The sequence below is a fragment of the Phacochoerus africanus genome, chromosome 1 (assembly GCF_016906955.1).
Source record: "Phacochoerus africanus isolate WHEZ1 chromosome 1, ROS_Pafr_v1, whole genome shotgun sequence".
Taxonomy (NCBI): Eukaryota; Metazoa; Chordata; class Mammalia; order Artiodactyla; family Suidae; genus Phacochoerus; species Phacochoerus africanus.
In genome coordinates, this window is record NC_062544.1 from 272925622 (window position 1) to 273502337 (window position 576716).

Here is a 576716-nt window from a genome sequence, read left to right on the forward strand (position 1 = left end):
CATAGCTCTTGGTACTCCTGTTCAATGTAATGAGATCAGACTCCTTTGTTCCCTAGATGTAGGGCCGATTTCATCCCAATATGCCTTTGAACACAGTTCTTGTTATCTGCAATGCCCTTCTGAGGCTTGTAACTCTTGATCATCTTTCAAAATCCCACTGAGTCCCCAGTCCCCATGAAAATATGAGACTGATGTTACTGTTACTTCTTATCCCATTGTCTCCTCTGTATCTTGAACATACACACCCATATAGCAGTGCTCTTTCATATCCATCCATTCAATGACTTAAAAAATTAAATTAATTTCTACAGGTAATACATGTATACATCTCACAAAAAAATGTTTAAAAAGTATTTATGGAGAAGATTTGCTCCCATTTTTATCCCCATCTATCTTGCTTCTTCCAATTTAAAATAATTTCTCTTTCTTTATTTCTTTCTGCTTCCTTCCTCCCTTCCTTCCTTCCTTCTTTCCTTTTTATGGCTGCACCAGAGGCATGTGAAAGTTCCTGGGCTAGGGATTGAATCAGACCAATGCCACAGTGGTGGCAATGCAGGATCCTTTAACCCACTGTGCCTGGCCTCAGATCAAACTCTTAGCTCTGCAGCGACCTGAGCTGCCACAGTGGGATTCTCAACCCACTCCACCACTGCAAATTATGCATACATTTTCCTTATCAAAATGCAGAACACTGTACATATTGTTCCAAACCTTACTTTTTTTCCGCTTAGTAATATATCTTGGAAGTTTTCTTCCATTTCATCTTATAGAGGTTTTCTCTCCCTCCACCCTTTTTAAACATTTTACATTAAATTCCACTAAGTAGATGACTCTGGGTATTTAATCAGTCCCTAATGGCTGGACCTTTGGTTTGTTTCCATTATTGACTATTACATATAATGTTTTAAGGAAAACTTTTGTACATGTATTATTTCATAAGTATGCAAGTGTAGGATGTATTTCCAGAAGTGAGATTGCTGGGCCACATGGCAAGTGTGAATGTGAATGTGCTAGACATGGCCAGATTTTCCCACATAGGCTTTGCACCATTTTCTGTCTCACTGGCTTGAGGGCATAACTTAGCAATACACAGTGTTACATTCTTTTCTATTTTTACCAACATGATTGATAAATGTAATAGTTTCCTATTGCTGCATAACAAATTAGCACAAATTGTATGGCTTAACACAATGCACATTTATTACTCCACAGTTTCTGTGTGTCAGAAGCCCAAGCATGGTTTATCTGGGTCCTCTGTTCAGGGACTAGGGCTGCAGTCAAAGTGTGTCTGGGATGGCAACCTTGTCTGAGGCTTGAAGTCCTCTTCCAAGTTTGTGTGGTTGTAGGAAGAAGCCAGTATCTTATATTTGTTGAACTAAGGCTCTTCGTATCTAGATGTCACCTACAATTCTCATCGACATGATCCTTTTTATGGTTCAGTCACATCAGCTTGCTTCTTCACAGCCAGCAGGAGGCTCTCTTGCTACGGTCTGTTACGATGCAATCTTATTTTGTGTTAACATAATCACGGAGCATCATCCCATCCCATTTGCTACACAGCGAAACCTAATCAAAGCAGTGAATGCCCACACTGTTGTCCCATTTAATTGGTTAGAAGAGGAGTTCCCAGCAGTGACAAGGCTGGATCCTTAACCTGCTGCACCACCAGGGAACTCTGACAAGATTCTTATAAAGATGATACTGTGTAATAAATGAGCAGTACTGCTCATAATATCTGTTCAGTGGCTACTCTTGTGAATTTCACAACTGTCTTTTGCAGCGTCCCTTGATCTAATTATCTCATGCCAGCTCAGAATGATTCTACAAAGTGGCCAATGCAATCAGTAAAGTTCTTCTGGTATAGCTTCATTCAGCAGTGGATTTAGGAGTACCTAGACGAATACAGAGTATCTGGAAGAATATTCTATAGACAATTCTTTAAAAGTGTTACATCTTCCAACTAAGTGACAGGTAGAAGTAGGAAATGTTGATTGGACATGGTTTCAAGCTTTGGATTAGAAACTCGATGAGATGCCAGTGCCTAAGTCTGGCAGCCCTTGATCTATAAGCATGTAGTAAATCTTTTCCAATTGAAGGCTATACCAGGTGGGTGAAAAAAGGTGTTTCTGTTAGGTAACGCCATGCTATGTTGTGATAACATATAAGTCCCTGAACTGCAGTGGCTTTGTACAAAAAAATTCTTATTTACCCTCCTATAACGTTCAGTTGTGTCTGATAGCTCTCCCCTCTTGTGGTGATGTTGCCTGGCACAAAGAGCCTCCAAGGTCAATACAGCAGGGGAAAAAAATCAATCTCAGAAAAGGAACACCTGTTCCTACCTTTCTCCTATGGGAACTGGTATATTGTTTCTGCTCATGTTCTACTGATAAGAATTAGTCACATGACACTCCTCTGATGTGTGGGTTTGGAAACATGGAGAAGCATGGGGATATTTCGTAAGTATGACCCAACCGCGCCACACAGGAATAAGTGTTTTCTTATGCTTTTTTTCTGGGAATTTCTCCCCTATCTTTCTTTTTACTTAACTTCCTCAGACCTTGATTCCATGAAACAATATCCTTACGACTCCAGATTCCCCCTCTTCAAGCACTCAGTTCAGACTAGAGGAAGTATGAAGAGACAGAACAGTAGAAAGTGGAGGGAAAAGAGTGGGGACATTCCTTTAGCTGTCACTCCTCCTACCTCTACTGCTGGTTCCCTTTCTATTCCTCACAGCCCAGCATGGGCTGATGGTTGTATGTGGGAGGAGATGAAAGAGAAGAGAGAGAATCCCATTCTACTGCCTCTAAGGGACCTCTGCTATTTCTCCTCCTTCTAATCCCTTTCTGTTTACTTTATTTAAACATGTTTAGCCCATATGGAAGTGCCTCTTGAGGCGCAGTGGATTAAGAACCCAACTAGTATCCATGAGGATGCAGGTTCAATCCCTGGCCTTGCTCAGTGAGTAAAGGATCTGGTGTTGCCATGAGCTGTGGTGTAGGTTGCAGACTTGGCTTGGATCGTGTGTTGCTCTGGCTGTGGTGTAGGCCCGCAACTGCAGCAGCTCCCATTCAACCCCTAGCCTGGGAATTTCCATATGCCAAGTGGCCCTAAAAAGTGGAAAAAATAAAAATAAAAAGTACTTATCCCATAAACAAGCATTTTATCACATTCTGTGCGCCAGTCCCGAGTAGGCACTGGGTGTCCAGAAATGTACAGTACGGGGCACGTGGGCTCCAGGGACTCTCGGCATGCTGGTGAACACCAAGAGCTGCAAAGAGAGCTAGAGTGCAAAGTAGACATAAAAATGGAAAAACCAAGCAAGCAAATAAATGATGGATTTAATGCCTGACTGAATAGGATACTCAGGGCTTCCACTTGAGTGGAAGAGAGGACGCTATGTGAGAGAGGATGCTTGCCTTGGGGCAGCACTGACTTTGAAGGCAAGCAAGGAAAGGGCAAGGGAGTTGCAGGCATTGTGAGTCTCATTAGTCCCTGCCATCTCCAGTCTCTTTCTTCCCTCTCCCCTCACCCTTAGGCCACTCTTCTCTTGCCACACAACGTAAACCCCCATCCTTCTCCTCACAGCCCTGCTCTAGGCTCTGGTCCTCAACCCCCTGATGCCTGCACATGGGGTGAAGATAGAGAATGTTCTTGCTGGGTCGTGGTCCTCCAGGAGATGTATCTGTGTGGTCTGCACCCCGAATTGGAACAATGATTTTTTTTTTGTCTTTTTAGGGCCACACGCATGGTATATGGAAGTTCCCAGGCTAGGGGTCAAATCGGAGCTGTAGCCACCAGCCTATACCACAGCTACAGTAATGCCAGATCCAAGCTGTGTCTATGACCTACCCCATAGCTCACAGCAATGCCAGATCCTTAATCCACTGAGCGAGGCTAGGGATCAAACCTGCGTCCTCATGGATGCTAGTCAGATTCATTTCCAGTGAGACACGACGGGAACTCCAGAAACAATGATTTGATCCCCTTTTTAAAACAGAAACTTTACACTGCAAAGTGGAATGATAACATATGTGTTTACCATGTGTTTATTGCATTTGTTAGGGTATTTATGAAACACCAATTTTGTCATGCAATCTGAAGACTTAATTGCCATTTATAACCTTCTTTGTTTAGCAAGGAGGATGTAAGAGGTGATTAAGTCTTGGAACATTGCTCTACCTAAATGATCTCTGAATCTCTTTCCAACCCATGGGTGCTATGATTGTGTGGGAATGTATATCTGCTCTAAATTCTAGACGAGAGATTTCAAAATGAGCCTTTAGAACCTGTCAATGATTAAGAGGGAGATGGCCTGCAATGTAGCAAGTTCTGATTCCTCAATTTCTCTTCATCCTTAAGTTTTTATCTATACATTACTCTCTGTTTTTTTTCCTCCTACTCTTTCTGCATATTAACACAGCATCCTCCCTTAATCCCCAATTGCTGCTTTTTGATTATAAGCAGTTTTGAATCATCATTGGCTATTTTATTAAGTTAAATAAATATATCCCCAACAGGGTAGAATATACTTATGAATGACAAGGGAATATGTCATTAATTTGCTTCCAAGTCTTTGCAATCATGTACATTAAACTGTTTGACTGATTCTTTTCCTCTAATAAAATGAGAAGTGGTTGTTAATTTTTTATCACTCCGCTAGATAAACTGTACCCTTCCTAATGAATATATAACCAGAATTAATCTCGAACAGAAATCATTACGGACATGTAAAGAGGATTATGTGGGTTTCTTGCAGCATTTTATTAAGAGATACATATTTTCCTGAAGATAGTTTACATTTGCACTCAGTCACTTTTGTGCTTTCTACCACATATTTTGATTCTTGAAAAACAACAACAACAACAACAAAAAAAACGTGTATACAACTTGGGCATAATATTGGGTAGAATTAGACTTGCAAAAGTCATTAAAATCATCCCCTGCTTCCTTTCAGGCAAATAAGAATTCATTCTGAAATTTCATCCACTCAGGTCTAGGGAATCTCACAATCTCTTTTGGTAACTGATTTTAATATCTAACAACATCTTACCTCAGAACTTTTTTCCTCACAAACAATAATACTGAAATAACCCTTGTCATTTTTTGCTTTTTCAGACCTTAAGGAAAAAAAGAAAATAGGTGGTTATAATTCTTCATAAAATCATGAATTTATAGTAAAATCATGAGTTTAAAATTGAGGCTTTTATTAAATTCGTCAAGCAGAGGCTGCCTTTTATCATTAAAAAAATCAGCTTATCACTTCAAGTTTTAGAGTCAGGACCATATTTATACATATTTATAAAATACTTTGTTATAAATATTTATAAAATATTTAGGACAGATGCTGTCCAAAGATATGAACTTTGAATTTTGATAAAAGGCATTTTTACAACAGAGACGTATTGAGGGGAATTTCTGTGGGACTAGGGGGAGGAAAGGGACTATTAATGGCTCTGTTCGAAGGAGGAGGTTGAGTTACTGGCCCAGAGAAAAGTAAAGAGGTACCTGATTGGAAAGGGCTACCATCAAGCAAAGAATATCTCAAGCTCATCATCATTCAGAAGGGGAAGTGTATGAAAGGTGAACTTTGTACAAAAACAAAGCCATTTTGACCCTGTGAGAAAAGGGTAGTGCGTGGGGGCAGAAAGCAGAAGTACAAGCAGCCCGTAATTGAATGACCCCATCTCTCGGATGCAGGAAGTGAAAGACCGGCTTAAGTGGACACTCTCAAGATTCTCTATAATGAGCTGAATTAATGGCGGGGTGCAGGGCTGAGGGCATTTATTAGTAAATAACAGGGAGAGTGTGGCAATGTCCTCATATCTGGTCTATAATCAATCAGAGGTGGGTCCCTGTGTGTAATTCTCCTGGGAGATTGTTAGGAGGAAAACACTGCCAAGGCCAGACGTTGACTCATGGGGGACCATTAATTGCCTGCGGGGATCAGATGCCCTATTTCTGTGCATGTGGAAGTTTGGTTTATTAGGGAGACGGGGAGAAATGACTGAGAAACCCTGTGTGTCTCCTTTGCAGTCTGGTTTCTAAAGGACAGCAAATATCTGAGGGGAACTTAGTGTAATTGCAAATATTTGGAAAAGCTAATGAGATGGCATCTTATTCTTTCATTGAAGGTTCTGATGAGCCCAATGTATAATAAAAGCAGTCTCCTATTTTTGGGAATGTATTGACAAAGGTGTGTATTAGGATCTATGTATGATGACCAATGGGTGGGTGGTGTGGTTTATTTCCAGCACATAAGAAATATTACAAAATCATTATTTTTTCCCTAGCCTTTTAGCCTCAATATTTGACAATAGGTTTCTAGTATTTTGTACATATTATTCTTTTTTTTGGGGGGGATAACATTAAGGTTGTTATTAACTGGTTTGCATCCAATATGAGGTGGATTGAAGTTAAATATATGCTACGTCCTTCCATATGAAGTGAGTCTCATCTTTGTTTCATTGTTTTTTCATTGAGGGGAACTGTGATTTTTGTCTTAGTCTTGAAACTTTTATTTTTTTGTGTTTTCCTGTCAATCCATAATGTAACATGCAATAAAGTAGAACTCAAGACACTCTGACAAACTGGGTAGTTTTGATCGAGATGGCACTGCTGGTAGAACTGATCTGTTGGTGGGCAGGCTCAAGCCATGATTTACAGATCAGTAGAAATAGAAGTAGGAGTGTCCCTATGTGTCTCATAAAAACCGATTTAATCAGATCAACACACAGTGCATGAAACTGAAGCTTAAGTGAAAGTCCAATGCATAAAAGTCAGGAGCTGCCAATATATGAATCTTCAATCCTAGCAAAAGCAGACTAAAAATAAGCTCCTAAGTGCTTTCTCTACTTTGGGGTTTTTTGCAGCTCATGAGCTAGTAGCAATTTCCTCAGTATTATTATTAGTGTTATTTTTTGGTACTTTGCTACATTTTCCATTTCTTCTGAATATTGAAATACCAGCAGGCATGTTATGAAGTGCAAATAACTTAGCAACTCTTTCTTGCAAGGTAGGAACATCTACATTGACGGTTATTGGAAGTTGAATTTCCACCAGAAGTTAAGATGGGATGACGGATTCCAAGAAGAGTGACCAGATTTACCCCCAAACGATGGGGCCTGCCTGTGCCTCTCTCTTTAGCTTCACAAAAGATGGCATTTGGAGGTATTTACTAGTGTCCTTCTGTTGTGTGCACATTATCACTTGTCCTTTTCAATATGGGTGAGAACAAATTCCCCTGTGAGCAACTGAAAATCTGATTAATAAGGTTATGTAGTTACCTCCCCAACCAATTAATATACAGGTGTGTCCAGGTGTGGGACAGCAGCTCAGCAATATCTGTAAGGATGGAGACAATTTCTATTCTTCTAGTTCTCCATCCTCAGTCTATGGGCTTTTTGACTTAGTGCTTATGTGTTGCAAGATGCCTACTGTCCTACTGCAATATTCTAGGAATCAAGATGGGACTCAAGGATAAGAAAGGGCAAAGACAAGAGAGAGAAATCTGCCTGTGGTTTCTGTCTTCCTTCATCAGGGAAGAAATCTTACTCCAAAAAACCTTCCCTTTTCATTGCTATGGCCATCAAGTTGTGACCTGGCCACCCGTTTCTGAAAACTGAACAGAGACTGGAAAAGGGAATATATGAACAGGAAATAAGATGTCATGGCTGGGCTAACCAGTCGCATTGAAGTCTGATTAGGCATCACTGCAGATCTGCATGCCTGCTGGGCTGTTTGTTGAAGCAGCTTGCCTTGCTCCCAGCGTTGTGGACTGGGTCCCTGATGCTACTTCCACAGCTGCTTCATTCCAAGGGTCTTGCCACTCACCTAGTGTCTTAGTCAACTCAGGCTTCCATGACAAACTGCCATAGACTGGGTGGTTTAAACTACAGAAATTTATTTTCTGAGGCTTCTGGAGACTGGAAGTCTGAGACAGGGTGCCAGCCTGATTTGGTTCTGGCGAAGACCCTTTTTCTGGTTTTCAGATGGCCTCCTTCTTGTTGTGTTCTCCTGTGGCCTCTATTCAGTGCCTGCTCCTGGAAAGAGATAGTGAGCAAGCTCTCTGTGCCTCTTCTTAGAAGGGCTCTAATCCCATCATGAGGGCCCCACCCTCATGGTCTCACCTCCAGCTCCAAATATCATCTAGGGGTTAGAAATGCTAAGCTAGAAAAGAGACAACATATCCTCTCCTACCCCAACATCAGCTTTCTGCTAGATTCTGACCTAAATTGGGATTGACTCACCTTTAATGCTAGCTTGGAATTCTGGCAAAAACATAGGGGCCGACTATTTGAATCAAATAGCAACAATGTTTCTTGTAACTGGAAAAGCCTTGTGCTGCCCCATTTCTTAAAAAATTGAAGTATAGTTGATTTACAATATTGTGTTAGCTTCTGATGTATAGCAAAGTGATTTGGATTTATATACATACATATATATACATATATATATATTCCTTTTCAGATTCTCTTCCATTATAGGTTATTATAGGATACTGAATATAATTCCATGTTATACAATAAGTCTTTGTTGTTTATTTTGTACATAGTACTGTATATCTGTTAAACTCCTAATTTACCTCTCTCCCCATTCCTTTTCAGTAAACATACTTTTTTCTGTTTTTTTTTCCTATGTCTATGAGTCTGTTTCTGTCTTTTAAATAAGTTCATTTGTATCATTTTTTAGATTCCACATATGAGTGTTATCATATAATTTTTGTCTTTGACTTACTTTCACTTAGTATAACAGGTCATTTCATGTTGCTGCAAATAGTATTAGTTCACTCTTTTTTATGGCTGAACAATATTCCATTGTATATATGTATACCACATCTTTTTGCATTCCTCTGTTAATAAACATTTAGGTTGTTTCCAAGTCTTGGCTATTGTAAATAGTGCTGCTATGAACACTGAGGTGCATGCATCTTTTCAAATAAGACTTTTTGTCTTTTCTAGATATATGCTTAGGAGTGGGGTTGCTGAGTAATATGGTAACTTTATTTTTAGTTTTTTTAAGGAATCTGCATACCAATCTCCAGAATGGCTGCACCAATTTACATTCCCACTGACAGTGTGGGAGGCTGCCTGAATTTTCATCCTGGAGCAGGAGAAAAAACAAAAAACAAAAAACAAAAAACAGGCTCATTGAATAAGCCCTAAGGGGCAACAAAGAGGACAAAGAGGACAAAAATTTTATTATATTTTATGCAGCATGCTTGATCAATTTAGCTATAAGTTCTGTTTGCTTCCCGATACTTTTTTTTAAGGGGAAAATGTAATTTGTCAGAATGATAGTTTGAGAGATAGAGTGGTGAAAAAATGCCAGGATGTGTTCTCTAGGTTTGAGAATTTTCACAGGTAATTTTCTCTGAGAAATCTTTGGATTGAATCATTTCAAGTAACTGTAATACCCAAAGTGGTCGCCTGGTGGCAGCCGTCCACGAAAGCTGCGTCCTGCTTGCTGCCCCTGGAAACCCTGTATTTCTGTGTGAATAGCATTTTTTCTCTCAGCGCCCCCAGAGCAGTGCGTAGTGCTGCTTTTGATGGAAGCTCTGTTTTCCCTGACAATGTTTGTTTCGTAGCCTTCTTTGGCTCAGTGAGGCCAACTTCTGCAATGCTTTCTGAATACCATATATTCTGGTACCGTTTATGTTAATGAGAATTGGAGGGAATTTACCAGTTTGAAATCGCTATTAGTTTGGAGGATTTTATTTGGTCTTCTCGTTTAATTCAAATGCTGATTGACACCTTGAAAATGAAAAGCTGCTCTTCCTTTTCCTTGGAAAAGTTTCCTCAAATAATGTAGACCTCCTAAAAATACTTATACACATCAGAGAGAGGACGCTTTTGCTGCTACCCTGGAGGATTCATTATTCATGTTTGCACATGTCATTAGCAGGGTGAGTTTTCTTTAGATTTATACCAGATGGTGTTGTTGTTGGTTTCGTTTTTTTTTGGAAGGGGTGTAGACATTTCCTTCATTAAAATCTCCCCCAAAGAGTCTTTTCTAATTGGCTCGTTTCTTTAATAACAAAATTTCATTTGCAAGGACCCAGTTGCCAAATGTGTCTTTTGTGCCCAGAAAAATTTTGATTTTGCAAACCAGTTAACTTTATATGACTATTCAGGAATGAAAGTTGGCTGTTGTCTGGATGGAGGTGGTGGTGTCAGGATATAGGAAAATCATGCCAGTTGGGGTTAAAGCTGGACCCAGTGTTTGTGGCTACACTTCTGTGTGTCCTCAGGTACAACCACAATGACGTTTTCTGTGAATTTGACATGAAACCTTTCATTCAGGCAGTGAACACTGCACATATGGCAGGAATAGAGTTGAATGACGTAATGAGCTTGGCCAGATGTGGTCCTTGAGCTCACGGTGCTTCCAGTTAGTGGATGGAACAAGCATGACTTCAAATGAAACACCCAGAGACGTGTGTATAATCAAGGGCTCAGGTTAGTGCTTCCATATGGATGGGTCAGAAAAAGAATTTTCCAGACATAGCAGGATGAAATGAATGAAGAGTTTATTGAGATAAGAGGTGCTGCTAACACAGTGGGATGATTTCCTAATGATCAGGAAGAGCCCTGACCCCAAGTGCATGGTCATGTCTGATTTTACAGCCCAGGGAGAGGAGAGGTCTTAGGATACACCTGCTGACCTGCTGATTGGTTGGGAAAAGAGGGGTCTTATGATACACTTGCTGATTGGTTGGGGGCATAAAAAGTCCCTATGGGAGGGGTGAGGAATGGGCCATACACCATTCCTCGTAGGGGGCAGGAAGGAATAGGACAGGTTGCTCAAAGTGGGGGAGGGGACATTACAATGAGATGGTGAGGTGATGAGAAGGGCCTGGTAATCCTTGTCTTGTCCAGAGGCTTTGAGTTCTATCTCCTTGAAGAGGGCTTGAAGTCCCACAGATGTGTTGTAGAAATGGAGCAAACAACTAACAACAGAGCCTGATCCAGTCTGGAAGGTCAGGTGAAGCCTCGCTAAGAAGTTAAACTTCAGTAAAATCTGAAAGGTAGTTGGCATTGATGGGGGAAACAGAGGTGGGGTAAAGAGGGGGGCAGTGTGCATGAAAAAAGAACAGGCACATATAGATACCAGAGGTGGGAATGACCATGACATGTCTGAGCAATGGAAGGAAGGTTCTGGAGGTCAGAGAAGGCAGTGAGAGGGAAAGAGTTGTGAAATGAAGCAGGAGAGGAAAGAACACCCCTGAGACCCATGGCAGGGGTGGAAGAGCTATTGGTGATGGTGGTGTGAGTAGTCATGAAAATAGCCCTCTGGCTGCAGCAGTGGAGCATGGAAGTGAAAGGTGCCGGGACTCGAAAAGAGCAAAAGTGCAGCTGTGCTAATCTTGGCACTAGAAACGGGGGTCTGGACCAGAGGAGAGAGGGCTCTCAGGCAAGGAACCAGACTCAGGAGACAAGGAGGATCTACTTCGGGCTGAACACTGAGGTGAGCTGAAGGGACGGGATATTTAGGAAGTCACAGGTCATTCTGATGCGAATAATGAATGGTAGTCTCTTCAGTGGGTGAGGGAACAGAGGTTGAAGACACAGTCCAAATTCCAGGCTGAAATCTCAGATGCCTATAACACAGGAGGAGAGAAAGACTGGGATCTCATCAGAAGGGTGCTTTGGAAAGAGAAAGAAAGAGGAGTTTAGGGTACTAGTCAGTCATACTAGTATTAAGCTATTCTGGAAATGATGCCTTGCACACAAGGGTTATTTTCCTTCTCTGCCCTGCTTTCTCTTTTGTCTCACCCCTCCCTCCTCCCTCCCTCCCTCCCTCCCTCCTTCCCTCCCTTCCTTCCTTCCTCTTTTCCCCCTTTTTCCCTTTGTAGATTTTTATCTAAACTTGCTCGTTTAATTGCAGGAAATTTCAAATTTTCCACCTTATGAATCTCTAGAATCTTTTCCAGAATTTTTGGAAAAGATTTATACATATTTTGGTAAAATTCAGTCATTTTTCTGAAAGACAAGCTCCCTGGCCCGCCTGGAAATTTGCAGCAGTTTTAAAATGTTTTTATTTTAATGCATCCTTTGCTCTCTACATTTTTGTATTTTACTGCTTTTTTTTTTTTTTTTTTTTTTTTTAAGGACCAGACCTGCAGCATATGGAAATTCCCAGGCTGGAGAGCAAATAAAAGCTGCAGCTGCTGGCCTATACCACAGCAACAGCAGCATGGTATCAGAGTCACATCTGCAACCTACACCACAGCTCATGACAATGCTGGATCCTTAACCCACTGAGTGAGGCCAGGGATTAAGCCTGCATCCTTACCAATGCTATGTCAGGTTCATAACATGCTGAGCCATAACAGGAACTCCCTTACTTCATCTTTTAATTTTAAATAACATAGTGTAATTTGGGGCAAATTAACTTCTCTTTGCTTTAGTTTCTTAATTTGAAAAGTAGGTTAATGATCTGATGCTATAAATGTGCCTCTTGAATGTGTTGTTTTGAGGATTAAGTTAAAAACTTGTAAAGTATATTGTAAGCATGCAATAAAATAAGCTATAGTTATTAGCTATTATTATGGGATGGGAAAGAGTAATAGATTGTGGCACCCAGAGAGACAACTAGAACTGAAGCAATGGAGGTATAAGTGTGTTTAAGCTACCCAGGAGGTGAAAGTCAGTGTTTCCTGGATACGCACTTTGCATCATACAAGGGAAGCTTTTCCACAGTGAGTGGAGAGTCATGCTCATCTGGTGAGGTGGAAAAATCAATATATTTATATCCCTTTATATTCTTTGGATGGGCCTTTTCTTAGTGGCATGAGGAACGTTGCCACAGCTTAATAATAACAGTAATAAGAACCCAGATTGCGTACTTCCATTGTGCTTACAAGGTGAAAGTAGGCATGTATAGTCCTTTACGTGCTTTAGCTTGATGAACCACATACAGGTCAAGTCTATACTTTTCATCTCAGAAATGAGAACATGGAGATTTTATTCCATACTCAAGGTAAACTGATCATTCAGTAGCAAAGCTGGGTTTGAATCCAGACGTTTTAGCTAAAAGAGCCAGACTTATAGGAAAAACCTCCATTTGTCCAATTATGCTTCCACTCCTAATATTTTCCCAAATGTCCAAATTTTTACACTTTCCTTAAGAAGAAAGCAATCACGCAGCCTGTTCTTTATTGCTTAGCAAGAGGAGAGTTTAACAAGAGAAAGTACATGTTGTGTGAAACAATCTTTAAGAGCACACTTGGGAGTTCCCTGGTGGCTTAGTGGTTAAGGATCTGGTGTTGTCACTGCCGTGGTGTGGATTGGATCCCTGGTCTGGGAACTTCTACATGCCATGGATGTGGCCCAAAAAACAAAACCAAAAATGAAATCAAAAACAAATAAGGGCACAACTAATCCTGAGCTTTCGTCATTCTACAAATTCAAAGTTGACAATGGTGAAGATATAGTTGTACAATCAAATCACACTGTTTGGTAGTCGGTCATGGGGGGCAGGAAAGACATCTAAACGAAGGAAGACAGAACAGTCAGATTCCCACCTTCCACATGTTGATCTTTTTTTTTTTTTTTAATCTTTCTTTCAATACAAACTCATTAAGTACCTCCTATGGTCCAGGCACTGAACTGTGTTATCATATCAGAATCCCTGTTTTCCAGATGCTTGCAGTGGAAGAGGGATATAGAAAAAAAGGTGTTTTAAGTACATGGATAATAGAGTTGTTGGTTTTCTTTTTTTAATAGGAATATAGAAATGTATTGTGGGAGTGAAGAGAATCTATGTGTAGTGAAGCCTGGTTAGGATAAAAATATGAGTCAAGAGTGGTGAGGAACATGAGATAGTTTAGGTAGATTTGGAGGGCAACCAACTGACAAGCAATAAAAATAGAGGAACCAGCTTCTGGCTCAGAAGAATGGGAGAGAAAGTGAAGAGAAAGACAATTTTAAGAGGAAAGGAAGAGAGGAGAGAAGTGAGAGTCCTTCCTACCTTGCATCAGAGTCCCATGATGGCGTTTCCTCTCTCCCGGGACTGCTAAGACATGCAGATGTGGAATCATGGACAAACCCTGTAACCAAACGTACCACATAAAACCAAGACAGAACTCTAGACAAGAAGAGTCAGGGGACAGAGACCAACGGACAGAAGGTTTTATATTTCTCATGACCAATAGTCAGTGTTGACAACTTCTGCCTCTATTTTGATTCTTCAGAGAAAACAATGGCTCCCCCTTTATTTGTCCCTTTCATAAGTTCAGTGCTTGATGGGGAGGTGTTAGCAGGAGGTCCGTAAGGGGGCAGTTGCAGCAGAGGTGGTTAGGAATGTAGCAGCCTGAGATTTCGTCAACAAGAAGGAATGTGTGTACATCATTGGCTCAAAGAAGGGAACAGGAATATTGCCAAAGACCAGTATGTTTTCTTTCTCATTGGGTTTCTCTTTATTTACTCTGTTCCTTTGGCTCTATGAGTCTATGTTGGGTTTAGAGTAAAAGTCTTTGTCTTTTGTATTGACATTTCTAAAAATGGGAATGCTGATGATCAGTATTGGGGGTTCCTGGCACTAGCCCTGACTTGGTTTCTGAGATGAATCTTCTGAGTCAGTTTGTTGAAGCTGTGTGAAAGACACTTGGTTGATAATGAGACAACTGTCCTAATTAACTAAGCCTTAAGAACTAATTATCTCAGCCCACAGAGTGGGCCACCTCTGCCGTCCTTCAAAAGGACTGGCAGATGGTGGGTTCTGGGAGAGCTGATTTTCTTTGGAGTTTCAAACAGAATAATGATTATTGAAAGTAAAGGGTGAGTTTTAATATGTCTATCCCTGCACTTAACCAGGTAGCCGTCTTCCGGAGTCAGTTGGAGAAGGGGCTGCCCAAGTCAGAAGAACGCTCCATGTTTGAAGGGGTAAGCTCTTTCTTCGATTACCTGGTTTATAGAGACACACTCTACCTGCTGCTGATATTCACAGTTGTTCCCCTTTGGCCTCAGAGGAAATTAACATTTTTCTCAAGTTGGCTGCTGCCTGCTGGCCTTCTCCATGCTCCTGTCACCTCCTAGGGCCCCCTGTCCGTTTCCTCCTCTCTCCACGGGCCATTGATGCAGTCACTGTTGGCCACCTTTGCTCTGTGACACACAAAGAAAGATCCTGTACAGAAAGCAAGGTCTGGTACTCTGGGTAAGAGGGCGTTTCTCCAACCTCATTACCCTTCCAGCCACATTTTAAAGAAAAACAACAACAACAACACAAAAGAAAGCAAACACATCTGCTGACAATTGCTCTATTGTGCCCTCTGTCTCTTTAATATCCTATAAATAAGTTGGCAAACAGATAAAATAAGCCAGCCTGCCTCTCAGGCAGGAGAGTGTAGAATCGTAAAATAAATACAATCAAATGGCTTTAATAATCCTCTGGAAGGAACTGATTTTCTCTCCCCTTGGCAAGTGGCTATGTGTATAGTGATAGCAGCCTTCCTGTGGAAGAGCCACTTGGTAGGTCATTGGCTGCAAGGGCCGGAGTTATGGTCCCTTCTTTATAGTGACTTGTAGGAAGGAAAATGCAGTGGAGCTTCAAAGCTAGTATAATGAGGGTGACCTAGTTGGGAGAAGTGCTAAAGCATCTCCCATGTAAAACCTTTTTCATTCTCGCCAACGAGAAGACTAATCACTTGGAGCCCTGAGTACTTCCAATTAGCAAGCATGAGACTCTGATTAAAAAATCAGGCCCAGTGCATGGCAGAGGGTGTTTTGGCTTTTTATTTTGATAAGTGGTTTTAAGTATTTATTATAATAATATACGGTCTACGGACTAAGGGGCTGCAGTATGTCTTTTAACTCTGATAAAGTCTGGAGAAAATGAGGCCTCATTGTAAGCACTTGCAGTTAAATCTTGGCTAGGAAGTAGAATAAGGCCATTTCTTTTTTTCATCATTAAGATCATGTTTTCTGATTAATGAAGTGAAAAATAGATCATTTTACTACATAGAAATTACCCCTCGCGCATAAGACTATGAACAAAAGGCATTAATTGCTATTAATGGCCTTGATGTCTATCCTGAAGCATCCCATTTAATTGCTTTCTTTAGTTGCCTTATTCAATTATTTGGATTTCTCTTTCATTATGGAAGAACAACTCCCCAAATTTTATGGCCAGGTCTTCTAATGTCAGAACTGGAGTTTGATTTCCAAGGCTGCTTCCTAGAGTCAGAATCTTTTTTCTTTCTTTTTTTTTTTTTTTAATTGGACTATAGTTGACTTACAAAGTTGTTTTAATTTCAGATGTACAGCAAAATAAATCATTATGCATATACATATATCCATTCCTTTTGAGATTGTTTTCCCATATAGGTTATTATACAATGTTAAATAAATTACCCTGTGCTATTGTAGCCAAAAATGAGGCCTCTGTACAGCGGCACCAATTAAGTCTCGGAGACAGAGTTTTGAGGAAGAGAAAGCCTAGCTTTATTGCTTTGCCAGGCAAAGGAGGACACAGCAGACTAGTGCCTCAAAACTACGGCCTCACTTGATAGGGGACACCAAGGGGTTTTATAGGTTTCGCTCAGAAGACAGGGCTATTGATTAAGGTGTCTGTATTATTCTTCATCCATAGGTCATTTGAGTTGTCAAGGCTGGTGTCAGTGGGTCCGGTGATAGTTTCTTGGGGATTATCATTCCTTGACCTTCTCTCTGGAATGAAGATTGCTTACAGGGAAGTGTATTAAGGAGTGTTTCGATTACAAAAGAAAACGCTAGGTGCAATGTAACTCTAACTATTAGTAAAAGAAAGCAATTAAACAAGGAAGAGATCATTTGTGAAAAGTCAGACTAGGTGCAGTATAACTCTAACCAGAAAGTAAGCCTTAATAATAAGTTAGTGGCCAAGACCAGACATAGCATCATGGAGACTGTTTTAACTAGTTTTTAGCTATAACAATATTAAATATTAATATTGTTATATATTATATTATATATATTAATCATTAACTCTGAGTCAGCCTTTTGAGACCGAGGGGAGGCCTGGGAGGCAAAAGGAAAGGCCTTTTACTTTAAAACACAAAGATTTAGGGTCTGGCACACAATTTCACTATACCCATCTCTTTTATAGATAGTAGTGTGTATATGTCAATCCTAGCCCCCCAAATTCCCCTCCCCCCACATATCCCCTTTGAATATTACTCAGCCATAAAAAAGAAGCAAATCATGCCAGTTGCAGCCACATGGATGGACCTAGACATTATCGTACTAAGTGAAGTAAGTCAGACGGAGAAAGACAAATGTCATATGAGATCATTAATATGCAGAATCTAATATAAATGATACAAAAGAATCTTCAAAACAGAGAAAGACTGAAAGATTTCAAAGCCAAACTTATGGTTACCATGGTAGCGTCAGAATCTTATTCACGGCATCCTCCACTTTTGTTCCTTTCGTTGCAGCTCACAACTGGCCAGCTGTTGAGGCTGCAGTGATGACATGCTGGAGTTTTTGAGTTTGCACCGGTGGCTATTGCCTCAGTCAGTTTTATTTAACCTGTTGCCCTGGCATTGACTCAAGACAGCTTGTGGATGAAAGTACTCATGTGACCGGTGGCGGAGAACTCCTCAGGGGACGGTAACAATAGCGACCTTCTTAATTTGTAGAGCCAAGCGGAATGCACATGAAGGCACATCTCCTGGCCTTGATGTGTTTGCCCAGACTGTGCAAGCGCCTTCGTCATTGATGTGAATATTTCCTCATTCAGGACAATAAGAAAGTTAAAATATCTCTGCTCTCAGAAGTATGCCAGTTATTTGAGGCCATTCTGGGTATGGCAAGTTCCTAAGTGATATTCTGCTCCTCTTCTTAGCTGTTAAGATCCTTACCAGAATGTTCTGAGTTCCCATAAATTACCACTGGCTCTCCAAGCCCTGGAGGCCTGCTTTTATGAATAGACTTCTGTGTAGAGTGTTGCTGGGAATGGTGATGCCCCTTTTAGCCACAACTGGGTCTTTGAATACAGATTGTTGCCTTGGCTTCAGGTCCCCACTGTCCCTCAGGCTCTTCTTGATTTGTGTGCCTTTGGGAACAAGGTCTCTTGCTTAGTCTCTCTGGCCTGCTATGGCCAACGCCCAGGTATTAATAGCCCTTCATCTCTGAACACCTTACGGAAGGTAATGCCGTCCCTGTGATCTTCAGACTCAAGTCCCTTCCAGTGTGAGTCCCGTCTGTCCACACCTTCACTAAGCTGCTGTTAGTGGTGCATCCCAGACATCGATGGCTTTCCCTTGCTTCTTCTGCTGGACCCTCACCTTGTCCTGCCGCCATTCTAGGGCTCTAGAGAAATTTGAGGTGAAGGATGCTCTTTGTTCCTAAGATTTCTTTGCCTAGATTCCTCTCGCTCTCCTCCCTAGTAAGCACAACCACACCATGTACAGACACAAACCATCTCTCTACCATCCCTCCCCTTAAAGTCCAGGTAGGGGCCAGCCTGGCCTGGTGTCTTTTACTTCTGGGCCTCTTTGACCCTCCTGCGCTAAGGACTTTCTAGTCTGCAAATCTAACCAACCAACATTGTAAAACCCCAGAAGAGATGACACGTGAAAAACTTCAGAAATGCCATTTATCTTTCTTTAAGACCCATACTCAGGGCATTTTCTTCTGGTTGTTCTTCCGGTTTATCAAAGCTGCAAGTGAGTTATTTAAGTCACACTCTATGCCTTGGAGAGACATGCTTTCAAATAAAAATGTTAACTTGTCCAGATTTTTTTTTTTGGTATTTATATATTTATTTTTATGCTTTAATGAAGTAGAGTTGATTTACTATGTTGTGATAATTTCTGCTATACAGCAGAATAATTCATTTATACATATCCAAACAGATTTTTTATGTACTTTTATTAGGGCTCGTGATGGGATATTTTTCTTTTAATCATAAGGATGGTTTGCATTTTTTTTTTTTGGCTTTTTAGTTTGCAGCATATGAAAATTCTCAGGCTAGGGGTTGAGTCAGAGCTACATCTGCTGGCCTACACCACAGCCACAGTGACTCGGGATCCGAGCTGCATCTATGACCTACAGCACAGCTTACAGCAATTCCAGATCCTTAACCCACTGAGCAAGGCCGGGGATCAAACCTGCATCCTCATGGATCTCAGGTTCGCTACCACTGGGCCATAATGGGAACTTCTGTTCTTTTTTATTGATGTTTCTCACCTTCTTCATCTTGGGGCTCACTGACTGCCTTTAGAACTTGGCTAAATAAAGATGTAAAAATGTGTTCTGAGAATAATTCATGTGTGTGTGTGTGTGTGTGTGTGTGTAGGGTGAGAGGTGTTCCCCACATTGACAGAAAACAAGTCTTAAAACATCAGCTTGTGTCCTACAATTCAAGTTGACTCTGATGCCGTCTACCTGGAAATTCCAGTAAGTCCCTCTGCCTTCAGATGCATTTGTCACCTGTGGTTCTGACTTCTGGCTGTAGATTGGAGGTTCCTATGAACCCCTCCTCAGGTTCAATTAACTTGCTGGAGTGGCTTACAGAGCTCAGCAATATTTTACCTAGCAGATGATCAGTTCAATATGAGAGGCTATAACTTAGGGACAGCCAGAGGAAAGATGCATAGGGCAAGGTATGTGGAAGGGCATGAAACGTCCGTGCCCTCTCAGAGCACCACCCTCCCAGCATCTCTGCATGTTCACCAATTGAAGAAGGTCTCCAGTCCTGTCCTTTTGGGTTTTTGTGGAGGCTTCATTACATGAGCACAATTGATTAACTTTTTGACCATTGGTGGTTGAACTCAATCTCCAGCCCCTTTCCTCTTTTCTGGGGTGGTGGTGGTGGGCAAGACTGAAAGGTCTCAAGTCACAGGGTTGGTTCTCCTGGCAATCAGCCCCCTATCCTTAGGTTACCTAAGGACTTTCCCAAAGTCACTTTACTAAATAACACAAGGCACCTTTATCCCTCTCATCAGTTAGGAAATTCCAAGGGTTTTAGGAGCTCTGTGCCAGAAAACAGATGAAGGCTAAGACATATTTCTTATCAGAAATCACAATATCACAGGGTACAACTCCTGCTATGGAACAGAGCCAAAATCTGGACCTCGAAAGCTTCAGGACAAGGCTCTAATCAGCTAGCCCATCAGCCACAGGATATCCTCTATAAATATCTATATCTATATCTATATCTATCTATCTCTCTATCTCTCTATCTATCTATCTATCTATCTGTCATCTATCTATCATCTACCTATATATCTATTTATCGATGTTTTTAATATGTCTTTATACTGGAGTTTGCAAAAAACTGGAAAAGAAAAGCAAATGCATATGATGATTAATGAAACCAGAATTTTAAGTGGCTCCTCATTATATATTTGCTGGTGATATAAAATTTTCCTTTCTGGAGCAGAGAATTAAACTTCTGGGCAGGAAAGAAGAGTGGATTATTATTTCCTTCCTTCTCTACATAAATAAGATATTCTAAAACTGTGCTTTCCTGAGTTTACCATACAAATGGTCACCAGAGATGGAGCTGTTATAGATTCAGAATATTTATTTAATAGCAGCTGCTAAAGGACACATGCTTTCTGAGTTCAAGGGGCCAGAATCTCCTCTCCAATCCCACCCCTCCCCCTCAAGTTTTATTTCTTAAGAGTAGAAGAGCAGCCTACCACCTGCCTCAGAGGTTCACAAAAGTATTTATTTCAATTATTAGAAATTTCAAATCTCTTTCCTACTTCTTTTAGGGGCTTCTTAGAAAGTTTAAAATACTCCATCTGGACTGCTGATAATAGGCATAAATTTATGCATTATAGTCTGAATGTCTTTAAATTTTTTTTTTTGATGGTAATAGCAGTGTAGATCTTTTTTTTTTTTTTTTTTTAAATAAAAATGTGTCTAGTAGGCTCCTGCTTTCATTTTGGTTGAGAGTCTTTTTTTATTACATTTAAAAAAAATTATAGTTCCCTGTGCTACTCAGTAGGACCTCATTGCTTATTCATTCTAAATGCAATAGTTTGCATCTATTAATCCCAAACTCCTTGTCTATCCCATTCCCTCCTTCCTCCCCCTTGGCAACCACGAGTCTGTTCTCTATGTGCCTGAGCCTGTTTCTGTTTTGTAGTTAAGTTCATTTGTGCCACATTTTAGATTCCACACTAAGTGATATAATATGGTATTTGTCTTTCTTTTTCTGACTTAGTTCACTTAGTATGAGGATCCCTAGTTGCATGGGTAGAGAGTTTTAACTGAGTTAGTATAGGGCCTTATACCCCAAATAAGACACAAAGAAAGAATGCGCTAGTGGTTTTCCTTATCACTAGTCTGTATCCCACCAAAAACACGTAGCTAGAGCCTTCTTTATGTCAGTCCTCTGTTACAGGAAAACATGTGGACAAGTTAAAAGAAAATTTACTTTTTGTTTACAAAAATAATCCAGTTGCCCAACACAGGACAGTTTTGTGCTGTGGTGATCAGCAGGCAGGATGGATAAAGCTAGAACATTATTCATCGCCTAAATGAAGGTCACATTCCCTGTGCTAGTTTTAGTGTGCATGCAAATGATGGCAATTGGCTTGCTTTTTTACTCTCACAGAAAAAGAGCTTTGTTAAATATGATAATCAGTCAGGAGGGAAGGTAAAATTTTCCTGCAAATAATATTGAAACATTTTAAATCAGCATTATTATGGAAAAAGAGTCCACTATCATTTATTTTAGTAGTAGTTAACCAGAGACTGCATAAAAATGATTGTAACAGCTGATGCAAATGGAAACCAGGTCGAAACTCCTGATATTACTACTAATAATGAAAGACCCATTTATTGAGTTCCCTGATATACCAAAGAAGAGCTTTGAGGCTTCAATAGCAAACTAAAAAGAATTTGAAAAAGAAATGAGATTTATGGCAATGTATTCATTTCTGTGAAAGAATGTTTTAATAGCAGTGAACCGTGAGGTGGGGGAGAAGTGGTTGGAATTTTAACAATAGCGTGGCTGCTTTATTTAATCACAATACTGCATTTCTCTTTTTGTCAACATATGGCCAGTCATCCTCAAGTTATCTTAATGATATCAGGCAGTGTGTAGTTGTTCTGTACTTGAAAAGTAAAAACAGTAGGACAATCAAACTGATTTAATCCTGAATGCCAACAGTAACAGCGGCACCACTTTCATGACAGAAAACCAGGTGAATTTTATATCTTGCAAAAAAGGCTGAAATAATGCTTTAGATTTATATTATTACATATATGAGCTACATCTAAAAGGTTTAGCAGACTTGTATTGAAGCTAATCCTCTATGGAAAGTTCTTATTAACTCAGTGTTAAACATGTAGAAACTTCTGGAAGGGAGCTATTTATGCTCTATTTATACACTGGCAAAAGGGAAGTAATTTACTACACAATCTCTCTTACCTTTCTAGACAAATAAACATACAAACACCTGAAGACCACCAACCAAAGGCCAGCGAACCAAAACCAGGTCCCAAATATCTCACAGATAACAGAGCTATTTTTTAAGGATCCAGGTAGCTGAATTATCAGGAGGTACGTTATAAATACTCATGAGTTTAGCATCAGGCTATTGGCAACATGCCCTTTTTCCTCTTCTCATATTTACAGAGACCTGCAGAGCATCTTTCTTAAGATAGACATGTTAAAAGAATATGTGAATGACTGCATGACTGCATGAGTGAAGCCACTCTGGGTGGATTCTGGGCTTGAAGACACATCTCAAAAGAAGCCTTGGTATTTTTATGTAGGTGGGATATGATTCAAAAGAACATCAAATGCTCTCTTTAAAATGAAGCTAATAATAGCATCTCCTTCACAGGGTTTTGTGAGTAATGCATATAAAGCTCTTAAAACCACACTTGGCACATGGTAGAAGCTCTATAAGTATTTGTTATTATTATTTTATTACATTGAAAGGGAAACATTAACCTAGGTGTAATTTGCAGCCTGAAGGGGTTTAGAAAGGGAGAGCAAGCAGATCTTAGTGTCCAGGAGATGATACACGCTGCATTGGCTTTCCTGTGTCATGGACACTTTTGCCTTGGAGGCCCTCTTCATCCTTTAAAAAACAAACAAAAAATAATATGTTATGACTATGTTGGTGTAAAGAGGAACACAATCCAGGCTGGATTTATTATTATTATATTCATGTTTTCTTCTGATTTAAAATAAATACAATTAAAGCATTTTTTTTAATGGGCCCTTTACAGTTTTGTGGACCCCAGACATTGTTTACCTAATGGATAAAAGGGCCTTGAGGATGAAGAGGCCCTGGAAATGAGGTTGTTGAAGAGAGAAATGTAGGCAGTCCTTATATGCAGTGACTCAGAACCCAGGCTCTGACTTAAATTCCAGGCTCTGCCATTACCCAACTGAGTGATTTTTGCATTAATTTATTTAACGCCTCTAAACTTTATTTTACTCATTTATAAACTGGAGTATAAAGTCCTATAAAATACTCATAGGATTGCTTGTTAGGAAAATGCGGTTATTCATATAAGGCACTTAGCATGGTGGAATGATAGACATCACAGCCAAATTGTCTTCACATCATAACCCTGCCCATTGTCTCAGTAGAAAGAAGACAAGTCTCCATCCCAGGTTCATGTGAAAATCCAAAAACCAGAGATACTTTAAAAAAAAAAACCTTGATTCAAACAGTTTTACTCTTCTCTTTTGGTGAAATTTTAGCCAGAACTAGTTCCAAGGAGGAAAATAATTGCATTGGAATCATATAGTGACACATGTAATTTTCTTGAGTGAAATTGCCAAAAATTAGTAAGTGAAGAAACAGACTATCAATGGTGCCAAACTCAATAATCTATTTCAGAGGGATGCAGAGTTATTTGCGATCCTCTATTTTTTCTTTTCTTTTTCTCTTCTATCTTTCTTTCTTTCTTTTTTTTTTTAATTTTTTTTAGGGTTGCACCTGTGGCATATGGAAGTTCCCAGGCTAGGGGTTGAATCAGAGTTGCAGCTGCTGGCTTGTGTCACAGACATGGCAGCACTGAATCCAAGCCACATCTTCAACCTACACTGCAGCTTGAGGCAACACCAGCTCCTTAACCCACTGAGTGAGGCCAGGAATCAAACCCACATCCCTAAGACACTGTGTTGTGTTCTTAACCTGCTGAACCACAATAGGAACTCCTCGATCCTCTATTTTTTTTTAAAAAATAAGGAGTTATATTTGCTTTTGATGTCTTGTAATGAACCCTGCATATTTTGCCAGTGGTTGAAAAATAAAGAGATCAGAATATGGTTTTACTGTAGGATGAAGTTCCCTAACCACCACCAGTGACTGGATATTCTTTCCGTCATGCTGTATTAGGTTCTATATTGTCAGAGATTCAGAAATTTAGACGTTTTAATGATGACTTTGAAAGACTCATAAATGTGACCGTGTTGCTGTAGCATCCATGACACCATATTGGCCTGATTTTCACCTCCATTCTCATGGCTCCTCTTCATCCTTTGCTACCATTCATCTCTACATAACCCTCAGCTCTTGCTTTGCCTGAGGATTCTTTTCTAAGCAATCTTCTCCTCTCATTCAGTATGCCTTCTTCTGGGGTCTCATGTACCCTCATGTTTGCGGCTATCTAGTCCAGACCTCTCTCTGGAGTTCCAAGCAGAATATCCACTTATCTTATCTCCATTTAGAAGGATTCCAGGCAACCAAAATTTAGCCCAGTTCAAACTTGATTAATTATCTTCCTTCCTTCTCTCCTCCTTCAACACTACTCTTGCACCAGTTATTCCTGTCTCAGGGAACCGTGAACACCACCCTTCCATTTGTCAGACAATTGGGTGCCACCCTTGACTATTCCCTCTCCCTCATCCCAGATCCAAACACCACTGGGTTGTTGGCTCTGCCTTCCAGACATCTCTGCTATCCATCTGATAGGGATGGAGTAGGCACAAGTAGGTGTAGAAGTTCCAATAAAGGATCATAGATAAAGAGGGAAAACCAGGGGACATTGGGAGATCACTGTAAGTTAATAACTGCTTAAGAGGGCCATCAGAAAAGGCAGGCTTGCTTGACTAGTGGAGACCCAAGATATCCCTCAGGTCATTGGTTGGGGGATGGAGTGAGGCCTGCATTCAGATTCACACCAAGGGCAGGAGTTTGAGGACTGCCCTTCTGGTGATTTGAATATACACCTTACCAGATACAAAGGAGGAGCTACCACTAGAAGAAAGAGGAAGAGGTGGTCTTTTCCAACCCGCACCCCCCTGGGATGAAAGACTTCAGCCCACCAGATTCTCAGGGCAGATCCTCCTTGCCTGCCAGCCTGCATTTCTTACAAATGTCCTATCCTAATAAGTCTATTTCTTGCCTATCACTTTGTCTCACTGAATTCCTTTTGAGAGGAGACATGAAGAACCTAAACCTCAGTAAGTCCAGACACCGGGGGAATGATTCTAATATAAACCTGTGGGTTCAAATCCCAACCTGAGTTTAGGCTGGGTTTGAGTCCCGGCATGGGGGTTTAAATCCCAACCTGGATTTAAGCTGGGTTCAAGTCCTGGCACATGGGTTCAAGTCCCAGTCTGGGTTCTGGCTAGGTTCAGGTTATTAATGCTGTCAGTTTCATATTCACACGTCTTTCTCTGAACTGCCACAATCCTATTCCATGCTACCACTGATATTTCCAGAAATCATTGGAATGGCCCCATAGTTGGATTTCTGGTAACCATGTATATTCTACTTCTTTATAAAGAACAGTATGCTGAAGCACTGATTTTTTTTTTTTTTTCAAAACCCAGTTCTAATCACATCATTTCCTAACTAAAAATCTTTGATGGCTTCTTATTACTCTTAGGAAAAAGAACAAATTCTTGCCATAGCTTATGAGAACTTCTTCCTTAGAGCCTGCAGTGGACACCCTCTGTGACGCTCAGCAGTGGGGTGTCCAGGAGTCTTGCTTTGGTAAAACTATCCAACTTCACCAAACGTTCTCCTTTTCTTTGTTCATGTGCTGCAGCCATCAAGTCTTTTTCTGTTTCCTGAAGATAGCATGTTGTTCTCTTCAAATATAGATGTTCCTATTTAGACTACTGGTCACCTTTCATATCTTAAAGGTGATTTGCCTGGTGGAAATTCTCTGAACTCCCTTTGTTTACGTCCTATAGTATCCCTTATTTCCCTACGTGTTCGATTTATAATCAGAATTGTAATTGTTTGCTTAATGTCATCTGCATGAGGGGAAGAGACCATTTCTGTTCCTCGAACCTAGATTCTAGTCAGGCGTGCAGCAGTTTCCCTGTAACTTTGTGAAATGAGTGAAGGGTTGAATGAATATGTAACAGAAAAAAATAGAAGCTGAGTTTTGAGAAAGGCAGTTGAACATTCTGATTAAATATAAGCTTATCTATGCTGCCCAAACTTGGCCTCTGTCCACTGGTGCCAAATAGAAATGCAGAGACAGAGCTTTGGGTTAAGGAGAAAAAAAATAACTTTATTGCTTTGCCAGGCAAAGGAAGGTCACAGCAGCCTAACCCCTAAAAACCCCAAAGAGAGAATAGGAGGTGGTTTTATAGTTTGGGAGTGAAAAATAGGGCTGCAGATAAGGATCAGGGCAGATGCAAGCTGTCATTGCTTTTGAAAGCTGGCGAGGTGATCCTTCTTTCAGGAATGAAGAATGCCTCATTAACATCTTCCACTTATCGGGGTTTTAGTTCTGTCTAAAGAACTCAAAGCTGCTGTTATTCCTTGGGGAGGATCTGGGACCCTGCCCCAAGGCTGCACTATTGTTTCTTGACTGCTCCTCCCTGGTCTCTGCATCCCCTCCCTTCCCCAATTAGCAATGGTTTGAACCTGCCTTTGGAAGCTCAGGGAAGGTTGAAGCTGAAACTTATTCCCTAAAAACAAGAAATGGGGGACAGAGAAAGGCCTGTGTGCCCAGGAACCCCACAGGGATCTGCTCAGTTTCATCTATGTATCTGTATATTTCTTCAGTTAAATGAAGGCCAAAATAACAATATTCATTTAGGGCCAGGAAATTTTGCAAGTCATTCTGGAATTAGTATTTGCCTAGTTATCGGGAGACCTGGGTTGTATTGCCACTAACTAGCTCAGATCTTAGTTAAGTGACAAAACATCTTTGGCCCCTGGAATCCTGCATTTGAAATGGAAATAAAATATTTCCCACCTTCCTCTCTGAAGTAAAATTACAATTATGACAGTGTTTAAAAATGGAAAGGCACTACGTTAATAAAATCATCATCCCTATTGTAAAGCAAATGGGAGCTGTCAGTCTGGCTCATAGTTCATTGCTTTTTAAAATGTGGCTTGTGGATTTACCTCTTCATCTGAGTGTGTGGGAGATGAATTAGAAGCCCATATTTCTGGAACTCCTGTGAAGATTTTTTGAAACAAAGTCTGGTAGTGCATCTCAGGGAAACCAACCTTCCTTCCGTCCTTCCTTCTTTCTTTCCTTCCTCTTACCCATTTATCCATATATTATCTATCTATCATCTATCATCATCATCTATCATCTACCTATCACCTCTCTCCTCTGTCTGTCTAACATTTATTATCTATCATCTATCTATTGACCTATCTATTTATCTATCTGCCTATTATCTACCATCACTATAAAAGCCCCCAATGTCATACTTAGGCTCATACTAAAATTTCAGAAACACTGCCTTTCTTCCTGTAGTTCCCCTCCGTTGGGAAGTCTTACATATGTCTCCTCCCTGTAGAGTCGACACCTTTCAAGACTCATCTTAAGTCACTCACTTCATCTTGCAGCTTTCTTAGATCACTCCAGGAGTTATCACTGAACTTCTTTTTGATGACATTTTAAGGCACTTAAAATGCAACAAATTTACATTGGTATATTTTTTTGAACTAATTGTTCCTGTGCTACGTTTGCTTCTTCAAATAGATTTTAAGTTCTCTGAAGTGCAGAAATCTGGCTTATACCATATGCCCTCCAGTTTCTGGCACATGTTGAACTCAGAGTAGGTGCACAAAATGTGGAGGGAGAAACCAGGAGAGACATCTTTCAGTAGATGGAAAATTGCTAAAATCCTCTTGTCCATTCTTCTCTCTGCTTGCTGCTGTTCTTGTTTACACTGGCATTTCATTAGACAGCCACACTGTACTTAAACCTCCCTGCTTAGCTCTTTACAAATCTAACAAAAACAGGACACAAGTTTAGTTCCTGCTGGAGGGTCTACAGATGCAGATTTACAGCTTGTAGGAAAATTTCCAGGAGCTCTAGCATGAGGTGCCTCATGTTTGGTATTAGTTTTAGAGGCTGATTGTGAAAGTCATTTTCTGGTTGTGGTTTTGTAATCTTACTTTCAGGAGAACTGTGGTCGTTTCTGTCAGGCTGGTCCGTGTGCTGCAGCCACATCAAGTGTCTTTCTTCATCAATCACAATTTGTTTTTTCCTTTGTGTTGATTTAAAAGAAACATACTGAAAGAAAAGGTAAAACAGGATTTGTGCTGGCTGGAGACACAGACAAAAGGATTCTTACCAAAAATCTATTCAGGAGGGATTATAAGAAGAGGACAAAAAGTCTTCTCTTTTCTTGTTTTAAAGATATAAACATTTACCAAGGTTTTTTTGTTTAAGGCTGCTCTAGTAAAACAGATGAGTACTCTTGTAAAATGTGTGTGTATATATATTTGTATCTGTGTGTGTGTATGCAACTGTGTGTGTGTGTGTGTGTGTGTAAGTTGAAAATGCTTTGAGGGAGTGGGATGAGGAAGACTGGGAATCAACAGAATCCAACTGTCAGAGCCATTTGTTATTTTGCTGTTGCAAAACCTCCTACCAGCAATAAGCCAGTCATTAAAATTTTAATCAGAAATTTTCTGTGTACCTGAGGGCCAGGTCACAGAATTTTCAACCCAAGTATGAAGTTCCCATGTAAGTGATTCTGAATTAAAAAATAATGATTATGTTACCTTCAATTTGTAAATCTCTCTTATTTTCATTTTTCTGATTTCATTTTGATTTTAGTAAGAAGATTTGTATTTTGGCCACACCTGCAACATGCAGAAGTTTCCAGGCCAGGGATCAAACCCATGCCACAGCAGAGACCTGAGCCACAGTGGGATGCTCATTCTTGCATACTTGTTTCATGGAAGTGCTATGTGTCCATTCTCGAACTCCATCTTCACATGGTCTCTCCTGCATCTGCAAAGGTCTGCAGAAGTTCTCCATCCAAATTAGATCATGTTCACAGGTGGTAGCAGAGTTTAGGACTTAGACATATCTTTTTTAGGGGGCACAGTTCATTCTAATAGGGACAAAGTTGATAGGGATGGAGTAGGCACAAGTAGTTGTAGAAGTCCCAGTGAAGGATCATAGCTAGAGAGGGAAATCTAGAGGATGTTGGGAGATCACTGTAAGTTAATAATTGCTCAAGAAAGCCATCAGATAAAGGCAGGCTTGCTTGACTAGTGGAAGCACGAGACTGTGGCTGGGGAATGGGGTGAGGCCTGCATTCGGATTCAGACCAAGGGCAGGAGTTTGAGGACCGCCCTTCTGCTGATTTGAATACATACCTTACCAGATACTAAGGAGGAGCTGCTACTTCCAGAAAGGAAGAGGCGTACTTTTCCAACTTGCACTTCCCTTGGATAATAAAACTGTGTAGCCCACCAAATCCTGGATCCTGGAGGCAGAGCTTCCTTGCCTGCCTGCTTGCATCTCTCATAAGTGTCCTATCTTAATAAATCTCTTTCTTGCCTATCACTTTGTCTCTCACTGAATTCCTTCTTCATGGAGGCACGAAGAACCTGAACCTCGGTAAGTCCAGACATGGGCTGAGTGATCCTAATTTAAAACTGTGGGTTCAAGTCCCAATCTGGGTTTAGGCTTTGTTTGAGTCTTGGCACCTGGTTTCAAGTCCCCGTCTGTGTTCTGGCTGGATTCAGGCCATTAGTGCTGTCAGTTTCAAAGGATTTGATAAGGAGAAAAGGTGGAGCATAGGCGTGCATAACCCAGCAGGATTCTGTGGGGCCTTTCGGGGTGGGAGCGGAGGAGGAGGGGGGTAGCTCCTTCCCCCATATCCTCTTCTTTAGCTCTTCTCTAGAGTATTTGAGGCACATTTTCAGAGTTGTTTTGCAAGTGTGAAAATCACCCCCACCACATGGAAGAGGTTAACTACTTGATGCCCATGGGCACACAGCCTCCAGCCCTCCTGGAGCCTAAGGATTGAGAATGTTAACCCCCGTGACACACCCTATGACCTCACTATCACCCAATCAGAGAATTGTGCACAAGCTGATCACTTACCCTGAGACCGCCTCCCCCTCCCTCTCCTGGTTTTTAAAAATTCTTGATGGTTCTGTTCAGGAGTTTGGGCCTTTTGTGGGAGTATGAGCCACTGCCTCCATGCAGGTCTCAGCAATAAACCTTTCTCTGCTCCAAACTCTGAAAAGTTTTGGTTTGTTTGACCTCCCTGTGCCTTGGGCATAGGGACTTGCAATACCATATGTAAGGGAGGGATGGCATATGTGCCCCACCCCTTTCTCAGAGTTTATTCTCAAGTCTAATAAGGGAGGAGTTTAAGCCAGAAGCTTAAGGACTTTTTGTGAATCTGAGCATGAGCAGAGCAACTTCAGGGCTCAGGCAGAAGAGGTGACTGAGACTGTTATCCTAGTATCTAAGGCAGACTGGGGCATCAGGGGGGCCACTGGGTGGGCCGTGTGGTCCCCAGAATTGCAGTGGGAATATCCTCAACTTCTGTTCTCTGAGAGTCTGGAAGCCATGGAATGAGACCTCCTCAAGCCCCCTTCAGTACAGACAGTGTGTGGCACATGTGTCTGAAAGAGAAGTCCACAAGCAGATTTGTCCCCTGCTGTCATGTGAGGCAGTCGTGGAATTCCTAAAATAACTGAGGAAGCTTCGAGGAATTCGCTTCCACTTGCAAGTGGGAACTGTGAACTGAAGTTTGGCACTTGCCATGGAGCAAAACATGAGCCACGGCAGCTGCCGACCTGCAGCACCCCGTGAGTGTGGAGACCAGGCGTGAGGCACTCTGTGCTCTGGACAAACTGGAAGAACAGGTCTTCAGAGAGATATTTTTAGGAGAAGATTTTATGAACCCAGTTCCTGCATTTCCTCATGCAAGGAGATGACAGCACCAATGGCCCGAACCTCGCCAGAGCACAGACAGGGACTGGAACCCACACAAAACCCAGGTTGGGACTTGAACCCACAGTTTTAAACTAGAGTCACTCACCCGGTGTTTGCACTTATTGAGGTTCAGGTTCTTCATGCTTCTGATGCTGCAAAGATGATACTGGAATCTGGGTACACGTTCAGGCAGTCAAAAAATGAACTCTGTGACCACACAGGCAGCAAGCAAGCAAAGTCTTTATTACAGGAAAGCAAATAGCTCCCAGGGATCCTGGGAGGGGGAAAAAGAGTGCCCTCCCCCAGTTGTCCTATAGGGGTTTTTATTTCTTAAAGATGGGGGGTTACCAACATGGGGTCCATAAAGAGGTGGTTTTCTTCCATTGGCCTTGCTCAATTACCTATATCGGTCCTTGTTCAGTAGGGGTTTTAGGGGTGGAAATTTCCCATAAGTCTCATTTTTTTTTCCCTTTTCTTCCCATAAACTGAGTCACAGATATTTAGGGATTAATGTCCGTCTGGGTAAAGGGTACACTCCCTATAGTAAACAAGGCTGTGGGGATGTTACTCCCTGGAGCTACAAATTTGTGGCCTTAAGCAATAGCCATATCAAAGCCCATGCTCCTACACTGACTACATGAATTATTATTCTGCCTCACTTCCATGGAGAAGGAATTCAGTGAGAGACAAAGTGATAGGCAAGAAATAGATTCATTAAGATGCAAGTGGGCAGGCAAGGAGGCTCTGCCCTGAGGATCCAGTGGGTGACAGTATTATCATCCAAAGGGAGTAGGGATCAGAAAAGATTGTCTCTTCCTTTCTGGGAGTACTAGCTCCTCCTTGGAATCCAGTAAGGTGTGTATTCAGATGAGCAGAAGGGCAGTCCTCAAACTCCTACCCTGGGTCTGAACCTGAATGCAGGCCTCACCCCATCCCTCACCCAATAACCTGAGGCAATTCTCGCACCTCTACCAGTCAATCAAGCCTGCCTTGTTCTGATGTCTTTTTTGGAGCAATTTATTAACTTACAGTGATCTCCCAAAGCCTCCTAAGTTTCCCTCTTTATCTATGGTCCCTTATTGGGACTTCTAAAAACTACCTGTGCCTACTCCATCCCTATTAATATCTAGGAAAACACTGAAATCCATCAGTGAAGATTGATGGATGTGGCTAATAGAAACCTTCACAAGACTCGCAGCAAACTTCTGTGAAATGTGTGCGTGGCTGCATCCCCCCCCCCTTCACCTTTATGACTTATATCTTGCTATTCCCACTTTCCTCTTTGGGGCAATCCTTCAGATAGCTCTGAAATACTGCCTCCTGGGCTGTAGTTAGTGGGCAAAACAACAGATGTCATGATCATCTGTGAGAACGGCCACTGGCAAGGCTGGGCCAATGAGACCAGAGGCAACTCAGGAAAGCATATCAAAGGTGCGATTTCAGTAAGCCCAGAGTTTCCCATGGGAACGGTTTTCTGTAAACCTTCTGTAAATCTGGTTATCTGTAAATCTTGTGTTCCTACTACTTCCCCATTGTGGCAAAAACTCATATATCCTAGCTTCCCCCCTGGCCTCCCCAGGGTGGTTTCTCAGGGCTACCTGAGATGCTGTCTCCCAGGCTTAAGTCCTAATTTCACCCCAGATAAAACTTAACTCTCAACTTTCAGGTTTTTTTTTTTTTCCAACAGAACTAAGAGCTTTTTGATTTAGATATGAATTTTAATAGAGCCACATTTGCTATTTGCTCCCCCATGCATGCGGTCGGCTTCTAAAGGTACAAGAAAGATTAAAAGCATATATGAAATATGGGTGTGGAAGAATGCATGGGATTGATGCTGGGTGTGAGCATGAAGCTTCATTTTGTCTCATTTGGAAAATCAGGAGGAAATAGCCTCTGAAGACTGTGGTGAGAAGTGGTCCAAGCAGAACTGTCAAAATCCCTGGAGGAACTGGGATGAGTTGACTTCAAAAAATGCACGACCTGAAAGTTGAGAGTTAAGTTTTATTTGGGGCAAAATTAGGACTTAAGCCTGGGAGAGAGCATCTCAGGTAGACCTAAGAAACTGCTCTGTGGAGGCTAGGGAGGAGCTTGGATATATAGGTGTTTTTGCAGCAAAGGGCAGGTAGCAGGAACCAAAGAGTTCTGGGCTTGCTGAAACCATTCCTTTGATATGCACCTCAGTTATGGGGCCAGTATCCTGAGTTTTCACAGCCCTGGGCGCTCTCCAGCTCATCCTTGGAGGAGGCTGCATTCACCACCACAGATGACTGTGACATCCTTTGTATTTTCCACTTAACTACAGCCTGGATGTAGTTAATACTGCCCCAAAGAGGCAGGGGGAAATAATATCAGTGTATATGATAAAGGTGAGGGGGAGGTGCATGCAGCCATGCACACATTTTTAAAAAGCTGGTTGCTGGTCTCATGAAGGTTACTACTAGTCACAAGGAGCAGACATCACCATGAAGAAGTTTAGTGTTTTTCTAGATATGAGGAGATGCAAGAATTGGGCACATAAGATATTCTCCTAAAAATATCTGACTATTTGAAGACCTGTTCTTCCAGTTTTCCCAGAGCACAGAGAGCCTCACTCCTGGTCTCCACCCTGAGCTCCACTCAGGGGGTGCTGTGGGTCCACAGATGCAATGGCTTAGGATTTAACCCATGTAGAGGGAGAGATGATAAGTTGTGGCAAATGCCAAACTCTAGTTCACAGATGGTAGAAGCGGTTGAAGGGTTGATTGGGAGAAGAGAAAAAGAGAATGAAAAGAAAAGTAGAAACTGATTTAGGAAATAGTCATATGATGTGATTTAAAAGAAGCACCCATTCCTGTAAATGAATATGTTAATGAATCGATAGGGAATGTGGGGGCACAGGAGGAAACACTGTGGGATCTGCCTTCCTTGAGCTGGTACCAGCCATGAGATAGAGAAGATGGAGCCACTGTCTATGGCTGACCAGAGCTGGTTTTGCACAGCGCTGCTCAAGACGGTGATGAAGGGTGATGGTTAAAAACCTTCCTGTACTAATAGCCCCCATTCCCTCCCCTGAGGCTGTCCTCCTCCAGGGCCCCAGTGTCTGAAATCCTGGATATATTCCTTATTCTTTCAAGCAGGAAAGTGAAGAAGATGTCATTGGCATTTTCATTCTATAAAATGGGAAACAGCACAGCACTTTTTTCTTTTCTTTTTAAACCTCTATTGTCACTTTTTTTCAGAAGAGATGAATAAAAGATCTGTGGGTCCCAAGAGAGAATGCTAGTGGGTTCAGAAAAATGTCTTCCGGGAATTCCTCTTGTGGCAGAAGTAATGAACCTGGCCAGTATCCATGAGGATGTGGGTTTGATCCCAGGTTCTGCTCAGTGGGTTAAGGATCCAGAATTGCTGTGAGCTGTGGTGTAGGTCAAAGATGGGGCTTGGATCCAGTGTTGCCATGGCTGTGGCATAGGACAGCAGCTGCAGCTCTGATTCAACCCCTAGCCTGGAATTTCCTTGTGAGGCAAGTGTGGCCTTAAAAAAAAAGTTCCTATAGAAACAGGTAAAATATACTTGGTCTCTTGTTAATCACTCCCTGCTCTTACCTAGTCAATAAGGTCAGCATACTCCCACAGAGGGCTCAGTGAGCCACTTAGGGCCCCTATAGATCCTGACTTGGTGTTATATCTGCTTTTCTCCAGCCGTTGGTTGAATTCAGGACTTGCCTTTTATTTTATGCATTATTTATTTATTTAATTTCTTAAAGTTTTTCTTGAAGTATAGCGGGTTTACAATGTTGCGATCATTTCTGCTGTATGACAAAGTGATTCGGTTATACTTGTACATCCATCCATCTTATTTCAGTTTCTTCTCCCACATAGATTATCACATAATATTGGGTAGAGTTCCCTGTGCTATATGGAAGGTCCCTGTGGGCCAGTCGTTCTATATACTACAGTGGGCATATGCCAATCCCAAACCCCCAGGAATTGCCTTTTTAATGATAGTGGATGGTACCCTGCTAAGGACAAGAAAACGTCCCTGGGAATAAATGAGTCTGCTCACCATGAGTCCTGTAGGGAGCAGCAGAGAGCAGGTGTGTCATCTAGGGCTGAATAGGCAACTCTGGACGATTGCATCCTGAACCCTGCTTCGGATGAAGGAAGCCTTGGCACCCTTTAAAGAGGACAAGAGAGCAGAGCAGACTAATTTGGATAACTAGAAACCCTGTGACCCCCCTATCTTTGCAGCTGTCTTCTGAAGACTTTGAGATGTCCCATGTCCAAAAGCACTCAACACATTGTTATCACAATAATTTATATATAGGATGTCTCACTGGCACCGCTCAAGGGCAGGACTTTGTCTCCATCTTTATGTTTCCAGCCTCAGACACAATTCTTGGCCCTTAAGAAGGGCTCAATCAATGCTTGTGAAATGAAAAACAAAATGAATGAATTGGTAATGATCATTATTCATGAAGAAATTCTTTCAAATATCCATGGCATATCATGATCAAATTGGATAGAAGGGATAAAACTGACCAAATATAGATATTCTACAAAAGAGATGAGCTAGACCTAAGCATTTCAGTGCTTCCTTATATCTAGGCAACCATACAATGATATCATATTTTAATATACTATGGAGTAGGGAAGGCTTCAGTGTAGTTAGTGGAGAGAGGATATAGTAAGAATAACATAAATTTGCTAGCCCATTGGTAATAATTGGTCAAATTCTGCCCACTTAAAATATGAGGCACTGAATATATCTATGTCATGAAGGGTCATCGGCAAAGCTATCAATCCCATTTTTCCTTATAGAGAGGAATGGAAGATGCTGTCACAGTGAATGGAATATTGACCCATTACAGATTTTCACATATGAGGAGAGATCATGGGTAAAGATGCAAAAGGATTCTTTTGCAAAGAAGGCTTGAAAATGGATATAGTGAAGGCTGGTTTGGAGAGGAACAATAAGAAACTGTCAACTGGGTGTTCCTGTCATGGCTCAGTGGAAATGAATCTGACTAGCATCCATGAGGACACAAGTTCGATCCCTGGCCCCACGTAGCAGGTTAAGGATCCAGCATTGCCGTGAGCTGTGGTGTAGGCCACAGATGAAGCTCAGATCCTGATTGCTGTGGCTGTGGTGTAGGCTGGCAGCTACAGCTCCAATTCAATCCCTAGCCTGGGAACTTCCATATGCTGTGGGTGCAACCCTAAAAATAAATAAATAAATAAATAAATAAATAAACAAATAAATAAACTGTCAAGTGCACCTCAGAGCAAATTTCTTATTCCTTCTGGCATTCACAAGCTTCTACTGGATTTTCTCTCTGTGCCAACTTAAGGAGAACAAACACTGTGCATGTTGGGGAGAGAACGGAAACACGTAACTTGAAATATTCTGCATGTCCAGTATAACTTTGACCTGGCATGCTGTTTTTCCCACACTCTCCGTTTTTACTTTTTATTTCAGCACCATTATTTCTCCCATGAACATTTCTTTGGTTCTTCCTTGTGCATAGAAAGGTGTGATGGTTAGTTTTAAACTGTTCCCATTTTCTTATCAGTCTCTTTCTCTGGGAAAATCTGTTGGCACAGAAATGTTTTCTGTCACTTTGTCACTTGCAATCATCTTCCTGCATGTCTCTGCCTCATTAACCCCACATTTCTTTTGAGAACTCAGCTTGAGATTATCTTTTGCCTTCTTGCCCAACACTAGTTCATTTTTTCTCTCTGATCAGTATTATTATTTACTGAACCTAGAGTCATATATATATATATATATATATATATTTTTTTTGTCTTTTTGCCATTTCTTGGGCTGCTCCCGCGGCACGTGGAGGTTTCCAGGCCAGGGGTCTATGGGAGCTGTAGCCACCGGCCTACGCCAGAGCCACAGCAACGCGGGATCCGAGCCACGTCTGTGACCTACACCACAGCTCACGGCAACGCCGGATCGTTAACCCACTGAACAAGGCCAGGGACCGAACCCGCAACCTCATGGTTCCTAGTCAGATTCATTAACCACTGTGCCATGACGGGAACTCCTAAAGTCATATTTTTAAATGCATTTTGTAGGAAAGACACTATACTGGATAAAAATGTATATTACCATATTTAAAAACTACAGATAAATAACTCCTTGGTGATGGGGGAAACTGGAAATGCTCTTGACTTTAATGTACTCAAAGTTGAAAAATAATGGGTGTGTTCTATGCAGCCATTTTTATTAAGCAAATAGCAAAAGCAAAATTAGACTTAAGGATCAGAGCGTTCTTCCAACAATGTTGAAAAGGAGAGACTTGGGCATTTCTCAAACTGTTGATGTATTTTGCCTTTAGGCTTTCTTCATTAGTTATTTATAATGTCTATTTCTATAATATTTTATTCTTTTTTGTTTGGTAATTCAACAATAGGAACCACCAAAGATTGCTCTTCAGAACACCAGCTGGTCTTTTCTATTCAATGGGCATCATGTTCTGGGAGATAAGGTGGCTAGTCTGGAAAAACGCCCTCTTTCTTTGTAGAAATGTCTAAATTTGAAAATAAATTTCTTCAAGTAGCAATTTGTGATAGCAGGGGCAAAAGTTCGCTGTCACTTATCAAGGATTGGGGATAAGTAAAAGTGTTGGGGGGGTTACTTTCTCAAGAGATGGAAAGATGGTAAACCTTCATGAAGATTTGCCTTCTTTCTTGCTTTCATTTCCACAGGAAGAAGGCATCTTTGTTTAGTGGACAAAGGACTGCAATGACGTCACTCTGGAGGGCTGAGTCTGTCCCACACTGAACTTAGGGGACTTTTTTGCAAACACTTCTGACTTTTTGCTTCTCCATGAAGAAACTGAGAGATGAGGAGACTTTAACTGGTAGGATTGTAGTACCTGTCCTTTTCAATTAAAAAAAAAAAATCCATGCTGATAATATTCTACATGTGGTTAGAATTATGGGACCAGAGAATAATGTAATTCATACACAGCTCAAAGGCAGAATAACCCTTTAAGCATCTCAGACAGAAGCAATCTTTTTTTAAAAAATCAAAGTATTGTTGATTTATAATGTTGTGCCAATTTCTGCTGTACAGCAAAGTGACCCAGGCATACACACACATGCATTCTTTTTCTCATATTATCTTCCGTCATGATCTATTCTGAGAGATTTGATATAGTTCCCTAAGCTGTACAGTAGAACCTCATTGCTTATCCATTTTGAATGTAATAGTTTGTATCTATTAGCCCACAACTCCCAGCCCATCACACTCCTCCCCCAAACCTTGGCAACCATAGGCATTTTCTCTGTGTCTGTGAATCTGTTTCTGTTTTGTAGCTAGGTTCATTTGTGCCATATTTTAGATTCCACATATAAGGCATATCATATGGTATTTGTCTTTCTCTTTCTGACTTTACTTAGTATGAAAATCTGTGGTTGCATCCATGTTGCTGCAAATGGCATTAATACAATTTTACAAAGATTAAGAAAAGTAAATGTCACAGTGGGGTGCCCAAAGAAAAAGGAATATCTTTTAAAAAGATTTAGGCAGAGAGCTGCCTTTTTAGGGTAAAGCTTTCTAGTAATTAGTTTCTCGAGATAAAAATCCATAATCTCTTGGAGTTGAACTTTTCTGAGCGAGCATCCTAGGATGGGCTACTTGATTCTGCAAACAGAAAGATAACTAGCCATCCATGATTCTTAGAGCAAACCTTGAGGTTTCAATCTGTCTACATCCAGATTCTGCTGGTTGCTAATGTAAACTGAATATTTCTATCTGGTTTATCTTATAAAAAAGACTTTTCATAGTTTTCTTCAAATGAAAAATTTGCTTATGTAATTATTGCCTCCTGCATGGGATTATATATGACAGACCTACCCACACATTTATTTATTTTTACTTTTTAGGGCTGCACCCATGGCTTCTATGCTGAGACACAAAGAACCTGAACCTCAGTAAGTGACACCACCATCAGACACCACGTGAGTGATTCTAATTAAAAAAACATGGGTTCAATTCCAAATCTGGCTTTTGTCTGGGTTTTTTGTCCCTGTGTGTGGGTTCAAGTCCTGATCTAGGTTCTTGCTATGTTCAAGTCAGAGGTGTTGTTAGTTTCAGTTCTCCAGATTACAGACAGCATGTCATGGCATATCTCAACCTCCATAATTGCATCAGCCAATTCCCATAATTAATCTCTTCTTGTGTACCGACATATTCCCTCTGGGTTCTATTTCTCTGGAGAACCCTGACTAATAATTCAGACAACAGTGAAGTTGTATACAGTTGAAGTTCTAAGAAGAGTGATTCCAGCCTCAGAAAGAGGTCTTTGAACCACAGTTGTCACGGTGGGCAGAAATGATGAAGTCCAGATGAACGTGGAGAAGGATGTATTAAAGAGTCTCGGAGGCGCCGTGTTGGAAGTGACTTGTCTTCTCAAGAGGAACAGTGCTTTTGATTCTGAGGCCAAGGATTTACGGAAGGGGGAATCACCACTGAGAATGTCGAGAATGTCTTGTTATTTTTCACCGAGGGGGAGCCAAAGTGTCTGCATTTGTGTCAAGAATAGAGATGTTGCTGCTGCAAAGGGGAGAAAACGAAGCAATAAGTTGAGGAAACATGGACCATGCCTCTAACAGGTGAAAGGTGGGTACTTGCTAAGAGGAATGCTTCTGATGGAGACCAAGTTTCCTAGATTCTTCCAGGTATCAGGTCTGATAAAGGGGGGTGGCAGCTTGCATTAATGAGAAAGAGTTACTGAGTTGAAAGCAAGGTCTTTGCAGCTTAGTATAAAGAATTTGGTAAAAACCTGAGTGTCTTAATGGGGACCTTCAGGAAATGACAAAAGAACCAGACCAAAGAATCGTTTTTCCTCTGAGCAAAGGGGATGTGTAGGAAAAAGGCCAAAATGAGCATTCTTATCGATGTGGGGTGATACACCTTGATGGGACAAGGGTGTAGACACAGGAAAAAAAATGAGTTGTAGTATTTCACTCTCTAGCTGTGAATTCTTAAAGTCTCCCTTTTATTATCTATATAATAGGGATGATAATACTACCAACATCTCAGTATTTTGGATTCATGTATTTTTTTTTTTAATGTCTTCTTGCCTTTTCTAGGGCCGCTCCTGCAGCATATGGAGTTCCCAGGCTAGGGGTCGAACCGGAGCTGTAGCCACCAGCCTACACCAGAGCCACAGCAACGTGGGATCCGAGCCATGTCTGCAACCTACGCCACGGCTGGATCGTTAATCCACTGAGCAAGGCCAGGGATCGAACCCGCAACCTCGTGGTTCCTAGTCGGATTCATTAACCACTGCGCCACGATGGGAACTCCTGGATTCATGCATTTAATATTGCGCTAAGCATTTAAGGGATGTTCTCCCTGGTTTTGCCACACTGAATAATATCAGAAGGAAGTGAAGGAGATTGGATTCAAGTTATCTTTCCTCTCTCCTCACTGACTCTGTTGAGATGCTTCTAACTACTTTAAAGATCCAGCCCCTAGGATTGATGTCACGGTGCAGAGCAAGAGAAGAGGAAGAATTTGGTGCCCAGTGGTGCTAGCTAGAGAATTAAACTCCTCATTGTAAAAATGGGGCAGACTGGGGTGGGATAGTTTGATTAGAGAAGTCTGTTCTTACCTGGGTCAGGCGACTGTAACCTAGGCTTTCATGGACTGTCTGGTGCAGGTCTTGGAAGAAGTAAGTGGTAATAAGAACTAAAATTTCTTGAAGTGCTTGGTAGGTGCCAGGCACTAGCCTAAGTACTTTGTACTTAGCGTGGGCTAGGTTGAATACTAAAATTAATACAAAAAAAATGTGTGATGAACAAAATGCCAAAAGTTTCAGTCATGACAGCATCACTAGAAGTGGCATGCTGAGCCACGTTGGAGCCTGAGGCAAAAGGAAAAATTAATAACACTGATTCTGTATTTATTTAAAATTTTCATATTTTGTTAGTTAAGGATTTTTTACATTAATTGTGATTTTTTAAAAAATATAATACCTTCAAATATTATTTATCTCAATTACTGAGTTTTGGCATCCCCATAATGCCTGAGGTGAGTGCCTACATTTTTCTCCCCTGTTTCCTACTGCTTCTTTGTATAAGAACTTGTTTAACCTCTCTTAAACCCACCATAGCAAATCCTATTATTATCCACATTTTTTACATGTGGAAAACGCTGAAGCATAGGGAAGGTGTGTACTAGTTTCCAATGGCTGCGGTAACAAATTATCACAAATTTGGATGCTTAAAGCAACACATGCTTTTCCTCTTACTGTTCTAGAGGTCAGAATCCCAATATCAGTTTCACTGGGCTAACTAAAGTCAAGGTGCTGGCAGGGTCCAAATATCTCGAGAGCCTCTAAGGGAGAAGCCCTTTGCTTGCTTTTCTAGCTTCTAGAGCTGCATTCTTTGCATTTTGTGATTCAGTGCTCCTTCGTTTACTGTCAAAGTCAAAGGCATAGTATCTTGCGTCAGTTGGCACATGGCCTTCTTCTTTTGTAGTCAATCTCTTTCTGACTTCTTCTTATGAAGACTCTTGTCATTACATTTAGGACTCACCCAGAGAATCCAAGATAACCTCCACCATCTCAGGGTCTGTCCCTTTAATCACATAAGCAAAGTCCCATTGCCACATAATGTGATGATGATTAGGCTGTGGACTTCTTTTTTATTCTTTTTAGGGCTGCACCTGTGGCATGTGTAAGTTCCCAGGCTAGGAGTTGAATTGGAGCTGCAGCTGGTGCTTATGCCACAGACACATCACCACCAGATCTGAGTTGCCTCTTCTATCTATGCTGCAGCTTGCAGCAATTCCAGTTCCTTAACCCACTGAATGAATCCAGGGATCAAACCCACATCCTCATGGATACTAGTTAGGTTCTTAACCCACTGAGACATGATGGGAACTCTTAGTATGTGAATGTCTTTGAGGGCCATTAAACAGCTTCCCAGTTCATGAATTCTAAGTGGCAGTGTTCATATCAGACTGAAGTTGACTGGTGTCTGTGCCCTTTTGCTGGAGGCAGTGGATTTGTCTTTCCTTAGGTTCAGGGGTTTGGCAAGGAGTTCTGCAGGCATGAGCATCAAGTTCAATCTCTCTAAGGGACTTACTTTATACTATAGTCAAGATCAGTGGCAAGTTAGTTAGTGGGAGTCCTCTTCCATCTTTTCCTACACACAGCATCCTAGTTGGAAGACAGAAATTGTTTGGAACCATATTTATTTGACTTTTCAAGGTTAGAAGACCTTATCTTATGCCCTGACCTGGAAAGGTAAGAAGTTTTAGTAACAAAGAGAAAATGGACACCCGACGTTTTTTCATCCCTATGTTTAACCTTCTTCCTGTCTGTTAAGTAATTTTTCTTTTGATACATCTGAAATCCTTACTGCCTTAAGTCCCATTTTCTTTTGTTGGGAATATGGAAAATAACCACCTTCTACTATCTAAATGATAGCATTTATGATTTCAGTGACTGGTGAAATTTTAGCCAATTTTGTTTTATTGTACATGAAGTAAAAATAGTGAATGTATGGGAAAAACACTGTGATTGATTGGCTATTGGATCTCAACAGATATGGTGAAGGTTATCTTTATTTTCTGTCAGCGATTCTTTGTAAATATGCATGGACATCTGAAGACTACCATTTGGGGCTGAATTGGGTAAACTTCTGTAAAAGGTGAGGTGTAAATAGTTTAGGCTTTGCAGGCTATGTGGTCTCTGCCTCAACTATTCAGCTATGCTGGCGTATCATGTAAGCAGCTATAGACAATATGTAAATAAGTTGGTGTGACTGTTTTAATATGTCTTGGTTTATGGACACTGAGCACTGAATTTCATTAGTTTGTTTGTATCCTGAAATACTATTTTGATGTTTTTCACCACTTATAAACCATTCTTAGTACACGGGCCACAGAAAAACAAGTCAGGTTTGCTGACCTTGGACCTAGTTCTCCCGGAATTTTGTAGCTTATTCCAGCCTGATTATCTTGATGAAGATAATTAAGTAGGCTGGTATGACATTATCCTACTTGCAGGTCATGTATGTATAGTGCCTCACCCTCAATCTCATCTTATCTTCTCTCCTGAACCCATTGACTCTAATGTAAAATGTTGAGATTTTAAAACAGCCCTTCTTTTTTTTAAAAAAAATTTAAATTAGGAGTTCCCGTCGTGGCACAGTGGTTAACGAATCCGACTAGGAACCATGAGGTTGCGGGTTCGGTCCCTGCCCTTGCTCAGTGGGTTAAGGATCCAGCGTTGCCATGAGCTGTGGTGTAGGTTGCAGACGCGGCTCGGATCCCGCGTTGCTGTGGCTCTGGCGTAGGCCGGTGGCTACAGCTCCGATTCAACCCCTAGCCTGGGAACCTCCATATGGCGCGGGAGCGGCCCAAGAAATAGCAACAACAACATCAACAACAAAAAAAGACAAAAGACAAAAAAAAATTAAAGTGTGGTCGATTTACAGTGTTGTGCTAATTTCTCCTGTACAGCAAAGTGACCCAGTCATACACACACACACACACACACACACACATATACATATACATTCTTTTTCTCATATTATCTTCCATTGTGTTCTATCCCAAGAGACTGGATATAGTTCCCTGTGCTATTTAGCAGGACCTCACTGCTTATCCATTCTAAATGTAATAGTTTGCATCTAACAATACCAAGCTCAAAACAGCCTTTCTTCCATCTAGTTTATTCTTCCGCTTTCAGGTCTTTGTTCAACTCTGATATCCACCCTGCTCCCAGGCTCCTCTTCCTTCTTCTCTCCTTATTCTCAGGGACCTTTACTCTTCCTGTACATTTTTGCCTCTTCCATCTTTCCCAATAGAATGTAAACTCCTTGAAAAGTGAGAACAAAGGACTTATTAATCTTTGCCCCTGGAGTGCACTTATTGCAATGACAGTTGGAGAGCCATAAATGTAGCTTATATATAAATTCTTCTCCAAAATGACACGTTGAAGTTGAGAGCCATTGGAACAAAATACAAATAGTATGTCCTCTGTTGTGTTACCATATGTCACACCCCTTTGACCTAGTTAATAATAAAAAAACAACAGTGGGAATATCTGCATCTGAAGATACTGCTTTTGGAAAATGAGTCTTCTTTCTCTCAGCCCTAAATCATACATCATGCTGACTCTACACTCTGCTAATCTGAAAAATAAAACAAAACAAAACTGCCAGTCTGGAGACAAACAAATGTATGAAAGAACACACAATCAGATTGTAGAGAAAAGGTGAAACACACTCAGGCTGAGTCATATACTAGTCAATTTATGGTGCCATTCATCCTGATTGCAAAGATCTACTTCCAAAGAAACTACTCTTAATGATAAAAATCTCCAGTCCACTGAAAAGAAAAAGAACTCTCTAGATACTTAAAATGATTTTCTTCTTCTTATTATTATTATTTAGGGCTGCACCCATGGTATATGGAGGTTCCCAGACTAGGGGTCAAATTGGAGCTGCAGCCACTGTCTTATACCACAGACACACCAGATCCGAGCTGGCTCTGCAACCTACCCCACAGCTCACGGCAATGACAGATTCTTAACCCACCGAATGAGGCCAGGGATCAAACCTGCATCCTAATGGATGCTAGTCAGATTCGTTTCTGCCAAGCCACAATGAGAACTACCTAAATGACTTCCTTATTATTTAGAAAATACTTTTCTTCCATGGCTGAGTCCTAGCATCAGCAAAGAAAGAATTTATTCAGAAGTATAGAAGGATTCAGAATTTCTTTAGCACTCTTTTCATTCTGTTTAAGATGCCAGTCCTGTCTTTGAAAAAAATGTTGTCTGTAGATTGTCATGGGGTGATTAACAGAATATAAGAGCAGTTGCTACCATATTGAGGAACCCAGATGTCATCAAAATTTGGTTTGGATGGATGTAGCAATAGGACACATTCACAAGATATTTTGTTGATGTTAGATCAAAGATATCAATGAACAATTTAAAAATTCAGCTGCTGTGCAAAGGGCAGTCACCCCGCTGTGAGAGCAGTAGTGCATGAGGGCTGGGAAATTAAAAGGCTTAACCACACATCCCAAACTGTCTAAATAACTTTATTGTTTAAGTGAAATGAAATACAAACACAAATAGCCAGAAGGGTAAAATGTAAATTAAACTTCAAAATCGTTTTGTGTTTTAACCATCTAAGGATATCCTTAGCACTGCAAATAAGTCTACTTTCTTTGGAAGTCTAGAAATATAATCCAATACCCCAAACTCCCCTGACTTTCTTCTTCCTTTACATGCTCTGCACATGTCCACTTTGAAATAAAAGTTTGACCAAAATCCAAAGGAATGTGATGTAACTACCTAGGAAGAGTTTAGTTTCTAAGCCATGAGAACCACTGCCAATGACAGCCTTCCCCAAAATGAGATCTGGTTGGTAGCAAGATTTCAGGCCAAGATGACTCTGACTTCTCTTGTTGGGTGGCTGCGTTGAGAATTGCCTTGCAAAGTAGACATCTGCAAAGGAATCATTAGGAATTCTCTTCACTGCTTTCTGGCTTGATGTATTGAATAAACATTTCTGTTGACTATTTTTTCCTTGGCTCGGTTGTACAAAGGATCTCATCAGGAGGTGGATGTAAATGGGTAGGTTGTTTCTCTGCAAAGTTGAGCTTTTACCCTTTGCATCAAAAACTACCTCTATGGAGGGAGGTTGGGACCTACCTTGGAGCCAGGTAAGGGGCTCATTGTTCTGGAAATTCCATGCCTTCTCTTTTCAGAGGCCAAGAATCCTTCTGTCTTCTGAAAAGTTTGGAGTCATTGCCCAAAGGAAAATTCAATTTTTACAAGTCTGAAATTAAGGTAGTGAACTAAATATAAAATGCTGAACGGAATTAGTAAAAAGTCATTTTTTCATGGGGAATATAATTGGGCCATAGATGTCATGGGCTCTCGAGTAGAGGTCTTGAGTCTCTCGTCACCTATAATCCATGAAAAAAATTGTATTTTCTTGCAAGGACATCTATTGTTTGTTACGTAGATGTTTTTTCTTTAAAAGGACGGATGGCATTTAAGAAAGATATTCACCCAGAATTCTATACACAGGGTTTGAAGGAAAAAAACAAACAAAAAAAAACAAACAGGAAAATGGAAAAAAAGGAAGTCTAGTCAGCAGGTTTTATGAACAGATGCATTTCTTTCAAGTAAATCTGTTGAAAGGGACTAGCGCTATTTCAGACCTCCTGGGGAGTGCTGGGGTCTCCAGCATGCCTTGCCCTCCTCAGACAGCAATGCTGTCATTCAGATACAGCTGCTCCTCGGGCCAACAGAAGTTTCGGTGTTTGAGCCTAGACTTTGCATTTTTGCCTTGAAAAATTCTGTTTGTTTCTTTTGACTTGAAAGTGCTTTGTCCTTAGGCTGAGGCAAAAAGCAGAAGAGCTTATTAGTAGTCAAGAGAGACAAGAAGGAGTTTCTCTGTGCCTTTGTGGCTGAAAAGTTTTAAAAATCTAGATATAATTGCTTTGATATTTCTACCATCGACAGGTGGAATCTACAGGTGACTTCCTTGAACGTCAGCAGACCTTCATGAGTGACTTGACGCAGGGAGCACGATTATGCTGTGTGCCTTGCACGCTTAGGTTAGATAATGCCACATGGCTTCCGTGGGTTCTCCTCAGGACAGTTGCTCTGGGCATCTTCGGTCACCATATTTATAGTCTGGGTAATTTGAGACAGCATGGAGCGACATTGTGCAATAAAGGATTAACTCAGCAGGTCCAGTTGTCCAATCTTTGAACACTAGAAGGTAAGGTTGGATATAGTTCCCTGTGCTGTACAGGAGGACCTCATTGCTTATCCATTGTAAAAGGATAGAGCAAAGGATGGAGGATAATAAGAGAAAAAGAACATATGTATATGTATGACTGGGTTGCTGTCTGTACAGCAGCAGTGGGCACAACATTGTACATCAACTATACTTTTGAAAAAAAGGAATTGTAGGGGAGTTCCCATCATGGCTCAGTGGTTAGCGAATCCGGCTAGGAATCATGGGGTTGTGGGTTTGATCCCTGCCCTTGCTCAGCGGGTTAAGGATCCGGCGTTGCCGTGAGCTGTGGTGTAGGTTGCAGACGGCTTGGACCCCGAATTGCTGTGGCTGTGGTGTAGGCCGACAGCTACAGCTCCGATTTGACCCCTAGCCTGGGAACCTCCATATGCCGAGGGAGTGGCCCAAGAAATGGCAAAAAGACAAAAAAAAAAAAAGAAAGGAATTGTAAATATGTAGGTAAATATGAAGAATTTTGTCAGACTTTGAAAAAAATTTACTATGTAAAGAAAAAAAATGGTTGGCTTTTGTGTTCCCCCTGGGGAACCTCTATGTCTTAAGGCTATCCTCCCTGTTAAATAAGAATATTTACCTGGGCCAATGCTGGGAACCTTGGGCTGCAGTGTCAGCTTGAACTCTGGAGACCTAAGGTCAGCCATGCCTACATGACTGACCCTTAAAATACTGGACATGAAGGCTTAGGTGAGCTCCTCAGCTTGGCAATTCTTTACATGTATTGCTAAGCCTCATTGCTGGAATTAAGTGTTGTCCACGACTCCCCAGGGAGAGGACAACTGGAAGCTTGTCCCTAGCACCTTCTAGATTCTTTCCTATACACCTTTTTCCGCTGCTGATTTTAATCTCATCCTTCTGCTGTAACATACCATAATTATGGGTATAACAACTCTGCTAAGTACGCTGGGTCCTTTGAATGGCTCTTTGAATTCTCTAGAATGTAAAGGTGAACTCTGAAATTATTTGGTTCAAACATCTCCTAGGAAACTGATTTAAGCTCAATAATACATTTGGTGGATGAGGGAACTGAGACTTGAATTTGGTAAGTGACACGTTCACATTCATACCAGTCATTGTCTCCACATAGGACTGTGATTGAACCTCTCCAGAAAGTCCTGTATAAGACTATTCCAATGGAGCATTTATGGGTTTGTCATTTCATTTGACACTGTGTTCAAATGATTTGGCTAATAGTGAAGCCAAATATGTTTTCAGGAGCTCCCTGTCATGGCTCAGTGGTTAATGAACCTGACTAGTATCCAGGAGGACGTGGGTTCGATCCCTGGCCTTGCTAGTGGGTTAAGTATCCAGCATTACTGTGAGCTGTGGTGTAGGTCACAGACATGGCTTGGATCCCGTGTTGATGTGCTGTAGGATGGCAGCTACAGCTCCGATTAGACCCCTAGCCTGGAAACTTCCATATGCCGTGGGTGCAGCCCCTAAAAAGACAAAAGACCAAAAAAAATGTTTTCAGATTTTCAGCGTAGCTTGTGGCCAACATGTCCCCTTATTTTGTGGCTTTGTGATGTCAGCAAGTGCAACAGTGATATGCTTTAACTTTTCATCCTGCCTCCAGGGTCTGGTGTGCCTTTCATTTATCTGTACACTATTTATTAACTAGTGTTTGTGACAAAATACACTGCAAAATATATTTTTTTAAAGTACAAAAGACTGTGTGTCTCATTCTGGACACTGTGGCCACCCTTTTCCTCTGTTTCTCTCTCTGCTGCTGACCCATCAAAGGTTCTGCCCCATAGGGAATGGTTGTGATGTTTCTGACAGTTCTTGAAGGGCAGTTATGGCTCTGCAAAGAACATTTCATTTTTTATTTAAGAGGTTTAGAACTACTTTGGCTAGTAAGTGCCTCTGTTTGTCAGGGAAGAGGAAAGGTTTGTTGTTGGAAGAAAAAATGCACAAGGAGAAATTTCAGAGGCTGACAATTTTCTTCAACTACCCTTTTCCCTTTATATAAAGTATATAGACTCCCATATAAATTAGGAATCTAATCAGAATGGTATGCTCCACTTTACTGAGATAGTTTAATCCGTTTAATCAGGATATCTCCCAGGGAACTGATTTAGGCCCAATGATACAAAATGGCTATGATTGCAGCTTAAAGGAGGTAGTGATTCTTCTTAATTGAGACACTTTCAGGTAATTTAGTGCTGCTTGAGACTAGGTATGGGTGAGTGTGTATGCGCCTGTGGTCTCTCTGGTTCAGTTTTTTTTTTTTTTTTTTAATCCCATAATAAGGTGTGCAAGATTGACTCAGACAGCAGTGTCCATTAGTTTGGCACTGCCCCAGGTACTCACCCCCATTCAAAAGACAAAGGAGATTAGACTCCTTGGCAAAGAAATGCCATGCTCCTTTCAGCAACTAGGAACTGGTACTTTAGCTCATTTCAGGAAGCTACAGTGGACTAATTAGCATTTCCTTTGTAACTAGCTGGTGGTAGAAGAGATTTCCTTTCCACTCTTTGATTCTGGTTCCTCCTTTGCTCCTGAGTGGCCTTCTTGCTGGATTTCTACAAAGTCTTATTTAAAATCCTGTAGGTTGACTGAAATTTTGTGGTGTTGAGAAAAATTTGAGAATGACTTACAGGATGCCATGGACTGAAATATGTCCCTCAGAATTCATATGCTGAAGCCCTAACCCTCAATAAGCTAGTATATGGAGATAGGGAGTTTATGAGTTTATTAGGTTTAGGTAAGGTCATAAGGGTCGAGTCCTCGTGATGGAAGCAGTGCCCTTTATAAGGAGAGACACCAGACTGACATCTGTGCCATCACTTGTTTTTGACTTCAAGAAGACATCTTTCATTTTTGTCGGATGAATGAAAATTCAGCATCCATCAATAGACAAAAGTGCCTCTGTGACAGCTGTGCAATCAGAAGCATATGGCAAGGGATCCAGGAGGGATCTCACCCACCTATTTGGCTGGTAATAGGCATTCAGACCTTGATCCCTACAGAAAATCCCACAGTGGTCCTTGACACAACTCCAGCATCTCTTTGCTGTGGTCTAAGAGACCCTGAAAAACATCCCTTTAGACAATCAGTCATAAATTAGAGAGACTTTGTAGAAATCCAGGTTTCCAGAGAAGACATTTCAGCACACCGTTGGAGCCAAAAATTTACAAGTTTGGACTCATTGGAAAGGGAACTTAGTAAAGACTAGAAGAGGGAACTGCTATTTCAAATGTGAAGACAGCAATGCAAAAATTCAAGGGACATGAAAAAAATCAAGGATACTTGCAAACACAAAATGATTACAATACTCTTTCAGTAATTAATGTCAAAGGCATGGAGATCTCTGATTTACCCAATTAAGATTTCAAAATAAACTGTTTGAAGAAAACTCAACAAGCTACAACACAAAAAGGCAGTTCAACAAAATCAGGAAAACAATATGCAAGCAAAAGGAGGACTTCAACAAAGAAGTATAAATCATGAAAAGAAGCAAACAGATATTATTGAGCTTAATAAGAATATGATAGATGAAATGAAAAATGCAAAGGAGAATATCTATAGCAGAATGGGTCAATGGATGAAGCAGATAAAAATGTAAATTAGAAAACAGGAAATGTGAAATTTTCTATTAAGAAGAAGAAAAGGAAAAAAAAGAATAAAAAAGAGTGAAGGGAACCTCCATGATATATAGGATACCACAAGAAGAACCAATTTGCAAATTATTTGAGTTCCAGAAGGAAAAAAAGAAGAAGGTGGCAGAAAGTTTATTTAAAGAAACAATGGCTGATGGAGATGGTGTGGAGAAAAGGGAATTCTCCTACACTGTTAGTGGGAATGTAAATTGGTACCACTATAGAAAAGAGTATGGAAGTGCCTCACAAAACTAAATGTAGGACTACCATATGATCCAGCCACTCCATTCCTGGGCATGTATCTGGACAAAACTATAATGCAAAAAAGATAGTGCACCCGTATGTTTGTAGCAGCACTATTCACAATAGCCAAGACATGGAAACAACCTAAATGTCCACCAACAGATGAATGCATTAAGAAGATGTGGTACATATACACAATGGAATACTACTCAGCTATAAAAAAGAACAAGAAAATGCCATTTGCAGCAACATGGATGCAGCTAGAGATTCTCATACTAAGTGAAGTAAGTCAGAAAGAAAAAAAACAAATAACATACGATGCCACTTATATGTGGAATCTAAAATATGGCACAAATAAACCTGTCTACAAAACACAAACAGACTCACAGGCATAGAGAATAGACTTGTGGTTGTCAAGGGTGAGGGGAGAGGAAGCAGATGGACTGGGAGTTTAGGGTTAATAGAAGCAATCTATTATATTTGGAATGGATAAACAATGAGATCCTATTATATAGCACAGAGAACTATATTCAAAATCATGTGATAGAACATGATGGAACATAATATGAGAAAAAAGAATGTATATATATATGTATATGATCAGGTCACTTTGCTGTACAGCAGAAATTGGCACAGCATTGTAAATAAACTATACCTCAATTAAAAATAAATTAAAAATAATGGCTGAGAAATTCCCAAATATGGAGAGAAATTGAGATACCCAAGTTCATAATGCTTATAGGTCACTAAACCAAATCAACTTAAAGAGATTCTAAGACCATTATAATAAAACTATTAAAATTCAAAGACAAGGATAAAATCTTACAAATGGCAAGAAAAAAGAAGCTTGTAACTTACAAGGGACTCCCCACAAGGCTAAATGGCTTTCCTGGCAGAAATGTTAAAGATCAGGAAAGAATGAGATGATATATTTAAAGTACTTAAAGAAAAAAATAAAAAGAGAGAGAGAAAGAACTGCCAATCACCAAGAAAGCTCTACATGGTAAAATTAGAAAAAGAATATGTATATGTGTATATCCTGGTCACTTTGCTGTACAGCAGAAATTTGCCCAACATTGTAAATCAACAATGTTTGTTTTATCAGAAAAACAAAAGCTGAGGGAATTCATCACCACTAGACTGTCCTTACAACAAATCCTCAGGGTTCTTCAAGATGAAATAAAAGGAAGCTAATTAGTACCATGAAAACATATAAAAATATACAATAGTTTTTTTAAAGGTAAGTACTTACCTAGATTCAGAATACTGTAATACTGCAGTATGGTGGTATGTTAACCACTTAATTCTAGTATAAAAGTTCAAGGACAGGAATATTAAAAATAATTAAAGCTAACATAATGTGTTATTGAATACACAATATAAAAAGAGTGAACTGTGACATCAGAAACCTATAAAGGGGGGAAGGGTGGACTTCTTTAAATGTGATTGAGGTCAAATTGTTATTAGCATACACTAGACATGCTAGTATACGCTATATCTATAAGACGATTTATGTCAGTGTTGTAGTAACCACAAAGGAAAAATCTATAGTAAATTCACAAAAGATAAAGAGAAAGGAATCAAAGCCTGCCACTAGGGAAAATCATCAATTCACAAAAGAAGACAATAAGAGAAGGAGAAGAAAGGAACAAGGGGAATACAAAATAGCCAGAAAACAATAGATGAAATCATAAGTCATTACTTATCAATAATTACTTTAAATAATGAAAAGTAATACTCAACTATATGCTACCTACTAGAGACTCACTTCGCTCTAAGGATACACAGAGGCCCAAAGATAAGGGATAAAAAAAAGATATTCCCTGCAAGTGAAAACCAAAATAAAGCAGGAGTAGCTATCCTTATATCAGACAAAATTGACTTTAAGCCCAAATTGGTAACAAGAGACAAAGACGGTTTTTATATAATGCTAAAGATCTTATAACAATCGTGAATACATATGCACCGAATGTTGGAGGCTCTAAATATCCCTGATGAATATGAATGTAAAAATTCTTAACAAAATAGTAGCAAACTGAATTCAACAGCACATTAAAAGGATCACGTCCCATGAAGAAGTGGAATATATCTCTGTGATATAAAGATGGTTCACCATACACAAACGTTGATATACTACATTAATAGAATGAAAGATTAAAAAATCATATTATCATCTCAACAGATGCAAGAAAGTATTTGATGAAATATAATATCTATTCATGATAAAAATTCAACAAATTGGGTCTGAGAACATACTTCAACATAATATAGATCATATGCGACAAGTCAAAAGCTAACATTTTACTCAATGGTGAAAGGTTCAAAGATTTTCCTCTAAGGCCAGAAACACAGCAAGGATCCTACTTTCATGACTTCTATTCAACCTGGCACTGGAAATCCTAGCCAGAAAAGTCAGGCAAGAAAGAGAAATAAATGACATCCACATTAGAAAGGAAGAAGTGAAATTGTCTTTGTTTGAAGATGATGTAATTTTACATATTTAAAATCTTAAAGCCTGCTCACCCAAACTGTTAAAACTAATCAACAAATTCAGTAAAGTTGCAGGACAGAGAGAAATCAACACAGACAGAAATGTGTTGCATTTCTATTACAATGGAATATATAAAAAGAATTAAAAGAAAACAATTCTATTCATAAGAGCATCAAAAACAATAAAATACTTAGGTATTAATTTAACCAGTGTAGGAAAACATCTTTATACTAAAAATAAGATGTTTATGAAGAAAGTTGAAGGAAATATTAATAAATTGATAGATATCCCACATTCATGGATCTGAAGAATTAACATTTCAAAGTGTTCACACTACCCACAATCACCTGTAACTCAACACAATTCCTATCAAAATTCTTTTTTTTGTTGTTGTTGTTGTTATTGTTGTTGTTGTTGTTGTTGCTATTTCTTGGGCCGCTCCCGCGGCATATGGAGGTTCCCAGGCTAGGGGTCTAATCGGAGCTGTAGCCACCAGCCTACGCCAGAGCCACAGCAACATGGGATCCGAGCCGCGTCTGCAACCTACACCACAGCTCACGGCAATGCCGGATCGTTAACCCACTGAGCGAGGGCAGGGACCGAACCCGCAACCTCATGGTTCCTAGTCAGATTCGTTAACCACTGTGCCATGACGGGAACTCCCCTATCAAAATTCTAATGGTGTTTTTTGCAAATTTTTATAGAATGGCAAAAGACTCTAATAGCCAAAGCAATCCTTAGAATAAAGAACTAAGCTGGAGCCATCACGTTTCCTGATTTCAAAGTATACTGTAAAACTATAGTAATCAAAGCAGTATTGTATAAGCATAAAATAAGTCACAAAAACTAATGGAACCGAACCTAGAGCCTGGAAATAAACCTCGAATATATGACAAACTAATATTTGATAAAGGAGCCAAGGATACTCAGTGGGAAAAGGATAGTTAGTTTAGTAAATGGTGATGAAAAACTGAATAACCACATGCAGAAGAATGAAATTGGACCTCTATCTTATACACTCACACAAATGAATTAACATAAAACCTGAAATCATAAAACTCCTAGAAGAAAACAGGGGAAAAACACCTTGACATTTGTCTTGAGAACAATTTTTTGGATATGACATGAAAAGCAAAAGCAAAATCAGTAACTGGGGCTATATCTAGTTAAAAAGCTTCTACACAGCAAAAGAAACAATAAACCCAATGAAAAGGTAATCTATAGAATGGGAGAAAATGAGATTGATATTCAAAATAACATAAAGACACATACAACTCAATAGCAAAATCCTTAAATAATCTGCTTAAAAATGGGCAGAGGTATTTAATAGACATTTTTCCAAAGGAGATATGCAATAGCCAACAAGTATATGAAAATTGCTCAACATCACCAATCATCAGGGAAATGAAAACAAAAAAAACAATGAGCTATCACCTCATAACTGTTGGAATGGCTAATATCAAGACAAGTCAACCCCAAAACTAATTGAACTGATCAACAAATTCAGCAAAGTAGCAGGATATAAGATTAACATTCAGAAATCAGTCACATTTCTGTATACTAACAATGGAATATTAGAAAAAGAATACAAAAATACAATACCTTTTAAAACTGCACCCCCAAAAATCAAAAACCTGGGAATAAACCTGACCAAGGAGGTAAAGGACTTATATGATGAGAATTATAAAACATTAATCAAGGAAATTAAAGAAGATCTAAAGAAGGAAAGAAAGGCCATGCTCCTGGGTTGGAAAAATTAATATTGTAAAAATGGCTATACTACCCAAAACAATCTGCAGATTCAATGCAATCCCTATCAAATTACCCATGACATTTTTCACAGAACTAGAGCAAACAATCCAAAAATTTATATGGAACCACAAAAGACCCAGAATTGCCAAAGCAATTCTGAGGAACAAAAACCAAGCAGGGGGCATCACTCTCCCAGACTTCAAGCAATATTACAAAGCCATAGTCATCAAACAGTGTGGTACTGGTACAAAAACAGACATATAGACCAATGGAACAGAATAGAGAATGCAGAAATAAACCCTGAAACCTGTGGTCAATTAATCTTTGACAAAGGAGGCAAGAACATAAAATGGGAAAAAGCATTGCTGGGAAACCTGGACAGATACATGTAAATCAATGAAACTGGAACACACCCTCACACCATGCATGAAAATAAACTCAAAAATGGCTGAAAGACTTAAACATAAGACACGACACCATCAAACTCCTGGAAGAGAACATAGGCAAAACATTCTCTGGCAACAACCTTATGAATATTTTCTCAGGTCATTCTCCCAAAGCAACAAAAATAAGAGCAAAAATAAACCAATAGGACCTAATCAAACTGAAAAGTTTTTGCATAGCAAAAGAAACCAAAAAGAAAACAAAAAGACAACTTACGGAATGGGAAAAAATAGTGTCAAATGATGCAACTGACAAGGGCTTAATCTCTAGAATACCCAAGCAACTTATACAACTCAACAGCAAAAAAAGCCAACAACCCAATTGAAAAATGGGAAAAAGATCTGAATAGACATTTTTCCAAGGAATATGTGCAGATGGGCAATAAGCACATGAAAAAATGTTCAACATCACTGATTACTAGAGAAATGCAAGTCAAAACTACCATGAGGTACCACCTCACACCAGTCAGAATGGCCATCATTAATAAGTCCACAAATAACAAGTGCTGGAGGGGGTATGGAGAAAAGGGAACCCTTCTTCACTTTTGGTGGGAATGTAAGCTGGTACAACCACAATGGAGATCAGTATGAAATAGCTTGGAAATCTATACATAGAATTTCCATATGACCCTGCAATCCCACTCTTGGGCATATATCCAGACAAAACTTTCCTTAAAACAGACACATGCACCTGTGTGTTCATTGCAGCTCTATTCACAATTGCCAGACATGAAAACAACCCAAATGTCCATCAACAGATGATTGGATTAGGAAGATGTGGGATACATACACAATGGAATACTACTCACCCATAAAAAAGAACAAAATAATGCCATTTGCAGCAACATGGATGGAACTAGAGACTCTCATACTAAGTGAAGTAAATCAGAAAGAGAAAGACAAATATCATATGGTATCACTTATATCTGGAATCTAATATAAGGCACATAAGAACCCTTCCACATAAAAGAAAATCATGGACTTGGAGAATAGACTTGTGGTTGCCGAGGGGGAGGGGGAGGGAGTGGGGTAGTTTGGGAGCTTGGGGTTAATAGACACAAACTATTGCCTTTGGAATGGAGTAGCAATGAGGTCCTGCTGTGTAGCACTGGGAACCGTCTAGTCACTTATGATGGAGCATGATAATGTGTGAAAATAGAATGTGTACATGTATGTGTAACTGGGTCACCATGCTGTACAGTAGGAAAAAAAAATGTATTGGGGCAACAACTATTAAAAAATAATAAAAGAAAAAAAAGAAATAAATGTTGGTGAGGATGTGGAGAAAAGGGAAACTTGTGTACTTTCGTGCAAAGGTAAATTGATAGAGCCACTGTGGAAAATGGTATAGAAGTTCCTCAAAAAATTAAAAATAGAACGATCACATGATCTAGCAATTCCACTTCTGGGTATTTTTCCAAAGGAAATGAAATCAGGATCTCAAAGAAATATCTGTACTCCCATGTTTATCACAGCATTATTCCCAACAGCCAACATGTGGGGAAAAAAAAAAAGTGTCTATCTATGGATAAATAGATAAAGTGTCTATTGGTGGATAAATAGATAAAGAAGAAAGTGTATATATGCAATATACTATTCAACTATGAGAAATAAGGAAGTCCTGCCTTTTGCAACACTAGAGATGGACCTAGAGAGCATTATGTTACACGAACTAAGTCAAACAGAGAAAGTCAAATACTGCATGCGATCATATGTGGAATTTAGAAAGACCAAACTCATAGAAACAGAGAATAGAATGGGAATTATCAGAGTCTGGGGATATATGCGGAGGAAATGGGGAGATGTTAGTAAAAGAGTAGTCGAAGGGTACAAACTATCAGGTTTTTAAAATTATAGTTGATTTATAATGTGTCAATTTCTGCTCTATAGCAGAGCAACACAGTCATATACATATACATATATATATATATATATATATAGACATTCTTTTTCTCATATTGTCTTCCATCATGTTCTATCCCAAGAGATTGGATATAATTCCCTATGTTACACAGTAGGATCTCACTGCTTATCTGTTTGAAATGTAATCGTTTGCATCCACTAACCCCAAACTCCCAGTCCATTCCACTCCCTCCCCTCTGCCCCTAGGCAGCTCCAGGTCCATTCTCTATGTCGGTGAGTCTGTTTCTGTTTTATAGATAGGTTTTAGATGAATACATTTTGGGGATCTAATGCACAGCAGGGTGATTATTGTTAACAATACTGTATTACAGGTTTGAAAATTGCTAAGATCTTAAAAGTTCTCACCCCACACACACACGCAAATAGTAATTATGTGAGTGATGGAGGCATAAATCATTTCCCAATGTATAAGTACATCAAATAAATAAGTGGTACACCTTAAACTTATGCAGTATTATATGTCCATTACAGCTAAATAAAGCTTTGAATTAAAAAAAAGAAACAGCAGAAAGATGGTTAGAAAATACAGCTATAGTTTCTTATTAAGCATAATGTTTGATGTCTTTAGTTTTGGTATTTAATCTTTATTAAACATTGAGTTTTCTTCTATCTTTCTCATACAAGAGGCTTTCAAAAATATCATAATAAAATAGAATCTTATTCAATGCTTTTATTTTGCATTACTTGAGGTGACAATATTATCTTTTTTTCATGAGTCTCTTAATGTGCTAAGTTATATTGATTTATTTTATATTTGAAAACTCCTTGCATTCCTTTTGGCATAAACCTGTCTTGTTCATGATATAGTATGAACTTCAAAGAAAAATCAAGTATTATTGCTGCTAAATGCGGGGCTATTGAAAATTAGGCCTGTAAAAGAAAGGCCTCAGTTAATCCCAATGTTTTGTTTTATCCTCCATCTCTCTCTCCATACAAAGTTATATTTTGCTTTCTCAGCATGCCCAAAAATAGTTTTTGCCATGAAGAAACTTTTTAAAGCACTAGGGCTCAGTTAAATAAAAATTTACTCTAAGTTCTCAAATATCAGATATTTTGGAAAATATAGCAAAAGTAGGAAGAGGAACAACCACTTAAACCACTGTCATCCAGGGATAAACTCTCCTAACACTGGAACTCAGGTAGCTACGGCATGAGATGCTTTTCCAGAAGAACTACATACAGACATCAGGACCACTGAATAGGGAAACACTGCCAGACCTCAGTGTTCAACGAGCACTGCGGGGAAGGGGCTGTTTGCCGAGATCCTGCAGAAGCTGTGGGTATTACTTCCGTGTTGACTATGTCATGTAAACAGAGAGCAGTCCTTCTAGTTATGGCGCCAAATGGACAGAGAGAGTTCGGGCTCTACTTCCAGTCATACATCTCCCAAGTACTTTAGTAGGGAATAAAAGAGACATGCCCCAGCTGGTGAGGCCTGGAGTGAGCTGAGGTTCTGGAATGGGAATTGAAGATAGGCCCGGCATATTTTGAAAGGTTTGCTAAAGAGGCAGAATATTATGAAGGCTTTTCTGTTGTTTGGCTGTGTGCTTCGGCCACCTCTATTAAAATATGTTGGGTAGCTTTCATTTCCTTGTGTTCCCTCAAGAACAGGCAATGATCCTCTACTCTGAACATGGATTCCGTCTTCTTTCATGGGTAAGTTTGCATTTGGCCTTGGTTTTAATTTGAATTCACAAAGCTTGTACTGGTTATCCTCCATCATCCCTGTAGATCTAGGCTGTACATTTCTTTGCCCTCCTCTGTTTACGGGAAGGAGGCGGACGTCTCAGACTGTACCACTCACTCAGGCTCCCTAGCCATGTGGTTTCTACTTGGGTTTGTCCAATGGGAGGCCATGTTGCACCATATTCCATAAAACTCTCAATCCCCCACTCCCAGGGGCTTATGGTGTCAGCCAAAGCTGTGTTCTTTTTTTTTTTTTTCTATATATTTTCTTCTTTGGTTTTCTTAACTTTGGTACTTCACTATTTATTTTGGGGCCCTACTGTACAGCACAGAGAACTATGTCCAATCCCTTGGGGTAGAACATGATAGGAGATGGTATGAGAAAAAAGAATGTATGTATTTGTATGACTGGGTCACTCTGCTGTAGAGTAGAAATTGATACAACAGCAAATCATCTATACTCTAATAAAAAGTTAAAATTTAAAAAGAAATAAATGGAATCATAGAGTGAAATAAATAAATAAATAAAATGTGTTCTTCTCCCTACAGCCACCATTCCTATAAGGTGGTTTCTCAACTATGACTAAGGCCCTTGCTGGGTTCTGGTGACATCATTCATTCCCAATATCCCTTCTGGCTCAAGTATGTTAACACTATTGACTTTTCTCCTGCTTGCCCTCACCTCGGTAAACAATCCCTTCAGTAACACCTCTTTTATTAATCCCTTAAGTGTGCTATTTATTTTATGCTTGGACCCTGAGACACTTGTTGAAAGGCCTGGCCATGTCCTGCATAGTGGTGTATTTCAGAGTTTGGAGGATACCATAATTTTAGGACAAAACTTTCCTGTTCTTTGGAGTCAGATTATAGCCTATGTGGCTTTGATGTGCCCAAGAAATTCATGTTGCATTTTAAAGAAGACAATAAACATGAGGATTCCCCATGTGAGCTTGCACACACACAACTTAATGATTTTAGAGGCATGTTGATCCTTTGGCTGCTAAATACTGTAGTTAACTTTGAGCTTGACATGGAACTTCATGATCGCCCACTGTGTTTTTGCATGATTTTGTTTTGAAACCAGACAGTGGCTCCCTAGTAGTTTCATTCTCACCATCTTAACTGCAGACTTTAATGATAATAAGAGCAATAATAACAACAATGTAATAATAATATTGTGTGTCAGGCATGATATATGTACTCTTAATAGCTGCACTATTGATTGATGAAGCTGAGGTTCAGGGAGAAGCAAAGTAATTTACTTAAGTTCACACATGTGAACCAGTGACCCAGTTGAGACCCAGGTCACCCTAACTCCATTCCTGAGCCTTGAATGTGGTTGTTTCCTCCCCCTTCTAGAATTCCCTATATTGTTTTAATTCTACTCTTTCTTTCTTTCTTTCTTTTTTTAATAACCAGAAGCAACTTATAATTTATATCAGGCATCTGCATGAGTTAAAGTAGATTTCAGGAGACATTGCATTTCACTTTAAAATGCCTAAAAATCCTTTAGCTTTGAGTGGTACTTATTACTTATTTATCCACAGAAATACTAATATAGAAGAAAAATATTTTGCTGGGTAGTTTTGCTTTGCACCTCCACACCCATTTTACAGTTTGTTATCTAGTTTAGAAAGTCTCCTTTGGAGTCAGAATCACTGGACTTTCTTGACTAGTGGGTCAAATAAGAGTTCTAACTGGATTGAGTCAATAGGAAGCAGAAAATCAGTCATGAAAAAGTGAAACTGTGCTTCCTCTGGCTCTACTACATCTAGATCCCAGGTTTACAGTGAATGCATTTCTCCCCAGAAGGCCACAGCTCCTATTGGATGAGCTTTTAAGAGAGTCCACAGATTCTCTAGACCAGAGGTAGTTATAGCTCTCCATTGTTGCTACCCTCACCTCCGCCCACTACTCAGGAAAAGGCCTTTATGAAACTGCCCTCATTGCCCCAGTGGACTGTGCCAGAGAGTTCCTGCCATAACCTTAGGGGAGAAAATTTTACGATTTACCTAAAGGTAAACCATGAGTAAATGAAAGAATAAAACCAAGATTCAAGAATCATTTTGGGCTCTTGAAAGTAAACTGGAGAGACCTAGCCAACCTTAAAGAAAGAATTCTGTTGGGAGGAATAAAGGCAAAAATCCCACTGAGGACAACAGCCCTTCTGTGAGGCAACCAGCTTCTGAAGCATCTCCTATCCTGTTCCTCTAAAGATGCTCAGAGAACCACCAATGTACACACAGCTTGGACCTCTTTTAGATAGTCACCTATAAAGTTGACACCAAATCTTACCTGTAGAAAAACAGAGTTTTAATATTCTGATCATAAATTGATCCCTCTTCCTTCTTATCACTAAAACCCTCCAATGTCCCTATTATCCTGTCAGTAAAAGGAAATACCTTTTTACTTTGACTTAACAAAATTATCATCTTTTCATAACTCGCAGTGACATAAACAATTTTGTACTACAAATGCCATGTGATTTGGAATGTAAAATTTAGGGCCCATCTCACGAGCCAAACCCACTGTTTTAGAGCCATGTTGTAGGCTCTGGAACAAAATATGAAGTAGAAAATGCCACCCGAATTCCATTGATGCTGTGATTAAAGGTAATGAAATATCCTTTGAAAGATCTGAAGTGACGAATAATGTTGTCAAAATGATAGTTTGAAAGGAAACACTTACGGTGAGCACCAGCTCTTACTTGGATTCAGCGGTTCATTCTGCACATATCACAAAACTGTTCTGGTGTGTCCCCGTACTAAAGAGTCCCAAGGGCAAAGGCTGTCTCCTCTGTCATCTTCAACTTTATCTGCTCAAACAGGCATGGGGACATCTGAGGTAGCCACCTGCAGAAGGGTTTGGTGGAGGAGTAGAATGCCTATCTTTCCTGCTTGAAGGCTCCCCATCTTCTCAGATGGGTTTTCTTGGAGCCCCCTTCTTGTCATTGGTGATGAAGGCAGGGAGCACATCACTCCTTCATAGGGAAAAGGTACCACTTTCTGAGGTGGATTGTATGAAACGTCTCTCACACTTTATCGTTTGTAGATCTCTGCTTTCATAGGTTGGAGAGTAGAGAGGGCAGTGAGAACATGACTGGAGTGGTCATTAATAAGACCTGATAGGAGTTCCTGTCATGGCGCAGTGGTTAACGAATCCAACTAGGAACCACGAGGTTGCAGGTTCGGTCCCTGCCCTTGCTCAGTGGGTTAAGGATCCGGTGTTGCCGTGAGCTGTGGTGTAGGTTGCAGACGCAGCTCAGATCCCATGTTGCTGTGGCTCTGGTGTAGGCTGGCAGCAACAACTCCGATTCGACCCCTAGCCTGGGAACCTCCATACGCCGCGGGAGCAGCCCAAGAAATAGCAAAAAGACAATAAATAAATAAATAAATGAGACCTGATAGGTGCACCTGGCTGTGTGTTTCATGACATTGGTTAGAAAGTAGACTGCTTGTTCTTTGTTCTCCATTTCCAGCCCTCATTGCTAATTCTAGGGTAAAAAGAACAATCATGTTTAATGACGTTTAAATGGTTTCTAATGCAATATAGAACAATAAAATTGGCTGGGTGTTTGGTTGATCTCATAGCCTGTCTTTCTACCTTAAAGAAGCACAGTATCAACCATCTTAGACAAAGTAGAACTCCTGTCGTTCTTTGATAACTGATCCTAGGATTTGGTCATTACTATCAGGAATGTCCAACTTAGTTACAACCTACCTCCTCTAGGTTAGAGCATATGGCCCTCTTTCCTCTGTGGAGGAATAGAACCATCCATCTCCGCATCCCCAGTCTAGCATTCTGATAAATGTGAAGGTAATTGCTTTTTAGCTGAACCCAAGAACCCTTCCTCCCCTCCCTTCCTCCTTTTCTCCCTTTATTCCTTCCTCCCTCCCTTCTTCCCTTCCTTCCTTTCTGTTAGGACTAAAATTTTCTTTTGCCTTTTTTTTTAGGGCCACACATGTGGCACATGGAAATTCCTAGGCTAGGGGTTGAATCAGAGCTGCAACTGCCAGCCTATGCCACAGCTGCAGCAACATGGGATCTGAGCCATGTCTTCAACCTACACCACAGCTCATAGCAGAACTGAATCCTTAACCCAATGAGCAGGGCCAGGGATAAACCTGTGTCCTTGTGGATACTAGTCTGGTTTGTTATTGCTGAGCCACAATGGGACCTCCAGTCCTAAATTTTTGAGTTAATACATTTTGTGGGTATTTAGTCACCTTTGCTAGCAAGTTATATATATATTTTTTAGGGTCTGGGTTACCCTTGTGCCTCTTAAATTACAAACCACTTCTGAAACTGCCACAGCAAATGCAAACATTTCTACTCAGGAAGAATCTCCTCAACATGGACCCTTGCTTGAAAGATCTGATGTGTTTTTATGAGTTTCTGGAAACTTGAATTTTTTTTATATCTTTGGGGAGAAAAATAAGCCCTGGAAAATATAAAGGGGCAGGAAAGGAGGGGAAAATATGAATGTAAGTTCTTTCAGGAAAGTTTAAGAATGCAGGAGATGAGTAGACTTTTATACTTTGGGGATGATTTAATGGCATCAGTTGGATTGATTTACACATTGAATAGGTGTGCATCGTGCATTATGTGAGCCAGTCCTTGGGCCTGGTTATGGAGAGGCTGATAATAGGCATGAAACATAAAATTACACCAGTTACCAACATGTACTAAGTACTTTTTAAGTCAAAGAACTTGAGTGAAGATAAAGGCCAGTGGAGAGAGATAGGAAGAAATCAAGGGAAGTTTCATGTACAGAGTCTGTGTCTGTGGGTTTCGCATCAGGGTTTTGCATCTGTGGTTGGTTAAATCTGCAGATGTGAAACCCACAGATATGGAGGGTCAACTCCATATGGAGGGTTCATTGCACATTGAAGTTTTATATAAAGCACTTGATCATTTGCAGAGTTTGGTATCCACTGCAGCTCCTGGAAACCCTCTCCCATAAATACCAAGGGAGACTAAAATCAGAGGCGGTTGATCTGAGTCTTTAAGTTAGTTTAGTTATGGAAAGATACATGTGCTGAGAGAGAGGAGGAAAGAGAAGGTTTCCACATAAATAGGAAAACATGAACCAGACGCAGGTTGTACATGTTGCTTGGTTCTAGTTCGAGGAAATTAACCTGGTATGTGGCTTCTAATAGTGTTATTTTCTGGAGGAAATCATCCAGGAAATCTACGATGAGATCATTAAACATTTCAGTGCAAGATACACTTGCAATTAATTTCATTTGCAATATGCATGCTTATGAATCACTGTATTTGTTAGGATGTTGTGAAAAGGTCAAAACTAATTATGTATTTGTTATGATGAGCTTAAAATTCTAGCTGTCATTTGTTATCTTGGTTCCCTTGGGACAATGCAGACTCAATTCCATCCCTGCACTGGAATTCTGAGTGTCATTTTTTTTAAAGCTTTAATGAAAATGTTTCTTCCATCACTATAATTTGGTTTATTATGCTTAATGCCACCAAATTACTTTTAAATCTTGGCATGGCTTTATTAAAATGGTCTCATTTAAATTTGCTGCTCTAGGTACAGAATTTGTCATGAAGATAAGAAAAAGCAGCCTGCCTCTTCAGTAGTATTCTGGAAGTAGCTTAATGACAGATCTGCAGGTACTGAAAATGTTATCAACACATTTAAAATTCTCTCCTATGTTGGTGATTTGAAAATCTTTATCTTGTGTGTGTGTGTTTTCTGAGATTGTTATATTTCTTGGTTTCTAACTGAAGAATTTTCCAGCACGTATTCCTTGTGGTTATATGGACATGTAAATCCAAGAAAACTCAATGACATTCACAATTATAGTCTTAAAAAAAAAAATCAAGCGTCCCAACAAAATTTCACCTTTGAAATTTGATCTTTTCAATTCTAATATTCCCAGAGTCAAAGGTTATCTCTTCTTCAAAATTTGTGACAGGTGTCTACATGGCATTTGCCCCAAAAGTTGGCATTCATTTTTCAGGAAATCTTTATTACTGGCTATATGTGAGAGGCTAAACAACTTCTATAGAGTGATAGATATATAAAAGAAATATTCTGATTCATTCTAGAAGTTTACAATCAACTGGAGTTTACAGTCTAATGGTGTCCTGTGAGGTTGCTGAAAACATGATGAGACTTGAGTCACTTATGGGAACTACCATGTCATACCATTCATATGTTTTAATTATGATTTGAATGACTTGTCTTATGAATGAGAAGTGTTCAAAGAGTAATTTCAAATCAGTAAAACAACTACTTCACAGATGTGGCAAAGAGTTCATTTTATTAAATATTAAGAGTTAGAAACGACATTTTACTATTTAAGGGCCTTGTCAAAGCATTGGTGTACTTAAATATTGCTTCTAGGAAACAGCAATAGCAAACATCAATAGACAGAGGAAACTCTTTATCTGTTCTATTAAATGATGATGGGAAATGATTTGTGGTCCCATGGATAGTTCTTCAAAATTGAGTCAAGGTTTGCATTAAAACATAAAGATAAGATTGTATGGTGCCATGGTTAAGAGCCTCTGGACTCTGAGATATTAAAGTTAAAATCTTAGTTCTTTTTGTTTTTTTTTAGCTGCGCTTGCAGCATGTGAAAATTCCTGGGCTAGGGATTGAACCCATGCCACAACAGTGACAACAGATCCTTAACCCGCTACTCTACAAGGGAACTCCAGAATCTTAGTTCTTTAAATAAACAGGCAATCTGACAATCTGACTTTGATGGAGGGCAGGGCTCTCTTGCCTTCCCTTCACTCCCTTTGGTGAGGCTCATTTTTAACATTAATAGAGGTTTCAACTTTATTAGTGAAACTGTGTGGCTGCCAAGAAGAGGAAGCTTGAGGCCAATGAGAAAAATGTCCTATGACATTTTGTCCAAATTGAGATACTCATGAGATGGCAGAGGGAGCTTAGCTTCTAGGACTTCACAATTTCGGGCTTATTGTAGAACCATTCCGGGCAAACTAGGATGTCTAGGGACTTGTCCAATGTAGAAAAAGGGATAGGAAGTGAGGGGTGAAAGGAAGGAAGAAGGATCTGAATGTAAATAAACAAACCAACCAGACAATACATGCCCATGCATCGATTTTGAAGTCTCCGTTAACCTAGGAGTCTGTATAAAAATGGAGTGATTTCTCTAACTGGGTATCTTGTGGGCAAAGCTTAAAAGCAAGTCTCTCTGGTATACCCAAGACACACTATGAAGATACAGACCTGTAAAGCCAGCCTACCTACTCCTGGATTTCTAAACATCACCACGTCAGGATGGTTTAATGTTGGTCATTTTCCTCCCAAGGCTTATGGGACTTTGAGTTACTACTTGTAAATATAGTATATATATCTCCACTCTGGAGGATTTACTGTTCTTATTTTGTCCTGTTTCTTTCCTCTACATGGTCATTTTTTAAAGAAAGGGGACCTGGAGGAAAAGTTTCCCTTCATTTACGGGACTAGCCCTGAGCAAACCTGAGCACTGAGTGTGCTTTTGAAGTCCCAGCCTTACCCTTTATCACCTCTTCCCCACCCCAAAAGCTACCTTCTCCAAGCACTCCATTACCATAGGTGGGATGGCTTCCTGGTCCTAGCCCTGTGCACTTCTGGCATTCCTTTGGATGTCCTTGATCAGTGAATGGCTGTCCTCTCTCTGCTCTAAGCTGGAGCATCCAACTCATAAATGACTTGAACAAGGAGATGGTAACACGAGCCAGCTTGTTACCTGATGCTTTGGCCTCTCTGATGTTGGAGAGACTCTGGTGGGCTATATATTTTGGAACGGACAGACTTTATGCTTCTTTAAACAGAGATAGCTCTTAGGGATCTTTCCCAGCATAGACAACTCTTAACTTTGGTTCTCCATCAAAACAACCATCATAAGAGCTTCTTCATTAAGAACCCATTGAGTCCTTTCAGCTCAGGCAAAGAGTTAAATTCAAGCAGCAACTGCTGAGATAGAAACAAATGCTGGTCAAATATATTTTATCTTCGCCTAGGTTTCTTTCACCCTCCAGCATCTTCTTGGCTAAGAACGGAAAACTCTGAGCACCTGCAAGTATCGGTAACCCTATGGGGTTATTGCAAGCAGTCCAAAGGACCTCTTCCCTTTTCTGTACACGAAAGGCAAGAAAGGCCCAGATTTGAAACTTGAAAGGAAAAGAAATCTTCACTGTGAACGTCACATTTCAATCAACACTGACCTTCCTCTCTCTTCCCAAATATTTCACCAGAGCCATTTTTTTCCTAATTAACATCAAGGAATTGCTGAAGGAAGAAATGTTAGATCCAGTTTTTAATTAACTCTGCCATTGATTTCTACATAACTGTGTATGAGTCATTGTTCTTTAGTAAGAAGGATGAACATCTCAGAGATTTAGTAGCTGATCTCAGGGATTTTTTTCCTGGACCAGGTTCCAGATATTCTGCAGGTTTCTTCTTTTTCCCTTCTTTGAACTCACTAGCTTACTCTGTTCTTCACCCCAACACACATAGGGGCCCACAGAAATATATGCCCATAGATACACATCAAATGAGTATTCAGAATAAAATGCTGGTGGTCTGAGGAGGTGAATATATACTATATTTAGTAGTTGACATAAAAAGCCCTGTTCTGCAATTTTGCCTAGTTCAATATATTATGTGCCTTGAATAAAATTCAGTTATTTACTATAAATGAAGAGGAAAGTGGTTAGTGGAGCTTAAAATATTTATAAACCAGATTGACACACAATATATTTTAGATATTAGAAGTTGATATACTTCTTTTCACACAAATTATTGTAACTCCATGTGAAAAGATACAGCACTGTAATACTTCCTGAAATGAGAGAAAAAAGTACCATACTACATTAGAAAATGTAAAATAACCTTCCTTTGGTGTGTTCCCACACCCACAGCATATGGAAGTTCTCAGGCTAGGGATTGAATCGGAGCTGCAGCTGCTGGCCCACACCACAGCCACAGCAACATTAGATCCGAGCTTCATCTGAGACTTACACCACAGCTCACAGCAATGCTGGATCCTTAACCCACTGAAGGAGGCAGGGATCGAACTAATATCCTTATGGATACTAGTCAGGCTTGTTTCTGCTGCACCACAAGGGGGACTCTCCTTTGGTATATGTTTTAGTGAACTGAATAAACTGCATATTTCCTCTGTAATGTCTTATCACTCTAGTTCATTTTCGGCTAATAGGATTCATCATATTTCTATTTGTAATTTTTTAATATAAGCATCATAATGCATTTTTTATGATCAACATTGTCTTTTATTCGTGGTTAATAAAATTCTGATTGATCCCAAATCTGAGTGAAGATTACAGCCAGAGAAAAATGTCTGTCCAGTCCCTACAATTGCTATTTGAAAGGTCGTTTATTTTTCCCCTTTTCATGTCTGGAATGACTTTTGTACTTAAACTCTAAAGGGACGAGATGAAAAGTTTCTTTTAGTTGTAAAATACTCCTATAGAAACCAATGGGATTGAATTATGTGAAATATTAATTCAATATATGCTCTTTCCCATTGTTCTTCCCAACATCTTAACTCCATAGCTAAGCCTCCCTTTCTTCATACCAACCCTCAACCCCTACTGAATTAGCCCTCGAATCTTGGTGTTTTTCTCAAACCCCGTTTCCACCTGTGTCATGAGGTGCTCTTTCTGGCACTCCTCTAGCCCAATATCCTTCCTCTGGTTTACTGAAAAGGGGGCCCTCTCTCTTCCTCTTCTCTTGTCTTCTTTCCTTCAATTCTTTTATTCTCAACCAGAGTGATTATTACCTGGCACTCCATTGCATCCCCCTGCATTTTAGTCACGGAACTCTGTTTTCCTCCACCATTCTGGCCCCCATTTCTCTTTCTCTCTTTTTTGTATTTGTCTTTGTTTTTTAGGGCCACACCTGTGGCATATGGAAGGTCCCAGGCTAGGGGTCAAATTGTAGCCATAGCTGCCACCTTACACCACAGGCACAGCGCTCCAGATCGGAGCCACCTCTGCGACCTACACCACAGCGCATGGCAACCCCGGATCCCCAACCCACTGAGCAAGGCCAGGGATTGAACCCGCATCCTCATGGATACTAGTCTGATGTGTTTCCTCTGAGCCACAGTGGGAACTCCCGTTTCTCGCTGTCAGTGCCTGAGGCTGCATCTTTGGCTGGAATGCTTGCCTTCTGCACCAGATGTCCCTCCCTGCCCTGGAATCATCTGGCCCTCCTTCAGATCTCAGCTGTACCTTCCTCCAGGAAGACTTCCCTTGTCCCACACCAGGTTAAATATTCCTGCATGTTCCTGCAGCTCCTGACCTCCACCAGGACGTGCCAGTCCTGCTTCGGGTAGTTTTCATCTTACTATCCACTCTCAGGGCAGGGACCATAACCATCCTCTCACCCTGGTATCTCCAGAATCTGAAATGATGCCCCAAAGGTGGTGGACGCTTTTATTTTTTGAATCAGTTTTCCCTTCGTAGTATCCCCCTGCCTTTTTTCTTTTTCTTTTTCTTTTTGGGGCTGCACTCACAGCATATGTAAGTTCCTAGGCTTGGGGTCTAATCAGAGCTGCAGCTGCTGGCCTGCACCACAGCCACAGCAATGCCAGATCTGAGCCGAGCTACATCTGTGACCTACACCACAGCTCACGGCCACACCATCTCCTTTAACCTACTCTGCGAGGCCGTAGATCAAATGTGCATCCTCATGGATACAAGTCAGGTTCATTACTGCTGAGCCATGACAGGAACTCCCCTTTTTAGCATCCTTTTATCTTATATCTGCTGATGTTCCAAGTACCATTTAAACTATTTATAAAATTAGATTTTAAATCACAAAGATAAATGGTTTCACTTTACTATAATAACTAGGTATTTGGCCTAAATTACAAGAATTTTTTTTTTTTTTTTTTAACACAGCCGGAAATGGCTCTGTGGTATGGAATGGGTGAGAGGTTTCATCAAAATAGCAAACTTAACAGCTCATGGAACTTGGCAATCAAATATTGTGAATGGGAGCAAGTAATGGGGAACAAACGAACACTCAGATTTATTCTGGAAAAAAACCCTGTTGTTTTATTACTATTTAGAAAGCACACACAGCAATTTATTGGGATGAAGGACAAAAAGTAAAATAGTGAGATTACAAATTCATTTCAAAAGAACCTGTGCTGCTTCCCAAGTGACATCAGTCTACGTGAGCTTTTTTAAAACATCTGTACCTCTTATATCTATATACATAATGGGCTTTATGTATATAGATATGTGGAAACACATCACACGTTGTCAGGAATCCTTTCTCCCAAAACCTGTAGTAAGCAGATTTTTCTTCTTCCTGAAAACTTCCTATAGGTGTTTTCTTGGCTCACGCCACAGTCTCTTTTTTCTGAGTTCGTCTTTGATGACAAGTAAGGATACTTGTGAAGGAAGATTTCCCCTTAGTTCTTGACTTTTTCTTTAACTTTTTCTGATTTTTGAGTGAGATTCCCAGTTCTTCCATGATGGCATTGAAAGAGAGACACTGGAGAACATGAAATAACAGAGCATCAGTGTAAATGACTATCTCCCTCTTCCACTGATCTGACTCTGCCTAGGTTTTTACAAATATGAATACTGGTCTAGGGCACCTGTGCCACAAGGCAAATTCCCGGCCAATTCCCACACCTCCTCCACCACCCACTGGCCACCCACCTTTTCTCCTTGGGGAAACTGATGTGTTAAGTCAGCTGGGCAAACTTTGGGGTTTCGTTCACAAATGAGGTAGTATAAAACTACCCAGGCAGGCTCTCAAAATAGAAAACTTACCTTTGCGGAGACACCAAAATAGAGTTAAATTAAGTCATCTCCCCCACTGTGATGATCCGAACATTGATAACTTTATCAAGGCATACGGACACTTCAGTAATGCTATAGAAAATGAACAAACCTTCTCTACACCAAGGCTTTGTTTTTTTCTCCCATGAAACCTTACTTTGTTCCTAAAATAAAATCTAATTCTTGATGACTTTCCTTTCTGATAAAAAAAAAGAAAAAAAACAATTTTAAATTGTATATTTTCTCCAAAAAAAAAAAACCCAAAAAACAAAACAAAACAAAAAAACAGAGATCTGGCAGCAGCAATGATGCAGCTGTGGTTGAAATGAAAATAATATGGTGTTGAACTGCACAGCAAAGACGATGGCATAATACAAAAAGAAAATGGAATTATGATTATAAAATGTTATGCATATGCAGATGGTGTATATATATGCATATGTATCTATTACGATTACACTGTATCTCTGCACATGCACAATATATAAATGGGGTAATAAGACATCATTTGCTGTCATTTCTTTGACAGAAAAGATAAAGTCTTTGAGTGACAAATTTGTGCTTTTACAGGGATTTCTACAAAGTAGTGTTGTTTCTGATGAAATTGCTCCTAAAACATTCTCTAAAAACCCAAAGCCTTTGGCAAAACTTATGGACGTGCAAGCATTATTCCTTTACCATTAATTCACACTATGGACATGGTGGAAAGTCAAATGATAGCATGTCACCAGATGACTTCTCTAGGTTGTGAATGCTTGATGGAAGTGGTGTCCCATACATGCAGGGGACGAAATGTCTCCTATGGTCCTTGTATATCAATGTGCAACATGGTTTTTGAAAATTTACACTCCATTTTGTTCCATAACAGAAGTGATGTAGTTGAAATAAGCAGTATTTTTTTTTTTTAAAGGGCTGTATCTGTGGCATATGGAGGTTCCCAGGCTAGGGGTCGAATAGCAGCTACAGCTGCCTGCCTATACTACAGCCACAGCAATATGGAATCCAAGCCGCATCTGCAACCTACACCACAACTCACAGCAATGCCAGATCCTTAACCCATTGAGCGAGGCCAGGGATTGAACCCTCAATCTCATGGTTCCTAGTCAGATTTGTTTCTGCTGCACCACAGTGGGAACTCCAATAAGTAGTATTTTAAATGTTTCTACTTGCTTTGAAAACCAGACATATAAATTTAGTTCCTAGATGTAAATTACTGACCTACCAGACATATACCTCTAAAATAAAACTAGCTGTTTGCATGTGACTTCTTGATTCTTTTACACCTAAGAGTTTTAGGATTTGAACTTTATTTCCTTTTTACTATGATACTAAAAAATGAACAGGTCATGCATATTAACTTTTTTTTCAAATGGTAAGTTGTGGGTTCAATGAATTGAAAGGGTGTCATGCCCCACAAAGAAAAATTCAGAAATGCTTTCTATGAATTATACTTCAGAAAATGTTAGAGCAAGTGTGTCACAAATGAGATATAAGTTTTGTAACATTATGTGATGTGAAGTTTATGTGTTGCTACTAAGATAGAATGAATATTTTGTAGTGTTATTGTAGTAGGTAGTGTAGTACTGGGATTTTGTAAACTTTGTTCAGAAATTTATTTGAATGAGGAAGAAAGTTTTGTTTGTTTGTTTGTGTTTTTTTTTTTTTTGCATAGGACATTTCTGGTTTCAAAAATCTCATTAAAATGGAAGGAGGGGAGAGAGAGAAGAAAGATGTGCCAAGGATTTTACATATGTGGTTATGCACAAAACTCACAACAGTCTTATAAGGAAGTGGTTATTATGTTCATTATATTGATGGGGGAATTTACTGTTGGAGATATTAGGTAATTTTCCCAAGAAATATGGTTCATAAAATAAAGTGTTTGCATTCGAATTCAGTCCATTTGACTCCTCAAGCTTAACTGTTTTCACTGGAAATCTCCCACATCATGATTGATTCTTTTGTTTTATTAAATAATTATAAGGAGTTTCTGTGGATACTTTCCCCACAAAATATGTTAAGGACTTACATTCTTTTTATTTTATTTGAACTCTCAAATGTTAGATTCAAACATTTCACTGTTTTGCACTAAAATAACCAAAATTAGTCTCTAGATATGGCTCACATAGGAGACACAACGAGGAAGGGACTTGAAATCCTTCGTTTCCTATTTTGGGTAAAGAGGCAGTCACAGATCTTATTTTGATGATATGAATCATTTAGTTTTTCTTTGAAAACAAGAGTTTTTGTTGTGTCTTAGCAGATTAAGGGCACAGCATTGTCTCTGTGAGGATGGACGTTAAATCCCTGGCCTCCCTCAGTGGTTTAAGGATCCAGCATTGCTGCAAGCTACTGTGTAGGTGGCTGATCAGATCCATTGTAGCTGTGTCTGCGGCATAGGCTGCAGCTGCAGTTCCAATTCGACCCCTAGCCTGAGAATTTCCACATGCTGCATGTGGAAAACACTTATAAAAGTGTTTTTTAAAAAGTTTCTATTTAAGATCAAAATCCTCCTCTAAATTTTTTATTGCCTTAAAATACAGCAAACATCTTTTTTTTTTTTTAATTAACTCTGGGTAGTTATTTCTTGCTGCCAGTGTGAGACTGAATATATAGTTTCATTGGTGGGTCTTTGGTCACAAACTATGATTTCTTTTTGACTCTTACTTTGTCTCCACCTGTCAAAAGAAAATGGCAAGATATTGGTGCTGACCTTTCTGCTTCCAAGTTTTTCCTGTAGTCACAAAGAAAGATGCCTTTAAGGCCCCTACCAGGCATGAACTTGAGTAAACCACATACTCTCATATCCACAGGAAAGAAAGTGTGAAAGTCATCTTTTAGCATGGAGTGGCATGGGAGGAGCTCATATTCATTAACCACTTTGCCTTTTATAATCTCAGAATTAAAGACACACATATAAAGATTGAGCTTCTGCAACATCACTAATTATTATAGTAATGCAAGTCAAAACTGCAATGAGGTACCACCTCACACTGGTCAGAATGGCCATCATTGGTAAGTCTGCAAATGAGAAATGGTGGAGAGGGTGTGGAGAAAAGCGAACCCTCCTGCACTGTTGGTGGGAATGTTAACTTGATACAACCACTATGGAAAACAGTATGGAGGTACCTCAGAAAACTAAATATAAAACTACCAGATGATCCAGGAATCCCACTCCTGGGCATGTATCTGGAAAAAACTATAATGCAAAAAATACATGCATCCCTATGTTCATTGCAGTGCTATTCACAATGGCCAAGACATGGAAACAACCTAAATGTCCATTGACAGATGAATGGATTAAGAAGATGTGGTACATATATGCAATGGAATACTACTCAGCCGTAAAAAAGAACAAGATAATGCTTGTTTGCAGCAACATGGATGGAACTAGAGATTCTCATACTAAATGAAGTAAGTCAGAAAGAGACAGATACCATATGATATCACTTATCACTTATATGTGGAGGAATCTAAAATATGGCACAGATGAACCTCTCTATGAAACAGAAGCAGACTCTTAGACATGGACAGCAGACTTGCAGTTGCCAAGGGGGAGGGGGAGGGAATGGATTGGATTGGGAGTTCGAGGTCAATAGATGCAAACTGTTCCATTTAGAATGGATAGACAATGAAGTCCTGCAGTATAGCACAGGGAGCTATGTCCAATCACTTGTGACAGAACATGATGAAAGATAGTATGAGAAGGAGAATGTGTATAGATGTATGACTGGGTCACTTTGCTGTACAGCAGAAACTGACAGAACAATGTAAATCAACTATAATAAAAAATTATTGCACTTCTGAACAAGGATCAAAATTATGGTAGCTTTCCAAAGCTTTTACTTCTAGACTTGGTTTTCATGAACCCCTTCATGTTTGTACAGCCATAGAAAAACTATATTTAAACATGAAGGTTTAAGTTGCTAAATTGTTTCATCAGAAATTTTCAAGCCTAAGGATGTCCACCCAACCACCTTGCTCTAGAAGGCAGGGAAACTAGGGGTAGAGTACCTAGCAGTATCCTCCAGTGCTCTGCAGACTGGAAATTCCCTTTGCTGTATAACGGAAATTGGCACACCATTGCAAATCTACTATACTTTAATAAAAAAAAGAAAAAATAAATTTCCCTGTTAGCTTGCATCCTAGGTCCTCCCATTTTTCTCTGGTGATGGAATTCATATTTTTAGTGGATCTACCATGTGAGCATGAATTATAGTTGTGAGTTAGTGTCAGAAGGCTGGAGTTTGTTTCAGCTATGCTGCTTCATAGCTGGGTGACACTGGACAAGGTGTTTATTTTCTCTTTGACTCAATTTTCTTATTTTTGCAATGAAAACAATAGTAGAATCCTTTTCATAGATCTATTAAGAGAATCATTAAGCTGACATAACGTAAAACAGTATAATGCCTGACCCAGGATAAGGACTCCCTTTCTTTCTTTTCTTTTTTCTCTCTTTCTTTAAAGTGAAATGTTATATGTCCCTGAAAATATTATAAGTGTATGGCACTTGCTTATCTGTCTATCTACCTATCTATCTATCTATCTACCTACCTATCATCTATATTTTTCTTAAGTGAAGGGGAGAAACAGTGAAAAACGTCTTCAATTTAGCTTTTGCATGCCCTTCTATGCACCAGTGTTTTAGGTCAAGTAGGTTCTGTACGTGCTTAAAGCATAGAATGTTTAATGCTTATTATTACTTCTCTTCCTCAGCCCATAACATGTTTTGGTGTTCATGTAGTAATAAGCTTTATGACAGCGTGTATCTTGCCCATGATAAGTGCTCATCTCTAAGAAGGAAATGGAAACTAACTGCAGTTCTTCACCATTTAAAAATATTATCATCTTTGTGCTTATGAACCCATTTACAATGAAGCCCTCCCATGAGCTTTGATAAGAAAATCCACTTAAAAATGAACTTATAGGAATAAATGATGTTACTTCCACTTCTGCTGCTCTTCATACCATCCAAAGATAAAATGGTGGGGTGTGTGTGTGTGTGTGTGTTTGTGTGTGTATAACTTCTCTTATAGAGAAAGGAAACCGAGAAACAGAAATTAGTCTATTAGAGATTACAACTAGAACTGTAGCTCTCTTGGCTTTAAAAGGATTTGGAATTTCCTCCATAGCTCAGTGGTAACAAACCCTACTAGTATCCATGAGGATGCAAATTCGATCCCTGGCCTTGCTCTGTGGTATGGATCTGGCTGTAAGCTGTGGTGTGGTAGACACAGCTTGGATCAGGAGTTTCTGTGGCTGTGGCTGTGGTGTAGGCCAGCAGCTGCAGCTCCAATTTGACCGCTAGCATGGGAATTTCCATATGCCATGGGTGTGACACTAAAAAATAAATAAATAAATAAGGAGGATTTGCTGCTGCTTTTTTTTTTTTTTTTTTTGGTGATGTGTCTGCCACACCACAGCTCACAGCAACGCCAGATCCTGAACCCACTGTGCGCACCCAGGGACAGAACGTGCATCCTCATGGATACTAGTCAGGTTCCTTACCACTGACCCAGAGTGGGAACTCTGGATTTGCTTCTTTATTCTGCAGAAAGTCATTCCTCTTCTCCACTTCTTTGGTGCCTGTCCCATGTCCCTCGTCCCTTTTTTCCTTCCCTTCTCCTGCCTTCCTTTGTCTCCCTCTTAGGCTGGTTTCTCTTTATAACTCATGACTGCATGGCTCTTCCTTTAGATTAACCCCAAACATTTGATTTCTTGGTTCTGGGGTGAACCTGGACATCAATTATTCTCCTCCCTGATACCTTTATCCTTTTATTGCAAATATTGCCCTGAAAGTGTTGGGAGGAGCGAATCAAGTTCTTATTTTGTACCCAAAATAAACAGCCTCCGGAAAAAAAAGTCTAGGATAGTAAATAAATTTTTTTAATCTGTAGGAAAAGCTGTGTGCTAGAATATGATTTGAGTTTACAATATTAAAAGAACCCAGGATAAGCTGTCTGGGATTGGCTTCCATACTGGTTGCAAACTTGGCATCAGGATGTGACTATCAGATTGATTTCTCAATGTATATTTGACATTTATGTATTCAGTGCTTTTATTCATTGGTATATTTACTTCGAATATATAACTTTAATGGTTTTTCTGACAAATTATTTTTTAGAAAGTCTGGCCTAGTCAAGAATATAATACAGATTTTTACATATGGTATAGATTTCTCCCTTTAATGTAGTACATTCCTTTTCAAAGACACTGGAAGTGATCAGTGGCATTGTCTAATAAATTTTCACCTTATGCTTAGAAGAAAAGAATGATATAGATAATATTAATGTTGTTTTATAGATATAAAATCTTTCATTTTACATGTTGGCAAGCTATGATTTGAAGTCTTTTTGTAAAGATCATTCTCAGTAAAATATAGAATATCAATAAATATAGAAGGGAATAGGATGCTGAGAAATATATTACTGTTATTATTATTTTCTTGGTTTGTTCAAATTATTGCTGTAGTTGTACAGAGACGTTTTTTTCCCCAATACAGTCAAAGCATTTTGTAAAGTATACCATTTATTTCCTTTTCTTTCTTTCTACCTTCCTTCCTCTCTCCCTCCCTCCCTCTCTCTTTCTTTTTTTCTTTTTATGGCCAAACCAACAGCATATGGACTTTCCTGGGCTAGGGATGGAATTGGAGCTGCAGCTACCAGCCTACACCACAGCCACAGCAACACCAGATCTGAGCCACATCTGTGATCTATGCCACAGCTTGCAGTGATGCTTGATCCTTAACCCACTGAGTGAGGCCAGGGATTGAACCTGCATTCTCAGGGACACTGTGTCGGGTTATAAACCTACTGAGCCACAACAGGAATGTCTGCATTTTTTTTTTAATAAGAAGGACTAAGTATTCACATCCTTAACATTTTTTTTTTTTAATGGCCTCACTTGTGGCATATGGAAATCCTGGGCCAGGGACTGAATCTGATCCATAGTTGCAGCTATGGCAACCCAGGATCCTTTAACCCACTGTGCCAAGCCAGGGACCCACACCTCCACAGAGACCTGAGCCACTGTAATTGGATCCTTAATGCACTGCACCACAGCAGGAAATACTCTTAATACTTTTAAACCCTGAGGTCTAATGTGGGTGTAAGCCTAGAATGTTCAGTATGCTCTGGGAAACTTTAAAGAATACTGCAGGAGAATCCTACTCATGCACTTGCTGGCTTAAGGCTTTGGAAACCTGGCCACCTATCTGCACAAGTGCTTTATTTCTTTGCAGGATAACTGACAACCTAAAAACAGAGATCAGGCTTTAATCATCCTGCACTGATTACACGCAGGAACAGGGAGCAAGTATGGGTATACCATCTGTGTGTGAAGTCCCTACATTCCAGAACTCAGAATTTGGGCATCACTGACTCCAGTTTTATGAGTTTTCTGGGTTCATTCAGAATCCCTGGACCTCCTTGGGATTAAAAAAAAATGGATCTGTGAAGTTGGGAGTTAGTCATCACATTAGCTCCCAGAATAGTGGTTATGATGGCTTGTGCCAGGGAGGAAGGTACATTCTCAACCTAATGAGGAAGTTGACTCTCATCTCCTCAGTCTTCGCCAAAAATCGAAACTGAATAAAACATCCAAGTGTGGTCCCTGCCCTTATCCACATCTGTGACCCAGTGCCCACTACTTGCCCAGGCCATTTCCCTGTATCCTTGATGCTCCAAACTGGCTCTAGATAGATAATCGCTCCTTATAACCCTGCCCTCCCTTCCTTTGACTATAAACCTAGATGCCACTAGGTTTTCCTGGCTCCTTATAATGTCATGTTTTCACCATCTTTATGTTCTTTTACCTCTTTTCTTCCCTATTTCGTCTTTGCTCCCACACTTAAGGCTTGGTGCTGACATTTTAGCTCTCTCAGATCCTAGATTTAAGCTTCTACTTAAAGGCATGCCCTAAAATTCCTTGTTTTCCTATCTGAGGTCTTTAAACCAAAAGAATGTATCTATGGGGGACATAGGATTACTTGATGATGCCAGATACACAAGGATCATCTTTCTTGGGTTCATTTTTGTATGAAGATTTCATTTAGAAAACTTTTTCTTCTGTTAAATCAAATGTAAATGTATTGTGGAATGTCATTCTCCCCCCTCTCTCTCCAAGTAAATATCCAAATGAATATATGTATTTACATACATGCGTGTGCATATGTGTGTAAATTTTTTAAAGAACTCTTATTTTTTTCACTTGGGAGGCTGTCCAAGGCTATACTCCCAAGCCCTTGGTGGTATAAGGAAATTCTTTCTCCTCTAACAGTAGGAATGATTTCATAGAAAACTTTGAAGTGGGGTGTTAACACTGAGGCAGAACATTTTGACATTAATCCATGTGCGTTTTCTAATTCTTCTGAATCTCAACCTCACCCCCTCACTTTTAAACCTTACAGCAAGAGCTTTTATATGCATTGCCCTCAGGGTAGTGATGACACAGGAAAATAAGAGTCAAATTTGCCACTTTGAGCTCTTAAATAGACGTGTGTGGATCTATAGAAGCCATTGCTATATTTGAAGCTATTAATTACAACAGCTAGGTATTTGAAAGAAGAAAAAAGAAGGTACTTTGAATAGTAAATGTTTGCCTTAGAGCCTTCAGGATCCAACATATAGGTTTGGGGATAGTGGTAAAAATAGGACTGTTGTGTATCCGCTTTCAGGAAGAATCATCCAAGTCCAAGCGTGTGGTGGGAGAGCGTAGGCGCTGAGGAACATCTGAGAAGGGGTCCCTCCTGCTCTTGTCACTTCTTGGTAAACTCCCGAGGAGTTGGATAAGACAGACAGCTTATTAAGTGTGGAGACCAGAGAACACAGGGAAATTGTACACACTCTGTCTCAGACTCTCGAAGGAAACAACCACCTGAGAGAAGAAATGTCATCGGGCTACTATGGAGCCAGCTCTGAGTCTCCCATGGGCTCCTAAAGTTCTCAAGAGCAGCTGTACCAGAAAGGGCACAAAAGTGGCAGATTGATGTGGAGAGGAGGCTGCAAAGGGGGCCCAGCCATGCCTGATGGCTGAAGTGCAGAGTTGTTTCCACAGTGAGGCTAAGCTTCAGGTGGGCTCTCATACCCAGAGGTAAGCAGCTGTCTTTGCCTAAAAGTGGCAGAAGTGTGGGTTTGCATGCCAACCCAAAGTGCCTTTATCCTCTCTGAAGTCATTGTCAGAGGCCAATACAACTTTCTTCTCTAGCCCTCAAGCTTTTCTTTGGCCACCTTACATCTCCTGAGCCTACATCAGTCCCTCTTTGCAAGCTAGGAGCCTGCAACATTTCTCTGGATATTGGTCTCATGTGAATGTGTCCAGGCTGTGTGCTGATAGCCTGAGATAACACCATGGGGATTGTTAATTCTTCACTTCAAAAAAAAAAAAAAAGAGGGCCTGGTCCTTCTGAAAATCCAGAGCCTGAGTTAGGGCCATAAAAATAAACTTCCAGTAAAATTTTTATATGCTTCTTTTCATGCAGAGAATGGCTCTACCTTTGAGGTAAGTGCCTCTGATGAAGGGTTTCAGATCCCTCAGTACCCATGCCCACAGTGCAGGGAGTCCTTGGAGTACCGGTGTACACCCACATTTGGTGGGTACACATGTTTCTCAAGCTCCAAACTTGAGTGTGCACAAAACTATGTGATGCACACTCACAACAACAACAACAACAACAAACTGAGTTTATACTAGAGTAGAGTCCCCATCTGCTAATGGCTCTTTCCAACTCAAGTTAAATCACTTTTGGATTAAAACTATGTTTTTGTTTGGTTAATGGCGCCATATTAATGGTTAATACAGGCCTCTTCCCACCTCCCTTCTCCTTCTTTTCTTTCCTAGGGGTGTTTGGGCTTAGGAGAGGTTGATAGAAGGCCTAGGCATTGGTGATACGGTGAACAGCTGGTCCATGGCCACCCTCTGTCCTTTTGGCTGCCTCTGGGGTGTGACTTCCTACTAGGAAGATAGATGTTGCTATCTTTGCTGTGTCCTCGGAGATGCCTGTGGCCCATCATGGTCTCCATTGAATAATTTGCACTTCCACCTTAAGTCTCTGGTCAGTCGGTACTTTCAGCCCTTCCACAAGGCTCTTTGTTGGGAAGGGCCATGGGAGTTTGGGATGCTTTTCCTGAAGTGCTCTGTGGTGAAGCAAAACTTTATGAAACTGTTCAAAGATTCACTATCTAGACAGTGGTGTTCTTCCATTCAAGAGACAGCTGGATGTATAATTTCTCTACAAGTCTTGCCATCTCCTGGGTTACATGCTGTGAAGCCAAAAATGGCACTTTCTGTTCAGGATTCCTACATGAACTTTTCTGAGGTTTCCCTGTTCTTCCAAGTTGGGACTTGGCTCAGGGATGGTCATGATGCCTCCTCTCAGGGGTTGGCTTGCATCTAAGCCTAATGAATCCCATCCAATATTTTCCTTCTTTCCCAGTGGATAAAGACTGGTCAGGGATTGGAAAAAAGAGGTAGGAAAACATCATTACATGTATTTCCCTGACCCCAATCATCTGGGTATTAAAGATAAATTTTTGGAATTAAAACAACTAATGTATCAACTAGCTCTTGAGCTTGAAAGCCATGGTTTTTCAATATTTTTGTGCTGCAAAGTTGTAAAGTCCACTTGAAACTGAAGAGCTGAGAGTCTGATTCATCTCTAGCTTGGAAGCAATGCACACAAAAACCTTGATGCTTTATGGTGGAGGAAGATAAAGGTAAAAGCAATGAAAAATAAAAGCATCTCATCCCTTTCCTCTGTTTCTCTTTTTAGCACAATTACTTAAGTTCCACTTACAGCATAGAGACTTTCCTGGACACTCCGGCCCCACCGATGTCCCTCTTTTTGGAATTGTGATTGAGGGTGTAATCAATTCCATTACTTTGAATAGCTCCCTAGGGGAATTCCTTTTTTTTTTTAATATCTAATATGTAGGCTCATCAAAGGCAAAAGTAATTGTACTTTTGCATCTTCTATTCTCTGTGTTTGCAAGGATTTGCCTATGACTTATGGATGGGATCCCTCTCATTCTTTGATTCCATGATGACTTTATGTCCAGAGCTAGTTCATTCTACCCTAAGTACTGTCAGGGCAAGGTTATTCTGTTCATTGCAATAAGGATTTAATGTGTTCAAGATAACCATACAATCTTAATAAATATACACATGTATTTATTAACATGTGTACGTATATGTTAATATACACGTGTTAATATGTGTGTACATATATATATGCACATATGTATGTAAATTCTTCAAGTTTTTTTTCCCACTGCTTCTGCATTTTAATTTTCTTTCCACTTTCTATTAGAATTGAAGAGGACCACAGTTGGAAGATAATTTTAAATGCAAACCCCTCATTCTGCAAATGAGAAAACGGAAGATGAGGGAAGCACAATGACTTGCCTAAAGACACAGACATTCAGCAGCAGCACAGGGACCTGAATTCTTGGCTTATGCTTCCCTAAGTCACCTTTCCATTGAGCCACAAACATCTTTCAGAATCTGGCTTACAAGAAGCTGCCAACTTGTACATTGGAAAAGTTATTTCTAAACGGATGTTAATTGCTTCTTGGCTTCTCTGTTAATTAACGACTGTTTGGGTTTCCAGGCAAAGAAAAGCCTCTTTGCACAATTACAGAAATAACCTGATTAGAATTCTCCACATCGCTTGCTAAATAAGTTGATCAGACTAAAGAAGAAACAAAGCTGAGGACACTTGGAGGCATCTGATAATGTGCCAACTGGCAGTGAGGAAAGATAAAGATCAAATTAGGGCAGGCTACCTACAGATTGTAGTTTCTTAGTGCTTATGCTTGCTCAAGAACAAGTGATCCGGGGAACATTCTTTTTTGAAGTTGAAAAATCTGAGTATTTGAATATTATAAGTCTGAACACTCCAGTTGAAAAATTAGGGAGAAAGAAAATTCAGGCTAAGCAAAATTAAAAATTTTAATCAATGAGGAGAACTGTAGTAACTTCATTACATCATTCAAGTTTTACTCATTATTTTTGTGTGCATCTGGATGCAATTACATTATAGTGTGGAAACACATCACTGTGCATGCACTGTGGCCAATTAGCTATATCTGGACTGACAACTACAAAACTCAGATTCTGCAGGGTGTTGAAACCACACAACGCAATGTAATGTTGGTTTTCTAACACTAGAATGCCCTTCTCTTTGCAAGTAGAATCTCTTTGAAAATTTAAAGGAGAATCCCATTTTTCATTATACCAGTCTCTGTGGAGAGGATTTTAAAAGCAAAAATGATTTTAATATGCTTGTGCATCTGGACATAAAATTCGGTAACTGTGAGAAGCATAATGAGATGGTTCCTAAAGGCAAGTTAAAACTGCAGCATCGGGCAGAAATTTTTCATTATCTATAAGAGTTAATTAATAATGCCATTTGGCACAGTTAGATGTGCAGAAAATAGTACAAGAAGTTAGAATGCTTTGCTTTCCCTTTGCTTTTCAAGGCTGTTCAGGCTACTTTTAAATTGCTTACTAGGAAATAGACCTTAGAGCATAAGGGTCATGTGTTTGGAAACTAATTGGGATTCATTATTTTGCTGCTTTGACACAGATGGCTCATATAGAACAAAATATAATGCTAGGCAAATGCAGTGAGGTATTTGGAGATAATTTTCCGTGGATAGGTTTATAATCAGATAATCCAGCTGATTATCCTGAGGGCATGATCTCTACCCACCACCTATTCCTTAGATAGTTCCAATTTTGCTGGAGAAACTCTAAAATAATTCAATTTATAATTTTAGTCTAAAACAAAATAAGCTTTATTTTTTCCCCTTATTGCATTAGGTTATACTGGCTTGTTTAGAAACAAATTAGAGAACATTACATGCTCTCTAATTGTTGATGCACTTTTCAATCTTTTCATATTTCCCCGATCACCTCCTAGTTCTAAACAATATGATCCACAGATAATCTTCCAGCATTAATAAAAATTCACACCGCCTAACCTGAAGGAAGTCACACTGGTGTATTCAAACCAATTTTCATGAAAACTCGTGCTTACCAACTACTTTTAAGTAAAACAACTGTAGTTAGGATGTTTGGGAAAAATCTCCCTTAAGAAAGACTATTAAAAACATAACTGTTGTATTGAAGATTATTGTAATAAAAAGTCATGCACACGACCTAATTTTAGAAAAAAAAAAACTGCTATATTTAAGCTGATTTTTATGTAAACTAATGTGCACAACTGGTTTCAAGCATTCACTTTCAGGTTTAGTTAAAAAATTCCAATTCCCGGACTATAGTCGCTAAGGAGGAATCCCTGGAGGTATAACCTATAATCTGTATTTTAAATAATTTCCCCAGGTTATTCTGATGTACACTTAAGTCTGAGAACTAGTGATATGAAAAATAGGGAATGTGAAAATTTTTCTTTTATATTCACGTTCCCTACCCCCCTTTCTTTTGGCCTGAATTCACTTAAAATGGAAGGACTTTTCCTGGGGTCATTGCAGTCTCAGTGGTCATTTACTTGCTGGAAAAATTGGTTGCCTGAGAGCAGGTATAAAAGGAGACAGAGGAGAGTGTAAAGAACCTATGGTCTGAAATGAATGGAGGTTTCTTAAGGGAGGAAAAGGGCAGAGAGAGCAGTAAACTACCTACTTGATTTTCTTTTTTTCTTTCTTTTGAAGTAGGCCTGCCACTTACAGCGAAATGCGAAGATTGTCGATTGAATACAGTGACATTTCTATCTCAAAGATGTGCACAGATTCCCTCGAGAGAGGGTTTGTTAAATATTGAATACTAAATGTATGCTGTATATCTTGCTTGGAATTAGTGCTCTTACATCTAGAATCAATCAATAAAAAGCAACCACTTACTGAGTGCCAATTATACACATAAGAGTATATCTTAGGCTACTACTATGCACTACAATCAACAAGGTACCTTAAAAACTGCTTTTGTCTTCCTTCTATTCCAGACTAATTAAATTCAAATTTCGAGAGGTGAGGTTCAAAACCTTCCAGTCTACATTCTTATAGACTGCCAGTTTGGGTCCTTTTCTTGAGCACAGTGAATTGGCTATTGACTTTTAATGCTTAATAAAAGCATTAAAACTGGTCTTAGAAATATTTTGAACCTCTAAATTGGAAAACCTGTTTTTCAAACTAAAACCTGTTTTAAGATGCCTGCTAAATTGTATTCATTGCCCACGTGACCAGAGAGCAATATTTATTTTCTCTATAAGGAATGTCTAAGCAATTTTTATTAATACAACTCTTATAAACATTTTCATTTTCTATGCCATTGTATTATTTTATTTAATTATCAAAGCAAATATCAGTCAATATGCCATGTTCATTTTACAAATGAGGAAACTGAGGTTCAGAGAAGTTAAAAAATTACCTCCCATAATAAATATTACCGTTTCTTGAATGGCAACTCTATGCCAAGCAGGGTATTAGGTGTTTTGGACATTATTACTGGAGGAGAAACACATTTTCATACATGTGTCCCCTGGAGTCTGTAGAATGTTGGTTTGTCAAGATGCTTTTACGAACAGATTTGGGAAGTGCTGGATACTTTTCTATCTTGTTGAATATTCTCAGTGTATTATAACATATTCAACATACTGAGATACCACACAGTAAAGGGACATTTAGTCTGGCGCTCCATGGGTTACTTGACCATCAAATCTTATTTGAGTAACACTTGCCAGTGAAAGACATTTTGAAAAATACTCCTTCAACACAAGCTTATGACCTAGAAACTATTCCCCATATTACTTGGTAAGAAACCAAGGCTCTCAGAAATTCATTCACATGTCTACAACCATTCAGCATGTGGATATACTAGAATGTGAACCTAAGTTTGGCTGATTTAGAAAATTTTCTTCTGATTCTAAATCTAGGACTCTGCATTGCTGACTCTTGTATCTATTTCTCAGTAAAGTTGAAATAAAACTGTAGAAAGGATTAAATGTAATGCTGTATATTAAAACATTTTGAAACCATAAAATAATATATGACTATCAGAATTAGGTAGTATATAGTTTAAAGCAGAACACAAATATCAATTCTATCCAAACCTCAAAATTACACTTTTTGAAGGACACCCCATATAGAAAGTCAAGTTTTGTTACTGTTAACTCTCATCATCTATACCTCATCAATCACCCTTGAACTTTTTGGGTAGCATTTTTGGTTTATTAAATAGTCTTCAAGAGCATAAATTTACGTAATTTATGGTCTCTATGTACAGAATCAATGAATGATGAATTTGTAAAATATTCATTCTGACATCTGATTTTATTGCTTATGAGAATGTAAACTCTGATTTAGAGCAGACAGTATGTTGCCTTTACCTCAATAAGAGTTAAGAAATGTTCGTATAATTGATAAATATTTTCCTAAAAGTATATTTATTTAAGGAAGAAAGAAAGACTGAGAAACAATCAGGGAGAGAGTCATCTTTCATGAACATGCTTTACTGGAGAAATATAGAGTTGATTGGAGAGACTTGCGATTCAAAAACTAGAACTTATTTAAAGCTAAGCAAAGAGAAGGCAAAATGCTATATGATTGCACAGATGGCATATCTCTACTTCTGAGAAATATATTTTGGGGGATCACGTTCTATGTCAAAAAGTAACCCCATTAAGGAGAACAAAGACCAAGCGATCCCATACTGAGGGAAGATGAAAGGATCTTCAATTCCCCTTTCACTGTGAAGAGAAAACAAGCTCAGAGGGACAGCCGCCATCCTCCTTTACAACAAATTAGGTATGTCGTTGGCTTTCTATGTCACCGAGCTCAGTGAGAGTGGAAATTTATTCACAGCATTTTGAAGGCAGGTGGAAAATAAATCGACAGAGATCTGTAACTAATGTGAATGGAAATTATTTCCTCTATTTGTTTTTCTCCTCCTTGTCCTTCTCTCCAGTATGCTTAGAATAAATTGAAAATGGCAAAGGATCCAGAAACATCAGTGCAAAAGTGGCAAGGCTCAGAAAGAAGGCTACTAAAACAGCCACTCTATCCTGGATGAGCAAGAAGGGAATGCAATAACATCTTGTAAAGAGATGTTCATCAATGCAAAGAATGAGTGTGAGCGAGTGGAAAATAGAAGATGTTATGCATTAATTTCTAGCTTAGGATTTTGCTTAGAGCTTGCAAAATATTATCTGCAGCTTGAGAAAAATCATCATTCCTTAAAGACTCTGAACATGCTATCTATTTGAACCTACAGAAGATTGTTAATCTCTACAAGCAAATATTCCTGGAGACCTTGATGTTAATGAATTTCTACTCAGGGACCATTCTTGACTGTGTTGTGTCTTCCTGAGTGATGTCCAACTTAGCAAATGCTCTTCTTCTGTGACTTTGGGAGTTTCAAGTTTAGCTTTCGTTTTCTGGGTCAGTTTTTTTAATCTTTAAAATCGAAGACATTTTTGCATCTCTGTGTAAATAATGCATTTTAAATAGTAGACTCAGTTTGAATTAAAAATTAACATGGTTAAAGAGTTACGAAAAGATGGGGCTTTGGGTAGTTGGACAGTGTGGACAGTGTGGACAGTGTGGATCTACAAAATGAATGGTACAGGGGGAAGGAAAGAGGAGGAAAAAAGGTTCACAAAGATGAAAAGAATTCCACAAAAGAGCAGTTTGTTTTCATGCTCTGCACTGTTGAAAGTTTGAATTGACTTTTTCATGAGGAAAGAGTTACTTATTTTTAATATATGAAATTACAACTAAGATAACCATTCTCTCGATGGTATAACAGATTCCTATAAACACACATAACTTGGAGTCTGTATACCCTTCATGTAACTCTGTTTCAACATAAAATGCACATGTGTTTCCAGTGCATTACATTCAATGTTTAGTGTACATGAGCTTTGCTATCTTAAAAGGTTAAGGATTATGGCTATTTATGCTTCATAGATACAGATATCATCAACAACACCAATTAGCAGAAACAGTTTCTACTGGGCACACTTTTTTTTTTTTTTTTAATGATTACACAGTGTGAACTGAGGACTGAGTCTGAATCCCTCTCTCCTCTCGAATTAATTTGCCACATTCTAAATCCGTAGATAAAGTGGTTCCAGAAGTAGAGTTGGTTGGATGGGTTTGCTTACATTGCAGTCCATAAAAGAAACAAAAAGCCTTGCATGCAAAAGAAAAAAATGAGAAAAAAATATTGAAAAGTGAATACATCAGAAACAAAAATGAGTGTTTAAATGAAAATTTATATCAAATGAAGCTGGCAATTATGAGAAGCACATTAAAGCATAACATACACAAGCTTTTATTTTTCAAATTAGTTGCATAAAACAAGACACCTCAAGAGCAAATCGAAAGTTAAAGCAAAGCAGGCCTTTCCATACTCCCTTTTAATTAAGGACAGTTTTTCTCTAGCAAGATCCAGGAAAGGGGTGCTTAATGTTCTCACAATTGCCTTGTAATTGGGGGAGAATTTTCATGATGAATCCAGGTTATAATCAATCATCCCCCATCTTTGGGAACTTAAGGAGAGTTACCCCTGAAAGAAGTGGGGCTCATTATTCACCAGAACTGACTTCATTATTTGTGGGGCCCAGAGCAAAATGGAAATGTGGAGCCCCTTGTTCTAAAACTATGAAGAATTTTAAGACAGTGATAGCTGAGCATTAAACTAGCCCCATTATCAACAGTGCTTAGTTTCAAAAGTCTAATAGGATCTTAAAATTGACCGAGTGACCAAATGTTCTGAGCTTTGTGTTTTATTTATTATCTTAGACTCATGAAGGAAGTGTCTTTAATTGCCATCATCCTGCTCAAAACTGTGTCAGCTCCTGGTATGATTTTCATCAAAACTAAAAGTAACAGGCAAAAAATGACTGACTGTTGAAATCAATCATAATCCTAAGATTTGGAAAAATAAAGTCTTTAATATATCTTATTGTCATTCTGTATTGTTCATAATACTCCTGGAAAAATTTTTGTGAATTATTCTTTTATAACACATTTTGGTAGAGGTAAATCCTCTGTTTTAAAATACTACATTTGTATCTTTTTATAAATTGCTTTGCATTAGTACATGTGCTCAGAATCTCACTTAAGAAGTGGTAAGATTTCTTTCAAAGATCTTTTTATATCTTTTCCAATTTTGGATTCGCTTCTATCTTTTCGCAATTTTGGATAGCGTTTCTATCTTTGGAGCAAATAAATGTTCAAGAAATTAACTGAGTCTGGAATTTTTGCACTGTCATTCCAAATAGGGCTAATTGGATTTAGCGTATAAGGCACTTCCTTCTTCTCATTAATAAATTATGTGGCTACAGTGCCAGCAGCACCTGGCAGGGATTTAATAGCTCTTTGCTCTAACTCAAAAATGGCTCTTCTGGGTATCTAATTTAATAGACTGTTATGAAAAAGGGCAAGCATCCTAAAAACCCCTAAACTTAAGACAAATAATGCAACTAAAAATTACCCAGTCCTGGAAAGAGATGACTCACCTGTTCGATATCATTGTTCTTCCGTGATTTGTATATAAATTCACCAATGGCTACAAATACAGAAAGGACCAGTCCAGCAGCCAGAACAATGAAGATGCCCCCAATATTTTCCACTCCCAGAGCACTGGCCTCTTTGTTGTCTTCCTCGGGGCAGCCATTTCCCCGCCACCACTTCTCTTTCATCATATGCAGTTTCCCCTCTTCTTGTAATTGAAGAATAGCAATAGTAATTTTATCCCGGTAAGGAGAGCCTGTAAGTAAGGTCATTTGGATATTGGTCACCAAAAAGTTGAGGAAGATGTGAAGAAGTTTTATTGTCTTAGAGGTAACTGTTTCATGGTTTTTGGAAAACCCCCATTCACAAGTTAACCAGCAATGGGCATGGAAATGTAATCCTATATTTTGAAGGCTCTGAATAATTGGAAAGGAGAGAGCTGACATGTTGAGATTAACACTTGTCCAGACTGTCCATTCCTTTTCAATAAGAAAAAGCTGAGCTGGGAATTCCATGACTCCCCTCTGCTTCTGATGAGTTTTTCATGAAACTTTTCCCACATTAGGGAATTTTATTGTTTAGATTCCATTTTTTTTCTAGAATTTTGATTGTCTAATATTGTGACAACCTGGTTAGGTGATGATCAGTGTCATTTCCTCTTCTTCTTGGGCAGTAGGTTGACATTTCCTAGTATCCTTTACAATTCATTTTGGTGATTGGCCAATTTCTAGCCATTGGAAGTTAGAACAATGTATGGCTATTTCTAGTCCTGTCTCAAAAAACCTCCCAACATGATCCTCTCCTCTCTCTCTCACCATTTCCTCAAATATGTAGCAAGGGAAAAAAGGACTTAAAGTCACTAGGGATAGTGGAACCATCCTTTAGGAAGTTTTTGGGTTCCAGGATGACTACCTGAAGCAGAATCTCTCTTTTAATTCACAATTGGTTAAAAATTGTGTTAAGCACTAAAAACTTGCAGTTGCTGCTAATAGTAATTGGTACACTGACAAATACACCTATTAAGAAACCATTAAGGGTAGCTTTTTTCTGGACAAGATGGTGGAAGAGTAGGGGGACATGCTCGCCCTCTACCACAAACACAACAACAACAAAAAAACACATCTACAGGTGAAACGACTCGCACAGAACAGCAATAATCGCTGGCAGAAGAACCTAAACTCCAATAATGGTAAGACATAACTGGGTAAAACAAGAGAAAAGAGGAAAGTGAAAGAAGGGGAATCAGGGCTGGACAGGCTCTCCCAAAAGGGAACTGCAGAGGAGAAAGGGATCCCACGCCCTGGAAAATCATCTACTCCACAGAAAGATCAACCGAATCAGAGGGATCTCCAGATGCAGGGAAGAGTGCATCAATAAGTCTGAGATCTGAAAAGCAGAGTGAGAACCAAACAGATCATCCAAACTACTGGCACAGTCACCAAAAACAGAGACGCTTGGGTGGGGGCTGGGCACCGAGACCTTGGCTCCCGAGGTTAGTCCCCAGGAACTGGCTGGGGTGGGTGGTGCGGAGGCTGATTGGGGAACTAGAAACTGGTCAGTCAGGTTCGCAGGGAAGAGATTAGGGGTCTAGGAAGCAGTCTGTCAGTCGGATTGGCGGGGCAGATACTGCCTGGGAGTCTAGAAAGCAGAGCATTGCAGGTGGAGGGAGCAATACATTAAGGGCTGGAAAGCGAAAAGCCACATCAGAGGGAACCTGGCAGGAGAGCTGGATCTTCAGGAGAGACAAGGCGCCAGTGTTGGGGAGGGTAGAGGAGAAGGGGTGGGCCACCAGAGAATACTCCCCACACCACAGCGAGCTCACTTGCCCACCAGCTATCAGAAAGCTGTGCTTCCCAGTGCATTCCCCCTCCCCCTACCCCATGCTCTTGCACAGGACCTGAGACTGTCTGCCATCCCGGAGGGCTGGTCTCACCATTTGCAGGAAGCCACCACTGCAGGGGCTTTCCCTGCCCTGGCCTGCCTGCCCCCTGGAGGGGCTACATCTACACAGAGCAGCACCCAGCACCACCAGCCCCCTAGAAAAAGACCGCAGTGCAGAAAAGCTAGAACAAGTTCAGCCCAGCCCTGCGACATCTGCCTCCATCCAGAGGTGGTCCTCCCAATTCAGCTGCCCTGGGGAAGAGCCCCTTGGGTTCTCAGCGGCCCAGCTAGCCGCTCCCACCATCAGGGGGTTGCTGCACTCCTGTGGAACAGCTGCCCAGCACTGCCAGCCCCCTGCAAGAGCCCCTGCAGCCCAGAAAAGCTAGAACAAGCTCAGCCCTGCAGTGCAACATCTGCCTACATCCCAAGATGGTCCTCCCAATTCAGCTGCCCTGGGAAGAGCCCCTTGGGTTCTCAGCGGCCCAGCTAGCCTCTCCCACCCTCAGGGGGGTGCTACACTCCTGTGGAACAGCTGCCCACCTGGAAGAGCCACACAGCCCAAAAACCTAAGAGCAAGCTCTGCCTGGCTATGTGAAATCTGCTTCCATCTCGGTGCAGACCTCCCAGTCCTGTCTGCCCTCAGGAAGTCCTCCTTTGCTTCAGAGAGACCCTTTCATTCCCACCCACCCTCATAAAAAGCCACGCTGCCTCAAAGAAGACTGACCAACAACACCAGCCCTCCAGAAACATTCCATAGCAGTTCCAAGGTAAACCTTGCCCGGCCATAGGGTATGCAACTCCACCAAGAAAAAGAAAACAACAAGCAAGATGAAGAAGCTGAGAAACCACTCCCAGTTAAACCAATAGGAGAACTCACCTAAAGCAGTCAACAATGAAATGGACCTCTGCAGTCTGACAGACTTGGAGTTCGAAAGGGAAATGGTGAAAATACTGAAGGAATTAAGAGAAGATATGAACAGTAATGCAGACACCCTCAGAAAGGAACTAGAAAATATAAAGAGGAGCCAAGAAAAATTAGAAAATTCATTGGCAGAGATACAAACTGAACTAAGGGCAGTAAAAACCAGAATGAATAATGCAGAAGAACGAATTAGTGATGTGGAAGATAGAATAATGGAAATCACCCAATCAGGACAGCAGACAGAAAACCAAATGAAAAAACATGAAAGCAATATAAAAGACCAATGGGATAATATAAAGCAGGCCAATCTACGCATAATAGGAATTCCAGAAGGAGTAGAAAAAGATAAGGGGATGGAAAATATATTTGAAGAAATTATTGCTGGAAACTACCCAAATCTAAAGGATACTGAGTTCAAGATACAGGAAGCAGAGAGGGCCCCAAACAAGTTGAACCCAAATAGACCCACACCAAGACATATTATAATAAAAATGGCAAAAGTTAATGATAAAGAGAGGATCCTAAAGGCAGCGAGAGAAAAGCAGAATGATACCTATAAGGAAACTCCCATAAAGTTATCAGATGATTTCTCTACAGAAACTCTACAGGCCAGGAGGGAATGGGAAGAGATATCTAAAGTGCTAAAAGGAAAAAAATATGCAACCTAGAATACTCTATCCAGCAAGAATATCATTTAAAATAGAAGGGGAAATAAATTTTTTTTCCAACAAACAAAAGCTAACAGAATACAGTAATACAAAAGCCAGGCTAAAAGAAATATTGAAAGGGCTTCTCTAAACCAAAAAGAAAGGATGATTGAGGAAACCACAATCAGAGAGCAGTCACTCAAATAAGCCAGCATACAGATTTAATCATGGACATGTTTAAAACAAAATAAAATTAAAAAGAAGAAAAGAGTCATCAAAATCATAAAACGTGGAAAAGGGAAGTAAGGAAATTAATAGACTCTTTGTTTAAAATTTTTTTTGTTTTTTCTTTGTTTCTCTTCTAATTTTAGTATAGTAATGAAGGATTTGAACCTATAGGACCATCAGGCTAAAACACACGATTATAGGAAGGGGTTAGCATACTTAAAAAACAGGGCACCCACAAACCAAAACCAAACATTGCATTCACAAAAAATGAAAAAAAAAGAGAAAAACTCAAGCAGAAAATAATCAGAGACCATCCAACCAAAAAAAGAAAGGAAGAATGAAGAACCATAGAATCAACTGGAACACAAGATTTAAAATGGCAATAAATAATCATCTATCAATTATCACCTTAAATGTCAATGGACTCCAATCAAAAGACAAGCGTGGCTGCGTGGATAAAAAGGCAAAAACCTTCAATATGCTGCCTACAAGAAACTCACCTTAGGACAAAGGACAAAAACAGATTGAAAGTGAAGGGGTAGGAAAAAATATTTCATGCCAATAGACATGACAGGAAAGCAGGAGGTGCAATACTCATATCAGACAAAATAGACTTTAAAACAAAAGACATAAAGAAAGACAAAGAAGGACACTATTTAATGATTAAGGGATCCATCCAAGGAGAGGATGTTACTATTGTCAACATATATGCCCCAAATACAGGAGACCCAGATACATACAACAAATATTAACAGATATAAAAGGAGAAATTGATGGAAATACAATCATAGTAGGAGACTTTAATAGCCCACTCACACCAATGGACAGATCCTCTACACAGAAAACCAATAGAGCAACAGAGATCCTAAAGAAAACAATAGAAAAGTTAGACTTAATTGACATCTTCAGGACACTACATCCAAAAAAAATCAAAATACACATTCTTCTCAAGTGTGCATGGAACATTCTCAATAAATGATCACATCCTGGGACACAAAGCTAACCTCAACAAATTTAAAAGTATAGAAATTATTTCAAGTATCTTCTCTGACCACAATGGTATGAAACTAGAAATCAACCACAGGAAAAGAAATGAGAAAAAACCTACTACATGGAGACTAAACAATATGCTACTAAAAAACCAATGGGTCAATGAGGAAATCAAGAAGGAAATTAAAAAATACCTTGAGACAAATGATAATGAAGACACAACCTCTCAAAATCCATGGGAGGTCACAAAAGCAGTGCTCAGAGGGAAATTCATAGCAATACAGGCCTTCCACAAAAAAGAAGATCTCAAATTGACAACTTAACCCTCCATCTAAATGAATTAGAAAAAGAAGAACAAAAAAGACCTAAAGTCAGCAGAAGGAAGGAAATTATAAAGATCAAAGAGGAAATCAATAAAATAGAGACTCAAAAAACAATAGAGAAAATTAATAGAACCAAGAGCTGGTTCTTTGAAAAGGTAAACAAAATTGACAAACCCCTGGCCAGACTCACTAAAAAGAGGAGAGAAAGAACCCAAATAAACAAAATTATAAATGAAAAAGGAGAAATCACAACGGATACAGCAGAAATACAAAAAACCATAAGAGAATACTATGAACAACTATACGGCAACAAGTTTGACAATCTGGAAGAAATGGACAATTTTCTAGAATCTTACAGCCTGCCAAAACTGAATCAAGAAGAAACAGACCAACTGAACAGACCCATCACTAGAAATGAAGTTGAAGATGTCATGAAAACACTCCCTACAAATAAAAGTCCACGACCAGATGGCTTCACAGGCAAATTCTACCAAACATATAAAGAGGATCTGGTGCCCATTATCCTTAAACTTTTTCAAAAGGTTGAAGAAGAAGGAATACTCCCAAAGATATTCTATGATGCCAACATCACCCTCATTCCAAAACCAGACAGAGATACCACCAAAAAAGAAAACTATCGGCCACTATCTTTGATGAATATAGATGCAAAAATTCTCAACAAAATCTTAGCCAACCAACTCCAACGACATATCAAAAAGATCATACATCATGACCAGGTGGGGTTCATCCCAGGTTCACAAGGATGGTTCAACATATGCAAATCAATCAACATCATACACCACATTAACAAAAGAAAAGTCAAAACCCATATGATCATCTCAATAGATGCAGAAAAACCATTTGACAAAGTCCAACATCCATTCATGATCAAGACATTCACCAAAATGGGTAAAGAGGGAACATTCCTGAACATAATCAAAGCCATTTATGACAAACCCACAGCAAATATAATCCTCAATGCAGAAAAACTGAAAGCCTTCTCACTCCAATCTGGAACAAGACAGGGATGCCCACTCTCACCTCTGCTCTTCAACATAGTTTTGGAAGTCCTAGCCACAGCAATTAGACAAACAAAAGGAATAAAAGGCATCCAAATAGGAAGAGAAGAGATAAAGCTGTCACTCTATGCAGATTACATGATACTATACATAGAAAACCCGAAGGACTCAACCCCAAAACTACTTGAACTGATTAATAAATTCAGCAAAGTAGCAGGATATAAGATTAACATTCAGAAATCAGTCACATTTCTGTATACCAGCAATGAAATATTAGAAAAGGAATAAAAAAATACAATACCTTTTAAAACTGCACCTCACAAAATCAAATACCTCGGAATACACCTGACCAAGGAGGTAAAGGACTTATATGCTGAGAACTATAAAACTTTAATTAAAGAAATCAAAGAAGATGTAAAGAAATGGAAAGATGTTCCATGTTCCTGTATTGGAAAAATCAATATTATAAAAATGGCCATGCTACCCAAAGCAATCTACTGATTCAATGCAATCCCTATCAAATTACCCATGACATTTTTCACAGAACTAGAACAAAAAATCCTAAAACTTATATGGAACCACAAAAGACCCAGAATTGCCAAAGCAATTCTGAGGAACAAAAACCAAGCAGGGGAGTTCCCGTTGTGGCACAGTGGTTAACGAATCCGACTAGGAACCATGAGGTTGCAGGTTTGATCCCTGCCCTTGCTCAGTGGGTTAACGATCTGGCGTTGCCGTGAGCTGTGGTGTAGGTTGCAGACGCGGCTGGGATCCAGCGTTGCTGTGGCTCTGGCGTAGGCCGGTGACTACAGCTCTGATTGGACCCCTAGCCTGGGAACCTCCATATGCTGTGGGAGTGACCCAAGAAATAGCAAAAAGCCAAAAAAAACAAAAACAAGCAGGGGGCATCACTCTCCCAGACTTCAAGCAATATTACAAAGCCACAGTCATCAAAACAGTGTGGTACTGGTATCAAAACAGACAGAGAGACCAATAGAATAGAATAGGGAACCCAGAAATAAACCCTGACACCTATGGTCAATTAATCTTTGACAAGGGAGGCAAGAACATCGAATGGGAAAAAGAAAGTCTATTCAGCAAGCATTGCTGGGAAACCTGGACAGCTGCATGCAGAGCAATGAAATTAGAACACACCCTCACACCACGGACAAAAATAAACTCCAAATGGCTGAAAGACTTAAATATAAGACAAGACACCATCAAACTCCTGGAAGAGAACATAGGCAAAACATTCTCTGGCATCAACATCATGAATATTTTCTCAGGTCAGTCTCCCAAAGCAACAAAAATAAGAGCAAAAATAAACCGGTGGGACCTAATCAAACTGAAAAGCTTTTGCATAGCAAAAGATACCAAAAAGAAAACAAAAAGACAACTTTCAGAATGGGAGAAAATAGTGTCAAACGATGCAATGGACAAGGGCTTAATCTCTAGAATATATAAGCAACTTATACAACTCAACAGCAAAAAAGCCAATCACCCAATGGAAAAATGGGCAAAAGACTTGAATAGACATTTCTCCAAAGAAGATATACAGATGGCCAGCAAACACATGAAAAAATGCTCAACATCACTGATTATAAGAGAAATGCAAATCAAAACTACCATGAGATACCACCTCACACCAGTCAGGATGGCCATCATTAATAAGTCCACAAATAACAAGTGCTGGAGGGGGTGTGGAGAAAAGGGAACCCTCCTGCACTGTTGGTGGGAATGTAAACTGGTACAGCCACTATGGAGAACAGTTTGGAGATACCTTAGAAACCTATACATAGAACTTCCATATGACCCTGCAATCCCACTCTTGGGCATATATCCGGACAAAACTCTCCTTAAAAGAGACACATGCACCTGCATGTTCATTGCAGCACTATTCACAATAGCTAGGACATGGAAACAACCCAAATGTCCATCAACAGATGATTGGATTCGGAAGAGGTGGTATATATACACAATGGAATACTGCTCAGCCATAAAAAAGAATGACATAATGCCATTTGCAGCAACATGGATGGAACTAGAGACTCTCATACTGAGTGAAATGAGCCAGAAAGACAAAGACAAATACCATATGATATCACTTATAATTGGAATCTAATATCCAGCACAAATGAACACCTCCTCAGAAAAGAAAATCATGGACTTGGAGAATAGATTTGTGGCTGCCCCGGGTGGGGGAGAGGGAGGAAGTGGGAGGGATTGGGAGTTTGGGGTTATTGGATACAACTTGGAATGGATTTACAGGGAGATCCTGCTGAGTAGGATTGAGAACTATGTCTTGATACTCATGTTGCAACAGAACAAAGGGTGGGGGAAAAAATGTATACATGTAAGAGGAACTTGGTCCCCTTGCTGTACAGTGGACAAAAATTAAATAATAAAACAAGAAAAAAAAGTAGTTTTGAATAATTTAAATGTCTTAAAAAATTCAGCTTGGTGTAGAAAATTTGCAAGCTTTATCAATATTATTTACACTCTATCTTCTAGTAATGCTGTTGAACTTTTAATTATGTTAGAGCTAGAGAATATCAACATCTGCCTGTAGCCATAGCTTGCCCAACACTGGGTTAATCAATGCAAAGAAAGAGATTAAAAACGGTGGTAAGATTTCTTTACTAAATTTCTCCTTGGATGCTAAGAATTTTTTGTGTTTCTTCTACTCAGTAGGAAAATAGTACATCCTAGTTCTTTCTGTTTGTAAACATCAAAGTTCTTCTTGGTGGAAATAGAAACATGCAAAAAAAGTAGAAAATAGAAAAATGTGGTGTTTTAGAACCAAAAGACATTTTAGGAACCATACAGTCCAGAGTACTTATTTTAGAAATGAAGAACTTTATTTAGGATGTGAAGATAGAGGTGAAAGCAATAGAGGCAGAGCCAAGAATTTAACTCAATTCTCCTTACTCTCTCTTGGTATAATTTCCATTAAATTTCCTCCCTCCATCTTCTGTGTTGCCCCACCACATACCTGTGTTCTAGGGCATGGTTGAAGTCAGAAAAGCAGATTAACATTGCAACATTTGTCATTTTTTCCACTCTTCCCAAGACTTCCTAAAGTCATTTCTCGTACTCAAAATCAAGTTTAAAAGAACAGCAAAATGTTTTGAAGTTAGATTGTGGCCTACCAATTAAGACTATGGATTTTTGATGAGAAAATAGCTCTTGCAAGCCAAATTAAAAGATATTGGCTGTTTGCTTAAATACCCCAGAATAATGGTTAGTTTCAAAATTAGCACCATTAACATATTCATAGCATGTGAGCAATTAAGTGAACCAGGAGAGCTTTGCTTTAATGTACATGAAAGTGCTTTGAAAAGCGTAAGAATGATCCGTATGGTAGCGATTGCAGCAGTAATCATAGCAGTATACTCCGTGGGCACTCAATAAATGTTGACTGATGCTCTCCTTCTGCCTTGAGGCTACAGGATCCCTATAACATTTCAGGCAGACAGGGATCAGATCTCTGTTTAAAGTTGTTCTCTTAGGAAGGTAATTTCCAGCCTCATGGTAACCTGTTTAAACCTTAACTGCTCTCATTCTCTCTAGGTTTTATTTTAAATCCCCGAGAAGACACATTTCCAGAGCTTCTGCCCTGAGAGTCTCTAAGAGGCAAAGTTTTCAATTTTGTGTCATCACCGAGGTGACTTTGCCGATCTTTGACCGGTGAGGGAACATGGAGGCTTTTAGCTGGTCAAGGCAGGAATAGAAGCATGGGAAGAATTTTTTACATCTAAACGTATTTTAGTTTCAGTCTTTGTTGTTATTGTTGCTTAAATGGACTGAATGACATCAGAAGTGATTTATTACAAGGCACTTGAAAAAAAAATATGTGTATGCACAAATCTTCCTGAATAGCAACTGATCTTTCTTAAAGAGTCAATTCATCATAGAAGAAACATCTCACAAATTTATCCAACAGCTGTATTCCCAATGGATGTATTCTCTCTGAGGTCTGCCATCTGTTCCAATTATTCCTTCATTGTTTTTGTTTTAAAAGCATGACAGGTTTATAACCACTATGAAAAATTCCTGGACTGTATTTTTTTTTTTTTCATTGAGGGAGGGAGAAAAACTCTTCAACTTTGGATTGTATGTCAGAGAATGCATGAGGTTGGTAAAAGGTAGACTGAGCTGGAACATTCAAATCTCTGTGTATTAAATTATATAAAATATAGTGATACTCATCACAGGATCAGCCTCATTCACATGAAAGAAGAGTCATTTTCAAAGTGCTACATTAATTCAGAAGTTTTGCAGAAAGGGGCTCCTGACTTCCTCCCCATTCCCCACCAAAACTTGAACTTTAGAGTTATAGTCCACTCATCAGAAGAAATGCCCATTAAAAGTCTTATATTAAAGTATACATATTCTCAAGAAATGATGCACAGTGTTATTTTCTATTATTATGACCAGACAGGAAAGTGGGTGGGCAAAGAGGGGCATTAAAAGGTGGTGGAGGTGGGTTTGTGGGTGGAGGATGGAATGATAAAATCCATGTTTTCCACTTTATTAATTAATTTAAAGATGGTTCTATGAAGAAAGTACACTTGCTTTTCTAAGAAGGTACAGAATATTTTGCAATCAATCATAAGGTCTTGATTTTGAAAAGATTCAGGCAAAGGTACCCAGTCCTGCTGTTCTTGTCTGATGTAACTAAAATCGGCAGTGATGGGATATACAAAAGGAACATGTTGAGCTTCCTCCAACTTATTATCTAAAATGAGGTGACAGAGCTTGCTTAGGGAGATAGGACATTGTTTTTCAAATCAAAAAGATCCTTGTAGTTAGTGTCTAACAACCCCACCGAGTCCCCTGCAGAGGATATTCACTTAGTTATAGGAAAGCTTACAGCTTCAAAAAATGTATATATACATCACTTTCAATATAGGTATTTTCATCAGGAGAAGTTATTGGAAATAAAGGGGCAAGGAGATAGTTATGGGTTCCTAGCCTAATCATCCTGCATATTTATTTAGAGGACTTGAATAACAACAGTAATAACATGGGTCATTTCATCATAGCATGTATTTATAGCCCCAGGTAGATTTCCTGGAGTCAAATTGGTTACATATGCATGGTAAAAGGTGAAGAGAGTTAAACTTTATCTGGTTTATCAAATTAGTATTAATCAAAAGTGGAATGTGGGCTCCTTAATCTTTTTAGAAAATATATACATATGTTGCAAATGAAAACATCAGGAAAGTCCACCTAAAATCTGATTTCTTTTTCATGAAAAATGGAATATCTAAAAATGTTGTGCTCAAATTCTCACGTGGTTACCATGACTGACCTTAAAGGCTGCTGCCCCCTTTACATGAGTTGTGTTGTCTCTAGTTCTCCACAGTTGCTACTGTTCCCTTTTGCCTCTTGAAACAAACAAGCTTCATTCAGTTACACCTGCTTGGGTTCTGTAAGCATTTATGACCCCTGTGTAATGTTGAGGGTTTAACTGGATAATCCCTATCAAAAGATAAAAATAATAATCTACCTTGGTTCCCGAATTACCTGACCTAATTGTAATTACATGTCTTTTTTTGTATTGTTATTTCCCCAATACAAATTTTTTTTCCTACTGTACAGCATGGTGACCTCCATGTATGCATTCCCCCCCTTTTTTTTGTAACTATATTTCTTATTGGACTAGCCCAGTCATCTAAGACAGCCTCCAATTTCTCCTCTTTGGAATGCTTGTCAGAAAAATTACTAATGAGGAGTACTCATTGTGACTCTGTGGGTTAAGGACCCGACATTGTCTGTCAGGATGCCATTTTAATCCCTGGCTTTGCTCAGCGTGTTAAGGAGCCAGCATTGCAGCACACTTTGGAGTAGGTTATAGATGCACCTTGGATCTGGTGTTGCTGTGGCCGTGGCATAAGCCTCAGCTGCAGTTGCATTTCAACCCCTAACCTGGGAACTTCCATGTACCTCAGGTAAAGCCATTAAAAAAAAAGAAAAGAAAAGAAAAAAAAATTACCAATGATTCACTTGAGAAGAGCAGATTGCCACTGAATCAGAAACTTATACACTGCAGTTTCTGTAGTGAGGGAAATAGGGCATTTTTATAGATGGGGATTCAGTAACTGCCCTTTGAATATAGAATAGAATTGTATATCCTAGACATGGAAACATACCTAGCTATGTGGACCTATATGCCTATAAGAGAATAATATCCCTAGGGAGAGCACTGGTACAAAATCAAGGAATGGGGATATTTGGAGACTTTAGATAGTTATCAGTGATTGAATCTAGCATATTGCTTGAGCAAATTATAATCTAAGCTTGATTGTTTTTCTTTTGAGTTATAGCTTGGCTTTTCTACCAGTTTACATGGAACATTAGCCCTTCAACTTTGTCATCAATATGCACAGTTAATTTTGTTATATTCTAGTATAAGATAGAAAAAACAACATAGGCATGTTTAGGTACTGAAGGAAAAATGTGAAGGGTGCTGATTAGAAAGATATTCTATTGATGATAATTTGTCTGGGGTAAAATAATAAAATCTATGTACTCAAACTTACAGCAGTAGTAGAACTTGAAAGAAACAATGAGTTGAAAATTTATTAGGTTAAATATCTTGGAATCTTCAATTCAGAACATGCCCTTGATCTGTATGGGCATTTCCCTTGTTTATCAAGCCACTGAAGGCATTGTGGGCCTTCTCAGAATTGTGGGGTAGGTATTTCTGAGCCTATCCTCTTCTCTACTTTGGGGTGGACACTGTGCATCTCAGTCTTGGCGACTACCTTGTCTTTCTTACCGATAGGCGTTCCCACTCCATAACCTTTGGAGTCAATGAGGCCCCCAATCTGCGTGAGGTTGCAGTTTCTCTGGGTCACATACTCAATGCTGGTGGACTCCATCAGCAGGGCATAGTCAGTGGTGAGCACTCGCTGAATCCCTTCGTCACTGTTTTTGACCAGGGCAGTCTGTTGCCTGCTGCTCATGAAAGCCCACATCTTCTCGTAGGTGGATATCTTTGATTTCTGCAGGGAAAGAAAGCACACCCACCGGCAGAGAGTGCTGAGAAAATATGTCCTAAAGCTGTTCAAAATTCCAGGGGTTCAAACAGCAGAAGGAAGATTCTTTCTCTTTAGGCGGGAAAACCGATACTGATGATCCTGGGACTTCAGATTGGTAATTGAAAAGAACCCAGTTCACTACAATCAATCACTTAGAGGCACCGAGGTAGCTATGGAGGAAAAGGAGATCTCGCTGGGTGGATGTGAGACATTGTCTCGAGGTCCTTTTGCTGATTTCAGTAGGGAAGAAAGAACACTGGTATCAATGATGGCATCTACCTAACAAAATGTGGCCACTTAAGAACAAGTCCTCAAGGCCCACTGGGCCAAAGGGTGACAGCTCACCCCAGGACTCCACTCATTTGTTCTATTTCCCTTTAACAACAACTTCGGTAGGCATCGTTCTGCTGGTTTCTGATATGTAGGTTTCAATACGTTTCCTGTGCAGGGCATAAATCGCATACTTTCTCTGCTTTATTTATGAAAGAACTGCCAATCACATTTATCTTTTCTAGAAAACTTAAGTACAAATGCTCTTTTTGAATTAAAATTCAGATCAGAAAACTCTTCCTACTGTGTGTGTGTGTATATATATGCCTTTTAAACATAGTTTATTTATTTATTTTACATATATATATATATCTTTTTCAGATTCTTTTCCCATATAGGCTATAACAGAAGTATTGAACAGATTTCCTCGAGTCATAAAGTAGGACCTTTACTGATTGATTTTGTATATAGTAGTGTGTTTACACCAATCTCAGCCTCCCAGTCCATCCCTCCCCCCAGTGTTTTCCCTTTGGTAACTATAAATTTGGTTTAAAACTCTTTGAACTTGCTTCTGTTTTGTGAATAAGTTTCCTTTATATCATTTTTTACTGGATTCCACATATTAGTGATCTCATATTTATCTGTGACTTAACTTCACTTAGTATGATAATCTCTATGCCATCCATGTTTATGCCTTTTGAAGTATATATTTCATTTAAATTGCAATTATATTTTAAACAATGAGGACTGGATTTTCATTTGAACATGTTCTATGACTTTGCCTTTTCCCTTTTTCTTCAACTTTTTGAAGATGAAGATATCATAGATTTGGTGATAAATTATATATATGATATATAGTATGTATGCATCTATACATTCCGCAGTCTCATGAATCTTGCTTTGTTAAAATATACTGCCTAGGAGTTCCCACCATGGCACAGTGGGTTAAGAATCTGATTGTAGTGGCTGGGGTTGCTGTGGAGGTGCAAGTTCGATCTGGCACAGTGGGAAAAAGGACCCAGCCTTGCTGCAGCTGAAGCGTAGGTCACAGCTGTGGCTCAGATTCAGTTCCTGCTCCAGGAGCCTCAATATGCTATGGGTGTGGCCAAAAATTATACACACACACACACATATAATATAAGAAATTAAAAAATATACTGCCTAAGTTTTCATATTGCTTTGGTATACATTTTCCATTCTTTTGAATAGTGATCTATTATAGACACTTTACATTTTATTTTGTAATTTCCATTTGTTTCAATTTTTTCCTGTATTTGTCTTCATTTGCATCAGCATTCCTCTCCATTTATTTGGAAGATGAATGCATTATGAGAATTACTGATAATTCCTAGCTAATTCCAGCTCTCACATTGTATGTGGTGCCCACACACACTCATGAGAGCTTCCTTGGCAGGCTCAGGGCTTATCATCTCAGGAGTGCAAAGAAGCTTAAAACATGATTTGGGGCCATAGGCAATAAATGGAATACCTGTGGAATTAGCTCTAACGTGGTTATTCATGCTCAAGTGTTCCTGGGGGCTCATTCAATTCCTAAGTCTATTTAAGACCTGGGTTAATGCTGTAGGCTTTATGAGTTAAGGGAGAACAGATGGCTTTATTTTGGAGTGTTAGGCATTTGAAGAGCCTCTTGAGAAAGGTCTTGTGAGACAAATAGCAATTCAATAAACAGCACCTTATAGATACTGGTATTTTATGGAAACCATTCTGTCATGATTAGGCCCCTGTGAATTATTCCTCACCCCCAGAGATATCTGCAAGTTGGAGCTCATGTCTCCATGAAAAAGGCATGTTTTTGAGGTTGGCGGGGGTCAATGCCTCATTTGTTGGATAATTTTAGCCTGGAAGTGTCTGATAATGCTAACTTTATAGTAAAGAGCTATTTGTACAAGTGCAGGGAGGCCAGCCTGTCTTTTGGCCGTAAACAGACTGCTGGGAAAATTATTCCTCCATCAGGAAACTAACTTAAGGGAAAATAATTTTCTTAGAATTAGGAAATTTTAAAGTTGTCAGAGACTTTAGAAATTGGCTCATTCAAACTCCCATTTTCACAGGGGAGGCAATTTTGGTACAGAAGTTGTGGAGATGTCACGAAAGTCACAAAACTAGTAAGTATCAGAGCCAATATGGCCCTCAGGATCCCTGGACATCTAATTCAATGCTCTTTCCATTGCACCATAATGACTGTGAGTGTGTGGATGGCTGTCCTACCAAGATTCTTTTGAGAATGATTTTAATCTTATTTGATCTACCTATGACAGTGCTTATATCCATGAACTCATAGTATGCCCTGGGGTCGCTTGCTGTTTGGTATAACAACTAGGCGTTAGCTTCCATATACAAAAAATCCATGAAACATCCACTTTTTCAGTGTACTTAAATTTTTTTGAAACTGAATGTTGTAAATAGTTAGAAAACTGGATTATCTGGTCTATGGAAGATGAGGACAAAATAAAACTATCAGTTCATTCATGGGAAACAACAAAGTGGGGGGAGTCTTTTTAGGAATTTAAGAACTGAGGGACATGGAAGAAAATGGTAAGTTTCACTCAAAATCTACACACCTGTGAGCTCTACTAGGTGTGGTTCTCAAATTATCTGTAGTGAAGGATTGTCTATTTTTCATTCCACGGGTTAGGGTTAGGGTTAGGGTTCTTACTTCATGGGACCAGTATGCATCCGCACCAGATGTGTTTTACAATGTTGGCGTTTGACATTCCTCAAAGTGGTCTACATTCAAGGAGAAATATCCACTAATCGTGTTTCGAAGTGCTGGAGCTTACTCTCAATTTCGTTTATCTCATCACACTTGGCAACACAACATTCCCTTGAGTCAGCATGCTTGTCACATACATTTAGACTAGCATTGCTCTATGGGTCTGGATTTAATTCAACCACATATACGTCTTCCTTTTTGGAGTAGAAAGTTGTTCTTGTCCTGAACCCCTTGAGGGGTTGAAAGGGAAATCTAGCTAACATGGACTTTGAAGCATTGAGAGCAGAACTTTTTCTCAATAAGAAAACTAACACTTAGTGGAGGACTTGGTCAAGTGAAAGGTGTAGGGAATCTCTTTGCCGCCCCCCCCCCTCCTAGTTTTGCTCCAGTGTAATAATGGTAAACATGATAGACAGAAAAAATACCCTTCTGCTTTCATTTAAAATTCTCTTTCATCATTTAGAAAGTTTGCTGGTGTGGGGCCCCATTGTATTCTACGTTTGAAATTATAATCTGTCTTAAAAGCTAGGAGCCTTAGATAAAGACCCAGAATGTGGCTAAGGAATATCTTTTTTAACCATTAAAAACATCTGTCAATAGCTTAAGTACCTTAGGATATAGTGAGTCTTCTACCACTGGAAACCTACAGGTAGAACGTCATGATGGGAAGAGTTTCACTAAAGGATCATTCAACCCCAGGTTCTACTCTCTGGACCAACCTTCTCAGGTTACTTATGAGGTTCTGACTTCAACGACAGTTAAGTGACACCTAGAGGTCATATTGGTTAGTGAAAGAGCCAACACAGAGTCAGGGGCTTTTTCCTCCTCATTCTTGAGTTCTGTCCACTATCATATCATGTTCTATAATGTTTATTTTTTGCTTGGTCAAAAAGTACTATTTTAAGAGTAGTTAAATTTGATTTATTCCTTTTAATTAGACAAGTTTAAAGACACAAATTTTAATAGTTCTTAAAAATAACAGCATACTTCATAGAACATTATCATGAATATTAAAAGACCAAGAAAACTGTTTGAATGACAGCCTGGATGTTTTGCACTTCTAAATCGTCTATGGTCGCAGACTGCTTAATTGCCCTAAATAATATATATTTAAAATGAAGAAACAGTGATTGCGTCTTATTTCACTGATTATGTCAAAGGTTAATTAGAATGTTTGTAAAGTACCCTGAGCTTCTTATCAAAAGTCACTAAAACTGAAAAGGCCTCATTTATTAAATCTGAAATCATCCAGGTTTTCTTTTTTTCAATCCTAGAGGGGAGTCAAGTTTAAATACATTTATTTTGTCTAGTTAAACCTAATTATGTGGCAGTTCTGATGCTGATGAAACATTGTTGGCAAAGACTAAACATTTTTTTCATTGCAAATCTGTTATAATGGAGTATTACTGTATCACTCTTTGATGACCATTGTTTATTTCTCTTTTTTCTCCCATAATGCATGCAATTTCAACACTCAGTGGGGAATGATTTACAATGGGCCTCTGTGCAATCAAAAACCACTTACTGAAAATGGTTATAATAACCAGCACATGCAGTGTATACTGCGTGCCCAGGACTATGCTAAGCACTTTTCATGTATGAATCTATTTAATCTTTACAATGATCGTAAGAGAAAGATACTGTTATTATTTCTCCTTCATAGATGAGTTACAGAACACCATGTAAAGAAATCTCAGCAACCTGGCTCCAGGGTTTGTGTTCTTAACCAAGAGGGAATCAACGTTTGCTTTAATACACAGACCATCAAACTCATGACTTGGCTACTGTTTTAACAGCACTAACACAATTTTCTAAAGAAATAATTGCAATAAGTAGTTGCGGCATCTTTCTATTATAATCAGAGATACTGCAACTCCTGTAGTCATCAAATGATGTGTGGACCCTATTCACATGGATTTTGGCAGCTCACATTGTTCAGACAAAAAAACTAGACAGTTTTATGAAGTGCAACAGTTGGAACCTAGAAGGAAATGCAGATATTGTTTATATTTCTTTCCTTAAGTATTTTGCGTTACACATAGTTTCTTTCAGTTGCAGGGCTTCCGATATGACATATGAAGTATGTGTAAACTCTGGAGTGTAATAATATCTTAAGACTCATAGAACTTCCATTTTATAGACATATCCCTTTAACATTTCATTTTTACTGAGATAAGCATTATTTATCACAGAATTTTTTCAACCAGATTATAGCACTTCTACAGGGAAGATGTATAATTCTATTATTTAGTAGAATGAACAACTATGCAATTCTGCTTTAGACCAATATGTGTAAAGATTTTATATATAGAAACCTATTTATATATGCTTATTTTACATATATCCATAACCCCCCACCACACATATACACTGAGGATGATTATTGATATATGATTGTATTAGCTTATCAAAATGGTAAATAGAGGCATATTGAACAAATGAAATACCAAAAAAAGTTACATCGTAATATCTCATCTCCAATTTACTTTGACTTTAGATAAATCCTGATTTAAGAAAAAAACCTTAAAAATCAACATGGAAATCAGCCACATAGAAATCCAAATTTGTGAGGCAAATTTAGCAAAGATTAATAGTTGCCTTATAAACAACCATTTCCTCTAACACATGATTAGATGTATTATTTAATGAAATGATAAATTCTCACAGAGCCTTAAAATATAATATAACTTACAAAAATCACTTTGAAGGAAGACTCTCCGATGAAGGCATTTATACTATAGTGAGATGCCTTGGCCTTTCAAATGTATATAATATGATCACTGCAGTTGATTATGCTTTTATTTTGAATTGATAGAAAGTTATGACATTTGCAGAATCTCCAAGGTTTTAAAAATTCATGTGTTCCCTTTAAAAAATTCCCTCAGCGGGATTTAAACACCTTTGCTAGAACATTTTTCATGGTTTTCTCCTGTCTAGAGTTAAAGATGGGCCCATTACAGGCACTATATCAGGCTTTGAAAAAGGTTAACTTTAATTGACCTCATGGATTTCTCCCTAAACAAATATATTTTTAGACCATAGGGACTTAATTTTGGACACTAATGGTAGAATTAGGTAGATCTTTCAAACATGAGCTAATATGTCTTATGGAAAGAGGGCTTTCCGATGCAGAGAAATTTGTGAAGTACCTTTCATTTTGTGCTTCTTTATATGACTATTTCTGTTGGAAACCTGTCTCCCCATAATGGCTCATTGCTTCAGCTCCACTGGTGCAGTGCTCAGTAACCTTCTTGAAAGGTCCTTGAGGTTAATGACAGCACCTAACCACTCTCTGGAAGGAGATTATAAAGGTTAGCGCAGTCCCTTATTCCCACAGCTGGTCCAGATTCCCCAGACCATGAAAGCCAGCAATGACATGTCTGTTATGATTTTTTTTTAAATCTATTTTATTCAATTCATTTTAGACTGAATCATGATCTAATCTGTGTAATCCTCTGACTTGGGTCTGGGAGGATTGTGATTTTTTTTTTTTTAATAAGGCAAGCTTCTACTGAGATGCATTTCTTTTTCTTTTTCTTTGCTTTTTAGGGCTGCATCCGTGGCAAATGGAGGTTCCCAGGCTAGGGGTCAAATCGGAGTTGTAGCTGCCAGCCTATGTCACAGCCACAGCAACTTGGCATCTGAGCAACGTCTGTGACCTACACTCACGACTTACAGCTACACTACGACCTACAGCTTAGGGCAATGCCAGATCCTTAACCCACTGAGTGAGGCCAGGGATTGAACCTGTAACCTCATGGTTCCTAGTCGGATTAGTTTCCGCTGCGCCACAATGGGAACTCCTGAGAACCATTTCTTACATGAATACTTTCTACCATTCTGGCTCACAAGGACTTCTGGGGTTCACACCACTTTCTGTCTGCACAAAGCATGCTACTTAATCACATGTTCCATTGTATTTAACAGGTCTGTGTGCATCTTGTCTCTTTATTGCTATTCAGGTCTTTAAGTCTCAAACAAAATTTTTATACCTCTTCCTATTTCTTACAGTGCCAAACTCAAGTGCTAGTCATATTGGAAATCCTGGGAAAAATATGAATTGAACAGAACTGAGTTGAACTGCCTCATTCTGCTTCTCAGCTGCATTCTAAGGGCAGCCACACCATCTGTTGCTTATCTACCATCTGGAAGTGGTTCTTCTGCAAATGCCTGTATGTGCTCATTAAAATTTCCAAGGACTGGGGTCTTTGTCTGGCCTGGCCTCAGGCATTCTTTGAGATCTTGGGCACTGGCATGCCTTCTGAAATTTTCTATCCATTAGCAGAAAGCACACCTCCCAGGAGTCACTGACAGTAAGGAAGCTGAGAAAAGACCAAACTAGAGTATTTTAAATTCAGAAAGATTGAAAAGGAGGACTAATAGCTAAGAGTAAGGTTTGGATGATAATGGTGATGATGTTTTGGTGATAATTATAACATTTAACATTTTCCCCTTTTTATTTAATGGTGTTTGGCTGCACCTGTGGCTTGTGGAGTTTGCCCAACTAGGGATCAAACCTGCACCACAGTAGCCACCCAAGCCACGGTAGTGGCAATGCTGGATCCTTAATCTACTGAACCACTTGGGAACTTTTTCTTTTTTAAAAAACACTTTTTTTGTCTTTTTTCTTTTTAGGGGCCCTTCTTCAGCATATGGAAGTTCTCATGCTAGGGAACAGCCACTACAACTTCAGATCTGAGCCATGTCTGTGACATATGCCACAGCTCAAGCAAAGCCACATCCTTAACCTACTGAATGAGGCCACGGATCAAACCCACATCCTCAGGGATACTAGTCAAATTCGTTTCCACTGAGCCACAATGGGAACTCCCTAAACATTTTTATTGTTTACAATTTGCCAAGTAATTGTAAGCACATTACCTCTATTACGTTACTTATTTCTTTAAATAATATTATAACCGAGATATTATTCTCAATTTACAGATAGGAAAATTGAGGTATAGAAAGTTTAAACGACTTATCAAGGCCTACATAATTAATAAGCAGTAGCATCAGAATTTGAACCCAGGCTATCTGGCTCCAGAATAAAACTTTACTGTAAGTTTTTTTTTGGTTTTTTTTTTTGCCTTTTTTTCTTTTTCTTTTTTTAGGGCCTCACTCATGACATATGGAAGTTCCCATGCAATGGGTCAAATTGGAGCTACAGCTGCTGGCCTATGCTACCGCCACAACAACTCAGGATCCAAGCCATGTCTTCGACCTACACCACAGCTCAGAGCAACACTGGATCCCAACCCACTGAGCGAGACCAGGGGTCAAACTCGAATCCTCATGGATAATAATCAGATTTGTTTCCGCTGAGCCATAATGGCAACTCCCTACCGTAAGGTTTAATTTATACCGACGCATTTTATGTTAGTCAGATCTCCTGAGGAGACTGGTTGGTAACCCTCGTCTCTGAACAATGCACCAAAACCATTGCTCTGCTTGGGTGATGGTTTGCAAGAGGCACTGAGAAATCCTTTTTTTTTTCAAGCCTCACATGGTTTTTAGACTTTTACATGCCAATCCTTTCTTCATCTGGGGAAAAAAAAAAAGTGAGTTGCAGAACTGTCACTGTGAGTCCAAAGTTTGGACTATCATTTGTCTATAAGGTAATTAATAGAATTACAAGGAGAAGAAACAATTTTTGTACATGGTGTACTTTTGTGAGAGATGGAGAAAATTAGTGCTTAGCACTCCATCGTGAAAGGAGAAGTTGTAACTGGATGTTCATACTGCTGTCAATGTTCCTGAGTAGAAAAGAGGAAATGGCCTTAGAAAGGCTGTGCCCAAATTGTGTCCACAGAGCTTGGGTGTGAACTGACCTCTCTTTGTTCCTCCTAAGATGCTGGGGGTGGTCTCAGAGAATGGGGAGGGCTGGGAAAGCCTTTGTCATTGAGAATTTTGAAATAATCGAATGGACCAAGCAAGTTAGCAGCAGAGAGCAGAGAAACAAATATAGTTAATATTATATTATTAATTGGTATTATCCTGAGTAGAAAATAAAAAAATGGAGTTTTTTAAAAATTGCATAATGCATCCTGAAGTTCTGAATTATTAATATACTGATTTACGAAAAGGTTCCATTTAAAAACTGATGGCCTGACAAGGACAAATAAATGGTCCCCTGATATTTGGAGGATTCCCTAAAACATCATCAACAGTCCCTGGACAGTTGATAAAACACTCTGCCTCTCTGTAATTTTGAGCTGGTAATTGGCCTACTGGTGACTGACATCCCTTGACCAAATAGGTGTTATATCATTGACAGCACTTAAGACTTTAAGACTCTGAGTCCAGATGACCTTGAGAAAGTATGAGCAACATTAACTAAGTGACCTTGGCCATAAAACAAACTTGTTCTTTTCTTTATTGGCATCAGCCAGGATTTTAAGGTTTCCATCTATAAAGCCTTGTGAACGTATGTGTAATTGAATTTACAATTTAAGCCCAGTTCTTTTGGGCAAATAAAGTCCCTGGTGATCAGTGTGGTTGTTCCACATACAAATGCCTCAGTGAAGAAAAACTGCTTCAGCCTTCCTTGACGCAGACCCGTAGTACCTTGACCCAGCTCTTGCCTAATAAATGTCAGTTTATTCCCTCAGTCTTGCCTGAATTCAGATGATGGATAGTGAAACCTCACCTGAGCTATTTTTAAAAAACAAACTTTTTTTGTGTGTGTTGAAAATCAAGTATCCCAAATCTGAAATCTAAGGTCATGCTGTCTTTATGAACAGCCAAGTCTAGAAAAAAAAAAAAATAAAGTCAATGGCTGGTGGTGGAAATTTTCGTAACTTTTGGTTACAGTTTTCAGGGAGAACCTTCACAAAAAACATCCCTTGCTTGTGCCCCAGAGACCAAAATGAGAGGGATTAGTGTATATTGTCTCTTTGTGGATTTTGGTAACGCCCATAGTCCTTTCCTCCTGACAACTGCCTATACTCCAGCTGCAAAACAATTTAGAATCAACTTGAAAGCAAAGGGATGGTTTCACCATTTGAGTGTGCCCAAATGGATACTTTTGGGGAGTTTGAGGGGTAAAAGCACTTTAAGTTACACTGTTTGATGAAAAATTGCTTCCTGTTGGATGTTTCCTTGAGACTGAGTGCCAAAGGAACCCAGGTGAGCAAGGCTTAGGCCCCAACACTGGATCAGAGTATGCTAGGTTAAGTCAGGCAAAAGTAGTTTTCCTCATTGATTCAACAACCCAAGAGAGGATATTGTCTTTGATTAAGAGAGAAAGGGAGGGTGCGAGGCCCCAACGATGCCGCAGAGGTGACATGTTAATGGACAGCCAGGGCAGAACAGAGTCCTTGTGATCATAACTGCTGTCACTGAGTGACAGGGTTCAACTACCCTGAGAGCTAAAAGGCTGGAGTGTTTCTTGCCCTTGCAGCATAATCCAGCTTAAGAACCCTGCATGTGTATCCCTCTGAAGCTTTCTGACAGCTTGCCTCCCTCAAGGGGAAAACTAAATCGGATTTAGCCCTTGTTGTCTTTTTGCAAATAAATTCCTTCTTGATAAACAGGGTTGCTGGGCTACAAGCTAACTTGTAAATTGAGGAATAAGGACTGTGTTTCTTCCTCTGTGGATCTCTATGAACCCTTCCTGCTATGGTCTGAATGTTTCCCTTCCAAATTCCTTTGTTGAAATTCGGACCCTCCAAGATGATGGCCTCAGGGAGGTGTTTAAGTCATGAGGATGGAGTCCCTGTGCATGGGATTTGTGCCCTTATAAAAGAGGCTCCAGAGAGACCTTCGCCCCTTCCACCTTGTGAGGACACAAGGAAAAGTCTTAAACTTGGAGGAGAGCCCTCATCCAGCCATCACTGGCACCCTGATCTTGACCTCCAGCCTCCCCGAACTGTGAGACGTAAACTTCTGTTGTTTATAAGCTACCCAGTCTGTGGAGTTTTGTTACAGCAGCCTGAACATCTCCTCACCTCCCTCCCTTCCTCTTTCTCTCCTTCCCTCCCCTGATACAATTCCATCTCCCTTTGCATTCATGAGTGCATTTGTTAATTTTTGGAAAACATATTTCCCTACTATGTGCCTACTATGTACCTACTATGCACCAGATGCCGTTTTACGTTCTGAAGACAGAATGACAAACAAAAGAGACTTATTCTCTACCCTCAAGGAACTCACCTTCTAGAACTCTCCCAAGTTTGACTGTACCCCTGCTCTTTCATTGATAGCTTTATGCATATGTGGCAAGTTATGTAGCCAAGGTATGCCTCATTTTCTCATCATCTATTGGTGATACTATTATCCCAATTGGCCTATATAAGGATAAAGTAACATAATAAAGCAGTTAGGAATAGGGACTGTGGCTGTGACCCAGTGTGCAAAGCATGTGGCTGTTCTCCCTGTCATTGTTGGTACTATCTTCATGTTCTTTCTCCTTAAGGTGCTTATGGCCTCATCATTTGCCTGGTCACCTGAGAGACTGCTTTTCCTTATGCCTCATATTCAGGACCAAGGAGCAAGGAGGAGCCTGCTCTGAAAATGCCCAGGGAGCAGCAGCTGTATCCAAGTACACCTTAATGTGGTCACTTCCAGGAAATGTGGGAACCAGCATCTTTTATGTTCAGAGGCATGTGAGCAGAGGCAAATCAAAATGAGGCTAAGGAGAATACAGAGATTGCTTGCACAGTAGCAAAGTCAAGTTTATTGTTTTTTCAAAGGGGAGCCTCTCTCTTATGTGCATCTTTTCTTTTCTTTTCTTCCTTCCTTCCTTCCTTCCTTCCTTCCTTCCTTCCTTCCTTCCTTCCTTTCTTTCCTGTCTTTTTTAGGGCCATACATGGGGCCCTTGGAAGTTTCCAGGCTAGGGGTCATATCAGAGCTGTAGCCTCCAGCCTACACCACAACCACAGCAACACCAGATCTGAGCTGCATATGCGACTTATACTGCAGCTCGTGGCAACACAAGATCCTTAACCCACTGAATGAGGCCAGGGATCAAACCCACATCCTTGTGGATACTAGTCAGGTTTGTTACCACTGCACGACCATGGAACTCCATGTGCATCTTTCTAGAAGGCAGTAGAAACTTCTGTCTCTATTTTCCCACTTTCCCACTTTTTTCCCACTTTTACTTAAAAAGTTTCTGACATTGGTGAAAGAGGTAAATCTTTTCAGATATTTTTGCAGACATACCTAATTCTACTTTGGCAGTGTCCCTATGTCCAATGTGCCTTTCAGGTCACTTTCCTGGTTTCTGACAAGTATTGTGATAAATTGCTAGCTGGCAGGGTACCTCGTGTTTCTTCACACTATTGATTATAGGAAAATTCAAGTTTTCAGAAAGTTGGAGAGCCATATATTTAATATCGTTTGTCCTTAAAACAACACTTGTACAAAGAAGAAACAATCACCACACACCTTCACTAAATCAATGACATATTTCTTAAATAAAAAAATTAAAAATCATATTTTTAATGTAGAGGAAAAGAAAAATTCTAATTTTTTGCATTACTCTACTTTTTGATAAACCTCTGGGTAGAGTTTACTCTTAAAATGTTTTCGTTTATTTATTATTATTGTTCATTGTCAAAACACATTTACTGCATATGTAAGTCCAATTTTGGTGAACTGCTGCTGTTATACAATGAAGAGTTCACTTTTTTTACCCTTAGTTCTTTATCTCTAAATTAATATTCTTCACAAGTCAAAGTCGTCGACCCAATCCTGAGGTGACAAGTTCATTTTCAATAATCTGAATGTGAAACTTTGACAAAGGTATCTCAAGAGTTTATTTTGCTTACAATTGCTGGTTTCTTTCTTTCTTCTTTTTTCTTACATGTGCAATTACCAGTTATAAGAAGGTTCTAGCCTGTCTCTGTCATAGACCAAGTGTGTGATTTTGAACAGATACTTTAGCTTCCGAGGGTTTTGTTCTCCTCATGAGTAGTGTGAAGGGTTGAGCTTTGTCATTTCTAAATCTCCCTGGATTTATTAAAATCCATTTTCCCCCCGGGGGAAATATAGTATCTGAGACTTGATAATAAAAGTACTACAGCTTATTTCATAAGCAAGGCAGAAATCAGTTTTGTTTTTCTGGGCAAATAACTAAAAAGACTTGAATAACAAAATTCACTTGATGCTAAAACTACATGGATTCTAACTTTACTCTCCTCTGGTGCCTCAGAGGCACTCCAGGCTATTGAAGGCTTCAGGCTGCGCTGGGAGCACTGGCCCTATTGGTGCAGATGCAATATTAGACTGGAGTCCCCTGAGATTTTTTGGGTTTTCATTCTTCAAGTAAATTCCAGTGTCAACACATTTATGTATCCTCTGCTTCTGTCTCACCCAGTAGAGAACAGAAAGAACAAAGCAGTGACATTCAAGTATTCTGATCGCCAAATTTTCAGATTTGGTGGGTTTCATACACAAATGACTAACGGGTGTTAAAGGGCAAGAGAAGATATTGAAGACACTGATCTGCGGATCTGACAGTACTAAATTGGGGATAGAAGGAATGACACCTTGGGAACGGAAAAAATTGCTTTAAGTTGACAAGAGAGCACCTGATGTCCGTGTCATCAGATTATGTCATTAGACATTTTATTTTACAAGTGCTTAAGGCTTTTTTTTTTTTTTTTTGGACAGATTCTTATTCCCCACCCTCCTCCTCTCCGTATGAAAGAACCACTGAGAATATATTGCCAGTTCCTTACCTTGAAGAAGGTCATTGTTGATCCATCTCTGACTGCCCCGTATTCTATCTTGGTTTGCTTTGCCAGATCATCTGCTGAATCAATGGGGGATTCCATTCGCTCTACTGTCAAGAAGGCAGCCAGATTGGCAGTGTAGGATGAAATGATGATTAGGGTGAAAAACCACCATATCCCTCCAACTATTCTGGTTGAGAGAGCTTTGGGCATCAACTCTGATCCTGTGATGGTATCATCAGAGTAAGAGTGTTAAACAGAGTTAAGAGAAGTGGAAGACTCATGATTCAACACTAGTCTAGAGAGAGAATGCATTTTTGTGACACAAAACAATAAATCTATCAAGGACTTACTCTCTTGGGTATAGGTGAATAGATACATTTTTAAAGAAAATGAAGCAATATCAAATGATCTTTTATCACTAATCATTGCCTCTATTTAAAATGTAATTTATTGACATTCAATGATATTAAATGGTTTTAACCCTGAGATATTTCTATGTCTAAAATTTATAGATACTTTAGTTTCTTAGACTTGAATTTGTTGGATTGTTTTTGCTGAAAAGTCAATCCCCAGACTCCGGCCTTTTATTATTATCTAATATGCATCTATTGTATGAAGTAAAATGTTTTAGGTTGTACAACAGTGAAAGCTTTGACATGCTAACTTATTATTATTTAATATTAAAGAAAGTATGAGAGGCTTTTGAAAGATTTACATATCATGTCATTTATCATATATGCTTTAGTAAAACAGTGGAGTTTTACAAATCAAATAAAATTGGATGCTGCCATACTTGACAGTAGATGAATCATTTTTTACTGTTTTATGTTAGTTTGAAGTCCAAATTATTTTTTTTCTAATGTAGATTCTTATTTAACTGAAAATAATATATTCACTGAAAAGGCACAATTTTGTCCCCAAAATGCTATTTTAAAATTAACTTCAAAGACTGTGAGTTTCTCAGGTGAAAATGGGCCCTTTATGATAATATCAAAAATATATCAAATATATCAGGAAGGGTGTATATATACATATATAGGTGTATATATATATTTTTAGAGATTCTCAGATGATTCCTGATTCTTTGTGTAAAAGATAATAGAGAAGCATTTAATGTGTTTACCAAAAAAAACTTTCTCTCTTAAAGAAAGGGTATATGGGAAGAGTTTATTTACACAAAGGACAAACATCTGTGAAAATTCTTCAGCTCAAAACTTTTGATCAACCTGAGCTATCAAAATCTATAAATCCAGCATCAGAATCAAAAGGGGCAGAAGGGTAGAGCTCACCCCAATTGTATCAATTCATGGATGGGTTTTGATTAACATGCTTGCCTGAAATTCACCACCAGTTCTGTCCTTAGCATTCCTCCATGAACTTGGAGCAATGACAGATTTTATTGAGACCAGTTCAAAAGTGAACAGAAAACACCCTAGTTAAAAAATCTTCCTGCTGAATAGCATTGAGAACTTTGTCTAGATACTCATGTTGCAACAGAAGAAAGGCTGGGGGAAAAATGTAATTGTAATGTATACATGTAAGGATAACCTGACCCCCTTGCTGTACAGTGGGAAAATAAAAAATAAATAAATAAATAAAATAAAAAAAATCTGAAGTATAAAGTTCAGCAGGTGAGTTATCTAGTTTAAAGGAGTCTCACTATCCGGTTTGGGTGTTTAAAGTTTGCACTTAATGGCTTAAGATAGAAAGGGAAATTACCAATCTACAAATAAATGAGCTGATGCCCAAGTTTAACCTATAAACAGTTACAAATATTGCTCTTGAAATCAAAGCCAGCTCAAGGCTCATGATAAGCAGATAAAAGTTGGTAGAGTTTCTTAGCTTTGAATTAGATCTATTCTCCTAAAGCAATTAGGTATCTTGTGCTTTATTCTCTTTTAATGAGGTTAATGGCTTCATTGTGGTTTTTATTTCCTTCTTCTGTGTGTTTGTTTGAATTTGGGTGTGTACAAATTTACAGGTTTATAATAGTTTTCATTAAATTGCCTCCAAGGATTTAGTAGAATAGTTTGTTGCAGTTGTTTTAATCTTGAGATTTAATGGGATTTATACGCCCATGGGTGTGTGTGTGTGTTTAATGCCCAAGTTTGTTTCATATCTTTGTACTTAATTGATCTAGCAGCCTTGTGGCAACGTGATATTATTTTAGCTCTTTAGTTGGCTATCATTAAAATACCATTTATTTCATAGAAGAGCTGTGGGAAATAAATAATATGGTTAGTAGACATATTTTATTAGCTTATAGGTATAGATTTTCTGCTGTAAATTTATCCTTATTTTATTTGGTTGCATTTGTGAAGAGATAAGGTTTTAATTTATGATTTGTAAAATTATGCATTCTAGGGCAGTAAAACTGGACAGACAGATGGACAACCAACTGTTGACATGTAATAATATATTCACATCTGTCGTAATTTAAAATATATATTTATATTTTGGATGAAATTGTCTTGAAAATTAGAAAATAATTAGTAGAGACCTACTCAGATTACGTTTAGGCCCTTGATAGATGGTATGAATTAGATTTCTCAACATTTCATCTTTTTAAAAAGATGCTATGGTTACCAATTGAGGGAAATTGTAATTTTGTGATTTTCATGACTCTCAATGTTAATTGATATACTGAGAAATGACTTCACTCATGTAGCGACAATTTGCCTAAATTCAGAACTCTAGAGGATGAAGTTACGAAAGTAATAAAAGTAAAGAATCATTAGAAAATATTTGGGATGAGAGACAATACTTGCTGAAGTCTCTTTAGTGCCTTTTACGGCAGACATGACAGCCAATCCTGATCCAGACTTTGCTCACGCTCTGTAGAAAAGAGAAAGCCTGATCATCACGTTAAAGAAAAAGAAATTAAACAAACTGGTTTCCAACTGAGCAGTGACAAGCTTCTGCTAACCAGAGCACAGTAGTCAATACAGAAGTCAGCTACCTGGTCAAACGCCACCTGCTAAGGACAGATGCACTAACAGTCACCAGTACCACAAATTTGTACATTGCCATATTTGTTTCACCTGACAAATATTTCTTGAAAAACAAGCAGAGTCTGGTTGGGGCTGACTGTCATGTACCCAAGGTAGTGGTAACAAGCAGACACTGCATCCCACAGTTTGCTGTGGATGATGGTGAACTCCAAACAGGTAGAATATAAAAGAGAATTGGGGGAGGGGTAGATACACTCAAGTGAAAAAAGGCAGTCACTGGCCATTGTCATATATACTCGCAAATTCTTGCTGCATGCTCTATGAAAACCCAGGTCTATATTTTTCTTTTTTTTTTCTTTTTTCTTTCTTTTTTTTTTTAGGGCCACACTTGTGGCTTATGGAGTTTCCCAGGCTAGGGGTTGAATCAGAGCTGCAGCTGCCCGGCCTATGCCACAGCCATAGAAATGCCAGATCCAAGCTGCGTCTGCAACCTACACCACAGCTCACAGCAATGTTGGATCTTTAACCCACTAAGGGAGGCCAGGGATGGAACTCCTATACTAATAGATACCAGTTGAGTTCGTTACTGCTGAGGCCCAACAGGAACTCCAACATATTTGTCCATTCTAATGGTACAGGAAGGTAAGCTATGGGGAGAAGGGGGGTCTCTTTCACTCTTTGAAAGTAATTGCTCACAAATAAGTGCTTTACAAACTAAACGTGTAGGTAAAGCAGGATATAGGGTCTAATGGGTTTTCCTGCAGGACTGAGAGTTCTGTGCTATGCTCTAAACTCAGGCAAGTGATTTCTAGTAAATCAGGTGCTGTGGCTACACCTATCTGGCAGAGCCTGAATAAAATATATTTACTTGCACGATGAGAGGATTTATTCACTTTCCTCTATTATTTGGTATTTCTACACTAGAGACCCTTGCTCTTTCTCCCTGGAATTTTTAGACACATAAACATTTTGAATAGTGTGATAACAACTCCCTCATGAGTAGACAGGTTCACGTCTAGGTAATGAACATCTCTAATATATACCCCAGTTGAAATTTCCTTTGCCAATTTATTTTTGCAGCTTGTTGTCAAATGAGCTGACAGTCCAAACACAATAGCATCTGCAGTTTATGATTTTCTTAAATTAATGCATTTAATCTTGAGAAGTATTTTCTAGACCATTCGCCTGGAATCAAAGCTGAGGAAAATCCACAAAAGAGTTGGGTTTCTTCCAAAGGTTAAAACAACTCACTCCCCCTTCCCTCTCAAAACCCAAATCCTCCCAATCACAGAAAATGTCTAAAATATATTACATTTCTACAGTTTGAATTTTATTTCCCCAAACTACTCCGGTTTACTGTTGCTATGGTTACCAATTGAGGGAAATTGTAAAAAGTTACTGGGAAGCTAAAATGAATCCCAGTAGGGTTTGCCAGAGAGGTAATTAGGTGACAATTTTAGGTACTGTCAGCTATTGGAAGAAGGTAAATCAACCTGATTTTCAAAGGATTCAAATTTTACTCCTTTCAAATTTTTTAACTTGTAAAGTTACAACTAAAAAGGAAAAGACTAATATCTCTATCAATGTAAATTTGTAAACAATTTCTAAAGTACTTTCTCCTTTCTTCCATTTAGGAAAATTTGTATCTGCTACTTGATGGCAGCCTTAGTTTAGATCTGTGGCAAAGGAGTTCCATTTCTGTCATATTTTTGTCTTTTTTATTTTTAGAACTGTCTAGGAAGACAGGTTCTATGTTTTAAATGCCTGAGATAGTGTTCAGCCTACTCACTAGCTTCTTGGTGGAGTTTACCAGCATGAAAGCCTGTCAGCATATTGTGGGATGCGTGTGACAAAGATGGGCAACCGAGGTACCTTGTTGCATGAGAGCTCCAACTCCAAACCAGAAACTATTTAGTAAAGTAAAATTGTTTTCCACCACGTCTGAGTCAGGGTTGCATGGGTGGGGGTTATACCACTCGTAAGGTGTAAACCTGCAGTAGTTAACAGAAACAGTCTGTAAACATCAGATCAATATATGCGATACCCGCAAAAACCCGCTGAACAAAGTGGAACAACTAACGACTAATGACAAATGCTTCAAACCAGACAGTAGGCTGTATTCATAAACTTACAGCTTTTGTGGGCAAAGTGCAAGGGAGCCTTTAGTCATTACATTTACCAGACTTCTGATTTCTAGGCAGAGCCCATTGGTCGTCTGGAGTTCTACTCCTCAGATCTATGTCTCCTGCATTCTTCTGAGTTTTCATTCATTTCCATTTTACTGAACCACTAGATGGACTGCAAAGAGAGGTTGACTCATCCCAAGTATTTACCCCACAGAGTAGCAATGACAACGACAATGACATACACACTGTGACAAATCAACAGCAATGTCAAAGACCTGTGTTCCTAGGTATTGCGGGAGACACGAAAGAGAGGGGTGATTGGCCTTCAAGGGGTGCCTGTGGATAGAAGCTTGAAGAAGTCTATGTGGTCTATTGATTTCATAATGCATCAAAGGAGATGCAAATTTGAAACAATGAACAGGAAGAAGGTCTGGATTGGGTTGTTATTAGATGTTTTTATGATAGTATATGGAGATAAAAATCACGATCCTTAAATGAAGAGATAAAGTTCAAACTTAGAAGGATCCTGGCCCAGTCATAGGAGTTCAGTAGTATTAAATGCATAGCATGTCTTAATGGAGAATTTTAGGTTCACCGTTTTCTGTAGATTCATTTTTAATTATCTCTAAAGTTTCTAACCAACTTGAGGTGGTTAGAAAATAAGCCTTAAATAAGTAACTTGAGCTCTCTGGCCTCAGTTTCCTTATTTGTAAAGAAGAGGAATCCAGGTATCTCTGAGGTGTGTTAAGATAAAAATGGGGGGAACCGAATAAATTTTTGGCTCTTTCTCTATTTCTGAACATCTGTCTGACCTCCATAGCCCAAAGAGCTCCCTGTCCTGTGATTAGTTTTTAGGGCTATCTTTCCAAGGGGCACTTATTTTTCCAAAAAGACATTAGCAGATGCTCTGCAAAGTGATCTGGAAATGATTTAAAAATGCAGTCGTTCTTAGCACTGGGAGCTTTGCCATTTGCCATTGGGTCCTTTTAATGCAAGCAGTCATGTTACAGAAACGTTAAAACACCATAAAGCTGATAAGAACATACGGAATGCTCTCCAGCCATAAGGTTTCGGCAGTAAACAATAGCAGGTTGCTGACACATAGGGGAGAGCTGGTGTTCAGGTGAATACATGATCTATAGCGGAAAGCAGGGCATATTGTGAATCACATACAAGGAAGGGGGCAGACAGTTCCTCTTAATGAAAAACCATTCTCTAAACCCCCAGACATCTTCTGAACAGTATTCAGTGTCTCCTCATCAAGTCTTAGGGAGACTGGGATAACAGCCTCATAGTTTATCCCACAATAATGGTATCTGACTCATTACTGCGCCTTCTCCACAGCCGTAGGGCACACAGTGTAGGCTCCTGTGAAGCTTATGAATATAGCTTTAATTGACAATGCTATGCCGATACATTTTAATTACTGTTTCAAAACTATAATTAAGTTTTTAATTTATACACTCTTATAACCATAGTAGTTTGCTGAGCTGAAGAACCGAATACCAATGTTAATGAACCTACTAATTGAAGCAGTATGCAGAGTAAAGATGCCATTACTTAAACAATATCATTGCTGCTTGTACGATAATTTAAAAATATAAATTGAAATACATTATGAGGATTGTGCATTCAAAAGAAGGAGTTTTCCTAAACAGACCTTAAAACCTGGCAACTACCAACCCCCCGATATTCTGGCATTTCTTCCCTGTATATGCTCTGATGCATGAGCTCACCACTTTGCTTTTTGCAATGCTCCTTCTAACCTGGTCTTGTTTCATTAATTCATATTTTGCAGTTATAAGTGAACAATTAATCTAATTTTCCATGGCAAAAAAGAAAAACTGTCTAAACAGCAATGTGATTCTGCCTGCTCTGCAGAGATATTCTAGGTTCTTTCTCTCCGGGATTCTGAGTGACTAGGGGAGCCTGTAGACTAAGGAATATTAAATAGTGATTTGATGCTGTGCTGGAAGACCCTGACTTTTCATAAAGCAACAAATCTACCTGTGGTCTGGATAGAGATATTTCAGCTTGAAATTCCTAACACTTGCTTTAAGATAACCAGTGTGACAGCAATGTCAGCATCCAAAAGTCTAGGGGAAGATTACTAGACCGGCACCAATGATATTCTTTTTTTTTTGTCTTCTTGTTGTTGTTGTTGCTATTTCTTGGGCCGCTCCCATGGCATATGGAGGTTCCCAGGCTAGGGGTTGAATCTGAGCTGTAGCCACCGGCCTATGCCAGAGCCACAGCAACACGGGATCCGAGCCGCGTCTGCAATCTACACCACAGCTCACGGCAACGCTGGATCGTTAACCCACTGAGCAAGGGCAGGGACCGAACCCGCAACCTCATGGTTCCTAGTTGGATTCGTTAACCCCTGTGCCACGACGGGAACTCCATCCAATGATATTCTGAAGCTACTATCCTCAACAGATGCTGATTTTTAGTAAAATGACAGAGAAAGGGATGAATGTGCTTAGAATCTATGTCAAAACTTAAATATGGAAGATTAGCATTATGTTGAAATACAGAGGCTTATTTCAGTTTTGTTTATATATGCCAGACTATTACTTGAATGGAAGATATAAAATAATGGTCATACTGAAGCTCTCTAATTAAGGGACCTTTTTTATGGCTGAGAATGAATGTTGGGCTCTATCAAGAAGAGGGAGATCTCTATTCATTTTTCAATGCAGAAAGTACTATTCGATCTTGTAATATAACAGTTGTGTTTTTATGACAACCTTAGAGTTCCAGTCAAAGGTATTTTTCATTTTTCCTTGACAGACTCCAGCTTAAAAACTGTTCATTTTTCAGAAGAGGAGTATACAGTATAAGATGTAAGCAGATATTATATCTGGATATTTGGCTTAATTTAAATTGTGTATTCATGGTGGTGTAATTCCTTGGTATATTTAAATGCACAAAATAATTAGAAAAAATGTCAACCACAAAACAAAGATGCCAGCATGCACATTTGTAACAAGTCGTAGTAACTAAAATTTTTGTGTGGTTTTCCTTAGTTTATCTAACTTTATAATTTCAATTCAGTTCAGCAAATGGTTTGCAAACCTCTGAGAGCATTAGCCTAGATGCAGTGATGGGCTTTACTTTTCCCCTTTAAAAGGGCAAGAAGGGATATTCTTCAAAATGCAAAATCAAAAGCCTCTCTAGAGCTAAAGATGATTAGGAGGTTAACTATTTTTCATTTTTACTTCACTAACTTTGAGTGCAAACCACTAAGGTGGTAACAGAAAGTCATTTTCACATCTTAGCTTACTGATGCAAGAGACCAAGTTCAAGGTCTCAAGCTAAGAGGCTGGGAAGTAAAAGCAAATTGGCACACTTACTCACCCAGAATTTTGTCTTTGGGAATCACCTCCAAGATACATTTAGTGGCTTTTGGAAATAGAAGCAGGAGTGGGTTCAAAGGTGTGGAGAAGATGAGTGTAGTTGAGAGTAGGAGCTCCATGACAGTGCACCTGCACACTGCAGGAAATTACTTTCTATATTTTTAAATTTTCTATGTTTTACCACTGTAGGAAACTTGTTTGCAAGTTTGCATTTGATGCATTTGCAAATGCATTTGATGCATTTGATGCAAGACCCAGAGTGAAAGGGAAGACAGTGAGAAGGGAGTGACAAGGAGAATAAACTACATAAAGAAGAGCTGATTTATAAATGGTACTGTTGGTTAAGTAGGAACATTGAGTGGATAGTATTGACTGGGGGGAAGGAAGCTGCTTTCTTAATTGAAGCAGAATGAAGTTAGAAAATGTAGGGCTCTGGGTCACCAGCAGCTTGTGGAGGAACAATCAAAATAAAGAGGAGAAAACTAATGAAGATTACATTATTCTGACCCATTCTGGAGATAAAATAGGGCAATTTAGAGTCTGAGTTAGGGTCAAGGGTAGTTTCAACCTGTGTGCTTGTGAGGACTTCTGGAGGCTGCTGAAACGGCCTTTTCTTTCACTGGTTTCGGTCAAGTCAGGGTGATAAGTAATATAGTGACTTGCTCATCAACATTGTCTTGCTTATTCTACTCATCAGCATCACTGCCTAGAGAAAGTAGAAATTGGGGAATATAGAAACTCACTTCTCTGTTGCCCTCTGCTGCATGGATTGCTGTATTAGCACTAAAATCACCCAGCAGGTGTGGGCCCTGAACAAGGGAATGGAACAGCAAGCCAGTACAAGATTTCTTATTTATTGGTAGAGGGTACACCTTAGGGTAGTCATTCATTAAATGGCCATTCTAGGGAAGTTTTCATGTCACTTAGCAGACAGTAATGAGAAATGACCTCCAAAGGTGAATGCTTCATCTTGGAAAATTTGATACTCAGAGCAATATTATCTTTAATTATTTAGAGCATGGTGTTTTAAACTTGATGCTTTTGACGTTTTGGGGCAATTTTTTTGTGGTGGGGTGGGGGAGGGCTGGTCTGCCCACTGTAGGACATTTAGCAGCATCTCTGGAGTCTACCTACTAGACGCCAGTAGCATCCTCCACCCTCATCTGTAACAATCAAAACCTATTTCCAGACATTCCCTAATGTTCCCTGGGGGACAAAGTCTCTCCAAGTTGATATCCACTGATTAAATATTAAAGTATCAAAGGATAATATCACTCTACATCCTGCTGATATATTATTTTCTGGGCTACATATGGAAAGCTTTGGTTATTATTTAAAAGTAATTTAATATCTGGACAAAATTAGGCATATAATCTAGGATCTGGGAATGGTACACTTCATGAGGTGTAGAGACCTTTAATACCCTCATCTGATATTGAATGTATGTGTCTCACACACAAAGAGCATATATTCCTCCTCTTTGACTATGTCAGCCTTGTGGATCAGTAAGACCTTTCCAGACTAAGTTATTTTTCTTGGCTTTCTTTGTAATTATGCCAGGGATAAAGCTACCTGACATTAATCAAAACCATACAATGGACAATGACAAAGAACTAGCATGAAGAAATATTTCTCTTAGAAATTCCTGGAGGGAAAACAAAAATTGATTAGGGAAAAAGTTCACTGAGTTTTGTTGAAAGATGAAAAAGATTGAAAATGAGTAGAGAACATAAAAAAGCAAATTTTTTTTTACATGGTTTGTCTAGGGATATCAAATGTTTAAGCCAACAGAAAGATAAAAGAGCTGTGTTTCAAATTCAGTATCAAAAGTATTTAGAAAATATGATCTACCGAATGGTACAAAAATCCTTTGAAAAATTGTAAAGAGCAGAATGGTTAAATGTAGTTATCTCAAAAAATAAAACCTAAACTGAATCATCAGGGTAACATGAAGATATCTTGCCCCCAGACTGCATAGGTAGCTAATCTTTCATAGCTACTTCTAGAATTCTCTTGTTAACTGTCTAATGTATTTACAAATAAATTTTATAAAAGTTTCAAAATATTTGTCCTTATTCCTGAGGATTTCACAGTCTTGCTTAATCTGGTGTTTCTTATTTGCTACAACAATTACTAGCTAACTTTTTTTGCTATTTTGCTTAATTTTGCAAATATTCCAGGGGTCAAGTATCTGGGCAATATTTTCTTCTTCCTTTTGAAACGTCTTAGATTTATTAGCTGAGCTGTTGCTTTTGTGGCAATGTAACTCAGGGAAAATGGCTAAAACACCACTTTGCATTGCTTTAAATTGTAGTAAAATTAAATCAATATAAAAATTATCTTCCTACTATTTTTAAAAATTAAATTTATGAGGGAGTTCCCATGGTGACACAGCGGAAATGAATCCGACTAATACCCATGAGGATGTGGGTTTGATCCCTGGCCTCACTCAGGGGGTCAGGGATCCAGCATTGCCCTGAGCTGTGGTATAGGTCAAAGATGTGGCTCAGATCTGATCTGGTGTTGCTGTGGCTGTGGTGTAGGCCAGCAGCTGTGATTCAACCCCTAGCCTGAGAACTTCCACATGCCACAAGTGTGGACCTAAAAAGCAAAGGAAAAAAAAAAAAGAGAGAAGAAAAAGTACCTTTGTGAATAATTAGGAGATATTCATTTACAGAGTGGCTTTTATGAGGGAAAAATTGCCAGACTATGACACCAGGCAAAACTAAAAGAATATTTTAAAGTTCTTGATCTCTGCCTACCTCGAGAGCATGAAGGTCAACCTAACACTGACCTAGATCTCTTGCCAGTTCAGTAGCTCTGGAGCTTACCTTGCGATCACAAAGAGGACACAACTGACTCCTAAGCAGGCTAAGAGCACATACATCCATATGTCAGGAGACAAGGGGTTGAGGAAGGAGAAGACGCCTGGATTGGTGCCATTGGGCTTCCGGTAGAGAATGCTGATGCCCAGGGTCATGAAGGGCTTGGAGAAATCGATGACTTTCTCCCTCACGTAGGTGATGGTAAGAGGAGCCACCGCCAGATCAGCCTTCTGCAGAAGCAAGTTTGAAATTGTCACCTTAGCTCTCTAGCTTCCTGGAAAATGTCTAGACTTTTCCTGGTTCTCCTGACTCCTAGCCTCAACTTCAAATGGTTCTCACACAAGAAGCTCCGGTGATGACTGGCTCTAATACAAAAACAGTTGATTTATACCGTCATGTTTATGAAATAGTCTTCACCAGCAAACAGAAACCAGAGGGTGTGAAACACACACACATAAGATATGTGTGTATATACTCACGCACACATTCTTTAACTAAATCGAGGGGGAAAACCTGCAGAAGAATGTCGTGTAGAAAGGGCATGTGAGGGGAGTTCTCATCGTGGTTCAGAGATAACGGTCCTGGCTAGTATCCATGAGGACTCAGGTTCGATCCTGGCCTCGCTCTGTGGGTTAAGGATCTGGCATTGCTCTGAGCTTCGGTGTAGGCTGTAGATGTGGCTTGGATCTGGTGTTGTTGCTGTGGTTGCATATTAGGCCGGCAGCTACAGCTCTGATTTGACCCCTAGCCTGGGGACTTCTGTATGCCACTGGTGTGGTCCTAAAAAGACAAAGAAAAACGGCATGTGAGAAAAGTAAGAAATGAGGAACTTGGTCATAAAATTAGTTGACAAGATGAGATTCGTTCTGACCTGCAAACTTCATAATTCTTTTTTTTTTTTTTTGTCTTTGTTGTTGTTGTTGTTGTTGTTGTTGCTATTTCTTGGGCCGCTCTCGCGGCATATGGAGGTTCCCAGGCTAGGGGTCGAATCGGAGCTGTAGCCACCGGCCTACACCAGAGCCACAGCAACACGGGATCTGAGCCGCATCTGCAACCTACACCACAGCTCACGGCAACGCCGGATCGTTAACCCACGGAGCAAGGGCAGGGACCGAACCCACAACCTCATGGTTCCTAGTCGGATTCGTTAACCCCTGCGCCATGACGGGAACTCCAAACCTCGTAATTCTTTACAAGAATCACATGAGTATATTCTTCAGCAGTAAGGATGAGCCCATAAATTTTTATCCTCCATTTTTATTCTTATTTGCCCTTCTAAGTAGGCAAACTGCATTTGTAAGTTGTTTTCTCTCACTTTTAAAACCATTTTTTTATGACGCAATAAAATAAAGTATGTCTTCTGACTCTGATTCAACCACCACAGCTCATGGCAATGCTGGATCCTTAACCCACGGACTGAGGCCAGGGATCAAACCCGCAACCTCATGGTTCCTAGTCAAATCCGTTTCCACTGTGCCATGACAGGAACTCGCTTCTCAAAATGCATGTCCTTAGATCTCTAACACTGTTATGCAGGAGATGTAGTTTTGCTTACGTGATCAATAAGTTCTTTGACCATTCCATTCCACTCTCCTTTATCATTCTGAGCTCCATATTTGCCATCGGGAACGAGTTTAACGTCATAAATGAAACCGAGGATGTTTGACAATTCCTTCAAAAGGTCCAAGCAATAGCCTTCAAATCTGTCATTTCCATACAGGGGCTTATCGGATTTCCTGTACATCACGTAGGGTTCTTCCTATAGGAAACAAAGCACATATGAAACCCTGTTATAATGAAAGGCAGAATTTAGTTACACAAACTCCATCAACACCCAGAAGATATAAGATCCTTTGAAAATGATTTTTAAGATTTGAGGATACTAAAGAAAGATACTCGCCTTCCTGCCTTTGCCAAATTCATCTTCCCTACATCCTCTGCAAAGACAGAACACTTCATGTTTCACTTTCTCTCCCTCTTCTCTCTTTGACTGAGAGTCCCCCCCCGCCCCCCACGGCTGAGGGCAGAGCTGTGACTGAGTGGTGTGATAGAGACACAGTCACGTCAAGCTTTAGGCCTGGCGGAGAAGCAGCGGATGATCTGATGTCTGGGTGTCTGGCCTCTAGCTGTGCTCACACCCAGCCTGACAGTGCTAGACCCACCCTCCCTCTCGACTTTTATAGGTGACATTCACCTGCTTACAAAAAGGAAATCTAAATGGGCAAATGTAGCCTCTTGATCTTCAAACTTCCTATCGACTGAAAACTCTGAAAACTCTAATTTTCTCATTTCTCAGCGAAATTTCATCTCCATTTCACTCTTCCTTTATTATTTACATGTTTTCCTTGGTTTCTATCAGGGTGTCTTATTCAAAGACTATTCTGATGTCTCCTTTTATCATCCATTCCATTTTCTTATTTGAACTTGCCTCAGAGCTCATCTCTGATAAATTCTTTGTTTATGTGTTTACACAATCAATCCCCTATCCTATGAATAATGGACCTTTCCTTACAACTATGTCTATAAGCTTACTAATTCTCATTTGACTAAATAAAAATTTATTTTAGAAAATCATAACAGTTATCACATGACTGAGTTGTCCTTTATGTTTAGGCTTATCCTCCAACAAACTGATAGAAGTAGAAAGCGCTATATTTCCATGAGAAATTTGCAGAGAAAGGGGTTACCAGGAAAACAAAACCGTTTTCATTTAGGGTGATTAATTCTCAGCAGTTAACCATTTCAGAAACAAATTGGTCTGACATTATGGAATAAATCAAATAAAACAGGAATGTCTGAAAGTGGAGGTCTTGGGGTGGCCACTGCCTTTATTTCTTGGATTAGGGTGCAGCAAAGAAGGCAAACCAACAACTTGTGGGTGTACAGTGGCTGGAAGAGGGTGTGATAGGGCTTCCATCAGGGAGCAGGAAGCATTTTTACTTGGGCTTTTGTCGAACAGTCAATAAAGGAACTACTTACAGAGGAATGAGTGGAGTAAAGGGAGCCAACAAGGGTGGAGGTGGGAGTGGGAGTGAGATGTAGATACCCAGGGACCATCATAATTAGGAAGCTAGGGCTGAGGCAGGAATGGGGGATAGAGTGCTCCAGGAGGTCCTGCACAGTTAGAGTAAGGAAGCAGGACCATTGACAAGACAGAAGCTAAGGTTGTGAAGGACTGAGAGTCTGACAAAACCACTGGGAAGCAGGGGAAGAAATTTCCTTGCTTCTCTTCCTTTACTCCCCTGGCCTCTTGCTATAATCTCTCTTTGGTTGAAACCAACCAACAGCCAGAAAGCAAGGGAGACAAGGTGGGTAAGTCTAGAGAGCAGGGCAGAACAGAGCTGAGAATGGACCAGGGGTAGCTCTTCAGAGCAATGTTGGAAGCTTATAATTCAGTCCAAAAACAGGTATACAGAAATATAGGCTCTTAATGTCCCAACTAAAAATAGACATTTGAAGACAGAGTTGTTGGCATGAAATAGATATGCTAAGGAATCCTTCAAGGTCTAGGGTAGCTCCAAATCCCAGACAGCCAACTTACCAGAATTGTGGTGACGATGAGTGTTCGGTTGGCCAGTGAATCAGTGATATTATTGGACCTGTCTTTGTTGCCATCCGTCATGTTAAGCCCACTGTTGGAGTTCCAAATCCCAATCTATACAGAACACAGTATATCAGAGGCTGCTGACTGTCAGCGATGGCATTTATGCTAAAGAGAGGCCCCTTCTACCTCAGGAATAGGCACAAAAGCTCATAGTCTGGGGAGAGGACACCAGGACAGCACAGTGGAAGCTACTACATGTGAGAAAATGAAATAATGGGAGAATGAGTGTGGAAGGAACAGAAAATTTATACTACGTGGGGTGGACATGGGAAGGTCTTTTTGTTTTGAATTTATAAATATCAATTTTCTTTTTAAAATTTAGAATATGTAAATGAGTCTCAGATTTTCTTCCAATATGTATTTCTTGAACTCCTACTCCTATGCCAGAACTTCTTCTAGGCATTGGAGGGCCTAGCAAGGAACAAAAGAGACAAAAATTTCTGCTCTTGTGGAGCTTGCCTTTTATTGATACAAAACTTATGTTGTGAAAGTATTAACTATCAATGCCTTTAAAATGTATAAGAAATGGGATGGAGAGAACATATATGGGTAATGCAGAGACTGGGCATGTCTAAAAGGGAAAAATCAATGGAAGAAAAAAAATGTGGATGAGCAGTAGACTAAGTTTTAGGTCAATGTTCCTTGGGGAGCCAGTCCTGTGTGGGGGTGCCTCTTGTGGACTCTAATCGCACTCTGTACCTCTTCTGTACCTCTGTTCTGAACCTTCTTCTGTTATTATCCTCTGTTAACTTGCCTTACTTGTTCACTTGACCACAAACACCTTCAGGGAAGGTATTCACATTTATTGTTTATTGATTTTTCCATCATGGAACCAACCATTGTGATTGGCAGTCAGTGAAGCCCATTGCTCTTTTAAGAACTAATAACCCAAATTTCCTCCAGTGGCCAAGTTATTTCTGGGTTATTAGACCCTGTAGAAGTATTTTGATTTGTTTTTCCTCTGGGGACAACCTAGGAGAAGAGATGTAGAGAATCGAGCTTTTTGTCTGAAGCCTTTTGTAGATATTCGCTGCCAGCCTAGTGAGATGGAATGCAAACCTGGTTGCTATGTGACCTTGGGCAAGATGCTAACCTTTCTGAGCTTTGGTTCTCTAACTATAAAGTACATTATGGGGATGTTGAGAAGATCAAATGAGAAGATGCATGTGAAAGTGTTAGTCTGTTAAGGGCTGTGCAAACATCAACAATAAAGGACATCAAAGTGACTGCCCCAGTAATTTATTTAAATTTGCCCTATTGTGAAATATCTTGGGATTGTTAGCAAAACATTTTCAAAACTTATAAGATGATAAAGTAAAAGAGCTTATAAAAAAGGGGGCAGTTTAGGAACACTAACACTTGACATAACGCTGGGATGGACAGTGTGAACCCATGCTTGATCTCTAAGTATATTCTTCCAGTGGGACATTTGGCTGGCTGCACAGGGTATGAACTTTCCAGGCAGACTCTTGTCTAGATTCTAAATTTGCAATCTACCAGCAGCATGACCTTGGGAAAGTTAATTAACCCTGCTGGGCCTCAATTTCCTCACCAGCAAAATGGAAACAATACTTTTCTGATGATTAAACACAATTTTACCTGTGGGAATGTTAGGCTCCTCTCCTTTTCTATATCTTTACTTTGATTTACCGGCTAAGTATAGCAGCTGAAAATTCATTTAACTTGACAAATATTCTTTTTAGAAATGTTGATTCTTTGAGAAAGTTTGAAGGACTGTCACACATTGGTATGAACTATTTAAATTTCTCTGTCTTCTTTCTATACTTAATTAGGGCTAGCTGATTGTCCAAACAAGGAGACAGGTCTAGGTAAATGGAAGGGGCTATGGGTAGTTTTTGCATTTGAAAGTATTTTGATCCTGTTTGTAGAGAGGTTATTAGAGATAGGATTAAGTTATAAGATAGCACCTTTAATAATAATTCAGTCTATTCTAGATCAAGCTTGAAGCCTGTTACGTAGAATGTGTACAATGTATGTCTGCTGGTTGAAGGGTCTTTTCTTTGTCTGTCCCTAAACTCAGGAAAGGAGAACAATTATTTCTGCCCTCTCTTCTAATCTGTACCTCTTTTCACTTTTTTGGGGATGGCAGGCACCCCGACTTCTGGGAAACATATCACAGGCTAACTACAATTGGGATTCTATTGGTTTTCATCCAAAGCTATTCTTTAGGTTGTGAACAATTGACCTCTAACTCTATGGAGACTGTGCATAAATTGGGCCTTGGCTGTACTTTTAATTAAACCTTGACTTAGGCACGGGGGAGAATGGAACCTAATATTTAACTAACTATTAAAAGGTGGAGAAAAAGAAGTGTGTTTTTAGCCAATATGTTAAGTAATGAAATGTGTTCTCTATAACTACTATTTCTATTAATGTCAAGTGTTTCAAGGATCTATAGAAAAAGGCCGGGTGGAAGAGCCTTGCAACATCACCCCCTTTGAAAATACAAACATGAAATTGTAGATAAATACACCCCATAGCTTAATATATGGTTTTATTACCAGCCTTATTAAAAGTGTAGCAGGTTAGATATCATTGCTGCTTCATTTCTAATCCAATGAGTCCCAAAGCCCCATTCAGTGAAAACTTTCCTACATAAAATAAGAAAAGAGAGAATATGTTTTTCCTACTATCTATGGAACAGAAGTTCCCTCAAATCTAAAACAGCATCAAAATATAGTAAAGATCAGGCTATTTCTGGGACGTGGACAATATCCATATGGGGATATCCCTGTGGGGTTTGAATGACCTCAGCCTTCTGTTTTCAAATCTTTTAATCAGTAAAGCAGGAGAGAGAGAGAGAGACAAAGACAGAGATAGAAATGGGGAGGGGGTTTCTTTTAAACCTAAATTCTCAATTGGCTTTCCCTGTTAATTGAAGTACATAAACACTCAACAAATGTTTCTTTCTAAAAAAGCTAGGTCTCATGATTCATGTGGATTGGAGGGAGGGATGCGGTTAACCAGATGCCTGGATATTTAACATTTCAGTCCTGTTCTCTGACCTTGGAGGAGTGCCTCCAGGAAGCAGAACCTCAATTTTCAATCCGTAGAGCAAAAGCAGTCCGCAGTAATTTACCAGTGAGAAGTAGTAGAAGGTGGATCAATTACTTATGGGGAGGAACACTCAAAAGCTAAACTGTCTGGTCCTACCTTCCTTCACTTTGTAAACTGGCATGAGGGGCAGCCATTTATTATCTACGACAACAGAGAGAAGCACTTGAAAATGAGTGTCCAAATGCCTTTCAGCACCTTTAAAAAAAAAAGAAAATGTAACAAAGGAATGCGCTGAGAGTGGCTAATGTCTATCTGTCTTCCAAATCTGGAGTGTGATTCACATAAACTCAAAATCCAAAATTGCTAGTGAAATAACCAAGTATCCAGAAAAAAAAAGGAATCCATTTCCTATATCATGAGCTTTATGAACACGTTTTAGTGATGAGCTTTATAAAGATTGTTATATCCCTCTTTTGGAAAGAATTTCAGGCAGACTATTCTACACTGAAAAAGGTCAGAGTGCAGAGAAGAGCTTTTGCAACTTGAATGCCATGGGGAGTTGCATCCTTTTCTTGTCAGGTGGAATCTTGTGGGGAAAAGACAATGTGTTGGGTCTCAAACTATTACTCAGGTTGCTGTAACTTGTTGATGAGCAGCCGTAACATAAAACAGCACACCGCATCGTATACAACTTACAACGTGGGCAATGAAGGGTCAGCAGGAAGGAAGAGGGACAAAGGCATGGAAGAAGGAAGAAAGCCAAGAAGTGCATCCCTGGAAAGTAGGGCAATTATTGCAGTTTAGTGACAAATAAAGGACACTCCCTCCCCTGAGTATAATTTCAGGGCTTGGATTTCATTCTCCAGGATATTTGGTTTGAATTAATTCAACATTGCATGAAGTGCCTGAAGTCTCAAGCTGGATTAGGATAATAAGCTTCTTTCTGGGGGCCGGTTAGGTTGATCTATTTATTAGCAGACAGGAGACGGGGTTGCCTTTCCTGTGCCTTTGGTAGCCTGATTCATTGAAGATTAAAACAAGGTTATTAAACATGTGCTTTTTTGAAGTTAAAAGCAACGCATTTTTGAGCTCCTCTGTGTAGTACCAAAAGGGAGACAAGATATTTGACGACAGGGACTCACTGTTTCCATTTTCTGTACTTAACTAATGATTCAAAAGATGAATGTGAACCTGACAAAACTGTTCAACTTGAACAACCTGGAGTAAAGTCTGTCCATCCATCAATAGATATTTTAGCAAGTGGTTTTGCAGAGGGAGGGAGCATGAGAGATAATGTTTGCATAGCACTGGGACATTTTCCTGATCCAGATGTGTGTAATGTCTAACATTTGCTTCTGTAATAAATCTGTGCACATCCACTGACAACATGATACTGTACAATAAACTGTGAAATAGTAGGTGTTATGATTTACAAGGTAATTGCATTTTCCTTTTCAAAATCTCTAATGTTTTTGTCCTCTGTGAACTGTGGTTCTGAAATGCCTTGAAAAACAATCTGCATTGACAAAGTTTGGTTTTACGGCATAAAACAAAGACAGCACTTAAGAAAAGGGAATTTCTGAAAATGGCTCAACCAATGTGGTGGTGACATTGAAACAGGTGTCCCAGCCCCTCTTGAGCCTTAGCCTATTTGACTAGTCTGCTGAATCAAATCAATTGTTTTTGTGTCCCTTAGGGAAAATATTTAGTGGTTTGAGAATATAAATGGACCAGTCTGTTTCTGTGGTCTGCTTTCAGTCTTTACAGGACTGGACTGACCCTGCCTGTGAAAAACAAAAATAATCTAGGGGAAGATATTTAATCCATCATTATTTAATCCATCTCAAGCCTGTCTCAATTCATAGGCAATGTTGTTGAGAGAAAACATATTCAATCACCCCCAATCTCCCTTTACAAGGAATATTGCCTCTAAACTGCAATTGGAGATCTACTGATCTGGCAAAACTGGAAGGATGCAGGCTTTTCCTCTGATATTTCCCACCCCACCCCCAGACTTCCTGCAGGTTTTGTCCGTGTACAAACCTTCTTCCACACTTTATATAAGTGTTTAGATACTTCGCCAGCAGCCTTGGTTTTCAGAGGGAAAAATAAAAGATAGCACTTAATTAAAATGGAGCATGGAAGCCAAAACGTATTGTGGTGTGTGTGAGCGCTCACAGTGTTACATTCCCCACCCATTGCTTGGAATCTTGCATCTTAATTCAACATAAAGCTGAGACTAGGTACAGTGAAGAGATGAACCAATTACTTGGGTCCCAGAGAAGTCACTTCTACTTGTGGGACAAACTGATTTTCACATTTTCTTTCACACACAGAAAAAAGTTCGAAGATCTGTTCAAGGCGTTCACAAACCAGATTAGTAAATCAATCAATACACACACACACACACACACACACACACACGTGCACACATATGCTATTCCTTAGTGAGAAGAAAGTGTGCCTAATGACTTATTCTTTGATTAGGGGCTTCTGGGCATTAGAAACTTGAAAGTGAGAGAATAGACTTTTTCTAACATTTTCCCCCGTGGACCCCAGAAAGGCTGACATGAAAAAATGGGCATTTCCTCCTGCAGCGCTTGAGAGCAATGGCTAGACATCCCCCATTGCCTTAAGGCTCAATTAGCCTTCTTGAGAATTGAGCCCAAGTCATCTGAAGAAAAAAAAGTTATTGCAAACAATGAAGAGATAAGAAACAAATTGAGAACACACTTTCATCTAACTCGATTTTGCCTTTGTTGGAAAAACACCAATAGCATGTGCATAATATTGCAGTGTATAAATAGCTAGGAAAGCATAATAGCTCCTTCTATTTCATCACAGGTCTGAGCCAAAAGATGTTTCCTTAACAGCTTGTCTTCCCTCTTCAGTTCTGTACATTAAGAGGAGTGGAGAGGGAGAGAAAGAGACACATATAGAGAAGCAGGCATTTTCTTTAAAGAAACTATTATAGGCTTTTAGTCCACAACACATATCATTTTCTTTCCTTTTGTTCCCTGCAGCCCAAATCCCACATTCCATTGTGGAGGTTAGTGGATGCCTTGTGCTCTGTCAGAGCATGTTAAACCAACAGACAAGGAAATCAGAGTGAAGAAGCCCGAGGGGGTGGGGTAGGGGGAGAGGGAGAGAGAAAGTCAGAGACAGTCAGATACAGAGAAAGAGAGACAGAGTCAGGTATAGGAGACAGAGAGAGACAGGGAGAGTCAAGATAAAGAGACAGAGAGAAAGAGAGGAGATGAAGAGAGAGGACATTTTCCAAATAGGAAACCTGCGTGTGTAATGTGTCCTCTCAAAGCTGTGAGCTAATTATGTTCCTCAAACATTACAACACTAGTGGTCACCTTCTCTTACATTCAGCCTAATTAATCTTTGTTTTAATTAAGCTATTTGGAGGGTGGGTGCATAGTTAGGACCTAATTTTAAAAATGCGTCTCAGTTAACAAAAGCAGCAAAAAAGAGAAGTGGAAACCTTATTTTAAAAATCAATCCAAATATTTCAATTAAATAACTGATCATTTGCAAAGCCATTCTTTTACATTAAGCATATTTTCTTGCCACTACAGTGAAAAATAACGTTGGATTATCAAGTTTTGGTGTTCAGACAATTGTTGGGAGCTTTAAAAATCATTTTTTCTTTGACGTTATAAAAGGCAAAGTCTTCACACTCTGTGTGAATTAATTCTAATATATAGTTCGGAATCCTAAAATTGGTAGAATAAAGTACACTGAGGAGGCAAATTCTTTTATCATTGTTATTATTGACTAACTAGGTAGCTTACATTTGCATTGCTCTCAACAGTAACAAGACTGGAACTCGAAACTTTGAGAGATTGAGAATGACAATGAAAATATTCCTAAAACCAGGAGTCAACATTAAAATACATTTTTGGCATATTTCCTCCTTAAATTAAAGATGCAAAGTTAGTTTGCTTCAATAAGCCTTTCTCTCATCTTATTTTACTCTGTCTCTCTATCACCAATCTCTTGCAATTAAATTTCACTTCTGAGTAACCCTTGTTGCCATTCCAAAGATAAATCATTGGCAGCTTCTGATTTTTCAAGTCTAAATTCAATTTCTTAAAACTTTTGAGAAATAGGGCTAATGACACTCACCCATAGGATTATATAAATATAATCATAGAATCATGCATACTATATAAACCGAGCTCTACATTAGCATTGCTATTAATAGCATACTCCATTTAAAAATCTAGCATGTCAGCATTGATCTGCACATGACGGAGAGACATCTAGAAAATCTGGCTAAACAAACATGTTGTATCACTTTATCATTCTCCTACTTATTCGTGCAAGTAAAATGCATGATCAGCGCTCTTTTTTTAATTTACAAATTTATTGTCAAGGAGGTTACCTTTTCAGTTCCTTCCTCTTTGAGACTAATAATGTCCAGATCAAAATCCTTCCTCAAGCCATCGGTTTTATTGAAGGTGATACGCCCAGTCAAGCCATCCCATTGAGCCTATGGACAGAAGGAATGTGGCATTACTGTTTAACATTTATTGCCATCCTAACACCATCAAAACTATAATACCTCCAATTCATCACAGTATCCAATTATTCGGTATCATCATGGTGTTATAAACCATTACGTTGGTTCAGTAACTTGATAGCAGAACCCTTCACTGTTTTATTGGAGCTCATTCATTTTGTCAGTTCTAACGTCTTACAGTCAAATGTGGGATAGTGGCAATCTAAATGGGCAACATGGAAAGAAAATGACTGGAAAGAAAACGGTCTGCCCATGGAGTAAACAAAGTCTGGGAAATCATAATATTCAGTTTTCTAAGGTCAATCAAATCCCTTTCCTGGTATGGCTCAAGAGAAGTACACCCTCTCCTCTGTCTTTTTTCTCTGTGAAAAGGATATAACTCAGTGATGTATTATCAGTTTTTTAAGAGTGTTTGTGATTTAGGCTTTCTGATGGCATTTGAGCATTGTATTAGTTGCCTGTGGCTGCTGTAGCAAATTATCACAAGCGTCGTGGCTTCAACCAACAGACATTTATTATTTTACAATTGGAAGTCCAGAAGCAGAAGTGCAACATCGGTATCACTGGGTGAAACCACAGGGTTGGCGGGGCCATCCTCCCTCTAGAGGCTCAAGGGACATTTGGTTCTCTGCCATGTTGTACTTCTGATAGCTGTCAGCAGTTCCAGTCTTGTGTCCAGTCTCTGCCTCTGTGGTCACATTGCCTTCTTCTTCTGTGTAATCTCCTCTACTTCTCTCTTATGAGGACACTTGTGATTGCGTTCAGGGCCCATCAAATAACCCAGGATAATCCCATCTTAAAAATCCTTCATTTGGGAGTTCCTGTTGTGGCTCAGTGGTTAACAAATCCGACTAGGAACCATGAGGTTTCAGGTTCGATCCCTGGCCTTGCTCAGTGGGTTAAGGATCTGGCATTACCGTGAGCTGTGGTGTAGATTGCAGACACAGCTCTGATCCCATGTTGCTGTGGCTCTGGTGTAGGCTGGTGGCCATAGCTCTGATTCGACCCCTAGCCTGGGACTCTCCATATGTCGCAGGAGCGGCCCAAGAAATGGCAAAAAGACAAAAAAAAAATCCTTCATTTGGAGTGACATCACCAAGACAGTGACAAAGCTTGTTCCTGACTTCCCTCCCCTCCCCCTCATGAGGAGAACAACTAACAACTGTTTAAGAACAAGTCACCACTGAGAGAATCCTAGAACATGGGGGTAGGGCTTAAGCACCACTCCTCATACCCCAGAGACCAAGACAAACTACATTAGAAGGTAAGAGAAGTGGCTACACATTGATGGCATTGCCCTTCCCCCAGGCCAGTGCAGCAACCCATGGAGGTTCCCCTGAGCCTCTGGTTCCCCCAGTGGGAAAAGAGAACTCAGGGAAAACCCAATTCCCTGAGTATTATTGGTGGCTTTGCAGAGACCCATACTCTGATCTTATACCTCAGGGATTGCAGAGGAATCCCAGGGATAAAACACTGGAAACCTGACTGATGGGGATGCAGGGAGGAGCTTGCAACAACCAGTACAAAGATCTTGGCAGACCAAGTTCCTACCTGCATTGCCCAAGGAGTAATCACAACTAAAACCTTTACTTATCTGAATAACCAATTTGGGGATATACTCTGACCAGAGAACTAGGTAAGGTAAGATCTATCTGATTCAGATCCTTGAATGACTTCTGTCAGCCCTAGACCCTGGCTTGCCCATATCTAGGCAAGGAGATGAATCACAGTCCCACCTGCTGTGAAGATTGCTTTTGGCTCTATCTGAGCAGAAGAGCTGGAGATAACTTCTGGAATCTGTGTGATCCAGTGGTATTCGGACCAGGAAGTGGGGAGAGCCAATAGCTTGTAGAGAAAAACCAGTTGCCCTGTTTGGTTAGGGAATTTGGAGTGTGGGCCAGCTTGAGTTAAGACAACAACCAAAGAGCTTTACTGGCTCTAGATCTTCTTGGCCCACTGTGCCCAGACAAGGAGTCTAATACATAGTTCCACTCATTGCTGAATCCTGCCTGACCAGAGAAGCTAACCAATGCACACAGAAATAGCCCATCCAACAACCCCAAGTATGGTGATACTTAAAGCTAAAGCACAGCTCATTACTTTTCCAGTCTGCAGAGCAAAACTTGTAGCCTCACCTGACCAAGGAATCAGTGCATACTCTGGACAGATTCAATGAGCTGTCCAGGCCCTGGGTCTCATTGGGCTGTACTCCCAGTGCAAGGAAGCTAATTTGTAGCCCCATCCACTACTTAATATAGTGCTTAGTCTCCACCTTCTAGTAAGCCTGTCCAGAAAATCCAGGTGACCCTGAAGCCAATTCTGCAGCCTTACTTGTTTCAAAACCAAGCCAGAAGTCCTATCTAACTGTTCCCAGATGGTGCCATAATCCTCGTCCTTGTCCTTAGAGCTTCAATAGTTTCTTTGCCCCAAAACTTAATAAATGGTGTGACCCACCTGCCCAAAGTCACTACCAGAAGACACATCCAAAAATTTAAACAAAACCAACTAGTGTATATACAAACATACACATTACATCTTCTTTATCCTTTCATCTGTTGATGGACACTTTTGGTTTTTTCCATATCTTGACTATTGTATATAATGCTGTTATGTACATTGGGGTGCATGTACCTTGTCAAACTAGTGTTTTTATTTTTAAAGAAAGAATTTTAAGAACAAGATAGAGAAGTTACATGCAAAGGAAATCCCATTAGACTACTGGTGGATTTCTCAAGGGAAATTTTTCAGGCCAAGAGAGAATGAGAAGGCATGTTAAAAATATTGAGAGAAAGTAACTGTCAATGAAGAATTCTATACCCAGTGATGCTGTCCTTCAGAAACAAAGGAGAAAACAGAGGCTGAGGAAGTTCATTACCCCTAGACCTGCCCTACAAGCAATGCTAAAAGGAGTTGTTTTAAGTGGAGGATAAAGGATGCTAAATATCATAATAACATAAAAAATGATGGATTTCAGTGAAATCTATGTGGTAATAGGTTTACCATATATGTAAATCAAACCATCATGCCATTTAGCTTAAAATTATACAGTGATGGAGTTCCCGCTGTGGCGCAGTGGTTAACGAATCTGACTAGGAACCATGAGGTTGCGGGTTCGGTCCCTGCCCTTGCTCAGTGGGTTAAGGATCCGGCGTTGCTGTGAGCTGTGGTGTAGGTTGCAGACGTGGCTCGGATCGCGCATTGCTGTGGCTCTGGTGTAGGCCGGTGGCTACAGCTCCGATTCGACCCCTAGCCTGGGAACCTCCATATGCGGCAGGAGCAGCCCAAGAAATAGCAACAACAACAACAACAATAACAACAACAAAAGACAAAAAAAAAAATTATACAGTGATGAATGCCAATTATTTCTAAAAACAAAAAACAAAAAACAAACCAAAAAAAACTGGGTGAAAAAAGATACATAAGAGAGATGATCTCTCTCAGCCAAGTGAGGACACAGCAAGAAGGAAGCATCTGCAAACCAGAAAAAGAGCCCTCACCAAGAATCCAGCCCTGCTGGCACCCTGATCTTAGACTTCCAGACTCCAGAACTGTGAGAAATAAATATTTGTTGTTTAAAGATAAATTCTTCACTTAATCATATATGCAAAATCTTTTTCATTATAAAAGGTAAAAATTGCAGATTCCAGAGATCCAGACTTGAGTATCTTTTGGAGGAGCCACTCTTCAGCCTAGTCTGCCTTGCATAGAGCTCACATTGAAGTTCTTTGGCAATTTCATTAAATAAAAAATACTCCCAGAGGGTTTTGAGCTTCAATCATTAGGTGATTTTTAGCAACTCTGCCTAATTTGAGCTGACTTACAAATGAGGATAAAGGGGGCATTCCCACTGTGGCTCAGTAGGTTAAGAACCTGACATAGTGTCTGTGATAATTCAGATTCAATCCTTGGCCTCGCTCAATGGATTAAGGATCCAGCTTGCCACAGCTGCAGCATAGGTCACAGATGTGGCTTGGATCTGGTGTTTTTCATGGCTGTGACATAGGCTGTCAGTTGTAGCTCCAATTAGATTCCACCCCTAGCCCGGGAACTTCCATATGCAGCAGGTGCAGCCATAAAAAAGAAACAAAACAAAAACCAAAAAAAATGAAGGAAGAAAAAGAACTTGTATATACTTACCTATTTTTCCCTCTTCTGATTCTACGAGATTCGTCAATATATATGATGTATGAAAAATATGCTGGGAGTTATATGATATCCATAGTATTCATGCCATATGTGTCTGTTGAATATATTTACCCATTTGGCTAAGAGGCATAACAATGTAGTGGAAAGAGTATGAGTTTATCACAGAGCTGGTTTTGAATCTCTGAAGTATGACTTCAGGCAAGTTACTTAAACTGAAACTGGGTTACTTCAGGTTTCAGTTTTTATCCATGCAGGAATTTTGAGAAATTTACATTGCACCTAAAATTCTTAAAACTTTGAAAGTATTTAAAATTTTAACGGCATGGGAGTTCCCATCATGGCTCAGTGGAAACAAATCCAACTAGTATCCATGAGGATGCGGCTTCAGTCCCTGGCCTTGCTCAGTGGGTCGGGGACCAGGCATTGTTGTGAGCTGTGGTGGAGGTCACAGATGCAGCTCAGATCCCGTGTTGCTGTGGCTGTGGTGTAGGCCTGTGCTATAGCTCCAATTCGACCCCTAGTCTGGGAACTTCCACATGCCATGGGTGCTTGTTCATAAAGGGGTTGTGAATCACACTGATTTTCTTGGACTTTGCTCTATAAATATTTAGGAGAGTGAATCAAGCCTAGGAGTATCACGGGCAGATGTGCATTACAAGATCAGTTTGGCAGAACTGAGGAGGTTGACTCAGAGAAGGTCAAGACTGTGAGCAGGCAGATGGTTAGCAGGTAGTTCTCATAGAACACAATTTACGGAAACATGTTCACATGTCTACATATGAACATGGGGACAGCATAAGTTCCTCCATCTCCTTGTCCCAACAACTTGTACACCATTAAGTATCAATAGAAGGAATTCCACAGAAGGATGGACAGAGTTTCCTGAAGAAAACAATTCAATAGTAAACTACGTGTTACTATTAAAGTTCTTACATAAGGAATAAGTTATAGAATCAACTTTTCAGGAACCAGCACAATTAACACAAAGTATATTTTCTAGCTACCATTCAGGTGGAATGGATAACATGCCAGAAGTATATTTTATCATTGGATAATGTGGAGGCTAAATTAATGTCAGGAAATGATATGTGGACGGGAAAAGCCTACCGCTTTCATCTAAGCCGTTTATGTGGCCAAACTAGATGTAAGTTAAAATGCTGTGACACATAAAGAGAAGTGCTTTTTTAGATCCTAGAACTTTCCCTTCAGGGAAAATCATAATGTCAAACATTAGCACCAGCTTTAAAAAAGAGACGGCATATTTTTAAGGTCAATAATAACATATTTTGTTACACTTTCTGAGATATAGACAATCACATTCTCTGCAATGGGGCAAAAAAAAAGAATACCAATATTAAAGACAATGTACAATATACCTCTTGTGTATATTTAGGTTCACCTCCTGACATTGCAGTTTCCTTTTCCTCCTCATTGTAGCCCAATCCTATTTTTTGTACTCAGGTCCCTCCTCTTTATTTGGCAAGTTCAAAGACTGGATTCATCGATTGATGGGTTAACTGGAAGTTGCAAAATAATCTACTGCATTAGGGTTATAGCATCTGCCTTAAAGTGGAGAACAATTTGTCTATGAGTTTGATGTAGTGGAAATCTCTATTGAGTTAAGGGTTTGGTCTAAGTCGGTTTTCAAATCCCTTCTTCATGCTTCTAAAAATGAGTAGTTCTAACCTTCCTCCTCATAGGTTTGGAAGGAGGTAGTTATCTCCATTAAATTCTGGAGGATTTTCAGAAGCTTTCTCCTAAAGGCAAACTTATCTTCATGGGGACCATGCTGTGAGTCAATTCAATGCATTGTCCAGAATTTATAGAGTTCTCTGAAAAATGTACAGAAAGTGGTAGCATTTATCTCTTGATGTAGCATATAGCTCATATCAGGGTCATAAAACCCAGTTCAGAAATCCAATTTTATTTCCACTGAGTATGTCTATTGTGTCCCTTTGTTTGGATTCTGTTGTGCTGGCTTTATTCTTGAATTTAGTGTTGCAATCACTGGTACAGAGTAATTCCCACTTCTCGTTTCCCTTCCCTGCTCATTCAAGTGGCAAAAAAAGTCCCCTGTTCATGCTTTCACAATGCTTCCTTCTCTGCCTTAAATATCTGCAAAGACTCCCTGACTGGTTCTTTACTGACCTGAAATATCTTTTGACCTTCAAAGTCAAGTTTCCCTAACTCCACAATTATCTATGTCTTTCTGATTCCCATTCCCAGATGAACACTTATGTCTAATGTATTTTTTTAAAAACTAATTATTGATAGCCATTTATTAAATCACCAATGCATTATTGATTGGGGTGAATAGACAGTGACTAATTCCTAGATTTGAAGAATAAGATCCATGAGGATTAAGATCCATAATGAATCCATTTTCTGGGACAAGGCTGAAGCATATACAATTTAGATAATGATATATAATTATATTAGTCATAATTAAAATTTACTTGCCTTATGTAGAAGCATTTGCACAGGGGACAATTATAGTATATTTAACTGAAAACAGTACTTAAACTATTGTCCCTATTTTAGGAAATAGTTTTAATTTCTGCTTTTCATTAGACCTCTTGACAATTATTTAAAAGCAAGTGGATCAAATGATGTGGCATTTTTTCTCTTACCAGACACATTTTTGATGGCCAAGAGACAAAAATCAAGAGATTAAAGAAGGAAAACAAAAGTTTTCATTAATGTCTTAGCTGTATGCTCTTTCTCCAGATGATATTTATTGTCCAAATAACATATATATATATTTTCATATTGGGGAAGTAAGTGGCTAGCATTTACCTCTAGGTTCTTGTAATAGTTTTTAACTTCATTAAGTTAAAATGATTGCTTTCATTCATTTTTTTTTCTAAAGGGGATTTTTATATGCAAAAGAGCATAAATCCCTTATTCATGGAGTTTTCCCTGACACAACCATTTTCGTTTGGCATAGGAAGTAAATTGTTTCCTACTGAGAGACAGGTTTTGTTATTTGTTTTTTTTTTTGAGAATTGGACAGAATGTTTTCTCTGTTCCTTTTTTTTTTTTCTGTTTCTTTTCTTCTGATTCTGTGTTTTAATTCTGATATTTGCCCAAGTGTGTCAGACTGAAAATATCTTGGCTAACTCGTAGTTTGAGCTAATTCTTTCCCCAAACTGGATGCAGGGACCAGTAGATCCACACCTGCCCAGACCACTGGGCCCGCTCCCCAGCACCATCTCCAGTGCATAGTTAGGGGAGTCCTCTGTGTCTCAGAAGATTCTGGTTTGGGCCATGACCAGGTGTAGTGACTAGAGGGTATTTTAAGAGCACAGATGAGCACCCCGTGTGTATGTGACTCTGATTTGCACAGGTGGTTTTCTGTTGGTGTCAACAACACCTGGGAATCTGGCATTTGTTGTGATTATATGGTGACCAGCCAGGTAGATGAAGGTAGTCTAATTCTCCATCTGTGGGGTGAGAGAGAACTGATGATCTAGTTTGTTAGTCTTTGTCTTTTGTTTGAGCAAGTGTAGGTGTCAGAACTACCCTTTAACTTCTGTCCTCATGAGTCTTTGTGTTCCATGTTTACTTCCAACCCATGGCTACAGCTGTGGAACTGCAGCCACAGTCTGCAGTGACTGTGTCCTGTGTCCAGAGAAGAGCAACGTCACTCAAACTCACTGTTTGTGAGTGTGAGATTATTTCTACCTCCAGAAAACATTAACAATTTAGATGATAAAACCTTACAAAATAAAGGATCACTTTTATTTTTGCTTACATGTTTGATGGCTTATATCATTATTACCAGGAGTCCCATAACATAGAGACAGTGAAGGTTTCATATATTTGAAAAAAAATCACAGACGTTTCTAGCTCAGAAGGATTTTTATGTAACAACACAAATTCCTATAATCAAATGTATTTCGACCGCATCTAAGCGATTTTTAAAATTGGAATTAAAAAAAAGGCTAAAAAGCCATTTCATTTTATCATGGACAATTATAGCTCAAGTGAATGTTTTTTTTTAAACAGGTTGTTTTTTGTTGTTGTTGTTTTCCTGATTAAGAAGCTAGTTAACCTGAGCTTCCTAAGCTTCGTGTTACATGGGTTTACTGATTAGAAAAGCTAGCATTGCCATGAAATGTTTGAAACGAAGGAGATGTAAAAGTACGTATGTGGTTTTATTGAATTAGGATTCTGACAAAATTTTTGTATCAACAGTAATTATCCTTGGTAATGCATCATTTTAAACATAATTTTCAATTTCCCTATTAAATAATTTAACACTTTGCGCTAATGTTAAATCAAGTCAATTGATGCATTATTTTTGGATATCTGGATAGTTTCTGATAAGAGATAATGTTGACATATGGTCACCATATATGAGTGTGTGCCCATACATACATGTCTATTATCATTATTTTTAAACATTATAAAAAGGCTGCAACTTTGGGTCATGCTAACCAACATGTTTATTTTTACCACTTTGTAAAAGGTGTGCAAAGGATGTACATGGCCCTAGGGGATTGCATTATGCATGCTCATGCATCCAAGGTAATGGACTATACTTTTGTTTACAAGGTAACAAGAAAATACGTACCAAATTATGAAAACGTATAGTGAACAGAACAGCATCAATGTGTATATATAGCAGGTTTGAAGGAACTGACTTTCATTTGACTTTTGTTTGCCTTTTGTTTGCTTTTGTTTGTTGGAGTATAGTATCTGCACACAGATGAGTCTGAATAAAAACAGAAGTGTGTCAAAAGTTTGGAAAGTTTGCTCAGTTTTGATGGGTTTATTAATAAGTCATATATTTTGTTTTGTGAATACTTCTATGACAAATGCTTTTTAAATCTTAAACTAGAGTTTTGTTTTCTTTATTTATTTTTTTATCTTTTTCTAGGGCCACACCTGCAGCATGTGGAGATTCCCAGGCAAGGGGTCGAATCAGAGCTGTAGCCACTGGCCTATGCCAGGGCCACAGTAATGCGGGATCCGAGCCGCGTCTGCAACCTAGACCACAGCTCACAGCAATGCCAGATCCTTAACCCACTGAGCGAGGCCCAGGGGTTGAAGCTGCAACCTCATGGTTCCTAGTCAGATTCGTTAACCACTGAGCCACGATGGAAACTCCTGTTTTCTTTATTTTAAAATGACCATTGGTCTTGGCAAAGTTTATAATTCACCTTTTTTTTTTTTCATTTTTACAGCCATACCCATGGCATATGGAAGTTCCCAGGCTAGGGGTGGAAGTGGAGCTGCAGCTGTCAGCCTACGCCACAGCCACGGTAATGCTTGATCCAGGCTGCATCTATGATCTACACTGTAGCTTATGGCAACACTGGATCCCTAACCCACTGAGTGAGGCCAGGGTTGGAACCCACATCCTCATGGCGACTATGCCAGGTTCTTAACCTGCTTAGCCACGATGAGAACTACTATAATTTGCCTTCTATGTAATTTACTCAGATAGCCATTTGTTCCCATCATCAACAAGTGGTTTCTGCTTTATCCTCATGTATGTCTGAGACTTTGCTATAAGCTATAGGCCAGAAATTGGGTCTTTTCAAATGATAGTCTCAGAACCTTGCAGAAAAATGGTATCAGATACTCTTCCCTGTTGATATTTTAAGAAATAGAGTCATTGGTACAGACTTTGGAGCTTAAGGTGATATCACTTAGACAATGTGACTTCAGCAGAGCATGGAATCAGGACTTCCAGGACTCCTTTTAGTAGATCTGGAGTGGAAGACCTTATGCTTGAAGAGTGCTAACCCAACATCTGGATATATAAGGCTAAAGTAGCATTAGATGAATAGTAGGGGGAAATCTAACTGAAGTTATTTTATTTTGAGTATTGCTGATATGTTTTAAATGTTCCATTAAGGGAATGAAGGCATCATTTGTCTTTAATCTTCAGTGTAATAGCCTATAAAAGATACATTCTTTTCTTTTTTTTTTATGGCCACATCTGTGGCATATGGAAGTTCCCAGACTAGGGGTCAAATTGGAGCTGCGGTTGCAGGCCCACACCACAACCACAGCAGTGTGCATCTGCAACCTAAGCTGCTGCAATGTCAGATCCTTAACCCGCTGAGTGAGGCCAGGGATGGAACCTGCATCCTCACAGACACTATATTGGGTTCTTGACTTGCTGAGCCACAATGATAATTCCCAAAAGGCACATTCTTCATGTGGTAACTTATTTTCCCCTACTCCTCAGAATTCAGTAACAATTCACGAGCTTCTATGGAAATGCGGTTATTTGCTTAAGATCAACAAATATCTGTCTCCTGTTTTCACCAAAACGCAGTTGGACAAATTATTTATTTAAATAAAGTCATACCAAGATTGCCATATCTGAGGACGAATACCATTTAATCAGGTATGGCAGTCCCACCAGTAAGAAACAAGTGTTGCTCCTCATATACAGAACTAAGATAGAATCCCATGTGAAGAAGCTTATTTACTGGAAGGACAGGAAATCTACCAGAGGTTGGGTCCTTCAAAGAGAGGGACATTCACCCAAATGTGGAGGTGCCACAGGAATACAGTGCAAATGAGATTTTTGGATTTGGTCACTTATCCTTGTGTGGTAAGGTGAATAATGGTCCCCTAAACCCACATGTCAATGTCCTAGGACCTAGACAATCCCCAGAACCTAGAAAGTAGCAAAAGGGCCTTTGTCGATGTGATCAAGTTAAAGATCTTAAAATAGGGAGATCTTATTGAATTATCTGGGTGGGCCCAATTTAATTACAGGGGAGTTTATAAGAGAGACCGACAGAAGCAGAGGGACAGAGGGAAGGAGATCAAAAGATGCCATATTGCCAGCTTTGAAGATGGAGAAAAGGATCCACAATCCAAGGATTACAGGAGGCCTCCAGAAGCTGGAAAAAGGAAGGTACTGATTTTCCTGTAGAGCCTCCAGAAGGAATCTGCCTGCCAACACCTTGACATTAGCCCAGAGGGACCCGTGTCAGACTTCTGACCTCAGAACTGTAAGATAATAAATTTATGTAGTTTTAAACCACCAAGTTTACAATGACTTGTTTAAGCAGCAATAAGAAACTAGTACACAAACAAGAGCCACAAAAACACTTCTGGGACAAAAGAGGTTTATGAAAATGCAATCAGAGATTCCTTTGGAAATTTCCATATTGAAGTTAATTTTCTGACCTCAGTAGCTGCTTAAAACAGAAGCTCTGATTTTGCTGGCCATACTCAAAGAGGCTTATGTGGTTAATCAAATCTCTTACTGCACCCGTGTAAATTAATTAGGTCCAAACACAGTGACACCAAACTTTCTGTAACGTGAATAATCTTCAGAGGTTATTTATGATACAAGAGGGGACTGTTGAGAAAATTATCTAAAACTTGGAAGTGAAACAAAAGGATTACTGCATGTGCTCTTAGGGTCATATGGGATCATTATCTAAGAGGCCCATCCAAGGATGATTTAATTCTCTAGGGGATTGTGCTTTTGTTTGTTTTACTATTTTCTATTGTTTACTGTCAAGACTATGAGATTGTATGTTAACTTGTAGATTTTTTGTCCAATGCATATACGAATAATTTATGTCCAGTACAAAAAAATAACCTCAAAGGTTATGGTTTTATTGTTCTGTAGGACAATAATCAGTTTAGTCTCTAAATCAACATTTTTTTGTTTCTCTTTTCTTTTTTCTTTTCTTTTCTTTTTAGAGCCGTACTTGTGCTATATGGAAATTCCCAGGTCAGAGGTTGAATCAGAGGTGCAGCCGTGGCCTATACCACTGCCACAGCCACACCAGACCTGAGCCACATCTGCAGCCCACACAGATCCTTAATCTACTGAGCAAGGCCAGGGATCAAATCTGCATCTTCACAGAGACAACTTTGGGTTCTTAACCACTGAGCCACGACAGATACTCCTAACTCATCATTCTTATCTCAATGAGCCTCTCTTGGGGTGTACGCTCTAATCACTGTTCCTTTAACTGTTCTTTGAACCAGTTTTACTGTCCTGTTGGTTCATCATTAAAGAGTTACAAATATTTTTAGCACATGCTTACTTTATATTTGCATGGGAGTCATACTGATAACTTTACAAAGTTAAATATTGGCAACGGCTCAGTGGTATACTTGTATTATCCCATTTGGTCCTTGAAGGATAAATAGGAACCCTTGAAGATAAGTAGGATTTTTCCCCTTTTAATGAGAGGAAAGATCCTACAGTTGGGAAGATGCATCGGAGGGATTTAGGACCTGGTCTGCCTTGTATTCATTCTATTGCACTACGCTGCATTCCCATGGATAAGGTCATGAGAAAGAAAATGAAGAGTGGGCTAATCTCTTTCATTTTAAATCCTCACATTGGACTTTGCCTGGTCACAAGGAGAATATAGTCTCAAACCAAGAAAATTTAAAAATTCAAAAGGAAATATATACTCAAATTTTAAATCAGTGCAAAAATGCTGGCCTCACACTAACTCAGTGGCTGTGTAGATTTGCCCCCATGAATCCAACTTGAATCTGCTCAGTTTAATTAGAAAGACAGAAGCCCTTGCTCTCACTTCCAGGATCCTGTTTCACAGGTTCTGTGCTTCATCTATGCAGAGCAGCCTCTCCTGAAAGACAGTATGGCTGGAAAGTGCTGTCAGCCTGAGTCAAATAAAAAAGAAAGTCATCAGCCTCTTTTGTGCAGTTCCCTCCTTAGGAGTCCTGGGCAACTGAAATTTGCATGCATGGTTCTGATTGCCATCAGGGTTCAAAGCAAGGGGAATGTCTAGAAAGGGTCTGAATTTTGAGCTTTATGCTACTTTGGTTGAAATGCCTTTTATGTTCCCTCTCTCACTGCCATTTATGTTCTTCAACCTCATTCTACTTGCCTACCAGTGGGTGAGATGGGTCCCAGAATGGTCCTACTTCCTAGGATTGCCATTTGGAATTTATTTGTGTGTGGCTGTTTGTTGACTTTTTAGTATCAATGATGGTGAGTTTTTCAGACTTAAAATTTGAAAGACTTAGGAGTTCCCATTATAGTGCAGTGAAAACTGAACCTGACTAGTATCCACGAAGATGCGGGTTTGATCCCTAGCCTTGCTCAGTGGGTCAAGGATCCAGCATTGCCATGAGTTCTGGTGTAGGTCAAAGATGTGGCTTGGATCTGGCATTACTATGGCTGTGGCATAGGCCGGCAGCTGCAGCTCCAGTTGACCCCTAGCTTGGGACCTTTCATATGATACAGGTGTGGCCCTAAAAAATCTTAAAAAAAAGAAAAAAAAGGACTGGAACATGTGTTAAAGTCCTTTATCTGCAGTTTCAGTGAGTCTCCTCCCTTGGCCCCTTCTTCCTGGGCACCCCTTGGATCCCTGTCTCTTTGGTCCCTTGTCTTCCTTATTTTTCATCCAACTAAAAATACCTCTTTTTTCCTGTTATTCTGAGATACCAATAATGCCTTGACTTTTATAAAGCACATCACATGGCAACATATGACAGAACCATTCTGAGTTCAGAAAGCTGTGAGGAAAATAAAATTTTCAAGGGAAAATGGAAGATTTAATAAAATCACAAATTGATGTGCTTTTAGCAGCCTAATGAAAAATAGTCACATATTGCATTTAAAATTTTTAAAAATACTGCTAAAAGGCACTTCTTTTGTTTTCACCTATTATTCACAAACAAACTTTAATCATAAAGCTGGCATTGGTGTGGTGTAGGCTGGCAGCTACAGCTTCTATTCAACCCCTAGCTTAGGAACTTCCATGTGCCTCAGGTGTGGCCATAAAAAGAAAAACAAAACAAAACAAAACCTGGCATTGTAAACAGAATGCCTTTCAACATAGCGATAGTTAACTTTAATTGTTTTAATATCTGAAGTTTTTTTTTGTCTCTTTTTTTTTTAGGGCTGCACCCATGGCATATGGAGGTTACCAGGCTAAGGGTCTAATTGGAGCTATAGCTGCCTGCGTATGCCACAGCAACACAGGATCTGAGCTGCGTCTGCAACCTACACCACGGCTCAAGGCAATGCCAGATCCTTAACCCACTGATCGAGGCCCAGGGATCAAACCTGCATCCTCATGGATACTAGTAGGATTCGTTTCCACTGAGCCACGATGGGAACTCCCTGAGCATGTTTTTATGTCTGAGCATGGTGTATTAGGAAGGGCTTGACTTTGGGATCAAATCACATGTAATTGGCTGGGTGACTATGGGCAAGTTACTTAAATTCTTCAAGCTTCGTTTGCAAAAACTGATACCGTCTTTGACTAGTTGTTGTAAGGATGAAAATAGAATTTTCAAAGTAGCTAACAGTACCATCAGACGGAAGCACAATAAAAATCCAGTTCCTTTATTATCTTGACCTAGTTAAAAATACCTCAACTCCTCCCAGATACAAATTCACTCATAGACCATTTTACAATGAGCCTTGCTCTAGCTCAGAGCCTTTCTTTATGCTGCTTGCCAGTGAAAAACCAACTTCAATCCTACATAATCAATTATGTGTATATATATATATATAAATAAATGCAGTGGCTGTCAAACTCTAATGAGAACAAAATCATTGAGATATTTGTTGGAGGTAAGAGCCAGAGCTCTGCACATTTTTTTTTTTTAATCACCCCTCTTGGTTTTGAAGAAGATGCTCACATTTATCTCTAAGACTCACTGAATTAGGACTCAAATCTTGTCAACTCCATAGACTCTGTATTACCTGTATTTGCTGAATAATCTCACCAAACAATTACTAGTCACCAAACAATTATAGTCTGATTCCAATGAAGGACTTAATATTGTGATGATTAAGGTATCTATCCCTATCTATCTATCATCTAATTTCCTCTCCTCTATCTATGTAGAGGGACTATATAGTATATAATTGAAAACTAAATGAGCGGCACTGATAAAAGTTTTACAGAATTGGAAAAAAATGAGCTGTGGCTGGTATGGCCAGTGCAGTTTTTAGAAGATGGAAGTTGAACTAGTCATTGAAGATAAGAAGTAAATGAAAACAAAGCATATTCTTAAGTCTCCAAGTATAGCATTGATTTAGTGAAATACTGTTATCAGGCAGTTTGGCATGTATTGACTAGGATCCTATATCCCTACATTCCGAGAAATATTTAGAAATAATATATCCCTCTGGGAGGAGACTTTTTGGTGTATTGTAGCCAAAGGAGATCCTTTGAGTCTATACTTGACCTGAGAAAATAAATTTGTCCCCAAAGATCCTGATTGTTACAATTGTTCTTGGGGTCACAAGGACCTCACAGGTTCTACTTTGGGATCTAGCATAAATCCCTAGCATGGCACCAAACTAATTTATTTTTTGTCAGTGTTCCTTCAGTGGAGTACTGGCCTGGTGATAGATTAGATTCCTGGCATTGCCACACAGTCCAAAGCTCATACATTAATGTAGAGCTGAACTAAACCTGAAAGTTTCAGCAGTACGCCCATGGTCTAGGAACCTCTGTGTGCTGTCATTCCTGGAAGCATTTATTATTATTTTTCTTTTTAGGGCCACACCTGCAGCATATGGAATTTCCCATGCTAGGGGTGGAATTGGAGTTGCAGCTGGAGCCTACACCAAAGCCACAGCAACACCAGATCCAAGTTGCATCTGCGACCTATGCCAAAACTTGCAGCAATGCAGATATTTGACCCACTGAGTAAGGCCAGGAGTTGAACTCACATTTTCATGGATAGTGGTGGGCTCCAGGCATTTCCCAGTGCTACCGCAAAACAGCAATCATAGCGGTTGCATATACGTACCCTGGTGTTTTAGAATCCTCATGAGAACACTTCCTTGAAACAGTATTTCAATTGCCTAGTGAATAAAAGCCCACCTCTCTTATATACTCTTCTACAGTTTCCTTTTCTCTCCCATCTATTGCCATGTTTTCTCATAATGGTTCCATATGATCTTTACATACCAACTGTGAGATGCCTCCCGAGATGTTGCGCACAGTCATAATTCATGAATTTGTCCCTGCTCCTTTTTTTTATTTGGAATTCTCTCCCTTTATTTATTCTTCCATGCACGGCTCATTGTTAGAGAGTAAACTTCCCAAGGGCGGAGATGGGTGTTGGTTTTGTTCATGGATATAGCCGATCACCAAGGATAATGCCTAATGCCTAGTCAGCACTTAATATATACTTGTTGAAGGAGCAAGAGAATTTATTAAGGTCAGTTTAAATGTAACCTCCTCTCCGAAGCCATTCCCAATTCCTTCAGTCACAACACAGTTCTTTTTTCCCTCTGGGATTTAATAGCATTATATTTATATCCTATGAGGGCCCACATCACAACAGTCTTGTATTAAAATCAAACAGGTGCATTTCCCTCCAGAGCGTGGCTTCCTTAGAACAAGGTTGTCATCATTTCCTTTTACTGTTCACCACATTTCTTGCACCATAGTGCTGTGTGCATAGTATAGACTTAGTACTTATGAATTAAATTGCATTTCTGAATAATATTATCCATAAAAAACTTATATTTAATGCTATAACAGTAGAAGATGCAACTATGACTTTTTTGTTGTTGTTGTCTTTTTTAGGGCCACACCCACAGCATATGGAGGTTCCCAGGCTAGGGGTCAAATCAGAGCTGTAGCTGCTGGCCTACGCTGTAGCCACAGCCACGCCAGATCTGCGGTTTGTCTGTGACCTACACCACAGCTCACAGTAACTCCGGATCCTTAACCCACTGAGCGAGGCCAGAGATTGAACCTGTGTTCTCGTGGATACTAGTGAGATTTGTTTTCCCTGAGGCATGACGGGAACGTCACAAAGTGACATATTTTAATTTGAAGTTATTTGGAAGCAACTTGAACCCTTTCCTGTTCCACCTTCCAGTGTCAGAGACTTTTGTTCTACTTGGATCACAATGCAGTAGCTCTATTTTTCTCAATCTCAGTTCCTGTACCTTTGGATTTTTTGCAAGTAGTGAGTCCTCTGTTCTGGGAAAATAATTTCAGTTCACAGGGCTTCTGTGTCTTCTATAAACAAAGATGCTGAATGGAACAATCTCTGAGAGTCAACCATTCTGTTCCTTCCTCTATCTGGCTTGGAAATGTGCCCAAATTCTCAGCTCCTTCTTACACAAGCATCTGCTGTCTGAGTTCCACTGTCTTAGGGACCCATCTTGGACCTCTTTAAAAACTACACTGTGCTTTTGAAAGTTACACCTGAAAGATGGCCAATCTAAGGAGAATGATCCAGGTCTAACGAAACAATCAGGATACGATGCTTAGAAATCCTTTTAAAATGGAACAAAGCCTCTTTTGTCTCTGTATACACCCTACTGCTTTCAGCTCCAGGAGGCTTACTGAACTACTCATTTCTGGTCCACTTTCTTATCCATCAAGTAAATACACTTAGATATTTTTTAAGATTATTTTTAACTTTAGCTCTAGGAATCTCTTTCTTATTCTTTGACAGGATCTTAAGCTGTAAATCCCAAGTGTTCCTCGATCTACAACTTCTTTGTTTTTGTCTTTTTTAGGGCAACACCCATGGCATATAGAAGTTCCCAGGCTAGGGGTCGATTAGGAGCTGTAGCTAGCGGCCTACATCACAGCCACAGCAACAGAGAATCTGGAGCTGAGTCTGTGACATACACCGCAGCTCATGGCAATGACAGATCCTTAATTCACTGAGCAAGGCCAGAGATCAAACCCGCATCCTCATGGATACTAGTCAGGTTCATTACCACTGAGCCACAAGGGGAACTCCTATCTACAACTTCTTAACTAACCCTTTTGTGGCGGTGCACTTCAGAGCACTAAGTAAATGGGTCTTGCCTAAAGCAATATCATGGTATTTTGGCGGAACTGCTGAGTAAGTCCTTTAGTTCTGTTTTTCTAACATCACAATAAGCAATACTATTTCAACCCAAATACTTTGCAGAATTTATTTCCTCAGGATGAGGATTCTGGGGTTTAGAGTCACTCAGCATCTCAGAAACTTTCAGTCAAGTGAAGAAATGAGTCAAATAAATCCCATGGCATTTCATGAAACTGCCACAAAAACTAAAAAAGACTTAATTAGGCTATGGTTATTTGACTTAATGATGTTTTAAAACAATATTCACAAAATGTGAGTGAGAAAAAAATACTTCAAAGACGTCGTTTTCAAAATTGCTTTAAGCAGGAAGCCACATACATTCCTCTGCCTGTTGTAGAATAATTAAGTTGGAATGGTAAAAGTCAATTGTTTTGATACCATTACAGTTCAATTGAATCATGTTAATTAGAATGGGTTGGGCATGTTCTCATTTAGATCAGCTTCGTTTCCTTCTCTCCACTGGTATGGAGCAAAATTTACTATCAGCCATCACTGAATACAACCTTTTAAAATAAGAAAAAGCAATTATAAAAGATGGGCTTTCCAGATCTCTAATTAGCAAACTACTTTGAAAGTATATTAATGAAAGTACACCTCTGGTTTAATTTTTAATAATGTTATTACCACCGCATTAAATATACATAAAACACCTTCCTGAGGAGGGGAACACGGCAGCATAGGAGCAATGGCAGTGCAGCTGCCATGTGGCACTGACAATGCAGCAAGTGAACCTTGTTCTTTTACTGTATGAAGCCTCATCCTTCAAGAGTACAGTTGCCAAAAATCAGTTTCTTTGTCTTTTCTGACATTTGTGACACCAACATTGGCTCCCTTTAAGTTTTTGCCACATTGTACCCTCCCCCCCCCGCCCCAGGCAAATTTGAGCAGCTGATACTAAACCTGACTGATTTTGGAAGAGATGTGAGAAAAGTTATACAATCAAATAGTTCATAAAATGATACTCTTAAAAGATGTGCACCATGTACTGATGGTCTCACCTCTGCATGGCTTCCAGCCAACTGCCACCCAATGCACAGATATCCTGGGGCAATGGCCTTAGAAATACTCCTGGACAGGCATGTTGTCAAAAGCTACTTGCAAAGGGGTCACACTCCAGTTACTAAGACAGGCTGCTATTTTCCATTTAATGTAAATTCACTGAGCAGAGGGAATAAAAGATCATCTCATATCTGCCATTAGTGTTTTCTTAGCATTAAAAAAATTATGTATTGGCAAAAGCTTGAAGTATGGCATCAGAGTCACATCCAGTTGGTCCTTCATATGCATGGGTTCTGCAGCCATAGATTCAACTAACTGTGGATCAATAATATTAGAAAAAATTTCTGGAAATTTCCAAAAAGCAAAACTTGAATTTTTCATATAATGGAAACAATTTACATAGTCTCTATGCTGTATTTACAATTATTTGCTTAGCATTTACTTTGTATTAGGTACTTTAAGTAATCTAGAGATGATTTAAAGTATATAGGAGGATGTGCAAAAGTTATATGAATATACTATACCATTAAATATTTATGGATTTTGTTATCTATGAGGGTCCCGGGACCAGTGCCTCATGGATTCCCTCCTGTATCCTTTGTGTACTCCAAGCCTGAGTACATTCAGAGGATCTTTTGAGGCTAGAATTGCATAGTCTAGAGTCTGAGAATTTGCAGTTCTTTGTTTTAGAATACCTTTATTCAATATCTGTTTCTTCTTTATTTCTTCATGATCACTTGAATTTTTTTTTTCTTTTTATTGCTTCACCTCCAGATATGGAAATTCCTAGGCTAGGGGTTGAATCAGAGCTGCAACTATAGGCCTATACCACAGCAACACTGCAAGCCACATCTGCCACTTACACCACAGCTTACAAAGCAATGCCAGAGGCTAGGGACAGAATCTGCGTCGTCATGGACACAGTGTTGGGATCTTAACCCATTAAGTCAGAATGGGAACTCCATCACTTGAATTTTCATTCCTTTTCTTAGTATGTTGGCATTGGGCTTAATTTTGCATGTATTCATTATCCTCTCAGTTTCAGCTTATCATTTACCCTGTCTGAAAAGTTTAGGGTAACCTAGTATGCCAGGGTCATCTTGATAACCTCTCATTTCCCTTTAGATTTTACATTTGGGAGTTCCTGTCATGGCTCAGTAGTTAATGACTAGTATCCATGAGGACATGGGTTTGATCCCTGGTCTCGCTCACTGGGCTAAGGCTCCACCATTGCTGTGAGCTGTGGTATAGGTCGCAGATGTGGCTTGAATCCCAAGTTGCTGAGGCTATGATGTAGGTTGGCAGCTACAGCTCTGATTCAACCCCTAGCCTGGGCACCTCCATATGCTGCAGGTGTGGCCCTAAAAAGACAAAAAGAATTTTTTTTTTTACATTCGATATTCCTTCCTCCAAGAAATCCTAAACCTCAAAGACTGAGTTAGGAATTCTTCCTGTTTCCCCACAGTGTTCTGTAATTGTCTCTATGAAAGTATGCATTGGGTTAATTGCTTATTTGTCTGCCTCTCCCATTTAACTATTGATTCATTGAGGGCAGATTATTAGTGCTTGATAAAATGTAAATGTTTTTACTGGGCCACTTGTTAGTCTGTTAATTAAATATACCAAATGGATATTTCTTTATGGAGGCATTTTTGGTATAACAGAAGCAGCATGGATTTTGGCATCACAGAACCTCACAGTCAAATCTGTTCTGCATTTTACCAGTTGAACAAGTTGATCAAATGAACTGAATTCCATTTTTCTCATTTGTCAAGTGGGAATACAAAAATGTACCTTGCAGGACACTTGTGAGGATAAGGGTGAAAATATTCTTCATATTTAAAGCATCAAAGGACAACTTGATATGGTCATGTCTCTTTTTACCCCCTCAAAGATTTCCATTAAGTATAAGGATTGAATTCCATCTGTGTCCCTAGAGATGTTGTGTTGTCTATAAAGTAAATCTCCTTGGAAAGACATGCATGTATGAACATATACAGAAAGCATGTGATGTTAGGAAATTATTTGCCAACTAATTTACAAAGGGTCCACCTGCAAATATTCTAGCTTGTATGTGGATAGGGGACCCAATAATACTGAGTAGGTCAGCAGATAAAATCAAGCATCAGCTCTGTAGTTTTCAAGTTTGGGATATTAACTGAGATGTAGCAGTACTTCTGTCCTGAGTGGATTTTTTCTTACAGTAAATCACTATGTGGTTTCATGCAAGGGTTGCAGCAGTTTTAGTGGGACAAGGGTATCATATGTGAAAGTGTTATAAGGTGAGAATAAAATAGGAATTGGAACCCAATCAAGCAATTTTTTGAGAGAGATGACTTGATTCTATTACAGCCCTTCTTTAAATTCTCTTGAAATAGAGGACATGCCCTAGCCTTTGAGGACAAGCACTTTATCAGGTTTGTTCCAGAGAGATCATCACCTATTTTCATTCTTTGGGGATAGTGTGGTCTTTTCTGAACATAAATCTTACTTGGGCTTTACTCAGAGGTCAGAGGGTTGTTAGCAGTTTTCCTTAGATTAGAAAAAGCTATAAAATAGGATTCTCACAGCATGATCCAGGCCCTAGGCTATGGTCTTAAACTGGCAATATTCTTGGGAAAGACAGTGAAGTTGAGATAAAACCATGTGTTCACCTCTTTCTTTAGTCTAAGCATAAGTTACTTAAATGCTATGAAAGTTAGCAAATCATTTAAAATCCTAATACTCTCTCTTGGCTTCACATGATAACAAGCTTTAGGTATACTGAAAAATCCAATTGTAAATTTATTTAGTCAATAACATACCTTCCTAAGTTATAAAAAGTAGAAAGCCAGCTTGAGAGGACAAAATTCTAGTCTCGTAATAGTCATGAACAGAAAAAACCAGAATGAATTAAAATTACTTTTGAATCAAGATAAAGCTTTGCTTACATATCTACTAAGAGAAATCAGGAATGATTTCTGGTAAGAAATTTTACTTTCTACCTAAGAAAAAAACAAGTGTGACACCTGACGGAAACCCTGCAAAGTAATTAGAAACTTCATGTAAAAACAACTTTTCAAGGATTAGATAGTGGGTAGGAATGCAGTTGAAACTTCATGTAAAAACATTTCAAGGATGAGGTATGGGGGAGAAAGGCAGGTAGGAGGACCTAAAATCTGCTACTGTTTGTTTCATTCCAAATTTTAAATGTAGAAGGGGCACAGGACTCTGCCCTGTCCACCAGAAGGCCCATAGCTCAGACCAGCACACCAAAACAATAAAAAACAGTAAACACATATCCTATCAATAATTACTTTAAATGTAAATTGATTAAATGCTCCAATCAAAAGACATAGAATGGCTGAATAATACAGAAATACAACCCATCTGCTTCTTCCACAAGGTTTACTAAACATCTGAAGACACAGAGACTGAAAGTGAGGGGATTGAAAAAAGTATCCTATGCAAATGGAAATCAAAAGAAAGGCACGGTATCAAAACCTATTTCAGACAAATAGACTTTAAAACAAAAACTGTAACATGACATAAAGAAAGATATTATACAGTGATTAAGAAATCAATCCAAGAGGAAAATATAACAATTGTGACTATATATGCACCTGACATAGGAGAACCTAAATACATAGAGCAACTATTAACAGACAAAAAGAGAGGAATTGACATAATACAATAACAGTAGGGGACTTTAACACCCCACTTACATCAATGACATATTATCCAGACAGAAAATCAATATAGGAACACTGATCTTAAACACACTTTAGACCAAATGGACTTACTAAATGTATATAGAACATTCTATACAAAATCAGTAATACTCATTTTTTTTCAAGGGTACATGGAACATTCTGCAGGATAGATTACATGCTAGGTCACAAAACATGTTTCAGCAAATTAAAGAAGATTGAAACATATTAAGCACCTTTTCTGACCACAACAATGTAAGGCTAGAAATCAACAGTAAAAAAAAAAAAGACAAAATACACAAACACATGGAGACTAAACAATATGCTGCTAAACAACCAATAGTTCACTGAAAAAAATCAAAGAAATTTAAGAAAGTATCTGGAGATAGATGAAAATTAAACACAATGATCTAAAATCTATAGACAACTGCAAAGGAAGTCCTAGGAGGGAAGTTTATAGAGATACAAGCCTACTTCAGAAAACAAGAAAAGCTCAAATAAATAACCTACATTTACACCTAAAGGAAAAAGAAAAAAAGAATAAACAAAACCCAAAGTTAATAGAAGGAAACATATCATAAAAACTAGAGCAGAAATAAATAAAATAGATATTAAAAAGACAATAGAAAAGATCAACACAACTAAGAGTTCTTTCTTTGAATAGATTAAAAAAGAAGATAAACCTTTAGCCAGAATAATCAAGAAAAATAGAGAGAGAGCTAAACCAATAAAATCAGAAATATAAAATGAGATATTATAATTGACAACAGAGAAATTCAAATGATCATAACAGATTACCACAAGTAATTATATGCTAATAAAATGGACAACCTAGAAGAAATGGGAAAATTCTTAGGAATTTATATTCTCCCAAGATTGAATGAAGATGAAATACAAAATATGAACAGACTGATTACCAGTAATGAAAATGAATCAGGAAATAAAAACCTCCCCAAAATAAAAGTCTAGGACCTGATTGCTTCACAGGTCTACCAAACATTTAGGAAAGAGTTAACACCTGTTCATCTCAAACTATTCCAAAAGTGTGCAGAAAAGGGAACAATTCCAAACTCATTCTGTAAGGCCAGCATCACTCTGACACCAAAACCAAAGATATAACAAAAAAAGAAAATTATAGGCCACTATCACTGATGAACATAGATGCAAAAATCATCAACAAAACATTAGCAAATTGAATTCAATAATGCATTAAAAGGATCATGCACCATGATCAAGTAAGATTTATTCCAGGAATGCAAGAATGGTGTAATATCTGCAGATCAATAAACATGTGCACCATATTAACAAACTGAAGAATAAAAATCATATGACCATCTCAATAGATGAAGAAAAAGCTTTTGATAAAATTCAACATTAATTTATTACAAAAAATTTCCACAAAGTGAGTATGGAGGGAACACATCTCAACATAATAAAGGCCATATATGATGAACCTACAGGTAACATCATAATAGTAAAAAGCTGAAAGGATTTTCTCTAAAATAAAGAATAAGACAAGGATTCCCACTCTTGTAATTTTCATTCAACATAGTATTGGAATTTGCTAGCCAGAGCAATCAGAGAATAAAAAGAAATACAAATTGGAAAGGAAGAAGTAAAACTGTTACTATTTGCACATGACATGATACTCTACATGGAAAATCCTAAACACATCACCAAAAACTACTACAGCTCATCAATGAATTGGTAAATTTGCAGGGTACAAAATTAGTATTCAGAAATCTGATGCATTTCTATACACTAACAACAAACTATCAGAGAGAGAAATTAAGAAAGCAATCCCATTTACAATTATACAATTAGAATAAAATACCTAAGAATAAACCTACCTTTCATAAGCTGGTGAAAGACCTGTGGTTGGAATTTATCAGATACTAATGAAATCGATGACAACACAAACAAATGGAAATACACAATGTTCATGGATTGGAAGAATTAATATTATCAAAATGATATACTAGCTAAAGCAATCTACAGATTCAGTGCAATCCCTATCAAAATATCAATGGCATTTTTCACAGAACTAGGACAAATAACTTTTGCGGGGAGCCGAGAAAACGCAGGGACTCAAAAAAGGACCTTGCCTGATGGCAGAAAAACCTGAAGGCAGGTTCTTAACCAAGAAAGGGAGCCCACCTGAATGGTACAGGCCGAAGGTGGGCTTTTGGTCAGGAAAAAAGCCCACCTGAATGGTACATGCTGAAGGTGGGCCTCTGGTCCGGATGAAAGCCTGCCTGCATGGTACAAGCCGAGGGCAGGCCTCAGGTACACAGCTCTCACTTTGATGTTGATGGGGAAGAATTAAGGCTTTCCTGGGAAAGCAATTTCCATGTTTGCACTGAAGAACATGGATTATTTCTCGGGTTACCTAGTCTTTCCTGCTGTTTTATTTGTTATTCAGTTTTTCTCAGTCTTTCCTGATTATTTACTTATTATTCTTATTTCCCATCCTTATTGTCCTGTGGTGATTTGTGACTTAACAAAATTGCAACAATAGTATAATAAGACTTTCATCCTGAAGGACTTTCCCCTATTTAAATCCAACTTAGTTAAAACATAGTGTTTATCTATTAATTAGTTACACAGTAAATTTTAGAGTTAGGATTTTAATGAGGTTCATAGAAGTTAGACATATTATTCTTGACCAAAAGACACCTAGCTATGAGTTATAGAAGCTTTTAAGTGATATCTAGTTAAGTTGGTTTATATTTTCTTACACTGTCTCCCTGCCATAACGCTTTAAAGATAAGCACCAGTCTAAAAACAAGATTTGTAAATGCCAAATTCTTGTGTCTGTGAACTCTTCAAATTGTAAAGACTGGCTGGCCATGGGATGATTTGTACTGTCTCCTCCTTTCCATGAGGTATTGTACCTAATTGCCCTTAAATTGTACTCACTAAGTTTAGTTAAGATAGAGATCTTTAAACATGATGTATTGTACCTAATTGCCCCTAAATTGTACTCACCAAGTTTAGTTAAGATAGAGATCTTTAAACATGATGTATTGTACCTAATTGCCCCTAAATTGTACCCACTAAGTTTAGTTAAAACAAAGATCTTAAAACATGATGTATGGCTGCTATACCATATAATAGTTGACCAATGTTCTTTTAACACTGTGCTGTCATCTATAGCAAAAAGCTGCCTATATAATCAACCACTGTTGCCAATAAAATTTGAGCAGTCCAGCGCCCTGAAAGAAGGGACAAAGAGGCTGTCTCCGTGATTGTACATTCGCCAATGCCGCATCCCTCTCCGATTGGGAAGTGCATGCCCCTGGCCGCCAGAGCTGGCCTCCAGCAAACTTTAAAATTTGTATAAGAACACAAAGACCCTGGATAGCCAAAACCATTCTGAGAAAGAACAAAGCTGGAGGTATCAAATGTTTTGGTTTTAAACTATACTACAAAAGGTCCAGTTATCAAAACAGTATGGTACTAATACAAAAACAGACACTTAGATCAATAAAACAGAATATAGAGCCCACAAAGAGCCTGCACCTTCATGGGCAATTAATTTTGACAAAGGAGACAAAAATATACAATACAGATGAGACGGCCTCTTCAATAAATGGTTTTGGGAAAAACAGCAACTCACATGCAGAGGAATAAAACTGGACTACTCACTCACACCATGCATACAAAAAAAATCAATATTGATGAAAAATTTCAAAGTAAAATCTGGAACCATAAAACTTATAGAAGAAAACATAAGCAGTAAGCTCTTTGGTATTTGTCTTAGTAATATTTTGTAAACATGTCTTCTTAGGCAGGGAAAACAAAAACAAATAAGTTGAACTCTATTGAACTAAAAAACTTTTGCACAGTGAAGGAAATTATCAACAAAACAAAAAGGCCATGTACTGAAAGGAGAAAATATTTGCAAATGACATGTCCAATAAGAGATTACTATCCAAAATATACAAAGAACTCAATATGACTCAACATCAAAAAAAATTGATTTAATCAATGGGCAGGGGATCTGAAGAGACATTTTTCCAAAGAAGATGGACAGATGGCCAACGGGCACATGAAAAGATGCTTAACATCACTAGTCGTTAAGGAAATGCAAATCAAAAGCATGATGAGATATTACATCACACTTGTAAGAATGGCCATCATCTCACTGTCAGAATGACTATCATCAAAAAAACTGCAAATAATAAGTATTGACAAGGATGTAGAGTAAAGGGAATCCTTACGCACTGTTGGTGGGAATGTAAATTAGTGTGGCCACCATGTAAAATACTATGGAGATTCCTCAAAAAGTTAAAAGTAAAACTACTGTATGTTAATTGCAATATTATTTACTATAGCCAAGATATGGAAGCAACCTAGGTGCCTAATATATACATTGAAGAGAATAGAATACTACTCGGCCCTAAAGAAAGAATGAAATCTTGCCCCTTGCGACAACATGGATGGACTTAGATGGTATAACATATTGTGGAATATGCCAGAGAAAAACAAATACCCTATGATTTCACTTATATGTTGAATCCAAAAAAACCAAAACAAAATAAACAAATATAACAAAACAGAAACAGTTATAGATACATAAAACAAAGAACTGGTTGTGAGAGGGAAGAGGGGTAGAGGGAAGAAAGAAAGAGTTGAGGAAGATTAATAGGTATGAACTTAAGTTGCAAAATAAATTAGTCATAAGTATAAATTGTACACTGTGGGCAATATAGTCACTATGCAATACCTTTGTGTAGTGACATATTATAACTAGATTTATTGTGGTGACCATTTTGAAATGTATAGGAATGCCAAACCACTATATCGTGTAAAAGAAACAAACATTGTGTTGTAGGTCAATTACACTTCAACAATGAATGAAAAAAACTTATGGTTACCAAAAGGGAAAGGGGACAGGAGGGATAAATTAGGCGTTTTGGATTAACAGCTAGGCTCTACTATATATAGAATAGATGAACAACAAGGACATACTGCATAGCACAGGGAAGTATATTCAGTATCTTGCAATAACATATAATGGAAAACAATCTGAAACCGAATCATTTTGCTGTACACTGGAAATGAACACAACATTGTAAATCAGCTATCCTTCAACAAAAACCAAAAAGCAAACAAAGATATCTTATAGAAAAAGAAATCAGATTTGTGGTTAACAGAGGTGAGGGTGTAGGGGGACGGAGACCTGGATGAAGGGAGTCTAAAATTATGAATTTCTGGTTTTAAAATGAGTAAGTACTAGGGATGAAATGTACAACGTGATAAATAAAATGAACACCGTGTATGCTACTTGAATGTTAAAAGAGCAAATCCTGAGAGTTCTCATCACACATGCAAATTTTTTTTCTATTTCTTTAATTTAGAATCTATATGAAATGATGAATGTTCGTTAAACTTACTACAATAACGACTTCATGATGTATGTTAGTCAAGTCATTATGTGGTACACAAACATATACAGTGTTGTATGTCAACTATATGCCAATAAAACTGGTAGAAAAAAAAGATGTATCTCCTGGCAAAAGAGAAAAAAAAATGTAGAGAGCAAATTATGTATCTATATAATCCCACACTAAAGAACCAAATACACTATTACCTTCTTCCCTCCCTCCCTTCCTTTCTTTCTTCCTTTCTTTTTTTTTTTTTTTTTTTTTTTGACTTTGTAGGGCTGCACCCATGGCATATGGAGGTTCCCAGACTAGGGGGCAAATCAGAGCTACAGTTGCCAGCCTACACAGGCGTAGCAACGCGAGCCATGTCTTCAACCTGCATCACAGCTCACGGCAACACCAGATCCTTAACCCGCTGAATGAGGCCAGGAATCAAACCAGCATCTTCATGAGCATCCTCAAGGATACTAGTCAGATTCGTTTCCACTATGCCACAATAGAAACTCCCCAAATACACTAATTTCTGAATTCACAGTTATAAGAAATCTTCTTGCTATAAATTTCAAGTAGGATGGCCAATCAGTTTCAGTTTGCTCAGGACTATCTGGCTTTTAAACTGAAAGTCTCATGTCCAGGGGACACCTTCGGTTCTAGGCAAACCAGGATAGTTGTTCACCTCAATTATAGGACAGTTCCAGTGTTTAATTATTATTTTCTCAGTAAGTGTGGCCTCATGATATTAGTCAAGGCATCCTATTTTTTTTTTTAAATTTGCAAAATGTTCTTTATTTATGTAACTAAAAAAATTCTAAGTTATGTGTTTCAATATATTTTATTTGTTAAAGTTTTTGAGGACTAATATGACAACTGAAAATTACAAGGTGTACAACTTGTTGATTTGACAGATATATACATAAGGTATTCTAATTCCTGGATGAATAATATTTAGTGTCCACAATATAGCTGCAACACTGCTCACTTGATGGATTCATAAGAGCATAGTGCTGGAGAGTTCACGGATGATCAAATTTCTAAAATTTATAGGGAAATCACATCTATTCACTGTGTGATGTTCTAAGAATGCGTTCTGTTCAAAGAAGCCTATAGTTAACTTTTCTTAAAAGTGAATTTGTTCTTGCATTTGGTTTTTTAAGACTGAATTGTCATGTATTAAGTTGTCTATGTTGAAGTGCATAATTTAGAATAAAATCTATGTGATCAAAATCAGTCTTTCGCCTCCTACCTGTGGCCATTGTGATTGGCAGCATACTCAATTCCCCTGGGGTCTTGCTACAGGGAGTGTGGTTGCCCTCGGCCTAGAGGGTCCCACTATCTTGGAAATACTTGGGAGCTATGCCCTGTATTCCCAGGAGGCTGGTGGCCTATAACCAATGCATGAGTAACATTGGAGTGTGTTAGACTCCCAGGGGCCCATGTATGCTGGGTGAAATTCATGTTCCAAAAGTCTCCTTGTGGGATAAGGCTGAAGCTAGATTTCTCTTGGTTTCTTTCTCTGTCCTACCCACCTTCCCTCACTCCATTACTGATCTCTCCTGAGAACACTGTCTCCATAAATCATACAGGGTCTCCATCTTAGGCTGTGCTTCCAGGGGAACCGACATTTACTACAATTTATGTTAATCTGTAATTTACTAAAATTTTCTTTAAAACTGGAAAGATTGCTACCATTTAGTTGGTCATTCTCATTAATACTGATAAAATCTTTGGAGTTCCGTTGTGGCGCCTCAGAAACAAATCCGACCAGTATCTGTGAGGATGCAGGTTCCATCCCTGGCCTCGCTCAGTGGGTCAGGGATCCAGTGTTGCCGTGAGCTATGGTGTAGGTTGCAAACGTGACTTGGTTCTGGTGTTGCTGTGGCTGTGGTGTAGGCCAGCAGCTGTAGCTTTGATTTGACCCCTAGCCTGGGAATTTTCATATGCCATGTATGCGGCTCTAAAAGCAAAATGAATAAATAAATAAAATAAAAATCACGACAATGTCTTCGAGCTAACATGGAAACCTGTTAAACAAGTTAACAATGGAAAGCATATTGACTACCTTTATGACCTAACAGAAAGTATACTGACTGCGTATTAGTTGCTGTTGTCTCCTTTCATCAAGATCAAGACTCTGCAAGGTAGGTAGTTTTATTTCCTTTACTATCCACAGGAAACTGAGTCTCAGCTAGGTCAAGATAGAATCGTTAGTTAATGGGGAGTCCAAGCTTAATTTAGGTTGTCTCATTTCCAAGATTGTTCTTCTTCTTTTTTATTCTCTCATCTTCCTTTACTTCTCCTTCCTTTTATGTTCAATTCCTCAATTTATAATGTCAGTCTAAAAATGATTAAAATACATTTATTTCACTAATAACTATTAATCTCATCAGAGAGTAAAAGTTGTTGGAGTTGAGTTTTTCATAAGCTATGATTACTTTAAAAATTCTTATCTTAAATAATAAAAACAGAATGAATAAAAAGCACTTGATAATTTGGTTGGTAAGTCTAACCCTGTGTAATTATGAACATATTATGCACAAAAGTCTGAAGCATGAATTCTATCAAGCTAAACATATGCAGAATAATTGTCTAATGCTCAGGCAATGTTTCACAGAGAGAATTTTATTTATTATCTTTATTTTCAAAATGTTTTGTTGGCAGATCTTGTTGATAAAATGTGAGAGCTGTGAGGGTAATTGCAATTCTTGGCTAGATGCATTGCTTTATGTAAAGATACTCCGGTTCTATTTCTAATAACAGCAAGATGAAAAGAAAACGTGTAAATTGTTAAATGGGGTAAACTTAGTCATGGTTCAGAATTCGATCAATAATTTGTCACATTTACAAATCTTCATTATTTCTTTAAAACAAAATCCCTTGCAATTGTTGGGATTGTCTTTTAAAAGATTTGACAGTGACCACAGTTGTCACCTATACTAATTCAGAAAAAAATGTTTATTTCTCTGTTCCTCGCCTCAGAAGAATTTTCATCACAAATATTGTCACCCTTTGATTAGATTCTTCTATTTTTTTGGTCATAAATCATGACTAAATTATTTGAGTAAGTTTAGATTATTTGGATAATTAGATGTTGCTGCTACCAACCTGTCTGACTTTGGTTCAGAATATTTACTTTAAAAGGCTGTAGGATATTTAGAATGTTTTTTTTTTTTTAAGTTTTCCTTAAAAGACATTGCCATTTTTTTTTTTTTTTTTGCTTTTCGGCTTTTCTAGGGCTGCTCCCTCAGCATGTGGAGGTTCCCAGGCTAGGGGTCTAATCAGAACTGTAGCTACCTGTCTACACTACAGCCACAGCAACACAGGATCCGAGCTGCGTCTGCAACTTACACCACAGCTCATGGCAATGCCGGATCCTTAACTCACTAAGCAAGGCCAGGGATTGAACCAGCAACCTCATGGTTCCTAGTCGGATTCATTAACCACTGAGCCACAACGGAAACTCCTTTTTTTTATTTTTTATTTTTTTGCCTTTACTGTTATTTATCATGTCACATCAACTTTAAAGCTGTCTTCACCATGGAATCAATAAAAGGAAGGAACAAGTGAAAAAAAAAAAAACAACTTTAACATTTATACCCAAAAGGTCAGTTCTAGTTATTAGCATAGTTATTTATTATCTAAACCTGACTTTCCAAGGCAAACCTTAGGATCACCAATTTACATAAAAGCCAACAATGAACATTTTCACCCTTTTCTCTGCGTGTTCTTTTACAGGCTGCACACAAAGGGAGTCAGTATTCACATATTATTTCCCAGTGATAATTAGCTTGACGTTGAAATCACTGGTTTGTAATTTCAATACTGTCGACAACTAAAGCCCTGGCCGTGGGCTGAACTTACTATTTGGCCTGGGTAGGAAGGGGAAGAAAAGGTGAAAAGATGCTAGGGCCTGCCCTCTTCCTCTGCACAACCCACGCCTTTCCTCACATCCCCACGTTTCCTGCTGTTCCAAAAATTAGGGAAAAAGAAAGGTTGGATGCGGGGCTTTCTTCTTTCCTTCCTCCTACTTCTTTTTCCTCAGCATGAGTTCATGGCTGTTCTATGTTGTTCTGTCAGATCTTCACTTAGATCTGACAACTGGAGGGCAAGAGGCCATGCTTATTTTGGCTTTGGTCTACTAAGGTCTCTTTTAGTCTCTTTGCTGTAGTGAACACTGATGACAGTTACTTCTGAATAATGGCACCATGTAAAAAGCATGGATATATCTCACATCATTGGTTAGTGACCAGTTATACAAGACACAGGCTAGAGGTTGGGTGACATAACTCAACTTCATCTTAGAGTTGCATCAAATGCATCAAATGCAGTCTCTCTCAAGCCGGCATAAGAGTTTTCCTAAGTCTCTGGAGGTGGAATGTGGGAAGTAGTTGTTTATTTATTTTGCAATTTCTTCCAGTAACTCTGGTGTGCACTACATTTTGAGAACCTCGAGCCTATAGAATTACTTGGCATCATCAGCACAGCATAGAAGGTCCTTTGTGAATTGGTTTCGGCTCTTCATCTACTATTTGACCTCCTACCACAATGCATTCTCAGCTACCAACCAGTCTCCAGGCACAGAATGCCCTTCCCCACCTCGCTGCCTGCCACAACTCATTCTCTAAAGGTGAGGCCGACCCTCATTTCCTCTGAGAAGGCTTTTAAAGCAACTCAGTTGGAAAAACACTATTGCCCTGTGACCACCTCTGTACCTTAAAGATGCCTCTAGGCTATAACTCTGGCCAGACTAAGGCATGCACTTGCTTTTATGTCTATCTTTATACTGGAATCTGCTCTTCTTGAAGTCAGGGACAAGGTCTCCTCTGTTTATGGGTACAGTTCTTGTTGCAATTCCCAGCCTTTAGTACATCTTTCTCAGGACTGATTGTAGAATAAATGTTTCAGAGCAATCTTGATAAATGGTATGTGTTAGTATTTGTTCTTTTATTAAATGGTTCTACTTTGGAAGAATTCTGAAATATAGATGATGTGGCTGACATCCACTTTTTTCATTGCTTTAAGGAATCGTAAATGTTCACCCTAACTCTCAGCTGATGGTCTTGCTTTCTATCTTACCGAAAATGTGAAAGTGATGCATACCCACCATCATGTCCACTGAACTAACTACTGGCATCTATGCCTGTATTCTCTCCTTGCTTCCTGTTACCAGAAATGAACTGTCCATTCTTGTCCCCTCTCACCTACACAATGACATTGCTCCAGCAGTTTCTCTTTTTCTTTCATTATCAACTTGTCCATCTCTGACTGGGTCATTCCAATCAGCATACAGACATTGCTATAAAATATCTCATCTTTGGAAAACACTCTCTCCATCCCATGTCATATATACTAGACATTTTCACAAATGTTATTTCCTTTCATTCATCCAACTCTGTGCAGTAAGAATGATTAGCCTTGTCTTATGAGATGAGGCTGTGAGGTTCACAGGGCTAATAAGAAACAAAGCACGGCAGTGGAGAGGATGCCCAAGTGTGTTAGAATAGTATCCAAAATGAAAATACACCTGGTATATGAAGCACAGCTATGCCACAGAGGATTCTGAGGAATTTTGCTGAATGCTTGGAATACCGCAAGATTGTTAGAGATAGTTTAAAGATGAATAAAAGCATAATGCATTAATTAAGCATAGTGTTTGGGGGCATGCTAGCTAGATACCACTGGGTAGAGATTAAGGCTCTATCTAACCATCCTGGGATCTTAGATTTGAGAGGCAGACTGGGACCATTGGCTTGATCATGGCTTAGCTGGATGGATCATGCACTAGCTTGTAATCTTGGACCAATTATCCAATCTTGCTAAATCTCAGTTTCCTCATATAAAGTGAAAATAACACTTATTGGACTGCCATGAAGATCAAATGACCAAACCGATATAAAGCATTTAAAACATGTACGCTCATAATCACTCTTGTTCAATAATTATTTCCCTGTTCAGCCTCTGAATGCTCTCTAACACTTGACTTCAGAGTAACCGAAAAGGGTCTGCATCTTCAGTAGGCACTAAGCTTGGGCATTAATTTTTCAGTGAATGCATGAGCTTAGTATAGTCAGCCTTTGGCACCTAGAAGGATCAGCCCTGTCCATTCTTAGGTGGGTAGTTCAGTGAGGAGGATTCTTTACCAGTGGTCACTAAAAAGACCCCTGGCTCATCAGGGTTCATCTACAAGTCACCACGGATGCAAGATTCCTCCTTCCTTCTTCATATTTCCTTTCAATGGCATGCCTGTAATTGTTTTGCTCCTGGCAAATTCAATTTGAGTGAACAAAGAGTTCCCAGTGTGATTGGTTTTCACTTTTCAAAGCTGTCCTCACCTTGCCTCTCTCCTAGGCCTGTGGGGACCATTTGTAGCTATCCTCCCCCACCTCCCTGGCAGGGACCACAGTAATCTTTATATTCCCCACAAGATGAACACATAAAAACACTCAGTTAACAGAGAAGAGAAACTTTATATTCTAGTGCTCCAAACTGTGCACTGAGCTAATAGGTGAATTCTTATAACCAAATGGGTAAACTCTGTGGGGTAAATCTGACCACCAAGTTTATGTAGACTTTATTCCACTGGGCTACCCACAGGTTGTGAGTTTCCTTCTCCATACAGAATTCCTGAGTTGCCTGACGGAGGCACAGAGGAAGCTATGCAGGGAGTTGGTGAGACTATGAGAGTGAAAAAGTCATTGATCACCTCTCTTCCACTTTTACAAGACAAAGAACTTTGAACTCACTGGGCAAAGGGTTAGGGTGATTAGCTCAGTGTCATATAGTTCGTTAATGATAGGACGAAGTTGACATTGGCCTTTTTCTTTGATTCAAAGTCTCAGGTGGAGTGATGTGTGTGTGTGTGTGTTTGTACATGTACATATACTAGAAACACAGCACATTAACACATTATGAGGAATAGTCAATGGAGAGTTTTTATACATGCATAAAAATGCACACTATTATGCTTTCTTTTTTAAAGTGGATTGTTCTGCTCCAAAGTCATGAAAAGCAATTGACTTGATGAGTCAAACGCATGAATCTCACAAAGGAAACTAGTGCTCCTGATCTATGTGCTCATGATCTATGTTAAAAAAATCTGAATTTAAATTTTATTCTTGGAAACTTAGCTTTAAACGCGGTCTGCTTTAGACCGATTACTGAGTTGTAGCTGTCAATACTCAGAAGACCTAAACACAGCTAGAAAGTATCACCTCTCTCCTTTTTTTTATTTTTTATTTTTTTTTGTATGTCCAATAGGATTTTCATTAGTGGGGCAATGTTTTTGTTAATTGATTCATGTACTCTGTTCATAATTTTATTGATTTCTATCAATGCTTAGCAACATTAATTTTTTATGTGTTGGTGAGCACACTATTTCTAGTCTGGGAATTCTAAAAAATAATCAATCAACTGTACTAAATGAATTACCTGGCACATTTTCAATATCAACCCTTTGCAAAAAGGCTCCTTTTTGCCCTGAGTTCCTGATGAGTAGGTTCCATTTGTATTCAAATAGCATTTGTATTTGAAAACCAATGCTGTGTATTGAAATGATAACCCAGTCACATTTCAGAAGTTTTGCAGCCTTTGGGGTTGGGTGGGGGTTACTCCAAAATATGCTGCTGCTCAAATTGAAAGGGTGAAAAATTTGGAGTGATAGGGTGCAAATCTTTTAAGAGGGAAAATATGGTTATGGTCTCTGTACTTTTTTAGGTGTTGTATTATGTTAACTATTATCTTAACTATTTGTATTTTGCCAACTATGTATTTATACATAGTAATTATATATTATGTTAACTATTCAGTTAACCATCTCTTCACCAAGTGATTGTCAACCCCATGATAGCAGGAAACATTTTACTTATCTCTGAATTTCAAACCTGTATTTGGTAGCTATCTAGAAGATCTATAGAAGGTACAGTTGAATAAAGTAGCATTTCCCAACGCTATACACTTTTAAGTAGTAGGAGAAAGGCAAAGGGAAGGTAGCAAGTCCTGGGAGTTAGGGTCTTCTTATGGGCCATGAGACGTAAAAAGGGCTATAGGACTACAATGAGGAGAAATAAATCTTGGTGCCCCATCTTATTTTCCTGTTCCCTTTCTTCTCCTCCTACGATCTGGACAAGCAGACTGTATAACCAGGAGGTCAAAGAGGTGAAAGCATGTGACTTCCTGAAGTACATGGTGTCTATGGTGGTGGGATTGGAGAGGCAGTGGGATTTATTTTACTTGCACTCCACAAATCAGCTCTTAAAATCAATCCAATTCTAATGAGATTTTTCTTTGTACTTTGAAGGCTTTCCAAGTTTAGGAATTTGGCAAACATTGATTTTGCTAACATTTTATCATGAAATTACAAAGACTAAGATGAAAAGGTACAGGTACCTTGGGGGAGATGGTGCAGAGAAAAGAAAACAGAGACAGGATTTTATATACTTCAAAAATTTATCTTAACCTGGCTGCTCTGTCTCCTGAGTTAAACATGGTTCATTGTGGTATTATTTCATTTGTTTTTAATTAAAGAAGACCCACCCTATATCCATTGTACAAACACAGCCAGTGATGGACTGTACAACTGTACAACTATTACTCAGGTCCTTAGAGTATGAGGCAGTGACAAACATCTGAAATTCATCCTCCATCTAAGCAATGTGATCTCTGTCCAGTCACCCACAATTTTAAGCCAGTTCTCAGAAAGGCTATTTAAAACAAAATCAGAAGTATACATAATAACGGTGATGAAAATAAACATTAAGCAAAAGAAGAACTGATAAACATAACCTTTAGACCACATAACTTCTTTAGATGTCAGCTATTTCAGGAAATGAAATGACGCATTTATCATATTCTCATCTGTTCAATATATAATTATTTTAACTATTATGTGTGTTGTTTATAACCCATTATCTTGCAATAACAGCTTGCATGGATCACTGCATAATTTAAAAATATAATGGCTTTTCTTGCCAATATTTGATTCCCAACTTGAAATCTGCTGACTTTAACTATATCTTTGCCATTAACTTTGGGAAAACTGTTTTTTATTTTCTAAGGATCTATTTTAGAATATGCACCTGGATTTTCTTTTTTCATAAACTAAGTTCCTTTGGCACTGGTTCATATTATGGGCATTTTTTTCCCAAAATGGAATAAGTTAGCTTCTTTAATTGCAAATCAACTAAATGGGTAGGACCACAAGTCTGAGACCCACTGGGTGTGAAGTGGGTGGGAATAGGGTGCTTGTCTAATTATCTAGATAACGTGGTCAATTAAATCTGGAAATCAAATCATTCTGTCTAGAATTGCTTAAATTACTTTGGTCATATTAATTAAATTTTGTCTTAGGTAAGTATATACTTATTATAGCTAATCAACATGGTCTTTGTCTGTGAAGACAAAAATGTGGATTCCACATGGGTTAAATTAATCTCTTTCCCTAATGACCTGTCGGTGGAGACATTTATTTATTTAGTCGTCAAGTTTATTGTGCACTTAAAATATGGCTAGTATAAATTGAGACCGCTAAGTTTAAAATACAAATTATGTTAAAAGACATAAAAAGTTAAATAATTTTTATACTATGACATGTTGAAGTGATAATATTTTGGATATACTGGATTAAGTAATATGCATATTAAAAATAAGTGCATGTGTTTATTTTGAAGTTTTAATGTGGCTACTAGAAAATCTAACATATGTGTGACACATAATATTTTTATTGAGCAGTGCTGCTCTAGAACACATCTTGCATATGAGCATAAGAGATTGTTACTTAGATGTTCATCACAGCATCTTTTGGTTGTGCAAAAGAAAAAGAAGCAGACAAAATATCCATTCCTGGGCAAATGGATTAGTACCTCGAAGTATATTTAATGCATGAGCTGTTCATCTGCTTGGCTTCTTTACTCTCTTAATATTTTAATGTTCTGCTCCCTCTTTTCTTTTAGGACTTTACTCAAGTTTCACATTATCTGTGAAGTATCTTCTAACTACTCTGTGTAATACAGCAATGCCCATTTCTCTATTCAAGGACCCCTGCACACTCTACAGTCTTCTGAAATTTTCTTTTCTGATAATCCTTGTCATCATCTAAAGTACAATATTGCTTTTATATATGCTGATTTCCTAGCCGAGTATCAGTTCCATGAGAACAAGGGCTTGTTTTGCTTACTGTTGTATTCTTGGTGTCTAGAATAATGGCTACTACATACTAAGTATTCAGTAGATATTTTTTGGTGAATGAATGACAGAATAGTATATTTCAATGAAAATGAATAAACTGGATAAATAGTAAATACGCATCAACTTAGATATATTCCCAATCTTAAGTAAGATTGATTGGAAAAGCAAAGTGCTGAATGAAATACACAGGCACACAGATATATGTAGGTACACACACAATATATGTACATATATATAGCTCCATACACACAACTACATACTCACACATCCCTATACACACACGCGTATACATACACACGTATATATACATGTATTGCACACAAACATATACATATATATGCATATTTATCTATGAAATGCTACTCATTCAAGTAAATTAAACACGTATGTGCATGTATACATATACACATGTACACACATACATGATATATTATGGCATAGAAAGCAAATTTCTTAAATCAACATTGCAGAGCTGGGACATTAGTAGCTGAATGGGAGGAGGATGATAATAAGCATGGGTCTTAGAATCTATCTCATAAGTAAAACTGTTATATAGAATCATGTAAACCAAGCAGAACCTCCCATCCTATGCTGATATCCCCTTTAAACACTTCTGGCAGGTGACTTTTCACCCAGCCACTGCTTGAATATTTTATTTATTTATTTTTTGTCTTTTCAGGGCCACAACCACAGTATATGGATGGAGGTTCCCAGACTAGGGGACGAATAGGAGCTGTAGCTGCAGGCCTATACCAGAGCTACAACAATGCAGGATCTGAGCCACATCTGTGACCTATACCATAGCTCATGACAATGCTGGATCCTTAACTCACTGAGCGAGGCCAGGGATCTAACCCATGTCTTCATGGATGCTAGTTGGGTTCATTAACTGCTGAGCCACAACAGGACTCCCACTGGATGGAATATTTTAGGGACATTTATCTCAGCATGTTAGTTATAAATAAGACAATGCATATAATTGGTCAAACCATAAGCTTTGAACATTTAGTAGCTGACTTCATTTCTCTGTTCAGACCTGTACAGAGAACTGAAGCAAAGGACCTGAAGAATTCATGCTTCCTTTAGGTCTAAATATCCTAAATGTGAAAGGATGCTGGGCTGAATGGTTTTCATGCACACAGTGCAAGCTAGGAGCCAGAATGCAGGTCATTTTCGATAGGTATAAAATGAGAAATATAAGCGAACGTTTTTCCGAAGAGTAGAAATTTGACTGAGTTTGCTGCCAGATCCAATGTCATCTAATTAATCCAAGGGACAGCTTGTCCTGGCAATCAAAATCAAATGGCATTCAGTAATGGGAAGTGTTACTTAGTGGAGCCACAGTAGGATAAAATCATGTCAAAGCTTATGTTTCTCCAGGGACTTTTTTCCACCCTGTAATTTTTCACCTTAATCCCATTAAAAAAAAAAAAAAAGATTCAATACTGACATAGTAAGTAAAAGTCCAAAGAAATATCAAAGTAAATATAGGTGCCTCTGTGGAGAATTTTATCTTTCACTCTTTCATTTTTAAAAGCTTGAATTTGAATATCTTATTTATGTATTCAGATTTTTAATCTTCACTCCATCAAAATAAATCAATAAATTATATTTTCACAACAAAACACGGGCACAAAGCTGCCCGTATTTTACATAGCTCTGAGTGATACCCCATATACTTTGGCATTTGGAAATAATGTTTCACTCCTACATAGTAAATTTTTTTGGACCTGATCTATTAGGAACTATTTATAGAGTTTAAAATTAAGTATCAGTACAGCAAAATTTATTAGAAGTTTGCAAGATTTTAGCTTCCTGGATTCAGTTCAACAAGAGTTTTTTGTTTTGTTTTGTTTTGTTTTGTTTAGGGCCACACCTGTGGCATATGGAAGTTCCCAGGCTAGGGTTTGAATCAGAGATGCAGCTGCTGGCCTACACCACAGCCATAGCAACACCACATCCAAGCCGCATCCGCAACCTACACCATAGCTCATGGCAACACTGGATCCTTAACCCACTAGGTGAGGCCAGGGGTTGAACCTCCTTAACTAGTCCTCATGGATACTAGTCAAGTTTATAACCTGCTGAGCCACAGTGGGAACTCTGTGATGCTTACTTCTGCACCATGTCTAAGATCTCTCAATAATCATTGTGGGTTTATGTTTAAATCAACCTTACACATAGCTAACAATATAAACTCTCTGCAGTATCGTTTTGTCTCTACTTTAAGAACTGTGACTTCTTATCAATTGTCAATGAAATTTGAATTTTTCAGCAGGCAATTTCCACCAGCTCTTTTTCCATATTTGTGTAAACTCATTGCTTATCTCTTCTTCACAAGACCACTCTATCAGAGCCCAAGAGAACTTAATATGTTTCATTTATACTTCTGCTGTTTGCCCTACCAGAATGCCCTTTCAACCCAAGTCTGCCCTCAATATCCAGTTCGGACACTCTTAACGTGAGTTTCAGGGAATGCAGCATGTTTGTAAGGGCCCTGAGATTGCAAACACATTGCCAACAAGTGCCTTTTGTGGGAATAATGGATACGTGGTTCAAATCTGTTTTAATACAGGGTCCGTAGCCCAGAAAATAGTTAAGAACCACTGATTTAACCTGAAATCTGATTCACTTTGTGAATGCCTGGTTAACTTCTCTTCCCAGCACCTGCAATTACAGACTCTCTTCTTCCCAGATGATCGGATGTACTTGCTTCTTCTTCCTTTGTTCACACTGATTTCTCCATGGCCTGCTGGAACTTCCTCTGGGTTGGGAGTAATTCTGGCCATAGGCAGGAAATATTTCAGCTTCCTCAGCCCCCATATTCAGCTATCATTTCCTAGACTGACCCAAGATGTGGTTGGCCAGGGTTTTCTGTTAGCTCATCCCAGCTGATTTCTACCTAATAATGTCTTCAGGTCCCTCCTAAACACTCGTGTATCCTTGGTGATGGGAAGCTCCTGCATTCCCTGGTGTCATTGCACCTGGCCTCTCGTGTGCAGCATGCCTGTCTCCACTGAACTCTTGATTTTTCACTGCCAGGTCCTGTCCTCCCTTTTACAAGCCCTACCACTTCCTCTTGGGCTCTAGTCATAACAATGATGATGCCAAATAACAATAGCAAGAATGCATTACTTACATATGATAGGCAACATGCTTAAGGTTTTACACGTGTTGCCTTATTTCTTCCGGACAACCACCTTAGATGATATGCATTTTGACAAGCACCTTCCATTTAATGCTAGCTACGCTGTCTTGTGTAACACTCTCTGCCAGACATTTTTTCTGGGCCACACATATATTAAATGTAATCCTTAAAGCATATGAAGTGTACATTTTAATCACCTATTTATGTATGTATTTATTTTGTCTTTTTAGGGCCATGCCTGTGGCATATGGAGGTTCCCAGGCTAGGGGTCGAATCGGAGCTCTAGCTGCTGGTCTACACCACAGCCACAGCAACGCCAGATCTGAGCCGTGTCTGTGACTTCATCGCAGCTCATGGCAACGCCGGATCTTTAGCCCACTAAGCAAGACCAGGGATCGAACCTGTGTTCTCATGGATGCCAATCAGATTTGTTTCTGCTGAGCTACAATGGCAACTCCTTAATTCCCAATTTATAGAAGAGGGAACTGAGGAAAAAAAGGCTAAATGACTAGGTTTACTCAGAGTGCAAACTGATAAAATCTCAGGGTCTGCACTGCCAGTTCAAAGTTAAATAAGATGGTTTATTCCTGAGCCTCTTGCTCCACTCACTAGAACCTATGACCTCAGGAGACATGTCTAGCCTGGGTTCTGGTTTCTGCCTTATTGAATTATGGATATGATATTCATGTACTGAGTGTGACCTACAGTACTTGCTCATAGGCTGTGTAAGTTCTTCAGTTCCTTGCTGTTCACTTGTTTACATATCCATTCATCTACTTGTGTGGCATCTGTTTATTGGATGCTTATTCTATACTCAGCACTGTGCAAGAACTGGGGAATCAAGACTGGAAAAGCACAGATTGCAGATAGATATGCTAACAAATACGGTGGTCTAACAACAGCTGTAATAGGGGGGTGCTGAATTTGTAGCTCAAGGTTGATAGACAGAGGCTAGTGCTAGAATTAGGTCACAAAGGATGACCCAGAGGAGGCCCTTCAGTCAGAGGCAGGAGAATATAGATGGAAGCCTATGGCAATTCAGGGAGCCACAATAGTGTTCCGTAATTTCTGAGAAGGAGGAAGAACACACGAGAGGTGGCATAGGGGCTCAGGGCCCAGATCCTTAACCACCCTGCCTTTCCTGTTGAAGAGCTAGGTTTAAATGAAAGCTTCAGATGCTGCCTGCCATTCCTGATGTCATGAGACCTGTTTCTACGATATTTTCTTAGCCTCTTTGCTGAAAACTCCGTCTTGTCCTGCTTTACTTGACCCCATCTTCCTGCTTGGAAAACAGTCGCAGTGCTGGTAAATGACTTAAGCTTAAGAACAAAGACCTAAAGCCATAAGTTATTCATAGGGTCAGCTGAATGAGGACTTAATGCATTGGTCTAGGTATGACCTGTGCAGATTGGCACGCCATTTGCACAGCACAATACGTCCTCTTAAGAATAAAAGAATGAGGAGCCTCATGGCCCCAAAGGGTATATGAGGGGTCCTTAGCAGGATATGCATTAGCAAGGAGAACTGAGGTGCAAACCTAGGCACCCGGGTTGCTGCAGATAGGCAAGCCATCTGCAGAAGCACAATGGTGATTCTGTAGATGCTATGCATAGATAGCTGACACTAAGCTTCCTCAAATGCTAATGATTGTTAAATGCCTAAAGGTCAGAGTAAAAGCTTAATCAGTAACCAGCTATGTGACTTTTAAAATAACTTAAAAAAACCTATATCCTGCACCTACAATCCCCTTCTCACTTGACTCCATCCTAAAGAACACAATAAAAGCAGTGTGGTTTCTTAAGGCGGTGCTCTTGGTCCCTGAGGCCTTGAGTCCCCCGGTTCCCACCTTTACTTAAGATAAATGTCTGTGTCTTGTTTTATGTTAACTTTTTTCCTTAAGTTTCACTGCACCCTTTCTTCAGCCCCATCCTGCTGAGCTGGTCTCGGCAATTCCTCACTATGTAGAATTCATACTAGTAGACAGCAGCAGGTACATCTTTTAATTTGGGAGTGCTATCTCCTAGAGTGCCGATACAGTGTTACTTATAGAATGGAGTCCCATAAATGCTTGTTAAGTGGGAGTTTATAATCTTCTAATATGTATTTCTTCAGCGAATGCCCAGGGAGCTAACACTAGAACACACCCTATCATGTACAAAATAGTCTTTCATTCTTTCCCTCTTTCATCAGCCTAAAATGCTGAAAGGTAGTTAGCGTAAGAGGCCCTAACTGAAGGGCTCACTGATTCTAAATGATGTGTGGAGTTATCAGAGGTTAGTGCACACACAACTACCTCTCTGCTCAGAAAGTTTCCCTCCTGTGATGAATTTGATTTTCACCCCATAAATTCAGTCTGCTGCCTTGCCTCTTTACATTATTTCTGATCATAGTTTTATAAATCATTTAGAAAGGGATAGTCACTTAAAAAAAGGACTAAAGGATGTTTTAGGACCAAGTGCCTTATTTCATGTTTCCTAATAAAATACGATAGCTGCAAAGTTATGTTGCATCGGTACTCAGGGGAAGAAATTATATGTGTTTTTCTCTCAGTATTGCTAGTGAATGAAGAAGCCCTCATAAGACAACCAAATGAAAAGGAAAAGAGTGAGCATGAAGGTGAAGAATGAAAGGAAAAAAAGAAGTGTCATGAGAAGAATCCTAGTTTGATAATGATTCAGAGTCATGATCTGATTTGAAGTGTAATTCATTGGAAGCATGTCCCACATCTCTAAAACTCTGTTTTGCTGCCCAAGTCATTATATTTCTTAGTTGAAATTTGAGGTTTAAAAGGGTCAAATCCCTTTAACTTATGTATCTTTAGAAGGCAGCACAAGAAGGAATTAGTGGGGCTAATCACCCTCCCTCGCCATAAGAAAACTACCACTTCTTAATTTTTACAGATTTTTATTATATTTTCAGTTAACTTTCTAATTCAAACACAAATTTAAACCTAGGCTTAATATAGTCTTTTTTTTTCCCCCTTCACTCAAGTGATGTCATAAAATCAATGATCCAAAATAGTCGGTGGGTAAAAATGATCCAAAGTATTTCTAGAGGGTGAGTTCGTGTGTAAAAAATTACATTGAGGAGTTCTCGTCGTGGCTCAGTGGTTAACAAATCCAACTAGGAACCATGAGGTTGTGCATTTGATCCCCAGCCTTGTTCAGTGGGGTTAGGATCTGGCATTGCAGTGAGCTGTGGTGTAGGTCGCAGACATGGCTCGGATCCTGCGTTGCTGTGGCTGTGGTGCAGGCCAGTGGCCACAGCTCCGATTCGACCCCTAGCCTGGGAACCTCCATATGCTGTGGGAGCGGCCCAAGAAATGGCAAAAAGACAAAAAAAAATTACATTGATTATAGTGTGCATTCTGGGGCTGTTTCTGTGTGCATTCTGGGGGGTGGTTCTGTTTGACTGTGTGAGTATGACGACACAAAGTTGAAACAGAGTTGGAAAGTTCATTCACTCTCACTAACTACTGGAATCAGTGTTTAATCTTTTAGTGGAAACTTTCAGTTGCTTAATTCTGTAATTGAGAAGTCTTGTGTTCTACCTAATTTATGTTGTATTACAATATACGTAGAAACAGTAACCTGTGAACTGTGCTTTTCCATAACTTTTAAAATATATATATATCTTGGAGTTCCTATTGTGGTGCAATGGAAACTAATCTGACTAGTATCCATGAGGATGCGGGTTTGATCCCTGGCTTCACTCAGTGGGTTAAGGATCCAGCATTGCGGTGAGCTGTGGTGTAGGTCACAGATGCAGCTTGGATCTGGCATTGCTGTGGCTGTGGTGTAGGCTGGCAGCTGCAGCTCTGACTTGACCCCTAGCCTGGTCACTTCCATGTGCCATGGGTGTGGCCCTAAAAAGCAATATATGTATTAAATGAATTCAGTGTGCATAAATATTTTTTAAATGCAATAGTGACCTATTTTCACTTTTTGCTAATGCCTGTATTTACTTGCTTTGGCATAAAGAATGAGCACATGAACCTCTGCCTCCTGTGGAAAATGTATAAATGTTACCTGATATTGCTCTTAGGTGTAATGTTAATGAATGTAAAACCACAAACAGTATTTTAAATAGAAAAAAAAAAGAAAGAAATATCTGCATTTTCTCACTTTGGCATGTTTTAGTTTGTTTCAGAATTCCCTCTGTGCTCGTCCCTCACCAGGCTGGGGCATTGCTCTGGGTTAACTTACGACCCCCCTTCTCTGCAGGTTCCTACACTCTGCCAAAGGCGGTATAAGGTCTCAGTGACTCAGGAGACAAAAGAAAGGATGAGCACAGAGTTTCTAATGCACCCCCTCCTCCACCCGCAGTTGTGGAGCCTGAGAATGGGGAATTTGTTCTTTGGAGTCAACAGACGTAAAAGGCTTCCTTGCTTTCAATGTGGTCCCTCATCTTAGAGCTCATTATTTCTTGAAGCAGATCTAAATATGACTTGGTCATTTCACCTTCTTATGCAACTTAAGTAGAAGCAAAAAAGGTGCTTGGGGTGCTCCAGAGTGTTTGATCCCAAGCTTTCATGTGGTCTCATGCCTCTCCTCCCATTGGTAGGAGATAAAAGGAAACCAGCTGTTTTCTTGTAAAAGATCAAGGTGATCAGGATAGCGATTCAGGACATAACCACGATCACTGCAGGGAGAGGAGAGGCTGTGTGATGTTCTCCTATTAGACACTGTATGTCAGATTTATGTAGTTGTCAGAAAGGGTATTGCATTGCATGCCTATTTGTGATTTCTTTGTTGTTCTTGTTGCAGTTGCCAGTTTGAAATTCCTGGCATCATCCTCCATAAAACTGAATAAGGGCTGTTCTGAATGGGCCATTCCAATGGCAAGAGACTAGCTAAGGCCTCTGATTCTTACTATGTTTCTGCACTATTCTTCACAAGTATTAACTTTACTCTTTATGCTCCCCAAAATGCAGTGAGATAGAAAGTGTTATTCCCATTTTATAGACGAGAAAACTGAGACAAGAGTTTAAGTAACTTATCTAGGTGACATGGCTCATAAAAGTTAGTGGAGCTGAAATTTAAACCAGCATTAGCATGTCAGGAATAGAATGAGGTAAGAGCGGTGCCCAGAGCACAAAATTTAAGGAAGAACTCCCTTTCAATTCCATGTAGATCAGGGTTCAAATGTGAGAGTGAGTGCCTCCTTAAATCATCTACCCGAGGAACTTTTTTGCTGCTTGCCATACTCCAGTCTCAGCCCTGCAAATAACCTTGGTTTGGAGCTTGGCTAGTGTCAACCTTCATACCCCATGCCTCTCTAGACCTGACCCTTGTGGATCAGAGTCAGCCTTCAATAAGGAAGTAGACTGAAGTGCCTGAAAAATGATCTGTAGGTGCTGAAGAGACCAGCAGAGATAAAGCCCAAAGCAGGTAGCTTTCTTTAGATTTTGCCCTTGCTCTTGGCTGGATATTCTTCTCTTATTCTATGGCCCCTTCTATTTTTCTCTTTTATGGCTTTATCTCACCCCAACCTTCTCCACTCCAGAAAGGAATAAAGATACTCTTCACTTAAGAGGTAAATCTCTGCATCCCATTGAGAAAACATTAGACCAGCACCACAGTGTATGGTGAATCCTCAGTCAGGTCTGTCTGCCTCCATGTACTTTGTTTCATCTCGTCAAGTCCAAACTCACTAAGAGGTGTATGTTGGGGTCAAAGGTAATTCAAGAAGATACATCTATAAGATCCTAGAACAGAGTCTGGTGAAGGGAAGTCGAAGAGCATTGGAGAAATGGAAAGGGTGCCCAGGATTTCAGGGCAATAGTGAAAATTCTCTTCCTTACCCCCACGCCACTCAAACCCTGTACTCTTGAAAATCCTTTAGTGCAAATCCATCCCTTTCAAAAGGGACAAGACTTTTCTGGTTAGCTGACAAATGGCGAAATAATTAGCAAGTCATTAAAACAAAGAGGCCTTTCTATTTGGCCCTGTAGAACCCAAGACTTGGAAAACCACTGGAACTATGAGCTGACAATGTGGGAACTATCTCTGGTACCCTTCAGGGATGGACCAACCTACCCTTGACTCAACAGGTTATAGAATAAGCACCTATGAGCTATTATGAACATATGTGGAGGGCTAACAGCAGCTGGGGCCATAGTCGAAACGAAGGAAGTTGGTGTTATGATCTGGTAGCTCCTTAAAATTTTCAGCATCACACCAGAAAGTTCCTGATAGTTCTTCTAGACAAATGTTTACCAGTGAATTTGTAGCAGACTGGTTAATGGTGTCTTCTCCTCTCCTGCAGATACCAAGCCAACAAGGCCTTAAAGGAAGGACCTCACCACATGGACAAGTCCAACAGTGCTAAGTCAGAATGAACTGTGAACAAGCAGCACTTGCCTCTTTGATCAGGTTCATAAATCTGGGTCCAAGGCGCCATGGCTTGTGTCGATGGCACTGTAGGGAGCTGACGGTTAGCTGGGAAGCCCGGTGGGAGGCAATGGCCACCATGTACACAGCATCATACATCAGAGCAGCTTCAGTCTGTGGAGGAAAACATACATCTCATCTTCAACTCCATCTTTGCTTACATTCCTTTACCTGCATAATCGCCCTGTCTGCTTCCTTATCTCCTATTTGTCTAATCTCGACAGCCATTTATTCTCCAGCTGAACAACCTGTATTCCTCAATACCCCTTTTTCTCTAAAATAATACCTTATACCCCAAAGTAAATTGTAGTAATAGCTATGCTTTGTATTTTCTTTTTAAAAAAATTTTATTAAAGTACAGTTGATTAAAAGTGTTGTGCCAATTTCTGCTATACAGCATAGTGACCCAGTCACACATATATATACATTCTTTTTCTCATATTATTTTCCATCATGTTCTGTCCCAAGAGATTGGATATAGTTTCCTGTGCTATAGTGTAGGACCCAATGTTCACCCATTCTAAATGTAACAACTTACATCTACCAACCCCAAACTCCCAGTCTATCCCACTTCCTTCTTCCCCTTGGTAACCATAAGTCTGTTCTCTATGTCTGTGTGTCTGTTTCTGTTTTGTGTATAGGTTCATTTGTGCCATATTTTAGATTCCACATACAAGTGATATCATACGGTATTTGTCTTAAGTTCTTTAAAAAAAAGAAGTTTTGCCGAAGGAGTTAATGCCATTTCATGCTTTTTCAGATCAGCCACAAAAGACTTGATTCAGGGAACAAATATTTTTGGAGCATCTTATGTTAAGCCCAGTGTTAAGATAAACTATGTGGAAATTCCCATTGTGGCTCAGTGGAAACAAACCTGACCAGTATCCATAAGGATGTGGGTTCGATCCCTGGCCTCACTCATTGAGCGTAGGTCACAGACTTGTCGTGGATTCCATGTTGCTGTGGCTCTGGTGTAGGCTGGAAGCTGCAGGTCTGATTCGACCCCTAGCCAGGGAACTTCCATATGCTGCAGGTGTGATCCTAAAAAGAAAAGAAAAAAATCAACTATATTGAGTTAGAATTGACTAAAGCTCAATATTTCAACATTGGATTTTGTTTCTCAGTATTTTCCTATCTCTACTTACTACTATATTTACTTCTTTATATTATATTTGGTAGAAAGAAAGTGCTGTGAGTAAAACTAGCATATGATTTCTAGATAAAGATACTTGTTTTGGTCACTTTTGTTTACTAGAGTCAAGAAGTTACAGAATGGACATGTGTAACTTGCTCAGAAAATGTGTGTTTTTGTCAGCACTTGTTTCCTGATAGAGATGATAAGTCATCATTTCTTTTGGGGGCTGGGCATGCCATTCTTTGATTCCTCATGAAATTTCTCTCATTTGCAAAATTTACGTGACACTCCCAGCATTTTATAAAATATACTGTCCTATGATTTTCTTTAACGATGAAATCTTATGATACTTTCACATTTTACTTGAGGGTTTTCATAGTAACTTCAACTATATGAGCTCATTTGAAATTCTTAACAACCAGGCAAAATAAGCAAGACAGGTGGATAAAAGTACCTACTTATGTAGGAAATTGAACTCCAGACAGTATATTGATTTGTGTAGGGTCATACATATAGCCAATCATTGGTAAAGTTAAATCAAAAAGCCAGGTCATAGAATGAAGATTATCATATGGTTTTCTAAAGTCAGTTGATTTATACAACATTTACTATGCATTTATTGAATATGTATTTCTGATTAAAGTATGGCTGATTTACAAAGTTGTGCCAATTTCTGCTGTACAGCAAAGGGACCCAGTCACACACACGCATGTTGTTTTTCTCATATCAACTTCCCTCATATTCTATCCCAATAGATTCAATATAGTTCCCTGTGTATGCAGTAGGACCTTGTCTTGATGGAGCTAGAAAGCAAAAATAAGGGGAACTAGATCTTGCATTCTATCAGTCTTTAAATTCAGAGACTATCTCTACCTTGAATACTGTTCCTGTGAATCTCTATCATTATCTCTACCATTTCATATAGTTTATTTATAATCTTTCCTTCACATCTGTTTCTTGATAATAATGTAGGCTTCTTGGCAGAAACTGTTCAACTTCATTTTTCTTACTGATTAGCACAGTTCTTGGCACATGCGTTTTGTTTAATAAATGTTTGCTGAAGAAGTTAATGTCATTTCAGGCTTAAAATAAAATACACTTTTGTGAGAACTGTGTAATCCTAAGGCTTTTTGATGTATTTCTTTCTTTTTCTTTCTTTCTTTCTTTTTAGGGCTGCCCCTGTAGCATATGGAAGTTCCCATGCTAGGGGTCAAATAGGAGCTACACCACTGCCACATTAAGTGTATCCCACTGAGTGAGGCCAGGAATTGACCGCATCCTCATGGATACTAGTCAGGTTCATTACCTCTGAGCCACAGTGGGAACTCCATGATATGTTTCTAAGGTAAGCTGTTTCACTCATATTTACATGACTGACACACAGAAGTTAGATTGGTGGTAGTGGTGATGATGAAGTTAAAGCCTAAAAATATTCCAATGATAGTTCAAAACTGATGCAATCCATTTGATAGATGAGAAAACTGAGTTCAGGGAAATTAAGTGACTAATATAAGGCCATTCTCAATCTATTGGTAGAATGAGACTTTCAAAATGCAATTAATAATAATAGCTGACATTTATCAAACACTTATTAAATGTCAGATGCTATTCTCAAAATTTTTGCAAACATTGTATCATCACCATAACCGCTACTCCTCTACAGGTGAAGAATTGACAAGATTAAAGGGTATCCCCAAACTAGTGGTGGGAAAGCCAAGATTCAAACACAGAAGTTGGTGCTAGGGTTTATGCTCTCAGCCACAAAGCTGAGCTGCTTCTAAGCAAAGTTGTCTGTCTGATGATTTGATGATTATAAGTAATGGGTCAACAATGGTTAATATTCATTGACAATTAATGACATGCCAGGCGTTACAAGCATTTTATACATTATCTCTTTTAATTACTGAAATTAAACCTTTGAAGTCAGTGTTGTCCCCATTATACAGACAGATAGATCGAGGCTTCAAGATATAGGAAATAACTTTAATAACTTTCCTAAAGTTACGTATCCAGTAAGGCAAGGAGTGAAGATTCTATCTCAGGAGGTAAGCTTTGATTTCAGGGCTCATGCCCTAAACCACAATGCTGTGGAGACTTGGACTTCTTGCAGTGGCATGAAACTTAAAAACACTACAGGGAAGTTCCCATTGTGGCTCAGCAGGTTATGAACCCAACTAGTATCCATGAGCACACATGTTAGATCCCTGGCCTCACTCAGTGGGTTAAGGATACCTGCAAGCTGAGGTGTATGTTGCAGATGTGGCTGGGATCTGGCATTGCTGTGGCTGTGGCATAGGCTAGCTACTGTAGCTCTGATTTGACTCCTAGCCTGGGAACTTCATATGCTGCAGGTGCGGCCCTAAAAAAGCAGAAACAAAAAACAAAAGAAACACTATAGGGAAAACATTCATATCAGAAATACCAAGATTTTCACATAAAACAATTCACCTTTTTTTAAAAAAATATATATATCTTACCTGATTTAAGAAAATAAAGATGAAGTAATTATAAAAAATTTTATATATGTATTTACTATATATTCACTAACTGGCTAATTGATTGATTTGATAAAGAAGTTAGATCATTGGAGAGGCAGTTCAATGATCTAACTTTTCCCTAAACTTAATTTAGACACTACGATTTTAACTTTATCTGTCAAGGCTGTCTCTGTGCTGGGCTGGGTAATAACGTGGTTCAAAACTATGAGCCTGATCAGTGCTTTTTCAAATTTGAAGATGAAAACCATTTATTCTAACACTATACTTCTTGTCCTAAAATGTTTTCTTAGATTGAGGAGACATTTACTCTAAGTATTTTATAACACAAATAAACTACCACAGAATTTCCTCCCATTTTCAGTTTTGTGCTAGAGGCCTGCTTATCAAACAGTGAGTCTCAAGTCATTTTAGGTAAAGGAAAAAAAAAAAAAAATTGGCCTGTGTTTCAAATGTTATTCTTTCAAATGTGTTTGTGTTCCCATTTTATTTCCATCTAAAGCTTGGATGAAACCACGTTTCTCCACGCCTCTAAGACCATCTTTTTACAACAACACGGATCACGAAACAGGCCTATTGAAAGTGGGCTTCTCTCCAATGCACAATATTTTGATTATAACAATGATGTGCCATAAAGGATTAACTCAGAGGACTAAGGGTATTCAAACCCTGCACATTCAAAAAAGTGGACTAGCCCTGACTGCTTCTGGGAGATTACCTCCTCAGAAATCCTGCCTGACCAGAGTGTCTTTGAATCCCTGAGGTCCAGAGTAATACAAATACTTTCTGCCACCACATGATTTATGGTGAACGCCCATTTTTGTCCACCTGGGGCTCTGGGCTATGCCGTTTCAGTTTGACTCCTGGAATCCCTGGAGACTAAGGTGCTACGTAGGTACTCTCTGCCTATGTGACGGATCCCTCATAAAATCCGTGGACACCGAGGCTCAGACGAGCGTCCCTGATTGGCCACACCTCATATATGCTGTCACACATCTTTGCTGAGAGAGTAAAGCACATCAGTGCAACTCTCCTGGGAGAGGACCACCAGGAGCTCAGGTATGGTTTCTCCTGGACTTGGTCCTTGGCTACTTTTTCCTTCACTGATTTTAATCCGTACCCTTTTGCTGTAATAAATTAACTGTGACTATAACACATTTTCTCATTTCTGCAAGTCCTTCTTGCAAATCATCAGATCTGAATGTGGCCTTGGGAGCCTCAGCACATATCAATGCTGTGATACATCACCTTAGGGACAAAGACTAACAACGTGACATGGGCTTGCGAGTTCCCACATTTTGCTGCCTGCCTGGTGTGCACCTGATGTTGGAAAAAGCCAGAGGCGATCAGGATGCAGAAGGGCGGCGACCTGGTCTCCGGAAAGCAAAGGAGCAAAAAAGATAGATTTCCCATCTTCCCTCCAAATTTGGAAACATTCTCCCCAACCGGAGGCGGATGGGTGACAGTCAGTTCTCTAGAAGGGAAATACTTTCAAAGAACACCTCCTTCCCCTCATTTCCTGAACTTCCTTTCCTACGTGGTGTTAATAGTTTCCTCTATTATAATACAAACATCTCACCCACAGCCTTGAGCTAAAAGAAATTTGCCTCAGGATGAATTAGCTGTTTCCCCTCTTTGCTGAGACACATCTTTTGAAGTGATGAGGATTCTGATAAGAGTGGGAGGACTCGTGTTTTGCTCTACCTGAGCCCTACAAGGGAGCACTAGCTGGTGGGGGTGGAGGCTTGTGAGGGAGCCACAGTGGTGGGAGAGACAGGGAGCACGCAGGAGCTCAGGTATGGTTTCTCCTGGACTTGGTCCTTGGCTACTTTTTCCTTCACTGATTTTAATCAACCCGCAAGAGAACTGAGGTTTGTGGGAGGTAGCAAAGAGTTCATCATGTACTCACAATCTAGAACTTCAGTAAGCGGGATGGCAGCTCCAGCAGGTCCAGAGAGGCCTGGCACTGAAGTTGCATATTGCAAGTCTCAGTATTTGCCGGCTTTGGAGAGAGAGATGAGTTGGGAAAAGAGGACTATATATAGAGTTGGAAAAAAGACCTGGGTGATCCCACTGGCCATACAAGTCCACACAGGTCCCAGGGAAGAGGGATGTATCTCTTGCCAACAAATAGATTCTGGCCTTGAATAAGACAGAATAAGGATTCCACCTCTATATTTCAGAATGTCTTTTGTTCTTCTTTGATTGACTCCAAATTGGCAAAACAGCAGGTAACCATCAAGTAAATTCAATTCTATGTCCTAAAGGCTTTGTCTATGTTACCTAATTTAATCTGCAAAGTAACACCGTAAAGTATTATTACACAGGTTTACAAATGAGCAAGAAGGCTTAGTGAGGCTAAAATAACTTAGGTCATTTAGTTATTCAGGGACATAGCAAAGACTAAAAAGGACTTAGAGTTCCCAACATGGCATAGTGGAAATGAATCCGACTAGGAACCATGAGGTTGCCGGCTCAATCCCTGGCCTCGCTCAGTGGGTTAAGGATCTGGCGTTACCCTGAGCTGTGGAGTAGGTTGCAAATGTGGCTCAGAACCTGTGTTGCTGGGGCTGTGGTGTAGGCCAGCAGCTATACCTCCAATTCTACCCCTAGCCTGGGAACTTCCATATGCCATGGGTGCGGCCCTAAAAAGGAAAAACAAAAACAAACAAAAAAACAAGTTTGACTTTTTTTTTTTGTCATTTTGCCTTTTCTTGGGCTGGTCCCATGGCACATGGAGGTTCCCAGGCTAGGGTCCAATCGCAGCTGTAGCTGCCAGCCTACACTACAGCCACAGCAATGCAAGATGAGAGCCACCTCTGCGACATACACCACAGCTCATGGCAATGCTGGATCCTCAGCCCACTGAGAGAGGCCAGGGATTGAACCCACATCCTCATGAATACTAGATGGGTTCGTTAATTGCTGAGCCATGGCGGGAACTCCAATAACATTCTTTGGAGATATTTTTAGTGTGTGAAGTCCTAAGAAACTCTTTCTTTATTTATTGCTTTTTAGGGTCACACTCACAGCATATGGAGGTTCCCAGGTTAGGGGTCCAATTGGAGCTACAGCTGCCAGCCTAAGCCACAGCCACAGCAACATCAGATATGAGCCTCATCTGTGACCTACACCACAGCTCACAGCAAGGCCAGATCCTTAACCCACTGAGCGAGGCCAGCCCTCATGGTTCCCTGTCAGATTTGTTTCCGCTGCATCACGATGGGAACTCCAAGTCCTGAGAAATTCTTAATAGCTAAAACATGAAAAAGGAAAAAAGATAAGTAGGTGGGACGTGAAAATACATAGAGTTTTTTAAAAATCATTTTTATTTCTTCCATTGTAGTTGGTTTACAGTGTTCTGTCAGTTTTCTATTGTACAGCAAAGTGACCCAGTCACACTCATATGGGTATCTGGGTATGTACGTGGTACACATTAAAATATGACTTTAAAGGGCTATAGGGAAATTCACTTTGGAGGTTGGTGGGATAGTTGCTCGTGATTTCAGAGAAAGCAAGTCTGTTATAATAAGTTTATTACTGGGAGTTCCCATCGTGGAGCAGTGGAAATGAATCCAACTAGGAACCACGAGGTTGCAGGATCCGGCCTTGCCCTGAGCTGTGGAGTAGGTCGCAGATGTGGCTCGGATCCCGCGTTGCTATGGCTCTGGCATAGGCTGGTGGGTGGCTACAGCTCTGATTCGACCCTTATCCTGGGAACCTCCATATGCCGCGGGTGTGGCCCTAGAAAGATTTAAAAAAAAAAGACAAAAAAAAAAGGGTATTTCTTCATAATTAATAGTGGTTAGTCTATGGCTAATTTTTTAAATAATGTTATTATTTTGGAGTAATCTCTATCTTTACTAATCATGGCTATTTCTTATTTCCAGGAGCTCTCTTTGGACTTTTGCAGAATTATTTCAAGGCTACAAGAATATTTTTCATTTAACATCTTGAGTCAGTTGAAGCTCAAATTGTATTTATTTAGTACATTAATTCCTTTGTTAAATACATCTTTTTGAAGGCCTTCTTTGTGTCAGCCCTTTCCTAGTGCTGGGTATAGAGCAGAGTACAAAACACCAAAATCTCCAGCTATGTGGAATTTATATTCTTATGGTGGAAGGCACTGAGCAGACAAATCTAAATATGACGTGTTATGTCATAAAGGCTACAAAGAAAAGTAAAGCAGGTTATGGGAGAGGGAATAACAGGCAGGAGATTACTAGAGTAGGTACTGGGTTCATAGAATGCTTGTCCAGTGAAGTGGCATTTGGGCAAACTTGACTAGGGGAAGGTTCTAGGCATTGCAAGCAGCATATGCTAGAGACGCAAGAGCAAATGAAATGCTGGACCTGAGATATATAGACCCAGTGGAGTTGAAAACAAATGGCTTCTCTCTAAGTTACAGAAAAGAAAGAGTTTGAGGACAGAGGCAACTGGATTGCAAAGGTGTGTTGGCACTGGGCCTGGGCTTGGGGACTTGCTCCCTTGGCTTGGTGATTAGTCCACTCCATGTTCTTCTACCTGCCCTTTAAATTTTCTATGACTCTTTGTCTACAGCCCCAAATTAGCCACTTCTACTGGAAGACAAAAGGAAACAATGAATGGAAAAATGGACCCTTCAGATAAATAAAGGTCAGCATTATGTTTCACAAGATCAATTTCAAAACTGTATCTTTATGACAATGGAATCTAACTTCCGGTGGGCACTGAGTGCTCCCCCTTGTTTTGGCTAATATTGTCATGACCTAACATAGCTCCTCTACCCACTTTTTTAGAGCAACTTGGTGAACTACCCTCTTCCATTCTGATAAAGCCCCGTTTTTCCTTTTTATAATTTATAATAATAACAACAACAATAACGGGCACCCCTCTGGTTAGAGGAAGATAAGAATAAACCTTAGACAGAATGGGTTCTCTTTCATCCACTGGAGCTTGGCTGTGCCTGGCTTCCTCTCCACAAGACTGCCATTTGCAGCACCTCAAGCCAGGCCTGACTGGGTGTGTGAGGGGCATGGCTCTGTCTTCCTTGTTCAATGGTTTGCCTTTTTTTTTTTTTTTTTTTTTTCCCACTGTACAGCAAGGGGGTCAGGTTATCCTTACATATATACATTACAATTACATTTTTCCCCCAGCCTTTCTTCTGTTGCAACATGAGTATCTAGACAAAGTTCTCAATGCTATTCAGCAGGATCTCCTTGTAAATCTATTCTAAGTTGTGTCTGATAAGCCCAAGCTCCCGATCCCTCCCACTCCCTCCCCCTCCCATCAGGCAGCCACAAGTCTCTTCTCCAAGTCCATGATTTTCTTTTCTAAGGAGATGTTCATTTGTGCTGGATATTAGATTCCAGTTATAAGTGATATCATATGGTATTTGTCTTTGTCTTTCTGGCTCATTTCACTCAGTATGAGATTCTCTAGCTCCATCCATGTTGCTGCAAATGGCATTATGTCATTCTTTTTTATGGCTGAGTAGTATTCCATTGTGTATATATACCACCTCTTCCGAATCCAATCATCTGTCGATGGACATTTGGGTTGTTTCCATGTCTTGGCTATTGTGAATAGTGCTGCAATGAACATGCAGGTGCAGGTGTCTCTTTTAAGTGGAGTTTTGTCCGGATAGATGCCCAAGAGTGGGATTGCGGGGTCATATGGAAGTTCTATGTATAGGTTTCTAAGGTATCTCCAAACTGTTCTCCATAGTGGCTGTACCAGTTTACATTCCCACCAACGGTGTAGGAGGGTTCCCTTTTCTCCACACCCTCTCCAGCCCTTGTTATTTGTGGATTTATTAATGATGGCCATTCTGACTGGTGTGAGGTGGTATCTCATGGTAGTTTTGATTTGCATTTCTCTTATAACCAGCGATGCTGAGCATTTTTTCATGTGTTTGTTGGCCATCCGGTTTGCCTATTTCAGTCAGTATGTTCTGTCAACTCAGTATAATTGAAGAGAACAGACTTTTTTTTTTTTTTTCGTAAATTGAGCCATACCTGTGATGAATATTTAATGTTTGGCGTAAATCCACAATCTCTGTTAATATAACTCCAAACTATAACTCTGGTAGTGGTACATGCCAAACGTAGGTAGGTAAATATGACTTGCTATCTCATCCTGTGGTAGACATCTTGTTTGGGAGGTGGGCGTGGGGTGGGGGCAAACAATTTTGAACCAAATTTGGACACACTAGAATTACAAATCCAAGAGGAAAAGGGAGAAAAACCCAACATGTTACATATTAACCTCCGTCTCTGTCTCTCTCTCTGTCTCTTCCTCCTCCCTTCCTCTCGTTCTTAGCTTTCCTTCTTCCTTTTCAGAAGTCTAGTATTCCCCTGGATATCCTCTACTTATTTTTATGCAAAGCAACGTTTCAAATCATCCCAAGGCTCCTTTGTACCAAAATCCTTTCTGTCATTATCTCTCAGATCACTTTGTATATTTTAAGAGTTATTTCAGATTTAAAAAAGTCAGAGACCTTGAACGTGGGATCATCCAGAACCACTTCTTTCCTTCATTTATTTCTTTTTAGCATTTGTTCATTAGGAAAAAAAAAAAAAAACATTAAAAAAAGAGAAACCTCAAGTTTTTTTTCTCTGTGAGATGATACCTTTCAGTTATCAGTAAATTGCATCTTAAAAGCAAGAGTGTTTCTCCCGATGATGGGAACAGAGAGTGAAATACTATGCCAATTTAAAATGCTATTACCTGCCCGCTTTCCCAATATCTTTTCCCTCGGATGACACTGTTCCAACACAGAAATCTTTTTTTTTTTTTATTTCCTGCAATTTTCTTCCATCACACAGGGAGCTTCATTAGAGAAATACAGCAAGGGTAGGTGCATTTGACAACAAGAGACAAACGATGTTAGTGAGAAGCTCTCTGATGAGGCCGTTTGCAATTTATCTATTTAGCAGAGTACTTCTCTCTCCTCAGGAGGCAGGCTTGGCATCTGCTCTGAGAGCAACATATGGCCGGTGTGAAACACGGTCAGTGTCTGCAAAGGTGTGCCTCCACGAACCCAGGACAGGAAGAATGTGAATGCACCAACTGTATGGAAATCTGGACTTTTTTCCACCTGTGCTTGGCTTACTGAGACGGGGCAGAAGGTAAACTGATTCTGCAGAACTTTTCCTGGCACTTTGCTCTTTTTCCCTCTCTCCTTCCCAAAGTCACACTCCTGGGGTTACCCTCTCTCCACTTTCCCTTGCTTTGGTTTCTGCTTTGCCTCCATTTGGCTGACACTGGTGGCTCCCCTCCTTGACTTTTTTAGCTGAGGCCATTACGGCCAGGAAGCTGAAAATAGTGGGTTTTCATAGTAACCAGGCACAGGCGTTCAAAATACATAAAACGTTTCCTCTTTCTCTCCTCTTGTCATACAAGCCGAGGCACAGGTTATAACGCTTTTTTCCTCGCTCTATACCAGACACAAGAGATTCTTAACCTAATCTCTAAGGAAGTCAAACATTATCTTGAATGATTTTATTTTAAAACTACTCACTGTCATCATGCCATCCAAAAGGCCGGTCTCGGGCCTGGGTGGGGCCTGCAACCTCTCCATGGACCACTTCTCAATGATGGATGACACGTGAGGGTTGTCAATATTGAGCAGCCGAAACCCGGTCATATTTACACCGCTGTACCTGTAGAGTTCCAGATCTAAAGCAAATAAGTCCTGCGCAGTATTAAAAATGATAAAATAGAAAGAGTTAACATTTTCAGTGTTCTTTAGGCAAAAGAGAACTAAAGACGGCAGGAGCAACAGATAGATTAAAACAAGAATGGCAGCTGTCATTACACTGTTTCTATAAAAGAACATTTCCCGTTGTTTTTCATTTGCATGCTGCCTGACCAACTCTAAGGCAGTAATCACCTTTCATTTTCATCCATTTTTTGGCAACACAGTTACAGTTTGTATAAACCCAAGTACAGGAATTTAGCTGCCAATAATTAGTATGCCCTTGGTCACAGGATAAGACATTCTGAGAAGCTAGAAAACTCACTTCCTAGGATAGAGTGAATTAGAAGGGATCTTTGTGTCCATTTGGTTCACTGCATTTATTTTCTAGAGGAGGAAACTGAGGATCGAAGCTGTGATGTGATTAGCCTAAGAAGAATCCACTTGTCAGTGGTGGTATCCCCTTCATGCTGCCCCAGGCTGCCTTGAGTCTTGCAAAGGAGGTGAAATTGGAAGCTTGCAAGTGCATTTGACAGGAAGATCAACTCTCAGGGAAAAAAAAAATTCCCCTGGCTCCCTGAAAATATATCTCATATAATGAAGTCATTAAGACTGCTCACTGTATACAAGCTCATAATAAGAACCAAAGGATTCTCTTCAGAGAATAAACTGGAGCCTTTGGCTGTGTGGGCATGAGCGTCTTAAGAGTAGAACTTTCAGACAACGTTGCAGAAAAAAAAAAAAAAACAACTTTAACCCATCCCAGTATTTTCCACCTTAGAGGAGGCTAAGTCAACTAGAAGTTTGTGCTGGCTCACATTTAAAAGAGACTTAACTGATAACTTCAATTTTTTTCTTATAAAGAAAGGTTAGACTTTAAAATATGTCATTAAAAATATCTCATGCTTAAGAATAAACCAAACTTTCAAAATAGCATTTAAGGATCCCACTGTGGCTCAGCAGGTTAAAAACCCTATATAATATCCATGAGGATGAGGGTTCTATCCCTGGCCTTGCTCAGTGGGTTAAGGATCCACCATTACCATGAGCTGTGGTGTGGGTTGCAGATGGGGCTTGGATCTGGTGTTGCTGTGGCTGCGGTATAGGCTGGCAGCTGCAGCTCTGATTCGACCCCTAGCCCAGGAACTTCCATATGCTGCAGGTGTGGCTGTAAAAAGAAAAAAAAAAAAGCATTTAATGGGAAAAAAAATAACTTCCATAAAAATTTCCTAACAATTTAACTGGTTTATACAGTGTAATATGAAACACTACATCATCAGTGATTACTACAGAGAAGTAGCTTCAGAAACACTCCATGATTTGTATGTGTAGAAGATGCATACACATTCATTCTTTTGAATAATTCTTCTCTTCATCGCTACGTATTCCCAAGATAATTTTGCACTAGTCTGTAGAACTATATGAATGCCTCTCTAAATCCCTGGCTCATATAAGACAAAGTGTACTGCCTTTTAAAGTGTTATATTTATTTCTCTTGCACTAAGTAATTTTATTTTTTTTCTGTTAAATTTTATTAATACTCATGAGCAAGAATGGTAAGAATATAAAAGCAAAGCATGCCAGGATGCAGATAAAACCAAAGGAAATTGCTTAAAGAAGCAAATTTAAAGAATAAGACCCAAGGAAGAATGACTCCGTTAGCACATTCAATGAATAGAAGAAAAGTTACTCAAGCTACAGAGGATCAGGCAGAAACATCCAGAATGCATGTTGAGTATCTTATTAATTCAATAATACAGAACTACAATGTGCTGAAATGAATACATTAAACATGTACAAGATTAGGTTGGCCTGCACACTGAGGTTTCTATGCAGTACAGAATATGGAAAGTTTCAGGTTCCATTTTCAATATCCCCTTGTTAGTGGAAGGTGAGGAATGCAAGAGTGTAAGGTCAACTGGTTTGTCCTTCCATTGAAAACTAGCCTTTTTAGATTTCATTGTTCATATTCTGTTCAAATTTCACCAAAACAAGCTCTTATGGGTGTGTACACCTGGGGATGATAGGTTCTGAGGCAGATGGCCTTGTTGCCTTGAGGAAGAACTACATGTCACAGTGATGGGGGAAGGGTGTGTTTATGAGCAGAGAAGGGAGAGAGAGAGAGAGAGAGAGAGAGAGAGCAAGAGAGGAAGAAAGAAAGAAAGAAAGAAAGGAAGAAAGAAAGAAAGAAAGAAAGAAAGAAAGAAAGAAAGAAAGAAAGAAAGAAGGAGGAAGGAAGGAAGGAAGGAAGGAAGGAAGGAAGAAAGAAAGAAAGAAAGAAAGAAAGAAAAGAAAGAAAGAAAAAATGAAAGAAAAGGAGGGAGAGAGAAAGAAAGCAAGAGAAAGAGAGAAAGAACCCTGTTGTTCAGCATTCCTGGATTTAGAGCATGCTTAGCAAAGTACAACAAATGTCCATGATAATATCCTGCCTTTGACACTTCGAAAAAACTGAAGATAATTTTTGTCACATGAAATGCATTTCCAGCAGATATGCTCACCAGGGTTGTGAAAAAGTAATGATAATACTCAGTCATCATGCCCATGAACAGGATCTGCAAAAGAGAAATGAGAAAAGAATCAGAAACAAAATTATAATAACAAATAGAAAATTAGTAGGTTGATTGTGATGGATAGCTTGGAGACAGAATAGGAAGGGGCTTTGGAAATCCAGACTCAGTAGATCAGAAACCTGAGACAGAAACCTGATGTGGAGCTAAGATCCAGGCCAATGACTTCCAATCAACACTCTTTTGTTTTATTGTTTGACCTTCATGGAAGTCATTGGTCTGATGCTCAAATTTAAAAATAATTTATGCTCAACAAATTTTATATCTGCAGTTTTCCATAATGGCACAGTTTTACCTTCCCTAATGCCTGGGTTTCTGAGTAATCTCATGCTTAGGTATATATTTTATTGATCTCCTTAGCTTTGGTACTTATCATCCCATCACATCATGCCTCATAGTAAGACTCATTAAATGTTGAATTGGCAATACCAATATGTAGATGTATTTAAATGAGGATGTATAAATACGTATCTCTTTGAAATCCTTTTCTCTACACCTTTCCATCTTATCCCACAGAATGAGGAGGGGAAAAAAACAGAACTGTTTATAGATAGAAAGATGAGGGCTATTTTATACATATTCACACAGCCTCTTAATTTTGATTCTGTTACCTAATTGGGATCTTGATATTTCCAAATATTCTGTGCGTATTGTTATTATTTGGTAGGGAGGGTCGAAAAGGAGATAGACAAAAAGGACGTGGGTTCTAGCTAGAGGTAGTTTCTTACACTGTGATCTTACTTTTATATTCCTAGAAATGAAGCCCACTGAGAAGAAACAGTTGCAAATGCTTTGGAGATAAGATATTGTCATGAATCATGTAAATTGGGGCTGGTCACCAGAAGACCATTGGGGTGCTACTTTTCTGGTATTTGTATAGAAATGCACAAGACTTAGAAGTCAAACTTTCAAGACAGTTTCCCTCACAACCCTGAAAAATTCTGGATGCAAGAGAGAACACCTCTGGAAGTTTTCAAATCAGATATTCTCATACTCTATTCCAGAAGCATCTTGAATTAGAATTTCTGAGAGGGGAGCCTGGGTTTCTGTATTTCACAGCCATGGCTGAGAATCATTGCTCTGTGGAAAACGTGTCCACTTGTACTAAAGAACAAGGACTTTCGTAACTGCAGTTGAAAAGATGGATAGAAAAGGTCTTGGGAAAAGCAACACACGATATCAGAGGTCTTATAAGGTGTCTAAGATATGTAAAATAGAAGGAGTTTACATGAAAGGGGGTAAAGAATGGAGAGGATATTCAGAGACGGCAGGCATGTAACATACAGGAGCACAGATCTGACATGTCTGCCTTCTCTGCTAACATGAAAACTGGAAGAATATTTACAGAAATTGTAATGTCATGAAAGTAAGACAAATGACAGGAAACTCTATGAATCATAAACCCTCAGTGTGTAAGTTACTCCTATGGTGATAACAAGACCAGGTGCACAAAAGGATTTTTAAAAGAGAATTGCTTTAGGGCCATCAATAACATTTAAAGTCATGCATGGTGAGGTCTTGTTAGCTGCTGTCTTATATCATTGGAGCATAAAGAGCTAACCTGCTGGGGTCAGTCAGGTATTCAATTTTTCACTTTGGTCATTAGTATAATTGCAGCCAAGATTGCCTCTGGAAAGGGGATTGGGCAAGTTTTATGTTAAGATATGCACCTGGACACGGAAGTTTAAAATATTGTTTCTGAAACTGAGAAAAATGCAAAAGCACCTGAGTTTTCAGCTTTTCACATAGGCTAATTTTTTCTTTTTAAACTATATATCTTCATAAAAAAGTTATTTGATCACCAATTGACAGCATAGGCTTTTTTTTTATTTTAAATTTTTTTTTTTTTTGCTTTTTTAGGGCCACACTTGCAGCACATGGAGGTTCCCTAGCTAGGGGTCGAATTGGAACTACAGCTGCCAGCCTATGCCACAGCCATAGCAATGCCAGATCTGAGCCGCCACATCTGTGAGCCACCACAGCTCACAACAGTGCCAGATACTTAACCCACTGAGTGAGGCCACGAACTGAACCTGAAACCTCATGGTTCCCAGTCAGATTTGTTTCCTCTGTGCCACAACAGGAACTCCAAAGCTTTTTTTGTTAAAGCAATCATTCGACTAATTATTTTTATTATTCTTTTCTGTAATTCCTGGAAGCAAATATTCATGTGATGTGTCTCTAATGTTAGAAAAGAGTTATGCAGATTCAGCGGATAAACAGGCAATGAACCTGCTTTTGTTGCAGAAAGAAGCATTGGGTCCTCCAGATATACTTTTTATTTGATATACTAGAAAAATCCCCATTCCTGACTTCCCTACCTAGTGCATAGATCAGTACCTCCTAGTTCTTCCCTTGAATTTCCTAAAAATGGAAATTAAGAAACAAGTAATTTTTTATTGAGCTGTCAACTTTGTGGATTCTCTAGGACACAGAAGAATGAGAAAAGTTTAGGCAGAAATAAAGCCAGTAGCACCAACAGTGGTGCTTGTTAAACAACTGTCCTTATAATGGTTTGCAGACCTGTTGGGACCGGGTGCTTGGTTGTCTAATAGCAGTATATTTAATACTTTATAGCCTTCACACAGTGATTTTCTCTCTGCACGTTGGTATTTCAACTAAAAGTCATTAAGGGATTAGGAAAATGTCACATTAAGATAAATGTCAGGATTTTTTTTTAAGTGTAATCATGATATGGGGATTTTTATTTTTATTTTTATTTTTTTTTTATTTTCCCACTGTACAGCAAGGGGGTCAGGTTATCCTTGCATGTATACATTACAATTACATTTTTCCCCCAGATATGGGGATTTTTAAATGATTCTTGGCAAAACTGACTTTTTTCTAACCATCACTATCTTTAAATTTTGTTACTGTACTTGGCTGGATTGACTAGGAGGTGCTGACCCAGGCAGTGTAAACCTTACCAAAACCTGTCGTATCGCTAGGAGCCAGTGGCAGTATTGACAGGAACTAGTTTTGGCTTTATTTAAATCATGTTTAATGGTGCAAAACACAGCACATAACACATGTTAATAAGTAATAAATGTGGCTATCAATGCTAGTTGTATTGACAGCACCTTCCCCTTAATTCCTTCCACCAATACTTTCATAATGGCTGCTTCCTAATAGAATTATTCTCATTAAATAACCCCTTAAAACCACATTATTTATGTAGGTTGATAGACGATAAATATCTAGTCCTTTCAATAACATTTCATATCTATAGTAGGGATGTACTGAATACCTACTAGTCTTCTTGATTTTGGAAGACCCAGAGTCTGGACTTTGTCAGCGACATTTCCATCTTGCTAATGTGAAGGGCACATGATGGAATTGCATTTCTCAGACCCTTGGGTGTTTGGGTGGGGCCATACGCTGGTTTTGGTGAAGGAAGTGGGAAAGATACTGACATATGTCTCATCAAGAGACCTCACTCACCTTGGCAGGTGATTAGCGCGATTACCAGGGCCAGACAAGCCGTCTTTTTTTTTTTTTTTATACAATTTTCTGTTGCATGTGTACTGCAAAGTATGTAATGACTTTATTTTGATAACTAGGGACTTTAGGGTCAAAATTGTAGTGTGGGTCCTCCATTAGTAACTAGTCAGGAACATGAGGTGTGTGTTCCTGTGCTAGTGGTTGTACACTAGTTTTATGTTTTTCTTACCTAATTTTTCTCTTGGTACCAACTCCTCTCCTTTCTTAAAAAAAATATTATGAGTTTGTTTCAAAAATGTTTTTCTAGGCAGCTTCAATTCTTTGTATAATAAAGATAACAAATAATCATGGTTCGGAGAAGTGGAATACTATTTTTTCCTCACAAAGAGAGGTGAACTATTGAGAGCAGATGTAGCTGGATTGGGTTAGAGTAACCAACAACAAAATACCATTCATAGGTAATCATACTCTATGTCCCTGCAGATTCAGCTCTAAGGACTTAAAATTTCTTGTAGACGGCCATAGTTAATTTTTTGTGTCAACTTGACCGGGCCAAGGTTGCTCAGATTAAACATTATTTCTCCGTGTGTCTGTGAGGATGTTTCCAGATGAGATTAGCTTTTGAGAAAGCAGATGCCCTTCTACAATATGCTAGCATCATCCAGTTCACTGAGGGCTTGATTAGAACAAAAAGGCAGAGGAAGAAGGAATTCACTGCTTTTGTTTTCTGCCTGATTGTCTGAGCTGGAACACTGGCTTCCTACTGTCATCGCACTGAGGCTTTTCACCATTGACTCTTCTGGTTTTCAGACCTACAGTTTCAGACTGTAATTACACCCCAGCTTTCCTGGGTCTCCGGCTTGCAGATAGCAGATGGTGGACCTTCTGAGTCTCCATAATTACATGAACTAATTCCTCATAATAAATCTCTTCATATATATTTCCTATTGTTTCCATTTCTCTGAAGAACCCTGATTAATACAGAGAACAATACCAAAACACTAGAAGCCCTGCATACTTCAGCAGTATGCAAATGACAATACTTATGACAACAACAATGTCCTAAGTATATTATTCAACCTATTGATTTATTCTATACTTATTGATCTATTCTATCTAGATCACCCCATCTTTAAATCAGTGAGGGGAAGGATGGCTGATACCTTCAAGAAGGCGTTCTCTGTGTTCATGCTGTTATAGAAATGCTATAAGAATATTATTTCAGTGGCTAGAAAATAATTACTGTTTTCTGTCTTTTGTAGGTAAAATGTATCGTTGGAAGGCAGAATAAACTCATTGGCACTTGATTCTTGGAAGGACAATTCTAATGACCCCACTTTATCAAGATACTCTGAAATATAGTTGTTGCTCATTAACCGTGATGGCCCCATGCTGACCCAGTTGCTCGCTTGAGTTTTCACAATTGAACTCTCATGGCCTTGTTCACAATAGCCTTGACTCTTCTTAATCTAGCCCTTTTGTTCTTGGCAAAGCCTATCTCTCAGATTTAGATGAATAAAAGTATCACAAACAGTCTGAGCAGAACAAAGGACAGCTTTTAGTTGGTCCTGAGCACCCTCATTCAAGTCTAAGTGAAGGTAGTTTTTGGGGTCTAATTCCTGTGGTTGGTGACAGAGTTGGTCTATAAGAAACCTGGAAAGTCTCTGGGTAAAAGTCTTTCAATAATGTCTTCTGGTATCTTAGGACACCTATGACATATTTCAACCTGATCATTTTCTAGAAGCCAATCCAGTGCTATGGAGACGGCAACAGAAACATTCTCCACAAACTCTCAGCATCTAACGCTAAGGGTAATTCATATGTCACAAATAATTGGCATAACACTGCTATCGTAGCAGCAGAAACTTAAAATGGAACCCAGAGTGCTCCTAAGCGATTTCGAGGGATTCTTGTAATATTTATAAGGGTTTTTATTACTGCATCTTCCCATTGAAAAAATAGATGCCTTAGAAGTTTATATTGACTAACCTGAAGTATATTGCTCCTTTTATAGCCTTCTCAATATCAGGATAAATTCTAAACCATCAGAAATGGTTTCTAGTCAATAATTTCAAGTGAACAGCTTCCAAAGGTGTGATATAGAATGTGGCTGAAATAATGATTTTTACCTCAAGATAGAAATAACTTATTTCAGCATAAAGATAATCTTCAGGAAACCAGTGGCATAATACCAGGTCTCAGAGAAAGAATTTGAAGAAGGTTTGAGCTCTAACGTGTAGCTTTTTCTCACCTGCCAACTGTGCACTTTAGGCCGCAATTACACTATCTTCCACACAGAATGAGCCTTTAGCAACACAGTTTTTAATGCTGATCATCAGTAGAACAAGGGAGGTAGGTATAAGCAGGCATTTATTTATTTATTTATTTTGTCTGTGCCTTTGGCATTCTCAGGCCAGGGATTAAACCTGCCCCGTAGCAGTGACAACACCAGATTCTTAACCCACTGAGCTACCAGGGAACTCCTAAGTAGGCTTTTAGATAAGTTTTTATTGATGCAACACTGAATGGGTATAACGTATAGCTACAAAAGTAATCATGGAATGTATAGAAAATAGAATTTGATCACCCCAGAAAACTCTGACATACAGAAAACTATCCATAGCTTTGTGGACTATGGTTAATGATGCTCTCCTAAAAATGTCCACATCGTAATTTCCAGAGTCTGTTAATATGTTACTTTATGTGGCAAAAGGAACTTTGTAGCCATAATTAATTTAAGGATCTTAATTTATGGGAGATGACTTAGTATTTTCCAGGTGAACCCAAAGTAATCACAAGGCAGCAGAATGGTTTGAAGGCAAAGAAGGGATGTGAAGATGGAAAAAAAGGAATAAAAGGCAATATGGGAGTTCTCTTGTGGTACAGTGGGTTAAGGATCCAGTGCTGTCATTGGAGCGGCTTGGCTTAGTGCTGTGGTGCAGGTTTGATCCCCAGGCTGGGAAATTCCACATACTGCAGGCGTGGCCAAAACAACAACAACAACAGCGACAGCAACAGCAACATAAAAACTGTGCATCACAGGGACTACATCCAATCTTTCGGGATAGAACATAATGGGAGGTAGAATGAGAAAAAGAATATATACATATATATATATATATATATATATATATGATTTGGTCACTATGCTATATAGAAATTAACCCAACACTGTGAACAACTATACTTTAATAAAAATAAAATAAAATAAAATAAAATAAAATAAATAAAATAAAATAAAATAAAAGCAAAGTAAAATAAAACGGGCAGTGTTATATGGGACCACAAGCCAAGGAATGACAACAGTCTCTAAAAGCTGGAAAAGGCAAGAAGTTAGGTTTTTCCCTGAAACCTCTGGAAAGAATATAGCCCTGTCAACACTGGATTTTAGACTTCTGACCTCCAGAACTGTAAGAGGATAAAATTCTATTTTTTAAGTAACTTCATTTGCGGTAATTTGTTACAGCAGCAGTAGGAAACAAACACCTCTATCCATGATTACGACCTATGAGATTGCACAGTTTGGGTGTATTGATATCCAGTACGTGGATCAAGAGGAAAAATGACTGTCTGCAGTTGAAAGCTTTCTAAATTTCTCTGTGCCCCTCTATTCACATGTGTATATACTAACCACATGCAGATACACAGATACGAGCAACCTACAATGAGAGTTGAGGGCTTTCCTTTTCGTTGGAAGATGGTGCTATGCCATTTACAAACAGAGGCCACTTTCCTCCTGTCTCCACGTGACATCAAAGAAAAGCAAAATATGTTCCACAAAGTGTTGGTGAATGGCATAGCTAGACTATTTGGGACTGTTTCCAATCTTAATTCCTTTGTAAGCTTCTTTCTCCAGAGGTGTGGCCAGAAGAAGAGAAGCTGATGCTGATCGATATAAACAAATGGAGTAGACACCAATGGGGTTTAACTTTGGTTCATAAGATAATCCTACTAGAAGAGCCGCATGACATCACCCAGGTGCACAACAGAAGAGCTCCTGCTATTTAAGGAGTACAGACTGCTGACAACAGAGCAGGAAAAAAAAGATTTCCCTTGGCAGAATGAAAGAGGCAGCCTGGCAAAGAGGAGAGTGGAGCTTACGTAGGATTACATGAACTCAAAGAATAAACTCTCTGCAACATCCAGGGGAAATTGGTGGAAAGATGAGGCATAAGAAAGAGTACAATGGAAGAAAAGTTTTAACAGCAAAGAATTGAACAAATCTAGAAGCGGGAAAGTTAATGGAGAATATATTGCATACATTGCCATCGTTTTGCAATAAGCTTCTTTTACAATTTGCCTGAAGGTAATCTGTGGAAGGAGACAGGAGTCATGCAGTCATTAAATCATGACTGCCGGTCTCATGATATCTCTGTGGCATATTAAATTTATCATTATCTGAGACCTGTTTCTCAGCTTTTTTGGCTTTTTGGATGACTTTATTTCGTCCATTTATCTAAGAGCTATCAGGCTTAGAAAATAATTATTTATATCAGTGTTTCTCAGCTCATTAGAATCTACAAAGAACTTTTTAGAAACACCAATGCTAAACCTTGACCCCCCCAAAATTCTGATTTATTTGATCTGGGTTATGTTCTAGGCATTGGGATCGGTGATACCAATACTCTCCAGGGGCTACTTACATACAGTTAGCGCTGAGAACCACTAACTTATACAAACCAAACTCATATTTTTAAGCCATAACAGTAATGAACATAATTACTCTTTGCTGCATGTCCCTTGCTGTGAGAGGTTCTTCACCTTGGGGAGGATTTGTTATCCTCAATTTATAGATTTGCATTTATAGTTACAGTATGTGAACCCAAGTTTGATTTCAGTCCTAGGCTCTTTTTGCTATATTTATTTATTGTTGTAATAGGAGGCATATGTTGGGAGAAAAGTCAATAGTTTGTACAAAGTCCTTCTGGACTTTGGGAATTCAAATAAAAACCTATGGTTGTTTGGTGAGAGGAAAGTTAGGAGGACAGGAGTTAGATTTTTATCTTAAGGAATGAACCGGATAAATTGCCCATTTATTCCTGTTCAGAGAGCTGGACCCCACTGTTATTGGTTGTGCCATGCATGATGTTGCTCGTACTACTAGGGGCCTCATTCATTTTTCCTTTCTTCCAGGAACTCAGACCTAGACAGCTCTTCTATTACAACATCTCTTCAGATATTAGAATTAATTAGATACTAATTTCAAATCCCTTTAGTGATGCTTGTGAAGAATTTTAATCTCTTTAAGGGAGTCAGCTTTCATCAAAAAAAAAAAAAAAAAGAGGATGGTTTGTAAAAAGAATTGTAACACAAATTGTTAAAAGTGTGTAAGACACATATTAATAGATACTTGAAGTTATAATTGCACAAAGTGTGGACAGTTTTGCATGGCATGCTAAACAATGTGGTCTTTATGCTTCAGGCAATGAGGGGCTGGGGAGAGGCAACTCAAGAATTTCAAGTGTGAGAGGGATAAGATCAGATATTTTATTTAAAATGAATCCCCCCCCACACACATACACACATATATGTATGTATTCACACACACACATACATATGGCTGGGTCACTTTGCTGTATAGTAGAAATTGGCACAGAATTATAAATCAACTATAATAATTTTTTTAAAAGATGTGGTTATATACCATGGAATACTACTCATCCATAAAAAAGAATGAAATAATGACATTTGCAGCAACATGAATGCAACTAGAGATTCTCATATTAAGTGAAGTAAGTCAGAAAGAGAAAGACAAATTCCACATGATACCACATATCTGGAATCTAAAATGTGGCACAGGTTAACTTATCTTCAAAACAGAAACAGACTCACAGACATGGACAACAGACTTGTGGTTGCAAAGAGGGAGGGGGAGGGAGTGGGATAGACAGGGAGTTTGTGGTTAATAGATGCAAACTATTACATTTAGAATGGATAAGCAATGAGGTCCTGCTGTACAGCACAGGGAACTATACCCAATCCCTATGGATAGAACATGATGGAAGATGGTATGAGAAAAAGAATGCATATATATGTATGACTGGGTCGCTTTGCCGTACAGCAGAAATTGACACAACACTGTAAATCAACTATACTTTAATTAAAAAAATAAACAAAAAAAATAAATGAACCACATTTGAGGTTACATGGAGGGTAGATGGAGAAAGGGAGAGGGAGAGGACTTGTGGCAGAGAGAACAGTTGTTCTAGTACAGGAGGAAGGTGATGAAAATGATGGAGAAAAGGAAGGTCAAATCAGAAACATGGTTAGTAGACAAAATCTACAACGTTCTGCAACTAATATATATGAAAGGTGAGGGAGAGTCAAGGGCACTCCTAGGTTTCTGGCTTGAATAACTGAATGGTATTTCTAGTTACCAAGACATAGACAGGAAGAGAAAGAAACTGGTTGGTTGGAGGAAGGTTAGGGAAGAGGATGTAAATGTTAAGTTAGGCATGGAGATTTTTTTTTTGTCTTTTTTTTTGCTATTTCTTGGGCCGCTCCCGCGGCATATGGAGGTTCCCAGGCTAGGGGTCTAATCGGAGCTGTGGCCGCCAGCCTACGCCAGGGCCACAGCAACGCAGGATCCGAGCCGCGTCTGCAACCTACACCACAGCTCACGGCAACGCCGGATCGTTAACCCACTGAGCAAGGGCAGGGACCGAACCCGCAACCTCATGGTTCCTAGTCGGATTCGTTAACCACTGCGCTACGACGGGAACTCCAGGCATGGAGATTTAATGGTATCAGGTGAGATCTTCATAAGACAGGGAGACTTGGTAACCCAGGCTGAAAGGAGGTTTGGGAACCACTATCGTGATGTGGTGGAGGAGGAGATGCAGGGATAGAATTAGGACTGGGGAGCACTATATCACTCTTGCAGTTCTGCCTAGATACCATATCCCTCGTAACACTGTCAGTGATAATCTCTGACGTGGAATATTTCATGTGATAGTGGTGGCTTCATGCCTTATAGGTCTTGTCACATTCAACTTCTCTCAAAACAGTATGAGCTCTGTGCTTTGATATTCCCATTTTACAGACATTTCAGGAAACAAATCACTAAGTCCTCTATTCAAGTCAACTATTCAACAATATCTTTTGATACATTGGAGTTGTCCATGGCATTTTTTCCTCCGTTTATCATGGCACAGTTTTCAGCACATAGAAGATATCCAAGACATGTTAGCTGAGTAAATGATGAACTGTCTATCTTATAGGAGCACCCTCGTGAAAGAAAGGATGTGGCTAACAGTCCTGAGGTAAGTAGGGTGGAGGGACCTTTTTGGTCAAGTCTTGCATTTATGAAGGGTTGAAGAAGTGGGTAAGGCTAAGATAAGGAAGTGATTTTTAACCTGCTTCAGTCTTTAGCCTTCTTTAGGGAATCCAATAGGAGCTATGGATCCTTTACTCTGAGAAAGGCACACTGAGGGGCAGAAATATCCTCAATACATTGAATAGAGCTGAGGTTCACTGATTCTGCTTAAGACAGGTTTTGATAGACACATCGTCAAATTCTTTGCATGATTCCTTCTAAATGACCCACACATCTATTGTAAAGGTCATTTCTCTTATTGCCTATTACAACCACATTTTGATGTAGCTGGAATTAAGCACTAGAGCATTTCTGAGGCATATATGTGATTTTTATTACCTCTCCATTCAGATTGAAGCAGATCTAAGTCCTTTTCCAAATCTATTCTTTGGAGGTTTTAGAGATTCCTTAAAAGGGCATCCTGCACACTAGGAATATAAGCAAATTGCAAACCCCTTCAGCAAATTGTTGATCATTCATGGAGGTCAATTAATCCTTGCATGTATTTAATAACATACTCATAGCTATGAACTACTCCTTACAACCCAAACTAACTATGTGCTCAGGAAAAGTAAATACATTTTAAGATCAGCCTGAGAGAAACATAATTAGGATAGGAATGTGCTGCCAAAATAATTATATAACATACTACAAATTATCATCTAGTTAGTATAAATTGAGATTCATCATTATTACATTGTCAGGATTTATCCCAAGTGATGAACTTATCATCAATTAAGTGTCTCAAAGACCATCAAAGGACTCAAAAAATGTTAAAAAAGAATAAACTGCTTAATTATTTTCCCACTTCTTTGAGAGCCTACAAAGTTGAGGCAATGTGAGCGTTCTTTGTGTCTAGACACTCGAAAGAGGATTCTTGATTACTTGCATGCATGGAAGCTCAGAGCTGAAGGGAAGCTTAGCAAGATTAGACTCTAACAATCCTATTTTACAGATGAAGTGACTGGGTTGAAGAGGAATAATCAGACTTGCTTAAAGTAGCATATCTAGAGGGTCTAAGACATTCAGATCATAGGCACATTAAACCCTGGTTTGAAATTCCAGCCTTGCCCTTGAGTATATGCCCTGAAACCTCATTTTTCTCATCTGTAACATGGGATATTTTCAGCCAGTAAAAATGCATAATTGCAATCAAATGTAAAGCATATCCTAGCACATAATGACTACCCCAAAATTCATATTTATTCTATTAGGAGAAGAGCAGAATTTGCAACTGTATCTCCCACCTTTCAGGCTAATACTCTAGTCTAAGTTCCTTACGCTTTTAGAAATTAGTTTCATGGCCCTCACCCGTTTACTGGCATTGGATAGCTAATCTATTGTGACATTCATTACCAATGTCTCCTTTTGCCTTAAAGTGGCAGAGATTCGGGGTTTTGTTGTTGTTTTCGCTGTTGTATCTATATCACCTTCAGTCAGTGCTCAACAAATATATGTTGAATGAAAATGAATTTCTCTGCTGTGTCCCTACCACATTCACTAATTGGCTTCAACGCAAACAACATTTCTTGAGGATTTATGTAAACTGGAAATGATTGGGTATTTGGGAATAAAAATAAGTACAGAGGACATGCAAAACTTAACTAAAATGTGTTCCAGGTTGCATTACTTAGAAAAATCAGTTGATATCTTGGTATATGTAACAGTAGCAGAACAGGACTTCCTTTTAAATTGTGAGATGTTTCAGCTCCCAGCTTAGCCACTTGCTGGCTCTGTGACCTTGAGTGAGTTACGAAATCTCTCTGAGCTGTCAGTTTCTTGTATACTGAATTTTGTCATAAAAATTAAATGAGTGATATATTTCACCTGCTTAGCACAGTGCCTGGCACACAGTAAGTGCTGAGTAAAAGGAAACTCCTAAGGTCTTTGGCTTATTCTATATATTTGTAATTAGAAATAATGGACTTGAGGATCTGGCTTAGTGGGTGCAGTTTCCAAGGACAGGTTTGCAACCTCTTAGCATATCACCGCTGTACTGCTTGACTTAATGTTTTTTATCCCAAGAAATGAAGACTAATGGTGCCTCTGTCCTGTGGAAACATGGCATGAAACCCATCTAACCACCTTTGCTTGCCTTGTTCACAGCTGTTAGGTATAACTTATAAGGAAAAAAATCAATGCACACAAATATTTGATTAATCAGCATTGCCATTGCACTTTCTAGCAGAGGGAAGCTGGGCATTGAAAAAATACATTTTCTGCCTGGCCTTGTTTTTATGTTAATTGAAACAAAAGAAAAAATGAAAGTAAGAGCACACAAATGTTGACAAGAGAAAAGGCAATATAATTCTACAAAATATTTTGGTACTAAAATGTTTTATGGAACCTAATGGCTCAATTATAGCTTAATACTCATTGCCACGAGTGTTGTTAAGGGGAAAAAATATCTCCCGTCTGATGTACTAGTTCATGTAAACAAGAGAGCTGGTTTCCTGAGTCACAAACACACTCACCCACTGGCCGCTCTCCAGCTCAGGGAATTGGCCCAGCCCTGAAGCAGCTTTCCACTCTCCCCATCAGAGAACCATTACATTCAGGCTACTATGCTCAAAATAGTGACTTACTTCCTCACTCCTGTTGCAGATTTGAAAATGACTTTGCTATTCTCCTAAGAGGCACATTTGTTTTCAGGAAGTGGCATCTTTGGCTCGAATGCATTACATTCTTAATTGATATAGGGTTTCAGGGTTGAGTGAAACCTTCTCTTGGAGGAATCTGAGGTGGTAGGAATGACATGTTCAAATATGCTCAGCAGAGTTGAGAGTTCAGCCTACTGAGTGAGGTGGAAGAAAGGTGATTTTGGACATCGCTTATTAAGAGCTTCTAGCACCATCTTGGATCATTCACTTTATATCCAATGAAATGTATTGAGCACTCATTGAATGTCAAATAACATTACAGCCACTGGGGATTTGGGAGATCAACGTGAAGAAGGCTTCTGTCTTCTCAGAGATTAAAGTATAGTAGTGGCTACAGATAACAAATGAATCAATGTCCTTAGCTAATTACAGTTTTTTATTTGGGTTACAAAACAACTAAGTAGCGTGCAAGGTCATGAGGAATGAGAAGAGTTCCTTCCTCTTTATTTCCCAAGAGTTACTCATGACGGCTTAGGTGAGGCTGACTTTGGACAAGAATGGTGAAGGTGTTGGCAACTGCAAGCTCCAAGGTTTTAAAGTAGGGAAAGGAGGGTACGTAATGTGACCAGGCAGAGTGCCCCTGAAACAGCATATTGGAGGCTGAAGACTAAAGGCTGGCAGGGAGGCTGGAAGGGGAGGGTGTGTCATGTCATACAGGTCACAGGTTTTTGCATTAAGAGCATGCTCAGTAGATAAAATTAATACTGTCTCTGAGCTTCAGTTTTCATTTGCCGGAAAAAAAAAAAAAGGCTAGTATCAGTTATATCAATGGTTATTAAATCAAGTAAAGGGGATGGAGGCGAATGCTTATCACCCAGCACGGCACTAGGCACATGTTAGGAGTCCGTTCCTAGAATCTTCCTACCTGGCACTTCATCTGCAAATTCACCTGCTATCAACTACTTGGAGGAATCATACTCAGTAGGAGAGAGCAAGGATGCAGGTGTGGTGGAGGGTGCAGTGAGGCATCAGTGGAAGGATGGTGGGACTTGGGTAAAGTAGAAGTGAGGAGGAACGGGGGACCCGGGATTTCTACATTACAAACAGATTCAGGAGAGGTCAGCATCCTCTAACAGCAGCAGGATGTCTAGTAGGAGTTGGTGTGTGGATGGGAGAGAAGACATCAAGTGATCTGATGGGTCCCATGTGTATTTCATGCTAGTGGTTGTCGAGGCCATTCTCAGACTGCAGACATTCACAAAGACAGTTTGTTCCCATTGAGAGCCCTGCTCCTCTCTCGCCTAATCAAGCCTTGACATTTGAATTTCTAACTAATTTTTGGGAAATAACTTTTCAGATTCTCATCATATAGTACTTGTTCAATATGAATAGAAATAATTACTTTGCTGAAGTGATTAGCATGCCCAAGAATAACTATAGACTTTCTCCCAAGTTTCACTTTTAGATAAATGTCAAATATCTTTTTTAAAGTGCATTTGATTTCTTTTTTTAAGAGAATCATTAAAAAATGGTAAAATATGATGAAGGTACAGGGAAGTACGGGGAAATAATGAGAAATGAGCGTAAGAAGAAAGCCAAGTTGACCTGGCAGAGAAAATTTTCTCAGCAGTAATTTTAGTCACCAAAGTGTAAGAGCTATTAATACTAATTTCATCTAAAGGAGACCAGCAGCAAGTGGTTGTGTTTCCCCCAGACATTTCTAGAAGCCTACTTCAGAATGGAAGCATTATCCATTCTGAAACGGGGACCCCTTTTGGCAAAGCGGGCACACAGGCTCTGAGATCAGGGAGTCTGGAGACCATAGGGTAGCCTGGCTATTCAGAGAGTGACCTTGCATGATGCGCTTAACGTATCTGAGCTTCCGTTTTCGCCACTCTGAAGTGAGAATACCAAATTTGCTTCAGGATAAACTGAGACGACAGAAAACACCAGACACCATTTTGGCACCTCAGTAGGAGACACAAGTCTCTTCTTTTCCTTCCCGCAGAAGAAAGAGACTGGTTGAGCGGTGGCTGGCATCAGGACCCTGAACTTCTAGCCCTCAGACTTCCTAGAAACCTTCTGCAGACAGATCCAGGGAAGGGCTCTGTCTTTGTTTCTACATGTTGCTGCCCACGGCTAACCGAGCAAGTTAAATTTAATCCCAGGAGTATCCCCGCTCCATGTAGAATAGAATAGAAAGTCCTAAGGTCTTCACTGTAACTTTTCAAACCACAACAGCCTCCAGGAGGTCTAAATGAAGCCCATTATGCCAACCTGAGTCTTCTCTATGATTTCAAAAAGAGCAATAGTTCTTTCACAAGCAGTAAGGTAGGGCTTTCAGGCTGGAATCTTTTATTTATTTATTTATTTATTTATTTATTTATTTATTTATTTATTTATTGTCTTTTTGCCATTTCTTGGGCCGCTCCCGTGGCATATGGAGGTTCCCAGGCTAGGGGTCTAATCGGAGCTGTAGCCGCCGGCCTACGCCAGAGCCACAGCAACGCAGGATCCGAGCCGCATCTGCAACCTACACCACAGCTCACGGCAATGCCGGATCGTTAACCCACTGAGCAAGGGCAGGGACCGAACCCGCAACCTCAGGGTTCCTAGTCAGATTCGTTAACCACTGCGCCGCGACGGGAACTCCTGGAATCTTTTAAAAAGGTTCTCCTCCCCTCCCAATCTTTGCAGGTCATTGGTCTAGAACAAAGAGGGGATGAACAGTCTCTTTAGTCACTTTCCCCAAGCTTCACAGGCAATCTTACCATTCACATGACTAGGACAAGGAAACAAGATAAAAGATGATAGAACAAGGTGAGAAAAATGTTTGTGCCAATGGCTTGGACAAAGCTGAACTAATCCTATTCCCCTTTGCTCCTGCCAGACATTTCTTGGGAGGGCTTCTCTTATATGGTTTTGTGTTTTGATTTTTTTTTCTTTAATTTTCCTTTAAATGATGTCATCTCTATGCTACAAAAAAAGAGTCACTTACATGAAAATAACTTTATATCCATATTCATCAAAAATAGAAGAGAAATTCTAGCAGCCCCTGGCCTTGGCCACTATGTACTTCTCTTGGCTGTTCCAAGATTCCCCTTTGGGAGAGATATGACCAGTTTTGTGAGCCAAATGGATTTCTAACCAAGAGAGTCCTCATCAGCAAATTGTTCTCCTAAATGTAACAGAAGTCCCTAGCTTCTGCTCTAAAAGATTCTTAGGAAGGGATGCTTTGTGCATTTTGAGGACTACACATAAAATCTGGGTGTTTTTCTCAGTTCTGGTCCACACTCCATTACACAATTTAATGATTGTATTAAAATTCTCAAATGAAGCCTTAAGATAAAGGGCAGCTGATTATATTTATTCACCTTTAAAGTTCTTTCTTTACTGACATCACTGTAACATGTTGGCTTTCTTTCCTGAGAGATATTTATACTATCCAAAGTTTTTTTATTTTAATTTAAAAAAATGTGTAATAGTTGATTTACAATGCTCTGTCAATTTCTGCTGCACAGCAAAGTGACCCAGTCATACATCCATATACATTATTTTTTTCGCATTATCCTCCATCAAGTTTCATCACCAGTGATCAGATAGAATTCCCTGTGCTATACAGCAGGGTTTCATTGCTTATCCATTCCAAATGCAATAGTTTGCATCTACTAACTGGGAACTCCCACTCCCTCCCACTCCCTCCCTCTCCCTCTGAAAGATTTTTTAACACAGCTATAGTCTAGAATTAAGTAACAGATACTCTGCCTAATTGGAGAAGCAACAGTGTTGCAGTGAAGAAAACACCAGATGGGCTAAAGGTGTCAGAGTGCCAGTTCCTGGTGGTGTCACTCTGGGAAAGTTATTTTACCTCCTCTAAAGTGAGAGGATTAGCCCATATGATGATGTCTATGATCATTTTCAAGTGCAATTTTAAATACATTCTATAACTCAAGAGTTCCCGTTATGGCTCAGTGGAAACAAATCCGACTAGTATCCATGAGGATGCAGGTTGATCCCTGGCCTTGCTCAGTTGGTTAAGGATCCAGTGTTGCCCTGACATAGCTCAGATCCCCTGTTGCTGTGGCTGCAGTGTAGACCAGCAGACACAGCTCCAATTCTACCTTTAGTCTGGGAACTTCCATATGCCATGGGGTGCAGCCCTAAAAAAAAATGTTCCGTAACTCAGTGGCTTCTGAGAGATACCCTTCAAGTATGAGACATAGTAGCACTGCAGAGTCAGGCTGGACCACTGCACCAAGAGAGTTCTTCCAAGTGATTCAGAAACCCACCGTTGTACACTTGTGTGGAGGAGATTAGTCTATTTGTGAGATTAGTGCCCATGACCAGTCAACCACACAGCACACCCCAGACCTTTTAAACTAGAGAATGCAATAACAGCTTGTGCCATTTTAGATAAGAACGTTGCCTTATGCCACTGTAACCGCTTAAATACAGAGAGACACCCATTAGGCCATGTTAATATAACCTGGCTATTTTTTTTTTTTTCCTCTCCTCCAAACTCTATCCCCTGATCTCTCTCAATGCTTCAACTTTAAACATCTGGCTTGCCTTCCCATTGTCTCTGTCTATGCTAGAATTTCTCACCTTCAGAACTATTGGCATTTAAGGCTACATAGTTCTTCACTGGGGGGGCAAGATTTCTGTGCCTTACCGGATGTTGAGCAGTATCCCTGGCCTGTAATTACTAGTTTTCATTAGAATGTCACTATCCTCAGTGTGACAACCAAAAAATGTCTCCAGAGATTGACAGAAGTCCCTGAGGGGGTCACATTACACTGAGGTGAGAACCACTGGTCTGGGTTTAATCATTTTTTGTTTGTTTCTTTTTAAATTCTGAGTTTTCTTTCTTAGGCATAAGATCAATGCTATATCTCAAAGTATTCAGAAAGTATTTACTCTGTTGTTACCATTCTTTTTTTTTTTTTTTGTCTTTTTAGCTATTTCTTGGGCCGCTCCCGCGGCATATGGAGGTTTCCAGGCTAGGGGGTCGAGTCAGAGCTGTAGCCGCCGGCCTACACCACAGCCACAGCAACGCGGGATCCGTGCCGTGTCTGCAAACTACACCACAGCTCACAGCAATGCTGCATCCTTAACCCACTGAGCAAGGCCAGGAATCAAACCCGCAACACCATGGTTCCTAGTTGGATTCGTTAACCACTGAGCCACGACGGGAACTCCACATTTTTTAAGAGTATGGTTGATTTATAGTGTTGTGCCAGTTTCTGCTGTACAGCATAGTGACCCAGTCATACATACACACACATTCTTTTTCTCATACTGTCTTCCATAATGTTCTACCCCAAGAGGCTGGACTTAGTTCTCCATGCTGTATTCATTCTAAATTGATAACATTACTAACACCTTTCATTTATATAAGGTTTCACAATATACCAAATATTTCCACCCAGGCTGTCTGTGGAGGTTAATGTATGGCAGCCCATTCTCTGTAACAAATCAGAAAAGAAAAGCATCTTTTCTGTGACTGTCCCTGTGCCCCTTTCCACTGTGCTCAGAATCTTGCATGTTTGACAAAAGATGTCTTTGCCATGAGGAAGATATTCAGGACGAGTCAGGAACTGTAAATGAAATCTTTTTTTTTTTTTTTCCCCAAGAAATGTAAAAGAAGAAATGCTTAATGACCTTAAAATGATACTGTTCTCAATCTCTGCTGACAGGATCTACCCATCTCCTAATATGTACACAGGACCACACATCTATAACTTCATACCAACAGGTGGTCTCAATGAAGTCTGAGTCTATGGCTCTGCTGGAGTTTTATCATGCTGCCCTAAGTGAAACCAGATGGCATTTTCAAGAAAGAGAAATGAACACAGCCCCACATTTTCATCTCCATTCTTCCCCTCTTACCTGCTTAAGGATTTCAGCAGCTGTTTCATGTGAACAATCAAATATCACATAGAACTCCTTGCCTTTCTTCATCTCCTTGAGTAAAGGCTTGGCATCTTTATTCCCAGAGGGCAGCTGGCGGATTTTGATTTTAATGTTATATCTGGAGGGAGCTTTGATGAGCTCTTGCAGACGAATTAGACCTAGAAAATGACATTCAATCATGCAACCAACTGCTCTGCCCAGAGTATTTGTTTATTGCCATTTATAGTCAAACTCGCATCATTCCCCAAATGTAGCAAGAGGCCACCTACCTAAAGGTTACATTATTGACTTCTCATTTGTCATTTCTCTTTCCATGATAAATTATATTGTATTTTCCTTTTGTGGGTATGTGTCGCTGAAAGCACAATTTTCCCAAGAGCATTTTGAATTTTTTAGAATGCGGTTGTCCTCTCCAGCTTTCAGCCAACACCACAAATCTTTAGCAAATCAAGTCTGCAACTATTTAAAACTTAAACTTTTGTTAAAAAAAAAGGTGAAGTTTCCAAAGGCGCTTTAAGAAATGTATAACACCTGCTCACTTAAAAAAATAGAATACTAGAATTTCGTGGGTCAATGAACCTCTGTAAACTTTTCATCAAGTATTTATATACAACATGTCATTTACCAGCTAATTAGTTCAGTTGTTCTCTACAATCTTTCAGTTCCTGCCTTATAAGCTATTGGTAAATGGCTTATTATATTTTCTTTTGAATATGATTGAACATTGAATTGGAAAATCTTTTATTAATTTAAAAGAAAAGATGATAGCACTTTTTTTTTTGAATGCACCCATGGTATATGGAAGTTCCTGGGCCAGGGATCAAACCTTCACCACACCAGAAACCCAAGCCACAGCAAGATAACATTGGGTTCTTAACCTGCTGCACCACAAGAGAAGAGCCAAGACCGTAGAATTTTTTTTTTTTAATATGATAATAAGAGCAGACACAAAATTCTTTAAAAATCCACCATTGGTAATGTAGGAAATTGTATAAAGCCAACTAGCTTGATGAAAAATATTTAATTCACCACAGGTTTGAATCTACTGAGCTGCACCATTTTTAAAAATAGAAGTGCTTTGGTAGGGCAAGACCCACAGCTATATAAAATTTCCATTTTATTTCCACCAGTATTAACAGGTGCTTGCTACACTGCATGATGTTTGTTCTCATTCAAACACTCCCACTGGAAATTGAAATTTTTTTTTTTTGTCTTTTTGCCATTTCTTGGGCTGCTCCCACAGCGTATGGAGGTTCCCAGGCTAGGGGTCAAATCAGAGCTGTAGCTGCCGGCCTACACCAGAGCCATAGCAACGCGGGATCCGAGCCGCGTCTGCGACCTACACCACAGCTCAAGGCAATGCCGGATCCTTAACCCACTGAGCAAGGTCAGGGACCGAACCCGCAACCTCATGGTTCCTAGTCGGATTCGTTAACCACTGCGCCACAACGGGAACTCCTGAATTTTTTTTTATTGCATAGTCTGTGCCCTCAGGATATGTCAGCTTCACATAGTCAATAGGAAACATTAAGCTTTATCACTATTCAGAGAGAAATTGCTGTATGCACTGTGCAAGATACAGCATGGATGCCAGCTTCCTCTGTACCTGATGCATTTTTTATTTTCTCATTCTTTTTAGTTAGCTATTTGTTTCTCCTAGAAGCCATATTTTTCCCTCCAAGATGTTATGAGTCCTCTAATACCTTGAGTGAGTGTGGTTCTGAAGTAAATTTGTGAGTAAGCCACTCTTCAGAGTCAAAGGGACCAGAACAAGGAAGGCAGGAGTCGTAGAATTATATCAAGATTTAGCACTCACTATCCTTTTAAATTTTTCTAAAATAAAAATTGAAAATTGTTAAAATGGTAGATTTCCTGGGCTTTTTTTTTTTTTTTTTCCAAATCAACGAGTGTGGTTGAAGGCTCCCAAGTACCATGTCACTTGTCCTCTTACTTAAAGAATCACTTGTACTAATGGAAGAAAACTGAACACATGGAGTTTCGTATTTGTTAATTCTCACAATAACCATATGAAGCAAGTGTTATTAGCTCCATTATTTCAAATAAGAAAACCAGGGCTCAGAGCAATTAAGTATCTTATTCAGAGTTACAAAGATAGGAGGAGCCATGCATTTAAATTGTCTATGAGTCCAGTGTGCGCACCCTTCTTCCTTGCAGATATAGATTGTTGGTGTGGAGGGAACAGATAACAGCTTTGGATTATTTGATGAGATGGGGATAAAGTGCAAACGAGGACCCATTCTCCTTTCTTCTTTACTCCAGGCTGCATGCAACTCTCTCCTGTTTTTCCCCTATTGCCCTCTGGCTTTGCAATCACTTTTTATTTTTATTTTTTTTTCACTTAAGCATGACTGCAAAGGAGATCAACGTGGCCTTTACATAAAATAGGAAAAAACATTTAAGAAGAACATTTCATATGCTGCAATGAACGGCTCCCTTCTTTGCTCAATGCAATGTCAATCTTGAAGTGCATCTTCCTACCATGATGACCTAGACACATGTTACTGGCACTTGAAATTGAATATGATCTTTCCCTTCATTCATTCATTTATGGGAAAACATTTCCTGGATGTTCACTGTATGCCAAGTCCCATGCTAAGTGCTTAAAGCATGAATACTTCTTGCTCTAGGGTCCTTACTGCCCATAGAAGGATTTGTCCTATCAAATCTTGTGATGTGCATGGGGCATCATTTACCACTTAGTTTTATAAACTGTGGGCTGAGGCTGATGGAGGCTGGAGCAACTTGCTCAAGGTTGTGCTAAGTGGCAGATGCAGGGCTTCAAGCCAGGTACACCTCTGACTCCTCAATGTAGAGGTCTTTTTACTAAATAATGGCCCTCCAGATTTGAGATTTAAGATCAACTAACTGACTGCATGACTAACTATATGCATAACTAACTGCATAAATAAAAGAGAAGAAAAAAAAAAACCTTTGGGCCATCATAAAACATTCAGCCTTTATTTGGCAAATGGGATTATTAATAAACAGGCTCCCTCTACCTCTAAAAAAGTAGCAGTGAACTTTCACAACTGTTTCATAAAAGAAAGTGATTTTAATGCCAATAGAGGACAAAGGAGAGCTCAGTACAAAAGACTAGTTTTTAATTGGATTGAATTTAGCTTTCAGAAAAACTTACTACTAAGCCCTAATTTTCTCATTTTCTCTGTATACAGGTGAATTGGCCTCAGGAAAGGAGAGGATCAGCAGATTTAAGGATTACGGACCCAAGTATAGAAAGACCCATGAGCAAGGGACAGGGAGGTTTATTTACATTTCTCTTCCAAAGCAATTGTTTGTTTAAAAGAAAGCCTTTCTGCCTTCATTAGCAAATATCACAGAATTCAAATTTCAAAAAGCTTTGTAGTTCACAGGAGATAAAATCTAGAGAAAGTTTTCCCTTTTATTTGCATTTTATAGCAATTCATCAATCATTTACACTTCATTGTAAACGTTGGTTAAAACTTGGTTTGCTAAACAAATCATTACTTCCGAGAAAGAAAAGTGATTGAGGCCCAACTTCTAACTTTGCTAATGGCTCTCCTGTGTGTGACTGCCAGCCCTATCAATGTGACCCAGTGCATCCAGTTGGGACTCCTGTTTCAGAGAATGGTAAGGGTGCATGCAAACAGGCAAACCTGGTGAAGGTGATGGTATTTGTGTCTTACCAGGTTTAAGAGACTTTAAAAATGAAATGCAGGTAAGGTAGCAACCAAACAAACCCAAGTGAGGGCTGTTCTGCTGTTCAAAACTGACCTGAACTCTTCAAAATGTTAAGGTCATGAAAGACCTGGCAAGGTCAAACTGCTTTAGACATGGCAACTAAATGCAATGAGTGATCCTGGATTCAAAAAATGTAATTGGGACAATTAGGGAAACTGGAATATCCTATGTCTACATCAATATTTGTACTGATATAGACGTATAAAAGTATTGTCTCAATGTTGTTTCCTTATTTGATAATCACAGTATGGTTACAAAAATGAAAGTCCTTATTCTTAGGAAATATTCTCTGATGTATTTAGAGGTAAAATGGTCATGCTGTCTGCTGCTACCTTCAGATGGCTCAGCAGTACTACTACTTATTATTATTGTTGTTATTACTGTAGTTGTTTTTATATTGACAGAACAATAAAGCATTAAAGTCAATATGGCCAAGTGATAACAATGGCTGAATTTAGATGCAGGATGTACAGGAGTTCATTGCACATTTCTTGCAAATTTTCTCTAAGTTCAAATCTTTCTCAGTAAATGACAGAACATGAGCCTCCTTCCTCCTCTCCCACCTGCAGCAGCGCAGTTGGAAACTGCACCATTGGTTTCAAAAGTGCTTAAGACCCTGTTTATTTCCCATGAACTTGAACTGGGCTCTGCAGGTAGAGATAAATTTCAAAAAAGTCCAAATGGCCGATTTTAAATATTCTCTTTGGCCATTTATCTACTCTGTGTTCTCCAATATGACACAAAGAAATGCTGATTTACATGCACACCAATTCTGGGAACAGGTGGAACATATGGAGGAGCAAAACAGAACCTGCTATTTCCAGTAGGTGTTTAAAATTTCCCCTGCCTTCTCCTTAAATAATAATAAACTTTGCTATTTGCATGGCCACTTTTTATGAAGTATCCTGCATGTCTTATAAATAGCTCAGTAAACCTCAGTGTACCTCCGAGGTGGATAGGTGTCAGTGCTATTTTGCAGTAAGGGAAGTGAGGCACAGTGAGGTTAATTGTTTAGATTGGCCCTGAAAATGAGTCACAGATGCCAAGAATTGGAAGAGACCTTAAAGGTCAAACCCCTACTTGATGCATGAATCCCCTCCACACAGCTGCTTCTGAACACCTCTTGGTTTGAGAAATTCTGTAGCTCACTTTTTGCAGCTCAATTCAGTTCTGGACAGCTTTAGTTATATTTAATGAACAGCAGTTCAAAAAAAAGTGCCTGGGTTTTCTTGAGTCTTAATCCAATCCCTGTTCATTACACCACATCAGTGGATTTAATGTCATGAAAATGAAGGTAATAAACCATTGGGACCCAAAGATAAGATCACGCATTTTAAATGTTAATTTCATCTTCATTTGAACTTGGAAACATGCAAAATGGCATTTCACAAACTTGTTGGTATATTAATATATCCAAATCTAATAAGATTCTTAAGGGGATCTATATGCCCTCCAGAGGGGAGGAAAAAGTCAGAACTGAGAAATGGAAATGGGTAAGTGTGTGAATTACCTGGGGAAATACAGTACTTTCAAATGCATATCTTCATACATATGATTTTTTTAAAGAGCTTCAAAAAAGTCTTCCCAAAAGAGAAATTGTGTCCCTTAAGTGCAAAGAAGCTGATAGAAGAATCTAGTCAAAATATTTGAGATGAACTATGTTGCAGTTAGCTCCACCAGTATATTTTGGCCCTGAATTCCAGCTGTTATCAATGGTAGCTAAAAATAATACACCACCATGAAATATCTGGTTTCCTGCATGGATCTCTGAAAATCTGAACAGGGTTCTGGTCAGGGGACGGGAGTGGGTAAATAGGAAGGGTAGGACAGAGTGAGGGCAGAAGAAAGGGAAGATAATCTATTGTTTTTTGGTGCTGCATGCCAAGGACTTTCCATTCCCCAGCTATTTCATGTGAGAGGGCATGCAGCAGGGAGTCTTCGTTATCACAAATAGTCATAACACAGTAATGTGAATTGTGATTGCTGAAGGTGAAATGATTCGCTTAGTCTTTTGCTTGGCACTGACTGTGTACAGAATGTCTTTCACTTTGGCTTGACCACCTATGTCAAAGTGTTTAATTTCCTTCAAGTCCAATTTTTAGACCTCGGTCAAGATTCGTGGTTCTGTATAATATTCTTTCTATGTTCTATGGGAAAATGAAGGAAAATATAATAGGTATAACAAATCAAGTCACTGTGTAAATATAGCCAAAAGAGGGGTCCTTGCCCTTATTTACAGGGTAGTTGAGTATGTTAAGTGAGCTATTTATATAAAATAATTATACCAGTATATGGAAATTAGTGCTCCAAGAATTTAGTTATTGTGATTTTTGTAGTTGTCATTTTTCTTGTGCTTTCCTTCTGGATTTAATGTTTCTTTCAATCACTGACATTATTGTAAAGCTTTGAGACTATGTTTTAAGAAAGTGACAGTTAATAGTTCTTTATGGTATGCTGAGTTTTGTAAATCTCCTGGCTCTGTGTGTTAACAACAATGACTTAAGACAACCATGGTTGAAAAATAAGCCTCTTAAGCACTGTATGTTATAAACACATCTGACTGGAATTCATTTCCCTAATGGCCTCATCTAGTCCTATCTACATGCTGAGGACTCTCAATTTTGTATCCCCAGCCCACGCTACATTCCTGAACTCCAGACTCACATATTGACTGCCTATTTATCACCTTCATTTGGAGGTCTAGAAGACACTGCAATATCAAACTTAACATATTCATGACTGAACTCTTTATACCCTTATTTCCCCAAACTATGTCTGTTTATACCTTTCCCCATCTCAGTCAATGGAAACTCCATTCTTTGGCTCAGGCTGAAAAGCTTAGAGTCGTCTTTGATTCTCTATTTCTCTCACCCAGTCTCCACCCACTTAGAGCATTATACCAGCTCAACATCAAAATATTTCCAGAATCTGGCCATTTCTTATTCCTCTATTGCTATCAGTTCATCTCTTGCTTGATTTCCCTATGAGCTGCCTATTTCGTGCTTGCCTCTCTGTGCTGTTTTATTAATACAAGGGCCAGCGTAATCTTTTTATGATGTAAATATGATTATGACACTCCTCTTCTGAAAACCTTCCAGTGGTTTCATATTTCATGAGAAGCCAAAGCTCTTCCAATATTCTAAGGCCCTTCTCTCTGACCCGACCACCATTCCCCTCTCACCCTGATCCAACCACAGTGGCCTCCTCATTTGTTGTAAATAGAGATTTATTGGAGCACGCCATACCTGTTCAATTGCATAGTGCCTGTGCATATTTTCTTGCTCCCTCAGCAGAGTGGAATAGTTGTGACCAAGACACTATGCCCATAAAGCTTAAGCTATGTAGTACCTAGCTCTTTTGAGAAAAAAGTTTCCTGGCCCCTGTTCTTCAGAATCAGCTAGGGCTACATTTTATTAAGATCGGTCTTGAGAAAACAGAAAACTGCTGAATTTCTCCACACTGCATTTGGAGCTCAGCTTCTCAGCTCTTTCTGATGTGTATGAAGGGATAGAAGCCAGGTTTCCACCAGGGGTCTAATGAAGCAGAGGGGATCACCAATGAGTAGCAATTTCCCATTGCCTAGGGTCACCTCTGAATGTGGGAGTCAGAGAGAAGTAGGTGACTGATGGGAAGAACATCCAGGCAACAGAGAAATAAAGAGAGAGAGAGATGAAGCAAGGTGAAACTTCAACTCCCCCCAACAGTTCTCTAGGGTCTTTCTACATTTGCTCTTCCAGAGGACAGAATTCTGCCTGCTAGTATTTAGTGATTTGAATTTTGTCCTTAGAGACATGCACAGTGCTCCCATCGACTCCAATGGGAGTCATGGACCATTTGGTCCCATAGACATCTGTGCTGGCTTCAGGCTATTTAACAAACTCCTAAACAAATCCCAATAAAGTGCTCTTTAATGGTACTTAATTCTGGTGTAAGTGTGGGTGCTGAGCATACCTAAGTCTTCTCTTTTCCTTCAGGTTTTGTAAGTTTCCTCCTTTTTATGACTAGATAATTACTGCAACTGAAATCCTGAGTCAAGCAGTGTTAAACCCACTCAAAGTCAAAAGATGTCTGCTTTTATTGATCTCAGTTGACCTGTTTACTCTCTGGGTTCCAATTTAATGGCTCAATTGATTATTCATTTACATTTTTAATGTCTTTGTGAGCAAAATCATTTAAACATGAATCATCTCTAACTTAATGGGCAAAATACAAACTCATTTTGGATTTTCGATTTCAGCAAGTATTTATTGAGCAACTGAGCTCAGGTGAAGTTAACAAGGATGAAAAGGAGATTTCTGCCTCTTAGAAAAGGTAATAGAAAGAAAGTTCAAATTTCTCCCTATGCAAAACGGTTGTCAATTGTGAGTGTTCCCTTGAAATCAAAAGGGAGGTTAGGACATCAACTTTTATATTATCCTTTTCCAAATTATATTTCGTATAAATGCAATTTGAAAGCTACAAGAATTATGCTCACATCTTTATGTGAACTTTCTTAAATTAAATCCAGATGTTTCAATATTATTCACTGATTTGTTTTCCTTTTAGATGGTCCTGCTTTGCTGGTAATGGTAGAAATAGAGAATATTATGCTATTGAGTGTACTATCTAATGAGAAATAGTAGTATTTTATTAACTCATGGAGTTCTCTATTTACAAAGGTAGACAACATGGAAGGCCTGACTATCGTTATGTTTACAACACAATATATATCTTGAGGCTCTTTAAATGTGCTTATAGAGTTCATTTGATAATATGTTTTCTTCCTTCACAGCAAGCAGGTGAAGTTCTAAAAATATGACTGCCTGTAGCTTTTCCTTCCCAGTAGAAGTGTTTTGAATATAATATTTATAAATTATATATCCAATCACCTACCTTCTCTTCTTTCTAAAATGAGATGAGGTATAAGGAAATATGTAAATGCATATTTCCAACCAGAATAGTCACTTTTATCTGACAGTTTAAAATGGAAACAGAGTTTAGGGCCAAATAAAGGAGGCTTACTATTCATCCTCTGAGGAATAGTAAGTGCTGGTGCCTGGTGAAAAATATAGTGAAAAAAGATGAAATACAATTTAAAAATTCAAAAGTAACTTGCTTTGTTAATTTTCACTGGTAATTGTATTCATCTTATTAGTACATGTGTGGATTAAGGAGCTAATTTCTATCCTCGAAGAAAAAATATTTGGAAAGTAAATAGAATTATTCCTTCCACATGTAATTATTAAATACTTTCATATATGCCAGGACTGTGTTAGGTAGCAGGTTATTAAAATAAGTAAGACAAAATTCCAACTTTTTTGAATGCCTAGTCTTATAAACAAGGAAACAAATAATTGAGGCATGTGATAAAATGCTTATATTTACAGATTGCTATTATCTCCTCAAATGGTCTTTAGAGAGCTTTAAGAAAGAAGAGGGTTTTTTTTTTTTTTTTTGGCTTTTTAGAGCCACACCTGCAGCATATGTAAGTTCTCAGGCTAGGTGTTGAATCAGAGCTGTAGCTGCCAGACTATACCACAGTCATACAACACAGGATCCAAGCCACATCTATGACCTACACCACAGCTCACAGCAAGGCCAGACCCCCAACCTACTGAGCAAGGCCAGGGATCGAACCTGTATCCTTAGGGATACTAGCTGGATTCATTTCCACTGAGCCACAACAGGAACTCCCAAGAAGTGATATTTGGCTGTGATCATGGACGAGCTTCCACTGTGGTATTGGGTGGAAGATCAAAGTGAGGGGCCAGCCTCAGAAAGAGAGAGTTGGGTGGACTTGGGGATATTGAAGGTATGATGCACTCTTCATCACAGCTGATGGGAGAGTAGGGGATGTGAGCAGCTAGCGTCTAGATTAGTGAAGATGTAAATGCTTGGATGGTGATGAGTTTTAAATTAGGAGGCTTGGATTTTCTTCTGTGGACAATGGAGAGTCACTGCAATATTTAAACTGAATAAAAGGGGTCTTGAACTCCAAAACAAACCTCAAGATATAAACTGAAGGCAAAGGGGGATGGGGCCAGTAAAGAAACTTCAAATAGGGGAGGGTCAGAGAAATGTCCAGCACCACATATCTGTCCCTCACCCTAAAAACAGGCAGGTGGAACAAAGCAAGCTTCAATAAGGGCTCATTATTCAGGGTTCCTAATCTTCTTCCCAGGAAATGGTCAGCTTTATTGATACTACCTTTAACAGGATTCCTCTGTTTACTTGCCTTAGAAATTTTTCCTGACATCACATAGTTACTTACTGAGTTAGAATCATATTTCATTGGTCATTTTCAAAATTCCTCTGCATTATTTAAGGAATGGGGTCATAATCACAGTTTTAATAGAGTTGGATGCAGAAATTATATCTTTAATATTCAGATTGGATTACAACATGTATTGATACAGTGATATTTCTTTTTAAAAAGTGCCCCTAAGTTTGATGATGAAAGGTTATCAGAAAGAGTCAACTCACCACAAGGAATTGGAATTAGCTGCGCTTGGCATTCTTAAATTAGAATATGCAACTAGCTTCATATAAAAGAGCATTTTCATGCACACTACTGAGGAGTCAATGCCTATAGAATGCTCTGGTTCCCTTTAATTCACACCGGGCGTGGCCAGGTGAAGGCTTGTGTGAGTCCCATACCTGTGCTGTCTTCATACACCACAGTCACTGTTTTCCAGTTGTAGTAGAGGACCAGATCCAGGACCGCTCTGCTGATGGCCGCGTAATCCGGGTAGAGGTTGATGTAAAACAAGTCTTTGTTGTCCACCGAGGGGTGTTTCCAGCGAGTTTGTATATGTGGAACTTCAAGAGCATTGCAAATAGACTGCACAGCACTGACAGAGGAGCTGTGGGAAGGGCCAAAGAGAGCAGCCACACCAAGAGCCAGCTGGTCACATGCTGATATCCACAGGCAAGAGAGAGGAAACCAGGGAAGGTGGGGGAGAGAAAGAGAAAGTTCTGTGAATTTAATCTTCCCTTTCATGGCTCCTCTTTACTTTTACTTTTGGAAACTTTCTTCTATTCTCCAACTATATGTGGAGGAAATATGCTTCATCCAACTTCCAATATCTCCGGGATACTAAATACTAGAGACACAAATGTGGAAATGATTAGCAACACATCGCAGGGCCAATGCCTTGAAAACAAAAATGAGTTGTTGGTTGCACTTCATTACTTTTAATCAGTTGGAGTCTAAATTTCTTGCAGAGTGTGGTGTCACCCAGAAGCACTCAGAACTACTCTACAAAGTCATTTGCCAAGTGAACCTCTTGTGAATCACTGTCATATGGCAGTGTGGCAATGAAGATATTATTGTGGTCAGAGAATGCCGAAGACTCTGGGTGGCTGCAGAATACTTTAATTCCAGTCTTCCCCAAAACTCAGACAGGAAGGTCTAGGCTATTGAAAAACTGCTGAGGAGTGTTAAGTGATATGGGATACCCAATTCATTACAGAATAATAGAATAGCATAGCTTTAAAAGCATCTTAGAAGACATTTGGCCCAACCCACTGTTGTCATATGTGATGGAGTGAGTCAGGACCACTGGATGATGTCAGAACTGTGCCAGAGCCCAGGGACCCAGCTCAATATTAGCCAACAAAATCAAAAAATTGTACATAAAAATTATTTTTTAACATTTCTTTATTTTTTGCATTATAAGATTATATACACTCATTGAGATAATTTAGAGTACTGAAAAGTGTAAGGGAGAAATAAAGGTCATGAAATCCCGCATTCTGGAAAAATAGCCATTCATATTTCAGTGTTCCAATTTATTAAAAAATGAACACAATATAGGTGCTGTTTGATACATTGTTTTCTTCATTTAACACTGAATTTAATGCTAAAAGTATGCTCTTTCCCCCAAGTCATTACAAATTCTTCAAAAGTAAATTCTTGGTTCTGTAGAATAACCTATTTTATGGGTATGTCATTGCTTATTTAACTATTCCTATAATACAGAACAATCAAGCTGCTCCTAATTTTTGGTTATTATAAGTCATATTAAAACACTTAGTTCATACATTTTTCTCTAAATTTTACATTACTATCTTAGAGTAAATTTTCTATCTATAATTAGAAAGTACTGATACTTTTAAGAACCTGATACTTATAAACCAAATTCCCTTCCAAAAATGTTGGGAGATATTATCTTCTATAACCATGTAAAATAGTGCCTACTCATTTTATGCTGGCATAAATTTATGCTGGCATTAAATATAAATGTAAAAACAATTAAATTTATACTTTAATGCTAGTTAAAGAATTTGAAACTGCTGAAAAATAAGTTGAATACATGAATTAAATAAGAGCAAAATTTATAAATGAAATTGGGTTAATTTTTATGTGTCATTCCAAAAATAAAAATAAGTAGAAAAATTATACAGCTTTGTCAAAATTATCTGACTTGACATAGAGAGAAAAACTAATAAGTAAAATTTTGAGATCCGTATTTGAAATATCTGTGGGACAGTGAATGTTATTGATCATTCACAAGGAAATTTCTGACACTGTACTCTTTGGTACTGAATTATCACATGAGATGTGAAGACAGGATTTTCTGCATTAAATGCTCTAAGTGAAACATGTCCTGAGAAGCTCATTTTCTGGATGTGTTTTCATTGGTTAGCAAGAAAACAATGAGCACAAGAGTGTATGAACTGTTGTTTTGTATAACATGGGCAATGGATTGAGGTTCCTCCTAATGCTTAGCTCTGGGATGCCAATATTACTTGATAGAAAATCAATCCTTTTGAATTTTGTTTGCCAGCAAATTACCAGTTGTAAGAAGCTTTAGGGGTGTTTAATTTACAAGTATGGAAAGTATTTCAGATTACAGAAATGCTTTGGATTCTATGTGGGTTGTTAAATGTGGTTGGATTTCTGGGGTATTAACAATGTTTTGTGCATGTGTGTGTGTGAGAGAGAGAAAAAAAGACAGAGAGAGAGAAAGAAATACAGAGAGAGGGAGAGATTTGAGATCTCACTTGTAGATGTCATTTATATGAAGATGTCTTACAAACTTCAAAGTCCTGTATAAACATCAAATTTTATTATTTGCTCATAGATAATTCTGACCTATATAGTATCTGCAACTCCATCTATCTTTAAAAGGTAATATTTTTATACTGAGATAATGCCATAGATTTTTTTTTTTGTCTTTTGAGGTGTGCACCCTTGGCATATTGAGGTTCCCAGGCTAGAGGTCGAATTGGAGCTGTAGCTGCTGGCCTAAGCCACAGCCACAGAAACATCAGCTCCGAGCCACCTCTGTGACCTACACCACAGCTCATGGCAACACCAGATTCCTAACCCACTGAGCAAGGCCAGGGATTGGACCTGTGTCCTCATGGATGATAGTAAGATTCATTTCCACCGAGCCTACAACAGGAACTCCTAATACCATAGATTTCAAAAGATCCCACTATACTATTCAATTTTCATATGTGCTCCCAAGAAAGCAAGTTTTGTACTTTATTTAGGAAGAACACTAAGAATCTTGCAGAGGAATGTATTAAATGTATACTCCTGCAATCTTAACTGGGTTAACTCTATATGGAAATGTGTATTTAAGTACTTGGAAATAAGCATGAACATGATGTTCATTGTATTCCATTTATGTGCCTGTGTGTGTCTGTTTTATTAAAGTATAGCTGATTTACAGTGGTGTGTCAATTTCTGCTGTAGAGCATGGTGACCCAGTCATACATATACATACATTCTTTATCTCATAGTATCTTCCATCATATTCTGTTCCAAGAGGTTGGATATACTTCCCTGTGCTGTACAGCAGGACCCCATTGCCTATCCATTCTAAATGTAATAGTTTGAATCTACCAACCCCAAACTCCTATCCATCCCACTCCCTCCCCCCCACTTCTGTGGCAACCACACATCTTTTCTCTATGTCTGTGAGTCTCTGTTTCTGTTTTGTAGATAGGTTCATTTGTGCCATATTTTAGATTCCTGATGTGTTTTTTGATGGTCAAAACCTTTCTCTAAGAGATGAAGAGCCCTTCCCATTGTGAGGCAATGTTCCCACACAAACACCTATATGGAGTCTCGACAACTCCTTAATTAGAAACCAACTTCAGTATGTCAAATGTAGCTTCAAAGAGTCATCTTGGAAATGTCTGGGGACTACATAAACAAGCCCCACAATTCCAGTGACTATTTCCATGAGATAAAACTTGCAGCTTATATACAAATCAGATTAATTTTTAGGAACTTGTCTTCAAGTTGAGAAGCAAAAGGGAATCAAATCCCAAGTTTGTTTCCCAGATTCAATCTTCTTTGACCCCAAGTTCCCTGCTTTCTTGATGGATTGCTTGATTGTTGGATCCATCCAATTTTTTATTATTTTTTTCTTTTTTAATATTGAGGTGTAATTGACATATAACATGTGAATTTCAGGTATATCACATAATCATTTGATATTTATAATCTTCACCTTTCTCTGATCTTGTGGAACGAGGTTAAAAAATTTTGAGATGATGCTAGATAAATCCTGTAACTCATGACCTGTTAAAATTCAGGTTGTGAATTCTGTGTATTGTGGGCATTTCCACATGCTCGGTGGGTATGACCTTCCACAAAGTTTTATTTGACTGCACTGTACAATTTCATGGTGGTATCTCAGCCTCAGGAAGGGAAAACAGATCAAGCTTGACATTTTCCATTCACGGCTGAACCAGTTAATCATAGAGTGGAGGGCACTGAAGGGTAAGCTAATCGGAAAGGCCCAGAAATCAGAGTGAGGCCACATCCATTAGGATGGCTCAGATTGCACTGGACAGTGACATCCAGGACCGAGATTTCCCACAACCCATTTGTACCAAGATGTCCACTTTGGAAAAGGGCAGGTGGCAAAAAGAAAGTGATTTGCAGAGCAGACATATCACCCAAAGAAGCTTTTAAAAGTGTGGAAATAGTTACCTCTCCGTGAGGCTTCAAAACTATCAAAAAGGTTAATTCTCTGGATGTCATAGGTTAATGTGGTGTTAGGCATCAGAGTTCGATTTCTGTTAATGCTGGTGACAGCAAACTTGAACGCTAATTCTTCAACATTAACGGGTTCATTTTCCACAGTTTCAAAAATCCCTCCTGTGGAAGCAAAAGAGAAGCATGAGAAGCATTAGTTACATTATGCACGTGCTTTAAAATAAATAATATACATGATATAAACAAAAGTTCTGAAAGACTAACAGTAGGAATGGTCAGAACAGATCTGGAACCAAGTGTTAAAAAGTTGTTTATCAGCAGGTGTCAGATGCAGATCAAACGTCATATATGTGCCTAAGATTTCAAATGTAATATTGGACTATGTAATACCTATCAGATAGCAAATGCATTCCAAATATTTAGTACCATATAAAGTATAATTGATAATATGGTGAAGGGTGATTTTCCACAGTCAAGCCATGAATCATGCTGTGGTTGACCTAAGTACCTTTGAGCTGTATCCTGGTAGGACTATCCTTCCTTACCAAGAGGATCCTTCCATTCAGAAGCAGGCATTCTAGACTCCAGAGGGATCGTGCAGAGGGGAGTGGGTCAAAATAAGCCATATAGGCACCACATAGGCACCATATTTTTTCAGACCGAGAACATGTCTTCTGTTCTTTGTGGCTTAGAATTCAGGGTTCATGTTCTAGTGCTTTCCAAAGTGTGTGGGCAGATTAAAAAATTGTGGGTTTTGTTTGTGTTATTTTGTTTTGAGAAATGGGTTTTGCCCCAAAGCAAACCTGCATCCTATTTCTGGAGGAAAAAATTCCTCCATTCCACAGTGCATACAAAAAACGCTGCTATCTTAAACATAAGGTTCTCATCACAACAACATGAAATATCATGGCTTAAAGCCTCATCAGAGAAGTCAGCTCTGACTTTGTTGTCGACAGAGGCAATTTAAGTCTTATTAACGGTGCTTTCTTAATGTTCTTTAAGAGCTGTCCCAGGATTATCGGTAGATACAGAACATACAGTAACATACATGTCACTATGTTATATAACAGAAATTGGCACAACATTGTAAATCAACTACACTTTAATAATAGCTTTTTTAAAACTCAACAGAACAGGGTTTGGGGAGTTCCCTGGTGCCTCAGAGGGTTAAGGACACAGCGCTGTCACTTCTGTAGCTCAGGTTCTGTCCGTGGCTCCGGAACTTGCACAAGCCACAGGTGTGGCCCCAAAACCGAAACCAAACAAACAAAAATTTTTTTTTTTAAAGAAGAACAGGGAGGGTTTGGAGAGCTTCCGGTGAACACGCGGAGATTTGGGGACAGTAGGGTGACTGGGGAGGGCATGGAAGCTCCACACTCTCCTCCTGTACCTTGCCCTCTGCATCTCTCCCATCTGGCTGTTCCTGAGATATGTACTTTCTAATAAACCAGTAATCTAGTAACTAAAATGTTTCTCTGAGCTGCTCTAGCAAATTGATCAAACCAAAAGCAGGGGACATGGGAATGCCAATCTATAGCTGGTCAGTTAGAAGCACACTGTGGCAACTTGGATATGTCTGAAGGGAAGGGTGGTTTTGTAGCACTGAGCCTGTAACCTATGGAATCTGACACCACCTCCAGACAGCTGAATTGTAAGACACCCAGCTGGCACCAGGGAATTGCTTGATGGTGTTGGGAAATTCCCCCTCCCCCCACATACATGTTAGAATTGGAGTCAGAACCCTCTTAGGTTTAGGTTAGGGAACAGACTCTGTCTTATCTATCACCAATAGGAAGCTTGAACAAGTGTCAAAGTTCATCATTAATATATATTCCCTCCAGCCTCTTCCCCATCTCATTCACCATTTGCAGCTTGAGGTCATGGCAAATGATAATTTGGAACACACTGTCCAACCAAAAGGAAAGTTTCAGTAAGTGGAAGAGGTTTGTCTGTTTTGAGACAGGCTCTAACTTCTTACATGAATATTTGGGGCACTTACACTGATAAAAAATAGCATTATGGATCCTATACAAAATGAAATAGATCTGAGTTCTGGAAAATGAACACTTTTTATTAATACATGTGTGTATTCAGGCTTTGTTTATGAGGGCCTGTGGGACCTTGTCTTGGTTTTTGTCACTATACTCTGCTGTGAAGACTAAATGTTGGTACATATAAAGCTATTGTGAAAGCCTCTGTCCCTTCTGCTCTGTATCCCTCGCCTGAGAAAAGATGCCGCACATATTCACTTAGCAACTGGGATGGATGGGGAGTTGGGGTTGGTAGATGCAAACTATTACATGTAGAATGGGTAAACAATTAGGTCCTACTATACAGCACATGGAACCATATTCAATCTCTTGGGGTAGAACATAAGGAAGATCATATAAAAAAAGAATATATATATGTATATACACCACACACACACACACACACACACACACATATATATGACTGGGTCACTATGCTGTACAGCAGAAATTGACACAATAATGTAAATCAATTATACTCTAATTTAAAAAAATAAGGTGTGTGCCTACATTCTGAAATAGTTTTAAATTCAAAAATAACCCTCTTTAATGTATGGGGTGACCTGGAGATTTGGGAGCAGGGCTGCCTAGGAAAATTATGGGGATGTGACCTCCTTGGACAAAACTGTGAAGTGGGCTCAGACATCACAGTGAGCCACTCCAGTGCTTCAGCGAGCTGTCGGGTGATCGTCCCACCCCAGTGGATCCAAATGGCAGAGCATTGAGCCAAAGAAGATTACTCTCAAACTTTTAGATCTCTTGGAGTTTGCCTTGCTAGGTTTTGGACTTACTTGGGACCCATTCCCTCTTCTTTCTGATTTCCCCCTGTTGGAATAGGAGTATCTATCTTATGCCTGTCCCGACATTGCATTTTGCACATAAGTTGTTTGGTTTCACAGTTCACAGCTGGGGGAGAATTTTGCCTCGGGATGAATAATACCTGGAGCTCTCCCATATCTGATTAGATGAAATTTAGATGAGAATTTGGCTTCAGGCTTAGAGTTAATTTGTAACAAGTTAAGATGTTTGGGGCTTTGGGATGTAATACATGTATTTTTTTTTTTCTTATGTGAGAATGACATAAATTTTGGAAGTACCACAGCCAGAATGCTATGGACCAAATGTTTGTGCTCATCCTCTCAAATTCATATGTTAAAGCCATTATGTGATGATATTTGAAGGTGGGGACCTTGGGAGGTAATTAGATCACAAGAGAGGAGCCCTCATGATGGGATCAGTGTCTTCACAAGAAGAGAAATATCTCCCTCCCTCTCTCTCTCCCATGTGAGGATAGGAGAGAAGGTAGCTGTCTACAAGCCAGAAAGCGTGTCCTCACCAGACACCACATCTGCCATCATATTGACTTAAATTCCCCAGCCTTCAGAACTGTGAGAAACAAATGTTTGCTGTGCAAGCTGCCCAATCTGTGGTATTTCATAGCTGCCTTGGCTGACTAAGATATACGTCATCTTCATTTTTTAAACCAAGAGCTTTGAATTGAAAATGGACAATTTTAACTGAAATCACATCTATGCATGTAACGTTCTCTTCCAGCGGGATTCTGAAATTATGGCACAGAGAAGAACTCCCTTGAAATCCTGGTACAAATTTAGGTTGCAGAGTTCCATCACTGTGGAAATATTTCTCTCTCTATTGGGTGGACTCCTGCACCAATGCATTCAAGCTAAAACATAGACAGTAGTATTTTGTGACCACAGGGAAATAGCTGGAAACCTGCAGGAATAGTAGGTTGCCTTCTATGGGGGATACTGGTGGGGAGATGGGGACCAAGAGAGAACTTGTGGTTTGCATCATGAATCCCATCTATACGTCCCAGAAAATTACTTATAATCACAAACCCTACTACTGTTGGGTCAGTAGCATAATCATTGCAGGCAAAGTCAGCATTTAGAGAAGTTTAAGCCCAAATGTTGTACTTTGACAAGGTAATCCCTATAAGGTACTTAAGGTAAACCCAAGCAATGGTTTCCCAACATTTTTTTGGAACCTGTTCTATACAGAATTCCATAGAATTAGAATGTCAAGGGACAGGGTCTAGAAATCTGTATATTAAAAGGACCCAGTCTTGCTCTTAGGTCTTATTTGATATTTTTTTGTTTTTTGTTTTGTTTTGTTTTGGTTTTTGGTTTTTTTGTTTGTTTGTTTGTTTGTTTGTTTCTTTTAGGTTCCAAGAGTACTTAATAACCTGCTTCTTAACCTGCTTTCAAATCACTGCCTTTGCCTAAAGACATTTTCTCTAACTTCATGACTTAGAATAGTTTAATTCAGTTCAATACGCATTTATTAAATACATATGTGCTTTTCCTGAAGGAAGCTGTGTTGAGCGCTGACAAAAGAAAACCAGGAAGTTCCTAGCTTTCTGTGGAGTAGGGAGGTATCTCGGTCATGTCAGGGCAAGTATAAAGTGGTGGAAATTAAGACCCTTGTCACAGAACATATCTTATTAAAAAGCAGTTCTGTTGCCTATTGTTTCCGCCCCAGCTCCCTCTAGGTGGAGTCTGTGCTGGGTGATGAGTGGGAAGTACAAACTATACACCTTTCTTCCTAAAAAGAACTTAAGAAAAACAGTACTCCATTGTGCCAGGGAATCCATCTTATTTGATGAGGAAGAAAAAAACACGCACACAAAAATAATACTCAGTCTTGTTCCTGTAAAAAAATACATATATTTTTCTGATTCAACTTACCTTGTAATAGTGAATATTTTCCAATAACAATCATTTCAGAAATGCAAATATATTTATTTGTTTTTTTTTTACTTCAACTGATCACTGCTTATGTCATTTCTATGACTTTATTGAAGAATTAACTCTATTGATTCATTCATTCATTCATTTATTTATAAAATGCCCACTCCACTGTAAGCTAGACACTATACTAGGCACAGGAGATAGAGCAGTGAGCAATATAAACAAATACCTGACTTTATTTATATATTTATTTGTTTTTTTTTTACTTCAACTGATCACTGCTTATGTCATTTCTATGACTTTATTGAAGAATTAACTCTATTGATTCATTCATTCATTCATTTATTTATAAAATGCCACATATATTTATTTGTTTTTTTTTACTTCAACTGATCACTGCTTATGTCATTTCTATGACTTTATTGAAGAATTAACTCTATTGATTCATTCATTCATTCATTTATTTATAAAATGCCCACTCCACTGTAAGCTAGACACTATACTAGGCACAGGAGATAGAGCAGTGAGCAATATAAACAAATACCTGACCTTCTGATCTTACATTCTAGAAGGGAACTGATTGTGAAAACATGTCAGAGTGAGAAGCCAGGAAAAATTTCACTGAGAGAATAATTTCTGAGCAAAAAATCTGAAGGAATTAAGGAAACTGCATTGAAGATAATAGGAGGACATGCAAGCCAGATGCAATAGAATATTCTATAGTAAGGGTTGACTAGTGTTAATTTTGAGAAGTGGTGAGGATGAAGGTGGGTGAGCCAGGTTTGGGTTGTTAGATGAGCTGAGGATAACCACAGTGATGGACCAGGGCTGATCATGAAGGGCCTTACTGGCCGTAGTGGACTCTGGGTTTTATATTGGGTGAAAAGGGAAGTCACTGGAGAGTTTTGAACAGAATAGCAAAATGATAGGACATATTTCAAGAGTATCACCCTGTGTAATGTGATTTATAATAAAAGAAATATATGTTCTTTGGTCTTCATCACCTATTCTGGCACAGGGATCCTAAATCCCTTGGAATTTCCTAAGTGATGAGAGCAATAAATGCGTCTTTTGTTATGCTAAGGAGGTGACTTTTTGAGTGTATCTAAGGATGGGGGCTGATTGCCAGGAAAACCAACCAAGTGATTAAAGGGTTTGAATGTTTGGTCCCATCCGCTGACCTCCATGAGGGAAGAGTGGCTAGAGTTGAAATCAATCATCAATGGCCAATGTGTTCATCAACCATGCCTATGTAATGAAGCCTAAAGGATGGGGTTCAGAGAACTTCCAGGTTGGTGAACACATTTGTGTAACAGGAGGGTGACATACCCCAACTCCATAGGTACAGAAACTCCTGTGCTAGGGGTCCTCTCAGACCTCACCCAATGTGTCTCGTCATCTTGTTGTTGATCTGTATCCCTTGCTATGTCCTTTAATAAACTGGTAAACGTAAGTATTTTCCTGAGTTCTGTGAGCTACTCTAACAAATAATCAAATCCAAAAGGAAAGAAGTCATGGGAATATCTAGTTTGTAGCCAAGTTGGGCAGAAGTTGCGGGTAGCCTGGGACCTACCATTTGTGATTGGTGACTGAAGTGGCAGGCCAGTTTCATGGGATTGAGCCTTTATTCCAGGACATCTGACACCATCTCCAGGGAGATAGTTTCAGAATTGAGTTAAATTATGGGACACGTATCTGGTGTCAAAGAGAATTGCTTGGCATGGGAAAAACTCCCATACACTTGGTGACCAGCAATGTTGTGAGTGTGGCAGTAGTGGGAGATTAAAAGAGAAACATAGGGGATTGGGTTTGTCTTACTCACATTGATTTCTATAGTAAGAGTGGACTGAAGGAAGGAGAGGGACGAGAACAAAAGCAGAGAGATGTGCTCCTGGAGCAGGTGCAGTCATAGGCTTATTGTCATAAGAGAAACTGCAATAATCCAGGAGAAAGATGATGATGGTTTGGTACAGGCGTGGCCAAAAGTGGTTGAGTTCTAAATAAAAATTGAAGGTAGAGCTGGCAGGGTTTGCTAATGAATTCTAGGTGAGAAGAAGAGAGTCAAGAATAACATGGGGTTTGGGGCCTGAAATTGCCATTCACCAAGAGGAAGAAAAGCATAGGTGCTTGATTTGGAGCATGATGATTTTATGTTCCCTATTACAAGCAGGACTATCAACCAAGAAATCATGGATATCCATCTGAATTTTGTGGGATAGATCTGGACCAGAGATAGAAACTAGGTAGCATTTAAAGCCACAAGACTGGTTAGCATCGCCAGGAGCAAGTGTAGACAGAGAGAGAGGTAGATATTGGAGGAATATAGTTATAAGTTAAGGAATGCCTGGAGTCATCAGAACCTGAAGGAGGATTTCTGAAGAAAACAGAATCTTTCACAGAGCCTTTGGAGGAAGTAGGACCTTGCTCACAACTTGATTTTGGACTTTTGTCCTCCAGAACTGTGAGAGAATAAATTCTTTTTTTTTTTTTTCTTTTTAGGGCTGTATGTGTGGCATATGGGACTTCCCAGGCTAGAGATCAAATTGGAGCTATAGCTGCCAGCCTGATCCACAGCCACAGCAATGCCAGATCTGAGCCATGTCTGAGAACTATACCATAGCTCGTGGCAATGTGGATCCTTAACCCACTGAGCAAGGCCAGGGATTGAACCCACACCCTCATGGATACTAGACAGTTTGTTACACTGAGCCACAACAAGGACTCCCAAGAGAATAAATTTCTGTTGTTTTAAGCAGACCAGGTTTTGGTATTTGTTATAGCAGCCACAGGAAACTAAAATGGTATCCCAATTATCTTCAGAAAGTTTCAATTACTGTATTTTAATTACTGCTTTTCATTACTGTATTTTTTCCTTTTTGTAAATTGTTACTTTATTCAGTACTTCTAATAACAATCTCTAGATCTCTAACTTGCTATTGCAAATAAAGCTAAGGAGCTCTGCCACACAACACATTGGCTTTCTTTGTTTATTATATTTTTCTTGAATATGCCATAAATATGGAAAGTAGGTTTCATGAATCCTATTACTGCCTTAACTAGCTGCTGTGTGCCTGTTGTGACAAATTGTGAGGTCACCCAGGAAGGAAGGGTAAAGCTATTAGCCAATGATCAAGAAATGGAAAGCTTCAGTAGTGTTGACTCCTGTTTTGCATTCCTGTGGAATAATAGCCATTCCAGAAGCTATCAACAGAAAACAAGATGGCAATTTGATCTATTCCTTTGTTGATAGCTGCTCCTTAAATATACAATATTATATTGCCTCTCTTTATTGCCACATCTATAATTCTACTTTATTACATCATAAGCAATTTACTATAGGCCTACATTTATTGCACCTTTAATTTCAAGGCTACACATTTAAATTCTAAGGTCCCCTTAGGTAAATACTCTCTACCCACTCAGCTTACCTCTTCTTGTTTACTTTTGGAAACCAAAACAGTCTTGATGAAGATTTCATGATAGATGAATTTGGAGGGAGAAGTGGGGGTTTCTTGGTCAAAATGGAGAGTGAAAGGACAAGGGGTACCTGGATTTTTACCTTTTAAGAAATCCTGGGGGAGGATAGAGCTGTAGGAAAGGACAAGGACAGACTCAATGGTCTGGCTGTTGCCTAAACCAGCTACAGTGTCTTTTTGTATCAGTGTCTTTATAAAGGGAGAATGGGCTTTGATGCCCCCCTCCCCAAGACAATAACCATGTACAGCTCTCTCCACAGTGTCTCAAAGAGAATTGCATGAATTCAGTAGGAATGCCTTTTAGGAAGAAGAAAAAAATATGTCTATGAGATAAGGAATTTTTTAAAAAGGTAGCCAGTTATGGGAATGGCCAGTTAAGGGAAAGGATATGGGTGATGGGCAATTTAGCGGATGCTGCCAGTAATTTTATTTTTTCTTAATCAATTGCAGCTGCACAGAAAAGAAAAAAATATCAGAAGCCAAAGGTACTCTTATTCCAATGATATTCAATATTCAATTCAACTCATCACAGTTTATTGGCCACCTATTCCTGCCTAAGACCATGCTAAGTCCAGTGGGGGATACAAAGATGAAAACACTTGGTTCTTGCCCTTGGCAGAGCTTATGGTCTACTGGGATAGGGTGGTAGATTACAGAAAAATAACAACAGCAATGACAACAACAAAACACAGGTACAGCGGTAAATTATTCTATCAACAGAACAAGAAGCCCATTCTTTGTCTTCTCCAATGTGGAGTCTTCTTTGATTCTTCCACCCAGAGGTGAATGCTTCCGTCTCTTTTATTAACATGAAATCTATTCATTTTGGGGTGAAATTGTAAGCTGGGAGTCTGTTTCTTAGGGACAGGGACTGCATTTATTGCTACTTGCCCTCTCTGCCAGGACTAAATGCAATGATTTGGGCACAGTGCATTGTCCCCAACACACCACCATTCAGCTGAATTGAGTCTCTTTGTACTTTAATGTCTTGCCTGATAAGGCAGTGAGTTCTTTCAAGATGAAGGAGGCTTATGAGAGAAGCAGTTAAGGAGGATGGCGGGCGAGCCACCTAGACACTGCCTGACTTTGCCCATTACTGCCATTTTAGCAGTGATTGCTCACTCTCTCAACCATTATGGCCCATTGTCCCCAAGCAATTTCAGAGCTCTGATCCTCTCTAAATGCTCACTCTCATCAGGTTGCCAGCACCTTCACATCATGGAGGAATGGCTCATCTCCCATTCAACTACAGATTTCAGGCAAGAACCAGGAGTATTGCCAAAGGGATTCATGCCAAACTTTTATTCTTATGAAAGTCTGTGATGGCTCTAATGTCTCTTGAGGGCAGTTACATTTTTAGCTTTTAACATCTCATTTAAATGGCAAAAGGGTTCAAATTTCATTTGTCCACTTATTAATTAAATGAGTGGACTATGCCAAGTTCACAACCTGTGGTTTTAGGGAAGCTGTGTTATACTTGTCATCAGATTTTTCTAGTTTACTTCCCCCTCTCTTTCTGTTGTTTCTCAGGCTGAACGTTCTTGCTGAGAAGGAAATATTGCTGTTACAGGTGAGAACTGATGTTTGTAGCCAGAACAAATGGAAGCTCACAGCTCCGACAGGGCAGTATTCACCAATGCGTGTGCACAGAAGTCTCTGTTGAGATGCTGCACACAAAGGGAGTTCAGTGGTCAAGTGTGTTTGCAAAGCACTGCTGAGTACCATACCTTTTTGGAAATTCACACTGCATGATAACATACAAAAGTGACTTGGAACTCCTATAGTAAAGAAAGCAATTTAATTCTGTTTAACACAGTGTTCCTCAAATTTGTCTGATTATAGGGCAGTTTTCCTTGTAACTGGGACAGGCAGCAGAATTGCTATCTTGAGAAACACATTTTGAAAAATTTGAACCAGTGACCTGCTTTCCTTGGGACTAAAATAACTTGCAGTCTTAAATATTGTTTTTGTGCTCATTTTAATAAGTTAAACATTAAATTCTCTTTTTTTTTGTCTTTTTGCCATTTCTTGGGCTGCTCCCACAGCATATGGAGGTTCCCAGGCCAGGGGTCGAATTGGAGCTGCAGCCGCCAGCCTACGCCAGAGCTACAGCAATGTGGGATCCGAGCCATGTCTGTGACCAACACCACAGCTCACGGCAACTCTGGATCCTTAACCCACTGAGCAAGGCCAGGGATCGAACCTGCAACCTCATGGTTCCTAGTCAGATTCATTAACCACTGAGCCACGACGGGAACTTCCAGTTAAACATTAAATTCTCTTTTTTTTTTTGTCTTTTTGCCATTTCTTGGGCTGCTCCCACAGCATATGGAGGTTCCCAGGCCAGGGGTCGAATTGGAGCTGCAGCCGCCAGCCTACGCCAGAGCTACAGCAATGTGGGATCCGAGCCATGTCTGTGACCAACACCACAGCTCACGGCAACGCTGGATCCTTAACCCACTGAGCAAGGCCAGGGATCGAACCTGCAACCTCATGGTTCCTAGTCAGATTCATTAACCACTGAGCCACGACGGGAACTTCCAGTTAAACATTAAATTCTTGATCAGAAATATTAGGCCCCTAATTAGGACACAGTTTTTGGAAAAATTAATATCAGATTTATATCATCAATTTTTATCTCCTTTTTCCATTTACAAAAATAATCAGAGCATGGAAGTGGTCCGAATTTCCATGAAGGGAAAAATAATCTTTTAATCAATCATCTCAAAGATATATTGTAGTCAGGATGCATGTTCTTGACATTTCATTCAAATATTTAAAAATGCAAAGTCCTTTGCTACATTTCCTTTTTATTTTTCTTTCTAATTCTTTCTTTTATGAGGTTGTAACATCTCAGCATATTTATTTGAAGCACTTAAAAAATCCATTAATGAAACTTTTCATACATTGGTTTAAAAGTTGCACAAAATGGGAGTTCCCATTGTAGTGCAGTGGTTAACGAATCCAACTAGGAACCATGAGGTTGCGAGTTCGATCCCTGGCCTTGCTCAGTGGGTTAAGGATCCAGCGTTGCCGTGAGCTATGGTGTAGGTTGCAGATGTGGCTTGGATCCCGCGTTGCTGTGGTTCCGACGTAGGCTGGCAGCTACAGCTCTGATTAGACCCCTAGCCTGGGAATCTCCATATGCCGCAGGAGCGGCCCAAGAAATGGCAAAAAGACAAAAAAAAAAAATTGCACAAAATGGTATAGTAGGCAACAGTGGTCATGTAGAACATCTGAAAAAGTTACAGAATCTCAAGTTTAAACACTCACGTATTTTGCTACAACCCCTTGCACTAAAGTCTCAAATCGAAATTCTGTATTTGTTATCATTCAAGTCTCCCAGAGTCCAGAAGCTATTTCAGTTGAGCATACCCTCTGAGATGGGCTCAGTCACATTCTGAGGTCCAACACTATAAAATGAGCAGTTTGCACTGACATGAATAATGAATAAGATCTATGAAAGCTATTTCTCTGAGAAAAATCTCCTTGTGAAACATTTAGGTCCCAGATGAAGAGAGATGAACTCGACTAAGAGGCATATCCAGGAAAGCTACAAGTGGATCAAAAATAAAGCAGAATTAAATGTCATGTCACAGAGGGAACTGTGTTTGGAATGCTGCTTACAGAAACTTTTGGAGCAACATGCACCATTATTTTAAAAGTACTAAAATCTGGAAATTTTCTTTGCTGCTCATTTACATATATTTTAAGACATGCTGCATTCTGTGAACTCCCTCAATGGACACCACTGGCTGGTTTGTGTGCACAAACGTCATTATTTTTTTCTAAATAAGTTTACTTTAAATACACAGATTTATAAATTGGGTCAAATATTGAAAGTGAAAAACAACATAATATAATCACACCATTCTGAAACAATTATTATTAATATTTTGGTGAATTTCTTCCTATTTTCTCCTCTAAATATCGGAATTTTCTTTGAAATAATTAAAATGATACTATCCTATTTTCTCCTGTCATTTTCACATAATACTATACCATAAGCATCTTTCTCCCAAAACAAACTTCATTTTAAATGGTTGTCTAACATTTTATTATTTGGATATAACATTGTTTACTTAATTAACCTCATGTTTTTTGCAAGTTATTGCTAAATCTTCATTGTTCTAAATCCTATGATGTTTGACATTTGATGCTTTCCATGATATTGCCGGGAGAAAGAAAAATGCCTTAAAATATAGTTACTAAGCTATAAATTATAAACTGTTGAAGCTTCTGTTACATAATGCTACATTGCCATGCAAAAGTGAAGGCTACTCAATTTAAATTTGCATCTACTGTGTAGAAATACCCAACTGAATGACAAATTTACTGAAAATCTGTATGGTTTTAAAGCTTGTGGCAGAAAGTATTTATTATTGCTTTAATTTGCATCCCTTTGAACAGAATGAAGTTAAAGTTTTAAAACCTATTTACTACCGATGTGTATATCTGTAATTTTAAATTACTTTTTCATGTCCTTTGTCTTTTTATATCTTAAGATATCACTGTTTTTGTTATTGAGATAAGTTCCTCTCTTATTCATAAGGATTCAAAATATTTGACATTTTTATTGCAAATGTTCCCTAGTTGATTATTCAATGCTTAATGCTGATTAGATTTCAGGAGGCAGATTATAATGTCAAATATATAGATTTTTTCTTCAAACATGAAACATTTGTAATAGTCACTAATACTTCTGGTTCTTTCCTTCCTTCCTTCCTGGCTAGGGGTCAAATCTGACTATGCCATAGACACAGCAACTCCATATCCCAGACGCATTTGCAAACTGTGCCAGAGCTCATGGCAACACAGAATCCTTAACCCACTGAGAGAGGCCATGGATTGAACCTGCATCCTCATGGGTACTAGTTGGGTTCTTAACCTGCTGAGCCACAATGGGAACTCCTGGTTCTTTCCTTTCTAAATGTATGAATGGATTGCACCTAACTGGGATTGGATGGGGCTGCATCAAATGACCTCTGAGCAGAGGTTACATGTGTCACTTCCTAGACAGAGGACTTAACTGCCAGTGAGGGAAAAGTCTAGAGCTCTCCTTTGTTTCTCTCTGTCCTGGTGTTTGGGACAATACAGTTGCTCCATCAGCCTTGGGTTCAGAGGGAGGATGTATGGAACACAACCTGCAACATTTTCGCTTTGGCATTTCAGCAGGAAAATATCTTTGGTTATTTTAAACCCCTCTTACGGTGGTAAGTCATTTGTTACAGTAACTGAATCTAGCCTTGTGAGACTGTTAGAATTTAAAATGTCTCCACTATCTACTAGGTTGATAAATTTACATAAAATAATTATTACTAGGATATTTTAAAAATTTCTTTAATCCATGTAACATTGTGCCTGACATTAGGGGAAAGCACACACAAAATTTATATATATATATATTATATATATGTATGACACCACCTTCACATTCATCATATATTGACTTATTACATAATTAAATGCCATGGAGTTCCCACTGTGGCTCAGTGGAAACAAATCTGACTAGCATCCATGAAGACGCAGGTTCGATACCTGGCCTTGCTCCATGGGTTAAGGATCCGGCATTGCTGTGAGCTGTGGTATGGATTGAAGACACGGCTGAGATCCTGTGTTGCTGTGGCTGTGGCGTAGGCTGGCAGCTATAGCTCCTATTCGATTCCTAGCCTGAGAACCTCCATATGCCCCAGGTGAAACCCTAAAAAGACAAAAAAAGAAAAAGAAGGAAATTAAAAACAATTAAATTCCAGACTCTTCTGCTTTGTTGACCTTTCTCCCTACATCTATAATAGCATCATCTAGTGTTAATACCAGTTTTAACACTTGCTAGGGAAATGACCCTTCTTCCCAAATTACTCTTATATTTTCCTTCAAAAATTTTGCCTATTTATTCATTGGAATTCTTTTGAGAATATCATTAATGTATAAATTATTTTTAAAAATATTAAAAAATCCTATCTTTCTATCAAATGAATGGACATTTATATCAAGGTATTTATTAGTTTCATTTTTTTTAGTTTTCAAAAACAAGTCACACATTAATATCTTTCCTTTTTTGGTGTGTTTTTAAAAAGGAAATATAGTTGATTTATAATGTTCTTTTCATTTCAGGTGTTCTGCAAAGTGATTCAGTTATACATATGTATATATCTATTCTTCAGATTCTTTTCCCTTATAAGTAAGTTATTACAAAATATTGCACATAGTCACATAGTTCCCTTTGCTATACAATATGTCTTTGTTATAGTAGTGTGTGCATATATATATATATCCTAACCTCCAATTAATCCCTTCAGCAGTTACCTTTTGGTAACTATAAGTTTTTTTTCTATTCTGTGGATCTATTTAAATAAGTTCATTTGTATTTTTTTTTTTAGATTCCACATATAAGCAATGTTATATATGATATTTGTCTTTCTCTGTCTGGCTTACTTCACTTAGTATGATATTCCCTCAGTTCACCCACGGTGCTACAAATGGCAAAATTTCCTTTTTATGGCTGTGTAATATTTCATTTTATATATACCACATCTTTATCCATTCAACTGTTGATGGACATTTAGGTTACTTCCATGTATTTCTTAACTGTTGAGTTTGATCTTCAGAATATTTTTTGCTATTATTTATCTTATTTTATTACCCAACTTTGTTGAGGAATAATTGTCAAAATATGATGTAATTGATTTTATTTTTTACAGTATCTACATCTAACTTGCCTTCCTGCACTATTATTAAATTCTTTAATTTTGTTTTTTATGTTAAGTTTTCTCATAATTATCTTCAAATATCCATCATTTCTATCTTGCTTATTGAATTGACTATACTTAAATGATTGAGCTGTTATATAACCACGTGTGTTCTTTTGAGCTCAAATAATATTCTTTTTTTTTTTTTTGGCTTTTTCTTTTTAGGAACACACCCATGGCATATGGAAACTCCCAGGTTAGGAGTCCAATCAGAGCCACAGCAATGTGGGAACCAAGCCATGTCTGTGACATACACCACAGCTCACAGCAATGCTGGATCCTTAGCCCACTGAGCGAGGCCAGTGATCGAATCTGCAACTTCATGGTTACTAGACTAATTCTTTTCTGTTGTGCCACAACAGGAACTCCTCAAATGTTCTTAAAACATGAGGTTGCATATCAAATATATTAATTTTAGTATTGTTTTGTCAGGCAAAAATATGATGAATATCTAATGTAAGGAAATAGTAAATCTTCCCCTCACAATAAATGGCAAGCAATCACTATGTTTGCCTTTTTGAGTTATAAAAAAATAGCATCAGTGTGACTTTTGTGTAGCTCCCCTATGCCCAAACTCTTAGTGTCACTTAGCTGTTAAAAAATTTATGATAGTCTACACTTTTTTTTATTAAAACATTTTGAGTTTGCATATTTACTTCTTTACATAGCTTTGACAGTATTCCATACATTTTAACATGTGTTTCTTGAATTTTTGTATTTTATAGATATTTTAATAATATTTACATTATATTCTCATTGACTCAAAAGTCAGAGTTACTTTTAAATTTCAAGGTTTGAAATTTCTTTAAATATTTATTTTTCCTAATTAAAAAAAATGTAGCTCAACTACTTTATTCAAGTTTGGAACATAGAGGAAAAATAATAATTTCAAATTCTACCACTCAGAGAGTTAACAATATCAAGATTTAGGTGTATTTTTTTCCAATCTTTTTTTCAATGTATGGATCTATGCTAGAATCATGTTGCATATAAGATGTTGGGTTTTGTGTTTTTCTCTTAATGACATTTTCAATGTTATTCAATATTTGATAAAATATAATTTTATTTTTTATTTATTTTTATTTTTTGACTTTTTAGGGCTGCATCTGTGGCATATGGATATTCCCAGGCTAGGGGTTGAATCAGAGCTACAGCTAGCAGCCTATGCCACAGTCACAGCAACGCCAGATCCTTAACCTACTGAGCAAGGCCAGGGATTGAACCCGCATCCTCATGGGTAGTATTCAGATTCATTACCACTGAGCCACGCCAGGAACTCCAAAATATAATTTTAATGATGTATAATATTCCATCTCAAAAAACAAGTTTATTTAAATAAATCTGTTGTTAGATATAACTTTATTTCCAATTCTTTGCTCTCAAAAACAATGCTTCAGGAAATATACCCGGAGTTCCCGTCATGGCTCAGTGGTTAAGGAATCCGACTAGGAACCGTGAGGTTGCAGGTTTGACCCCTGACCTCACTCAGTGGGTTAAGGATCAGGCATTGCCGTGAGCTGTGGTGTAGGTCACAGACATGGCTTGGATCCCGCATTGCTGTGGCTTTGGCATAGGCTGGCAGCTATAGCTCCTATTAGACCCCTAGCCTGGGAACCTCCATATGCCATGGATACGGCCCTAGAAAAGGCAGAAAGACCAAAAAAAAAGAAAGAAAGAAATACATCCTTGGGAAAACAAATATTTTCCTATCTATATTCTCATTTCTTTCATATGAAATTTGGGGATTAATAATATGTTCATGTTTTTAAGGATCTTCTTTTTTTTTGGTCTTTTTAGGGTCACACCCGTGGTTTATGGAAATTTCCAGGCTAGAGGTCTAATCTGAGTTAAAGCTGCCAGCCTACACCGCAGCCACAGCAACGTGGGATCTGAGCTGCATCTGTGACTTACACCACAGCTCATGGCAATACCGGATCCCTGACCCACTGAGCAAGGCCAGGTATCAAACCCTCATCCTCTGGGATTCTAGTCATATTCCTTTCTGCAACAGGAGCTCCCCATCATTAAAGATCTTGATGCATATAACCTAATCATCTTCAAGAAAAATAGCATCAATTCACATGCCTACCATGTTTGAAAGTACACATTTCTCTGAATTTCTAAGCATTATAAAAATAAGTCAATTCCCTAAGCAAAAACTTTGCAGTCGATGGTTATTGATTCACATTTAATTGACTATTAATGAAGCTGAACATTTTCTCACAATGTCCTGTTGCATATCATTGTAATTGTTCTTTCTCCCATTCTTAATTCCTGGCTCTTTCCCATTTTGAGTGAAATGTTCACATTTATCTTACGCATTTATATATTAAGGAAAGAAATTATCTTCCCATGATTTGATTCAGATACCTTTTCTAGTTTGCTATGTCTTTTAATTTTATTTAACTTTTTTTCTAATTGTGAAGGTTTTATGTTTTTGTGTAAATTTGATCTATCGTTTCATAGTGAAAATATTTACTCCTCTTCTTTTTGGAAATTATTTCCCATTCATACTTCCATACTATTCTTGTGGTAAGGCAGGAGTGGCTGTGTTATACTATGGCGATAGCTGAGTGTTTCAACACATGCCAATCTCTTTTGCTGTACATTTATTAGAGGACCAAGAGAAAGCAAGTCCATTTCTCCTCAGGTACCTGACCCATAAAACTGGCAGTTCAGCACTGTTGGCACACTGACTGCCTTTAACTGTATTGATAGAGAAATGGAGGGAGCCATGGGCAGTGATTAGAATGAAGGAGAGGTACAGAGGAGACCAGAGGTTAAAAATACCTTAAAGGGGTTCAGGTCTCTGCTTCTAGTAATTTCTGGGGTCCAGCCACATCCTTGCCTTTGCATTTCAATATACATATAATAAATTCCTCTTTTCATCTTAAAACTAATTTTATATGGATTTTTGTTAAATGTAACCAGAGTTCTAACTGATATTTTATCTTTATGGTCCTTGTTTTATTGATGTAATTATTTAAAATATCTCTCTATTGTAGCATCAGAGAAATATCACCTTTTTTTTTCTGTTGATTTTTAAACATTTAGTACTCTAAAGTATTTAGAATTTATTTTGTGTATGGTGTAAGGTAACCATATTTTTTTTCTTATAACCAGTCATGACTATATTAATGACTATGCTGTACTGAAATAAATTCTAATTGTGGAATTTTAGACACATGAATAGTAAATCTTGATTGGGGGTTATATATGTTTCCTATACCTTTTAGTTTGTCTATGAAGGATGAATAGCATTTTGAGATGTAGAGAAACATGGGCAGAACATTAGAATAAACTTTAAAATTTGGAAAAAATTGGCCAGTTTGGGACAAACGTCCTCGAAAATAAACTTTCCCCTGCCTTTTGTCTCCAACTGTACAGACCTCGGCTATGACAACTTTTATTCTATAATGCACCAATTTATTTCTCGTAGAGCCTCTTTTTGAGGTATAAGCCTAAACTCTCTTATTTGCCTTTACAGTCTCAACAACTGTACAGTGCATTGCACAGAAAGAAGGTGTCAAATGAATGTGCAATGGATGGATGATGGGGTATGCATTTTAACTGGCAAGAGAAGCATTGGGAAGATAGCCCAGAGATTTGCCTAGGAAGGTAACATGATCTAATATGTTGTTTAGGCAGGTTGTTATATAGTTATAATTTCATAATATATATTTAAAGCATCTTTAACTTTTTGCTCCATTCTTTTTTTGCGGTTGTTTTCAGACAAGACAGATGCAATTTGCTACTTATGCACTTCTTGCCATGATTGTCTGTGGTATTTCAAAAGCCAATCTCTGATCATAAATCTGAAGTATTAGGTAAGAATGATGATTGATTCATTCATGAATATCAAATGCTGAAATTAAACAAATGTATTTGGTGTGAATTATTCAAATTGTGAAATAACCAGGAAGAATAATGAGAAAAGAAAAATCAATGGGCATTTGCAGTATGGAGGACATTTGGGGTTAGCAATGAGGGTGACTAGCCCTCCTGGTTTGTCCGGCTTGCAGGATTTTCAGTGCTATGACCAGGACAGTAGATCACCCTATAACCTCATTAATATGAGCATCTTTGATGTTATCAAAATTAGATGGATATCTATGGGCAGGACTGGAGAGCATAACTCATGCCATGTGAAAGCACTGTGATACATTTTATTCTTCCTACCTTGGAAATCAGAGAGCACCTCAGGCGATGTAACTGCAAGGGCTGGAAAAGGACTAAAAAACCCTCAGATGTAGCAGTGAACTTTAACTGTAAATGCCTTTTATAGCTTTGATTCTAATTTCCACTGGGATTCTTTCTAAATAAATCTCTCTGTCCCTCAACTTTTTAACTTATCAGACAGGGCTGATAACATGAAATGACAACAATCAGGGTTATGATAATGCTGGATGTTTGAAAATATTCTGGAAGCAATGTGCCCACTTTTTTCCAATGCCTAATCTTCTCTGAGGATGGAACTCAGGGAGATATTTTATTATTTTTGTTAGAATTCTGGGTGCAGCTTTTCATAAGACAAGGGGCAGCAAATTATATCTTGAGATGGGATGTTCTTAAATGTTCTTGGGGATTGAAGATCATTTGTGACTTATCTTTCACAAATGTCCTATCAAGTTGGGTAGGAGGCCCTTCTTACTGCTGTGTAACTTGACAGAATTCAAAAATGCATGCGTAGGTAGATACACTGGTCCCTACTGAGCACCATAAAGTAGGCTAAAATTGCACTCAACTTCATACCACAGGATGGTTCACTAATGACTCCTTGATGGTGGGTCTCACAAAACAGCAATGATCCCAGGGGCTATCACAATCCACTGAGGAAAGCCAGCTTGAGGGGGAAAGGAGCTCACACCATTCTAAATGTGCTAAGGTGAGGAGAGAGTGGAATGATAAGACTCAGCATCCAGGTTTGGGACTAGGGTGAGGCAAGTGAGGCATTCATTTCAGATATACAATTTAAGGGGACAACAAAAAATGTTAGGAATCCAGATAAATAATATTTTAATTCAATATTATTAAAATCTAAGGTTTATGCAAATAAATCTATGATGAACAAAATATCTGAACTGCATATAATGTCAGAATCCCATGCTGTAGCAAAGTCTTAGCTCACTGGCCTCCTCCTAACCCTGCCCCTACCCAGCTCTATACTGAGGGAGCTGTGAGCCACAGACACTTCACGGAGTAGCTCTCTCACTAACGTGCTGATGATGGCTATAGATTGAACCATCTGGATGCAGTGTGTCTACTTCAGTGGTGTAATAGAAAAGTTAGCACTTCTTCCAAATGTACTTTTTTTTTCTATTGAAGAGAAGCTTAGGTACTAAAATACTATTTTTTTTATGTAATTTGAGCACTCTCTAAATGCCAACCATGGTGACCAAGTGCCGTGTGTATCTAAAATATGAATGTCTGAATAAGAAAAGAAACACACATTCCTCTGTTGATGTGTGTTTCTTTTCTTTTTTTTAAATTTTTTTTATTTTCCCACTGTACAGCAAAGGGATCAAGTTATCCTTACATGTATACATTACAATTACATTTTTCCCCCACCCTTTGTCCTGTTGCAACATGAGTATATAGACAAAGTTCTCAATGCTACTCAGCAGGATCTCCTTGTAAATCTATTCTAAGTTGTGTCTGATAAGCCCAAGCTCCCGATCCCTCCCACTCCCTCCCCCTCCCATCAGGCAGCCACAAGTCTCTTCTCCAAGTCCACGATTTTCTTTTCTGAGGAGGTGTTCATTTGTGCTGGATATTAGATTCCAGTTATAAGTGATATCATATGGTATTTGTCTTTGTCTTTCTGGCTCATTTCACTCAGGATGAGAGTCTCTAGTTCCATCCATGTTGCTGCAAATGGCATTATGTCATTCTTTTTATGGCTGAGTAGTATTCCACTGTGTATATATACCAATCTTCCGAATCCAATCATCTGTCGATGGACATTTGGGTTGTTTCCATGTCCTGGCTGTTGTGAATAGTGCTGCAAGGAACATGCAGGTGCATGTGTCTCTTTTAAGTAGAGTTTTGTCCGGATAGATGCCCAAGAGTGGGATTGCAGGGTCATATGGAAGTTCTATGTATAGGTTTCTAAGGTATCTCCAAACTGTTCTCCATAGTGGCTGTACCAGTTGACATTCCCACCAACAGTGCAGGAGGGTTCCCTTTTCTCCACAGCCCCTCCAAGCACTTGTTATTTGTGGGTTTATTAATGATGGCCATTCTGACTGGTGTGAGGTGATATCTCATGGTAGTTTTGATTTGCATTTCTCTTATAACCAGCGATGTTGAGCATTTTTTCATGTGTTTGCTGGACATCTGCATATCTTCCTTGGAGAACAGTCTATTCAGGTCTTTTGCCCATTTTTCCATTGATTGATTGGCTTTTTTTTGCTGTTGAGTTGTATAAGTTGCTTATATATTCTGGAGATTAAGCCCTTGTCCATTACATCGTTTGACACTATTTTCTCCCATTTTGTAAGTTGTCTTTTTGTTTTCTTTTTGGTTTCCTTTGCTGTGCAAAAGCTTGTCAGTTTGATTACGTCTCATGGGTTTATTTTTGCTCTTATTTCTGTTGCTTTGGGAGACTGACCTGAGAAAATATTCATGATGTTGATGTTAGAGAATGTTTTGCCTATGTTCTCTTCTAGGAGTTTGATGGTGTACTGTCGTATATTTAAGTCTTTCAGCCATTTGGAGTTTATTTTTGTCCGTGGTGTGAGGGTGTGTTCTAATTTCATTGCTTTGCATGCAGCTGTCCAGGTTTCCCAGCAATGCTTGCTGAATAGACTTTCTTTGTCCCATTTGATGTTCTTGCCTCCCTTGTCAAAGATTAATTGACCATAGGTGTCTGGGTTTATTTCTGGGTTCTCTATTCTGTTCCATTGGTCTGTCTGTCTGTTTTGATACCAGTACCACACTGTTTTGATGACTGTGGCTTTGCAGCATTTCCTGAAGTCTGGGAAAGTTATGCCTCCTGCTTGGTTTTTGTTTCTCAGGATTGCTTTGGCAATTCTGGGTCTTTTGTTGTTCCGTATAAATTTTAGGGTTGTTTGCTCTAGTTCTGTGAAAAATGTTGTGAGTAATTTGATAGGGATTTCATTGAATCTATAGATTGCTTTGGGTAGTATGGCCATTTTTACAATGTTGATTTTTCCAATCCAGGAACATGGAATATCTTTCCATTTCTTTACGTCTTCTTTGATTTCTTTGATTAAATTTTTATACTTCTCAGCATATAAGTCCTTCACCTCCTTGGTCAGGTGTATTCTGAAGTATTTGATTTTGTGAGGTGCAGTTTTAAAAGGTATTGTATTTTTGTATTCCTTTTCTAATATTTCATTGCTGGTATACAGAAATGTGACTGATTTCTGAATGTTAATCTTATAGCCTGCTACTATGCTGAATTTATTCATCATTTCAAGTAGTTTTGGGGTTGAGTCCTTCGGGTTTTCTATGTATAGTATCATGTCATCTGCATAGAGTGACAGCTTTATCTCTTCTCTTCCTATATGGATGCCTTTTATTTCTTTTGTTTGTCTAATTGCTGTGGCTAGGACTTCCAAAACTATGTTGAAGAGCAGAGGTGAGAGTGGGCATCCCTGTCTTGTTCCAGATTTGAGTGAGAAGGCTTTCAGTTTTTCTCCATTGAGTATTATAATTGCTGTGGGTTTCTCATAAATGGCTTTGATTATGTTCAGGAATGTTCCCTCTATACCCACTTTGGTGAGTGTCTTTTTTTTTTTTTGTCTTTTTGCTATTTCTTTGGGCCGCTCCTGTGTCATATGGAGGTTCCCAGGCTAGAGGTCGAATCGGAGCTGTAGCCACCGCCCTACGCCAGAGCCACAGCAACGTGGGATCCGAGCCGCATCTGCAACCTACACCACAGCTCACGGCAATGCCGGATCCTTAACGCATTGAGCAAGGGCAGGAACCGAACCTGCAACCTCATGGTTCCTAGTTGGAGTCGTTAACCACTGTGCCACGACGGGAACTCCTTTTTTTTTTTTTTTTTTTTGGTGAGTGTCTTGATCATGAATGGATGTTGGACTTTGTCAAATGGTTTTTCTGCATCTATTGAGATGATCATATGGTTTCTGACTTTTTTTTGTTAATGTGGTGTATGATGTTGATTGATTTGCATATGTTGAACCATCCTTGTGAACCTGGGATGAACCCCACCTGGTCATGATGTATGATCTTTTTGATATGTTGTTGGAGTTGGTTGGCTAAGATTTTGTTGAGAATTTTTGCATCTATATTCATCAAAGATACTGGCCGATAGTTTTCTTTTTTGGTGGTATCTCTGTCTGGTTTTGGAATGAGGGTGATGGTGGCATCATAGAATATCTTTGGGAGTATTCCTTCTTCTTCAACCTTTTGAAAAAGTTTAAGGATAATGGGCACCAGATCCTCTTTATATGTTTGGTAGAATTTGCCTGTGAAGCCATCTGGTCCTGGACTTTTATTTGTAGGGAGTGTTTTCATGACATCTTCAACTTCATTTCTAGTGATGGGTCTGTTCAGTTGGTCTGTTTCTTCTTGATTCAGTTTTGGCAGGCTGTAAGATTCTAGAAAATTGTCCATTTCTTCCAGATTGTCAAACTTGTTGCCGTATAGTTGTTCATAGTATTCTCTTATGGTTTTTTGTATTTCTGCTGTATCTGCTGTGATTTCTCCTTTTTCATTTATAATTTTGTTTATTTGGGTTCTTTCTCTCCTCTTTTTAGTGAGTCTGGCCAGGGGTTTGTCAATTTTGTTTACCTTTTCAAAGAACCAGCTCTTGGTTCTATTAATTTTCTCTATTGTTTTTTGAATCTCTATTTTATTGATTTCTTCTTTGATCTCTATAATTTCCTTCCTTCTGCTGACTTTAGGTCTTTTTTGTTCTTCTTTTTCTAATTCATTTAGATGGAGGGTTAAGTTGTCAATTTGGGATCTTTCTTCTTCTTTGAGAAAGACCTGTATTGCTATAAATTTTCCTCTGATGAAGTGTGTTTCTTTTTATATGCAATGGAATATTATTCAGCCATTTAAAAGAATGAAATAATGCCATTTGTAGCAACATGGATGGACTGAGAGATTATCATACTGAGTGAAGTAAGTCAGACAGAGAAAGGCAAGTATCATAGGATATCACTTATAGGTGGAATCTAATAAAATACATAAGTTAACTTATTTGTAAAACAGAAATAAACTCACAGATTTCAAAAGCAATCTTACGGTTACCATAGGGGAAACCATGGCCAGGGGGAGGAATTGGGATGATGAGAATAAAATAGCAGGCTACTATATCAAATAAATAATTAAGAACATACTTGTATAGCTCAGGGAAATCTATTTGATAGTTTATAATAAAGTATAACAGAAAAAAGAATGGATATGTGTGTGTGTGTATGTGTGGATATGAGTGCACGTGTGTATGTGTAATTGATTCACTTTGCTGTACATATGAAACTAATACAACGTTCTAAGTCAACTATACTCCAATAAAATTTTAAAAAAAGAACCCTCATAAATGCATGTTTCCCAGGAAAATGTATCCTGAGAATTTATTGAAAGGCAAGAACCAGAATTACTGTTAGTATCAGTTATTATTAAGAAAGTGAGAACAAGAAGCAGGATTGTTAATAATGTGATGTTAAGAGACTGGATAGCTTGGGGTCTCAGCTTTGTTGCCAGGTTTTTGACTCAGAGTGTCTCAAAGGAATGTCATGGACCTTGTATCTTGCAAAAAGTTTACTTAAACAATGCTTTTATCCTGCATTGGACATAGCTTCAAAAGTGGCAGATGACAATAGCACTTGACAATGGCAAAGCCTGATCACACATGCTGATTATTGAAGGCATAGATCTAAAGTGGGTGAGTTGTCTGTTTTGAGAATAAGTATACAGTCCAAGTACGTAATAAGAAATGTCTCTGTTACTGGCTATTCTGGTACCCTGAGTCTATATAGTATTCCTTATCTCAGTTCTTATCACTCTAAGACACCGTTTAAATTTCTGCAGGGAGCAGTTGGGAAAGAAAAATTGTGAAACTTGTTTCTATAAAAAATCATAATGTAAAAAACTCACAGTGACTTCTTGACTTTGTACTTTGCTCCAACTTCTGTTCAAGTCAAAACAAATTTTACTTTGGGAATATAAAAGTGGATACAAAATGCATGCCTTTGGGCCATTATTTATAGTAGGAAGTTATATAAAAGTGATTACTTTATCCAGATGAATTTTTTTTCCTAATGATAATATATTGTAGTCTTTCAGCTTCATTCACTTCAGACTTGAAGAACTGTTCCTTGAGTTTATTTTAAGTCAAATGACAAAGCAAGATGCTAAGACTTCTGGGATTTTTTAATCAACAAAGTCACAGATTTCCACTTTAGAGAGCAGAGCTTGTACCTTCATCTCCATCAGTTTTTACATTTCTTTGTCAGAGTGTAGGTTTTATAAAATTAGGGTTGCATTCTTTCGGAAAAACTTAAAATATATAAATTAAAAATATTTAACTAACTCTCAAAGAAGAAAGATTAAAAACCCAAGTTTAAGAATTTTTTTTTCCTTAAGCCAGAATGGTCTTCATTCCTTGTCAGAATCTTAAATTGCTTTAAAAGCAATGCAGCATGTCCCTACACCCTTTGAAAACAGCTTCTGTACTATATAAAAATCCCATTATGCTTATTAAGCAATGATATTCACTGTTTCCCAAGGGAATCAGTTTGAACTAAGAGAAATATTTCCCAAAGGACCAATTGGCAAAATTCACATTTCAAGACTTCTAAGCAATCTGTTCCTCTTTCCTTTTTTAAAGAAAAAGAGCTATTTATCTTGATTTACTTACATAATGTATTACATAGATGATAGCCAATTTCAGAAATACAGGTTAAAAGCTAATTATATCATAAATTCATCCCAAAGTATTTTTCTCTTTCATTTAAAAATACTTTTAAGTAGAAAAGAAACCTGAGCTACTCAAGAATTCATTGAAATATGGAAACTGATTTTGAATTAGATTTCTTCTGATCATGTTTCTATATCTTAAAAGTAGAAAAGAAAATTATTTACCCAGATAATAGTGCCCTTACTATGGCTTCCCCATCCCCAAGCTACACGATTATCACTGTCATATCATTAAATGCAAATATGGTTTGTTATTTTTGAAACAATGTGTACTTATTTCTCATATAATTCTTTTACTTTATTGCTTTATTTTCTGTATAAAATGCCATTTCTCTTACTTTGAGCCATTTGGATACTTCAGATGTATTTTCTTGTTTACAAACTGGTGTCATTTGTGGCATATCAGCCTATTTCTGATTCAGTAAAATTCTCCTCTCTCAGTGCCTCTGCCAATTTACAGGTTTCTGGGGGTATGCTTCCTTCCCATCAGAAATTAAATTTGGCTTGTTGATTTAAGATGGAGAGAACAACCGTGGACATGTAGGCAGCAATGGTGTGTGGAATTCATTCCTCTAGAATAGACTGAACCTTCCAAGCAGCCCCTGGAATAGCTGGTGGGCTCATGGAACTTCCACATCTGAAGGATAAGAATTTAGTACCCACTTTCAAGATGAATACACAGACCTCCCTAACCCCCTGCTGGAATATCTTATTTGGCTCAGAACCACCTCCATGAGAAATCACTTCTTCCCAAAATAAGTAAGAGGATCCCAGAATTGTCGTTAGAATTCACATTGCAAAGATGTTATAAGAATTTCATCACCCTTATTATTGCACATCTTTACTTTGTAGACATTTATGTAAATTTATAGGCATTTTCCAGATAGAACACTTGATAAAACTTAAGTCTTTGGGGAACATTGTTGATGAAAAGTGCAGAGAAAGCTGCCATCTTCTCTTATAATGCTGACAGCAGGTTGCACATTAAGTGTCCAGAGCTGTGTGTGTGCGGGGGGGAACCTCTAAGTCTTTCTTCCACTCAAGGGAATTGAGAAAGCTGAGTTGACAGTGGGCAAGAGAGGCAAGTGACTAAAAATAAACTCATTCATGATAGTAAGAGAATCAAAGAGAGTGCCAGAAAATACAAATGAAAAAAATGAAAGATGAAGAACTAGAAAAAAGTCACTTATTAAGTGACTTGGGTGAAAAAAAACTTACAAATAAGTACATAAGCAAACAAAAACTGCTTTAGAATCAGGGTCTCCCAGTCTCAATAACTTGCAGGACTCCTGGCTGGACTAAGAAAGAAACACTACTTACTCAGGAGTTGAGAAATTGCCAAATGTTTAATTGGCTAATTGGCAAGTCTTCCATCTACCCTTGAATTATCCCTTCAAATGTCAATGCATTGTGCTTGACTCCCCTGCTCTTTCGCAAGGAATACAGCAGACAAACTCAGGGCTGCATGATGTGAGGGGGAAGCATGGACGAGCAGCTACAGGATCCAGCAATCCCACTTCTGAGTATATATCAGAAGAAACTGAAATCATCACCTCAAAGAGATATTTGCACATTTGTCTTCATTGTAGCATAATTCATGATAGCCAAAATATAGAACCAACCTGAATACCCTTTGATAGATGAGCAGGCAAAGAAATTGTGGTATACATTTATACAATGAAATATTATTTAGCCTTAAAATAAAAAGAAATTCTACCATTTGTGACAACATGGGTCAGTCTGCAAGTCATTATGCTAATGAAATAAGCCCAGATTGAGAAAGACAAATACTGTGTAGTATCACTTATATGCAGAATCCAAAAAATCGACAAACATAAAGCTGATTTCATAGAAATATAGAAAGTGATTGTTGTTTATCAGGTGCTGGGGGGAGGGAAAAATAGGGTGATATAGTTCAAAGGGTATGAATTTTCTATTGTAAGAAGAATGGATTCTGAAGATCTAATATGTAGCATAGAGACTCATATACTAATATAGTATTGCATACTTGAAAGCTGCTGAGAGTAGATCTTCAGCATTCTCACCACACACACACACACACACACACACACAAGAAGCTAACTGTGTGAGATAGATGTGTTAATTATCTTGATCTTGGTAATCATTCTCAATATACATGTACATCCAATCATCACGCTGCACACTTTACATGCATACAATAAAATATTTTTAAAAGGAATCTATACATAGAACTTCCATATGACCCCACAATCCCACTCTTGGGCATATATCCAGACAAAACTCTCCTTAAAAGAGACACATGCACCTGCATGTTCATTGCAGCACTATTCACAACAGCCAGGACATGGAAACAACCCAAATGTCCATCAACAGATGATTGGATTCGGAAGATTGGTATATATACACAGTGGAATACTACTCAGCCATAAAAAGAATGACATAATGCCATTTGCAGCAACATGGATGGAACTAGAGACTCTCATCCTGAGTGAAATGAGCCAGAAAGACAAAGACAAATACCATATGATATCACTCATAACTGGAATCTAATATCCAGCACAAATGAACACCTCCTCAGAAAAGAAAATCGTGGACTTGGAGAAGAGACTTGTGGCTGCCTGATGGGAGGGGGAGGGAGTGGGAGGGATCGGGAGCTTGGGCTTATCAGACACAACTTAGAATAGATTTACAAGGAGATCCTGCTGAGTAGCATTGAGAACTTTGTTTAGATACTCATGTTGCAACAGGACAAAGGGTGGGGGAAAAAATGTAATTATAATGTATACATGTAAGGATAACTTGATCCCTTTGCTGTACAGTGGGAAAATTAAAAAATAATAATAATAAAATAAATAAATAAAAGGAGGCTTTCTGTGATACAAGTAGTAAAGATAATTCTTTCTTCATAGAAAAGGTGAAAAATACTTATTTTCTCAGCAATTTGGACTTCTCAAGCCCATCAATAATTAGGTTTACTTAAAATAAATCTCTGCCCTCGGAAGGACTAAGGTGTGCTTATCCCTTACACGGTGACATGTGCTGGGTTGTGTGACTCTCTCCATGGTCCTCATTGATAATTAGAGCTCTCAGTAGAAGTCAAGACATTGAGTAAGCATGACCAGTGGCTGCTTCATTCCCAAGAATAGCCTGGTTGGAGGGTGTTATCAGAAAGCTAAACCAAAACAGCAAGAATGACCCCCATATTTTCCTCTTTAACCATTATAAAGATAAGCTAAGTTTACCTGGTAGCTGCGACAAAGATTTAAACAATGGAAAATTTATGTTCTTACATGCATCGCATGAAGGTTGTTTGGAGGAACACTGGGCAACAAAAATAGTATTAATTCTCTATTTCCCACCAACTTATTCTATAGGTGCCAACATGCCCTTTTCTACCCTCCACCCACATGAGAGGGGAAAACAAAGGCTGAATTGAGCTTTATTGAGAAGCCACCTAATTATATTAAGATTCTATGACAAAAAATATCTAGAAATGAAGTCAAAGAAGTATTAAGAGTAGTTAATTTTGGGAAATGGATTAGAGATAATTTTTAACTTGCTCTTTATATCTCCATCTTAAATTTTATTCAAGTAACAAATTAATTGGTAATAAGATATTTTGAAATATTTACTTACTTATTGCATAATTTAGATATTTTCTCTTCTAATGGAAAATATTTTATTTATTCCTTTAGTTTTGAAAGTTGAAAACGCTAAGGTACTCTTCAACAACAAAGTTGAAATAATAGCTAATGAAACTTTATCCTCATTATAGTGATGTCTTACATAAAATTTTAACCTTTAAATTTATTCTACTATTTATTTTTTGAGAAAAAAATTACCATTTGATTTTTCACTTTGTTTTACACATTAGGCAAATTATTGGCCTTCATTTTTCTCATCAGCAGGTTTAGAATATTTTTTTCTCAAATTTCTCAGATGAAAAGAATCATGGGACATAAGGAAAAAAGAGCTTATTAAAACCGAAAACAGATTCTCAGAATCTCCAGGTAAGCAGCCCAGAAATTTGCTTTTTATTTAGTTGTTTTGATAAGCTGTCTAGTTGATTCTTATCAAAGGATTTGGGAAACACTATTTTAGAGTGCAAATTTTCTAATATTAGATAATTCTGTAAGCAATATTTACAATGAATGCATATGGAACAATGGACCAGCCTTTATAAATATTTCTGGGGCTGGAGAGTGAAATGTTTGTACTACTGATATTTTTTACTTTTTTCTTTTGTTCTAACTACAAAATTGTCTTTACTCTGCTTCTACTTTCTAATGTTTATACAAGCAACCCCTAGCTAAGAATTGCCCTTTCTTAGCATTAGCCCTGCAGTTTCACTGATGTAAAAATCATATGTTAGAATAACCGTTTGATACATAGGTCTTATTCTTCACTTTTCAACATAAACCAATGTAATCAAGAACAACTGCCCAGAAATATTATGCCTAATTGGTGTGAACTGCAATGTCCTTTTAAAGAGATGCACAGAAGTAATTTTCTTAAGATTCACTTGAGCTATATATGCAGCAGAAGATAGCTTTAGTGTGAGAATAACCTCAACCACCAAATCAATACTTATAGCCAAGCAATTAACCACATAATTCCTCTAGCACAAAATGAGTCAAAATATTTGTTTTAATGTCCCAAAATTTGCAACTGATGCATTTTTATGATGTGGATAATTATAATGCAATAATATAAAATAAAACCCTACATCACTGGTACTTTCTGTGTTGTAGGAGAGAGTTAGGTCAGGTGTCTGCAATTTGAGTCTTGCTGGGCAATTATCAATCTGGCAGGATTCTTTTCTTCATCCACTAAGGGCTGTTTATATATTTGGAATTCCTCATTCTTATCTACATTAGTGAATTCAACAGCTTCCAGTGAAAACAGACTGCAACCCCCCCCCCCCCACCATTTACAGCTTTTATGGAAGTGTTAAAATATGCAAGAACTGGGAGTACTTTCCGCTGAAGCCAAACGGATCCTACAACCAAATATGGGTGAGATGTTTTTATGATACTGTTGACTTCTTTTCAAAGAATACATTAGGTATTTTTTTAGAAGGCTGCATTTTCTCAGTAATGATTTAAAAATACTGAGTTCACATTGATGAAATAAATACTTTCCCAGCAGTGTGGAACAATCTGATAGAAGACCATATGGGCTCTAATTCCTATGCATAATAAGGCCTGAATTAAGGGGCTACAGGAGCCCTAAGTAAGTGTTTCTTCTCACATTCTTGCTTTGTGGGAGCACATAATGTCTTCTTAGTGAATTTTTTTCTCAATTGGATTTTCTTCCTTTTTTTCCTGAAGGTCATTTAAAGTGGAAACTTGGCATTCAGTATTTAATTCTCTTTTCATATTGTTACATGATTCTTCATCGGCTTCAGTAGCATTCTGTTACAAGGCTACTGAAACCTTGGCCATTTTGTCACCTATAATAAAACTTTACCATCATGGGGGATGTTTAATAGATAAACACTACTATATATTTTTTGTTTTTTTTGGGGGGGGGGTTTTTTTTTTTTTTTTTGGCTATGCCTGTAGCATGTGAAAGTTCCAGAGCGAGGGATTCAACCTGTGCCATAGCAGCAACCCAGGCCACAACAGTGACAATGCCAGATACTTAACCTGCTGAGCCACCAGGGAATTCCAGCACCGCTATATAATAGTATATACCACAAGAACCTACTGTATAGCACAGGGAATTGTATTCAACATCTTATAATAATTTATAATGGAAAATAATCTGGAAAAGAATATATGTACACATATATATGTACAACTGAATCACTTTGCTGTACACCTAAAACTAACAACATTGTAAATCAACTCTACTTCAGTAAAAAAATATTAATTACACCTTATTCAAGAGCAATTGGAAAGTATGTTCTCATTAAATGCTTCCGCTGCAGAAGATTGTGAATAAGGTGACTATCTCCAACAGCCTTCAAATAAGAAATCAAAAGTGTAATAAATATCTTAAATACTGTGAAAAATGGCCCTGGAACATGCTAACAGATCATTTCTAATATGTAAACGTCGGGAGAGCAAGCAACTACACATCAACGCTGCTTTTCCACATCAGGGGAAATGATGAGTGACTCACTGTGGTTTACGTTTTCAAACTTTCAGGTATCTTCCTTGGCAAAAAGAACTTGAAATCACCAGGGTGATTTTTCTCTTTGAGGGTTTTGTGGATCAGTGAGGCGAAAAGCATATAAGTTATTTAAATACAAATGGACTGATAAATCTACCTGTCGCGCCCTAGCACAGGGTGAGGCAGGCAAGCAGCTGAGGTTTTAAATCCCACCCCCCTCCCCTCAATCGTTTATAATAGAAAAACTGAGAGACTGCATACCACCAGGTATAGCCATAATGTAGTACTATTAGAGCTTTAGCTTCATTGTCAGAAACTTCATTTAAATGTCCATAAAACCATCCTGATACAAAGAATGAACTGTAATAGCTTATAATTATGATAGTGCATAAAGTATGCCTCACAACCCATTACAAAGCCATAATTTTAGCATAAAAACCATAAACCAGGAGAACAAAACTTGAGAACTTCAAAATAAAATTACAGCTTTTGGAACAGCCCAATAGAGCATACCTTTTTTTCCTCCACAATAAATGATTGTCTGGTCTGATTCCCCGATGCAAAACAAGGGTGGATTTCTCATCTTTCAGACTTTACACTATATCGCACTTTCCCTAAGGTTTCTTCGAACTGGAGCATTTACACACTTTCAAAAAAGATTTTAATACACTTTAGAATGAGATCTGGTTCCAGGTGGAAGGCTGGTTATTATTCACTCATGTCAGAATGGGAAAATTAGGAGGAAAACTTTTTTGTGCTTGGTCTGTTTAAAAAGCCCCCTCCTGTCATGGTGAAGGTAAAATGCCTGTTTTGATCATCAAACCTATGCAGTACGGCTAAATGAGATTTATTAGTCTTTATGTGAACAGAGGAAACTGAATGTTTAGGAAAATTGTATTTTATGAAAACAAGCAGGGTCCCAATGCCAGAATATTTAGCTTTTTGTCAGTTTTGTTGATCTAATTTTAGGGTTTCTTTAAAGCACTCTTATTTTTCTCATAGTTATATAAGTGATATACAATTTACCTGACACTAACAAGCCAAAGTACTCTTTTTACCTAATCATATGTATTATAGTTAGATACATATATCTTCTAAAATTGAAAGTCAAAATATGCATGCTTCAAAATATACCATTCATTATTATTATTATTGAAATAATGTTAAACATAAAGAATAAAATTATAATTCCCTATAATCCCATCCCCAAGAGATAAACCTGTTTAATAACTTGGAGTATATCTTTTGGGCATATATTTTTTCAAAGCATTGTTAAATTCTATATATAGCTTTATGTAATTTATTTTTCAAAAAAATCTTCAGTTATGACCATTTTATGTCATTAGAAATCTAATGTAATGGTGTATGAAAACTTTATTACATAAATTTGTTTGCTTGTGTGAAAATTTATTATATAAATTTTTTATCATTTCTCTAATCCTTCTTATGGACAAATATTTAGGTTGGTTATAGTTTTTTGATATTATTATACACATGTACATATTACCCAATTCTATTTCTCTATTATTTTAAAATCAATTTTTAGAAGTGAAGTGAAAGATAAGAATATATTTTTAAACCTTAATATAATTTGCTAAATTATAATGACAAATTTGGAAGTTATTATTTATGGCATTGTTTTTTTGAAAATGAAGTTTCAGGCATAGAAAATATTAGACTTTTCTCTAATTGTAAAACACAATGCAGTGGTACTATAGGTTGGCAATGACTTTAGACTCCTCTCTAATCTATGCTGTCTGGAGTAGAAAATACTTTCTTTGCTTTGGTCTTGTGGGACCCAACCCCAATATTGTCCATTTGGCCAGTATCTGAGGACCAGGCCACCCAATGGGAGAATGCAAAGGAGGACTAAGAACAGCAGGTGTGGGATGAGATAAATTGGGAATCAAAGGTAGGTAAAAATTAAGGGAATTATACCTGATAGTTTCTACTTACTCTTCAAAATATGAGATTAGATCATTCCTCAGTGAAAAGTGAAGGGTGTAAGGGAAAACTGGGGGGCTGGACATGTCAGTGTCTGTAAAGGTCCCTGTGGAGGTATGGAGGACGGCAGAGAATATGCCAGGGACAAAGCCAGCCAGGCTGCCTTGATGTCCCGGCTGAGGTTCAAAGCTATAACATTGTAATAGCCTCCACACAGTCATATTTTCCCTACTCAGGGATGCAGGAGAGATTCAGTGATGTAGGTTTGGGAAACTGCAGGACACATGTGATAGATGGTCAAGATTAGCAGGGCTTAGTGAACCAGAGAGTAGAAATTCGACATGAAGGAGAGTGGGGGTTGAATAAGGAAGTAAGAGTATAATGCATTATTAGCTGGGAGATGAGGGAAGGGCCAAACGATATAGACTGTGGACAAGATTTACTAGCAAGTGCTATGAGAGTGAAAAAGTGACGGTTAGACCTGTCAATCATATTTCAATGCTGTAAATCATGACATCACAATGTGAATGAAAAGGTGTATCATAATAGCTCATAAATGGAGAATGTGGCGTGCCAGTTAGATCATTCACTCCTTCAATCAATAAATGATTACTGAACATTCCTCAGGTATCAGGCACAATTCTAGGTCCTGGGGTAACAAAACAAAGTCTTTAGCTCCATGGACCTAATATTCTAATGGAATAGGAGAGAGAAACAATAAACATAATAAATGTATAAAATATGCATCTAACATAAAATATCTCAGTTGGTGTTAAGGAAGCAGGCGAGGAGAATAAAGGTATTGAGATAAGAGTGGTTTGCAATTTTAGGTAGCACAGACAAGGAAGAAGTAATTAGAATGATGTGAAAGAGACAAGGCCCTATAAACCAACTTATAAACAGGTTGAATATGTCACTTTCCAAATTGTCATCTATACTTTAATTGGTTTGCACTCAGATTTCCTTTTTCCAAGGAGATAAAAAGATTGGTTGTGATTGGGGAATCAGGTGATCTTGGCTGCACTTCCCCCACAAATTTTTTTTGACTCATCATGTATTGTAAATACCACACTTTGTGCCCTGAGCTTTAAATCCTTTGAAGATTCTTTACCTCCTCCCTCCCACGTCAAGATGGTTTTTTGAGTGCTGAGGAAAGAAGGGCATCTGGTGAGTGATGGAGGCTGGCAATTTCTCATTTCATTGCATTTGGGGGAAACAGGGAATTGAGAAGGAAGGCGGGAGGTGACTCCAGTGCATGGAGCCCCGGTTGAGTTGCTGTGTGGGTGTGAATAAAGGCTAGAGGGAAGTTCACAGGCCCTGAAAACAACTTTCTGAAGACATATTGCAAAGAGCTGCTGGGCACAGGGAGGGCACTGGAGAGGACCTTGGCATCAGTGGCTCCCTTTGGAAGAGCAGTGTTTAGAGAATGGGATGCCTGCCTTTTTAATTCCCCTAAAAGCCCACTCCTCCAGACTTTCATGTAGAAGGGACAAAAACCAGACCACCAATCATGCTGTAGTATTTACTTGTTCTATCCAGTATCATTTACGTAACAATAATCACTGGATACATACAGGCACTTCTTGGGATAATCAGTGAGCCACACATAAGATTAAGCTTACATTCTAGGGCAATAGATACATCGAGCAATAGAAATATAAATATTAAATAGGACAATGGAAAATCAATGCAGGAATTCCCGTTGTGGCACAGTGGAAATGAATCTGGCTAGTATCCATGAGGATGTGGGTTTGACCCCTGGCCTCATTCAGTGGATTAAGGATCCGGCGTTGCCCTGAGCCATGGTGTCGATCACAGATGGAGCATCGATCCTGCGTTTCTGTGGCTGTGGTGTAGGCTGGCAACCGTAGCTCTGATTCAACCCATTAGCCTGGGAACTTCCATATGCTGTGGGTACAGCCCTAAAAAAAAAAAAAAAAAAAAAAAAAAGAAAAAGGAAAGAAAAAAAAAGAAAGAAAATCAATGTAATGAATAGGTAAGTTGTGTAGGCTCTGTGAGACCTGTGGGTTAAGTAATGATAAGAGGGAGAGGGTCTAAGAATCACATCTATGTAGTACCTGGGCTGCTTCAGTTTTGGCCACTTGGAGGTACTTTTCATATCTATAACTGCAGTCAAGAGAGATGAGGTTTCTGGAAGTGTTATCTATGTATAGGATTGAGTTTTCACTACCAGCTTAAAAATGACTGAGTGTCTAAACATTCTGAAGAGCAGTTTTGGTTGTTTTTAAGTGCTTGTGGCTATCTATGGAAAAAAATTATGACGTTTTAACAACTCATTTTTACTCTGTAATCATCCATTGAAATGAGAGAAAAAGGCAAATACCATGATTCATGGCTTTGAAGTTACACCAAAAATGAATGGTAATTATTATGTTTCCCCAATGGCTTTATGACATTACTTTGAGTATGGTCTTCTTTTCCCAAAAAGCAGATTTTGTGAGTTATGTTAGTACACCCAGTAATTTGAAAATATTGCCCATATCCCTAGTTAGCCAGTCTATATAAGAAGGATATGTTCAGTTTTACAAAGAACATAATAGGTGTTTCAATTTATTTTTCTACATTCTACAACCCGAATGAGCCACTTATGATATTTATTGTATTTTTCCACCACCCCTCTGAGGAAACTTTTATCATGTAATGTAGAATTCCTTACAGAGAAGTAGGTGATATAAAATTAACACATAGAACAAGGCAAGCAAAGGGAACATAATCTCACTACCAAAAATATCTCAGAAAGGATATATGAATTTTTGAACAAAAATATTGTAATTAATACTCTAAAGAATATTTTTCAATGTAAATGAGCTTTTCAAAATAAACATTTCTCTTTCCCATCTTGCAAGATGGTGGATGAAAAAGCTGAGAAGCCAGGTACTAAGAAGAAAAACCCTGAAGCCACGAAGGCTGATGCTGGTGGCAAGGTTAAAAAGGCTAAGCAGGTTAAGAAGGGGAAGCCCCACTGCAGCCGAACCCTGTCCTGGTCAGAGGAATTGGCAGATATTCCCACGTGGCTATGTATTCCAGAAAGGCTTTGTACAAGAGGAAGTATTCAGCAGCTAAATCCAAGGTCGAAAAGAAAAAGAAGGTGAGAGTTCTTGCTACCATCACAAAATCCATTGGTGGTGACAAGAATGCTGGTACCCGAGTGGCTAAACTTCAAAAAATGCCTAGATATTATCCTACTGAAGATGTGCCCTGAAAGATGTTGAGTCACAGCAAAAAACCCTTCGGTAAGCACGTGAGAAAACTGTGGGCTAGCATCATTCCTGGGACCATTTTGATCATCCTCACTGGGCACCACAGAGGCAAGAGGGTGATTTTCCTGAAGCAGCTGAGCAGTGGCTTGCTACTTGTGACTGGACCGTAGAACACACCAGAAGTTTGTTATTGTCACCTCCACCAAAATTGATATCAATGGAGTAAAAATTCCAGAACCTCTCACGGATGCTTACTTCAAGAAGAAAAAGCTGTGTAAGCCCAGGCACCAGGAAGGAGAGATCTTAGACACAGAGAAAGAGAAATACGAAATTACAGAGCAGCGCAAAGTTGATCAGAAAGTTGTGGACTCACAAATTCTGCGAAGAATCAAAGCTGTTCCCCAGCTCCAGGGCTACTTCCGCTCTGTGTTTGCCCTCACAAATGGGATTTATCCTCACAAGTTGGTGTTCTAAACCTCTTACAAAGAACCCAATAAAATAACTGATCCAAAAAAATAAAAATAAGCATTTCTTAGAAACTGTATCTAAGTTTCAAATAGCTTATTATACCCACCAAAGAGGAATTTCATCTGCTCACAGATACAGCTTTGAGTTGCCACTTGTAAGAGAATTTAGGTGAAATCTTTGAGTTGCCATTTGTTAAGAGAACTTAGGTAAAAACTTACATAGCTATTACCTGGCTCTCTTTTGATTTAACCTCTTCTAGTCTATTTTATTAGCTTCTCTTCCTCAGCCTGCTCCATGACATTGCTTTTCTTGTGCAGCGTGTGTTTTGTTTGTTTTGGCATTCTCTCTTTCCTGTTCACAAATCTTGGATGATCTCGTTTACTGCCATGACTGACAGCCACTAACTCCATCCTAGTTTTCCTCTTTCTCCCATGTAATCTGTACTTTCGCTTCATTTTGGATCTCCACCTAGAGTAAGGTAACCAACCATCACAGTGTACCAGGGACTGGCCTAGTTCGAAGACTGAAAATTGGGCATCCTGGGAAAGTCCCTCCATGAGATGTGAAGAGTGGAAGTTGTGAGAGACAAAGGAAGATTGGAAGAAAGGTACGAAACCCATACAGTACTTGCAAAATTAGGGGCTGAAAGCAACACTCTTTTCAATGTCAAACAGATGGATACAGTACAGATTATCTGCATTCTTTTACTGTCACTACTTTTTCTTCAACCGCTGAAGCTGGCAACCATGATTTGCAATTCACAGTGATGGATTATTAATGCTGCTTCTCTTCAAGTGATGTGTCTTAAGATGGCAACTTAAGTGGATTTCAGTTAAGAGTATCAATAATCCATATTTGACTTTTCCAGTGGATTAACTATTGTGTTTTGTATTAAGCCACAGAGGTTTTATTTATTAAAGGTCAAATATCTAAAACATCATAATTAGAGGTATATACCATTGACTTTATCCTGTGAATATTAAAAATATATTTAAATAAGAAAACATTCTCAGCGAATTGGGAGATAATGGCTTCTATCCCAATGGAAAGTTCTTTGAGGATATGCTTGTGTAGAACAGGGGCAAGTGGAAAGGTGAGCTAGTACACTTGCTTCACTCAGTATTGAATAAAAACAAAATATGGTCTGATTTACCATGGGGTTTATATATTCCTTTAAACTTGTTCTCGTTCTATGTGACTGCAGGTCACAGAAGCTCAAAATAATAATATAATAGGCGATGTCTGTGGCTGATTTTCTGGGTAAACATGGCAAGTGTAAAAATGATATGGGTGATGGCACTACATGAATATGTTCTATGGTTTAGACTGAGAAGTGTTTCTATTTAAGAAGCACATGGCATTGAACCTAACTTATATGGAAGAGATGAGTGTAAATATTTGCCCACATTCTGAGAGTTTCCTGAATTTTGATCTATCATGTACTGTGCATGTGTCTAATTTTCAAACTTTTATTTATTTATTTATTTATTTTAGCTTTTTAGGGCCACACCTGCAGCATATGGAATTTCCTAGGCTAGTGGCTGAATCTGAGCTGAAACTGCTGGCCTACACCACAGCCACAGCAATGCCAGATCTGAACCACATCTGTAACTTACACCATAGCTCATGGCAACGCCAGACCCTTAACTCACTGAGCAAGGCTAGGGATCAAACCCACACCCTCATGGATACTAGTTGGGTTCTTATCCCACTGAGCCAGAACAGGAACTCCTGATTTTCAAACTCTAAATGCTGGTGTAGGGGAGCCTTATCTAGAGGCCTATTTGTACAACCAGTTCTCAAAAAATATATGTATGTATATGTACACAAGTTTATTATAGATTTTACTGTTATGAAACTGAGCAAAATTTACAACTAATAATGAAATGCACAATCCTATTTATTGTAAATTCCAGATGGTCAGTTGATTCTTGTAGAACATTTTTGATGATTTTTGTTAAGCTCTTACATTTGTAGGCAACCAAGAATTAGAAATTTAACCATGATTTTAAGAGACTTGCATCCTAATTCATTATTTTCTCCCCCTAAAATATCATAATTAAGTATGTGATTTGTTTTCTTAAACTGTTTCTTACACTTGCACAAATTAAATGCATTAAGTGGAAATTTCTTTCAGGTTCATTGTTTGACATGGTACATTTTAAGTCTACCTTAGTAACGTTTCTCTGTCACTTTAAGTCTAAAAAATCAATAAAATAATACATCAACTTCTGATATTAATTGGTTATAGATGTAGTGTTACATACGGTAAATACTTCCTTGGGGAAAATACTTCCTTATTAAAGTACTTAATAAAATACTTTAAAAAGCACTTTAAGATATGATTGCTATTAAAAAGCTGTGCATATTTAACATATACAATTTGATGAGTTTGGAGATAACTACACAGCCATGAAATAGTCACCACAATCTATGCCATAAACACACCAGTCACATTCAAAAATTTTCTTTAATCCTCTTTATTTATTATTGTTGTGGTTACTATTATTTTGTATAATAAGAACACTTAAGATCTATCCTTTTTGCAAATTTTTTTAGTTAACAGTAACAGTTATTGTTAACAGTAACAGCATTATTAACAGTAACAGTGTTGTTAACTCTACATTGTTGTTAACAATGTAGCTCTACATTGTGCAGATCTCTAGGAGTCATTCATCTTGTGTAACTGAAACTACACCTTTTGACCCATACCTCCCTGTTTCTTCCTCCCCTCTGAGCCCTGCTTCTATCACTTTGAGTATTTTAGGCTCTTCATATAAGTGGTATCATGTAGTATTTGCCCTGTGACTGGCTCATTTCACCTATTTCACTTTCAGTTTCACTCATATTGTCACAAATGGCAGGACTTTCTTCTTTTTTAAGGCTAAATAGTACACTGTTGTATGTAAATACTACATTTTTTAATGACTATGGCTAATTTTAAGCTACCAACATGACATCACTCAACACAGAGTTGGGAAGAGATATGTACCTTTCTGTGGTCTTTTTAACCACATGAATACAATAGATCGAAAAAAACCCTAAAGACACAGGTAATAGTAAAGACAATACAATAATTAGAATGCAGTGTATTTTAACATTTATTACCTTTTTAAAATACAAGGTAAATAATTATAAATGTATATGATTTAATTTTTTCTTAGTAGCTCTGGTTAGCGATAGGCTCATAACATTCTTGAAAATATAACACTTGGCTCTTGTGAGCTGGTTCAAACCAAGCTCTAGGATATCACTGGCTAATCTGAAGATACTTCATCCATACTTCACCACCAATCTCTATACAACAGCCACTCCCTCCAAGCTACTGATATTCCTTCCTGGACCAGAGTATGGTCTTCTGTTTGTCCTTCCTGCTGCCTTCCTGCCCACAGTCCATTTCTCACTGTAGCCAGAGGGATCCTTTCAATGGCTATGGTAAATCATAATGTTCCTTCTTTCAAAGTTCTCCAATGGCTTCCCTTCTCGCTAAGAATTTAACCCAACATGCTAGCTAGCCACTACTGCTTCTTTGACTTAGCTGCATTGAGGACTTTTCTGTGCTTTCTAGTGACTCTGCCATTTGGCTGCCACCTTATCAGCCCCCTTGCAGTTCTTTCTCCATCCATAGAGCTCCTATCTTAGTGACCTCACAACTTGCTTCCTTGGCTTGACATGTAGAGACCCCACCCTGCACACTCCCTAAATTGTCTTGTCTCTACCCCAATGTTACAACCACCTGACAATCAAAAGCATTTCCCCAGTCCCCAGACTCTCTATTTCCTCTTCCATTACTCTACCTCTCATTGTTCTTCAACCCCAATTCGTTTCATAATAGCAACATGGCCACGATGCCAAGGGACAGTTTTATCCAAAGGTTAAGCTCTAAATTGCTGACTAAAGGTTAGATATTTCCTGTAAGATCTTGGTTTCTTTGTCTGTGAAGTGGGCATAGCAAATTTATCTCTTGAGAAAAAGTTATAATAATCAGATATGTGTGAAAACTGGCATTATTAGACTTCAGGATATGTTTTATAAATTAGTTTAAATGTTTATTAAATGGGCATTTTTTATGAAAGGAAATATTTTCTTAAGACTTTAAGGATGCTTGCATTGCTCACAAAATATTTATCTTCCACTTAAGCAAACATGAGTTCTTTCAAAGAATACGGGTGTTCAAATCTTCAGATGTACTCCTCATTTATGACTTATCCAGCATCCAATAGTAAAAGTCATCCTTGCTTGCCACTTTTAAAAGGCAGTTCATCTTTCCAAGAAGTCCCCTTTTAAGTGTGGCCTACCAGATCTTGCTCAGGTGGCTTATCTGACAAGACTATCTTGGCAAGACTATCTTGGCAAGACTATGGCCTGGGTGATAATTCTGGCTCTGGCTTTTCTTCCTGAAACACAAAGAAACTGAAGGCTCATTTCCCAGAGGATGGGGGAAGTTGTAGCGCTAACTGTTTAAAATTGGATTTTATTGGGAAATGCTTCAAAGCACTCACTTTGCATTTCTGCTAACAAAGCTGAACATTCAGCCAAAATATTGGAAAGGAAATACTCAGGCAGAATGAAACGACAGAGGAGGCTTGGGAAGTGGGGAGCCAAGCCAAGAATGACAAAATAAAAGGGGCACATTCCAGAAGGAGAAGTGAAAGATAAAACTGTTTTTAGCTCATTGGCTAGAGTTGCCTTGTCCCACAGCTATACTCAAATCTTGGAAATAACAAAATCTTTAGTTTTTTTTTTTTTTTTTTTTAAGCTTTCCTCTTGTATACTCACTTAAAATCCAGGCTATTCCATTAAAGAAGACAGAGCCCTTCTGGGTAATCCAAGCTTTTAATACAAATTGGTGTTTACGATTTAATGGCAAGTGGTCTCAGATGGATGTTGCAGGAAACTTTCTTACTGCAACACTGGAAATAGAATGACTTTAGTATTCATGTAATGAATAAAATAAGTGCTCTGAACTAGTATTTCTGTCAGAAGTAATCATCTGAAACACAGGTCTGGAAAGTATTTTAAGCTCTGTAACATGACTCTGAAGGGGAGCACACGTATTGTTTATCTCTTTCTAGGATAAATTCATTCATACCATATTGATTTTGCTGTAAACTCTTCTGCTCCTTGAAAAACATGGTTTATTTGATCATGGGAAGCCAAACCCACACAAAGTACTTGAGTGGCTTATTTAGAAATGGCTAGAGTTCCTGTTGTTGTGCAGTAGAACGAATCTGACTAGTATCCATAAGGATGTGGATTTGATCCCCAGCCTCTCTCAGTGGGTTGGGGATCTGGCATTGCAGTGAGCTGTGGTGCGGATTGTGGACCTGGCTTGAATCTGGCGTTGTTGTGCTGTGGCATAGGCCAGCAGCTGCAACTCTGATTTGACACCTAGCCTGGAAACTTCCATTATGCTATGAGTACAGCCCTAAAAAGCAAAAAAAAAAAAAAAAAAAAAAAAAAAAGAAAGAAAGAAAGAAAGAAATGGCTGAGATCAGTCATAGAGACAACCCAGAAAGCCAGTCTTTTTTTTTTTTTTTTCTCTTTTTGTCTTTTTTGTTGTTGTTGTTGTTGTTGCTATTTCTTGGGCCGCTCCCGCAGCATATGGAGGTTCCCAGGCTAGGGGCTGAATCGGAGCTGTAGCCACCGGCCTACGCCAGAGCCACAGCAGCGCGGGATCCGAGCCGCGTCTGCAACCTACACCACAGCTCACGGCAACGCCAGATCATTAACCCACTGAGCAAGGGCAGGACCCAACCCGCAACCTCATGGTTCCTAGTTGGATTCGTTAACCACTGCGCCACGACGGGAACTCCCCCTTTTTTTTTAATTTTTTTTTTATTTTTTATTTTTTATTTTCAGAAAGCCAGTCTTAAAGCACAAATCACAAAAGTGGACAGAACTAGGCAGATGTAGGTTGTGTTAGGCTGAAACAGAGGCCTCGAGGACTGAATTCAGTGACATTCTTGCACTGCTAAGTTTGTCAATGATGTCTTGCGTTCCTAATTCCTCACCCCATATATGTGTATTTATATAAGCATGTTTATCTTATAGAATCATCTTTACTAATCACAATACCTACTCTTTTCCACCTTTAAGGAGATTCCAAATTTACATTCAGAATAAACAGACACTCCATCATACCTACCAGGGCAGTAGTCACATCTTCCTACAACCACTTGAAAACAGTTCATTTCTTTTGCAAGACTCTTGCATTACTGTATGACCCACAGAGATGAACTGGAGAGCAAAAAATAATATTTTGCACTTAAGCGATTTCTAAAAATAAGTTTTGTGGAAAAAATGACAAATTTGAAAAAAAATCACAATGGCTTTTTCTTTTAGACTTTTTACCTCCAAGTACTTTCTACAGAGAAGCTATATTCAAGAGAGTAGGAATTTATGGATTGTACAAGGTGATTCTTTTTAATGTTCATATCTGTCTTAAATTACCATAATGTCCAAGAATTTAAGGGGAACTTGCTCCTGTAATAATATTCTTACTCATAGCTTTGGTTCTTTTAGAAACAAAACCGTTTAGACAGTGGTAAAATTTCTTCAGATGAAGAGACTAGATACTGCTCTTGTAAACAATAACACAGGCTTTTGTAATGTATTTGAGTCGATACGTATTTATTGAAAAACTAAGTTGTGCTGGGGATACAGAATTGAATACGATACTTTCTGGTTCATGTATGCACCCATTTAAAACATTTATTGGGTGTCTATGATGTGTCAGCACTCATTGGAGGCAATGATGTATAAGGGTCAAAGTAAATATGACCAATGTGCTGCTTTCATAGAAATTATAGCCTAGGAGAAGAAAAAAAAAGACATAAAAGTATTTACTACAACTACAGACAGTGTAAAGTGCTGTGCTTTAAAATAAAGTAGGATGAGGGATCAAGAATGACAGAGATACAGCGGTGTTATTTTTGATAGGATGGTCCAGGTAGACCCTTCTGGCAAGGTGGCATTTTAAACAGGGACCTGAATAGTATGATAATGAGAAGGAAGGCATTCCAGGGAGAGGGGTCCTGATGCCACAGGTGCTATAGTAAGATAAGAGGGTATGTTGAAGGTAGCTCCCATGGCTGTGTGGACAGAACATGAAGAAGTTGCCCAAGAGGAGGCTGGAAAGGGATCAGGGCAGACTTTGAAAGGATTGTAAACTGTGCTGAAGAGGTTGTGTTTTTCTTAAGGTAGAAGGGGATCGAAGAAGTTTTAGAAGAGGTAAGAAGAAGACAGAGCTGTGTTTTCAGCAGTTACTCTAGCAGTGGCATGGAGATTAGAAAGGGTGGAGGAAGACCATGCATTCATCTGAAATGGTATTAACCAGAGGCCTTCAAAATATATCTGTTCACTCCAGGATAGCTTCTTTTGTTTCATTTTGGCTTTGGCCACACCCAGAGCATGGAGAAATTCTGGGGCCAGGAATCTAACCTGCACCATGGCAGTAACAACACCAGTTCCTTAACCTACTGAGCCATCAGCGAACTCCTTCATGATGGTTAGTTTTGAGTCAGTATGACTGGGCCATGGGTGCCCAGATTAAACATTATTTCTCAGGGTGTCTTGTGAGGATGTTTCCAGATGAGATTAGCATTTGAATCTGTGGACTCAGAAGATTTCCATCCTAAATGTGGGTGGGCATCATCCTCTCCATTGACGGCCTGAGTAGAGCAAAAGGGGTAAGATGAAGATGAAGAAATTCACCTTTTAAAATTCTTGCCTGGTTGCTTAAGCATTGGCCTGCTTCTGTCCTGGGTGCTCGTGGTTCTTGGGCTTTCAGGTCTGAACTAGAACGTATTCCATGGGCTCATGCAGTTCTCAGGGCTTTGCACTTGGACTGAGCTACCCCACAGGGATACCTGGGTCTCCGGTTGGTAAGTGAGAGATCATAAGACTGCCCAGCCTCTGTAATTATGTGAGTCCATCCCTTACAATAAATCTTATCCTATGTATGTATTCTATTAGTTTTATTTCTCTGGAGAACTGTGACTAATACAAACTCCCCTGCCCCCAAAAGAAAATAATTTTGAAGAACATTTTAAAATATTCATAATATGCCTGTTGCCCATCCGCATTTCCACTTTGAAAAAATGTCTTTTCAGTTCTTCTGTCCATTTTTTTAATTGGGTTATTTTTTTGATGTTGAGTTGCATGAGCTATTTATATATGTTGAATATTAACCCCTATCAGCCACATCATTACAAATATCTTTCCTCAACTTAGTAGGTTGTCTTTTCATTATGTTGATTGTTTCCTTTGCTATACAAAATATTTTTAATTTAGTTATTCCTCATTTGTTTATTTTTTGCTTTTGTTTCCTTTGCTTTAGGAGACAGATCCAAAAAAATATTACTGTGATGTATGTTGAAGAGTGTTCTGCCTAGGTTTTCCTCTAAGTTTTATGGTATGCATTCTTACTTTAGGTATTTAATCCATTTTGAGTTTATTTTTGTTTATGGTGTTAGAGAATGTCCTTATTTCATTCTTTTACATGTAGCTGTCTGGTTTTCCCAGTGCCACTTATTACAGAGACAGTCTTTTCTCCATTGTATATTCTTGATTCCTTTGTCATAGATTAGTTGATCATAAGTGTATGGATTTTTTTCTGGATTCTCTATTCTATTCCTTTGATCTGTGTGTTCGTTTTGTGCCAGTACCATACTGTTTTGACCACTGTAGCTCAACATCACTAATCATCAGGGAAATGCAAATCAAAACTATGAGATATCATTTCACACCTGTCAGTTATTATCAAAAAGAATGCAAAACAGTGTTGGAGAAGATACAGAGAAAAGGGAAGCCTTCTGAACTGTTGGGAGGGATATAAATTGGTGCAGCCACTGTGGAAAACAGTATGGAGGTTTCTCAAAAACCTGAAAACAGTGCTACCAGATGACCCAACAATTTTACCCCTGTGTATGCATCTGACAAAAAACAAAAACACTTATTCAAAAAGATACATGCATCCTAATGTTCATAGCAGTATCACTTACAATTGCTAAGGTATGGATGCAACCTAAGTGTCCATCAACAAATGAAAGAATAAAGAAGATGTGGTATGAATATACAATGAAATACTATTCAGTCATAAAAAAGAATGAAATTTTGCCATTTGCAAAAACATGAATGGAGTTGGAGGGCATTATGCTAAGTGAAATAAGTCAGACAAAGATAGACAAATACTATATGATATCACTTGTTTGTGGAGTCCAAAAAATTCACAAACTTGTGAATAAAACAAAAAGGAAACAGTCTCACAGACATAGAGAACACACTATAGTAGTTACCAGTGGGGAGAAGGAAGTGGGGGAGGGGAAAAATAAGGACAGGGGATTTTTAAAAAAATGTTCACAATGCATTTAAACACTTGCAAAAGTATAACTGCCGGCATACTCAATATATTGGCATTTACAAATAATTATTTCAGAGTTCCCGTCATGGCTCAGTGGTTAACAAACCTAACTACTATCCATGAATCCACAAGGATGCGGATTCAATCCCTGGCCTCACTCAGTGGGTTAAGGATCGGGCACTGCCATGAGCTGTGGTGCAGGTCACAGACATGGCTTGGATTCCTAGTTGTTTTGGCTGTGGCGTAGGCCGGTGGCTGCAGCTCCGATTTGACCTGTAGCTTGGGAAACTCCATATGCCATGGGTGTAGCCCTAAAATGACAAATAATAGTAATTATTATTATTTCACTCCATTTAAAGTATCCAATTGAATATAAGCACAGAGGTGATTTGCTTCCCACCATCATTCATGTAAAATCATAATAAGTTGTTTTTAACAGTTTTGCATTAGCACATTTAAATTTCCCCTCAACTTCTTTTACAGAATTTTTCTCTAAAATAATATATTTCTATGATTTTTTTGTGGATAAACTTTTTGTCTTTTTTCAATAAACACATATACACTATACACACATGTATATAGCATAATATTTATAAAATGTATTAATTTTAGTAAATATAAGGCATATAACTAATATATTTTTACACTTTATGAATCATTATTTATAATTATAAAATGTATAATTAATCATAAGTAATATATTTAGTTAATATAACAGCAAAAATAGTAATCCCTCATGCAGTGGTTATTAATACCTGCCACTGTTCATGGTGTCTTCATATTTTATCTTGATTAATTTAATCTTTACAACCACCCAATGTAGTAGCTCCGACATCTTCCTCAGAGAAACAGAAGGTGGAAAGGGACTTTTGTTAACAGCAACATTATTCAGTCCTTTGAACACCTTCAATGTTACAGGCCAAGATTAATCGTCAGCCATTTTTAAAGGGCGCTATCTATTAACTAATTCACTTAGGTGCTCTAATTTTTTGACAGCAGAATGTTTGAAAGCACCCGACCTGTAAAGGGATTTGTTACCCACTTGCAGGACCAGTGTGACAGGGATGGCAGTCATTTCACCCTAAATCACTGCAGAGAGGTTAGATAGTGGGTGGGCCAGAGGTTGGCCTTTCTTTCATAAAGCCAGAGAAGATCAATTTATGAAAGGGACAGCTTGACTGTGCTACATTCTAGGGCAGATCGGTTTTAGGATAAATTCCTATGGAAGTTGATGCTCAAGAAAAACCAATTCCTGGTCCATCCTGAACTCTCCCCTTACCACGTTGGCAAGGCCCTTTTGGAGGCATAGTCAATGCTCATCTAAATTGTTCTTTTATTGCATTTCTCGTCCTTCACAAATGTCTTCTCCTTTTCAAAATGTGCCTTTCACAATTTAGGAAAACTAGTCCCCAAGGTATTAAATGGGTATCTCTGGCCATGATTTGAGACTAGAGGCCAGATTTTTATTATGTGGATCAGATCCCTTAATGATGTTCAGTCATTGACAGGTTAATATATGTTTTATTGGAGCATTGATCCATTTTTTTAACCTGTTAAACAGCAAAGTAACTTTTTTAAATGCTGCAAACTGTGAGTAAAAGTGGGTGATGATGGGTAGAAGTACCAAAAACTTGTGGATGTATCTGCTGTTAAGTATCATCTCGCCCAAGAAAGAAATTTTCAAAAAATCGCTATTAAGGAAAAAGCCTTTCTTATTTCTATCTTTGGAACCATTTTAAAGTCATAGTAATGAAAAAAAAAAATAGATAGTTTAAATTTAAGCAGGCTGCAGTCCTGCTAAAAGACACATATTTCTTGAAAGATACAGAAGCCATTGTGATATATTAATTTTAATCCAGAAGTTTGAAAGCTTGCTGGTTGAATGATCTGTTGGAACATGACCATTTTTATTAAACTGTCATATTTTAACTTATCCAACAGTAACTTTTTTAGTACAAAATCTCATTAGGGATTGTACATGTTTCCACAGGTAGACTGGTGGAAAATTGATTGCTGTTGTTTCATTTGACATATTTTTGGATCCTCATATATATTCTTGCTTTTGCCCGTCACCAGAAATGGACTGTTATCACTTTCCAGGCCTTTGCTGTGGGAAGGAAACAGAATCCTTTTGAAGGCTCTGGGTGATGTTTGTGAATATTTAATCATGGAGGTGGTACAATGGCCTCATTTACAGTGATATGTCAAAATTAATTTCATGGTATTCTGTCAAGGAAGGAATCTTACCATATGCCCTCAAATAAAATAAATGAGTTAGGAAAACTCTGACATGGAGTTTACCTAATTCTGCAAAATCTTTGGATACAAGATTCCCTGAAAATGAAAATAGAATCATTCATGCAGACATGATTGAGTTTAATCTATTTCTGTTGTTAAAAAGGAACCTCTCTCTTCTTATGCTTCCAAATTTATGCAAAATACTTTCAGAGTCTTCTGTTTTTTGTTAGAAATGCATCAAATGCAAAATTAAGTATGAAGAGAGGGGAAAAGCAAGAACCTGACACACATACTTAGAAGGTTGTCAAACACTTGGGTTGGAGATACAGTGAGCAGATTTTCTGAATATAACATCCACTCTCTGGGACCAGGACCATGTTACATGTCAGTGAGGCACCCAACAGATGTATAATGGCAATTTCAGGGGGAAAAAAAAAAAATCCTACCTCTGCTCCAAAACACAGACATTTAGTCACCACTGAGTAATAAACCCTACCGCCTGGGTCAATAAACTTATGGAACACAAGTGGGTTTGTGGATGAGTTTCTTAAACAAAACTTTACTCTTTGCTATCTGATGTTTTAGAATTTTTGATGCGGGCTAATTTACCTGTTTTTGAAATTAGGCCTGGATGTTTTCACACTTAGGTTATAAAGAAGTTCACTTATTATTTGTGAGCATTTTACATTTGCCCTTTTTCCACGCTGAGATCTGAGGAACTTGGTGTCTCCTTGCGTAGGGAGTGAATCCAAGTTTACCCTTTTCAAATAGCTATTTCGTTTGTCCCACACCATTAAAAAGTAGTACATCTTTTCCTCACCATTTTGACATGTCACCTTCCTTGAGTCTAAATTTTCTGGGTACTTGAGTCTTTTTCTAGGTATTCTCTTCTGTTTCATCGGCATGTCTGTACTCATATTCTAGTATGACACTGCATTACTTATAGAGGGTATATTATATGGTTTAATCCTGAGTAAAAGGCTATACATCTTCCACTCTCCTCCTTGCTCTTCTTTTTCAAGGTGTTTCTAGCTTTTTTTGCATGTTTATTTAAGAAGACTCGGAGGTCAGGTGTTTCAATTTCTGTAGCTAACTCTCAAGTTAACATATGCATAGGTACACATAGAGGGAAAACGAGATAGAGCAAATGTGGCAAAATGTTATTGGGTGGTAAATGCTGATGAAGGGTATTGCAGGTTTTCTTGTGGTCTGATAACTTTAAAAATAAGTTGTTGGGCGAAAACCAAAGAAATAAGTTAGAGGAAAATTAAAGTGTTTTCCCATTAACATTTGGCATTTGGCGAGGAGAGTGGACAGACATAGGGGTGGGAACAAGGCTCCTCAGTGTGTACTTTGAAATAATATTTTGTCGTACTTTGAAAAATCTAAATATATTAGTGAGTCAAAATAAACAGCAATAAAATGTAAGTGAAAACAATCCCCTCTAAATATGGGAACTGTGAAATTGATTCGCACTTCATGAATGTTTGGCATTGGGAAATTCAAAGAGTATTCTAGAGTTCCCGAGAATTGACCAGCCAAAGAAGCTCAACCTGATGGTTAAATCATCCTGGTCCAGGAGACCACTGCTTGAGAGGGGCAGGAGAGGGATGGTCTCCTACTTCCAGTGGAGGCATTGCCAGAAACTCAAGTCCTTTTGACAATTTTTAAAAATTATTATTTTTATTTATTTTTTTTCTTTTTAGGGCCATACCTACGGCACATGGACGCTCCCAGGCTAGGGGTGGAATAGGAGCTGCAGTCACCAGCCTCCACCACAGCCATAGCCACACCATATCTGAGCCGCCTCTGCAACCTACACCACAGCTCCTGGCAATGCCAGATCCTTAACCAACTGAGCAGGGCCAGGGATTGAACCTGTATCCTCATGGATACTAGTTGGGTTTGTTACCACTAAGCCACAGCAGGAACTCCCTAGATATGATAACTCTAACTTTTCCTTCTACTTTCTTACTTCTCTCTCTAGAGGCTTGTGCATTTATTGAAGGCCATGTGGCAATTCCCGCTGTGGTATAGCAAGTTAAGGATCAGGCTTGCCTCTGCTGTGGCTTGGGTTGCTGCTGAGGGGCAGGTTCAATCTTTGCCCTGGCACAGTGTTAAGGGTCTGGCATTGCCACACCTGTGGTGTAGGTTGCAGCTGCATCTTGGATTTCATCCCTGGCCTGAGAACTTCCATATGCCACAGGTGCAGCCATTAAAAAAAAAAAAAAAAAAAAAAAAAAGTTGTGTGCATAAAATGTCACTGTGTTAGAGCTTAATGGTGTTATGTGAACATGCATTTTCATGCCTCTGACCTCAATTTTTCCTTCTCTCTGTGTCCCATCTTTCAGGCAGGAATGCCAAAGAGGAGAGGGACAAGCAGCCCTGCACAATTCTGCCTGCCTGGCACCATTGTCATCTCTGGCCTCTAGGGTTTTCTCTCTCCCTGGAATACCATTCTCTTGCTTCTTATTCTTCACATGGCTACTGCTATCTTGTAGCCAAGCCCTAGTAGAGACTTCACTTGTGACAATTTGTCCATACTTTTCAAGATGGTGTTAAGTGTTCCTCCCACCTGCTCCCACAGTTCTTTGAATAACCTGAACACAGGGCCTTTCATGGGGTGTTGTAATGACCTAGTGAGAACTAACATTTACTGAGAACTTACTATCAGTTCAGGGCTTAAATGTACTAATTTTTGGGGGGTGGGGGCAACAATCTCATGAGGCAGAAGACATTTTGGCCTTTATTGTATTGAAGGGAAGCTGGCTTAGAGAAGTTTAGTTACATGTTGTAACAAGAACACTTTACAATGGTGCCCAATGTTCCCACCTCCTAGTGTCCACAGTCTTGTGCAAAATCCTTGCCTTGAATATGGCTGAACCTAGGAAGTTCACTCGGAAAAATAGAATATAGGAAAAATGCTAAGAGGTCACTTCTGTGATTCAGTTATAAAAGACGGCAATGTCTATCTTGCTCGTAGATTCTCTTTTTTGCCTTCTTGGCTTGTATACTTTGATGAGGCAAGATAGCATGTTGGAAGGGCCTACATGGCAAAGGGCTGAGGGCAGCCTCTAGCTAACTGCTCAAGCACCCTTCTCAGATTGAATCCTGTCAACAACTGCATGAGTAAACTTGGGAGCTGTCCTTCCACCGTTGAAACTGCAGATGAGACCACAGTCATGAGTGTGACTGCAACCTCGTGAAAGACTATATAACACAGAAGGCAAAGCTAAATTATGCCCAGAGGCCTGACTCACAGAAACTGAGGTACCTGTGTTCCATTAAGCTGCTAAGGTTTGGGGTAAAGATAGATAACTTTAGATTGTTAGCAATAGATAATTAAATTCTTGACTGAAGTCCCACAGGTAGAAGTATAGAGTACACGGTTAAAATCTGGTGATATTGACTCTGTAATAAATCCTTATGTCACAGTACTTGGTTACTTTTTCTTTTTTTTTAGGGCCACACCCATGGCATATGGAGGTTCCCAGGCTAGGGGCCAAATCAGAGCTGTAGCTGTCAGCCTACACCACAGCCACAACCATGTGGGATCTGAGCCACCTCTGCAACCTGTACCACAGCTCACGGAAACACCAGATCCTTAACCCACTGAGCGAGGCCGGGGATTAAACCTGCGTCCTCATGGAGGCTGGTCAGACTCGTTTCTGCTGAGCCACGACAGGAACTCCTACTTAACTGTATCTTCTTCATTTAAAAATATTCTGATTTTCATTTTTAACATTTAGTCTGATATTTTGTGTGTCTTCAATAATGAGTAGGTCTACAGAAAACAAAACCTTGTATGGCGAATTAGCCAATCAAAAAAAAATAAATAAACTTTGTGTTTCTGAAAACTGGGTAAAAAGAGGAGATATGCATAACACACTGCCTGGGAACTTCACGTACTTCCGCACGCTCACTGAAACATCAGAAAAATCAATTTTAACATCTTTCTACCCCAGACTATGGATCAGGGCTCATACATGGGCCCTAATTCGAAGTTAATTCCTTTACCAAACATTTTTTAAACACCTTCTGAATTTATGCCTCTGTGCAAGACTTTGGAATACACAATTAGATTGAACAATGTAAGGGGCAAGACCAAATGCAAATAGTGGCATTATTGTGTGACCTGATAAGTGATTTAATTGACATTTGAATAAAGAACTGTGAGGAATAAAGGATAAACCAAATAACTGAGTAGGGTGATCTTCCATTGTCTCTCTCTCACCCTTCCTTTCCCTGTTTACACACACACAGACACAGACACACATCCATCCTTGTAAACACACATGGTAATTCAGAAAATCATAAATGTTCATTCAGGAGAGTTAGAATTTTACTCAATGATTTTAATTGTAAGATGACTATGAGAAAAACTTCAGGCGAAACAACTTGGCTGATCTGAAATAGGGTATTATTGATTTTAGAGAATCACTGAGCAACAGAGGCTGGAGGCGTAACATTAGAGGAAATGACACCCAAATAAAAACCCAGGTATTGTCAACTGGGGAAGAGCAATTGGAGAAGCAATTTAAAGTGTGTTTTTCAGAGTTCCCGTTGTGGTGCAGTGGTTAACGAATCTGACTAGGAACCATGAGGTTTCAGGTTCAATCCCTGGCCTTGCTCAGTGGGTTAAAGATCCAGCGTTGCCATGAGCTGTGGTGTAGGTTGCAGATGTGGCACAGATCCCGTGTTGCTGTAGCTCTGGCGTAGGCTGGTTCTACAGGTCCGATTCGACCCCTAGCCTGGGAACCTCCATATGCCACGGGAAGCAGCCCTAGAAAAGGCAAAAAGACAAAAAATTAAATAAAATAAAATAAAAATAAGTGTGTTTTTCTTCTGATGTTCAAAGTCACTTCTGCAAATCCCAAGCCCCCCATATGAAGACAATTCCACACAAAACAATCAAAAGGAAAACATATATATTTTGTAGTTAGCCATTTTCTACACTCCATTCTGGTCAAGAATTCAGTTCTCATAGGTTTACTTATAGTGAATTTGCTTGCTGCATCTCAATAAACTATTTTATAGTGTTCCTTCTTATCAGCCTATACCTTAAGGTATCTCCCAAGAACCTAGAAACAATGGAAATAAAACTGTCCTCTGAGAGTTAGACTATGACTCAAACAAATAATGAATAAAAGCAGAGAATCACTGTGACCTTAGACAAGAGTTCTCAGGGCAGCAAGACTGTATTATAACATGCCTGAATGTATTAATGTACTAAAGAAAAGCATATTCTCAACAGGTGGCTGTGCAGCCATGGAAGGATAAAGGAACAGAAAGTCTCAGAAACAATGTGTACTATTTTATTTAAGCATTGTCCTAGCCAATGAGCAAGACTACCCTTTTGAGCTGGATATATCATTTTTCGGCTTCTATGCATTGGATTAATCACCCAAATTCTTATTGTGTTCTCCTTTCATTTTCAGTAAGGAAATTTCCAGTTGCTCCCTGACTTCCTACATGGGTCAAGGTTAGGGAGGCAGACCTTGATAAGAAGGGAAGAGAGGAATACCTTGGCAATTGATTGGGGAAAGAGATGAGAGTATGAACAGTGATGGCAGATAATTTTTGTAGCGCTCAGAGGAAATATTTTTTGACTTATTGCCAGTGTTTTTAACTCTGTACTTTGGATGCACTCTTCACCATTAGAATTTAAACATGTATTTTTTTTTTTCTTCTCTGGGTGGCACCTGCTGCATACGCAAGTTCCTGAGCTAGGGGTTGAATCAGAGCTGCAGCAGCCAGCCTACACCACAGCCACAGCAACAGTTATCTGAGCCATATCTGTGACCTATGCTGCAGCTTGTAGCAATGCCGGATCCTTAACTCATTGATTGAGGCCAGGGATTGAACCCACATCCTCATGGATAAGAGTTGGGTTCTTAACGTGCCGAGAACTCCCTCCTTTCTCATTTTAAACAATGAAATGAAATAAACACACAACATCCATTTCTCCAAAACACTCTCCCTGTCCTGTCCCAGATAATGCTGTGAAAACAAGCTATATGTTTATGAACTCTACTCATTTCACTTGGGTGTGTTTACCTATTGCACCTCTCTGGCACTGAGAAAAGTGTTACTCGAATTTCCCAATGGCATTTCAGTTGTGCTATGCAGATTTAATTGAAGTGTTTTGTTCAAGCTTGTCCAAGTCAGTGGAAGAAGGACCAGCCTCCAAAGAGTTTACCAAGAAGGAGGCCAATATCATGAGTGAACCCTCAGAGGAGAAAGAATCACAGGATGGGGTTGGCGCTAGAGTGTTCTGTCACCCATTATCATCATGAAAGTCTCTTTCTCAGCCACCTTTGTCAGTCCACACACATCTTTTTAGATTTCAAAGTCTGGAACCTTCCTGAGCAGCTTAAGAAAATATAAGATCCAAAGTTTCCAAAGTGTAGAAATAATCCAAAAGCTTGACTCCTATTTGGCCAGATACATGACAATTTGGGCAACTCTGTGCAATGTTTTATATTTAATGACTTTTATGACCTCAATTCTGCTAGGTGAAGTGGTATAAGCACTCATAATCAATACAAAAAGAATCCATCTGATATAAAACCCACATTTAAAAAATTGGGTAAGATGGCACGTTTGCAGCCTATCAAGATACATGCGTGCATATGAGTGCAAAATGCTGAATAACTTGTGTGAACTATTGCTCTTTTCCTTGCTGTGAACATGAAAGGGAGAAGCAGCAGAGAATCATCAACAAATGAACACCCTTTTCATATTTCTCATGACAGCTACCTGGAATGGTCAGGGAAGGGAATGCAGATAAGAAAATTAAAACCACAAGCTCCTGGGGGCCAATGACAACAACCTTCTGATCCTAAATTGATCTGGAGTTAGCCATGCAGGGAAGTTGTGTAGAGTTTCTTCTGCATGCCAGAGAGCTCCGATTTTTCTGGCAACAGTATTTCCCTGGAAGCTACACAAAGTCCCCTTTGATTGCCTGTGATCAAAGTCACAAAGGCACTCCTGCAACATCTTAGTTTCAGAAAGCCAGGAAAATCAGAACGCTGAGAATATAAAAACTAAGCAGGAGGCATAACTCTCCCAGACCTCAGGCAGTATCACAAAGCCACAGTCATCAAGATAGTGTGGTACTGGTACCAAAACAGACATATAGACCAATGGAACAGAATAGAGAACCCAGAAATAAACCCAGACACCTATGGTAAATTCTGTTGCTTTGGGAGACTGACCTGAGAAAATATTCATAAGGTTGATGTCAGAGAATGTTTTGCCTATGTTCTCTTCCAGGAGTTTGATGGTGTCTTGTCTTATATTTAAGTCTTTAAGCCATTTTGAGTTTATTTTCGAGCATGGTGTGAGCGTGTGTTCTAGTTTCATTGATTTACATGCAGCTGTCCAGGTTTCCCAGCAACATTTGCTGAATAGACTGTCTTTCCCCCATTTTATGTTCTTGCCTCCTTTGTCAAAGATTAATTGACCATAGGTGTCTGGGTTTATTTCTGGGTTCTCTATTCTGTTCCATTGGTCTGTACGTCTGTCTTGGTACCAGTACCACACTGTTCTACTCCAAATTTATGAAGCTGACCATGTAGAGCCAGATAGGACTCAGTGATGGAAGGCTATCTAGATTGGAAATCAGGGCACTCAGCTTTGTCGTTGATTGGATATAGCATAGTGGACATGCCAAATAGCCTTGGCCTCAGTATCCCCCATTTGTAAAATGGGGTGAGAAGCTAGAGCTTCGTGGTCTCTGTAGCTCCTTTCAGGCAGGCATCCTTGTTTATGAGGCTCCTATTTGAGTGACCCTTTTATAGCCACGTCTGATCATTGGCAAGATTGCCAAGTCCTGAACTTTCTCCTTGATTTTCTTTCCTCTTCTTTTTGTGCCTTTTCCACTATGTTTGGTTTCTCTTTCAGCTGAAAAAGTGCAGACATTTCGATATAAATTGGATATTTTTGTATTTTTGAAAAAGCAGCAAGAAGAAAGAAAGAAAGAAGAGGAGAAGGAAGAAGAGCCTAATGTATGTGGAGAGGGAAGGATATTTTAAATCAGAAAACCTACTTTTTATTCAACTATGCTATTTATTATTTGTATGAATTTCACTAAATACTTTAACTTCTCTAAATCTCAAATCTTTACCTATATAATAAAATACGGTCTGTAAGTTTGAAATAAAATTTAAAAGGTGGAATGTTTATGTAAAGTGTAAATTTATATTTATTAGCTAAAGTATATGATCTAAATTACGGAGTATTTATTATCTTTACTATTTATTTACAGATTTTGTGAATTTTGGTAGTAGCGGTTGTAGAGGAGTATTAGTAGGAATGGTTGTAGTGATAAGAGCTACCAAATTATTTTTTAATGATGACATTTCATACAGAGTGAGGAACCAGGGTAAAATAATTAATTGGGGAGTAGATAGGGCTTTATGGTGCAATTAAAATATGTATGTCTGTTTCTATTAATGTATAAACTAGGCACCTGGAGTATTTTTAAAAATGTTTTTCCATCCTTTTCCACCTTCCTTCCTCCCTCCCTTCTTTCTTTCTTCCTCTCTTTCTTATGCACTCACTCTGCATTAACAAACTCCAACTCTTGGTGCACTATAAGAGAAAGGCAAGCCAACTATAGTAAAAACACCTCCCTGGATCTGACCTCTGTGTCACGAGGGACTACAGGAGGCATCTGGTGGGGATGAAGGAAGTAGTTATTTAATCTGGAATTTTGAAGTCATGAGGCTCAGAACCATAGTTGACATTTGGGAACCCAGCAGGGGTGTGTAGACAAAAATGTGCCACAAGCATGTCCTGAGCAAGCATTTGCAGAGACAAATTTTCTTTTAAACATGGGACCCCTGGCAATATGATCGAAACTCTTCTTGTTCTTCTAACCAGAGTCAGTAAGTAGTGAAAACATGGAGATAGAGTGGAATAAGAGAAGCAAAAATTGGAGAATGGTGGAAAGTCAAACTCTCTGACAAATTCTCAGAAGTAAAAAGAAAAAAAAATATGGCACAAATGGTCCTATCTGCAAAACAGAAACAGATCATGGACATGACATGAAGAGCAGACTTGTGGTTGCCAAGGAGGAGGGGGAAGGAAGTGGGATGGACAGGCAGTTTGGGGTTAGTAGATACAAACTATTACATTTAGAATGGATAAGCAATAAAATCCTACTGTATAGCACAGGGAACTATGTCCCAGCCTCTTGAGGTAGAACATGATGGAAGATATTATGAGAAAAAAAGTATATTTATGTATGACTGGGTTACTATGCTGAATAGCAGAAATTGACACAACATGGTAAATCAACTATACTCTAATAATAATAATAAAAAGAAATGAAAGAAAGAAAACCTTGTGATAGTGACAGAGATTTCTAATAAGACCAGTGGGCAAGAAAGCTTCCTTTCACCATGGCAACCTAATGTCAGCCATTTGCACGATACTAGTACTCAAGCCTTTTCCCTTTCATCTGGTGATCAGAGCCAAGATGCTGAAACTGGACCTTTCCTCCAGCTCTTCTCCCTCAAGCTGCCTCGAGGAGCCACCTTTCCTCTTCAAAGTGCCCCCTTTCTCTTTGAGGCTATAGGTTTATCATGGCTTCATCTCTGTCCCATGGAATAGGGACTGAACGTATGTGATTGTATAGCTATTTCTTAGTGATGATCCAGGGCCCAGGGAAACTCAACTGTGTGCTCCAGAAGCCCTTCTTAGTTCCTTCCAGCCACACAGCCCCTCTGCTAATGCCTGCCAGCCTAACACACCCTTGTATCAATCTGTTAGATGCAAGTGGGTTTTTACTCTAGTGGGAAGGAATCTTTGCAAATAACCTAGTGGGTACCGATGCACTTTGATTTTTGTGTCGGTTGCATGTAATTGGACCAGTTTATTTAATGATCTTTTAAGGAACCCTTCCCTGGTGACTGCTCTCATTACTTCCCATTCCAATTCTACCTATGGGGTTTTCACTAGAGGAGCTAACCGCCTTCTCTATCTGCAGGTAACACTTATACAAAGTTAATGAGCACATATGCACATAGCAATGGATATCACCATGATATGTACCTCCAAATATAACTGGCATAGTTTATCTCAGTTATAGCAAATCTGAATTAAAATGGGAAACTTTTACAGTACTGGCAAGAGATAATAGCCACCACATCTAGGGCTCTTCTGAGAAACCCATAACATCTCTAAAGTTTTCTTGAGAGTTCAAGAAGATGCCAGTTTTTCTCAATTGCAGCACATTGTTCCATGGCTCTCATTTGCCCCAACTCAAATTAAATTCTATTAGTATGATATTTCTTTCTATTCTAATACTGATCATGGCTGCTTTTTAAAAACTCTTTTCCCGGCTTTATTTCCAGAAAGAATTTTAAAACTTTTTGTTCTTATGGATTTATGCCACAGATTTCAATTACCAAAGATCCTAGCCCTCAGTTCTTCCCTAATAAATTGGATAACCTCACTGTACCAGAACTTCCTTTCAGGGAAATTTGGCTTTATTATCCTCTTGATCTCCTTGGGCTTTTAATTTTTCAGTAAATAGTGATCTGGTGACTTCCATGAGATGGGGTCAGAGCTACAGTGAACACTTACTTTGTTTTCATTAGCATGTGTCTAAACACTTAACTTTGGAATCATATCCTTTTCAATAGCTTTCTTGTTCAGTCATTTCCCCCGTAGTTTAACCCTTTAGAAGAACAAACAACTTTAGGCGTTCCTGTTGTGGCTCAGCAGTAATGAACCCAACTAGTATCCATGAAGATGCAGGTTCAATACCTGACCTTGCTTAATGGGTTAAGGATCCAGTATTGCCATGAGCTGTGGTGCAGGTTGCAGACAAAGCTTGGATCCCTCATTGCTGTGGCTGTGGTGTATGCTGGCAGCTGAAGCTTCGATTGGACCCATAGCCTGGGAATTTCTATATGCCCCTGGTGTGCCCACCCCCCCCCCCGAAAAAAAAGGAAAAAAAATACTTAATTGTCTTGAGGTGGATAATTAGGAAATTATACTTATTATTTGGTTGTAGGCTGTGAGCACGAATGACACTAGAGCATTTATAAAAGAAAAATCTGTTCCTGGAGGAGATCAAATACCAAGAAAAAGATGGAAGCTTAACAATATTCTACAAAGCAAAATAAAGAGAAGGTGCATGCATTTAATGCATCTGTTGCTGACCAGGACAAGGAAGATTGTCACATAAATGATTGGAGGAGGCAGGAGCAAAGGACTCTGCATGGGACGGTCAGAGAAGTTCATATTTGACATGATAAGCTGCTCTGGTTTGTACTTGAACCTGTAAATAAAGAACACAACACGCTATGTTCTTACTGGAGGATAACGTGCTGGAGGAAAAAGCTCTTTCTCTGGTGAATGCGTGTATGCGTGTGTGAGTGTGTGTGTTTTGTGAGTTTGCACAAAACTTCTTTCATTTCCTTTCATCCATTCTTAGTGGAAAAGGATATTGGCCCGGTAATGAGCCAACAGCAATTTCACGCTATAAATTATCCAGTGCCATGTAAGAAGTAGATGCCCTTTTCCTCCTTAATGATAAAATATATTTTGATGACAACAAACAAAAATACCCTCAATTCTTCATCTGCTTGACACAAATAGATAAGAGGTAATTAATGGGAAGATTTTTTTTAATCCCTTTGAGAAAAATCAATCGTATACTTGGTTTTCTCAGCTTCCTGTGAAGAAACCTTCCAAACTCTCCATGCCCTGAAATGCCTTGGAGGCAAACAGTACATGCATCACATGATGACTATGCTGGATTCAACACTGGACCCCCAAGGACAGTGGGCCAGCTTAGTGAAGTCCTCTAGTGTAGACAGGCTTCTTATGACTGTCAGTTACCACAAAATTGTCCCTACATAACCAGTGTATTTTACCAAGCCCTTATACCTTCAGGGCAAAAACGAAGAAGCAGGAATAAAAAATAGAAAACAAATCACTCACTCTGTTCTGGAGTATAAAAACATGCTCTCAGGCTATTTTTTAAACAAATAGCTTTAAAAATAACTCTTTTGTTTTACTAAACAGAGGAGTTTTTGTGTGTGAGTGTACAGGTGTATGGAGTTTTTTAGGTGGACATTAGGAAGATCTGGGAGAATATTCTGTGTACCTCAGAAGGGGTTATGGTGTGCGTGATTGGATAGCTGGACAATCTGTGCACTTGCACATAGGTGCATATGGAATCATATATACATTGTGTAAAATACGCCTGATCTGGATATTTAAAAATCTAGGAGTTCTCATTGTGGCTCAGTGGGTTAAGAACCCAACAGAGTTTCTATGAGGATGCAGATTTAATCCCTGGCCTTGCTCAGTGGATCAAGGGCCTGGAATTGCTGGATGTTGTGGCATAGGTTACAGATGCAGCTTGGATATAGCATTGCTGTGGTCATGGCATAGGCCTGCAGCTGCAGTTCTGATCTGACCCCTAGCATGGGAGCTTTCATATGCTGCAGGTGGATCCTTAAAAAGAAAAAAAAAAAAATCTAGATGAACCAGAGATAGGTATTGGGATTCTTCTTCTCAAAGGGGACAATCTTTTAGTCAAGTACATCTTGCTGGGTAAGCTGACTCATTACCACAATTGTATTTTGCAGTTAAGTCTTAGGGGTTTCAGAGACTGACCTTGATAGGCAGACATCTCAATGTACAAATTTGGCTGCATAGTAAAATGTTCTCAGTTAATCATCTCTCTTGCATAGTAAAATAGCAACCAGAAACGCAGACAGATTACAGTTTGAATGAATGGATATTGTTCACATTAATTACTCCACTGTAATGAATTTAAACAGAGAAATGAATAGTACAAAATGATGCAGAAGTCCAAAATAATGGATGTGTGGCCTTGTACCTGGAGAGAGATGATCGGACATATGCATCATGCTTATTGAAAGAGCTCAAGGTCCAAGGTAACAGATTGAGAATGTGGAAGGAAGCTGAATTTCTTACAGCAAATATATGCAAAATAGCTTTTAGCGTCAAGAAGGCAAGAGTTTTAGCTCCTGGTTCTTACCATGCAGTCTGGTGATGTAATATCTCAGATCACAGAACATAGTTTTCTCACCTGTGAAATGGGAATAATCCCTTCCCTATGAGATTTCTGTGAGGAGGAAACACAAAAGCACTTGTCTGACCAGGGTAGTGATAATCAGTTTTGTCAACTTGGCTAGGTTACGGTACGCAGTTATCCAATCAAGTACGAGTCAATGTTGCTGTGCAAGTATTCTCTAGAGTAGGGGGGCAGAGTTTTCCAGCTCAAAATATGTCTCTTCGGCATATTAATTATTTTAAGCTGGTTATTTTTTTTAAATAAATGTGGGAGACCAGTTAGGCGTTACACTTTTATAAGACACATTTACATTTATAAGAAAACATTTCATTTGTAAAAGTATCTCTCTGACTGTACCAAAAAGAGGAGGGTGATCCAATCTCTAGAAACTCCTATCCACCTGTCAATGGAGAAGGCAAGGAGTTAAATCTGCAAAAGCAACCTTACCCTTATTTACTGTGCTTTTTGCTTTTCTCTTCCTTTGGCAATCTTCCATAACTAACTCCAGCATCCTCTTCTGTCTTTACCTGAGGGTGGTATTTAAGGTGAGGGCTTCAGCCATTTTTGTGAGTTATTCCGTTTTCTAAGGTCTCTCCTATGTTTACATGTTACTAAAACTTTGTTTGATTTTCTTTCGTCTCATGTCAATTTAATTCTTAGACTAGCCCAAAGAACCTAGAAAGGTAGAGGCAAATTTCTTCCTCCTTGAAAGTAGACATGATTAACATCTATAATCAATTGCCTTTAAGTAAAGGGGGTTTACTTATGTAATCTGAGTGGGTCTGATCCAACTAGTAGAGAAGATTTAAGAGCAGAACTGAGGTTTTCCTGAGAAAGGAGATATCCTGTGTATGGACTGCTGTGGTAGCTCTTGCTTGAGAGTTGCTCTTCTAAATCTATCTATCTATCTATCTATCTATCTATCTATCTATCTATCTATCTATCTATCTATCTATCTATCTATCCATCCATCCATCTGTTTATCTACCTACCAGCCTATCTATCTCTATTAGTTATATTTCTCTGTGTCTGTCATTTTCGCCATAAACTTCTCTGCATAAAATTGTTTGCCACAAACATTTTTGTCACATAACTAGTTGATCTTAAGAAATATTTGCCATTGGGAGTTCCTGTCGTGGCACGGTGGAAACGAATCCAACTAGGAACCATGAGGTTGTGGGTTCGATCCCTGGCCTTGCTCAGCGGTTAAGGATCTAGCATTGCCATGAGCTGTGGTGTAGGTCACAGACACAGATCAGGTCTGGCATTGCTGTGGCTCTGGTGTAGGCCAGCAGCTGTAGCTCTGATTAGACCCCTAGCCTGGGAACCTCCATATGCCTCGGATGCAGCCCTAAAAGGACAAAAGACCAAAAAAAAAAAAAAGAAAGAAAGAAAGAAAGAAATATTTGCCATAAAAGATAAAGTGATTGGTTGATAGTTAGATTTCAATTGGTTAAAATGTGTTAGTGACATTACTGATGACTTCTTCTAGCTGACAGAGGACGGTGATATGCTGCAAGTGTGTGTGTCTTATTTTGAACCACACCATTTTGGAGGAGAAAGAGGCCATGGACCTGAAAGGCACAGAGTTGAACCCACATTTCCCATAGAACATTGAAGCGTCTATCATCAGACATGTGACAATATGCCAAGAACACAAAACAGTGCAGAGGCTTTCCCAACGCAACGTAGAGCTCAGTTACAAATGTGCACCCTAGTGTTTAGAAATCGACACCCCTCTCAATGAAGGAAGAAATTTCAATGACAGAGAAAAAGTTTGATGCTGAACAAAGAAACAAATCAGTAAACAAAAACAAAAGAAAAAAAGTGTAAAATGCTAAGAACAGAATACTTGGAAGACAAGGGCTTTGGTACAAACCCACAAAATAAAATTAGTTATTTGTGCAGAATTGCCATGAATCAACATACATTTTAAATGTATTCAAATATTTTGTAGTTGCAATAAAGTTTTTTTTTAATTTTGTTATTCACTTTTCACGGTTTATTATGTCCTATTTAATGTTCCTCTTTTATTTTTCAGTGCTTTTTCTTTTACAGAAAAATTGCCTTACAGCCCATTAAATATGGTGAAAATGTTTGTGGCAAAGATGTTTATGGAAAAGGTGCTTATGGGCTAGGGTACCTAGAACAGTTTCTCTCAGGGAACCCTGATGGTTACAAGTAGGAAGCCTGAAATGTTACTTTCCTTATAGTCCAAATATAAGGGTATGTATCTGAAAACATAAATTCCATATCTCTATTACCCTGTAGTGTTAGATAAAAGTAAATGCTACAATGGAAAAAAAATAAAAATCTTTAAAAAAAAGTAAATACTTGTTTTCTGCTCACTTCACTAGTATAAACTAGAGGAAAAAGGAACTGGGCCCTGAAGATTTTCTCCAAGTCATTTCCTGTTAGTTTATTACTGCAGATTTATTAATCTAAAGGGTAGTCATGTATATACTTATACACACACACACACATACACACACACACAAACACACACACATATACCCAGGCTCTTTTTCTTATATTATCTTCCATCATTGTCTATCCCAGGAGACTGGATATGGTTCACTGCTCTATACAGTAAGATCTCATGGCTTATCCATTCTAAATGTAATAGTTTGCCTCTACCAACCCCAAACTCCCTGTCCATCCCACTTTCTCCCAACTCCCCTTTGGTCACTATGCTGTACAGCAGAAATTGACACAACACTGCAAATCAACTACACTCTAATTTAAAAAATAAAAAATATAATAAAATAAATAAAGGGTAGTATCATACAGTCAGATAGCCAGACCTTCAGGAGATCAGGTATAAGGAAGGTTGATTTCCCTGGCTAAGAGAGGGAAGGGAGGATTTGAGGTATAAGAACAACAATACCAATGTCAACATGGAAGACCTTTTGCCAAGTGTCAGACACTACTCTCCAGAGTTAACTAACAGACATTCACTTGTTTAATCTCCATAAGAGCTGAGCACCACCCTCATTCCCATATTTTAAATGAGAGATTGGAGGCACAGAGTTTCAATTACTTGTCCTGGAGTACTGCAAAGCCACAAGGACTGCAGCAAGAATATGATTCTACAGAACAATGTGGCTGCAGAGTACAATTCTTGCTTTGTCTGTCTTTTCTTATCTGAAAAGATGGGAGACAGGTAGGTTAATTTGGCACAAGTGTACAAGTTCCTAGAAGCATGGAGTGCCCACAGCAGATCTCTTTTGTGGAAGGATAACTAGGGGGTGAGGGGGAAGCAAAGAATAAGGAGACCAAGGTAAAGAAATACTGAAAACAAGAGAGCAAGACCACATTTCACTGTAGGGACCATGTCTTGGTCATTTCTCAGTTTCTAGAGCTTAGCTCAATGCCCGAAAGGTAGTATATACTCAAAGTGCCTGTCATGAATTGAATAGGAATGTCAAAACAACATTTTATCAAGAACCACCTTAGATATTATGACTGGAAGAGAAATGCAAAGCCTATCCTCAATGCCTGTGTGATTGAGACCACGGTTATCTAAGGTTGTCTGATTTATAAAAAAAAAAAATCTTAAAGATCTTAAAGAACATGTTTGAATTCCTTAAGTAGATGTCTCAAAAAACATTTAAGGAGAATCTTATTATGGAGATAAAATATTTGAAATACATGAAAAGATTTGATATTTTTACTCTTCAGTTTGTCACTTGAAATCCAATCCAGCAACTCAACTGTTTACCATTTAGGTAGAATTCTCAGATGACATTTTAAAAAAGTTGGTGGTCTATAATTCTCATCACAGAAATTGCTTTAATTGTAAATCTCTCCAGAGAGAACAGGGACTCAAAAGTCAGGGTGGAAGCTGCCTCTTAATTTCTCAGGTTAACTATTGTAGAAAACAGCATTTACTCTTCCAACACAGGGCTAATATTATGATGGTTAGTCTCAGTGTTTAAGTGTTATCAATTAACCAAACTGCCTTACTTCTGTGAAAAGAAGAAGTTTGTCTTTCTAAATCTGTCAGTTAACTAGGACAATTGGTTAATTACAGGAAATGTAAAACATAAACAGTGACTACCTCTCTGACACAGATTTTTCTCTCCCCTCAGTACACTCTTCTTTAAAAGATTGTTGACATTAGCATAGCATGATTATTTTTTCTTAAGTTCTTGCTCAAAGAGTCAGCCAACCAAAGAAAACATATTGAAGATCTACTAAACAATCATTTTTTTTCTTTCGAAGGATTTAACTTTAACCAAGATTTCTCAATCTTGGCTGTAATGACAGTTTTGGACTGGATAATTCTTTGTTGTGGGGGTGTTCCTGTGATTTTGGGGTGCGTAGCAGCATTCCTGACCTCTACCCATCAACATCAGTATCACCCCCATCCCCAGCTGTGACCACCGAACAGGTTTCCAGACAGTGCCATATAACTCCAAAAGGGGGGGAATCACTCCCAGCAGAAAAAGACTGCTTTAAATCCATGAAATAGACTATATTTGACTTGAGGTAGATTGCAGGCTATCTGTGACAAATACCTCCAGATCTTAGTCACTTGAAACAACACAAAAATTATTTTTTGCTCAAATTAGAGTGCAGTGAGGGTCATAATGGTGGGAAGAGGAAGCACGTTCCACATTAGGGAGCCTTCTGCCTTGTGGTCGCTGGGGCCACTCGCCAGAATTTGATTCTGTGGACCCACTAAATGTTGCAAAGCCTAGGGAATATAGCCTAGTTGCACGACAAGGCTGACAAGGAAAAAGGTTAGTGAATAATAGGAAATCTCTGCCATCCAGATGATAATCAAATGAGGCCAACAGATTAAAATAAAACAGATTAATGTGATGGCTTTGGAAGGGATTCTCACAAAACATCATTAGACTGGTTTACTTCTGATCAAGGAAGCCAGTGTTTGCTTAAATGGCTCTCCACCACTGAGTAAAAATTTGAATGGATGCTCTCAAAGCCAGGGCCTCTTCTCAGATCATTGGTGGGATTTAGTGGGATACTGGCATCTTTTCTAGCTTAATATTCTCTTTGGATCTTTCAAGCCCATCTCAGATCAGGGAGGGTTATACCCAAATTGGTACCTCTGATCTGCTTTCTCTGGAATCACATGAAACTCAGAAAAAGAACCAGGCAACAGAACAAAATAATAAACATGTGGTTCTAATTTTAGGGGTGGCCATTAGGATGGTTGTTCCACACCAGCACTGGGAAGGTGATAGATGAGCCTGGATTCAGATTCTGCCTTTAGAAACAACCCTCTATGAGGCCTTGAAGAATCTTCTTAACTTCAAAAGAGCTTCAGTTTTCTAATTTGTAAAAAGGGAAAATGCTATGCATTCAAGACCATTGTTAAGATTAGTTGAAACAGTATATGTAAAACACCAAGAGAATATAGTGCCTGGCACACTGGTATTTTTTTTTTTTTCTTTTCAGGGCCACACCTGCCGAATATGAAAGTTCCCAGGCTAGGGGTCACGTTGGAGCTGCAGGCCTACACCACAGCTCATGGCAACACTGGATCCTTAACCAAGGCCGGGGATTGTCAAATCCACATCCTCATGGATACTAGTAGGGTTCACTACTGCTGAGCCACACTGAGCCACAATGGGAATGCTTTTTTTTTTTTTTTTAATTTACTTGCTTCTCAGCAATCATAGATGATATATTACTAGCAGCTAATAGACAGGACATGCAGATAAAATCAGAAGAAGAATAGAAAGAAGAGGAAGCAGAGAGAGGCCAGAAGTCAGAAACCGAAACAAAAAACATAGAAAAAGCACACTGAGAAGTCAACTCAACTTCAGTAGCAAGTTTACTACAGATGGAATACTGAGCTTAATTGTTTGGTAGGATGCATTCTTTTTTTTTGGTCTTTTTGTCTTTTCTAGGGCCGCACCCAAGGCATATGGAGGTTCCCAGGCTGGGGGTCCAATCGGAGCTGTAGCCACCAGCCTACGCCAGAGCAACAGCAATGCTGGATCCAAGCCGCGTCTGCAAGCTACACCACAGCTCACGGCAATGCCGGATCCTTAACCCACTGAGTGAGACCAGGTGTCGAACCCACAACCTCATGGTTCATAGTCGGATTCGTTAACCACTGCACCACTATGGGAACTCCAGAATGCATTCTTAAAGCCTGAGAAAAAATAATGTCGCTAGCTTTGTAGGGTTTGTTCACTATGTGATGCCAGCTTGTATTTCTTCTTTGATTTACCAGTGTTCCCTGTTGGAAGACAGGCAGTGACAGATGCTAAGACTGGTTTGTCCTGGACGATCTTAATAAACACACTTTTTTTTCCACAGAATTCTAAAATTCTGAAGAGCCTCAAACCAAAACTTTAAGCAATTATTCAATCCTTTTCATATTGTAATAGAGATACTTCTCATTTCTTGGGTGAATAGAATAATCATTATTATTATTATGTCTATGATAATTTTATTATGTGTCTGTTCCAGTTTTTGCAGTTCCCTGCAAGAGAGAGATTCTTGGTCTTCCTGTTTTCAGGTGTGGAATTGGGGGCCTTAAGTGATTTGCTTTTGAGTCTAGATTTTCTGATTTAAATCTTGCCTGGTTCTCTCTAAAACGGTTCCTATCTGACCAGGACATATGCAGCGTTGCTAAGGTCTGGTGTTGTTCTAGAGCATTCTCTTTGCACCTCCAGAACACTCATGTTCATGACCTAGTTGTCAGATTACATGCCCTGAAAAACCCTTACTGATGGAGACAAGGGGGCAGGTGAATAAAGGTGGCAATTCCCTAGATGGCTTAGTTGTGACTCAGGCATATCCTAGAGAGTATGAGCCAGGAACGTGCCAAGCCTTTAAATAAGAGACACTGGGTATTTTCTGCAAGTTAAATCAAGGGAGCTTAGGGGATAGAAAACGAAGTTATTTTGAATCTGACAGTCTTTAGAAACATTCCCATTTCACCATTAACTGTGGCACATAATCAAATTAGCCTTTAAGAGCAATCAGAGCTCCATGGGTGGCACCATGGTGTCCTGAGGTGTTTCAGAGATTTTAATTCTCTCTAACAGCTCCCTACAATAAAACAGTTACTGAATCTGAAAGTCACTGGGAGTAATTCCAGTAGGTCTTGTTTATACACCATCTTGCGGAAGCTTCTCAAAAAACCAGCGGCTATGGATTGAATCATCCTCTGCATTTTAAAGTTGTGGATACAAGCACAGACAGAAAACTACATCTGTCAGTGGTTCATACTTCATACAGCCTCAAGATTCAAATTTCTCCTGAAAGGGATTCTCGTAATTCAGATGGAGAAACTTGGAGATTTCAAGTGACCGTGTTCGGAAATTGAGGAGGAGGAATCTTCACAATTTCATGGACTTACTTAATATAGCAACAGGAAGCCTTCCTATATGGTGTCTGTATGATGCTTGATGAGCTCTAAAGCAATGTCATGTTTTGGGAAATCTACTGCACAATGAGTCACGTCCACAGTGAGCCCTCCAATTCGTCTGAGCTGTCAGAAACTCTCCATTTGCTGGTAAGAACTTTAGCATGTACCCCCTGGAGCCACACCCCTGCTTCAATTACCCACTCTTCCTTTTCCACCAGCATCTTCCTCATTGAATTTGCATTTAATTCATGCTCTTATGTGGTCCAATCTATGTTCTGGCCCTGTCCAAACCAGAACCCACGTTCTTAGACTTATAAAAGCTTCCAGCATCCCTTGCCATCAGAACAAGCTTCCTAGAAAAACTATAATCCCAGTGTGGCAGATTTCTAGAACAATGAAAGGGGATACAGTGAAATAGCCTTTATCTTTTGGGAGCACTAAGACCAAATCTGCTATTTAGCCTTATTAAAGGTTTGATTAATATGGTGAGAAAACATATCAAACATTATCGTATTTTGTAACTTTATAAAAGAAAGTCGACCCTGAAATGAAAAACAAAATAAAGCATATGCATTTATATGTCTACCCTGTACATTAGGGTAAATATTAATTTCCCCCAAACTCCTTATTTTTTAAGAGAGTTCACTGCATGATACCTTTAATTGAGTCCTTTAAGCTGGATTCCCCTTATACCTTTACAGCTACAGTTAGACATTTTGAAAAAGTTTCTATTACATGGAATAAAGTAAAACTATGCAGTTCAAACTTTTTTCACAAGGAGATTTTTGAAATGTGGAGTTTTTTTGTTTTGTTTTGTTTTGTTTTAATCTGTTCACAGCTTTCTGCATGCAATGTTCTATCCGAGTTAAGGGGACATAGTTTCTCTGCAGTTAACAGATCATTTGTCTTTGAAAATTACTAATCTAAATGCCAATCTTTATATCTTTCCAAGAGCCCATCATCATTGCAAGTTACCACTATTGTGAGCGCTCCTCAAAGGTTCATTTAAAAGAACAATCTGACCTGTACTAGAGTTAATGTTTAAAATCACAGCCTTTCTTTTCCAGTTATTAATTTATCATAAAAGAAACAAAGCATCGACTGTCTCATTTGGCAAATTGCCAGGGATTTCTTTTGAAGGTAAGTAGGTCATTTACAAGATATCCATCCCAGTCTTCAATCACTACAGCTATTTAAGTAATAATTGCTATCCTAATTCCACTAGAACTCCAACTACGATTGGGAAAGAGATGAATAACTTTTCACAGGCACACACTTACATTTCTTTGATTATGTAAGAGTCAAGAAGACAATAGGTGAATCTGCCTGTACTTACTTTTGACAACTTCTGTCTGTGCAGTAAGAATTTGACTGTCGTGGGATCAAGGAGAATGAGACCACCCTGCCATTCAAATTGAGGGCTTCCACGAAGTCATGGTGATGCTTTTCTCACAGAGCCAGTCAGTCCCAATTTTCTTTCTGTGTCATTTGACTTCATAGCACGATGAATAAATGCCTGTCATTGTGTTCAGGGTAGAACTTTGTGTTTAAGTACGTGATGGGTTACAGGGATAGCTGAGGTTCTCTTCTGAAGTTCAAAGACTTTGATTTGCAAGGAAAAGATGGAAGGCCAGATTCTTCTTTCACTTATCCCAGGCTCCCAGGTTGAACTTTCACTTCTCAAGATAGACCAATTTACCTCCTCCGACTTAGTGTGAGGTTTCCCTCTACAAAAGTGTGCAACGTAAAGTCTCCACGGTATTGGAGGTCCGTCCAGTGATGGTCAAATTGTTTGTGGAGCATGGGGGATGGGCTTGGGGTTAGTATGGAGGTTCACTCATGACCCTGTCTTTGTACTTTTGTCCTGTCTTTACTCCTATCTTAGACGTGTCAGAGCCAGGAGGGTAAATTGAGGCTGATGGTGGAATAAGAACCAAATGTATTCCTGCTACTCCAGTAAAGGCTGACCTTAATGTGATTGGAATTCCAAGCCCCTAAGCCAACATCAGAACAAAGCTGGGCTGGGCTGGGCTTAAGCCTCCCATGACATTTAAATCTTCTCCTTTGAATGACAGTTGCTAACGCAGTTGAGTGAATAGAATTTGTATTGGTAGACTTAAGATCTGCACAATGTGATTTAAATTTAACTTCTGGCTGTTTTTAGGTTTCCTTTTGGAATAGTCCTGTGGAGCTGCCAATGTAAAATGAGAAGTTCCAGAATTTATGTATTTCCTGAACATATTGTAGGTGCCAAAGAAAATGTTGGTTAAATGAATAAATAACTTAGTTAGTTTTCCAAGACACTAATTGCTTTTAGATTCTTCTGCATCTCTTAAAGAGATGTGTACACTTTCAGGAGCATAACTGGTAGAGAGAAAGAATGGGGTTCCACTAGGGACTAAAGATGATGCAGGGACTTGGTTGAAAGGACCATGTTGGGTGTCTGGGAACCAGGAGAACAAGGTACCCAGGCTTCCTATTTTGTATAGGTTGGCAGAATGAAGAAAGAAACAGGAAGAAAGAAACAGGAAGAAAGAAACAGGAAGAAAGAAACACGCGTGGAGAAAACACTGATCAGGTTCAAGTATCACTTTCTAGTTTAATAGCCCAGAGAAAGCACAGAAAGCAGTGAAGTTCAGAAATTTTTATTTTTAATTTTTTATTTTAGGGCTGCACCTGCGGCATAGGGAAGTTCCCCAGCTAGGGGTTGACTTGGAGCTGCAGCTGCCAGCCTATGCCACAGCTGCAGCAACACAGGATCCAAGCCGCATCTACAACCTACACTGCAGATTGCAGTAATGCTTGATCTTTAACCCACTGAGTGAGGCCAGGGATTGAACTGGCATCCTCATGGATACTAGTTGGGTTCTTAAACTGCTGAGCCACAATGGGAACTCCCAGAAACCTTTATTTATTTCTTACCTTCCCTGACCATTATAACAGGAGAGCAGGGATTTTGTAGGATAGCACTGTTCTCATTTCATACAGCTACTGGGGCTGTCTCTAGGCAAAGTTAATTAATATTACTAACTACATTGGTGTCCCCACCTCCATTAAATAAAAGTAATTTCTCTGTTGCCAAGTCATCTAAGATTTTGTGTCAGCTCAGACTCTCCTATTTCTCTCTGAATGTTATTCAAAGGGAACACCACCAAAAAGAGCTAATTAACTTTCAGAGAAATGATCCAAAATTGGATGCCCAAATTCCCTAAACAAGATTAATATTGCAGCCCCTCTAACAAAGCTGTTAGCCTATATCTTCATGAGCAGGTGATTTTATGGTAAAGGCCCTAAAGTTATTGATTTCTAGATTTCCACAGTATCTAGTTAATTTCAGGAAAATATCTGCCTTCCAGGAAAGTGTCAGAATTAAAAACATGGTGCCTCACTTTGTGATGGTTTGGACACAGAAATTAAATTTATCATAAACTTGAATAAACTTGATTTTATCAAGCTTTGCTGGATTAAATAGTGGAATCTAGAGATATTAAAATTGTGGATTCCCAAAAAATCTAAGGATTTTCACCTACGGTTCCCAGGGTATTTGCAAAATGCATTCCAAGCCCTCTTAGAAAATTTAAACTTTATTATTAAGTTTAAAATAAAAAGCTAATAGGTTGCAATGAAAGATTATTTTCTCATAGGGAAAGGAGTACAAAAATATATTCCTTTTAGAAGACTATGACCTTTTTGCACTTCTGTCTCCCTTCTAATGACCCCTGCCTCTGGCAAAGCCACAGCTCTTAGAAGAACTGAACAACATGCCAATGTTGGCCAAGAAGTCAAAGACCTCTATTTATTTTTAAGTTATCTGAGCACCTTTCATGTATCGTACTAGAGTCTATAGCATTTTCCCCCTTTCCTTTTATTTTATAATAAAATCTAATATGTATCCTTTTTGGCTTGCTTCAGGGAGTAGAGATTACACTTTCAGGTAATGAGGAAATCTCACTCCTCACTATGCAATTTCCTTCCAATCTTTTCTTATTTCCCCACCTCAAGAGGTCTCCTTGCTATTTCATACTCTAATAGATTACACAGTGCTCTATACACATGGCCAGAGATTTATTTAAGCTATCACATTCCTTCTCTCATCTATCATTCAACTTCATAGTCTGTAAAATGTATGCTTGCTTTCGCCAGCAGTCACTGAGAGGCTCTTCAGAGAAAAAGATGCTCCCTGGACCACCATCTGCCCAGGGACAGTCAATTGTGTCTTGAATGGAAACTAAGAAGAAAGGACAGCAGGGTAGGAATCCTGCTGGCAAATACAGCAAGCTGGGATTATTCTTATTATACTGTAATGTAAGAAAGAATTACATTTTTGGTCTTCTCCATAGTTCCTAGCACAGAGCTCCTAAAACCATTGTTATTTCTGGAGCGATAGTGGTGATGGGATTATCTTTTGCTATAGTATTTGTTCTCAGTCCAATTCCTAACACAAGCATTTCTAAGTGAATCTCTAGAGTGATAAGAATATCTTTTGGAGTGGTAATGATATAATTGGTGACTGAGGGCCCCTAGACAGCTTACAACCAATAGCCAGAAAGACCAACAATGTGGTTAAAGGGCTGAAACTTAATGGCTTCACTCTGGGACCTGAGAGGGGAGAGAGGTTGAAGATTGAGGTAATCACCAATGGCTAATGATTTAATCAATCACACTTATGTCATGGAACCCACTGCAGTGCTGGGGAGCACATGAAGGCTCCATACCCCTTCCCAGTGCTTGCCCTATGCATCTCTCCCATTCTGCCGTTCCTGAGTTCTATTCTTCATAATAAACTGGTAAGTAAAACTCTTTCCTTAATTTTGTGAGCCAGTCTAGCAAATTACTCAACCTGAGGCATAGGTAGAAGGACTTCCCAGGTGGTAGCCAGTTGGTTAGAAGGATGGGAGGCCCAAACTTGTGCTGGGCATCTAAAAGGGAATTGGGCCCATGATCTGTGTAATCTGCATCCACTCCAGGCAGTCAGTGTCAGAAGAGAATTGTAGGACACACAGATGGAGTCCAGACAGTTGGGTAGTCGTTGGTGTGGGAAAAAAATACCCCACACATTGGTGTCAGAAGTGTCACGAGGAAGTTCTCCTTGTGGTGCAGTAGAAACAAGCCTGACCAGTCTCCATGAGGATGTGGGTTCTACCCCTGGACTCGCTCAGTGGTTCAGGGATCCAGTGTTGCTGTGAGCTGTGATGTAGGTCACAGATGCATCTCGGATCCTGAGTTGCTATGGCTGTGACATAGGAGGGCAGCTACAGCTCTGATTCAACCAGTAGTCTAGGAAATTCCATATGCCACAGGTGTGGCCATAAAAAGCAAACCAAGACCAAAAAAAATGTGCCATGAGTGAAAATATATTAGGCTTAGATATGCGCATGAGTCAAGAGCAGTGCTTCTCCACCTCCCATCAATATTCCTTTACTACTGGTCTCATCAGCTCTAAATTTTGTCTAAGAAAATTGTTCTTTAGGAGTTCCTGTTGTGGCTAAGTGGTTTAAGAACCTGATGTAGTCTCCATGAGGATGCAGGTTCAATCCCTGGCCTGGCTCAGTGAGTTAAGGATCCAGCATTGCCACAAGCTGAGTTGTAGGTTGCAGATGAGGCTGGGATCCACTGTTGCTATGGCTGTGGTGTAGGCCTGCAGCTGCAGCTCTGATTCAACCCCTAGCCTGGGAACTTCTATATGCTGCAGGTGCAGCCGTAGAAAGAAAAAAAAGAAAATCCTTCTTTAGAAAACTCTGTTTTCCCATGCCATAGCTTATGTCCAGACCATACCTTAAAATCCCTCCAAGATGGATGTTATTAACATAAAGTAGGGGTTCTTAACCAGGGGTGATTTTGTCCCCCCGGGGGGGATACTTGGCAATGTCTGGAAATGTTTTTGTTGCAATTGGGTGGGTGTTACTGGTATCCAGTAGGTAAGGACTAGGGATGCTGCTCAAGTCCTGCAATTAATAGAGTAGTCCCCACTACCACCAGGGCTAATCTGGTCCTACATGTCAATAGTGCTGAGGTTGAGAAACTGTGGCATAGACGTCTGACTCTCCTCTCTTGAAGCCAGAAATCAAATCAGACCTTGCTGAGAGGTATGCAAAGCTTTTGAAAACACCAGGTTTTAGATTTTATTTTACAGGCCAAACAAAACTAGCAGTTCATCAAGGACTCAAGAGCGCATACTAGCATTGGTACAGTAAATAGCTACCTTTCTCTAAATATATACCAAGACAGCTGTCTGTGAGCATGGTAGGATATGCCTCATCATAGAGGCGCCTCTGCAAACTTGTCTGTATAAGAGAAAAGAATAAAATAAAGTTTATTTTATCCCCAGGGGAAGCATGCGCTTTGAAAATAGGCTCTTTGAAAATAGCTTTCTCTCCCTTCTAAATCTTGAGGCTAAAGAACAGAGCATTTTCTTCGAAGTTGCTTCCATCTGTCTCTCTGTATGAAACAAGCTCCCCAAGTGCGTGAAAGGCTGTATTATGGGGCAGCTTCCCAAAGACTAAGTATTCTGAGGTCTTAACTGTTTGAACAGCAACTTAGGAGTATGCTCTGCAGGGTCAGCCTTGTTATAGCACTTTCTTGGGTCTGAGTAATTACACAAATCTCCGAAGTAGCTGGACAGCACCTTTCTTCATAGGGGTGTGTTATTCTCATATGCTTTATCCATAGGAAGGACAATTCAGCCCATGAGAAAGAGAGGAAGAGCATTAGAGAATTATAAAGTGTATTTGAGTTACAAAACCATTGAGTATTAATGAATCATAGCACTGGGGGAAATGGTCAGATAAAAGGATAGGATACTGTTTTTTAAAATATTCTATAATTTTAGATCTTGTTCTAGATATTCCCAAGATGGCTATGGATAGCAACTGTGGTAAAACAGGATTATTATCTATACATTACAGCATCTTAATGGGATACACAATCATAATGGAATTCTTTTGAACATCTATTATAATTAATCTAGATGGCAATTCACTCCTATGTACAGCTTTTAGTTCATTAAGATAATGCAACTTCCTTGCATTATGGAACTTGGGGTGACCTTCATTGGAAAAGAATTTGTTCAGGAGAAAGGTACAAAAACAAAAGATTTTCAAAACAAAAAATATTCTATATGATTGTCTTCTTATAAAATACAGGGCTCTGGATTTTGTGGGAGGAAGTACCTCATTAATATACTGATTTCTCTAAAGTAGAAATGTCTTCAGCAATAATCAGGGAACAATTTTAGAGATCTCCAAAGGCTCCGTGCTTCAACTTTTAATTGGATGGTGGCAGAGGCAATCAAGGAGGCCTGTCTTTGACTCAGATTCTCTGCCCTTCTTCTCTTTCTTTTTAGTTCTAGTTAATTTCTGCTCAGTTGAAATTCTTATTTTTTTAGCATAATGGGAAGATCCTAAGAGACAGGACATTTGCATTTTACTTTCGTAACTTGCTGTTTTAGTTTCACTTCAGATAAGATTATTCTTAAGCTCCTCTTAGAGAAAATTTTTCTGTCAGGGGCCTAACAGCTAGGCTCAGTCAGCTCCCATTCCTTTGCACCAGGGGTCAGGGTGTAGAATGCATTGGAGCTACTCTCTGGCAGGCAAAGAAGGTTAAGGTGGATATACCTGAAAAGTAGTAAACAAGAGTTTTTTAGTTTGGATGAATGAACTTTTATTTTTTTTTTTTTTGCATTTTTAGGGTTGCACCTGTGGCATATGGAAGTTCACAGGCTGGGGATTGAATCGGAGCTGCAGCTGCCAGCCTACATTATAGCCACAGCAATGCAGGATCTGAGCTGCATCTGTGACCTACACCACAGCTCATGGCAACCCACTAAGGGAGGTTGGGGATTGAATCACACCCTCATGGATACTAGTCGGGTTCATAACCTACTGAGCCACAACAGGAACTTCTGGATAACCTCTTTTATAGGGAAGATCTTCAGGAAGTCAAGGGAATTGGATGCTAACTCTGGGTTTGCCTAAAGGTGCATGGCTTTGGAAAAGAGATTTGTAAATCAGGTGTTTCCATCTCTGGAACAGGGAAAATAAAATCTGATGCCAAATGTCTTAGACTGAGTTCCCTCAAAGTAGGGTCTGAGGTCAAGGCTTGAAGGCAAGTAGTTACTTGGGATTGCAATTTTTGGGATGCAGTAAATAGTGCGTGAAAGAGGGAAGGAGAGAAAGACAGCAGGATACATTATCGAGTTGCCCACCGCTATGGTTAGTTGGCTCCTGACTCCTTTGGAACCTTCTGAGAGTCTGATGAATGGTGTCTCAGATCTGTCCACACAGGGGATGAAATAGGGAAGCATAATTTATTGGCTTCTACCTCCATCAGTAAAACTGTCAGTGCATATTTACATCCCTCCACTCCTGGGGTATATGGACAATGAGTGTGGGACAGGTGCCTCCCAAAGTCCATGCTACACATCAGAGAAAGCCAAGCAGGAAGTGAGAGGCATATGGCACAAGCCAGGCTGCAGAACTGTCTGGTTGACCATTTCTGGTCCCTGAAACCATGTTAGATCAGTCTCTGTTCCCTAGCAATTTTCCTCCTCCTTGGACTGAATGATTCCTAATCAATTACTCAAGCTCAAGTCAAATAGAACTTCTCCTTGAAGCTGTTCCTAATTGTGGTGAAAACAATCAAACCAAAACAAACAAACAAACAAACAAACAAAAAAACCAAAAAACATACTTACCTCAAATTAGTGTTGTAGCATTAAATGAGAAAACACTTTAAAGCATTTGGAACAGTCTCCGGCATAGAGGTAGCAATCAATTATTGTTGGTCTATTAAAATTTTGTTATCGCAATGATCATTGTGTCTGCTAGATTATTAAATAAAACGAGGGCAACAACTGATTACAGATGGCTAACTATTTTAACCATCTGTAAATGTCTCATGTAGTACCTGGTAGCTAGTATCTGTTTGTTATGAGTTGAATTGTGTCTCCAACAAAAAGATCGTTGAAATCCTAATCCCTGAGTACCTGAAAATGCGACGTTATTGGGAATGAGGGGTCTTTACAGAGGTTATCAGGTTAAAACGAGGTCCTCACGATGGGCCCTAATCCAATATGGCGGATGTCCTCATGGAAAGAGGACACTGGGACACAGAGAAAGACACAAATAGAAGAAAGACGATATGAAGACACAGGGAGAGTGCCAAGAACAAAGCGAGGAATAACTGAGAAGCTAGGAGATAGGTATGGAACAGGTCCCTTCTCAAAATTCTCGGAAGGAACCAGCCCTACCAACATCCTGATTTGGATGTTTAGCCTCCAGGACAGTGAGATAATGCATTTCTATTATGCTAAGCCACCCCGGTTTGTGATAGTTTTTTCCAGCAGCCCTAGGAAACTAATAAAGTGCTCCATGAATATCTGAACTAATTTGAGTGGATAGGTGAATGGCTAATACGTGAATAAATTTTGGTTTTGTAGTGGTTCATCCTACGTATTTTTTTTTTCTGTCTTTTTGCCTTTTCTAGGGCCACTCCTACAGCATGTGGAGGTTCCCAGGCTAGGGGTCCAATAGGAGCTGTAGCTGCTGGCCTACACCAGAGCCACAGCAATTTGGGATCTGAGCCGCATCTGGGACCTACACCACAGCTCACAGCAATGCTGGATCCCCAACCCACTGAGCGAGGCCAGGGATCGAACCTGCAACCTCATGGTTCCTAGTCAGATTCCTTAACCACTGAGCCATGGCGGGAACTCCCTACATATCTTTTACAGTCTAGATACCTTCTCACAAGTTATATAGTCTTTTCAAGACTGTTTAGAGGTAGGGAGAAATTTTCTATCAGTAAATACATAGTTTTCCTTATGTTGCTTGATATTACTATTGCTCTGTCACTTTTTTTTTCCTTTTTTAGGGCTACACCTGCAGCATATGGAAGTTCCCAGGCTGGAGGTCAAATTTGAGCTGCAGCTATCGGCCTATGCCACAGCCATGGCAATGCCAGATCAGAGTGGAGTCTGTGACCTACACTGCAGCTTGTGGCAAAGCCAGATCTTTAACCCACTGAGTGAGGCCAGGGTTCGAACCCACATCCTCACAGACACTATGTCAGGTTCTTAACCTGCTGGGTCACAATGGAGACTTTCTTGAATGGCTATATAACTCATATTTTAAAATGTATGCTCCAGGAGTTCCCTGATGCCTATTGGTTAAGGATTTGGCTTTGTCACTGCTGTGACTTAGGTTACTGCTGTGGCTTGAGTTGGATTCCTCAGCTGGGAACTTCTACATGCTGTAGGCATGGCCAAAAAAAATTATGCTCAAAGTATATAGGCAAGACTTTGTGCTGAGTTGGAAACATGTTGTGTCACACACAGCTTTATCGAGGGTACTGACTAAATGCCCTGTATGTTAATCAATGCCCAAATCTGCCTCTCAACTAGTGGCCATGTCTGGGTATGAGTCTCTGTGACCATTTCCAGCAGGAGCAGAATGAAGTGAGAGGGCTCCAGGGTGCCAGTGGCTCTAACGATGACCCTCATCAGCACTTGTGTTATTGTTTACCAATGTCTGGGTATATTTATATACAGTAGGCACAGAGAGCCATCACTGAGTCCAGGCAGGCAGCTTACCATATGGTCAGCTGGCCAGTAGAGAAACATGCTCATTTCTTAAACACACACACACACACACACACACACACCCCTATAACTTATACAATAGACTGTTTTGTTGCACATGGAAGTTCCCAGGCTAGGGGTCAAGTGGGAGCTACAGCTGCTGGCCTACATCACAACCACTGCAACTTGGGATCAAAGCCACATCTGCAGCCTACACCACAACTCAAGGCAACACCAGATCCCCAACCCACCAAGTAAGGCCAGGGATTGAACCCACATCCTCATGGATCCTAGTCGGGCTCCTCAACCACCGAGTCACGAAGGGAAATCCCACAATAGACGTTCTTAAACATATGACTCAAATATATCTAGTTCTTTGCACTTGAACTAACAGATTAGTATTTTCATTACCACCTTTGTTCTAACCTGTCTCTTCAAGCACAACTAGTAGAAATATTTTATTTCAGTATGTATTCATGGTTTATGGAAACACAATCTTTGGAACAATCATCTCAAAATGCTTTCATGAGAAATTCATAAATCCAAAATGCTTACATGCCTACGTCCTAGGTAGTGGTGGATACAAAACTGAACAATGAGACCCATTATTCCAGCATGAAATGGAAAACAGTTTTTTTTTTCTTTTTTTAAATAAGCCTTCTAAATTAGGAAGTGGGATGGATCAGGAGGGAATTACGGACACGAAGTCATTAAAAATGACTTAATGAATATGGATGTATTAGACAAATTTAATTAAATGTGGTTTCATATTATAATTTGTTCTGATATTTTGTTAATGTGTTTCCATGTTATATCATCAAAATAGGCACACAATCATGCCAATGGTTTTTAATGATTCGAGGTTTATGCTGGTAAAATGTTTAAATTTTTTAAATTCCAATATTTTCTTTTATTTAAAGTAGCATAGCTTCCTTAAAGTACTTAAAATGCCCAAAGCTCATACTGTGTTATTTCCCGGAAAGCCTGGTTCAGCTTTCTCCCAGAGAATTTCAGGAAAATATTTAATAGAATAGGGGTTCCTACTTATTATTCATAAATACAAGGACTTCGATGTCTAGCAGGGTGTAAGATGTGAAATACAAGCTTTATAGGGAAAAATGAATCTATCAAGGGACTCATTCTATTTACTCCTATTTTCGTTTGGCTAAAGCCATGCTGATTAGAAAAGTGACATTCTCTAGCTTTGATTTTTTTTTCCCCTCTAATAAATGAACTCTAGTAATGGGATTCATGGAAAAGAGATTCGTAAACTGAGGTCACACTGAAGTAAAAATGATGATCTGGTACCCAAGTCTGTGGGGACTCGACCTCATTGAGAAATCCTTAACCCACTGAGCAAGGCCAGAGATAGAACCCTCAACCTCGTGGTTCCTAGTCAGATTCGTTTCCGCTGTGCCACAATGGGAACTCCATCTTTTCACAAGAATATTTCTTTTACTCCATTGAATCTAAATAGTAATGTTTAAACACTCTGAATATTTTTTAATTGAAATGTATGTTTTGATCCACGAGGTAAGAAAATCAATCTAACACAATTGTGTTCATTACTGAAAAAGGCTTCAAGTCATAGTTTAAAAGTGTTTGCTGCTCTTTTGTATTTAAATTATATTATACATTTTTGATTACAACGAGTTGTTGAAAGTATATGTTTAGTCCGGAAGCGCATTAGCACTTTTAGGAATGGGACTCTCTTGCTGCCATCTTAGAGCCTGTTTATATTTTTCCAATAAGCTGCTGTTTATAACATTTTACACACTCTTTCAACAAAGTCAAAAATCAATGGTGAACAGAAATTATCACAATACTGTAAATCAACTGTACATCAATAAAACTTTTAAAAATAAAACAAGCTAAAAAAATGGTGAAATATTTCAAGCTACAAGGACATAGCCTTCCGTTGTAACCAAGGGCAAAGCTTTATCTTTCCTATCTATCTTTTTGAAGAGGGATACAATTAACTACTTGTCATTCTCCTTCTTTCTTTTCTTTTTTTTTTTCTTTTTTGAGTCAAAACTAATGGCAGGCATAAAAACTTCCCTATTAAAAAAGGGAAGGTTAAAACCAGGTTGTAAATTCACATATTTGAAACCCAAGGAAGAGATCCTTAAAAGGTTCAAGTACTAAAAATGTTCAAAGAGCCACAAACAAATTAAGCAGAAGAAGCTCACACAGTAGGAGGGCCCATTTGCTTCGCCACTGAGGAGTTATACTATTAATTATACATATTATAAATATTATGTTCCAGAATTTTTTTTTAGTTTATATGAATTTTGCCACTATATACTTCATATATTCTTCTGTGTCAGTTTGTGTCCTAGATTTAAATTTCCTAGAAGCCAATGATTGTATTCCTTGCTCTTCTGTTTAAACCTGCTTGTCTTCACTTAGGAGTGGAGGAGAAATTAACACATGTTAATGATGACGATGGTAACGGTGCTGAGGAAGAGGAAGCTGATAAACATAAATACAGTGCATATAAAGCATAGATGGAGCATTTCTTTGAATTCCTCCCAGGAAGTCTAGGGAACCAATGCTTTACGATCTGTTACAAAAATATCTTTTTGCATTAGTTACATTTAGACAAAGCAGTAAGGAACAGGGCTCTTTTTCCCACTCTGCATCAGCATAAATTCTGCTTTTGAACATTCTGCATGCAAGAGAACTGGCAAAAGGTAAATGCACAGGCCACAGAGGGTTTTGATTCTTCTAGGTTTCTACTCATTTTGGCTTAGGGCAGTGTAGTCTGGAAATATTTCAAAATGAGTACTGGCAGGGCTGCCCTTTCTTCACCTGTGTTAGGTAATTAGCTTCACCTTTGGTATTCCCAAGGTTTCTTCTTTATCTGCTGGAGCTGTGCACACACTTCTTTTTGATGTAGGGTCACCTGTCTTTTGCTGAGGTAGAGTCATGAAATGTTTCCCTCCACCTCTTCATTATACCTTATGAAGAGCCTTCACCACCTTCATCAAACATAGGCAGTAACTAGATAATCCCACATGGGTACCTATATATCTCTACACTTCATAGCTAGTGCTTTCCAACCTCTTACACACCACAACTCATCTAGAAAATGTTTAAAATGTGTACAGCACACACCAGGATGAAAAGCAGAGGACAAATTGGGGTTAGTATCCCAGCACATTTGTAACACGTTCAGAAGGCATGCCTGTCCCTGGTGGGGAATCTATCATAAACCAAGGCACTTTGTTGCCTTCCTTCAGCTTGAAATCATAGCAAAGCCCCGTACCTTCTCTAGCCTTGTCCATACTCTTTATTCCATCTGAAAAATCATTCTTTATTCAATCAAACTTGTAAAGCCACACATAGCCAGGCTCTACGCCTCTATGCTAGATGATACGTACAAAAATAAGGAAGTCACCTTTTCTGCTACTTAGTGAAGTTACATATTTCTGAGTATAAACTTTACCAGTGGGACCTTCATATCCCCCCCCCCACCCCCCATGCCTTCCCTTCTAGTTCTCTCTTTCTTCTGTAGTGAATTATAGTACCCTTACACCCAGTGGTTTCTGGGATTATCAACATAAACATTTTTGTCCTCTTGGGTTACTAAATTATCCTGCTACTTTTATCTAAAATATATTAATATATTTTATATTGTATACAAATATATTTATTATCTAACATCCTAAACAACTCAAACTCTGTTAGGAAAACAGAACTTTGTAACTTTTAGATGCATATTTGTTCTACTAAGATATCACAAGTGAAGCAGAAGGAAACCAAATATCTATTGATATCAACCTTTAGAACAATGTGCCGCTTCTTGACTTTCTTGTTTTTCAAAATCAGAACCCTTGATCAGGGCTGCCTTCATGAGTGTGGGATTATGCAGTCACTCAGGGTCCCATGCTTAGAAGGACCTTGGCCTTGGTTTCATGCTCTGCTGTTGCCGCTTTGATACCTTAATCATTTCTAGACTATAGTCCCACGTTTTCACTTTGCACTGGGCCTGTGAATTAATTATACAGCAGGTCCTGCCGCTGAAATTTTGTACCAGGGTTGCTGTATTCTTTGCCTTTGCTTCTAAACAGTCCATTAAACCTGTAGTTGCTTTGACAATGGGTAATCTTATATGATGGAGGAACTGAGAAGTTTGGAATCCTGGAGTTGCAGTTCTGAGGACTTACAACCCTGCTAAGAGGCACCTCTTCCGACTCCTCTTTCCAGTCAACAGCTAGTTCAGTCAGTCGGCTGAGGTGTCAACAGCAGCCACTTTGCTTATCGGGGGCTGCTTTCTGTTGCTCCTGGCACAGTCCAAGGAGACACCCACCTTTTGGTAATATTTCTCTGTCAGGCTTCATCCCTTGAACTTTCCTCCTTCGAAATCAGAACAGAGGCTAAATAAATGAATAAATAAAAAGGAGAAGAAAGAAGGCCAGGTCTCCTTTCTCTCGGCTCTGCACTGAGCCCTGCCCAGCTGTGTGGTATTTTACATTCAGATAGGTCCCAAGTTTACTCCTGATACTATGGTAATGAGTTGCTCCCTACAAAGTCATGTTTTTAACCTTTCCCTTTCTTCAACAGGAAATGTGCATTTTATAAGTTTTCCTTGAAGCCTCTCCCTCTTAGCATCCCAGATTTACTTTTTTCCACTGGATGAACAGACTTCATTTTTAGGTTTAAAGAAACGAAGCTCCCGTAATAGTTGTACATGTATTTTATACATGATTTAACTTTGTTTCCTTTACTCCATCACATAACTTTATAAGCCGTGGTATCTGAAATCTCAAGATAATACGGCCAAAAATTTGGATTGTGTAAGATGAGCATTAATTTAGTTTCTTTCAACACTGCTTATGTACTTGCACTTGGCATGCAATTTGACTTGCCATGAAGTTAAGAAAGGCAATGAAGAGATTACTAGGGAAAAGGGGTTTTAGAGAGGATAGTTCTCAAGATTTGATTATGAGGTTGAACTTTAGACCTACACACTCTATATTACCCCAACTAAATAAGAGAAAACAACTGGAGAGACAGGAAGCATATTTAGTGTGCAACAGGTAGATGCTATTTTACAAAAAGTGACAAAGAGGAGGCCATGTTTAATCTTTTGACTTCCTGTTGATAAATATAAATTAACCTAAAGTTTAAAAGAGGTGGTTATAAGCCGTATAAACAAGAAAATTTGGCTTTTTCAATGAAATTGACTTTTTAATAGGGGTGATTGAGGTTCACTTTAGCAAGTCATCGCTGGCCAAAGATCTTAGGTGGATATCCATTTAAGATTCACTGTTTCAATACATTTTAACTGAGTAGTTACTAAGTCTAAGTCATCGTGCTGGGATTCTGCTCGAACAGATCAGATCCAGTCCCCACCCTCATAATCGTCATCTACCTAGGAAGTCAGACAATAAAAAGACAAAATAGAGAAGTCCAGTGCCAAAATAGGGAATATGAGACTGAATTGAAATCAGCCTAAATCAGCTTAAGGAAGTAGATGTCATTTCTGACTGTACACTAGAATCATGTTGGAGAGAAAAAAAAAAAGGCCAAGGAAAGGATCCAATTCTCAGGCTCCATCCTAGACAAAGTAAACTCTTTCAAGTTCATCTTGAGGTATCAGTACTTCCACAAACTCCTCAGGGGATTCTCACAAGTCAGGGTTCCCCAAACTTTAGCCAGAATCAGAATCACCTGGAGCATTTATTAAACCACACATTGTTGAGCCCCAGCCCTAGAAATTCTGACTCAGTAGGTCTTGGGTGTGGCCCTAGAATTCACATCCTTGTCAAGTTTCCAAGTGTTGCTGAAGCTAACAGTCAAGGGACCACAATTTCAAGAACCAGTGTTATATAAGTACCAGGGAGGTTTCTCAAGGCAGAGGGATGTGTGAACAAATAGAGTGCAGGTAATTGGGAGGATTTGAAGCCATGAAGAATGGCTTGTGAAGAGGTCCAGGTCAAGAAAGAGCACTTGAGGAAGTGAAAAAGATCTCTTAAACTTGGAGCACAGAAGAGTATTGTGAAGAGATTCAGAGCTATAGTTTAAGTGGCAAGCAAGGAACAGATCACGAGCAATGTCGTAAACCACATTAAAGAATTTGGACCTCTTCCTACAGCCAATGGTAATCCTACAAAAGACTTTAAGTAGGGAGACAACACAATCTGATCCCTGATCTTCAGTTTGAAAAGTTGACGCAGGTAAGAGAGTCATACGGGATGCTGTTGCAATAATGCTGATTGCAGAGCAGGTGGAAAGAAGTAAATGGATTCAAGAACGAATCCATAGAACGTTTAGACTAATTGAGGGGTGGTGGGTGAAAGTAGGGAGACGTCAAGGGTGACTCACTCTTTGGGCTGAGAGAGCTTGTAGAGCCACTTGCTATGATGTGGAACAAAGAAATTGGGTCAGTGGTAGACACTGTGAATTAGAATTTGGCAGATCTAATTGTCTTGCTTCAGGTTCTTTTTATGTAAAAGAGAAATAGGCATCTTAATCATAGGGTCAATGTTAGGATTAAATGAGGCCATGGATAAAATACTTAATATAGAACCTAGTATGTAAGTTCTCCTACTTTCTACTTTCTCACCTTAATATCCACTCTCTGTGTCAGCTGAGGAGAGCACAACTCTCAAAATACATAACTTTGTGTTTATTTATTTGTTTGTTTATTTTTTTAGGTCAGCATCTGTGGCATATGGATGATAATGGTCTACAGTAGTGTTATGCTTCCTTCTCTCCCTCAAAATGTATATATTCTTAATGCTAGTGCGATGACATAAAACCAAGATGGTACTATGCTGGAATCAATACACAGTGTGAGGCCAATTCTTTATTTTCTCGTTTTGCCAATTATTGCAAAATAAAGTTAAAAATGCAAAACTGAGTTTCAGGCAATATCTGAAGCAATACTCAAGTCCAGTTCCGTGAAGTGACTTGTTTCATAATAGCACTTTATTGTTTTGTGCATATACTGGGACCGCTTTGTGAAAGATATTTGATGGACAATACTAAAGTCAGCTTCATATGCTGACTCTTATCAGGACATAGCTGTGTGTACTTAAGCTTCAGAGGAAATTATTTGACCTAGGATAGAACAAATCCATCCAATAATCAACAATGTTTGAGTAGGGTTTTACTCTACACATGCTCTATCAAGAATACAATCTGTTGACCATGGCTCTCTTTTGTTTTGTTCTTTACACCAAAAGTATGACAAAAATCGAACTACACATTTTTAGGTTAGTTGTTGGTGGGTGAATGAGTTGTTTTGAATCAAGTACAGTCTTATAGGGAGAAGTCCTTAGAGTCTCAACGTCAATGAAATGCTTACTGGCTTGACTACTTCTGAGGAAGTTGGTCTCGTGCTTCGTGACCTGTTCCTCTAATACTTTCATTTCTTACACAATTAAGCCAGAGGGCTTTTCAGAGAAAAGCAAATTATAATAATTTAGGATGATTTGGAAAAAAATATTTAAAATTATTCTTCCTTGAGCTATTTCATTTTGAATTGTGAGATAATGCCCCCAAGAAAATATATCTTCCTGTTTCATCTGAGGACACGGTGATCTCAAGATTCACTGTCTGACTGACCACAGGGCAAGCTCAACTTAGGATGGATTCCCAAAAAGAAGCAGAAAAGTTCCATTTTCCTAATTCATTGAGAATTAATTTTACAAAGGTGACATATTTGCTTTCAATCCCCAGAGCAACCATTTTTATACTTTATTTATCTTCAGAAAAATATGTCAAATTTCCTTGACTCCAGATGAAATGCATGTGATAAATCAGACAGAAAAACCATTTTCTCCTTTGCCATGAATAAAATATTGTTGGAGAGGGAGAAAGAAAAGGAGAGAGAGGCAGAGAGAGACAGAGACAGAGAAAGACAGAGTCAGTGTATGCATGCACTGTATTAGGGAGCTTATGATTTTCAGTTATATGAAGTTTATTTCTATTACAATTAGACAATAGTTCTAAATTTTGCCCTTCCACATGGGGGTGTGTGTGTGTGTGTGTGTGCGTATAAGATCCCAACCAAGTGAGTGTTTTGATTTGGATGCAATTGTCTTTACAAGACACAAAAGGTGAACTTTAGATTGATTCAAAAGATATGCAAAAATCTCTCCAAGGGAAGACTTGATGGCCATAAATAAAACATGTAACATGAGCCCAAGTGAGTGCTCTCTACTCAGTATCTTTTCTCTTACACAACTTTGGGGCTCAGTGGCCGAGCCAAATTAAGTGAACTCTGAAAATTCTACCAATGTGCCATACACTGGCTATCTTTTCAAAGATGTGACCTCATAAAAGCTACTTCTGTATAGGAATAACTTTTGCTGGAGATATCTAGCTGACAAAGTATAGATACTCCAATTGATGAAGTTTTATTATGTCTATGGCTGTGACCTACAGAAGACAGATACAAAGAGAAAGAAAAGCCCATGCCTGGATTTTCTCCTTGGGGCACTAAATCCCAAGACATAATTGAACTTGAAATTCTCTTTGAAAGTCTTTAGCTTTATGGTCTCGGTTCAGTTACCCAAGGCCTATGACATCAGATTTACTCATCTGTAAAACTGAACTAATTATACCTATCACATAAGTAGATACTACCTTTAATCAGGAAAAGGAAACAAGATAGAATATGTAAATTTTATTAGGTGCTAGCTAGCTTCTATTTACTTTGAAATTAATAAACTTATTTGGCGTGTCCTAAAACTTACCTGTGGGGAAGACCATGTTCCAGCAACATGAAAAGAGTGAGATGAGGAGGACCTCCAAGATTATATATTTGGGGCTTAAGCTAAATGTACCCGTCTTACACGTGCTTGTCCATTATTTCATAATAACATTATTGGCATGTTTGCTGTTGACATAGATACATTCAGGGCATTAGACATTTCAAGAAAAGAAAGAAAATCCACTTCAATTGTTTGGTTGCCTCAGAGGTTGCCTAAAGCTTCATTTCACTTTGCTAGGGGTACACCTACCTGAAATAGCGGGACTTTTCTAGGATACTCTGCCTGCCAGAGTAGAAACAGAAGCATCTCAATCAAAGCAGACAGGAGAACAAGCAACTTCAGGGGAATTCAGGGAAGCATCCCTTGTGGGCTTAGCAGCATTCTGTTGCTTGGTTTCAAGCCAGAAAACTTGTTTCTGATATTGTTTTTAATTATGGAAGAAGCATCTTATGGATTTCCTATCCATCTTAATAGTGTATTTCAATATTTTGTAACTAGATCACTATTGCTTCTGTCACAGCTGCCTTACACTTGACGCATCAGAGGGTGAGGGAAAAATGATTAGAAACAATGTTTGTATGAAAGAAATGTCAGGGGGTCTGCTCTGCCTGGATGCATTATTTCTTCCCACACCTGAACCTATGCTACTTCCTCACCTCGAATTATAGATACAGCACATCCTCATCTGGAATAGCTGTACTGAATACATATATTAAAAGCAATTCAAAAGAAGTAGTAAAGAAAAAAGGAAAAAAGAGAAAACATCTAAAATCTCACTCCCAGGGGTGACAGTAATAAACATTTTTGGTGACCATTGTTTCAGACATTTCTTTAAATGCTATGCACACACACATCTATACCCACATACATGCACAGAGGTATATATGCAAATTTATGTATAAATGGGATGATACTGTATACGCTTTGCAACATGCTCCTTTTTTTTTTTTTTCCTTCCTTCCTCCTTTCCTGCTCTCCTACCTCCCACCCTCTGTGGATTCCTTCCTCTCTTTCATCCTCCCTTTCCATCTTTGACCTTCCTGTTCAGGGTCAGAAAGTTGAATTAATTACATGTCCACCCATGGCATATTATTATCATTTGTAATTATCACTATAGTCCATGCTATATCCCTCTTCATAAGCTGGCCACAAAGTGTGTGGTTTGCAAATAGTTTTATTAGAATATTTGTATTATTATTTGAAAGACATCCATGAGGCCAAAAGCTGTACTAATATCATTGACCTTAATTTCTCATTTTTTTTTTAGTTGTTAGTAGCTGCTTGATAAATGAATAAACATCAATATTTTGTCATATGTTTTTCGGTTTTTATTTTTACTTTTTGTAAGTGTATTTGATGCTAATTTTGTTATTGTAATTTTGTGGTTTTATTTTTTAACATTATATTTTTCCAATCCATGGGGAATGAACTTGGTGAAATTAGTGAAATATAGGTCTTGATTTACATTTTTTCCAACCATTTTTATTGACTAGTCCATGTTTTAAATATAAGGTCACATTTATCTTATACTAAATTCTTGTGCACACTGGATCCATTTAAGGAATTCTCTAATCACTTCCACTAGTCTGCTACATAGGCTATCTTTCTTATAATTTTAACTTATTTAGGTTGAATACACAACACAGTCATATGCTTGGAAATTCAGAAAACATTAAAGGGTATATAGGAAAATGTTTGCCTACTCCATTACTCTTTTTCCCACCAAATCAAGTCCTATAAGCGAAAAACTGGCCCCTGACTACTCTTTTTGAAAAACAGTGTATCATAAGAATTGTTACGCATCTTACCCTTTCTAAAGCTAAACAATAAACTCTACTATGTCAGTACAAAAGGGGCTTCTTCAATTTTTTCATTGCATGAATGGAACATAATATATTCAATCTTCTGTTGATGGATGTTTGGTTTTTTCCAAAACTTCTGCTGCTACAAAAAATACCAGAATCAATAACCTGTACAAACTTCTTTTTGCATGTGTGAGTGCATGTGAAGCATATTTCTAGAAATGTGATTACTAGATCAAAGGATAAATGCATTTGTATTTATAAAAGACATTGACAAATTGCCATCCATAAAGGTTGCTCATCTATGTAGCCATTGTTATATTTTACAGTAATTGTTTGGTGGTAGTTTTGTTTGGTAGTTGCTTAGTCTACCAGTGATGGATAAAAATGTCTGTTTCCATTCTCCCATACACATACAGTATGTGATATTTGGTAGTATTGAACTTTACCCAGGTTTTGTTTAAATAACATTAAATAATTAAATAGCAGGGTTTTAAAAAAATTTTTTTTGACAATTCAGAGATTTATGGGTTGTAAGACATTTCTATTTAATGACACATTCCCCACATAGGAAATATTTTGGATTTTTCATTTTAATTTAAGTTTGCACTCATTGTAATTTCTGCCGTTGTTTATTTTGTGTACTTTTAACATAGGATTTATAGATAGAAAGATTAAATTAAGTACATTGTTTTATTGCTAATACATTATTTCTTACACATCTAAAACCTTATATCTGATAATGCCTTAAATGTTTGAAATTGTGTGAGTTTAAACTCTAAAATTTAGATATGTTTTAGTAAATTAGAATGTAATGCAAATAGAAAAAATAAAAAAGTTTCTAAATCAAGTTATCTGATCTTATCTCAAGGGGTAATTTTATCTCATGAACAGAATATGAGAAGTTTCATATACGACAAAGCAAGAAAGTTTTCAAATAAATCTTGGGACAAATCATAGTTTGACTTATGGCTTCAATAATTATTATCAAAATTGCAACAAAACAGGAGTTCCCATCGTGGGGCATGGCAGAAACAAACCTGACTAGGAACCAGGAGGTTGCAGGTTCGATCCCTGGCCTTGCTCAGTGAGTTAAGGATCCGGCGTTTCCATGGCTGTGGTGTAGGTCACAGATGCAGTTTGGACCCTGCATTGCTGTGGCTGTGGAGTAGGCCTGCGGCTACAGCTCCAATTAGACCCCTAGCCTGGGAACCTCCATATGCCACGGGAGCGGCCCTAGAATGCAAAAAAAAAAAAAAAAAAAAAAAAAAAACAAACTAAAAAACCAAAAAATTACAACAAAACATAGGATGTATAGTCAAATCACACACTATTCAGACATAATTCCCCCTGATATTAAGTTTTTTCCAGTGTATAATGTGTATATGTGTAATGTGTATAAAGTGTTATGTAGTATAAGGGGTAATTCTATTTTTAAAAATTTTCCCCAAAGAAACATCAGTAGTATAACCTTTTTTTTTTTTTTTTTGCGATTTTTTGGGCCGTTCCTGCAGCATATGGAGGTTCCCAGGTTAAGGGTTGAATCGGAGCTGTAGTCGCCGGCCTACATCAGAGCCAAAGCAACACAGGGTCCGAGCCACGTCTGTGACCTACACCACAGCTCACAGCAACGCCGGATCCTCAACCCACTGAGCAAGGCCAGGGATCGAACCCACAACCTCATGGTTCCTAGTCGGATTCGTTAACCACTGAGCCACGATGGCAACTCCAGTATAACAATTTTATAGACAGACTTGCCTGAATACTTATCTCAGCAGATACTTAAGCTACTCAATAGCTTAGAATTAATCTTGAGGATTTACTTTCATTTCCCCTCACACCCCACTTTTTTTTTTCTTTTTTAGGGTGACACCCATGGCATGTGGAAATTGAGGCTAGGAGTTGAATCGGAGCTGCAGCTGCCAGCTGCAGCCACAGCAATGCCAGATCCCAGCCGCATCTGGGACTACACCACGGCTCATGGCGATGAAAGATCCTTAACCCACTGAGCCAGGCCAGGGATCGAATATGCATGTTCATGGATACTAGTCGGATTCTTAACCCATTGTACCACAAGGGAACTCTCTACTTTCCTTTTTTAAAAATGACTTCTTTTTATTTTATTACACTTTGGTTTCAAGGAATAGCATGCTCCTGCAAAGAGCACTCTGCTCGTGTTGGCTCTTTGTGTCCTGCATAGCCACCTCCCCATCAAGACTAGAACACTTCCTGTATTCCTTAGCATCCTCTTGTACCTCCTTCTGATTTATATCACCCTATCTGAGAATTAACCCCTTGTATTCATTTTCTGTGGCGACTGTAACAAGTGATCCCAAGTGTGATGAATTAAAAACCAGAAATTCATTTTTATAGCTTTGGAGACCGCAAATCCAAGATTAAGGCATTGCAAGGGCTGTCCTCCCTCTGAAGGCTCTAGGGAAAGAAACCGGTCAGCCCCTTCTAGGCTCCAGCAGTCCCAGGCATTCCAAGGCTTGGGGCTTCATTACTTCAGTCTCTGCTTCCATCATCACAGGGCCTCTTCCTTCTCTGTGTCTCTCCTGTATATGTCTCTTATGTGAACACGTCATTGGATTTAGAGCCCATTTGGAAAATCCAAGATAAATCTCATTTTAAGATCTTTAATTATATCTGTAAAGACCCTTTTTCCAAAAAAAAAAAAAAAAAGAAAAGAAAGAAAGCAAAAGAAAAAGGAAGAAAGAAAGAAAAAGTCACATCGTCACATCCAAAGAGTCTAGGGCTTAGAGTGTGGACATATTTTTGGGGGAAGCCACCTTCAATCTTACTACACTCCTGTTTTGAATTCTATCACCATAGTTAAGTGTTGCCTTTTCTTAAACTTCATAAAAATGGGATTGTACTTATGCCATCTCTGTGTCTGGCTTAGTTCACTGTTTTCCTTTTTAAAAAGAAATCTGCAGAGGAAAGGCTTCTTGAACAACTCTTCAGTTAATCGGGTTTTCTGTGAGACCAGAAGGACCTGAGTAGACAGTGATGATAAAATCTGGCAGCTTCTGCAAAGCACTTACCAGTCTAGTCTCCCCATCGAGCACATCTACATTTGATCTAGGTGTGTTAACATGAGATTCCTCAGTTCTAGAAGAATCCGTATATAACAGTTGAACCCACTTCCACTGAACTTTCATGTAAAAGTGCCTTGGAAAGAATCAATTGAGGTATAGCCTTGCTGTGAATAATAATAACTTCAAAGTTACAAATAAAAAGAGACTCTTTCATAGCTCTAGATTCAGCCCTTTTCATTTACCTGAGATTCATTGTAATGCATTTGTTTCCTCCTCTTTAATGAATGGATATTTCTTCCCTAAAATTTAAATTCCGTTTCAAATACATATTTATGATATCATTGTCTGTGCTCAAGCAGGCGATTTCAAGATGATCTATAAGTATAACCATGCAAATTCACTGCTCAAATGAATTCTGCCAAGATATTTCTCGTTAATCTTGGGAACATTGCAGGTGCATTTATTAATACAGAGGACTTTGTGGTAGAATGCCGTGATCCTTTCTGACATATTAAACTATTTTTAATTTGCTCTTATCATTGAAAGCTTCTCTTTTTCAAAGATATTAGATAACTCTAGGGTGTTAAGCAACATAGAGTTATTTGGGGGCACAAGGGAGAGCAGGAGCAGTTATTAATCTTATGCAAAAATGCCTATCTAATTTTCAAAGGATCCAGGCACCACCACGAATGAGAAGATCCATGGAGTATCTGGGAGGAAGATAATATCCTGCTTATTTAATTGATCCTCTGTTACTTTTCTCTTGGCAGGTATAGCTCACTAATGGAATTTGCACAGTGCCATCATTATTAAAAATGTCAGTGTGACATTTGATTCATCCAGTCTATTTAGATTTGGAACACAAATCATGTATTTATTCTAACAACATAATTGATTAATGCTCCCCACTTCTGTCTTCACTATATTTAGAGATTTTTTCTTAACATTTCCATCTTTACCCTATAGGTGTGTTATACCCCTCTTTAGGTTGGGGCCATGCCATGGGTTCAGCCTATGTAATACTACAGTGATTGGTAGCACGCTAGGAACTTGTATCAATATTGTCATCAGTTTTATTTAAAGTTTAACAATTGATGGATTTCTAATGTGCTGGGCATTGAGTGCAGGGTTTTATGGCTCTCTTCACTTTAGGGTTCCTTGGTTCGGCTCTCTTTTTCCCTAGGCTCACGTAAGTCCCCTTTTGCCATATTCAAGGTTGACATTATCAGTGGGAGGGCCCAGGGAATGAAGGAAGTTAAGATGTACAACACGATGAGTGTCCAGGTGAGAAGATTCATTTTATTCATCAATTTATTTACTTAACAAAGGTTTACTAGATGCCTCTTACAGATTCCAGGTTCTAGGAAACCACAGTGAAAGGAGACCCATCCTTTTGAGAGATTTGCATTCTCTTTGGGGGCTATAAATTCTAAATAACTAGTGCAGATTGTAGTAGGAAGGAAGGAAACAGAGTTATAGAAATATGTCTTAGGAGGATGGGGGCCAGGTGTAAATTTGGTGTTCTGGGGAGTTCCCATTGTGGCGCAGCAGAAATGAATCTGACTAGTATCCATGAGGATGCTGGTTCAACCCCTGGACTCACCCAGTGGGTTAAGGATCTGGCTTTGCCATGAGCTATGGTGTAGTTCACAGACACAGCTCAGATCCCATATTGTTGTGGCTGTGGCTGTTGCTGGCAGCTGTAGCTCCGATTCGACCCCTAGCCTGGAAACTTTCATATGCCATGGGTGCAGCCCTAAAAAGCCAAAAAGAAAAAAAAAATGATGTTCTGGGAAGTCCTTAGTGAGTAGTTAAAATTGGAGCTAAGAAGCTGGTCAAACAGTTAGGGCAAAAGTCTTGAGGGGCCAAGAATTGGGTACAGTCAAGTAATACGATATAGGTGATTGGAAAGTGTGATATGAGCTCTGCGAGGAGTTGGGTCCAGAACCTGTGGCACCCTGTGGCAAAATAGGGGCCGGGCTGGTGCACAGCTGTTATTGTGGGACCTTTAGCTAGGGGGCTGTTAGTGAGCACACTCAGCCAATGGTCCTTGTGTTTGGTAACAGCAGGACATGGTGAAGAGGTGAAATTTTATTCTAAGTGTAATGAAAAGCCAGAAAAAAAAAAATCTGTAAGACACTGATGCTGGAGACTCTTTTCTCCCTTTTTTTTTTTTTTTTTTGTCTTTTGTCTTTTGGCCGGCACCCGCAGCATATAGAGGTTCCCAGGCTAGGGGTCTAATTGGAGCTGTAGCTGCCGGCCTACGCCACAGCCACAGCAACACTAGATCCAAGCTGCATCTGTGACCTGTGCTACAGCTCATGGGGATGCCAGGTCCTTAACCCACTGAGGGAGGCCAGGGATGGAACCCGCAACCTCATGGCTCCTAACAGGATTCGTTTCTGCTGCACCATGATGGGAACTCCCTGGAGACTCCTTTTCCTACTCGAATTTTCCCTGCCTCTGTGTGCTCCCAAGAGTAGAGAGAAAAAAAAAAAAGGGATGGAGGAGTCTGCTGGTTACCAACACTGGGAAAAGAACCCTGCTTTACACAAGTGGTGTCGTTATTTCAGTAAGTGTTTTAACTCCTGTTGAATTCCAGCATAGACCCATCTGATTTATATACACACATAAGTAAGGAAGGGATGGGAAGGGAAGAGAAAGGTGGGGGGAGAGAAAGTAAGAAAAGGGAGAGAGAACAATTTAAATAGCATAGTTCTGGTAATTCAATGAGCTTGAAAGCGTCAAAGATAATGTTGACCTTGACCCTTTGAAGAGAAATCATCAAAGATTTAATGAATTCTCCGCCTTGGCAAAGGAGGGACATTCATTCTTCAGATGGGCAGGTAAGTGATTAGCGATGGTTTTGTACTAGTCTAGTGAAAGCGTTTGAAAGTCCTGGAGAAATATTAACTAAAGAGGAGTTAGAGGCCTGATAAAACACCATACAGGAGAGGATGAAGATAAGTATAAATAGAAAGAACTGACGAGTTGAAATGTTGATATATTCGTTGAAAAGTTTTAATCAGAAAACTCTTAAAATTAATTTCTAAGTATGAAATTTCTCCATAGAACTGTATATTCATGGTACTATAAATAGAAAATTTTGCGCACACACATATGCTCACATGTGTATATGTTTATGTCCCTTCCCACGGCATATGGAATCTCCCAGACCAGGGGTTGAATCCCAGCTGCAGCTGCAGCAATGACAGATCCTTTAACCCACCATGCCAGGCCAGGGCTCGAACCCATGCCTCCACAATGATCTAAGCCACTGCAGTTGAATTCTTAATCCTTTGAGCCACAGCAGAAATGCCAACATTTACACATATGTTAATGGACTGGATTATGTATTGTGAAATAGCATATTTGGGACTCTTGTGGCATTTATGGGGTTTATTCAACTGACTATATACAGCTTTTGCCTTTCATTCAGATTTAAGACTATAATACTCCTAAGTTAGAACAGCTAATTTATAACATTGTTTATAGGAAACAATAAATTTTAAGTTTCAATAAAATAATTTATATATAAATTTTAGAATTTGATTCATTTTTAAATTGGAAACCAAGTTAATGTTATATATGTAATTATATATGTTTATTATAAATTCTAAAATTTATACATACGCCTTTGGCTTGGGTCGACACAACCTTTGAGTTTATTGGAATAAGGGGCATTTTCCCTTTGTTCCATCTGTAACAAGAGAGGATCCCTATGGTTGCCATGATTATATGAAACAAGGTGGAATTATGAAGTCAGTGTTGGGTAAGTGCTCATGACCACCATTATTTGAAATTTCTTACAGGGCAAGGTGAGAAAATTACTTCCTGAAAATGCATTTACTCTTTAAGGGCACTGGGTTGTCATTCCCCCACATTATGAAGTAATTTCCTAAAAGGTACAGCCCTCTCAGTATGTGGAATCCTAGAGCACTGCTAAAAGCAAGTTTTGTCCTAAGTATGCAGTAGGCACTTCATAAATGTATGCTGAATGGATACAATTTGAGCAGCTAGTAGTGAAGATTATGATTGAACTGTAACCAAAATGTCCATCACGGTTAATTAAATATGCCTGCTCTGAAATGTTCCCTTCACTTGGCTCAATGCAACACGATGAACAGACTTCCTAAGGCATCGTGCAGACTCACAGCTAAGGTTGTGGTGCATATTGCAAAGCATATTTATTCCTATTCATGATGTGTCTTGATATGACAGCAACAATATAAATACAAACAACCTCATTAGCAGCAGTTCCTAAACTTACATTTATAGCGTAAAGAATAATTGTCTTACTTGGGAGAAAATACCACTTGCTTTTTTATTTTTAGTTTCCTTAGGATATAGTTGGAATAATTTCTACTGTGACTCAGTAGAACTTAGTGTAATCAAACCTATTTAATGTCACTATTTATTATTCTATATAATTAATGCACCTCTATTGCTTCTTAGCATATCCAGTTCTCCTCCTTTTACTCAAGTTGTGAGTGCAAGCTGGTCTATGTCAATGCCCCAGAAAAGTAACACCCAGAAGCATGTTAGAGAGCAATTCTCCTTTATGCATATACATATCACCTCACTGTACTTGGACTTAGCATGCAATGCAACAGAGGAGGAGATCCATGAAATTGAGCCAGATGATATGAGCACAAAGCTATGTGTGTGTGACGTGAATTATAATCATACCACTGTTTAGGGACATAGCCTTGGTCAACCCCAGGGAGCAACCACTCACAGTATAGTCCATATGAATGGTTGTCTTGGCAGTTCCACAGTGCACACCTAGAGCCATACAGGAAAATCCTGCTGAAAATAATCTTCTCGTGTATCTTCACTGACTAGCACTCTTCTCTCTCTCTCTCCCTCTCCCTCTCCTTTCTAATTCTTATTATGTTTCCCCTGGTTCTCTTCCTCATCCTTCCTCTTTTTTTGTTTGTACTCCTCTCACTATTAGATACAGCAGATGGTAGAGGAAGACAAATTGAGAAAGGAAAGAGTGGCCACCTCCTGGAAGGGAGATATCCTAATAATTGAGTCATCTGATGGATAGATAGATAATTCTCCTCAGAAAAGAAAATCATGGACTTGGAGAAGAGACTTGTGGCTGCCTGATGGGAGAGGGAGGGAGTGGGAGGGATCGGGAGCTTGGGCTTATCAGACACAATTTAGAATAGATTTACAAGGAGATCCTGCTGAGTAGCATTGAGAACTATGTCTAGATACTCATGTTGCAACAGAACAAAGGGTGGGGAAAAAAATGTAATTGTAATGTATACATGTAAGGATAACTTGATCCCCTTGCTGTACAGTGGGAAAAAATAAATAAATAAATAAATAAATAAATAAATAAATAAAAGAACCTAATGAATGGTAAAATAAAATAAAATAAAATAAAATTAACTTGTTAATTGCTAAAAAAAAAGATAATTCAGATTAATTAGGAAGGGTTAAGGGAACACCAGTGAATTAGCTGAATTAAAAAATAAGTTTTAAAACCATTGCTTTTAATGATGTACAACAAATAGAGGGTTAGGAATTTATTTTATTTTATTTTTTGAATTTTAATTTTGTTTTTAAGGCCGCATCTGCAGCATATGAAAGTTCCCAGGTCAAATAGGAGCCACGTCTGCCAGCCTATGCCACAGCAGTACCAAATCTGAGCCATGTCTGTGACCTACACTGCAGTTCATGGAAACGCCGGATCCTTAACCCACTGAATGAGGCCAGGGATTAATCCCAGCAGCCTCACGGATACTAGTCAGGTTCTTAACCCACTGAACCATGGTGGGAAATCCTGCCTTAGGAAATTTTGCCTGTAGCTATCCTCATCTGACTTGCTTTCATAATGTGTATATAATTCACATGTAATTGTTTGTCTATTGAAATGAGTACATGCATAGGAAATTGAACCATTCTACAGATTTTGTTAATATTGTTCACACATTTTCTCCTCATGAATTACATAAAAGTCAGTTTTAGCATAGGTTTGTCCACATTATGACAATTATTGGATCCAAGTTCTTGTATACCACATTAAAAAAAGATCCAATGAGAATAGAAGGGCAATGTTTTTTTTTGTTTTTTGGGTTTTTTTTTGTCTTTTTGCCATTTCTTGGGCCGCTCCTGCGACACATGGTGGTTCCCAGGCTAGGGGTCGAATTGGAGCTGTAGCCACTGGCCTACACCAGAGCCACAGCAATGCAGGATCCGACCCTCATCTACAACCTACACCACAGCTCATAGCAACGCCAGATCCTTAACCCACCGAGCAAGGCCAGGGATCAAACCCGCAACCTCATGGTTCCTAGTCGGATTCGTTAACCACTGCACCACGAGACAGGAACTCCAGGGCATTGTTTTATAATGAGAAAACAACAACAAAATTTGTTTTTGCTTCCAAAGTGACCTGGATTAACCATTTAATGTCTGTAAGTGTTAGGGTTTTGTTTAGTAAAACAGATTATAATTGTGTCTCCTATGTTTTTAATATTCCAGAGATTTCATGAGACTCAAATGAGCTGATATATAAGAAAATTATTTCTTTAAAAATAGCTTGTAGATCGCTTTTGGAATTTGGTACATAGAAATCATAATTATTATTGAATTAATAGAACCACATGTATTTTAAAACATCAATTAAAAAAACCTAGCTCAATAGAACATCACATTAAAATTCAGATCTGCTTATATTACTAAGTTAGAGAGTCATTATCCAATCCTTTAGAGCCAAAAAATGTTTTTACCAACTTGAAATACTGTCTGTGGAAGTCATTCTGGGTTCAGTCACAACTATGACCATTTCCTAATTGTCAAGCTCTGAAACATAATCACTATCACTGTTGAAAGTGGAACCAAAATGTACCTAGTTTTTTGTGGATCCATGAGTTAACCAATATGAGGAACTTGTTTTCTGGGCAGTTGGATAAAATTGATTATGTATCAGGAAATGGTGTTTTTTAATGTCATGATTATTCTAGAAACAGGAAAGTGTGGTGGATTTACTGGGCTTTTGGGTTATTCTTAGTGTTTTTCATGAAAAGTAAAGAGCTTGAGCAAAAAGAATTCTGTGTCTAATGTAACTAATTGACTTGGTTATTGCTAATAATTTCATTCAAGTATCCTGTCCCAAGAAAAGTGCTCATAGAATGCTTCTTCTGCATTCATTTTCCTGAAAGGGCGATCATATGATTAATTTATTATCCAAACCAGAGCATTTTTAAGTGCTAATAAAACATATAAAAGGGGGCATAACTATGTGCATTTTGTAATTGTGGTCATATTTATTAAGAAATATACATACCCACGCATCTAGAAAATTTCAGAAATTTGGAAATAAGCATTGGATTCTCAGTAGGCTAAAGAGTCTAGAAGAATTTTACTTTGAGAGTGGGTATAACTTCCTAGTCTTCACTCCAAGATCTAGTGTGGTTAGATATTTGCAGGCCCTAATTAATATCTATTTAATTGTCCAGGAACTACGTGAAATTTGAAAGAAGACTCAGCTTCCCTAATCAACTTTGTGATAATGAATATAGACCAATTTTATCCTCATATTTTCAATCACTAATTTTCACCCTTGAGAGAATTAATGTATTGTATACTATTAATATGTGTTCTAATAGATATAGTATAAGATATCATAAGCTACTTCATAACTTTAGGTATAGAGCAATTGATCTGATTTCTATTGCAATTAATGCAGTTTACCTATTTGTTTTGTTTTTTTAATTACTTAGTTAACAAAACTGGCATTTGAATTAATATTACAATAGAATGTAGCTACCTTCCAAAGTACTAGTGTAAAAAGTAAATATTCTGAATAGCCAGGGTAGAAAGGGAAATTTTCCTAATATCAGGAAGTCAAGTAGCTGACCATCAAGCAACCTGCAAGACAGTGAGTGTTGTGACCTATGAAGAAAAAAAAATGGAATAGAGCAAGAAATGTACTGACCCTTTCTGCTGTGTGGGGAAAGGCAGAAATCATTTTCTTAAGTTGGTATTACAAATGTTTCCAGTAGACTTTATCGCTTTGTCCAAGGAAGAAGGGCTTGAGGAAGCAACACAGAAGGCATCAGTGGCCAGAGAGCAATTGCTGCCAATCAAGTTTTTCCCACCTGGAGTTCGGAGATGGAGGACTTGTCACTTATAAATGAATTTCTGATTTGACAGTCTGCCACCAGCAGTGATACTTGGCTTCTGCCTTCCACTGATTATATTACAGACCTATTTCTGGAGTGAGAAGTGGAGGGGCTCTGAAGCCCTGTACACAGGAAGCTGTGCATTATAGATGCACATCTTCATTTTTCACTCAATGATACATTCCTGCCTGGGCAAAGTAATTCCTTTTTGTAGTCTCCGAACTGTTTTTTTTTTTTTTTTTAAGTTAATCTATGACATTGGTACAGTTAGTTACATGTGTCACTATTCTAATAAAGTAGATGGTTGAATTTGCATGGCCAAATTAATCACTGATGTTTGATCAGTTTGAAAAGGACAGTTCCATTTAAAAGCTCCGGAAATCTAAATGAAAGGCAACACTCTGATTGAAGTTCTCTTTTTCTTTAGGAATACCTTGCCTAGATGTCTTTAAGCAAAAAAAATACAAGATTTTCTGTCATTGGATGGTTTCATCTTTCAATGTTCAACCATCCCTTAAATATTGTCTTCTCTGAATAAATACAGCCTCCTATAATCTTCATGAAATTCTGGTCTTTCTTTAGTGTGATTGAAATAATATCTGTTTTTCAGTGTGTTTTCAGTCCCAGTGACTAAAATGTTGTCTTCTTTTGCTTTTTGCTCGTGAGTTTCCAAAGGATTTTTTTAAACAAATTATAGAGGGTAGATGGCATCTATGCACCATAGTGAGTCTTGAACACAGACTGTAAGAAATTGACTGCATTTATTAAATATCCTTTCTACCTACTGTCCTTTATAATATACTTGGCTCTTTGTCTTGTATTGATCTAACCTCATAATAAGCTGTATTAGGTCTCCCTTTAGAACATCCAAGGATACTATTGCTAAAAGTTTTTAGAAAAACAGGAAGAAATGACTTAACTAGATTCTCAATTTATGTTTTCTGACAACTTCACAGAAAAATCTAATAATAGCATTGATAAAATATAACCCTATTGAAGTACCAAGATCAGCTCTCATTCCTTCAGTGATACTATATGGTGTAACTTTAATTATGCTAGCTATTTTTTTTCTTACAACTGTATAGATGAGAGTCATAAGATGACTTAGATATTAGTTTTTTTCTTCTCAAAAATTCTGTAACTTGTGTGAATATGAGAACTTCAGCAGGCCTGGTCATACTTTTGTAGGACATTAAATTGAAGAAGGATGCAAACTGTTACATTTGAATGGAGGGAATGGGGTCCTACTGTACAGCATGAGAAATTGTGTTTGATTGGGTCACTTTGCTGTAACAGAGATTGAAGAAACATTGTAAATCAACTATATTTAATAAAAAAGATAAATGGAAGAAGGAAAATCATGTCAATAACCACAATAAATTAAAAAAAAAATTCTTCACCCATTATTTGGATTTCTGGAAGAACTTTAGAGTGACTTCAATGAAAAATCCACAAAAACACTTTCTAAAGTCCTCTTTCCTCCCAGTTCTAATTCCCTAATATAACTCTGCATTTCCATTGGGGTTTGGAATGATAGCAATCTTTTTTTTTTTCATTTTTTTAAAAAAATTATTTTTTTGTTATAGTTGATTTATAATATTCTGTCAATTTCTGAATGACAGCAATCTTCTCACAAGTTCTAGGGACTATGTATTCATCTGTTTTTAAGTATCCATTGGCTAAAAATGCCATCGTCTGTCTGAGACCATCATATGACTGGTTTTGTTTATTTGATTGTTGGTTTAGTTAGATGCTGTGGACTGAGGGCTGGAGAGGAGTCAAGAAGGACCTGTCAATTCCATTTGTCTCTTTCTGACCCTTAGCAAATGATTACCTCCAGAAAATGCTATCTCAGAGAATACCCAAGTATTTTGAACATCGCCTAAAATTGTCACATTCTAAGAACGCCAGAAACCCTGGGATATACTTCATCATCTATGATAAAAGGTATCAACCCTTTCTCTACATCAGTTATATTACAATGAAATTGTCACATTTTCCTCATCCTGTCTTTGATGGGGATGTGCTATCAAACTATTAGATTTAAGAATCTTTTCTTTATTATCAGAAAAATCTGCAATAGTTTTAAGATATCGAATCTGAGATGGGCACTGACCACAGGTAAGGTACTTTTTGTGTTGTAAGTGCAGTATCTCATTTAGGGTACAGACTAGTGAACAAATATTTAGACATTAGGTGACAAGAGATTTGAATTCAGATGTATGTGATTCAAGAGCTCAAGATAGAGGTGTTTATTTTTTTTTGAAACATAGTTAATATTTATACTTGGATAGAAGCTCCTTTCATGAGATTAATAGACTAATCATTTTTTTTTTTGTAACATCCATGGCACATGGAAGTTCCCAGGCCAGGTATTGTGCCCAAGCTGAAGCTGTGACGTACACAACAGCTGCCACAATGCCAGATTCATAACCCACTGTACCACAGTAGGATCTCCAACCTGGCCGTTTTTAAGTTAAGCAATTAGATGCCCTATAATAAAGTGTGTAAGAATTTTGTTAAGTGGAAAATGATACCTTCAATCACAAGAGGGCTTAGAGAACTTCTGCAGGTGAGGGTTGTACCAGATGGTCTCATAGGTCCCTGTTGACTAAAACAGTGAGTCACTCTCTTAATATCAGGGCATGAGAATTTAGACCAATCCTTTGTATGTGGGTACATGAAAGAAAATCCCTTATAACTTATCTGGGGCACAAAAAGGAAATAACAGGACCTGGTTTCCTTAAAGCTTGCATAGCCAAAGGCATTGACTCTTCTGCTGCTCCCTACAAACAAGCAGTAATTCAATACTAGCAGTTGGTTCCTTTCATATGCGTCAGAGTTGATCTCTGAGAACAGCGGAGTGATTTGGAAAACAGAAAGGAAGACAACCTCTCTCAGATATGTGTGCACATGCATATAGACCTGTCCACCCAACCAATTTCCCCACTATGGTTTAGAAGATTTTTTTTTTGAAAAGCATCTTTATCAGGCAAACATTACAAGTCAGTGCCATTCAAGAGATATTTAAAGTGCTAAAAGGAAAAAATATGCAACCTAGAATACTCTATCCAGAAAGAATATCATTTAAAATAGAAAGGGAGAACCATGAGGTTGCGGGTTCGGTCCCTGCCCTTGCTCAGTGGGTTAACGATCTGGCGTTGCCATGAGCTGTGGTGTAGGTTGTAGATGTGGCTCGGATCCCGCATTGCTGTGGCTCTGGTGTAGGCCAGTGGCTACAGCTCCGATTTCACCCCTAGCCTGGGAACCTCCATATGCCGCGGGAGCGGCCCAAAGAAATAGCAAAAAGACAAAAAAAAAATTAATAAAATAAAATAAAAATAAAAATAAAATAAAATAGAAGGGGAAATGAAAATTTTTTTCCAACAAACAAAAGCTAAAAGAATACAGCAATACAAAACCCAGGCTAAAAGAAATATTGAAAGGGCTTCTCTAAACCAAAAAGAAAGGAAGGAAAGAAAGAGAGGAAAAAGAAAAAAAAAAGAGGAAGAACTAAGACTGAGGAAACCACAATCAGAGAGCAGTCACTCAAATAAGCCAGCATACATATTTAATCATGAATATGTTTCAAACAAAATAAAATTAAAAATAAAAAAAAAAGAGTCATCAAAATAAAAAAATGTGGACAAGGGAAGTAAGGAAATAAATAGACCCTTTTTTGTTTGTTTGTTTGTTTCTCTTCTTAATTTTAGTATAGTAATGAATTGTTCGAACCTAAACGACCATCAGGCCAAAACACACAATTATAGGAAGGGGTTAGCATACTTAAAAAACAGGGCACCCACAAACCAAAACCAAACATTGCGTTCACAAAAAATGAAAAAAAAACCCACTCAAACAGAAAACAATCAGAGATCATCCAACCAAAAAAAGAAAGGAAGAATGGAGAAACATAGAATCAACTGGAACACGAGGTTTAAAATGGCAATAAATAATCATCTATCAATTATCACCTTAAATGTCAATGGACTAAATGCTCCAATCAAAAGACAAGAGTGGCTGAGTGGATAAAAAGGCAAAAGCCTTCAATATGCTGCCTACAAGAAACTCACCTTAGGACAAAAGATACATATAGATTGAAAGTGAAAGGGTGGGAAAAAATATTTCATGCCAATAGACATGACAGGAAAGCAGGAGGTGCAATACTCATATCAGACAAAATAGACTTTAAAACAAAAGACACAAAGAAAGACAAAGAAGGACACTATTTAATGATTAAGGGATCCATCCAAGGAGAGGATATTACTATCATCAACATATATGCCCCAAATACAGGAGCACCCAGATACATACAACAAATATTAACAGACATAAAGGGAGAAATTGATGGGAATACAATCATAGTAGGAGACTTTAATACCCCACTCACATCAATGGACAGATCTTCTAGACAGAAAACCAATAAAGCAACAGAGATCCTAAAGAAAACGATAGAAAAGTTAGACTTCATTGATATCTTCAGGACACTACATCCAAAAAAATCAGAATACACATTCTTCTCAAGTGCACATGGAACATTCTCAAGAATCGACCATATATTGGAACACAAAGCTAACCTCAACAAATTTAGGAGCATAGAAATTATTTCAAGTATCTTCTCTGACCACAATACCATGAAACTAAAATTCAACCACAGGAAAAGAAATGAGAAAAAACCTACTACATGGAGACTAAACAATATGCTACTAAAAAACCAATGGGTCAATGAGGAAATCAAGAAGGAAACTAAAAAATACCTTGAAAAAATTGATAATGAAGACACAACCTCTCAAAATCTATGGGAGGCCACAAAAGCAGTGCTCAAAGGGAAATTTATAGTGCTATAAGCCTTTCTCAAAAAAGAAGAAAGATCCCAAATTGACAACTTAACCCTCCACCTAAATGAGTTAGAAAAAGAAGAACAAAAAAGTCCTAAAGTCAGCAGAAGGAAGGAAATTATAAAGATCAAAGAGGAAATCAATAAAATAGAGATTAAAAAAACAATAGAGAAAATTAATAGAACCAAGAGCTGGTTCTTTGAAAAGGTAAACAAAATTGACAAACCCCTGGCCAGACTCACTCAAAAGAGGAGAGAAAGAACCCACATAAACAAAATTATAAATGAAAAAGGAGAAATCACAACAGATACAGCAGAAATACAAAAAACCATAAAAGAATACTATGAACAACTATATGCCAACAAATTTGACAATCTGGAAGAAATGGACAATTTTCTAGAATCTTACAGCCTGCCAAAACTGAATCAAGAAGAAACAGACCAACTGAACAGACCCATCACTAGAAATGAAGTTGAAGATGTCATAAAAACACTCCCTACAAATAAAAGTCCAGGACCAGATGGCTTCACAGGTGAATTCTATCAAACATATAAAGAGGAATTGGTGCCCATCCTCCTTAAACTTTTTCAAAAGGCTGAAGAAGAAGGAATACTCCCAAAGACATTCTATGATGCCACCATCACCCTCATTCCAAAACCAGACAGAGATACCACCAAAAAAGAAAACTATCGGCCAGTATCTTTGATGAATATAGATGCAAAAATTCTCAACAAAATCTTAGCCAACCAACTCCAACAACATATCAAAAAGATCATACATCATGACCAGGTGGGGTTCATCCCAGGTTCACAAGGATGGTTCAACATATGCAAATCAATCAACATCATACACCACATTAACAAAAAAAAAGTCAAAAACCATATGATCATCTCAATAGATGCAGAAAAACCATTTGACAAAGTCCAACATCCATTCATGATCAAGACCCTCGCCAAAGTGGGTATAGAGGGAACATTCCTGAACATAATCAAAGCCATTTATGACAAACCCACAGCCAATATAATACTCAATGGAGAAAAACTGAAAGCCTTCTCACTCAAATCTGGAACAAGACAGGATGCCCACTCTCACCACTGCTCTTCAACATAGTTTTGGAAGTCCTAGCCACAGCAATTAGACAAACAAAAGAAATAAAAGGCATCCATATAGGAAGAGAAGAGATAAAGCTGTCACTCTATGCAGACGACATGATACTATACATAGAAAACCCTAAGGACTCACCCCAAAAACTACTTGAACTGATTCATAAATTCAGCAAAGTAGCAGGCTATAAGATTAACATTCAGAAGTCAGTCACATTTCTGTATACCAGCAATGAAATATTAGAAAAGGAATACAAAAATACAATACCTTTTAAAATTGCACCTCACAGAATCAAATACCTCAGAATACACCTGACCAAAGAGGTAAAGGACCTATATGCCGAGAACTATAAAACTTTAATCAAAGAAATCAAAGAAGATGTAAAGAAATGGAAAGATATTCCATGTTCCTGGATTGGAAAAAATCAATATTGTAAAAATGGCCATACTACCCAAAGCAATCTACAGATTCAATGCAATCCCTATCAAATTACCCACAACATTTTTCACAGAACTAGAACAAACAATCCTAAAATTTATATTGAGCAACAAAAAGACCCGGAATTGCCAAAGCAATCCTGAGAAACAAAAAGGAAGCAGGAGACATAACTCTCCCAGACTTCAAGAAATACTACAAAGCCACAGTCATCAAAACAGTGTGGTACTGGTATCAAAACAGACAGACAGACCAATGGAACAGAATAGAGAACCCAGAAATAAACCCAGACACCTATGGTCAATTAATCTTTGACAAGGGAGGCAAGAACATAAAATGGGACAAAGAAAGTCTATTCAGCAAGCATTGCTGGGAAACCTGGACAGCTGCATGCAAAGCAATGAAACTAGAACACACCCTCACACCATGCACAAAAATAAACTCTAAATGGCTGAAAGACTTAAATATACAACAGGACACCATCAAACTCCTAGAAGAAAACATAGGCAAAACATTCTCTGGCATCAACATCATGAATATTTTCTCAGGTCAGTCTCCCAAAGCAATAGAAATAAGAGAAAAAATAAACCCATGAGACGTAATCAAACTGAAAAACTTTTGCACAGCAAAGGAAACCAAAAAGAAAACAAAAAGACAACTTACAAAATGGGAGAAAATAGTGTCAAACGATGCAATGGACAAGGGCTTAATCTCTAGAATATATAAGCAACTTATACAACCCAACAGCAAAAAAAGCCAATCAATCAATGGAAAAATGGGCAAAAGACCTGAATAGACTGTTCTCCAAGGAAGATATGCAGATGTCCAGCAAACACATGAAAAAATGCTCAACATCGCTGGTTATAAGAGAAATGCAAATCAAAACTACCATGAGATATCACCTCACACCAGTCAGAATGGCCATCATTAATAAGTCCACAAATAACAAGTGCTGGAGGGGCTGTGGAGAAAAGGGAACCCTCCTGCACTGTTGGTGGGAATGTCAACTGGTACAGCCACTATGGAGAACAGTTTGGAGATACCTTAGAAACCTATACATAGAACTTCCACGTGACCCCGTGATCCCACTCTTGGGCATATATCCAGACAAAACTCTCCTTAAAAGAGACACATGCACCTGCATGTTCCTTGCAGCACTATTCACAATAGCCAGGAAATGGAAACAACCCAAATGTCCATCAACAGATGATTAGATTTGGAAGAGGTGGTATATATACACAATGGAATACTACTCGGCCATAAAAAAGAACAACATAAATCCATTTGCAGCAACACGGATGGAACTAGAGACTCTCATACTGAGTGAAATGAGCCAGAAAGACAAAGACAAATACCATATGATATCACTTATAACTGGAATCTAATATCCAGCACAAATGAACACCTCCACAGAAAAGAAAATCATGGACTTGGAGAAGAGACTTGTGGCTTCCCAACGGGAGAGGGTGGGAGTGGGAGGGATCAGGAGCTTGGGGTTATAGACACAACTTAGAATAGATTTACAAGGAGATTCTGATGAGTAGGATTGAGAAGTATGTCTAGATACTCATATTGCAACAGAACAAAGGGTGGGGAAAAAAAATGTATGCATGTAAGAGTAACTTGATTCCCATGCTGTACAGCGGGAAAAAAAACAAAAACAAAAACAAGTCAGTGCCATTGTATTCTCATATACATGCCAGAATGGGCTGTCTTAAAACTATGTACTCAGGTGTTGCAACTTAAAGAAAGGGACCATGTTTCATTAACTGCCCATATAGTATATTTGATGGATTCTCTTTGGAATTTCTGGTAGCCCATCAGACCAAAAGTTCTTTGAGTGACAATAAAGTATCTGTTAATTAAGCAAACCAATCTGCCCACCTGGCTTTTGCTGAACTCCTGCTGTTTGCCTAACACTCTATCAGATAATGCAGAAAACTCGGCAAATGTAAGGCGGGATCTACACCATGAAGATCATATAGTATATTGGGAGACAAAGGTTATCCAAAAAGTAGTCAGCAAAAAATATTTAAGCCCCTATATGCAAACAAAGGAAGGCAGAGATGCTGTTGGAATTTGGAGAAGGAGTCGTAATCATGGCTGGAGCTTTGGGCAAAGTGGGTTCTTTGCTGGGAGGAGCCAGGAGAAATGGTGGGCCACACAGAGAGGGTGTAGAGAGTCAAGTTGCAGATATGCCAAGGCAGAAGGCAGAGATTGCTTTGGTTTCTTCACACCACAACCCTCAGGCCAACAACTGGTTTGCAAAAGGAAGTCCGTGGTCTCAGTAAAAATGAGTATTAGGAGGGATTAATTTTGGTGATCATGACCTTGAGTTCTCCCATTTTCCAAGTAAGGAAACTGAGTATCTTCCCTGACCACAATGGCATGAAACTAGAAATAAACCAAGAAATAAAGCAAGAAAAGAAATGAGAAAAAACTGACTACATCGAGACTAAACAACATGCTATGAAAAAGCCAATGGGTCAATGAGGAAATCAAAAAGGAAATTAAAAAATACCTCGAGACAAGTAATAATGATGACACAACCATTCAAAATCTTACGGGATGCCACAAAAGCAGTGCTTAGAGGGAACTTCATAGCGATACAGGCCTTCCTCAAAAAAGAAAAATCTCAAATCAATAACTTAACCCCCCATCTAAATGAATTAGAAAAAGAATAATAAATAAAACCTAAAGTCCTTCCTAGAAGGAAGGAAATCATAAAAATCAGAGAGGAAATCAATAAAATAGAGATTCAAAAAACAATAGAAAAAAAAAATCAATAAAACCAAGAGTTGGTTATTTGAAAAGGTAAACAACATTTACAAATCTCTGGCCAGACTCACCAAGAAGAGGAGAGAAAAAACCCAAATAAAATAAGAAATGAAAAAGGAGAAATCTCAGTAAATACTAGTAAGGAAACTGAGGCAGTTCGGTATTAAGTGCTCTATTCAATCGCATAGCTGATTAGTAACAGAAATGGACTTAGAAACACAGTGAGAGTGACTCTTTTTGCTTTTAAGTGTACAATTTCCTTCACACTGGACCTCAATTCAAACACTTATTCTTTAACTTACTCTTCTAAGTGGTACTTATCTTTTTATAAATTTAGCTGACACGGTATAAAGGTGGAAAAGTCACAGTCAATTCTTTTTCAGTCAGTCTATTGATCGGGGGCTTGAATCGAGTACCCAAATTAAATTCAGACTTCACTAATTTTCTGAAGCCTGAAATGGAGCAAAGTCGTATTTAGTGGTACCCGAATGTGGTGGTCATTTTGCTTGACACTGATGTGTACTAATTGGCTGTGTTTTCAATCCAGTTGAGATGAACCACTTTTTATAAGATTGCGTGAAGAAATAGGAATATGAAGTTCTACAGCTATGGATGTGTTTTCAATTGATTTTCTTATAAACATTACATAGATATTTACAACTATACGTCTATAGATCTGAGGCACAAATCCTTTTTCAGAAACAATTCTGAGCTATGAAATGATTGGCTCAAGGGAATAAACGTTGGTTTTCACTAATTATAACCCAGCAATAATTGCAACCTGGGAGTCTATCGCACATAATTTCATGAAGAATTTCTATCACTTTTTCTCTAGAGGTGGCATTCCTTTTAAGTTTCTCTTTATCAGTCTTTGTGAGAGAATATAAACCATGTTAGAAGCTGGATGTGGAAATTCAAAAATGCGGGCGATTCTTTATGAATATTTTGCCATTCATTTCTCTCTGATGGAAGAATGGATCGAGCCATTTCAAAGTTGAAAAAAATTTTTTTCTAGTCACACTAATCATGAGCAGAAACCACTCCCCTCAACTACAGGACATTTGGGAGGAAATGAAGATGCCCTAGCATGAGAAGCAAAATCTGAGTTTTGAACTGTCTCCCAATCCAAAAACTGTGGAGTCTGACTTCCCTCCCTCTTTTTATCTCACATTGTCATAAAACCTTGCTGTTTCCTTTTTGGAAAATATTTTAATGACCTTCCCTCCTCAGTAGGTCTCTGTCATCACCTTAACTTAAGGCTTTATTGCTGCACACCTTCGATAAGCACCAGGCTGGTTACTTTTGTCTCCTGACAATTGACTTGATTCCCCCATCCCATAACTCTGTTTCTCTCGATCTCACTCACTGAAATGACTTATTCTTCAAAAAAAAAAATATTGCTTTCATTACTTTCCTGCTCAGCAAACTATTGTACCAAGTGAAAATCATTTTCTCCAGCTTTCATCATCCTCCACTCACTCTCCAACTTGATTTACTGTGCATCATGCTGTCTCTGCTCTATACAGGCCTCTAAGAATGCCTTTGTGGTTTGGTTCCAGCTATTCTTACTGCCTGAAATACAATTTCAACTGTCCATGTCTATACCAACCACAGAAATAGAGACCTAAATCCTCCCTGTTTGCCTATCCATCATCTGAGACCCATTTCAAGCTCCTGGTCTTCCCAATGGATCTTGACCAACCTAGCCAACATAAAATACACACTGACTTTTTTTTTTTTTTTCAAGTACAACTTAGAATTCAGTCCCTTATCTCTCTTTGCTATTTATATATGACTCATAGTAAGTTGCGTGTTCCTTAAAGGGGAGGGGCATATCATTCAGCGTGTTTAGTGTACATAGTCTTATCAATCCAGAGTTTGCTTATTGACTAACTACAAAGACCTCAAGCAAACAGTAAAATTTTTATTACCTAATGCTGTAGTTTTTTTTTCAGACCTTAAGACTAGATGAGATATGGATGTTTGGGAACCAGGCCAACGGATGAATGGAAATCACCCCTCAATAGACAATATTGCAGTCAGATGCAAAAGAAGGCTAGTGCAGGGACTGAGGGCCCCTTGTAAAATAGCCACCACTCCACCCTCCAGCTCTTCCATGGACTTCTAGGTGAGACTGGTCCATAACTTCACCTTTACTTATTTTTTTATTTTCAAAAAAGATTTTATGAATTGCATAAAAGGTATTTTGACAAGTCAGAAAATGCCATAGTTAGAGTTCCTACAGGGCTAATGTATTCATCTTTCACAAGCTAAATGTTAAGGCATACATCTAAGTGCCAAATTAATTAGCAATTATATGCACCTTAAAAGCAAATGATCATCTCACAATTACAGTCTTTCCGATTCCTGGCTCCCGTCCTCAGGGCAGGGTTCAGAAATGTATTAACAAACCACAGGGCAATACTCTGTGCTGCTTGAGAAATTTTTCCGAGAGGGTGCTGCTCTATGAGCCCTGACGGTGATGTTGGAGGTAGGTTGGTGAAGGACAGGCTTTGGGGCAGTATGTATCTGGCCTCACTGGGGTATGTGAAAACTCTGCAGAGCAGTGGAGGGTGGGTTAGTTACCTTCCTACCTCTATAAAGCTGCTGTTCAGCTCTGTTCTGATCCAGAACAGGCTCACTGTCCCAAGGCATTGGTAAGGGAGGAGAAGATTTCTTTATCTTCCTACTGACAGGCTTCCAGCTATGATGGCTATAATTTCCCTAAACTTAGCATGCTTCCCCACCCCTTTATCCAAGTAATAGTGCCCACCTCCAGCCATGACAATGTGCCCATGATTAAGACTGGCCCTATAGACTCTTTCTCAAGGAATTTTTCCTTTTTGGAGTTAGTAAGAAGGGTAGACTTTCTGCTTCCATCACAGAATATGATGGGAGGGAAAAGGACTGGTTGCGGTCACGTGTCCAGCATCATGTGAATAAAGTTTGTCTGGGAAAACAAAGCTGATACACGAGGGCAAAGAACTGGGAAATGGAGAGAAGGATATGATGTGATGGCATTAAACCCCCGATGCCCAAGACTTTTAGTTTTTCCAAAGTCTGACCACTCAACTCTTCTTTTGAATGTAGGATCTATTCTTTATCTTGAAAATAACTCCCTCAAACATCCGTTTTATGCCTATAATACATCCCACTCATAATAAGGAAAACTATCTAAAACTTCAGCCAAGGCCATTTCGAGTTTTTTTGTTTTGTTTTGTTTTGTTTTTTGTTGTTTTTGTTTTTCTTTGGCTTCTTAGGGCTGCACCTGCAGCAAATGGAAGTTCCCAGGCTAGGGGTCAAATCAGAGTTGCAGCTGCTGGCCTACGCCACAGCCACAGCAATGCAGGACCTGGGCCACGTCTGCAACCTACGCTGCAGCTCACAGCAACGCCGGATCCTTAACTCACTGATTTAACAAGGCCAGGGTTCAAACCTGCATCCTCATGGATACTAGATGGGTTTTTAACCAGTTGAGTTGCAATGGGAACTCCCCAGTGAGACAATTTTTAAGCTAAATTTTCATCAGAGAAAATAATATTCCAAAGATTTTCTACTTAGCCTTTTTTATCAGCATATTGAGTTTTCATAGCTACCTTGAAAATGCTTGTACCAAAGTGCTTCATGAGGAAAAAAATTTGTATTTCAAGGAAACAGTTTTAATTAGACATCAGAGTATGGCCCATTTTCAACTCTAATTAAAAGAAATAATAAAAACAGAACACAAAGCTTTCCTCAGTAAGTGTAATATTATTTAATTAGAAAGAATACAGAATCTGAATCTATTTACAAAGTCACCAAAAGATAATATCAGGATATTGGGGTTAATGTGTTTAGTATTGTATGAGAGGAAGGCAAATTACTTTCAGTTTAATTGTTAGTCTTTCCCTACACAAGAAATGACACATTTCTACATTTTCAATTGCTACTAATAAGTTGTAAGGATATGAACTGCTGCTAGTTTGGGAACTTCCCTATATTATCATTCTAGCATGCAAATTCTATTTTGTATGTGTAAAAATAAAGGCCCCTGAGAAAAATTAATTACTATAATAATAGCTAAGAATTGTATAGTATTTACTATATGCCAGGTAATATGTTAAGTTTTCCACGTATATCATTTCATTTTATTCTCCTAACAACCTTATAAGCTATAACGATCCCCATTTTATAGGATAGAAAACTGAATAACTGAGGCGGAGGGAGGGAGTTTAATTTGACCTGAATTACACTTCTGGTGAGAGGAAGAGGCAGTGTTCCGATGCAGGGAGTTTAGCTCCAGAGCCTGTGCTCCTGACTGAGTTTTCCTCTCAAAGGTAGGCTCTTAGGTCATAGAGTAGACAGACAACTTTGGTTGCTTCCCCAGGACTCTATCCACCACCACCGCTTCCCCTTTGTTTTTCTCACTTGTTCCTGGATTTTTGTGAGGGGATGCAGTCCATGGACTTTATGGAAAGCTCGGCCTACTCCATGTTACAGGAGTGAAGCCTACACGGTGAAATCCCTCTAGCACGCACCATCCTCCCAGCCACAGCCATTAGTTCCAGGGTGGTCCTGGGACCTAAGAGAGCCACAAGGAGCAAATCCCAGCCTTGGTGTCAGAATGCTGGAGCAGACCCTCACTCTCCAGATTACAAGTGGTGTGACATGCGGCTATGAAGCCTGGAGCTGCTGCAGCCATTGTGCCACCATAAGAGAACTGATCTAGCATGAAACGGACAATGTGGAAGACAGGGAAAAGTGACAGCTCCTTCGTGACATCATCGGCCACTGATGAACCTGACCCTGAAGTCTGCCCTCCCGCGATCTTCTCGTATTGTGAGTGTGAGCCAATAACTCCCCTTTAGAAGTTAAAGCTGGCTTGAGTAGACCAAATGTAATCTGTTCTACCTGCTGTTGATATTGTGAGGACTAAGAAGAAGTTAGTAGTTCTTCTGGTGGATAAACATCTCCGCTAGAATAAGGCAAATAAGAATGAGATACTTTATAAAGCCACATTAATTCGGGCCAGTAGCATGGTCAGTACCATACATTGTTTGGCTTTTTTAAATGTCAATGCAAATTCGAGATAGCAAATATGCAGGATGTCCATCCTTCCCATTCTGACACCGATAGCGGACATTGCTGATCAGCCACGATAGCCCTTCTGCGGAGACAACATTCCTTTTCAGCGTAGTGCTTGAGGTAATCACCATCAGGAGATCAGAGTGTGTGAGGGAAATTGGTGATCGCTGACCTAGGTAGTCACTGATTTTTTACTACAATATACACTTGGCAATTTTTGAGACAACACTTCATTGTAAAGCAGCCTTGCTCCAGAGGAACGCTATCATAATAGGGAGTTGCATTATCATCTTAGGAAGCAAACATGCTATAAATCACAGAATAATGGGAAATCTGACATGAAAACACAACTCAACTGCAAACCTTTATGATAATTTAAAATAAATAATAAAATTGTTCTCTGAAGCCCATAAAAAGGGCCTAAATTTACCATATACGTTAGTTTTATGAGGCATCCCAATATACTAAGAATGATACTTTCAGCTTATAAAATTATTATTCTGTTGCATCATACATCTTACACAAAATTAACCCAGAAGATGATACAAACATTAATTGAATTTTTAATCGACATTGGTATTTTCATTTAGATGGGCCTTTTTGGTGTGACGGGGTGACCCAGGTTATTCAAAACCCAGCTGATCAGTCAGCCAATAACAAACCAATTATCCAATTAAATTTCAGAGCTCCCAATAGAAAGACCCTATAGAAAGTAGATAAACCAAGAATCCTTCCTCTGATATTACAGCAATACTCAGATTAGTAGGTTTATGCTAAGGGTTGTGACTTTTTTTTCTCACTGAAAATAATCTTAAAACATAATTTCTTCTGACCCATAATTCTCTTGTCCCATCAACTATAGGAGAAGTTCTTTCATATCACTCAAATATCAGTTCTAAGGTGTATCATACATATTAACACATCACTATTGAAACATCTTTTACACAATTTATCCAATGAATTATTAACATGGTCCTTCATTAAGATGACATATAGTCCATTAGCATTAAGTTGTATGTGAATATCTACCTTGGACTGGATGCTATTTTAGGCACCAGGGACGTTTAACAGTAAACAAATACATATACTACCTTCCTATATGGAACTTACTCTCTTCCCATATGGAATTTATTCTTATATTTGGAATAAAAGTTCATAACAAAAAAGATGAATAATTAATGTCTATCTTTACTCCATTTGGAGTTTTTTTTTAATATTTTACAAAAAATATTGTTACTGTTGGACAGGACCAATGAAAACATGTATTTTAATATCCCAAACCCTAGCAGAGGTAGTTCTTGCCTCTTCTTAACCGGCTTCCTCGTCACTTTGATTAAGATACACAGCTCAGGCCTCACAGGCTTCCTGCTCTTGAGGACATGCCAGTAGGGTTTGACCACAGAACAATGCATGTCCACAGTCTCAATAGGCTTTCAAGAGATGCATTGCAGCTTATTTTAAAAGTCCTTGCTCGGGACCTGACAATGAGCCATCTTTATGGGGATCTGGTGATGTATGAAGTGTTCTGATAGCTTGCCTGCAGCGTGTCCCTTCCCTGCGGCAGCTGTGGGGTGTGAGAAAGAGATATCTAACTGCATGTACACTGTCCAGAGGCAACAGAACTTTAATATAATTCTCATATCCTTCTAAGCAGTGGTACCTTTGGTTGTGGTGGAACTGGGGAGTCGAGAGAGGAAGTTATCCCAGAGGGAGCCCTGAAGCTTAGATGCTAAGTTCTTCTTCTTGCACATGTTTCTGTGGGGTCAAGTTGCTTGTACCTCAGTCTTGCTCAGGTAGTAATAGTTCCTTCACATAGCTACCCAAGTGGTTGTATAGTTGATCTTGGTGATGTTCTTATTCTAACATCATCAAGAGGATAGAGGGTCTGTTCTATGGGGACATTTTCTTAGCCTCAGCTTTTTTTCTTTTTCTTTCTTTCTTTCTTTCTTTCTTTCTTTCTTTCTTTCTTTCTTTCTTTCTTTCTTTCTTTTCTTTCTCTCTCTCGTCTCTCTCTCTCTCTCTCTCTCTCTCTCTCTCTCTCTCTCTCTCTTTCGCTCTGGCTTTCTTTCTTTCTTCTCTCTTCTCTCTCTCTCTCTCTTTCTTTCTTTCTTTCTTCTTCCTTCCTTCCTTTCTTCCTTTCTTTCTTTTTCTTTCTTTCGTTTTCCTTTCTTTCTTTTTTTTGACTTGAGCTCGAAATTCAAGTATTCCATAAGACAAGTAGCCAGGAACTAATTAATTAATGAATCCTTCTCTTGCTCAATCTCTTCAGCTGAGTTCATGAATTAGCTATTTTCACCTTCCTGCTCATGAAATGTAGTTTCACACAGACCATTTTTGTACTCAAACAGTTGAAAGAGATCATACTTTTGTTTAAGGAACTGAGGAAAATGCTTAATACCTGTAAAAGTGGAATTATTATTAATAGCTTACGTGTCAGCCTCTGGCTAGATGTTCCCCAACTCATTTCCTTTACTATTTCACCAGTCCCAGGGCATTTAGACCATGTTTCCTGCTTCCTTTCTAGTGAGGTGTGACCATTTGATTGACGTCTAGAAAAATGTAGTGTGTTCAGAAGTGATGTACACCTGCTCCACCCCCAGCTTATTAAATGTCTTTCCACTCATGATCCACCAGAGGGATGCAGACAAGCACGGTCATGGTGGGAGACACATGGAAAGGACCAGAATCTGAACATCACATTTGAAGAAGAGGTAGATGTTGATCAGGATTACCTGCTTTGAACCTCTGGGAGCTGTGTTTGGTCTTTAAACATTTCGAGATGTGTTTGTTGCCACAGCTAGTGTAATCTTAGATTTCATACCTGTAATTATGATCAGAATCTAAAATATAAAAGCAGAAGCAATCTACTGACTTTCAAATAGAGAGGTTTTTGTTTTAAAGTATCTTTTTAAAACTAGGTTTCAATATCTGCAATTAGGAGTTCCCATTGTGGCGCAGTGGTTAACAAATCTGACTGGGAACCATGAGGTTGTGGATTTGATCCCTGGCCTTGCTCAGTGGGTTAAGGATCCAGTGTTGCTGTGAGCTGTGGTGTAGGTCACAGACACAGCTCGGATCCCTCGTCATTGTGGCTCTGGTGTAGGCCAGTGGCCACAGCTCCAATTCGACCCCTAGCCTGGGAACCTCCATATGCTGTGGGAGCGGCCCTAGAAAAGGCAAATAGACAAAAAAAAAAATCTGTAATTAAAACGAAATATAGCAATAAAGCAGAGAACTCAAGAACCGATGTGTCGATACATACTTATGTACTACAAAACAAATCATTTGTTTTTAAATAAGATCTTCAGGTCCTTCCTAGGATAAGATCCATCCACTATCTTTCTCTCATGGATTTGGAATAGATAAGAGAGCTAACAGTCCTTTTATTACTTTCTCAAGCCAATCCTGGAGGATTGGCACAGCAGTGAGTGTCCAGGTTGAGTTATAGATCCTGGTGGCCTTGTCTGGGGTGATGGGCTTAGGCGGTTTCCATGGTGATAAGCGCTAGGTACACCTGAGGTCTCCTCGCTCAAGGATTTGGTGAGGGACAGGGTGACTTTACAAAGGGGATATGTTAAAGCCTTGGATGAAGAAAGGGTCACTGGGCACTCGGAATAGGTCTCTTCCCCACTGGATATGATGCTCCCCTCCTGGGAGTGACAGATGAAAAAGGGAAGGCAGTAGAGCATAGATTTCTGTTGTCCCAGAAATTTCCAGAATAAATGAGGGGAGTTTTGTTTTCAAGTCAAAGCTGAATTGACTGACAAGAAATTTAAGCCCTGGAGGAGGAAGCCAGAGATGAACCGATTCTGTTCTCCAATTCTTGTGGTTTTGGCTCTTAGATGTGTGAGCAGAACTTATTGGTGAGTTCCAGTGATCTCCTCCCACGCTGAATAGCTGGGAATGAATTAATAGCTGGCAAGAGCTAAAAAGTGAGTGGGCATGATTCTGGCTCACACGCATAATACTCATTTTCTGAATACATACTGACTGGCAGCCTTGAGAATGGAACATGTCACTGTGGGCCAGCCTTTGAGGGAGATTTTTCTCCCACCAATCTGATATGCTCCATGGATTAGGGTAATTACCAGGACATGCAAAGAAAGAACCTGTTAACAGGAGATGGGTTGTTTTTATATTAGCAGATGAATAGGAGTTGCATAAAGCAAGGCCAATTTCTTTTTGAAGCTCTAGTAGCATTCAATGCCAGTGTTCCTCATTCATGCTTTAGCTCCTTCCAGGAGCGCTAAAGGGAAGTGTGGGCTTGTAATACATGATGCTTATCCATAATTCCTTTTGAAAATGTGTCTTCCTGATTTTCAGCTTTCAGAGTTAGCCAGAACTCCAATGGTCTCTGCCATTCAAGGTGCAGTTTGTAATTTTCCTCATCACCACCCCCCCATACTACTTCCTCCGCAATGTGTTGGATGATTTAAAACAAAAATGGGGGAAAGCAATGTATGTACTTCAAACACACAAAGAAAATCAAGGATCCTTCAAGTTCAAGGAGGCTGATGCACCCTTTGGATCTCACAGGATTGGCTAAATACTGCTTTCTCCATTGTATTCCCATTTTTTCTTCCTCTCACACCATCATTTTCTCTCAACCCAAATTTTTCTTTATTATTCTAATTTATCAAATGTACATTTTTCTCATTAAACACTTCCCTTTTAAGGAACTTTACAGAAGCATACTGCAAGGTGGAAATATGCAAGATGCCAAACATTATAATTTTGTCTAATATTTAAAAGCAATGATTGTTAAAGATAAGGGTGTAATCAGACCTAATTAGCTAATATAGTTCCCATTTTCCTTCTTTAAAATTAGTTGGCCTTGTTTTGCTAGGCATGTCCATCTTTGGGTAGACAAGTACCTTACTCCTTAATTCATGCTTTTCTCTTCCATTTATTGAAACCAAGATTGAGAAACACCAGAAGTTAGAAATCTCAGGAACTTAACACAGTATCAGCGTCATAGCGGGATAGCTCAGACAGCAAGTGACAAAAGATAGAGAAGTGGCCAAAATTCTACCGTGATGCTTGATTTCAGCCCCACCAGCTTGAAGTGTTCAGTAAGCATCCATTATCCCTCCTGCACATGAGGACACCCCCCACTGCCAGGGTTACAGGCTTTGACAACAGCAAAGGTGCTATGGCAGCTGGCTTACTCTGGGAGTGGGATCACAACATGCCCCAAAGTAATAACACTTCTTATTAAAAGAGAAGATATCTTTAACCAACTCTTCCTGTCCCTCCGAGACAGACAGGCAATTTCGAATGTTTATTTTTACTTAGCGCCGATGAATGACTCTATTTCATTCAGCTTCACGATAATTGGGTGGTGCACACTGCTGCTGGCACCGAGTGGAAGTGGAAGTGAAGGGCGTCATTAGAGGCATTCCAGAGCCATCTTGGTGAAATTAGATTCTTTGGAAACTAAATCAAGCCTTAGTTTCAAGGAGGGGGAGCTGGACAAGAGAGGAATAATGCAAAATTGGATGAATTATCCTTAGTTTCAAGGCATTAAACCAGGTCAGAAAACCAAAGATTAAATGATATTTTCACCCATGTACGCACTCTGTCCATAATAACTAGTTAATAAGCATATTGATATTTATACGGTGTCTGTCTACTCCTAGAAAGCATATTTAAATTGTGTAATTGCAGGCGCACAAATACAGTGTTAGTTGGCCAACTGCTTTATTCTCTTTACTTGAACTATAAGTAGATTTTAAGTACAGCCTTGCAAATATTAACTGGGGACAAAGAAACACTGTTTTCTGTATATCTGATCTTCCTTTCTATTTTGATTACCTTCAATGAAGTTTTACCAACTTTTCTACCTGGTAGGAGGTGTAAATCCCTCCTACTTGGAAACCTCCTTTCCCATAGCCTCAGGTGGGTTTCTTTCTTCCTGCATCAGGTCTCAATTTTGAAATGTCACTTCCCCAAAGATGCCTTCTCAAACTGTCCCATTTAAAATGATTTGTCAGCCTCAAGTCATTCTTTATGCCTCACTTGATTTACAGTCTGTCAGTTATTTCCCTGTGAAACATATATAATTTCAATTACTTTTTAATATCAAAGTATAGTTGATTTATAATATTTCATATGTATAGCAAAGTGATTCAGTTATACACATATCTGTCTATCCTTTTTAGATTCTTTTCCATTACAGGCTGTTATTACAAGATATTGAGTATAGTTCCATGTGCTCTATAGTAGGTCCTTGTTGGTTGCCTATTTTATATAGTAGTGTGTACGTGTGTGTGTATATGTGTATATATATATATATTTATATATACATGTATATGAAAAATGTCTTATTTATCTATTCATCACTCAGTGGCCATTTAGCTTGCTTCTATGTCTTGGCTCTTCCAAAGTACACAAACAGCTTATACAGTTCAATATCACAAAAACAAACAACTCAGTCAAAAAATGGGCAGAAGACCTAATAGACCTTTCTCCAAAGAAGACATATAAATGACCAACAGGCATGCTAAAAGAGGCTCAACATCACTAATTATTAGGGAAAGGCAAATCAAAACTACAATGAGGTATCACCTCACCTCAGTCAGAATGGCTATCATCAAAAAGTCTACAAATAATAAATGCTGGAGAGGGTGTGGAGAAATGGGAACCCTCCTACTCTGTTGGTGGGAATGTGAACTGGTGCAGCCACTATGGAGAACAGTATGGAGTTTCCTGGGGAAAAAAAATAAAAACTAATTATAGAACTACCATATGATCCAGCAATCTGACTCCTGGGCATATATCTGAAGCAAACCATAATTTCAAAAGATACTTGCATCCCAATGTTCAATTCCCTTTAAATTTTCTACTATCTCCAAATAGATGATAAGTACTATGAAACTTTGCCTGTATTATTAATTGCTATAACCCCATCCTAACACATAGTAGGATTCTTCATTATTCAGGACATCAAGGCATGAATGAGGGAAAGAGAGGCATAGCATTGCAGATGGAAAGTTAAAGTGATGCTTCTCAAATTCCCAACCAAATAACACTCTTTCATCCTGTCACTCAAGAAAGCAGAGCAGAACAGAGATGACTAAGTGATAGCAATGGAAGAATATCCTTGAATCCTTTGCAATTTATTTAAAAAAAAAACCTTTTATTTCAAACTTTATTTTTTTCTAAGTTTCGCTGGTAATGATTTGCTTCTAATAGTGATCACAGCATGTTCTAACATCTGCCTTAAAAGCCCCATGGTGTGAATGCAATTGTGTCTTGATCAGGGTGACAAACTTGTATTCTCTTCTTCGAACACTTTAATTACCTTTGGGTTCTCACAAATAAAAGAGCCAACATGTAGCATCTGCCCACCAGCTCATTTGTGAAGCCACTAGGAAAGATGGATGAGTAAATATGCAGATTCTGTAACATGCTTGGCCAGGCTAGGTCAGTACTGTCCGTCAGTTCCCTTGTGTCTCACTGAAGGGTCTGCCCAGATCAGTGTGCTAACATTTCCAAAGGCAAGAAATCGGCAGCATGGTTTGGCTGATGCATTTGACATCACCTTAAAGCATTTCATTCTTAGTGACTGAGGACATGGACATAATGGATAGGGTTTTAAAAGTCTCAGAGAAATAAATATATACCAAGGAATGGAAGGCATTCTGGGAGGAGGAGATCGCCTCGTCTTTTCTGTGCATTTTTGTCAGTAAAGTGAACACTGCTCTGATCATCTGTGACAGCCTGGTCTGCAGTTTCTCTAGTCCGCTCTTTCAGAAGCAGGCGGTAATTTCTCTTTTCATGTACCTGGCACATCTATGTAAAAACTGGCATTATTGAAAGAGGTATTGTCAAGGTTTGGTGACGGTAAGCATCATGGAACTGCTGATAACACATACGTGAAGCATGACAAGAAAGAAGCTAAGAATAATTTGGAAGGTGGTGCTACTAAACAATTTGAAATACAGACTCCAAGAACTAATTCTTGCCCTAAGAAGGGCATTTTGCACTTGATCAAAGTATGTGGTGGTTCAGTCATATCCTTTTATCATCAGAAGGTAAGTTAAATTACTGCCTGAATGAGTGGGTCCCTTAACCAAGGAGCACCAGCGACCACAGAGGTTGAGGATCTCTGAGAAGATCCAGTTATTATCACAGAGGGTGACAGTACACTTGAGGGTTCTGCTGAGGAATCAGGTTCCACGAACATTTTTGCCTCAATGTAGAACATGACATTTCTAAGTCCAGTAAAGCTGAATATGATGGACCCTGGGATACACAAGAGTGTGTGCGGCATTAAACAAATATAGGATGTTCCTTAAACAGGTAAACAACTTAAAGGATGCGACATTCAATGTAGCCTGCAGAGTAATATTACCCCATATACGGCAGAGCAATAATTTCTTCCCAGAGAACAAGGTTCATGACTTAATATAGGTTTTCCTTATAGTGTTGATCTCACGCAACACTATAATTCAAACCAGATTCACAATCAATCCTGATTCTAGAGGAATCATAGAAGACCCAGAGAAGTGAGGTGGCTGCCTATCCATCCAATAGTGAGCACTGAAGCCACAGGTTAGACCTAAGACCAGACGTATAAGTGGGTGACATCTCAGGAAATGATGCTGGCATGTTCCCACCTGGTGCTTATGTTGTGCTTCTTTGATAAACAAGCCTACTAACAAGAAAAGGAAGTGGTTAACACACTTTTCTCCCTTTGTCATGGAGAAAATTCATAAATTAATACAAAAGGAGGAGCCCAACATAAATGGGGGAAAAGCCACTTCTGGTCCTTCAATTCCCAAGGCCAGATTACCTTTGCTAAGTGTAATTTTTTTCTTCTTTGTTTTCCACTCTGGGCAGCACACTGATTTCTGGTTTCCTCCTTTCCTTAAATAAGGAAATGGGTCATTTCTCCATTTGTTACAGCAGATCACAGTCCCTTTGTGGGAAAGGAGAGATAGGCAGGTGCCATCCTTGTTTATTCCTTATTTACTCTATGAAATTTTTTTTATAGAACTCAGATGCCCTTCCCATTCTGATGCTGGGCTGCTGGGTGAGGGAGAGCACACACTATGGATGTGAGATGTCTTACTGGGCTCCCACAAGCCAGAAGTGCACAGAGGCGCCCGTACCTTTTACAACCTAATTGACAGTGTCATAGATCACAGGATGCCCAAAGTTCACCAGGAGGCGATAAAGATGTCGGAGAGGACCCCTGAAGAGATACATCAAAAGCTTCTCCCTTCTGCCTCTCTCGATAACGATTCCAACTGTGTACTGTGGGTTGTGGGTTGTTATGGTGACAGGGAGGGGATAAAACTTGGGAGGCAAAGAGAGAAAATAATTTAGCCAGGAACTCATCTTTAAAATCTTTGCATAGGAGACAGATTTAAAATATTGGATAGACCGTAAGATATATAGTTGGGCTGTAGATTGCAGGATGCATGTAGGCATCTCCAGGTTAATAAATATTTCCAATTTTTTTTAAAAATAAAGGCGATTGTGCATGGAGCCTAAGAATGCAAATTCTGACTATAGGACGCCTTGTTTCAAAACTAGTCTTCACTTCAAAACCACCTGTACAGTCTTGGTTTTAGTTACTTTACCTCTCTAGATCTGTGAAGTGGGGATAATATGACATCTATGTTATACACATGTTTTGAGGATTAAACAAATTAAGCAGGGGAACAAATGCTTTTGATATAACTCATAAGAATTACAGATATTAAAATTTATTGAAGTGACTTGGCTGCCCCGCAGCATATGGGGTTCCTGGACCAGGGATCAGCTCTGAGTACCAGATTCTTAACCCACGTGCCAGCCAGTTCATGGTGCTGCAGAAATGCTGCTGATCCTGTTTCATCACAGCTGCTGATCTGTTTCATCACTCTTCTCCTAACTTTTTTTTTCATACTACCTTCCATCATGTTCTAAACCAAGAGATGGGATATAGGTCCCTATGCTGTACAGTAGGACCTCACTGCTTATCCATTCTAATCGTAATAGTTTGCATCTACTAACTCCAAACTGCCCATTCATCCCTGTGGCAACCACACTTCCTCCCCTCTCCCTGTGGCAACCACAAGTCTGCTCTCCACATCTGTGATCTCTTTTTGTTGTGTAGGTAGCCTCCTAACGCTTAAGAGTAACCAAGACTGAAAAGAAATTGAAGTTTTATGACTTCATGTTTACCACCTAATAATAGTAAATTATTGTACATATATTGTGTTGTTCCCCATGTTCACTGGCTCCCAAGAGGCAAAGCACACTTTCCTATCTTGATGATTTGGGATTTGGCCATAGGTCTTTTTTGATCAACAGAAAGGAGATGAAAGTGATTATATACCGTTTCTCAACAGATACATTAAGTGGCACCTCAGATTCTTGCCCCTCTCTTGAGTGTCTGCCCTCCACCATGCCAGCAGCAGGCCATAGAGAATGGTTGCTCATTCAAAGAAGGCATATACAGCCCAGTTAAGACCAGAAGGACCTATCAAAATCACAGCAGGTCACAGCCATTGAGAAATATGAAAAATCAATTAAATGTTTGTTTTTGTAACTCACTGGAGTTTGAGAGGTACCTGTTACTGCAGCAAAAGCTGAATAATAAATATGGAGGCAATTGGAGTTCCCATGTGGTTCTGTGGATTAAGGACTTGAGGTAGTCTCCATGAGGATATGGGTTTGATCCCAGGCCTTGCTCCATGGCTTAAGCATCTGGCATTGCTGTGTCTATGGCATAGGCCTCAGCTGCAGCTCTGAGTTGACTCCTAGCCTGGAAACTTTCATATGCTGCAGGTGCAGCCATAAAAACAAATATATATACTTAGAGAGAGAGAGAGCCATTTCAAAAGGACTTGCTATGTGCCCAGTGCTTGGGTAAGCATTAAACATATTCTCTTATTTTATCCTTTTCCTATTCCTAGGAGCTAGGCATTATTATTCCTATTTAGCTGACAAAAAACAGAGTCAAAAATGTTGAATAATTTGCTGCATAACTTATTAGGGATGAAGTTGAGATTCCACTCAGGACTGCCTGGCTGCAGAGGCTAGAACTGTAGGCAGCATAGTGTGCTGTATTCTAAGGATGGACACTATTAGGGGAAAACCCTATAAAACAGTTGAAACAAAACATGTTCAAATCTCAGCCTTTCCATACAGTTCAACCTAAGACTCCTTAATGTATTTTTTACAAAATGAGAGGAAAAAACAAAAACAAAAAACAAAAACATGGTATTTTCTGACTAGATCCAAAAGTAAATAATATTTCTAGAAATCAAACTTTTATGACACTAGATTTACTTGTGTGACTTGAACACAACCCAGACCACACTGGATTGTACTCAAATGATTTAAATTCTCATGGAGCAAAGAAGACAGATTTTTATTCTAATTCTTCTAGATTCTCAGTTCCCACGGCCCTTTCTGTATAAACCCTGGCCTTAGGAAAGGCCCCTGGGCATCCTTGACTTTCTCTCCCTAGTTGAGCTTTGAGGATTTCGCTCTGTTTGAGAAATGAATAATTCAGAAAGGGAAACTACAACATGAGCCCCACCACGCCTTAGCCTCCCAACTTGGTCATATCCTCATTATGGGAAAAGCCATTCCAAAAGGCAAACAGCTTTTCATAATTGTTATTTAATGGATATTGCTTGCTCATGGGATTTCTTTCTCAGTATCTATTTGTAATTCAAAGGTCAGCATAATACCACTGGCATACACAAGGATTCCGGGAGATTTGTTCCTCCTGTTTGAAATTCAGATACAGTGACATAGTAGATTAGTCCAGGAGCCTCTTAGGTGGTGTGGGTCACACTTGCAATGAATCTGACCTCATCTTCATTTTAGGTCTTCACCAGTCCTCAGAAAACTGACCTCTGAATATAGACAATGACTGGGAACTTGGGCTCATTGGCCTGGTCTAAGAGGAACGTCCCCGTGTGGAAAGGCTTCGTGCTCTCCCACGGTCATTAAACCTCCCTAACTTAACTGGCCCTTAAATGGGTTTCTCCTCAAGGTAATTTCAGCAGGAAAAGGCAGCCCCAGAGAATAATTTAAGCCTTATGTACGTATATATCTATAGGATTTTTATGGCAAGCTACACCTAAATTAGGACTGGCAGTCTCATTTCAAGATATTATATATTGGATTATTATTCCATGAGAAAGTTGTTTTCCAAGTATGCATGGATGATGATTATTTATTAGTTTAAAATGCAGGCCTTCTTCCCAATTCACCAAACACCACTTCCATTTCGAATGAGCTTGGAGCTCTCACACAGAGCAGTTTATGCATAAAGACTGGCTGCTTAGAGGCACTTGTGGCTTGAGCTACAGGAGAGAAAAATACTCTCATAAAGTTCACAGTATTTATGGTAGATACTTGTTTACTTCAAAACAGAGCAGAATTAAAATACAGAAAGGACAAACTCTAGGGTGGCCAGCATAGTTTATGTGTTTGCCTGTGTGTACGTGTGTGTTGAGAGAGAGAGAGAGAAGGAAAGAGTAAGTTTTTCTTCTTTCTGCTTTTATTTTATAGCATGCTATTTGGAGTTCACTGTTGAGGTTGTTTCCAATCAAATTGCATTCATCCCTGGAACAATGGATAGATTGTCAGCAATGGATGATAGTAGGTGATGGACCACAATTCTCCAGTTTTAAATGGAGGATATAAAAATAACATCTGTAAGGTCAATGTTATTCCTCTTCCCCCACAGAAAATCTGATAGAGGCTTGAAGGAAGCAGCCAATAATATTGAAAAGAAAAGCTAAGCGAATAATTAAAATTTCCAAACAGAGCAAGTAAGGTCAAGGGATCGAGGTTCCTTATGAGACTCTGACACCAATAACAAGGATCACCCTTCAATGGCACCCTCCTTCCCCCACTGCACTTTTACCACCGCATCAAGTAGTCAACTGCTGATCTTTGTTCACATAGTAACATATGCACTGAGGCTCAGACGAATCTGAAACAGAATCCGATCCTTTTTTTTTTTTTTTTTACATTAGATAAGCAAGCTTTAAAACCTGATGTAATCAAAGAAAGATTTGTTTGTTTTTTTCTGGAGCTTTCTTTAAAGTTAAAAACAACTTTAAGTTGCTATGTGGAGTGCTCACCCCATGATAGATGCTGTATGTGGGGCTCTAAACACATCATCCCTGATACTGAGAAGAGCATTGACTATATAGGAACCAATGCCACACCTGTGGAGGGCACTGTGGGACTCAACGTTTCTTAGTTAATTCTTGAAAAAGTTGTCTAGATTCACTGTTCCCAACTTTTTTTCTCTTGTTCTCGTTTCCAATTAAAATCTTTACCCCATCATTTCACTCTAATTGCTTTTATCAAGGTCATCAGTGGCATCTCATAGTAAGTTCAATGGTTATTTCTCAGTATGTGTCTTTATTCGCCTACCAGTAGTATTTGATATTCTATTTTTCATAATGATGGAATGAAAGCCAGAGAAGAGATGTTTCCTGAGAAAGTCTAATTAGAATCATCTACCTGAAGGAAATGGAAAAGATATGCTGTCAAAAACACACGGTGCAATGGAGAGAAAAGAAGATGTGAATGACATAGAAACCATGGGCATGAGATATCATGTGGCTGAGTGAAGGTTGCAGGCAAATCCTGCAGGACAGCAACAGACATCTGTCTATTCGTGTATCCATTCACTTGTTGGAAATTTATAGACTTTGGGCTTTAGTTCTCCCTCTAATGGTGATTAAATTAAAGCTGTAAATATTTTTGAGTAGGGAAGAAAATAAAAATAAGTAATATTATTGATTTTTTAATGTGCCAAACACTAATTTAAGGTAATTGCATGCACTGATAAATTTATTCCCAAGCAATCAGAATTCTTATCCCAACTTTACAAATGACAAGCCAAGGCACAGAAAATCCCAAAACCTTACCTCAGATCACCCACCTAGTGAGTGTCTATGCTGGGATTTGGACATTCAGGGAATGATAATTACAGTTCCTGAACATGTAATGTTTGGACCCCCCAACTAAGCCATTTACATGAGAGACTGCGGTAAACATCTTGTGAAGTCAAGACCCGTGAAAATGCTGCAAAGTATGTTTCCTCTACTGTACCAGGCAGCTATGCTGGAAAAATACTAGACACTTTTCTAAGAACTTCATGTGCTACCCTAATCCTCAGGTGAACCGTTTAGTTTATATACTATTATATTCCCCATTTGACAAATGAGAATAAGTAATTTGCTCTAATTCTTATAGATAGTTAATGTAGAGCTGGAGGAAAACTTAGGTACATCCTATTATATTGCTGCTGTGCATATACATAATTTACAAACAAACAAAAAAACACATGTGTTGGGGCTCTCATTATAGTAACAGAGTTGGGTAACTTAAAAAATGAGTTTATTTTAAAAACTTGAGCCTACCGATCTTGAGTAGGGATCAGGAAGCTTTTTCTAGAGATGGTCACAAGGCAAATGTGGTAAGGCTCATGGGCTACATAGGCTCTTTTCTGAATATAGCTCTGCTAAGGCAGCTGTAGACAATATGCAAACAATTAGGCATGATTGTGCTTCAATAAAACTTTATTTACAAAATCTGGTCATGAACTAAATTTGGCCTATGTAGAGTCCTCATCTCTGAATATTGTTTAATGAAAACAATCCAAAGTTCTTTCATGACCACAGCAGAGGTTGCTACCTGATTCCCATTTTTCTTTTTTTCAAAATAGAATCTACCCAGAATAGAAGTTACCCCCATCTCCCACCAGCTGCAGCAAGCTATGACCATGTGACAAGTTCTGGCCAATGGGAAGTTAGCAAATAAGGTTTGTACATCTTTCAAGAAATATTGGTAAAAGGAGAGACTGTCCTTTTACTTGTGAGCTGGTATTTGGTTGGAATATCTGGAGTTCCCACAGCTACTTTGGACAAGGACGTCACCTTTGGAATGAAATTGTACATGATGGAACAGAAAGATGGAAGAGACTTAAGTTCTTTAAACTGTGAGGCACCAAGGCATCCTAAATCCAGACTTCTTTTATATGAAAGAACAATAAGCCTCTGTCTTGATTAATTTTGTATTTAGGGTTTTGGATGCATTCAGCCTAATCTAATCCTGTCTTGTGTGGTGATCATGTATCTTTCTTATCTAGATCAAGAATATGCTCTATTTCCACAATACCAGGGAAATGACTGGATGAGAAGGTGATGTAACATAAGAAAAGAGAACTGAACTTGAAGTCATAAAATCTAGCTTTGCCAGTTACTGTATGATTCTGGGCAAGATGCTTTAGTGCCACTGCCAATTTTCTCATTAGTAAAATAGATTTGGCTAAACCTAATTCACATGGGTGTTATATGGCTTTAAAAATGTGTGAAAGTGACAGGGTAATATTTATCCAATATTTGTAGAATATGTAAATGTGTATGAACATAATTTGTATCACCATGGAAATAATATACTAGGAAGAACGGGGGCAAAATTTACCTCAGCAGTGAGATTAAAGACAGTGTGAGGGGAAATTTTTAACTTGATCTTTACAATCTATGTATTTATTACAATAAGCATATTTATTTAGAAATTAAAATAATAAATTGAAGCTAAAAGAATATACATATAATGTATACACATAGTGTATACATTGAGCATGATGTATAAAAATAGCCTTATAACACCAGACAATAACGGGGATCATGTTTGTTGAAACTGAATATGACAAGATGCAAAATCCATCAGTCGTGCAGACTTAATATTATTATTATTTCTAAAGCGGAAGAAAGGAAGTAGAAGGAGAGAGGTACTGGGGAACACAGTCACGAAGCATTCTTTTAAACACGGCTGACTTGAATCTATGTCAGTCATGCTGTATGACTCCCCATTTCCTGAATGTACTGGACATATTTCACCTCTCTGTACCCTGACCTATGCTCTTCTTTCTAACATATATGCTATTCCCTGATTAATAAACTTTAGCTCATCTTTAAACTCAATTTTTTTCCCTTTCTAAAGTCTCTTCCAGCTCTCTCAACCAGAATATATTTCTTTTTTTGTAATTCTTCCATACTCCATAAACATGTTTGCCATAGCATTCCATAATTATTTATTTATATGCTTTTATTCCAAAGTAGAATGAAACATCTAAGACCTCTTCTATTTATCATTTGTTCACGGAAAACATTTTTCAGTATTTCCCATATATCGGGTACTGTTTACATTCAAGAGTTTCCAGACTGTAGAATTAGACAAACATCCTTTCCTCATGAAATTTACATTTCACTGGGGGAGTCCAAAAAAAAAAAACACCCAAAGTTAAACATATAAAATGTCAGATAGTGATAGGATTAAAAAATAAAAAAAAACATGGTTTAGTGGGTTCGAAGTGAGCAAGGAGGTGCTTTTCAGGTGGAATGTTCAGGAAAGGCATTTTTGACCAGGTGTCACTTGTCACATGCATGAGGAACCCAGTAAAGAAAGGGGTGAGCTTTGGGGTGAGCACAAATGATGAGACAGGAGCATGCCAGTCATGCTAACAGACTGCGAGTAAACCCCTGGGGATGGGGCAGAGTGAATGTGGAGAGAAGTAGTTCAACATCAATTCAGGAGGAAAGGGGGAAGATCGTGAAGCTTCTCATGGGGTAAGGGTGGTAAGGATCTGACCTTTATTTTTAGTTTAATGGGAAACCAGTTTAGGGTTGTGAAAAAGCAAGTGACATTCAGTCTACTTAACAGGATCCCACTGCCTTCTCTGTGGAGAACAAATCAAAGGGGTTCAAGGGCAGAAGGAGAGCACCAAGGAGTAGCTCAGGCGAGGAGTGATGCTGGCTTGGGTAAGCATGGTGGAGATAGTGAGAAGTGGATATATGGATATCCACTGGTTATATTCTGTACTGGATATATTCTATAGCCAACTGGAAATGAGTATCTCAAATTACAGAACAAATATTTAACATGTATGTGTGGGAACGATGAATTATTGAAATAAGTGATTCAAAGTTAGAGCCAGAAAGTCATATCATTTAAATGATTATAAACAGATAAAACTCAGTTTCAGTTCCTAAATGGGGAGTATTCAAAGAAACAAAAATGATGTTTTGTGTTTCCTTGGTTCCTTGTTAAAAAGTTATAAATCTTCTGTACAACTCCTAACTTGCAGTTGCAAAAGTGAAGTCTTTCAAAACCAAGGAAGTAAGGAGTTCTATTGTGGCTCAGCTGGTTAAGAACCTGACATAATGTCCATGAGGATGTGGGTTTGATCCCTAGCCTCGCTCAGTGGGCTAAGGATCTAGCATTGCTGCAAGCTGTGACATAGGTCACAGATGTAACTTGGATTCAGTGTTGCTGTGGCTGTGGTGTAAGCCGGTTGCAGTTGCAGCTCCCTAGCCTGGGAACTTCCCTATGTCACAGGTGCAGACATGAAAAAAAATGAAAACAAAAAACAACAAAAAACAAAAAACAACCTTCCCCCCAAAAATAACAAAAAAGCCCCAAAGAAGTATGACTTTATGCTATATTTCTGAATATACTAACAATATACTGGTTTAAAACAATAGTGAATTATGATATTGAGACTGTCACTAGGATGGTTAAGAAAGTCAGTGATGTTAAGAAAGCAAAAGCATTTTTACTTCATACAACCTAAAACATAGCTTAGGTTACCAAGAAACAATAAAAATGTTTAGGAAATATCTGATAGATGTGGTTTTGGAGAGAAAAATACTCTGGGATTTGCGTAATTTTTAGATGACATAGTATATCTTTGGATAGCATATGTATATGTTAGCAGTAAGCAAAATAATGACAAATGAGATTTTACTGGCTTTCTGGTTAAAAAGGATAATGCAGCTAAGTTTAATTGTGATGGGACATTTTGCTAGCAGGACCTTAAATTTCCATGAATCATTGTGAGAGATCGTATAAAAGAAAAATATGAAAGCTGTAAGAATGATCAAACTTTCACATTATTCTTAGAGAAAAAGAAAATGTTGGCCTAAAGGAAAAAAAAAAAAACTTTAAGAAATGTGTTTGGGTTTTCTAAATTACTGCCAATAGCATCCTTTACATCATTTTTAAGTTTGGAATGAACATATAGTCTTATCCTGGATCATAATTGTTTAAATTTGAAACCAGAATTGTTCTGAAACATTTTATTTGAATGCTATTTTAGGGAACAATTCTCTTCTTCCCCACTCAAACCTTCATGATCCGTCATAATAGGAAATTCAATTCCTTCAGAATAATTTCAACAACTTGCAGCCTCCTTCGCTGCCCTCACAATCATTCTTCTCCAAGGGAGGGCAGTGGCATCAGAGAATAAGACTGAAAAAATGTGATGCACATGGCTTGAACCTTCTTTTCACACACTATCCACTGTCTCCTCTCTTCCTTGTACAATAATATCCTAATAAAAGTCTGTACATTGGTCACCAATAAGGGAATGTTTTGGGAGTAGGAAGCCCACTTGGCCATTTGCCCAAGTCATGACCTCCATTCAAACAACACTATGGTTCATTGCCATTGATTTGATACCTGGGACTATCTTCCAATTGGCTCAGATCTCAAGGTGAGGGTAGTAGTTAATTTTATATGTCAGATTGGCTTGGCCATGTACCCACATATGTGATCAAACATTCTATGGATGTTTCTGTGGGAGGGGTGTTTTTAGATGAAATTAACATTTAAAATGGTGAACTTTGAGTAAAGCAGAATGCCCTCTTTAATGTGAGTAGGCTACATCCAATCAGTTGAAGGTCTGACTAGAACAAAATACTGACCTCTCCTGAGCAAGAGGGAATTCTACAGCAACCTTTCACACCTGCACTAAAACACTGGTTCTTCCTTGGGTCTGTAACCTGATGACCTTTGGACTTAAACTATAGCATCGACCTGCTGGTCCACAATTCAGATTTTGGATTTGTTAGCCTCCATAATTGCTGATCCAATTCCTTAAAATTATGTGCGTGTGTGTGTGTGTGTGTGTGTGTGTGTGGATGGATAGATAGATAGATAGATAGATAGATAGATAGATAGATAGATAGATACAAGGAAAGAAAGAAAGAAGGGAAGGAAGGAAGGAAGGAAGGAAGGAAGGAAGGAAGGAAGGAAGGAAGGAAGGAAGGAAGGAGGAAAGAAGGAAAGAAAGAGATATAGCTCCTACTGGTTTTGTTTCTATAGAGAACCCTGACTAATAACAATATGATAGAAGGATTTAAATAATTATAATTCCTTATATCTCAACAGATATTATCTTCAAAGTGTCCATAAAACAATTCATTGCTTATACTATAACTTAAATAACCGTTTCTGGAATCTTCTACATGAAGTTTTCAACAATTTGTAGTTATTCTTATGGGACCTCATGCCTTCATTTCAAGGGCAAATTAAGTAGCCTTTGTCCCAAAACGTGTTGTCTTGCTAAAGTGATTCAGCTAGATCATGGAGTGAAAGAATTACCCCTTTTGATAAACTTTTGCTTTGTTCACACTTATCTTCATTTAAAAATTTGGCAATGCATTAGGATTACTTAACTGGTTACTTATAATCAGAAAAGCCTAACTTAAAGAAATATAGTGAGAATCAAGTTGAAGAGATGTACTAAAATTCAACATTTGAAATTCTTACATTTAGAACTTGAAGTTGCTATTTTAATTCTGAAAACACCCCACACTTTAAAGCAAATTGTATTTTGGATTTAAGCTCTAGGTGAAATTTATTTATTTTTTTCCAGCTTTAAAGACTATCAGGGCCCAACAGAAATAGAGATTAATGGGCAGTGGTGGTTTTATGAATACAAATATATATAATATTTTACAATGCCCAAATTGTGATGAGTCAACAATGAGTTATAGCAAGTTGCAAAAGAATGAGACACTTTAGGTGATTGAATATTCATGAAACTGCACTTACAGAAAACTCTCATAAACCCATATTCACTACAAAGTTCAGCCACTGCAGTCAAATGGGTTGAATTCTCAGGTTTTACTGAATCCTATTATCTTTTAATTAGCATGTGTCATAAATGCTGTAAATGACTCAAGAAGTAGGTGTTTTGTTTGTTTTGTCTTTTTGCTATTTCTTTGGGCCGCTCCCGCGGCATATGGAGGTTCCCAGGCTAGGGGTCCAATTGGAGCTGCAGCCACCAGCCTACGCCAGAGTCACAGCAACGCGGGGTCTGAGCCGCGTCTGCAACCGACACCACAGCTCACAGCAACGCCGGATGGTTAACCCACTGAGCAAGGGCAGGGACCGAATCCGCAACCTCATGGTTCCTAGTCGGGTTCGTTAACCACTGCGCCACGATGGGAACTCCCGGTTTTTTGTTTGTTTACTTGTTTGTTTATTTAAGGGCAACACCTGTGGCATATGGAGGTTCCCAGGCTAGGGGTCGAATCCGAGCTGTAGCTGCAGCCTAAGCCATAGCCTTAGCAACACAGGAGCTGAGCCACATCTGTTACTTACACCACAGCTCATGGCAAAGCCGGATCCTTAACCCACTGATCCAGGCCAGGGATTGAACCTCCGTCCTCATGGACACTAGTCGGTTTTGTTACCACAGAGCCAAAATGGAAACTCCTTTTTCTTTTGTTTTTTGAACCTCGAGTGTGGAACCAAACAGGAACTCAATCAACATCTGTTGAATGTATGTTTGCTGGTGACAATACCCACATATTTTTCTATCTGTGTTAGCAAGCGGTGCCACTGAATATCATTTCACTCATTCTAAATGATCAATTCTGCCACCCAAGCAGAAACACAATGAGCTAATGCAGATGAATTTAAGAAGCCTTTGAGGACCTCTCTGCCATGGAATGTTGCCTGATAGAACTCAATACTGCATACTGTCAGATATGAATTATTCACTGACTCTTCACTCCTATATCATTACACCTTTCATTCTGCTGTGTCTGCACAGATAGGATTGATTCACACATCATACCCTGTACCATTTATAATCGGGAAGACTGGAAACATTTTTGCAGAGAAGAAAAACATGTAAGAATACACTTAGGATAACCACGCTGGTAATTGGTTCTCCAATTCTCAACTAAGCAAGAGAAGCACTGGAAGAAAGAAAAAAAAAAATGTTCTGCTTTTTGTCAAAATATTCACTGTTTATGAAATAATTCCAATATAGAAACACCTATTTTCAAAAAGCTTAAGACTAAGAATCAATTTGCGAAATCTTACACCACATGTTCCAAAATAGGATATTTTGCTGGCAATGATTGTAAAGCACTGGCTTGGAAAATCTACACGTAGAATCATTCCAACCATGGAAATGTATTAATTAAGAACACTGTTCTGAATTAATTAGTCTGTGTGTATGTGTGTGTGCATGTGTGTGTGTGTTGTTTAGTGTTTCCCATGGGAAATAAATTATGACTACAGAATTAGATATACATACATCCATGACTACACAAAGCAAAGTAAAACATATCAAATCAGAAGTGAGAAAATGTAGGAGTCTCATTGTGGCACCTCGGAAACGAACCTGACTAGTATCCATGAGGATATGGGGTCTATCCCTGGCTTTGCTCAATGGGTCAAGGATCTGGCATTGCTGTGAGCAGTTGAGTAGGTCGCAGATGTGGCTCGGATCTGGTGTTGCTGCGACTGTAGCGTAGGCTGGCAGCTGCAGCTCCAATTCGACCCCTAGTCTGTGAATTTCCATATGCTGTGGGTGTGGCCCTAAAAAGCACAAAAAAGGAAAAAAGAAAAAGAAGTGAGAAAATGTAGATCCCTGCTACCTCTTCTTTAATTTCCTGTTTATACAAATAAATAACTATTTATTGAAGAATTACTATGTGCCATGCATATTGCGAAGAACTGGGAATAGAGTGGTGAATAAGATAGATACGGTGCTTGCTTTCTGAAGCTTGGGGTCCCTGTTTATAGCATATACTTAACCTCGTATATCTCCTTATAATTTATTTTTACAAAGTTGTAGAAAGTGCTACAGTCTTTCACATAATGATTGTAGAACAAATACATATTGAGTGAATACAAAGAATTCCCAAAAACTTAAGGCTGTAGGAATAACTTTAGTTTTTAAAATTTTAATGTTAATATGTTTGTAAATGCTAATGAGAATATGATTATTTATGCTATTATGTGGTGTGTGCAACACTCATAGAAATTTCAATAAGGATTCCAGTTTAAGGTGAATAAGTGATGCACTAGAGGTGCAAAGATATTTATGATATTAATTTGAAGCTAAATCATAAACAAAATCATATATATCTGGCTGGGAGGGGACATAACCCAAGCAGAAAGGGGAACTCCCACAGGTCTATCTCTACGAGCATTTAAAAGAAATGAATATGTGCTTAGGGTGAAAATCTGCTCCTGGAAGATGTGTACTGTAATATTTTATTACCACGGTTTATCACAAAAGATAAATAGACTGGATACTGAAGTGGTTATAGATTTCAGTGAAACACACAGTACCTGCCTGAGGCAAATATTTTGTGCTTAACCTGTGGAAAAGAGGAGTGAGATAACAGCAGAAATGCTGACTGACCACCTGGCAGGTGCTCCTGCTCCGACTCTTCTGCTCCTTCAGCTTCACCACCTGCAGCCCCATTGGTATTTTTTCTGTCACCTAAATGTTCTATGTTCCTGCTTACCAAAGGGCCCTTGCAAATGCTGCGGCCCCTTGCAAAAATGTTCTTTCCATCCTCCCCCTTTTCTTCAACCAGGTAACTCTCAACCATCCTTCAGATCTCTTATTTCCCCTGGTACCCAGTCCTTAACTGCATTGATTATGGAGAATTTGATAATGTCTACAACCCTGGATTAACCCTATATTAATTTGTACCAAAGTGTAATCAGGTATTTAGAAGGAAATTTATGCTTTTTGGAAATTACTTAACAGAATTGACAATATTCTAAAAAACCCCCCCAAATTGTAGCAAAACCCATGACCAGTACTGACAATCAATAAAAATAGCAATTGGAGGAACTATGGTAGACTGACTTTCTTCAGCCCCCCCATTTTGTTCTTTACTCCTTGATTAATTCTGTGTTTACCTGGCCCTTCACCTTCTACCCGGCCTCACAAGAGTGGTTAAGATTGTGAGCTTGAGAGGGTGACAGACCTGAGTTTCAGGAATGGTTCTCTCAATGTATTCTACCCCATAACTTCCCTACCTCCCAGCCTCCTAAAATACAAAGTAGAAATAAATATTCCACTTCATGGTTCTTGTGAATCTTTAATGAGGTAATGTATGTAAATTGCCTAGCATGTTTTTGGCACTAGTTAAGATTCAACAAATAGTAGTGAGGGCTTTTTTTTTTGTATTATTATTATTACACTTGTCTTAATTTCTTTTCCTCTTGTCTTGATTACAGATTTGGCTTTTCTAATTTCCAGTCTTCCTGGAGGCATAGTGTTTCTAAACTCTTTTTGATCACAGGTGCTCCAGGTAACAGGCTATGCATGCTGCCATGCTCTGCTTAGGTTTCCTTGGGCCCTCGATTTACACAATCTTCCTTCTTTCTTTGCCTCGCTTTTACCTCATTCGACTGTAGCTATACAGTGTGTATTTTTGTAAGCTGCTTTCCAGCCTTTCTGAAATAGAGTGCGTACTCGCCCAAACTCCTAACCTCACTTAGCACACCTGCTGATGTCTGGGGTCCCCTCTCCAGGACAAGGGAGAGATGAGGGAAATGCCAGATTTCCTTTAGGAGACACTGGCTATGGGTAAAATCGTGCCATGCCAGGCCTTCTTCCTTTGCCTTTGGTCTTTTCTCTTTGTTCCTATGTGCTTTCCTACTGCTCTGAGACAGTCCGTCAAATCTGAACATCAAATTCATCAAAATCTTGTTGAGAACACAATTATGTTTCAAGAGTTCTCTAATAGAGTTTCTGAATCCCATAAACAGAAAACTAGATGAGGATAACGTGCATCTTGAAACAATTGATCATTTGATGAGGATATTTTGGTGTATGAAAACAACCCAGGCAGAGAAGAATGTGAGGAGTCAAGGCCTCCTAGGAATTTTGAAACCGCATTTAATATTTCATAAATACATTTGGTCCTGGACCCTTCAGCACAAGCAATATTTCCTAGCCCTCAGAATAAGTCATCAGCCCTTAATAAGTCATATTTCAGAATAGCTTGAAGTGGAAGAATGATTATTTGCTTTCTTTTTTTTTTTTTTGTCTTTTTTGTCTTTTTGTTGTTGTTGTTGTTGCTATTTCTTGGGCCGCTCCCACGGCATATGGAGGTTCTCAAGCTAGGGGTTGAATCGGAGCTGTAGCCACCGGCCTACGCCAGAGCCACAGCAACGCGGGATCCGAGCCGCGTCTGCAACCTACACCACAGCTCACGGCAACGCCGGATCCTTAACTCACTGAGCAAGGGGAGGGACCGAACCCGCAACCTAGTCGGATTCGTTAACCACTGCGCCACAACGGGAACTCCTGCTTTCTTTTTACTTCTTACCTTGCTGTCTTGTCCTCATTTCTTAAAACCTCAACCCAGAGCTAGTGATTATCTGATGGTTTGGATCCTGTTCGTTTCTATAATTCTGGCTCAATAACCTGTTCTTCCACAGCAGATGTGTTTTCCTCAAACCATGTGAATGTTTGTTCTGGCCCCACTTTAGGGCAGCAGGCGCACTTAGTCACAGGGAGCTGGAGGAGAGGCTGCTCCCCTTGAAAGCAATAGCATGTTTCACCCTTTACAACCCTGGCGGGTTGCTGCCCACTGTTCTCTTATCATGCACATTCATTCCGGGCTGTCAACACATTGCCCTTTGCAGAGTAGAGACTATAATTTCTTAGAAATAAAAGCAGGAAGCAGAAATCAACCAGCAGGAAATTGAACTGAAGCACTGGAAAATGCGAGAGAAAATTGCATTATTTCTTCATTTTTAATACAATGAGAGAGCCAATCATGGGAAATAACATTCTTTTAGGGCCAACTAGGAAAAGGATGGCTATATAAAAGTATAAGTCAGACTGTCAGTCTCTAGAAATGATGATGACATATGGAGACAGACATGTGTCCCTTGGTTTATTCGCAGTTGTTAATTTTAGGCTGTTTCTGTGTAGTACAGCTTCTTTTTTTTTCCTGACCCATTGAATCTGCTTTGTGAAAAATTCCTAGATACCATGGAATAGTTATGAAAATTATAGTAAGACACATATTAAACAATAAAGTCTCTGCTAGATTCAGGTTAAAACTAAGATCTGCTCTGATTTGTCATTGCTTCAAGTGAATCACACATTTATAAACATGACAATTTGATAAGTATGTGTAAATAGCTAAATAATACATACATACCTATGTCTACAACTATATAGAGATCTTTTATTTATTTACTCGTTTACTTTGCTTTTCAGGGCCACACTCACAGCATATGGATGTTCCCAGACTAGGGATCGAGTTGGAGCTACAGCTGCTGGCCCACACAACAGCCACAGCAATGCAGGATCCAAGCTGTGTCTGTGACCTACACCACAGCTCATGGCAATGCCAGATCCTTAACCCACTGATCCTGGCCAGGGATCGAACCCGCAACCTCATGGTTCCTAGTTGGATTCATTTCCACTGTGCTACAATGGGAACTTGGAGATCTTTTTACAGATACTAGCATGCACTTATAGATCTCATAATATGAGTAATCAGACAAATGTTAGGCTAAACTCCTAGTCATGTTTTCACACATTTTTCCTATGCTAAAAAAATAAACTTTTTTTATTGGCAATTCGGAAGATATTAAGCTTAATTATCTACTTTTGAGATACACCTGGGGGTGTGTGAGAGGTGAGGGGGTGGAATAGAAGATCTCCATACATTTTTGTTTAAATGAACTCAAAAAATTTCACTTTCAAAACGGGTCCTCATTTTACAAAGTCCAAACTCTTAGCTTAGACATAAGGTCCTTATGATCCAGCTCCTGTTTTCTGCCCAGGCATTCTGGCAAAAGGGGAACTGTTTGCTCTAAGCATAACCTGAAATCTTCAAAACCTGAAATGCTATTTCATACTCTTCCCACATATTTTTATGCATAAGATGCTTCTTTTCCAATTTTTTTTTTTTTTGCATAGCTCACTTGGAATTGTAATTCAAAATTAATCTTTTGATTTTAATATTCCTCACATGTACATCTCTTATATTTTCTATTATCTTCCTCCCTTGCTAGAAGAAGAGTTCCTGGAGTTCCAGGAGTGTGGTCTAAATGACCTTATGTTGCTATGCCTGGTCCAGGCCTGGACCATAGAAAAGGCTCAATGAGTATTTGCAGAGTGAAAGAACAAATGAGAGCTTGACTTTGAGCATCCCATCTTCCCTCCCACTGGCTAGTAGTGCTTTTAACAACCTCTGATGCTTGTTAACATAGACAAAGTAAATGCTGGATATATACATATATATATATATATATATACTTCATTATGAATAAAGGAATAAATATGTGATTGCATTTAGTCAAGAGTCACAGGAGGAAGGAATATGACATGACTTAGAAACTGAAAGACAGGGCAGCCAGTCTACCACTGAGGCGAAGGAAGTGTCAGCATGGGGAGGGCTGGAAAGAAAGAGAAAACCCTCTTAGGTATTGCTGCTTTCTTCTTAGTCAGCCTTACTCCTGGACATGTATTTCACATTTAAACATGCGTATTTGGAGTTCCCGTCAAGGCATAGCGAAAAGGGATCCGACTAGGAGCCATGAGATTGTGGGTTTGATCTCTGGCCTCACTCAGTCGGTTAAAAATCTGGCATTCCCATGCGCTGTGGTGTAGGTCGCAGACGTGGCTTGGATCTGGCGGTGCTGTGGCTGTGGTGTAGGCCAGCAGCTGTAGCTCCGATTTGACCCCTAGCCCGGGAACATCCATATGTTCCGAGTGTGGCCCTAAAAAGCAATATGTATATATGAATCTATGAAGAATAAGCAAAAAGAAAATCAACTTTTTAATAATTAAGTCAAATTTAAAAACAAACTCACTCTGGTAACAATATGTAGAATATCAAAAGCTATGGTTTAGTGAGAAGTTCAACTGTTTCACAATGATGGTAACTGGAAGATAAATGCAATAGCCCTATACAACATGGCTCTCGATGCCCTGTATATGAAAAAGTCCCAAAGTTTTATACTTTACCCCAAGGAACCTTCTATTTCTGACCAAACTGAAATCTAACTTCCAGTATTCTGAGAAGACCAAATGAAATTTCAGAAAGGGAAGAAGATTGATCACATAATATTAGATTCTGGAAAGGAAGATGGCTTGAACATTAAAAAGTGAAATTTTGTCTCTATGTTCCTAAATTATCTCAATACGGAAGAAAAAGGGAAACTACATCAGGTCACAAGCGTGATTGCAAAAGACCCACTCAAAGAACTCAGACCCACTCAAAGGAGCTCATCCTACGAATAATAGGAAAAGAGGAAGCATGTGATTCAAGGGTGAATATAGATTCATAGTGGCCCTTGAGAGGAGTGCTGGGAAGTCAAAGAGACTTTCTAGGAGGCTGGAGGCTGTGGAAACTGAGTCAGATAGCCAAGAGCATAGTCTGGTGTTTCAGAATGTGAGGAGCGTTAAAGCTCTCTGAAGAATCCAATGATGGTGCAAAAAAGGTGGGCTCTTCCGCATTCATTTATCTTCTCTTCTGCTTGTGTTAAAAAATAAAATCAAAGGGAAAACAGTTATTCTCAAGTGGGGACTGAAATCCGAGATGAATTCAGATGTTCTAAGTGGGCCCTCCTCCCAGATACCCCCAGACACCCCTCCACTGTTTGCAGGGAATTCCAGCTCCTAGCCTAACTAGGTTAAATTAGAAACCTCAGAAATGCTAGAATCTTCGAGAAACTGCAGCAAATAATAGAGATAACAGACGGCTGGTGAAAAGCAAACTGCTATCTGGTTTTCAACCAAACCCTGAGTTTGATGCTGCTTACGGTGAGTATTTTAAAATAGATTATTAAAGGATGTCCTATGACCGCTTAAGATGAAATAATTATTACAAAGTTCTGGAGTTCCTGTTGTGGCTCGGTGGATACAAACCCGACTAGTATCCCTGGGGATGCCGGTTTGATCCGTGGGCTCACTCAGGATGCTGCATTGCTGACAGCTGCACCTCTGAATGAAACCCTAGCCTGGGAACTTCCATATGCTGCAGGTGCATCCCTATAAAGCAAAATAACAAAACAACAACAACAACAAAGATTTAGCATGGCTTGCCTGAGGAAAAAAATCATGAAAATAAGGCTCGCCTCCTTTTTGTCAGTAGTATGAGGCCCGCAGAGCGTAGACATTTAGTCAGCAATACTTAGATTGTATAAAGGAATCTGACCTAATTTTTCATTATTATGTGCACAAGCTAGAGAAAAATGTGTTTAGGTAAATTGTTAGATAAGTGAAACCACTGTAATTGAAGAGTTCAAATTAATGGATCCATATCATACTCTAGGGAATTTTCTGGTTGTGATTTGATTCAAGACTGTGAAGTTACTGAAAATATTTGTAAAACTTGCAGCAAACAAGGGATAAAAGTATCCGGATCCCCCGAATTTCAGTAGACTATACTGATAGTCTATATCTGAATGTATTTCAGTCATAATTGTGAGATCCTACTTTTAGATTAAAAAACAAAAACAAAAGCCAAGAAGACCACTACAGAAGGGACAAGATGAGATTTCTTAGCAGCATCATAAGCCTTAGGGATTTGAGTGGACAGTAAATTTGCTATGAATCACAAGAGAGATGTCACGGAGACACACGTGAAGATCTAAGTCCAGTACCTGGGAAGGGACCATCACATTCAACTTTGCTTGCTCAGACCATAGAAGGAATAAGGTAATACTCCTAGGGTTACATTTTATGAAGACTTTCAATTTGTAGGATGGGCAACCAGGATGGAACTCAACACCATATATTATAAGGGATGGTTGATGAAATTGGGAATATTTGGCATGAAGGAAACTAATCTTTCTGGTGGCAGAGCAGGTTATATCTGGCCTCACTTACACGAAAGGTTTTCATGTGAAAGAGATGCTATACTATCCTTTAGGGTCCCCAAACCTCAAATTAAGACACTTCGGTGGAAACTTAAAGAAGTTTCTTGGAGTTCCCATCATGGCTCAGTGGTAACAAACTGGCATGGTATCCATGAGGACGTAGGTTCAATCCCTGGCCTCATTCAGTGGGTTAAGGATCCAGCGTTGCTGTGACCTGTGGTGTAGGTGGTAGACATGGCTCAGATCCCATGTTGCCATGGCTGTGGCTGTGGCCAGCAGCTGTAGCTCTGATTTGACCCCTAGCCTGGGAACTTCCACATGCCTCAGGTGCAGCCCTCAAAAGCAAAAAAAAAAAAAAAAAAAAAAAAGAAAAGTTTCTTGACCATTATCAAGGGGTTCTAAAATGATTTGCTTGCTTTCCTTAGAAGTATAAGATGAACTTCCAAATGAGGTGAGGTAGGAATTGAAGACAGGAAAGTTGAACTTCATGAGTCAACGTACTTTTTTTCTACTTTGAGAGTAGATGATTCTATGATTTGAGGAAATGCATTTTTATCCCTGTCCTATCTCATACTCTAAGTCACAGTTTAAAAGAAGAAAAAAAGAAAAGAAAAAAAAAAGGAGATTAGAAGACATACCAGCCATGCAAACATGACTTTTAGGAAAGGGGATTTGAAGTCTCAAAATGTTCAGAAATATTAATACTTTTGTCAGCCACATCCTTCTAAAAGAAATCACCCCTTGAAACTTCACTTTCTGGAAAGACATCAGAAGAGATAGTTTGAGTTTCATGTCTCTAAATAGCCATTTCTTTTATGTATGACTTTTTTCATATTACATCATCTTTGAGAATCTTTGCAAGAGAGCAATGATAAGGCACAGCTATAGTTATTTAACTGAAATTCCCAAAATTCACCTTATAAGAGAGCTCCACAGTTGACTTGAGAAATCACTACCTAACCAGCGGAAACTATGATTTCAAAAGAGTCACTCAGAGGATGGAGCAGGCTAAGAGCGGTGAGACAATGATTTCATGTAAATTAACTTCCGTGATTGTTTTGGCTCAAAATAATTTGTTTTACATTGTGTCTTAATGGCATTTTCTGGTATTCTCTTGCTGAAATATCAAGACAGTCCTGCACGTAGAACAAGAAAGCTTAAGGATGGATCCAAAAGTAATGCATAATGGAAAACAGCTCCCAAATACAACCACCTTGATAGCCACAATTTTATAAAATACACACACCAGCTGGAAAAAACATAGATGAGAGATTTGGCTTGGTGAATAAAAATAGGAAGAGGATATGGCTTAGCAAGTGGCTGATTATATTGGTTGGCTGAATTTAACTTTATATCGGGATGGTTTGGCATTGTTCAGCTAGCTAACAAAGGCATATACAATATTTGGCTTCTCTTATTTTTTAAAATCTTATCTTTTAAATAAGATTTTTTTCCAATTTTTATGAAATTGTATAATACACTTAACTACCATGAATTGGACAGTAAATTATATTTAACTTGACAATGAGAGCAGTCATAACTTTCTGCTGTCAATTGAAAAATCAATGTTTTTATTGAATTCAGCAAAAAACCTCAAACAAAAATGTTAACCAATAAAATACTTCCAGATTTGTAAAGTGTGCATCAAAATTATATAAGCTTGTCTATTGCTCTTTCTGTTTGTGACAAACATCGCAAATTTAGATTCTATGGCAGACACAGATTTTTTTCATTTCACAATTATTTTAATCTCTGTCTGAGGCTGGTGTGTTGTTTCTGATTTGAGGACAATATTTCTGATACTTTCTAATGAGTGAAGCAGTTATTCATCCAATAGTGATAATCAATATGGGCTTCCTTAAACTCTCTTTTGCTTCATCTCCTTTGAAATAGAGCAATGATTTCAACTATGGCCGAAAGAGAATTAACCACCTATGGTGGTGACCCACAAAGGAGTAGAAATTATTCACAAATACAACCAAAATAAGGAGTTCCTGTCATGACTCAGCAGATTAAGAACCCAACATAGTGTCCCTGAGGATTTGGGTTAGATCTTTGCCTCACTCAGTGGGTTAAGGATCCAGCATTGCTGCAAGCTGTGAAATATGTTACAGATGTGGCTTGAATCCCACATTTCTGTGGCTGTGGTGTAGGCTGGCAGCTGCAGCTCCTATTCGACCCCTAGCTTGGGAACATCCATATGCTACAGGTGCAGCCATAAAATAAATAAATAAATAAATAAAGCCAAAATGAGCTATTATTTTATATATTTTACCTCTGACCAGACAGATCATGTCTTCATTATGGCAAAAAGGTGAACAAGGTATGCACTGATTTTTATTTATAGTTTCAAGAAATTCCCTATGTCTTCCACAATTACCTTCTTTTATGGGCTTTGTCTCCTGGAGTCTTTTCCTGGAAATAGATGCTGATTACTCGTCCCAAATGTTCACCTTTACTCCGGTTGCAGACAGGCAACACTCAACCCTGTATAAATACATTTGACTGATCCTCAGGCTCTACATTTTATTATTTCTGGGAGAAGTATTATAGCATGTTCTAAACCTCTAATCAATCTTTTTTTTTTCCTATGTTCATTGCTTTAGCAAACCTAACAGTCTGATCTGTCAAAAGCATGTAATGCATTACAAAGCCAATTACAAATATCCTTGATAAATCTGTTGTTTTGAAGCACCCAGACCATTGTTCACTTTCCAAAGTGAATATTCAAGAGATTATATATTTTGTTGTTTCATTTGATGGTCCAGAGAGGACATAACCAGAAATGTAATGTAACTTACTTCCCTACTTCTGTTTATTGTCGAGATGATTTGAAAGTATGCTGAGAATAAAAAAATAGAATATTTACTGCAAAGAGTATTTATGTTCCTTTTTCTTAGGAATATACAGTGAAGTTAGAACTAGTGAAATAAAGTGAAGAAAAGAAAGGATTGTTCTGCTAGATAGGGGTCAGTATACTTCAAATTCTGATAGCTTACTAGAAATTTTCAAAACTTCTTGTCCACATTTTGGTGGAGGAGGTCAATTTAAGATTGTCAGCTTCAGAAGAAAGATCTTGGGTTCATATGTAGCCTGAGAAGTACTTGATGTTATACATATTTGATCATGATAGAAGAGTCAATTCCAAAGTAAAGTTCCTTTCTTTCCATCATTATAACCAAGAAAAAAAGGGCAAAGATTAGGCAGTAATATCTCAAAACTGTCTCGTGAACAAGTAAATATTAACTTTTTATATCATTATTATATTAAAGACTTTATCTTTGCTGTGTCCTTTACTAGCTTGCAGGCTTCTTAATATTTTGGCATTGAATAAGGCAGGGGTGCAAATAATTTTTCACTCTCTATGAAGACCTCTCTTCCAATTTTACTCACAATTTAAGATCTACTTAGACGTCTTGGGTGACTCTTTCACCAATCTACTTCTGCTCTCGTGGTAACCTGACCTTTGGAGAACTTATTTTTCTTTTGTTTTTAAATTCATTTTCTCAAAAACATAGATCTCCTAGTATCTTATCTATAGTGAAGAGCAAATGGATATTTTGAAACACATGAAATGTCACACAGATGTGATACCTATGTTTGCTGCTCTCATATTTATTTGTGCCAATGTTTTGAAATTTGTTGAAAGTATGATTTTTTACATGAGAAGCGTTAGACATTTTTCTTATGTGCAAGAGATGTGGACTTGACATTTTAAAGGATTTCTTATTTTAGAATTCTGGTTCCTGCTGGCAGCTTTAGAGGGCAGCTGGACCAGAGAAACCTCCATTTCTATAGGAAGAGAAAAATCCCAGGAGAAGATAGATGGATTTTAATTTAGCAGGAATAGACCTACAAATTAATTCATTTGTTGAGGTGAGGAAGGGTGACTAACTGGGGAAGAGAATTTGGAACCATTTTTCCTTTTGGTAACAGCTCTGCTTTGCCGATGATTTAAATTTATAGGCTCACTCTTTCTAGAGTGATGGTTCTTCCTTTTGACTGATTCTGTCCCCACAGACTCCTGGTTGTAGTGCAGGAAGCTGGTTTTGTCACGTCCAAGTTTTCACTCTGTGATAGTCAGTGCACTGGGAGTAGAGGGGATACAGGCAACTGTCATCTTTTGACAGGAGAGTGACAATGGGAGTTGGACTTGCTCTCATTATGCCATTTTGAAAGGCACAGCGTCTCAGGAGTAAACACTCAGTGGTTCATCAGTCTTAATTTGATGTTTGCTCTAATAGGTATCTGTGTCATTCCAGTTTTTTTCTTTGGCTTAATTTCATTTTATTTCCTATAAATATGGATTTTTTTTTTTTTTTTAGCTTGAAAGATCTAGAGCCTTAATTTGTTTTACAATAGAACGTACTATATTCTTGCAGTTCTCAGGACATTTAGCCAATGTTGGCAAATATCTGACATCTCTGAATACCTAGTAGCACTAAAGCCTGAAGGTCAAAATGAAACCCTCACCTGGGGGTCTGCATGGCGTGGTAAGGACCCACCCCAGGCTTCAACTTTTTCACTCCTGATTTGGCACATTCTATGAAATTTACATTTAGATGCATTTAAGGAAAAAGATGCTGAAGGGAAACTAAAAGAATGGTTGGACTTCAGGTACATGCTTTTTCAAAGCAAGTTAACTATTGAAAATCCCTCTAGATTTAGATGAAATGAAAAGGTAAAGGTTGGGCTCATTATGGATTTTTAACAACAGAGTTCAACTTTAGAGAGTACCTCTTGCTGTTCTAAAGTATGATTAACAACAGCACCTCTCACTACTATTGAGAAGAAGTATTAAGTGTATTGACACATATTCCACCCTCCTGTATGTTGGCACCTGCCCGTTTTGGTGAATTACATCATGTTTGCCTTGTTGAGGTTGATCACATTTACACCTGTTCTGCCAAACCACTTTTCCCCGATTGATAGATCTCCGTACTATTCTTAAAAGATTCAATGCTGCTAATTCATCTTTTCACTACAAATTTCCCATTCCCTAGGTCTTTATTTTAATATACCTAGTCTTTGGCTGGACAGTCTTATCAAATTTTCTGGAAAGCGTTAAGTTCTTACATGCTCCAGAATAGCTGTTGATACTTGTTGGACAAAGAAGTAAGTCTTTCCTTTATTTTTGAAATTTCAAAGCTTGTCCGCTGTCTTCAGACAGAATGTTAGCATAGAAAAAAAAAAAATCAAAGGACACTCATGTTATCCCTTTTTTTTATGTTCATGTAAGCATTTTCTTTATCTTTAAAATTAAGTTACTTCACTAGAATGTTTTAAAATTGATTGTACATTTCTGAATTTTTCAGGGAACTGGGGTGCCTGCCTAGAAAGATTGAAATATTCATGTTACTCTTTCATTCCTTTGTTAGTTCTATTGGCTGCTTTTCCTTCTAGTTTCTTATCTCTGATTTGCATGCTTTTATCTCCTCTTTATATCTTCTCTGCCTCTTCCCTCAGGAGATCATCCTGCCTACAATTTATTCGAGAAAATAAAGAGTTCTCTAAAATCTTTTTGGGTTTCTCTTGAAATACTTGTACTTATTTGCCTTTTGCTGATTTTTATTTTTCCCTTTTTCTCTCTCTGTGTTATGTATACCTCCGTTCCACATTCAGATTTTTTTTTTCTTTTTCCAAAGGATGAGTAGTTTGTTGAAGAATTGTGTGTGAAGGGGCATCAGGATAGGAAGTGACTGCAGTCTTAATACAGGTTGTCACCTGAAAACCCTCTCTCTACCCTTGTTATACGTATTGTCTTAGGGGGACATCTCTATTTTTGACTTTCAAGAAGGTATTGGTTCAAATAAAGTCTCCAGATTCACAGGCCCTTTGGATGTAATTTTGATGGTCACTGCTTTCCTCTCTCTCCATTAGTCTATTTATCCGTGGATGTCTTCCTCCCTTTTGGCTGAAATGCCCTGTGGAAGACATACACCTTCTGCACACATTTGTCCTCTGTCTTTCTGCAGAGTTGTAGGCAGATTCACTGAAGGTCTTCCCTGTTTGGTCTTTCTGTGACTTAGGTTGTATATACTTTTGCTTCCCTCAAGGTATCAGAACATGATTTCCCAGGACAGTGGCGTATTTTTAAAGGGAAATCTTTGTACTGCTTAAAGGTCAAGGAGAGATGTTTTTCTTCTCGTTATCCTTCTTCTCATACCATTCAGATGTGGTGGTATTTGGGAAATATTCTCTATAGTTTCTGGCTTGGGATTCTAACCATTCCCCTTTATTTTCCTTCATAATGAATTGTTTTCTCCATCCAGCTTCCATTTATATGTATGCATATATCCATGAATGGACTTATGCATGTCCATGTGTGTTTACTATTTGTGAATTTTTTTTGAATAAAAATGTGACGTAAAAGTGTGTTTTTGTGTAATCAAATTTCTACTCTCTTCTCAAGACTCGTCCTTTTTGATTTTTACTGACTCTTTTTCATTCTGCCTTTCTCACCCTTTCTCTCTCCCTTTTCCCTCTCCTTTAGTGAACAATTTTCCTCTTCTGATTTTAGGGATTTTCAAAAGTATAATTCTCAGTCCTCTGCACCCTTCTTCACTATTATTGTCCTTTTCATTGTTCTTTCCCTCATTTCTCTCTTCTGGGCTCTTCCTCCCTCCCATAATCTACTTCTAGTCTACACTCTCCTGCAGCACTTCAGCTATTGCTTCTATGCAGAATACGCTCAAATTTGTATTTCTGGGCTTGATCTCAGAAGTTCTATGTCTGCACTAAAAAGCTGCTTGTCTTTCCATGACCTCAAATCAAACATCTTCAAAAACAACTCAATCATATTTTCTATACTCGCTCTTTAGCTGGACTTCCACTTTTCCACCACTTTTATCTAGATATTGGATAATGGATTCAAAAGCATATATGACGATCCCTAACAGTATTGCCATGCTTTTCCGCAATGACTTGGTTGTTTATTCAATTCTCAATACTCTCTCTCTCCCTCTCTCTCTCTCCTTCACATAGATGCAGAACTCACCATTACCCTCCTTAGCCACAATTAACGAGTAGTAGCATTAACATTCTCACAGTTACTCAGGGTTAAATTTGAGTTTTCTTGGACTTTTCTTTCTATCTTGATCCTTACTGCCAATTAGATTCTGATATATAGACTTTGCCTTGGCTTTCTCATTGTTTCTCCTTCCACTGCCACCACCCTGAGACTCTAGTGCTCTGTTTACTGGCTATCATTGTAGCTTTCCTGAAACGCACTCTAAATTCTCTTTCCTTCTCTTCCAATGCATAACACATGCTGCTGCCAAGTTAGATTTCCTGAATTGGAACTACAACAATATCACACCTCAGCAGTAATACTGTCTGTGACTTGCCCTTGTTCCCAGAATGAATCATTCATTTCTCCACATTCTCCTTATAGTGTTCCAACCTGTGCTTCCAGCCTCCATGGGAACCACTCAACCGCTAGAGTACTAGCCTCTATTTGTTAGGGTCCAAACTAGACACAAGCTGTCATTTCTGTGTCTAACTTCATAGGGTTGTTTTATCTAGAAGTCCTCCTTTCCACTATCATGCCTGACAAACTCCCAGTCATCTTTCTCAAAGGTGAACATTTTTCATGAAGCCTTTTGCTTGCCTGTGGATAGACATACCCTTTCTTTCAGCCCCATCCATCATCTGCCAGGCTCTATATGACCTGGTCCTCTGTGTGCCGAACTCCAGCCTGATGGCCTTCTTTGGATTCCTTTACTATGCCAAGTTCCTTCCTCTTTTAGGATCTGTTCCACATGCCTAGAATGCTCTTTCCCTTCTCCTTATAATGTGTTGCTTCTTCTTAAGTGTCAGCTCCTATAAAAGTCCTTCTTTTCCCACCCTATTGAAATATATTTTTCAGAACTTCTTCGCAAGCTGAAGGATTATTTATCATACCATCCTGTTGTGTTTTTCCCAATTCACAAAACAGAACCCAAATCTGTTTTGTTAACCAATGTACATACAATATATATAAATGCTACATTATTTAGCACTTTCTTCATGAATATTCTTCTCATGTTCTACTCTGTATTACACTTTCTAATATATGTTCATTATTTTTATAAGGTTTATTATATTTATAAGGTTTTAGGTCCTCTGAAGTAAAAATCTTTGTATCATTCATCTTGGTATCTCTTAGCCCCATTCATGGTGCCAAACATTCATGAGATTAATAAATGTTTGCTGAATTAAATTGATCTGAATTAAACCTTCAGAAAAAATATTAAGTTATTGCCAGGATATCACAGATGGTAAATGGCAATCTCCTTTGATAACAGCTTCCAAGGTTGATGATGAGATAAAATAAGTTAAGCATCCATCAATATGGGAAAAGCTCCTAAATACAAAATCCTCTTTTTAAAATCTGTTTTGCTATTTCCTCATTTGTCATATTAAAATTCTCTTCATATACCCATCCTACATTAGAGCATTAAGCCCAGTTCTTGTGTGTCACTGTGAAGAAGACAGGTATTAGATGTTGGAAGGAAGGAGAAAATGTCATTAAAAATAGGCAATTGGTTTTGGCAATGTTCTTGCCCAGAGACATTGTGTCTATGTGGTTTTTGCTCCCTTCTCCTTGCTTACATCCTGACTTCAGTTTCTCAAGATACCTTTAAGTAGAGAATGCACATTAAATTCAAGGTGAGTACCAATGTGAGTTTTTAAAAGCTTGGGCATTTAAGTGCATGTTGAGAAGGCTACCCCAATTTTCTGCAAGTGTTAATTATGGTAGAAGCTATCCTAAAGGTAGAGAGTGTGTAGGGGCATAGGCCTCTGGTCTCTATGCCTTTTAGTGCCCTCTAGTGCCCAGAAGGGAGAACTACTTAACCAAAGAGCAGGTCATCCCAACTGTTGGCTATTGGAGATGCTATTACACTTGGGTAGAATGAGAGAACAGAGGCCCCCATGGAAACACTTTTTAGTGTGCAAAAAGAGTGTATTTTTGTGAAGTTTAAGCCTGCTTTTTTTGGTTCTTTTTCAGTCACTGACCTTCAGAAAGATCACAATATATGTCTCGCTTCATTGATTTAAGCCAAAAGGAAATGCTTAAAAACTGTCTCAAATATTTAAAAACAGTCTTTATTTTATAATCAAAATAATCTGTGCATCATAAAGATAAATATTCATGCAGGTTTTAAGTAAGGTTTCTTAATTCCTACAGGTAGAAACATAATTCATAAGATGTAACACTTTTCTTTGAGGACACAAATTAAGTAGTTTGTAGATTTTTAAATCTCTGTTTTTTAGGTATGTGGCTATGTGTATTACTCATTTTAATGTATTTAAGGTTAAAGATGTGTTGCTACAGGTTAGATGCTCTAATAACACACACACACACACACACACACACACACACACCCTGGATCCAATTTCAGGCATCCTCTTTCATGACCACTCCTGTTCAAAGCAATAATAATAGACACAATGACAGCCACAACACATAAGCAAATTAAACCCAGCAATGGATAAATGTGGTCAAAGTCACTAAGAGGTTATTGATGAAAGTAATTTTTTTGAGTCCCTACTTTGTTCTTATAGCATCTTGTGTTTTTGTTCTACATCTGGACTCTGACAGTTCTTCGATCTTACCGTGTACCAGGCACATAAATTCTCCTCATTAAGGACTGGAACTGATGTTCTCATTTTGTGTAAACTCATCGGTCATATCTTCGGCTCATTCCAAGCTGGGAATTACCAGCATAAGAGAAGTGATACGTATTACACAGTAACTAACAAGTAACAGTGTCTGTATAAAAGCCAGAGAATATCCCCAAATGAAATTTATTATTTTTAATAGAACATGCCTGAAGGCAACTTCTACTTACAATATCAACACAAGCTAATTTAGAAGATGCCAATAACACAACCGTATTTTTTTATAGCTGTCAGCGTGTACAAACCTTTAGCTTATTTTAGGATCCATGAAAAGATGAACCCATCATAAGGACTCAGCTATAAATGATTTTTGGAAGCACAAGAGAAGCATTCATTGTGTCAAGAAGCCTGGTTATAAACGCAGTAAGATACAAAATGTATACAAATTAATAGATATGAATGGCATCCTCTTTACATAACTGGCATCCCCTAAGATCCCATCTTTAGCCCATTCTTTGCCATTTCTCTCTCCTTTTACCAGATAACACAAAGTCGGACTGACCTTAGCTTAAGTCCTAGCTCTGCCTCTTACCAGCTGTGCGATCATGCATTTGTGACCAGGCACATTAATCAGTGCCCCTGGGGAGTATTTTATCTTCTGCAAAATAGGGATCTAATAGCTAACTTACTGAATTATGAACATAACTAAAGAAACCATATGTCAGCACAGAGGCCAAGTTAGGCTTACTAACCCATCCTGTGGCTTCAGAAAATTTAGCAACTAGAATATTTAGCAACTAGAATATTTCCCAAAACAACATCTTCAGTGCTGGCTGGCCACTCTCCTGAACTGCAATCTCTCATGCAGCATCACTCTTGATATATTCATTCGGATAAAATGTTCTGTCTTCAAATTCAACATGTTAAAAATCAAACGTATTTTCTGTTTCCCTAAATCTGCACTGATTCTTGATATCCTGGTTTCTCTTAAACACAGCACCATCTCTCTCACTTAGATGTCAGAGCCCCTTTTGACCCCTCTCTCTGACTCCCTACCTGCATAGACAAGTTGTCAAATCCTACTGTTTCTCCTTCTACAAAGTTTCTTAGATCTATTCCCATCTCTCCATTCTCATTGTCAGCATCCCAGTTCAGATTGGCTACTTCTTTTCTGAGCTCTTTTGGTAGATGATAAACTGTGCTCACTGACTTCAGCCTCTGCTCACATCATCTCATCTATACATTTCCTTTTGAAGGATTTTCCTTAACCTCTTTCACAATGACAGTGATCTTCTTGCTTCTATCTCGACCTGTATGCAACACCTGGACATTGAAAGTCTTCAGGAATCTGACTCTACCAAACCTGAATAGCCAATTATCTCCCAAAGAACACTTTCAAAATGTCTGTTGCACTGGAAACAAATACGAATAGTCAGTCTCTGATCCATTCCCAGACCTCGGGCCCCTCCATCCACTGAAACTTTGATCACTCTGCTCCTCCTACCAGAAGGTTCTCTACCTATGGAAACTCTGCTCATTCCCCAAAGCTCAGATTAAAAGCCACCTTGCTCTATGCAGACTTCCCTCATCTTGCTCCCCTTGATAAACCCCTTTTGCCCTTTATCACATCTGCTCTGTGTGTACATCTTATCTCTCTTACTAGATTGTAGGATACCTGACAGCACAGCTCATATCTTCATCATAGTCGGCACAGAGAAGGCTCTAAAAAAACATGGTCCAAAAGTTGAAATGAATGGAGGAACCACATAAATATGCAAGTCATTTAGGGAACTTTATATACGTCAAAATGTTTCTAGGCTGATGAATGCTTTTTACAAACAAAAGTGCTATGTCACCTTATTATGATATAGATGAATATTTTCTTCTGTCATCTTGAGAACTATTTTTTTCCTAATCTTAGCACTTGTGTCAAATTACTGTATTTCAACTGTAAATTTGAGATTGCAGCAGGAATGTATTTTTATTTTAGTGCTTCTTAATTTATATAGCCTCTCTGATAAATATGCCATATTTATCAATAAATTATTTCAAGTGTCTCGATAAAAACCTTTTTTTGGCCACACAATTCATGTGGACCATATATCTTAAAACCTTAAGATTTGCATAAAATCAACATATCTTCTTACTTTTAAAGTACTATTTTGTGCCTTTGTAAAAGTAGTAAAACTTTTTTTTTTAATATAAAGGAATTCCAGCCTAATTGAATAGTTTAAGTAAATCAATTTTTCTCATCCCTCCACTGGTCAAATATTTTACATTATGTTTAAAAACTCTCACAATTCAAGGGAAATGACTCTGAAGTTTGTATCTTTCTATTAAGTAAGTAAAAGCCCAACACTTAACACAAGAAATGGCTTAACATTTACACAGCAATATAGAGTTTCTCAACCTCAGCACAACTGACATTTTAGTGGGGGCTATTCTGTGCACTGTAGGATGTCTGGCAGCATCTATGCACTAGATGCTAGTAAGACCTTCTACTATGAATACCACAAATGTCTCAAGACATCATCAAATATCCCTTGGGAGAAAACTGCTTCTGAGTACCACTGCAGTAGTAGAAGGATTTAGCACTACTACTTGTCATGTTTTTATTAGTTCATCTGTCCATTCCAGCTTTTTGGAGAAAAGAAAATAATCCCACTATGCTTTTTTTTTCGGTCAACTCTATAGAATTCATACAAATGTCTGATTCTCCTAATCTGTTAGAATTTCAGTAAGTATTCATTGAGTGAACCTCTACTATATACAATGCATTCTTCTAGACACTGGAGACACAGATGTAATAAAATCAGGCAAAAATCTCTGAAACATACATTGTAGTGGAAGAAGCAAGACAATAAACAAATAAATAAAATATATGGCACACCAGGGGGAGATGACAGTAAGGCAAAAAATTAAAGGAGCAATAAAAGGAACCAAGGATTAGGCAGCACTCTGGTAGCAGTGGTTACCTGGGGGTGAGGGTGGGGTTATAATTTTAAACAGGGTCTTCAGAGTCAGCCCTACTGGTATAAGCAAGCAGGGCCCTGTGGGACTCCTGGGCACAAAAGTCTTTCTGTGCCCCTATTTTTTTTTAGGAAATGGGCCTCATTCAGCCTTCATGGGCTTTCATGAGTTCCAGGGGCAGGTTCAGACATGTGCTGATCAGAGAAGGAAGAGAATGTAAAAACAAGGAAGGAACATACACTCTTGGGGCAAGATCTTGATTCCCTCTCGAGGGATACACATGATGACATAGGCATCCTATATACCTAAGAGAAAAGTTATATCCCTTATGCTTCTTTTAAAAGTGACTAGTTCAAAATTAAATAGCTTAGAGTCCTTCCTCGTGTTTCTCCCGGCAGTCATTGCACCTTGATCACAGTCTTCCTTAAGCTACAGATTAGGTTTTCTGAGCACAGTTGCCAGTTGGTCAAAGAGTATAAGTATGTGATATTTTTTTGAGGACTTTCCTAGATTGCCTTAATCTCTGAACAATATGCCCTTTTTTCAATCATTTTTATTTTTAGAAAAAATTGAGATGTGATAATCCAGAAGATCACAGGATCACGCTGAGAACTCATGACACCAACCTCAATGACTGGAGATTCCCCCAAAGAAGAATGCTTATTTTCCCTTAATTCTGAGTCTTCTCTGGAATTCTGCTTTCTTCTTTTTACTATAAAACTCTCCTCAGTTCTTCTCAATGAAAAACACAATCTTTAAGGCATTAGCCTGCTGTGGCCTCATTTGCCTGGCAAAGCAAAAAAACTGTCTTTTCTCCGTTACCCAAAACTCTGTCTCCATGTTTCTATTTGGCACTAGTGGACAGAGGCTGAGTTTTGGCAACACTAGGAAGATAACTTTTGAGCAAAGACCTGGAGCAGGTGAGGGAGTGAATCTTAGAACATTTGGCAGAATGGTTTTCCAAGCAGAGGGACCAAGGGCAGAGACCCAGAAGAAAGAACATGCCAGAAATAATTATGGAAATTTGAGGTTCTTAGAGTGGTCTGAGAGAGGAGAAGAGAGTGTGAAGTATTCCCAGAGAATGGAGGCATATGTGGAGATCACATAAGACCTTGTAGGTCACTGTGGAGGATGAATAAATGATTGTCAGGAAAGATCATATATGAAATGGAGAGGGAGAGGAAAAAAAACGTTTTCTCTTCAAATGCACTCAGAATCCTGTTCACAATGGTTCAGATACCCCAGGAAAGATGTCAGTCTAATCAACCTTCCCTAGCAAGGTCCAAACTCCTGATCATTCTCTTCCCTCTTCTTTGATCAAATGGAATACTATTCAGCCGTAAAAAAGAACAAGATGATGTCATTTGCAGCAACATGGATGAAACTAGAGATTCTCATACTAAGTGAAGTAAGTCAAAAAGAGAAAGGCCGATACCATATACCATATATGTGGAGTCTAAAATATGGCACAGATAAACCTATCTATAGAACAGAAACAGACTCACAGACATAGACAGCAGACTTGTGGTTGCCAAGGGGGAAAGGGAGGAGGAGGGAGCAGGAAGGACTGGGAGTTCAGGGTAAATAGATCAAAAGGTTATATTTAGAATGGGTAGACAATTAGGTCCTCCTGTATAGCACAGGGAACTATGTCCAATCGCTTGTGATGGAACATGATGAAAGATAATATGAAAAAGAGAGTGTGGGAGTTCCTGTCGTGGCGCAGTGGTTAACGAATCCGACTAGGAACCATGAGGTGGCGGGTTCGGTCCCTGCCCTTGCTCAGTGGGTTAAAGATCCGGCGTTGCCGGGAGCTGTGGTGTAGGTTGCAGACGCGGCTCGGATCCCGCGTTGCTGTTGCTCTGGCATAGGCCGGAGGCTACAGCTCCGATTCGACCCCTAGCCTGGGAACCTCCATATGCCGCGGAAGCGGCCCAAGAAATGGCAAAAAGACAAAAAAAAAAAAAAGAGAGAGAGAGAGAGTGTGTATAGATATATGACTGAATCAACTTACTATACACAAGAAATTGATGGAATAATGTAAATCAACCATAATAAGTTTTTTTTTAAATATGAAAAAAATTAAACAGTCTAGGAGGGCCGATCCTTTAGGATTTTGCTAAGGAACTTGTTTATTTAACTGATACAAAACTGCATATGAAGGTGTTAAAGCTTTAATAATGTTTCACCTAAGGGTGTTTGCATCTTAAAGTAAAGCCTCCTAGAGAATTGACCTTTTAACTTGATTTTTGAATTTAAGAAGTAAATGATTAGCTTGAGAACTGAAGTCATTTTAACAGGCCTGGGAATGAAATATTTAAGGTACCTGGGGCTTTTCAAGATTTGAACTTCTGTCCTGGGTCTAAGGTCACAGAGAGTCATCTTGTATTATCAACTAAATGAATATTAATTGAAATCCTATAATGTACCACTTATTGTCTTTAGGGCTGATGAGGCAATGGTGAGAAAAATAAGTCCAGGTTTTCACCAAGCTATTTCCTTATAGAATAAAGGAGACACAAAATAAAGTGGTAAATTAAAAGAGAATAATATGCGTTAGTGGTAAGGACTATTGAGACAATTAAAATACAGACAGTCTGCCTACAATTTTGGATGGGCAGTTAAGCAAAGCTTTTATCAGGAAGTGATATTTAAGTTGAGATCTGAATAAAAAGGAAGGAACAGGAAAAAAGCTTTCCAGCCAAGGAAACAGCTGCACCAAAGGTAACAATAAGCTTGTCACGAGAAAAAAAAGCCAGTGCCTCAGGCTAAGTAAATTATGTAGTCAGAAAAGTAAGTTCAGGCCAGGAGGTCCTGATGGTTTATGATAAGGTGTTTTGTTTGTTTGTTTGTTTGTTTGTTTTTTCCTCTCTGTAATGGGTATTCAAAGGAGGGTTTTAAGAAGACAAATTAGAACATCTAATTTGTCTTCTTAAAAGATGATCAGACAATGCCAGGTAGTTAAGCTGTGAGCCATAGGGGAAGTCCAAATTATTACATTTAGAATAGGGTGGGCAATGAGATCCTACTGTACAGCACAGGAAACTATATCCAATGTCTTGAGATGGAACATGATGGAAGATAGCATGAGAAAAATAATCTGTATATCTATATATGTGTATATATTTATATGATTAGGTCACTATGCTGCACAGCAGAAATTGACACAACACCGTAAATCAACTGTACTTTAATAAAAATACAACTTAAAAAAAGATCATGGTAAGATGATCAAGGTAAGAATAGCTCACCTAGGCATCAGGCATAGGAAAGATTACCAAGGTCAGTAGGAGGCAATGGCAGTAGTCAAGTTAAGGAGATGTGTCATTGACGGGGCATAATTTCTGGAGATGGTCTAGGCTTTTCTGATGGGTTGGATGTGAGGGATGGAGAATAGAAAAGAGCAGCTCCTAAAGTTTTAACTTGAGCAACTGTTTGATTTGGGATGCATTTAGTGAAGTCTGGGAAGCCTATTTGGGGAGAAAAGCAAAAGTTCAGTCTTGGAAATGGTAAGTTTCTGATTCGTGTGTGGACATTGAATAGAGACGTCCAGTTGGCCATGGGATACACAAGTCTGGATTTCTTGGGAGAGGTTGTCTCTGAGTTACAGATGAAAAGTGAGCAGCAGTGATTGGTGTTTATATCAAGGGACTGGGAAAATTACGCAGAGAGACTACAGAGCTGGAGTTAAGAAGTCTTCATTCTCATACCTAGTTTACATCCAGAGATTTCACAGAGGAAGATGAGCCAGTAAAAGAGCCTGAGACGTGCAGGTAGTATTTAAGAGGAAAATGATTAGCATATAGTGTCAGAGAATTCAAGAGAACAGAGTAGCCAATTATATTGAAAGCTATGAGGAGTCAAGGGAAGTAAGAACAGAAAAGTGGCATTTGATATTACTACATGACAGTTACATAGATCTCAAAGATATGCAGTGCCCCTTGTGTGCTGTAGAGGCACAATGAATGCTCATGAAATAAGCAAATTAAGGGCTGACCATAATAGTTCATCTTTGCTAGGTTAAAAGTTATTCATTCTGAAAATCATCCTATTCTGAAATCCTGGAATATCTCATCCCTAGTGCCAGACACTCAGCACTGGTGTAGAAATACAGACACAATACTTGACGCTCTGGAGCTTAAATTCTAGTGAGGAGAGTTAACAAGTTAAGTGACTAATAACTTATTTCCATATAATGATAAATGATATGATGAAAATAGAATAATGCAATGCAGAGTTCCTGGAGGGAGTGGAATAGTTTTGGGAATCTTATAACAGAGGTCCTAAGGATGAGGCAGAGGCTCATAGAACATCGAAAGGCATATTTTCGGCAGAGTGAAGACAAAGTTTCAGGACTGAGCCTGGAGTGAATTTGCTGTGTTTGAGGAACGGCCAGGTGCTGAAGGTTGATGGATGGAGAGGTAAGGAGAGGGAGTATTATGAGATGAAGTGAGAGAGCTCAGTGGATAACAGACGGTATAGACTCATGGGAAGAACTTTGAATTTTATTATTCAAAGTATAACCGGAAGTCATTGGAGGGGTTTAAGCCTGGGAGTTACATGTATATAATTTTGTTTCTATTTCAAAAATATAGTTTGCTATGTTTAAATGCTAGTTCAGGTAACGGACTATATGGGGTGAGCAGCAATGCAGAAGCAGAGATGGATGAGAAAGAAAAGTAAAAAAAAAAAAAAAAGTGGTGTCTTGAAATAGGGTAATAGAAATGACCAAAGTGGGAAATGGCAGACTGGGGACTCCCACAATGGGCCTGACTTAAAACTGTGTCCTTTCCCATTATTTCACACTGCATTTCAAGCCTAGTGATCCATCACAATTTGGCAATAATTCAGGAGTCAGTTCTGTAGATGCATGCCAAGCCACCAAGAAATTTCTCTTACAACAATACATAAATGTGACAAGCTTGGCACTAGTCTAGGGAGTTTACATTGGATCTATCTGGGAAACAACAGTAGAAATGGTGACCAAAAACACAAATAACAAAGACTTAGGCGGGCATTTATTATTATTTTTTTCTGTTAGATTTCTAGAAGAAACCTAACGAAGTCTTCCATTTCTAGACGATGTCTATTCAACAGTAAAGATTTTGGGGGTATAAATTTGAACATTTAAAGAACTAATGTCCATAGTAAAATGATAAATAAGCTATTTCAATTTTAATTTAACCATAACAACCCTACAATTATACAGTGCAATATATTTCTTTTCTTTTGATCTAATTTGGCCACTTATGGATCTAAGATTTAAGTTATCATGTCAAAACTCTAACCACAACTCCAAATTGTTAAATGTACATCATCACTTGTTTCCTGTGAAGGTAATATTTTTTAATTCTTAGAGAAAATAAAGGCAACAGAATAATCATCCCTCAGCTCTCCCTAAGAGGCAGACAATGGAGAAGGACTACCTTCCAACCTGGAAAGGTAACATCTTCGGCCATTCTCAGTGACAGCCATGATATTCTGCTCCATGTTCCTCCTCTGTCACATCTCTTTTGCAGCAACATCTCCCATGTCACAGGTTCCCAGTACCTCCTGGAGCCTCTTGACAGTAGCATTTAGCAGGTGTCCTTGTCAGCTCTGGTTCATGTAGGAAGTGACTTCCCAGGGGTTGCTCCTATGGGATATCAGGTATTTCTTACTTCCTCTCCTTACTAGAAAAATATCTGGTCTCCCAGTGATTGCCAGGTTGTTCAGTTCTAAACTAGCAGGGCAGTTCACAGCACTACCCTACAGAACAGAGTATTTTTAAAGACCTCATGTAAGGAGCAGGGAAGCTGCAGGAGAGAAGCAGCCATCTTCAGGAGACACCACATCATGCCAAGTCATACCTGTAGTTCTGCTCTGAGGCAGAGTCTGGTCCTTGGTTGGTACAAAACTTCATTCTTCTTAAGGGAGATTTACTGCTCCAGAAAAGTCTTTTATTTCATCCTGGAAGTACCAGAACTCATGCAATCGAGGCACCAAACCCACAACATCTTTGTATATCTCCCATGGGATCAAGAGATGCTAGCCATGTCTTCAGCAACCCAAAACTTGCTCAAGAGAGTGATACAAACTAAATCATTAAAAGGGTCCAAGAATCATATTTTTTGGACGGATGTATTTCAAATCACTGGCTGTCCCACTGCCCTTCTCTATGCCTCAAGGAATAATAGCAAAAACACACAAATAATGGAATATTACTCAGCCATTAAAAGAATGAAATATTGCCAATTACAGCAACCTAGATGGACCTAGAGAATATTATTCTTAGCAAAATAAGTCAAAGAAAAATAACATATGATAACACTTACATGAGGAATCTAAAAATAATACAAATGAATCTGTATACTAAACAAACAGACTCACAGACATACATAGAAAAGAAAGTTGTGGTTACCAAATGGGACAGGAAGTTGGGGAGGGACAAATTAAGAGTATGGGATTAACAGATACAAATTACTATACATAAAATAGATAAGCAATAAGGATTTACTATATAGCACAGGTAACTATATCCAATATCTTATAATCACCTATAATGAAATATAATTTGGAAAAAAAAAGAACCACCACACTATACATCTGAAACTAACAATATTGTAAAGCAAATATACTTCAATAAAAAAGAAAGTAGGAGAGTTCCTTGAAAGTATATGAATGTAGAAGGGACTTCTGTCCCCTCACACTGAAGGTGGAATGGAAGGTTCCCTTCAGGTTCAATAGCAATGCTCTTGGCTAGCTGATATCAAAGGTAGGGCCTGAGACTGAAAATGATGTTAGTTTTTTAATTGAAATATAGTTGATTTGCAATTGTGTTACAATTGTGTAAGTTTCAGGTGTGCAAAGAAAGTGATTTAATTTATACATATATGTGTGTGTATATGTATGTATATATATGTTGTGAGAAGTAAATGAGATACCTTTAAGAAGCACCCATTGTTTATCAGGGCACACCAAGAATATTAAACAGAAAACAGTGACTATTATATATTTCTCTTCATTCACAAAGGGAGAAATTGTGGTACATAAAGGAAAGAAAGTCACTGGATACCTCATGAAGGTATGTCGTGAATCAGAGAGTTCCCATCATGTCTCAGCAGTAACAAACCTGACTAGTATCCATGGGGATGCAGGTTTGATCCCTGGCCTTGCTCAGTGGGTTAAGGATTGGACAATACCATGAGCTGTGATAGGTTACAGATGTGACTTGGAACTGCTGTTGCTGTGGCTGTGGTGTAGGCCAGCAGCTATAGCTCTGATTTGACCCCTAGCCTGGAAACTTCCACATGCCATGGGTGTGGCTCTAAAAAGACAAAAAAAAAAAAAAAGACTGGGAATCAAGGGCTTCTAATATTTGCTCTAGGCCTTGTTAGTAGCATACAAGTGAGATGTGCTGGTGTCTAAATTATCCTTCCAGTCAGCACAGGGACCCTGTAGAAGATAAGAGGCTATTTACTCAAGTTCTTTGACTGCTGGAAACCTCCCAGCTGCAGCTTAAGAGCCTTGGGCACAGTTACAGGCTGCTGCCATCACTGCCAACCTGGAGAAGTAATGGCACAATTGGATCTTTCTCTTGCTGTCTTTTGGCTCAAGACAAGAGAGATGTAAAACACCCACCTGCAGGGGAGACAGAGAGTCACGGAGACAAAGAGCCTGGCTCAGAGGAAACCTGCATGCCCCTCTCACCCACCCTGTTCCTGTCCTTCACCTGTGCCCCCCTCCTGAATGACCGAAACCACAAGGAACAAGTCATGTACACAAATGTGTCAAAGATGCAGTGTCAAACACCCAGTAGGACCTGTGGCCTTAGGTATTGAAATTAATCCTTGACAAATCCTTTGATTGCTTTTCGTGTAGAGCTTATAGCTGAAAAGCGGATATGATCTGGAGGAGAGGAGGTAGGTAATGACTGCACCTAGACTTTTAAATATGTAGATATTTTAGACTTCAAAAAATTTAGAGTGAGAGAGGGAGTCTCAGAAATCATCTAGACTTGACTGTCCAGTATAGCAGCCACTAACTTCAGCTGGCTCTTAACTATTTGAAATGCAACTAGTCCAGATTGAGTGTGGTCTAAGTGGAAACTACGAATTTTAAAGGCAGTACAAAAATAGAAAATATTAGTTGTTAACAAAATTACATGTTAAAGATGATAATATTTAGGATGCAATGGGTTAATAAAACATATAAAGCTTATTTCATCTTTTTTAATCCTTTCAAGGTATCTACTAGAAAATATAAAATTACATATGTATGTGCTTTGTGGTCCTTACCATATAGTACAATACGTTCTAGATCCCATATCTTACAGGCGAGGAAACTGAGGGCCTGGAGAGATGATATATCTGGAATCTTATGTTGCTTTACAGATGTCCTGCCAGGCTGGATGACCACTCCATGTATGTTTTAAACTGGCTAAGTTATTGCATAATTATTTTTAGTTTGTGTGTAGGTAAGTGTCCTGTTGTGCTTAAAATGGTTGAGAAGCATGTAAAATGGCATCCATTCCCATCTGATAACAAGTTACAAGTTCATACACTTGTTTGAAAATTTGTATTTTTGTTTTGTCTTTTATTCATAATTTTGAACTCATTATTGATTTTTAATTGAATATTTTATTAAGATCATTGTAGTTTTGCTTCAGGTGTTGAAATAATGCAGAGTTCTCTTGGATGTTTTGTGCAGTTCTCAACCATGATAACTGTTTGCAAAATTATAGTCTACTATCAATCACAACCAGGATCTTGACATTGATACATTCTACCAATCTTGTTCAGGTTTCCTCAGTTTTGCTCACATTTAATTTCATGTGTTTATGTGTATGCATGTGTTAATTTTTTAAACTATCACCTGTATAAGTTGTGTATCTGCTGTGACAGTCAAGGTACTAAACAGTCCCAACACAGCAAGGATCCCTCGTGTTGCTCTTTTATAACCACACCGACTTGATTGACTTTGACCCCTTTCCCTACTTTCCCTAACACTAGAGTAATTCTTCTCTATTTTTCCCTGTAAAATAGTTTTAGCTACTCTGGGCTTATTTCTTCCCACATAAAGTTTAGGAATAAATTTGTCTATGTCTGAAAATAAAAACCTTGCTGAAATTTTTACAAGGATCACATTAAACCTATAAGTCAGTTTAGGAAGAATTGGCTGATTTACTTATTTTGAGTCTTCCAGTTCATGAACCCATTATCTTCCTCCATTTGTTCAGTTTTCTTTCTTTTTTTTTAATCTTCATTTTGTAATTGTTAGCATTCAGATCCTGTACATGTTTTGCTAAGGTGTATATCCAAGTATTCATTTATTTGGAGCAACTGCTTTTGTTTGTTTTTCTTTTTATAGCTGCATCTGTGGCATAAGGATATTCGCAGACTAGGGGTCCAATGGGAGCTACAGCTAGCTGCCAGCCTATACCATGGCCACAACAGTACCAGATCCGAGCTGCATCTTCTCCCTATACTGTGGCTTGTGGCAATGTCAGATCCTTAACCCACTGAGTGAGGTCAGGAATTGAATCCATATCCTCACAGACACTATGGTGGGTTTTTAACCTTCTGAGCCACAACAGGAACTACTATTTGGAGCAACTGTAAATGATGTGTTTTTAATTTTAGTTCCATATGCCTATTCTTAGTGTATTGAAACAGGATAGTTGTCTATTGCTGCTTTCACCTGTGACCTTCATGAACTCACTCATTAGTTCTAGGGGGGCTTTTTTGGAGGGGTAGGTATATTTCTTTTGGGGGTTTTATGCAGTAACAAGAGTTTTATTTCTTCTTTTCCAACCTCTATGCCTCTTATTTTCTTTGACTTATTGCAGTGGTAAGTACTTCCAGCCATATGTTGAATAATAATATGTTCCCAGTTTTAGAGGGAAGGCATTCTGTCTTTCACTAAGGAAGACGTCAGCTGTAGGTTTTATGTACTTGTTTTTTATGAAGTTGAGTTTGTGCCTCTCTTCCTAGCTTGCTGAGGGGATTTTATTTTATTTTTTTTATCATGAATGAGTTCGACTCTGTTAAATGCTTTTTCTTCCTCAATTGATTTGATTATATGCTTTTTCTTGATATGGTGGATTACACTGATTTATTTGTGAAGATTGAACCAGCCTTGCATACCTAGAATAAATTCTACTTGGTCATGTTGCATGATTCTTTTTACATGTTATTGGATTTGGTTTGTCAATACTGTGTTGAGAATTTTTGCATCAAATATTTGAGAGCTATTTTCCTGTAGCTTTTGTTAGAGTTTTATATTTTATGCTGTCTTTGGTTTTGCTCCCTGGGTAATACTGGCCTCATAATTATTATTATTTATTTTTATAAAACATTTTCTTTGGCTTTCTTCCTCTCCAAAACCTTGGTTATAGGCTATTTTGTATCCCTACATTTTATAATAAAATCATTTCTTTTTAATTACAGGTTTTTTTTTTTTAACAGTACTTATATTCTTAAAAGCATTCTAGCAGTGTTTACTTGATTTTCTAATTTATTGTTCCCTATGACCTAAACAAGTTTGAAGGTCAAAATCCAGAGTATCTAGGGATGGTACCACCTTTTCAAAGATATCAGTCATGGAAAGGGTAGCATGGCTTATCCTTCTACAATTGTTCTCATTTACTGTGATACCAGCTGGACTCCAAATCACCTGTTTTATACAGGTGCTTATATTCTTTTATTTACTGTAAGAAGAGAACCAAGTGATGGAGAGGCAGTAATAAGCAGACATTCAAGAAATGTCTTATACTTTAAATAAACCCCTTGTTTGTAAAGCTAGATCAGTCAAATGCCCCCTAGGTAGAACGTTCATTTTGTGATACAACTATCCTGGGTCTGGAATTGAAGATTTATGTGCTATATTAAGCACAGAATAAAACTTGAGTACTCAGCAGGTGAATTTTTTATGACAGCATAGAACTTAACATTTGGTCTGCTGGCAGTATTCCAATGATGATGGACAATTATATAAAGATATATATTTCAGTGGTCATGGATATTCTCTTTCCCTCTCTCACTCTCTCTCTATATATGAATACATATATTGAAATGTTACACACATATTGGACCATAAAATTATTCTTATATGTATAAACCATATATTGAGACTTTAATACACAAACATCATATATGATTCCCATACATTAATTTACATAAGAATCTTTTGGGAAACTATCAAAATGCTGGTTCTTGAACTAAGTTGTTAAAAATTCTGATTCTCTAATCCAAGATGAAGGTCCCAAATCACACATCATGTTTCACTGCACCCTAAAGATTTTGTGTGTATGCTTGCCCAGAATTTCCCAGAACTTTGTAAAATCAATATATGTTTTATGAGTTAAACAAATACTGTAAGCTTACTATACAAAAGAGAAGTTTCCTATCCATTCTCCAGATTCCCAGATTCTGAGCCCCAGATCATTTGCTTTTAACTCTTAACTATTTCCTTTGGGAGTTACACTACTATATCTTAGATTTTTTATTTGATATTATTTCTTATGAAAAAAGCATATAACTCACTTAGAAACTATTGGCATATTTTTCTTATACCCTGTTATTCTTCTGATGCTGTCTTATCACAATTAAAATCAGGAGTCAGGGTTTTCACTATTGTAGATGTTTAAATATTGCTCACAGTTGAAGCAGGTAGCAAACTATTTCATTTCTTACACAGCTCTTTGTTTTTCTGCAGGTCATCATTTTTTTCATTTCTTTAGTATTGTACATTCTTCCTTATTTCCCTCAAAGGATTATACAATCTTTTTCAATAAGGTCAAGCACATGAAATAATCTATTAGTTCTGTTTTTTCCCTTGGATATACCATGTCTATATCCTTTCGTTCTCTTATTCCAGTATGTATGAGCTGATCTCTTGGTCTGCTATGTCATAAAGATTCCCTTCAACATTATTTTGAAGATTCCTCTTTGCCAATCTCTTTTATTTGGATCTTATCTCACCCTGGTTAAGTTTATTCAACAGAAGTTTTCTAAGACAGGGTGTATTTAATGTACATTTTTGAGACTATGGAAGTTCACAGGCTAGGGGTCAAATCGGAGCTGTAGCTGCCAGCCTATGCCACAGCCACAGCAGTGCAGGATCTGAGCCACATCTGGGCCACAGTTCATGGCAATGTTGGATCCTTAACCCACTGAGCAAGGCCAGGAATCGAACCTGCATCCTCATGGATGCTAGTCAGATTTGTTTCTGCTGAGCCACAATGGGAACTCCCTCAATACAGTTTTAATTGATACGGCTGGGTGAGGGGGTGCTACAGGCATCTAGTGGACAGAGGCCAGGATGGTGCTAAACATCCTATAGTGCACAGAGAATTATCCAGCTCCAAATGTCAATACTGTCACTGTTGATAAGCCCTAATGTAGAATGATGAGAAGACAAGATCCCAGGCATCATGCAGAGTTCTTCTACATAACAGTGTGCATGGAACTTTATTTTCTTTGCATCAGTTTTTATGAAGAAGAATTCTCCAGATTCCTGCCTACCTTAGGTGAGTCGAATGATACTTTAGAAATGCTATTACAGTAGTACAAGATTCATAAAGCATGTTAATATTTCATTTAAACATATATGTACTATAATCAAATATAATTGATTGCTTACTGTCGATTTCCCCTCCCCACTCTTCTTTATGTTCCCACCCCCAAATAAAAACAACTATACGCTGGACCTCTCTTCATCTTCTATTCTACTTTTTCTAAAAATATTCATAAATTCATTAAATTTGACCTTTTCCATGAAAATGTTTTCACGCTCTTTTCCAAAATATATATGTAAAATTCTAATTTCTACTTGAGAGGTAATAATCAGGCCTGTTAATTCCATCACAGCAAACACAATGAAATGTGTCAGCACAACAAAGAGAAGTGGATTTTAGCAAGAACACTTATTTTGCAAACAATAAGAACCTCAGAAATCACATAAATGGGGATATTGTTGTGTATGAAAAAATTGTATTCAGCTACTAACGATGGGATTTTTAATTAATGTGGTATGACATTAAGTAACAAATGCAATGTAATTTTGAGACATATTTTGGCAATGGTTTTCAAAATAAAATGTGCACATATCCTTTGATCCACCTATTCTACTCTTACAAATGGGTAGTATAGGCATCCTCCCCTCCTCTGCAATATGCAAATATATGTGTATAAAGATTCACCATTGTTTGTGATGGATGGCAAAAGCTGGAAAGAGCCAAAATGTTCATTAGTCGGTGACTGGCTACATAACGCACACAGACTGTGGTGCCTGCATACAATGCCAAACACTGCGGTCATTTAGAAGAACAGAGAAATCAACATGTGCTAACAGAGGACCATATTCCATGCTGGTCATAAGTGCCAAGGGAGGAGCGGGGGCTGAATTTTTAATTGCATAGAATTATGTTTGAAAGGAGGCTCATGGTATTGTACCTGCTTTTATCCCTAAGGTGAGAATGGGAGTTAGGAGGAAAAACTTCTGTATTTCAATTTAGTCCCATAGGTCTTGTTTGCAGTTTTCACAATAAGCATTCTTTTTTATTATTAACAACCACAACTAAAAAACCACAGCGTGGAAACATAGTCATAGTGGTTGTGGTGGTGGAGGAAAAAGGAAGGACTTAGGAATCTAAAATTTAAGAGTGGAAACAAAATCACTGGGGAAGATGACCTTATAAGGACAGAATATGTACAAAGGAATGAAGATACGAAAGATTATGCATGTTATTCGGAAGACTCTTCAAGTTGAGTATGGTACACATAATTGAAATGATGTTCAAAGTATTATTTTTGAAAAGAAAAACGAGTTTGAGTTCAGTATTTGAAATCAGTCTTGATGTAGCTTCTCACAAGAAGTCAAGGGGTATCTAGAGTGGAAAAAAATAAATTTATACAAACAAACTACATTTGAAATCTATGTATTCTTTCCAATCCTGTGCTCACACTGATCTTTCAACTGTCCAATTCATTCCAAACGTGAGCTTCCTGTGGCTGCATGATCCCAGTAAACAGTCAATAGATTTGCATTTTGCTTTGACATCATTAATAAATGACAAACAAACATTTGAGAGCAAGAAGTATAATGGTATTGTTAACATTTGTTCAATAACCTTTTCTAAAACATTCCATCTCTTGTTTCTGGTTGCAAGGAGTGACTTTTAAATCTGTTAGAATTTAGAAGCATTGAGGACCCATGCTTGCTTCTTTATGTGGAGCTGCCTTACTGAGTTAGAATAAAAGATCCTTGGGGACAAAAGCTATAAAGCTGTGTCTCACAATGAAAGAAAAAGAGGCAGTGCACTAAAGATGAAGAAGTGAAACATAAACTAAGCTTAGGAAAATAGGACAAAGTAAGGAAAAATAAAGGAGAGGGAAGATGAAAAGGGATGGACAGGGCACTGCAGAGAAGAGGAAGGGACAGAAACTCTTGGCATGTGTATAATTTGCCTCTTTAAAGGTGTTCTTGTAGTATCATCAATTATCAGGACGTCAAAAAGAAAAGAAAAGAAAAAAAGTAGATAAATAATGCAGGAGAGAGAAAGAAGCTTAAAGAAAAGCAGGTGTGGGGAAAATTAATGTCTGAGAGACCCCTTCACAAAATATCTGCTTTTCAATAGGCTTCTCAAAGACTTCTACCCCAAATCAGACCTGAAAAGACAGTGGTTTGTTTATCTGCTGTTGGTTTGTGTAACACTTTAAGAAACTGAAAATACAGTGGCATGAAAAGTAAAGCTATTTTAAGCAAGACAGTCTAGTATATAGCTGTCATCCTCTGAGTGGGCAGTAAGATCCTACTGAAATCAGCTTTAGAGAGAAAACATTAAAGTCCACTTGGGAAAGAAATCTGGAAGCTGTTAAGGTGTTTGGGAATCTTTTATTCCAGTTTTATTTTCAGAGATCTTTCCAGACTCCGGATTCCACTAAAGTTTCTCTATAAACATATCTTTTTATTGATCTTTATTTTTCTTTATTTCCATTTTTATGGAGCATGTATTTCTACTCTGTTGTTTGTCAAAGCAGTCTTGGGAAGCCATTTAGTTATGCAACGGGGACCTACATATATACTAGGCTAAGCCTAATGAGAAACGCCAGCCAATGTTCCTGTTCTTATTTCTCCCTTTTATTCAGTTACTCTATTTTTCAGCAAATACATATTGAAGCTGTGCTAAGTGGTTTGGAGGAAAACAAGCAGTTTGCTGTGGAATAAAGGGAAGGTGATTGATGATGGTGGTGGAGGAGAATCAAGATAGGTTGGATGGTGAATTTACTAGTGGGGTGACACTTAAGCCAAGAACTGAATCATAGACCTGTTTTCATCCCATAGGGATTACTTGAGAAAGCTTTGTGTCTGGTAGTAATTTGGGAATCAGTGGGAATCATAACTGACATCATTCATAAACATGGATGACTGCCAATGTTAAAAGTGGGTTCAAATTATACACAGATATATATAAAAACACATATACATGTTTTCTGCTTTTAAAAATAATTCATTGTAGGAGTTCCCATAATGGCTCAATGGTTAATGAATCTGACTAGGAACCATGAGGTTGCGGGTTTGATCCCTGGCCTCGCTCAGTGGGTTAAGGATCTGGCGTTGCCATGAGCTGTGGTGTAGGTTGCAGACATGGCTTGGATCCCACATTGCTATGGCTGTGGCATAGGCTGGCAGCTAGGGCTCTGATTAAGCCCCTAGCCCGGGAACCTCCATATGCCATAGGTGCAGCCCTAGAAAAGACAAAAAGATCAAAACAAACAAACAAAAAACTCATTGTAGAAAAATATAAAGAAAAGAACACACTAAAAATTGGAGGAAAAAGTTTTAATCCTACCCCACCACAGCAAATGACCACTGATTTAATTTTTAAGTATTTCCTTATAGTCTCCTTTCAAGTCATACCTTTCCATCGCTCTCAATAACTGAGTGCACTTAATGTATATTTTTAATCTTACATTTCTTTTCCTTTTTTTTGGCCACAGCCTGCCATCTGGAAGTTCCTGTGCCAGGGATAGACTCTGAGCCACAGTTGCAACCCACACCACAGCTGTGACCTACACCACAGCTGCAGCAGTGTTGGTCAGATGGGATCATTAGTCCACTGTGCTGGGCAGAGGACCAAACCTGTGCCTCAGCAGCGACAATGCCAGATCCTTTACCTACTGCACCACAGCAGAAACACCCTAATCTTACATTTCTAAATGGTGTAAACTTCACTTAAAACTAGGGTTGCCAGATTTAGCAAATAGAGATACAAAATACCGAGATCCATTTAAGTTTCAGGTAAAGAATAAATAGCATTGTAACTTAAATATGTCCCATGCAATATTTGGGACATATTAATACTAAACAAATTATTCACTTTTCATCTAAAATTTAAAAGAAACTGAATGTTATGTTTTTTTATTTGGCAACTTTATTTAAAATGCATTGTGATTGTATATTAAAAGTCATGACAAGATTATATAACCTTGATACATCATAATTGAGGACTTTATCATTTCCTCTCTGTTGGAAATTTTCAATTTTTTATTTTGATAAGAGTTGCTGAATTTTATAACATTTCTCAAGAGAGATGCCTAGAAATGTAATTATTAGGCCCAAGGGCAAAACAAGGTTTTCAATTCACGATAGCAATTATCAAATTATACAGGCTTTCATATTTCCTTTACCAACATTACAATTACTTTTTATAACCCTGCCAACTTAGAAGGTAAACAATAACACACTTATTTTATACTAATAAAATATATTCAATGCAATAACTTCATGTTAAAATAAATTTTTTCATTACTTACATTTTTAAAAACTCAGTAAATTTCTTTTTGACCACTCTTAGCTGTGCTGCTTTTCCAAAATGTAACTTTGCATTTGACAGATTGCTATATCCCTATTCAGAGCCTCTGCATATTTCCCTTTTCTCTTCCCTAAGTCTAGTCTTACCTTCTTCCACTCTCTACCACATAACCAGAACTATATTTATAATATAAATCTGATTATATTTCTCTATGTTTTAAATGAGTCATTGACTTACTCCCTCTCACCCCATCAGCAATGGGATTATGTTTAAGTGCCTTGAGACATGTAAGATTTTCAACATCTTCTCATCCGGTTTTCCAGCTCACTTGCCCTGCATCACCTATCAGGTTTTAGTTACCTGGACCAACTGGTAGTTCCCCAAGAGACCCAAGCCATGTTACATATCCGGGAGCTCTGCAATTGCTTCTCTCTGTCTGCAGTGTCCCTGATCTCCAGTCTGCCCTTCAGAGCTTGGCCAGATGGCTGCCAACTCTCTGATCTTTCTCCTGCTCTCCTTGGATACAGCTGCCCTCATTGATCAATGTTCCTTATACTCTGTATCTTCTGCGACACGTGCTTCCTGAGGCCAGGGATTGCACCATCTTCAAATGGTTTTATAATCTAGTAAAATGCCTGGGACATGGCAGCTAACCAGTTTACAAGTGCAACAGCAATAATAAATCCAACATTTTTAGTGCACTTCAAACTTGTGGGACACTATCCAAAGCCCCCTTTATCTGCTTTAGTTCATTCCATTTCCCACAAATCCAGTGAATTAGGTAATGTCATCTCCACTCACCACAGGTGATGAAACTGAGTCCCAGAGACTAAATAAGTTGTTTTAAAATGGGGTTTATGATTGGAAGATCCAGAATGCAGCTGAGTTTTGAGCTAAAGTTTTCACTGTGTAAGTCGATCAAGGACAGAAAAAAAAGGTCTGGTCTCTGTCATTGAAGGAGCTTTTGGTGTAAATCAGGAAGAAGAGAATACATATGGTGGTATTGCTGGTCCAAGGTAATGCATGTTGTTGGAGCGGGGAGACCACAAACTTAGAATTTTGAATTGTGGCTCTTGGATTTATTCAAGATCGGCACACATGGAGAAATGAGGGCATATGACTGTTGGCAAAAGCCAGCTCTTGACAAAACAGTTGTAGAAGATCTCCTTTGTATATGAATATAACTCAAGATCCCCTTGGCTCACTGCTCCAGGAAAAAAAGAACTGAGGAAGATTAAATTTGATATATTTGTGGGCAGTCAGGACAAGACTTCAGAGGAGAGATGGAACTTTAAGGTACCAAAGATTCAGATAAGAGTTAAGCAGAGGGAGTTCTAGGAACAGGGGGTGAGGGTGGACCTAAAGCCTATAACTTGTAATTGAATTGCTTAAATGAACAGAAATGCACTGAATAGAAATTGGAAAGCAACTCCTGAAAAAAAAATGAGTGAAAAAAGGTTGGAAATCATATCTTTCAATATTTTCTAGAAAGAGTTATTTGGAAACCCAGTTTTATGGAGATGCTAAGATGCAGTTCATGAAAACAGTTCCTATAGTAAAGCAGGGTTGACTGGTTAAAACAAAACGCTACAGAGTTTTGTATGTCAGGACTTTCAGAGATTTCAATATGCCAACCCCCGCCCCGAGATGCCACAGGAAAGAGATACAGCAACCCTATGATTAAGAGTGTGGGTTCCAGAATCTGACATACCAGGATTTGAGTTCAAATCCTAGCTCTGATTTTTATCAGATAAGTAACCTTGGATACATCCCTTACCTTATTCTAGGCTTTGGTTATCTTCTCATCCATTGATCAGCTATGCAGAATTCTGAGGATTAAATAATGCTCTCAGTGTCTGGCACAGAGGAAATCCCTAAGGGCTATGAGCTATTTGATGATCATATTGTTCAGCATATTCTTCTTAGCTGATTAGGAAGCCGGTTTTTGTGTCTTTATTTTACGGTGACACATCTAACAGGATTCTAGGATATCTTTGGGAAATGTTGCTGTAGTTGAATATTGACCATGAGAAATTATGGGACCAGATTTGAAGAGCCTTGAATGTTGGGTCAAGGAGTTTAGACTTTATCTTATAAAAGATAGAAACTTTCCAACTACCTAGGGGAATGTGTATTGAAGCAGAGTTTTAGGAAGTTGTAGATTGGGTATTTTCCCTACCTCAGGTCTTATATAATATTACAGGTTTTTAAAAGAAAAGTGTAATCTGACTAGGAACCATGAGGTTGCAGGTTCGATCCCTGGCCTTGCTCAGTGGGTTAAGGGTCTGGCGTTGCTGTGAGGTGTGGTGTAGATCACAGACGCAGCTTGGATCCTGTGTTGCTGTGGCTGTGGTGTAGGCCAGCAGCAACAACTCTGATTAGACCCCTAGCCTGGGAACCTCCACATGCTGCGGGTGCAGCCCTAGAAAAGGCAAAAAGACAAAAATAAAATAAAATAAAATAAAATAAATAAAAATAAAAAAATAAAGAAAAGAAACATGTAACCCGATTAGGGACCATGAGGTTGCAGGTTTGATCCCTGGCCTTGCTCAGTGGGTTAGGATCCGGCGTTGCCATGAGCTGTGGTGTAGTTTGCAGATGTGGCTCAGATCCTGAGTTGCTGAGGCTCTGGGGTAGGCTGGTGGCTACAGCTCCTATTAGACCACTAGTCTGGGAATCTCCATATGCCATGGCTGAGGCCCTAGAAAATACAAAAAAGAGAAAGAAAGAAAGAAAGAAAGAAAGAAAGAAAGAAAGAAAGAAAGAAAGAAAGAAAGAAAGAAAGAAAGAAAGAAAGGAAGGAAGGAAGGAAGGAAGGAAGGAAGGAAGGAAGGAAGGAAGGAAGGAAGGAAGGAAAGAAAAGTGTGTCTGTGTGTGCCTGTGTGTATTTGCTTGTGTATATATACACATATATATATGTATATATATATATGTACACATAGTTTATTTTGTCAATTCATTCTTCCTGTTTCCTTCATATTAATTAAACTTGTAAAGAGTAGATTTATTTTTACTTTAGCACCACTTTATCAATACTCCTTTCTAATTATAGCCCGTGTTCCCTGGACATCTGAGGACCAGATTACTCTTTAGCACTTCTGTTATCGGCTCAAGAAAATATTTTGAGTTTCTGAGCCATCATTTCAACTAGGTTTCTTGGTAGAAATTATTACTATCTATCCCCATTCAGTCATGCACTGAAATTGACAATCACTACACATTTCCCAGATGTCAAGAGAGTCTCATTCTAGGATGGAAGTGAGAGCTGAATTAGACTCTAACATAGCCCTGATTTGAACCACTTTCTGTGGCTCTCAATGGACCATTTTCTCTTAGTTGTCACTCATGTTGGTAGATTTATTTGTGCTCAACTGCAGTGGTGTCTCCTATGGGTTACACAACTGCCATCACGTCTCATTAGATGCTTCCACATAGGGTAGCTTCTGGAAACAGCAACTCTCAGTAGTTCCTTTTCTCTTAATTCTCCCTTCCTCCTCCATTCCCTGTTCCTTCTTTTTCTCTTTCCCCTTTCCTTCTCACCACTCATCTTCTCTGTCCTCCTTTTCCTCTTCTTTCCTTTTTTCTTTCTCTTCTTCATTATTTTAAGCCACATTATACTTAGAGTCCCTCATGACCCAGATATCATACTGAAGCTTTTTATGTACTCATTTTAGTTTAATTTGATCACAACCCTTTAAGGCAGGAGTTGCTTTTCCTATTTTGGAGATGAGAAAACAAAATCTCGGAAATATGCGCTTGGGTTTTGGAGCCTGGGTGACTTTAAAGCTCCTATCTGACTCCTGAAAACAGTGGTGGCAAACTCCTCATATTGGAGGTTCCTTGTTGTGGCCCCTAATGGCCTTTCTCATGAGGTATTTTGACAATCCTTGCTGGAAAAGCTGGGACACTCTCTTGTCTCTCAGTCATTTAAAGAACATGCAGTTGACTCATATGGGACCATAAAAGCCTCAGAATTGCCAAAGCAATCCTGAGGGCAAAAACAAAAACAGAACAGGAAGCATAACTCTCTCAGATTTCAGACAATATTGCAAAGTTACAGTAATCAAAACAGCATGGTACTGTTACAAAAGCAGACATACAGATCAACATAAAAACATAGAGAGCCCAGAAATAAACCCAGACACCTACAATTAATTAATCTTTGACAAAGAAGGGAAGAATATAAAATGGGAAAAAGACAGTCTCTTTAATAAAGAGTGCTGGCAGAACTGGACAGCTGTATGTAAATCAGTGAAACTAGAACACACTCTTACACCATGCACAAAATAAACTCAAAATGGCTTAAATACTTACATGTAAGATGGGACAACATCAAACTCCTAGAAGTGAACATAGGCAGAATATTCATGGACATAAATCATAAAAATGCTTTATTGGGTCAATGTCCCAAGGCAATAGAAATAAAAACAAAAATAAACAAAGGGGACCTAATCAAACTTACAAGCTTTTGCACAGCAAAGGAAACTATAAACAAAACAAAGAGACAACCTACAGAATGGGAGAAAATAGCTGTAAACAATGCAACCGACAAGGACTTAATATCTGAAATATAAAAAAATTCATACAACAACAACAAAAATACAACCCAATTGAAAAATGGGCATAAATAGACATTTATAAAAGAAATAAATAGACATTTCTCCAGAGAGGACATATGGATGGCCAAGAGGCATGTGAAAATATGCTCAACATCACTAATTAATAAGAAATTCACATCAAAACTATACTGAGGTACCACCTCACAGAGTTCAGAATAGCCATCATTAATATGTCGATGAATAAATGCTGGAGAGTGTGTGGAGAAAACCTACAGTGTTGATGGGAATGTAAATTGATAAAAACACTATGGAAAATAGTATGGAGTTTCCTCAGAAAATTAAAAATAGTATTACCATATGATCCAACAATCCTACTCCTAGGTATATATTTGGACAAAACTATAATTCAAAAATATACATGTACCTCTAGGTTTATAGCAGGACTATTCACAATAGCCAAAACATGAAAGCAACCTAAATGTCCACTGACAGATGAATGGATTAAGAAGATGTGATATATATACACAATGGAATCATACACATACAGTGGAATACTACTCAGTCATAAAAAAGAATGAGATAATAACATTTGCAGCAACATTGATGCAACTAAAGATCCTCATACTAAGTGAAGTTAAATCAGAGAGAGAAAGAAAAATGCCATACAATATTACTTATATGTAGAACCTAAAATATGGCACAAATGATCCTGTCTGCAAAACAGAAACAGACTCACAGACAGGAGTAGACTTGTGGTTGCCAAGGGAGAGGAGGGAGAGAGTGGGGTGGACTGGAAGTTTGAGGTTAGTAGGTGCAAACCACCACATTTAGAATGGATAATAAGCAATGATGTCCTGCTGCACAGCACAGGAAACTATATCCAATCACCTGGAGTGGACCCTGCTATAAATAACATAAAAAAAGAGTGTAATTAAGAGCATGCAGTTGTCCTGGACAGCCACTCAGTGAAGACTTCCTCCTGAGTCACCACTGCGTCATGAAATGGTGAGTGGTTCCTTCAAGGGCACCTCTGTCAAACAGGAACAGGGTCATCCTCAAGGGTTTTTAATCTTTTCCTTTTTTTTTTTCTATTACAAAGTCCCAAACAGATGGATGAAAAGATAGAGGTATATGTATGTGTGTGTATACACATATATATAGATGGCATTAGTCAGGGTTCTCCAGAAAAGCAGAACTATATATATAAACAAATATATATATATAATATATTTGAGGAGATTTATTATAGGAATTGACTTACATGATTATGGAGGCTGAAAAGTCCACAGTCTGAACTCTGAAAACTGGAGGACCAAGAAAGCCAGAGGGGTAATTCAGTCTGAGGCCTAGGGTCTAAGAACCAGAGAGTCACTGGTATAAGTCCTTGGGTGCAAAGGTCTGAGACCAGGAGCTCTGATGTCCAAAAGTCGAAAAAGACCAACATCCCAGCTCAAGAAGAGAGACCAAATGCACCCTTCTTTTGCCTTTTTGCTTTAATCAGGTCCCAATGGATAGAAGGATGCCACAATGGGGAGGGTGGATCTTCTTCACTCTACTAAATCAAACTCCAGTCTTTTCCAGAAACGCACTCATAGACACTCCCAGAAATGATGTTTTACAAGCTGTCTGGGTATCCTTCATTCCAGTCAAGCTGACATATAAACTTAATCATCAAATATACATGAGCATGAGCTACATGTGAGAAAATCAAATATATATATATATACACACACACACACAGTCTATAAATATATATATATATATGTATCATTTCACTCTTGTGGTTTTATTACCTCTACTTATCTATTTATCTATTTCCTGGTAGCTATTACTACCAAGTACATGGATGCTTTGTTCAGACATTTGAACTTAGTTTTTTAATATGTAAAAACATAGCTAATAATACCTACTTTATAGGGCCATTGAGCCATTTCATAAAATAGCTTATTGAAATTGCTCAGTGATACCTGACATGCACTAAGTAATCAGTAGCTGGTAATAATCTCTCCTTCCCTTCTTTTTTCCTTACATCAAATACATTATTCCCCCCCCAAAAAAACTATAAAAATTTATTTGTGTCTCATTGTCCCAAGTTTTGAATGCTGTAATTATCTTGATTCCACAGATGCTTTGACGATATCAGAATCTACCCCCTACCAGTGTGCATTTTTCATCAATTTATTCTTTCTTTGCAAATTATATTCAACATGCATGGGTTTTATGCTGCCTTTTCTCTATTTGTTGGAATTCACATCTTATGATGCTCGCATTGCCCTGAGAAGGGTTGTCTATTGGAATCACACCAGTGTTATCCCAATGCTATTAAATCATACAGTTTTACTTCCCCACAGTTTTATCTAATATCTTCTTTGAAGTTCATTTTGGAATCAGAATTAGAAACTCATAAGTATGCTTTTTTTTTTTTTGTCTTTTTGCCTTTTTGCCTTTTCTAGGGCTGCACCTACGGCATATGGAAGTTCCCAGGCTAGGGGTCTAATCGGAGCTGTAGCCGCTGGCCTATGCCACAGCCACAGCAACGTGGGATCCGAGCCGCATCTGCAACCTACACCACAGCTCATAGCAATGCCGGATCCTTAACCTACTGAGCAAGGCCAGGGATCAAACTCGCAACCTCATGGTTCCTAGTTGGATTCATTAACTACTGCACCATTACGGGAACTCCAGTATGCTTTATTTTTAAAAAAATCTAGAACATTTTAGAAAATTCTTCACTTTTACCACATACATAAATTGAATAACTAAAGTTTAATCATTTCTTTAGCTTTTTGAAAATAATTATGGTTCATCAACTACGCTTCCTAGAGGAATTATGGAACCAAGAATACTCTACATGATAAATTATAATCTATGTAATAACCTGCAAATTAAGGAGAGCTAGCCCAAAGGAATGTAAATAAATAGGCTCTGAACATAAAGCTTTCTTTAACACAAAACAAGACCTTCTCAAAAGATACTCAAAAGGTATACTTTCAACTATAGTAAATAAAACCTTGCTAAAATAGTCCTAAACTGTATCTTTTAGAAATCTATATCTCCCTTACGTCATGACAGACATCAATATTTATTTATGAATTTACAATAAAAGCAATGTTGTCTTTCACCTCTGAAGCCTACAGAAATAAAATGCTTTATAGCTCCTTTATATTTTATAACTTTAAAATTTCATCGAAGTTAGCTGAAGAATAGTAAAAAGATATAGTCTTCTTTGTGAAGGAATTTTAATTCTTAATTAATCAGTTTTACAAATTTATTGCAGAGGGGTCTTTTGAGGATTAATGAGAAAATATTTCAAGGCATTTCCTCATTAATTCTCAAAATCTTGGATAAGAGGCTTTAGATAAAATGAGGAGGATTACATTACTATTATTCACAATAGGAAAGCTAGAATATCAAGTAATTCCTTAACTAAATTTTTATAGGATGCAATATATAAATCATTAAGAGTTGGATTATTAAGTCTAAGTCCCATCCAGTCCACAAAATGATATCTCATGCTATATTGCAGATTGTGAATTAGATCTTTTCACAGCTTCACAATGAATCATATTGGAAATATTTGGTGGCAGGTCTATCACCTATTATTATTTTATGTGGTCAGTGTTGTTTCGTACATCAAGATTTTCTCCTTAACATGACTACTGGAACACAGAATCCAATCCAACCTAAAGCTCATTATTTTATGTTTGTGTCTAAGTTAGCTGAGAATCATTAAATCGAACTTAAGAGCATTTTATCTGAACACAAAGCACTTTGTACCTAGTAAATATATGGGAGACAGAGATAAGAAAGTCATATTTCGTATCTTCCACAATCAACTAAGAAAATCAAGCCTGAAAAGATATCTTAAACAAAAGAACAATTAAGCGTATAATAAAAGCAGTAGAAAAATGTTTTTGAATAGAGGGGGGATATGATGAGATTAATTCTGTCTGATATATGTCCTGAGAAATCTCTTTGGAGAAAATATTTCAAAGATATTAAGCATGGAAGGCACTGCCATAAAAAGATGTAGAAGAAAGGGTATTTCTCCTTAGAATAGGTGAAAGCAAACAAGTAGGGAAATACAACTTAGAGAGTAGAATTAATAGGAAAATGGGGAAAGTGGTTCAGCCAGTGAGTAAAGAATGCCCATGTTAACTTTGATTCTGGGCAGGAGACAACAGGCAAGAGGGGAGTCTAACAAGAGCCCAAAAGTATCTGGAAGAAGTGGCTGGGAAAGTGTGCTCCACAAGCATTTTTGGGGCATGGCATGAAGGCTGGCAGATGGAGACAGGAAAGCAAAGGAGATCTCACTGCAGTGTGAATGGGGCTATGATGGATAGAAGCACAGAGGACCACAGAAACATTGAGGAAGAGCAACTCACCTGGAAAGGCGATGGAAGGAGCAAAGGGAAAGAGAGGATGTCAGATACGGGAACTGAATTAAAAGCCTTCAGAGCAGAAACAACAGAATTCCGCCAGTGAATTGTTGAAGGAGGATCAGAAAAGAGAAATGTGGGTTACAGATAAATCTGAAGGTCCTGATTTGAGATAGGAGGGTCTAAGACACTAAGGCCAAGAAGAAAGTCAGGAAATGTAGAAGGAATGACTTTGAGTAAAAGACAGAGGGTTTGGCTGTTGGGTTTGAAACAATTGCACAAGACATATCTAGAGGTTTTCAAAATGCAGGGGGAATTGGTTGCTGGTTGCCTGGGGTTCACAGAGGAAGTCAGGTGTGGAGACATCTACATGGAAGTCATCAACAAAAAGAAAGGGCTGAAACTATGGTACCCAGAAGCTTAAGGGTAAAGCAAGTTGCCAAAGAGGAAGAAGAGGTAGTGAAAGCAATTAAGAAGGTGCCACGTTACACTGGCTGTGTGTAGTTATACACATCACATTGTGGAAATGTACCAGATGGCCTGGTGTTTGTTTGGATGTGCCTAAGCATATCTGACAACTGTAAAAGAAAGTATTTTCTTCTTTATTTTTCTTTTAATTAGGTGTGTTTCGGGTTGGCTCCAGAGCGTTATTCATCTTAAAAACTGATGACTGTAATGTTGATTCATGGTTCCTCAGCTAGTGCTGGTTTTTTTCCTTAAAGTTAAAACTGGCAGAAGAATTAGCTGCCCCGATCTTCCATCTAGAGACATTTTAGGAAAAACAGTAGCTCATTAAAGAGTTATTTTATTCAGAAGAAACAAGATAATAAGGCCAGGCAATTTTGCAACTGTCTTCAGTTCATTTCCTTTAGATGCAAGGTAATAACAACCTCTTCACAAGACTCTAGCTCTTTGATTTTTTTTTTAAGTAAATGCTTGAAATCAAACAGGAGATGAAGGAAACCTCAAGCAAGCAATCTCCAAGACCTATGAGCACTTAACCTCTTAATATTTTGTGGTGAAAAGAGTTTACGTATGTAATTTTTACATAATGATTCCCCAAAGCCGCCATGGGCCTCCTTATTACAGTGGGGCCAGATTCTCAAAATACAATTTTTATAATAACCCAAATCAGGAAACAAAATTACTCACACTTTACTGTATTTTCAACATCACCCTACTTCACCTCTAAAGTAATCAAATATTGAGCCATTAAAAACCATTATAAGCTTTACTTCTATATTATTGAATGTATCACTTGTCTCCCTTAAGCATGGACAAGAAAAAAAAAATATTTACCTTTTATTGGTCAGCAAAGGTTTTTTAAAAAAGCCATTATTAGGAGTTCCCGTCGTGGCACAGTGGTTAACGAATCCGACTAGGAACCATGAGGTTTCGGGTTCGATCCCTGCCCTTGCTCAGTGGGTTAAGGATCCAGCGTTGCCATGAGCTGTGGTGTAGGTTGCAGATGCGGCTCAGATCCAGCGTTGCTGTGGCTCTGGTGTAGGCTGGTGGCTACGGCTCCAATTAGACCCCTAGCCTGGGAATCTCCATATGCCACGGGAATGGCTCTAGAAAAGGCAAAAAAAAAAAAAAAAAAAAGCCATTATTAGGAAAATCTTTACCAAGTCATTTCATGTTACTTTGAATCAGAATGATTTTATTCCCTCTGCCAAGGAAATGTAGCCAACTTCAGCTGTGCATTAAGAATAATGGTCTAGCAAGATAGCGAAGTCCAATTTCCTCTGATCAGAGAATCTTATTACCTTTATCCTCTCTCATCCTTCCTGTTCACATAGGAAGTTAAAAGATGTTTTTCAGTTTAAATTTGCTTAGCTCTACATTCTACTAAGTGGAAGGTGATGTTCTGGGGATTGGCCAAGCACTAACTACATCTAAGAAATGTAATTCCAAAGCCCAAGTTTATTTCTGGTTGCTGTTGAATTCCCCCATTTGTTGTTACATGTGCAGATTGCAAAGTAGCATATTGTTCATGACAACTTTGCACAATGGTGGAGATCTGCAGATGGTGTGTCTTTTCAAATATGATAAGTGCCTAATTTAATGCTGATTTGTGGCAATCAGGACAATGCTGCAGCTCCTCGGGCTCAGGGATGTCTTGATAGTAGATCCAAGGGCAGCAGATGGGCTCAGGCCCCTGCATGAGTTTATAACACTGCATCGTAAATGTCACCTGCTGTAAAACTTAAAGCACTCATGCTGGTAGAACCCACCATTCTTATAAATGAGCAGATGAAGGTCCAGGAAGGTTAGGTGATAGATCAAGGCTTTGGGGGCTGGTTGCACCCCAGCCACTGTGTAATACCAAGGTGATTTGTTTTGAGAAGCATCCAGGTGGACAGGGATCACAGGACCGAATTTCTATAGACAAATTTAAGCCTGACTTGTCTTTGTGACCCAGCATAGATTCTAACACACTGTAAATATCTATAAGTATTTATAGAATGGAAGCAAATTAAAATGATTTCAAGTTCTCTGAGCCATCTGTACCTTTTGCTGGTATTCTCCCCTTTATGTTGCCTTTGCCTTATTTCTCCTCTAATTAATGCCTAATCTCTTTGCCCTGTCTTGAGTGTAGATACCTTCCCTCTGATCCTAAAATGCTATGAAATGTATATTTGTATATACAAGTATACAATGTATACTTGTGCTTATTATGGAGATTAAGTTAATTGGATGAAAATGGCATTTTCTTTTTCTAGGAATTCAACCACAAGTCAGAGTTGATTAAAGGAAGTGAGATCTAGAGTCTGAAGATTCTCAGTTTTCAAAGGAAGAATTAAGGATCAGACAGGGTGAGCATTTTGCTCTGGACCACACAGTAGATGACTGTCTCCTTCCATATGAGAGTTGGCTTCATCTAACGCATGTGTCTAGTATTTACTTACGTAATCATGCTTAACACTTACGAGGTTCCTCCTTTTATAGACTAGGAAGCCAGTGTTCAGAGAGGTTAAGGCACAAGTAGGAGGTTCCTTCATTAACTGAAGGTAAAATTGGAATATAAATCAGGATCACCCAAATTCCTGTCCCTTTCTCTTTCTTTTTTTTTTTTTTTTTGTCTTTTTGCCATTTCTTGGGCCACTCCTGCGGCATATGGAGGTTCCCAGGCTAGGGGTCCAATCAGAGCTGCGGCCGCCAGCCTACACCAGAGCCACAGCAACGCAGGATCCGAGCCGCATCTGTAACCTACACCACAGGTCACGGCAACGCCGGATCATCAACCCACCAAGCAAGGGCAGGGATCGAACCTGCAACCTGATGGTTCCTAGTCGGATTCGTTAACCACTGCGCCACGACGGGAACTTCCCCTTTCTATTTCTACTCTACAATTTCTCTTTGGCTAGAGTGGGAACTGATCCCCTTACATGAGTTAGATTCATTCCTCAATATAAAGGACTATAGTTATTTATTAGCTTTGGTAATCAGGTGTTTCCCAACATGGTATCTAAATATTATGTAATTTTCCATTCAGAAAAATAGTATTCTTCTCTTATTGGTGGTACATTTTCCATGTTCTTTGCATTCATTTACTTTCATTTCTTTGCATTCATTTACTTTCATGTTCTTCGCATTCATGATAAGCCACACATACCATATGAGAGGGTGTGAATTAAGAAAGAATAAAACTTAGTTCTTGGCATCATAAGATTCATAGAATAAAAAGGAGAAAAGATGGTTAGGGTAAAGGCGTTTGGAAGAAAGCCTTTAGAGATTTTTTTAAAAAGATAAACAATTGTAACAAAATATAGTGAAACTATAAAAAGGCTCTAACAACTACTTTTTAGGTCATTTAGGAAGAGATGGCACATTTAAATGATTTTACTATTTGGAAAGGGATGAAATTATCTTTTACATGACAAAGCTTTGGAAGATATAAAATATATTTAAGAGGGTAGACTGAAGAATTCCCTGTGGCTTGGCAGGTTAAGGATTCAACATTGTCACTGCTGTGGCTCAGGTCCCTGCTGTGGCATGGTTCTGATCCATAAACTGGGAACTTCTGAATGTTGCAAGTGCAGCCAAAAAAAGGGGAGGGAGTTGACATGTAGGTGGGTAGGTTGACTGCCATACAAACTCAGACAAACTTGGTATGAATTTCACTTTCTTGGTTTAGTGCCTGTCCTCTACACTCATTTAATTCCAGGATTTCCTGATGACTACCATATTATTCCTCAGTACTTTTTTGGCTTTTGGAGAAACCACGCTTAGTGTTTTCCCCGGCACTCACTAACATCAAAGACCTCATTGGCAATTTCCTCCTTTGTTCATTGCACTTCCCTTCTGTCATTGAGGAAGTGCTTTAGGGCTGCAAGTATTTCTTAATTGAGAAGGATGTTGAAACAGAAAGGAGCTACCCATAAGAATTGCTGTGGTGTCTCCCTTCCAGCTCTGTGCTCTCACGGTGATGCTCTAATTTATGGTTTGGCTTCTGAGCAGACAAGCCCATGATGAAGAAGCTTCTAAGGGAATGACAGGTTTCTATCTCCCATCATCCCACCTATAAGTTCTCTACCTAAATTGATGCCTAGGTAACTTGTGTGTTCACCACAGCACTGAATTTACTGTGGGCTTCCCCATCCCTTACTCAAGTTGTTGGCACATCTCAAGTGTCCTTGTGACCATCAAAGCATTGCTCATACCTAGAAGGGCCCAGGTCAAGTGTCACTTCCTCTAAAAGAGCTTGCTCTTATTTTCTAATCTGAATCAACTGACCTTTCACTTCTATCCACAGATAGCAAAGATCTATAATTAATATTTATAATTCCATTTGGAAAATTGAAATGGACCTTAAAGTTTTATTCAAGAATATAAGGATCAGCCTTGTTCTTATCTGTCTCTCTCAACATATTCATCAAATATGTACCTAATGTGTGCCAAGCTTTAAAGAGAGAGTGGTCAATGATATAGGCAAGATTTCTACTATGTGTGACTTAAGAAAATTTAAAAAAACAAACAGAAACATGATCATTACACAACATAATGTGTCATGAGTAGTGGATAAAATAAGCAGGGTGGCATGATAGAGAATATACATTTGGTGATGGTGACGAGAGGGTGATTATATAGAGTAGGGTGGTGAGAGTTTTCAAAATAGACAGCATTTGTATGCTGAAGGGTCTGGCTATGTAACAAGCCATCTAAAAAGCACTTTGGGCAGTTTGATGGATTAAAGATGGCCACAAATTATGTGCCTCTTCTCCCTTTTAGCCTGTCTTGTGATTTGCTTTAACTAGTAGAATCTGGTAGAAGACCTCCTGTAACTTCTAAAGTTGGCCTGCAGAAATTGGCAGCTTCCTCTTCCATGCAGTTGGAACAGTCCCTCTCAGACCCAAGCCTTATTCTTCGAGAAGTCCCAGACACACAAAGGAATCACAGTGAGGAGGATGTGGCATCCTGGTTGATGCCTCAGCTCAACTCCCAGCTGACAGGCAGCACCAACTGCCAGCCATGTGAATATCCCATCTTGGAAGTTCTAGCCCATTTAAGCTGTCAAATGCCTGAAGTCCCAACAGTACCAGCTGAGCTCAGGAAATACACAGAATCAGGACGAGAATGCACAATTTTTTGTGTGTAAGCTACTGAGTGGGGGTGTGGTTTTCTACGCATTGTTAACTGAAACAGGTAGTTAAGGAAGCATGTGGAAATATAGTGTGAAAGGAAAGTGCCTGTCAATTCAGAGAACAAATATGAGACTCCTTGAGGACAGGGAATTATCTTATATGGATATTCCCTGGCTAGTTGTGGGTATTAGATAAATATGAATGAGAAATTGATTAAACCTGAAAAGTTTCTTTCACTCCTCTACCCATAAAATTCTTATTTATCCTTTATAACTTAACCGAGAGTTAGTCTCTCCAGAACCTATTTTCTATCTACCACGATTTATATAGAGTTCTCCTTTTCTTTTTCTTTCTTTTCTTTTTTTTTTTTTTTTTTTGTCTCTTTGCCATTTCTTGGGCTGCTCCTGCGGCATATGGAGGTTCCCAGGCTAGGGGCCGAATTGGAGCTGTAGTTGCCGGCCTACACCAGAGCCACAGCAACGCAGGATCCCAGCCGCGTCTGCAACCTACACCACAGCTCATGGCAACACCGGATCCTCAACCCACTGAGCAAGGGCAGGGATTGAACCCGCAACCTCCTGGTTCCTGGTCGGATTTGTTAACCACTGAGCCACAGCAGGAACTCCCTAGTTCTCCTTTTCTTATCCATTTTTATACTAATCATCACTGACATAAGTTGCTATACTTTCTTGATGTCTAATTACTTTGTTTGTGTTATTTTTTTCTTCCCAACAAGCTCCCAAGGTCCTTCGAGGCAGAAGTCTGTTCTTAACCTGATTTTCTCCCTTTGTCTCTAACATGGTACTGGGCTCATTAAATCACTGCTTGTCTGCTGTTAATACCTAAGAGACTTAATACTGATTCAACAGTGTTATGCCCACATGGAAGCAACATTTAATATATATGAGAGGTAGCTTGTGATTCATTTAATGGTTTTCAAATATGGAAGAAGGTAGGAAAACATGTTTTTATGTTCTGAATGTGGTTCCTGTTACCTCACTTTCAGCAACCATTTGAATTTACCTCATAAACTCTTGAGGTTCCATAAAACAGAATAACACTTAAGAAGCGAAATAGAAGCCTGGTGTCAAATAAAAATAATGGCTTCACATTTGACCTTTAGCAAGTAAAGAAATCTCAAGTAGATAAATTTGCAATGGTTCGCCTTCATTAGGTTACGCAGCAATGCATCGACTAATGGTTGTTTCAGGAAAGAAAGTCATAACTAACAAAACCAGGGTCCTTAACAGCAGCCTCCAAGGTCCCAGCTTTGCCACAAAGGCAAGCAGTGCACATCTTCCTCCACATGGAAAAAATAAAAATAAAACGTGAAAAACTCCTTTGAGCATGCAAGTCTGGATCTTGTTTAGACACACACAGAACACCCAGGAAGGTATTAGCATAAGTAGGTTTAGACTTATAAAGAAATCAGTATATAATCCTGTGAGATACTGAATGGAACTAGAAAGGTTGGTTCACAATCATTTAAACGCTTTTTAATATGTATGTATTTCTTCCTCATACAGTTTCCCCCTCAGTGCAAGGAAGTTTTAATAGACATATTTCTAAGGCTCTCGAACTGGAGGGTAGCTGTGTTCTGCAGTGAATACCAAGGAAACCACAGAATAATTACAAAGGAAATACTTAAACCAAAGCTAATCAAAACAACCCCTACAGGCTTCAACAGGCTTCCTCCAGGCCTGACTCTTCCTAAAAGGAGGCATGCATTATGCAGTCTATTGATAAGAAATGAGATAGACAAAAATCCTATTGACTCCCACATGCTGCTCCATTTTAGACAGAGAAGCCCATTGTCTAGTATTAAATAGGAAATTTTCTTTGTAATATGGTTCTATTACCTGTCCATATCACTGCTCTATAAGCTGCTATGAATAAAATATGTTCTTATAATAAAAGTTGAACAGACAGATGGGGTAAATTTTCAAACACTCAGGCTTTCAAACAAAGCTATATTCCAACGCATGATGTCATCTTCCAAACACATGAGTTTGTCTACCACAAGCCCTTTCTTTCCAGGACCCCTTTTAAAAACAAATCTTATGCTTCTTTCCTATTGTAGAATGATTTTGGATGAGCAGTTTCTACTTAAACCATTCAGCATTTCTCTTAGTATGACAGAGAGGTAGAACAGTTTGGGCATATATTTTTTTTTCCATTTGAGGGGCTAATTTTGACACCTGCCCCCACCAAATTCTTGTTTTTGTAGTCAGAGAAGCAAGAGGGAAATTGATGATGGAATCAGGAAGACAATTATCTGATGGTCTTCTGATCTCATGGTCTGTCATTGATTGACATGATAGGTGAGAAAACATGAGAGAATGGGTGGATTTTCCTAACCGACCAGATTAAGTTTGTATATGCCTAAGCCAATCATGAGGGAGTTGCGAGCCATGTGGTCTTAGTTGTAATAACTGTAAACACAGCGTGTTAGATGTCAGATACTATGCAAGTTATGGGGTGAAAGATAGCAAAGCCTGCTTCAAAGATAAGAATGTGTTCTCAGGGTAGGTCTAGCTGGAACAGCTAGTCAAGGGAAGGAACATAAGTAATTATCCCTCTCTTAAAATGAAACAACCAAGATGGTTTAAGATTAAGGAACCTGGTTGGTTAAAACTGACACTAAACCACTTGCTTTTAAACACTACCCACTGCTATATCCATAAGGTCATAATTCCTGATTGCTGGGAGGAGAACTTAACCAAACACCTAGGTTTCATTCACAGAGCTATCCAGAAAAAGCCCCTAATCTCAGGAAGACCCTGGTTCCCTTGGCATCAATATTCCTCAAAACTGTTCCATAAAAGACAGTAATCTTGACTGGAGAATTTCATTATCATTTACATTATTGGAAAAAAATCTCTTTATTGGGGATTACACTGGGCGAGTGAGAATAAGCTGCATTTTGACCATAGATTTGCTTTTGCGGATCCCTGCATGTACACCAGAAGTCCACGTCAGAGAAATGGGCATTGCGTAACTTAAACAGAAACTTGAAATTTTGTTCTGAGCTTTTGCTACATGGATTCCCACTAAAGAAGCACATTACATGTTCTTTCCGTGCATCACAATATTGATCAAGGTACAATTCTAGGTGGGAGTCAGGTGGATGGAGGCATTTATTTATTTATTTTCTTATCTAAAAAAATAAACCCCTTCCTAGACAGCTGAAAGATTTTGTGATATAGAATTGGGGGTGGCGAGAGACAGAATTTAGTCTGCGGTCATGATAGAATACAGTATCTATTTTCCATTTAGAATGTTAGTGAATACTTTGTCTTTTGAAACTGGCTTCAAAGAAGATATTAATGGAAAGGTAAGGTGAAGGACACATTGCCAAAATTTCGACCTGACATCGGTGGATACATGAACTGATGTACTGATGGTAGCCTGCTGTAAATGTCCTCAGGTCAGGAAACTCTCTTTGACAGGGAGGACCACTGTGTTTGCTCACATCAAACACTCAACTTTAGGAGGCGGATAAACGGTCATAATCCATCAAGACCATTCAAAGCTGTTGTCAGTCTGAACACCACCAATTTTCTAAATTTATAAGGGATATAAACCAGAAAACTTGAATTAAACCTTTAAATTGCTGCCTTTCTACTATTTGGTCTTCTTTTATCTTTCCCATTAGAACCGTTGTTAGTTTAGCTGTCTTAACTAATTCAGAGGAAACGCCAGTAGAAGATCAATGTGTGAATCCCTTATGACCTATTTGATGTTAAAATGTTCCTTTTATGAAACATTCTGTCTATAGATTTAGAATGTTATTGCCACAGTTTCAGGCTGACCTGCAAAATGCTCTGTAAACAATGCAGTTTCTTCCCTAACGACTGCAGTCATATTCATGCTGGTCACCAATTTTTTTTTTTAACTTTAATTACAATTTGAGATTAGCTGAACAGAACTTGAATTTAAATAGGATGTGTTTGCAAGTTCCAAAAGGTCATGATTAACGTACATGTATTTTGCTTTTATACAGAGATAAAAATATAAGGTCCATTCTCTTTTCACCTCATCCCATTCACCTCTTTTTCATGTTGACGTGTTCTGTGTGTTTGCACATATTTGCCATGGAAACGAATACAAAACTAACACCGGAACTGTTTTGAGGGATATAGAATCAGCCTAATACCCCAGGATGTTCTCTGCATAGGCTGACAGTGGGGGTCCAATAAGGAAAAGAAACTTTCCAAAGTATGGATTGTAAAGATGGAGAAGTGGGGCAGGCAATTGTTTTCAACTGAATGCAAGACACTGGAGAGGACCACAACTTACTCCTAAAAATATCTCCTTTTTTGTGTACTACAACTTCAAGGGTAAGTTCAAAAGACCAAAAACCTCTCCTCTTTTAGCTTCCCTTTCTCCTGCCTTATCACACCCTCCCTTATCTCCAGGTTAAGAGAAGTCTAGGCAAGGTTGACAGTCAAATATAGGAGTGTATTCATAAACATAAATCTTTGTATGTGCACGTATACTCAGAAATAAGAGAAAGAACTGTGAGTTATGAAATAAATGATAAAGTCTATTTCGAAGATATGTGTGTATATCGGACCACAAGTATAGCTGGGGCAGTTAGAGGAAGGAAAAACATCAAATGAAAGCTAAAGAGAAATGCTTTATTAGATTTATTTTAGGCTATTATTAAGGCAAAGCTCATTAAGATTCCTTGAGTCTTCCTTCTCATTACTTTTTTTCACCATAGGCATGTGAGCTTATGCTAATTGTATGGTGGTTTTATAAATATTGAACAAGACTTTCTGGCCAAATAGTCAAAAGTACTTTGAATCTAAAATGGACAACTTTGAAGGTTAAGTTAACTCTTCCATGATACTGAAAAAGACAGAGAATTGTGAGTTTTTAAGCCACAGAGATATTGGACATTGTTTTCACTCTGTTCAAACCAAAGAAGAAGAAGAAGAAGAAGAAGAAGAAAGTCAGATATTTTTAAGTTTACTTCTCAACAAACAAATTTCACTAATTTACTTCTTGGGAAGAGTTTGGGCATGGGGAAGGTTTTTTTAATAAATTTTATTGAAGTATAGGTGACTTACAATATTGTGTTGGTTTCAGGTGTAGATCAAAGTGAATCAGCCATACATACACATATATATCCATTCTTTTTTGATTATTTTCCCATAGAGGCTATCACAGAGTATTGAATAGATTTCCCCAAGCTTTATGGTAGGTCCTTGCTACCAGTTGATTTTGTTTATAGTAATGTATATATGCCAATTCCAAACTCCCAGCCTATCCCTTCTCCCAATGGTTCCCTTTTGGTAACCATAAGTTTGGTTTCAAACTCTTTGAGTCTGTTTCTGTTTTGTGAATAGGTTCTTTCGTAACATTTTTATTAGATTCCACATATTAGTGATCTCATATGATATTTGTCTTTCTCTCATCACACTTAGTGTGATAAGCTCTAGGTCCATCCATGTTGCTGCAAATGGCATTAATTCATTCTTTTTTTATGGCTGAGTATTATTCCATTGCATTTATATACCAGTCATTCACATACCTATAACTCCCATATCTCATTCTTTTTTAGCTATCTAGAATAGACATTGAACTTTCCTGAGGGACCTCATCCAAGTCTTCACTTTCATTAAGTAGTCACCTGAGACCTTTAGATAGTAATAGGTCAAGACATAACACAATCAGATTAGCATAGCTCTTTCTCCTCTACCAGAAGTGTCATTTAGGGCTGTGTAAGGCTGCCAATGACAAAATAGACAACCAACAGTTGCTTAAAAACATATTTGGAGTAATTTTCCTTGCATAACAAGAAGTCAGGGGTACAGAGTTGTTTGCATGGGCTCAGCTCCTCACTAATGCAAGGTCTTCCCATCATTTCCTCTTACTCCTTCAGCATATTCACATTTTCCCTTACGCTCCAGATATCACATCCATGTTTGTGGCAGGGGGAGGAAGAAGTGCATGAACTTCTCAGAGAATGTCTGCTTAGCTCTCATTGTTCAGAACTATACAAAATGGCCAATCCAAATAATACTGGGAACATGACTAGCTCTCCAGGGCCAGGTAGAGTGCTTTCCTGGTCAAAACTGGTGTTTCCTGTCTGCAGGGAAGAAGAAGAATAGAATAGGCTGGGTTGGAAGTCAGGAATGTCAAATGAGCTCTGGTGAAAACCGACCCCTCAAGGGCTAGAAGTGAGGTGCCTCAAATAATTAGGGGCATATCTATGGGGAATCTTCCTTCTTTTTCTCCACTTCATAGCTTTTCCCTCTTTAAGGTCTTATGATAGACTGGTCCTATATTTCTCAGAAACTATAGCCCAACAGCTAAGAAATGCCAAAAGTATGTCTAAATCCATTAACAGAACATTGAATAATTAACAACTGATGTGTAACATAAAGAGCTTGCAGCTCTTTTACGTACACTTGCAAGCACAATGAAGCTGGTCTCCAAGGCTGTAAATTTGTGCTCACCAAAGACATCCACCATCACTACTCTGGTGGTGTTTTAGATGAAAAGAGTTGATTTTCCAATATCCTTTGAAGAAAAGCTGGATGTCTGACCTTCCATCACAGAGAGGTTTCCTTTTTTACAAATGGCAACACAAATGACCCCATCCTACTTTTTGTAACTCTCTCCTGAAGTCTTCTCAAAAGTGTCCCAAATCTGTTAAAGTTCCTGCTTCTCAAAATAGCTCTGAGGAAATTGACTACTTATGGACAGAAATCTTTGCCTGGCTCTCTTAGAATGAAGAAACTAGACTTCTAAAATCCTTGTTTGAACTGAAAGTAGACCAACTCTTTAAAAATATATTAGAAATTTTTTACCTTGAACACAACATAAACTTTAGATTATGATTGAACTGAATAAACATGTATGGGTAAGGTCAAAAAATAGAAATATTCTGTTACAACGAGAGTGGTTTTTTTTTTTTCTTTGAAATATTTTTAAGGATGTGCCTATATGAATTTTCAACTTAAAAAGGGTGGAAGTGATATTTACTCTTTTAACACACTTAAAAAGGTATAGAGAAACCTTTATATCTAGATCAAGTGTGAGTATTTACTACTATAAGCAAAGTCTGCATTCTTCTATAGATATTTCCTGAGTCCTCAAACTTTTGCTTTATATTTTTTTCCTGTTTCTTCTCCTCCTCCTCTTCCTTTTTCTCCTATTACAATGATTTCACAGTGAGCTATCAGATGACATTACACTCTACAAAACTTTTATTCATTCAACAAAATTATGTAATGGGTATGACCTAAATTACCTCAAAATAAGGAAAATCAGTCCCAATTTTAGAAAACTTCTCTAATTACCCATGGCTTGTGCCTTCTTCCTTTCCAATTGAAATTAGTTTGTCTCGTCAAAGAACAAATAGCAGCTACTTAAAGACTGGTTTGCTTTATATTTTGATGTCCTGTTTTTAGGTAATTTCTAAATGCATTTATCCAGAATTATCACCAAAGAAAGAATAAAGTTCAATGTAAACACACAATATTTTGAGCAACTATATCCCTTTCTTTGTTGGTTGGTTGTTTTTCAAACACCACCCCAAGTCCTATCTCACCTGTGAAAATTCCTGGACCTCTTGGGTCAGAGTAATTATGTCCATGTCTAAATTCAATTTTTGCCTTTCTTTTCACAATTAATCACTTGACACTTCTTGTCTAAATTATAGATTATTTCTAATCATAAATATTTTTGTGTATTTCTTATCTTTCTAAGTAGACTGCAGGATTCACAAAATATTTTAATTTTCCTCAGTGTCCTCCACACAGTAGGTTCTCAAGTGATTAGAAACTGTTTTTCCTAAAATTAAAAGGTAGACTTCTCCTTTAAAAATGATAATCTTGTTTCGTGCATTTGGAAATTACCTAATACAGGAAATCAATATGTTAAATAAATCAATCTTTGACTCACTCAAAGATTTTCACCATAAACTTCCTTTCATGCTCCGGAGTTTTACTTTCTGCTGAGATTTCAAGTTTTTAAATTTTCTGTCCAGAGCTCATTGTGTATTCTCTTCATCAATACTCAGTCTCAAGGAATCAAGGAGCCAGCCAATAATTATTACCCTAAACCAGTGGAAATCAGGCCCACATTTCTTGATGTCTGCATAAGTTTAAGTACAGCTGTAAATCAGCATTTCATCCAGAAAATATGATAAAACATAATGTGTGAGACTAGTATAATTGGAGTACAAAGTGAAATATTTCTGAATGCTTCAGAATTAAGATGGCAGTATTCCAACAAGAATTAGCCCGAGTTTTGCCAAGCTGGTATTAGTTACCAACTTCTCCAGAAATCTACAACCAAGGCTGTAATTGGCAGGCCCACCATATAAATATCACACACCCACAATCACTCATAAACATATACAATTATAATTTTGTGCCCTTGCTATGCACACTGGCAGGGAAAGTTTGGAGGTAAAGAGAGCTCATTTATATAATCAAGTGTCAGAAAAAACCTAAGAGACCAGTTCTTTTCCTCTACTCTATAATTCACATACTACCATCATCTGTAAAGCGAATACTTGTATCAAAGCTCTTCATTAATATCTGGTGACTTGCATATCTTACACTGATCCACATAAAGTTTCTGATATAAGATTTCTCTTGACATTTAATTCTAAAATTAACTAAAACTCATGCCTCAGTGGACTGTGTGATACAGTAATAAGTTCTGTTAGAATGAAACTAATCATTTACAGATCCTTTTGATAAGAACGGTCCTTCCATCGTTCTCTTTGATCATCACTTTTGTGGGAAAAAAAAAAAGACTCAAAGAAAATACCAAGCACTTAAATCACTCATGAAAGAATGAAATATCTCTAGTACAAATTCAATCATTCAGTATCACTGAATCTCACACAAATATCATACATAAAATATTTTCATTTTATGAGTCAAATGTGGAGACAGAAATGAGCCTATACTCTGTGTAGGAAGGCAGCCAAGCACTTTATCAACACCCTTTAAAATTTGGATTTCATTCTGTCATAACCACGGTGCTAGCCTGTGTGGTGTTCACAATACATTCTACAGATAGAAAATGTTATGTTTAAAAATTCCATCCCCTCCCTTTTCTGTGATAAAGATTTGTTTTCAACATCATCAATAGCTGAAGCGATGCTCATCTGTGACCATCTGTTCTTATTATAAAACAGTAGATGTTGGCAGAATTTCAAGCATTGAGCTTGTCCAAACATTAGAACACCTGTTTGATCTTTACCCTTCAGATGGTTGAGCGTGGGTGGGAGGTTGGGCATAGGGAGAGAAAGGTTTCACAATTGCTTTTGAATTAGGAGATATAAAATAAGTGAATTCATTTTTTTTTCAGTTGATGATTGTTCATCCTCTACTTTTGGAAAAGTGACTGTACTAAGGGTAGAAAACTGCGATTCATACAGAAACATCTATCGTTAAGTGTAGAAATGGGGGAAATATGCAAATATATTTGTGATCACCTACACATGAAGAGACTGTTAGTATAATTCACTATATAAATACCTTATTCCTGGAGCAGCGTCAGCATATGGTGGGCACTCACTATACCTGCACTTCATAAATAAAGGTGTGTTTAATCCTCCTAAGGCAGCGGAGTTTATATTCAGATTTCATTTTACAGATAGATAAGACTGAGGCTAAAATAATATGCAGAGTTGCAACTCAGAGTGATTCCTTCCAACTCCTATTCACATAATTTTCCGTTAGACAATATGGGAAGCTTGGTTTCAAATGTGTTTCCTCTGTTAATAACTTCTCAAGAGATACTACAAAAAGTTGAAGTATCAAAGCCAGGGGATATTGGTTGGGAAAAGCTGGTGACTTTTAATGAGTTTGGAAAGCAGAAGCTATATGCTTGAGAAGCTAGGAAGGAAGGAGCATAAATTCTTGGAACAAGTTGTTTATGAGTGCAGTGCCACAAGCAGGCAGTAAGATGTTTCTATTTATATGGAGGGAAGACTAATTGGTAGAGAGATTTGAGACCTATGATTAAGAGCTTGGATTTGGGACAAAGTGGAATTGGGAAAATGATTGATGTGATTAAAACAACAATGGTGGATGAGTAGGGCTGCTGGGTGAAGAATGCATTGGCGGGCCTTCGGGTGCCTGTCTGCCCGCATGCCTGGCACAGCAGGACCCAGCCCAGATCGGTTGCCATTGGCACTGGATTGAGCCAAGACTGAGATGCTATTGAGACAGAATTCATAAGTTTGAGCCATGTCTCCAGGCTCCGCCATGTCCTTCAGAGAGTTCTGATGACTGATGAAACTCCTCATTTTGTATTTTACCTTAAAACACAATCTTTTTAGTGTTATCTTAGTATATCAGATTGACACATAAATGAAAACAAAATAATTTTTTGTTATTAATATATCTCCAAATCAAAGTAAAAGAGTCTGGGGTGATTTAAAAACAAAACAAAAATACTTGTTAGATTTGGATACAAATGTAACGATTATCTAGTCTGACTATTTCTTTAAAAAAAGAAAACAAGGAAATTGGGACTTGGAGAAATGATTTCATTCATTGATTCATTTAGTGCAAGCTCTGGAGTCAGATTCATCTTAAATTTGGATTCTAGCTTTAGGTTTATTACCTGGGTAACTTTAGAAAATTCATTTGACTTTCTCTGTTTCTTCATCTACATGATAAAGATAAATATAGCACAATATTCATGATAATCAGAATAAAACATTATATTTCAAGGCACTATAGCATGGTGGTTAATGACACAGGCTCTGGAACCAGAGCCCAACTCAACCACTCACATGTGAGAACTTGGACCAGCTGCCTACTCTCCCCTCCTCAGTTCCCTCTTCTGTGAAATGGAATATGTCTCTCAATATTTAAATAAAAAAATATATATATATCAACCAGACCTCACCTCAGGCCAATAGCACTGGGTAAATGTTAGCTAAAGCTATGATTATTATCGAGGTGACATTCAGTAACTATACCTCAATCCAGGGTAATAAGTGCTCTTTCCTAGAGCTCAGAATGGTCTGGGTGAAGTGTGAACCAGTGGGTGTAGATGAGTCGTTTGAGTTGAGAATTGACAAATAAATAGTTGTCAGCAGGTTTTGGAGTGACTAAAGGAAGAGATTGTATGTATTGACAGCCTGGGGAGCAAAGAGAAGACCAGCTAGACAGAAAGCTTGTGCTTAAGGTTAGAGAAAATCTAAGGGTCGTTGGTCATTTTGTAGAATTGGTGGTAGGTTGAATATGAGGAGTGGTGAGGCTAAAAGGTCACACAGTGGCTTGATGGGGATGGACCTTGTTAAGTGCACTGCTAAGATATGTGCACTTTATCTTGAATCCATTGAAGTACCATGAGAAGATTATAATCCGAGCATTCTCCTTGTCAATTTTTTTTAAATTATCTTTTTAGGGCTGCATCTGTGGCATTTGAAAATTCCCCAGCTAGGGGTCGCATCAGAGTTGCAGCTGCAGGCCTATGCCACAGCCACAGCAACACAAGATCTGAGCCATGTCAGCAACCTACAGCACGGCTCATAGCCATACTGAATCCTTAGCCCCCCCAGCGAGGCCAGGTATGAATCCACATCCTAGGGGATATTAATCAGGTTCGTTACTGCTGAGACACGAGGGAGACTCCTCCTAGTCAAATATTAATGGATGTCCCCTGGGCCCACTTGTGTCTGAATATATGGATATTACAACACTGTTACCTGTTGACGTGGCTGCTTTCCCTTCTCCTACCAGATGGTAAGTTCCTTGAGGGAGGTCAGCTGTGCTTCAGTTCCCAGCATCTCTCATGATGCCTGGAAGAAGAAGTACTTAATAAAAATAGGTGAATGAATAAGTAAATGAAGAAGATGAAGCAGAAAATCAGCTGGTCCTTTTTCTCCTTAACTCATGTGACTTGATAAGGATTTGATGGTGTCAGTGGCAGAAGACACAGGAAGGGTTCAAGAGATATTTAATTAAGAACATTCACGAGTACTAGATTTGGAGCCTTAATTGGAAGCAAGAAAAAGAACTTATCTAGAATGACCTTTAGAAATAAGAGTTTTGTCAACTCAGGGGATGACAGTAACATTCCATGAGAGTGAATATCCCGGCGTAGGTTTCAGGTGAAGAAGTGAGTTTACTTCCGGGCGGGTCTAATTTAAGGAAACTGTGGATCAGATGAAGGGTTCTCTGGGAGGCGGGTGAATGGAGAGATCTTTGTGTCCTTAATTCAGAGCCCACCATACCTTCCCCTGTGTAACACTTTTCTTTTTTAAGCAGTTAAAGTGTTAACTGCTAGCTATTAGAATGTTAAGACGATTTATACATAATGACTTTTAATGGTTATAAAGTCCAAGAGGATATTTTTCTTTACCATTCGTCTGGAATGTCCTTAAACCCATCTTTGTTTCTGGCAATAATACTCATTCATGAGTGCCCAACAACTCCTTCAAGAAGACTTGTCACACCCTTCCAGATGCAATGAACACACACGTAGCATTCATTTAATCTTGATTTTTCACTTGTACCAGTGTATTCAAGCATTTGCTTGCTGTAATTCATGCAAGATACTGTCATGATTAATAGCATGGGTTTTGGAATTAGACAGATAAGTTTTGAGAATCTCAACTCTGACACTTAGCTGAGTGACCTAGGGGAAGCAGCTTCCCTTCACTTAGCCCCAGACTTTCTCATACGTAAAATTTCAAGGCCAACTCCTACCATGAAGGTTTAAACCCTCCAACAGCTTTTTCAACACAGTCAGTGTGGTACTCTCTCATCTCACCTTATTCCCTTTGCTCCAGCCACACCGACCTCCTCACTGCCCTTGGAATAACTCAGGCATGTCCTTTTCCAACTCCTTTCTCCCTCATTTTATCAAACCTTTTTGCAAAAGTCATCTGCCATCACATGGCTATAATAGAGAGGAAAATGTTTACTATGCAACACATTCATGGGTACTGATAAAGGCTGCAAGGAAATTCACTCCAAGGATATTGTACCGGGGAGGAGAATTTTGTGCAAAATGTTCCCTTTATATATTATTGCCTTTGAAGTTATTTTGACATTTGAAATGCAATTAAAAGCTCAATTCCTTCTGTGAGATCTTCCGTGGATCCCTTATGTAAAATTTCACTTTCACTCTGCAAGGCTTCACATCTCCCTTCTCTGCTTTATTTTTTTCCTCCTTAACATTTGTTACAGTGTAATATTCTATATATTTTACTTATGTTTTACACCAAGCAGTAGAGTAAGCTTCTTGAGGATGAACATTTTGGTCTGTCTCGTTCACTGCTGTTATCTTCAGCACCTAGAATAGTGCCTGACACATATTAAGCCCTCAAAAAATATATCTGGAATAAATGAATCCTATATGTAATTGCTTTATAGTACCTGGCATGTACCAAGAACTCACGAACTCACGAAATGGTAGCTGATATTGTTGTAAATGTTGCTCATATTTTATAAGATCTTCGGAAGTCACAAAATACACTGCATTCATTATCTTATTCTACTACGGTACATCCTTTATGGATGAATGATGGAAAGAACTGACCGATCAAATGTAAAGGCTAGTTACTTGGGTCACAATTGGTGATGTGTTGTTGCTTCCAAAGCAACACTGTAGGCCTGGAGGAAGGCTGGGAGGTATGTTGATGGAGAGTAGGCTCAGCTGAATGGCCCTGTAACCCCACCTTACCCCACCCTGAAGTCCCCTCATTTCTAATGAGTAGATTATTATCAAGGGCTATTTGCAGCTCTCACAGCTTCTTAGTCTGTGGGTCCCAAAATTTAAGACAAAAGGTAAAATATTTTGCTTCTTTAACTTTCTCTTAAAATTGAATTGCCTTCACTATAACTGAGAAATGGATCTAAAACAATCAGAGTGTAAAACACTTCTTTCTTTCACACAGATGCATGCACACACACACACACACCACACACACACAAACCCACACACATGATTTTTACCTGATAATTTTAATTTTTTTTTATTCATGCCTTTGTCTCAGTGATTTGCAGGAAGCATGTAGATATTTCCAAAGTGTTATTAATGATATAAAAAGTGGGAAATGTGTCTTCCAAAACAAAGCTTAGCTAGTCTGGTGGCAGGTAGTACCAAGAGGCATAGCGAACTGCAAGTTTAAATTACAAAGAACTATTGATCCTGACAGTAAAGCATACCTGAAAATGAAATTGACATGGAGTGAACCTGACGTTGAAATATTATCTTAAAATCTCAAAAAGCATGATAGAGAATTCAATTACATAACAAAAGGGCAATTGGAGAAAACGCATAAATTGATAGTGATCTTTCCTTCAAACAAGTATTTCTCTGTATAGGTCAAGCTCACTTTGCACATAATTAGTTACCCTGGTTTCTCACATCTTCACGTAATCAGTTTCAATAATGATTTAGCGTAATAATTACAAAGTTTTGAATTCACGTTAAAGTCAAACCAAATCAAAAAGCTGCAGAAGTAGTTTGAGTCCAATTTGCAAGGAAAGAACTTTAGTCCAGGACTTGAGGTGAATTAATGTGACATCTTAACAGCTCTGGGTAAGAACTGAGGCTCAACAACAGAAAGCCATGAACCACCAGAAAATTATTTTATCTCTACATTTTAAGTTCTTTAGCTGTAAAGCATGTGCATGGTGATTCTTACTCCATTATAGTTGTTCTGAAGCATAAAAAAAATGTGTGATAAGGTCAGGCAGATAATATTGATAAACATATATTTGAATAAAACTGTCATAGATTTTATCTTGTAGGATCAAACAATTGTGTAAAGCCAGGAAGAGAAATGTTTGCAATTAGATTTTATAGATGAAGAAATATACCCAGAAGGGTTAAAAAACTTGCCCGAGAGACACCAAATAGAGATTAAAACTCACATATTCTAATTCTTGGCTTGCTGTTTCTTTTCATTCACCTACTCCTCTGTATTCCAATAGGCTATTTTTGGATGAAGATCATAAGTATCCCATTAGAATTTTTTTTTTTTTGCACTTTTCTTTCCCAAAGGCCTAACTACATGTTTAATAGCCTACTTACTTATCAGCTATTTTAGGAGCAGTTCCTATGTGCTAGGCAGTATTCTGTCAGCAGTAAACAGCAGAACAAAAATCTTTACCCCATGAAGGTTATATTGTTGTAGAACTGATTTATTCAGTCAACAAATATAAGTGCTTGTTGCATCCCAGATACAGTCTAGGGACTAAAGACATAACAAGCCCTTGTCCTGATGTTGTGGGTGAGGACATATACCAGGAAAGGCTGAATAAACACATAGGAAATTAAGAATTCTGCTGTCCATTAATGGAGGAATGGATAAAGAAGATGTGGTACATATATACAATGGAATATTACTCAGCCATAAAAAAGAATAAAATAATGCCATTTGCAGCAATACGGATAGACTTAGAGGTTCTCATACAGGGTGAAATAAGTCAAAGACAAATATCATATGATATCACTAATATGTGGAATCTAATAAAAATGATGCAAAAGAACTTATTTATAAAACAGAAACAATCTTATGGATTTTTAAATCAATCTTATGGGTACCACAGGTGAAACCTTTAGGGGGAGAGAAGAATTGGGAGGTGGGAATAAAATATGAACACTAATGTACAAAATAGATGGTTAATGATAACCTACTGTATAGCACAGAAAAATCTACTCAAAACTTTGTAATAAACTATATGGGAAAAAAGAATGGATATATTTATATGTAAGGCTGATTCACTTTGCTGTACCTTTGAAACTAATACAACAATGTAAATCAGCTATACTCCAAAATCATTAAATAAAAAAAAAAAAAAGAAAGAATGGAGAAGAAGAATTCTGCAGGTTCAGGCATGTTGAAGGGTTAGGGGGTTAGTTCAAACCTGATTTGTCCAGTCTTTCCAAGGATGCAGAACAATGAGCTTGGTCCTGGAGAATTTAAAAAAAAAAATCCCATTACCTAAAAACAATGGAGGAGGTTCCACCTGGAGAAGGGCCTCCCACATGCTTTGGAAAGTCATGTGTTCAGTTTATACCTAGGAAATGGCCTGCCTGCTGGGTTATTAAACCATGTGAGTTCCCTGAAATAATTGAGCCTCTTAATGAAAAGGAAATTCATTGTACTTTTACATACTGTGCTTTTTAGTGTATTTAGAAAGCATATTGGTAGGTTTATGCATAACCATTATGGGCTGAATATTTGTGTCTCCCCAAAATTCATCTATGGAAGACTTAACCCCCAATGGAATGGCATTTGGAGGTGGGGTCTTTGAGAGGTAATTAGCTTTAGAATGAGGTGGGGTTAGTGCCTTTATGGGAAGAGGAAGCAGAGAAATCTCTCTCCCCAAAAGCATATACCAAGTATGGGTCATGTGAACACAGAGCAGGAAGGCAGCTGTCGACAAGTCAGGAATTCAATCTGCTGGCACCTTTGTTGTGGATTTCTCAGCCTCCAAAACTATCAACAAGCAGGCAAACAAGCAAACAAAAAACCTCTGTTGTTTAAGCCTCGCAGTCTATAGCACTTCATTATAGCAGCCTGAGCAAACTAAGACAATGACGTACTTTTCTCATTGGATTCTGCAAGGGAAAAAAAAAATGAAGGCGAAGTTACACAGTAGCAAGCAAAGGTGACAGGGACACAAGCAGGAATTCAAAAGTAGACTTTATATGTTTAAACTAACATCACAGTTGGCGATGAGAAAAAATTATTTTCGTAAATTGTGAAAGCTATTTATTCGTAAAATCGAGTGGTTTCTGAATATTCTTACCATAACATAACACACTTGGACCCCCTCAAAGGCAATTTTTAGCTAGTCCTCTTTAAAATGATTTACCCAATTGAAATAAGAATTAAATTCTGAAATCAGCTGAATACAAGCAATATTGCTCAAAATGTCCTAAAATTACTCCAGAGGACTAAGCATTAACAATACACAAATGAATGATTAAGTCTGGGGTAAATCATGGCTTTATGTTAATTTCGATTTTTTTTTTTTAAGACCTAAATAAAGTTCAGCTTCAGTTAAGTATGTACTCCTGGAGTCCCTGGAATTTTCTAATACATTTTTATTATGTAATCCTTTCTAAGCCTGGCTATCACAGTAGTTTTCTGTGCTTATGCAGGTTTGTCTGAGTGCCTAATTTATATTTTTAATCTAGTCCTCAAAGTTTTCCATGCATTTTGTCATTCTTCCCCTTCCATCCTGACACACAGTAATGCATAGCTGTCTTTTGAGGAAATACAGTACCTATCAGATACATTGGTTTAATGTTTGTTTTTTTGTTGGATGGGTACATTTTACTTTTATTTATAGTTAATATATTTATACACTATCCCCTGAACAGGTAAGCCTAGTGTAGTTTTTAATCTCTTAGGATAAAATCTGAGGAATGACCACAGGAGGCTGATCACATATTCAGGAATAATCCAGGGGCATATCTGGGGACATCTGGGTGGCAGAGAGCACATGCTCCTTGGGCAGAGCTGCCCTGTCTGCACAGAAGGAAGGGACACAGCTAGGCTTGCTCACTTGGGCTGAGGCTGGAGAGGAACTGCAGGGCATTCTGAGGAATAACCGCCTTCCCTCATGTCCAAGTCACCTGTCTAATGAAATGCTTATCATGAGCTCGGTACACGACCATAGGGTTCGTTTACTTAGCAAGTATCCCTTAACTACCTACTATGTAATAGGCATTCTGCTGGGTGCTGGGGACACAAAGATTAATAGGAAGCATTCCCTATCTAAGAAAGCTCACAGTTCTTTGCAGAACAGACACTGACTCACAGACCTTGAAAAACTTATGGTTTCCAAAGGAGGCAGGTTGCGGGGTGGGGAGATGGCTGGGGGTTTGAGATGGAAATGCTATAAGATTGGGTTGTGATGATCACTGTACAACTCTAAATGTAATAAAATTCATTGAGTAATTAAGAAATAAAGAAAGCTCACAGCACTGTGAAACTTCCTTTGCTAAAAAACAAAACAACAACAACAACAAACAAAAACAAAGAAAATAGAGAGTGGTCGGGAGAGATACTCAAGTAAAAAGCTAAGTGGTTTTTTTGTCTGTTTTCTTAATTGAAATTGGAACTACTTCGAGCATATAAGAAGGTGAGTGAAAACTGTTGGCAAAAGCAGATACTGAGAACCTATTGCTTGCTTTCCTGGTCCTAGTTTAATGCAACCCAGTGCAGGGTAGTGAGCAGCCCAGTGTTCATGGAATGAATTGATTTGTTGATTGATCTACGTGCCACCTGACCATTTAGTCCTCATCGATCCACACTTCTCAGAACTAGGGCAGTCCATGGAGTGGGCATTATTTCACATGTGCTATTCTTTCATCAATGAGATTTATGGATTGGATCATACACCTTTCATGAAAGAGCTGGAAGGACCCTTCTGAACTCCTGGGAGCACAATGCACGAGACGCAGCTACAAGAGACCTGGACCAGGAAACTTTGGCTTGAGCCAGGACGCTGACATCCTGAGCTCTGTTCTAAGAGACTAACTCTTCTCACTTCAGGGCTCCATTGGGACTCCTACTCAAGGCACTTCTCTAGGAAACTGTCTAAAGATCCCTCTGCCTCCCATAGCATTCATTTGGCTACACTCTGAGTTAACTGACGGGTGATGATTCCAGAGTTCCAGAGACTCACACTGGAGTAACTGCTGCTGCAATTATCATTATCATTATCCGGCTGACAAGGTCTTCTCCCCACATCCCATTAGCCTCACCAACCCAGTGGCGTGAGACATACTTGAAATTTAGAATCAGGGGTAGAGTGCCACTGTTTAAACCATGGATTAAGTGGCCCAAACAATTTAGAACACAATCATTTGCTGACTGAAAGGGACTAAAAAAAATTTTTTAAACTGATCGGGATAAATTTGGAAATTCAAACTTGAAATCATCTGTTATCACACTCTAGAATTTCCATTCATGGATTGAAAAGCAAATTAAATTACACTGTCCTCTCTCAGATTCATTAAGGATGAGAAGGACTCGGTCCTCACAGGGCTATAAAATGAAGAGATGCCAGGATGGCTTATGCAAAGGGCTTTTTAAAACTATTTTTTTTTAAAGAAATATATTTTTGTGTGTGTGGTAGTGTGTGCGTGTACGTATTATTTTTTGGATTTTTAAAAATTAGATTATGTAAGAAACGAAGCAATTTAGAGGATATCAATTGAAAAAAAACCTAGATAGCAAATAAAGCAAATTACTTCTCATTAACATTATGGAATGTCATTGGAAAGATGTCAGAAAGGGAAAATAATTTTAGCTGATTTTATATATTTCAATTCTTTGCATGCTGCAATGTATTGCTGAGTGCTATGACATCAGACCTTGTTCTAATGAAATGCAATCCTCAGATGGCTCTGAGAAACAGCTGAGAAGGCTACATATTTTCCATGTAGCACATGTACAAATCCAATTAAATGCTAAAAAACAACTTCACAAATTATCATATGGTACAATATATGTAACGTAATGGTTCAGAAAAATAATATAACCTCAGCAATAAAATGTTTTATTTCAAAAATTTTTTGTGAGTTGTTTTGTTTTCCAATATGGGCAGTATTTAATAAGTTTCTGCTTATTTGTTTAAGCAGATTGACACTTGTTATTTTTTCTGTTGAATTATTCAATTCCTCATTTAACTTTATTTCATTTTGGCTTTAAATTTTATACCTATTCACATAGGCTCCAGGCTGTGGGCTTGCAAGGTTTAAAAGTGGTTATAGGTAACAGACAAAGATGATTTAAAAGGGAAACCTAAAAGACAATGTGGTTAAAATGGTTCAGACAAAAGGGTTACAATAATATTTAGAGGAATTATCTTTATCTACCTCTGGATACCATGTTTAATAGGCATATGTTCTTGAATTATATGGGGGACATTCCATTTGTTTTCTCCCAGGTACTCCATTGGAGTAGCTGTTATTTCTGATGAAAACATTCTTTAGCATTGGCTAATTACATGAACTGACTGCAACTTATTCAGTGATATATGGTGCTTGTTGCAGTTAAAATTGAGCAGAGACCAAAATTTGGTGCATTCCTGAAAAATAACTTATTATAGATCTGAGAATGTTTTTAATTCTCCTTTAAAGAAGATTTGAGAATAAACATGGAGTTCCCATCATGGCTCAGAGGAAACGAATCTGACTAGGATCCGTGAGGATGCAGGTTTGATATCTGGCCTTGTTCAGTAGGTTAAGGATCCGGCGTTGCTATGAGCTATGGTGAAGGTCGCAGACACACTCGGATCTGGTATCATTGTGGCTGTGGTATAGGCCAGCGGCTACAGCTCTGATTCAACCCCTAGCCTGGGAACTTCCATATGCCACATGTGTAACCCTAAAAAAAAAAAAAAAGATATATAGAGAGAATAAACAACTACCCCCCCCCCCCAAAAAAGGCAAAACCGGTATTATCTTAGATTTCCATAAAGCACACAGCATGCATGTCTCTGCAATAAGTTTGCATCTATGAAATATGACGGTTTCTGGGATTCTTTGACCTTTTTTTTTTTGTATTGAACTTTTTATTTTATTTTTTGCCTTTTTTTTGGTTTTTGGGCCACACCCGTGGCATATGGAGGTTCCCAGGCTAAGGGTCTAATTGGAACTGTGGCTGCTGCCTACATCAGAGCCACAGCAATGCCAGATCCAAGCTGCATCTGCGACCTACACCACAGCTCACAGCAACTCCGGATCCTTAACCTACTGAGCTAGGCCAGGATGGAACTCGCAACCTCATGGTTCCTAGTTGGATTCGTTTCCATTGCACAATGATGGGAATATCTCTTTGACTACTTTTATGTAAAAAAGCATTCAATATAATTCATCTCATTGGAGAAACAACAGTCATGTAAGTTTCATTGCTCTTCACTGTTATTTGGTATATTTTATGATTAATTACATAAAACTTGAAAACTCTAGTGTGTTTCACCTCAAAAAAATACTAAGTAAAATTTCTAGATTTTATAACAGATTCCATGTTCTAGATTTATGAGTATTCAACTTATTACATGATAATTGGATACTTTTCATATTAAAAGGTGTAACAGGTACATGCCAGATAAATGATAATTCAAGGCAGACTCTTTCAATGTATTTTAAAATCATTACTTTCAGTAACTTCAAATATATATATATAAAACATTTCAAAGAAACAATTGAGAATTTTAATTCAGCTAATGCATTTCAAATCAAAACAATTTTCATGATTTTTTTAACTTTTAAAATTTAATAACATAGAAAGAAATTATCTGCATTCTATATAAATGGAAATGAGAATTAAACCTGGCAAAGATAGGAAGATGAGAAGATTCATCACATGGACACTACAGACGCAAAAGACCTTCCCTTTGCCCACATCCTGCTATTGAACTCCAGAACACAGATTTAAAAAAGAAAGGCGATTTGATGTATAAGCATGGTAATTTTCTTAAATTACTTTTTTTCTTTCTTTTTTTGGTTACTCCATGGCATATGGAGTTCCCCTGGCCAGAGATCAGATCCAAACAGCAGTTGTGACCTATGTTGCAACTGTGGGCAATGCTGTATACTTAACCCAGTGTGATGGGTCAGGGATCAAACCTGCATCCCAGTGTCCCAGACATGCCACCTATCCCGTTGTTCCATAGCAGGAACTCCAAAATTCTTGTTTTATTGTTAGAAACTGTGCCCAATTATTCTGTGTTAAAAAACAATAAAATAATGTTATATCTAACATGGATATACAATTATATTTAGAATTTATTATTGCTTTGGTGAAAACTGACTTATATTCATTTTAAAAAATACCGTTCAGCAATGCAGAATATTACCTTATATTTTTATTTATTTATTTATTTGTCTTTTGAGGGCCGCACCTATGGCATAAGGAGGTTCCCAGGCTAGGGGTCTAATTGGAACTATTGCTGCTGGTCTATGCCAGAGCCACAGCAATGCCAGATCTGAGCCACATCTGTGACCTACACCACTGCTCAGGGCAACACTGGATCCTTAACCCACTGAGCGAGGCCAGGCATCGAATCCACAACCTCATGGTTCCTAGTCAAATTTGTTGCTGCTGTGCTACCACGGGAACTCCAGAATATTATCTTATAAATTAAACAGTTCAAGCAAATGGTCCCTTTGATCTCACTTAATATAATAATAGTTAACATTTATTGGGCTCTTACAATACCCCAGACACTATCCTAAGGGTTTAACATATATTAAAAGAGAATTAATATTTGTTAACCAAGTTTAGACCAAAAGAGAAAGAAAAACACACTGCTTCTGTTTCTTGTGTTTTATGCAGATTTTATTTATTTGTAGTTAATTAGTCATAATCAAATAACCACTTATATTATTTCCTTAATTTTCAAATAGCTCCATTTCCTGGACACAAACCTGCCTTTCTATCATCTTCCATTTTCTATTGTGATGAATTCCTTTTCCCATTTCTCTTCCTCCATCACCAGTATCTATCTCATCCTGTGTTACGTTGGCTGAATCTATTTTGGTCCAATTTCCTGCTGGTGTTCACAGGGCTGGTCAAATTGCAACACTGCAGAAAGGGAACTGAACGGCAGAGGGTAGCTTCAGGAATTTTCCTACCTACTCTTCTCCCATAAGGCAAACTAGAAACCAAAGTATATTCTTTAAAATAAGCCTCCAGGAGTTCCCATTGTGGCACAGTGCAAACGAATCTGACTAGAATCCATGAGGATCAGGTTCCATCCCTGGCCTTGCTCAGTGGCTGGGGATCCGGCATTGCTGTGAGCTGTGGTGTAGGTTGAAGACATAGATTGGATCTCAAGTTGCTGTGGCTGTGCTATAGGCCGGCAGCTGTAGCTCCTATTTGACCCCTAGCCTGGGAACTTCCATATGTCACAGGTGTAGCCCTAAAAATTAATTAATTAATTAATTAATTAATTAAATAAGCCTCCAAATTACGTTTTTTAAATCATGTTACTTCATTAGCTGAGCAAAGTTGCCTATTAGGCACCTGTATTTTACGATGTCCATTCAATGGGGCTCATAATAAAGTAAAATTGAATTATATCTTTCTAAGATATTACAAGTAAACAAGTAACTACTATGATTTGCTCATTTATTTGGTGGGGATAAACGATTACAATTTGATGTTTCCATTGTTCAAGTTAATACAGAGCCTTCAGCAATAAAGAAAATTTCTTTGTTAACACTGACACATTATTTCATTTGACTAATGCAGATGTGGCCTTTGCCCATAAATTAGTCAATGAAGTGCTAAGAGCCTCTCAAGTTTTTTCTTCATAAAACGACTTTGGTAGATGGGTTTTTTCCCTAGATACACAAATTACAAAAAAAAAAAAAATAAATTCTGAATAAAGAAAATCTTTATAAGAACATTTTACAATGTTTAATTTTTAAAAATAAAATAAAATGTAATTTAAAAAACCCACGACTAAATTTGTTTCATTTTGCATACCCATTTTCAGAGAAATGCCTCTTTAACAATCCAGCTTAAAAAGGAATTGTTTCTATGCTATTTAATAAACTGTCACCAATTTTTAAAAATCAAAATTTCTTAAAATGGCAAATATCATATTTAGTAGTGATCCTTAAGGGTCTCAAAGAAGTGTAAAGACTTTAGGAGGAAAAAAAATAAGTTGATTGCTTCATCTCATTTTTCCTTATTAGCCCATAAAATAGTTAAACAAATTACTAACTTTGTTTGTAAAATTTTCTAATGGCTCTTTGCACCAGAAACATAAGTGAATTTTCTGAAGTATCTCTATAGTCATTAATGTATGATTATGTTACTAAAAACACGACTGCAAATAAGGTAAAACTATGCTTGTGAGATTGACATATTTTTATGTAGTTACCAAAGTCAGTGAATTCTAACACATTGCAGCTAAGTTAACTTTCATTTAGTTTGCTGAAATCTAAGCAATAATGATCAGGGAAAAAAAAAAACTTTGTTACATTAGAGATGGTCCAGGTATTTAAGCCTAAAAATCCTGAGCATTTGGCAAGGTAGTCAAGAAATTGCTTTCTGAGAAATCGCATGGGCATTCATTATTCTACTGAGGAATCTGTAGAGAACTAGGAAGATGCTAGATGATGGAGAAACAGCAATAGAAAGCCATCTTTAACTAACTTTATTGAAATAATTGGGGATTACAGCCCCTCTAGCATAACTATTATCCCTCAAAATAGTCAAGAATGAATCATTTAGGAAAAAAAAAAAGACATTTATTTTGCAGGCACTTGGAGGAAATAATAATGTAGGAGGCTGACCACTGGCCTAAAAAAGACCTCAGAGAAATACGGTGTGGCCTTCAACAGAACTTTTGAATAAAGCACAACTTTGCAAACCTGCTGCTTAAAAAAAAATTAAGGATTCATGAGAATTAAAATAAGCTTTGGTGATATGTAACAATCTTGGATATTTCCTTTAGTTGTGCCTAATCATGTGGGCATTCTTTCTGTATAGTCTTCTTTTCACTTATGTTTAGAAAAGTCAATCTCCCTAGAGGAAAAAAATAATCTTAAATTGACCTCTGTCACTTTGGGAGGTCTGGAGCACAGAAATTAACAGAATGCAAATTTCCCTAAATTGAGAGAAAGTGATGGTTGATATTCTCCCTTGATCAAAGTCATGGTAGAATTTTCCTTGACCTTGTAATATTTTATAATATAGAAAATTGAATTGGGACCATAAGAAGTTGGTGTCTAAAAAGCTAGAGGTAACAAATATTTAATACTGTGAAACACTCAGTTAAATGGGAATTAACTTTTTTTTTTTTTCTGGATGTGTAAAAGCCTGGCATATAGTAGGCCCTTTGCAATTAATTATTACAAGCTATATTGTATTATAACCATTTTCACAAGACGCTATTCATCTGGGTATAGTAATTTTATGTAGCTCTATTTATCCTGACAGCGTGTGGCTATAATCTGATATAGAGAACCATTTTTTTCTTGCCTACTGAGAAAGCACAGATAAAGAAGCCAGCCAACTTTCTTTTTATAAGGATAATTTTATTGGCTGGAAGTGGACTTTATCAGAAATCTGTGTTGGCAGAACACTAGAAACCTCATACTCCAAATATGGAAGGCTTTTACATTATTTCAATTATCTTTTAGTAACTCTACATGGAGTGAGTACTAAGTAATAATAATAATAATAAAACATTAATTGGGCTTTCTGTGTCAAGTATTGCTCTAAGTGCTTGGAATACCCTAACTCTATTGAATTCTTTCAATAACCTTTTTTTTTGGAAGTTACTAAGATGATCACTGCTGTATTTTATGTATGAGGAAAACTAAAGCATTGACAAACTGAATAATTTGCACAGGTTCATGGAGCTAGGAAGTGGCAAAGGCAGGATATAAACCCGGCAATTAGACTTTAGAATCTGTATCATTAACTACTCTTTATTTGTAAATATAGAGTCAAAGTGTTTATTATATGTAAAGAGAAAAATATTCTACAAAGTAGTTGACAGATAATATTCAAAACTATTACTGTGATGAAGGATAAAGAAGGCTGAGGAACGATTTCATATTTGAGCCTAAAGGACTTGGTGACCCTCCACAATGAGGAGTCCTCACGGAGATCCTGGACCAGGAAAAAAAATCCCTGTAAAGATTATTGGGAAAATTAGAGAAACGAATAATGTCTATAAATATGATAATATCATATGTCAGTATTTTTATCATTGTTATGATTACTTAGATGAATACTCTTTATTTTTAATAAATAACACTAACGTGTTTAGAATTTAAGGGGCATTGTGTCTTCACCTATGATACACAGAGAAAGAGAGAATCAATGATAAAATGACTAGGGCAAAATGCTGACTATTGGAATGTTTCAATAAAAGGTATACGTCCATTGGCAGCAACTTTTTTTTCCTATAAATTAAATTATATATATTATATCCATTTTATTAAAGTATCAAGTATATTATATCTATTACATTAAAGTATCAAGAACTAACAATTTATTTGCATAGAATTACATACATATGTGTTTAAGAAAATATTTTTATTTCAGAAAACCATCATACATGCAGATTACTTTATGAAAGTGATTTTCCTGTTCTTTCCACTTTGAATTCTGGTCCCAAGCACCTCTATGGTACTGGCAGTTTGGCAAAAAGCCTCAAAATGAGAGAAGGACTGAGGTCAAGCCCTACTGCTGCCACCAACTTACTATGTGACTATGAAAACTGACTTCACCACTTGAGTTTCCATGACCTCACCTAGGAATTGGAATAATGAAAATCTACCTTGCCATGCTATTGTGAAAATTGAAATGGGTAACTGTAAAGCATTTGATGTGTATTAAAAGTATATCTTTCAATTTTAAAAATTGTATGCAGTGGCAGCCCTTGTGTGAAGATGGAGTTTCCTGGAGGAAATGACAATTACCTGACGATCACTGGGCCCTCGCACCCCTTCCTGTCAGGGGCCGAGGACTTGGATCATTCTATAGGAGCTCAGTATAGCACTAACCCACCTGTTACAATCGATGTACCAGTGACAGATATGACCTCTGGCTTGATGGGGCATAGCCAGTTGACCACCATTGACCAGTCAGAACTGAGTTTGAGCTTGGGGCGGGGGGGCCCATCCTGCCACCTGCCCAGTCACCTGAGGATCATCTTTCAACCATCCCCTTCACTTACTAGTTCACTTCATGAGGATGGTGTTGAGGAATTCCAGAGGCAACTTCCCAGCCAGAAGACAGTTTTGGTGGAAGCAGGGAAAAAACAGAAGGCTCCAAAGAGAAAAAAGAAAGATCCTAATGAACCTCAAAAACCAGTTGCAGCATATGTTTTGTTCTTTCGTGACACACAAGCTGCCATCAAGGGACAGAATCCCAATGCCACTTTTGGGGAGGTTTCAAAAATTGTGGCCTCCATGTGAGACAGTCTTGGAGAGGAACAAAAGCAGGTGTACGAGAGAAAAACTGAAGCTGCCAAGAAAGAGTATATGAAGGCTCTGGCTGCTTATAAAAGTAATCAGGAGTGTCAGGCCACTGTGGAAACAGTGGAATTGGATCCAGCACCACCATCACAGACTCCTTCTTCACCTCCCGTGGCTACTACTGCTGACCCAGCATCTCCAGCACCAGCCATGATAGAGCCCCCTGCCCTATCTCCTTCCATTGTTGTTAATTCCACTCTTTCACCCTATGTGACAAACCAAGCATCTTTTGGAGCTGGGGGTCAACCCAGTATTACCAAGTTGATTATTACCAAACAGATGTTGCCCTCTTCTGTTACTATGTATCAAGGAGGGATGGTTACCTTTATCCCAGCAACAGTGGTGACCTCCTAGGAGCTCCAACTAGGTCAAACCAGTACAGCTACTACCAAGCCTAGTCAACAAGCCCAGATCATCACTCCGTCCGTGCTGCAGGCAGCAGCAGCAGCTTCTATGCAACTGCTTCCACTGTGACTACAACCCTCTCCGTTGCAACAGATGCCTCAGCCCCCTGCTCCGCAACAAGTGACCATTCTGCAGCAGCCTCCCCCACTCCAGGCCATGCAACAGCCTCCACCACAGAAATTTCGAATCAATTTACAGCAACAGCCACCTCCACATCAGGTCAAGATTGTGCCTCCACCCACTCTGAAAATGCAGACTACCTTAGTTCCACCACCCGTAGAAAACAGTCCTGAGCAGCCTATAAACAGCAGCCCTGAGGCCCACACTGCAGAGGAAACTTCTCCTGAGACAATCTGTGAGATGATCACAGATGGAGTTCCTGAGGTTGCGTCTCCTCCCCAAATGGATGTTGAGTAAGTGGATGAGTCTCCCGTGAGGCTCTCACCCCAGCCTCAATGTGTGAAGTCTGGCTGTGAGAACACTCCCGTTGTGAGGAAAGACTGGGGCACTGAGTAATGCAGCACTGAGTATGTGGTGAAGCACAGCAGGGATGTCTTCTTGGCCTGGGTAGCCTCTAGAAATTCAAACACAGTGGTGGTTGTGAAAGAATCCTTCCTGTTCCTCAAGCCAGTGAAGACTTATCTGCTGGGCACATGTCCACTGAGCTTGCTTTTTAAAAGACAAACTAGGTTTCTGGTAGTACCTCATCTCAACCCATGATGCCTTCATGCCCTTGATGCTTCTCCTCTTTCATCTCTCTCTTCATCAGGGGCCAGGCTATGGAGCAGGGCCATTTAGTGTGCTCTAACCTGGAATTGCTTTTTACTTTCAAGAACAAGCAGAGATAACCAGTAATAACAGAGGAGAGGCTGAGAGGAATATGGACATGCAGAATATAGGGGTGTTGGTGGAGGGTGGCGGGGATTATGTGAGGAAACTTGTTATAATTATCATAGGATTTGTCTAAAACATTATTAAAATGATAAGTGAGTGCTCAGTTTTGAGCCTAGGAGAAAACACCACTGGGTGTGCCCATTCTAAAAGGGCTAAAAGGTTGCATTAAAGGTCACCTCTTAAACAGGGAACTATTACTATCACTTTTATACATTACTTTCAGGACAATGGTTTTCAACATAGTAAGCAACTGGCCTGTAGAGAAAAATAACATCACCTAGGAGATATAAGATACTTCTGTAGGCAACATCCTTCCTTATCTCAATTAGCTCAGTTTATGAGTTTAAAAGGCAGAACTCTGCATCCTTACTCTAAGAGGTTTCACCACAAAAAAAAAAAAAAATGTATATATGGAGTTCCTGTCATGGTGCATCAGAAATGAATCCGACTAGGAACCATGAGGTTTCGGGTTAGATCCCTGGCCTTGCTCAGTGGGTTAACGATCTGGTGTTGCCATGAGCTGTGGTGTAGGACATAGATGCGGCTTGGATCCTGCATTGCTGTGGCTGTGGTGTAGGCCGGCAGCAATGGCTCTGATTAGACCCCTAGCCTGGGAACCTCCACATGCTGTGGGTGCCCCCCTAAAAGACAAAAAAAGTAAAAAATAAAAAATTGTGTATATAGTTTAGTGTCAATTAGAAGAAAGAAGAGCTTTGATAGAGAGAGTATGGGTGGACAAAATCTGTCCTATTTCATAATTTTGTAAGAGCTAGGCCCTGTATTTCATAACTTAGTAATATTTACATTAAAGTTTGGTCATTGTGCTTAACCATGATACAAGACCATGTTTTGAAAGAATGAAATAAGATATGACTGTCCTTGTGACAACCTAGAAAATATGAAGTAGGTAGAATGTAAATGGTCATAAAAAAACAGCAGATTTCAATGAATGAAACACTAAAATCCTTCTCTTTGTGGTGATTTGTAGGCATAATTGCCGTGGCTCCCAGCTAAAGAACCACAGAAAGCAGTTAAATCTTTCAGTGAGTTGAATACGATTTTTCTCCTCAGCTTATTCTTTACTTCTCTATTTTCTTTTTCAAGCTACACATACACACAAAACTTATATGTGACAGCTGTCATTCAAACAAAAATATATCTTTAGTACTCCTAAGTTTTGACAAACACTATTGATCGTACCCCTCACTGCCATTTCTACTTACTCTTTTGCTAAAAGAACTCAAATTAAGTTCTGGCATAGCATGTCCAGGCTTAAGAAATAAACACTGCACAATTTAAGGCAGACTTTCTAAATCTTGGATATTGATATTTTGGATGAGATAATTCCTTATTGTAGAGGGTGGTCCCATGTGTTATAGAGGACATTTAGTGACACCCCTGGCCTCTACTCACTAGATGCCAGTAACACTCATCCCCCAGTTGTGGCAACAAAAAAGACCTCAACGCATTGCCTAATGGCCCCTGGGAAGCGTGAGGGTGGAGTGCAGAATCAGCTCCAGTGCAATGTGCAAGCCGGTCATGGCAGCTCCATTCCCACAGGAGAGATTTATTCTAGGGGGCGCTAAGTGACCATTGCTGACAAATGAAAGGCAAAGAGATATCTGCTGGAATCTCTGGGAATGTTTCAAAGCAAGATGCACAAAGAGAAATTCCTTCTTCTTCCTTCTCTATTTCTTTCCTGCTTGGGGCATAGTCATGCAAAGACTTAAGGTTGGGGTAGTGGTCGTCATCTTGACATTTTGAAGGAAAGGTCAAGCTAATCTCAGAAATGTCAATCTGGACTTTACTGACCTGTTGTTCTATTTTTGGACTACTAGTCACGGTATTTGTGGATCTCTTTTACCAACACTCCAGGTTTCTTCCCTCTGGAAACAAGATAATGTTGTAGTTTCCTATCCCCAGCTCCCTGGGAATTACATGTGCTCATGTGACTTGCTTTGTCCAATGCAGTGCATGTCACTTTGGAGCAGAAGCATTTGAGAGCTTTTCCCTGCCTTGTTGAGACAGGGACTACATCTGCTTGGGTCCTTCAGATCCGTCATCCTGCTCTTTGCCTGTAATAAGGATCTCTATCAATCTTTATGGAGAATGTTGTATGCACAAAAATAAACCTCTGTGGTTTTAAGCCCTGATATCTGAGGGCTGGGGCTGGGGGTTAGTGGCATTACTAAACCTAATTTGACTGATACCTTAAAATTACTTACCAAAAACTGTCTGTATTTTATGCTACTTTTATTTATTATTTTTTTAGAATTCTAAGAGAATGTTAAATAATGCTGGATGTTGAATCTTTTTCTTTTTCTTTCTTTTTTTTTGTCTTTTGTCTTTTTAGGGCTGCACTTGTGGCCTATGGAGGTTCCCAGGCTAGGGGTCGCATTGGAGCTGTAGCTGCTGGCCTACACCACAGCCACAGCAAAATGGGATCTGAGCCTCGCCTGTGACCTACATAACAGCTCATGGAACGCCAGATCCTTAATCCACTGAGTGGGGCCAGGGATGGAACCCGTGTCCTCCTGGAAACTAGTTGGGTTTGTTAACCACTGAGCCACGATGGAAACTCCTTGAATCTTTTTCTTAATATTCTGAAAAAAATATAGGCGGTATGCCCAAGAGGGTGTAAACAGTTGACTGCCAATTAAATAGTGAAGATTTTAGAGTAATACAAAATTCTATATGGATAGATGCTCCTTTTTAATCTGTCTGTTCTGTACATCCTTCTCCATACTATATGCATGCATTCAGAAACACATGCACACCCCTTCTTCTTTGTTGGAAAGGTAGGATAACCATGTGCACCTATTTAGGAAAAGTGTGTTTCTCTCCAGTGCACAGGTGACAGAATACACTACGACTGGATTGTTTATATCCAACCAGAGCTCTCATATGTCTACTTTGATATTCAAACATAAGTCACTTGTTTGTAAATAAGATTCACAGTTATTGTAAATGTATATGCACCAACTATTTAGTGGTTATATTTAAACTTGATAAAAACGATATTATTTCTTCATTCATCCAATCATCCAGCAGTCATTGAGTGCTAACTATGTCGCAGGCATGTCTATTTTCATATATGCTATCCAACTAGCCCAAGTTTAAACATTAACTCCTCTTCCTACAGAAACTGAACACAATCTCTGGAGTGTAAGATGGCCAGTTCCGTTTCTAGTCTTGCACTCGTGTTTGCTGCCAGAACACCTGCACTGGGTGGTGTACCTTTCCACCATATGGTGTGCAGTTGACAACAACAGAAGTAAAAACAAATGCCGCCACAGGAGGCTTTGGAGCTAAACCTGCATAATTTTAAATCATGGTATGGTCTCTTATAAGCAGGTTACTTATCCTTTATGAACTGCAATAGCATCATCTCTAGAGGATCTGTGACAATTACGAGATGCAATGTATCTAAACCTAGCAGATAATGAAGACTTAATCAAGACTCCCTCCTTTTCTGTGGATCCTGAAAATCATCTTTCAGCTTTCTAGGTCTTCTTACTCTTCTCTCATAGGAAGAGAACATTCATTAAAAGTCCACAATAGAGTTAAATTTAAGGTTAAGGATCAGGCATTGCCACTGCAGTGGCTTGGCTTGGGTTGCTACTATGCCGTGGGTTTGACAGATCCCTGGTGGTCCAGGACTTCCACATGCTGTGTGGACGGAAAAAAAAAAAAAAAAAAAAAATGACGAAGAAGAAAAAGAAAAACTCACTACATACTCCAAACTTACACTCAGCTCTATAAAACCAAAATATAATTCTGAGAAAGTTAGAAAATACTGTCATATCTGTAAAAGGCCCTGATGAACTACAAGTTGAGTTAATGTAGGTTTTCTTGTCTTTCATATGTTTATCATTCCAATTTTCTCACAGTTATCTAGTTTCCTCTCTCTGAAACATGAATGTGAGTGCAATACATAGGAAATTATACAGAAGCAGACAAGCTTGAAACTGACATTTTCACAAAAAATGTAGTATTCTGGATAGGAAAAATATGTTTCAGGGTATTACTATCCATATTATAGTGTTGTTGTAAGAATTAAATGAGATTAGAATGTAATAATTTATTACAGTCCTGGGCACAGAATAGACTCGAAGAAAATGGTACCTTATTATATTTATTATTAAGAACTCAAAGTGAGAGCCATTAAAAAGTATGGTTCTGGAGTTCCTGTCATGGCGCAGTGGAAATGAATCTGACTAGGAACCATGAGGGTGTGGGTTTGATCCCTGGCCTCGCTCAGTGGGTTAAGGATCCATTCAGCATTGCCGTGAGCTGTGGTGTAGGTCGAACACGCAGCTTGGATCTGGCATTGCTGTGGCTCTGATTAGACCCCTAGCCTGGGAACCTCCATATGTCTCCAGTGAAGCCCTAAAAAGCAAAACAAAAAAAACACCAAACACATAGGTTCTGTAAAAAAAAAAAAAAATATATATATATATATGTAGATATAGAGAGATAGATAAATAGGAAAATTTAGTAGTCTAAATTAGTGCATCAAGTAACACATGTAAGTTTATTGATACTATCATATTTGTTTTAAAAATACAGGCTAAGACCTTCTAAACTTTCATTAATAAACATTGAGAGAGAGATGGGGGAGAGATTCTACAAGAAAAGAGGCCATTTAATAAGAGCAATGGAATAGAAGCAGCAAGAGTATAGAGACAAAAGAATCAACAGTGATCTTGACAGTAATTCATCTTATTGTGTTTAAATCACTTGTAAGAGCCCTGTTTTCACTTCACAATAAGAAAGCCAAAGTCCATTAAGATTTCAAACCTTAAATATCACTGAGTTTAATATAATGTAAGTCCAATGTTCCTGGTTTGCAACTTTATGAAATAAAGAAACATAATTGCAGGCAGTTAGGTAATAAAAGGAGGGTAACATATTCACAGATACCGGTTTAGGGCTAATACAAAACATGTGTGTGTGTATGTATATATAAATTCTACAAAATAAGCTGGCATTACACATCATTATCTCAATTCTTTCCAGAAAAAGTAATGCTGTTTGTGTGTTTTCCTCCAAACCAATGCACCTGATATGTTCTCATTATATTCAGGCTCATTAAGGCTTTAGGCTTTTTGTTTTTGTTATATTATTTGGTGTTTTTGTTTGCACACCTAAATATTTCAAAAATGAAGACTGAATTTTATCTGAGGATAGGAAATAATGTTCTGCCATCGATTTTCTACATCCCAAAACATCTGCAAAGCAAGCCAACATTGAAACATATTTTCATCCCAGTTTGGTGAAGTCCTAGGTCCTTTGACAGAAATTGAGACAAATGAATAATCAAACACACCCATCTTATGGGCCAAGCGTGCACAGTAGTAGTGACTCTTTTTGCTGCCATTTCGTTACGGTGTTCATGAGAACGAGACGTCAATCTCTTCCACTGACATTTTCAAAATAACGGTGATTTATTCTATACTTTTATTTACTCAGGTGTTAGAAGAGCGAGGGCAGGAGATTACATAATCCAACACCACAATGATTTTCTGTAATCCTACTATGTGCGAAGCATTTCCACATGAACATTCTCCTCTTCCACCTAAAATTCTTCAATTGGTTCTGATTACACTAAGAATAAAATCCATGTCCAGGTCTTTACATAAGACAATGATCTTCCAGCACTTCTCCTGACTTAGCTCTAAACTAATTTAGAAAAACTAGGACCTACCCCCACATATTTTAAGTCGGTATTTAAGATGTTCAATGTCGGAGTTCCTGTCATGGCTCAGTGGTTAGCGATTCCGACTAGGAACCTTGAGGTTGTGGGTTCGATCCCTGGCCTTGCTCAGTGGGTTAAGGATCTGGCGTTGCCATGGGCTGTGGTGTAGGTCACAGACGCGGCTCGGATCCCACATTGCTGTGGCTCTGGCGTAGGCCGGTGGCTACAGCTCCGATTGGACCCCTAGCCTGGGAACCTCCATATGCTGTGGGTATGGCCCTAAAAAGACAAAAATAAATAAATAAATAAAATGTTCAATGTCAGTTAAAATGATTTCAAAACATGGAATTTCTGCTGTCTCATGTATATTGTGTGTTTCATAGCTTTTCATCAGATCATTGGATCTGAAGAAATGTTTTTCACTTTGGGGACTGTATCTGTGATTATTATCGCTAGTTCTCCTTGTCAAACCAATCAACCAAAACAGAATTAATTTATATTAAAAGGTATCATTTATTTAACAGCACATACTCATACCTTAATATGTCTCCCAAACTAAGAGATTGCTCTGAATTCTAACTCTAACATAGAGAAAGATGGATTGATGAATAGATAGATGGATAGATATAAGATTAGTAGGTGATAGATATATATATGGCATCATACATCAAAATATCAATTCTTTCCAACTCCATAAGATTACACACATAATCAGTCTTTAACTGCTATAAAAGGTTTCTTATGCATGAATATTCAGGTTTCATCTATTCAAAATACTAAGAATGGTATAGTATTGAGATGGTAAGTATTTGATTACCATATAGATAAATTAGTAGAGGAGAGAGAGAGAGAGAGAGGGAGAATATTTAGGTTGTTAGGAATATGGAGAAAAGGAAGCAAAACCTTCTTTGGTCTTTTTGCTTTGCCCTTCCAGGATCCATGCTCAGGATTACTGTATTGTTTTAGGTCCTGGGTTTCTGTACCAAGGCATGGTTCCAGATGGCGGCAGGTGTGCTTTCTTTCTCTAGATGGGGAAAGGACAAGCAGCAGAGCACAAATGTAATCTCAGTGGCATCACTTTTAGAGAAAAGTAAATGCAGACATGGAGAATCTGGAAACAGATTCCCTTCCACTAGTGTAGCCTGGGAAGTGTACGTGGATCTGCAGAGGCACGCAGGCTTCAGAGAACCACTGACAAAGAGGGAGATCTGGCAAAAGTGGTCCTTCCTAACTTCAGCCTCTCCCACGCACACTGAGGTGCCACGCACTTTAGGTGTCCAAACACGCCAAGAGCTTTTTTCTACAGTGGGGCCTGTGCACATGCTGTCCCCTCATTCAGAATGTTTTCCTTTGCCCATCACATCTGGCACATTGTCTCCCTTAGGATGTTAGCTTAAGTTGCATCGCCTTGTTTGTGTAATATCTGCATCAATACCTCTCCCCCCATAAATCCCTTGTCCAGTCTCTAGGAGTTGCGTTTGTTTCTTTAATAACATTTAACTCTTCATATTTATGCTTTGTGTTTATGTCTGCGTGATCTGCTGGCATCTTTGGAGGCAGGATTTGTGTTTACCATTCTACCAGGCGGCTCCAGGGCCCAGCTCAGTGTCTGGACACTGTAAGCCAAATAGATCAATAAAAAGCCTTCAAAACATAAGGAAATGTAAAAACCAGAGGAATCAACTGTTCATTGTTTGAGAATATAAAACTCTTCTGGTATTGCCATACTTACATTGCATTAGACAATTTTTTTTTTTTTTTTTCCTAGGGCCGTGCCCTCGGTATATGGAGGTTTCCAAGCTAGGGGTCGAATCCGAGCTGTAGCCGCCAGCCTACGCCAGAGCCACAGCAACACGGGATCCATCCAAGCCATGTCTGCAACCTACACCACAGCTCACGGCTACGATGGATCCTTAACTCACTGAGCGAGGCCAGGGATCGAACCCCAAACCAGACAATAAAACATAGAAGTAAAAGCAGAAAGGGCTGAGAGGATGAGATAAGAGAAAACAACAACAAATGATAAAACCTTGGCAGGAAGCAACTGAAGATCTGTAGAAGGTGTTTAAAATCTATCTATAGATATATTAAAAATATTCTTGTCTTTTCACATTGTAACCAGAAATCTGAGCTAATGTACAACCTAACTAAAATAATTATCAGAAATGGGATATTAGGGGGAAAAAAAGAGGCAGACTTAAGAATAATAAGTTGGCAGATATGATTTTAAAGACACTCCTGCCAATATGATGGAAGAAATTACAGAAGTACTTTCTGTCATAAAAGTTGTCAAAATTAGAAATGAATTTATAATGGAAAAAACTCTGTATAAATTTAATTAATATATCAGTGGTTGCAACCTTATGGTGTAGAGATTTTTATTTCTTATGAGTATGGAAAGTGAGTTAAAAGTATTTAATGATTTGAACTCAGTTCTTTCTGTTTCAGATTTCTCATATGATTGCAAATGAATTTTTTTTCAGTTTATAAAAATATACTGGCTAATTCTGTTTATTTAGTTCTATGGATTTGATTAGTGTGTTTCTGGGCTTTCTTGGCCTAAGTCAACAGCCCTCTCTGAGAATCTACTGCAGTCTGTTCCTGCCACAGAACAGAAATACAACATGTGTTTCCTGAACATAGGAGTGATACAGGGAGTAAAACAAGAAACTAATTCACAACTCAAAAGCTTCTTGATTGATTATATAAGCGGCATCTATCCTGTGGAAGATATTCATTATCCTAATGCACCATGCCAGGAGAACTTCTAAACAGCTAGGATTAAAACTTCTTATTCAAAGTTACTTTATTTCCAAGTGGCTTCACAACTTTCTCCACTAAATTAGGTTTTGTGAAAATGAAACACCTTCTAAAATGAAATTCGCATTCCCAAGCTGTGGAGAACCTCTTTCTTTAGGTTATAGAAAACCAAAAGAATGAACTTACAGTAAATAACTTAACAAATGGAATCACTCTGACATGGATTTAATATCCATTTCAAATGAACCATATGTTTCCTGATGTACATTCACCTTTTTAGGCATAATTTTATTGGGTAAAGTAAAGATTTTCTATAAACTTGTTGCCATAAGGTTGATTTAATGGCACCAAATCAATGTGTGTGTGTATTCTTCTGAGCATCAGAAATTCAGACTTTAACCCTTTCAATGAATAACTTTATGAAAATTCACATCTAGAGTGTGTATTTTATGACTTTTTTGAGGAGCATAGTCTATTACGGGATAACAACTGTCAAAAATGGCAATCTTGCTTTATCAGTAACTATGTGACTATAAAAAAAATCGATGTGACTATCAGTCATTCTGTCTCATCTTAAAGTTTTCTTATCTCAAAATTGGGCATAATGGTTGACAGTAGCTACCACCTAGAGTCACTAAGTGCAGTGGACTGAATGCCTGTGCCTGTAAGTCGAAGCCCTTATGCTAGATGTGAGAGTATTTGGAGGTGGGGCCTCCAGGAGATTATCAGATTTAGATGAGATCATGAGGGTGGGGCTGCCATGATGCTATTAATGGCTTTATAGGAAAAGGAAGAAAATAGAGCTTTCTATCTACCTCATATGAGGAGGTTACAACAAGAAGGCAGCCATCTGCAAATCAGAAAGTGGGCGCTCACCAAACATGACTCTGCTGGAAACCTGATCTTGGAACTCTTAGCCTCCAAACTGTTAGTAAATAACTCTTGTTATTTAAGCCACTCAGTCTATGGTATTTTGTTTTGTCAGCCTGAACTATGACACTAAGAAGAAAAATAGTACAAATTTCTTCAGGAACCACGAATAACTATCTGCAAATGATGTGTCAATAATAACGAGAGTTAACTTTTTTCTTTCTTTTTTTTTTTAATGGCCACACCCACAGCATGTGGAAGTTCCAGAGCCAGGGATAAAATCTGAGCTGCAGCTGCGGCTATGTTGGATCCTTTAACCCACTGCTCGGGGCCTGGTATTGAATCTGCACCTCCAACAGGCTGTTGCAGTTGGATTCTTAGCTTACTGTGCCACAGTGGGAACTCCAACAGTTAACTTTTAAAAAAATTTTTTTTGTATGAAAATGAACTCAATCTCTTTCCACATATGAACTCAACTATCTCAAAAACCCAGTGAAATAGATGTAATCGATCCCCATCTTATAGAAAAAAAAAATTTGAAGCAAAGAGAAACCATACAATTTGCCCAGCTTGCCACATATAGTTGAGATTTAGATGTATAAAATAATTGTCAGCTTCAACACTTCATATTCACCAATATGTGTTACAGCTCTCCTATTTAAGTTGAAGGCCTTTGAAGGTAAAAGCTAAATCACATTTTCCTGGCATCTGTCATAGCACATAATCACACAGGGAAGGGGTGTCAATATTTATTTTCAAATATATTCATTTAAAAGGCACCTGTCCAGGTAAAAGACTGAAAATAGCCAAATAAATGTCACGAAACAATGCCTATATCGTATTATTAAAATGACAGTTTAAGGAAAATCTTGCTGGAATGATAGCATATAAATAGAAAATGTCTGATATAAATATTAAGTGGCACATTTGTTTTCTTCTTATGGTTTTACGGTCCTATCAAGAAGTGTTTCAGCCAAATTGCATTATACTGTCTAGGTCAGTGTCCTGGCACAAAGTGGGTGGCACTCTTGTTGTCAAAACTTGGCCTCTGTGCACTGATGCCAAATAGAAACTTGGAGACAGAGTTTTGGGTGAAGGAAGAAAAAAAAAAAAAAGCTTATTGCTTTGCCAGGGAAAGGAAGCCACTGCAGCCCTAAAGACTGTGACCTCTTTTGGGAGAGAATAGGAGCTGTACTTATGATTTTGGAGTAGAAAATAGGGTCACAGATAAGGATTCGGGTAGAAGTAAGCTTTTATTCTTTAAAGCTGGTGTCCAGATGGGTTCCGACCGTCCTCCTTTCTGGAATAAAGAATGCTTCATCCAGTAGTTAACATCTTTCATTTGCTGGGGGCTTGGGGTTTCAGTTCTGCAGCAGAGCTCAAAGATATTGTTATGTATGTTCCTTGAGAGGAAACCAAGTCCCTGCCCCAAGGCTGCACTATTGTTTTTTGACTCTTCCTCCCTTTTCTCTACATCTTCCCCCTTCCCTGATTAGCAACCGTTTGAACCTGTCCTGTTGGAACTCAGGGAAGGTCATGGAGGCTGAATGAGGTCTATTCCCTACATACAAGAAATGGAAAAAATAAAAAATAAAATAAAATGAAAGTTCAGAGTCCCCAGTGTGGTTCAGCGGTGAACGAACCCGACTAGTATCCATGAGGACGCACGTTTGATCCCTGGCCGACCCCACGTTGCGTGGCTGTGGTGTAAGCCAGCAGCAATTATTTGACCCCTGGCCTGGGAAACTCCATATGCCTTGGATGTGGCCCTAGAAAGACAAAAAATAAAAAATAAAATAAGAAATGGGGGACACAGAAAGGTTTTTGTTCCCAGGAGCCCCACAGAGCCCTGATCAATTTCACGCTCACAAGAAGTGACCAAAGTGTTTAATGAAGGTGCTTTTTATAAACATGTGTCAGGGTTAGAGACAAGTAAGGGATAGTAAAGTACCTCCTAGGCTTATGCTGTAGGTCACAACAAACCCGCCAACCCTAAGGGGATAGAACACTGAGATGCTTAGAACTACAGAAGAAGGATATCCCAAATGAGCTAAGACCTGTGGAGGGGGACCCCGAGCACTGACAATTCACAGAGAATTAGCAGGGTGTCAAGGAGACAAAAATTAAGCCACGGATGATCCCCACCTTTCCATTTGATGGCATTTTCCATTGGCCAAAAGCAACACTAAGCCAGAAAGCAAGAGGACCTTTTGATACAATTCTTAGAAAGTCAAAAGAAATGAGAGAGGCTAGAGAGTAGATCTGGAGGGACAGACAGAGAATACCTGTCATAGCAATTAGAGAAGACCATCTCCTGTCGAGGTGACGTGGCCCCACTGATTGTGGACAATGAATATGAACGCACACAGCAGACGTCTTCCAGCCTGTCTTCAAGAAATAGTTCAACGGTCTGTTAAGTAGCAGTATGTCTCAGCGTATTCCATAAGTACACACCTAGACAGCACATTCAGGATGCGCTATGGCTTCTTGAGCTTGGGAATATGGGATATATATCCTAAGCCCTCTTTGTCTTAATTCTTCACTGAGCAAAGGCAGCACTCTCTGGAGAATTGACAGGAGAATCAAGAGTTTGCCAGAACACAGTGCTTGCTGTGTACCTAATTTCACTGAGTAGATAAACAAATCCCACTGGACTCATTCTTAAACCATGTTCTTTCTTTGTTTTGTTTTGTTTTTTAGGGTAGCACCTGTGGCATATGGAAGTTCCCAGGCTAGGGGTTGAATCCGATCTACAGCTGCTGGCCTATGCCACAGCCACAGCAACACAGGATCCGAGCTGTGTCTGTGACCTACACCACAGCTCATGGCAATGCTGGATCCTTAACCCACTGATCGAGGCCAGGGATTGAACCCACATCCTCATGGATCCTAGTTGGGTTTGTTAACCACTGAGCCACGAAGGGAACACCCATTAAACCATATTCTTAAATGGCTTCTGTTCTCTTACAAGTGAAACCTAAAGTTGTATAAACCTACCTAGAACTTTGCAAAGGTTCTGTGCACTAAAAACATTCACCCTTTAGCAGCACCACTGTGCTTCAGGGCAGTACTTATTTTTACAAATAGATACAAAACCGTGAGGATTGCTCTGTGTCTCAGTTTGCTTCATTTGTAAAATAAAAAAAAAAAAGTGTGAGTCTTTCTTGGATCTGACATTCTTTAATTCCTGTATTCTTTGACCAATGTCAACCTAAAAAATGTACAACCCAAAAGCCTAGAGTTAAGTTCCCTCTGGGGCAAAATAGGATTATAGCCTGGAAAGCAGCATTTCACAGAGCTCTGAAATACTGCTCTGAAGAGGCAGGGGGAAATATCAGTATATACGTGATAGGGGGAGATGCATGCAGCTATGCACACATTTTATAGAAGTTTGCTGCTGGCCTCTTGAAGGTTACGATTAGTTATAAGGAGCAGATGTCACCAGGAAGGACTTTAGTGCTTTTCTAGATGTGAGGAGATGCAAGAATTGGGCTCATAATTTTTTCTCCTAAAAATATCTACTTGAAGACCTGTTCTGTCAGTTTTCCCAGAGCACAGAGTGCCTCACTCCCGATCTCCACCCAGGGCTCCTTGCAGGGGGTGTTGAGGGTTGGCAGCTCAATGGCTCATGAATTAATCCACGTAGTGCCAAACTCCAGTTACATCAAGGATGGAAGTGGGGAATGGGAGAAAAATATTGCAAAGTTGAGAAGACTATGCAGAGGCAGAATTAGATGAGAGTTAACAAAGATGTAGGCAAAGAGAAACTTTTTTCTTTCATTTTTCTGAAGGGGCAGAAATTCCCTACTTGGTGCCTTTGTTCATATTCCCTCCGGGGATGATCAGAACATTCTATTCCATTTCTCCATGTCATCAAAGAGAAAATGCAAATGTTCTCCTTGGGGGGAGACAGCGATTGGTTACATAACTGGTTAGGCACGGCAATTTTAACCTAGGAAATAGATTTATTTTTCCCATTACCTAGTATTATTGCACACACTCAGCCAAACAAAAAGTCTTGGTAAAAGAGCTAAACTGTCAATAAAGACACAGGGCTTTCCAACTTTGGACTTCCACATACTCGGTCCTGTACTTGGAATCCTCTTTCTTTTTTGCTAGCCAATTAGCACTTCTCTTACAGACTTAAACTTAATATATATATATTTTTAATTCTGGGGAAAGTCTCCCGGACTTTCTTAAACCTCATCAGTTTCTCCGATTAAATGAACTCATGATATCTTGATCCCCTCATTCATAATTTTTTTCAGTTTAAAATTAAATATTTATTCATGTGATCATTTAGTTCATGGCCACGTGTCTTTCCTACACTGTAATCTCCATGAAGACTAAGCTGCTGTGGTCGCTAATATCCACACCCCAGTGGTCTGCCTTGGAGGGTCACTGAATCAGGCGCATTCTTAGGCACAGTTAGATAACTTACTGCAGTGTCTGCTTGTGTTTCAGATGGACATGTTCTCAGAAGTGGTACCTTAGATGCTAGGCCAAGGAAAATTGAGCAAAAGCTGTCTCCTTGATTCATGGCAAAGCATTACATTGGATGTTGCCTCTATCCATCCCCGTTAAGATTTTTTAGTTTATTTTCCTGGAATCAGATTTCCAAAGCATTATAGCAAACCCATGCTAGATATTCATAATCTCCATTTCATTTTATTTTACTTTATTTTTATTTATTTATTTATTTATTTTTTGCTTTTTAGAGTTGTACCCATGGCATATGGAAATTCCCAGGCTAGGGGCTGAATCGGAGCTATAGCTGCCAGCCTACACCACAGCCACAGCAACACAGGACCCATGCCACGTCTGCGACTTACACAACACCTCATGGCAATGCCAGATCATTAACTCACTGAGCGAGGCCAGAGATGGAACCCGCATCCTCATGGATGCTAGTTGGATCCATGAACTGCTGAGCCACAAAGGGAACTCCCATAATCTCCGTTTGAGAGCTGTTCAACGTCAAGACTGTTGATATTCTAGGCTGGTTAGAATATCAGCAACAATGTGGGGAGATATCCTGTGAATTATAGGTGTATCAATGGTCCTGACCTCTCCTCCCTAAGTGCCAGTAGCTCCTCCTCTGCCACCAAGGTGAGACAAACAAAAAAGTCTCCAGACATGGCCAAGTGTCCCCTGTGGGACAAAAATTGTACCCAGTTGAGTATCAATGTTGTAGATGAAAAATCAGATTCAAACAAATGTCTCCATGTGATAGAAAAATGCTGTAGAAATGCTAGCACAGTTTCCCCAGTGTACTTCCCAATCAAAAGGGATGTTGGCATGTTAGCCCTCACTGCATGGCCCACTAAGAGCATTATTTATTCAAATTGTCGCCATTCTTAATGGTTTTATTTTACAGTGTCAAAAATGTCTTAACCTATAATCACTCCTTAGGGGTTTTCAAGTAAAAGTTGAGTCTTTATAAATCAAACCGATCAAGAAATAATAGGCCAGCATAGGTCAGCCTTCTCATATCTAAAGTTTCACTCAGGTTCCCTATGCTTTTATTTTAGATTTTTGAATTTGGTTTGTTTTCTCAGCACATAAGCTCACTTTAATATGGCTATGCAAATCAATGTACACAGAATGCCTGCAAAATAGAATTAGGCAAGTTTCTAAAAGAAATCCAGTTGTTTTGAGCAGAGAATTTTAAATTAAAAACTACTACTTGCAACATGGTTCTTGTATTTCTTCAGGTACCCGATAATTATTACCTTAAAGTAGAACTGATTTTGAAAATAAGTGGATTTGCCTTTCCTTCTGCAGAACATTTAAATAGTCCTGCTGGGTGATACTGTTATTCTGTACCTAAAAGCAGATGAAGGAAGGGCTGGCAATTACACAAATACAGACTATGCTAGCAACACATGGGACAATGTATTCACTAAAGTTATTTTCCTTTGCTGAGTTGAATACAAAATTGTTTCTCCATTGACCAGATTTTGTGCATGAAATTTGACCTCAATTTCCAAATCAGTGAAATGGTTATATTAGAACTAACTACCTTCTACTTTGCAGTAACAGTAAAGATATTGCACATAAATATATATATCACACGATCTGTGTCTAACAAACAATATTTAAATTTTAGGATGAAGTGAGGATACCACTAAATGTTTTAATTTTGAAATAAACATGTTTATTTCTTCAACACAAGCCAAACATTGTGGAAAAAATAATTTCTATGATTGAATAGCACTGATCACAATTATCTTACAATGCATATGTTTTATATTGGTCTTCTTTTCCTTGAATAATTTAATATACACTTAGGTTTTCATTATACAGAAATGATTATAATAATGTTGCATGGATCCTACAAATCTCAGGGAAAGCAATCCTAGAGAAAATATCCACATTGTGTATCAGAAGCAACTCAAATACATGTCTCCATTTTCTTTCCTTTTAAGCCAATTTTCCTCATGGCTACATAATAAAAACTACTCAAATTAATATTATTATTATTTTTGTCTTTTTAGGGCTGTACCCACGACATATGGAGGTTCCCAGGCTAGGGGTCAAATCGGAGCTGTAGCTGCAGGCCTAAAGCACAGCCACAGCAACACAGGATCTGAGCTGCATCTGCAACCTACACCACAGCCCATGACAACGCCGGATCCTTAGCCCACTAAGCCAGGCCAGGGATCGAACCTGTGTCTTCATGGATGCCAGTCAGATTCATTTACACTAAGTAAGCAGCTCTTTGTTTAAAAACAAACAAACAAACAAGAACAACTAAGGTCCAAACCCATAACCTTTGCTGCTGCGTTTCTCCTCCTTTTTTACATAATTGTGATTACTGGGTGTTATGTTGGAAAGCCCCTAAACAAATCACTTTCTTGAGCAGCTTTTGGGGATAATATCTATAGAGGATTTCAGATTTTTTTTTTAAACAAAAAGAATTTTAAATTTAGGGTTTGCTACATAAGACCAGACTGCAGGACATAAATGGTTTTCCTAAATATACATTAGCCAGAAAGGGATTGCTTTTTGATGGTGTAAGTGTACTTCCGTGTTCCTGATTAACATGATTCTGTGCCATTTGGCTGTAGGCATGCGTGCGTGTGTGTGTGTGTGTGTGTGTGTATGTGTGTGTGTGAGTGAATGGGTCATTCCCAAGTAATTTTACAATTCCTCTGACTATGACTTGGGCTGTCTACAGATTTATGAAATATAATGCTCATTTGCATGGTCATGAATTGATTTACGATGTGACGTTTTTCCTCTTTCAAAGGCCCTGAAGTTTTGTTTTGTTTTTTTTTTCTCCCTCCCTCCACCCTGCATATTATTTTCCAGTGGAAAGGCTAGTTTCCATCTTTTCTCAGACAGCTATGATGGGAAATTCTACTTCTGTGCAATTTTGTATGCGCCACATTCACATTAATGTTTGATGGAGAGGACACTAGATAATGATTATGAAAAATAAAACTTTGCAATGATAAACATGAGGCAGGAGGAAGTTATCATTATTTCAATTTGTCACTCACCTTGTCATTTCACATATATGACAGGAATCTTTCATTTTTTGTGTTTTTTTTCTTATGGAGGGTTCCAGGCTGGGGTCAAATCAGAGATGCAGCCACCGGCCCACGACACAGCCACAGCAACACAGCCACAGCAACTCAGGATCCGAACCAAGTTTGCAACCGACACCACAGCTCACCCCAACACTGGATCCTTAACCCACTGAGCGAGGCCAGAGACCAAACCCACGTCCTCATGGATACCAGTCGGGTTTGTCAACCACCAAGCCACAAAGGGAACTCCAGGAATCTTTAGTTTTATCAAATTATTTTTCAGCTCAATGTGTAGCAGTATGGGTTTGGAAATAAAATATATCATGATGTTTTAATGAGTGTTTCCTTTCTCCCAGAAAAAAAAAAGTGATAAATTCTACAAAATTTAAAGTTGTTCTTCAGGATTCACAGAAAAAGATCAAAACCTGAAAATGAAAATACACAGTATTTCAGGTTTTGTTTGCTTGCTTTTAAATATGAAAAAAAAAAAACTTTTAGTGCTTCGGAATATGGAATCTAAAGAAATTTGAACAAATTTGACTTTCAGAACACAGACCGGAAAATAAAATCTGAAGTTTCTCCTTCCTACCCTTATACAAGCGATGGCCCTGTTCCATGAAACAGGGTTTTCTAGGAAAAGATGTTTGGGATTACAAAAGAGTATCTGAAAAGTTCAGAGAGGAAAGGAAAGAGGTAAGGTTTATTCATCAGGATATGCCAAGCAGACTCTAATTAAAAACAGAAACAACAAATAGCACAGATAAGCCAATATACATCACAAAAATCTAAGAAAACAAGATAGTACAAAAATAACAAATTATTTTCTGAATGGCAGGCATATATATAGTTATGAAACACTGACCTCATGAGACAAGTTTTACATTTGCTGTGAGAAAAAAGGGGCTAAGATCAATTGCTCTGAAACCCAAACTGTACCGACTACGTTATTGGATTTTAGGTGCTCTTACAGGCGGTCGGCGTGCATACAGTTCCCAGTTTATCGATATTAAAATTTATCTGAAAACACATTATTTAAATGTGATGTTTCAAAGAGACGTATTATTTCCTCTCTTTTCATTTATCTGCTTTTCTTTTCATGGCACTGGTCAATATTTGATATTTGCGACCTTGTTTTCCAGTGCAGACAAATGCGTATCAGCCATTTGTGTATTTACTGTGGTCAGCTCAGAAGGATTTTCTGAAAACAAACAAACAAAAATCCAACTTTGGCCCTACTTCCGGGTGTCTTTGATCTACCAGAAGTGAGGTGATCTTCAATATCAAGGCGGTATTTGATTTAGGTTTCCGAATTTCATAGAAGGGCTTCATCCCTACCTTGTGATGTTTATCAGAAATGCATACGTCATCAAGAAGACCTTGCCCCCTTTAACTTTCTAGTGCTCACATCCAATAAAGCTCAGATTCAAGGATCAATAGTGAAGAGTAACTGTGAAGGTATATGCAGTCTATCCATTCCCCAAGACGTTATAAATTTTATCTTGTAGAGTAATATTGAGCACTTTATAAGAAACAAATGAGCAGCACACAGTTTGTGTATCTACAGTCACATTATTTCCCTTTATAGAAATCTCAGGGTCTATTTCTTTCATATTTTTAATGTAAAACTCTGTAATTTGTCTAATACTCTCTGAACTCTGTGATTTGTCCTATGTCCCTTCTTACTTCCACTAATAGAAATCTCAGATAAAATGCTCTGGTCCCCTTCTGGAATCTTCCCAAGGACATTGCCTCTGCTTTATCTTATTTCACTTTAAGCTCCACCATAGCTTTTGTATTTGCATCAGTTATAATAGATGTATTTCTGTAAGCCTTTGAAATCATTTTATAAGACAAGCTACAAATATAAGAATGAATAAATGAATAAGCCAATGATGGAGAGTATGAAAAAATATGAATTAAAACTTCATCCTCTGAAGGGAAAAGTGCCAAATATTACCCTTGAAAACCAGAAGTCAACTTGAATGATGACTTTATATAAAACAAAAGGCAGTCTCAACTTCAGGAATAGTATGGCAAGCTTATTTTAGTGTTCTCTCCAGGACTTGTTTAATGATTCTGTTTTTTATAAGCATCACAGTAATTACTCATTCCATTTCACTTTCCTACATCTGATAGAGAGGTAATGCATATTGTAATATATGTAATGATATGTGTATGTGTTCATGTTATATATATAAAATACACTAATTTCATGACATAAGATGTACCATATAGTCATTAGAGAGACAGTGATATCTTAAAAACCTAGACTTTCTGTTGCAAAATCCAGAAAACTGAATGTAAAGTTCATTCTTATTGTTGCTTCTGTTGTTGTCTTAATTTTAAAACCTTTGCTTTAAATACCACCTCAGTGTTGAAAGCGTGATATACCACCACAGTGTTGAAAGCCTGAACACCAGAGTTCAGACACTCAGATACAGATGTATCTTAACTTTAAGAATCCAGCTCTGTTTCCTTGCAGGAGGCCAGTAGACCCCCCGGGATTTAGGGAGGGCTGTACCCCAGGACTCTGGGAGTACTCTCTGTACATTTTGCTGCTCAAGGTGCATGAAGGACAAGGGAGATGCAGGCACCATATGCTTGAGCAGAAAGGGCCTGAGGTGATAATCAGGGCTTGAAGGCAACTTGATGCTGATTGCTGCTGTGTGAATCATGGATTCCTCCTTGATGAGGGGCTGGGTAAAGAGCCTACTTGAGAAACCAGTCAGAGAAAGTGCTGGGTCTCAAAGAGTGAGAGTGAACCAAGGTGGGCTCTCCAGTCAGGGATGTGGGCAGCAAGTGCCACAAAGAGGTCAATACCCAGGACCAGACAGAACCAGCTGCACCACAGTGGATGTCTTGGAGGAATGACAGCAAATGCCCCTCCCTGAATGAAAGAGGTCTTTGGTCTCTGTGGGGAGAAGGAAGAAAAAGAGATCTCTAAATATTTACGTTTTGAACTGAAAACGAGAAACTTAATGCAGTCCTGGTGGAACAAAGGGCTTGCACACCTACTCAAATTTGATTTCAGGAAAATGAACAAAGTTGCATGTCCACACATGTGATGCTGTGGCTACAAATATAATGATGTTGCACGTGTCCACCCAGTTTCTCAGTTGAAAGAAATGACAATAAAGGAGATCCAACACTGTAGAAGGAGTTTCAGATCAGGAAGGGATTAGCTGTGGCACCCATGCACCTGTTCACCATCCGCTCCCTCAGATGGACAAGGAAACGGATTTACTAAAAGGTTATGTGACTTGGCCAAACTAAGTATTACCAGAGCTGAAAATATTCTTATTTCAGTGCACTTCTCACTCTGCCAAACTTCATACAAATGACTGTTAGAATAATCTAGAGCGTACAGAATGGCAACTTGTACCAATCATTTTTAAATTGAGCAATGAACAGTAAGAGGAATCAAAATGAAAAAAAAATTCATGTGCAATTCCACCATCTTAACAAAACAAATGGGCTTCCCCTTTCTGCCTTCATTATTTTAGTTCTTATCCATACAAGAATACATTGTATAATTCCCAATTCAAGGTATGTAAAAGCATATATTCCTCAACATTTTCCATTTTAATGCATACATTTCATCATAAGGTTTATATTTAATAAATCATTCTTTAAGTCTAAACTATTAATTTCTTAACCACGTCCTCCTGATGATCATTTAGATGATTTACAATCACTTATAAAGACTCCTGCCAATTCAGTGGGCATGTAGAGAAACAGACTTAGAGTTCAAATATATCCTGAGAACAAAAGAAACTACACTGCCCAGAATTCAAAAAGCAAGTAAATATTGCCTTTAGACTTGAAAGATGGCTCTATCTGACTAATCCATTTTTAGGGGATAAAGTACAATATCTTACAAAATATAAACATAGGCAGGTCATCAGAATGCAACCTCTATTTATGGATTGCCAAAATATGCAATCGAACATTTTTGAAGTTTAAATTTTAAAGAAAAAGAAAAACCTTAAATGTAGTAATTGAGTCCTCACAATGAAAAAAGAAAAACACTTGATTTTTGCCTTCCTTTCCCCTATTTGAATTATAAAGTACTCTATTGGCTCTTGGAATTAAGTATTGATTTTTTTTTAAGGCATATTTAGACACTTTTGCTAAGAAAAGGATTTGTGCAAATAGTTTGCTGTGAGTATTCATTCAAAGACATCTGTACTTAATGCTTCTAGCAGAGTATGTTACAATGCTTGAATCAATATTCAAAATTAAATTATGTTTAATTAAGTACAAAAAGCATATAATAGTTGCAAACCTAGGTGCTAATGGATAGAAACAGCTTATATCTGATTTTCTACAAACTCATGGCAGATTTCTAAATAAGACATACAGCCATCACATTCATTTTATCAATAGCAATTTTTATATAAAGTTTATTTTTTAATGATTTTTTCTGACATTATACAATGTTGTCTTTATTTTAATGATATTCTAGAAAATTATTTATGTAACATATTATATGGAATTGACAATGGTTTTTCTCTATTCCTTGATGGAGTTAGTTGTAGGTTTTTATATACCTACAGAGTAGGTAGGAACAGTAACAGCATAAGACCTCTTGATATAGGTTGAAAATTTGCTTCTTAAATAGATTTTACTTATTTCTTAGAATAGTTTTAGGATTTACATTCAAGTTGAGAAGGTAGTAGAGAGAACTCATATATTCCACATCCAATTTCCCCAGTTATTTACACCTTTATATAAGTATGGTGCATTTGCTAAAATTAATGAAACCAGGGAGTTTCCTTGTGGTGCAGCAGGTTAAGGATCTGGTATCACTGCAGCAGCTGGGGTTGCTGTGTGGCACGGACTCAAGAACTTCCGCATGCTATGGCCATGGCCAGAAAAATTAATTAAGCAGTATTGATATGCTATTTTAAGTAGTATTCATCTTTATTAAAATATCCTTAATTTTTATGTAATGTCCCTTTTCTCTTCCAGTATCTCACTCAGAACATCTCATTGCATTTATTTGCCATGTCTCTCCACAACATCACATTAAATTTATGCGTCATGTCTCTTTAGGCTCCTCTTGGCTGTGACAGTTTCTTAGACTTTGTTTTTTATGACTTTGAGAGTACTGGCAAGTATTAGCCACATGTTTTATAGAATACTTTTCTATTGCTGTTAGTCTGATGTTTTGCTCATGATTAGAGGGACGACATGGATTTTAGGGAGGAAATTCAGGTAAACTGTGATTTGCATCCCACAGGATCAAAGGTAAATGCCATCAACATATTACTCCTGGGGATGTTGATCTTGATCAGTTGGCTCTTCCTTTTGAATCTATTATTTATATCAATATGGACTCATGGGTATTTATTTTACACTTTGGTTTATAATCCAGTGCTATTTAAAAATACTGTTTTGCTCAAATAATTCTAGTCTTGGCTATGGGGAGCCCAGTACTTGGTGCCTATTTGCCTTTAAGATATTCCCATCAATGGGGATTTCTGGACCATTTATTTTTCTGGCATTTCAACATGTTCCAGGATCATCTTGTGTATTTCTTCTTCAGTCCACGAACTGTCCGTTTCTGGGTGCCATTACATGTCGACAGTAACAGTTAATCATTGGATTTCTACTAAATAAAAACAAACATATCCATTTATAGTATAAAGATATGCATCGATGAGCTCCTTTTGAAACATTCATCGTTCAGGCAAATTTTTGGTATTCGTAGATCTTTGTATGCTATTTTATTTTGTGTTTTGCTTTTTCCAAACTAGTAATTCATCAAAGGATGTCTAGTCTTTCAAATGTATTTAGTCAACTAATGGACCAAATAACATATCAAAAGAATTTAGAGAGTTAAAAGAAAGTGTTTTTACTATTGCATGGTATTTCTGTGAGATTCGTCTGTAGTTAATAGGAATTTATTCTTAATTTAGTCAATGTCATTGTTTCTTTTTCTTTCTTTCCCAGGTTAGGGTTTGAACTGGAGCTGCAGCTGTTGGCCTACACCACAGCCACAGTAACATGGGATCCCGAACTGCCTCTATAACCTACACCACAGCTCACAGCAATGCCAGATCCTCAACCCACTGAGTGAGGCCAGGGATCGAATTCGCATCCTCAGGGACACTAGCTGGGTTCGTAACCCACAGAGCCCAGGTCATTGTTTCTTAAGTCCATGTTGTAACTAATCTTACCTTGTACTTAATAAATATGTTAACATAGCATTATATAAAATTGCATGTTTTACAAACTCTTTCATTTTGAATAAGAACAAAAAAGAGTAAAATATTGTCCAAGTCATATGGGAAAGATTTTAATTTTTTTTTACTAGTTACAAAATAGAATATTTTTCCCCTCTAGGATAAACCATTTTCCCAGCTGACTTATAATTACCAATATTGGAGTGTTGATGTATAAGAGTTTTAGGTTTTTTTTGATAGAACTTGATCTCAGTAGAAACTCAAGATGATAAATTTGTAAAAGTTCATGAAGCTGATATACGTTCCTTTTAATTTAAATGTTTCCATTTCTCTAAAACATTTATCATTGTAAAAATCGGATAGACATTTTTAAAAGTAAGTAGTTTGAATGCTAAATATAAATAGACTTTTAATTTAGTAAAAATTATGTTCTTTGAAAATATATTATAAATCGAATGTATGAATTTTTTCCAATTAAAACAATGCTAAAAAGTCAGTCTAAAAATAAAAACAAGAAAATGGCCAACATTTTAAGCTGTATGTTCAGAATAGGTAATGTAGTTTTAAACATCTTTTCTCTATAATAGAGAACAGTAGGTACCCAAACATTTTAAATCTACTATTAAAGCTTTGTGAAAAAGTTCTGAAGTAGGCTGTGGGTAGAATTTGGATGAGATTGAAGAAAAAGTAGGATGTGTGGCCATATGAGTTTTGATGTATATATTGACATTTCAATGGTTTTATTGTCTAGTGTTCCCTCAAATATGTTCTAGGCAGCTTGAGTTCGATAGGAAGTTAGTTGTGTGATTCAAGTAAGAGTCCTCTGACAATTAAACTGTGGGAGATCCTGAATTAAACCACAACAAAACAGATTTCTTTCTGCAGACGTACGAAGAGCCCTTGATATACAAACTTGCCTCATGAATCACTAAGGGAGAGAGTTTTTCTACACTTCCTTGACCAGACAAATAAATTACTCTACAGCACAAAACTCCTACCCTGTTCATTAACAGAAAGAAAGAGCAGGAGATACCTTCGTTAACCCTAATGTAGATCATGCATTTTACATATGCTAGCACATTTTCTCTTTACAATAAAGCCATGAGTTTGCTGTTATTATTTCTCCATCTATAAGTAATGACAACAACAATACACACACACACAATTAGTAATTTTTTCTAGGTCAGTCAATTAGAAAAAGGCAGTTGGAGATGAGAATCCCCTTCCACCTGGAGTTCTCTATCATTCTCTCTTTGAGCTGGCATAACTTCTGGAAAATTTTAGAATACAGATAAATTTGTATATATTATATGAATAATTACCTGGAAAAAAGCAAAAGAGGATTAAGAGGTTACAAGAATTCGCCACCACTACGATCCCATCAAGGGTCCCTCAAAACCATTCAAATTAAGTGTATGATCTAATTAAAAACAGTATTATTGGGAGTTCCCATTGTGGCCCAGCGGAAATGAATCCAACTGGGAACCATGAGGTTGCAGGTTTAATCCCTGGTCTCACTCAGTGGGTTAAAGATCCCGCGTTGCTCTGAGCTCTGGTGTAGGTCGCAGATGTGACTCAGGCCTGACATTGTTGTGGCTGTGGTATAGGCCTGCAGCTGTAGCTCTGATTCGACCCCCTAGCCTGGGAATCTCCACATGCTGTGGGTGCGGCCCTAAAAAGCAACAAAAATAATTAAAATAAAAACAGTGTATTGGCTATATATCGGGTAACAAGGCTTCCTCTCCAGCTAGATTATCTTTCTTAAACCCTTCTTAAAGAGAAATTTTGGAGTTTCTTTTTTGCTAATTGTCTAAAATATACTTGAATGTAAATGACTCTTAGTTTATGTAGTTAATAACTAAGAACTACTAAGAGCCACAGTTCATTTCTCTAATATTTGGCTTCAGCTTAGTTTAAACAGGTATGTAACTGCACACCCAAGTTCATATGCAAACAGTATAATTTGTTTTTTTTTTTTGCTTTTTAGGGCTGCACCCGCAGCATATGGAGGTTCCCAGGCTAGGGGTTGAATTGGAGCTACAGCTGCTGGGCTATGCCACATCAACACGAGTCACATCTGGAAACTAGATCACAGCTCATGGCAATGCCAGATCCTTAACCCACTGAGTGAGGCCAGGGATCAAACCCGCATCCTCATGTATCATAGTCAGGTTCATTAAAGGCTAAGCCACAAAGGGAACTCCTACAGTATAATTTGATGAAAGGAGCTTGAAACTTGAGATCAGAATAGCTAGCTCCATGTTCCAGCATTTCCAACAACTAGCACTTGAACTTTGGCAAAGCTTCTAAGTCATGTCTTCTCAATGAAAACTGGAGATTAGAAACCATATAAGAAAAGTAGCTACAGGTGAGGTCTATGTGGTATAAATATTAGGTCTGTAAAATGAATATGAAAGAAAAAGGTGAATTGTGCAGATAAAATAAGGCAAAAGATCTGCTTATTTGCATTAGTATGTTCACATGAGCCAGAGACTCCCTTTTCATCATCTCTCAGATAGCTTCTCCTCCAGATTTTTTCTCCCAGGGTCAGTGGAGGTTTTAAGTTGTTGTTGAAACATGCTTTCTCAAGGTGAAATCTACCTCAAGCCAAATAGATCGTCCTAAACAGAGGCAGGGATTTCTGGTCTAGATTTGTCAGCATGAATCCATTCTGTTGGTCCTCTGCGCATTTTAAGGCTTAAACCTATTCCATGTTGACTTTTTCTTTGATATAATAAACCGATGGCAGAAGATGAATCAGAAACTCTCCAAGAATAATATTTGAAATTAAAACAGAAGAAGGGTCTCCACTGAAAGCCGGGTGAAAAATTTCAATGGTAATACAGATTATAAACTACTAGAATTCGAGCATCAGGGTGGCAGGTGTGTTGGCCCATTTTGTTCACTGCTACATGTTCTGCGTGTAGAAGTGCCTGGCTCATGGTAGGGGAATAAGCACAATAAGACAAATGTTTGTCTGTTGATTGAAGAATGAATATTAAAATATTGAAATAATTCAGTGATTAAAGAATAAAGTTATGAGCTCTTGTACACTTAAGCAAAAATATGAATAAATATGTAGTAAAAATTATTTGGAACTTTGGGGTTACTTAGGATTAAATATTTAAAAAGAAATGATGTTACAGCCAACTTGAAGATTGAAATAAAATCCATTTGGAGCTTCTTTAGGAGATCAAAATATTTGAACAATTATATTGCCATTTGTGCTTCCATGCTATTCATGTAAATTTCCTCAGTATATCTCTTTGTATGTTATATTTAATTACATAATATTTATTTAGCAGTTTGTTTGCAAATAACAAAATTTAGTTTATTTGAAATAGGAAAGGAAGATATTTTCACTGCTAATTCACAGATGAGCGTATCTGGGCTGAGAAATATTAAATGCAATGAAAATATGCCTCATTAACTCTTAAGTCCTTGTTCAGGAAGAAAATATCAATGATAATTATTTTTAAAAGTAATAATAAAACAAGAAAACAATTACAATGTGACTAATAAATCCATAGACTGTTTAAACACTTTTCATAGTCATATTTCCTGTCCTCTTACCAATGATGTTATGAAGTTGCAGTTATTTTAATTTGACTTTTCAGATGCAATATAAAGCCCTGATGAAACTGAATGTCTCACTGAGACACACATCTAGTAAGTGTTGGAGGTGGGACCCAAGCCTGCAATATAAAGCCCTGATGAAACTGAATGTCTCACTGAGACACACATCTAGTAAGTGTTGGAGGTGGGACCCAAGCCTGCACTTTCTGACAGCAAATCATGCATCAGAAAGTCTGGCTACCCACTACTTAACTATGCTTTAATCACCAACTCCATCATTGTGTATGTTGAGATGATGCATGAAAAATATACTCCGTTAATATATCTTTCTGTTATTATTATTATTAGAAATATGACACATCGGTCCCAGAAATTGCAGATGCACATGGAATTGTTTTTCTCCTTTTTTTTCCTCCACTAAAGATGCTACACTGCCATTTACTTAGGTCACCTAGACCCAGCTCTAACTAATGGTTATAGGTGTCTGACCATGTGAGAGAGAGTCTGCGAGTGAATTGTGCATGTGTGCGTGTGTGTGAGATTGACTGGTTGTTGACATACACTGGGGAACAAGACAGAAACACAGGAATGACCCAAGCATCCCCTAGAGAATTCCCAGCAGCCAGCCATATTTCACTTCCATGAAGGCTGCTGGGAACCTTTGGAATGTAGCTGGTAGTAATGCTTATGACCTTTATCCTATAGACTCCCTTCATGACTATAAGCTGTGGTGTAAGGTTGTTAAACTTTCCAAAAGACATCCACAATGTATGCAAGACCCATGTAAATGTGCATACTCAATGGCCTCTCTAATACTTAGTATGCATGAATTTCATCTCAAATTTTATACCATTCATTCTCTCATTTTTTTCCCCCTCAAGGGCTGAAGTTTGAGCAGAAGCTCTTGTAAGTGTAATTAGACCACTAATTAATTCATTCAAGATTCAAGTGCCTTCTCTTTGTAAGCGAAGTGCCAGACATTTGTTGCACTTTACTTTGGGATATTTTAAGTTACTAGAAAGCTTGTCCTCAATGCAAATTAAGAATCAAAAGCCCCTTTTTGTTGGTTGGTTGGATGGGTGGTGGTTTGTTGGAACAAGAAAGGTGAGATAAAAAATAATGCATTTCAATTCTTCTCTTTCCTTCCCCCAACACACACACACACACACACACACACACACACTTGTTCAGTCTCCAACTTCTTTGATATTTTGTATTCAATGTTGGACTTGACTGACATTTGACTCAGTGCAGAGAGGCAGGTTTCCTCTGAGCTAAAGCTGGTTTCCATGGTGCTGAAAGGTCCGTTTAAAAGTAAACGTGGTCCTTAGGTACATACAGGGTGGTGTTCATGCCAAGCGCAGTTCACTTAGAGCCAGAAGGAGTAAGATGTTTGTAGTGCACATCAACAATAACAGGCCATGCATCTTGGTTCCCATTAGAAAAAGTAAATCTCACTATATTTTAAGGTTAATGAATCATGTTGGGTTGTTTTCACTTTAAAAACTACTTTTAAATGGTTGAGTGTGATTGCTTGGAGCCTGGACAAATGCTCAGATCTGTGAATAGACATGTCTTAAAACATCTTTTCCCACCCACCCCCCTTTGGAATTCCTTTCCTTTTGAGTTTTGTAGGGAAAGAAAATGCTATCTTAAGTTTGTTGTGAAGAAAGGAGGGCTGTTGGCTGGCATACCTTTTCCTAGTATGTCTAGATTTGTCTTTTTAAAAAATATATAAAATATAAGCAAAATGCCACTTAAGTTTCTGAGCATTGGAAATTGTAACACGCTCATCATTTACTTGGTGTTGTTCAAGAGAATTTTGTTAACCAAAGTGTATAGGGTTGATTGCATCGAAAAGGGATATTAAGGTTAGAACATATCTAAGGTGAAGGATATTTTAGATGAGTGGTTTTTTTTTTTGGAAAAGGAATATTTTGGGACTTTTTAAATGAAGTATCTAAATTATCCAATAAAATGCACATTATCATTGTCCTTAGTTTAGAAAAAAAGATGTCTGCAAGTAAAAGTTAGTATCTGAGATATTTGCTTTCCTTGAGTATCAGATCCCAAGTGTCTAGAGAAAATGCAATTCAAAGTAGTAAACTTCTAATTTTTTTTTCTTTTAAATGGGCATATTCAGTAACAGGAACTAGGTTCTGAATCTTTGGAAAGAGGTTCTCTAATTACAGGTCAGAACTAATAAAGTTATTGAGGAATTTAGCCACGTAGGGGTGTCATTACAGAGTACCCTGGGTTGTTCCTTCCACCTTTCCTCAGTTCCTGGAAAAGGGATGAGTTAGAAGCCCTCAGGACTCAGGACTTCACTCTTGGAACCTAAAGTGAGAAATCTGAGAAGCTGGGAGCCCTGTGTGGTGTCAGGACTTCACCTGTGGCTGTCCTCTTTCACAGGGTCCTTAAGGAGCACAGTGGGTTGGGGAAAAAGAGGACACACTGAGACTAAAGAAATAGAAATTGGGTTTAGTTTGCAAGCGAAAACGTGGAAGTAGTCAGAGAGCTTTTCCAACCCAAAAAGCGGCTCAGAAATCATGCACTGCCTCCAAAGACCAAACCTTGGCAGAAGGTGCTGTGCTTTTAAATACCTCAGTCCACACATTGGCAAAGCCTCCCCCACCGCGCCTTTTCTTGTAATTGCATTTCACCCCCTTTAGACTGCCCCGGGATCCCTACACCCAGTCTTCCAGTCTATTTCTCACTGAGACTGAAGTCCAGAGTCTTCTAAGGAGTTGCCTCGACGGGGTCTGGTTCGCTCTCAGTGGCAGGCAGACGAGGCAGATTGGGGAGCAGGTGGGAAATTCAGGTGCCGGCAAACTGCGCTGACTTGACCTTCCTCCCTACTCCTTGAACCTTCAACTAAAAGGCAGATCTAGGCTCTTCCCCACTGCAGTGGAACCCTCCAGACTTGGGAGACTTCTTGTGGAAGAACCCAACCTAAGGATGAAAACTTGGAGGATCGGGGTAGCAGTCTCCGGGAAGTCCCCGCGTACTTAGTGGTCCCCAAATTCTACTCCTGAGACCTGGGCATGCCAGCGAGTACTCAGAGACCGCGTGACCAGGGACCAGGGCTGCAGATCTGGACTGCTTGATGCCCACCCAAGGCGCAGGAGAAAGCGCATCTCCGAGCCCAAACCAGCTGGCTGCAACCACGCGCGACCCCACACCCAAAGTAGGGCGAACCTGGACCCCCTTGCTCTCTTGCCCGCGCTCCTGGAGCCCAGATTAAAAAACCCGCCAACCTTTCCTCGCGGGGAAGCCAGGCACTCTCCAGGAGGGAAGCAGTGACGCGGCTTCTCCTTTCCCAGAGCCTTCCGTGCGCGATGACCTCCACTACCCCCCAGCTACTGCCCCCGCGCCGGCGCGCGCTGCCTCGCCGTGGACCCGCTGCGCCCGCGCTGGCCGCGGGGAGCGACCACATCCCCGGAACCGGCAGCCTGGAGCGCTCCCCGAGGTTCACTCACCGATCCTGAGTACTTGCGGTGCGGTCTGGGGAAGGACGTAGCAGAGGAAATAGAGAAGTGTCCAGCTGATGTCCCTGGTCCAGAGCCTGGGCTGGGCGAGGAGTGTGCGGCGCTCCATCTTTCCAGCTTCTTAATTCATGCCGAGACCCAGCGGCTGCCGCACGCCCTGAAGATGCAGCCCACTCGGGCCAGGTCCCCTACTCATCCTCTCTGGGATGCTCCACGTCGGCACACTGCGCGCTACCTCCGGAAAGAGATCGAGGGAATCGACGTGGGAAAGCGGAGCTGGGTGGCGACGCTGGGCTCGCTCGGGGCTCCTCGCTTCTGCTGCTAGCCCATCACTGCTCCTCCTCCTGCTCCTCCATGGGCCGCAGACCTTGGAGAAGCAGCGCGAAACTGCTCCCGGAGCCGAGAAACCAGCTAAGGAAAGTTGCTGCCCCAATTTGCTGGAACGTCTCTCTCATTCGTCCTCTGGTCAGATGAGAAAGTGGGAGGGGGAGGGTGCAATGAGATAAGGAGGGGAAAGGGGGAGAGGAGGCTAAGGAGGAAGGAAAGAGGGTGCTGGGTGAGTTGGTGCAGGGGCTCTGAGCAAGCAGGATGAGCTCGGCAGGTTAACTGGGATCAGAGCCACGCTTTGGCCTCCCAGTTCTTGCTTTCCTCCTCCCCTCGCTGGCCCCACCCTTTATTTACTGCCCGCCCCAGCACACTGATCCAGACACTCATACACGCACACTGGCACGCACATTCTCCCTCTCCCTCAACTTTGCGTTGTGATGCCGTAAAGTCTACCGAGGATCGCATCCTCAAGACAGAAAATTTAACCTGCTGGTTAGAACAGAGGCAACCTCTGCTGTAGGCTGTGAGTGGCAGAGGAGCTTCCTTGGTAATGTTCCCGTGACCTATTAGAGGGTCTTAGAGATGGCCAACTGTGACTCTTTTCATCACTTACTTGATGGAGAATCGCCATCTCGGATGCCAGTATTTCAAAGAATAGAAGAACTCCTGTTTTAACTCTGGCAAAGATGAAGAGAAGGAGGAGGAGGGGGAGGAGGAAGAAAAGAAAGAGAAATGAGAAACCTTCAATATTCTAAGATTAAAGTGGCTTCCTTCCTATTCAGACCCTAGCTAATCTCTTGTAAATTGCTTCCATTTACATGTGCAGAACTGGGAAAGAGGGAGCTTCCAGTGCTGATCCTTTTCTTGATTTCCTTTGACTGTCACGTTTGAACGCTGGGAGATAGGCTATTTTAGCACTGTTAGGTTTGGAGACTATTTCTCTATAGAAGGACAAGGACACTTCCCTGGAGAAATCATCAGCATTTAATTATTTTGGCTTAATTTCCTTTGAGCTTTGGTAGAGAATGTTCTATATAAATGTTTGCTAGCTCTACATTCACATTCAGAGTTTTTTTTGTTTGTTTGTTTTGTTTTTTCTCTAAGTCTGGATTTTGGAGAACTCACCTGAATTGAGTTAATCTCTCTGAAAAAAACATGTCCAGAGGTATATACCCAGGCTCTGGACGGTAGGAAAGACTTACAAAATAAATATAATATAACTTCAGATGCATTCATTCATTCATTCATTCAGCAAATCCTACTGAGTGTTTATCTGTGATGTCAGACACTATATTTTTGTACTGAAGACCCTATACTGGAAATAATGCACTGTCCATCTTCTATGAAAGGTTACAGCCCATTGATGGAAGCTAGTTAGTTCTCACCTCAAATAGTGTGCCTGGTCTTGGGTACTTCTACACTTGATCTTAGCCAAAAGGCCGAGAAGCGATGGTCTTGGGTACTTCTGTATGAGAGCTGACAAGACAAAACATATCCCCAGATAAGAAGAAGGGTTGATCTGGATTTAAGAATGCATCTTAGGCATAGATTGATGAAACCAAGAAAAATTAGGGGCATATGCTGCTTACCTTTAAAAATTTGAAGAGCTCTTGCGTTAAAGGAAGTAGTCATAGTATTAGGCAAGTGAGAAGAAATAAGAATATTGGGTGGAAGTTGTAAAAGAGTAAATTTCACTTATTTGGGCGAGGAGTATTTCTAAGTCTAGAAAGTGTCAAACGATGTTATCTTCTTCAGAAAAGAGACAAACACTCTTTTCATTCATTCATTCATTCATTCACTGGTTCATTCAATGTGTATTTGAGTGCCCACTTTACAAGGGGCATTGTGCCAAAGCCCCAAAGACACAGTGAAAATATAATTGCTGCCATAATGAAACTCATAGGTATTAAAGAAATCTGATGAGTTTCATGCAATGGTACTTTGGGCATGATGGACAGGAGAAATTTAAACTTTTTAGGAATTTGGGAAGAACTTACGAGGAAATTATGCTTCACAATTCAAAGAATGGGTAGTTTATAAATCTGTAGCAAGTACTCCTTCAAGTGAGAATAAACATAAAGCTTGTTAGGGGATATATTTTTAAACCTGAAGATTTACATTAAGCATATTCAATTGTCTATCTCTTTCTTATTACCTACAGGGTTACTAGATAATAAATGTTGCATAGCTGGAGCTTAAGAATCCAAACTCTAGAATGAGGTCAACTTTTGAACAAACTGTGTTCGAATTCTAATTTTATCTAATTCTAGATTTGTACCCTTGGTTAATTTACTTTATCTCCCTGTAATAGAGATTGCTGATGCTTAACTATATCCATTTCTCTTCTCCCCAGGCATATTAAATCCTGTACCTTTTCAGGTAGGTGAAATAATCTATTTTTAACCAATGAAATGTGAGTAGAAGGATTATGTGTCATTTCTGGGTGAGAAGGAAAGCAGTGAAAAGATCTCATATATCCCCTAGGACACTCTTCTCCTTCCAGAGTAATTTTGAAAGTTGCAAGTTTTAGAGATCAAGAGATGGAAATACCCTGGATCCATTCCATGAGTCACCTTTTGTGAAGGAGTTGCTTGAATATTGTAAGGCCAGCAACAAACTGATGACAAGTCAGTGAAAACCAATTTTGCGTTGTAATACATTAGGACTTTGAGATCTGTTTGTTACTGCAGCATAACTTACTCTATACTGACTGACACACACTCTCTATAAAATGAGAATAAATATTAAATGAGAATAAATAATAAATATTATTATTATTATTAAATATTATTCTCTATAAAATTAGAATAATAATAACACGATAAAGCCATTGATTATACAAGCTACTCTGTACCAAGTATTTTCCAAGGCTCTCATTACCTAATACATATTAGTTCATTTGTTGTTATCTACTTTTTTTGTTTAAATTAATCTACATATGCATTTCTAGTTTAAATATACTTCAGATGGCAGGATCTAAAATATTTTGTCTGGTAGGAAATGAATCAATTAATAATATGGTAATAGTAATTTGTTCCATAGTATTTAAAGAAATGTTATTACTTTTACCTGTGTTACCATTGGTCTATAAGTTCTTTTTGGTTGACAGAGATATTAGAAATATTGTATTTCCTAGCTTCTTAAAGACTATGTGCACACAAGTTACTTTTCTGTATCATCTGTAAAATTTGTAAAGCTTAAAACTGAAATTGATTTCCTTGTTAAAATGCTTTTCTCCATTGCTCATGTACACAGGCCCATGGTGTTAAGTTACTCATGAGTGATCAAGAGCTGACCTTAATTTGTTTTGTGCTTTTTCAGAAGGACTATATTTTGTATATTTTTGCATTTAGTAAATGTTTGCCCCTGATTACTATGTTAATCACTTTTGAGCCACATTTTCGTAGTGTCCTTTTGTGAATAAAAATGTCCAGTTGAGGGAGTTCCCGTTGTGGCTCAGGGGTAACTAATCCAGCTAGGATCCATGAGGACTTGGGTTTGATCCCTGGCCTTGCTCAGAGGGTTAAGGATCCTGCGTTGCTATAAACTGTGGTGTAGGTTGCAAATGTGGCTCTGCTGCGAGTTGCTGTTGCTGTAGCATAGGCTGGCAGCTGTAGCTCCGATTCAACCCCTAGCCTGAGAACTTCCATGTGCCATGGGTTCGGCCCTAAAAAAAAAAAATTCCAATTGAATAATTGAATGCATTCTATCTTTTCCCCATTTCCCAAATCTTAAGCTTAAATTGATACACCGTGGCATTGCACTTCTTGTGAGAGCTGGTGACATTACTTAGATTGCAATCCAATTACTTAGTAATCTATTTTAAATTGCTTAATTTTAATAATATAACTAGACATAAGGAAAAATAAATTAGACTAAACTAAGGAACCCGGATGTTATAAATGTGTTTTCAAGGAAGTGAGTATACTTGTGTTTACTTTTAATGTTACCCAGGGCACTGAAAGCAAAGTGGCTTTTAGAGCTTTCTAAGAATGTGTAGCTGATCAAAATCCTCATTTCTTGGCTACTTTTTATCTAGACTTTTTCCCCGCTAGATGATGTCATATGTTTCTAAGACATTTAATATCTTTAAGCAAGGATTCCCCAATTTTTTCTCTTGCTCAGATTTTGCCTCTAAACTGCAGATTCACATAGCCAATGCTAATTACAATTTCCTAACAACTAAACCTGTCAGTCTGTTGATTCTGTGCCATATTATTGCTCCCTTCCAGGTCCTTTTCCAGATTTTCTCATTTCAATGTTCACCTTCTATCCAGTTATTAAAACTAAAATCTCAGGGTGTCATTCTTCCTTTCCATCCCACATTCAGTTTATTTTCATGCACTATTGATTTTACGCCCCCAAACATTTCTTTAATGTGTTTCTCTGCAGCTCCACTGCTATCATACTAGCCTGAGGTTTCTCAGCTCAAAACTTTTGACATTTGGGGGAGAGGGGCAGAAAAGTATTTGTTGCAGAAGCTATCCTGTGCCCTGTAGGATGTTTAGCAATTTTGCTGGACTCTATCCACTAGATGTCAGTAGTATCTTCCTCCCAAGCTGTAACGCCAAAAAAATGTCTGCAGAACTTTGCCAAATGTCCTCTGAAGTACAAATCACCCCTAGTTGAGAACCACTACACTCTCCCAAATCACTATGATCTTCCATCTGGTCTATTACAATAGACTCTTAATTGTTCCTCTACCCCATTGCCTTCTTCTATCCATTCTGCCTGATCTAAATTTGTTCCTTCCATTAATTTCCCTCACAATGCCCTGCTTAGTTCCCTCATGGTCATTATCAACTCTCTAAATGTCTATTTATTTTATTAGAAAGTCAATGACAGCAGACTACTCCGTTTACCCAAAAAACCTCAGCATTTAGCACTTGGCCTGATGTTTCGGGGAAACTTGATAAATGCTCATTAAATGAATGAATGAATAAATGAATGGATGGATGAAGTCATAAGCTATACAACCTACAATTTACATATCTATATTTGTAAGATTGAACTGAATAATTTTCAGTTAACCTGAGAAAAACAGGTTTCTCTTTTGATTTCACTCAAACTCCATATAGATCAGTTTATATTTAGTGTCATGCTCAGGACAAATGTGGTGCACTGTGTCTAGCAAAGCCGGAGTATAATCTTGCATGTCAAAATGTCAGCAAATCTCGCATGCTAAATATCAGCAGAATGCTATGTGTGGTAGAGGTTTCTCTTAACATTTCATTTTTCAGCACCATGGTTCCCATTACACACATCTTAACAATTTTACTGTAATTTTCATATGAACAGTGGTCCATTTGCTAAAGTATGGTGGAAAGCAACTTTAGGAAAATTGTTGAAGGAAAAAATGTCTTATTTATTCATATCTTTATATCCTGTTATAACAACCTGAGTGTGTAAAAAAAATATTCCATCATGTGGAATCAAGTTGGTATTGAGCTACCTCCATATATAAGTAAGGAGAATAAAGAAGAAAACATCCAGACTGGGCGGTCAGGATGTCAGGAGACCTGGGTCACATCCCTGGCCTGATCACTGACCACGGCTCACTGCCCACAGTTAAGCCCCATAATCTTCTGAGGCCTCAGCCATAATATGAAGTGGGATGGACTAATGTCTAAAAGCCAATGGGAGCTGAGGTTCTCCATTTCTCCTTCCAGCTCCAAAAGCCACTTTTATACAGGTAGGGCTCACAACTCTTCTATGTTTTATTTTGGTTGTAAATAAGCTAAGATTTTCCCTAAAATAATGTATTTTTCATTTTATTATATATTACAGGTACCCTTCTTAGTGCAGTCACATGTTTTAATGGACTCAATTTCAAGAGCCACCTTGGGAGGTAAGTACTACTCTCATGCAAATCTTATTGATGGGAAAGCTGAGGCACAGAGAGGTGAAGCAACATGTCAGAAATAACACAGCTAAGTGACAGAGCCAGAATTTAAACTTAGTCTGGTCCTAGAGCACTCTGGTTTTTTTTTGTTTTTGTTTTTGTTTTTGTTCTTCAATTGAGCTGAAATTTACAAAACACAAAATTAGCCATTTTAAAAGGAATCATTCATTGACATTTAGTACATTTACGATATTGTGAAACCACCAGCTCTATCTCATTCCAGTGTGTCTGGATGGTCATGAGTGAGACAGAAACAGCAAGGGTGATTCAGAAAGATTGTGGTACTTAGATCAGCTAAGGACTTATGGGTTTCCGGAAGGACTTTGATGTTTCATCTGGATGAAATGGGAAATCACCAAAGGTTTTGACTATAAGAGTGACCTCATCAGGCTATGTTTTGTTTTGCTATGTCCTGTTTCAGGGACTATGCTCAATATTAAAGAATGGAGTGGGAGTTCCCATCGTGGCTCAGTGGAAATGAATCTGACTAGCATCAGTGAGAATGCAGGTCAATCCCTGGCCTCACTCAGTGGGTTAAGGATCTGGCATTGCTGTGAGCTGTGGTGTAGGTCACAGACAGGGCTCGGATCCCACACTGCTGTGGCAGTGTACTAAATGCCATGGTATATGCCAGGGGCTACAGCTCTGATTCAGCCCCCCTATCCTGGGAAACTCCATGTGCTGCAGGTGTAGCCATAAAAAGACAAAAAAAAAAAAGAATGGAGTAAATAGATTTCATTCTTGCTCTCAGAGTCTAGAATCAAGTAAGTAGTTCTGCAAATAAATATAGAATTACAAATTATGTTCATAATAATGATAGCTGATTTTTATTTTTATTTTTTACTTTTTTGTCTTTTTTAGGGCTGCACCTGCAGCATATGGAAGTTTCCAGGCTAGAGGTCAAATCATAGCTGTAGGTGCAGGCCTACACCACCAGCTCATGGCAACACCAGATCTTTAAACCACTGAATGAGGCCAGGGGTCAAACCCACATCCTGATGGATACTAGTAGGGTTTGTTACCACTGCACCATGACAGGAACTTCCAGGATGTGATAAATTTGAAAAGTGGAACTTGCTTTGTAGTGGGAGCCTATGCTGAGGAAGTAGTCTTCATACCTTGCCTTAAAGGGTAGTTGGGAGCTACTGAAGGGGAAAGGAGACAAGCATTCTAGGCACAGGAAGGTTCTCTTGCGGGAAGCTCCCAAAAGTGTCAATATTTGCAGTCAGTCCTGAGACGCTGCTGCAAGCTGGAGAGAGGGTGGCACCAGATAAGCCTCATCTACATCTCAGACTAAGGGTCCTTATCAGCCTTCCTGAAGATCTTACAATTGATTTTTTTTGTTTGTTTTTGTTTTCATTTCTTAAAGTTTTTGTGGAAATATAATTGATGTATAATGTGATCATTTCTGCTGAGCAACCAAGTGACTCAGTTTTATGTGTAAAGAATCTTCTTCATATTCTTTTCCCACACAGATTATCACAGAATACTGGGTAGAGTTGCCTATGCTATACAGCCGGTCCCTGTTGGTCAGTCACTCCATATGTCCCAGTGTGCATATGCCAATCCCAACCCCCCAGTTCCTCCCTCTCCACCCACCACCTGTTCCCTCTGGAACAGTTTGTTTTCAAAGTCTGTGAGTCTGTTTCTGTTCTACAAATAGGTTCATTTGTATCCTTTTTATATGTGGAATCTAAAATTTAAAAAACAAAGATATAGCTGACAATGGATAAAGGTGATTTGGAACCTTTGACCTTGGCTCCATCTTCCCAACCTACATTTGCCCTCTCAGCTAGGTGTTTCGTAAGGCAGAGTCCTCACCACCTAGGTCACAAAGCCATCAACATTTTCTCCTGTTGGCTTCTTGTGTTCCTCCTCATCTGAGCCACATGGCAGGGAACTCTCCTTTTCCCTTGGATCTTGTCAAACTGGTCCTCTTCTTGTGCTCAATCTTGCCCAACTCTGTGTGTCTGATGTTTCCCCATGCTGCCCTCAGCACTTTGAATATTCTTTTCCTCACCCTTTTCCTAATGAAGCATTATTCTTGCCTCGTATCTCATTACTCAGAGAGGCTTTCTTTGGATTCACAATGAAAAATAAGTCCACCCATTTCATTCTGCCGTAATACCCTGTACTTTTCTTTCTCGGCATATATCACCAATTTTTTAAACTGTTCATTTGTTTAGCATTTTTTCCTCCTTGTAGATTGTAAGCACTAGGAAGGCAGGGTCTTTTCATATGCCTTCAAGGCTCTGGATACATTTAAACCTTTTGCAATGGCAACTCCTGATACATAGTCAGAATTCAATTTATATTTGTAGACTGATTGGATTTGAATGTTTGAAACATCAAGAAATTTATAAGACAGAACCAAGCAATCTCAGTTCAGAAAGAGGGGTGTAAAGTGGCGTATCAGGTACACATACGTAATGTATTCAAAGTTTGCTTAAAGTTTGCTTTTGCACATATTTGAATGATCATTATTTTCAGCAATCTTAGAAGCTCAAATTACTTCAGGTTTGGAATGATTAAATAAGAGAGCAGAAACCTTAGAGAACCTGTGTTAGAGAGCTAGTAATTGCCTTTAAAAAGCCAAAACTAAAGCTCACAGCCATTACAATATTCTAATTTTTATTCAGCCCACTCTTCTTCATAGATTTCCAATTTAAGTCTCCTGACAACAAAACATACTGAGCTTTGTCATATTTAAATCTTCTAAATTAATCCAAGTTTCTAATTATTACATCTTGGTTTAATTTCTTTCCTCATAATCTCTTCCCGGAAGAGTCCTGTATTTTTTAAAACTAATTTTTATTTATCAAAGAAATTCACACAAAATTTTAGAGGTTAGCACTAAATGAAAGCATAACATAACATCATTTCTCTCTGTTCCCCTAGTGTTTTTTTCTCCAACTCTTATAGCTACTGTGTCCAGCATCTACACATCCCATGTTTCTACGTAATATACATAAATAGTTTTTGTTGGCTTTTGAGCTGGAAGTATTATCCATCACCCTGTCATGGTATATGAGATTTTCAGTGCTTAACACCTTCATTTCTCTGGCTTCCCTCTCTCCTGTTCTTAACCTACCAAGGTATCAAGTTCAATTACTGTTCAGTGTTTGTATTTGACTTGGATGCACAGTTGAGCACTCTGCTGAACTGTGATTGCATTTTTCTCTACCTGTTTTTCTGGAAGTTTGTTAGGTTTTTGGTTTGGTTTGGTTTGGTTTGGTTTCATCTTGTTTTTTCATTGGCTTGATTTTTTTTTTTTAATCTCTCACTTTCCATAAATTCCAGTAGCCTCTTTACCCAATTTTCACAACTTTGTTTGCATCACTTTATTTTCCCTTGGAGATGCTGTCCATGGTCATCTTCACTTTCCTGCTCCCAGGACAGGGCGCTCTTGGACCTCAATGTTGTGGTTATTTTGGTACTTTCCTTCCTTGTCTATGGAGGCTCTTCCTCTCTTTCTCCTGTGAGGCATTCTCTGTTTTCTGGATCTCATGTACCCAGAGTTAGCCAAATTGTCAGGTTTGAGGGCACAGTCCCCAACACTTCCTTTACTTCTGACACCAACTTTAAGTTTGGGGAATTACCCAAATCGTCCTCAAGCCTGATTGTTACTACTGAAAACTACTATACTTATGGCCATGGTTTATTATGAGGAAAGGATGTAGATTAAATCAGCCAAAGAAGAGATACACACAGGGCATTCTGGGAGGGATCCAAGTGCAGAATTTCTGTTATTCTTTCCCCATGGAGTTAGGGTATGTTACCCTCCTGGCATCAGCAGATGACAATATGAATGGGATATGGCCAGCCAAGGAAGATCAAATGTCCAGAGATGTTACTGAGGCTTCATTCCATAGGCATGATTGATCGATGGATGGATGGATGGATGGCTTTCCACATGGTTTATCTCACTTCTCAGGCCAAGTGATACCTGTGACCCAAATCCCATCCCTTTCCCAATCCTATAGTTAGTCTTTCTGTCTTGGCTGGATTCTACCTCAAGATTATCAGGTATGGTTAGTCCCTGTCCTAAACAAAGACATTTCTATCAGGTATGACACAGACTACCTCCCCCAAATCTAGGGTAAATGCCAGATCTCACTTTAGGCAAGGCAAAATTCTTCACTACATACCTGTGGTCCTTGGTTTACCCTCTTGTTTGGGTAGAACAAGTACTCAAGAAGCTCTTTCATGTTAGAAAAAAAAAAAAAAAACAGTAGAGCACTGGAAGCAATATAGTGATAGGCTTTTACATGTTCATCTCTTGACTTAATGCTACTTTAATCATGACAGGTGACTGTCTACATCAAGGTCACACGTTCCCTCCTGGAATGCTACCTTCATTTTCACCTTGGGGATTCTCTTCCTTTTCCCTCTATGTAAGGTCTGGTGCTTTTTTAGGTTTGTTTCATCTTTGAATTATATTTCTTCCTCTCTCCCTTTTCTCCTTCTCCCTCCTCACTTCTTTCTCTAGTCTCTCTCTGTCTCTCTCTAGCTCATTCTTTTTCTCAACACATACTCAAGTCATTTTCTGAGCAAAAGTATTTAGAAAATAATCTTTCTCTAATTCAGTTTATTCAGATATTGTGTCTGTTTCTTGAGTGTCTCTCTGTCTATTTGTATAACCTTTTGGGGCATTTAATCAACTTTATTTTTCAATTCTTTTATGATTTTTCATTTCTACAATTATAGTTATTTATTTTATTTCATTTTATTTTGTCTTTTTTTTTTGTCTTTTTAGGGCCTTACCCATGGCATGTGGAGTTTCCCAGGCTAGGAGTCCAGTTGGAGCTGTGGCCGCCAGCCTACATCAGAGCCACAGCAATGTGGGATCCGAGCCGCATCTGAGACGTACACCACAGCTCACAGCAATGCCAGATCCTTAACCCACTGAGGCCAGGGATAGAACCCACATCCTAATGGATACTAGTGGGGTTCGTTAATTGCTGAGCCATGATGGGAACTCCTTTTTTTTTTAATTTTATGAGTTATTCCTTCCCTCTCAATGTTAAATATCTTGTTTTTGTTTCAAAGAGGAAATATCTATTTTTTAACCCTCAGAGAATATTATTGGGAGATTTTACTCCCCTATATAATTTCTGTTGCTTTCACGGAGCTTTTTTCTGTGTTTTTTGGTCTCCACCTTTCATGGTGGGAACTTTCTCAATTATCCTACAATGTTTTGTTGTCTATTCATGTTTAAAGAAGGGGGACTAGAATGGTGAGCTCAAAGCATGGAGTAAAATTAGGCAGGGCTTATGGGTTCTAAGTTTTGCTAAATAATGATATAGAGTGACATCAAGGAACCTCTGATGTCAGTATCTTTAAGAGTATATTTAAGAGTTTTCTACAACTGGTGAATATAACAAAAAGGGAGCAGATTCACAGATAGAGAGAACAGACTAGTGATTACCAGAGTTTGAGGCAATAGTGGAGGAGTAAGAGGTACAAAGCACTAGGTCTAGAATAAGCTACTAAGATATATTGTACAGCATGGGGAATATAGCCAATACTTTACATGTGAAGGTCATGGGGAGGGGAAGTTATCCAGCAGTGTGGATGTAATGTCCTCCTAGGGAGCTTTTTAGCAATGCTTTTTACCTTGACTCTGCATTTTCCTGAGGTCCCAGAGGTGCTCCAGGCTACTGTCACCCAGCCACAAGGCTTTCTACCATGAAGAGCATGTTGGCTCCTGGCTTTTAGCAGTGATAATTTAAGATTTAGCATTCTTGAGTTGGCCAGGTAGGTTTCCACTTCTCAATGATTGCATTTTCTCCCAGTCCCTGTACTGCAGTTGTAGTTGAGTTTTCTGGAGGAAATGTGTTCAATTCTTTGCTCTCATCCAGAAGCACTTATTTTATAAGCTTTAGTATATATTGCAGTTAGCAGATGCTTTCAATGCCCCACCCATAGGCTCTCAGTAGTTACCACTACATATGAACCCCACTTCCTGAAAATAGCTGGGATTCTTCCTCAGGGCTTTCTTTTGTTTTTTCCTTTTCTTTCTTCTTTTACTTTCTTTTCCTTTTTTCTCTTTCTTTCTTTCTTCTTTTTTTCTTTTCTCTCTTTCTCTTTCTTTCATTCTTGACTCTATTAGTTTGAAAGTTAGATCTGTGTTCAGTATCTGGACATCAGCCCCTCAGTTGGGAGAACTCTGAAATGAGTTCTACATTTTCTCCCAAAGTTCACTAAAGAGATTCTGTGGTGATAACTTGCTGGGCAATGCATCTTTTATCAACTTCTCTCTCCCTCTCTCAGACCTTCACTCTTCTACCGATCGTCCCTGGGATTACCTTCCAAATTAACTTAGAGTAATTGAATTCTTGTCTCTGCCTGCTTCTTAAGGGCCTTGGAAGTATTTTTCCCTAGCTAATTCTCAGTGTTTTTAATATGTTTAACCTACCCTGTTATTTTTTTAGCTAGCTCATAATTAGTAGATATTAGTAGAGAGTTGGGTTGATTAATCTTATCCTTACTCTGTGGTCATAGCAACGTAGACCACAGTCACAAGAATCACATTGGATAGTTTTTTTATTTATGGCAAGCAATTTGCTGCTTTAGTAAGATCATATACCTCTTTACTTAGGAAGCAGGTGTGTTGTAAGACATTACTTGATTAAAGAATCCTGAGGTTTTCCATGGCCAGTCAATCTTTTTATTATCATTTTTTTTTCTTTTTAGGACCTTGCCCATGGCATATGAAAGTTCCCAGGCTAGGGATCGAATTGGAACTGCAGCCTGTACCACAGCCACAGCAACAGAGGATCTGAGCCTCCTCCGCGACGTACACCACAGCTCATGGCAATGTTGGATCCTTAACCCACTGAGTGAGGCCAGGGATTGAACCCGCATCCTCATGGATACTATTTGGATTCTTAATCCCCTGAACCACAATGGAAACTCCAGGGCCAGTCAATTTTAAAAGCATCTCCAAGTCTGTGTACTAATTGCTTTTGAATCATCTGTAGCATAGTAGTGAGGGGAGATCAGGATGAGGTCAGTCATGGCAAGCCACTGGATCCTAAATGAGTGAAAACAGAAATTCATTACTCTGTGCAGCTTAGATATTTGGGGCATGTGACATGATCTCTAAAAGCTCAGGACTTTAATGAGGAAAGAACAGATAAAAGCCCAGTGAGATGGGTATTTATCCTAGGGCAAGGTAAATAAATTTCTTTCCACCACAGTACAAATTGTTGGGGTGAAAATTCACACAGGAAACCATACCAATTTCTCAACTGATTTTGTTTATCTTTTAAAATTCTCAGAGAGAAATTCCTTTGTAAAGAACTATTACAAAGTACCTGTATTCTATAAAATTACTTCGGCAACCGACATTTTCCAAGTAACATTGATTTGTATCATTGAATAATTCTATAATAATCAATGAGAATATTTCTCTCTCTCAGCAGTAGATGTTATCAATGTTTTAACTTTCTCTATACTTTTTTCCTTCTGACAACCATAATAGGCAACTTGAAGTATTAAAAGTCTCTTCTCATCAGTAGACAATTTGTTGCATTCCACAGTCCTCTTTTTTTATATTTTCAACATTAAACAACTATTTCTGTTGTGTCCTCTATATGCACCTGCGACAGACATTTGGAACCATATGTTCCTGTCTGGTGCACCCCATGATCAAGTGGAGAATGTCCAAATATGGCTTACAGAAAATCTTCTGTGACGTGTTGCCCCACCCCAGACAACAGTAGAGATGAAAATCTACCCAGGACGTTGGGGAAAGAGCATGCTGTGGCTTCATTTTTCTCTCTTGCAGTCACCTTGATAATGCTACTTCCACCTCTGCTCTTGTGTTTGGAATAAGAGCATTTCCGCTTTATAGCCTTCCATAATCACTTCAGGGGTAAAAACCAAATGACTGATGTGCAATGTAGAACCAGACATCTGTGGCTTTACCCTTCTGCCCAGCCCTACACAAGTGATATGAAATCTCTGCTACATCACAACTCCTAACCATCATTTAAAACAATTTTTCAAATAGAGTATGTTCTTGCTAGTTGGTAAACGTGGAAACTGAGCCACTAAGCAGCCTCAATATTTTTGTTCTAAATCGCAAAGCAGATTTACTCTTCCCCTCCTGACGTCACCAACTATGTTGTGCCACTTCTAAATGTACAGTTTTATTCACCAATCCATTCCTTTACCAATATTTGTTCTATTCATAACAAGATATGATGCCCCTTCTGGGGAAGGGAGAAGAAGTATATGATTCAAAAATGAAAACAACTTTTTTATTTTATTTTATTTTATTTGTCTTTTTGCCTTTTCTAGGCCTACTCCCACTGCATATGGAGGTTCCCAGGCTAGAGGTCTAATTGGAGCTGTAGCCGCCGGCCTACACCAGAGCCACAGCAACTTGGGATCCGAGCTGCATCTGTGACCTACACCACAGCTCATGGCCTGGTCCTTAACCCACTGAGTGAGGGGCCAGGGATCGAACCTGCAACCTCGTGGTTCCTAGTCAGATTCGTTAACCACTGAGTCACGACAGGAACTCCAGAAACCAACATTTTAGGGTCATAATCTACTTAGTTAAATCAGCCCCATACATTATTTCAAAGTGGATAAAAATAGCAATTATTATTCATATTTGTTCATGGCAATTCAATCTTAGTTCCCCTTTTCTCCTTCTGTCTCACTCCGGAAACCACATGTAGTCCTGTAAATTCAGATATTCCTTTCTGTCTCATTCATGATTAATTTCCAAGCCATATGTATATTCTACTTATATTAATGGTCATGGTTGGCTTCAGGAAGCAATAGCATGAAAACCTCTAACAATAAGTTGCTGTCATTCTGTTTCTATTATTCTCCACATTCCTCATCAAAAGAAAAGAGAGGGAGAAAGAGTCAAACATTCAGTAAAAGACAAACATTATATATAACAATGTGTGAATTTAGGCCATAAAAATATACAGTGGAGGTTTCTTATTTAGTAGCAGCAATTTGTGGGCCCTGGAGTGTGGTAATGGCAAAACTGTCCAAATCATAAATACAGTATCTAGTTAGTCATGGGTGGTGTCATTGGGCTCAAAATAGACTTTTCTTTTGCCTTCCTTTCCCTTAACCACATTCAGAATTAGAGAGGAGTGATGAGAGCCAGCAGGAAGATAGAGAAAACAGCTTACAGAATCATGGAAGTGTTCAAACAGCCAGCTAAATTCGTTGTACATCTCAACCACAGAAATATTTCAGGTGACTCTGTTTTTGACAAAACGTGGGAACCACAGGATCTACAACACGTACAAGCAAAACTCAACAACTCTAATAATAGTTACAGAAGTGAAAGCCAATTTGGATAAAATAAGACATTGACTCAAGTCCTCTGAGAGAAGATTTTTTTGAAAGCAAAGTTTACAAAAATCTCATTTTGCCTTTTGGGAATTGCATTCCTTTCCACACCTTGAGTCTTGTTATGGATTTCGTTATTACTGGGAGAATTCGCTTACACCATTTCTTCTCCATCTGATGTCATGGAAATGCGATATATGTTGATGTGTCTATATATAATTGTCTGTCATACAGTGACTAAAAGGCTATTTCATGCTCTGGCTGTGGACTGAGCATGGACTTAATAGCCTACCTTTCCTGAGAAGGATGTAGGTAACATTAGCATGGGGCACAAGTGAATTGTGTGTTTCAGGGGGTTCACTGTCGCAGGGCGTATAATTTTTCTAATTATATACCCCAAAGGTAGCTGATAAAAATACAACCTTAGCCTCTATCAGCTCTATCAGCCCATTCCCTAAGAAAGGGAAAGCTTGTATGGAATTAATGTAACTACTCTTCATTGCTGCTGCTGATTTTTTTTCTTTCTTTCTTTCTTTTTTTTTTTTTTTTGACTGTACCTGTTGCATATAGAAGTTCCCAGGCCAGGGATCAAATCTGAGCCACAGCAGCTACCCAAGCTACTGCAGAGATCAATGCTGGATCCTTAACCCACTGTGCCATAGCAAAAACTCCTGTTATAGCACTGTTTCTTAAGTTATATTGGTTGAAGTCCATCAACCAGTTCATGGCATATGTAATCAGAAACTTAGTATTGATATTATTTTCAGAAAATATACGATAGTTCTCCTCCATGGGTGCCACCTACCCATTCACCTACCCATTCACCCAATATTTGAATCCTGTTTATGCCTCTCGTTTTTCTCAAGCCCATCGTTTATGTGTTTTGTTAATGTGGAAATAATAATAAACATTTTTTTTTTCAAGAGTCAAGTAAAAAGAGGGCCTGCACAGTTCTAGATACCAAGACATGTGGAGTATGGGGATGAAAGCTGTATACAGAATGGGAATGCCTTGTTCTGTGACAGTCTGTTTGTCAGGCAGATTGCTTTTCTTGACCAACTGGATCTCAGACTCCTCCCATTAAACGAAGGGGCTGGGATCAAGTGTCTTTATGATCCTTCTGTTTCCAATTTTCAATCCAGAGGATCCAGGTTCTTCTCGCTCGCCAGTTTGCTTATTCTCCTTCCTTATCAGCTACTCCAAATATGACACAATCAAGTTTGCGTTGTTGCAGTAAGGTCACTATCATTGCTGTGTGGGAAAAAGCTTGGAGGGCAGTATAAGGTTGGGGGTGATTCAGGTCAGCGGCAAATGTAGTAATACTTGAGTAAGTGAGGCATGTATGATTTCATGGTGTGGGGTGGATGGAGGTGAATGGAGTTAGGGGATGTATTTGGGGTTAGGTTGACCGGAAGCAATATTACTGATTTGGATTCTATAAGTAAAGAAAAGATGTCAAGATAATAGTCAGGTTTCTGGTTTAGGTTATTGGTTTGGCATCCACATCCTTCAATGAGGTGGGGAATGCAGCAAAAGCAACAGCTTTGAGGAACAGAGATAAAATTTTGAATTTGGACACTGTAATTTGAAATCTCTTTGGGACATTGTCACCTGACTGTTACTGTACACCTGAGGGTTCTGACCTTTACCCCAATGCATAGCTGAGTCCTATCTGACCATGTGTCATGACATCTAGAAAGAAACACACTACTATGTATAAAAATATGGAGTTCCCGTCGTGGCTCAGTGGTTAACAAATCCGACTAGGAACCATGAGGTTGGAGGTTCGATCCCTGGTCTTGCTCAGTGGGCTAAGGATCCGGTGTTGTTGTGAGCGGTGGTGTAGGTTGCAGGCACGGCTCGGATCCTGCGTTGCTGTGGCTCTGTCGTAGGCCGGCAGCTCTGGCTCTGATTCAACCCCTAGCCTGGGAACCTCCATATGCTGCGGGAGCGGCCCAAGAAATGGCAAAAAGACAAAACAAACTATATATATATATATATACGCATATATACATATATATACACACATATATACATATATATACATATACATATATATACACATATATATGTATATGTAACTAAGACTTACTATGTAACACAGGGAAATATGTAACAAATATAGAAAAGGAATCTGAAAAAAAATGGGTATATGTCTAACTGATTCACTTTGCTGTACACCTGAAACTAACATACTGTAAGCCAACTATGCTCCAATAAAAATTTTTATATGGTTAAAAAAAAGAAAGAAATTCAAATCTAACAATGATTTTGAAAAGAAATTTAGATTTTATGGACTTTTCATTGGAAAGACAGGGGAATGGATTTCCAGTGCATTTCACATATTAAAATGTCTTAAATGTCATCCTTACATATAGCTTTTCCTCTGAATCTAAGCTCCCCATAACAATTTCTAATCATGTTCTTTCCCTCTTTTTTAAAAAACAAACAAAAACAAACAAACAAAAACCTCTCTCCTTTTCCTCTGACCACCATCCTCCAAAATGGCAAAATTTTGCATTCTTCATTCACTTAGACCTGAAGGTAGGGAGCCAGTCATAGCCTTGGAGAGTTTCAAGGCATCCTGTCACACTTCTCAATTTTATTACTAAGCACATCATATTCTTATTAATTATATACCAATCTCCCCTATTTCTCTATTGGATGTTGAGTCCCTGAGGAATATGGCTGATATATATATATATATATATATATCTATATATATATATATATATATATATATATATATATATATTTATATATATATATATATTTTCATGTAATGCCTGAACTCAGACTTAGGTTAGACTAATATTAGGTAAATATATTTAAGTAGTGAAAAAATTATATTTAAAGATTATATAATTATTTTCAAACCTTACTTTTTTCATGAAACATAAAATATATATATATATATATATATATATATTTTCATGTAATGCCTGAACTCAGACTTAGGTTAGACTAATATTAGGTAAATATATTTAAGTAGTGAAAAAATTATATTTAAAGATTATATAATTATTTTCAAACCTTACTTTTTTCATGAAACATCCCTAGACTCCCCAGGTTGAAATAATCTCTTGCATATAGGCTTCCAAAACAAATTAACTTTATCTCTGGTTTTTGAGTTCCACTTACCATGTGCTGCATCATATTAAGGTAATTTCATATACATTGTATCTGTATTAGGCTAATCAAAATTTATTAGTCTTTTTTTCTAAATTAAAAATTTTTATTTTGGTAAAATATATTTAACAAAATTTAACATTTCAATAAATTCTCTATACAGTTACATGGCACTAATTAATTCTTATTGTTGTACAACCATCACCACCATCCACCTGCATCTTCCCAAATGGAAAACTCTGTACCCACTGAACAATAAGCCCCTGTTTTCCTTCCCCCCAACCCAGACTCTGACAATCACCATTCTATTTTTTTGTCACTATTGATTTGACTATTTTCGGAATCTCTTGTAAGTGGAATCATATAGTATTTACACTTTTGTGATCAGATGATTTTACTTAGCATAATGTTTCAAGGTTCATTCATGTAGCATGTGTTGGATTTCTTTCCTTTTTAAGTCTGAATAGTATTCCATTGTATGTTTAGACCCCATTTTGTTTATCTATTCATTTGTTAAAGGACATGGGTTGTTTCCATCTTTTGGCTGTTGTGAATAATGCTGTTTTAGACATGGCTATATAAATATCTCTTTGGCCCCTGATTTCAATTCTTTTGGGTCTATAACAAGAAGTAAAATTTCTGAATCATCTGGTAATTTTTAGTCTTTGTATTACCAACATACGCACTATGACATTAACTATGTCATATGTTCAAAAAGTATTTTTTAAGTACACTTGAGTAGGATAAATGAAAGATTGTATACTCTGGGGTTTAGTTTTATATCTATCTACTGTCAATGAGCTCTGTATTTTCTCTACACATATAAAACACATCTGATTCTGATCATTCATCTTATACAGTGTTCACCTTTTTTATTTTGCTTGAGAACAGGGACTATTTATTTTCCTAATTGTATCCTTTTGTTCTATTTCCTACCATGCTGATGCTAACTGCTTAAAATGCATCTATTGAATAAAAGCCATGCAATCACAGACCTATGGAATATCCAGTCTTCCATCACAGAAGGTCATCACAATTTTGAGAACTAAGCATCCATAACGAGTTGGACAAAGTTTGTAATATCTTAATGAAGAAGAAAGGGCAAAAGCTTTTAGGAAGGCCACTGATAGTGTGTCCTCCATAACATGTTGCATATTCTCAAGAACATGTTTAAGATTTTGTATCTTCACAAGAAAAAAAAATTAAATATCAATACATGGTTGCACTAGCCTGCATGTTTATTTTTTAAAAATATGTACAAGTGAGGGTTTTTCCCCATTGAATTAAGTACGATAGCACATATATATATGTAAGTCTTATCTTACATACCACCTGCAAGGAAATTTAAGCATTTTATTAATCTTTCAGTAAAAAAAAAAAAAAAAAAAATCACCGGCTTTAAAGTGCAAAACACCTCTGGAAGATTATATACAAATATTTTAACTGTACCAAGACAGGCCTTCCGCACATAAAATGAGAAATTTTCCTTTAATTAGAATGACAGCAGGCATTTAGGAAGGCAGAATTTAATGTAATTAAAATTTGAAAATTGTTATTTAGCAAGAGTCCTGCTACATTTCTTGAAGAAAACAGTGAGGATCTTTTAATTTCCAATGAGTTGATAATTTTTTGTATCTCTTCTGAGCCTGTTTTAATTAAAAGAGTATGGAAGATAAATTTGAGGAAGCATCCTACACTGCCCTAGTCTCAATTGGAGTCTTCTGTATGGGAACTATGTTCACAATATTAAGGTAAATTTCACAAAATGATGTTTTAAAAAACATACGAATGTGGGAAACCAAGAATACTGAATAAGCAATAGAAATTCCAGGGATAAGGAATTCCTACATTAAAGAATGAAAGATACCATTGCATCAACTCATTTTATATTGATTGCCTCTTGTCCACTTTTTGACATATTTTTTATCAAACAAAAAGTTTATCATGAAAGTATCCTGAACTTACATGATATATTCAGATTTTCAGTTGGATCTTAGAATTGTATGTCAGGTTTTACAGCTTTGATTCTCCTAATCAAGCATAATCTTAAGATTAAAGGGCTCATGTTATTATGCAAACACACATAAACCAGTGTCAGAAAGGGAAAAAAATGCAGTAAAATAAACTGTACTTTATCACACATTAAGTTAAAAAAAAACACACTTGAGGAAAACAAATTTGTTAGTGAAACTAATGGAAAGAACAGTTTTAATGCATTGTAGTTATTACACCTTATATATGGATTTAAGTGTTAGTTTCCACCACTACTGATGGTATATGATGCAGGACGGCGAGAGTTTTGAACCTGGAATTGCTGCTACCTTGACAATAATAATGATGGAAATTAATGTTTATTGACTTTAATATGCACTGGTTACTTTATATCTCTTTGGATCCTCTGAACTAGTTCCTATCATATCATCAACATTCTCTTTTTTCAAAAGAGGATTTAGAAGCAAGGGAAGTTTAAGCAAACTATTCAAAATCACTTAACCTCTAAGATGTGGAACCAGGACTCAAGTGAAGTAGTTTAACTCATGAAGCTGTGCTCTTCAGAATGTAAAGTTCTAGTGTCTAGATTTGTACTTGTATACTTATTGATCATCTCCTTATTTTCTCTCTCTGTATAAAACACTTCTCTTCCTGTGAATGTTCATCTGCTAATCCAATTTTATTACTTGAGATCAGATACATTTTTTTTTTGTCTTTTTAGGACTGCACCCATGGCACATGGAGATTCCATGGGGATCAAATGGGAGCTGTAGCTACCAGACTACCCACAGCCACAGCAATGCAGCATCTGAGCCGCATCTGTGACCTACACCACAGATCCGGGCAACACCAGATCTATAATCCACTGAGCAAGGTCAGGGATAAAACCCGAGTCCTCATGGATACTAGTTGGGTTCGTTAACCTCTGATCCACACAGGAACTCAGGTACATTTCTTATTTTGCATGTTTTAATTAGAGCTCCTACTTCCACTTTTGTCCAATGCTAATAGATATGCTAATAACTGCTAACTAGTAGGTGGAGCCAAGGTTCAAACCAAGTAATCTTTTGAACTCGCTTGACCCTCTATTCTTCACTAGACTCTACCATCCCAAAGAAACAGTCTCTCTCTCTCTGCTTCAGTTCCCTAATCTATACAATGCAGTGCGGAGGGAGTGAGATGGTCTAAGGACCCTGTCATCTCAATAGTTTAGTCATCACATGTGGTAGTCACGCTAGGCTAACACAGTGCTAAGGAGTTAAGACATTTCTGTATGGAAAGGAATAATAAACATTGATTTACCAGAAAGCTCAGTGGTTAGGGCTGGTCTTGGTTTCCTTTCCCACAGAATTCCCAGGGCATGGATTAGAATGTAAGAAGTTTGGAAGGTGATCCCAGGATGTACCAGCAGGAAAGTGGACGGGTAAGCAGGAAAGTGGACTGGTAATATGATGTATGAGAAAGCAAGTTGCTTAATCTTTCAGGAGAACTCTGGAATTTCTCTTACTAAGAAGGTTGATGATGGAACACTTCTCAGTGCACCTTGGTACTTCCAGGTGCAGGCTTGGCTGTGCCTGTAGTTAGAATGGACTCAGGAGACCAAAGGAAATACTCCCATGAGAAGTGCAGGGTCTGCCCGTTGAAAGTCAAACTTGACCCCACTGAGGGAGAAAGGGCAAGAGAATATACCTGGCATAGTTTCCACAAGAATATAATAAAAAAATTTAACTTTTAGAAAAATTTGTTTGTTTGTTTTTCTTTGGTTTTCATGGCACTGTTAATTTCATTTTCTGGAACAGTAAAATATTCTTCCTTGTTTTAGTAAATAGAGTGGAAAGGACATGATCAAATCTCTTTGATAATTTTCTTGTTATCATTCATTGCGATTATTATTACAAAAGTTGGAGTGTTTTCATCCTACCAGAAAAAATGGTTTCAAGCAATGCGAAGTTTCAGAGAAATACTTCATGATGAGATCTTTGCAAATACAATGGAAGAACTTAGAAGCCCAAATGATAGCTATTTTTTTTTTTTTTTTGGCCTGGGCTTGGAAAAATGCACTGATCACAACTGTAATTCTAATACTTTGAGAGCAATGATTTCCAACTTTACTTTTGTGCTATCCCAGAGCACCCCTAGGGACAACACAGATTACTCAGGGGAAAAACAACACATAAAAACAACAGCTAACAAAATCCTGAATCAATACAAATTTAATTTGCTTTTCAAAATGTAGATATAGCATGAAACACTTTTTAGGAAGTAGTTCGTCTAATGAAATAAAACCAAAAGAATAGGTGCTATAATTTGCAAAGCTTGCTAGCAACTGCTTTATTGAGCCAAGAGAGAATGAAAAACATGGGCACTGGAAGCTTCATGAAGGGAATGTATGTTTTAATCAAAAGTGGTACTTTCTAGAACTGAAAAAAGGAATTCACTGAGCAAAGGGAGGACGTATACACAAGAATTAGACTTTTCTGTGACTCTGAGTTTATTTCTCTGGCAAACAAGATTCGTTGTTTCTCTCCCTCCCTTTTTAAATCTTTTTAAGGCTGCTCTAGAGGCATATGGAAGTTCCCAGTCTAGGGGTCCAATCTGAGCTGTAGCCGCTGGCCTACACCACAGCCACAGCAACCTGAGATCTGAGCCGGGTCTTCTACCTACACCACAGCTTATGGCAATGCTGGATCCTTAACCCTTTGAGCAAGGCCAGGGATCGAATCTGCATCCTCATGGATGCTAGTCAGATTTGTTTCTGCTGAGCCATGACAGAAACTCTCGTTGTTTCTCTTGTACCTCTTCACTTTTTAAATTTTTTAAAAATTTTTATTTATTTATTTATTTATTTATTTGGTCTTTTTGCCATTTCTTGGGCCACTCCCGCGGCATATGGAGATTCCCAGGCTAGGGGTTGAATCGGAGCTGCAGCCGCCAGCCTATGCCAGAACCACAGCAACACAGAGTCCAAGCGACCTATGCCAAAGCTCATGGCAACGCCGGATCCTTAACCCACTGAGCAAGGCCAGGGATGGAACCCACAACCTCATGGTTCCTAGTCGGATTTGTTAACCACTGAACCATGATGGGAACTCCTAAAAAAGTTTTTTTTTAATTTATTATGAACTTTTTCTTTTTACGACTGCATCGGTGGCATATGGAAGTTCCCGGGCTAGGGGTTCAATTGGAGCTGCAGCTGCAGGACTATGCCACAGCCACAGCAATGCCAGATGTGAGCCACATCAGTGACTTATGCTGCAGCTTGCAGCAATGCGGGATTCTTAACCCACTGAATGAGGCCAGGCATCGAACCTTCGTCTTCATGGATACTAGTTTGGCTCTTAACCTGCTGAGCCACAATGGGAACTCCAGTACCTCTTCACTTCTTAATAAATTTATTTTGTTATGTGAGGTTTTCTCTCTCTCTACCTCTTCCGTTTTTCTCATTCTCTCTTAACCAGTATGGGACAAGAAGAAAACTTATCATTACAGACATTTCTCTCCCCAGCAATCCTAAATATTTTCTATTGATTTCAGAAGAGACAATCTGAGAAAAATCCATAGGCTTTACTTTGTATTTCTTGCTTGGGTCCTTTCAACAAATTATTATTTTTCAGGACTCCTTCAAATGGGAGCTAATTTAATCATTGTGATATATAAAATATTGCTTTGAAAATGCTTAAAACATACTGTATACATTTGTAAGGGATGTCATGACATCTTCAGTGCCAGTATTCTTATAACTGGTAATTGTTTAAACGTCTTTTTAGGCTCTCCATATACTAAGTCATTTAAGTCCCTGCTGGTAAACAAATATTTCCGTTTATATTAATGGTACTTCTTTGGAAGAGACTGCTACTGTTCCCTGAAATCTTTTCTTACCTTCTTTTGTATGAAATTTGTAACTAGAAGTAAGTACACCTACCCAGGAAAAAATCTCTATTCCTTATCCCTTCTTGAAGCTAATTTAGTCCTATGGGCCATCTAATTAAGTTCTTGCCATTGGAATGTGAGCAGAAGTGATAAGTTCTAGCTCTAGTTCTGAATATTAAAAAAATCAGACATATGTTCCTCCATGTCCCTTCCTCTAACCTTTGTAAGAAACATAACTCTGAACATTCAGATGAGGACAATGGACTAGGAGGTAGAATATTAAAAATATGAGACTACCCTGGACCCTAAATGACTGCGTGGACCCGAGCCTACTGCCAGTATACACTGTTTACTGCTGAGGTTATATGATTGAAAAATAAACTTATGTTTCTTTTCAACCCTGTACGTGAGGGCTTCTTTGTTAGAACAACTTAGTCTCTTCATATTATCTAATGCATTCTTCCACAGACAGAAATGCTCAACCCCTGGAACCACACCAACTATCTGAATAAGAACTTATTCTCCTTGTTAGACAGAGAAGGTTAGTGAGCATAGAGTTGGTTAGAGTAGTTCTTTATATTAAACTTTTGGTGGCAGACCCTTAAGAAAACAGCATAAAGTGTTTTTTTTTTTTTTCCTAGCAAAAGGAAAACATCATTGATTTGAAAGTAATTTCAGATGAACTTTAAATCTCAAGAGCGAAATGATCATATTTCTATAATTTGCATGCTTATGGATTCACCTACAAATACTCTGGTGGCAGAAGTGGGAAAGTATGTTCTTACAATCTGCTATGAATCGGATTGAATGTCTTGATGACCACACGATTTTGGAGTTATCAGCCTAAGTTAGGATTGACAAAGATAAGCCTTGTGATCTTGAAGGTGATCATGATAATGGCAGAGAAGGAAGGAAAGTCTTAAGACTTAAGACTTAAGTCTATCTCTTAAGAGAGATAAATGAAGCAAAAAGAGGTAAAATGTGTATGATTACCTGTAAAGCAAAAGGAAACAGAGTAGAGAGAAACAAAGTGCTTATTTGATAAATGAGGATGCTAGGGACAAAATTGGGCTGGTATGTCAGATCTTCAAGGAAAATCTTCTTGAATGGTAGTATTAATAAATTGGACATTTGTCAGACTCATTGTATGAGTTCTTAGGTCACTGTGACAAATGATCTCAAACTAGGTGGCTAAAACTGCTGAAATGTATTGTCTCACATTTTAGAGGCCAAAAATTTCAAATCAAGGTTCCACCAGGCATGTTCACACAAAAGCTGCTAAGGGAGGATCCTTTCTTGCCTCTTCCAGCTGCTGATAGTCCCAAAGAGTCATAAGTCCTTGGTTTATGACAGCAGAATGGCATTTTTATTTTGCTTTCTATTATAGATTTATTTGATATTTGAACCAAGGCTGCAAGTTCAGACCCATGTGTAACAGATTGCTTCCTGGTTGTCAGAGGCTAGTGTGCATTATTTCTGAGGATTACACGTGATGACACGATGACACAACACAGAAAACAAATGGACAGGTGGATGTAATCATTATAACGGAAGATGCTAAAACATGCCTTTGTGTCCAAGTGATTGATTTAGGGCAGAGACCCTTCTAAGGTGGGGACCTCAGTGACTCCGTAACTCCAGTCTCCATAAGCCCATCTCCTCTTGCGGTCTGCCTGTGTCTCTTCATACATGTTTTTCTCTTCTTCTAAGGCTGTCTTCTCTCTGTGTCTTTCCTCATAAGGACACCAGCCATATTGGATTAACTCATTTTAAATTAACCATCTACAACTTTAATTAACTAGTTATATCTTCAATGGCTCTATTTCCAAATAAGGTCTCATTCTGAGGTACTAGGAGTTAGGACATCCCCCTATCTTTTTATTGAAGACACAATTCAACACCTGGCACTCATTATAGGGAATTAAGTTTCAAAAATGAAATCTACAACTTAAATTAACTAGTTACATCTTCAATGGCCCTATTTCCAAATAAGGTCCCATTCTGAGGTACTAGGAGTTAGGACATCCCCCTATCTTTTTATTGAAGACACAGTTCAACACCTGGCACTCATTATAGGGAATTAAGTTTCAAAATGAAAAACAATCCTCCATTAAAGTTGCTCTATTTTTAGTTCTTCTTTTTGATATATGAAAGAACTAAAAATCTGACTTTGTAGTGCATCGAAAATAATTATGAAAATGTTACTGAGAGTTGAACTAGTCATATTTTCTTTAAGATAAAAGCAAAAAAGTGTCAAAAGTTCTAAAAGATTGTTTTCACTGTCAATTCAGTGAACTCTGTATCTACAAGATTTCTTCCTTTTCTAGCAATGACTTTGAAGACTGTATGGGACCAAAGAAAAATGACTTGGACATTCTGCAATCTAATTGTACTCGGCAAATAAAAGAGTTTCAGTATACTTTGTAAAAACATTGCGTGTATGGAATCATACTGGTAACTTATAGTTGTTAATGCTGCCAGAGCCACATACACACACACAAAAATCCAACTGTAATAGGTTAAATTTTATATTTTTTAATGACTTCGTGAATTGACTTCTTTTCTTTCTTTCTTTTTTTTTTTTTTTTTTGGCTTTTTAGGGCTGCACTGGCAGCATATGGAGGTTCCCAGGCTAGGAGTCTAATAAGAGCTACAGCTGCCAGTCTACGCCACAGCCAGAGCAACGCAGGATCCGAGCTATATCTGCAACCTGCACCACAGCTCATGGCAACGCCAGATCCTTAACCCACTGAGTGAGGCCAGGGATCAAAACCTCAATCTCATGGTTCCTAGTCAGATTCATTTCTGCTGCGCCATGACAGGAACTTCCTTAAACTGATTTCTAATAGAGCAATTCAAAATATCTAATAAAAATCTTCCAGCATTTACAAATCTGCTAATGGTAGCAGATTATTTAATCTTTTTGGTCTTCATGTATTCTATTTTATCTTTTTTTTTTCTTTTTTGGTGTTTTATTTCTTTACAGGTACTTTGAAATAAAAAGATATTCCAGGAGTTCCCTTTGTGGCTCGGTGATTGGCGAATCCGACTGGGAACCATGAGGTTGCGTGTTCAATTCCTGCCCTTGCTCAGTGGGTTAACGATCCGACGTTGCCGTGAGCTGTGGTGTAGGTTGCAGATGCGGCTGGGATCCCGCGTTGCTGTGGCTCTGGCGTAGGCCAGTGGCTACAGCTCCGATTGGACCCCTAGCCTGGGAACTCCATATACCGCGACAGCGGCCCAATAAATGGCAAAAAAGACCAAAAAAAAAAAAAAGATATTCCATTTATTCTCTGTTTCCCCAGACAGCTTTATTTGTGTGGGAACCAGTGAGGATTTGGACAAACCTTCCTTTTCCATGAAACTGGTGAGAGTTTTGACAGTCTGGCTGCTAGCCTGAATTTTGTGGCACATCTGTAGTTATAAGTATAAAATTTCAATTATGTAAATCACCTTGGCAATGTCTTTTTAAAAGTTAAAAAAGAACACTAGTTTATCTCCCATACAGTTTGTAATGTTCTTATGATCTAGGTCTGAGCTACCAAGATAAAAAATTAAAAGCTACATTACATGCTGTGTTTGTTTGTTTTTAAGAGAGGTCTTTTTAAAAGCTTTAAGCTTCTTCAAATGAAAAAGCCTACCTCCTTGTGTTAAAGATTTGGAAAACAAAGGAAAAAAATCCTTATCTCTATCTTGCTCCTTTCTCTAATATTATAATCTATGACCAGAACAATAATATAAGCAGTAAGATCAACAGTTTCACTATAGTATCACAGTTTCACTATAAGTTGGCTTATTTCTTTTATCTCTTTATAACTTATGTCAGAAGTTACCAATGCATCATCTACTTGAGAATGGTAATAGGACTTCATTTCCTACCTTTGATATTACCTATGGTGAGAGGTATCTTTCAGATCTGAATGCCTACCGTAGATTCTGGCATTATTAGATGTCCATAAATATTTGCTGTGTAAATTAGAAGGCATGGAGAATAAAAGGGAAAAAAAGAGTCAGTGAAGGAGTTTTTATTGCGGTGAAGCAAAGGGACACGAGCATCTCCACAGGTCCAATTTCCCAGGGTTGCCCTGCTGATCCCTGCTTTGTGTTGCATTGTATTGCCAAGAGGCATCTGTTTCAGACAGAGGTCCTTAACAGCATCACAGATTTTTTGCAACCATTGAAGGCCATCCCAAAGGACATTCTTTGCATTTTCAAAACCCATTTAGAAATCATAAGGTTTTCTCTAAGGAAGCAAATTAAGATACAGCGCCCTCCTCTGGCAAGAGACCTTTATAGGTCTGTCCTTTGGATGGTTCTGAATCCGTCAATGTTAGTAATAATGCCTTCTTTTGTTATACGGGCTTGTGTGCCGTGGCCACAGGACCCTAGTCCTTTCAGTTTTCTGTGGCTGTTATGGTTGTTGCTTTTCCCCCCCGTATATTCCTTGACTTGAGCCTAATTCACATTCTGTCCACTCTGTTCTGTTGCTGCATGAACGCCTTGCCTTCCACTCACTGGCTGATGACTTTTCTGTTATTTGACCCTACAGAAACACTTTACTGCCTTTTTGCTACCAAGCAGGACAGGATAATATATCTCAGTCAAAATATCTCATTTCTCTCTGTGAATGTATCTGAAAATTCATGTTTCCATCAACAGTTGCTGAAACACCCACTTGGAGAAATGCTGGAAATGTCCTCACCGAGGAAAAAAAACACGCTAGCGGCTCCACCAGTGCCCTCCCTTTCACATGTGTGGTTCACTGTGCTGTGCTTCAAGGCCAGTGAGGTCATCTTTGAAACCCCTTGGATTGCCCCTGAATTGTGACAATAATTAAATCAACCATTTGATACTGAGCAATTTCCATAAGTACAGTTTAGAAATATAATATAATTCAGTGTTTTTAATGATAACAAAGTGCTTTTAAATCCAAAAAGTTAGATAATCTGTATAGGTATAAGTCATCTTTTGCATACACAGTATATAGTTTTTTCCCCAAACCCTGATACCAAGAATCCTTAATTCATGCTATAAAACCTAATTGAAACAAAAAGGGAAAATGCTATTTTATCAGTTTTAATGAATGCATCATTTCCGTTAATTGTGCTCTATGAGTTTTTGTTTTGTTTTTGTCTTTTTTAGTGGTAAATGTGTTTTTGATCTTATGTCATCAGGAAATGGGTTTACTTTGACCTTTTAAAAAGTGGTCAGGGGATTTTTCTAATTATTGTTCTTTTTCTTCTTTTAATTATAAAGTTGTTTAAAATCAATTAATTTTTCCTCCTTACTTGAAGTGAAAAATTGTGATAATTAAAACATTCTTATTTGAAATGATTCCTTTGATCACAGTAAAAAATTGTGTTTTATAAATTCCCAGAAGGAGGGAAATTACTTTTGATCAAAATTCAATTATATCTGTTTTAATTATTTATTTTTAATGTATTCTTCTTAATGTTTTGTTATTTATTTGAGCCATTGTGAATAATGCTGTCATTTTTCATTTTCTAAAGTTTTGTTGAAGTGTAGTTGGTTTACAATGTTGTGACAACTTCTCTTGTACAACAAAGTGATTCAGTTACACATATACACACAGCCATTCTTTTTCAGATTCTTTTTAAATTATGTCTGGTTTTAGTTTAAAGGTATTTTTTTTTTTGTGAAAAAGAGTAGTAGTTTTTAATCACTTTAGTGGTAGGTGTTGAAAAAGAAATAATGCTATGAAACATTTCGAAAGAGGGTAATTATTGATATTCCCCATCCAAAAATAATGAAATCTTGGATATTAAACCAAAATAGCTCAATATCTACTATATTATGACTCTTAGTAGATAATATATTTCTTGGTTCTGCCAATGCCTAAAATCTTGGATTCACATGAACCTATGGAGATACAGTTCTATGTCAAATTATTTTAATGGATAGTGTTTACATTTTGATCTTAGCTATATCCATTCTGCTACTTCCACAGAGATTAATAATTGAAAAATGAAATAAGACTAATGTGTGAATTTACACCTTAACTGGACCATCTCCATGAAGTGTGAAGGTCTTAGCCAAATCGTTCTTCTAGGGCCTTTAAATGAGCATGCAGCCCAGAGGCTCAATTCTATGCAGCTTGAACTCCCCTCCACTGTCCAAAATAACACAGGGAAGTCCCCATTGTGGCTCATTGGTAATGAGCCTTGCTAATATCCATGAGGATGTGGGTTCAATCCCTGGCCTTATTCAGTGGGTTAAGGATCTGGCATTAAAGTGAGCTGTGGTGTAGGCTGCAAATGTGGCTCAGATCTGGTGTTGCTGTGGCTGTGGCTGTGGCCAGCAGCTGTAGCTCTAATTTGACCCCTAACCTGGGAACTTCCATATGCTGCAGGTATGGCCCTAAAAAAAAAAAAAAAAAAAATGACACAAATGCTCTGCCTTGGGTCCGCTTTAGCCGTTGAGGCTACTATGTTCTGAAAGAAGATTAATAATCATTAAAGTGACAATTCATATAGTAATTACTAAGCTCTAGACTGAGTTCTCGGTACCAAGCCAATAGTTGATTCCAGAATCTGTCCTTAAAATATCTTATGTGAGTCCTAGTTCCATTTTGGGGGAATCAGCTGCTGTGGGATTCCATCTGAATAGGAAATACTTAGTTATGTCATTGGGAAATACTCAGTTGCCTGGGCCCTGAGAAATGCTGGTCCTGTCTTGCTCCTTCATCTTTCTCCAACACCTTGCTGTGCATTGTCCTATCATGACCACCTGCATAGAACCAAATGGCCGACAGTGAGTTGCCCTTGCTCTGCCTGCCTCTCAGGACTTGCTGATGTCACTCACTCAGTGTCCACGTGTTCCATGTGCTTGTTAATTTGAATCAGAACAACATAAGAGCACATGCTTTGTGGTACTGTAATTTATTTTCTGAACCCCCATCACCCAAATACTATTCCCTGATTCCCCACATGGACTTACTTGTAAGACTCATGACTCCGTCTTCCCTACTCCAGCCATCCTAATTGCCCAATCTATAAAGCTAAATATTATCATGACTTATAAGAACAACTCTAATTGACTGTTATGGTTAATTTTCACATGCAATCATAAGTTACGTGCTGAAAAAAGTAATAAAAATATAGTAGTGATTATAGAAGAGGAAAATCACAGTTACTGCCATTGTTCACGTCCTCTTTATATATTGCCGATGAGATGGAACTCACATCCACTATTATTTCCCTAATAACCATCTTTTGTCAATTGGCAATTTCACAAGTAGTTATTGAGTCCTTTCTTCTTGTCAGGGACTATTCTAGATGCCAATGCTATATATGTGAACAACAAAACAAAACAAGATGCAGAATTCAAGTATTTAATATTTCATTTGAATATGGTATAGGGACTGAGGACTGGAGATTATATAAGTTAACAGGTAAATAAGTAAACAAACACAAATATTGGATAATAAGTTCCATGTAAAATGTTAAAATGAAGAAATGTTACAAAGAATGACTGTCTTGGTTTGGTAGTTTGAAAAAGCTCTTTCTGGAGACGTCAGATTCAAGCTGATTTCTGAATGACCAAAAAAGCCAGTTATACAAACATCACAGGCATCCCAATGCCATATGTTCAAGTGGATTTTTATCAAGAATATTAGTGAGTCATCAAAGAGATCTGAGTAGGCACCTTAAGCTTTGTGTACAATATCTGCAGAAATAAAATTTCTTGTGAGAAATCCACAGATGACATCAACAAACCCACTTCCTCCCTGACCGTGACAATCCAGTCGTTCTGCGAGGCATGGTGACGTTAAACTAGAGATTATCTGTGTAGGACTTAAACTATCACTTAAGACTGTATTTGTAGAAATGACCCTTATGCGTTTTGTTGTTGTTGTTGTTATTGTGGGTTTTTTTTTGTTTGTTTGTTTATGGCTGTGGCATATGGTATTTCTCAGCCCAGGGATTGAATCAGAGCTGCAGCTACAACCTATGCCACAGCTGCAGCAATGCCTTTAACCTCCTGTGCCAGGCTAGGGATTGAACCTGAGCCTCCACATCAACCTGAGTTGCTGCAGCCTTACCCTCCTGTGCCACGGCAGGAACTCTGTCCTTATGTTTTTCTTGATAATACCTCCTTCCAGATCAGGTTCTTCTCTCTTTTCTTAGTCTGCTACATTTATGTCAGACCATCCCAGTACTTAGACACAGACAATAAAATTGTTTTTCAAAATACATTCTAACTATCTTAGACATATGATTAAAATATTATTAGTAACTTTTTTTAAAAAGGTACTTTTTAAGATTGGTGATGAAATTTTATCATTACTATGGCAATAAAATTACAAAGGAAGTTTGCAACCTGATGAATAATTTGCAATTTAAAAATTACAACACTTGAAAACAGCCTCTGTTGTTAGGCAAGTGAGTATCTAAAAGATTTGGTATTTATTTTACTTGTTAAGAATTCCAAGGGATGCCGACTTCAAAGTTTGGTTTGAAGAGACCTTTAACAAAATCTTTTCATATGAAAGATAAATAGTCTTTTTTGTAAAACTTAAATCTCCTTTTATGTCCATCTGTTGGGGTCTTCAGAGAATTAAAACACAGGTTGTTGTCAAATAATTTATGAAAGTCCAGAAATAATTAAAATACCTATTAGCTCTTACTTCTCTGGGTCAAAAAAAACATGTTTTTCTATTTTCTCAGAGTATTTTTATGGATGTATATAGAATTATACACTTGTATTCCAAAATGATATGACATAAGTTACCTTACTAGACATAGTGTAACTAAGAAATTAAAATAATATTTAATAGACCACTGATTTTCTCCTTCTGCTATGACAGTGTGACTGGTAATTGATTGGCCCTCCTGCTGAAAAATGACTAGAAAACTGGACAAAATATATGTAACAACTAATTTCAGATACGCACCAAGAGGTAACACTGGATTTTGGACCCCAAGAAAAGAACAATTAAGTGAGCCCTACAAATACCCCAATATTCTGCCTGAAAGCCTGTTTTAGTTCACAGAGCAAGGAGGGGGATTCAAACAAAACATGAAATCAAGACAAGAAGGCAGAGATTAGTGTGAAGGGAGCTGAAACAGCTGGGATTTGTCAAGTGGAGTGCAGAGGGATTTCAACAGAATTAACACTCCCCAAATCTACTCTCTGATTCTGCTGTTGAATACCAATCCTCCTATGTATAGAGGGAAACACCATGAGACCAGGCAAAGAATTATTAGGAATGGCAAATGGAATGAATTCTAGTTTACATAGGACCAAATGTGCGCCATTGGAATAGCTAGAATGGAGTGAAAATGTTGAATGACAACATTATTTAGTAAAACCCCTGGAAATACTGTGGTAGTAACACCTAGCCCCAGGGTAGAGAATATTTTAGTTCCAGAGCTTCAAAACACGTTTAAAAATGATCAAGATGAACTTCAGGTAATTTAACTGAGCCAAAATAAAATTCAACATTTTTCGAAGGAAGAAAAAAAAAAATCCAGACACTCAGCAATTTGATATACACAATATTGAGAACCGAATTAAAATTGCCAGGTACATAAAAAAAAAAAAAAGACAAGAATGTAGCTGATATCCAGGAGAAAAATTAGTTATTTGAAATATTCTTAGAAATGACAAAAAATTAATAAAAAAGACTGCATTTCCCTGGTGGCTCAGTGGGTTCAGGATCCAGCATTTTCACTGCTGTGGCTCTAGTTATGGCTGTGATGCATTTCAATCCTTGGCCCAGGAACCTCCCCATGCCTTGGGTGCATCAAAAAAGAAATAAGAGAGATGATGTGACCACAAGATAAAAACAGGCAACTACCAAGAACTTAAAAGAAAACATTAACACAACAAAGGACAAAGTATAATTGTTTTTTAAAAAGTGAGAAGGATCAAATGAAATTTATAAAGGAGAAAATTACAATACCTGAAATGAAAATTTGTTCTTGATGGGATTAGCAGCAGATTGGAGAGTGCAGAAGAAAAGATCAGTGAACTTTCAACCTAAAAAGTAGATAAATTGAAGCACAGAGAGAAAAAAAAAAAAAGGAGACTTAAAAAAAAGTTTAATAGCACTTTAGTAATTTGACCTGTGAGAAAATGTATAGAAAACAACAGTCCCATAGAATAAAAATTTAAAAATGTTTAAAGAAATAATTACTGTGGTTGTATACACGTGTCAAAAAATTATTAAAATGTACCCTAAAAATGGGTACATGTTATCACATATAAATTAATCCTTAACAAACTGACTTAAAAAACAAAATCAGAATAGAAGTCCTTTTAAAAGGAACAAGGATAGATGCAAGCGTGTGCTTAGCATGAGCAAATTACTACAATTGATCTCTAAATTTGTTCATGTTTCTTTGGGAAGCCAGAGTAAAAGAGAACGTATATATTTACATTGTTTTCTTTGCCTGAAAACAGATATCATTAAAATTCCTTACTGAGATATAGTTTGTTTGTTGTTTTCCCCAAGAAACCAACCAAGGGAAAGAAAGTGGTGGTTATCTAAAAGAAACTTTTGATAACACAATGACTAATGTTTTCAATTCTGGTTTTAGCAAAAACACAAATGCTGTTCAAATAAATAATGCATGAACCAACCACTTTTATACAAAGTACAAAGCATTTTGCAACATTTGAGACAATATAGATCAGGAACATTTTGACTTCCATATATCTACTGTAATTCATTAACGAAGCTTATGGGGTCCAAGAGAATGCATAGTTAATATGGCCATTAGATGAACTCTGAGTATCTGATTTCTTAAATGACTCTTTGAGAAAATCTAGGTCATAGTTAATTAATAACTGGATGTTTTGAGAAGAGTTTCTAAAACAAATATTCTGAATTGTTGGCTGAAGAAAAAGCCATATACTTTAAATATCATATATATGGGCCACAGAGTTGCATCTTGTATGAACTTCAAAAATTGAATTTAGGAGTTCCTGTCCTGGTGCAGTAGAAACAAATCTGACTAGGAACCATGAGGTTGTGTGTTTGATCCCTGGCCTTGCTCATTGGGTTAAGGATCTGGCATGGCAGTGGCTGTGGCTGTGGTTCAGGCCCACAGCTGTAGCTCCAATTCTACCCCTAGCTTGGGAACCTCCACATGTCGAGGGTGCAGACCCCAAAAAGCAAAAACAAACAACAGCAACAAAACCGAACTTAGATTTTCACACAACTGGAAGGCCATCATCCTTTAACCAAATGGAGGTGGTAAAAGTAATTAGTACTGACTCATTTTTGTTTTTCTCTGAAAAAGAAAATGAAGTTTTGGTTTGTCTCAACATTTTAAACCTAAATTGGTTAATATCCCAGTGTTCTGTACCATGTGATTGGAATAGAAATTAACTATTTTAAACTCCTGTCATCTCTGTGTACTCCCAGAGGCTTCTGTAATTTATTGTCTCTTTCAAAAGGGGTTGAGGCTTTAGGTGCCAGCCAAGATGGAGTGATTCTGCAAGAGCCCATCTCTCCCACAGATTACAGTAAAACTCAGGACAAAGGACATGAAAGTGGGTTATCTAACCAGAAACAGATACCTTCATAAAGGGTTCTTTGCATAATTTTTACAGAAAGATTCTAGACTAGCAAAGTTTGTTAACTTTATTTTCTGTCATGCACTTTTCCCTCTGAACCAGCAGGAGCTGAGTCCATTCCATCTCTGATGACACTCAAGCTTTTAGACTTCATCCTATGTGTAATTAGCATCATATACTATACTAAAACAAAACAAAACATAACTAAATAGATTTTAAATTAGCAATTTAAAGATTCAAATCAACTTGAAAGGCACTTTGCTGAACAATTACCTAATGTATTTCACACACAAATATTTATTTTTTATATTTTAGTATGTTAGCATTGTCTAAATCTGTCAGTCTCTCGTAGAACATGAGGCTAAAATTTGTCTTTTATTCATTTATGATTTTCTTTTTTAAAAAGGACATTACTCCTTTGTCTCTTGAGAGGCTTATCAAAAATGAAAGCATTGAATTGCCTCAGGACATTTCTTTAATCACTAGAGAAACATGTCCAGAACTCATTTTGGCACTTCCCACACGATGCCTTGATATTTATTTCTAAGGCTAATACTATTTTTGACATGACCCTATGATTAATCAAGTGTTTAATAGAAATAAGTCACATTTCTTTGAGCTTTATTAGCCTCATGTTGATGTGTCCTACTACAGGCAGACCTCAGAAACAGTGTGGGTTCATTTACAGAATACTACAATAAAGTGAATATCACAATAAAATGAGTCACATAAATTTTTGGTCTCCCAGTGCATATAAAAGTTATGTTTACACTATGCTGTAGTCTATTCGATGTGCAGTAGCATTATGTCTGAAAAAATTAATGTATGTACCTCAATTTAAAAACTAATTTATTGTTAAAACATGCCATCCATCAGCTGAGCTTTCAGCAAGTCAAAATATTTTTGCTGGTGGAGTGTCTTACCTTGATGTTAGTGGCTGATGGATCCGGCTGGTGATTGCTGAAGGTTGAGTTGGCTGTGGAATTTCTTAAAATAAGACAACAATGAGGGATGCATCAATGACTTTTCATTTCAGGAATTATTTCTCTGTTGCACGCAATGCTGTTTAATAGAATTTTACCTATTGTAGGACTTCTTTCAAAATCAGAGTCAAGGAGTTCCCGTCATGGCGCAGTGGAAGTGAATCCGACTAGGAACCATGAGGTTGCAGGATTGATCCCTGGCCTCACTCAGTGGGTTAAGGATCTGGCCTTCCTGTGAGCTGTGGTGTAGGTCCCAAAAGTGGCTTGGATCTGGCGGTGCTGTGGCTCTGGCGTAGGCCAGAGGCTACAGCTCCAATTAGACCTCCAGCCTGGGAACCTCCATATGCCACAGGTATGGCCCAAAAAACAAAAAGAAAGACAAATAAATAAATAATAAAAAATTAAAAAATAAAAATTACTGATCACAGATCACCATAATAAATATACTAACAATGAAAAAGTTTAAGATATTACAAGAATTACTCAAATGTAATGCAGAGGCACAAAGTGAGCAAATGCCATTGGAAACATGGTCATAAAAGATTTGTTGTTCCAGGCAGAGTTGCCACAAACCTTCAATTTGTAAACAATGCAATATCTTTGAAGTGCAACAAAGCTAAGTGCAATAGAATGAGGTATATCCGCATGGAATAGCAAAAAGCATGTGGTTGACCTCTTTGTAGGAAGCATCAGATTTTAACATAACTGCCTGGGCTGTTTTGTCAGATTACAGCGAGGAAGGTTGAGGGAAGATCTGCCATCTTTCCCTTTCCTTTTAATTGTTTCCTTTCTGCTCCAAAGGCCAGGGAGTGTTTCACACTGGCATCTCAAGAAGCTCATCAAAGGAACTGGTGACATTGTAATAAATAGGCTTCAAACACCAGCAACAAAAAGTGGTTCATAAAAAGCCAAATGTTAGCTAGGCTTTGCATATGGCTCTAACAGTCTTTGCTTTTAATACAAGTAATGCATGTTCGCGTGACTGTCTTTATAGGGACATGAAGGCGCTTCTCTCACTTGTTCCAAGGCAAGCAGCTAATTAGTTTTTGCACAGCTACCAAAGGAGCCAAAGAGATTGAACAGTAACTTCAGTTTCTTCCTCTGGAAGGGGTAACTTGCTTACTTGATGAGAATTGGAGATGAGTAGAGACTTTTACTTTGTCAGCTGAAATTAATTCATACTGCATGGTATTTGGAATGGCTTTAAACAAATACAGGAAGGCTGAAGTGCTTATGAGGAACTTTTGTCAGAGAGCAGTTGGCAATTTTATACTGATTCTTCTTTCTAATGTTTTTTTTTGTTTGTTTTTGTTTTTTTGTTTTTGTTTTTTTTTTTAAACCCTCTGAAAATTTCTTGTATTTCTTTTGCTTGGCAAGATTGTGTGGCTAAAGAAATATGTATTTTCTTCATGTATGCCTTGCTAGGGAGGTGAAGAAGGAGAAGGGAGGTGACAGGAGACGTGAAATATGTAGGGTTATGATACTGCAATCCTACACAATAAGAGGAGCTTCAGCAAATGAATAAAACTCTCTTTCTTTAAATATACAGGGACATAACTATTTAATAAGGCTCTTCAAATGCAGAGGCTGAGGTAATTTAAGCGAAGTAGCACTGGTTGCATAATTAATGTGACTATTCTGGCCTCGAAAACAGTATTTTTATTATAAAAGCTCCTTTTCTTTCCCCGGTTTTTGGGATTGTTCCCACATTCAGTACAGTGTTCCACAGTGAAATTGGGGTGAATGGATTCATCAGGATTGGAATGATTTTATCTGTAGGAGTGTTTATATTTTTAGGCAACACTTAGGACTAGCTAACCAGTGGTATAATGGACATTAGGGTAAAGTATATGAATCCCAGTTTGGTCCCTTATTTTTATTGGGGTCTGTAACCATATAAACCATCAACTGAATAATGAACACTTTTGTAGCAAGTGGATTGCTGTATGTATCGGATACAACAGAATTTTTAACCACAGTCCTAAGCTTTGTCCTTTAGCCAAGTAAGAATAAACATGATTTGTTCCCTCACTGTGAATTTCTTTAATTCTTTTGACTTCAGTAAATAACAAAAATTACTTTTCCTTAAAAGAAGAAGGAGCTCTGTATTGAACCTGACTCTTCTACTGCTCTTGTTGGGCTGGAGGAGTCTAGGATGTGGGGGAAATAAGGATCAAGCTGCCTCAAGCCCTCATTGACAAAGGTAGTAAGGTGAAAGGTGAGGATAGAGCATAGCTGGGGAATTTATGAACCCCCCTCTCCTTTTTTCTCCAACAAAGGCATGAAAGTAATGCTCAGGCTGTCCAGAGATGAAGTGATGTGTACCAAGCAGGAGGCTGGAAAGAGCTTGGCCAAGAAGCCAGTGTATACAGAGCAAACTAACAACCACTCAACTACTTTGAATCCCTTCCATTAGATAATTGTGTTGCTATCAGATCAGTGGGGGTTCTAGAATTCCTATGTAGGGGAGCTTCAGCATGACAATCTGATTTGAGAAGTGACTAATAAAATCCTTACTTTCAAGTTGCATACAATTTTTACTTGGAGTTTATGCTAATTTGGGGTTGCCTTCGGTGGCTGGAGTAGGGCATCTTTTAGAGGTTGTACCTGAGAGGCAAATTTACAGACCAAGAACAATTGTACATTCAGAAAGAGGGTGTTAGCTGTGCAGGTGTGTGTTGGAGTGTTACTGCCATGTTGCCATCCAGGCTAGCCCCTGTTGATGTCACTGAGATGAGTGTACCTTTTCTCTGTATCTCACAGTCAGGAGTTTATGCTGAGTTAGTGCTCACATGATTTTAATTTCCATCTTTGCTCTCATATCACTAAATAGTAGGCTGTATGCCCATCTGTGCTGTTAAATCCCTTTACAATGTTTTAGTGCTTTTTGAAATATCTCTGGGAGGTAGTCAGCTGCTATCACTTTTATTTAACCAGTAAGGAAACTGAGGCACAGTGAAACTAAATATTTTGTCCAAAGAACTAATATTCACAGGCTGGCAGCTGAGTCTACTAAATCAAATTAATTCATACTTGAGATGAAACTACATATTTCTTCCAAAGGGATTTTTTAAAGAAGTAAGTGTTTCTCATTTATTTATAAGCATGAAAAACTTGAAATTATTTTATAGAAATGATGCATCTCAATTACTCTTCTTAACAGGAACTTGAGCTCTTATTCATGTAAATGGCTATGAAGGGAGTTTTACAAAGCCCAAAATATTTAAATGTTATTCAACAATGTAATAAAATCTAAAATGTGCGAGGAAAATTTATTTTTATTAGGAAGACATGTATGTTTGTAACAGATCTTATTGTTAGGAAAATTCTCATTAGATTTTCTTCAACTTAGGGTTTGTTTGTTGATACTTTAATTTCTTAAAGGCTGGAGGCTTTATATTATATTTAAGGGAAAGGTCTATGAGATGATGGTTATCACTGAACCATAGCATCAGGATATTTCGGTCTGCTTTGTGTACTTCAGTTACTTTAATTTAAAGTTAGGAGGTGATAGCTTAGCGCCAGCATTACTGAGACGTCGGTAGAAAGCTACCCAATCAGCACCATACATTAAAAGCAAACATCAGTGAACTCACATCCTTTAAAACATATTATATCTGTCATATTTTCTTCCTTTTACTACAGTAATAACATTCTTTACATAATAAAATAGCAGTAGTAGCCTGTGGAGCACTTTTGGACTTTGATTGCAACAAAAATGGCACTTTAAATTGCATCGAAGAAGAATTTATTTCCCTTAGATTCTGACCGGGAATGTTATCACCTATCTGGTTCATGAAATCATATCTCACACTTGAGGTTTACAACCATAAATTTCAACAATGAGTAATGTATTACAGGGATCAGGTAGCGATTTTTCAGTGTTTTGTGGGGGGTGGGGATTCAATTTTATTGGAATATAGTTGACTTACAAAGCTGTGTTAATTTCCAGGTGTACAGCAAAATGAATCAATTACACATATACATATATCCACAAATTTATCAGTGGTATGTGATCATTCCATACAGTTTTAAAGCAGAGTTTCTCAACCATAAATTTATAAGCACTATGGAAATTCTGGCACACTTAACTCTGTACGTGGGGCAGTGGGAGCTGTCCCGTGCATCACACACTAGAAACTAGGAACATTTTCTAGTTTTGACAACAAAAATATCTGCAGCTATTGCCAAATACTCCCTGGGGCTCAAAATCAAATCTGGAATGAAGAGTGCTAGATAATAATGGGTTCCTGAGAAGATATGTTTACTATGATCCACCTCCCGAAAGGTAGAATCTTGTAAGTATTGTTGGGACGCTCAGGTGAGGTTGAGATTCCAAGGACAGAAAATACCTTGCTTTGCTTCTGGGATGGAACCTGGGAAGGCAGCAAATTTTATAGAGAAGTCTGACCCAGTGTGGTCCTGGAGCCAGAGACCAGAGTTGCCTGGATATTACCTGATTCAAGAGATTCAAACCAGCTTCAGGATCCCTGAGCACTTTAGCATGGCATTGGGAAGGATATGACATTCTTCTGAGGTCTCAGAGTGTGTAAACAGATGCTGAGAATGGACAGCCTGGTGGTCAAGGGGATTTGGGCTTAACAAAGCTATATGGGAACATACAGTGTCCCTTTAGAGACCAATGCCGATAGATAATGGTGATTTGGGACTAGTTTTCATTCATTCTGCCACTATAGCACTGATACAATGCATATGACCCTTAAACATAGATTAAATCCAGTATCCTAAAGTAAATGATTATTAATTATCCTGAATTAGTGAGATTATATTTTAATCTCACCAACCAACCCAGTGGAATGGGGACTCCAGATACAATTAAATTGAGTTATGCCAAAAAGTCATAACTTTAGGTTTTAAAGTTATTTGATGATATGATATGGCGAGGTGTTGAGACACATCCCAGGGCCAGTATAAATGCGACTCTCTTTCCCTGAAACTCTCTTTTCCAGATACTCAAATCAGGGGACTTTCTTGTTTGTTTCTATGGTCTTTAAAAAGAATCGTTTAATCCTTGATCCAATCAGGGTTATGGAAGCCGAGATTTTCTTTCTTTCTTTTTTTTTTTTTTTTTGCTTTTTAGGGCTACACTTGCAGCATTTGGAAGTTCCTGGGCTAGGGGATGAATCAGAGCTACAGCTGCCTGCCATACACAACAACAGCAATGCCAGATCTGAGCTGCCTCTGTGACCTACACCACAGCTCATGGCAATGCTGGATCCTTAATCCACTGAGTGAGGCCTGGGATTGAACTTGCATCCTCATGGATACTAGTCAGGTTCGTTACCACTGAACCATAAGGGGAGCCCCAGAAGCCAAGGTTTTGACTACTAGATATCCTATATCTTCTTTACAATCTGAGGCAATATATTCCAAGTGGAGGAAAAGGCAATATACTAGAAAGAAGACAAACAGGGAACAAAAAGCATCTAGGACTATAATATATGTGAAATATTATACTACTCACTCTATGCCCTTATAAGCCTCTTAGTGGGACAATACTTGGAAAGATGAGATCCAAAGCATAAAACTTCCTCAAAACACTAAGCATTATGCATTGGACTTGGTGGAATCTTAGCATTAAGGTGGGGTGACAGATTTAGCAAATAAAAAATTGGATGCCCAGGAAAACTTGAATTTCAGATGAAAAAAATATAATTTTTTATGGTGACTAAGTCCCAAGAAATAATAAGAGACACACTTAGAATTAGAAAAAAAATTATTCTTTACCTAAAATTTACATTTATTCGAGTATTCAAGTGTTTTATCTGGCAACCTTGTTTTCAGAGAGACTGAGGTGGGCTCAAAGGCATTAGGAAATTCAGCCTTTTGCTCAAATAAATCAGAGAACCTTTTCACTGTACTGTCTTCTCTCTCTCTCTCTTTCTCTCCCTCTCTTCTTCCCTTCCTTTAACTTCAATATCAGACCCAGTGACCTATCAATTCCTTACTTGCTTGGATTATTATGGAATAGATGGTCTCATAGATTTTTCTACATTCCGAACCTTGAAGCAAGTGTAATAGGTCACTTGAGGATGGGTAAGTGTTTTAACTACAACAGATACTACTATTACAAAAAGATAAATAGGCAAAAGTAAGATTCTCTCCCTCCTTCCTCTCTCTCTTTCTCTCCCCGCCCCTATCTTCACAGAGGCTTTAGAAAAGACTGAGACAGTGCAAGCTATAATGACTGATACGGTCTGAATATGTTTTACCTAAATTTAAGTAGAAAAAGTAGATCCTAGGTGTCTTCTTTGTACTTTCAATGATTCTAAAATAACACCAGTAGGCTGAGGGAAGGTAGATGGGATACAGAAATCCAATCAGGATAGGCGATACTGCGGCTGTGCCTTTAGGAAGAGGAACCGATAAGCCGGGGAAAAGGGCAGTGAGGAGGATGGAAGAGGTCCCGCCCTCGGCCCTGCCTCATCTTCTCTCCACCAATCAGAGCAAAGGGGCGGGGCTGGGTAAGCAGATGATGCAGAAAGTTCCTATGTAGAGGAGAGGCTAACAGTAGGTAGAGAGGGCAAAGCAAGTTATTTTTCGTCTTTTTTTTTTTTTTTTTAAGATCCACACCGGCAGCATATGGAAGGTCCCAGGCAAGGGGTCCAATCAGAATTGGAGCTGCCAGCCTACACCACAGCCACAGTGAGGCCAGATCCCAGCTGTGTCTCTGACCTAGACCACAGCTTAAGGCAATGCCAGATCTTTAACCCACTGAGCGAGGCCAGGGATCGAACCCAAATCCTCATGGATACTAGTGGGGTTCATCACTGCTGAGCTACGACCCTGAGCAAGGCAAATTTTAAACAGGGAGAGAAGTGATATCTTTGTCTTCACAGTCTCTGTTCCTCAGTAGCATTCCTAGGAAGACGTACTAGTCACCAAAGAATATGTTAGTTTGAAACTCTCAAAACGAGCTTAAATGCTGTTTCTTGTCACAGTTGGGAAATAACATATGAATTAAAAAGAGAATATTAAAAGATAAATATCCACTTACAAGGGGTGAGTACTACATTTCGGCACTCAAGGTACCTCATTGTGTAGACAGGAAAAAGACACTACGATATTTTATTCCCACTTTTACATTCTACACTATTTCCTTTGGTATTGGGACTTACCCTCTCCTCCTGCCATTTGTATCTGTTTTTATTCAATAGATACAAATCACATCTTTAAACTGTTTTACTTTTCATAATGTTCAAACATATGGAAAATATCTCGAGAAAAAAATATTTTAGGAGTTCCCATCATGGCTCAGTGGTTAACGAATCCGACTAGAAACCATGAAGTTGCGGGTTCGATCCCTGGCCTTGCTCAATGGGTTAAGGATCCGGCATTTCAGTGAGCTGTGGTGTAGGTTGCAGACGCGGCTCAGATCCCGCATTGCTGTGGCTCTGGCGTAGGCCAGCGGCTACAGCTCTGATTGGACCCCTAGCCTGGAAACCTCCATATGCCACGGGACCAGCCCTAGAAAAGACAAAAAGACAAATAATAATAATAATAATAATTAGTTTAATTAAAAAAAAACAAAAAAACAATTGGATTTCCTGCTGTGGTGCAGTGGGTTAAGGATCCTGTATTGTCCCTGCTATGGTGCTGATTAGAGCCCCACCAACTCAGTGGGTTAAAGATCTCACATTGCCGCAGCTCTGGCATAGGTCACAGCTGAAGCTAGGATGCTATCCCTGAATTTTCATATGCCCTGGGTGTGGCCCAAAATAAATAAATAAAAATAACTAAAATCCAATTTCCATGGCTATGTAAGATAAGATATTATCCTAGGCAATAGGGCTTGAGGGGACTTGGAAAGATTTTTCTAAAGAGTAGTAAAAGTGCAAAGAAAAAAATATAGCCCAAAAAGACTGGTACTTTTCCTCCCTGCTTACCTTCAGTTAGCTAGCTAAATCACAGAATCCTCTAGACAACATGCATAATGATTTCACCATTACCATAAATACTAATGTTCAATTCCCCTTTACAAACTTTAAATGAACAAAACCTCACAGGAGCAAAAGACAATGGAAGAAATTGAGTTGGGAGGGGGGAAAGGAAGCCATTTTCTTAAGTGACAAAAAAGCCAGCAGATTTGTAGAAAGCCCTTGGTGTTTCAGCTCTGCAGTTTCTTGTCTGAGCCAATGCCAAAATTAAGACAGTCTTGGAGGGCTTTAGGTTATGTCACCTCTATATGAAATCTGGCAAATTGCTTGCTTTGCACTCATGTCAGGAATGAAGATAAAATAAAAAAATATATATTAAGGGAGGCAGTTGAATTCTGGGGTAGAATACAAAATTTCAAGTTTAATTGTAAGATCAGAGAGAAGGAAAGAAACAAATAAGCTCAACATATACATTTACTGAGCTACACTGACTATCCTACAGATAACGTCAATTCATTCGTAGGCTTTCATTAAGGTAACATAAAACACATTGATTAAATTAATGACAAAGACAGAGCAGTTAAACCAAACATCCATGAAAGACCAAAGCATAAAAACTATAGAAAACTGAAATTCTTGTAGCACAGCTGTAAATTGTTTTCAGTGCCCACAAAGGAGTCAATGTAACAAGATGTCAGAAGAAACCAGTTCAAGTAAATAGAAATTCAATTAAGGGAGAAAAGAATCAAAGATTCTCAGAGAAGGAGGAAAGCAGGAATGCACAGAGCAATGTTCAGTGAGGCCTCTCTTCTCATCAAAGCAATTGGTTTACTGTTTCCTTAGTACTGTATGCACATGCCCTCCACAGAATACCTTGTTCACACCATGAACCACTGAGCATCAGATCTTGTCCATTACTGCTTTAGATCTGTGAGCGCTTTCATTTAAAAATCACGGGTAGTGATTGGCATATTCTATCCCAGCTTATTCTTAAGATATCTGTAAAGAGATTTTCTCACTTGCTGAACTACACTACAAACTAATTCTATAAGTTAACTCATTACCAGAATTTGGGAAAGATTTCATTTCACATAACGGTAATAAATTCATTCAAGGTAATGGGAGAAAATGTAAAACAGAGCAGAACACACTCATTCTAGTCTCCCCCCAGTCTCTCCTTTGGGCTAGAAAAATGGGCAGGAAACCATGGTTTTGTAGCTGATGGATTCTGAGCGAACTGGAGCATTTCTTCTGTCTCCTCACCACTGCACTTTTCTTCATATGTAAAGACTGAATGTTCTAGTAATGGGCTGAGCCAGAAATAAGGATTAGATCTTGGGAGGCAAAGGATACTCCAACAGAGTAGAAGCTCTCACACTGAAAAGTCAAGGCTTGTTGGTGGGAGTGGGATAGAAAAAGTGATTTCAACAGTACAGTTTGAAGAATGTAGTTTTACAAATACTTGTATTAGAGCCCATTTCGGCCAATAGTAAAAGAAAGCCTAGTAGACAGTGGCAAGTATGATTACGGATTCATATCCAAAGAGAGAGTAGTGGTGATACAAACCACACCTCGGCTTATTGGTGATCATTAGCATAGACAAATCTCCCCCCCCCCATTTTTGATAATTAGCAAAGATGTAGCCAAAAAAATTGAGGCAAAAATCTTTGTAATTCTGAGTCGAAGCCTACGAAACAATATAATAGAACAAGTGAAAACATTAGAGGAGTTCCCATCTTGGCACAGTGGAAATGAATCCAACAAGGAACCATAAGGTTGTGGGTTTGAGCCCTGGCCTTGCTCAGTGGGTTAAGGATCTGGCATTGCCATGAGCTGTGGTGTAGGTCACAGATGTGGCTAGGATCTGGCGTTGCTGTGGTTCTGTTGTAGGCTGGCAGCTGTAGCTCCAATTAGACCCCTAGCCTGGGAACCTCCATATGCCATGGGTGTGGCCCTAAAAAGACAAAAGACAAAAAAACAAAACAAAAAATTAGATATTTAAAGACAGGACATATTTGGCCTCTTCAATAAGATGCACAGACATAGGAGGTGGTATGACTCTTATAGGCTTGCTGTCAAGCTGTAAATTCAGAAACAGATAGTGGTGGAGAACAAGGTTCCTCCTGTTAATGTTCCTTACAAGAATTCCATGCAAGACAGGGGCCAGCATTGCATGCAAGAGAGTGACAAGTTAGGCTCTAGAAAGTGCTCTGCTACCCCTGTGAGGACACGGAAAGAAAATGAGGCATCTGTTGTCTGGACATGTAGTTGATACTTTGGGCTTAGGGAAGTGGGGGGACAAAGGAAGAGTCTCTCAACAATGAATTGAATTGATTTTCCACATCGTCAATGTCACCATGTGGTTGGAGGACAAATAGGAAGTCAAGCAGAGCCCAAAGAGAAGGAACACAAATACTAAAGTCTCTAGCTCAAAATAATCTCAAAGGCAAAGAAAATCTATCGTTAAGAATGGCAGCCAGCAAAATGAAGACTCAAAATATGAATCCACTCAAGATGAAATTGCTTTTCTAGGAACGGATTGACAGAGTCTTTCAGGTAAGTGCATTTAGGATACTCCAGGAAGGAAAAATTATGTTATAATGAACAAGAAAATATGGAGGAAAATGGGATAGGTATGAATGAAACAAGTACATAACAACATAAAAAAGAATTAGATTAAAATAGTCAATAAAATAAATAATATTTATTGAACAACTGAAAAAATAAACCACGGTGAATAAATCTAAAGTTTTTAAGGTGTACCAAGAGAAATTCCAGAAGAAGTGGGAATGGCCAGGAGAATAGGCTTGAAAATGAAAAAGCAGTTTGTTTCTTATTTTCGAAATGAAGAAAGTCTAGAATCCTCAAATGCAGTTGTCACTGTGAGTGCTGAGCAGTAAAGAAAAATATATTTCTATGTTCCTGGGCAAGAAACCTTACAATAGTAAAAGTAGCAAGTCCAAAGCAGCAAACATATCTTTAGATTGAATGCAATTCCAAGCAAAATCCAAACCAGGTTTCTCATTGGAACTTGATAAAATGATTCTAAAATTTCTATGAGTCCTGAACCTTACTGTTATTAACCTGTTCACATTGGGAACAATATTTTCTATAGTTCCCGTTGTGGCTCAGTGGATTAAGAACCCAACATAGTGTCCATAAAAATGCAGATTTGATCCCTGACCTTGCTCAGTGGGTTAAGGATCCAGCATTGCTGCAAGTTGCAGTGTAGGTCACAGATGTGGCTCAGATCCAGTGTTGCTGTGGCTGTGGTGTAGGCTCCAGCCTGGGAACTTCCAGATGCCACAGGTGAGGACATAAAACAATAAAATAAAATAAAATAAAATAAAATAAAATAAAATAAAATAAAATAAAATAAAATAAAATAAAATAAAATAAAATATATATTTTTTTAAAAAATAGTATTTCCCGGTAATCTCTTCCCTATGTTATTCTGTGTTAGAGTTGGCCAGAGATAATCCCATAGCCATTACTTTCCAAAAGTCACCATGGTTAGATGTGGTGATAGACAGACATAAAAGTATTTACCCTTATTCTCCTAGGATTTGTACCCAGCTCTTTATTTATTTTATTTTATTTGACTGGTAGCCTGGTGACCAGATAAGATGCCAGGCCCATCACCAGATATTTAACATGGACCCTAAGAGCTGACGGATCCTCACAGAACTTTCTATAAGCCTCCCTTTTACATTCTAATGTTGGAAGCTAGATTTGCTTGGCTCCTAGACAGATGGACTGGAAATTTCTCTTATTCTTCAGTCTCCCCTATCTTAGTTACTTATTGCTGCTTAACTAGTTATTCCAAAAGAATAATTTTGTTTTTCTTACATTGTGTGGGTAAGGAATTTAGGAAAAGCTTAACTTCACAGCTTTACTGTCATTTTCATGGTGTCTTCTGGAGTTTGCAGGTCTGGAGGGCCCACTTTTGAGTTGGTGTCACCATTTGATGTCTCATCTTCCAAGGACTCTCCATGTAGCTTGGCTTCTCCTATCATGGCTGTTTCATGACAGTCACTTTTCACATAGCAGCTAAATTCTAAAAAAGCTGGAAACAGAAGCTACCAAGTTCTTTTAGTTCCTTCCACTACATTTTCTCTCACAAGCATTTCCTCTGATACTGCCTTGCATATTTCATTCTGTCTCCAGGTCTGCTTCGAGAAAATCTAGGACTAATACAGGTTCTGCCAATACATTCAACAACTTGGATAAAATGAGTATATTCCTTGAACTAAACCAGCAAAGCAGGTGCAACAGGTAAATTGAATGATCTTAAAAGAATTTAAAAATTTAAGTTTGTGGTTAGAAACTTTCAAAGGAAAGTACACAAATGAATGCAACATTTAAGTTATAAGTAAAACTGATTCACATAAGAGGAGGGAGCAATTTGCAATTCACTCGATACAGCCAGCATTACCCTGTTACCAAAACCAAGCAAAACCTGACCAATTCCCAGTGAACTTATACATAAAAGTTCTTAATGAAATTTTAGCAAATAAAATCTAGAAATATATAAAAAGAATGATACTTGTGATAGTAATTTATGTGTCAACCTGACTGGGCCATGAAGTGTCCAGATATTTGGAAAAATATTATGGGTTCTTCTGTAAGGGTGTTTTTGAAATAGATCAATCTTTTTTTTTTCTTTTTTGTTTTTTTTCATCTTTTTAGAGCTGCACTCGCATATGGAGGTTCCCAGGCTAGGGGTCTAATCGGAGCTGTTGCCGCCAGCCTATGCCACAGCCACTGCAATGTCAGATCCAAGCTGCGTCTGCAACCTATACCAGAGCTCACAGCAACACCGGATCCTTAACCCACTGAGCGAAGCCAGGGATGGAACCCGAAACCTCATGGTTCCTAGTTGGATTCGTTTATACTGCGCCAAATTAATCTTTAAATTGGTCAACTCTTTGTTTGCCATTAAATTCATTTGTTCTTTTTTGTTCCTTTTAATTAATGACAGTAGACTTTCAATAGTAAGGAAAAAATTTGAGATACTAAGCTTCAAACATTTATATGTTTTTTTAATTTTAATTTTTTTTTTTTTTTTTTTTTGCTTTTTAGGGCTGCACCACAGCATATAGAAGTTCCCAGGCTAGGGGTTGAATTGGAGCTAAAGCTGTTGGCTTATAGCACAGCCACAGCAACTTGGGGTATGAGCCACATTTACGCCCCACACCACAGCTCACAGCAATGCTGGATCCCCTACCAACTGAGCAAGGCCAGGGATCAAACCCTCATCCTAATGGATACTAGTGAGATTTGTTTCCGGTGCGCCACAACAGGACCTCCTAATTTTTTAGTAGAGCTAAGTAATGCAAAAAACGAGACATCCTCTCCCATAATTTTAACATGGTTGAAATCAGTGCTCATTTTCTCACTTAGGCATTCAAGCTGATAAAAATAATGAATCACCTTTTTGAGATAGTGTTTCTTTGACTCTTTTCCAGAATGTGGTGCTCTGAACACTGGTAAATGTAATTGCATGGTTCTACAATCCATTCAAATTAGTTGCTGAGTTTGAACAACTTGCTTTAAAAAAAATGTTTAGAGTGTTATCTCAATTTATAATTGTAATGTGTCTCCTAATTTGACTCCTTAAAGAGGACACAGCTTTTGAGAAGCATAAGGTTGAATAGAGCTCATCAATACATCAAAAGCAGCATTAGGAAATAAATTAATGTTAATTTTGCAATTGACATCACTGAAAATGTTTGCATGATAGGGAGTATTTTCAAATTAATATATAGGAGTTCCCATTGTGGCAAAGCAGAAGTGAATCCAACTAGTATACCTGAGGATGTAGGTTTGATCTCTGGCCTCACTCAATAGGTTGGGGATCTGGCATTGCCCTGAGCTGTGGTCTAGGTCACAGACATGACTCGGATCCTGTGTTGCTGTGGCTGTGGTGTAGGCTGGAAGCTGTAGCACTGATTGGACTCCTAGCCTGGGAACTTCCATAGGCCGCCAGTGTGGCCCTGTAAAGCAAAAAAAAAAAAAAAAAAAAAAAAAAAATTAATACATAAAATCATTGCATTGAATTGTTCTCTATTTCATTAGGTTCCCTCTTGTGGATAACCCAACTTATTTTTCATTGGTTCTAAGGATCATCAGACCTAATATGTTTTAGTAGCTCAAATAATTGCCAGGACTTTCCCCTCTCCTGAAATCATCATAGTTGTGACACAGAATGGCAGTGACCATTGATCATCCTTGCATGGATGGAGGATGCCCAGTTTGTATTATTTCTTCATATACTTTGATTATTTTATGTACTTCTAAGTCGCAGAGCTGATGTTGGATATTAACAATACACAGTGGGTTTTTTCTCTTTTTTTGTAGTTTCATATAACTATAATTGTCCTTTGACATCTATTTTTCATCACTGGACATAAAAACTATCTCTTTAATTTCTCCCATTGGGTGTAAAAGCTTATGATGTGAATGATAATGTTATACTGATAAAAGATTTCATGTTTTACTAACGTAATTTGAAACCACTATTATACATATGTCATACAGTGCTTCAATTATTTTCATTTTTTAACTGCACAAGAAATCTTAGGTATCTAAAACTAAAACAGCAACCTGCTCAGCTGTTTAGATGAAGGATTTATTCATTTTTCTCTTATGATTTTGATTTACCAAAAGATGCCTGACATGTATATCAATATCTGTGTTACTATCATTTCCTGTTCGTATTTGAACACAGACGACTTACACTGCTCAAATTTCAGTAACATATTCTTCTGTAAAATAGTGCCTCTAATCTATTTTTATATCTTAAGAAAACATAGACTCATTGCAGTCTTTGGTCACTCCGAAGTTTTCCTCTGCTATGTGTGAAATTGAGTCTAAGTATTGTGAAATATTCAATTTAATATTGAATATTTATGTAATGCACAAAATCCATATTTATGATGAGCATATTTATTCAGATCAAAGAGAAGCTTTACAAGAATTGATAACGAGGTGCAATGATCACATTTGTCAGGGCCTGAAAATCCGGGGGTAAGGTAGCTATTTGTGTTTGAAGTTTAGCTCCCAATCTAATACCACAGAAAACTGAAATTTCCTTTGGAAACTATTACACATTTTAACCTGATTTACCCCTATAATGTACTTAGCCTCAAGTCTATAACATGGTGGGGCAAACAGACTTCTCCCTGAAGAAGAGCAGGCCACTGCTTTCTAGGAGCAGGATCATATTTTTGAAATAAAGGCTAAAAAGGTATTAAGACTCTAAATAAGCTCTGTGCTGGGCTGATTCTTTTGGCTTGCAAGAACAACTATGTACATCTCTCAAGTCCATGTTCAGTGTCACCATATTGGTAGCTTGAAATAAGTCATGGTGGAACCGTGGAACTCAGAAACATTACAAATCAGGGCTGATCCAAACTTCTTGGGCGAGTTTTCAAAGTTGGACCATTCATGAAAAATATAGAGGATTTGTAAGTAATTGATTATACAAAGTATGTACCATCGGATTATAAAGAGAGATGAAATATGATCACAGAGAATTAGCTCTTTGCTTCTAGAGACTGTATTACACACCCGTCTGTGTGGGGATATGAGGAGCTGATTTAAATAGAGATGTGTATCAGAAGAGTTAAATGCCCTGTGCAGCACGGTAGAGTGCAGCGACTTTCCAGTAGAATAGACTATATAGTAATGTCCATAGATAAAATTTAAAAAAACAAAGAAAATAATATTAGCCAAAGACATGCCTTACTCATGCTCAGGAAATTATGAAGTGGGTGGTTTTAATTAGAATTTACTGATTAAAGGAAAAATTCAGTTCCATGAGCATGTTTTTCTCTAATGGGAGTTTTTGCATATAGCTTGGTTCACAAGGAAATATTTGCTTTCTACTATCTATACTACTAAAATCTACTACCATTTTCTGTTGCCTTTTAAAAAGACAAAACTTGAGTCAGTATAATGTTTACTGAAATATAAAAACATCATTGGAAAAATAGTCATGTTGTCATTAGCTGACCACTTGTAAAATGCAATAATTTTATGAAAACCACTGCAATAATGTTATTTCTTGCCCATTTTTAACACCATCTGCCATCTGCTAGTCCAAGGATTGATGTTTTCTGAAGAGTCAGATAGTAAATGTATTAAGCTATGCAAGTCCCATTATGTCTTTGTCATATGCATATTTTCCTGATCTGCTTTACTTTCTTTGTATTTTTTGTTGTTTGTTTTGTTGTCTGTTTTTTTTTCCCCTTAAACACTTACAGTCTTATCTTGCTGGCAGGATTTCCCGAGGATTTGGCTGCTCCTGTCTAATAAACTCCCTTGTGTATTTTCCCAGCAATATTCTTTCAAACCTCCCATGAATTCTATTCATTAATCCTGCTCTCATTTTCATTGATACCCATATTTTCATCTTTATAAACACTGCATTCTCATACTTTTTTTTTCAAAATCATGTATTAATTTTCTCTTTTGATCTTAGTATTTCTTTCACTGCTCTTTCTTTTTCTTTTTCTTTCTTTCTTTCTTTTTCTTTCTTTCTTTCTTCCTTCCTTCCTTCCTTCCTTCCTTCCTTCCTTCCTTCCTTCCTTCCTTCCCTCCCTCCCTCCCTCCCTCCCTCTTTCTTTCTTTCTTTCTTTCTTTCTTTCTTTCTTTCTTTCTTTCTTTCTTTCTTTCTTTCTTTCTTTCTTTTCTTTCTTTCTTCCTTCCTTCCTTCCTTCCTTCCTTTCCTTCCTTCTTTCTTTCTTTTTCTTTCTTTCTTTTCTTTCTTTCTTTTCTTTCTTCTTTCTTTCTTTCTTTTCTTTCTTTCTTTCTTTCTTTTTCTTTCTTTCCTTCCTTCCTTTCTTTCCTCTTCTTCCTCCTTTCTTTCTTTCTTTCTTTCTTTCTTCTGTTTTCTTTCTTTATTATTTATTTATTTTTCTTTCTTTCTTCTTCCTTCCTTCCTTCCTTCCTTCCTTCCTTCCTTCCTTCCTTCCTTTCTTTCTTTCTTTCTTTCTTTCTTTCTTTATTTATTTATTTATTTATTTTTTCTTTCTTTTTTCATGGCACCTGTGGCATATGGAAGTTCCTGGGCCAGGGGTTGGATCAGAGTTGCAGCTGCATCCTATGCCACAGCCTCAGCAACACCAAACCTGATCTGCGTCTGTGCTTTATGCCACCGCTTTCAACAATGCTGGATCCTTAACCCACTGAGTGAGGCCAGGGATTGAACTCACAACCTCACTGAGATAACATCATGTCCTCAACCCACTGAGCCACAAATGGGAACTCCTCCTTGCAGCTTTTTGTTTTCTTAATTCTCTGCCACTTTCTTTTACATATATATTTTAGATATTATAAAGTATCCTAATTTCTATTAGTCACTCATTCTCATTGTGTAGAATGTATTATTTATGTCTCTCTCTCTCTTGATCTTTAATCTTTCTTGACTTCCTTTTTATTACTTTTCTCACTTATAACAATCTGGCTTTCTCTACCTTCATCCTGTTGCTTACTTTTGTTTACCCTTCCACACTCCATACCATGTATTTACTGACTAGCTACATAACAGCTACTTTAAAAGCAAGATAAAAGAGAAGTTCCCAGTTAAAACTTCATAAACTATCAATATTTAACTTCTGATAACTTTTATCATTTACACCTTCCCTTTTGTGCAAAGAAAATACATGAACAACTCTATCTAAATGCTTCCTCTTAGCCACACCTGGCATTTTTTCCCATGAACACCCATGAGAAATTTGATAAATGTTTAGAAAATTGTAAGAATAAAAGCTAGTGATAGAAATCTGCTGTTTAATCCTCAGAATTTTCTTCTGGAAATATTTTTCTGGAAGTTACTTGACATTTATTTTAAGAGGGGATTTTGATGAAAAGAAATAGGGGCCATTTAGCCAAAAATAGAAAATAGAAACAATTATTTTTCCAACATTAATTTAAAAGAACAAAAAGAGACAACTGTAATTTTGAAAACCCAAATAGTCAGTGTACTTTTAAAATTATCCAGATTTTTCTGGATGTATTGATACAGATTAAAACAATGTTTTATAATATTCTCATAATGGTTTGAAAAGTTTATAAAAAGGTCAGCAACATTTTATTGATTATATATTTATTTTTCCATTTCCTACTTACTATTTCCATATATGCCTTTAAGATCATTCCTTTAGTAAGTGTTTTCCTCCAATGTGAGTGGGTTTTTACTGAATAAATGAAATTGGCTTTGCTTCATAGACATTACCTTAAGCTAATTCCGCCAGATTCAAGACCCCTTTTTATGAAATGCTTTCAAATCAGAATCCATTATGTTATCATGGTGCCCTTTGAACTTGTTTCAGAGTTTGTGAGAAGTAATCATGTTACTATTCCTTTCCTTTCCACATCATTGAGAAAGCATTTAAATCTGATACGGTTTAAGAAATAATCAGAACATAAAAAACGTTGAAGAATTGCCTGCTTTTCCACAAAGAAGTTTATTCTAGATAAGAATTGGATTTTAAACTTAGGTGATTAACACATAACTCTTTTAGTAGACTTCTACTATTGCCAGAGTAGTTGATGTGAAATCTTTGTGAAATTCCTTTACATGATAAACTCCAAGTGGCATCTATCTTCTAAAATAAATTTTAGTAGTGGAAGCCCAAATTCTCTTTCTACATAAAAGTGTTTATTTTAAATTTTCTCAGCTGCCTTTATGTAAGGGGATACTGGCTATTATTAAGGCCATATGTTATAAAAGTAGATTAACTGATTATATAATGCATAGGTCTAAATCACATTGATTTTAATTATTTAACTTGATGAAAATTTCCTGTTTTAATATTTCAATGTTTCCTATTGAAATTAGATATTGATTTAGATTCACTCGTTTGCTCTTATAGTTCAAATTCTTCAAAAATAAGCACTATGAAATAATTTTCTTAAATGACTTAATTTGTTTCAATCTCTTCTTTTAAGCAACTTTATCCAAAGTGATTTCCTGAGTCCCTTCTGAATAAAGATATCTACTTAGGCTTATTTTGGATTTATAGAAAATTGCAGATGGAAGCAAATTAAAATAAGGAGATTAAAAGATTAAACTGAGGAAGGTCTGGAAAGAGGGGAGGATGAAGATATGATAATGGTAGTAATACTGTATAATATTAACATCGGGATTCAGTGATATGAGTTTTGACGCTTATAGATTCTACTTGAGCACAAGAGACTGTGTTCAGGATGCAGGGAAAAGACACAGACCTTTGCTGTGCAAAAGCTTTTGAATTTGATTTTGTCCCACTTGTTTATTTTTGCTTTTGAAGTCAGATTCAAAAAATCATCGCCAAGACCAATGCCGAAGGGTTTATTGCCTATGTTTCCTTCCAGAAGTTTTATGATTTCAGGTCTTAAATTCAATTCTTTAGTCTATTTTGAGTTAATTTTGAGTATGATGTAATACAGTAATTCATCTAGTTTCATTCTTTTTCATGTATTGGTCCAATTTCCCAACACCTTTTATCAAAGAGGCTGTCCTTTCCCTATTGTATGTTCTTAAGTCCTTTGTTGAAAATTAATTGACCCTATATACATGGGTCTATTGTTGGGCTCTCTGTTCTGTTCCATTGATCTATGTGTATGTTTTTACACCAATACCATACTGATTTGATTGCTATAGCTTGGTGATATTTGGAAGCATGTTGCCTCTAGCTTAGTGCTTCTTTCTTAAGTTGACTTTGGCTACTCAGGGTCTTTTGGGGTTCCATACAAAGTTCTTATCTCATGAAAAAGAAAAGCAAACTAATTTTTGTATCAGTGCATGGTGACCAGATTTATTGTAGTGATGATTTCACAGTGTATATGAATATTGAGTCATTATGTTGCACACCCTGAATCTAATTTTATTAGTAATACCTCAATAATTAAAATAAAGGTACAAATCATTGACCATTATAAGGTAACACTGAATGAAATTTACTTCTAGTAAGTTTGCCATAGAGATATGAGTATGATACCAAAACCTTTTCTCAGTATTTTTCCCCACAAGTTTTACTAAGACACAACTTTATCAATCTTTACTTAAGATTGAAATTTTTCCTGAAAGAAGAGTGGACCTGTTTATTAGCAATATCTTCAAGGGAAACTGTATTTAATGCTATCTGACTGTGTACTTTTTTGGTTCAACATAGTCAAAATGTGAGCAAAGGAACGTAATATTAAATCATTCATACCTAGCACTTAAAGGAGAGTGTCATAAAAATTATCTCTTTTTTTTTTCATGTAGAAAATCAAGTAGGTAGAAAGGGATAAATGCCACAATCATTTTATCCTGAATGAGCATTAAAGAACTCACATTAATTTTATTTTATTTTTTACCTGTACTCATCAAAGTGCAGAACACATCTGTAAATTAGTGCCAACACATGAGATTTTAGTAACACTAAATTAAATAATACATGTGATTACATGCATTTAGGGAAAAAAATCCTTTAGTTTATTTTTACCTTTTTTAGGTTGTAATTTAAATTGAAAACTTACAGTCCTGTTCTCAGAATACATTAAGACTTCTAGACTATTTTCTCTACACATAAGAATGCATTAATGTCTACCATGTTAATTATTAATTAATGAAAGAAGACAATTATGGCTTAATTGGGTTAACATAATTTTTGAATATCCAGCATATTCATCTTCTTTTCTCTGCCAAAGCTCCACAAGAGTAATTTGGACCCATATCTGAATTTTTCAACCTTCAACTTATTTTTAAAATATTTCTTTTCTTAGTGTCTTCTCCTACTCCTCAATGTTAAGAGCTCATCCAGTACTTGAGGTGTTAGATTCCCATTTTCTAAAATGAAACAATTACAGACTTTCTCAATCTGACAATATTGAGAAGGCAAGTGTTCTTTTTCTTCTGCGATCTTTCTAAGTGAAGGACTATGCACCCCCAATCTAATGTTTATTGAATAGTCTTTGTCCAAAGTCTGTGCAATTATTTCTGCTCTTTCTCATGTCTGGAAATGCTTGTCCAGGTACTTCTGTTCTAACTCTACTCAATGAAAAGGTCCAGCTTGAATCACACTTAACTCTATCCACCTTTCTCTGTCTATTCTTTTGCCTCTAATGAAGTCTAGTCTATATTATCAACTTAGTTAGCATGTGCTGCTTTGTGGAGTCAGTTAACTATTGTGTTATCAGGGGGCTGGTTATCTTTTAATGTGTTTATTTTGTATGAGGGATTACAAATCCAAATGTCTCTGGTGATCAAGGCTGTCAGTGAGTGAATCAGCCCATTGTGAATGCAGGATGAGGACACTGTAATGGTGGAAGCAGCTGTCGTGACATACAGGAATGTGCCACCTGACTCAAGGAGGTAGCCCCTTCTCGGCTCCACCCAACAGTACTCTACAGTGATACAGGGCCTCATATCCCCAGATCTTTCTATTAAAAATAAATAAATGTAACAAATAAATCAGAACATTGAATTTTTATGTAATTTTTTTAATGTTTAGAAGTTGGCTCAAAAATTCTAAAAATATAGTATGAACCTTATTCAGTAATAGGTCACTCTGTATACAAACGTTTACTTATATTCCTATAAATCTATTTGTCCTCATATTTTAAAGACATTTCTGGGAGTGTCTGTTATGGCTCAACTGTAACGAACCCAACTAGTATCCACGAGGACGCAGGTTTGATCCCTGCCTCTACTCAGTGGGTTAAGGCTCTGGTGTTGCCATCAGCTGTGGTGTAGGCCACAGACACAGCTCAGATCCTGCATTGCTGTGGGTGTGGTGTAGGCTGGTAGTTGCAGTTCTGATTCGACTCCAGGCTGGGAACTTCTTTATGCTGCAGGCGTGGCCCTAAAAAATAATTAATTAATTAATTAATTAATTTCCTTGTATCAAGCTACTCACTAAAAATCATGGTGCATGTGGTAATGGTGAATATGGTAAAACCCTTACTCTCAGAGGGTTATAATCAAATGAATACATGTTCTAATGTTTTCCAAGCAGACATATCCTGATACATGCTTAGGATTTGAATTTGAATGAACAATAGGTCCTATGACTAATAGTAAATATTTGCCATGCTACAATAAAAACAGAACAAAATAGCAAAAGAAAAATTTCATATAAACCAACAAAGATTAAAAACAATAACTGCTGTTCTCTTCACACACTTATTCATAGGTGCACATATGTGGACATGGATGAAATAGATCAGACAATGCTGTATTCTGACACCACTGAATCTTCTGTCATAATCAACTGCAACTGAAGAATAAATATGTATATATATAAACACATATATAAATACACACACACAGATATGTGAATGAATCTAGGCTCTAAAGATATATTCTGTAAGAATATCACTGCACTTTCTCAATTTAGTTCTGATTTCAACAGATCTTTATGACATCCATGAATAGTCTGTGATCTTTTTCAAACTCTCAGATAAGAGAGTAGCTTCATTTAAGAGATAAAAAGTGTGCAGTAAAAAATAATCATTAATTCTAAGTTTGGTTATTTAATTTTTTTTAAAGCAGAACCAGGAGTTCTCCTGTGGTTCAGCAGGTTAAGAATCCTGCATTGTTACTGCAGTGGTTTAGGTCACTGCTGTGGAATGGGTTCGATCCCTAACCCAGAAACTTCTTTGGGCCAAATAAAAGAAAAAAAGTAAAAATGAAAAAAGCAGAACATAAAAGATACAGAAGTAACCAGAGATTTTTAAGTCTAACGTTCTTGACTGGCATTTTATGAAAATAAAGGACATACTTAATGAGACATTTAAAAATGGTGTGCTTCCATAAGCTATGGAATCTATTTTAAAATTGCTTTTAGGAGTTCCCGTCGTGGCTCAGTAGTTAACGAATCCGACTAGGAATCATGAGGTTGTGGGTTCGATTCCTGGTCTTGCTCAGTGGGTTAAGGATCCGGCGTTGCTGTGAGCTGTGGTGTAGGTTGCAGATGTGGCTCAGATCCCGAGTTGTTGTGGCTGTGGCATAGGCTGGGGGCTGCAGCTCTGATTGGGAACCTCCATATGCTGTGGGAACGGCCCTAGAAATGGCAAAAAGACTAAAAAAAGTAAAAAAAATTGCTTGTACCTGTTTATTTATTTATTCTCAGTTAAAATTGCCCCACATGTGTATCCCTTGAAGTAGCCAAAAGAAATCGATAATAAAGAGAATGGCAAAGTATGAGAGTGGGAAAGAAAAATATTGAGTGTATAGTGTATACTGGAGAGAGTTCTCCTTTTTGAAAATTTTCTTTTTCCTCCTCCTTCTCTTCCCCCTCCTCTTCTTATGTCCCAAATATGCCTTAATCAACAAAATAAGTGTTGTATGAAGAAATACGATTTATCTCTCACCTTTAAGTACTAGAAGCAAAATGGTTTGTGAGTTTGATTGATACAGAATATTTAAACAAGTAAGCAATAGCAAAGTATATTCTTTCATAGGTATTTATAAAGTCGAACATAAAATGCAACAGATTATAAAAACTATATTTATTACACAACGAATCATGAGAAGGGAAAAATGCTTTCCTCTCCTTTAGAGCAGCTCCATGCAATTAGATTACAGCTGGAAGGTCAACCTGTCCTCCCAGTGGACACAAATCAGTTCTGATATGAAGAGCTGGAAACATACAAGATTAAACTCTGATTACTTCTTTGAGGATGAGATGTTTTTAAATCAGAGTTGGCAAATCCTGCCACAAGTGCATCTGTCAGGGATCAAGCTCCATTGACATTAGTGGTTCATTCTGAAATCCAAAATGCACTTCATTACGTATTTTTCTTTAAAGCAATCATGTAGACAGTGAACGCGTAAGGTTTTGAAGGGCTTTAATGATCAACTTTTTAAAGTTCTTTGATGTTTAGGAATTTCTTGAAATAAAATCATTTAAAATTAATTGAAAGTGAAATTTACTAAAGGCAAATGTTCACACAAATCAGTTAGTTCCGCCTTGATCCAAAAAGCCAAATTCACAATTTCTAAATGGAATTTAAACTTTAAAAATGAGGTCTCCTTTCCTTCTGTAGAGTGAATAATTTGGAACAGAAATGTAAAAATTGGGTGATCTAATTATAATTAAAATTCCAAATAGTAACATTCATGGGGTGTTCCTATTTGCTGGGTTCTTCTGGCTTGTGACTTTTGTAAATGCTCGTCAAAGGTGAGATGAAGATGCAGCAGCCAGGTTTTCAAAACCTTGAAATAAAAATGGTCACTTTGAGAAGCACAGGCTGAGGGAATTCCTGTTGTGGCTCAGTGGGTGAAGAACCCAACTAGTCAACACAAAACAGAAGACAGTATTAACTCTCTACCTATGCCCATCTTGGCTCAGCAGTAACAAACCCAGCTGGCATCCATAAGGATGTGGGTTCAATCCCTAGCCTTGCTTAGTGGACTAAGGATCCAGCATTGCCATGAACTGTGGTGTAGGTCACAGATGTGGCTTGGATCCTGCATTGCTGTGGCTGTTGCGTGGGCCTGCAGCTACAGCTCTGATGTGACCCCTGTCCTGGGAACTTCCACGTGCTGAATGTGCTGCAGGTATGGCCCTACAAAGACACAAACACAAACAAAAAACACTTCCCCTTCATTGTAAGAGTCAACACAAAACAGAAGACAGTATTAACTCTCTACCTATGCCAATGTCCTTATTGTGAACTCAGTTTACTTTGGAAGAAAATAATTTCCTCAAAAATGGCATTATAATTAAGTCGTTAGAAATATTTAATACAAACCATTATGAGCATTTAGTTCACAAAAAAGATAAACCTAAATGAAAACTCATCTGTGCAATTAAAAGATAAAACCTAAAAATGAGCATTCAAAGTACTATTTTTCTGGTTTAAACTAACATTTGAAAATATATACTACTTTTCCAAATGTATCTATGTTAGAAAATACAGGCCCAGAATTTTAAAATGACTTGGCCATTTACTAAGAATTGACTTTGGAGAGAAGTACAACTTGAAAGCAGACAGCTTCAGATGCTTCAATTCCCTAACACATCAAAGTTGTAGTCTTCCTTTTATACAGGAATATAACCTAAGATCTTTTCCAAGAATTTGTGGTCAGCAGGGGTGGGAGATTTGTAACACTCTAGGTTTGTGCGACTTTATGACACTGAGATATGGGAAACCTGGAAGCATTATCAAGGGGATAGCAGGAAAGAAAAATATTAGTCTTCTAAAATTCTAACTGTTTTTTAACTGCCAATGTATATGATGCATAGCTGTGTTTATTATGAGAACTATATTCTTCTCTGCATCACCTAGTCTCCTTCCTAGCCACTGGTCATCTCACAATGAATAGATACCTGATACTTTCTAGGGGTAAGAAAACAAGCAGTGTTAGGACCCTGTCTCCCACAGACATCTTCACCATCTCTCCTGCATCCCCTTTGAACAGATGGAGACAAAATCCTCTGGAAAATATCTAACGTGTACCAATGGACAGAATGTTACTTATGCTAATCAGGCAAAGAAATGTGTGTCAAGGGCCATTGGATTCAAATGTGCATTCTCCACATCCATTTCACTAAGATTTTGGTTTACATCACTCATTCAGTGGTTTTATTTTTCCTTCCAAATATGAGAGATGTAATTGCTGTGGGCCTGGCTCAGTGTATGTACTGTTTGCCTTGCTCCAAATGCATGGAGACTCTCTTCTATTGCTATCAAATCCATCTGTTAAGCCTGAAATGCAGAAGGCTCATGGCTGGTAAAGATGCTTTGCTTCTCAACATCCTAAGTGAAGGACCATAAATTAACACTCTGCTGTTCTGTTGTAAATCGTCTGTATTAAGGGCTGCAGTGTCCCACTATTTCATGTAATGTTCCCTATAGTATAATAATGTAAAGAAAGAATACATGTCAATGTAAACAAGTACAGCTATTTATCAACTCAATCATCAGTTGTGGGATTCTTATACTTTGTTTTTAAGAAAAATCATGCCAATGATTATTATTTTGTGAGAATTTGCTTTTGTAGCACTAAGATCTGACCTAGAGGGCATGGGGGCGGAGGATAAGGGGGGATGATATATTTGGATAATTTTAAGTATTGAGGTAATGTTGGATTTTTGGTAACCTAGGAGAAGTTGATCGTTTACTTCTATAAAGAACCACATAAAAGACAAGGAGGCACCTTGAAGCTGCTTCAGAAAAGTATGGTTTTAACCAAAAGTTGTGAAGGCGGCACATAATCCTTCTCTCCCCTCATCTGAACAGTGGTGAGAAACATTTTATTAGGAAAGATGAGATCATTCAACTTGCTCCAGGCACACAATCCTTTGTCCTTAGAGAAAGGTTCTAGTGTCTTGGACACTAGGCATCTTATCTACACAGAACCATGGAAGGATAAAGCTTTCCTTCCATGTATTAATTAAAAATATCCAAAATTACATACACTTCATGTAGGTATAGAGGAAGATGTAAAGAATATAAAGAAAAGAATGGTTATCACTAATTTCTTTAATTGATCATAAAATATGGTCCGTGACATTTTTTCCCATCAAAAAAAAATTCTCCTTTCTGATCTTGGGGTGAAATTAAATCTGGAAGCTTGATATCTAAGAAGAGAATTCACAATATTCATCCAATTCTTACTAAAAACATCTTTACAGTTAATCAAAGACTTTGTTCCAGATATCTGACTAAACACAAAAGTTCTGTTTTCCATGGAAGAAATAAAATTTGGATTTACCAAAAACACAAGCAATAGAATATCTTTGTAATGCATTTTATTATTTGCAGGGTTTAGATACATCAAATAGTAATACTACTATAAAGTCAATAAATTATTTTTATTAACATGTAATACTTAATATATTCCAGACACTACTTCAGATGCTTTGTATATACTACATTAACTTAGTTAATCTTCAGAATAAATATGTGAGGTTGATATTATAATCTCCACTTTACAGATAAGGAAACTGAAATATAAGTAGGTAAAGTAAAATACTCAAGCTAATACAGTTATTAAATAATCAAGCCTGAATTTGAACCCAGACAGTATAACTCCTGAGTCTAGTTTCTTTTAAAAATCTTACTGAGGTATAATTGACATTATATTATGTTTATTTCATATGTATCATAATGTTTTCATACATTACAAAATAATCACTATGACAGGTCTAATTACCATCTGTCACCATACAAAGTTATTACAACATTTCTGACTATATTCCCTATGCTGTATATTACATCCCATGACATGTATTTTATAACTATTTTTATCCACCTTTCAATTTTACTAGTGTAGTATCAAATGAAGTTTTTAAAAATGTCTTCCAATTTCCATTAAATGTATGAATATACTGCCTTTATCTTTTCCAGCATTATATGCTTCTGTTTTCTTTTTTATTTAGTACACAAGTCAGTGGATTCATCTGTTTTGCTGTTAGACTTTACAAAACCCTAACTCACTGAGTTTTGGTTTAATCCATAAGAATTTATTTCATACATTTATTTATATTCATTTACTTATAATTCCAACTTTTTGAATTAAATATTAATTACATATGCCAGTTTTGTTTAAGAATGATGTCTTTTAGGGCTATGAATATTCCTCTGAGTACAATATTGTTCACATTAAGTAAGTTTGAATGTGCGGTCTAATATTTAGGATTTTGACATTCTTTTTGACCCGAGGTTTTTATTTAGAGTTCTGCTTATGGAAGTTCCCCTAGTGGCTCAGTGGAAACGACTCTGACCAGCATCCATGAGGATGCCTAACTCCTGAGTCTAGTTTCTTAATCATGACATTGTTACTGCATCTTTTGGTATTTTTGTTACTTATCAACATATAAGCTGATAAACTCCAGCCTGGACATCATTATTCTAAAGGATTTTAGTCAAAATAGTTTTTTTGTTTTTGTTTTTGTTTTGCTTTTTAGGGCTGAGCCCACAGCATATGGAGGTTCCCAAGCTAGGGGTTGAATCAGAGTTACAGTTGCCAGCCTATACCACAGCCACAGCAATGCCATATGTGAGCCGCATTTGGAACATACACCGCAGTTCAGGGCAATGCCGGATCGCCAACCCACTGAGCAAGGCCAGGGATCGAACCTGCAACCTCATGGTTACTAGTCAGATTTGATTCTGCTGCACCACAAAGGGAACTCCTACAGTCAAAATATTTTTGTATCATAATCCATTGTATAAAAATTGAGTATTGTTAGATTCACTGTTAGTAACACATTATGTTACTGCTTGACATTATCTTACTATTTTAATTTTCAATTATGATAAATCTTTAAAAAGCTATCTCTAATATTATATCCTTACTTCCATGTTCTTAGACCTTTTCTTGATTATTTCAAACAAAATATGAGTATAATCAATAGTTAATCTTATTCTGAATCATGAAAAATACATATATTTCTATGGTCAGAAGTTTCAGGTTGGACTTAATCTTCTAAAGGACTGGGTCAACACATCCACTTTTGGGTAAGATTTAAAACACTTGTCCCCTCTGCATATCTTAAGTTTTTTTTTCCTTAAAACTTAATGACTCATCAAAGTTTCAACAAATGTTAGTTTTTTATTTTCTTTTTTTTTCTCAGTTAACTGAACTCTGGAGGAGCATTTATTATCAAAATAATATGTAACTGGACCACTGCATTACATTATACTCACACATTAACTCAAAATGTAAAAGGCTTGAACGTATGATGTGAAACTATAAACACCTAGAAGAAAACTTAAGGAGTGAGCTTACTGACATAGGTTTTGGTGACGCTTTTTTGAGTCAGATACCAGAAGCAAAAGCATCAAAAGCCTAAAAAAGCTTCTGCATTGCAAAGAAAACCATCAACAAAATGAAAAGACAACTTACTGAATGGGAGAAAATACTTTAGATCTATATCTGATAAGTGGATACTATCCAAGCTATATAAAGACATCACACTACTCAAAAGCAGGCAAGCACACAAAAACCAATCTCATCAAAAAGCGAGAAAAAGGTCTGAGTAGATATTTTTCCAAAGAAGATATAGAGATGCCCAATAGGTACGTGAAAAGATGATTTACATCATTAATCATGAGGGAAATACAAATAAAAAACACAAAGACATATCACCTCATACCTGTCATAATAACCATTATAAAAAAGACTAGAAATAATAAGTGTTGGTGAGGATGTGGAGAAAAGGGCATTCTTATACACTGTTGGTAGGGGTGTAAATTAGTGCAGCCACTGTGGAAAAGAGTAGGAAACTTCCTCAAAAAGTAAAAATAGAGCTACTGTATGATCAGCAATTCGACTTCTAAGTATATATCCAAAGAAAACAAAAACACTAACTTGAAGAGATATATGCACCCACATGTTCATTGCAGCATCATTTGCAATAGCCAAGTTATGAAGGAGATCTTGCCATTTACAACAGCATAGATATATATTGAGGGCATTGTGCCGAGTGAAATAAGTCAGACAGAGAAAGGCAAATATCATATGATATCTCATATGTGGAAATTTATATATACTATCATCTCCCAATATCCGTGGGAGATTCGTACTAGGAGCAGGCAGGTATACTAGAATCCATGGGTGTTCAAATCTTATAATAGGCACTCTGAATCCGTGAGTTCTGCACCCATGAATTCAACCAGACTTGGATGAAAATTTCCATCCATACTTGGTTGAATCAGAAGATGCAAAACATGTAAATATAGAAGGCTGACTATATATTTTCTGAAAAAAAAAAATCTCTGTGTAAGTGGACCAGTGCAGCAGTTAAATCTTGTGTTGTTCATGGGCCTGCTGTATATAAACAAATTAGCAAACAAAACCAAGCTCATGGATGGAGACCTGATTGGTGATTGCCAGAACTGGATGCTGGAGGATGAGAGAAAGCAGTAAATTGTTTTTGCTTTTTAGTTTAAATAAAGTTATAATAAAAAAGAAATATTCCTTTCCTTTTAGCAAGTGTACTCCATTGATTGAAGTAATCATTAGGCAACTTAGATTCAGGGGACGGGACATAGAGTCTCTCTTGACCAGATAAGTATAAGTGATTAATCATGATGTGAATCATGACACTCAGGCTGTTTCTTTTTCTTTTTCTTTTATTTTCTTTTCCAGTCACACCCACGGCATATGGAAATTCCTGGGCCAGGGACTGAATCCAAGCCACAGCTGTGACCTATACTGTGGCAATGCAGATCCCTAATCCACTGAAACACTGGGCCAGGGATAGAACCCATCCTGTGGCAGAGTTCTGGGTCCTTAACCTGCTGCACCACAGTGGGAACCCCTCAGGTTGTTTCTTGAATGCAGAGGGAAGGATGGGAATGAACTCTATAAATATGCGTAGGATTTCTGTCTATATGAAGACTTTCCTGAAGGAAATATGCATGGCTTTTATTTATCAAAGCAGGACGTGATTTCAAAAAGAGGAGGTGGGGTAGACAGCAGGCCTACCCCTTTTGGTGAATGTCCAGGATTGTGTGTGGCAGTCAAGGAGGAGGGCATGGTGGATCCCTCACTGTCCCCTCACTTTGCCTGGTGGCAAGACCCTAACCTCTCTGCATGTACTCTTTGCTTCCCTAGTCCCAATCACATATAGTACCCAACCCATAGAGGTCCTAACACATTGTGGCTGTTTCCTTTATTGCTGACCTGCAGTGCACCATCCATAGCTAACTTTGAAAAAAAATGAAGCTCTTTGTGTGTGCTGCATAATAAATTTTCTGTTTTCAGTGTTATAACTGTATCTCATAAGTAGCATCTCTTGGAGTTCCCTTCATGGCTCAGCAGTTAACAAACCCACCTAGGATCCATGAGGATGTGGGTTGGATCCCTGGCCTCACTCATTGGGTTAAGGATCTGGCATTGCCATGAGTTGTGGTGTAGGTCACAGATGTTGCTTGGATCCCACATTGCTGTCGGCTGTGACATAGAATGAGAGCTGCAGCTCCGATTCAGTCCCTAGTCTAGGAACTTCCATATGCCATAGGTGCGGCCCTAAAAAAGCAAGGTAAATAAATAAATAGCATCTGTCTTAATACGTCAAAATTCTTTGTCATTCCTCTCATCAAAGGGGTCTATGTTCCCTTCTCTGGAATGTGGACTAACTTATGACTGTTTCACCCAAAAGAGTATGGGGAAGATGATACTGTCATCTTTTGAGACTGTCATAAAAGAGGATGCAAATTCTGCCTTGTGTACAGGAACAATCCGGGCATGGAGCCTAAGTTGTATTGTAGGCACCCGACTACCCTGTGCTATCCGTGAAGAAGCATACTCCTTGGTGAGGCTACTTGAAGGTGCTACAATCATGGGACTTAGTCTTGGAATCATCACATCACAGGCACCAGACATGTGAGCGAATAAGCTTTAGATGGGTCCAGCCTCCAGTTATAAAGTTATTCCAGCCTTTAATTCTTGACCGATGGCTTCAGACATCATACATCCTGACATTAATTTCTTTTTTTAAATTTAATTTTTTAAAATTATTTCCCCAATTCAATTTTTTTTCTACTGTACAGCATGGTGACCCAGTTACACATACATGTACACATTCTATTTTCACACATTATCATGCTCCATCATAAGTTACTAGACATAGTTCCCAGCGCTACACAGCAGGATCTCATTGCTAATCCATTCCAAAGGCAATAGTTTGCATCCATTAACCCCAAGCTCCCAATCCATCCTACTCTCTCCCCCCACCCCCGCTTGGCAACTACAAGTTTAATCTCCAAGTCCATGATTTTCTTTTCTGTGGAAAGATTCATTTGTGCCTTATATTAGATTCCAGTTATAAGTGACATCATATGGTATTTGTCTTTCTCTTTTCTGACTTACTTCATTCAGTATGAGAGTCTCTAGTTCCATCCAGTTGCTGCAAATGGCATTATCTTGTTCTTTGTTCAGGCTGAGTAGTATTGTGTATATATACCACATCTTCCTAATCCGATTCTCTATCAATGGACATTTGGGTTGTTCCCATGTCTTGGCTATTGTGAATAGTGCTGCAATGAACATGCGGGTGCATGTGTCTTTTTTAAGGAATGTTTTGTCTGGATATATGCCCAGGAGTGGGATTGCTGGGTCATAAGGTAGTTCTATGTATAGATTTCTAAGGTACATCCATACTGTTCTCCATGGTGGTTGTACCGCCTTACATTCCCACCAACAGTGCAGGGGGCATTTGACATTAATTTCTGAATTCCTGACCCAAGTAATCTGTAAAGATAATAAAATTATTATTTTTAAAAATTATAATATCATGTGAACAAAATAACAAAAAAATAGGAGGATGAAATTACAAAGTTCTAAGGTTTTAAAGGTATAGTATTAATTTAAGGTAGACTAGGATAAAGTGAAGATGTGTAGTGAAATCTCTAGAGTAATCACTTTCTTAAAAATGTGTATGAACAAAAGCCCAAGTAAATGAAGAAACAAAGGATAAATAGAAATTAGCAGTTTGGTAGCTTCCAACCAACCGTATCAGTAATTACATTAAATGCAAGTGGACTAACCACCCAACTAAAAGGCAGAGATCATTGAATTGCATAAAAAAAAGCAAGACTCAAGTTTGGATTCTAGTCTGTGCTCTAGAATAAGTAGCTTAGTGTTATTTTTTGACTCGGTTTCTTTATAATAAGTAAGACAGCAAACTATCCCAAGGCCAATGGGAAATTGAAATATAATAGGTGAACAATAAATTTGTGGAATGAATGAAAGTAACTGTAAACATGCAAGCATATTTACTATACATACAAAAATTAAAGTCAAAACTTTGGTTAACCTTTTTTTTTTTCCTCCCTTGCGAATAGACAGCTTTTAACACCAAGAGAGGTAGCCAGGGAGATTTTAATGGTGACAGATGGAAAATAACCAAAAGAGAAAAAGGTTTTTCTGTAATGGCTGCAAGTGTTGAGGCTGGACTTGGTGGAGAAGAGATCATTTTCTCAGCAAGAGCCAAAGAGGATGATAAAAATCTCCTGCCGTGGCATTTATAGGCACAGGCATCTGTGGAGTCGGACTCTATTCAGGAAAAGCAGCACTTCCAGCAGTGCACATATTTGTGATGCAGGAGGAAATCACAGTATCCCCAGAAGAAAATTGATGCAATGGACTTGACCTACAATCTTCAGTATTTATTATTGGAGATAACTGTGCTTATTTAACTCACCACTTGCTACTTGGATAGCTAATTTCTATAGCCGGAAGACAAAGAACTAATCTGAAATTCTCAAAAATTTTGAATAGACTCTTTGCATAGTTACATGGTGTTTTAGAAAGAGCATCATACCTATAATTATTAGCTTAGGAACATGTTAAAAAATAGTCTTCATTTTTCAATTACTGAATTGTTGGCAATTGATAGCAATAATTTTAGCAAGCTTTTTGTTTAAATATTTGGTTTCCTATAAACTCTAAACTATAAGGAAATTTATTTTTAAACTATTCTTATAGAAACCAGTAAAACCCAGAAACTGGATCAGTGAGAACACAATGTGTTTTGATACCTCAATTATTTTTCTTCTACTTTATTTTTTAAAAAATTCTTTGTATATTTAGTGACATGTATATTAAAAATGATTTATCACAAATGAAGCTTAGTTATTATTTTAGTGGTTTTTTTTCTTGTAAAATTTTTAGATGGCAAGGTTGATATTCTGCTTCTAATATAGCTTTATATGAAGAATTTCCTATAGGCCTTTTATGATCCAAATAACATAACATAAATTTAATAAATTTAAAACAAAAAAAATTTTAAGTTTATTTTGCTTAACATTAGGAATAGTAGTGTGATAAGCAAGTTTATATGGCTAGAATGTACATTCATATCTAATTTCTATTATTCTGTCTTGTATTTTATTTGTTTTACATACATTTGTTAAAAATATATTATTCTTAAAATAATTTAGCTAATGTATTATTCTTAAGATTATTTAGCTACTATATTTTTTATTTTTGTAATTATTTCCATATGCAAATATTTGAATGTTCTTCGTTCAGGAGCATTCATTTAAACAGTTGTATTCACAAAAATTATTAATTTCCCTCTTGTAGTAATAAATAATACTTATACTTTTTGACTGAGAGTTTTTTAATATTTTTTTGCCTCCATAAAAAGCAATTAATGAGATATTCAGCCATGCTATCTAGAATGCTTAATAAACTTTGTATGAGAATCATCAAATATTACTAGCAAATCTAAATAAAATGCTTTGTTTATATTACTGTGAAATAAAATTCATATTTTATGGAAAGATAAGAAAAATTTAAATATAAAAAATTCTTCTCTGCCCTTTGGCCTCCTGTCTCCCCCACTGTGCATGAATTGACCAAATCTCCACCATCAGTAGAAACACCTACTCAACCATAAAGAGCAACATTCTCCTAGCATCAACAAGAGAATTCCTTAGAAAATAAGATTCCTTCTTGACCTTGCAAGGGGTCCTGTGACCCACCAAGATGACACTTAGATCTGGATTATGTCTACTGTCAATAACACATCATTTGATGTACAGCCCTCTGTCTCAAAATACTTACATGACTGTGCCTTGATTTCTAACTAGGGGATCAGTTCTCAGAGCTTTCTGAGATGCTCTTCCTAGGCCATAATCCTCAAGTTTGGCTTAAATAAAACTTTCCATTTCTTTTTTAGATAGACGGATCCATTTTTTTCTACATTATTTATGCTTTTTCTGATAAAGATTTACCAATGACATATGTTATAACAGATCCTTAATCATGCAAAGGTCAGTTCAGATGGGCCAGAAATGGCATTGAAATAGATATCCAGATCTTCAAACTCCTGAAAGCTGAGACAAAAAATTGAAGATTAAGAACAAATTTTGGCCAAATCTATTTTTAAAGTCCAGCTCTGTTCATCTCTAATACGAAATATAATGATAAAACAAAACACCAGTGAAGGATGCTTTCAATTCAACCTAGTAACTTAAACATATGCTCTGATACCAGAACTTATGCAAAATTTGTAAGTCCTGGATCAAAACCAATCTGAAACTAGTATACCTCTGGACATACTAGGCCTATGTACCACTGCCACGGATGTATGTACCCAGCAGAGGGTTTTTTTTTGTCTTATTGATGTTATTTTGAGATAGATTTTCTGCTACTTGTATAACCAGAAGAATCATAATAGAAGATTTTACAAATGTAAAGCATTATAGTAATAAAAATAATATAGGAAACAGTGTTTCTAATTCAAGCCAAATAGGAATCTGTCCTTTAATTAAAGATTTTTTTATTTATAAAGTTATAGGGATATACAAGAGAAAGTGAAGTTAACTAGACATACTGGCCTGGGGGAAGTGCAGCACGTTTTCCTTATGAGTCAAGGGATGCTGAGGGTAAAGCCTAGACTATTGACTGACTAATTGATACCGAAAATGTTTTTTAAAAGTAATTTGACTTAGGTAATGACTTTATAATTGTGAGCAGGATTAAAGGAAATAATCAAAGAATGGTAAAATATCCCATGTCTATCAAGAGTGAGAAACCACTATTACTTCCAGATCTGAAAGTAAAGGTAGTTAATAGAACCTAGTGATAGCTATAGGCTAAAAGAGCCTGACAGAAGTGGAGTTTTATCTAAATGGATGCAGCTACTGTCAAGCTAAAGAGGGATCTAGGCAAATAGGTATGTGAAGCTAAGTAAAGGGCACTTTCTCCTAGTCAAGTCCAATCAGCATAGCCAATGTGATGGACTAAAATGATGTCCAGTAGAAGAGCAAGACAATCAAGTTGCCTGCACACTAGAGTATAACAGAAGGCAGGACAGTTGTTACAATGTTGAGAAAGGATTGTGAAGAATTATTCCTAACCTTTCTAGAAGAGAGCAACTTGTCCAATGATATTTTACTAGCAAAAGCATCTTTCACCAGCTCAATAGGTTCTTAGTTTGTGCTGAGGGCGTGTTCATTTTATCTATCACTAAAAGCACATCTGGGGTAGCAGTTCCCTTGAAATCACCACCAGGTAAAGTTTGCACTAATTCATTTTGTTTTGTAAGATCCATGTGTCTTGTGCCTAGGCCGAATAGAAAATTTAAATAAATACATGGTAGGAATCACTATCCTTGAATCCTCCAAGTTCTCGAGGGTGTGCTTAATCTTGGTAATCCCTCCCTCAGTGCAGTATTGCTTATAGCTAGGTATCTTTCTAATTAGAGGCAGTTCTAGTGGTGTCCACTTGGCCTTTCTCATCTTAACAGACTTCATATCACAGATCAAGAAATTAAGGTGGGTATTCTGCCAGTTGCTATGTCTATTTCAAACAGCCATTCCAGAACTGGGAAATAACCATGGGTTAAGTTTGGGGACACATTTGCCCTACTGACAGGTATAATTCAAACCAAACTTCATCATCAGATCATATCTTTGTATTTATATTCTGATCCATATACCACAAAGACATATTAGACCTCTAGGAAATAGTTGAGTCAAAGCCATTGCCCAGCAGTCACAAAAACCTAGTTATTTTCCTCATCCCCTGTGCATTTACCCTGCTAAATGTCTGCAGTTCTCTTTAGAGAATGCTAGGGGGAAGATTTATGGAATAATATTTTGGTAATATAGCATGGTATTTCCTTAGATAACCCAATTGCTCTTTTATTCAAGGGACTCTGGAACTATGAATTGACTCATGAAGGGGAATTGTTTGAAGGCCTGCCACTCTATATTGTGGTGATTTAAATCAGTCTTCTGTTTAGCAGAACTAGAATTTTTCCACTTTACACAAATCAAGCAAGACTTTAAATAAGCTGACCAACTATTTCCTTATGAACTCAGTGACCACGATGTAGCTCAGAGCATTTTGATTACTGATTTTGCTCTGCTGCTCAAAACAGTAACCATGCCTACATTGACTCTGGCAATTGAGGGTCAACAGGTGACCCCTACTCCAAGATACATTATCCCCATTGAATTGACAAAACTCACTTTACGGCAACAATTTATACTCTTACTCTGGCTAGTAGAGAAGACTCTACAGAGCTCTTCAAGGAGGCTGATGCACCCTCACTGAGTATTTCTCAAAGCTACTAAATTGTGTCTCAAGTAGAGTGTCCTCTGGAATCTCCTGAAGAAGATGGTTGGAGGGTAAATGGGCAGATCTCATAATAAGCCAACTTCAAAGTTTTAATTTTCCTAAGCTTGTAATACCATATGATCTAGAAATTCTGTTCCTAGGTGTAAACCCAAGAGAAATGTAAACACATGTCCACACAAACACTTTTACACAAATGTTTAAAATACCATTATTCATAACAACCCATAAGTCGAAATAATTGTATGTCTGTTAATTGATGAATGGATAAATATATTGTGCTATATCTATTCAATTGAATATTATTCAACAATATAAAGAAATGAAGTACTGATATGTGTTATAATATGAAGGAGTTATGAAAAAAATTATACTAAGAGAAAGAAGTCAACCAAAAAGAATCACATATCCTATGGTTCTGTTTATATGCAATCTCTGGGATAGGTAGCTCTATAAAGATAGACAGTAGATGGGTCACTGCCTAGTGACAGGGGAGAGGAGAGAAGAGAGCAGGAATTGGAAGTGTGACAGCTAAGGGTGAGGGTTGCTTTTTGTAGTCATGAAAATATCCTACATTTGATTGTAGTGAGGGCCGCACAACTCTTTGTATATAGTAAAAGTTACTGAAGTATAGCTGAAGTGAATGAGGTATGTGAACTATATTTCAATTGAGCTATTAAGCAAAACAGGTGGTGAAGGTGGATCTTAAGGAAGGATTTTTCCTGTAATGAAACTACCTCATGGGAGGAAAGAAAAGACTGCTTCCATCGACAAAAGAGGATCAACCAACCAAGTTGGGTGTTAAGATGCTAAACCTCATCAGAAACTACCTACATGTCTCTATTCTATTTTTAAGAATCCCACTTCCTTCCAATCAATGCCTTATTGTATTTTTTTTTTTTGTCTTTTTAGGGCCGTACTTGTGGCACATGGAAAGTCCCAGGCTAGGGATTGAATCAGAACTGCAGCTGCTGGCCTAAGTCACAGCCTCAGCAACTCAGGATCTGAGCAATGTCTGTGACCTACATCACAGCTCATGGCAATGCTGGAGCCCTAATTCACTGAGCAATTCACTAAGCAAGACCAGGGATTGAACCCGAGTCCTCATGGATACTAGTCAGGTTCGTTACCACTGAACCACGATGGGAGCTCCAATGCCATAAATTTAATATGAGATGCTATGAGGATACAATTTTTTTTTATGGCCACACCGTGGCATATTGGAAATTCCTGGGTTGGGGTTGAATCATAGCTGCAGATGGAGTCTATGCCACAGCTACAGCAACACCAGATCCTAAACCCACTGAGCCAGACTAGGGGGTGAATTTGCAGGCTCACAGAGACAATTTTCTGTCCTTAACCCTGTGAGCCATGATGGGAACTCCTAAAAATCTTTTTTAAAAGAAAAAAAAATTAAAAATCTGGCTCTACAGCCTCAGAAAATAAGGATTTCTTTTAAAGCAGTCATATAAGCTTTATGGCTTTTAAGTTGACCTTGATCTGGGCAATTGAAGACCTGTGCTCATTTTATTTTCTTTAGTTCTCAAGCATATTTTAAAGGAACCAACTAACTCACAATCTTTATGTGTTTTAATTCTCTTAAAATATCCTATGTCAGCAGCTACCTGGTCATACAGAGTCTTGCCTGCCAAAGGCACTTAATCCTGAGTGACTACATGTGATAACTTAAATATTGTTTGCCAGTTTACCATTTTGTGTGGAAATAAAGTAATCCATGTCTTTGTATCTAAGCAGATGAGAAACCCCAAACCAGATTCTCATCTTTAAGTTGTATTCTCCTGGAAACACTTGTGGGATAATCACTGTATCTGCTAGAATTCAATGAGGAATTCTGAGCCTGTACTGAGTGTCATGGGATAGGGATTTATTATGAGTTAGATCTCCCACAATTATAAACATAGCAGATGTAAGGAAAGTTCAGAATGGGAATTTGTAGAATCAGATAATAGCCAGTAGCTAGTTCTCCTGATGCTCTGGCTATGGGACAAGTTGAAGGGGATGATAAAACACCAAGAATGTACAGTGACCAAAGTGGAAGAGCGGCGGCTGAACTCCTGTAGAGGACTATGGAGAGCTGTGGCATCTATGTGATTATTGTGTTGGGGTTCATGGCCGAAATTTTCATGATCATCCTGGGGCTACTGTTATTCATCTTGGAGAGCCGTTGGAATAAATATCTAAAAATATTACATAGCAGAGGGAAAAAAGCAGAAATTCAAAAATGTATCTCCAAGATTATTCAAGTTGACTTTCATAAAATTCAGCACATTATCATACTGAGTCATCAGCCATAGTGGTTTCTAGAGGAGTGAGGTAGGCAGGTAAATGAGAAGAGAGAAAAAGAAAAGAGCAGATTTGGAGTTCCCCTTGTGGCTAGGTAATGAAACCAGCAAGTATCCATGAGGACCTGGGTTCAATCCCTGGCCTTGCTCAGTGGGTTAAGGATCCAGCATTGCCACGAGCTACAGTGTAGGTTGTAGATGCGGCTCAGATCTCACAGTGCTGTGGCTGTGGCTGTGGCTCTGGCTGGCAGCTTAGCTCTGATTCAATGCCTAGTTTGGGAACTTTTCCATATGCTGCAGGTGCACCCCTAAAGAGACAAAAGAAAGAAAAGAAAAGAGCAGCAGACTTCTTGGTTTTACTTTCAGCAGTCACAGTAGACCAGATGTTTAAAATCCAGGATCTCTGCTGTCATTGGTTCCTACTACCAAGGCTTGAAAACTTGATGCTATTTTTGATTTTCTCACATCAACACTGGAGGAAACCTAAAACTTGTATATGTTGGTTGTTTGAATAAATAAGGATTCGGGTGTTTTGTTTGTTTGTTTGTTTTTTGTCTTTTTTTGCCTTTTCTAGGGCCGCTCCCACGGCACATGGAGGTTCCCAGGCTAGGGGTCTAATAGGAGCTGTAGCCGCTGGCCTACACCACAGCTCATGGCAATGTGGGATCCTTAACCCATTGAGCAAGGCCAGGGATCGAACCCAAAACCTCATGGTTCTTAGTCAGATTCATTAACCACTGAGCCATGACGGGAACTCCAATAAGGATTCGGTTTTCAATGTCTTCTTGCTACTTTTGAACTTTATGCTCATGTTATTTTTGCAACGCATACTGATAATATCCACTTGCCCCACAGGTAAGGAGCTCAGGGGCCGTGTGGCTGATGCACAGGGAAAGAAGAAAGGCATAGAGTCAAGCGTTTCATGATTGAGGTGGAGATTCAGCAGACCATACAGACTAAAGACAGTATTTTCAGCCAAGTGGAAAAATCACAACCTTCTTTATTAAAGGAAAACATGTTCTCTCCTGACCGATTGTGGAGAAATGACCACCAGGATGCATGATTGTGCCTATGGAGGAGAAAATTAAGGTGGATGATCTGCAAATTAACTGCATTGTTTCTTTCTTTGTAGAGCACCTTTGAAGAAAACCTTATGCCTGAAAATCATTTCCCTATAGACGGAGGATAAAATGGATAAGTCTGAAATGCCCAAATATGGGCTAAGTTTACCAAAACTCTCAGGAGCAGGACAGGATCCAAGTTTTTTTTTTTTTTTTTCCCACTGTACAGCAAGGGGGTCAGGTTATCCTTACATGTATACATTTCAATTACATTTTCCCCCCAGCCTTTCTTCTGTTGCAACATGAGTATCTAGACAAAGTTCTCAATGCCATTCAGCAGGATCTCCTTGTAAATCTATTCCAAGTTGTGTCTGATAAGCCCAAGCTCCCGATCCCTCCCACTCCCTCCCCCTCCCATCAGGCAGCCACAAGTCTCTTCTCCAAGTCCATGATTTTCTTTTCTAAGGAGATGTTCATTTGTGCTGGATATTAGATTCCAGTTATAAGTGATATTATATGGTATTTGTCTTTGTCTTTCTGACTCATTTCACTCAGTATAAGATTCTCTAGCTCCATCCATGTTGATGCAAATGGCATTATGTCATTCTTTTTTATGGCTGAGTAGTATTCCATCGTGTATATATACCACCTCTTCCGAATCCAATCATCTGTCGATGGACATTTGGGTTGTTTCCATGTCCTGGCTATTGTGAATAGTGCTGCAATGAACATGAGGGTGCACTTGTCTCTTTTAAGTAGAGTTTTGTCCGGATAGATGCCCAAGAGTGGGATTGCGGGGTCATATGGAAGTTCTATGTATAGATTTCTAAGGTGTCTCCAAACTGTTCTCCATAGTGGCTGTACCAGTTTACACTCCCACCAACAGTGCAGGAGGGTTCCCTTTTCTCCACAGCCCCTCCAGCACTTGTTATTTGTGGATTTATTAATGATGGCCATTCTGACTGGTGTAGGTGATATCTCATGGTAGTTTTGATTTGCATTTCTCTTATAACCAGCGATGTGGAGCATTTTTTCATGTGTTTGCTGGCCATCTGTATATCTTCTTTGGAGAAATGTCTGTTCAGGTCTTTTGCCCATTTTTCCATTGATTGATTGGCTTTTTTGCTGCTGGGTTGTATAAGTTGTTTATATATTCTAGAGATTAAGCCCTTGTCGGTTGCATCATTTGAAACTATTTTCTCCCATTCTGTCAGTTGTCTTTTTGTTTTCTTTTTGGTTTCCTTTGCTGTGCAAAAGCTTTTCAGTTTGATGAGGTCCCATGGGTTTATTTTGCTCTAATTTCTATTGCTTTGGGAGACTGACCTGAGAAAATATTCCTGAGGTTGATGTCAGAGAGTGTTTTGCCTATGTTTTCTTCTAGGAGTTTGATGGTGTCCTGTCGTATATTTAAGTCTTTCAGCCATTTGGAGTTTATTTTTGTGCATGGTGTGAGGGTGTATTCTAGTTTCATTGCTTTGCATGCAGCTGTCCAGGTTTCCCAGCAATGCTTGCTGAATAGACTTTCTTTTTCCCATTTGATGTTCTTGCCTCCCTTGTCAAAGATTAATTGACCATAGGTGTCAGGGTTTATTTCTGGGTTCTCTATTCTGTTCCATTGGTCTGTCTGTCTGTTTTGATACCAGTACCACACTGTTTTGATGACTGTGGCTTTGTAGTATTTCTTGAAGTCTGGGAGAGTGATGCCTACTGCTTGGTTTTTGTTTCTCAGGATTGCTTTGGCAATTCTGGGTCTTTTGTGGTTTCATATAAATGTTTGGATTGTTTGTTCTAGTTCTGTGAAAAAATGTCATGGGTAATTTGATAGGGATTGCATTGAATCTGTAGATTGCTTTGGGTAGTATGGCCATTTTTACAATATTGATTTTCCCAATCCAGGAACATGGAACATCTTTCCATTTCTTTACGTCTTCTTTGATTTCTTTGATTAAAGTTTTATAGTTCTCGGCATATAGGTCCTTTACCTCCTTGGTCAGGTGTATTCCGAGGTATTTGATTTTGTGTGGTGCAATTTTAAAAGGTATTATATTTTTGTATCCCTTTTCTAATATTTCATTGCTGGTATACAGAAATGCAACTGACTTCTGAATGTTAATCTTATAGCCTGCTACTTTTGCTGAATTTATGAATCAGTTCAAGGAGTTTTGGGGTTGAGTCCTTAGGGTTTTCTATGTATAGTATCATGTCGTCTGCATACAGGGACAGTTTTATCTCTTCTCTTCCTATATGGGTGCCTTTTATTTCTTTTGTTTGTCTAATTGCTGTGGCTAGGACCTCCAAAACTATGTCGAAGAGCAGTGGTGAGAGTGGGCATCCCTGTCTTGTTCCAGATTGGAGTGAGAAGGCTTTCAGTTTTTCCCCATTGAGTATTATATTTGCTGTGGGTTTGTCATCAATGGCTTTGATTATGTTCAGGAATGTTCCCTCTATACCCACTTTGGCGAGGGTCTTGATCATGAATGGATGTTGGACTTTGTCAAATGCTTTTTCTGCGTCTATTGAGATGATCATATGATTTTTGACTTTTTTTTTGTTAATGTGGTGTATGATGCTGATTGATTTGCATATGTTGAACCATCCTTGTGAACCTGGGATGAACCCAACCTGGTCATTGTGTATAATTTTTTTGATATGTTGTTGGATTCGGTTGGCTAAAATTTTGTTGAGAATTTTTGCATCTATATTCATCAATGATATTGGGCAATAGTTTTCTTTTTTTGGTGGTATCTCTGGTTTTGGAATGAGGGTGATGGTGGCATCATAGAATGTCTTTGGGAGTATTCCTTCTTCTTCAACCTTTTGAAAGAGTTTAAGGAGGATGGGCACCAATTCCTCTTTATATGTTTGATAAAATTCACCTGTGAAGCCATCTGGTCCTGGACTTTTATTTGTAGGGAGTGATTTTATAACCTCTTCAATTTCATTTCTAGTGATCGGTCTGTTCAGTTGGTCTGTTTCTACTTGATTCAGTTTTGGCAGGCTGTAAGATTCTAGAAAATTGTCCATTTCTTCCAGATTGTCCAACTTGTTGCCATATAGTTGTTCATAGTATTCTCTTATGGTTTTTGTGTTTCTGCTGTATCTGTTGTGATTTCTCCTTTTTTCATTTATAATTTTGTTTATTTGGGTTCTTTCTCTCCTCTTTTGAGTGAGTCTGGCCAGGGGGTTGTCAATTTTGTTCACCTTTTCAAAGAACCAGCTCTTGGTTTTATTAATTTTCTCTATTGTTTTTTGAGTCTCTATTTTATGGATTTCTTCTTTGATCTTTATAATTTCCTTCCTTCTGCTGACTTTAGGCCTTTTTTGTTCTTCTTTTTCTAATTCATTTAGGTGGAGGGTTAAGTTGTCCATTTGGGATCTTTCTTCTTTTTTGAGAAAGGCCTGTATTGCTATAAATTTCCCTCTGAGCACTGTTTTCGCAGCATCCCATAGATTTTGAGCGGTTGTGTCTTCATTATCATTTGTTTCAAGGTAGTTTTTAATTTCTTTCTTGATTTCCTCATTGACCCATTGGTTTTTTAGTAGCATGTTGTTTAGTCTCCATGCAGTAGGTTTTTTCTCTTTCCTTTTCCCATGGTTGATTTCTAATTTCATGGCATTGTGGTCAGAGAAGTTACTTGAGATAATTTCTATGCTTCTAAATTTATTGAGATTCGCTTTGTGTCCCAAGATGTGGTCGATTCTTGAGAATGTTCCATGAGCACTTGAGAAGAATGTGTATTCTGCTTTTTTTGGATGTAGTGTCCTGAAGATATCAATGAAGTCTAACTTTTCTATTGTTTCCTTTAGGATCTCTGTTGCTTTATTGGTTTTCTGTCTAGAGGATCTGTCCATTGATGTGAGGGGGGTATTAAGGTCTCCTACTATGATTGTCTTCTCATCAATATCTCCCTTTATGTCTGTTAATATTTGTTGTATGTATCTGGGTGCTCCTGTATTTGGGGCATATATGTTGACGATAGTAACATCCTCTCCTTGGATGAATCCCTTAATCATTAAATAGTGTCCTTCTTTGTCTTTCTTTATGTCTTTTGTTTTAAAGTCTATTTTGTCTGATATGAGCGTTGCGACTCCTGCTTTTCTGTCATGTCTATTGGTGTGAAATATTTTTCCCCACCCTTTCACTTTCAATCTATATGTATCTTTTGTCCTAGGTGAGTTTCTTGTAGGCAGCATATTGAAGGTTTTTTGCCTTTTTATCCACTCAGCCACTCTGTGTCTTTTGATTGGGGTGTTCAGTCCATTGACATTTAAGGTGATAATTGATAGATGATTATTTATTGCCATTTGAACCTCGTGTTCCAGTTGATTCTATGTTTCTCCATTCTTCCTTTCTTTTTTTTTTTTTTTTTTTGGTTAGATGGTCTCCTGTTATTATCTGCTTGAGTGTATTTTTTTTTTTCATTTTTTGCAAATGCAATATTTGGTTTTGGCTTGTAGTTGCCCTGTTTTTTAAGTATGCTAACCCCTTCCCATAATTGTGTGTTTTAGCCTGATGGTCCTGTAAGTTCAAACACTTCATTACTATATTAAAATTAAGAGAGAAACATACTAACAAACAAACAAAAAGAGTTATTTACTTCCTAACATCCCTTGCCCACATTTTATGGTTTTGATGACTCTTTTTTATTTTTTTCTTTTTAATTTTATTTTGTTTGAGGCCTGTTCATGATTAAATCTGTATGCTGACTTATTTGAGTGACTGCTCTCTGATTTCGGTTTCCTTAGTCCTAGTTCTTCCTCTTCTTCTTTTTTTTTTCTTTTCTTTTTTCTTCCCTTTCCTTCCTTTATTTTTGGTTTAGAGAAGCCCTTTCAATATTTCCTTTAACCTGGGTTTTGTGTTGCAGTATTCTTTAAGTTTTGTTTGTTGGAAAAAATTTTTATTTCCCCTTCTATTTTAAATGATATTCTTGCTGGATAGAGTATTCTAGGTTGCATATTTTTTCCTTTAGCACTTTAAATATCTCTTGCCATTCCCTCCTGGCCTGTAGTGTTTCTGTAGAGAAGTCAGCTGATATTCTTATGGGGGTTCCCTTGTAGGTAACATTCTGTTTTCTCTTGCTGCCTTTAGGATCCTCTCTTTATCACTAACTTTGCCATTTTTATTATGATGTGTCTTGGTGTGGGTCTGTTTGGGTTCAGTTTGTTTGGGGCCCTCTGTGCCTCTTGTATCTTGAACCCAGTATCCTTTAGATTTGGGAAGTTTCCAGTGATAATTTCTTCAAATATATTTTCCATCCCCTTATCTTTTTCTACTCCTTCTGGAATTCCTATGATGCGTAGATTGGCCCACTTTATATTATCCCATAGGTCTCTTATATTGCTTTCCAGTTTTTGGATTCGGTTTTCTGTCAGTTGACCGGATTGAGTGATTTCCATTATTCTATCTTCCATATCACTGATTCGTTCTTCTGCATTATTCATTCTGGTTTTACTGCCCTTAGTTCAGTTTGCATCTCTGCCAATGAATGTTCTAGTTTTCTTGGCTCCTCCTTATATTTTCTAGTTCCTTTCTGAGGGTATCTGCATTACTGTTCATATCGTCTCTTAATTCCTTCAGTATTTTCACTATTTCTCTTTTGAACTCCAGGTCTGTCAGACTGCAGAGATCTGTTCATTGTTGACTGTTTTAGGTGAGTTCTCCTGTTGGTTTGACTGGGGGTGGTTTCTCAGCTTCTTCATCTTGCTTGTTGTTTTCTTTCTCCTGAGGAGGTTTGTACTCTCCGTTATTGGGCAGTGTTTGCCTTGTCACTGCCGTGGAATAGTTCCTGAGGGCTGGCGTTGTTGGTCAATCTTTTTTGAGGCAAGTGTGGCTTTTTCTGGAGTGTTGATGGGGCTAACAGTGTTTCTTTGAAGCAAAGGAGGACTTCCTGAGGGCAGACAGGACTGGGAGGTCCACACCACGATGTGGTAGCAGATTTCACTTGTCATGCAGAGCTTGCTCTGGTGTTTTTAGGCTGTGGGTTCTTGCATGGGTTGGTGGTGTTGGGCAGCTGTTCCTCAGGAGTGCAGCACCCCCTGGGGGCTGGAGAAGCTATCTGGGTCACTGAGAACCTAAGAGGCTCTTCCCTAGGGCAGCCCAACTCAGGAGGACGGCCTGAGAATGTAGGCAGATCTTTTCACAGTCTGGCCAAGCTTTGTTGCAGCTTTTCTGCGGCTTGCAGGGGCTCTTCTAGGGGGCTGGTGGTGCTGAGCAGGTATTCCGTGGCAGTGGGCACCCCTGGGGGCTTTGGCAGGTAGCAGGGCCAATGGAACCGAAGAGGCTTCCTCCCTGGGGCAGCCCAACTCAGAAAGACCGTCTGAGAATCTTTTCCCAACACAGCCAGGCTTGTTTGCAGCTTTTCTGGGCTGCAGGGGGTCCTGCCTGGAGCTGGCAGTCCTATGCAGCTGATCCACTAGGGCACCCCCTGGGGGCTAGGGCGGATAGCAGGGCTGTTGGAAACCGAAGAGGCTCCTCCCCGGGGCAGCCTGACTCAGAAAAACTGTCCGGGAATTAGGCAGATCTATTCACGGCCTGGCTAGGCTTGTTCTAGCTTTTCTGGGCTGCAGGCCTTTTCTCGGGGGCTGGTGGTGTTTGGTGCTACTCTGCGGAAGTGTAGCCCCTCCAAAGGGCAAGCAGGCCTGTGCAGGGACAGCCCCTGCGGTGGTAGGCTTCAGGCAATTGTTGAGGCCAGCCCTCCTGGATGGCAGGCTGCCCCAGTTTAGGCAAGAGCGTAGGGGGTGGTGGGGGTGGTGGGGGTGGGGGGAGGGGATGCACTGGGAAGCACAGCTTTCAGCTAGCTAGCGGGCCTGTAAGCTTGCTGTGGTGTGAGGGGTATTCTATGGGGACCCACCCCTTCTTCTCTCCCCTCCCCAGCACAGGCGCAGACCAGGCTTTTTTCCCAGGTTCCCTCTGATGCAGCTTTCCACTTCCCCGCCCCTAGAGTATTGCTCCCTTCCTCTGAGACAGCTTTGTTTTCTAGTCTCCCAGGCAATCTCTGCCCCCTCAAATGGTTTCTAGACCTCCCAGGCAGTTTCCGCTCCGCCCCGCCCCCCCAGCCCGGGGACTATCCTCTGGAGCCTAGGTCTCCGTGCCCAGCCCCCACCCAGGCGTCTCAATTTTTGGTGACTGTACCCGTAGTTCAGATGGTCCCTTCAGTTCTTGCTCGGCTTTTCCGTACTCCAACTTACTGCTACACTCTTCTCTGCATCTGGAGATTCCTCCGGTTCGTTTGATCTTTCCCCCGTGTAGGTGACTTTCCAGGGTGCGGGATCCCTTTCTCCTCCGAAGTTCCCTTTTGGGAGCGCCCGTCCCACTCGGATTCACCTTCTCTCACTCTCCTCTTTTCTCCCGTTCTGCCCCGTAATGTCACGAACTTCTTGCCATTATTGGAGTTTAGGTTCTTCTGCCAGCGATTGGTTGCTGTTCTGTGTGAGTCATTTATTCTGTAGATGTGCTTTTTTTGTTGTGTTTGTGGGAGAGGGGGAGCGTGTCCCCCTACTCCTCCGCCATCTTGTCCTCTCTCTCAGGATCCAAATTTTTATAATATTTAGCCGTTAATGTGAGGAGCTCTCTTTAAGAAAATAAATATAATATTATGCATAAAATTAAATACTTACTGAGAAGAATACAATCTCCAAATTACAAATTTAAAAAGCTGGTAGCTACCAAAAATATAACAAATACCTCTCCCCAAGAAAACACAGTACCTTTTATTCATTAACTTCCCAATTTACCTATTTAATACTTTTTCCTACAAAATTTGCCTTTTTTACTTTTTAGTTTCTTTTTCATAAGACAATGATATTGGCATATCATTTTCTATGGAGCGAATAGAAAAATAATTCTGTCTTTTGTATAATTGAAATTTGTTTTTATTACTGATAATGTGGACCATTTAATTTCATTTTTACCAACTGCTACTGGTAGTGGCATTTAGATGTTTTGAATTTTTGTCATGTTTGTAAAAAGCTCTGTCAAATTTTCTTTGTATATGAGCTGTATGATTTCAAGACATTCCACATGTTCTTGGGCATTGGCTGGTATTTTGAATTGATGACGTGCATGAAACAGTTTTCATCAATGTCCTTCTTCATTGCAGTGTCACCGACGTTGTCAATATTTCATGTCAAGTCAGCAGTCTTCATTAATTGGCTTATCAAACATTTAAGAGCTACTCATTAATTCTGTTTAAAACTTTTCATTATCTTAATTACTTCTTTGATATGATTGGAACAATTTTGGCTCAGTTTTTTCATTTTATCAACATAATTCATATTAATTACATCACTCATCTTAGCTCTTTCACTTTATATTTAATTAATTTTATTTCAAATTTCCCCAAAGCCTTAATAAACACATTTAAATAAGACAAAAAATGTACTCTTCATATGCATCCAAAGCATCCAAATAATTTCTCACTTATTCTATCAAAAGATTCCAAAATAACTTTCCAAGTACAAATAATGTATTTAAGCTTTATCAACTTTTTTCTTTTTTGTCTTTTCTAAGGCCGCACCCAGCATATGGAGGTTCCCAGGCTAGGGGCCCAGTTGGAGCTGTAGCTGCCAGCCTACGCCAGAGCCACAGCAAGGCAGGATCTGAGCCGTGTCTTCTTCAACCTACATCACAGCTATGGCCACACTGGATCCTTAACCCACTGAGCAAGGCCAGGGATCAAACCCACAACCTCGTGGTTCCTAGTTGGATTTGTTAACGACTGAGCCACAATGGGAATTCCGCAAATTTTCATAGTAATTTCTGCAGGACAAATCTATTTCACTTAAAAATATAATAACTGCAGTTACTCAATAAAAAGTCATACTGTTCTTTCTTGTGTTTAAGACATTGTTCAGGTATATTTTTATTTATTTACATGAAAGCCAAGTAAACAGCCTGCTTAATGTTTGTGGAGTTCTCCCTGGTGCTTTTAACACGTTCATTCAGAGAATCTGAGTTATTAAGTAGCATGGATCTTGGTAAGAGCCGTTTCCACAAAAATAATACATGCAACCTCCACTCTTGGATTCAGGTACAGGATCATACACAGGTTTTTCCACTTTGAACGTTTGAACGACTTTGAATTTTCTCAATTCCATTTTTTTTCTGGAAAAGCATTTCTTTTGACCATTATAAATTCTGTTTGATTCATCGTAAATGTTATCGATACCTAGATTTCGAAAAACATCTCATGTCCTTTAAACAGTGTTGAATGAAATTATTTCTCATTGTAATGGACCGTAATAAAAGATACTGGTATTTATTGAAGTCAGTGGCTCCATTAAAACGAAGAGGTTAGTGTCTCTCGAATATTCTAATGTCTGATGTTCGTACCACCTGACTTATAGCAATTTTATCTTCCTTCCAGTTTGTTTCCTTTTGATAGTGTCTATTTTGATTCTCCTAATCTTCTTTATTTCTTCTTGTCATTTTCATTATCTGTATTTTCCTAGACTACTGTAATTCTACCTCTTATCCTCATGATTTTTACTAGTTTCTACTTTTAGTACTTATGCACTAAGGGTCCTCAATACGTAGACGTTTCAGTCTCTTTTCTTTCAAGTTATATTTTCAGTTTCCACAAGGATGTTTTTCTTCCTGACATATTTGAATTTGGATTCAAAAAATCAATAATACTGAAAAAACATAAAATTAATCTGAAATTTAAACAAACACAAAAGCAATTTCAATGATTAAAACTTGTCACTGTATCATATGGGGATATATAATTAGGTACTTACATTACTCATATAATGGACATTTATTTACAGAAGTAGTAGTTTTGTCACTCTAACACGTGTTTCTTTAGTCAGTTTGTGTGTGTGTGTCTGTGTAGGTGTATGTCAGTAGCAAATATGAATGCTCTTCCAACAGGAACCACCAGAATTTGTCAGCACAAGATGCATCAGAGATCGTAAAACACAATTCATAACTCTTAGGATGAATAAAACACGTTCATTTCTATTCAAATAAGAAAAACAAAGTATAGTGCATTTGTAATTGTACATGCTACTGTATTTATTGAGAACAATTCTGATAGGAGAGAACTATTTTGATGAACAATTTGTTGAGAATAATTCTGATAGGAGGGAACAATTGATGAGCTGTAGAGCAAATCCTACACTCCCCTAGTCAGAGGAGTTTCTGAGGTTTAAAAGCAAATTGGGATTTCTTTCACGATACCATCCTCTGCCACCATCTCTATGTCTCTCTTTTCTAAGCATTTGGGTCCCGGTTCCCTCTTGCCCCTAGGAAGAGCGTGGTTTAAATGGACAGAATTTATACCTTTTCACATTCAGTGCTTAGAATTTGGGGGATGGAAAAGATGAAAGAAAAAAAAAACAGAATTCTGGGAGGTAAAAAAGGACAGATGCTCCTATTTTTTATTTTAAAAATTAACCAATTTTACCTGTTTACTTACTCTGTTTATATATATTTCCCTTTGCCCATTTCTCTTGAATGCCTGACTCTCTGGACTAAGGCAAGATTCCAAATACCAGGTCACAGAGGCAAGGTAATTATTGCACAGACCAGCTAGTGAATCAAAGCCACTTGCTGCAATTGTAGAAGTGACACAGCTTCACTGACCTAGGTGGAAATTTCTACCAGTAATGTTATTCCTTGGCACTAAGATTTAGCTCTTCTAGAACATTCTCACTGAAGCATTTCTAGAAGGAGAGGAGAAGGACTGCAGGAAAAACAAACAAACAAACAAAAGATACCTCAGTAGACACCCTGTGCCCAGCAGCAGTAAGAACTAGTATTTTTGTATAAAGGAGACCCTCTCCAAATAAGATTCTTTCTGTAGATCTAAATGTTACAAATAGAGACATAGAGATGGTGGCAGAGGATGGTATCATGAAAGAAATCCCAATTTAGTAATTTTTTGTATTAAGAGTATTTCCTTTCATATCTGTGTTTAGTTTTATCAGTATTATTTCCCTACCTCCAATTAGACATGGGAAAGGATATTGACCAATGTTTTTGAGAAACATCCCATGTACCAAAGCCAGTGTCGGTGTCAAAACAGACATTTTTTAAAGGAAATACAATATTCAAGTAAGGTTCATGCACCAGAGAGATGTATTATGTTTACTCTGTGGATTGGCAGACTTATGTTTCTAACCCTCTGTATCTGTGCAAGCATAGGGCAGCTAAGTCATGTCTCTAGAAGGTATCAATTAAAATATTTTTTTTCTGTTACTAGTGAGATAAGATTTTAATACAGATTAACCTAAGCTAGCTGTCAACTAGCAGGACCTTGAAGGCATATGACACAGAGAAGCTATTAATCTGGAAGTCTGGAAAGAGAGCAAGGAATATTTGCGTTACTGGGACCCCAAATGGGGATTGGGGTACTCAAATAAATTACAGTGACCTCCCTATTTGTTTGTTTATTTAAACTTTTCAAGGCAATGGTTTGCTTGGTATGATTAGAGCATTTTCCTCAATTCATAATTTTAGTTTAGAAGATTGGGAGCTTATCTTCTCAAGTCCATCCATATCTTTGAAGCTGAAATTGGAAATTCTGACTGTGATCTGAGCAAAGTTTCACAGTTGATTTGCCTTTTTTTTTTTTTTTTCCTGAAGCAAAATCATTTGAGAAATCCCACCCAGTAGACCTTGTCTTTTCTCTATGGAGTGTTAACTATTTTGACTCCATCTACAAAAGTATATTGTATAATTTGTCCCTAGTATCTTAACTATCTGTGAGTCCACTAAAATCTTAGGTATCTCCTTCACAGTAAAGCCGACTCACCCAATTTTGAAAATTTTAAATTTTGGTTAACCATGACCCTCTAATTCTGATTATAGTTAGTTTTTAGATTCAGAGATTCTGTACACAAAGGACTTTGTCCCTTAACAGAAGGCCAAATGCCTCTCAACATATGTAAGAATTTCTGCTATTGTCCAAATGGTAAGCAGGGCAGACACCTGGAATAGCCTGTATTATTAGTTTAATTTTACCCACATATAAGCATTGCATTTCAAGTCTCCTGTGTTTCTGATAGATGTCTATTATGTTTCTTTATGTTCCTACTTGATTATCAGTTTGCTGATTTTAAGATTAAACATACCATTAATTATAGAGAGGGCTAATTGGTCCACTTTGGAGAAATGCTGATAATCAAATTAGTGTACCTTCTTGTATTACAAATGACATTTTGAAACAGTTTTCAGCTTTTAATTATGGTGAGCTTGCATTTCAAAAAACTAATTAAGGTTCCTTATTGTTTCATTTGCAACTGAAAATTTAACCCCAGGCTACCTAGGCAGAAAAGACAAAGGCAGAGATCAGCAGTTTTTTTTTTTTTTTTTTAATGTTTTGTTTCCTTTTTCTTTCTCTGTTTAGCAAAAGGATATATGTGTAAGGATAGAGAGAGATGGGCTGAGAGTAGCACAAGACCACTTCTTGGATTCTTGACACTTTAACATGGTGGAGTGGTGGTTTGATTATCACGGATGTATTTCTTCCATAACCGAATGAACAATAAGAGTGAATATTCTTTCATTCATTCACTCATTCATTCAAGAAATGTTTGTTGAATGCCAACCAGAGGCCAGGCAATGTTCTATGTACTAGGGAATATTAGCAATGCCCAAATAAAGCCTTTGCCCTTTTGGGACAAAAAGAAAAAAAAAATAGTGAAGGAGATAGGAAATACACATGCAGTTTAATGACTAGAAAGCAGACTGATGTAGAAAGTACACATGAGGATAAGTGTGTAGAGAATATACACAAGAAGCTTATTCGTTATCACATAATTTCAAAATTGTGAGATGAAAGTAATGTATAACTTGCTCAGAGAGGTATGCCCTCCATGGAGGAGGCCTGAAATCAGAAGAGATATGTAGCACTATACTGTAGAAATAGAATGGGACCCTGAACATGACACACATATGGAAAATTAAATTTCACAGATGTCATGTTAAAAAAAGCAAGAAGAAGCAGGTGGAATTAATTTTAAGATCACATTTTATTTAAACCAATGTATTCAACATATTTTAACAAGTCAACCTAATAAAGTGTCCTAGATCTCTTTCATCCTATTCTAGTACTAAGTATTCAAAATCAGGTATATATTTTCCACCTATAGCACATCTTAATTCAGATTACATTTCAAACACTCAGCTACCACCTGTACCTACGGTCTGTTGTTCTTCACAGTGCAAGTATCTAGATTGTCAATTCTGGCTGTCAAAACCTGTCTATATATTTTCTGTGTACTAAGAGCTGTTGTCCTGATAGCTGCTTCCTATTTATTATGCATTTATTCTGCATTAAATAAGTATTTATTGAGCAACTACTAGTTGGTAGGTGTGATTCTATATGCTGAGGATTTTGTAGTGAATAAAAACAACAAAAATCCTTGCCCTAATGGTATTTACTTTCTAATGGGTATTGTTCCCTGGGAGAATCTCAGATCCCAGCTTTTATATAAGAGAATTAGCCCTTCTCTGCCAGTTTATTACAGTACTCACAAGGTGAACGTATGATGCATTTTCTTACAAAAAGCAGGAACTTCCTTTGTATTTAATAATTTCCATACATAGAAACTCAATTCATATGATTTCCGTTCTCTATCACTCTGAATCAGAACTGAAGTTGTTACAAATGGTGTTGAGTGAAGAGTGGAAAGAAGGTTGGAAAAAGTGATGCCTTGATGCCCTGAATGCTCAGTGCTATTCCTCAAGTGAATGGTATTCCCAATGTATCATAATTTGTCTTTTTTTTTTTTTTTTGAGAAATAGATTGAGGAACTCATGCATAGAGTTCTTGCTCTAGGAAACCCATTTTAATTTTCTTCCTCACTCACTATTACCTTTGCTGTCGAAAACAAACAGTCAAACAAACAAGGGAAAACAAAGCAAAAAACGGTTCTCCAAAACTTCTCAACTAGCAGCAACTCATTAATGTGGGGAACAAAATGCATTCAACTTTTTTTTTTTAATTTGTGTTTTGTGTTTATTTGAGAGTAGTCTTTATTTAAAGAAAAATGTGCTCATATAAGGTGGGTATAACTTATTAGATGGGGCTTTTTCTGTTTCTCTGCAGGGATTTTCATCCCTGGCTAAACCTGAGGATCACTTTATTGTATTTGAAACATTCTGACACTATTTTAAAACATATGTATGCCAACAAAATTGACAACCTGGAAGAAATGGATAACTTTATAGAGACTTACAGCCTGCCAAAACTGAATCAAGGAGAAACAGACCAACCGAACAAACTGATCATTATAAATGAAATTGAATAATTAATTAAAAAAAACTCCCTACAAATAAAAGTCCAGGACCAGATGGCTTCACAGGTGAATTCTACCAAACATACAAAGAGGAACTTATACCCATCCTCCTCAAACTTTTCCAAAAGGTTGAAGAAGGAACACTCCCAAAGACATTCTATGATGCCACCATCACACCTAACACCAAAAAGATGCAAGCAAAAAAGAGAACTATAGGCCAATAGCCTTGATGAATATAGACACAAAAATTCTCAACAAAATTTTAGCCAACCGCATCCAACAACATGTAAAAAAGATCATACACCATGACCAAGTGGGATTCATCCCAGGTTCATAAGGATGGCCCAACATATGCAAATCAATCAATGTCATACACCACATTAACAAAAGTCAAAACCCACATGATTATCTCAATGATGCAGAAAAAGCATTTAACAAAGTCCAACATTCACTCATGATAAAAACTCTTACCAAAGTGGATATAGAGGGAACATACCTTAATATAATCAAAGACACTTATGACAAACCCACAGCAAATATAATACTCAATGGACAAAAGCTGAAAGCCTTCCTGCTAAAATCTGGAACAAGACAAGGATGCCCACTCTCACCACTTCCATTCAACATAGTATTGGAAGTCCTAGCCACAGAAGTCAGACAAAAGAAATAACCAGTATCCAAATTGGAAAAGAAGGGGTAAAATTGTCACTGTATGCAGATGACATGGTACTATATACAGAAAACCCTAAGGACTTAACCCAAAAACTACTCAAACTGATCAACACATTCAGCAAAGTAGCGGGATATAAGACTAACATCCAGAAGTCAGTCACATTTCTGCATACTAAAAATGAAATATTATAAAAAGAATACAAAAATACAATACATTTTAAAATTGCACCCAAAAAATTGGAGTTCCCATCGTGGCACAGTGGAAGCAAATCCAACTAGGAACCATGAGGTTGCAGGTTTGATCTCGGGCCTCACTCAGTGGGTTAAGGCTCTGGTGTTGCCGTGAGCTGTGGTGTAGGTCGCAGACTCAGCTTGGATCTGGAATTGCTTTGGCTGCAGCATAGCCTGGCAGCCATAGCTCCAATTAGACCCCGAGCCTGCGAATCTCCATATACCTCGGGTGCGGCTCTAAAAAAAAAAGAGTAAAATTGCACCCCATAAAAATCAAATACCTGGGAATAAACCTGACCAAGGAGGTGAAAGACTTATATGCTGAGAACTATATAACATTAATCAAGGAAATTAAAGAGGATTCAAAGAAATGGAAAGTTGTTCCATGCTCCTGTGTGGGAAAAATTAATATTGTAAAAATGGCCATGCTACCCAAAGTAATCTATAGATTCAATGCAACTCTATCAAATTAACCATGACATTTTTCACAGAACTAGAACAAACAATCCTAAAATTTATATGGAACAACAAAAGACCCAGAATTGCCAAAGCAATCCTGAGAAACAAAAACCAAGCAGGAGGCATAACTTTCCCAGACTTCAGGCAATATTACAAAGCCACAGTCATCAAGACAGTGTGATACTGGTACCAAAACAGACATACAGACAAATGGAACAGAATGGAGAACCCAGAAATAAACCCAGAAACCTATGGTCAATTAATCTTTGATAAAAGAGGCAAGAATACAAAATGGGAAAAAGACAATCCTTTCATCAAGTGGTGGACAGCTGGGAAAACTGGATAGCCACATGTAAATCAATGAAACTGGAATGCCCACTCATAACATGCATAAAAATAAACCCAAGATGGCTTAAAGACTTAAAAGTAAGACAAGACACCATCAAACTCCTAGAAGAGAAGATAGGCAAAACATTCTCTGATATCAACCTTACAAATGTTTTCTCAGGTCAGTCTCCCAAAGAAATAAAAGGAAAAATAAGCCAATGGGCCCTAACAAACTGACAAGCTTTTGCACAGCCAAGGAAACCAAAAAGAAAACAAAAAGACAATTTACATAATGGGAGAAAATAGCTTCAAATGATGCAATTGACAAGGACTTAATCTTTAAAATATACGAACAACTTAACACAACTCAATAGCAAAAAAGTCAATAACTCAATTGAAAAGTGGGCAAAAGGCCTGAATAGACATTTCTCCAAAGAGGATATACAGATGGCCAACAAGTATTAAAAAAAATATTCAACATCACTGATTATTAGAGAAATGCAAATCAAAACTACTATGAGGTACCACCTCACACCAGTTAGAATGGCTATTATTAATAAGTCCACAAATAACAAATGCTGGAGAGGGTGTGGAGAAAAGGGAACCCTCCTGCACTGTTGGTGGGAATGTAAATTGGTACAATCACTATGGAAGACAGTATGGAGGTACCTTAGAAAACTAAATATAGAACTTCCATATGACTCAGCAATCCCACTCTTGGGCATATACCCAGACAAAACTTTCCTTGAAAAAGACGCATGCACCCCTATGTTTATTGCAGCACTATTCATAATAGCCAAGAAATGGAAACAACCTAAATGTCCAGTGACAGATGAATGGATTAAGAAAAAATGGTATATATACAGAGTGGAATACTAGTCAGCCATAAAAAAAACCAAAATAATGCCATTTGCAGCAAGATGGATGGAACTAGAGACTCTCATACTGAATGAAGTAAGTCAGAAAGAGAAAGACAAATGCCATATTATTTCACTTAAATCTGGAATCTAACATGTGACACAAAGAAACCTTTCCACAGGAAAGAAATTCATTGACTGGAGAACAGACCTGTGGTTTCCAAGGGGGAAGGGAAGGGAGAGGGATGGATTGGGAATTTGGGGTTAATAAATGCAAACTATTGCCTTTGGAATGGATAAGCAATGAGATCCTGCTCTATAGCACTGGGAACTATGTCTAGTCACTTATGATGGAGCATGATAATGTGAGAAGATAGAATGTATACTTGTATGTGTGAATGGGTCACCTTGCTGTACAGTAGAAAATTGACAGAACACTGTAAACCAGCTATAATGGAAAAAATAAAAAAAAATCATTGTAAAAACAATAAAATTTATATTTTTTCATTATTCACATATGGTAAGTTTAACAGATCAGGATATAGCAGATAATAAAGATAGTTTGTTATAATCACAGATCCTAAGAGGAAAGGGGAATCGTATGTGGAAGCGCAGGGGTTGGCAAGAGGAAGAGAGAAGGAGGAATGTGGGCAAGGATCTTTATTGTGGTTTCCACGTAAAGGAATGAGTGAGGCAAAGTAAGCAGGCTTATGATTGGCTAGTTTGAACAATTTCAGCATGTGCTTGGACATAGGGGTTGTTCCTAGTGGGTCCTGGGTGATTTCCAGAACAATTAAATCAGTATGCCTGGAGTGGGGTCCAGGAATCAGCATTTTATGTATTTTAATATCCAGAAAAGGTTGGATATGACTGCTTCTGGCATTTGTCATTGTATTTGGTATTAATTGTGGTAGTTTTTACGATTTTTTCCCTGGGAAGTGAATCTAAGAAATTACCTCTTTGGGTACTAACATCAATGTCAGTTAACTTTCTTTTTTTAATATGATTTTTATTTTGTCCCTTATAGCTGGTTTACAGTGTTCTGCCAATTTTCTAGATGCTTACAGCCCACCAAAACTGAATCAAGAAGAAACAGATCAACTGAACAGACTGATCACTGTAAATGAAATTGAATAGGTAATTAAAAACACTCACTACAAACAAAAGTCCAGGACCAGATGGCTTCACAGGTGAATTATGCCAAACATAACTTTCTTAATTCACTTGAGGG

At 38.4% G+C, this 576716-nt stretch overlaps 1 protein-coding gene and 2 pseudogenes across 1 annotated transcript; 2 read left to right on the forward strand and 1 right to left on the reverse strand.

Moving 5' to 3' along the window:
* Positions 1 to 70108: 70108 nt before the first annotated feature.
* GRIK1 (glutamate ionotropic receptor kainate type subunit 1) lies at positions 70109 to 481947 on the reverse strand. Its single transcript, XM_047795295.1, has 16 exons — positions 481331 to 481947; positions 233997 to 234164; positions 229700 to 229957; positions 219299 to 219480; positions 199985 to 200038; positions 197310 to 197483; positions 186149 to 186292; positions 138289 to 138396; positions 130815 to 130928; positions 128829 to 129032; positions 127280 to 127503; positions 120836 to 120954; positions 116016 to 116233; positions 102068 to 102293; positions 89279 to 89529; positions 70109 to 70510 (listed from the first exon to the last, which is right to left on the reverse strand). The coding sequence occupies exons 1-16, from the start codon at positions 481446 to 481448 to the stop codon at positions 70355 to 70357; spliced, it is 2718 nt and encodes a 905-aa protein (XP_047651251.1). The 5' UTR covers positions 481449 to 481947; the 3' UTR covers positions 70109 to 70354.
* Positions 270793 to 271656, forward strand: LOC125135293 (60S ribosomal protein L6-like; annotated as a pseudogene).
* On the forward strand, positions 449338 to 451050 carry LOC125137904 (TOX high mobility group box family member 4-like; annotated as a pseudogene).
* Positions 481948 to 576716: the final 94769 nt, after the last annotated feature.

Excerpts from the sequence above, each read along its gene's own strand:
- GRIK1 (XM_047795295.1), bottom strand. The coding sequence starts at position 481,448 with ATGGAGCGCCGCACACTCCTCGCCCAGCCCAGGCTCTGGACCAGGGAC. Across the intron at positions 234,165-481,330 it reads ACCGCAAGTACTCAGGATCG|GAGGGATTTTTGAAACTGTG; the intron begins GTGAGTGAACCT and ends TTGCTTCCACAG. Across the intron at positions 219,481-229,699 it reads GGTGTATGAAGACAGCACAG|GTCTAATTCGTCTGCAAGAG; the intron begins GTATGGGACTCA and ends GTCATTTTCTAG.